Genomic DNA, 571,747 nt, shown 5'->3' with positions numbered 1-571,747 from the left:
GAAAAAAAAAAAGTGTCTGAGAATTTTAGTAATGCCACAGGAGAAAAGAATGTGAAAATATCATAATACTGTATTTCATTTCTGGAAATTAGGTTTGGGGTTTTCTTTTATTTTCCTTTTCCATTTTATTTTAGTTTTAGGAACACTCCTAAGGCTTGGAGAGTTAATAAGAAATAAATCCAAAATCCAGTCTAAGCTTGATCCTCACAATAAAGCAGGAAATTACTCTGGTTTATTTCATTAATTTTAGCTGCAGTTTGGAATGAACTGGGGCTATGTTTCTGTGGAGTTCCTGTTCACTGTCCATTCCTGTGATAGCTGTTTTCTGTAATATTTTCAGTAACTGTATTACTGATGATGTCTGATACTTGTAAATTAGTTTATTATACAAAAAAGGGGTCATCTACTGAATAAGAATGAATTTTATGTGTTTTAAAATTGAGTTGATCAAGTCCAAGCTTTTCAGGTGCAAGACGCCAAGGTTTTCGTATGAAAGTTCGAAGCTGTTTAGAAAAAAATGGAAAGTAAGGTCTGCCCTTGAATGAGTTTTATACAAAGTGAGATTTTTATTCTAACGAAAGGTTTGTCTCTGAGGTTTCATGCACGGCAGAGATTCTTTCTGGTTTCCTGCAGCACCAGTTAGTTGTGAAATGGAAATCCACACAATGTGAAGGGTTCTGAAACGTCGTCCACAGCAAAGGAAGTGTGGTGGTGACAAAATACAAAAATGAGGTGTGTTTGGTCACTTCACCGTAGTCATCACCATGGAGAGAGCCATTGTTCTACAGTTGCATCTTTGCTGGGTTGCTTAGGGAAGGGCATGATGCAGAAACCATTAGAACAGGGCATTTATAAAGGAGACCTATGTCGCAATAATGCAAAAGGAAATCAGTGTTTTCTGTTGAAATACCTTTCACTTGGACTTCCAGTTTTCAAAATGCACATTTATAATCATCCCTATATAAAACTACTTGGAAGAGTGTATGGGTTTTTTTTTTTTTTAAATGAAATCATTCTGTAATAAAATATTTCAAGTACTGGCTAAGCTGTAAAGCTTAGGGCTGATAAACAAAGCATCTGAAGCCAAATGGCCCCTTAGCTAACCCCAATTAAAATAAAGATTTCATTGCGCTCTGTCCTGACAGAGGGGGAACATATTGTTGCCTTTAAGGGAGTTTGGTTTAGTTAATGAAAGAATTTATTTCATTTTTTTTCAAATACAGAACCTAATTAAATAAGTTTCAACTTGACTTGTAGTTGAGGACATTTTAACTCCTTAAAGGTTACTTTGTGTCCAAGTGTAGCTCTCTTTTGAATAATTTCTGATGCAGTATTTGGTTTTGTGGTTTATATAATAAGAAATTTTATATCAGATCTCATGTGAGTATGTATATGCCTGTTTTATATATACAGGCATATATGTTGTTGATTCTAAAAGTGTAAAACTTGTTATTGACATTACTCTCTTCAAGCATCCTATTTGGCATTAAGTATGACTCAGTAACTTATACTAGAATTTTAAAAGTAACGTGGAAATGAAGGTGGCATGGTTTTGCTCTGAATGCACTTTAAAAGCTCTAAATGATATATGTACATTGCTTACTCCTGCTGTTTAATGAAAAGAAAGATATATCAAAGAATTATTTTTGGTGAAGCTCTCCAAGCAGTAGTTAAAATCTGTATCTCTAGAATGTTTTTTCTTAGAGAGGATTAATGGTGAAAATGAAAGCAATTTGTAAGGATTACAAATGTGATTAGTTTGCCTTTCTTCGGGATCCATCTGTACTTGTATAGGTAAAGTTCATCCCCCATTTGTCAACTAATAACTTATTACATATTCTCTACTAAGAATATATGAAAAATAAAGAATGCTTTTATCTAAAGACGCTTTCTTCTTACATACAAGAACATGTTATACTTGACACTTGAAGACAGTCAGAGAATGGGAATGCTGTTGCTTACCTTAATTTCTTGCCTAGAATTTTAAAAATGTTAAATGGCTGCTGTGTCCCTGGTAATAAAATCATGTGAGATGAGTTACAGTCTCCGTTGGATGGTAGCGAATAATGGTGTTGGGCTGTGCTGTTTATACTTTGTCACTTTAGTAACTGGAATGAAACCTAACCAGCATTATTCAGTGTGGTGGGTTCTTTTAAATTATTTGTTACAGAAGCTGAATCTAATCAAAGAAGTTTGTGTTTAAGGTAAATAATTTTTAGTTGTAACAGGTATGTAAATATTTTCCCCAAACATATCTATGAAACTATAAATACATATTGTTTTGGAGCAGTGGCTTTCCAATTAATCGGGAGGACTTCTTGATCAGAATTTTTAAAACATACATATGTTGCGTCCCCTCATTTGGGGATTTTAAGCTAGTGTTTGGAGTATGTGTTCTCTTCCAAATGTCACTTAATCATGTGTTCTTCTTTACGTGTTGAATAAATTGCATTCCAGCTCTCTTAAAATGAGTTTCCAGGGTGAGCAAAGAAGCTGTCTCCGATAAAGGGCTATTGATTTCCCTAAGTCGAAGTCATTCCCAAGGCTTTTGACTACTTTTGCTTCAGGTCTGTGACGCTGGATTTGATTGGTACCTTCAACTATGGAGGTAAATTATATTCAAAGAATTTCTACCTGTGTGAGGAAAGAAATTAATTTTATTTACAGATAAGTCACAAAATACTTGTTGGGTTGGGAGGGGCTTGCAGGGGCTTTTTACTTGAAAAAGAGTGTTCTTTGACATGGGTGTGAACATGAATGAAATTAAGGACTAGATGGTACTGGAGTCCTAAAAATCTCTTACTTATTTGGCATATGTTACAGATCTTGAGATAACTGAAATGCAGTGCTGTTCTTTTCTGTGAATTTCTGTAGATCATTATAATTAAGATGCCTTTCAGAACTCTCAAGAATAGTTGCCAAACATAACCAAAAATAAAGCATCACATCTAGCCAGAGTTCTAGATATCCTCGCTCTGCCCTAAAGCTATGTTTCCCATCCATTATCTTGTCACAGCTTATTGTGCTCAATTTTAATTAAATTTTAATAGCAATTTTGCAGTCGTAACTGACCTGAAAGTTTTCCGAAGACTATTATACCCGCAGGATACTTCCCTTACGTGCTTTTCTTGCTTTTTATCTTGTCCATATTCTGTTCTTTGGAAAAATCTTTGGTGATGGACAGCATGGAACAGAAAATGGAGAAAATTATATAGTGACTTGACTGACAACTATCAGTTTACAACCAGAAGTAATCAATTGCATTTTGTATTCTTTGGGAGTGTTGATTCGAATAGTCATATAAAAAGTCTTAAAAGCTGATATATTTGATAAAGATCTTGAGTTTTATTTCATTTTACTTATGCTCAGTGTAGTGTATACACAGAGTATTCTACATTTTGATTTCAACATACAGATGCTGAATCTTTAAATACAAAACCTACTTTTGCAATGCTGCAACCTGCAGTTCTTGCTTTACTGCCTTCAAGGGTGTTGTATTCGCAAATGTTACGCACAGCTTTTACTTTGATGTCCCAGAGTCTGGAAAGTCACTCTTTATGCTTAAAAAAACCCAAAAAGTTTGATCATCAGTCCTTATTGCTGTATAGGAAGCCCTGTAATATTAATTGGTTGTCAAATCCCTAAGAAATAATGGATTAATGTGCTTGATCATAACGCCGTGTTCGGGAGCTGAAGTTTGTTGATGTCCCCAGCCTCTCTATTTAACGCAATTACAGATATGTGCTCAGGACATTCGAGTGGATTGCATTTCATTAATACGATTTGAGCAGACAATACTAAGTTGCTGTTGGGCCCGCTCTGACAGCTAATTACTGAAATGAAGTGTGTACATGGCTAAGAAACAATGGAGCACTTGTCAGGAACATTAAAACAATGCAGAAATAGTGCCAAATCTTGGAATCACTCCTCTGAGCAGTTTTTCTTGTCTCTGCAGACCAACCTCGGGACATACATGATTCTGGTGGTGAGTTAGACTTTAGGGAAACAAAGTTTGTTAGCACTGACTAAAATGCAATACAGTTCTGTTTTGCCTTTTCCTCTGTTTAATTCAGGTGCTTGTATGTACTTATTCTGATTGCTGAACACACTTACCTCTTGCTTACAGACATCACTGCACATTTTCCCCCATAAAATGACTAATCTGGTTATTTGAATACCTGAGATACTGTGAATGTCAGACAATTTTGTAGCATTATTTACAGGAAAAGCTCTCCCTGACAATTTGAAGGAGGATAGGGAGTGACTTCTCATTGTCTCTTCCAGTATAAAAAACCACAGGCAGTTGAGTGAGGTTTGTAACAGCTTTTAAACAAGTTTCAAAAATAACTGAGAAGGAACTATTCTTTGTACAATAGGTAGTAATCCTGCCAAGCACTTTATTGAATGATACTGAGGAAGTTTGTGTTGGTTTGGGGGAAGATTGGAGAGAGATACTTGGGAGAGACCTCTGTTTGGGTTTATTTCATACACAAGCAACAGCAGACCAAATAAATTTCTTGAGCCGAAGATCTCGGTCTGCTAGAGTCTGAGGGGAGAAATAACATTCAGGCTTTTTTACCTTCCTGGTCTTTCCTGAACATCTACCTGTGACTACATTGGAGCCAGAGCACCAGGCAGATGGACTGTTCGTGTGATCCGTTACGGCCCTTGTGTTCTAAAACTGTTGTTTTCAACTCTTCTCTTTTTTTTTTTTTTTTTCCTCTTTATCCTATATTTGGGTATCAACCACTGGAAATTATATGTTGCTAGAGAATTATGTAACTTGTCATAAAATAAGGTAAAAAAGAAAAAGCAGGGACTTGTTTTAGATGTTGAGTGGACAAGGCTCTCCCCATCTCCATTTCAGGCATTCTGAGGTATTTTGGTAACAGTTCTCTTTCAGAAGAGATGATGTTTCTGTTTAAGAAACTGCTACACCTTTGGCATTGAGCACTTTCTATACCCATCTAAAAACTTCTTGTGCACATGTCATTCTAGAGGAGAAGTTCAGTACTGGGGAAAGGGGGCTTATCTCAAGGCTCCTGTGAAAACCTGTATTACCTGATGCATTTTTGTCTTTATGGTATATCTGCAGAATTATTAAAAATAATATAATGCTGTCTACAAAGCATTTTAATCATCCAATTCAACTGACTTCTGTATTGTTGTAAGAGAAGGTGCTAGTTATTATTGGAGATTTTTTTCTATTGATGTTAAGAAGAGTCTTGGATTACCAGTGTAGTTTATCTTGATGCATCCATATCCCTGATTATAATGAGAGCCAGTGCTACCCCTGAGCAGCTCGTGTTATTTAATATGTGTGTCTTCAAGTCCACAGGTAACATGGAGACAAGGGAGTTTGTATTATGTATTAAATACACTTGAGCCTTTATTATTTCAGTGGTACTTGTTCATCTTTCTGATTTTGCAAGGCATTTTTCTTTTTAATCCTTAAACTTTGCAGTTAGTAAACAGAACCAGAGGAAACTGAGGTGTTTTTTTTCATTCCAGTGACAACAGGGATGAGCTAAATATGCTGATTTAATCATATTTGCAATCTGGTGACCTATACAGAATTGCAGCTTAGTTTCTTGGTCAGTATGAAAATACACCTTTTAAAATGTACCGCTTTTAATAACTCAAGTTATAACTAAGGTGCTTTAGAGATTTTGCTTTAGCGTTCATTCACAAGTAATTGAAAGATCTACTGCAAGCCATACCATCAGGCACTAAAATAATTGCAGTAGAAAAATATTCTATTTCTTCTTGAATTTGAATGGAATCTAAAAATTTTTGATTCAAATCTGCTTCAATTGGAGAAAAAAAGGACAGTAGCAGGTTGCCAGTAAAAGGTCTGTTCTGCCTGATCAACTCAAAAATTCATGTTGAGGTGCTGGAATAGTTTGCCATTCTTGCGATTCATTTTACAAAACAAGTTCCAGACTGAGCTCTGCTTTCATGTATTCTCTCTCCATGGAAATTATGTCCTTTTTCTCATTTCAAATTAGATGAGTACAATGAAATCCTTATTTTACATATTTATTAACAAGGCTTTCATCCCTGTGGTATTGTAACTATCCTCACTACTTTATGCAAAGAAATTACAAGGAGAACTCACAAACCTTTAGGAGGTATATGTGATCACTCTTGTTCAAGCATTATTGTTCATACCTGTATTCGTCTTGCATGTTACTCCACCAACCATTTTTTACTGGCCTTCCTTTCCATACACTGTTGATGGCATTGATTTTTTTTTTTTTAAGATTCTGAAATAAATCACATTATAGACCTCATGCCAAGTTCAAATCTCTTTGGATGTCCATTGTTAGAAAAATTGATGAGTGAAGAAATTATTTTGACTCCACTGTCTGGCATGTGGAGGGTTAAGGGAATTTTTAGCCTCACCAAAAAGTATTTGGTCAGGTACTCAGGTGCTGGAAATTTTCTTAGCAACATCAGTCACCTAGGAACATGATCATCTGCTGTTCTGGGGTAGAGATTACAGAGCTTAATGATTAGCTACTATAAGCTGCAGCTGATGCCAGACTCTACCCCCTTTACACCTAATTAGCCTCATTAATGAGCTCTTCTGCTCTCCACAGAGAGGGCTTCCTCCTTGGAATAGGAGGCAAAAATACTTCACCCAGGTAGATGTGCTGAAACCTTTAATTATTGCCCACACCTGCAAAGCCTTGTGTCTGACAGCAATATTGCTTAGCTGAAATTGTGCTTATTTACAGTGACCACAGTACAAAGTATTAACTCTTTAGCACCTTAGGAATTGTTTTAAGCTTTGAAAGTATTTATGTAGGGTTAACATCTAAGCACTGAAAAATTTTATGCTTAATAATGTTGGGTGTGTTCTGTGTGTGGGTTTTTTCATGTGTGACAGAAATATTTTAAAAGTTCCTGAGTATTTTGTTTAACCCTGAAAAATGAGTTGAAATTGCTGTTGAATGTCAAATAGTGCATTACCAGAACTAAGAACACTGCCTGGCAAGTTTAATTCTTTAAATGAGCAACTTTTGCATTTGGAGCAATGTGATTTTGTACTGCTAAAATTAAAATATGGAAAAATATGCATGTAGTAATCAATGTAGCAGACAATAACTGAGCTAATGAAGTGTTTTGGTGTGATTCTTGACTGTAGCAATTATTGGTAAATACTACATTCTACTGTTTAAATTTCTTGACATTTGATAACATTGTGTTTTATTGTTGATTTGTTTTAATGCTAAAATAGCTATGTAGCATTTTTACATGTGCATTTTGATCAAAGCGATTATGCCCACGTAGAGCAAATGTGTATGTACATTTATCAAATTAGCCCAAAAGGCAACTCAAGTCAGTGCTTATTCTAGTTTTTAATAGGGAAAGCTCACAATGCTAATTTCTCAGTGCAAATACTTTGTTGGTTGTTTAGTAACTTTTTCAACATAGTAGCCAGCTTTGTTGAATTTTCAGCGGAAGTGCCTCTTGTGAAATAGGTAGGGTCCAGGATGTCGGTACTCTGTGGCACTGGAAAGAATGTGATCCAGTCCTGCGGAGCCGTCAGCTTTCTTGAAGATGCAGCGAGCAGATGGTTGGTTCTCTTTTACTGTTGTTCCATGTTTATTCACCTGGCTTGCTTGGCTTCTGGCCTGGTATTGCAGCAGGTGAAGCAATCGCAGAGAAAATCTTGGGCTATAGGGTGCTCAGCCTGCAGACAACTGCAGTCACGAGTTGTGGTTCTTTCTGAGGGAGACCGAGCCAAGGGATTTTTTTCCCTGGAAGTTCATCTTCTAAAATGAGTAGAAGGTCGTGTGCCTCCTGCAAGGCATGTTCAGTGCCTGTGTAGAGGGATAGGGCTTCTCAACCAAAGTTGTGAGATTGGTACATCTTAGTCAACTTTGTTTCCCTTGAAGATGTTCTTAGCAGGTTGCTGAGCTAATTTGAACAATATCATTAAAGTTAAAAAGGATTTGGAACAGAAAACATGTATTTATACAGTTGAAAGAATATTAAGAAACTGAGAATAGGGTCTCAAAGCTGTGAGATCACCCCAGTAATAGACATTCATAAGAATTGCTAATAATGATATGTATTGCAAAGTTTGTTTTACTTTATTAATAATTAAAACAGCATCAAGCCTCTCCAGCCAAGATGTAATAATGCACTGCATGAGTCACAGAAATTCACGTGCATTTTTACATGAATGCAATTTACAAATGACAAAATGAAACATCAAAATGAGTGATTTTTTCCAATATTTGGATAAAGTTTTGTCATTTGTTAGTGCTCCATATAACTATTACATAAATGGGATTGAAGTTTGTGGACTCTACTGAGTGAGATCTTGGCAGGTTTAGTTCTGTTTCCTAGGTGAGAAAGCCTGAGGTTCTAGGGCAGATGAGAAGGACTTTTACAAGATAAAAATTATCATTGAGGGCGTGTGGGTCTGGAGGGGAGCAGAGTTGGCATTTTTGGCCCAGCAAATATCTGCCCATCTGCTCTCTGTCAGAATATGTTAGAAGTGCATCTGGATCCGTGCCCCAGAGTTTCAGCTCTGAGCGGGTCATGTGCTTGTCTCCACGACAACTCGAGGAGCCGTGTAAACTGCTGCGCTCTGAGCCAGATGCTTCTCTGCACATGTGGTCTAATTAGATGGCATTTTTCCCCCCTCACAAAAGAGTTCAGAAATTTTGCATGGTTTCCGTGTCAAAAATATGTAGGTGATATAATGGGAGTTGGGAGGAGTCATGCGGCCAAACACTAAATAATTACACTTGCTGCAAAGCTTGGCTTCCGTGTGTGTGAGCTGTAGGCTTGCAGGAGCGCACAACAGATTCTCTTCGGTGGCTTCATCATGGGTTGAGCAAAACCTGTGGGGGAAGTGGCGAAAGGAAAAATCTGCTTTTTTTCCATCCTCACACTGGATGCAACTTTCTCTTCATGAATATACCAGGAAGGAATTGGGGGACTGAGACAGATTACATATCTTGCAAGAAATGCTTGCGAGACACAGCATTCTCAGTCTCTCAGAGGCGGGATTTCTTTCTTCTTTTTTTCTTTTAAAAGGGTTTGAATAAAAACTGCAAGAAGTGAGATGTTGTAGAGGAGAGCCTGGGGAAAGAAAATCAAACCTAAGTTATAAAAAATTGTTTTTTCTAATATGGCAGGATCCTCAACCTATTGTGAGACAGGAGAAAGAGCTTAATTTAGTGCCAATGATTGAGCAGCTCTGTTAAAAGTAGCACAGTTCTTGTGATTATACTAATGTGGCTTTTTTCTGTGTCTTGCCTTCTCATGTGGTAACATCTGAGCCTCTTTCTGACAAACAAAGAGAAAATAAATGGTAAAGGGAGAATGAAGAGTTCTCATTTATTTTAAAGGGGAAATGCTTTATTTTGCTTTTTTCCACCTGTGAGGAGAGGCATCCTGAGTGGTTGTGGGCTTGATTTCTTAGTTTTTTTCCCCGAAGTTTTTGGACAGACTTATAATATACTAATGCTCTGTAATGAGCAGTACAGAAGCAAGTGTTTGGTGTGGCAAGTTCCAGTTGTTGCCAGGAATGGATGCTGTTGCATCTTTAAGAGTCTAGTGACATAGGTTACTGATTCAGAATCTCACATGTATGATAAATAACCGTGGCAAGCGTATGTGTGTATGCATTTATGTATTAATCATTGACCACTTAGGTTTCCTCAGAGACCGTTACATGACTCGAACGGAAAGGAATGAAACCTTTTTCTGGTGTTCCTAATCCAGTGCCTTTGGTTATCTCTCTCAGGGGACGTGATAAATTCCTTCTCTAAAATGACTTCTTTTCTAGCTGTGTTTTTTCATGGCAATAGTTGAGGCTTCCACGCCAAATTACCGAGTGGCATGACATGATGACAAATCAAACCTCAGTGGGTTCTATTATAGTAATAGCACTTACTTTGCCAGATACCATATGAAGGAGGTGGCATTGCATGTCATGCTATCTTGTATCTTGTGCATTAGTTTATCTACCAGAGACTAGATGTATCTAACTCAGTGAAAATTTGAACTTTAATTCCATTATATCAATTTTATTTATAGAGACGGGGGTTTTGTTACTTAGCTAAGAGAGTGGGATATGACCTACCTTTATGACTAAAGCTTCTCTCACATTGCTTTAGTGAAGTTAAAACCAGTTTATTCTCCTTCTGCATCTATATTAGTGTCTAAGTACTGTATTAAAATATTTCAATCTTGAAAATAGCTGTTTTATTCAATGTTGTTTTGGGGATCATGATACAAAGGAGTCATATACTTCTTCCACAAAAACATATTTTCAATATATTTACTTGGGTGAATCCTGGAAGCTTGATTGATTTGGATGAGTTTTGGCTTTCTACATGTATCTAAGAAATGAAAAGAAAGCAAAATATTAACATTTGTGACCTTTAGGCATATTGGTCATTTCTAAATCTTGGCCAATCATTTATCGTTTTTGCAGAGATTTTTTTCTCTTCCTATTGTAACAAAATATTTTGTATTCTATGGAGTTTTAATAAATGAAACAAAAAAAAGCTTGTCATTTATCTCATAGGAAATACTTTGCGTAGCTTGTGTTTCCAAGTACACTTTTATATTTTGTCGTAGTATAAAATAACTCGTGTAAAGAGTTGCACTGTAATTTTTCTCCTTTTTTGTATTGTCACTAATGTTCCACAATAGTTAAAATGGAAAAAGGCCTTTTTATTATAGGGATCCTGAATTGGTAGCTGCTTTGCATGCAGAACATACTAGCTTCAATGGGAGTATTGCTCATGGAATGATTGCAGAACTAGGCCCTGAAATTACCTTGCCAGCTAATGATAAAATCGCATGCAGGCCACAGGGGTTTTTGTGGAATAAATATAAGAGTGGAACAATATACAGTACACATTATACCAGTAATTTAAAGCATATTCAGGACAAAGAGAGAGTTCCTAGTGCAGGCAGCATCATAGAGATTTGCTGTATCTGATAAAGATTAGGTTTCTCAGCTCATAATACCATACTATTACTTTTCTTTTGTTAGTCTTTCAACACCTACACTCATGCATTGACACAATATCAAGTAGGAAGAGGAAGAATAGCCTTGTATTTAAGGTGCTGAACAGGGATTAAAGAAATTTCGGTTCTTTTCCCTGGCTCTGCCAGAGACTTTTGTGACCGTGTACAAGTTACTTATTATTTTCATGCCTCTATTCTTGATCTGTGAAATGGTGATTTTTTTTTTCTTTTTTCTTTTCTTTTTCCCTCCCCCCCCAGCCCTAAATGCTTTTTCGCTGGCTTCTTTGCACTTTATCGTCCAGGTTTGTTGCTTGAGTTCTAGAGACACGAGGCTATATCAGTTGCTTAGGAATAGAAAACGTCTGGCTGATGTAGGTGATTCAGAAATCAGGGCAGGTGATGGCTTGAATTAGCCATATAAACACTTGGAAAGATGGCTTGCTCTATTACAGCAAAGTAGTTTCATTATTTGTGAATATGAGTATGTGTCATTTTACTTGGTCTAACATGAAAATGCCAGGTATCCTAATAAACTAAAAGAATTTGAAAGGAGAAGCAAAAACATTGCTGTGTGATGTAAATTTTTTCCAGTTACATGTGTTTTTTTTGTTTCGTCTTTTATTTGAAGTTGGCTTTGTGCAAAGTTTTTCAAATCCTGGGATGGTGTTGGATATGACTGAAATAATGTGTAAAGGGGTGTTGTTGAACTTTCACTGAAGCTTTCAGTATCTGAGCTGGTTTTCCTACAATATTTTAATGTAAATAAATTTTATTCTGTATTTTTTCTACAAAAGTTTCACAGTAGTTTTAATACACCTAATTGTTTTGATCTGAAGGTGTTTTGGATGTTGTAGAAGTGATTACAGCCTAATGCATTGCGTTATAATAATACATGCATTCCGAGGGTTCTAAAAGAAACACAGGCCATAGAGTTCTAATTAGTATTAAAAAAGATTTTGATGAAGTCTGAATATCTGCATATTATAATTTCACATTTAAAGTTGAGTTGTGTGTTTAAATTGCTTCATCCTAGTGGATGACCTGTCGGTAAATATTAATGGTATTTTCACTGGTTGTAGGAAACAGATCTATGCCCTTTCTGAGGATGCTTTACTTCTATTTGAGTTTTGGCCAAGAATGTGCTTGTTGATACAAATCTGCTTTTTTTTCCTGTGGTCTAACTCGGAGCTCCAATTGGTATCTAGTTTTTATATAAAGAGAATTACGTAAGAATTTTGAGAATGCTTACAAGGTAAAACTTTGAAATTTATTAACTTCCAATATCTACATGAGAAAAGTGGATTAAAGCCAGTAACCACAAACAACTACATTTTTGCAAGCTTTTTCTGATTTCTTTTGTAAGTGCGAGGTGCCATCTACTCCTTTTGTAGTACAATCAGAAAAAACACTTCTGTGACTATTTAGTCACGTCCAAGCTAGGAGTTTGGGGAAGCATGCTGTTTAAGTTATTTTGTGCACTGCAGAACACGTCTGTCTCACCTCATGTGATTTGTCTGTCAAGGAATGTTTTGTAAAAGAAAGCTCCCGAGCTCTTGGAAGGGGATGCCCGTGCCGCTGAGTGCAGCTTGCCGATGTGCATACCCCCGTGATCCGCAGCACGGGTGTAAGCTAAGTTTGGACACGTGACATTTTGAAGGGGATGTTGATGTCATTAAGGGTTATGATTGGTGTCAGTGGTTTGACTGACTTGCAATCACCTTTCTCCCTTTTATTTCTCCTTCCGTGATATTATTGCAACTTATTCAGGAGTTATCAGATCACATACAGAATGACAGCTGTCAGAAATTCTAATTCACCCTTAATTTCAAGGATTGAGAATTTAGAGAAATTGCCCTTTATTATACTGTAAATCTTATAAAATATCTATTAGAAATATAGATTCTGTAAATCTATTTTTTTTTAAAAAAGGGGTAGGGATATTCACTCTTGATGCATCTCTACCAGAGGTTATATACCCTAATGAGGAACATGAGAAAAAAAAAGTCTGAAATTGGACTGGTAATGGAAATGGACATTTACATGAGACAGTGTTTGGACAGTACAGTCTGTGTTGGTAAATACATGTGTTTTTTAAATGCTTGTCAAGATTACACTTAGCAGTAGTAGTGTCCTTTTGAGCAGAGTCTTATTTAGTTTTCTTTAGAAGAAGTGTGGTCAAATCCCTGAGCACATGATTTCTTTGTTCCTGAGCAGCATCTTGAAATGCTAATAAAGCAGTGGTATCATTTGCTTAATGCAGAGTATTTGATCTATGCTTTCTTGATTCCATTATGACTGAGGCAGATGCAAAGAGCTTTCTTGTGCTGAAGGGATGTACTAGTTATGGGGAGGTTATTTGTTGTCGCAATTGCAAGCTGAATGAGCCAGTGTCCTATCAGGTGTCTGTCACCAATTTCAGATTTTCTTTATGGAATCCTGCTGGCTGACTGATGATCCTTCTTCAGCTGTGATGAGCTAATCTTTCCTTGACATTGTAATCACAATTCTTGAAAGGTCTGCAGAGCAGTTGCTTGCTTTGGTTGCTGGTGTATCTGACGTTGACACATATATCCAGATCAGTAAGATCATTCTCCTATCTTAGTTTCATTATAATTCTGGATGGAATTAAGGATGATGATTCCTAGAATATCCCTACAGGCTTTACTTTGTCATTTGCAGCATAACCAATTTTAGTAAAGGATGTGGTTATTTGCAACATCGAGGTAGTAATAAAACACTGATATATGAAGCTCTTGCATGTCATTGTTCCTGCTGTATATTTGGGGGTTTGCTACATAGTATACTGACACTAGACTTACAGCTTGTAGACTATCACGTTGTCATCTTGTTCTGCACCTTTAAATTCCGCCCACATTTTTTCATTTTGTGGCTGGTTTACAGAGCAGCTCTAATGGCTTGTGTATTTATTAGACAGGCTTTGAAAGAGCACCTACGTGGTTTAAAGGCATGCATGCAGCAGCACAAAATTCATTACCCTGCACCACATGCTGACCATGATAATGCAGAAGAGATTACATATATCTTCCATGGCATAACTTTTAGGGTTGTCTAAACAAAGTCTTCAGATTTGGATTGTTAAGGTTTTTTGGTGGTTTTTTTTTTTGTGTGTGTTTGTTTTCACCCTTAGAATCAAGTTTTGTGAAATCTTTGCTTGTAGAAGAGACTCTCACTGTTAACCTAACTTGAACCCTGTCTTTATTATCTTAATGTTTTCTCCAGCAGTCACGTGCTGGCTTTAAAGCCCCATTATCCAGATGCACACTTGGTGTCTCATCTCTTGCAGGAGTGGGAATAGTTAGACTTCCATGAGTTATCTTAACACCTGTGTGTCTTTCCAGAAGTATCATTTGTGGTTGTCTCTGTCCCTTCCTCCAAGTCCTTCTCTAATCTGTGCTGTCTTCTGTCCCACATATTTTTAGTCCTTTATATTCACTGTGAAAGTTGTTGCCATAAGCAGTTAGGTGGCCTCACTGTGAGTATGGCAAGTCGGACAATTCAGATATGATACTTCTCTCACTGATAATAACTGTCTGCATGAGGTCCTTTACTCTCTTCTGAAAGTTTTTTCTGAGGAAAAGTGACTTCTTTGAAAGATGGGGCATCGTGGTGAAATTTTTTGCAGCATGGCTAATCAAAATCAGGCTTTATCTTTCAATTTGCATTATGGCTTCTTAAAATATAGCAGCAGGTTTCATGAAACTCTAGAAGAGTCTGGAATAAGTCCTAGGCTCCTTTTGGTTTTCATTTGCTGTTTTAAGTAGTTTTAAACATTATTTTTGAATGTAACAGAATTCCAATTTAAAAATAGGGCTGGCAATAGGTAAGATGTGGGCTGAAACTTTTCAGCTTTTTAAGGGGTCATGAGATAGCAGCACTGCCCTGATGAACTTCATTATGCCACATGAATATAAAATATTCATATAAAGGGAGATTTGCAAAAGCATAAAGAAAAGGCACCTATTTTTTCAGTGCATCTGGGAGTCTTAAATCTTAGTCTTACATTTTAGTTACTTCTCTTGGGTTAAGATTGCAGATTAAATGTCTTTGAAATGTGTAAATTTTTGTATTAAAATAATAATTGTGATCCAATATTGACTATATGTGAATTATCTAATATTACCGATCAAATCAGGTTCCTTACAGAGTTGTGCTGTGCACATGTTTAGAGCATTTGCAATGCTGTATCTTAGCTTCTGTTACGCATTTATAGTTGGAGAGGAGAATAATGGATATTTACGGTGTTGGCGAATCAAGGCCTAAATTCTGGTTGTTGAAACAGCAAGTTTAGGAGTTGATGGGTTTATCAGGATGAGTTATTGTAATTGTTTTACATGTGAGCAAGCCCATTCATTTCACAAAAATATCTGCAGTTCTTAGCATGTCCCCTCATGTAATATCATCTGTCAGTAAAAGCAGAGCTGATTAGCTTTATAATTTACAGTTAACTAAGTCTGTCTAGAAAATGGTATTGTCCAGCTTGTCTTTTTGTAATGAAGCTGTGGATGGGGGTTAGCAACAGTGTGTTCACCCTTCTGGAGGTCATGGAGCATGGAAGGTACTAATGCATTCCAAGCTGAAAAGCTCACGCTTGACCTTGATGATTAAAGTTTTTCCTATCATCTAGCAGCAGTTGAGCCTGAATTGTCTCTTAAGAAGTCAAAAGGTCTAATCAACCTAATGAACAAACTCAATCATTAGTACTTTGGGGAAGGAAGTGTGTTAACGCTATAATAATACTGGGCTCCCCCAGCTGCGGTATGTGTGTTTATAGGAATGGTGCATAGCTCCATTGTAAGAGAAGCTGGTGTCGTCGTGCTGGATGTACAGGGGAGTAGAGGAAGCTTCTCTTTGTTCATACTCTTCTCTGGCCATGGGAGAAATTTTGGACTCTTGTAGACTATAGGAAGGGTTGCTTGTTTCCTTTAAAGTGTTTTGCAGGTGAGGATTAAATGAAAGCTAAACCTTCTTCTGGTGAACAACTCTGATCATGGACTAAGCTACACTTTTCTTCATGCAGCCTGATTAGTTGAAGCCAAATACTTCCTTCTCTTCCTCGTAAATTCCATTAAAACCTGATAGAACTGTTTGCACCATTTAGTGACAATGACGAGGTCAGTTGTGTCAAAGGACAGGCAATCAGCAGTGATACCAGCCCTCGGGGCGATAAGCCCTGGGGTGGTACCTGACCTCAGTAGAGAATGTATCAGTAAGTTTGATTAATTGTGAACTCAGGGCTAAAGGTGAGTACCTGTGGATTTTAAGAAAAGTGAGTTTCATCACAGTTTGTCCAACACAGTTTTGAGGATTTAGGATCCTTTCAGTGTGGATTAGGTATTAGCAGTCCTGGGCCACATGGTGGCTTCCAGTGTAAATTGGTGGACAAAACCCAGGATGCTCAAGCAATGCTGTGGCACGGGGTTTTTGAACACAGTCATTTTAGTGACCGTTATCCTGACTTTATGCAGCCAACGGCAAATGAGAGTGCTAATAGAAAAAGCTTTCAGAAGTGGAATGATACCACCCTTTGAAAGGGGATGCGTTAAGGTTTTTTGCTGTCGTTGATTTTGAACACTCAACTGATGAAAAGTCTATGTTTTAATATGAGTATAAAAAAGCCTCCATATTAATTATACATCAATATAATTTTATCATTCTTTGTTACTTGTTTTTAATTCAATAAATATATTTGCTTGCTACATTTGAGTATTTGTAGATTTAAGTGTGGAGGAAATTTGTGCCCTTATGGCAGATGCACAGCAGACTTCAGCATTAACATAACTCATTAAAATAAGATAAAAGTAGAGCTGCAAAACAATTTATGTCTTTTGCCAACAAGGTTGTGAAAAAGGGAAATTTCACTCATTCAATACATGAAAGTCTAATCCTTCTGAACTGTGGAGAGAACAGAGTAAGCATTCCTGACTTCTTTGTGCAGGTTAACTGGCTGGGTCTACTGAGGCAGATAAGCAGATATGCAAAATTCAGATGACTGTGTGTCATATTTTGGGGACATTAAGTAAAATTACTGTTTTGAATCATGAAAGTTCCTTCACCAGCAAAATGTGCATAAAGCAAATGTGTTTTATTTTGGTGATACACAATTTGCTGGTTTCCAGCCTGTTTCTCAGTCACATGATTGAAACCTGGGAATAAACTACAGTTTACTCAGTGTTACGTAAGGCCTACTTTATTTATCTATTTATTTTGAAAGGGAAGTAGATAAAATGGAGACAGTGGATTCAAATGGATTCAGACAAAGTTTTTTCAGTGTTTAATGCTCTGAACTCTACAGGGTGAACCCATCACTTTTTGTGAAGAAACATTTGTGTCCCATCGTTCTGCTGTCATGAGGCAGTTTCTTCAGAATGCCATTCAGCTCCAGCTCTTTAAGCAGGTACTGACTTAATTGCTCTAATGTGGAAGCAGATTCTTTAACAATACAAGTGGGTTTTTTTGAGGGCTGCTTTATATTCCTTGGTCTGTCAGCCACATAATAAGGAAGATTCATGTAGTTGGCAGCACCTTAATTCCTGCTTGATGGCTTTTCCCAGATGATAAGGCTTTCTGTATTTTAAGAGGTGTATGGTGTTTTCCCCTAAAAGTCTCTGTGCTCACTTTTGATCTGAGCATGGCTAGACCAAATATCTGCTGTAAGCTTTGTACAGAAAGCATTTTACTGTTAAACATGATATTACTGCTCCAGGGAAACTGAAAACATATCTGTATATACAAACACATGAATGCTGGGGGGTTTTTTTAGTGAAGTAGCATACCTTTTTGCATTGGTAAACATTTTGCCAGCTTTGGTTGTATTTTCATTGTATTTAGAGTCCCTTCCCAATAAGAACATTGGGGTTATTCTAGCAAATGCAGAATAAAGTCTTTCTGAAAAGATAAAGGATGGGATGGTTGATTTGTTTACGCTCTCTTTTAATGCTGATGTAGTTCATTGATGGCCGTCTGGATCTTCTTAACTCTGGGGAGGGCTTCAGTGATGTTTTTGAAGAAGAGATAAACATGGGAGAATATGCAGGTAAGAAATACAGTATTTTAAAGTCATTTCAGACATTGTGCTTGACTTAGTGTTTGTGGGCCATCATGATGTCATGGGTCACTGTGGTTACTCACCTAAATAACTTGAGGCTGCAGTGACCTCTGTAGATTGAAGTGTCTTAAATTTTTGTCTTTCCTTTGTCAAGAACTTTGAGTAATGTATTGTAGTTTGAGTAAAGTCTGTTCAGTCTTACAAAACCTCAGCTTTACCACTTGGCTAAATAGCGTACAACTGAAAGGGTTCTTGCAATGGAAGATACTGAAAAACCTAGGCTTTACCCAGAACCACCTCAGATTTATTTTGACGATCTTAAAAAAAACCAAACAAAACAACCCTCAGCTTTCAGATGTCTGAAAGACAAGCCCTATAAAATAGAAATGCCTTTTAGAAAGTAAAAGAAAAATTGTAGGTACCTGGTTTTGGTGGTTGTGTTTCTGTTAAGAGGAAAGGATGGTTCTCCTCTTCTGTTATTGTACTGTTCATGCTCCGAGAACCACTGAGTGCTAACACTTCACATTTCTAGCATGTTTTCTATTCGGTAGAGAGTTACGGTTCGTTTGTTTTTGTGATTCTCTCTAGGTAGCGACAAATTGTACCACCAGTGGCTCTCTACAGTAAGGGTAAGAACACAATATTCTTCCAGCAGACATTCTGATTCTTCCTGGACCATCGTACAGTTCTGTACGGCTGTTAACGTCCGTCCTCATGAACATGAGTGGCCTGTTTCCTGCAGGGTTTAGCTCTGACCAACTTGAGTTTAGTTGTGAGAAATTAATGTGCTCTCAGATGAAGTAAAGAACAGAAGAAAAAGTACACTAAAAATAAAATTCACCATAGGAATTACCAAGTTTTTGAATCCCGCTTTTAATGTCTTGGAGACAGCTGGGAATAAGTTGTTGTCATTTTAGACAACAATGTGGGTTTTCTTTCCTTTCAATAGAAAAGGAAAGAAAAGGATAAGATGCCACACCAAAAAGCTCTTTATAAAGCTAAATGGTGTGAAGTGCTGAATGGGGACAGCACTGTTTGGGATGTTTTTTCTGTCTCTTTGGTTTAGTGCTCTAGTTGTATAAAATAAAAATTTAAATATTTTTAGATAATAATACATTATTATAGCTGAATTTAAAAGTCTCTTTTGATGCATAAAATGTGATGTGTTGAAAAGTAAAATGTTTCGGGATTATGGGTATAAGTCAGTAGGAAAGATTGAATTGTTTTCTGACAGAATTGAGTTCTGCAGCATTCCATTCCATTTGCCTATTGTCCTGGTTATGAATGGAATTATGTTCTTTACACAAAATACTGGACTTAATATTATCTTGATAATTTTGCATTAAGCATATTTTATAACAGTAATTTTTAAAATCCCATCATATAGTTAGGTCGGTAAATATATACACATAAATATAAATACATAGGATGACAAGTAATTATAAAATTGTAAGGGGAATGGCTGAGTGTGAATATAAAAATACATGTAACTAAATGCAATAGTTTATAATTTTTGTTGAAGATTAATTGTCATGTAGTAAGAGAAGTAGTAAATCTTAAAACTGTTTGCATCTGATTGCATCTGATCTCTGGAAATGTATTTTTGCACTGAAATAAGAAAATATAAAATGATTGAAGATTTTATTCCTTGGATTTTACCCATCTCCTGTATTTATCAAATAAGGTACTGTGCAGCCATAGTCAAGGGTGTGTGGAAGATGTATAAAACACTGACCAGACTAACACATTATTCTGTCTGACACATTACTGGTTTATGACTTTTGTTATGGTCACCACATGCAATTCAGCTTGTCTAGAATTAATGTTTATGTCTGTAGTTAAATTTCAGTTTCCCTCAATTTATCCCTTTATCAACTACTTAGATCTCAAAAAGGCAGCATGCTTTTGATAAATAGTTTTGTGGGATCGTGAAAAGGAAAATTAAAAAAAAAAAGATCTTGCTTCTTCAGATCGAATGTACCGGCTTTCCTGAAACAGAATTTTCTGCCCCAGACATTGCCTATTTGTTAGGATACTTTTGTTTTAAACTTGTTTAGGATTTTAATGCAATGTACATAGAGGACACCCTTGAGGGTGAGTGGAACAGTCACAGAACACTGCTTTGTGAGACGACCCATAAGACAAGGGCTCTTGGTATTAGGAGACACTGACATTTTTCATTTGAAAACTGCTGTATTAAACAGAATTGGGGTTTGTCTGGAAAACTTGCATTCTTGTTCTTTAAATTTACCATTTTAATAGTCAGCTCTGCTAATAAGCATAGTTAATGCTTTGTTATTTTAAGAATGGTGTATTTTAGATTGCTGTTTGCTTTAAAGAGCTCCGATAAAATTTATTCTATCATTACTATAATTACAGAAAGGAAGTGGAGCCATTTTAAATACAGTAAAGACCAAGGCTAACCCTGCCATGAAGACTGTCTATAAGTTTGTAAGTATCAAGTACTGGCTTACTACTGAGATAAGAGTCTAATTACGATGCTGTTTTAACCTTTCAAATGAAAGTCAAGACTTATATTCATTTTTATTGGACTCACAAAATTACTTAAAATACACATTCATCTAAATTTCAAATTTAAATGGAAAAGTAATTTTGAAATTTAAACATAATTGAAATGCAAAGGAGAATGGGAACTTGTGATTTCTTTTGAAAGTATAGATGATAAATTCTATTTATTACATAGAACTATTTCTGGGAAATCATGCCTTATATGCTCTACTAAGCAGCTCTACCATCTCATCATTACTCTGTTGGAAATCATTGTTACCTCAGGTTTCTCTGCTTGCAGCTTCATCGAAATAAGGGAATCCTCTCATTTTCCAAATGGTTTCCATCTTTTCTAAATGTCAATTAATTTTCCCTAGAGATTTCTTACACCTGCTTATTTAGTCTCCAACTTACTGAGTTATTCTTTAAATGAAAATGTTTTCAGTTCTGTTAACAAACAGCTAGTATGTTACTGTGTTATCATGTGTGGCTGCCAGTTCCACTGTGCAAGATAAAAAAACCATAGAAAACAACCAAGGATTTTGTATAAGCTCAATTTTAAGAAATAAATAATGCTACAAAAAGCATTGACATAACTATTCAAATTTTTATTTTCTCCTGCCCTGAGATGAGTAGGATGAAATTAGCTCTACTAAATGGAACTGGCATCCAGAGTACTGCATGGGGAAAGTTTGCAGGCTTACTGTTGATTGTTAACTTAGGGAAGATATATAATTGAAGGGGAAGACCAAGGGTATGGAGTGCAAAAAGATAAAAGATGTCTGTGGCATCAAAACAGAGAAAATAAAATTTTTGCAACGAGTGTGGGGGGTGGTGGTGGTGGTTTTTGTTTGTTTGGGGTCTTTTAGATTTCTGTATGTTTTAATATGTTTTCAGTATCCTGTTACAATTTTTTCTTTGCCATTTTTAGTAACTAGAGAAGGTGAATCTTGATGCACTGAAATCAAGCTTAGTCACTGCTGGAAATAGAAGGGGATTTTAACTTAAATTAATTTTTCATGCAGGCAAAAGATCATGCAAAAATGGGAATAAAAGAAGTGAAAAACCGCTTGAAGCAAAAGGTACTTGAAGTTCTTATTCAAAATGTATAAGCACCATGTATGAAATACTTAGCCACAAAAAGCATTATGTGATCAATAGGAAGCTGTTTGATATAGTGTTGTTAGCACACTTCAAAATGCATTACCAGCTGTCCTGGATTTCTCACACTGTTACAAATATTCACAGACACACAAAAAAAAAATTGTCTTCAAATACATTAAGGCTCTGACTTAAACCCACAAAAGCCAGAAAATTGAGTGTTCTATTTGGAGTGGTCCCTCTCCTGTCCTTTGTGCTGGGGCATTGTGGAAGGGGACTTTATGTGAACTGGAAGATCTTTCCTACAGTAATGGCAGTGAACTTTTTGCAAATGGCAAATCGTTGTTATTTCTGCAGTAATCTCTCGGGGAAAATAGTATAGTGTCTGTCCCTGGGAAATGGACTCACATGTTTCATGACTGTCTACTGCAAAGTTTAGGCATAAAGGAATTAAATTAGAGTTGGTGTTCATTTCAAATCTGAATTACTACAGAAAAAAAAATACTCAAACTGTTTGTTGTTTTCCAAATCTGTCTTTGTTTGTAAACATTACAATTCCAAGAATGCTGAGTTGTGTTTGAAGAATGTGTTATCCAGTACTAATTGCTTCTTTTAAGCCAGAAGTATGGTCATGTTGATACATACCTTATGAATGAATGGTTAACTCTGCCTTAGGTTTATTTCAGATATTCTATTTACTCTGTGAAGCAGAGCTATTAGAGTCTTTTGGGAAAACAAGATAGCTAACTTGCTAATAGAACTGAAGTTCTTGGTCAGAAATTTTTATTCAGTTTGTTGCGTCATAGTTCTGGGGTTTTTTAATCTGTGCTATCTCAGAAATTTATTCTCTACATTTCTAGACCATTATCTTAAGATAGCACTGCAAATGTGTTCCTGTGGCACAAACGGAAATCTACCTGAACATGTCAACAAACTGTTAATACAAAGGGATTGTTGTGCAGCCAGGTTATGAACTGGTGAAATTAACTGTGTGTACAATCCAAATTCTGTTTGCTCTCTAAATACTCTAGCAGATTGCTAGAGATTTTTGAGGAGGATAAAGTTGCTTCAGATGCTTTTAACACTATTTTATTACACTTACTACTTTATATGACCACTTTAATAATATGAAAGTATTGGAAACATGAAGCAGTTTTCTCATACATGGAATTTTTTATGTAATTCCATGTGTTTCACTTCTGGACATAACCTTCATGAATAATAAGATGTTTGGCCTTCTCTTGTGCATTTGTAAAGCAGTTGGAGCTGCGTAAAATGACCAGATTGTTTTCCTGTATTTTAAATGCTAAAATAATTGTATGCTATTCTTGTGACATTTGTATAAAAGGCTGAGAAACATCTCATTCATTCATTGCTTTGTTTTATTATTATTACTGTTGTCTTCCTAGTCCTTCAAGCAGCAAGCATTCTTTTAAAAAAACACACATAACATTTACAAATAAATGGCTCAATTTTGTTTCACCTTCCTTATGATGTGGCATTTCTGTAAGATTGTTAAACGTGATTGTTCAACATATGCTTTCACAAGAGCTTAAAAGATTTCTATGAGTAGTTGACACGTACTGCTCTACCTCTCCTTTCTTCATTAAGCCCGTTCTTTTCCATCCCATCATCTTCTCCATTTTGAATGCAAGATAGGAAGACAACTCTAAAATGAGGTATTGCTCTGTTTAAAGTGATAAAAATAGAAAAAAATTGTTTTGGCCACTCTCAGTTTTAATCTAAATGCCTGTGCCCCTCTGTTGACAAGTCTATTGGTGCATCCTCACTGATTTTCATGTGAAAACATTGTATTTTTCATGTGTTTACTTACCAGTGTGTGCAAATGTTAACTGTTTGAAATGCTGGCATCATTAAGTACTTAATTTTTGCCAAATTTGGGATGCTAGTCTTTCATCTTCTAAGGATAACCTAAGGTTATTTTTAAACTGAACTTACTATCCGCTGCATTATAACATACTATTTTCCATTATTAATAGAAAAAGTATGCAGGCCACTGGTAAGGAAAAGTCAAATATAAACATCCCTTTTCCAGTTTTTACTGCCAAATATGAGCAGCTTCTGTACAAGATAGAATTTAAAAATGCAATAAAGCTAGAGGTCTGCTTCCTACAACTCTGCATAGCAATGGTGACCTCTTAAATATAATCAAGAGCCCATTTTGCCCTTGGTCTGCTCCAGTCTTGGGTTTGAATTGCAAATGAGAAATGCAGGATTGACCTGTTGAGAGGTCACTGTGGTGTGTGTAAGGTCCTTCTTTAATATGATAGTAGAGATTGAATGGGGCTCTATTTCCATCCCTTGTTCATTTGTGGTACAGTATTTCAAAGCAACAGAAATAGTTTTCAGAGGATTCTTATGAGCGATAGCAAATAATTGTTAATAGAAACAGCATGGTAGCTTTATTTTATATCTGATACAGTACTTTTTTCTTTTTTCTTTTTCTTTCTTTTTTTTTCTTTTTCCTTTTTTTTTTTTTTTTTTTTGGTAAAGGCTGCTTTTTCCATTTCACAAATGGACCATGGTGGTCAAGTCACTCCGTTATTGGCTCGTTTGAAGCTTAACTACATAGAATTAGGAAGAAGGAGGAATATGAATGGTACCATCCTCAACTTTCAGTAAGGAGAATGTAACTTACTGAAAGCTTCTGGATAAGACAATTTATATAAATGGTTGGGCACTTGGCGTTAATGTATTCAACATTATTTTACTTACTAGAGCCCTGTATGTCTCTAGTTAATGTCTGTTATCAGTGGGCTATTGTCAGTGCTTTATCATCAGTACAGCTAGAAACAACTCATTTAGAAGTTTATAAAATAACCTGAAGAATCCTTCTAGACATTCTGGAATGTGTTTTTTGCTGTTCTAATAGTCAGTATTTGTAGTCCATTACAGAAGATCCCTAGAAAAATTACTGATGCACATTTAAACAAAATAAAACCTTATTTGGTTTACAGGGTAAACTTTACATATCTGTAAATATATATCTTACTCATTCTCTGAAGTTCCTCCTTTAAAATAAATAGGTAGTTAAGATTTCACCTGTACAGACAGTTGGTAGGGGAGGCACTGTTTATATATGGAGATAATTACAGAGTGTGATAATCATTGTCATTCTCTTTTTCCTGTAATCTGTAAAGTATCTTTTTTCCTCAGGTGAAAGGAGGCTTTTTTTTTTTTTAATAACGTCCTTAAATTACACTTTCTTTTCATTAAAAAGTCACTGAAATATTGCTAGGTTTTTGGATTTCTGGAGAATTTATTCCAGGAATGAGTAACTTACCACTTTCCGTGTTTTTCTGTTGTTTGGGAGGGACAGGTCTCATGTTTTCTGTTGTTCCTGAATAATATATATCACTGAAGCTACTTCAGGAATGTCTTGCTGGCTTAGACCAAATCCCTTCTTTAGGGACACGTCATAACTGAGCAGTCAGACTCAGGACACACGTGCACGGTGTGCAGTGCAGTACAAAGAGCCGCTCCTGAGCAGCAGCCAGGCCGGTGCGGTGACCCGCGCAGCTTCAGGTGGAAGTCCCGGCACTGCTCTCTGCCAGAGCGCGGGAGCGCGAGGCAGCGTTCGGGCTGGTAAATCCTCTCCCTCAGTGGGGATGCGCAGGTCTACCTGGCTTTTCTTTTAGTACCAGGAATGGGCACTTTTTGAAGGCCTGCCTGCACTATGATCCACTGCAGTTCTTTGGTCATTTGTAGTTCTCAAGCTGAAGAACTGCTTTTATCAGTAGACATTTTGTGAGCCCTGATACTCTTCTGAAGCTGAAGTTCAGAATCTGAGAGTCCTGTTTTCCTATTTGTGGTTTTATCTCTCTCGCTGTCTTGTACTCCCCATTGACTTCTGAATAACTGTATTCAAAGTCTGTTAGTGGACTGAAGGTATGTCACAGACTGCTTTGAAGGACTGTTGTCTACTTTCCAATTATAGAATTGCCAAACACTTTGACATTTAATAATTTTAAAGCTACTTGGAGCCCTTACTTGGGGCATTTAAAAACAGCTTTCTCGGTTTATTTAGCTCAGATGCGTTGGCATTGAAGGTAGGAAACGAACTTTTGTGAAGCAAATTTTGCTTTGGTGACTGAAGCTGTGTTGTTGATTCGTCTGCTTTTGGGGATTTTGAAAAAATAGGTATCAAATAATTCTCATATTTTAAGTAAATTTTTAAAAAAATAATAATTTTGACTGAAATCTGCTGCAGTTTCTTTGGAAGTGTGTACACTGAGCACAGTGCAAAGACGCTTTAGGAACATGTTATCTTTCGTATACAATTATATCATCAGAGAAGTACAGCAAATCTATAGCAATAAAAGCTGCAAGGATTTGCAGTGATCGTTACACATCTTAGGGGATTTTGCTTAATGGCTTGATCTGTCTGTATCTTTTATCTCCTCCCATTCCCCTGATGTACAAACTTTTGTGTCCGTTTTATATTTTTCTGGAAATTTTGCCTGGACTGGAAGATACTTTGCTTTCGGTTGATTCCCAGCTGTCTGTTGTCTTGGCTGGAGCCGCAGCTGCAGGTGGAACTCTGAAAGCTCTGAAGTGCTGGGAACTGTTCAGTGCAGGTCAGGTGGCTTTGAATGTGCTGGACACGTTTATGGCATATACATAACGGGTCTGAAGCTTGGTGCACATTTAATATGGCTATACTTGTGTAGAAATATGTAAATAAAGTTTGTATTTAGTGTCATTGCATTTCAGAACAGTATACGTTGCTGCCATAGGTTGTGTGATTCCAAAACTGATCGGATCCCTTGGTAGCGTGTTGCTGCATTGGAGCTGAAGTATGAGTTTGACAGCAGCTTACTTTTCTTGTCATTGAATTGTTTTGGGGCTCTTTGTTACTAATTCAGTGTACTCTGTTGTATTTTTTTAAAGACAAGGTAGCATTGTGCAGCTGGAGGGCGGGGGGAGGAAAAAGTTTTTCTCTCTAGTTTGACCTTCACAAGTTGTTAATTTCCCCATGATCCTTATGCCCATATTGGTGAACCACTGCTCTACCAGCTGGATCTAAAAAGGTCTCTCAGCTTCTCTGTGGAGCAGACAAAGCCCCTTAGAAAGTCCATCCAGCTTTTTGTTTCATTTGACCTAAACACATTAGGTCAGTCTGTGTCCAAAAGAACCATTTCTAATTGGCCATCAGCTTACATGTCTCATTATTGTACCTTAGCAAGACGGAAACTTGAGGGGGCATGTCAAAGGTCAGGGAATCAAAGCAATGTCTATGTCAGCAGCCAACCTTAGGTCAGTCTTGCAGAGCTACAGTGTGTGCAGGTTTCTCTCTATATTTACCAAGCATTATTTCCTTGACATTGTTGCAAAGAGATGTAAGGTTTGGGGCCCACTGCGTTACAGACTATTTCTCAACTGACGTTCAAACTCTTTTCTCCTTGTCTGATTCCTTATGTCTGCATGCCTTTGTCTTTTTCAAAATCTGTGTTACATATACCACATGTACACTTGCCAAGTGTTCTAACCTAGGTTGATGGGTCACTTTACTTCTGAAGGTGAGGGCTAATGGCAAAAGCAAAGCAAAACAAAACAGCGTTCTGCTAGGCAGCAGTTTGTTTTATAGGATCTCCTGAAGGCATATTCAGTATACACAGACTTGGAGATAAAATGCAAAGCTAACTAAGCCGTGAGTTTCATCTCTCCTTGCTACTTCCACAAGTAATTTTTCTGCTACAGATAATTCTGTGAAGTATGTAAATAGAATTACTGTTTTTTCCAGGTTTACAAAAAGCAGAATAGCCCTGTTCCTAGGTTGCTGTTGAATTTGTTCCTAGAATAGAAATTTTGAGTTATGGTTTTTTTCTCCCTATATATTTCCTGGCTTTTGCATGTTTAAGTCAGACATTTTATTGAATGTATCTGTTTGCATGCAACATTGGTATTAGGAGTAGAGAGTGGCTGCATACAAGCTCTGATTGACAAAGTGCAATGAAATGTTTTATTCTAATGATGTTTTCTTTTGTACTTTGGTTTTTTTTTTCCCCCTAACATCAAAATTGTTAGTCAGCATTATCCTCTAGTGTCTCCTTTGTGCCCCTTACCCTCAATCAAGAATGTTCCTGGCCATGCTATTCACCTTTTCCTGCCATACAGGACATCGCTGAGAATGGGTGTTCTGCGACACCGGAGGAAGCTCTACCAAGGACGGCACCTTCCCCATTGGTTGAAAAGAAAGACCCTAAATTAAGAGAAGACAGAAGACCAATCACAGTGCATTTTGGTCAGGTATGTCTTAGTGTTAGGTTTCTTTAAATTGTGTGACTCAGCAAAAGTAGTTCAGAGAAAATCACAGAATCACAGAATTGTCTAGGTTGGAAAAGACCTTGAAGATCATCCAGTCCAACCATCAACCCATCATTAACAGTTCCCAACTCCACCAGATCCCTCAGCGCTAAGTCGACCCGACTCTTAAACCCCTCCAGGGATGGGGACTCCACCACCTCCCTGGGCAGCCCATTCCAACGCCTAACAACCCCTTCTGGAAAGAAATGCTTCCTAGTATCTAGTCTAAACCTTCCCTGGCGCAACTTGAGGCCATTACCTCTTGTTCTTAAAAAGTCACAATCATGAATATGCCAATTGTTTCATTATTTTTTGTAACTGAATTATGCTGGGTTTTTTTAATTTTTAGATTTATTTCTGTTGTATCTATTTAAATGGAATTGTAAAACCTGATTTTTCTGGGTTTACTGATTCCTTTTGTTCATACAATGATTTTGAGGAAAATAAGTGAATGGGAGGGGAAGCATAATTATTATAGCAATTTTATAAACTATTTTGCTGTTTTTTTAGCGTGCAAAGTGCTATAGCCCTCAGGACTGAGGATGTATAATTTAAAATGTCCTCTGTTATCTAGCCAGATCATTAGTGTCAATATGGAACATCCAACTATTAAGGCATTTTAACATTCTTTGAAAATTAAATGGGATGAACTAAGATGGAAAAATCAATTAATGGCTTATTAGTGTACTCTGTATTTCAGTATTGACGACTGAGCTATACACATTAGTTACTCTTATAATGTTTCTTTTGATATGTCTGCAAAAGAGTGAGTTTGGTTGTGTGGGGTTTTTTTTTAAGAGCTAGTTATTTAGAAAATGTGGTAGTTGCTCTGATTTTCATGGAAAAACATACAGTATTTATTATCAGTTTGCCAGTGTTCCCCTATTAAGTGTAGCCTGACTCAAAAAATAACATTATTAGTGTTCACAGTTCTCTTTTCTTTTTCTGTATCTATTTTTTACAGTATTATGATCAGAAAACAGGAATGAATATCTGATTTCTTCTAAGGAAACATGGTGTAATTTTAAAACGATTGTAAAATATTGTGAATTATAAAATGTGAAGCAAACCAGATTTTTAGATAAGTATTATTAATAGAAACTAGTCAGTATAGCTGCGTTGACTGTTTAGGTATTAGATAGGGCTACACGAGCTATTAATCATTGCTCAGAGCAATGTTGTCTGTATCATTTTAGAATTAGATTTGTTTCTTTCAGAACTTTCACCACTGTGCTAAATGTAAGTTCTTGGAGACTTTTTTTTTAAAAACAGATTCTCTTCCAATTAAATATTTGCAGTAGTGATTTATTTTTCACTTACTTTCTGTGCCAAGACAGTTGAGAGGAACTGGGGCCACTGGAGAAATGTAGCCATCTAGCTCTAGCAGGAAAATGTTACATTTCATTTAAAGCAGTCAGAAATCCAGATAATATTATAATCTACTTTCAATTTTTTCCTTTAGATTTTTATGAAGGATGGATGGTTCAAACATTTTTGTAGATTAATGAAATATATAATCGAGTGGAAAGTGCAAATTTAAATTCATGAGGTTTTTTAACAGTGACTTTAAAATTTTTTAATGATCACTTTCTCTGTGTCAAAAGAAACACACATCAGCTTTACTGAACCACTGGCTGTGGTGAAAGGCTCGCTTGCTAAATGCTTATTACTGTCATTACATTACAAATGTCGGTTTCCCAAAAATGATCTAACTTAGCAGTTGTAGGGCTATCTCACTTATAGCCTTTGTCCTTTCACGGGTCTTTTTTTCCTGATAGCCCAATGCCAAAATGAAAATTAAATCATACTTTCATTCAAAAGGAAAAGATGATCAGGTTTATGAAATAGAAGTTAAGGCTTTGGGGAGGAAAAAAGCAGCAACATTTGCTGTTTAAATGGGAGATGGCTTCTAACTTGTGATTAAAGGGAGAGATTTTAGTGTCACTTTTAACTCTGTCTAGAATACAGTAGGTGGGAACAATTAAAAAGCCACAAGAACTCTGAAATAAGGGCTGTTTGTGCATTCACAGCTCTTATAAACTGAAGAGGATGAAAGAGGCTTTTTTCTCATTGTCACTTGCTTTCTATGTCTGCTAGTATTATGCTCGTGTATATGGCAAAGGCAGACTTTTTTAAAATGCATGCATGCGGATTAGGGTCAAGCCCTGTGTATCAGTAATGCAGTAAGCCTCGTCCATACCGCTGCAGTGAGAGAGCCTACCAACAGCAGCGAGATGCTTTAATTGAGACATGCTGTCAAAGTGACAAACACATTTGCATACAGTCTATTTATTTTCGTTGGAAAGGTCTGCAGTCTGCTGTTGGTTGAACATTCTTAATCAGCTCGCTGTAAGTGAGCCGGCAGCTAGCTGTCCTATGCTAGGTGCTTCTCTTCATTACATGACAGATTAGCTAAAGGGGGATGGGCTAGCAAGCCAGCAGCAACCTTTAATTTTAACTCATTATCTCTCACCCTATAGTGAGGTAGTTTCTAGCTTTTCCAAATACAGTTGTGTATCTGCAGTTGTTAGGCTACAAAAAATATCAGTAAAATATCTTGAAATGTCTTTGAAGGTATAGTACCTCAGCTGATTGTTTTCAAAAATTTAGCAGCAATTATCGAACTGTGAGATTTTCGTAGTGTTGTGGCTCATCTTGGCGAGTGGTTATCAGGCATTGCTTGAGAGGGTTGTTTATTACAGAATTGTTTTAACAGTGGTTTCTCTAATACTGAGACATTGTGGGACAGCTCCTCTTGATCATGAAAAGAAGGATTTTAGCCAGATAGCCTAGGGCAATGCAATAAAGATTTAAACAAAGTGTTCATAGTAAGACTACACAAGGAGACCAGAGGGGAAGGGTGCAACCACAGCTTTTTCTCTGGTTTGACTTTGTGTGCTTTTTGGTTTACTCTGGGTGTACCATCAATATTGACCCCTCAGATCAACCAAACATAAGGAACTATCATCATGGACTCCGAGGCAGTGCAACTGTACTCAACAAGTAGCAAGAGCAATACAGGCAACTAGGGTGTAATGAGTGGGGAGAAGAGGGAACAATTTTCAAGCCAAGAAAAAGATTCAAAGGAATAGAACGTAGTATTGAATAGTGCTCTCTGTTTTGGGGAAAAGTAAGGTTAATTATAGTAGAAGATGCAATGCTACAGAGAACATCCTTTGTGAATGTCTTATTATTGCTTGCTTTCTTCTGGCTTTTTCTCTTAAAACCTGACCAAAACTTACTTAAAACCTCAGAACACGTGCTGGATGTTCACCTGCCAGCATCCGCTGCCGTAGCTGTCCGGGGGATCCCCCGCCCTGTGCCAGGCGCGCAGGCGCTGGGAGCCCACTGGCCACGAGGCAGGGCAGCCCGGGACAGCCCCTGCAGCTCACCTGTCACTCGGGTGTTTGGAGCTTTTGCTCCCCTGCATACAGTCCCGCTTTTTAGGTAGAATGCACATGTTTATCTTTGATATCTTTAGCTATTTGGAGAATAAACACTACACTGTGTCACTGTGACTATTTTGAACACGTTCCTTGTCCAAGCAAGCAGCTATGTGGGGCTTCCTTGGCAGGACCTACAGTTTGAAACATTCGAGGTCTGTTGTGATGCCAGACATGTTTGTTTTGGCTTGTTTTTTTGGTGGGGTGGAGGATGTTGTTTGCTCGTTGCTTTAGTTTTGTTGTTTGTTTTTTTTAAATAATGTTCATTTTCACTTAATGGCTGCAGAAATTTTAGTTCTCTTGACTGTTCGTAAGTCTTGTCATTTTGTATTCAAAATAAGGAAGAATGGCTGTCTGAATACAGACCTCTGCATAGTATTTTCAGATTCTGAATTTGCATTAGCAGTGCTGGAGTTGTGTGTTTCTGCTAGAAATTTCAGCTTCCATCACTGAACTGGTGCTGAACTACAGTGACAAGGGTGCTGCACGGAGCGTAACGTTAAGCAGCCTCAGATCTCTTCCGCTTTGTGATTTTCATTAACTGATTGATCTGTATTGCAGTTCAGTTTCATCTGATTTCAGAAGTATGTTGTTTGAGGAGTTCTTAATATTTCTACAACCTAAACAAACATGACAATTTATAAGTTGCTTTTATGCCACCAAAAAAAAAAAAAACCCCAAAACCAACCAAAAACCAAAAAACCACCAAAAGAACCCCCAAACCACCAAGACATTTCTTCTTCTTTTTTGAAAGACTGAACTAGTCTAATAAGGTATTTTGGGGGTTTTGATTATTTTAAGTTTTTTGAGACAGAATTCTCAAATATCTCATTCAAGTATTTGGATAAATGATATTTATACATGTTCTGTATGTTATAGCCAAAAAGCAACGAGTGTGGGAAATGCAGGCATCTCCTTAATGATGGTGATTGTATAGCTGTTTCAAGTAACACAAGCAGCTCTCCAAAATATCTTGCTGAGTTTTTAATGAGCAGCAGGCTTTCTCAGTTCTCTTACATGTATTTATTTTTGCACTACCTAAAGCAAAAGAAACAAAACAAAAACCCTTTATAATGTATAAATTGATGATTTTACTAAAGGAGAAAGGTAGATTAATATCTGAATCTGATATTTTAGCAGCTTTTTCCCTCCAGAAGACAGTGCTTAACTGTTGGGCCACTAGTACACCAGCCGTGGCTGTGATAAACACCTACAGCGTCTGTACCACAGCCAGGAGAAGAAATGCTGTATCATTTTTAGGTTTTTGAGACTTTGCTTATATGAGCCGACACATTGACAGGTCCCTTGAACTACAGCAGTTGTGTGTCCTGGGGTGTGTTCGTACAGCTCTATTAGAACCATCGTACAGTCTGAGACTGTGTGTATCCCATGGTCAAGCAGGGCACTTAACATTTGGCAGAGATGCAGCCCCCTTCTTGGGGGGTAAAGGGAGCACTTTATTTTCCAAAAATATGCTTGTTTTTAACATGCCTTTCTCCTAATGAAGCTTCTGCCTTCTATCCACGCTGTTTCCCATCCCTCTACCCCCAATCAAGCCTTCATGCTGGGCCTCCAAAACGTTGCACTGACTGCTTTTGCAGGAGCCTCCTTGTTCACAGGGGAGCATTACCTATGCCCAGTCTGCCCATCAGTCTTCGAGAGGTGGTGAAGCACAAGAGGGGGTGAGCCCAGAGTCTCTAAAAACAAGTCTCTACTTAAGAATGTTCTTTCTCTGGAGCTTTTACACAGTCAGTAGCACAACTGATCTAGGACAATTAAAACAACAAATGATAAGCTGCCAGAAACATCATTTGTTGGGAAAGGGTGTCATTTCTTTAGAAGCAAGTTATACTGGTAGTTCTGTTCAGCTCTCTAATTGTTTCTATTATAATTAGAATGTCTTTTGTCAGCTCAGGTGTGTTTATGTTTCTGTGGCTTATTTTTATTTACTAGCAAATAGAATATTTTATTCCATTTATGTACCAAAAGGTAAAGCTTAAGAAAATACAAAAGTTTCTTCCAAGTATGTCTTTACTTAAGATATTCAATCATGTTCCAATCTTGATGCAAACTAGAGAGAATTAGTATTTGGGGGCTAATGTAAAGAACTATGAAACAGATGGAAAATATACTCATGTACTAAAGCAGCTTATCTGACTGTGAAAAGGCTTGTCCAGGTTCTCCCCCCAGCTGATTCTTACTGCTGTTAAACTTTTGCAGGCCATAAAATGGAAATTGCCATCTTATTTGCTGTTTTGATCATTTGCTGTAAATGAACATGTTCATTTTTCCCATTCGTGATCTGCACTTAGACATGCAGAACAAACAACTCTGCTTTGCAGGGCAGGTTTCTTCTTCAAGAAGATTAAACGGCATTAAGAGGTCAGGGGGAAGATGGGGAGAAAACCAGCCAGCTACATTCCAGAAATGCAGAACTGGATAGCTGAGGCCAGAGGCGGCAGAGGGAGGGATTATCTCCAGGGTAAAAGAGATGAAGTAGGGAAGGGAGGAAGGCTCCTTTGCCAGACCCTGTGACTCCCTTCACACCCAGGTGCATTGGAACAATAGCAGATTCCCCTGGATCACAGCAGGCGTTGTGTGGCACTGAGGTAGAAACCAAAGGGGAAAGGGGAAAACAAGTTCATTTTCTAATATTCATGTAACTGTATGCTATGGTTGCAAAGCCAGCCTCCTGTTCTTGCCACTCTGAACTGTTCTGACGATAGAGATACCCTCATTAAGAAAATGAGCTTGCATTCCACTCTTCCCCACTGATGAGCACCATGGTCTCCCTGTTCCTTTCTGCTGAGCCACATGGAGTTTCTTCCCTCTCTCCATTTAATTCTTTATGGATTTAGCAAAAGTATAAGTCTAGTTCTTTAAAATTATTTTGTCTTCAGAAAGCATATTTTCTATCCTCAATTCTTCTCACTTCTTTCTTTGACTGTTTCTTTCAGAAAGGAATTCACTGTTGCTTAGTAAAAGTCACCTTGCAAGAAAGGCAAATGTATTGGCGCAGAAGCATTTGTCCATCTGATGTCTGCTTGAGACCACTCAGGTGTCCCACTGGGTTCTTAGGGGACAGTGTTCTCAGTCAGGGGATTAAAAACAATGTCAATGGACAAGAAAATAATTCATTTGATTGAAATTCTGCTTTGTGGTGTGCAAGATTTGCAGCCATGGCAATCCATGGGATAGGAGTTACCTAACTGAAAGGCTTGCACTCTTGTCATGCGTGTAAATATTTGACAAGTGAGACCTGGCGCTCTCTTTAGGAAGATGCACACCACCTGCAGAGCATACCCAAAGGTTACTGTCTCTCCTGCACTCGCTTGCCAGTATTTTCTAATGAGCAAGCAGACAGCTATGTCGTCTTCAGCTACTGCAGCAGTGTAGTATGTGTGTAGCTCGTGCTATGTAGGAATTCATGCTTTGCGGTAAGATTATATGGCTTCAGTCCTGCATCCAGCAGATGTGTTCATCCTCGAAAAAGCACATTCCAGCCTATGGCTTTTAGTGTTTTCCAGCTGTCTTGGTATTTCAAGCACTTCTTAAACAGGGATGTTCAGAATAAATTCCCTGGACTGGCTACATGCAAGTCAGATGCCATAACGCTTGGATGTATGAAGGAAATACTGTGGTTGAGCCGACCTCCTAGGGCTCTGTGACAAGCAATAGCAGCTGTAATGTGTCTGCAGAATTTCCTTGTTAGTCCTGTTATGTTGAGGAACCCATAAATATCTTGTAGAGAGTATCTTGGTCCATCACTGCTGGCATGTGGAAGAAAGATTGTGCTTTATAAATAATACATACATATAAAATAAATACATCAGTACATGCAAGGCTAACCAAATCACCAAGATTGACAAGTTGAGAAAAGCTCAGAGGGTCTTATGGATGACTTGCTTAGTCTATCAATGTAGATCAGCATCCAGAAGCTTCTTATGTATTACTTATGAAGTTGATACGTGCAGTTAGACCAGAACTGTCTGAATTGACCTCTGGGCCCCTAGATTAAACCAGAAGATTAAAGGGAGAGAGTATGTGAAACATATGATTCTTCTAACTGCTAACCCCACTGTGATTGCTTGTTTGGCCAGACATTTTTCGGATTTGCCCTTCAGAGCCGGACTGATTAATACAGAGTAAAACGGTTGCGGAGTGGCGTGCTACAGATAGAGGAGCCATGTACTTTTGTGTGGAGGAGTATCCCCCTAATTATGCAGACTTCCTCGGTGAATGATGAAGCCGAGCGAAGCAGATAGTCATTGCTGTTTATAGAACTCCTTAAATGAGAGACCAATTCTTTTTTTTTTTTTTGTTCTGTACAAGTATTCTGCTTGCTAGAGAGGAATAGTTGTTAAAAGATAATAAGGGGTATGTCTATTTTCCAACATTTTAAATCGTGTGGGTTGCATGATCTCCTTGATTTGAATTCCAGTATTAGGCCCACAGAAAACTCAATATAAAGCTGACAAAATGACCAGTTAAAAAAAAAAAACCCCACACACAAAATAGTGTGGCTTTTTTCTTTATATTTAATATTGCATTGCTGGATTTTCCAGTATTTTAAATGAAAAATATATGTAGTTAGTTCCATGTTGACAATGTCCTTGAGGATTTGACAGTGAGATTTTCCAGCAGTTGCTCTTCGTTAGAATCCTGGTGGTGTTTAATAAGGCAGCCAAACTGCTGGCACCTTCGGTTCTTGTTTGTTCTCCGAGGGCTCGGGGCTGCTGCAGTAAGCACATCGACCAGGGCTGATCATTACAAGGGCGTACGCCACCATGAATAAAAATGTCACACGTTTTCCCATCTCACAGCGGTACAAAATGTCAGTCCTGTCAAACAGACATTGCAGGTAGCAGCGAGCAGTCAGTACAAATTGGGAAGCCGAAAATTCCCCCAGCTTTCTGATATTCTTCATCTGAAGCAGAAGAAAAACAGTTGTTAACCTATTAGCTGTGATTTTAAACTCTGCTGAGATAGTAGATGGATAGACTTTAACACATGGGGATAAATATATTCCTGGGGTCTGGGATTTTTTACAACATGTCTCTCCACCCATGTACGTTGAGAAACAGATAGAATGAAAACAAACCTCTGCAAAATGTACCTCATTTTGGCAGAAGTCCTTTGGAAATTTGAACATCATCTCAGTGAGATTCTCTCTCAAATCCTTCCCTGTTTTATCTCTGTGAATAGTTCTAAAGAAAACTTCCTTGCTGTTTTGCTAGTAATCCAGAAAAAGCATGGTTCAATAAGTCAAGGGAGTTTTCTTTCATGGTCCTTTCATCATGCGGTAACGTAACAGACAGTCATGTTTTTATTCTCTTCCTGTACGAATGAAAGTTATGCTGCTCTCAGGCTAAGGCATCTTATGCAATGTAGAGTCCATAGGGTATGTTATTTTCTGGGTGTTAGATGTGCCTTACCACCATGAACATAGCTGGGTGTTCATGGAGTTATCCATCTAGGACTGAGGCACAAATATTGTCAGTGCAGGATTCTGCTGTTGCTGCAGGGTCCAGAAAAAATCTGGTGCAAAAGAGGTGACAAAATATCAAAGAAAAATACAAAAATGGTACAAAGTCACCAGTGGTTGCCGTAAGGGACAGGGAGAGCAGGTAACATGGGCCACAGTGGTCTATCTAGAAGTGGGTATCTCAAAGAAATTTGCGTAGAAGTCCATTCTGTAAGCAGAAATTTGTTTTTTCTCTGACACCTTCTCAGAATAAAAAAAAAAAAAGGTGTATGAGTTTAAGCTAGTGAATCATTGCAAATTACCCCCTTACCCAAACGGCACTGATTGCTGAAGCAATTGGAAAAGGAAAGCTCAGCAAGGAACAGTCCTGTCAAAGCACTACGGAAACAAAACAGAGCAGATAGACACTGGATTAAAAGCATGCTAGCCTGCTGCTGGCTGCCTGCAGCGTGAGAGTCAGCTAAGGCCTCACTCCATATAAACAAAATAGGAAACAAAATGTGTGAGGCTTTCTGAACCAGAACGACTCTAGAGTGAATTAAATATTTTGTGTTCTGTGGGCACATTTCCTGTGGGAAGATACCTACTACGTACAGCTTAGCTTGCAGTGGTTTTCAAACCATGGTCTGCAGGCACCTGGGATCTGCACCCGCTAAATAAGAGGCTGTTGACAGTCATCTCCTTTGGAAAATGTCAGGAGTCTTCAAACTGCAAAGTGCTGAATAATATCAGTTTAGTAGTGAGGGGTTTTTTTTAGTGTTTTAGAAGAACTGAATGTATGTATAGATGGGAGGAGGTCAGGGTTTATTTTCAACTGCACAGCAGATAAAAAGTGAAATAGAAGATCTAAGTGGTCACAATCTCAGATTGTGCTGGTATCATCCTTTGTGGGTTTTGTACTGCCTGCTTGTGTAGCGTATGAACTTTCCTGTCACTGGAGCTGGGAAGTAATCAGAAGTCTTGACAGGTCTTTAAACCACAGATACCATTACAAGTTAACCACTACTACATAATATTCCTCCCATCAACATCATATAAGAACACATGCTACTTTGGGGCATGGCCTGAATATGTCTGTCTGCTCAACACTTACTGCACACATTGCAAAATATATCCATCTAATTCTCAAAATTCTTCCTTTTTTCTGTAATTGCAGATGAAAGAAATAAAATACCATTCAATTCTACAGCCAGAGGGTTTATTATTTAAGCCATGTGTTTTTAGAATAGCATTGGTTATAAACAATAATAACCCACAGTAGTGTCATCTATGGATTTAGGATTTTCTGTCCCTGACACTCTTCCGTAACAAGCAGATTATAAGACATAGCCAAGAGGCCCATTTGCTTCATCCTGGTGCAACCTTTTAACTTGACAAGATATACATGATCCTGATACCATGCTCCTGCTTTCATTCTTGATTTTAGGAGAGGTCTACATCTGGTTAATACCATGTAAGTCCTAGATTTAAAGCAAATTGTGGTATGTTGTATATTAGAATATTTAATATTTTTTAAAAGTTAGCTATTTTGGGATCGTTTGCACAGTATGAGATTAATAGATGGACATTATCAACACTGCCAAATGAAGATGAGTTATCAGGGCTTTGTGTCTGGATGCACCATAAAAAGATATTTTTTACCCGTGGTTAGGAAGGACAGGAGAGGAAGCAAAGGTAGACTTTCAGAAAACCCCTTTCTTCCCCTTTAGTAAAGAGTGAGTTTCCTGTCAGTGAGTTTGGGATGGACCTGTGCATCTTTGGCAGTGTCCCACAACACCAGATATGACTCAGATGCCTGAAACAAAGATCCTTATTCAGTATTAGGGAAAACAGGAGCTTATAGGCACCTACCTTTCATTTCCTTCTCTTACTGTATACTTCTCTGTTATGTAAGGGAAGATTCCTGGCTAGAAAGGTAAGGAGAATAGTCCCTGTTTTTCTCATTAAACTAATCAGAGTGTTTAATTGTGGCAATCTCTGCCCCTTTCATAAAGTCTTGGCACAGCTACATCGCTACATTTTTGCCAGATTCATTCTACCTTCCCAATCTACAAATATGGCTTGAAGAATGAGGCATCCCTTAAAACATGGAGATTATTTTTATCACAGGACCCAGCAGATTTCTGTTGAAGTATTTCAGAGTGTAAATTAAAAATATATGCTGTAAAGCATACACTGTTCTTGTCATCCCAGTTTGTGAGCAGTACATATGGGAGTATGTAAAAAGTAGTGTGTGCGCTGTGCAGGGATCTGGATGGATAATAAAACAGCTGCCTCATAGATTCCATCTGCTTTCTGTACTGAATCTTTTTAGGTACCATACATTTTTCAGTGTTGTTATTTTCTCCCCTTTTTTTTTTTTTTATTGAGTGTTCAGTTAAGGTCCAGCATATTCTTCCAAAGTCAGCACTTCACGTCTTTTGCAGCACGACGGGTTTGAGCGTAGGTACATTCCGGACAGTGCATCTCTCTCTCCCATGTCTGATTGTCTTTAAAACATAATAGCAGTTTTTAAACCAGTCCTGAATTTCTGAAGGAAATAAGATGTTAATGTACAAAAGCTTAGCTTTTGAAATTGTCAGAAACACCCTTCACTATTAATTGAGAAAGAGAAACGCTTTTTTCTGTATCTGCTGACAAACCAGTTTCATCTAGTTGTGTTTCCTTTATTCATTTTTTCTAGTTGCACTTGTTGCTGCAAATGAAAAAGCACCTCTAATTTACTCATAAAGTCTCTGTTTTGAATATTATTTTTTTTAAATCTCAACAGACATCCACAATTAGTTTGAGACAGTATTCTGCTCACAAGCTGTTGCCTCACAGACCAAAAATTATCTTTTTGTAATGTTTTCTGTAGTATAAAAAAACCTAAACAGCTGTATTGTGAAAGTTCTTGGATATATAATAGCTACTTTGTGAGATGTGGGATCTCTAATTTTTAAATAGTATTTTTACAGTGTAAAAGTGAATGTAAGATTTTTCTTCCTCCAGCATCTCACAGCTTAAAATCACTTGTCTGATAATTAGTAAAACAGTGCCAGATCTGCAGTCATAAAATTGGCTTTCTGCAAATTTTCTGTCTTGTTGCTTCAGAAGTATTTAGAACAAGACAATTAAGGAAATATCTAGAATAAAAAGGTATGCTGGTAAACAGCTATTGGTAAGAAAGTGCTAATTTAGACATTTCTCCCCTTCGTAAACTATAGTATATACATTTAGGAACATACCTAGAATAGCAATTTAACAGCTTTTAGCAATGTAGCCACGTGCTGTTTTGTACCCATTTGTCCTTACAGCACAGGTAATTAAGTTGATATTCCAACACAGCTTCCCCTACTGACCTTTTAGAAACAACGTGTTTTGCTGCATTAACAAATTAACTTCAAATCAGTGGCTTTTCCAGTAAATATGGTCTTTGTATAGTTTGAATATACTTGCTTATCCCATTTTGGTGACAGATATTAACATCAACATTAAAAATGAAGCTCTGGTAAAGGGCAAATAACTGTTACCTCCTGGTGGACCTCCACATCAGTTACTCCTCACTGCCCTTTGCCTGTTCTTTTCTGTGCTTCACAACCCTGATTTAAGCCACACTGTTTCCCTGTCCATATTTAATGGAGAGAACACGCTGCTGTGAATATGTAGCTTTGTCTTACCATGCTCTTCAGATCTCTTTAGGGTTCAGAAATGTAGTATGTGGTGCAATACATACAAGAGCTCAAAATGAACCTTATTTCTGGTAGCACTTCTGTGGATAAGGTAAATTTGAATCTGAGTGTTGCATCTGACTGTGTTGTTACAAGTACTGAGGTCACAGTTCTGAGAGTTAACATGATGCCTGTTTAAAAGACACAAAAGTTTCTACACCTTTAATCTTTTCCCAAAGCAGCATTTATTTGTGTATTTTTTGTGGAAGCACATTGAATTATTTTTTGATCAGAGGTGAAAGCCGAATCATATGTGATATTTAAATCTTGGCTGGAAAAAATAATCCAGTGACGGGATAAGGATGTGAAATTATTAGTTCCTGTGAAGGAGCAGTTCAGCCAGGAGATCTGCCTGTAAGCATCACCCAAAGAAAACGGCCTCTGTTTGAGCAGTAGCATCAGGAAATGTCTGATAGAGAGGCCCTTTGTGTACAAATGCCAACTGACTTGTGTGTTCTCCTGCTTTACCAAACCCCTTTCTTCTCTCCAGTTTTTATAGTTAACTCAGCCACTCTGTGCAGTTTAGTATTAACCTTAACCCCCTTAGATCTGGACGTGGGACCAGTTGGTTTCCTTCAGCTCAGTGCATGGATGCAAAGAGCCTGCCTCAGTCCAGCTCTCAGGAGGATCGTGTGACTTCTGGCACTGCTGGCCCTACTCTGGGAACAGATGGAGGTTATGCCTGCACTGCTCCTAGATCTAAGCATCCTTGAAAATGAAACCTCGGCATTTGTCTTTCTGCTTGTTCAGAAAACACTGTCAGGATCTCATTTTAGGAGGGTATTTGGCTGTGTATTAACTCCTTTCCCTCACCAGACCTGCCCCCCTGCCCCCTCCCCAGTTTGTCAGTCCACGCACTCTGTGTGCTGACCTGCATATAAACAGAACCATAATAGGAGAGAAATCCCACCTCTGGTCTGTACATCAAATAGCTGCTTCTGGATTTTCCTTCAGGAACATGGCATATGTCTGTGGAACTATTCTCTTCAGATAGTTTTTATGTGGTAGTTTGCTTATTTGCCTGGAAGTCCCACTGTTGTCTTCTCGCCTGAGTTTGCATTTCAGCTTGAAGCTCTTGGCTTATACATAAATATATAGGGTAATTTTTATTTTCACTTACATAGAACTAAAATGATACTAGCACAACATGTGCCCTGCTAGCATGTGCTTGTTCTATCCTTGGGCAAACTAAAGCATTCTGTCTGAAATCTTCCTATGATCTAGAGAAAGAAAACACTTCCTCCCCTCCTTCCTTCCTTCTCCATCGAACTGAATTCTGCATTACAGAACTTTGACCAAGAAAGAGTCAGTTGCAACTTTTGCTGGAGCGTGTCAGTCCTGCTGCTTGTATAGACTCACCTTGTGTGTCATGTGTCTTGTCCGGTGTCTTTCCACTTGCAGAGAAAAGTATCAGCTGTTCTGGAGGAGAAACAAGAAACTTTTCAGTAGGTAGGTGCAGAATTTTAACTGCTCACTGAGGAAAGCTTCTCAAGATGCTGATGCAACAGATGACAGTGAAAAAGCAGCTATCCATCCTTTCTTTCACTTGCAAATCTTGTGGCAAGGTCATGAATTTTAATGATGATTTTTTTTTTAAGGTAGATCCATAAAGAGTTTAGATTATGACTCTTCAAAGCTATGGATTTATCAGTAACTTGTGGCTGGAATGAATTCCACCTGGAATTCAAGATGTCAGTCTGTGTGGCATTGATTTGTCATGTGATAACTTCAGTTAGAGGAGTTCAGTCAATGAAAAGTAAGTTTGGAAGAGCAGCAAGATGAATCAATGCTGATACCAGTAGAAAGCTTGGTAAAAAGGAGAGTGCTGGGAAGAGGTGACTGCAGGTATGACATCACACTTGAGCTTATGGTTTTTAGATTGTGTTTAAAAAAAAAAGTCTATCTGAATTGCAAATAATCAAGTAAAGAAATATTTTTTTAAAAATCTGTGTCACTTCACAATCCCCAAATAAAATGGAAGCTGAGGTAACCTCAGTAAGTGTAGATAACTCATGTATATCTCATAAACCTTGAGAAATTCTATCTTCAGTATTCCTTGGTCCTGGAATTGAGTAATTAAATGAGAATCACAGCTTGTGTTAAAGAAGAAAGTTTTTGACCCCCTTGAAATGAGAGAAGAATTGAGAGCAACATGGGCTTACACTTACCACTCAGAGACGAAGAGAGAAAAACAAAGTTTATATAGTTTTGGATTCTAGCCCAACATCATGATGTTTTAAGGTCTGACTTGGTTGTTGGTCAATTAGGACTGAAAGGAGGAAAATATTAGTGCTGCGTGTGGTTTGGCTACAGGCAAGGAGTATGCAATGAGATGGTAGTGCTATTAAACTCCTCCATGTTGTACTGGAATATCTGTTCACATTAGTAATTCAGCTGCAAAGGGTACCAATATTGGTGACTCTTAACACAAAGGATGGTTTTCAGATACCCCCAAATATTGAAAAGTTTATTTTATTGCCATTGTCTAATCGAACAGTGATGTGGCAGATAATTAACAAATCCTGTCACACAGTTTCTCAGGGAAATATTTTTCCTCCAGCAAGTATGTGGGTGGGTAAGTACAGTTCAGTTGTACATGTCCTTGCAGTGACTATAATCAATGTATTGACCATCTCGCTGGGGGGTAATCCTCAGCTACTGGGTTGTCTGTCTGTCTTGCTCTCTGAAGGGCCTGCTTTTTTCACACTTTTTTCAGAAGCTTTAATAATACTGCCACCGGTTCATCAGCTAATACTGGTGATGCTACAGTCTTGCAGTGTTTCCTCAAAAATTATCCTGGCTTTTGCTATAGAAAGGAAGAACTGATTCCCCAATCAAAGATGACACTGCTAGCCATGGCTTTAGGAAAATACTTGAACTTCCCACCTAAATAACCTACTTGAGAATTTTCTAATGTAGAAATGTTCACAATTTCTAGGTAAGTAAAAAGAAAAAACAAAGACAAGTATATAAGCAGGAGGCATAAAAAATTTTTAAAAAATAAATGAATAATAATTGCATCTTGTTTTTCTGCTTCATTAAATACTTTCCCTAAGTTGCTAGGTAGTAAGTGAATGCCTTTTAAGTAACTAGGAAAGTGCAAATTTCAGATTTTTCAGCTGTTTTATTATGTGTCTGAAACATAATGGAAAATAAGTATGTTATGTTACATAACAGAAATTAAATATATTATAAGATTGTGCTCTTGGCCTGAGCAAGTAAGATGGGAAGATACACAGCAGCATAACTGAGCTTCTGTGACTGAATTGAGTACTTCAAGGTACAGAAGAGAAACAGTTCAGTCGGGCTAATGGCAGCCACCTCAGCCCGCCACCCTGTCATTTCTCTCTTTGTTCTCTTTGTTTTCATACTTGCTTTCTTGGAAATTACAGAGGGAAGCTATTCCATGGAATAATTTTGGCCTGAGCTCTCCATCCCAAGTGTCCTCTTTCTTTTTTTTTTTACCTCATACACCCCAAAAAGCTGAGCCAAGTATGTGTGTGCACTCTGGCACTCCTTCATTGACAACACGAGTAAGGAGAAATGAACCAATGGATGCAAAAGTATAATATAATGGGAAATTTGAAAGAAAAGTCTGAAGAGATGCAATAAGAGAATGAAAATGGTGTGAAAAAGGGTAGGCTGGAGTTGTACTATTACACAGTGTGAGGGTAGTTGAGAGAGAATGTCAATCTAGAATAAAGACTGTGCTAGTAAGAAGTTAAGAACTGCTGAGATGTGAATCTGGAATCTTTTTTGGAGAGAAATACAGTAATCTGCATATACTTTCTTTTTCTGTCTGAAGAAGCTGACTCCCACTGCCAGTTCCTATTCCTTCTCTGTACGGCTGACGGGTTTTTGTCTGTGGAAGGCACCGTGGGCTGGGGGCAGTGGTGCAGTCATCGTCATCTGGTCGAGCAGCCGTCCAGAGACATTCCCGTGTACTCCCCGCCGAGGGCTCCACTTCTCTCCTGAAGTGCTGTTACGTGTACACAAGCTGCCACAGAAAGGACGTTGATACCGAGAACAAGATCACAGTTAAAGTTGTACTTTGGGATGGTTTTATTTAGAATCTCGTTAATTGTCAGTGGATTCCTTGTCTAACAGACTATACCTTAAGATGCCATCTGTGTGAGGAGAGTCATGCTGCTGGCTCAGTCAAAAGCAACTGCATTGGAATAGCTCCAGTGCTGTTACAAAGCAATGAGTTGGCCAACTGCTAATTTAAAAAATGAGAGATCAAAATAGGCATCTTAGTGCAGTTCTGTCTTCATTCGAACTGGTGGTGATGGGGCTTTTTAGTTTTCTTTACCACTGTCATTAAAGTACACACTTTGCTCTACACAGTGAATTTAAACCTTGAGGCAGTACAGTATCTAAACGTGCTCATCTTTAAGTGTATGAAAAGTTTCATTGACTTAAGGTTTTTCCCCATGTTCCTAAATGTCTTTGCTGGTTTGAGGTCTTTACCATAAGTTTTCATAAGCACTAAAATTACTCTTGAGATCTTAGTGAAAGCTTTTTTGAATATTGTGATCTGCAGGATTCTTCCCATTTGCATAAAAGTTGTCTGGAACACTTGAACCTAGAGGTCCGAGAATCCACCTTGAGCGTCTTTGTCTCAGTAAATTTTGGGTGATCTGGTCTGGAGTGCTGATTGTGCTCCTTTTGGGTTAACAGAAGCTATGTTAGGCCTATGACAACAGGCAGACAGAGCTACCTGTCCTGTTGAGGCACTTTGTAGCTCGTGAGATTTGTGATTGTTTAAAAAAAAAAAAAAAAAAAAGACTGCATTTTGTGAGGTGAGTATGAAGTTAAGGTAAATCACGTGTTGTCATCCACTCATACTGCTTTTGCCACAAAATCAGACGTGTTTTCATGTAGGTGACTTTAATTTAGTTTCCACTTTGATACAGCAGCACAGACTCCGTCCGCCTCGGCCACCGCCTCCAAAGATACAGCGTTCATCTAGGCCCGTGAGTAGTTGGTAGTTTTGTTTCACTGCCACAGCTTAACACTGCCTGAATTACGCTCTTAGTAGCATTACTAAACCTTGGTAGTTCGAATTGTCAAACTTTGTAAAAAAGCAATGTGTGAATTATGCTCCTAAACTCCCTTCTTCTCTGCTGCGGCACAGCCCTGGGACCTGCATTTATTCTGCTTTTCTTTGACGAGTTCTGCAGCTTTCAGTCAGTTCTGCAGGTAACTGATGCTGCTGTTGCAACATTTGTTTTTACTTTTGCGGTGATTTCTTAAACAAAAAAGTCTTGCTAGGCTGGCAAAAGTTTTTAGCCAGTGAGTTTTTGAAGACTTGCACTAAACTCAACTATGAAAGGAAGCAGAAGTCTGAAGAGATTATTCTCTGCAAGTTATGCTTTAAATTAATTTGGGGCGCTTAATTTTTCTCCATGGAATAGATGAGTGAATACACGTGAAGAAAACAAAGTCTGTATTTGGGCAGTAGAACATTAGTACCGCATTATGGATCATACACACATATACTTTATGTTCATTTAAAATGCAAGCTGGGACTCTGTGTAATTACATAGTATAAAAAATGCAGGCACAGCATTTGGCCAGAGGAAGTGACTCTCCCACAGAAGAACTACACAGAAATTATTGTCGGTGCAGTACCTGTACTGTGTGAGGCAGGGGTACCTCATCTCAGCAGTTTTTCATTCAGAACACTAACTGTAGGACAATTGTTACATATTATCTCTGCCAGATGGCTTTAAAACAGGAGACTCTGCTGGATCTGCACCAGCGATTTATGGGTTTTTTTAGTAGTACAGCAAAGTTGTATCAGTTTAGAAGGGGTGTTGTTTTTTGCAACAGCCTTGGAAGGTATTTATTCAGGACTTCTGCTTTATGAATATAATTCCCCCGAAAGGCAAATACATCTTACTCCTTGCTTCCTTATACATAATGTACGTGCATAAGAAAAAGAGAGATGCAAGTTTTCAAATCTAATCTTGCTAAAACTTGTTAAAAATATGTTTTGGATGAGCAGGCAACTGGTTAACAAGTGCACTTGGGTGTGTGTTAACTTCTGATCTTTGGTGCATGTTCCTATGTTACATTTCAATGGCATGTGTTTCTTTTCCTCCCTCTTTTTAACTCTGGGTGTTTAGCTTAACAGAGACGTTTTTATGGATTGCTGCTCTGAAGATTTCTGTTTTCTGTGTTTGAAAGGTAGCACTGACTATGCTTTTATGTGTTCTCTTAAATGTAATTGATATGGGAGACCCTCCCAGACAGGTTACACTAGGAACAAACTTGCCATGGTACTCTGGGGTTCCCATAGTGCTTCCCAGCCCTCTTGTTTTGTGTTTGGCAGGTGTATGAGGGCACACTGTGATTCTTCAGTACAAAAGTTGCTGAACAGTATTGTTCAGATTGAGTAATTTTTTACATCAAAGTCTCGCTGAGACTGTTTAATCTCCCAGCTGTAGTGCATTAATAGTCCTCACTATAATGTGTTTGTGTCAACTGTCTTTGCTCCCAATGTGATTGATAAAAGGTTGGAAATCTAATAATAAAAGCTCCTGTTGCATTCATCTAGCTGTGTCTATAAGTGGAGCAGAAAATGCTTCATTCATCAAGAGGAAATTCAAGATAAATGTAAATGATTATAATCACTCCCAAAAATATGCTTGTACCAAATATACACAAATTTGTTGTTCAGAACTGTTATTTGGCTTTTAATAATTGAAATACACATTAGTGTGTGTAAATAATACTTTATGCAGGCTGATTTTCCCTCTCTTAGTCTTGGCATATATTACAGAGGTGGGTATCGGCAAGTCATTTATCGTAGGCTTTTACAGGAAGCACTGAAAGAGGAGGCCAGGTCCCTCTGCTTTTCCAACCAAGTTCAAATAATACCTGAACTCTTGAGAAATACTTACTGGTGTTAGGATATATCTGTTATGAGGGGGAATCCATGGGCACTAGTCCTTGCAATATGAGTCATTGCTGCTAATAAAAACAAAAACACAGAGCAAAGAAAGGTTAAGGAGCAGAACAGATATGTTCTTTACATTCTGCTGTTTTGGAAATGAGTTGTGGTGGTATTATGAAAGAGAGAGGGTTGTTACTTATAATTAATTGAGATCTGTTTGGATTAATAGTGGCTGTTTGGAAACTTAATTCAATTAGAAAAAATTTAAAATACAATAATTACGCATAAAGTTGATGAGGACAATAATAAGCACATTTAACCCTTCTGTACTGGATGTTTACCTTTGTTCTTTTGGCCGTGTGCTCATGTAATTGTATTTTTTTCACACTTTTGCGTTTGATAAGCATTTAACCTTGCATATTTGGCTACATAAGGCTCAAAATCCGGCAAGGAATCGGCTTGATTCCTGGCTTTTCCCTGCAGTCCCCCACAGACAATCTCCAAATCCTACTTAGCATGTCACCCTAACTTGACTGGTCTGGTGGCCCCCTGGAGCCATCCCAAACTCTCCCCTCTCTGCCTCATCACCATCACTCCCCCAGGGTACCACCCAAAAGGTGAAAGTGTTCACAGCATGATGACAAGCCAGCTTTACACATCATCTTCCAGCTCAGATTTAATTAAACAGGTTTCTTTCTTCCTCTCTTTTTCTCTTTCTCCTTCTCTCTTCTCCCCCCAGTTCCTCTTGCTTCTCTCCCCCCTCTCTTGCACACACTCGCTCTCTCTTGGTCTCTCTCTCTGTTTTATCAACTCTAATGAAGCAGTATTCTTCATCGATCCTGCTGATTGCCAGCCCATTCCTTTTGTTTGTTGGCACCGAGCCATTCAGCCGCACTCTGACAGCTCAGCTCGTCTAATTAGCTCTGTTGTTCTTTTCCCCATGTTTCACCACGTTGCAAGTTCAGTTGAAGTTGCCACAAACTTAATCCTTCCATTCCTGCCATAAATTCACATTCTTAAGCTGTCTTTATTGTAGAGAGGAGCAGCCTTGTGTGGGGACTGATCTTCAAGACCTTAACATCTGACCTTTTTATAAGCCCTTTTTCCTAAGAAATAGTGGCAATACATTTCTGGATTTCTTCATTATATCTGCTGTACACCATTTCCTTTGAGATGAAAATTGAATGCTATAATCCAGCTACTATCTTCTGCATACTGTTTAGTAGTGCAGGAACACTACACACAATTTGGTGGCTTTTTTCTGGCAAGAAAATTTGAGGTTTATGTGCCTGGAGGGAGAAGAAAAAAAATCCAAAACCAACTCACAACAAAAGTCCAGAAACCCCTCCCCCAACCCCCCAAGAAATAATAAAAACCAAAACAACCCAAACTAAGCAAACGAAAAATCAAAACAAAAACAAAACAAAGAAAAAATTGCAGATGTGGGGGGAAATCTGCATCTCTTCTATCATTGCAAGGAAATTCATTGGTTATCCAAAGAGTGCTTAGGTTGTAGGCCTTTAAAAGCTTCCTTTATATTGTGGCTATTAAGGGAGCACAAGCTCAGGGAGGTCAGAAGTTGAGTTGTATTCCTAACTTTATTTGAGGGCTTTGGGGATTTCTGTTGAAACTAGCATTCAGCTAAGCCAACAAATCAGACTCCTTTTCAGGTGAGGTAGTACTTTCTCAACAAAAAATGGAAAGCTCGTCTGTACAGCCTGACCCTGATGCTGCAAATATTCATTCCCACCTTTGACTCAAAGGGATAAGTTCATCAACAGGATTTCTCACTGGTAGAGGTAGGCACAACATGCGTAAACTTTGCTGCTGTAGTGATCACGAGTGCTTATTCCTCTCCTTGAAGTAAAGCTTGTTTGCTTGTGGCGTTAATGTAAGTAAACTAAGCTTGATTTCTGAACATTAGAAGGTGATGGATGTGTTATTTAAGATTGGATTGACAGCAACATCATCTTCCACAGAAAAGCTTTAGATTTTATTACAGACAACAAAAGATAACATTATCATGATAACAGCTAAAACAAAAGATAACATATCATTAGGGGTGATAATGATACCATGTCTGGCAAGGGTTTCTGCTCAGCTGCTGAAAGGAAGCAAATTTTTAATAAAGAATGAGCTATGTTTTTTATGTTATAACATTTATTCGAAGTACAAATTTTTCAGTGCTCCCTTACACAGAGGTCTTCACTTGAGAAGCTGGGTTCCTATGAACAAGAGGACAAAAGGATCATGGTGTCAGAGCTGAACTCCACTGTCCAATATATAATGTACAGCAACACACAGAATTTCCCAATTTTACTCTATCAACTAAGTGTATAAGGGGAAGCTCACGTTTAGGGAATCTTTTATCAGAAATCTAGCCTGTACCCAACAGGACAGTGGAACCAGTTTTCGTTGTTTTGCCAACAGCTAACAGTCAGTGACAAGCATATATGTTTTATTTGCTATTCAAAAACAGATGGGGTTTTTTTGTCCTTAAATAAGTTGTGGGTCCCTGTGGGTCCCTGTAGTTTATATTCAACTTTATATTCATTTGTATATCCATATTCATTTGTAACATTGTTGTGGCACAAAAAATAGATGTTTAAAAGCAATTCAAAATGGAAGACACCTTTAAGATAACGGTAATTATGCCTATTTTGTTGTTTATGTCTGTTGTTTGATCAAGTTGAAGTATTTGATGAAATGTCTCTGTGTGTGTATGTAATAGGTTCGCCCACCAAGACCTCACGTTGTTAAGAGACCCAAGAGCAATATTGCTGTGGAAGGACGAAGGACTTCAGTTTCTAGTCCAGAACAGTAAGTACTTTGCTGCTCTGCTTCTCTCTAGTTGCATCAACAGACAGTGCATTCAAAACTGGAACTAGCCAAAGGAGAAATTACAAAATACTACAGATCAAAGTAATTTTTTTAACCAACAACAAAAAAAAAATTAATTTTTGGAACATTCAGCAGTAGTGTGAAAAAGCAAGAAACCAAGTTTACTTATTGGAAAATTCTGGTTTGCCAAGTTAGACGTAATCTGATCAGCCCATTTAGTGAAAGTTTTCAGGTTTTAGAGGTTTGTTCATTTCTTTGTTGAACTGTGCTTTAAATGAAATTGTTAACCACATCCCTGCAAAACCACTATTCTTGCCAGACTTTACCTGGAAGATACAGAATTGTTTGTTTTATAGTGATGGCAGGAAGGGTGGTGTCTCATGCTCCTTAGTCCCATTAACAGAAGGTCTGTAATGAGCTCTGTAGCGAAGCCTTGTAGAGCTTAACTGTCTTGCAGAGTACTAGCAAATTTAGCATCTCTTTAGATTTGACTAGGAAGTAAACAGGGGTAATGTTCCAAAGAAGTTGTTCTGCTGTAGCCTACTGCTTACGTATGAAGTGTGTTGGTTTCCAACATTTCCTTTGTTCATATGAACAGTATATTCTGTTACCTTGGAGAGATTTTCTCAGATAGTTTCATGAATGTCACATATTAAAGTACTTTATACAAAGAAGACAATACTGTGTATTGTTGCAGATATTATTAACACATTGCCATGGTTGAGTTAACAATAGGCCATCAAGTGCAAACCTAAAAAGAGAATGGATATATTGAACCTTACCAGCATAGCCCAAAAGACACTATTGTGTGTGACAAATATATGTGTGGGCTGCATCAGTATGCATTTTGGATTTAAAATTATTTGGATTCTTCTGAGTGTAGCTACTTCAAGTGTTCACAAGTACAAAAGATTCATCAGCACTGAGTTCTGACTGGATACAGAGGCTGGTATTAGCTGCACTTATTAAGGGTCCCAATAAGCAGTTCCCTCAGCTCAGAATTTGGGAAGCTTAAGAACTGTGCCCTTTGCCTGGGGTGGTTGATCTTAGAAGAAGGTGGTGTGAAAAATGTGGCTAAAGTAGGGCCAGACCTTCTTGGCCCTGCAGAGGAAACAACTGAGTGGTGAGGTAAGAACAGCAGGCAACGGAGCCAGTGAGCAGCTCCCAAGTCATGTGGCAAAATTGAACTGGTAATCCCTGCACGCGAAGCACCTTCAATCTGTCCTCCAACAGCGAGTGGAGTAGCATGTTCCAAACGGCCACTGCTGTGGCAGAGCAGCCTTAGCGTGGGAAGTCATGCTGGAACTGCTCACAGGCTGCAAGCCAAAGACTCGGGGGCTGCAGGATGGTTGCACTGGTCTAGTCTTGTCCCAGAGATTTCCTTGTAACTCATCTCCACCTGCAGCACAGTCACTGCTTGTCTCGTAGCCGCTTCACATCATCTGTTTATGTCCCAGCCTGTGGGGGCTTTATTGTCAGTCAAGTGAAATGCTTTAGCTGATGGCCAAGATTACAGGATATCTGTTGTATCTGAAGATACTAAAATCCCATAAAAAGAACAATGGTTTGTTTCTTTAAACACACCTTTTGCCCACATGGGTACCAGTTCCCTGACACCACTGTTTATGAGGGAAAAAGAGGTGGAGGTTGAGTCCCCCCCATCCCCCCAAAGTTAAATGCATGGCTAGCTTTTTCCCAGCCACTCTGGGATGGGGAGATATTCTGGCTTTTAGCTAAAATGAATGGTCACTTTTAAATTCTACAGGATTATTTATCCATTTTATAGTGGAATTTGGTTGCCCTCTTGTGGAGCAGATTGCAAATCCTGCAAAAGGTCTTGTGCTGTTACAGGGTGGTAGCTGTCCCTGCACAAAGATTATAGGAATTTTTAAAATAAAAGGTTTTTCTTAATATTCAGTATGATGACTCACTGCATGTAGATGAAGGATAACTGAGTCAATTTTAGCATTATGTGTGTTTCATAAGAAGGATTATGCATGTTTGGATTCAAAAGCTGCTTGACGTTCCAGTGTGGCTTACTGCTAATGTGTATTTTCGATTCCTGCCAGTATCAGAACAGAAACAAATGTAAACATGAATGATAAACATAATATTTATACTAATGCTAGTAATATATTGCATTACAGTTATTATTTTACTTGGCTTAAATGTATTGCTGTTAGTGAGTCTTTACAATTCAGCTGCTTTCACAGAGTAAACTACAAAAAATTTGTTTGTGAAAATAATTGACAATAATCTACAAAAGATAACAAAAATGCTTTGTAGCTATAGACTGACTTATTTTTCTTCAAGAGCATTTTATTGATAGATTTTTCCATCTTTTAAATGTGGAGGAAAACTGGGTAATGTTGCTAAAACCACTGACACTTGCTATATGGTACCAGTTGTGGTCTCTTGCTGATGTTTCACAGCTTCAATATTTTATCCAGTTCAAATGCAGTGTCACAGCAGGATCTGATTATTTTCATTCTTTCCTGTCATCAGCTTTAGGTGGCAAAACAAACTTTGACATAACCACTTCCAGACAGTTAACTGTAGAGTATTGCACTCAGCTAGATCTCCTGTAAGGTGTCTGGTTAGAGTGTTTTAATAGAAACAAGTTGGGGCAGTGTGGGAGATGGGACACACGACACGCAGCGATGATGAGACTGACACTCCAGTCGTGATTTTGGAAGTACAAGTGGAGGAAATACCTAACCTTGTACTTAAATAAAGCTCAAGTAAATGCCTACCTAAGAAATGGCTTCAGGTGAATGTTTTGGAAATAGGTAATGACTCAAGAATCCTGACCTTTTTCTTTGCTATTTAACTCAAAATGATATTTTGAATAAAGAAAAATATTTTTTTTAAATAGTAATTAAAGGTAGGATTTTCATGACATTTTTCACAAACTCTCTTCTTCTGTCTAAGTAAGAAATAATCTTCCTATATTGTTCTCAAATGAAATCTTAAAGCAAAGTGTTGTCTCTGTAAAAAATTCACATTGTTTTCTCTCTCTTGGATAATACCAAAATGAATGAAAACACCACAATATATATTTTCACTTGTGTTACTTGGTAGCATGGGAGTGCCCTTCTTGCAGATCAGAGGAGATTCCATGAAAGCAGCAGCAGTGCTGAGAGGAGGGTGCTTTTCTAAAACCAAACTTTACCAAAATATTTATCTTAACTGCACTGGTTCCAAAATATTAGCCAGTTACTTTTTTAGAGGTACTCATGTGGGGGATACATTTGTAAGGAGGAGTTTCTTTCTATATTTAAAACTAACACTAACTTTTTGGTCTTGAATGACTACGTGAGGGCTCCAGAGACATTTCCCAGCATATCCAACACATTGGCTCAGTCTGTGACTTTTGCAGCCTCCTCCCAGCTGGGGGAGGTGGGATCCTCGGGGCAGCCCGACCCCTCATGAACCCATTTCACAGGGCGGCCTCTTCTCCGTTGGTGATGCCACACATCAGCTCTGGAAAGCAAACCAGTACGTAGGCATGCTTTCAGTCGTTACATTTATTAATGCATTTCTGATGACATTCGGGAATTTGTATCTTCAGTTACATGAGTTAATTTTTTTAATGTGTGTAAAAGAAAAACATTATTTTGGGGGGTCTGTGTGCTCATTTTCTAATCAATCTTCAATTAAAACACAGGAGGGCAGGAGCTGGGACTTCCAAGAACACCCAAGATTATTGCTCATGTCTGTTGTTAAAGCATTATATTTAGAAGAGCTGGTGGAAGAACTGTGGTTTCCCCCATCAAAATTTTCACGGATTTTTTTTTTTTCTATTTCAATAGAGAGGGGTTTTTTTACAATTTATCAATAATTCAAGGTTTGTGATCTTTATGATTTTTAAAAATTTGTCATTAAATCTAAAATGTATAATTTTTTAAAAAACTTTTCTAGTTATAAGGGTAACAGGAAGAATTTATAGATGAGAGCTCAGAAAATGCTGGATTACCACCTGCGGCAATCCTAGACACGTGGGACATGCCTCCTTAAACACAAATTAGTTGTTCACAAAAATAAGATGTTGCATTTTAACAGATAGGCAGTTTTTTGAGACCTCTCTTTTACACCACAGCAAGACTTCCTATTAAATGTAGAATAGGCTTCCAGAGTGCTGTAGGATCTGTCTTCTGTAAGTACCGACTAGCTGGCTTCCAGGGCATGCAGAGTGGGAGGAAATTAAAATAGGAAATCAGAGGGTCAGGCTCACAATTAACAGCATGTCAAAAGGCTCTTGGGCTGGCTAAACCCATGTCAGTGCTGCAGCAGTTCATTATGGCTTTCCAGAAGCCGTGTAGGACTTAGTAAAGCTAATGGCTTTCCCTTATATCATATGAATGAAAATAGGCTGCAGTGCAATAGTGGGTTATTACACTGAATTTAGTATGAAGTCAGCGTGATGGCTGTGTTGAATGATACAGGCTCATAAAGCACATTAAATTCCAGTTGTTGTAACCAGGCTCTCGGAGCTCTGCCACACAGAATTTGTGTACGGCAAAGGTTTTCCATGGCATCCCTGCAAGCCAGGATCTCTGCTCTTCGGAAGAAAGCTAAGCCAGCAAGTACTTGTATGAATGAGGATGGCTGGAATCCAAAAGAGAATAGTGCAGGCTGTAGCAGTCCAGACTGGCTGCGTCTGCTTCGGTTCCTCTACCCTGGGAAAATTGGCGTGGGGGAAGCTAGAGACAGTGGATGTGGTACCAAGAAAGCAGATGCCCAGCAAAGGGACAGCAAACGGGCAAAGAGACGGACAGAGAGCGGTTGGGTTTTGTTGCAGGCCTTGCCAAACAAGAACTGTAGCATGAGGCAGGCAGGGCTGCCCTTTGGGAACCCTGCTCCTGGCTCTCCCACCTTTCCAGTAGGATGGTTTAAAAGAAACTTTAATTTTGGGGCCTGTTTCTGCTGTCTGCTTTGGAGTGAACCCGCCGGACGTACGCAGCCGGCCTTTGTAAAGGGCTACGCCAGCTGCAGGGGCAGTTGGTGAACAGAGCCTTAGTACTGAGTAATACGTGAATGGCGCTGTAGGATCTTGCCTCTAGATCTGTCAGAGCAGGCAGAGGTGTCATCCAGCTTGTTCCCACTTTAAATTGTTTGTTAGTATTTCCAACTCTCTAGAAAATTTGTAAAAAGTTCATAAAAAAACCTGTAAAGCAGTTAGTTACCTGCCTTTACTGGGTGTAGTGATCACAAGCTGTTGTTTTTGTTACCTGGTTGGATGACTTGTGATATGAATTTTTTTTGTTGTTTTATTTTAAAATATCCTTTATTCTAATGTTTTTGTTTTTCTGGAAATATTCTGCTCGTATGAACGTTTACAGTATGCAAAGTAACCCTTTAAAAATCAAATAGATATTTTAATATTTCTGTTAGCTCACAGTTGGGTGTACTGAGTATTCAGAAGATGCAGGAAGGAATTCCAGCGATAGGTCTGTGCTTTGTTCAGATTGAATAGTTACTAGGTAATCCCCTCAGTCCCGAGTCTCCTATTTCATACTGGCAAGAAAAAGCCCATGCATCCAAATCCCTCATTCTCTTCATTTTACTGTCTAAGAGGGACAAATTCCTTAATTCCCTAGAGATGCTGTATAGCTATTCTTTTAAAAAAAGATGCTCGTTTTTAAAAAAATACTCAAATTTGGGAAGCCCTTTTTAGGAGAAAAATGACCACAAGTCCATACTACCCCTTTGTACCATAATCTCTATAATCAGGAAAAAACACAGTTAATAAAATACACACATTTAATTTTCTCATAACCAAAATATCTTTTAAAATTATTACAGAATTCTCCTTATTAATTCCCATAACCTGTATTCACATTTTCTGTATATATTTTTTTCTATCTCAAGTACATTTAGGTGTCAATTAAATTTGAAATATCTACATTTGTCAGCATTTCATTTTTGGCCAGTGTGATGTGCTGCTGATTTGTCCATGCATCCTGACACATGAAAAAAGCTCCTGAGATGCAGATCTTCCTCATTAAAAAAGAAACCCATACTATCATAATGGTACGCAGAGCCATGGAGCGCATCCCCAGCTTTATTGCACTGTGTTTCTGACATGATATTTAAAAAGGAACAGCCACGGCTGTCAGTACTGTCATATGCTAGTGCTAACCGAAGACATGTTAAACTAAACATTAGAAAGAGATCAGCAAGTCATCTGCATGGTAACTCAGCTAAGAGATTAGGTAGGCAGGAGCTGGTGCAGTCATGTGGAGATGATGAGGGTTGTAGCTGTGACGGACACATCCTTTTTTCCCTCTAAGACTGCAGCAGTGCCTGCCTTGTAGCCGGGCTTGCTGTGACCTGCCTTTCAGAGACAGCTCTTTGTGTATGAAATTCGAGCAAGTGGTGGGTGGCAGACTGCAGGAGAGTTGCCGAATTGGGTTAATGAGGGAATAGGCACTTTTTTTTTTGGATTCTACTGCCTCAAGCTAATAAAAAATTTAAACTTGGACAATTTTAGATTGTTCATCCCTTATCTTGGACCAAATTCTCGTACAGAGCACACCAACAGTGAAACTTAAGTGCTTGCTTTTTTCTAATTATGAGATCCCACTTTCATTTAAGGAGTCTTGCAACAGCAACAAAACCAGTGCATATTAACTTGCCGTATAGTTAATCTTACTTGCACTGAAGTGCAGCTGGTGATCCAGCCAACAAGATCCTCTCTTATTTCTTCATAGTTTGTTCCCAGTTTATTTCATATGTGCACACAGACACAAAGCATTTGAATTTAGCATAGTCTGAAGGCAAACAAAAGGTGTCAGAGGCAGTGCTTTAGGGGCAGCTGCGCCGATACATTTGTTATATGCAGTTACCAAATAGTCAGTGTATCAGCAAGATATGTGGAAATTCAACATTGCTCTTGATTTCTGGAAATAATTTTAGATTTTCTGGAATCATATGAAATGATAATTTAGTCTTCTAAGACAAAAAGACATGTGTATGTAAGTTCAAAAAAGAAATACTTTTGAATTATCTTTGATTTCTGATTTATTTTAGGTGGAGCCTTTTATTATAAATTGATTTGGATAGTAGTCACTTTCTTATAGCAAATTTTTCCTAATGCAGTGGCACCACCTCACTTTCCCTGGGTGCCTATTATAGCAGAAAAGAGGAGAACAGCAGCTATGCAACAGCTTTAATTGGACTATGATTTAACACTATCAGCTGCACCCACTGCCACCACTATTTTAGACTTTTTATTAATTAGCTCTGACCTGATTGTGAATAAACATTTATTCACAGTGGCAGCTCGGGCCCTCTTGAGCTGTCGGTTGCAGTGTCCAACTTCTCTTTTTCTGACCTAATCTTTTAGACTGATTTTCATAACTTTATTATATAGTTATTTCGTGATTGAGACAAAAGAACTAAAAGAGTGAAGGCTGATTATGAATTCAAGTGCCACTAGAGGTAGTTTGTTAGTGTGTCTGTACTATAATGGCAACAAATCAAGTTCTTTCTCTTTCTGTCCATTCTTTTGGTCCTGCTCTGATTTCAGCATATCCTCATCTTATCTATAACGTACAGCGTGGTGTGATACATTTGCATGGCTCTACGATGTCTACAGGACCAGGTCCGGTCCTTTGTTCCACAGGATGAGCCTGATCCTGCTGACACTGAAATAATAAATTTTATTCTGGACCTCAGTAGTAGCAAAACCAGGCTCCCCATCCCAGCTGTGTATTGCTTTGTGTCAGTCACGATGCATGTTTTGATTTGCTACAATAACCAGGATATTATCAGTCATATGTGGTTGGTAAAATGAAGATGTTTGGGAAGAGAGCTCATTTGGATGGCTAGAAACAATGTTTGCTTTTATGATCCTAGTGATTTCTTTCCCATTGTTGTAGTGATGTGGGGAAGATAAAAGAGCCCTGTAACTGATGCTCTCCAGCAACATCCATCAGCGTTCGTCCGCCTGTTGTTTGGCCCATAAGACACACAAAGGTGGCTTATAATGCCCTTGAAAAGAGGTTTTCTTGGGTTTTTTTCATTTGCACTCATGCACACTTAGATATGCCAGAACGCAACTGAAATGGGGAAAATAAGAAACAATAAATAACTGTTAAAAATTCAGTATATGTTTTATTATAAGCGCATATAGTTTTGGTGGCTCTACACAACGCTGTCCTCAAGTTTCAGTAGATTGAAAAGCACTGGGCTATGGTGTAGAGGCTTCTGATTAGTACTGGTAAATCTTGATGTGCTTTTACTGCTTTCACTTAATTGTGAAGCATTTGACTTAATATTTAATTTGCGAGAATATATTTTCTATAAGCTCTTTTGCCATCCAGAGCTTCAGCATTTCAGAGGGGAATGACCAGTGGCCCTTGCTTCATACTTTATTAAAGATTAGGATATTTTAGCATTACAAATGAGACAATATTTGGTATTAATTTCTTCATACTCATCAACCTCTTTGTTCCAGTGTATTTCTGCTTAAGTACCCTGCTCCTGTACTCTTTTCTCTTCTGCTAAAGCTGATAGTGTGTTTTGTTATTTAAAGCAGTGATAGCCACTTCTGCATTTGCTCCAGTGGAAACACCGAATCTTAGAAGCTTCTACTTCATGCAGAAAAGAGTAATTGACTGGGGTTTTGGTTAAAATGAATTGAAGCAACTGATAGCTACAATAAATAATAGAAAAAAATATTCATAAATTCAGCAAGCTTTAAATATTTTTCTTTTCTCCCCCAACCAGTCAGTGTTTACCCAGACCTATATAGGCATGCACAGGTAGTTTTACATTCACAAAATTTAGGCACTGTTGTCTTTAGGTACAAGAGCAAATCCTGGAGATCTGACCTCTTTGTATAAAGTAAGGATGACCAATACATTCTTGTCAGAATCTGGTGAAATGTGTATGGTGGTGATTGGGGTTTTGGTGTGTTTGGTTTAGGTTTTTTTTTAATTACAGCTAAAGTGTGTTTCCAGAGGCACTTCTGATTTTAAGAGGTTTTCATCTGAAAAGATTTTTGTTCCAGGCTGCTGCTAACGAATTCATAGATTGATAGTTACCATCCTGTGATGCAGGAGAAATTAGCTTGAGTCCCTTTTCTGCCAGCCTTTGAAAGTAGTTAACCATTGAGGAAAGAAACACATACACCTTACTTGACAAACTGCATTTCATGTAAGTCCTTGGACAGTTTTGGTTTTATTCTACTGTGAAGCAATTTTAGATCTCAAAAATAGATACAAGTAGGAATTGTTACCCTCAAGTCAGCTCCTCTCATATATCAGACTAATGTCAGTCTCCATAAAGCAGAGAGGTAGATCTAATATTTGTTTGCTTGTAGTCAGAGATCAGAGAATCTGAGGAGCAAAAATGTATTTCTAAAGAGCAAAAAGATGCCCAACTCTGTAGAAAATGTAGTAGGGAAAAGGTGGGTTTCTGTATTGGCTGCTTTGGCAGTGTGGGTGTGATTGCAGGTTTTAGTACCCTTCCCAACCCGATGGCACCCTGGACGTTTTTAGAAGAGTTGTATTTTCTGCCTGGAAAGTGGAGCTGAACATTTACCTGCTGAGCTGTGTGCAGTGGCAGTCAGGCACGGTCAGAAATGATTTAGAGCCTGCGAATCACTTGGTTTCTCTCTCCTCTGGACCTTTGAATGTGACAACTTGGTAACTTCCTTTTCTCTTCCTGTTTCCCTCAGCCTTGTAAAGCCCATGCGACACTATACAGTCTTCCTCTCTGAGGACTCTTCTGATGATGAATTTCAGCAGGAAGAGGATCCTGTCTCTGGCTTCTCTGAAAACTTTTTCTTCTCTGCTCCTTTTGAATGGTCTATCCTTTATTCTCACATTGTATTAATTCAGTCTTCAAACAATGGGTTCTGCATTGGTCACGGTGCCTGCCTCTATACCTGGCATTGTGGAAATGCTCCTGCACTCTCTGCACGGCGCTTGGTGAATGTGCAGCGTTTCTCCTGCTTGTTTTGGTATTAGTGGCATGCCAAAGCCTGCTCCTGCATGACCCACGATGCAGCAATGCCCAGCTCACAGTTTCACATCAGCTCGAGCTCTGTGGGACGTAACCCTTCCAGCTGCCCTTTGTTCCGATGTGCTGCTTGTGTTCCTGTCCAAACCTTCTTCCCTGTGCAGTGCTAGTTGTGCTTTTTGGATTGTCCTGTGAGCCTTATTTCAGTGCAGTTACTGGTTTTTTTTCTGGTTTCACTTGCTTGATCCCAGCCTCTCTGTTCTGTCAAGTACCAGATCCTCAGTGATGATGGGGAGTCACCACACAGGTGTCCTCCAAGGGTTTTGAGTACAATCTGTGCTAAAACTATACAAGAAATGGGAAGCAGTTTGTTGGGTTTATTCACTGTGTTATTTGTATCCAACTTTTTAGTCATAAATTGTTGTAAATTCCCAAACCTCTGTAAGTTAGTCTTGCCTAGTTTTGGAACACGGTGCTGAGCAGCTTGGCCGTATTGTAACTACCAGTCTGGGAGAACTGTACGTTTGAGCACTGGCTGCAGGATTCTGCCATGGCCCGAGGTACCCATGTTAGGGGAGCGAGCGTTGCCTGTCGGCGCCTGTTTACACTCAGTGGCCTGAGCGTTCCTGTTTGAGAGGGGAGTAACCCTGTCCCATGGAGGGGACACACTGGGTGCCTCTCACTGCTGCTCTGAGCACACCAGCCCCAGACGGCAGGCTTGAGCTAAGCCCTCACTGAATGTCATCCAGAGGATTTCTTCTTTCCCAGCCTCACCTGCTTGAGGATTTCTGGGGGGAGAAAGGGAGATAAATTGCACAGAATTACACTCGTTCTTTTAACAAATGCAGTTACTGGCTTGACCAGAGCCTGTAGGAAGAGGTGTCAGGCTGCTGTGAGCTGCTGCTTCAGAAATCTGTGTGATGCCAGATCCGGGCGGCTCCCGGTGCTGGGGGGTGGATGCCCAGTCACATCTGAGCAGCTGGAGCCCGCCGGGCTGGAGGAGGAGGCTGCAGGTTGATAGTGGGGCCTCCAGTTGCTAAAGCTGGTCGTGTGTTGCAGAAGGCAGGTTCAGAGACTGGCAGGGAAGGGACATGGCTGCAGGCAGTTGGGCACGGCGAGATGGACATACAGGTTCGGTAGCAAAGGGCCAGGAAAAACGTTCCCACCCTCTTGTGTTTGGGGTGAAGGAGGCCAGGCTGCTAAAATGGTTGGTTCGCAGAATATTCCTCGTGTTTTTTTGCAGTATGATCTAGTGCTTAGGTGAGCACATACAATGTGAGAGACTAAAGGTAGGACCAAGATTTGCCAGATCACCCTCTTCCTAAGGACATGTACCATCAGCTGTCTGTCTTGTACTTGCGTGATTACACTCTGGTGCTGCTAGCTGAATGCTGCTATTTATGTGTTGATGAATGAAGTAAGATGGGCTGTTTATAAATTTGCATGATATAGATGTATTATAATAAAATACGGAAAGAGGAGGAGGCTTCTTCCACAGTATCTGTTTTTGCAGGTCTCACAAATATTTTCTTTTAATTGAAACCTTGTTTAAATGCCACAGTAAAACTGGCTGCCAGTCAAACGCCAATCACCACAGATACGTATGGCACTTCTTGTTATTAATTGGATGCGCATTATGCTGCTGTTCTCTGTACACAGAACCAATATGCAAATCTGCTGGTGTTCATTTTTTTGCTGAGGTATGTGTAAGAAAAGCATCCTGCTAACTCGGCCTTGGCTGTAAATGTAAAATAGGTGTCTCCATAATGGATTGTGTTGTTTCTTGATAAGATGACACCAATGTAATCATTGGAACTCTGCACAGCATTCCCAATTATTGCAGGAAAACACTGAATTATGTTCTGTGCTGAGTTAGCTTGAAGCAAGAGAATGTAAGTGCCTGCAAAACCCAGGGCTCTGCAGTGCGCTTGCTCTGACCTGTCGGGTAAAGGGCCGAGCAGCCGCAGAGCTCTGCCTGAGGGGCAGGGCCGGGCTGTCCAAGCCGAGAGCCAGCGTCCAGCTGGTCCTGCTCCCAGAGAGTTCCCTCATCAGCCTGTCTGCAACTGCATGATCACAGCTTTCCTCCGAGCACTTCCCACTTATATCATTTTCCTTCCTGAAAACCCTCGAGTGCCAAGTCATCTTTGTATGTCCTTCTGCCCTTGGTCACTTTGCTCACACACCTGCTGCTCACAAGGCACTGTAAGCTGTGTTTTGCCACCCAAAAGCTTTTTGTAAAGCCATCCAGCTACCTCCTGAATACTTGTTTAAAAAAAATAATTAGTCATTTGCAACGTGATTTTTGTTTCTCTCCTAGGCCTCAGCCATACCGGGCCCTGAAAGAATCTGATAGTGCTGATGGGGAAGAGGTGGTCAGTCCAGAAAAGTCGAAAGAGCCTCTGCCTCCAAGCCCTCTGCTCTCAAGCAAGGCCACAGAAATCAACCTCCTTGAAGACATTTTCCCTAACTTAGAAGTAGAAGCACAGCCTCAGCCTCTCAGCCAAGCCAAGAGCCTGGAAGACCTGCGGACTCCCAAAGAAGAGAGTGCTCAGCGCTGCACGTTTGATTACCAGGTTTGGACAGGGTTCCGTGTACGCTGGGGGGTTCGCACAGGACTAGGGCTGGCTGGCATCATTGTCTGAGGAACATCTTCACATCACTGGGTAGATGCATCCGTTTTCCAGGCATTTGTTCATGTATTTCAAAATTCATTTCTGAATTAACAAATTACTGGAGTGGGACTCAGTTATAAGACAGTAATGTTTTCCACTAGAACTGCAGCCTTTACTTCTAGAGGAAGAAATATTTGCCCTGTTCCTCAGAATCTGTTTTGTCCATTGGCTGTCACACCCAGTTATCTTTGAAGCTGATGCTCAGCAGTGAGAGGAAACACCTGGGAATTTTCAGGTCCCCTCCAAACTGTGTGTTTTTTAAATGACCTTCTTCTAATCTGGCCATTTTGGTTGAGGCATCATTTGAACTATCTAGACTGTAGAAGAGAGATTCTTTATGAAAAACTTCTCTGAATATATGCAGCTTAGAAAGTGCCAAACTAAAGCAGACTCTGAGATTTTCATGTGACATGAAAGAAAAGAAAGTCATTTCTACCTAATAATAATATTTAATTTAGTGTTATATCCAGATATTTCATTTGACAGCTTTTTTCATACAGCAATTAAGGCTTCTCAATTTCTGTACCTTAGATATAAGTACGTGCTCCTTACTTGGCTAACGACAGATGCCACAATATGTCACAGCTGAACAACTCATTAGAGGCAGAGCTGGAATTAAAACTGCAGAGTCCTGCTTCTGATTTCCTGCCTGTCCTTCTAGGCTGTGTGCTCCTGTCTCTCTCCAGTGTTCACAGTCTGGGGACAGATTCTCCTCCACTCACAGCTCAGCAGCCTCCCTTCACTTTAGGCTCTATGTTGTGAGGACATCAGTAAAAAATTAACTTTTTTTTTTTAAATGTTTTCTTGCAGAGAATGGATCTTGGTGTGTCTGAGAGGAACAGGATTGTGCCAACCATGAAGCTGTCTCACCCTTACAACAAGCTGTGGAGCATGGGTCACGACGACATGGCTATTCCTACCAAGTACTCCCAGAGCTCACCGGAAAGGCCCCTGACTGCTCTCGGGAACATGCCGCCGATCACAAGGAGACCCCGGAGCAGAGACAGTGGTCTGGCTCCTGCAGAAAAGGAGGACTCAAGCCCTGCCATCCAAGGGAACATCACCATTCCTAGGCCACAGGGGAGGAAGACTCCAGAGCTGGGGATAGTGCCACCACCACCAGCTCCCAGGGCTTCCAAGCATCAGACTCCAGCTGCGCCAACAGAAATTCTCACCACCCAGGCTACAGGACGGAGCCATTTGGTTTCAGATCTTATCCCAGAGCCCTTTGGGGTTGGCAGTGTGTCCTTAGACCCTGAAATCCAGCAGTCTGTAAATTACTCCTCTCGTCCATCTCAGCTTTTGTCCAGTGCTTCCAGCACTGCTGAGATGCTCCAACCTGTCAAGGTGAAGACAGAAAACACAGGTAATGAAAGCGACTACCTTCTTAATCTCCTGGATCCATTAAAAACAGCCAGCTGGCAAAGCAGTGGCCCGCAGCAAGGTCCCTGCAGCCTGCAGAGCTCAGCCACTCCACCTTCGGCAGCTGGCTTTGTCTCGGTGGCAAGTGACTTTGTGCCTCCTCCCCCAGCTGCACCATTTGTCCAGGCACTTGGTTATCCTTCCCCTGCACCACCACCTTTTCTACAGCCATCTCCTAATCCATTCACGCAGACAGTGCCAGGAGCCCTTTCAGTGTCTCTAGTCAGGCCCCCAAGGGGCTCTTTCACCTCCTCTTTAGGTCATGCTTACAGCTCTAGCTTCATAACACCTAATTCTAGCTTCTACCCACCACAACGACCTCAGCCAAACATTTCAACACTCTCCATGCCAAACTTGTTCCAGGCTCCGGCTGTGCCGCCGGCTGGCTCCTTACTGCTGCAGAGCCACAGCCCTTCTCCCACGAGCCCTCTCCAGCCAGCAGGCTTCAGCGCGAGAACCAGAACGTTACGGGTGGGCCAGGCCAGCACAAAGGTAGATCCCAAACAGGCACTAGCTCTCCTGTCTCATGAACCCCCTTTGATCCCTTCCAGGCCAGCTAAGGGCTTAGAGTCAGTGTTACTGTCCTCAAAATCTGAGGAGACAAAAGATCCATTTGAAGATTTGTTAAAAAAAACAAAGCAAGACGTGTCATCCACAGCGGGTAAGGTTGAACAGCTCAGAAAGCGATGGGAAACCTTTGAGTAACGCTCCCAATGGCCTTTTGATGTCCCTTTGGAACGGACAGAGGGTTGTTTTGTTTTTTTGAGCCAACATAAAACCAAGCATTTCTTTTATGGAAGGCTGAGCCAGGATAGCTGCAGGACCATCACCGTGCTGCAATTCACACACGAGTGCTTTTTGCCCAGAGTTCAGAGTCCCCCCGTTGTCCCTGCGACTGCTTCCTGATGCTCCGCTGCTGGAAGCCCCCGGGACTCCTGCACTGACCAAAGCACGAGGGGGGTTTGGTGGGGTTCCCACACACAGCTTTTCAGACAGTACTACTGATGCAAAGTTACTCCTTCCCTCGTATTTTCAGCCCTTGGTGCAGCGGGAGCATGGCACGCTGTACTCGTGGCTTTGCTTTTCCTTGAGTTACACCTGTAGCTGTAGTGTTTTGCTCTCACACGTAAAGTGCAGGAAACAGACCTGGCTTGTGGGCTGCACTGAAGTAACCCCTTAGGCTCCGAGTTTGTCCTGTCCTGACATGCAGACAGTCATTTGGGTTATGCTGTTGGATGAGCTTTTGTTGCAGACTTTCCATTGCCCTCCCCCAGTACGCTGACACGGAGAGGTCGCAGGGACCTCTCTGGTGCAGAAGTGTCATGATTCCTTGTTGCAACAAAACCACAGCACAGAGCAGTTGCTCAGGGTTTGGTCCTGCATCTCTGTTGGGAAACTGGAAACACCAGCAATTGTTTTTCTTTTTGAGGTTTTTGTTTATTGTCTGGTTTTGTTAACTACATCAAAAAATGGAGGCCATAAAGAGTATCCTAGTTCTTATAGATGTGTATGTTAATATTATGTATAAATATTATAAATGGCAGTATACAGATGGGATGTAACAATATCTAACTTGATTATTACAAACAGACAAAAAAGAGAAAAAATTTGGGTACGGAAGTTCCCAGCTGACGCGCTGCAGGGGCAGGCCCGTGCACCCGTAGCTGCAGGCTGCCGGGTGCCCCCGTCCCCGGCCGGGCCCAGCGAGCGCTGCCCGTCCCGCGGGGCTGCCCGAGCCCAGCCCGGGCACCAGCCGGGGTTTCCCTCTGCTCCGCCCGGCCGGGAACCCAGCGCCGGTCCTGCCGCTGCCGAGGGGCCGCTGCGGGCAGGACACGGACTGCGCCGTGAAACGGACTCTGAGGTCACGAAGTACACAAAGGAGAAGAGGTGAAAGGGTACGTTCATTTGGATTTTCTCAGACACTTCTCTGTGGCAATAGTATCTTTATCTTAGCATCCCTTATAAATCCTGCTGTCTTCGCAGTGATCATTTTTGTTTTACATAAGTGGTGCTTTTTTGTTTTGTATTTGGGCACAATCTGATGTAAAACATGTTACTCTAGAAGAGGTAATCACATCACCATTAAGCCTTTGATAAAGGAAATCATTTTGGACATGTGGGGAGATTCTTGTAAAGCTTTATCTGATTTCCAATGTATCTATTTTATTCATATAATCTTGGAAGTTTTCTTACTCTAGTGTATGAAAATGGCTGTCTATGCGTTCGAGTCTGTGCAATACAAAAGAAAAACACTCAATAGCTGAAATGCCAACAGTTTGGGAAAGACCATAGTATTACATTAATATTATATTTCTGTGAAGTACTGTTACTCTGACAAGCCATTCAGTTGGATTTGTATTTTCTTTTTGTGTTGGAAGACAGATGGTTTTAGTATTGCATAGTAAAATATTTAAAGTCTAAGATAATAGTTCCACTTTATTTTATACAGTTCAGAATGTGAACGTCATAAATTCAGTCTGGAATTTCAGGTCTCCTTTGCTATGAGCTAGATGATAAAACTTTCTCGATTATGGTGGATGTGTACAGGCAGCAGAAAGTTCTGCATATGACATGCCATTTGAATTTCACATACTCTTTTTAAAAATTTTTTAATGTCGCACACTGACTATATACTGAGTAGGCCTATTACGTATGCTTAACTAAATAGAAAAATGCTCAGGTAATTCTGTTTCACTGCAACTCTTTTCCCATCTCTGGTTATTTTACGCTGCCCATATTATGGAATATTTTCTGTGGTTGATTTTTAGACAAACAAGCACTCTTGGATTATTTTTTGAGGCACTGAAAAGCATTAACACTTAACACAAATGGCATTAATCACCCTTCACTTTATTTTGAAGATCTCACACCTCTGAGGTCCAGGCAGTGCTCCTGGAGTTGGGACCTTCCTCACTTCTTGAATAGAATTTGCAAGCAGGAGACTGTTTTACGTGCTTCTTGTAATAAAGGAATCAAACTATCCCTAGGGCAGTACTTAGTTTTTTTGTCTTATTTAAACTCAGGAATTCGTAAGATTTATTCCTAATAGTGCCAGATGTAAACAAAGTGTGCTTGTCTGGGAGTACAAGCTTGGATGTCAAACGTTTCTTTTGCCGATGTAGAAGTGGTTTTGATGTTTATACTAATCTAGTAGAAGAAGTGTTCCTGATATTATTCATTTATATTCCGCTTTGTATATTTTCCTGTACTCACCGTACTTGTTTGCTTGTTTGGTACCGCTTTGCTTGTTTACAGATGCTTTCTTCCATTAGAAGAAACTGTTATTTAAAAGAAAAAACCCCAAACCTCTTTTAAATTTCTGATGCTGCACAGATGGTAAAACCATTTTTATATCTTGTTCACTCATTAGGTTACGAATAGTTTAGACACTGGAAGTGGAAGCTGTGGAGACACCAGGATTTTGTTGCTGAAGACCTTTCTCGCTCTTGCTTACATACACGTGTTAATTACGAGGCTTGTGAGTTCTCTGCACATAGTAGGGATTTTTTTTCTAACGTGCAATGAATGGTCTGAGCTGCTTCAATACCCCCCCTCCCCTTTTTTATGTGTGTGGAAAAAAAATATCAAGCAGGAGATTGACATCTGCCCCGTTTTCTTTCTGGTTGGGAGGTGGTTAGAGTCTGTCAGGGACAAACGACTGCGATATTTCAAGGGACATTAATATGCCTTTAACCAGCCCTCGGAAACCCCTGATTCAGTGACACCCTGAAGACAGAAGTGTGTGCAGGAAGGTTTCTTTTGTTAAGTAGGAATGTTTCACACATGGTCTTCAAAAGAACGTGTAAGTGAACGATAGCTGAGTGCTTCCTAACTCTGTCCATCTGTGGCATTTATTCTAGTCTACTTACCTGTAATTTTTTTTTTAATGTGTGTTGCTCCTCGTACACTTACCATACAGGCTTTATGATCAAAGTGATTTTTTCCACCATCAGCAGATTAAATTGGTTAGGAGTGAACAGGAAGCCTGTTAGTTGCTGCTGCTTACAACATTCAGCTTTGGAAGATCTTCTTTTTTACTTTGCTTCTAACTGTTGGGGGTTAATGGCTTTGGGTTATTTCAGAAGCAAAGGGGTGAAGACAAGAGGTGCTGCAGTCCCACCCTGCCCCTCGGAACGGCAAAAGCTCGTGGCAATGGCCAAGACAAATTTCTGCCAGTGGGAATGGCCGGGTTCTGTGAGCCCAGGGCCAGGGCAGTCTGGTACCTGTAGGGTCGAGGGGCTCCGTGGAGCGGCATCGTCAAACCAACCAGAGCTTGTGGCTCTTTTCGTAGCACTGGGAGTTTAATCGCATGACGAGTGTTACAAACTTGGGCAGCGCGGGGGCTCTCTATAATCTCACCCTTCTGTTACGGGAAGCGCGAAGCTGGAGCAAGGGCGTGTGGCTGTAGGCAGAGCTCCCTTTGCACGTTTCCTGTGGCAGGTTTGCGTAGGTTACTGCCAGAAACCTCGCCCGTTTTCCAGAGGTTCAGCAGGCATCTTCCCAGGGACACAACCCCCGTGTCCGCTGCCTTTTGTAAACCAAACCCAGGGGTAGCCTTGACCTGTTACGCTCCAGTGTGTGTTTGATGAACTGTCTCTGGTTTGGGGCTTTCCGGGTGGTTTGCAGTGGTTCTCTGGGTGCCAGGGCCCCTCGCACCCCGTGCTGCCGGCGGCTTGCGCAGGTCTCTGGGCACAGGCTCGTCCATCCCCTTCCCGGCCCACGGTGCAGCCACCTGGATTAGGCTCAAGTCCTGTATTCGCACACTTTAATCTCCTTCCCGTCTGCTGCTGCAGAAACCCCTCCTGACTCCTGCCACGGGATCCAAGGGCTGTCCGGTATTTCAGGGCTCTAACCACAGTCTTGATTGTTGCGTCTTTGCCCGTAAAATAAGGGATTAACAGCAAAATGTAGCAGCACAGGTGAACAGAAAATGGTTTTGCGAGCCCCCTCCTGTGTTCCTACAGCAGATCTTTACTGGGCAGGTCTGCTTGGTTCAGGTCTATGCTTAGAGCTGTGGTGTGTGGCACATAAAAGCAATCAGCAAATTCATGAAATTGAAACTGTAAAAGAGACATTGAGGGCTGAAGCTGTACAAAGTGTGACAGCCCAAAATCAGCCAACTAAATGTCAAGTTACTCTTCAGAAAAAACCCAATCACAAGCCAAGGTAACTAGGTCTATTTTTAACCAAATTTTATTGTAAATTTCTTTTGAAGGACATTCTAATTTTTTACAAATTACAAAATTTACAATTACAAAAGAAATCAGGATCATGATCATTAACTACAGCAAACCCAGTTTTGTGAAAAAATATATTCAAAAATTAAATATCAAAAGAAAGTTCATTATTGAAAAAAAAAAACCAAACAACTTTCATAAATTATTTTGCAGAAATGCTCAAGACACTGACAAAGTATTTTAACACCTTTGCTAGTACTGGCTTTGGGTGCTTGAAATAAAAACTGCTCTGCTCATCCTGCGCCGGGGCAGAGCAGGAGTCTCCAGCAGGGCCGCAGACAGACTCGCTGCTTGCAACGTGCTGGTGTTCAGATGCCCTTACTGTTGGGGGGGGCTGTAGCTTCTTGTTGCCTTTCAGGATATTTCAGTAGCTTAGTAATAGTTCTTACAACATAATTCTGGTTTTTTTCTGAAAATAATACAGGCTGGAGTAATATTGGTTCATTTAGATCCTGTTGCTGCCTTCATTCTTCTACAATTTAAACAAAAAATGGAGTGGAGCTGCCTCTCCTGGCAGCGACCTGGAGGTTAATCAGGGCTGAGTTTTCAGAAACCTGAAGCGTATTCTCAGCTGGCTCCAGGTTTGTTCGGGGTCATTATGGGATGGAGAAAACCGCAGGGCCCTGGCTCTGTGGGGGGGCTCTGCCCCAGCTCCACATCCTTCCTCCCCAGCCCAGCCCTGCCCCTGCAGACCTGCCCTCCCTTCCTGGAAAAGCACTGCCCCCCCTGTTCCACTGCCCCTTTGTCCCTGGGTGGGCACTGGGGTTCCACTGCTGCAGGGTGCCAGGGAACTGCAAGTGGATTAGACCCTCCTAAACAGCATCTGGGAATACACAGAGCAAACCCCTCACCTCACAAGTGACAGCAGTGTTATTACCAATAAATGAAGAAAAGCGGTAGCAAGCTCACCAAACTGAAGCTAGGTCATTTCTTTTTTTTACCTGTGTACTATGTCCACAGCCAGGGTGGGATCATTGCTTCTCTTTCAGCTTTTCCTCAGAATTGGGGAGGACGTGATCTTACACACAAAATTGTCTCATCTCCCAATGGTTTGGGTTTTTCTGTTTTCCAGAATTTTTATTCTTCATCCTGTGTTGGCAGGTGCATGCATGCAGAAAACCTGTTCCTAAGCAGACAGACCTGATCAGTAGTTTCATACTCTTCCCTTTGCTTAGAATTACAGAAAAATTTACAGCTACAGTAAAACAAAACAAAAAAAATCCAAAAGCAAAACAGAATAGCATTTTCTTCCAGTGGCAATTAGCTATGGTGGGCAGATTCACACCCTGCTTATTAATAGTGTTTTGGAGATTAAAAAGCAGACACTGTTTTCTAAAATATTTCTCATTGATAGTTGTAGTAATTATCCTGAAATGCTAATGATTTTGGACCTTAGTTGTCCTGCTCTGCTGCATTTCTTTCCACAGGCTCTGCCACATTATGTTGAAGAAATTGCACACTAAAACAGTAACAAAGGAGAAGCAAAGTCACAAAATAAGTATCTTTTCTAGGGCAATGTGGAAAGTGAATGCTGTGTCTCACTACACCACAAACCCTGGCTTCGTGCTGAAGGTCATGCTATTAGTGAAGTAAATTCCACTCCTCTGCAGTGACCAGCCCCAGCCGGCGGTGCCGAGGGGAGCGGGTCTCCACACAGCTCCTCCTCCCCTCGCACAGCGAGTGGCGCTTGTTCCAACACGGAATCTCTTGCTGAGGTCGTTCTGGGGTCGTGCTGCTCAGAACAGACGGGGAAACCAGCCAGCGTGCTCCCCTCCACCTTGCGAAGCCTGATCGAAGGAAGTGATGCCTCTTTCTACATACAAACATCGTCCTCTCAAAGTTAATAATGTAACTGGCAACTCAGTCTCAGAAAGGCACTTAAAATATTCCTATGGTTTAGTCTTAGAACTGTCTAAGAGAGCACAGTGGTACTTACTTTCTGGTAACATAATCCTAACTGGGGCCTGGTTATGGAAGGACAGCAGCGGCTCTAGGAGATCTCTCCCGTCAGTCCCTCACCCTCACTTAGCTTTGCGGAGGAGGCACAGGCACGTGGTTTTTGAAACCACCACGTTATTCACGTTATTTCTGAACGCAGTGGTTCTACCTCCCATCCCCTCGACCTGCTGGGAACCCCGCGATCAGGCCCAGCCCCGCGCAGGCTGTCCGGCCCTTGCGCCTGCTGCCACCTCCCGTGGACCCCGCGCTGCTGCCGCATCCTCACCCCCCCTGGCCCCTCCAGAACTGCTTTTTTTTTTTCCTCTCCCAGGCTTTACTGCTCTTGCTGGCAGACCAGTTTTACACAAATGATTTATGGGATGCACTACACTAACCAAGCTCGTTCAAGCAGTTGAATTTTCCTGCCAAGGCCGGGCAGGCAGTTTCCTGGAGCCTGTGAAGCAGTTCAGAGCAGTACAGACCTCTCCTACAGACACACACCTCGAGAGCCCAGACCGACGCTGCAGCAGTTCTGTGAGTGTTAAAGGATGACCCCCAGTTCTTAGATCAGCCGCTCGGTTGGTGGCATCTTGATCACGTTCCACATTTCCACTCGCGCCCCATCTTTCTCTTGACGGCTTGGGCTGTATGTTCCCTGAGTTGCTCTCCTCCTCTTCATGGCAATGACCGTGGCTGCAACAACTGTGAGGAGCAGGGCAGCCCCCGCAGCCCCGACGGCGCCCACAACGGAGGAGTTGCTAAGATGCGCCCAGACCGGCTGCTGCGGTAGAACAGGGTGTTACTCAGAGCTTCCACGGGGACCGTGCTGCATTTCACACCCCTCGCCCCCGTCCCCCAGCACCTCTCCACAAGCTGCACGGTGCCAGACAGGAGCTTCCCCCCTTCTCTGTCCCCTCCCTGTCACCCCCAAGTCCAGGGAACACAGAAGCAGCCGGTGACCCCTCCCCTGCTCTCCTCTACCCCCCGCAAGCCCTAAGTTCAGCACTTGGCACCAGGCGCTGCCGACAGCTCCAGCGAACCCCCAACCTTCCGCCTGCCCCTGTCCCGAGCAGTACCCGTGGGAAGGTCTAACGGCGACCACTGGGTAAAACACTGATTTGTACAAGGATTTCAGCAATTCCCGACCCTTCCCTGGGAGGCTGCGGCTGGCGCAGGGCAGGAGTTCCCAGCTGCTGTTGCTGTTGAGGACTGTGGGAAAACCTCACCCACCTGAGCTGAAAAAGCGTTGAGTGCATTGCAGTTGGTGACAAAAACCGAACAGTATATACAAACCAATCATAAATAGCCTCTGTACAACGCTCCTTCAAAGTATATATAGAACTTAATCTGGAAATCAGTGCCTAAGTTAACCCTGCTTTTTAAAGCAGATTTACTTATGCCGTTGCTGCCTGAGAGGTGAATGGAGCCAGAGCACGGTGACCGCCGGCGCCCGCCGAGGAGCAGGCCCGGGGCCGTCCGTGGGGCAGGGACGAGGGGAGTCAAAGGCTCACGCTGAGCCAGGGCTGTGCAATCGCCTCAGTTAACTGAAACCAGCTGGAACAGCTGCTGCTCAGAGTCTGCCCAGAACGGCTACATCCGTGTCTTCGTTACCATGCCTTAGGGAAACTGAGATAGGGTGGATCTGCTGCTGCAAGTGCTGGAAAAAGATCAAGGTCAAAGCAGACCTTGCAGGTGCATCTCCTTGTCATGGTAGTGCCTATATTAACCGCTCTTCAGGTGGCACCTTGAGGACACTGTCCATCTCCAACCGAGCTCCTGCCACTTCTTGCTGGCTCGGACTGTAGGTCCCCTCGGACTGGCGCCTCTTCCTTGCAGTGAGAATCATGAATATGAGACCAATACTGAGCAGCAGCAAAGAGCCACAGGCTACAGGGACAGCTACTTCAATTAGTGGGGAGGGGAAGAGAGCACCTGGAGTCCCTTTCTGTAAAAGAAATTAACGGAGAAACAATGAAACTCCAGTGGTTACAATAATTTAAGTTGAAGAACCCAAGATGGTCAGATTAGAGGGAAGTAGTTTTTTAGAAAAGAAAAAAAAAAAAAAAGCAGAAGGTCTGTACCTGAATGGAAAAGGACAAGCAAGGAACAAGTACAGGGCTTGAGGGCACCTGCACAGCAAATGCTCATGTTCATTCTTTAATCTCTCAGCAAAAGATGGTTAAACTTTTCTTTTTAAATGGGCTTTTTAATACAAAGGACAGTACCATGTTCTGAATTTTTCTTTCCAATTCAAAACTAGTGACACTCATTGATGACACTCTTTAAGTGGCAGCTTTGGTGAGGCTGATCTCAACAGGGCAGAGTTATAAACAGAGATTTACCAGTGGAGCAGCTAATACCATTACAAAAATTCATGCAGGGCACATGGACAGAATTACCACAAGGAAGAAAAGAGGATTTACGGCGCTGGGCCACTAACCCGCACGGAGACGGCAAAACCAACTGCAGACACTTTCTGAGACCAATCCTGGAGCTACAGAATGGCTGCAGAGAGCTGCCCCTTGTGCACCACTTGCTCGGGAAGACAATGCCCAGCTGTTTGTTAGTTAGAACAGCAGCGGTTAAGAGTTTGAGCAACACTTGACATCATTAGATGAGCTGAAACTGTCCAAATAATATCACACACTCCCTATTCTCCCCTCTGCTCACGGCTTTCCACAGCAGGACAGCCCCTTAGGATGTAAATGCCAGTACATTCAGCATCCACGTTTTAAGGGGCCTCCTTACCAATATCAGACTAAAACACACAGGTGTCACTAGGAAAGATCTAACCAATGTTGCCAAAAGAAAAAAAATTAAAATTATAACGTTAATGCAGTGTAATGTGAATTTTCAGTAACCCCAGAAAATTTCCCCAAGCCAGGGAACGATACTAAAAAGAAAGTTGTGATGCCTCTGATGGCAAGGTAGGGAGTTTTTTAGCTATTAAACTGCTCAGTGCAACAAGATTATATGCAGAGTTGTGATTCAGCACCTCCTTGAAGATCCTGGGACAGGGAGGCGTAATAAGTTTCAGGCTTAAACACTTAACAAATCTCAAAGCCAGAGGAAAGGCCAGGATAGAAAGATCTGACACACCTTGCAGGAACTTTGTGAAATCGTAGGGCAAAAGACTTTAAATAATTTCAATAGTGAATGGTGAGTACTAGATCTACTGAATTGTATCTCAAAAGTTTTAAATTGCAAAGGCTCAAACTTTAATGTCCACGACATCAAAATGCTGTGGAACAGACTTGAAGACAACTTGCAGCAGGAAGGGAAGGATGTTAAAAAGGTCAGTACGTGGATGGGAGATGGAGACGATGTAAGGCCCGAGTACCGAGGAGAGAAACGTGGCTGAATGAGTGTCTTTAGATTCTGGTGGAATTAAGGATGGTATGGAACACAGCAACAAAGAGTTCTAAAAAGTGTGGAATTTCTGTCATTAAAGAAAGCTTTAAAATGACAGTAAGCCTAAAAATAAGAAATATTGTTAAAAATAGTATCTGCCACCTTACAGATAAAGATGAAAGAATTCAAGCTTATTTACAGCTTTTGGATGCCAGTATCACCCAGCAACATAGTGCAGAAGCAACATGCCAGGAGTACCTGGGCGTCCTTCTGCCATTTTCAAGTGCCTGAAGTTGATTCTCTGAGCCTGCCAAAGCTCAAGCCACGTGCTGGGGGTTAGTTCAGAGCATGCGATTAGTCAGACGGTACCGACACTACCGGAGTTCCCAGCAGTCCACCCTCCTGCCTGCTGCCTGCTCCTTGGCTGCGACTGTTGTAACAGCTCCTGGCTCCTCCAGCTGCGCTTGACAGCGAACAGCCGGCAGCTGCACCCTGTCCTCCTCCCTGCCCCACCACCGTCCCCGGCCCTGTAAGAGGGAAAAGACAGTTCTAGAAAAAGTCACAGGGATGATGAAAAGGAATAGAAGGAATCGACAAGAATTGCCCTGGGACAGAGGAGACGGAGATGCCTGAAGGAGTCTCTGCATGCAAATGGGGAATGTCGGGAGCCACTGGCAGCACATGCACTACCGAACCCTTAGTAACAGCAACAGCAGCGGCCCCCCCTCGGCACGCAGCCTGCTCCATGCAGTGGGGGTTAGTACATTCCCAGGTTACCAGACAAGCTCCCTGCCCATGCAGTGGCTTTACAGAGAAGAAGCAAGTGTAGGATTTAACAACTTCCATGCAGGAAGGAGCTCAGCCTCAGAGAGCGACGCTTTGTTTGTGCGGAAAAGGAACATCGGCCGCCGTGAGTGCCCATCCAGCAGCCCCCCGGCTCGGCAGCAGACAAAGGCTGCTGCTGTTTCACTGGAATGGCTTTTAGTCTGACTTCATCTGACTTCCCTTCTCCAAACATCCATTTCTATCTACCCAGATGATCTTTGGAGGGGGAAGGTGCTTTGTAACTCTCATCCGAGATAAAACACCAGCTGAAATCCCATTCTCCAGGAAACCTGGGGGGGATATAATTAATACCTCCTTTCTACAGGTCCAACTGCAGGAGTTTGCTTACTTACTGTCCAAGGAGTTGTAAAATCCAAGGAAAGCTGCAGACAGCCCTGAAAACCACATGGCAGCCCATGCAGATACTGAAAAGTATTTGCTGCAGCTGCTTATATACACTGGAGACTAACGTGCAATAGCACTGAAAGGAAAATATAATTTCCCACTTCAGGTTTCTGAGGTACCAGGTGACTCCCTGGCTGGGAGACAGACCCACGCAGGGGACTCACTAACTCCCCCCGGGCTCTGCTAAACCTCCTGCTGCTGCTCCCCACCCCGCGCGTCCTGGGAGAACAGACAGTGCTTACGTTAATGTCGCAGCGCTCTCCGGTGTAGCTGGCGCTGCACAAACACTCGTATTTGTTCTCAGAGTCTTGACACGTACCTCCGTTCTGGCAAGGGTTTGGATCACACTCGTTTATATTAATTTGACAACTGGAAAGGAAAAGTGTATTACAATTAAATGAAACTTCTCACACGTGTTCTTGTGCCATATAACGCAAGATCATACAGACTACAGAAGCCTCACTTATTTGAAAAGTGCCTGTTGTACCTTTTTCAGGTGCTTTCTCCAGGGTCCAACAACATGAACTTTTTACCCATTCATACCAATCCTCCTTTTGTCATTTCTGTATGACAGAAGTCAGTGTAGGTCTTTAGCACAGTTAATGAATTCTCATGAGGCACAAGAACTACGTGGAAGCAGTTCATGCTGCAAAAATCAGTATTGTCAGCAGGATCGTATCAAGCCTGCCTCTTCTAAAAGTTACAGCTAGTTTACGCTTTTGGAGCAGTTGTTTGAATGGCAAAAGGATGTATGAGGGTGAAGCATTTGAACCCGCCCAGCTCCTTTGCAGACACCCAAGAACAGCACTTACTTCCTTCCTGTGAAACCTGGCCTGCAAGAGCAGTTGGCTCCCCAGCTCTCACTGACGCACTCGCCGCCGTTCAGGCAGGTGAAGTTCTCCCCACACTGCTCCGGTGGGAATGGCCACCTGGGAAAGCAAGAGGCAGCCTGTAAAGCCAGCCCACTGCCAGGGGGTAAAAGCATCCTGGGGCTCCGTGGGGACTGGGCTGCCAAGGGGCATTTCAGTCAGGGGTAGTTCTAGGAAGGAGTTTGACACAAGTGGGGAAGGAAATAGTCTCAGAAATCACCCACAATATCACAGTGTTACTTTGGGCACACCCAGAGAACACGCAGGAGTTGTATCGGTACTGGACTTTTCTCACACACTCCTCTGTTCGTGCCGATGAAATTACAGAGACAGGATAGTGTTGGAACACCAAACCGCAGTACGGCCGGGCCCCAAAAGGGGTGATGCAAGCACTGGGTAACTGCCTGCACCAGAGTGAAGCAAGAACAACAGGAGATCCGACCTGGGAAGATTAGATACCTGAAGCTCAGCCAGGTATTTATCTCAATGTTCAATTTGAACAGGCACAAGCAGATGGAAGTCTAAGTAACGTGTTGATTCCTACTTCCTTTACTGATACAAGACGTACCTTTGTGACTAAAAGTACGCTGGATTTTTTCCAAACTAATACAAATGCTATAAATATAGACCTTATCAAAAAATCCCAGCCCTCCTCCTGACTCTATACCGATTTCCCAAGAACTTCTACGTGAGCTCCATGGAGGGAACAGGAAATGTGCACTGCTAAGCAGTACAGGCAGTACAGTGATGGGTAAAGAAGCTTTTTTCTCCCAATACACATTTGATAAGGAGCAGGATACTCAAACAGAATTTTCTTTAAACCAATACACAGAAACAATGTCCTTAGTCTTAGGACCGGTGCCACAAAATACAACCAAGCCCTTGGTTGAAGGAATGCTGCTAATCAGTCTAGGAGTGCATATGTATTTTTATGTAATATTATAGGAAAATATTTGTCTGGGTAAGGCTTGGTTTTGCAGCAGTAGTAACAACGGGCACCCTCATTAGCACTGTCAGCTTTCTGCTCACAGGCAGGCCGAGTATCCCATGAAAGGTGGCCATGTACCACTAGTAGCAAAAATAACCTCAGTTAGGGACTCCTGCTACAGGTAATCTCTATAAACCCACCATCAACGGTTTATCAAGACCAGCATTCTCAGCAGAAATTACATTGTCCCTCTTCTGCAGAAACACGTCTACAGTAGGGCCGTTCCTATCACTCCAGGATATTCCGTGCACCTGAAACTTTAGAACACGGGCTGCTCCATCCTCCGGGGGCTGGGAGGCTCCTTTCATTTCATAAACAGGCCAGTGGGGTTTTTTTTGTTTGTTCTTTTTGTTTTAAATCAATACAGGAATATGCCCAGATAGGAGACAAGTCCTGAAGATGGGATTTCTGCAAGAGGGAAGTGACAACACACTATAGTACTTGCACTTTAAACAGCTCTGAAATGTAGCACAGGGATAACCCACGTAAAAAAAGAAGGATCTTCATCCTGTACGAGACTGAGCACCTTTCAGTGAGGATCTGGACCTGGACAGCACCTTCCAACAGCAGAATTTCGGTGCTGTACCTACCAGACACTTGCAAAGAAAAGATTTCCCAAAGTGTCCCAAAGTAAAAGCCCAATTTATCTGGGGAGTCCTCTGACCCCTGCCTCAAACCAACCGAGGCACTTACTCGCAGTGAGGTCCTGAATACTGAGGGGGGCACTTGCAGGAGTAGCCATAAACCCCATCGATGCAGGTGGCTCCATTGAGGCACTGGTGCCGCACACAGTCATCGACGTTGATGTCACACGTCTTCCCGATGAATCCCCGGAAGCATTCACACTGAAAATCAGCTACTGCGTCGACACAGTCCCCGTGAACGCACGGGCCCGACTGGCAGTCGTCAATGTTGGACTGGCAGAGCGGCCCCCCCCAGCCGGCGCCGCAGGCGCAGCGGAAGGAGTTGAACAAGTCCTGGCAGGTGCCGGCATTGAGGCAAGGGCTGGAAGCGCAGACGTCGGCCCCGGCGCAGCCCAGCTGGACGGTCCTTCTGCCGGCCTGCTGGAACTGCTCTGGCTGGGGGTACGAGAGGGGGGCAGCGAACGGCAGGTAGATCCCCCCTATCTGCACTCGTCCGAGGCAGCCAGTGAAGTTTTCCGCTAGAACGATCAGCGCGTTGTTCTTCAGGAAGTCCAAGTTCCCGGCGTTTCCCTGCAGAGTCACATTACCAGCCCCGTCCAAGCGAAGCAGCCACCTGGAAGCCAGCGCAGCCGGCTCCTCCATGGACACCGCGACGCTGTGCCAGGCGCCGTCCGTGACCGGTTGCTGACTCAGGAAGCTGACACCTTCGATGCTGTTCCCGCTCCTGATGTCAACAAGCAGGGAGGAGTTCCTAATGGCTATCTGGAGGGAATCCACCTCTTCCACAGCCCGAAGCAAAACAGCATCTTCATCCCTGGTCCTGAAATCCACGTGGAGGCTGCTCAGAGTTCGAGTCACCGATGTATTGGTGGTGAACTCAATGGCAGCGTAACTATTAAATGTTGCATTAGCCAGACCTATAAATGAAGGGGCAGAGCATAAGGGATTTGAAAGACAGTTGGTGTCATGTTTGAGACAGAGCAATGGCAAACTCCTGGCAGGTTTTCTCCCTTAAGAATCATGTAAGCTTAGCGTGAGTAGGATTACAGGCCTAGCTGCTGGCATCTTTAAAGCTCTTCCTGTTCGCAACTGCATCTCTCATAAGAATGTCCAGTTCTTATGTGGCTATTTTTAGTCATCAGTCTCACAGCACTGCACAAAAATACAACTATTCCCCTTCTACTGCTAGAAAAACTAGCATGCAAGTCAGGAATGTAATACATCCAAAGCTGCTGAGGCAGCCAGTGGCAGAGCTGGGAACACCCCAGCATCCTGACACTTTCTAGCCACAGACAACACTCCCTCCGCATCAGGGCATCTCTAGCTAGCTAGTTTTCTTCATTCTCCATGGTTCTGTCTTCAGAGAAAACTGAGACATATTTGCAATACTTAATTGGGTCCTACTTGGTGAAGTAACCTGAGACTCTAGAAATGGCTGAACATTACGGAGAGCAGGCTGGTCCTTGCACTGCAATCACTCCACTGAAGTGGACAGGTTCTTCCCTGATCAAGTCAGAGTAACAGAAGAAAACACCCTGGAGTGCCATCTTCACACTATCACAACCTGGTGGTAAATCCATCAAGCGCATGCTGCCTGCAAGAGTGTGCACCTGGGCATCATGCTGCTTCCTTTTTGCAGGACGGGTTTATATTTATTGCAACAGTACAAACTAAGAATACTGCTCTAGACAGTGAATGTTTGGGATTTTACCAACACGTAAGCAGGAGAACAGTACTTACACACATATCCTGCGAAAACATCTATACAAGTGGTAGCTTCAGGACATGGGTCACTTTCACACCAGACTCTCTCCTCACAAAATTTCCCAGTAAAATTTGCTGGACAGCTGCAATGGAAATCATTCCAAGTGACAATGCATCTGCCACCATTCTGACATGGTTCAGACTGAAAAACAAAATAGCGGAATTTAGGAGCAGCATAATTCATCTTTGAATCTAAGAGAATTTGGTAGCAGGAAATGTGACAACAAAGATGAGTACGAGCAGCGCTTGAATCAAGAAAGAAGGGTAATTAAAACAGTGACTGAACAGCAGGGAAGGAAGCACAAGGGTCTCTGTACAAGAAATTCCTGAGACCCTACCTCTCCCTGGGTGCACTACTGATCAACAGAAACTCCCCAGGCAGAGCTCCATCAATTTGGAAAAGAACAAAGCACAAAAGCAAAGGTGAGAAACAGATGAAACAATCTGCAATGCTCCGAAAACCTCACAAAGCTGCAGGACACACCTAATACCAGAGGTGTGACAATATTTTATAGCACCATAGCACCATGAGCAAAAAGGGCAGAATTTGGGAGTATGGCCTCCCCATCTTCACCTGTGGCATAAAGGAGAGGCAGCTTCTGATCTAAGGGCACCATGGAGACAGTTCCGTGAACTGTTGTTGCTGAAGTGACCAATTCGTGGGGGAGGAGGTGGTTGAGCAACTGAAACAGGAGGAAGGAAGGAGCTGGGAGGGTTACTGGTTAGAGGGTAGAGCCTGGAATGCAAGCGTGGGCTCACCAAAACGGAGGTGGGCAGCACAGGACTGCCCAAGTTGTACAAACTACACAAACTAGAGGGGAGCTAGAGAAAACTTGGTGCTTAAATTGTATGTAGTGTATTGAGTGATGCAGGAGCGTCTGGGACCATGTGTCCTTCAATACTTCAAAAACTCTTCATCCTCCCGATATCAGCAACAGTCAAACGGTTCTTTAATCACAGAACTATAACAACCAACCACACACATGTAAAGACAAATGAGAGACATCATACCTTGCAGGTGTTATCAGAGATGCAACCATTCACCAGATTTCCATTTTGAGTCCCATTGAGTTCCTGTGGCAGACTGTAGTTCTCAACCTGAACAAGCTGTATTTGGTGGCTGTTCAGCTGGATGTCTTGCAAACAGCCTTTAAAATAGCCTCCCCACATAGCAGCACTGTCTGGGTTAGGATGTCCACCAATATACACTTCATAACCAGCTAGAAGAGGCCCTACCACGAGCTGTCCTAGCTCCACATATGTGTCTGATTGGTGAGCACCAACAATTCCTCCTTGGAAAGACAGAGCTACCAAATGTCTTCTCCCATCAACTAAATTTTCTGGGAACGTCACAGTAGCTGTAGATACCGTCTCTATCTTCAGCTTGCCATTCTTCAAGTAGATGGTGAGGCAGGGGTCGGTTTCATTGCGGATTTGCAATAGCAAACCATTAGGTTTCCGACTACGCATGAAAAAGGAGATGCTGAAGTTTGCATCAAGGCTCTCAGAAAGGACGAGAGAGGCAAAGCTGGTGGAATTCTCTAGGCCGAATGTTGCTGCTGGGCGTTCTGGAAAAGAAAAGAAACACACATCACCTCAGCGACAAGGGGAATGCAGCTGGCACGGGGATATTCTAAGCTGCAGCTCCTCATAGATGGGGCAAGATCTTTCTTCCCAACATTTTCAACATGCATCAGGGTAATTATGCTCTCTCCCCACACAGGTCTGTGAAATTGAGAAGTGAATGTGCCCTTGCTTTCTCTGGAGGGCATGAATTCAAGCACCCAAGTAGCAGAAGAGGGAAATACAGCTCTAGCAGAGTCCTTGCCACCTAGCAGATTCACTCAAGGACTTTTAAGCTACAAAGGTGCTTTTAAAATCCATAAATTTGGTAACAGCAGAGCAACTTTGTACTTGCCATGTTTAGGGCTCAGGAGTGAAACAAAAAACTGGAACAATATTAATATAAGCCTTGCAGGAACAAAAAAAATGCAAATAGGTATGATTTTAACTCAAAATTGTCAAAGAGCTCCCTTCAGCTCTTTGTGGTTTATCTATAAAGTAATACATTCCTATTCATCCTCAGCTCAGAAGCTCAAGATCAACTTTTCACACTAAAACAACTTCCCTGCTCTCCTGCATTCACAGAGATCTGAATAAAAAGATGAAGTCAGAGCCTCTGGCTCAACAAGGACTAACATCTGCACCACAAAACTGACAGGAGCAAGTGACAGGGAAGGGACCAGTGAGAATTTTATTTATAGAGGGTTTTGCTTTACTTTTCTCACTGGTCAAGTAGAAAATACTGTTTGCAGAGCCAGCATCAATGCTTATCTGGTATCTCTGATTGACAGAGGAGCTGGCAGATGTAAATCACGTGGCACTTACCGTATGAGCAAGCCGGGCCCCCATAAGGCCTAGAACAGTCGCACCTGAAGGTTGTCCAAAGGTCCACACACAGGCCTTCATGAAAGCAGGGCTGGGAGAGGCACCACTCCGTGCGGTCACAGCCCCGCTGCACCGGGGAGGACTCGCCCCCAGGCAGAGCCACCGGCAGCAGAGCTTCGGCATCTACCTGAAAGTCCTCCAGGCAGCCAACAAAGCCTTGCTGGCTCTGTGTGTTGTTGGCCATTGGATGCTCAGCACCCCCAACATACATGTTCAGGAAGGCATGCGGGACCAAAGCAGCACTGTGCGGGACAGGAGAGCTGCGTAGGCAGACACCGGCGTCACAAGAGTCATGCCAAAGCTTCAGCTGCACAGAGCTGTGCAGAGCAACTTCAACTTTATGCCACTGGCCATCATCAACTCTCAGCCCCTCCAGGAGCAGCGTGTACCCAACATCCTCCCTCTTCAGTCCTGCATGCAGAACGCCATCAAAGAGCTCCAGGAACAAGTATTCAGCTTCATGGCCTCGGTAAAAAAGGATAGCGCTGGGCAAGGTGGTTCGGAACCGGAGGGACACGCTGGCAAGCTGATCTCCTGCTACATCCCTCCTGCTCTGATTGTTCATGGGCAGCTCAATGAGGAGATACCCTCTGGAAGCAAAGGAAAACGTTGTTGGTGTTGAGCATGTGGCATCATAGAAACCAGGCTGGCACTGGCACAGATGGCCGTGGCTCTCAGCTTGGTAGGTTGGGATGCACAAGGCCTCATTTTGGCAGTCGTGTGTCTGGCACCCAGTGAGCTTGACAGAGCAGTTCTTCCCTCCCCATATAGTGCCATCCTGGCTAGGGGCACAGTGGCAGGTATAGTCAGCAATGCCATCCTCACAGACAGCTCCATTCTTGCAGGGACCCTCCTCACACTCATTGATGTTAATAGCACATTCCACACCTGCGAAAGAGATTTAGAAATGGGATCTCGCTGCGGGGGACTGTGACTCCCTCCCCCAGAGCAGGCCGGCCAGGCGCAGACCGCCCTCCCCAGCACTGCCGCTCCCTAAGCCGTTCTCTTCAGGAAACCACCAAAAGACCAGGAGCTGCCAGCAAGCAGCCCCATGCTCAACTACAGAGCGGCTCAGCCACTGACACAATAGTGACAAAACCATCCTTCTGTGCTGTCCTCCCAGATGCTGCAAAGAAGGTGCTATTTATAGAGCTTCGGCCAGTCAGCCTGCCTCACCCGACAGACTACCGTCCTCCCCCAGACACCACAGGTAATCACCATGCGGAGGATATTAAAGGAACAAAACAGCACAGACAAGGATTTTGTGCTTATTTCATAATAGATTTGGTACACTGAAACTCAAATTAAGCCTATAGATCTAACCAGAACACGTTCTAGGCACTACTATTGCAGACAGCATTAAAATGGGAAGTTATTGGAAAGCCTCAGTTAAGAAAATTCAAATTCCCAGATGACCCTCCAATTGTAAAACACTCACAAAACTCAATTCATTACCAAACAACAAACAAAACACGCTCCACAGGCACTCTGCCATACTTGTACTAAGCTGATTTCAGTTCTGTCCAGTCCTGCAGAAGTGAAGTGGGTAAAAAGTACTGCATTGCAGTTTGTCTGTCTCCTCCAGGCACATGTGTCCCAACAGAGCTCAAGTAAATTACAAGACATTACACTCAAATCTGGTTAATGAAAATCTGCTGTCATTTTCTTGAGCATCTCCAGACTGACAGAAGAGCCCTTCTGAACCAGTTCACTTTATCTAGCCCATAATGTTGGTTTTCACTAATCTTCAGAGACAGTCACACAGATAAACCAAGCATGGATTATCCCAATCTAATAGCATTACATGCCGAATCTAGCTAGCAAGCACAACGAGGACAGCAGAAAGAAAAAGAAGGAATTCACACACAAAGGAGGGGAATCAAAACACAAAAGACATTTGTAAAGAAAAGCCACTAGACAGAATGTGCATGTCAAAGAGATTAGAGAGTTGCCCGAGGGAAAGAGATGAGGGGAGATGGGGCATTAGGAGCACTGGAGCTGGACTTGATGTGTGATTAAAACAAAAACATCACCAAAATTTAGGAAAGACAGAGGCTTCTTGAATATATACGTTTGTTCCCGTCATGGCCCAGCAATGCCTCACAGGCAGCCTTGCACAAGCATCTAGTAGTACCCTGCTGCCCAGCCAAGCTGCTTTACTCTTTCAGAGGCAGCGTTTAGCTGCTGTCACCAGTGCTCTGCAGATCGGCACAGACCCAACACCAGCTGCCAGCTCCAAAATGCCGGTTTGTGTCAGCGTAGGGACGTGACACGTATGGAGCTCTGAGAAGCACAGAAAGAGAAATTGAAGGCTCTAGTAACTCTGCACTTTCCAGCTATACTAGAGCTGTTCTGTAGGCAAAATTACCTCAGATTCCTCTAGAACATAGCGGTCTACTGACATAAACTAGAAGAGAATTGCTCTGTGTAGTGCCTGTGGATAAGCACTGACTTTGGCCAATAAAGCCTGCCTTGAAGAAGAGCTCAGCTGACAGACAGATTCAGAGTTACTAATACTACCTCAGCACAGCCTTTTTTCTCCAGCTGGACTTGCTCAGCACACAGAACCTGGGGTGTGACTACAATTGTAAAGGAAGCAGTAAGGATAGAATTAATATTTCATCACAAAGCTATGGCCACACTTGAAGGAAACATGTTGGAATGAATAGAGTATAATGGACATCTCTGGGCCTCTGGGTCTGGGAGACAGCAGGAAGACTTCAGTTGGAATTAAGAAAAATCAGTAGAGTGGTAGAACTATGTGGAGTGGGTTTTCTGAGTTATCAGTGGCTTGGCAGGCTCTCAGAACTGTAAGAGGCAAGTCTGCAGTCAGATTTAAGGGGAGAGGCTGTTGAATGGCATCAGAAAGACAGGTTTGGTATAGTCCCAAATTCTTGAGATGCTGCTCACTTCAGATGCGAGCTGTTGATATTTACTGGGGCAGCAAGGAGAAGATAGCATTGGTTTGGCTAACAAAAGGAGAGATGCCGTGAATTTCTGCATCTCAGAGAAGGCCAGGAGGCAGGGTGGGGAGCCCCTTTTTCCCTCTGGCATTCCTAGGGTGGGGAGCTCCCTTTTCCCTCTGGCATTTCTAGCCCAGCCACAGGCTCTCTCCATCCAGCAGCAGCAGCAGGACACCAGCGAGGCCGATTCCCAGCCTCCCAGCTGACACCCGTGGAGCAAGGGCTTCACACCAGGTGGCAAATTAGTCCCTACGGTGAGTGCACAACCCCAGGCTGGTGGCTAATTAAACACCAAGCTTTCCCATGGGAGGCAGCTGGTTTGATTTCTTAAGATCATTTGTTTGAAATGGGAGAAAAGAGTAAGCTGACACTTCAGGTCTTTGCACACTGCTGTCTAACCTCACAGCTTACAGACAGGCAAAGGAAATGTTCAGCAGCAGAAAGAGAGGAAAGCAGCTCTTCCTAGAGGAACCAAAACCACAAGCACCATCTTCAGAAACCACAAGTGTTATCTTCATCACTGCCGTTGTTTCTGGCAGCATACAGCCAGCCTTCACAGGACTAAAGCAGAGAAGGGAAGGGCCTCTAAAACACTACCTTATGTATTCTTGCCCTCCTAGAAGCCAGTGTAGTGCTAGGTTTGAATTTGGAGCAGTTTTGAAAACAAACTGGTAACAGAGGAGACTCTGCAAGAGTTCTAAAAATCTGGGTAATGACAATTTTTTCCTGGAAGCCCATGTCACCCCATGCTGAACAGTTACCTGGTGCTACATCACTAACTCCTTGTATGCCTTGCAGTGACCATACCTTTCAGCAGCCAGCTGTCTTGCCCTCTCTCCTCCTCCATTATCACCAGTGATTTTTGTCAGCTGTGTTTGAACATCTCCAGTTTGTCAAATTCTTCAGTTACACCAAAACAAGGCAGAAGGGGGAGATTTCTATTGCATATTGCTTCCTAGATGCTAATTTCAGTGCAGCAGAGGGGTCTGTAATTTCGGGTTTTGGCTGCAGATGACAGAGTGTAAATGAAGAAGGGGATGACAGCAAAATAAAGGACCGTTTCCCTATTTCAGCAAAAATAAGATTTTTGCCATAGGCTGTTACAGTATCCAGAAGTACAGATCATTTCCCGGACATCCATTATTCCAATCTTCTCCAAGACATGTTGTCTTAGCAAGACAGTTGTGTCTTAGCAAACCCACTGGAAAGTGGATATTAAGAAGTTCAAAACTAATCTGTTTCTCTAACAGAAGGTTAGGCATTCCTTTTCAGGTACATTAAAAAAAAAAAAAGGGGGATGACCATTTGAGAAAAACAAGTTACTCTTATGTAGTCTTCTCTGTTCCCTCTAAACTTCTTAGCTCAATGTCTACTATTATTTGATCAATAGTAAAAGCAACGTTGCCAATCTGATTCATTACATCATTAGGAGACTTTAAAATGTTTAATGAGTTTCTTATCTAATTAAAGACTAACAAACACAAACCAGTGGAACCTGTTATCTGAACATCAGACAAGTGTTATTTAAAAGGCTGCTATCTGGAGACAAGTATTTTCAAACATTCTGGTTAATTTAGCAGTGTTTAAGCTACCAGTCCCAAACTAAATCCACAGGGGCTGGGTCACAAACACACACTCAGAGGTCCCTGAGCTTTAGCAGTCTGCAGTATTTTCACATACAAACATTCACTAGATTCTGAAGTGTTACCAATGTAGTGAGAACAGTCTTGTTTCAGAGGCAAGTGTTATTAAAATCCATAAAGCTCGCCATTCCCCAGTGAAGGTAATGATTTACTATTAATAAGCAAAGATTCATTGTACACCATGTAAGAATCATATACTTCAACAGATACACAGTACGTTAAAAGAATAAGCACACATAAAGAGAGATATTCTAATTTAGCTGTCATATACCAAAAAAACTTGAAGGACGACGTCTATTCATGGGCCCAATCGTGAAACATGGGAGTTCAGTGGGGTTTCCCGGCCAGCACTGGCTTGCCCTCTCCCCTAAGACAGCTGAATTCCTAGCAACCTTTCTCTGGTGCATCCTAATTAGGGTTTGTATTATTATTATCAAAAGAAGAAAGGAAGGGAGGGAGAGAGGGGGGAGAGAGAGAATTAGCCGCAACAAACGGACCCCGACACAATTATATTTGCACAATTACTGCCATTTCCATGGCAACACACTGCTTTGACCTCTCTCCCACCGTGCACTACTACTCAAGGAGACGGTGGGGGAGGAGATGGAGAAGTGCATAGGCCAGAAAGGGTTTGTCCTCCGAGTTAAAACAAAAACTACTTCTCAGTAAAGGAGTTTGAAATCATTAAAGGAAAAAGAAAAAATTGTGAAAATGCCAGTAAAAAGCAAACCTAAAGTTTCAGAGCAGTTAACAGGGAGAGATCTGTGCGTTGAGACGGTACACCTGAGCACACACAAGGACCCATGCCTCGGAACACCCCGGATTTGATTACTGCACAGAGCCAGGCAGAACTGTAGCAGAGCTGCCCACGGAGCATGCTGACAGCTGCGCATTCATCTCACGGCAACAAGGAAATTCCTTGCCCTAAAGTTTCCAAAACAAAACTTTAGGTCTCTTCAAAACAAAAACATTCTTCCTTTCCAGTCAATTCTTGTTCCTTCTCATGCCTCCAGCTACCACTAATCGCACAACCAGCTCCCTGCCCTGGGCAGGCACGCAAACATTCAGGACACACTGCAATTACTGTATAGATCTCATTACCTGCTAGCAGAAAAATTCCCTTCAGGATCACGCCAATCAGCACAGATTTCATGGCCGACTCCTTGTGGACATTGGTGACAGTAAAGGGAAAAAAAAAATGGGGGTGAATGCGGGGGGAGGAATGACAAAAAAAGGCTGGACTGAAACGGCAGAATGTGTGTAAGCGCTCCCTGATGCCAGGCAGACAAAAAGGGATTGGAGATGAAACTGGCCAATATAGACAAGCCCTGCGCTGTAGTGAGATCTAATCCAGCCCGGCTCTAAACCTCCCCAGCTGGCCTCTGTCAGTGCTGACATGAAGAATGCGTGCTCACAGGGTATTCTCGCTCGGTGCATTACAGTAATACCCTGCAGTAGCCACAGCATTAGCTCTGGCAGGAAAAAGTCAAGAGACAATCTCTTGCCCTTGCTGCCTCCCAGGTGAATCTGCCAAATTCCATGAATAAGGCCAAAAAACAGATTTTTCTTTTTATAGGCTAAGCCAAAAAGCTGCATTTCCACCACTGTGTAATATCCAAACCACACAAATAAGCAGAGTTCCAAATGCAGAGTGCAACCTGGGCCCTGCTGTATATTCAATACTCACTTAATGAGGGACCAGCACCTCACGTAGTGTCCTTTCTCCATGTGCCCTATTCTGTGCATTTTTAAGCACAAGAATTTCCACTCTGCAATATTCACAAAGAAAAGTCTCAACTTTTAACTGCCATGATCTGTTTCTCTGAAGTCAAACTGAATGGAAGGAAATTCCCTGTGTTATGCTGACTGTACTGGTTCAAACACGGGACTGCAGAATCAAAACTCTCTCTTTCCTCATTAGCAACCTTATAAAATTAGCTGCTGCAATCTCATTTTTTTCTCTGTGGTTCGGGGGGGGGGGGGGTGAAAAAAATGTGGTTACTTTCATAGTGTAAAGTTCCTGGAGGCAGAATTGTACTTTCCTGTTGGAAGGAACACAGGGAAGGTTCTTATTTCTGTGAAGAAATGTTATCTGGGAGCTTTTCCCCAACCTTTGAGTCTCTGTTAGTTTCAATGTCAGGTCCAAGCAAACAAGAACTCCCACATGTCAGAGTCTGGAATCTGCATTAGCCATATCACTTTAAGATATTAAAAGAAAGCATTCCAACAACTCTTGTAGCTATTTTACTTTCTTCATTTCACTCAATCCAAACATGCCAGCCAATTTTACAGATATTTTAAGTGGGAGGGATATGGTGAGTGTTTGTTTGGAGTCAAAACTACTCAGTCACATCTGGGTCATATGCACACATAGACCTATCCTAGCACAGATTTTAAATACTATCTATATTAGCCTGTATGCCCTTCTGTTATTGTTCAACCGCCTACTGCAACAAAAAAGTATAACAACTGTGAAGACTGGAAAACATTAAATCCCTTTTAAAAAAATCTGGGTTTTTTTTTTATACACACACACATATATATTTACATACACACACACACAGAGTCTATTTGTATGTTGCTGATTGAAAATATATTGTACTGAAATCCATGCAGCATAAGTCAGCACAGATTCTGATCCCCTACTAGTCACTACATCTTTTCAAATTCATTACATAAAATATTGCTAAGTAGAAACTGTGATTGCTGCTTTTCCCATTATCAGCTTAAGGATATACACAGACTAGGGTACTCTTAGAGACAGAACAAGGATGGAGAAATACACAGTCCTGATAATTCTAAATAGTACATATATGTAAATATTTAAATAGTACATATAAAATATTTAAATAAGATCTCTTAGAAGCCAAAATAGTGGATCACTGAACATCTGTTTCAAACCACACACAACTGAGGAGTAACTGCTTAAAGGTTCTCTGAAACTGGAGGATTCTAGAGAAAGTAAAAGGATCAGATGATTCATTTTCTAGAAGTTTTAATTCCCCATTCTTACTGGCAATCATGCAAGTTACAAGATTCAGTCACAGGGTTTAAATTCAGAGAATTATTTTGTTCCTAATCATTCGTAAAACTTCTTGGAGGAGGTCAAGATAAAGAACACTAAATACGTAGAAAAAAAGGTCACAAAGCGGAGAGTGAGTTTTGGATAGAAGTTTCCAAATTTCACACATGTTCTTTAGACAGAGATTAGCAACTTCCTCACTGGGTTGATAAATGAGTCCCAGAAATTTAGGAATTTCTTTCCAGGGTTCAGAGACACCCATCCTAGTCTCAAGAGCTACCTTTCCCTTATGAAAGGAAAGGACACTTTGGTCTGCCTGAAGCGTACATGGCAGTTCACATACTGCAAGTAGTGGCCTCCTGGCAAGCAAATCCATTACCACTGAAAATAATAAACATTGTTGATAAACAATTTATGTGAAAATCAACACACTGAATCTAGTCTAATATCTGACATCCTCAAGTCACCCCTCCTGGCAGAAACCCTTAGAAGACAAACCGACGCACAGGAGAATTCTTCTGCCTCTCTGGGACACTGCTCTGCCCAAGCACTTGCCTGGCCTGATTCTAAAGATGACATTAAGCTGGGCTTCACCCATTTTGGTTAGTAAGGAAGTCAAATTTAATTCATCAGAGTTGCTCCATCACTAATAATCCTCTCAAAAGTCTTTAACCATGGTGAGCTGGCATATCTCAGGCTGTCTGTAATCAGACAATCTATGCAAAGGGCTAGTTCAAACCAGAATGTGCAGTCACAAGCATCACAACCTCAGAGGATGCTTTTGATCAAAACTCACCTGACACCCAGAGACAAGCAGGACCTAGACTGAAACGTTCCCTCTTGCAGCATCCTGGTCTATGACAGGAAAGTCAAAAGGTCTGATTAACCACGGAGCTATGATCCAGAGGGGAGATGCAATGTGGAACGGAAGGGAAGCGGGGGGGCGCGGGTCTCGCCAAGTGTTCCCTAGCTCCCTTCAGCTGTATTTACCGAAAGGGATTCTGTTGAAGGGGTAACAGTCCTCTAATCTCCTTACTATCTTAACCTTTTAGCTGCCCTTTCTGTAAGGGCTACATTTCTAAAACAAATCTGACATCAAGAAATACCTGCACAAAAAAATTAAATCTATCCAAAGGTGGTTAGAAGGAAGAAGCATCTCCCATTTATTTCATGACCCGTGACCCAGGAATTCAAGCCTATTTGATCTGGGCTAGCACTCTGTAAGAGTAACCATTTAGAGCTAGCTATACAGAAGGTATCCTACTTCTTTAAGGACAACTGACAAAGACATTATGGCTGAACAAAGTAAAATGGTCAATAAGCTCTCCAATTATATTGAGACACATTCACAATCACAATCCCTCCCAAATTTACCATCACATCACCTTCTGATTTCTCATGAAAGTAGAAGCATTCCTCTGCCATGTGCAAAAAAGCTCAGAATTTTACCGTGATCACAAGTTGCCAGTGCCAAGGGATGTCTGCTATTGAGATGACTGTGCTCTTCCCCTCTCATTCGGGCTGACCAATGCCACAGGACTGTGTTTTGGGACACTGCCTTTCAACAGACAACTTTAGTAGGAGTGGAAATACAAGTGGGAGCACTCAGGCCACTTAAAAGTTTTAAAAGAATGAATGAGCCAAATTCCACTTCAGTGATTACACTCTTGCGGGTTAAAAATTGGTTCCCATTCCAAATGGAGGTACCTGCCTTCTTCACATCCTGGCCTAAACTATTGCCTACTACATACATGATGGACTGAAACCATTCCTATGGATAAAGAATTCATTTTATGGGTTTTTTCTTCCTAAAAGACAGACTTTTCCTAATATGCTTCTTCTCTTGACCACAGCTGACATGATTTCCAAGACCATGCAAGATTCATTCTCCTTCTCACTTCATTTAGTACCCATGCAATCTTTTGATTCGTACTTCTTGCATCCTCTCAGCGTACATCCTCTACTAAAGCACACACTGATGCACTGAACAGGCTCTCCAGGACCTATTATGTAGTTCTCCAAGGAATGAGGCACTGCTTTTGCAACAACTACATTTCAGAGAGAGTTGGCTCATCTCCCTGCACCGCTGTAGCCTGAGACAGCACTGAGGCAGTTAATTTGCAAAGAAAGAATTTCTCCTGACTCACATTGTTATCCCAACACTCCCCAAATTCCTCCGACTGAAGAAAAAAAAAATTACAGAAAGAACCCCCTGCCGCCCCAAGAAAGCATTCTTCATCAGAGTAGCAAGTTCACTTTAATCAGCGGAGGCAGCTTAAACCCAAGTTCATGGCAGATCTAAGCTGCCACAGAAATGTGTTTTGAACAGAAACATTATGGGAAGCTTCACAAAGTTGTTCTGTGATCCTAATAGGAAGTAATAAGCTGTTTACCCAGCATGACTGTACTGGGATTAATTGACAAAGGAGGGGAGATTAATTGCTATTATTTCCCTGTCAGCTTCACTCCTCCACACGCACTCACTGATCTCACAGACTGCTCCCAGCCTTTCACTGTGTTAATGTGTCAGAACTACCTCAGCTGAGACAAAGTCCTTTACCAAAAGCAATATCCAGAAGAGCAACCTGCTTCTAATCCCCTTCAAGTACTAATGAACCCAAATTTGATGCAACAGAATGAACTCTAGCACTCCTTTGCCCATCATCCTGTGTTTCTGTCAGCTTTTCTGCCCATGAGCACGCTAAGAATTGGAAAGGATTAAACAGATCTGCAGTTTGGCAAAGCACAATGAAATTCTCAACTCTGTGAGGGTGCTGGGGCACTGAAGGAGGAAAAGGGAACAGGGCACATATGTGCGTGGGAATTCTGACAAGTAGGATAAACTTTAAACCATCTCTTTGGACAAGATCTCAGTTCACGAGTACAGCACTATAACTATCCAAGAAAGTAGCAGTAAAAAGCTTAGATAAAAGCCTATTTTCAAAGACCTCACCTACAAAAGCAATTTTTTCTTGGCCTAGCCTAAATTAGGAATCCAAAGCAAACAAGATAGGCCAGAAAACCCCACAAAGAATTCAGCCCAGTTACCACAGGTGTTAACTAGGAGTTGATTTGAGATTCTGGGAGTGAAAGTACTTGTGTAATGGGTCTGCCTAGGACAGAGCTGGAAGAGTTACACCAACATAGCTCAACCACTATGACCACAGAAGGAAACAGGAAACTTTCCCATGGAATAAAGGCCTAAAAGTGTCTCTGGAATGCTCTACCCATGTTGCAAGAAGTTAAAGGGACAAGGCTTTCTTCTGGCTTCAAGTTTTAATTTTTCCCACGAGATGGCAGCCTAGTAACACTGTGGAAAGGTTACATTCACCTCAAAAATACATCAATACAAGATTGTGCTGGGGACCCACCTTTCTTATAAACTACTTTTTGGTGTTAAATTGCTCAAAACAGAGAGTGCACATGGAATTTAAAGATGCAGATGACTGAGAACAAATATTTTAAACCAAGATGAGGTTTAGTATCAGTTAGCAGTGTACCTTCCCAACAGAGCTGATGTGCAATATTCACTATCCCCTCATTTCTCAGCTAGAAAACCAAGACCCATGAGGGTCAGGCAGGGCATCTGTGTAAGAATCCAGACTTGTCATTCCCCTGTAAACAGAGAAGGCTTCATTTGCTCACATCACAAGGACCTTTTGACCTCCTAACATAGCAGATCACTGCCTTCAGCCAAAAATCACTAGCTCTTATCATCCAGGGGTGTTAGGGAATGGAGATGTTTTGCAGATGTTTTGTGCACTGGTGATCCAATCTGCTACAGTCACTAGCTTGTGACAACCAGAATGTTAAGCACCCCGTTTTTTATTTGAAGGCTGGTTTTGTTCACCTTCATAGTATGCGTATAAAAAACCCCACAGTTCTCGCAGTGAGCATTCACTCCAGGATACAGGTCCCCTAGATTTTCTGAACTTACGCTCTTCTACATAGCTGGTCTTATGTCTCAAAATGTCCACAGCCTATCAAGCTCCTTGACCAAAATCACACAGCGTTCTCATGGCATCTGAGCCCTGAGCTGCAGCTGTCCCGCCGCACCACCACTCTCACACTCCCCACAGTTCATCTCCGTCCTGCTCAGCAGCCTGGGCTCCCCAGCACTGGAACCCACAGCCCTGCAGCCAGGCAGCAATGCAGCAGCTCAGCATTAGCAACCAGATAGACACAATTCCAGCCACCCGCCTTCGCCAGCGTTACCTGAATAACCTGGTGGGCAATGGCAAAGGAAGCCATTAACAAGGTCCAGGCAGAGCCCTCCATTCTGACACGGCTGGGACTCGCACTCATCAACGTTAGTAAAGCAGGTCTCCCCTTTAAAGTCAAAACACAAATAGGCATCTTGAGTCCACACGTGCATCAGTGAAGGAAAGAATCTGAATGACAACTGCATTCATAATTTTTTGCATTTCTTTTCTGTCACCAAAAAATGCAAAAGTATTTCTTGAACTATAGCATGTCTCTCCAGACATGGCAAATAGATACTATCACCAAAACAACTAGGGAAAATGAAGTATGGAAAGGTCAAATGATTTTCCAGTGTCATGAGAGGGAGCCGTGGCAGGATCAGAACTTCTGAACCATTCCCACCTATGCAACAGTGGGCCGAACTCTCATTTTTCTCTCAAAAAAGAATAAAATATTATTGTTTAGCCCTTCCTACCAGGGAATTTTCCCAGCTGTTAAATCCAGCCTTTTATACATATCTATAAACCAGGGGAAGGGTGATATTTCAGTTGAACATCCACAGAGCTTCTAGCTCCAAGAGCAAGATATCAAGAACCCCCTCTTCTCCTACCCACTCTGATTGCACAGTTGGGAGTAGTCTCATCAAGGAAACACCTAGAACAGCTATCTGGGACTCCAAGGAATTCGCTTCCTCTGATGAGGAGTTTCACAGATATCCTGTAGGGCATGAGAGCCTGACAAAGAGAAGCCACATTGGCATCTGCATAGCCAGAAGGCATTCATCAAAGCACTTGGAAAGTGCAAAGGCTGTTGCCTCAGCCTCGAGACAGGCGTGCTGGACAGAGAATGACACTCAGACAGCTGTCTGCAATATCTTCATACAGTATGTGAACAGAAGCACGTTTCCGATGCATCAGGCTGCTTCCCCCTCTGAAGTACCAGCCATTGAGTGACTTTTGATGCACAGATAACGTTGCTCCATTCCTATCTACTCGAACCACCACACAGCATCTACCAGGTGCAGAGAGGATGAATATTTACTGCATAGCTCACCTGCAAAGCCTGGCTGGCACCAACAGAGGAAACCAGCAGCTTGGCTATAGCTGAAATTGCTGGGGAAGTCAGGTCGTGTTCCGTAATAGGCTTGGTTGGATCGCTCAAAGCACACGCCTCCGTTGTGACAGGGACCTGTCGCACACTCATCCACATCCTCTTCACAGTGCTGCCCTGCGTAACCTGCCAGGAGACATCAGTGTCAACATCGTGCACAACTTCACTGGAACTAATCTCCCAAATACTGTGGCTGCCTTGAAGGTGAGAATGAGACGCAGAAGACAGTGCAGCTCATCTAGCAGGGAGGCCCAGGGCCTTCCACTCTCCACTGTGTCAAACACAGGAGCCAAACAACCAATTTGCAGGAAAGTATTACCTCATGATAGCAAAACACATGATGGAAAAAGCAGAAAAGAGAAAGACAATGTTACAGTTGAGAATCAGGGTGCATTTCGCAGCAATGAGGTCAACTGGACTTTGGGATGGCCTGTAAAGGGCAGCCATGGCAGCCTCACTGTTTCAGCAATGGCGGGGGGGGGGGTGTGTGTGTGTAATCACACTGGACCATGCAGAATGATCATTAATTCTTTACTTCAACATGGCAATTTCCCATGTGCTCTCCATTGCAACGCACCTACGTGCCAGCACAGCAAACCAGATTTCTAACCTACCTGGCCAGCAGGCACAGCTGTAGTTCTTGATTCCCTCCACGCACGTGGCACTGTTCAGACAGGGTTCAGAGGCACACTCCAGGATATCCAACTCACACTGCTCCCCCTCGAAGCCTGTGTCACTGCAGTCACAACGGTAGCTGTGGGGCAGCAAAACAGAGCAATGTTGAATTTGACTGCAAAGCCCAATATGAGGAAAGAGCAAATGGAGCTGTCAGTCCTCACACCCACTTGTGGGGCAGAGGAAAAAGAAGTTCCATCTGCACGAAGAGGCAGAACAGACAACCCTCAGCAGCCTCTGAGATCACACCTTACCTGTGAAAAGCTAAATTCAGACACACGGGTATGTTCTCAGCAGTTGCCTTTGCTGTTCAGGCTCTGCAAATCACTTCCCTTTGTATCTGATATGTCAACTAGAAGCAATAACCAGAATCTTTTCCCACCTTCCTTTACGCATCCTAGGAGTTCTGCTACTGGGAGGGGGCTTCTCGCTTACTGCCATAAATGACTCCCAGTTGCTGCCACTGGGACCACTGGGATGTACGTTTAACTCTCCAATCCCCCCCGCCCCAATTTCTACCCTAATTTTCACAGGTTACACTAAGTAGACCTTTTGATCACTCCTGGTATCTAATTGCCCACAGTCTGATTTCTCACCTGTTAACGAGGTCATGGCAGGTCCCGTTGTGCTGGCACGGCTGGCTCACACATTCGTTGATGTCCACCTCACAGTGGATTCCCTGGTACCCTGGTGCACAAGTGCAGGTGTAGAACCCAACGTGATCATTGCACGAGGCCCCATTCTGGCAGGGGTCTGAATCACATTCATCTATTTCAGCATCACAGTTCATACCTTTGTTACAAAACAGAGAAATAGCAGTGTTACAAGCCCAGAAAAGTACATCTGTGCTGCCTGGACTTCTGAGCTGGAATCACAAAAGCCATGTTATCAGCCCAAACTGGCTAGCATAGTGATCTGTTCTAATTTTGCCATAAGAATATCGGGAGCTCATGAGCAGCATGTGATTCTTACAAATTAGGACCTTTCATTTTTATTTGCAAACAAAATTATTTCATCTAGACTTTGGGATTTTAGTCTTCTATCAAAATTAGAAATCATTTCCAGTATTTGCAAGGCTTTTTCGTTCAAGTCTCTTTCATTCAGGTTTGCTGAAGCAGCCAATCAGTCAGCACTTCACAAATAACATCCATTTTTTGAGTAAGCCATAAAATCTTGATCTTACATAAAGTTCTTAAAAACCTAATGATAGCTGTTTTGGTTCGGGAGCCTTTGAGGGCAGGGAGGACAGGGACGGGAAGAGAAGAACCACACTGCTAGTCAGTGTTATTTAAACTTTTATATATGATATAGCTCTTACAGTTTTAGATAGACATGGTACTCTTCACTTGAGTTGCGTTGCTATTAATCAGATCCAGTGTTCTACATCAGAGGCAGCTGCATTTTGGGTATGGGAAAAGTGACCTCTACCCTGCTTCTCCAAAACATTGTTCCATTTGCTTAAATAATATTTGTAACTTGCTTTGAGATACCTAGGAAAAAAGCATTAAAGCAGTGCAAAACTCTATTTATAGTGATACTAGATATTAGGTAAGAAATTTTATTACGAAATGCTATTAAAAATTAAGTGTTAGCTCCAATGCTACAGGTCAAGAATAACAGCAAGTCACACATTTTCAGTCCAAAGTCTCAACTTTCCCTGACAGAACAAGCCCTCCTGTGTGACTTGGATACAACTACCTTACCACACTGTATTCCACCTCTGAGTTGTCCATGGCCTGGCATCACCTCCAAACCTTAGTCACTGCAGTGGCACCTGCCAATCCATCTAATCTCCCCTTCCTGGCAAAGGCTCACCACATAGTGGACATGGCCATCCTAATCCTGATGGAATGTAGGCCCCCTAATCTGCTGGTTCAAACCCGTCAATACCACGCAAAACTTCCTTCACCCAAATTCCAGCTGCAAGCACCAGAAAACAACCTGGCCTTGCTGGCCAATGGTGCTAGAACCTCTGGTTGAAGCACTAGATCATAAGGCAATATAAGGCTAGATCATAAGGCAAGATCATATTTAACATCAGAATAACTTGGAGCACAAACAGCATCTCCACCTGCCTGGGTCATTTTATCACTTCCTTGGCAGAGGAATCCCACAGGATTCAGCATAAAGATAAAAAAGAAGCTGATTTGCAAAGACATAATTATGCTTGATACTAAAATCAGTAGGAATCTTAAGGCCTACACAGAAATTCTGCTTTTTTCATCTTTCATCTCTGTTCATTTTTATCAGAGAGTGAGTCAGCATCAGAGACCACATTCCTGATGTTGTAACTTCTCATTCCACTGGTAATCGGCAGCATTCCTTCACAGCAACCTAACTCTTTAAACACTTCAGTCTGTGACAAGAGGAAGGCTGAGAAAGTTCATGTGCTAGGTGGTACCAGGCAGACGCGGGCGCAGTACAATTGCATTCCACTCTGATAAGCAGAGCTGGAGGAAGGAGAACCCCCCGCTGCCTCCCTCACAGATAACTCACAGGTGTAGATTACTCTGAGTCACTATTAGCACAGATGCACAAAACAAAAAGACACTTATGTCACATGCCAAAAAACATTCCCTGGGCCTGAAAGAATTGGAAAAGAAATCTCCAACTAAAAGCCACTTTATTCCAAAAAGACTGCTTCCCTCAGAGAAATCCTGCAGGACAGGACAAAGAACTACAGGCCAGATAGGCACAGATAAGTTATACCTGGAAACACTAAGTATCCATTTCCTGATAATAAATCTCTTTCCTTGTATACCTCCCTTAATTTCATATTGAGAGCTAATCACATCTACTTTGTATCTAGTACTCAAGTCTCAGACAGTCCACCTACTTCCACTCTTAGATCCACATCTCTCAACATCCACACTGTCCACGGAAATCAAAGCCTCAACTGTCACTTGAAAGAGGCAACAAGCAGCCCTACACTGTCATTCACACACAACCAAACACTCCAGAAATACGAGTCGTGCAACAGAGACTTTGTCTCACAGCTGTAAAACAAGAGCTTCTCAGGACAGCTACCAGCACTACAAGACACATCAGCAGCAGGCAAATCGTGGAACAACATGAACAGCGAGACGTAACCCAACCACCCAGCTCATACACGAGCATGAAAGGTACCTGTGTAGCCAGGGCTGCACTGGCACAAGTAGTGATCCATCTCGTTCAGGCAGGTGCCGTTGTTTTTGCAGGGCCGAGACGCACACTCGTTGATGTCTATCTCGCAGTTGTACCCCTGGAAGCCAGGCACACAGAAACAGCCGTACTCGTTCACCCTGTCTCGGCAGATGGCTCCGTTCTGGCAGGGCCTGGAGGCACACTCATCGATGTCGTCTCCGCAGTTGGCCCCGGTGAAGCCAGGCTGGCAGACGCAGGTGTAGTCCCCAGGACCCTCGACACATGTCCCGTTATTTAGGCAGGGCTGGCTAGAGCACACAGAGCTTTCTGTTTGGCAGCTGTCTCCATTCAGTCCTGTTTGGCATTTACAGATGTATCCATCTACACTATCTACACATTCAAACCGAGGGTCTTTACAAGGGTTGCTCTCACACTCATTAATATCAATGTCACAATCAGTACCTGTGAAGCCAGGCACACAGATGCATTTGTATTCCAGGAGTCCTGCAGTCCCGCTGCAGATCCAATCGGCAGGGCACTCGTGTTTAACACACGCGTCATAGAGGTGTTCACAGTTTACGCCCATGTAGGCTACTGGCTTCACAGGGCAGGTGCACTCGTAACCCACTTCCAAATCCGTACAGCTCCCGCCATTCTTACATGGGGATGAGGAACAGCTGCTATCATTTTCAGAGTATGAAGTTCCTGTTGAGAAAAGAGACTTTCTGTTAGTTGGCATACGTAGCCCTAAAGAAGTTCGTCCTTCTGTCAATCGCCACATCCAACTCAGAGATTGCCACCTCAATTCCACACTGCAAGGGGCTGCTCTAGCCATTAGCTGAGAAGGATACTAGAGAAACAAACATTTACTATAAAGAGGACAACACAACATGCCTTCATATGATAGCAATCAGGAATTTCTTGCTAAGATGGGTGACTGGATGCCTGTGGGGTTTTTAGGAGGCACTCACAAACCATTTTTCTTGTGCTCATTCATCCCTGAGTCACTTTGAGAGCAGCGAAACGTATCACCTTAAATCCATTCACAAGATAAAAATTTTGTGTAAAATTCAACAACCCCTTTCACTGATAGGGCACAGGATTTGTGCTTAGAAATCCAGAGAGGCAGTCAGTATGTTTTAAGATATTGGCTGTGGCTCTTAATGTCCCAGCTGCTCCTTCTGGGGACACAAATTTTTCTCAGCTAATCCACTAGTGATTTGAAGATGCTGCCATAAACAATTCAACCCAAACTCCAAGCTGGCACATTTCACACAGTCTCTAATTACATCAGGAAGCTCAGAGTTTGATAACCACTGGCCAGGCACCCTCACCCCACAGGTTAGACACGTAAATTTACACAGCAGGAAATTTTTAGGTGTTATGAGAACAGCAAAGAACAGAGACTGATGAGATTCACTGTACTGATGACATTTGAGATCCAAACTCTTAGTATCTGCAGAGCCAAAACACCAATCTAATATTCAGATACCAGCAATAATGTTGAGACCAGATTCCCCTAAATCTGGGAGCATTTGGATGTGATCAGTTTATTCACACCCAGCCACAATGCCCTGCTGGCCCCAAACAGCAGTGTTTAAAAGGCTCTTGCCCCATTAAGCAATTCCACCATCCAGAAATGTGATGGGATATGCCCATGGGACTGTAAATTTAATTCATATAAATGAGATTATACAGGATACATGATATAAAAAACAAAAATATTTGTCAATGGAGCAGAAGGGAATAGGAAGAATCCTCATTTCTTTTCCAAAAGAAATTTCAAATTCACTTTGTGAAACAATCTGGTCAAAGGGCAGAACAGCCCAGGGGTCAGGAGATATTTGCCTTGATATTAGTATTAGGATATATGCCCTGGACTCAATTATACAATTACACATTTTCCAAAGAAGAAAACCCCAAAAATAGTATAAAGGGACAAAGGCAATGCAAACACAGAACTTCTCCCCTCACAAAGGCAGCAGTCATTAGCCCCTCATCCCACTGCAGCTTTCTGATATCAGAGTGTTTAGTTCTGCTCCATTCCAGGATACAGAGGAGAGAAGCTGTGGGGTACAGCTACCCCAGACTGATTCCTGTGCGAGTGTTATAAAACATCCAAAATTGGAAGTAACTCTGCAAACAGCTATATAGCAGATGTTTTGAAAATGTCTACGAAAAATGCCCACAAAGCAGAGGTAAAGCTCATGAAATCGCCAAGTGGTATCTGAGAAATAGCTATTGCTTCTGGTGAGACAATGCTGACTGCCTAGCACTGCAAGTCATGCAGTCACTAGCATTTAACCTTGGGTTTAGATGCCATTGTGTAACCAGCTCCTTGCCCTTTTTGCTGCCTTCTGTATGTAACTGTGGGCCAGCCAGTGACAGGAATCAGTCTCTGGGAAACTCCAGAAAACTGCAGGTGGAGAGGGGGCAGTTACTCTGACACTGCCCCCACCTCACCACCCTTGGCCCTCACTGCATTACTGCCAGTTGAGAAATGTTGTTTTAACATGCTCCATGCTAAGGATTTGCCAGGATCACACACCACAGCATCACTTCTCAGCTGACCTTACACATTCTCTCATTCATGCCATCATTATCCCAGCCCATTTTTGGTCATGTTTGCCTTGCTCTGGTGCACCTTCTACACATCCAGGAGTTAATCTGTGTCAGTGGTTTTCTATCAGCTCCTGCCCCATCAGCTCCTCAGTCTCTTTGTACCTGAAGGTGGAGGCATCCAACTTCAGGGCCTGAAAGGGATTTATAGGAGACTTTGGTTTACAAAAGCCTGCCCCTGTCCTGACCTCCCCCAAATTCCTCCCACCAAAAGACTGTAGTGTTTCTAAGTCTTCTTTCAAGAGGCAGTGTTGATGGGGGAGGGAGGGTGCTCAGGGATTTAGACAGCCCTTTCTCTTCCCAGCATCATCTCTGCCGCCCACCCCTCCCTTCCTCTCTCATGTGATGCTGGGGAGAGTTGCTGAGCATTGCACTGTCCAGCAATCTCATTATTCTGCCATCAACCCTTTTATTCTCAGATTCCCAGTCAGGCAGAAAACAAGGATGACGGAATCTGCCTGGAATCTCTGTAGCAATTAAGAGTGGGAGCCCAGGAAACTATTTGCAAAAGAGGTTTACTAGGCCGGAGATAGGAGCCTTTGTACGCTTAATGAGTAACCAGTCCCAGCCTGAGCCTTCCACAGGCCAGGAGCACACTCTATGACAAAAAAAGAGACCAAGTCCACTGCATGTTCAGAACGACTTCTCTGGTTTGCAGCAGACTCCATCTGCAAGAAATTCACGTTTCAACAGAATCACCAAGCACTGCTAGTGTAGACAGCCTGAAGTCATTTCAAAGGCTGCATGCACAGTTTTCTGCTTCCATTACAAGCAGACAGTCTAAATGCTTCTTGCAAATAAAGATAAATATCAAATCCCTTTGCTATTTCCTGTCTTTTCTAGAGCTCTTTCAAAACAGACATACCTTTTTGCACCTTCTCTATTTTGGTTCGTCATATGACTGCAATGCTCAATAATCTGTATTAGTCATTAATGCCTGTCCATTACAAAAAGATTTGGTGACGAATACACGGCCCCATAGTCACACACAAACTTGCAGACACAACGGGGCTGAACTACAGACAGATACCAAGTCAAGCAAACACAAAACTTCACTAAAAAGTCAAAAGGCTCTCCTGGCTTACTAAAGAACAGCAGTATGGTAATAGGAAGAACCCCAATCTCCTCTAAACCCACTATGATCATGAACAACAGTACTGGTTACCTAGTTATGTGTACTCCTAATCCGCAGTGAATAACTAGTTATGTACAGGACTGCATAGAGAAAAGCTGAATTCCTGCATTGTTACTGTATTAGTTTTAGCTACTTTCTATGTCCAAATGTTATGTCTAAAAGTGATGACTTCAGCAGGACCTCATTTTGGAGGAAAATGTTCCTTTTTTTGGTACAAACATCCTGGGTAACACAGCATAAGGCATGCATGGAGCAGGCTGAGAAGACTGCAGTGTAAATCACAAGAAATGAAACAATATCTAAATAACTTCAAATTATTCTGTGACCTGCAGCTTTCAGAAAATTACCCACGTGTTTGTCCTACTCAGCAGAGGTTACAGGCGTATTAACAACACTAACTCCAAGATTATATCATACACTCCCTTGTATACAGCATGCCTGTACTAATACTGGAATATTTCCCAAGGACAAAACATGACCCTGTGTAAATGTAGTATAACCCTAATATTCATTCAGTGGCAGTGCTCAACTTCTGGCTAAATAATTCCACAGATGAGACACTAATTCAAAACAGAATTTGTTAGAAAGGGGGATTTCAGCAGTGAGTACACTACTTGTGATATCACCAGGAAGTTAAATGCAGACACTGCAAGAAGTCAGTGTACTAAATGGGTATCAAAGACTTTGACCACCACCTAGCTTGAGAAAGAACAAATATGATGCTTTTAGCTCTGCTTTTGTTATTTTAATCCATCAGTCCCAGGGCATACAATAATTCCTCTTAATTTTGAAATAGATTATTATATGAATGTGGATAGCACATGAATACACACCAAACGCTAATAAGCATAATGAATAAATTAGCTTTTCCTGCTGCACAATACACCAACCATGAAAACGTGTAATTCAGACTATGCTGTTTCATGAAAATAGTGAAAATCAGGTCAAAGAAGTCATTGACTGACAAGAGTTTATCGTTTTCCACAAAAGTAGTTGTTGCTGAATTAACAATGACATTCAGGATTTTTCCTTTATGTTTCACAAGAAGAATATGAATCAGTGATGTTTGTAAGTGAAAAAAAATTAAAAAAAAAATATATATATATATTACAGTCATACCATCCTGCAACCCTACTCTGAAATGAAACTGGAGAAGACGACAGCTTCTTTGAAGAATATGTTCCAGGCCTTTAGGGATGGATTAGGAGGAACTTCAAAGGCTAACAGAGTCGCATATAAAGCATTCACTGAGCTCTGTCAGGACAGGTCTGGTTTTACACTTTAAAAGTAGCTGACAAAGATTTTCCCTAAAAGATGAGGTTTGTGACCTTTTGTATCACTTTAAGGCAAACAAGCTGCATTACCAGGCTTTGTTTGAATAACTGGCTTTAATAATATACTTTACACCTTTACTAAATGATCGTGTCAAAGAGCAGTTGCAGCAGTGAGTCTTCTAGCCATAAAAAGAGAAATCAGAAATTAAAGAGATGCTGGGCAATCCAAGGTCCCCCTGGTAGTAGTTCACTGTCTCTCTCCCTGAAATTCCTGAGAAATCTCGTCAGCAAACCAGGACAAGATGCTGTTGCACTGCACTGGCAGAGAGAGTTGTGGGAACTGATAAAGACAGTGCGGGAGGAGGAGGTTCTCAAAGAGCTGGAGCAAAGTTTCTGTCCTTTTTTTTTAAAAACAAACAAAACCCCTCAACTTTGTCTGTTCACCATTCTCTCACACATGTGAAATCTCAGTGGTGCTTTCCCCCCCAACATGAGTTGCACTGAAGTAACTTCTTTCACAGCCTCCCCTCTCCATCCTGACATTATGTTATAGCACTGCTGGCAGAAGGTTTTATTAGAGACCAATCATTGCTAAGACAATACACAGGACAAGGAGCTTCAGTCATTTTATTACTTCACTGCTTGCAAGAAGCTGCTTTAGCACTACTCACTGGTTTTTATTTTTTGGTTTTGCTTTTCACAAGCTTGTTTTTTCAAAGTCTTGGGCAGCTATGATAGAGGATGGATGCCCTCAAGCTGGGGCTACACCTGACCTCATGGAACATGCTCAGTGCCACATCTTCATGAACCTCTCTCTCACTTTAGTTTTAGCTGCTTAAGCTGTTGATTCCCAAGGTCCCCTTCATTGTCACCCTATCCATACACATGGTACCTCAAGTTTCTAACTCCTCACAGGGCCTCACTGGTAACTACCTCAAAGGTGCTCTTAATGGTCACTTAAAATTCCAACAGGGAAGTGGTAAGCATTGGGGTTATCAGCCCAGAGATTACCCTGTTTCCTTCATACTGAAGGACAATTTCAACAATTCATTGATTTTTTTTTAAATTATATTTGATGTTTTTTTCAAATGGAATATAATCTCCCCAAACAAAAAAAATTCTAAGCAGTCAGCAGTACTTACTGAAAATACCCATCTCTGAATACCTGTTCACGCACGTGCACTGCAGTCAGAGCACGTTTTCATCCTTTCACTATCTCCCATGTACAATCTCTCAGCAAAATGCTCATCATCACAGACACAACTGCCAAAAGAGTCAGGATGCCACAACATTATTTCCTGGCTAGCAAAAACTTAATGTGAGCTTGGGCAAGCCAGTTCCACTTTGCATATCAGTTTGCCCATCTTAAGAAACAGTTACAGGTAGTTCACAAGTGTCCTGTAAGATGAAATTATTCAAAGCCTTTAACACTTTACAGTAGAGGTGTTACAGAATTAGAAGGTTAGACTTTTCCAGTGTCTAAAACATGGAAGTGCTTTATTTCAGCACATAATATAAATACTACAACTGTCTAGCAAAACGAAAGAAAATCAAAGAAAAGTGTATATTTTATTTCTGGATTCCCACCGACAATATGAAATATATTTCCCGTTTTCTAGGCTCTGATAACTTTCCCAACTTTGCACATTCCAGCTGTGGCTTTGATCATGCCCAGATGCCTGAATCATCTTGGGAAGCAGAGAATACCTAGCAGAAGACAGGCTCTGAAGTGGGATGGGATGTCAGATTGGGCACTTCACCCAGACTAATTATGGGAACATTAATGATAAAAGGAATTGTGTCCTTACAGTCTTTGGGTCAATCAGAAGTGGGGCTGAGACAACAGGATAACAAAATGGTGAGAATCAGGTCTGCTTATGTCCAACTTTTCTCATCTCTTCATCTTCTCTCTCCCAGAAAATCAGCACAATTCACATTACCCATAGTCCAGTTTAAAAAAAAAAAAAAAAAGACAGAAAAACAGAGGATGTAAAATACCAGACTGAAACTGCAATGCTTTTAAGGGGTAACCAGGTTACACATGCCCAACAGTGTTTCCTCATGACATGAACTGAGGGGAGTAAAGGGATGTGCACTCTTCTCCTCAAGAACCTATTACTACAAAGGATTCCCAAACAGAGGAGGAAAGAGTTTATTTACACACTGCATCTCCTGGTGAAGCACTGTTGGTTTCTGTTAAACAAGTTGCAATGGACAGGACTCTGGCATATTCTCCTAGTTTTAGTGATATAGTTTGGGAAAAAGACTGCTTCACATGCTTACAAGTATTTATTTATGTTTCCAAAATTATGACCCAGCCATGATGTATTAAGTACCTTTTGTGCATGGATTTGTTACTGAGTTCCTTGACTTCCATGCTATTGTGAATCTTACGACTATCATCTTTTACAAAAAGGCACTGCAAGAAAGAGGCTTCTTTCAGGTGCATTTCACCTGCCTTACTCACTACAACAACTGGAAAAAAGACAATTTACAACCAAGAGGTGAGAACAGCAGGCTTCCCAGCAGCAGCCTCCAAGTGCACCGCAGTAATAACTGAGCCAGAGGAATCTTCAAGCGCCTAAACTGTGAATGCTCAAAACCCCAGCCTGATGCAATTCTTCGCAGTCGGGCTGTGCTGGTGCTGATGGCCCCAGCATACTGCCCGATAGAGAATGACACCGAGGCCAAGGGTACAAAGGGAACCCCTCCACCTCAAGTATCAGAGTAACACAACTACTAAGTAAACTCTGAATAAACGAATGGAAAGAGTTATGTCTCCATGACAACAGGAAGGCATGTGCTTATATTAGTAAATCCCTGCTGACCTCTGCTGCTCTCTCCCTATCCTGGTCAGTGTAAAGGATTAGTGAAAGGGTACACACACTACAGCCTGTCCCCAGGATCTACACACCAGGAAGGGAGGCTGGACAGGCCTGAGAATGGGCTTTCATGCTGTTCACCCTCTTTCTTCCCCATCCTTACTAACTTTGGAAGGATAGCATATCTGCTATGAAAGGTAACAGCAGAATAAAATAAAACCCTTTTTCGGGAAGTACATTCAGTACTCCAGGGAGCATACAGGGCCTTTTGAGGTGGCTTTACACATCCTAGGGCTTTACAAGCACCATTTCCTTCTTGACACAGAGAGATTAAACCCTTTCTTTCCAGATCAGAGCAAAGCACCTGCTCCTGGTAACACCAGCATCAGAAAACAAGGCCCTGAAATTCTCTGAGACTACTGACAAGCTCATGACATGCTAATAATTGGCACTGATTTTTCACCCAGCCTAAAACATTCCGTAACCTGTATTCCTTGTCCTGCTTAACGCAGTAATAGGCATCTTTTGACAGCTTCTTTAACAGTGGGCTTTTCTATTCAACATCAGAAATGGATGTGGGCATGGGAAACTTTCCAAAATACCCATGTTTGATCACAACTACCAAGCTCCCGAGCTGCAGCAGCTTACCACCTCTGCCAGCCATCAGGAGCAGCTCTGTTAAGTAGCTTGCTCCTACCTACCAGCAGCTCCCTCTACTCCCAACCACTTCCCATCAACTTTTGTTTGAATTTCAAGGTCGCATGCTCAAGTGTCACCATTAGGATCAGGTATATTCAATTCCCCCTCAAGATCCTGGTGCCCAGAGTCAAGTTGTTCCTCTTCATTTTTTATAAAAGGGAGAGATGATACTTCAGTGAAAATGCAGGCTGAGATACTATCTGCTGGCTGAATCTAAACATCATCGTTATCATCTCAGGTTACCAGCTTATCAGATTTGACAATCTCTGTGAAGCAACACATGTCACTGACCAAAAGAACCCCTCAAAATAGATTAGGTAATCAAAAAGCCATGCTGGCAATCAGCAGGTAGTTCTTCTAAGACAATACTGAATAGATGGCCCAGCAAGATGGTAGGGATCCTAGCAATGCCTACAGCATCTTTTAGAAAAGTCATTGTCAAAAGAGCATTACTGTTCATAGCTTTGATATATCTTGTAAAGTTTTGGTAGATTGAACACACAAGTCCAGTATCTTAGCCAACTACCTGTTGGGATACCAATTTAAAAACCTCTAGAGAAGTCTCCGCACACAGTTCAGATTGCAGTTTTTCCTGCCCAAATTTTTAGATGGTACTGTGCGTTCATCACTTCCCAGCCTACTTCTGACATTGTTTTTCTTTGTTACTGGAGATCAACAAGTTCCAGACCACAACATTTGCATGCTAGGTTTTAGGTGTGACAGAGCTTTTTCATACCAGAGATATGTACACAGTCTATTAGTGTAAAATATTCATAAAGAATTTACAAAGACCTAGACTGCTAGACTTTCATTAAGACAGGCATAAGATGATGTGGCTCAGTTTCCCCTTGTGAAATATGCAGAATATTTACCCTCTCAAAAAAGCAGAATGCCAACTCCTGGCTCCCTCACACCCAGCTTGCCCAGTGAGTTGCTGAATGGTGCCAAACAGTGGGCTGCAATCCATAGGGCTGAGCAGTGCCAATATTATGGCCAGAGGCATTAACAGCATTAATCAGAAATAACACTTCAGGGAATTAAACTTACTCTTAACACAGAACAAGTAGCCAGCTTGCTTGTTTTCATTATCTGATCACTGTTCTAATGCAGATTTGAAGATGTAACTCCTATTATCATGCTTCTAGAACTTGGAGAAAGGAGCTATAAACCCATGTTTTGTGACAGTATTGCATATATTGCCACAGTAACTCTTTGATCTTCTGTGCTTATGACATCCCTTAATAAACACTCCTCCAAGCTGGCCTTCATGGTTTACACATTCTCTGATCTCTCAGCCATTTCCACAGATCAAACACTGAGACAGGGGGTTTCCTGTGTATTCAGCTAACCAGATTGAGTCACAAGCTTTAATTTCCAATTCTTATTTAAATATACTGACAATCAACAAATGCTGTTTCTTTGTTTCCACGTTTTGAAGGAGTAAGATTTAAACTATCTGTATGTCCAAGCTAATCTCAAGAGCTTGCATTAGAACAGATAGCAAACTGCCAGAAAAAAGGTTTGTCTGCACATGCTCTTTCTCAATAGGCGTCCAAAGCATTTTCCAGGCCAAAGGTATGTGAATTACTGTGCTCATTGCTGGCTAGAGACGTGGGAAGAGAAATGAGTAGGCACTCATTCTGCCCTCCAGAATCTCCTTTAGAACACAACAAATTAAGCTGAGAGCTGTTTTGCACATTACACAGACAGCAGCAGTAAAACGGGAGTCACATGCAGAGCCTGTACCACTGCCCCTCTGGAGTTTATTTCAAATAATTGGAGATAGTGTGGATCTGGCTGCAGGATGGTCATATGGTTACAGCCTGCAACAGGCCATCTGGATAATCAGAATTTTCTCAAAAATTTTGAACAAATAACTTAGCCACTCTGTGCTTCAATGACGTTTAGATAAATCAATTAGAAATAAAAAAAAAAAAAAAAAAGCAGTCATGCCTCACAAAGGCAAGAAAAGGCATTTCCCTATGGCCTTAAAATTCTACAAGTGCTACATAAATGCCACCATTCACTACAGTTAAAATCTGGTAGAATTCCTCTTGCAAAATAGGAGCAGGTGGAAAGACTATGGAAATTACCACTTCCCTTGAGCTTTGCTGGCTATATCAAGATGTGTCATCCACCTGCACTCCAAAGGAAAACAATGTTCTCGGTAAATTGCTGTTCCAGAAAAGAGCTTTACCCAAGAGTGAAAAGCTATCGGTGCAATGGTCAAACAGCACAAATCCCCAGAAACATGCCAGCTCTCTGGCAGCCACATACTGAGCAATACTGTATGTGCAATGGGCCAGCCTTTTGCACAAGACAAAGCCACCATAATTGCTTCACACTCCAAACCAGTAGCTATGGTTACTAGATACAAAAGACAGTCCTGCTGCTTCTCTGTGGCCAGAGGAATTCCAGGCACTTGGTGCGAATGCACCAGACAAAGAAGCTGGTACAAGGAAGGGGGGGGGGGGGGGGAAATCAGACTAAAATCAAAATGTATTTTTACTTTGATGTTCATAGTCTGAGCTGACCAGAGCAAAGGAAATTTAAGGAGGCTTCACAGGGGGAAAAAAAACCTGTTGGGGAATCAAAGGAAAAGCTGCAAACTTTCTCCAACTCTCAAAAAGTACATAAACATCACCCACTAATGCAAGAAAACGCCAAATGCAGTGTTGAACAGATATTAGCAGAGAAGAGGCGCTCTGAAATTTCTGCACATTTTCCATATTTTACCTTGACATCTTCATGTCACTGGATATTCTTGTCCTAGCTCAGTGGAAACTAAACAGGAGTTTATATACAGATCCTGGCCTGGCAGCACCAAAGAGAGTATAAAGGAGGCCAGTTCAATCCCAATCATAATTTCCAGTAAAAGGTTGGACATGTTCCTGACGTGACCTTATAATCCCTAGATGACTAAAACAGATGTCTAGGCCCAGCAGATCTCCAGGCACCCCTTCCAGAAGAAACAGAGAAACCCGTTTTTCAGGGACCATAAGAAATGGTATACAAGGGTGACTTTTGGAGCCCAAAGACATGTTCATGTGAACCTGAAGAATCCCAGTATACTCAAGTATATTCTTTGGCTAGAAAGTAAGTTTTCAATGTGGAAAAAGACAAACCAAAACAAAACCCCCCATCAGTGTCATAAAGTCTTTTGTTACCTCATCACTTCTTGCACTTTCAGGATGGATCTGCCTTCTTCAAAATTTCTAAGTGAGAATACTCACGTACTCTTCTTCCTCCACATTTTGTACCAGAGGTATCTGGCACTTCAACGTATTAGTATACTCCCCTAAGTACACACCTGTTTTGCCTACATGTATTTCTAAAGCGTGTAGAATGGAAATAAAGCTCTGTGTTTCTTCTCTATGGGCACCACCATAAAATTCAGAACTTTCAATGGAGAAAATGGTTACTATAGTAGCTGACTACTTAATTACATGAAAGTGCACACACTTTCAGCTCTTGTGAATAAATGCATACATACATGTGCACAGGGAGAAAGACAAAAGGAGACAAGAAATAAATAGAAGGAAAAACATATCTAGAATGAAATGCCTGTTTATCTTCCAGACAAGAAGTTTTCAGGCTTCAAATCTAACTGTGAGAGTGACATTTTGTTCAACTACCTTTGCAATATAAGGGCAGGTCACAGATTTGATCCAAAGTTACTGCATCGTAGTTGGGTAAGAATCAGGCACAGAAGACAAAAACTTACCCCAAAATAAGAGGAAAAGTGGCAGCAGGAGAGCAGCATTGTACGCCCTGGAGGTAGTTTTCTTTAATTCCATGACAAGTCTAAGGCTGTTCTAAAAACCTCTGGGGAGAAACAGGAGTTGGAGACTAGCAGATAGCGGCTCTGCCCACATCACGGACTTGGGAGAAGTTGCTCTCCTCCAGGCACTGGCTCCATGCTCCGCCGGGCTGGGGACTAGCACTGACACGGTGGACAGAGTCCCTGTCCACTCGCCACGGCTGCACTGCTGTTCCCGGAACAGCGGGAAAACGCTGCCTGGATCGCACGGACTGAACTGCTCGGGGCACGGCCAGGAGGGTTTACGGGCACAGCAGCTGGAGGGCTTACAGGCCCGCGTCTCAAAAGGGCCTCAGCTGCCAAAGATCCTGAAGAACTCGGAGGTTCACAGTACAAGGCACAAAGGAAAAAAGGCCCCTGTGTGGTTTTTTGCTTTCTGTTTTTTGAATTCCCCCTGTATAATGAAGAAAACAAACCTGGTGTCTCCTCTACAGCTGCGAGAGGAGCTCAGAAGGGGCCTGGGGACTGAGGTGGCCAGGGGTCATCTCTAGGATGCCAGCTTCTGCATCAGCTCATATTTGCAAACAAATTCCAGACAAGGATCAATCACACTTTTCTGATAGAGGCTGCTTTGTTCAAAGCAAAACTAAGATAAAAGACAAAAACACACTGTTAATCCCAAAGAGCAGAGCTAGTCCACATTAGTCTTTACTGCTATCTCTCACACACCATGAGATGTGTGAGCCCACAAGACATACAAACCCACAAAACTGTACGTGAACCCTCCTCCCAGCTAAGGAACAGTTACAGAGATCAACAGGAGAAGTATCTGCATAACACAAGCACCAAATCACATCACCACCTTTACTTGCGTGTGTTCAGTTTTAGAAGTGGAAAAAATTATCAGTGCCTATTGTTTTGTGAGAGTAACCGGAAAAAGACAGAGCCCACACTCAGTTGTGACCTACTAAGTACCTCTAAATCCACATCACAATTGGATTAAATTAACCGGAATGAGAATTACGTACATTGCCTCACCCTTCCACTGACAACTAATAATAGAAGGCAGGTAAAATGCCATATAAATTCCTAGTTTAAACCAGAAATATGCAAGATAGCAAGGAATTGCTGCAGATAGACCTAGGCTGCACATAATGAAAACAACAGCAACCCTACAATGAGTAGTTTATATTATCTCAGCATCCTGGCAGAGCAGCCAGAGGCTGATGGGCCATGTGCAGGGAAATGGGATATTTACTGCACTGGTTTTACCTTCGGTGCAGAAAGCAGAACAGCCACAGCAAGAGCATTTTCACCACCAAAACACTGCAATTCAGGAACAAATGGTTCATCTCACTATCCTGCCTTGGAATGCTCCAAAGATGATATATCATGTGTTATCAACCTTATCTGGACCACCCTGCCCCCACTTTCATCTCTGGTGTCTTCAGTCTGTTTTCCCAAGATCAGCTTCACTATTAGTTTCTTGCCAGTTACCACGACCATCTGGAACTCATTTCTCTCTTTAGACTCTCATTTTGCTGTCAGAGGATGTAACCAGATACTGACATGTGCAGAATCTTTCTGCTCAGAACTTTTTTGCCTCACCTGTGTGAATTATCCTACTAACAACTCACCTTTTCCAAATCAAATCAAATACATTCCTCCACTGAATACAGCCACCTCTGTGAGTCGACTAGTGCAACACTGCACAACACTTGGGAAATAAAACTACCCATAGTAATTTACGGCTCATATGTCTACCTGAAGGACACGCTCAGCTTTCATAAAACAGAATTAGTGTAACAAATCCCCACATGTAAGAAACTGGATGTCCTCCCACAGAGGCTCTGCTGCTACTGCTGTGCTGCGTGGCCTGTGGCACCTCACACCCCGACAGAGCCATTAGCTATGAAAGACTTGTTACACACTACCTAGAGTCAGAAAAGAGCAAAACCATTTAGCAGAGGCTAAACAATTAAAAAGCTCCAGAGAGGAACATTCTTGGTGTCTCTCAGTACATTTGAGACAATATCTTAAGCAGGAGCATCTTGTGCTAGTGACTGAGTTTTACTCTGGGGTCTTCATGTGGCCCTTCCGTCAAGTTCATGCTGACGGGTTTGACCTGAACTGCTAACACGGCCAGTATGTCAATAATGGTACACATGCAGGAATGCTACGAATGACATCTTTTTGAATGTACTGTTTCATGCATTTGTCACAACAGGGTTTGGACTTGAGCAGCCTGGGAAATGGCAGCAGTATAAAGTTCTCAGCCAAAGCCCTCCACAGACAGAGGTGAGACTCTCATGCCTGTACCACTGCCAGAACGCACATATTGTGAGCCCTGGGGTTGGAGCAGGTTACCAGGGATGATCCTTTTGAAAAAAAAATAAAAATGTTCATTTGTTCTCTGTGACCACTGTTAACTGCTAGCACATCCAAGTGGTCTATCGGGACTTAAGGCTAATTTAGTGTCACTCAAAACCCAAGCTAACAAAGCCCGTATAGGTCAAGACATCCAACTTCCTTATAATAATCAAAATACCTTGATCCAGTGTCTACCTGTGAGGATATTAGAATTTAATTTTTTCAACATTCATGGTTGCAATTTTGTAAGATTTTGCCAGCATAACTGGCAGACCATTTCTGTGCTGGACCCTTGGGCATACAAAAGCCAATGTGAGTATTAACCAGCTTAGTCCAATTAAAGAACCCTAATGCAACTCTGTTAAGGCCCTGATTTGTTAGGCTTGACTACATTTCCAAAGAAGGAGCACTATTGGGTGGATTTATCTAAAGCATAAGCTCCAAGTCCTTAGTCATCCTTGCTAAAGCCTTCCCCAAACCAGCCATGGTTTGTGCTACCTCCGCCTCGCTACAGTCCAATGTCAGTATAATCTGCTCTTTAACATAGTATTAAAACTAGAGCCAAAGGACACAGCTGCTTTCCTCTGTGTAACACTTATTACGAGAGACTTAAGGACAGCGTAACAGCAAGGCTTCTATTCTCAGTAGTAGGCAGGAAACTGCGCAAGCCGGAAATGCATGCCATGAAAATGGGGCAGCAGTAGGCAAGCTGGATTAAGAGAAAAGGGATAGAGTAGCTCTGGGGTACTCAGCAGAACCTTTCTGTCGTCTTATTCTATACTTTTTTAGATACTTTTCACAAAACAATCCTCTACATTTTTCTACAAACAGTTCAGAATGAACTGTGCAGCAAAGTACCTAAGCAAAACAGTCTGCACTTTCCCTCCAAAGAACAGTGTACACGTGCCTGAGTTTCACAATCCTTCCTCACACAGGGTTTAAAATAATCCTAATGTGACAGATTGGACACTAGAGCTTAGACGTGTGATATGATGGCCAACATCACAGACAGAAGCTGGTAAGAATAAAGGCATTCCTCTCTCCTGTCATATGTACATGTTGCAGCTGCCTCGGCAGAGCGAGCCTCACCTTCCCTCCTTACACTTCTGGAACCTCACTACTGAATACAAATCTACTTTTCTGAACTGAACAATGAAAGCAAACAGCTCCAAAATCTTCTGCTTTTTTTCCCCAGCTTCATCCTCTGAGGGTTATCAGGCACAACCATAAAGAAAGGAGTCCATATTGATAGTGGCTGCAGACTTGGAACTTGGGAAGTTGAGCTCATAAAGAAACAAACTTCCAGTTCCACTCAAAACCAGGGTGCAAAGCATGACTGCTTCAGTATGCTCTTCTGCTCTCTGCCACTGCTGAAAAGGACCAGGTATATTTTTTACAAGTCCAGGGTTTGGAATTTCAAGACTACAGACTCACAGGCCAATTCTGTAAACAGAAAAGGCCAAATACAGTTTGGTGAAATAATGCTTGAGGGTTCTCTGGGGTCCAATCTCTAACTTGAAATTTGCTCTTTCCTGTAAAACCCGAAGTTACTGCCCTTACCCTGCAGTGTCACCGCTTCTCCATGCAGCCACTAGATGCCCCTTGTGCACTGCACCAATTCCAGCAAAGGCCACTGTGAAAACAGGAGCGTCAAAAAGAAATTCAGGTATCCCTAGTGCTGCCAAACCAATGCAACTAGACACATCCTGAAACGCTGTAGGACGGTGCCAAGCAGCACCGAACACTGAGACCTACTGCAACATCCACACATCCGCAGAGACAAGGAGGAGTTTTGTCTGTCAGTCAAAACTTTCAAGTTGCTATTAAAACCTGTCAAAATCACACAAAATTTCCAGTCTCAAGGCATCCTAATTGCACTTCCTAGACACAATAAATTTAGTTTCCTATCACTGCTAATCAGAACTGCTGGCAAGGAAATCACGCTGCCTGATAAGAGTATTGAGCATACGACACTGGTCAGTCATAGGTAATGGCAATGAAACAATTGCCATAACAAGAAAAGGCAGAAAGGTTGCTATTTCCTGCGATGTAGTACCTCGATAGAGCAGTGTAACGGGTGGTCAGAGTTCTGACCCAGTCTCACTTTCCCAGAGCACAATAATCAAGTTCAGATAAAACTGTAGCATTGAGGAAGAAGAGGGTTGGCAGTCCAGTAAGACAAAGGCAGAATGAACATTTATTTATATGAGTCTTTCATAGGAAATATCTATGTGGGTTAAGACTGAATGTAGCATACGTATCCCATGTGTAAAGTTGGGGTCTAACTCTGCCCAGACGTCAACCCCCCAAGCCTGGCCATCAGGCGCCATCCTGTGGCAACGGGCTCTCGCTCCTGTGACACACCAGAGACCGGGCTCAAACGTGTGATTTGTGTCAGTCATACAGCTACAAACAGTGCACAAAACCTCAGAAATCCTGCCTTAACCGAGAAACTGGGACACCACCAGGTCCTCTTAAAAGAATACCACTTCTATAGAGAAATTACATCTTAAGCAGAACTTTTTCTAATCACTGTCACCAGCAATTTCTCAGAAGACTCCTGTATTTATCTGCAGCATATGGGAAGTCCAGGGTTAGGATTTGAGAGGGCAAAATCAAAGCAGATCGAAGATCGCCTCTTCTGCCTTGCAATATTGGCTGCCTGTGCAGAGATCTTCATTACATGCCTCATCCCAAAAAAGAACAAATTGTAAGAACCCTACTCAGGATATCCAATACACGCATAGTGCCTACAGCTTCCTTGCCAACCTATAAGCTTATTCCCAACATACACAGACTGGGCTGTCGTGAAGATAGGGCCATACTTCTGCCAAGTTATCGCTAAAGGAAGTTACAGAAGTCAGGCTCTAACCACGTATGTACCCTTTGATCTATGTGAGACCCTGCTGGAGTGCTGCAGGTCAACTAAGTGCCTTTGATCCTCTTCCACTGCTCACAGCTGCCTCGGTGGAGGTGAATCCCTTCCAAGGGGCCTCCCTCGGCAGATGGGAAGATGAGAATGTTGATCAGCTAACAGGAAGCAACTAACAGTGTAAAAAAGGTCTCAGGCGAGATTTTCTGCAGTAAAATGTTATAGCAGGAAGAAGGATGTGTCCAATACATTGCCTGGATCTAAGACTGTTTTGAAGTTGTGTTGACTACTGAGAAGCCTTCTTGCTGCTGTTTTTGTCAAAATGATCCAATGTGCTTGTAAATACCCCTTTTCACTCCGACTCTCACTGCCCAGAGGGAGCCTCTCAAGCCACTGGAGGGCAGTGCTGGGCAGTTTTCTCATCTACCAGCCTAAAAACAGCTTTGAAAGGCAACTTTCTGAATTAGCATATGTTTGTTGCAAATGTCTGCATTGCTGGCAATCCTGGAGTCATGCTGGTGCCTAGAGCGCTTAACAGGCTTCAGGGGAAAAGCTAAATGCTCAGCCAGAACCAAAGGCACTACAATCAGTGCCAAAGTAAGGGAGCTATGCCCTGCAGCAGAGCCTGGGTGAAAGGAAACTTGGAATGCAAAAGTTTGCACTCTGTGAAGGCCAAACACGGGGGTGGGGGAAAGGGGAATTTTGAAAAAGCCCCCAGGTGGACCTGAAAAACCAACACATCTAGCTGCACCATGTGAGCTGTGTGATCTGAAGCAGAGCCTAGCCTCAAAGCCTGTCTATGACATCCCTCTCTGCCATGGAAATGACACTTTTGAGTACTGCATAAATCAGCAAGCTCTGCCTCATTTTCCTTCCAGATGCAACCTCTGTTGCCTCTCACAGACTTCATGCACTCAGTCTGCTCTGTAACAAGGCCTCTGGGAAAAACTGGACATTCTTACCACAGTAGGTAGCAGGAGTAAAATGGATGCAGGCCACAGATGTGCCAAGTGTTGAGAAACGAGTAATTTTCTCCAAGAAGCCAAAGATGTGGGGCTTGCTTTTGTGCATTTGCACCTTAATGAACACCCCATTCGAGAAATACTCCTACTACCTCCAAATCTAATCCAGGTAACTAAACAGATACATTTGTCAATATGAAGGCAAAGGACGACTGTACAGAAACAGCCTTATGTTCAATCTCCCCTCACAAGCTGGAGATACTGTCCAGCTACTCCCAGTATCTTTGGCTCACACACTCCTGACTTTCTAGGCCATGTCTCACACCAGCATTAGCACAACCACTGACTGTCACAGAGCAGCAAACATCTCCCAGGTTAACTTCTGTTCTAAGAATATTTCACAGACTGAAGTTCCCATGTGAGTCCATTGTTTCTTCTTCACAGATGCCCCAGAATAATGGCCTTACCTAAACTGGGTGTGCAGAAGTTGCTGGATCTGCTGTCACTAGGATAAGAGGGTCTGGCAGCCTTGCAAGGATTACTGCAGCACGCACTGGCATGTAGGCAGACATTTCATTTTGCTGAGATGCTAAATCCTGGTGTTTGCATCACCATCCATTTATCAGATTGCTTAACAAGCCTTTAAGAACGACAAATACAGATATTTACATAATTGTTAACAGCATTCAAGCTTGTTCTCATGGTCTTCACATGGTGCCTCATCCCAGCATCAATAACACTGAATTGGTTTTATAATTAGGACTTGAATAATTAACATGTCACCACATTGGCAACGATTTTTCTAGACCTGCTCTGCATGTGTAGACCCTCTTAAGTCAGCAAATTTAACTTAATAAGCATATATACTTGTACTCCTGACTGTTTCCTTCTGGCATAGAATGGTTTTGATGATGACCAACTTTATTATTGTTACTTTGGCAGCACTAATGTCAGATCAGAACAATCTGAGCTGAGAGACAATCCCACATTTAGTTAATGCTCTCATTCTCTATTAGTACTGCTTCATTACTGCAAACAATATTAAAATCAAGGAGGGACCTGTACAATTAGATGTCATGGAAATATATGTTCCCTGCCAAAGATGGCTCAACATCAGTGATGATAAATACAACAGGTGAATTGTAGCAATATACTAAGCATTTTTCCAACCTCAGAATAGTGAAAGTTTACGAGTGATCAGTTACAGGTCTTAAGATAGCAGTAGTCCCAAATCAAACTTTATTTCAAAGACATGGTAAAAAATAAACTCAAAAGATATGCCCACGTTAATTCCATGATCCTCACAGACTTAGATCAGGCCTAATCCCTCATGTCTGCTTCTGAAAAATATCCTCCTTTGCTTCTAACTGCATAGCTGGACCAGAGACAAGGGCAGGCAGAAGTTTCTTGGGCTTCAGCACTTCTCTCTGCCCTGAGGGAAGCTCTAGTTTGTTCCACTTCTCTTAGGGAGCATGGTTTATGCACATTTTCTACTTTAGGTCTTGCAACAGCAGGTAAACCAAGCTCCTGCTGAGCTTCTGCAAAAGGTGATATTGATCTGCAACACAAGTGTTTGAATCTTTAGCTCTGCTAACCGGTGTGCTGAATGTGCACAGGAGCTCATCAGCACATCTGAAATGAAATCTGCTCGATGGCCTCTGAAAAAAAGAAAAATGAAGCTTTTATAGCATGCTGAATTAAAACACAGTCTATAATCAAGAAGCCCAGCTATGATATCATCAGCTTTCATATACACAATACATCGCATTGCACGAGGTCAATATGGCTTTCTTGCTACAACGGGCCAAAGGAGATGTGATGCCCAAGCCTGGCTGCGCATTACATCAACTGTGATGACGGGAATGGTGCAGTTCTAGGTGGCTGACTGGGCACTTTACTATATGGAGCAGTTTTAAGCTGAGGGCCTCTGTTGCTCACGCTGGAATTCAAGAGCAATCAGTCCTGTGACTGCATTGACAAAGGCCTCAGGTGTGGGAAAGGGAAGCAGCAGCAGCAAAGCCTGAAGCAGAAGAGTCCATTTTCATGTAAGCACTCAAAAATTTACAGTCAAAAGTCACCTCAGCAGATTAAATCAGATCTCTAATGTCAATCCAGCCTTGCCATTCACCAATGATACGTATAATTTCTGGAAAGAAACATGATATTTGACAGTTTATTGGAACACTATCCATTGCATCCCTGAGAAACTCCATTGCAACTAAGTCAACTCTATATATGCCCCAGTAAGAAGCAGCATCTTGTATCTTTAAGGAAGTTTTCTACACCAAGGCTAGTTTGTCAGCATCATTTATTATGCTTGAATGCTTTATGAGACACAAACCTGACAATTTAATTCTCATTTGCTTTGGGAGTGACTGCGTATGCCAGTCTAGCTACACTGTCTGGGCAAACGATGAATCTTTCTGCTTCCAACCCAGCCTTAGGTCCTCCTCTTTCTATTACAGGAGATGACTTCAGAAAAATTTCCTTTCCTGTACCTGTGACCAGAAGGCAAGCCAAAGTATAGATGGCTGAGCTTCCTGTAACAGCAGAACAGTTGCAGAAATTTAATTTCACTCCATGGTGTATGAATTGATCTCTGGATCTTTTGCTTTGCTAACCTGTATGTTCAGTGAGTCACAGATGTTTCATGAGGGCCTATCAGTGCTTTTCAAAGAAAAATCTTTGGCTGAAGACTTCAACTCCAGTTGATCCTAAAGCCTTTTGCATGCATGACGCTGAACCAAGGGACTTTGCGTACTTCTGCTAGTCTCACTTCCCAGAAGGTCAGTAAGGCAACCACTCTGGAGAAAATGGAATCCAAGAAGCAAGGAGAAAATCTCTTCAGTTGTATGTGTTCTGAGAAAATGACAAACCACTATCATTTGTACTACATGAGACAAAAATGGAAATGTCTTCAATTACATTTCTACCTCTCTGTAAAGCTTGTTAAAACATAGATTCCCTTTGCTTCTGCATTTCCTTTGATTCAGGACAGACAATGTAACATGGAGATTAATCACTACACAGCACCCAGTATTTCTGAGATTTCACAGCTTCATTTCACTTAGAAAGGTAAAAAGTCAACTTGCAATACTGTCAACTGTATAGGCTGTTATAACATTTCCTCTTATAACTTGGGGAATCACACAGCCATTTCCCTGAAATCTTGAATGACTTAAAGATTACTTTGAATTTTTCTTTGTTAGTCAGAGTAAAACCTAAGTAGCCTTCAAAAGCACACACTACACGGGAATATCGAGGAGTACACGAATGAGAAAACAAAACCAAAATGTACGGGAGAAAGACAGGAATGTCAACACATTGTTTTTCTACCTTGAAACAGTTTCTTCCTATTCAGTAAGAGGTTATGTCCTTCAGACATGATTTTAAAATAGTGAATCCATTCCTGGCTATTAACTTCAACACTGGTACACACTTAACTCCAATTTCCTTGTTTATTTTCCCCTCAGTAACTTAACCCTATTGGCAATTTCTGTGAAAATCTTAAAGCTGACACTTTGTATTCCCACCACCAAATATCCACTAGAGTTAACACTGAAGTCAAAGCCACAGTTCATCCCCTTTCCATGACTTTAAATCCTCCATTAAATTAGCCAGTAAGGACAGTGATTTGCTGATTCTGCCCAGCAGAGGACTCGATCTCTTGTCTTTTTCTATTGCTTTACAGAAACAATACTTCAATTACAAGCATATCCTTGTGGGCTGATAGAATCTCGCTGTTAGGTCAGAACAGGTTCCTACAATTTAGGAACCAAATAACTTATTTGAGCAGTAACACACAGGAATTGCCACAGCAGCGATGGACATAATGCTTCCCAATTCATTCATCCATCTTCAGCTGAAACTGAGCTTCCAGGGGTGAAATAAGGTCAAAACAAAGTAAAGAGGGAAATGGAATCTGTCCGACAATAAGCCAGGTGTCAGGCATCCAATCCACAGAGCCTGACCAAGGACAAAACGGTCATTCTCTGGTAGCTGTGGTGGGATGTTGGGAATTTTGAGCAGATGTTAATAGGATGAATACATACTAGTCGTACAGTCTCAGAATGATAATGCCTCTGAATACCAAAAGCATATTGATCTCCTGAAGTGCATAGTCAGAACATTTAATGGCTCTAGAGAGAGCAGGGAAACACTCAAGGGGAGGGGGGGAGGCGGGCGGGGGGGAGACAAAGAGAAGATGCTTTAGATTTAAGAGTTTTATCAGTTAAAAAAGCCTTGGGGCACACAGGGAATGTTAAAACGCTACTACACAAACAGACATACTGAGGGATGCCAAGAATGCGCACTTTGTGCATAGGAATAGAAGAATGATTTTACAGAACTTGTATGATTATAACAGGTCTAAAACACTTCTTCTAGGTAGAATATTAGAACCAGGAAGAACCTAAAGAGGAAAATGAATCCTTACTGCACTGTCCTGCTGGATCAAAACTGCGGGAAAAGAAAAGCTAACACTAGTGACGCAGAGAATGCAGATACTGTTCAAAAGAAATTCAGAGGGAAATTCTTTCTATTTTAATGACCTCAGCTGTTATTAGTAATGCAGATTAGGGCTTTGTTCTAAAAGGAAATCTCATTTCTAACCTGCAGTGTCTTTTTCAAGTGTGAGACATTTGAAAGCTCCTTTTTAAACAAGGGCTCTGTAACTGGGAAATTCAATTCATTCTCTTTGCTTTGATATCTATTTAGTTCAGCACTATACCCACTGTCAAAAGCAAAACGTTATCCTCCACTCTGCACTAGAGGGCCAAGCAGTCCAATGGCATATGCTCTCTGCTCCATGGTACTGATCCAGTGTTTTCACCATCTCACAAAAGCATGTAATGCTTTGAAGGAGGATGAGACTCCAGGACAACAGGACTGCAAATTATCAGCTTTTTCAGAGGTGTTTTTCTTTTTTATGAGCTACAAATCAGACTAAGCTACACTAGCAGAAAGATCCTTCACTCTCAGCAGTGCCACCACAGGAGCATATCATAATTCCGTGAACTCTGGTCAATGGTATCATATATCCACTGAACCACTAAGGACATTAAGCAAACACATTGAAGAGATGAGAAAATATTCCAGTTGTCCTGAGCTTCATACTCTCTGACCACAAAACCGCACTTCACATCAAATGGGGAATGAAACTCAAGGGACATTTTAATCCTACACCCCTGCTCTAATTAATAATCCTACTTTATCAATATTTGATGGAGCTGTTATTGCGTCTCCTCTGACCATTACACTTTTCATACAATGCTCTGATTTACGCTGCTCTGTAGCAATGTAGTAGCAATGTACTGCTTTCGAGGTGATACAGATAGAAAACATGGCACCTCCTCTCCTAACACAGGGCCTTTCCGGAAGACCCTGCCTCAGGACCAGCCTAGGAGGTCAGCAGCTTTAGCACATGCACCTGAGTAACAACTTATGCAAAAAGATATATTGACTCAACCGTAAATGACCCCTCCCCTTTGTGGCCCCCCCTCATAGAATAGAGTCATAGAATGATTCGGGCTGGAAGGGACCTTAAACCCCATCCAGTCCCACCCCCTGCCCCAGGCAGGGACACCTTCCACTAGCCCAGGCTTCCCAAAGCCTCATCCAAACTCGCCTTGAACCCTTCCAGGGAGGGGGCAGCCACAGCTTCTCTGGGCAACCTGTGCCAGGGCCTCCCCACCCTCACAGGGAAGAATTTCTTCCTTAGATCTCATCTAAATCTCCCCTCTGTCAGTTTAAAACCGTTACCCCTCATCCTATCCCTAACTCCCTGATCAAGAGTCCCTCCCCCCTTTCCTGTAGCCCCTTTCAGTCCTGGGAGGCCGCTCTAAGCTTAGTCTCCCCAGAGCCTTCTCTTCTCCAGCTGAACCCCCCAACTCTCTCAGCCTGTCCTCACAGGGGAGGTGCTCCAGCCCCCCGAGCATCTTCGTGTCTTCCTCTGGTCCTGCTTGAGCAGGTCCGTGTCCTTCTGACGTTGGTGCCCCCAGAGCTGGACCCAGCACTGCAGGGGGGTCTCACAAGAGTGGAGCAGAGGGGGAGAATCCCCTCCCTCGCCCTGCTGCCCACACTGCTCTGGATGCAGCCCAGGACACCGTTGGCTTTCTGGGCTGCAGGCGCACACTGCTGGCTCACAGTCAGTTTTCCACCCACTAACACCCCCAAGTCCTTCTCCTTGGGGCTGCTCTCCAGCCACTCCTCGCCCAGCCTGTGTTTGTGCTGTGGATTGCCCCGACCCATCGGCAGGACCTTGCACTTGACCTTGTTGAACTCCATGAGGTTTGCACGTCCCACCTCTCCAGCCTGTCCAGGTCCCTCTAGATGGATCCCTTCCCTCAGCGTGTCAGCCGCACCATACAGCTTGGTGTCAGCAGGGAACTTGCTGAGAGTGTCTCGATCCCACTGTCCACATCATCAACAAAGATGTTAAACAATGCCACAATCACATGGAAAAGAAAATGTATTAATATCCTGAAAACCAAATGAAAACATAGATAATGTTGAGCACAACAGAGAACAGTCATTGTGTATGCTGGCATAGAGAATCACGGTTAATAAGGCACAACAGCAATTATGACAAGAAAAACAATTTTTTGCAGACTAAAGTGTTGAGGAGGAGGACGTAGACTACCCTGCGCTAAACGTAACAGAAATGCCTGTCCCTCACCACAAAACCTTCATTCACGTCACACAAACTCACTTAGAGGAGTGCACGATTGGGTATGCTGTTGTGGTTGCATTTCCACGGGGTTAAGAGGTTACTGCTGCTACCCAATTACTCATCAGCACAGTTCCACAAGAGAGTACTCCCCCTCTGCTTTGCATGCGTAACTGCAAATGCAGTAACTCCCAAAACAGATGTTGTTAACATGATCAAGAATATTAACTCAGCAATTGCAAGTGCTTAAACTAATGTGAATTGCTTAGGTAAAAGGCAGCTCAAGAACAATTACATGCAGTTACATGAAAAGTAAAACATTCCACAATCCACATCACACTCTTTAAGGATCCTCTTTGGAAAACAGAATACATACTCAAAATTCTTCATCAGTGCAGAATCATTAAGATTATTCCCTGCTGCTGAAGAAGTGAGCCACAGGGAAAGGCAGTCCAAATTCACAGATATAGAAAGGACTTTTCTGTACATTCTCCAGTCTCTCAGTTTTTGAATACTGTACCTTTCATCTGCAAGGGATCTTATTTTAAACAAACATGAAAAATAAAAGTAAAACAAACATTTAAGAGAAAAATAACCTGCTGACAGAGGAGAAGCACTCAGCCTGTGCATTTTCTCAGTGCTACCCAGCTTGTTTCTCTACAGGACAACTGTTCCCAAAGCATAGGTAGGGGCTGAAGTATGGCAACATATTGGGAGGTTTACACCTTCTTGTCAGATTGCACATTTTCCCACTTTCAGGCTTTTGCTGCATTATACAATGTTGGTTATCATAACATGCAAGTATCACTTCATGGAGAAATACAGTAAGGGAGCAGAGAAGCAGATTCATTCATCCCAGTTTAAAGGATAGGCAATACTGGCTTCCCTCCCTGAAAAGCAATACCACAGCAGTTACTGTTTACAGGAATAAGAAAAAAAAAAAACAAAAAAACAAGAGAAAAGAATACTTAAAGTCATCCCCAACCTTCAGTCACTAAAGATTAATCACAGAAGCGCGGCACTCTTCCTCCCTAGCTCCCTAATGGTAACCCAGTAGGGAGGGGGAAAAAAGAAAGAAAGGAGTGGGGATGAAGGAAAAAGAAAGAGTCAAAATCAGATTTGGGACTCCATATAGTTAGATGTGTAATTTATTTTTGTGTGTGTGAGGCCACCAAGCCAGTTGTTCCGTTCAGAGCATACAAACCTGTAATTTCAGCACCTAGAAGTCAGCACCCAAAGTTCCAAGCCCAGCCAGGATTTCTTGTGCTTCCATTTTGCATGGAGCCCAGTGGAGACAATTTCTGTGGAGAGCAAGGCAAAGGGTTGGAGCACAGAGAAATCACATCAAAGAGGTTTTTACAGCTTTAGCTTGTGAAACATAAAGCAAAGACATTAAAATGGGAAGATTAAAAGAAAAATAACAAAGTTTTGAGGTATTCATGGGACAACAGGTAGCAGTCAAAGTGCTGGAAGAAGCCAGAGAGATTGCTAGTTGCTATGCATCTTTTACACTTATCTGACTCAAAGCCCAGTGAAGTAATTAAAGATAACCAGCAATTACAGTAGGCTTTGGTTCAGGCCCACAGAGAGCATGCTGCTAGGAAGCTCAGTCCTTCTACATTTCAGCAGATTGTGACGACCGTGAGGCTGCCAAAGGTCACAAAAACTGTGGAGAGAGGGAGTAAGTCCTGAATAACATCTGTCCAGTGAGTTAAAAACACTAGATGATGCAAGCTTTGAGGGAACTTTTATGTCATCTGTTGTGTCTTTAGAGAGAAGAAAAGATGTGGTTGCATTCTCTTTTTTCACAGCAATGATACAAGCACACAACAGCAAACAGATGGAGGTGTCATAAGCAAAGTGTGAAAAAGGAAAAAAGAATAGCGAGAGTCCCTCTGCTTGAGATTATCATGCTGTGAAATCCTGTTTGTAATGACCTGTCAGAAAAATGCCTCAATTGCTAGAGGCTGGGATAAGCCTACGTAACCTCAGAGACAGCAGGTGCCCACGATCGGGGTGGTTATCCACGCCATAAAGCAAGGCAGGTCTCAGAACGGGGCAGGCCGACGACCGCACGCAGTACAACAGCCTGTACAGCACAGACCCGCGGCTCAGTGGTGTAACCAGCCCCGGCATGATGCTCCTTACAGGAATATTCATGCAAATTCTGAGTAGTGGAGCTCTTGAGAGTTGTCAAGTGATAGAATAATGCTGTTGACTGGTTGTTTCTACCCACAAGTAGGGGGAAGAAAACCAAGCGGTAGAAAGTGCAGAAGAGAAACATCCTGTAAGTGAAAGGAACTAAATGTTACCAACACATAACGGAAAAGGCTTAATGTGGACTGTCAAAGACACTGTATCCCCATCACAAATCATGCTAGCAAGATTTAACTGAGCAGTATGGATTCTGAGAGACACACTGTTTTATCTGTAAAAGGAAGGTTTGGAGATGTTATAATTTAGTCTTTTTGCCAGGGGGTCCTTTATTAAAATTGCTGTAAATGATAACTTGCTCAGCTAAAGAAGAGGCTCTTTCTGCCATGAGCTGTAAAAGGATGTTAGTTTTCAATTCTGGTTTTGGAGGATGTTTCAGATATTGATTTCTACCTCATGCTCGACATAAGTTTTCTTCACAGTTCTAGTGCTCAGAGCAGAGAGAAGCAGCATTCTCCTGAATACTTTCCTGAAGTCACTGAACAGATCTTTTTTAACACAGTGTTGTCTGAACAGATCTTCCCAGTACTTGTCCATCCCATAACCCAGCAGCCATAACAAAACAAAGCATTTGGCAATACTGAATTGCTCAAGGAAATCTGAGACTTCTTTCTGTTCCGAGGTCTCCCTCAGGGCCCCGCGTGGGTTGCAGTAGCACAGACAGTCGCTCTAAGTAGCTTGTATCCAAACACTCTGCTTGATGGTGATTGAATATATAAAATGTTACACATCCAATGTTCAAAACAAAAACACCCAGGGCACCTAAGAAATACTTTCCACATAGAGCACTTCATAGCACTGGAAGTACCATCACATGATCCAGTCACAAACTATTGCTCTAAAGAAAAGAAATCCAGAACAGAAAGGAACAGTGAGAAAGTTCAAGATGTAAAACTAACATTTTTTTTCCCTTTTTATTCCATGTGTAAGCCAGTCTTTGTTGCAGATCTGTATGAGAAAACAGATGTCATACACACTCATTTGCTACTCAGATACTATTCCTCGGAAGCGTGGTAGCCTAGGCAATTCAAGGCAGAGTTTTTGTATTGTTACTGTGAGATCTGTGCACTTCAAAAGGAAAACAAGTTCGGGGTTTTTTCCTCTGAAGAGGCTACACCTTACAAAGATGTTGCTAACAAGAGGAAGTGAATATCTGCAGAACACACTGATATTTTCTAGTATCAACTACAAATTAATTGGACTTTGTTATATCATTATACATCTTTTCTAATACAATACCAATCCTGACAATCAGTTAGTACCGATGAGTGGTTTTGGTAGTGGTTCTCAGTAGCTTCTGACTGATCAGATGGTGGTCCCCACTGTTTCAACAAACTATAGAAAAAGACAAAGCAAAAGCACAGACAAGACAAATACCATCCCTGGCTCACCAAGTAATTTTAATATATGAAAGTAAGTGTGGCTTTATAGTCCTTTAATTATGTATTGCATCTGAATTATGTATGGAACAGAGGGCATACAGGAATTCTGGCGGAAAGAAGCGGCACTGTGCAATAGTATTTCCTCACCCAGAATAAGACATGAATGTGCCCTGCCACAGCTTCACTCTAGTTTAATGGAATCCTGTAATTCCCAGAGAATCTGCACACCCATTCTCACTGCAAGCAGCTGTCCCTTGTGCCCAAGAAATTCCCTGTAGCCCCCTCAGAAGAACACATTTACATTGCTGCTGAGCAAAAGCTTTCTCCTGTATTCTGCTGTACTCCTTATTTAGCCCAAATACTGTTCAAGAACAACATAATACATAGGTACTTCACACCTATAAGCCTATAAAATCTAACTGATTACATGCAAAGTGTTTAAATACAGAATATACATCATGTCTCGCATATCAGTCAGTGGTTTTGCAATGTATGGCAAGTCCCAGAATTGTTCAGATTATTCTGGGACTTTATCTAATCAGCAGTTTTACTGTTCTGTTGAAAAGTATGACTGTTTTTGCCACTCTAATTCAATATTCACACCTCCACCATTTTTTGTGAGGGACAGAAATGAATCAACTCTTATAATGTCATATATTCTAGCTGTAATGTCACTTGGAAACAAAAGTCAACTTTTTTTTTTTTTTACTGTTGTCATGCTACAACTACACACATCGTGGTGACAACACCTACATTAACCATTATATCAAGTTCTGCCACGGCTACCTGTAGTGGATCCATAATGAATGTATACATGCACAAATGAGCCATTAGTATAATAACTCCTGTGTTACATCCTTAATTCCATTCTCTTCTTTCCATCTGCTTCTGTCTTCTATTTTATGTGCTTAATTTTTAAACACAGTTGAGTATTATACATAAATAAATACAGACTTTTTAGAGAAATGCTAGTAGGTAAATGATTAATCCTCCAAGACAGTTTTACAGGCTGGTTTGTCCTTATCCATTGCAACAGCCAGACATCAACAAGAAACATTCTTCCACCCCACCACCTCTTTAGACTGGGTCTGTACCTTGCACTGGGCAAAACACTAAACACTGCTCCCCAAAGCTAAGTTTCTAGCTGAAAACGGTAGCTGTCAACTTCAGATACAGAGTCACATATGCAGGCTGATGTCTGTTTTGCACTGGGAAATCTTCTGAAACTCCAGATCTAATTTTGCATAAAGACTATTTGTGCTTTTGTCTTTCCCTTAGGCACAATGACCTTCCCTTGAAGCAGTGACAGTGCTGGCCTGCTGATTAGCAGTGCGGCTTTGCAGCCAGACCTCCTCCGGATGGGGCCAACGATAGGCAGTGAAATCTAACTGCCGCTTGGTGGCAGAGGTTAGATACCATAATTACATTTCTGGTTCCCAAGAATGCATCATGCATGCTTATTCTCTGCCCAAGGTGACTCTCAAGATTATTTCTTGCCTCCTCATTAATTACTATACATATTTATAGACAAATTAAAGATTCAAACTTAAACATTTATTCAATTAATCACTTTGAGTTCTAGTAGAATAAACAGTATCAAATCAATTCATTAGCTTGGGGGTTCATGACAATTTAACACATTCATTTTCCATTTCTTCTCTGTGGTATCATGTCTCACACAAGTTAAAACATCAAACACCAGCAGCTGTCTTTGTAACAGAAAGAGCGTAAGAAGTTCTGAACCATCACACTATTTACTTCAACTCACAATGAACAGAAAATGGATTTGCTGCAATAATCAAATTAGGCTTGCTTCTACATCCCTCTTCCAAAGACATCGTGTCTAATCTTTAGTCTTTAGCTGATAATTCAATTACTAGCTTATTGAGAGCAACTATAAACACAGTATATGTTACTTATTGCAATTTGGTTCACAACACAAACAAACAGTATTTTACAAAGACTCTTCTGAATGTCTGCTTCCCGAGACCTTGTTCATCATTCCACTGCTGAGGAAGCTGCATATTTTATTCCTTAAAGATGCTGCAACAGCTCTGATTCTATGGCCACAACCTTCCATCCCAAGAGAGGGACAGTCCCATGAGTTCAGCAGCTTTGCCCAACACAGGAGCATGCTGCAAGGTCTAGCCACAAGAAAAATCTTTTAAGTCAAGCCAAGGGGACCCACGTAAACTGCATCTATGTTCTCCACTTTTTGTTTCACAGTCTTTTTAAAACCTTCACGACATTGCGAACCTCATAAATACATACAGCAATAACTATTCATTTGCTCTATAAAGGGAACTGACAGTTTCAGATCTGCAGGACTTTTACAGTAGGATTGAGCTGAACACTGAGCTAAATTTATGCCTAAGCTTGGGCATATGGACTCTTTCCACTCCCTATGAATTTGGTCCCCAGCCTTTAGTCCTCTCTACCCAAGCCTCCAACTCCATAATGCCATTCCAAGTTACACACAAAGTCACAGAACATCACTGCTGACATGCTCCTAGCCAGAATACTTCCAATTATACAATAGTTAGTAAAGCAGGATTAGGAAAAAGGATCTTTAGGGACAAGTAACTTTTATCAACTGTTTTTTCTGACAGGAAACTTTGGACAGACTATACAAGTTGAAGTTCAGGACAGAGTTTATAAACCACAGGCATTTGACCTCAGAAATAAATATCACAAACCCTCCAAATAATGCTAATTTCACCTAATAATAACTGTTTCCTTTGTCCACACAAGAAAACTCTAATCTGGAAACCCTGTCATAATTAAAGATCATTTTAGTCCAAACCACTTCATAAAACTTCAACTGACTGAAATTCATCTAGCCAATTTACCAGGTTAGCCAAGCTGGCTCTGTGTACACCAGCTGCACTTCATCAAACAGGACTGCTCTATTTATAAAGTATGCATTTATCCAAATATTGTGGACCTCTTCTGACACTCCAAATGAGCACAGAGAGTAAGCATAAATATACCAAGATGTTTTGGTAGCGGTAACTTCCAGGATCTAGAATAAGCTTCCAAGAAGAAACAAATATGGGTTAAAATCAGAGCAGGCAATAACTGTGTATAAGACAGAAACCAACTATTTAACATAATTTATAAATTCTCAACACAAGTAGTTACTGCAGAGACAGAATACACTATCTACCAAACTTCCATTACTTCAGAACTATGTCACTTAGAATATTATTTTTTCATCCACTACATTAATATTTTCCAAAGCCAAGTCACAGCTGTTAGAGTTGCGAAATCTCCATTTGCCTCTTATTTCAGCATAGGTGGGGAGTTACCATAACTCGTATCCCTCTATTATACCCAGACCTATTTATTTTTGAGTTTCCCATTCCACACGCATACTCCTCTATTTCCTGAAACGTGTCTAGTTCTAGAATTGCATATTGCACATTTGGTGCCTCAAGCATCGCACGAATTAGTTCGAAAGTGCACCTTTCTCTTTTGCTTCATTATTGGGCACGAGGCCTGGAAAAATACAAATGTACAAATTTAATACGATAAACCTGGGATTTGCCAAATTCCTACAAAGCCTTCTTCTGGAAAAGTTCAGGTAAGAAAAAAAATTTCCATGCATGATTTCATAGGAAGCAAATGTTTTATAATGCTTATCAACTATTTTTATGGCTCTTAGCATCAGGGTACAGGCTCTTAAGTACTGATGACAACAGCACTGACCTCTGCATCCATCCAAAGATCCAGAACAACTAGCCATCTGTCAACCTTCCTTTATTAGTTGCTCCAGCTTCTTCCTATAACAGATCTATATCTTCACAAAATTTTGGGAAAATCCCTGTATTTCTACATCACGCAAGTCTCACCAGGTCAATAAAAACCCCTTTTCCAGTCTCTGCCACATCATTCATGAAACCCTTTATAAGGCAGTAGAGCTTAATTCTGCCCTCAGCACTCCAGTCTTGCATTCATCCAGTTTGGACCATTTCCTTTATTGAAACCCTGCAGACTCTTCTGCTTTTCAAGTATTTAAGCACTTAAGCTTTGCTAATGCACCTTTTTTATTTGCAGTTCTCACATGCTTTTGCTAGACCAGACACAGGCAGCATGCTACACAGCTTTAAAAAAAAAAAAGCACGCAAATATCCTTAGAATGGCTCAACTGGACTAGCACAGCAGACAGCATGTGGCCCTGGGACAGAGGCCACGCTCATTGTAACGCTACCTGCTGAGCACAGCCGCCAGCATTCAGAGCATTGTAAAAAGGGCATTACTGTAACAATGACAAAGACAGCCAGCGCCACTTCCATAGTGTTTAATGAGCAACACGGACCATGGCATTTGTAGACTGACAGTTTAGGTTTGTTTGTTGCTGGGTTTTTTAACTCCAAATTTCCATCACCTTTCAAATAATAAAGCGCCTGAATTAATCAGAGGCAGTTCTGTGAAAGCAGCATATATGTTTTTGAGCCCTTCTGCAAAAAACACACATGGATGCCTTTCAAGGCCTGCATGACAAGTCTCCTGCAAAGAAAGAAATTTGAGATCACACTATACTTGCTCAGAAATCATTTTGCCTTTGCAGCATCTGAACTATAATTAGAATGCTGATGCCCTGTTATAATAGAGACAGAAGTAGAATTCCAAAGTAGAATTACAAAGAGAATGGAACAATTTTCAGGATAGGGCATAACTCACAAACTGATGGAACAGTTCACGATGGACAAACTTCTGGTTTTGGTTCTTTCCAAGTTTCAGACTTCTGCAGAAGCAAAATAGAAGATCCGACATATAAAAATATTTATGAATTCTAAAAAATAAAACATCCCAAGCTAGGTACTTCTACTCTTCCCCTTTAAATTTTCCACAGAACACTTTTTGTAGCTGCCAACTCTGTGACCTTGCTGGAAATGACCAAGCCAGAGATCAATTAGTGAGCACAGAATAGAGAAGCAGCTTTGACTGCATTCTGCCTGTCCCTGGGGAAGAGCAGCTGTGCTTCAGGGTACAAGCAGCATAAGCCTGGAAGATTGTTATCCAGTGGGAGCGCTGACACGCAGGTTGGTTACTAACTGCAAGATGCACAATGCAGCAGAACTGAGAGGAAACAGGAAAACCTCCTTTTTCCTTTGACTTCCACATTTAAAATTTTTCAATAATTAAAAACCCCTTTATTTTTGCACATAATGAAACCTTATTACGCTAAATGCTATCTATAACATACACCATGCTGGCTTCAAACATATAAATTATGAACGTTCATTAGTAATCGTCCTAACTGATGTATCCCACAGGAAACTATCCTTTAAAAATATTGCATACTCTTCACATAACTCATTTTATCACTTATCAAAGTTGGGAAAAGTTTGTCTGTATAACAGAGAATATGCAAAATAAATCAAAAGAAACCTTTTCTGAGATTCTGGGTTTTATTAGCAGAGCAAGAAAAACATCATCAGTAACATTTAAGCATGATCAAAACACCTACCATATTCAACATACCTTAGAAAAGCATGCTGCTTTCCCTTGAAAGGGAAATGCAGAACAGAGGGTGGAATTCCCTAAAAGAAAAAAAAATTAAAAAAAAAAAAAGAAAAAGAGAGAAAGTAGTTTGCACCAGCAGTACCTAAGTCCTGAAACTAGGCAGATCATTATTCTTCTCTACGACATGGACTGGTTTGGCCTGTGTTACCCAAAGCAGTACAGCAAGCATTGTTAAGCAAGCTCTGTAAACACTCAGCAGACCACCACTATCCCTCATCTCATAGACAGGATGAACCAAAACACAGAAGAATCTGGAGATTTTACTTGTGTTACACACCAAACTACAGTGACAGAGAAGGACAACAGCCCCATCACCTTAACTTCCAGTTGCGTATCTGAACTACCACACAAGTTACCAGATAGCGTCCCTCCTTCCCAACACCCCCAGAGAAGCAGAATGTGTACCCTCAGCTGACCCCAGTGACGCACAACTCTTTCCAATCCACTTCAGAGTTCCTGCACATGCCACAATCTCTATTTTCTCTTTCACACAGGAGACTAACATGGGGAATTTGGAATTACCAGAGTTAGGCACCATCTTTACATCTACCACAAGCTACTGCTACCTAATTCATCTGGCTTGTGCTTCTATGACAAAGTAAAAGGTGACATATAACACAAAAGAAAAGATAGTTTTACAAGTGTCAGGAGGTAGGGAAAATGGTAGTTGATATTTTGGAAGACTACTGAAATTGTTTATCCCATACAATGAGATCTCATCTCCCCCAGATCTTGACTAAATTATTCGTTACTGGTCTCTGTCTCACACCCTGCAGTACAGATTACCTGGATCACAGAGCAGTGACTTGAATAATAAAACTATCAAACTTGTAAATTCTACCTTAACTTGCCTATTATATCAAGCGATGTAAACAGAACTTCAGAAGAAAGTCTCCTCCCAAGAGACATCAGGAGCACTTATTTACGTATTTCAGTCCCCATTTCCAGTGACCCTCGTGGTGTTCAGAAACAAATCAAATTAGCCACTTGTCTCTTGTGAAGGAAAGGGGACCTATTTGCAACTCAGCAGGATCATTCCAACACTCAGTCTCAGTAAAATTGTTTCATAGCACCTTATTAGAGACTTGATGGGGGTCATGTAGCACTATCTGCAAAAGCTGAACGATGACATAAAACACAGAACACTTTGGGACAGGGAGCAGGAACATTTCCAAGACCAGCCCTACAGAGCCATACATATAGGGTTTTAAATATGAGCATTTTAAATGCTATCCTGAAAAAGTTATCAGGAAACATAATGCATGAGGGGGATCACATGTTAATTCTCAATTCTACAACACTTCCATATGTACTAAATTTCACAGTCTTCTCGTTCTCTTTCTCCTGTGACTACACTAGCACTGCAGGAATGGAAAGCCAAGGACAGTGACTCAGACCTCTGTGGTTCCTAGCAGAGGGCCCTAAATGCTGAATGGCTTTAGAACATAATTGCGGGGCTTTCCGCTAAGAAGATTCAACTGCTGACTGACATATAGCTGTATTCTCAGTATTACATGAACTCCAGCTCTTTAGTATTTAAATGAGTACATAAATATTTCACATAGAACTTAGCCTAAAATAAGCCACCTGCTTAGTTACTACAATATTACAACAGTCTGTCTGCTTGCCTTAATTTGCAGGCAACTATAATGCTATTTGTGCGATATACTATTCCGTAAGGCCTCCCAGAAGAAACCTGAGAGATCGATAGTCCTTAAATAAGTAATTAGAAGAGCTGAAATCATTTAGGTCATCAAATAGCAAGTGCAATAAATAAAAAGTCATAGCTCTGTGAACACCTACATTTAATAGAATTTTTACATTTATTTGTTGAGTTAAATGATAGAAAGGCTGCACAAAGCATAAGAGGCAGAAGTGCTGAATAGCATCTGTAATAGGAAAGCAAAATAGGATAACAATACATACCTGCATTAAAATTATTTGGTGGGTTAATTAAAAAAAAAAAAAAGAAACAAGATACATCAACAATCTTCAACTTCCCACTCCTAATGCAAGCAAATTTAAATCAAAAATTGGAATGGAACCTTCTAATCTAAGGCATACAGCAAAGACAACATCCTGTGTAATAAGGCATTTCTACACTCACAGCTGTGTCACACTAGGCACGAGAACATATGTAAAATATACTCTCCCAGGAATACAGGTACATTTCTGTTCAAATGTGTCAGGTTTAACCTACGCTGCCACATCTACCCTACTCCAGACCAGTATCCTGTCCCACCCCGAGGAGGTCCCTGTCCCTGCCTTACCCCATTAGAAAGACCACTTGCTTGTTGCCTTATTTTAAAATCCTTTACCGTCTCCCCTCAAGGAAGCCTCTGACCTGCAGCTCCTTCAGGCCCAGAAGGGAGATCAGTCTTCTAAATTTTAAAACATTTCATTCACTCATTTCCAGACTCCTACTGACCCCTGTGTGTGACAGAATGGCTCCACCCTCCACACCTGTATAGGCTCCTGTTTCCTCACATGGATTATGGGAATCAAGTTTCCTGCCTTCCTTTCCATATTTGGTGGAAAGACTCTCTAAATTGTAGCTGATCAGAGTCTGCTGAAACTACTGACCTAATCTGACCATTTCAGACTTGCACTTAGGCAAGTAAACCCTGGGAGATTCTTTCCTGCTGTATGGTCATCACACGGATATTGATTCTACCAAACACTTGGGCTGTCCAGGGGCCCATCTTCACAGACTGGGTTCAATTATCCCTTAAATGGGCAAGCTGATATACTTCAAAATTGATAGTCAGCATTGCAGTCTACATACCTCATATGACACAGAGACCCAAATCTTTCAGAGTGTTTCAGCAGCACACAACTCATTTGCTAGTCACAGCTTACTGAAATCCCCAGCTACTAAATACCCTACATTTAGATAACGTCTTGGCATACCAAAGCTTATGAAATTTTGAGGTACATGCCTAATGTCTGGAATATGACCTGTCTCTGTTGCAGTTCTGTTTCCCATTTATCACTTTATAAGATAAAACTAGTTAGTTAAGCAGCAGCATGCTCGGTACATGGAGTAAAGAGTCTCAAACACGGAAAGGTTACTCCCAGTTTATGCAATACCAGGAACGCAGCACATTCACACAGGAGAGACAAAACAGATGTCAGAGAGCAAGGCTTCTACTGTGATTCTGGTGAGAGGGATGTGCCCACACCCATTTGTCAGATCTAGGGTTTAGTGTACTGGGCCTTACCTGTTTGCTCTAGAACTTCAACTACTTCGAGATGAATAGACATCAGAATTACAAACCGCTCTGACCCCACGTTGTGATACTGGGTTTGGGTACCACCACGTTCAGGAAACACACCAGCTTCAAGAAGGTCAGTATTTTATCCCAAGGGTACAGCTTGTGAACATTTTCCAAATGCCACTGAATTATAGCTGTAGTCTCACAAAATTTTTAATGAAGTTATAAAACTACTTAATTATAACCAAAATTCTCATTATAGTAAGATTTTTAGACCAGATCTCTGACCACAGTTCAAAGCATTTTATTTCTATCTAACAATTACTATTATGCCTCAGAGTTCTCCACTTTCTGTTGATGAAAATGAATCTTGGTACAGGTTTTTTTTTAGTTATTATTATGACTGTACTGCCAGCTGCACTCAGACAAACTCTGATTCAAGTTCTAGGCTTCAGGGTCATCCATAGACACTCAGCTATTGCTTCCATCAAAAAAATATAGATCTCCATAGACAGAAACAGATATGGGATGGAGAAAACATGCAGTTAAAAAATGAAGAGAAAAAAAACAACACTAAAAACAAAAACTTTTTGTACCAGAAACAGATTGAAAACAGAAAAAAAAATTAGCATTTAGGAATGAAAAAGCCTATTCACTGTTGATGTTAAATAAAACACCCGCAGAGATGGAAGCTGGGTTTATTTTTAATAGCAGCAAAAACATTAAAGATAAGCCAAAAGCATTTAGAAAATATGGGTGCAGTACAAAGGCTCATGTGATGAGAGATATTTTGCTTTTAATCTTGACCTGGAAAACCTCTTGTACGACAGAGCCTCTTTTCAGTGGAGTCACAGTCCTGCCTAGTTACTCTGCTTATTAGTGATAAAAAGGCCACCCAAGTTGTTTCTACTTTGGAATGATGGCAGGTTTTCAATCCTAAACTTCAAAGGAAAAGAAAAAAAAAACCCAACCTAATATATCTATCTAAGGACCTGCTCTAAACTCCTTGTCTTCCCTTATCTGGACCAATCACACTCTTCCCTAAAACAATAACCCTTACAGCTGTATCAACATTTTTCTAGAAAGGACATACATATTCCCCCAAACACTTATCTACCTGCCACTGATACACATGAAAATAGTTATCTCATATTGATATAAGATAAACATGTATCATATCCTACCCACACAATGGAGAAAACAGCTGATTTCCAGACTGGTTCATGTCTAAATCCCAGTAATATATAAGTGCTAACCACATCAACCACAATCATTGTGAGGGTTAAGAGATCACACGATCAGATCTCAAATGTTCATTATAAAGTATTAAGACTGAAAACTGTGGACACCTCTGTCAAGTTCAGTCCTACTTTGGATGTTTGTTCATACAGTCCAGGCTTCTCTAGGGAGGAGGGCTGCAGACCAAGAGTCAATCTTTGGAATTTTATGCCATTAAATTGCAAGGAGAAACCTGCTGCATAAGACACTGCCAACCCCACGTGCTCAGCTACAACGTGAGTGTAGAACCTTCTTTCTGTCACCTTTCCTTGCACAGACCAGAGATGCCCTGTAACCAGCTGCAGTCACCCCGTGCTCCCCCGTACACAACAGGTAAAAGCATGTCTGTTCACAAGAAAAGAGTTAACGGCCAGATGATGTATTAACACCCCATTTCCCAAAGGAGAGATGTTAAGCATCAGGAGACTTCAGATGATCATTTAGGGTCTCAACAAGAGTGTTAGATTCCACCAGCCTGCAGAAACACCATGAGACAGGAATAAAATTACTTTTTCTTTTTCCTCCACGCTGACAGGAGTGATTATGTGCCTTCTCCTACATCAGCAATGAGCAATATGGCAGCAGTCCTTTCAAAGAGTTCATTCTCTTTCCCATTTGGGTGATGCAATCCGTATTTTGAAAAAAACCCACTAAATTCACTACAAAGTTTTAATTTCTCAGGAAACACTCCTGGGACATATGCAACAAAAACAATCTCAGCAGAAAACATGTCTGCACATGCACACTCATATTTTACAGAAGCCTGTTTACTGTTATGAGTTATGTCATGGCCAGTTGTGGAAAAGTTTTAATTATACATTCAGCAGTTGCCAGATGGGGGTGAGAATACAACTAGTAGACTGAAGACAGCACAATCTACAAAACAATTTAGATGTCAGGATGGCCGAGGCTAGTTACATTGCACTGTGTCCTATAAAAATAAGATTAAAGCACTTCTGTGTACAAATGGTTCAGGAAGCTGCTGAATTGCAGGTTCACTATAGACAACTTCCCTTGGGCTGGTTCTAGCCAAACAAAGTAAGGGATGCAGCGACAGGGCCATACCAAAGGGGCTGTGACACTGAGTGCCAGTACAGTGTACAGCAATTCACTTGCTAGTTTAAGGAACACTCTGCACCAGGACACTCAGCAAAGCTAAAATACACCAAACAAAAACGTGAAATCTGATTAACAAGTAGAGCAGCTCATATTGAGATATGCACTTTTTTTTTTTTAACCTAGACCTTTGTTGGTTTTAATAATTGATATAAAGTAGCAAATGACTCACTAATTGCACTTCTAAATTGTAACCCAACCTGGAATCAATCACACATGGCATAACTTCTGTTCTTACTTGAAGCTAAATCCACCACAGTGCATGCAGTAGCCTCTCTAATAATTGCATTAGTCATAACCTGAAAGTATTTCCCACTTACTTGGTTCCAGTTTTGCTTGCTTTTCAAGCTGGTCCTCATCGCTATCGCTAAAAAGATCTCTGAAATGTTACCCCACAGAGCCTGCTCTGGGACTTGAAGAGCACTGTGGTACATTTCATGGTGTGATTCCTCCTCTTTTAGTGTCTGATTTTCCTCCAGTACCATTTCATCTCCGTTGCTCTAGTCCAAAGTCAAGCAATTATCATTCAGGATTGCACCAGGTATTAGCAAGTACTCTGTAAAACTCTTAGTAATGAGTTAGGTACACAAAGAACTGCCAGATTCATGCATGTCATCTTTTGTTTTGCAAAAGATTTTTCTAGATTTTTAAGTACCCTCTACACTGGATAGTCATCTGTTTGATCCCTTTTATGCCTGAGACATACTTTTTTTAAAAAAAAAAGTTAATACAGATCTTGTAAGCACTTTTCAGAATAAAACTCTTTGCTACATCATGCCACAGATTAACCACCCAATAGCTGCAGGCCAAACAAAAATGAAGGCAGAATGAAATTAAACAAAACAATAAAAGCTGGGATCAAATACACACAAAACAAGGTAAATTCGGACACCAAGGAACAACGTGGGATGCTTGAGGAACAGTGAGATGACGTCTGAGAACTACCAAACTCAGTTAACCAAGTTTTGCAGGATCCTCACTAGGAAACAAGACACGTTAGAGCCCATGTTAAAAGTACAACTCAACAGTACTCACACTCCCAGCCATGTGGTGAGAAGCCAGGCTTAAGTCACATCAGTCCCAGCATAAGCAGGCTGTAAGGAGAGTCGCTTGGTTAAGACTTGGATGTGCTTTCAGAAGATCCATTCCCACACACAGTTACACCTACCACAAGCAATGCTTATCTACCCTAGCAAAGACTGTTCTAGTACTGCTAACATCGCATGTTTCTTTTCCCCACTGTGAATCTTCTGCCCACATCCTGCAGAGAAACAGATTCAATTAAAATCTGCCAAGTTTTTACTGTTGATTTCTCTTCCTGAGCCCCCAGACCACTCCCAGCAATGGACTACTCGGACGCGTAGCCTTTGATTTTGATGCAGATTTGCAGAAATAATTTCATTGACTCTGGGTTTTAATACTTGTCCATTCACTCTGTAAAGATACAGGACTTTTAAAAAAACGTTTACCCTTTCTGAATGCAGTTTTAATCCGCTCAACATCTATTTTTATGCTGATTATATTATAACCCTTTAACTTTCACCTTCTGTTCTCTATGTTGTTTGGTTTTTTGCAGAAGCCACATGACATCATGCTTTTCCACTTTGCTTTCTGTATCATTTGGCATTCTACCTTTTCTCATGACTTCTCTCCACACAAGCAAATACAGCAAGACAGAAGAGTGGCTTTGGACACTGTTTTATGTTTCATGGAATTGTTTCTGACTTCATTCTTGTCATTAAAGATGAGCTGCTTTTTAGAACTTCAAGATTTTCTTCAGAACACCTCACATTTGCAAGTCATCTTCTTAGCTTATCACCTTTCTAAATCCAAGCCTCCTGTGTGGAAAGTATTCAAACACTGCCAAACTTCAAAGCATGCAAACAGCCACATTAAATGTGCGATTAGTCCCACTGAAATTAACATTAAGCACACGCAATTATTTGGTTTTATAGATTAAAAAGATGTAAAGTCAAACAAGTTCCTTTTCAAATTCTCTGGTTTTTTGTTGTTTAAGTTCTTGTGAGGCTATGAGACTAATTTCACATGAAAAGATAGCTTTTTCTATGTAGATTTTTAAAATACACGCCTCATACAGAGCTATTTTTTTCCAATTCAAAGTCTGGCCTCAGATATCTTTGCACAAATCCCATTAACTTTAGTACATGTCTAAAGGCAGAATTTGAAACCTGTAAAGAACTAGGTCACTGGACAATGGTAAGTCTCAAACAGAGATTTCTTTTCTGAGTTACAGCAAGAGAAAAATACTTCTTCCCTCAGGCACTATGCGAACATTCCCATTTGTCTGTAAACAATACCAAACACTTGAAATTTGATAGGTTACATTTCATCCTTGCTCACTTAGGATTTTTCCCTTTACTATAGCTAATAGCCATTTAGTCCTTAATGTAGTACTTGTAGCTGATGCTAGATCATCCCAGTAGGCCATCCCGTGGGGCAGCCTCACTGCAGATGCCAGCGCATGGTTCACTCCAAGCTTAAAACTGGTAGCTATCAACAACCCTTTGTAAAGGGTCGCTCTGTTTTTCTGGGGTTTTTTGGTTCCCAGGAAAACTACTTTTACACGCTGGTCATACATACTAGCTCCTGCCTTGCCTCTATTTTTTATTTAATACTGGTAATAAAATTTCTTTGTCACATTTATAGAATACGGCATAATCAGGTATGAGATCTACAAGCAGGAAAATTAGTCCAGGAACAGAGGTTTTTTTACAAACTAATTCTACATTCACTGTGTCAGTAAACATCAGTTAAATAATAGTCTTAGAAGGCTTCAGTCACCACAACTGTTCTCTCCATTAACATCTCAGATCTGTACACTGTTCTCATATAATTGGTTTTATTCCATTATACACACTTGTTATAGGACAAAACCTACACAGTACTTAAAATCAGACCATCCTAACGTAATCTGGCCAGTCAGGAGATACAAATAGACAGGACAAGCCACTATGCAGTACTCCAAAGTTAACCCTGAGCTCCCTTTCCATACTCACTTTTCCTAGAAGGTTTAGATTTGCTGGAATCATTTAGATCATCAACCTCTTTCAGAAAAAAAAAAAAAAAGTAAAAAAAAATCCAAGTTACATGCTAACGCATATACTTTGTATTTTCAGTATCACCCTTTAGATTTGCTTCCGCTCACAGCTGTGAGGACAGCCTACTGGAATGAGTACAAGGCTTGGAATTCTAATCCAGACTATGCTACTTGTTGCTTGTGTGACCTCCAGCAAAGGGTTTCACCTAACTTGGTCTCTGCACCTCTACAGCCTTTGCGATTCCCTCAGTTGTCTAGGGGATGCTAGTAACATGCAAGAATACATGACAGTGTCTTAAATATTTCTATGAAAAGATCTGCAGGAAACACTCATTATTTCCATCATAGTTATATATTTTAAAAAGAGAAAGATCTTTCTATGCCAGTATTTCGTCCCAAGAAAGAGCATAATTATTGTTAATTACTTTAACTTTCATCATGGTAACTCTAATTCCAGGTTGCTTTTGGCACAACTCAAGTCCCCATCTCTTATTGGGTATACTTAGAGATATAAATTCAATTTTCTTCCTTTTTATTCCATGAAGCCTAAAGACAGATGTTAACTTTTTTTCCAAACCTCAGATGTTCTTCTCCTTGTTAAATTTATATCTTGTAATGCAGCGCCAAAGCCCTTCCAATCCCCTGTATTCTAAATTAATCCATCAATCCCCTTTCCTCTGTGTTTTTGCCCTTGGCAAATCATTAACCCAAGGGAGAACTCAACAGAAAAATTCAAGATTTCACTCAGACCACAGCTGAAAGTATCTTTCCTCTGCCTCTGCAAAAGCTTCACCATCTGAGATGCCATCTCTTGCAGATTTTTCTCTCCTTACTACATTTCCAGCTTCAATGCACAGCCACTAATTTTCACAGCTGCCCCTTCCCATTCTACTATCTCCTCCAGCAGCCGTCCTCTGGGCTATATTTGTGTTGTGTCTCTATTTGCTGTAATCAATCTCAAATAAAAATGTTCTCACATCAAGTCCTTGATTTTCTAGCTGTTATCTTCTTGCCTCTTCTCAAGGCCTACACTAATATTAAAGGTGAGATTTAGCTAAACTCATTCATTGTTCTGAAACCTCTTAATTCTAGAGTTGAAAGCAGTAGTTGAGATTTCTCAGATTTGTTTCTCTGTTTAATCCATAAACATGAGATAAAAGTTTATTACCAAAGTAGAGCTATGTCTGACCGATCGGAACTAGGGCAACACTTTAGCCACAGGCTTGCAAAGTAGTATACAAAATGTAAGTTTAATTTGAACAAGCTGGATCCCTCCCTGCATGTAGTTATTAATGCACACATGTTTTCTACTTCCACTCTAATGCTGCAAATCGCTCCTTTGAATGAAAGTTACTGTTTCACTTCAGCACTGCAAATCTCCTGATCCTACTAACTTTTGCCAAAGCTCCCTCATAGGCCACTTCAGCACAGCATGTTGTGTACTGATTATTTTGGCATAGCCCTCGCCAGTCAACTGTCTTTCATTGTTACAGCCTATAGAAAATTAGTTTTGAAAAGTGTAAACAGTGATATTAAATACAATTGCCATCGACTTACGTGTTGAAAGCTGAGTTTGAAAAGGCTTAACCTAGAAAACCTGGCAGAAATCCCGAAGCACTCGTGTGAAGATATCGGCCATCTTAATGTCGAAGCAAAACCATAAAGGTTCTATGGAACGCACATGCAAGGAAGAAAAAAAACCACCAACTCAACCCTCCCTCCTCATACCTAGAGGTTTTGGTGTGCTAGCACTTCTCTTAAGTCTGAACAACAGTACTTTCAGCTCTCTCTTCAACTTCACCGTAGTGCCCATCTGCTCTAGAACAGTCAGGTGTTTGGGATTAGGAATTATCATCACAGGGCAGCTGACAGCTAACTTGAACCCACTGGTGTTGATTTCTAGAAGAGAAAGATGGAGATCACTAAACACCGTATTCCTTGTGCAGCCCGACCTGTCTAAACGCACCACAAGGCTGCCTCGATTTTAACACCCTCAGACAACCGCTGAGGATTCCATGTGGAGAACAGCTACTCACATGGAAACAGCACCTCTCAGCTCAACTTGGGAAACCGCTCTCCTTCTGACCTGCTTTGGCCTGTGCCGTGGGATATAAAATCCATCAGGGACGTGGGTAAGGGGTGCCAGGGCCCTACCTCACAGCTCGCCCCCCTCCCCTCAGCCTTGCCCCGTCCCTCCCGCGAGCTGCGCTCCAGGCCCAAGGGCCAGGCCCTGTCCGCGCCCGCCGGCCCAGCATCCCCCGGCCCCTCCAGGCGGGGACGGCTCTGCCTGAGGCGAATGTTGGCACTCACAGCCCTGGGCCGCCGCAAGCGGGGCCGGGTGACGGTAAAACCACACGCTCCAGTCTCCGCCGAGATGCCCCGGCGCGGGGGCGGTGGCTCCTCCCCGCCCTGAGCGGAGACAGGGCAGGGACGAGCCTGCCCCCCGCACACACACACACCTGCCTCCCGCCGCGCCCGGCCGCCCCTCAGCCGGGGATGGGGAGGACCCTCCCGCGCCGCTTACGCACTCTGCGCCCGACACGCTAGCGCCTACGGCATTTGCGCAACGGGAGCCCTCTCAGGTGCAGCGCCCGCGTTGACGACATTACGGAGAATCCGTAAGGAACACTAACCTCTTTGAGGGGCTTTACGTAAGTGACGTTCCTGGGTGCAGGCTTGGCCGCTCCTAGCGCCCGTAGCTGCGCGAGCTCCCTGAACAGCCGGGAGCTCTCTCCCCGGGCGCCGGGCGGGATTACGCAGTTTACGCAAGGAGTAGCGGCCCCAGGTAGGAAACCGGACGGGCCGAGCCGCGAAGCTTTACGTCAATTCCGTAAGGCCGCGCCGGCCTGCCGCGAGGAGGGAGGGAACGGCTGGCTCCGCGCCGCTACGGACTTAGCGCGGCAGCCCGGCATCCCCCTACGCAGTTGGCGTAAGGCTCCCTCTCAGGTGCAGGGAGGGGGCGGGCTCACGTTGCCCGGCAGCCCCAGCCTATGGGGGCGCCGGGCGCTGTCACGTGCCCGCGCCCCGCTCGCCGCTGCGGAGCCGGAGGAGCCGGACGGGGCCACGGAGCCGGGACGGGGCCGGAGGGGCTGCGCCGGGGCCGGCGGCCAGCGGGGTGAGGCGGGCGAGCGGCGGGGCGAGGCGGCGGCGGCGGGGAGGGGAGGGGTCGGGGTGGCGGGGCAGCCCCTGAGGGGAGGCGGGCGCCGGGCACCGCTCCTCCCACTGCACCGGGCACTGCGGGCAGGAGGCAAGGGCAGGACACGGCGGGGGGGATGGGAGGCGGTGCGTGAGGGGAAGGGGGGGGGGGGGGGGGGGGGGGGCGCTGCTGCGCGCGCGGAGGGGCGCGGCGGCCCTTGTGGGGGGGGGGGGGGGGGGGGGGTGGTGTCTCCGCGCCCTGAGGGGCCGCCGGCCCGCGGGCGGGGGCGGAGATGAGGGGCTCGGCGCCGCGGAGCGCGGCCGCGCTTCCGCCGGCGGAGCGGTGCGTACCTGTCCGCGGGCGCGCAGGTGCTTGCGGGGCGGGGGGGGGGGGGGGGGGGGGGAAGGTGGGGCTGCGGCCGGGTCAGCACAGCGCGGCCGCGGAGCGCGGGGAGGGGGGGGGGGGTCGGGGGGGGGGTGGGGTGCGGGACTGTGCGCGGCGGCCCCTGGCCGGGCGGAGCGGGCGGTCCCGTCCCGGCCAGCCCGCGGCCAGGTGCGGGGGGCCGCGGCCGCCATGACGCGCCCTCAGAAGTTCGCTCCAGGCCGGCGGCGGCAGCGCATCGGGAGAGCCGCGTCCTTCGGGGACCTCCGCAGGCTTCCTGCTTTGGGGGAAAATACCAGTATTTTGGGTCTTTTTATTCCCCCCCCCCCCCCCCCCCCCCCCCCTTTCTTTCATTCTGGATTTGCGTTGCACTGGATTTTGTGAATCATTAACCCCCTAATTCTTCTGGAAGTGAGAACTTTACAGGGATAACCGGGGAGTGATACGCAGGCTGCCGAGCAAAGCAAAACTTGAGTTTTGAATCAAAAGAGAAATATGCATTATCTAGCTAAATGTCTTATTATTTATTTACACGGCTCTGAAAATGGTGCCGTGTGATTTACAGAAAGTAAGAAGAAAATGTCCTGCTCCGGAGAGCGTGCCTTCCAAATACCTCGTACACAGAATACGGCAGAGCAAAAAAATTATAAAATGGGGGGTCCTGGGTATGTCCGAATTATTTTTTTTTTTTGCTGTGTACTATAGTTTGTTAACATCTTTTAAAAGTTTCATCATACTTTGTCTTGAAAACTTAGAAATTCTAAGTGTGTTTTAAGTGAAGAAAGACTGAAGTTGGCATTGTTTTCAGGAATATAAGGTATTTCAAAACTCCAGTTCCAAAAATTGCGCAATTTTAACTTAAATTAAAATAGCTGGACTATTTAACTTAATTTAAAATAGCTGTGTGTTCTAGTGAGCATTTGAAACCTGGCCTTCTAGGGTAAAGACAGAAAATTAAAATAATTTCCTTCATTAGTGCAGAATAATTTAACATCCTTGGAAAGAATGGAGAAGGAAGGACTGTTTGCAAAACTTGGTCTTTAAAGATATGGTAACCATTTTTGAGAGACTCAAAGGAAGCAAATGTGGAGGCAGAGAGGGCCTAATGTTTGCAGGCAGGAAGGAAGGAGGATGGAGCAGTGCTGTCTGTGCTTGGAGGGGAGTCCTTAAAAACAAAACTTTTGGAGCGGGAAGGGAGGAAGACCTGACGGTGTCTCTGTAGAGGCTGTATTGCTGTGTTCCTTTATTTGCACAAGGTCATAGTGCTCACATTTGCTCATAGTCTCTGAAAAGCAAAAGTGTTTTCCAAGAATTTAAATAGTCCACCACTTGGATGGGCCATCAAAAATTTGTAAAAGCTGGGATGTCGTTATTTCCTGCCCGTGTAGAGAGGAAGAAGAAATTCATGTCAGCAGACTGCATCTGGCTGTAGCTTCTGCTAAATTCCTGGTCATTTTTAGGAAGTTGGACTTGCCTCTGGAAGTTCTTGGCATGTGTCATTTTCTTCTCTCTGGAACTTTCCAATCATTTCCCTCTGCTTCATGTTGGTGTGGAATGAAAGGAGAGATGGGGAAAAGAGTGGGTAAGGATTGCTAATAGTAAGATTTTAATATTTTCAGTTTTCTGTTTCTCAGAACCTTGTCATTGACGGTGCAAGTCTAGTGCTGCTTTGGCATTTTTACTAGAATGTTTAGTCCTTGCTGATTTTCTTACTGCTGTTTTTATAAAGGGGTTTTATTTGCATAGGCTGTTCATCCAAACTAATCATTATTATTGAACTATTGATATTGTCATCTCCCCACAAAGAAGATGCTGAAGAAGTGCCAGTTCTTGCTCCGAGTGGTTGACAGGCTAAATGCAAGGTAGAAATCTAGGACTTGATTTCTTGGGGAACTGGAGAAAGATTCTGTCTAGAAATACTTGTGTGTTGGGGGCTGGGGGCAGCCCCAGGTGATAACTGGTACAAATGTTGCTGAAGAAGTGACTGAATCCAGCCTCATGGTTTGTCCTAGAAGAAGCAGTTTCAGACACAGTTGATTTCATACCAAAGGTTCAGGGACAAATGAGAAGAAAGAGTAAGCAAATGGAAGGATAAAACAGAATGTGGCAGAAGGCATGCCATGCCTAAACGTTAGGGCAGTAGTTTAAACTCTGGTGGATATGCAGATTTTGGCGACCCTTGTTTCTGACTTGTAAGCAGTTTTTTCCATGGATGTTCATTCAGTAACATGATGCTTAAGGTTGCAGAGCTCTCTTATTTTCAAGCCCCTCAGTTAAGTTTCTCAAAGGCCTGTGGGTGGACTGAGATGATTTTTTTTTTTTTTGAACTGTGAAATCCTGTTTGGAAATTTTTTAAAAAAAAAAAAAAGGAGCCTAAGAAGCTGCCTCATGTTGTGGAAAACCTCACTGTAGAGTCATAAAAGCTGCGCTTTTTCCACGTTGCTTTGGAAGCAGCTGAACTTTGTAACTTGGCATGTAAATAGAGCTCTTTGAAGAGCACATCCATGGCTGGAAAGAGTGGAGAAGGAAATGCCCTGGCTCGTTAACAAGCTTTTGAGTGTGTAAAAAAACCACCCTGAGCATGCTTGTTGAAGTATCTGTTAAAACATCAAAGTTTGCAGAGTCTTGTCCTTGGTTGTGGTGCTGTACATACACCTAGAAGTGGCCAGCATGCCTAAGTGTAAATATGAAACAGTAAAAAAAGTGGCAGTTTTGTGTTTCTATAGAGTGGGCTGGGTGAGGGAGAGTCCTTGAGGCAGTTGAGAGGAAGGCACCCAGGGATGTGTTGGCCATCTGAGGGAGATGCTGGGCGAGTGAGAATGCGGAGGTTCAGTCTACACCTCACGAGGCTAACTTTCAGCTCTTGGTGAGTTAGGATTTATGGCAGGTCTAGCCATGCCAACAGAGGACTTCAGCATAGCATTTGGGTCTCTGTAGCTTGTGTTGAGGTTGGGGGAGGGAGGACTTTTCTGTTCTGACAACATACACGTGAGGAGCACTTGGCTGATGCAGTGTCCTGGATTTGCTATAAACTGAGCAATATTGGCAAGTAAAGATTGCTTTAGTGCTGTATATGCTGCAGTGATGAAATCACAAGGAAAATTACTGTTTAAAGCAACATGAAAAACAGTTATGGATTTAAATAGCAGAAAAAAAGCAAGTCTCAAATATTTCTGTAGAAATCATAGTTTGAGCACATTTGTTGTACTTGCAGTGTGATTTGAAATAGAAACTTTGTACTTATTTAAGGAAGCATAAGCCTAAGCTGCCCTACCTGGAAATATTTGCTTATATTTTTTATTAAATAGATACAAGCTACAAGACTAGAGATAATATTTTTTCAGTTGTACTACTGCATTTCTTGGCATTTGTATAGTTTTTCCTTCTTATGTGCAAGTCTTTCACTGAGCGATGATGACAGAAAACACAGATAGTGCCACATACACTGTGTCAACTCACAGAGGGCTAGTGTTTCTATTTAACTTTTTTGAAAACCTTAATTCATGTGCCTTTAAGAAAAAGCATACATAGGAATTCTTACAAATGTTACGAGTGAGTTAATGTAAACTTCTTGCACTTTGGATGTTTGGACTTATTTTGTAGCTAAATTACCTTATGTTTCTGGTCCTCTCACTCTAAACATGGAATGGGAGAGGACTTGAGAGAATTCTTGGCCCCCACTCCACGTTGGTCTGTTGCCTTGTGTTCATACTTTTGATTTGCAATGCATATACTGACCTTCCTGGTGATTTCTTACATGGTATTGGAATGTAGGCAAGGTGCTGGTTATAGGAGAGGCGTAAGAAAAAAAATTCAGGCTATGTCATTTGTTCTGCCGTTACTGAGAGGTATGTAAAGCATGGTACTTACTGGCTGCTCTGTCCTTCCTTCTCTGCGGGCTAAAACCGAGAACTCTGAGACTAATCCCGTGTGTGGATTTTCCATGCAGCTGAGCGGGGCCGCTGTGTTACTGGGGCACCTGCACATTTGCTGATTGGCTTCTTGAGTAATAAAGGCCATGGATTATTAAAACCCGTGTCCCTGTTGGTTTACTTCATTGATTTTTCTATAACTATGCAAAACTTTATAACTTTTGTAGTAAAACATTTTCATAACATGCTGGTAAATTAAAGGTGTAAATGAATGATGAAGAGGAATAATGTTATGAAATCCAATTCCTGACTCATTTTAGGGGATCTCTTGGATTGTGGAAACTTAAGTGATCCTGCTGCATGGGTTGATTTAAATTAGTTTCTTATGTTGTGGTTTCACTTACTGTTTAAGAGCCTCAAGATGCTACTTGTGATTGACATAACAAAATGTAAATTATATGCTGTTTTACTAGGCTCTAATTTATCTGTCATAAGGTTTGTGTACCAATAGTATTAAGCTCTTCTTACAGTAATGTTTCTCTTTCATGTAATGTCTACATAGGGAATTAAATTACTCTTAATTGTATGCTTAAAAATAAAATAAAATTGGGGTGTGTCTGGCTATCACAGTAAATTAAATTTTGCTGCTTCTTGTTCTTGTGCGTTTACTTTGACTTCATTGAAAAATTAGATGTTTGAATATCTGGTTGGGAAGAACACTCCTACTAGTGGGTAATCATGAGATATCACAGAACTTGAAGAAATCTTAGAAAACAATTGATTAAGATTTTAGACCTTAAGCTTTTATGTAGTTAGTGCTGAAGAAGTGAAACAGTGATTAAAGCAGAACTTGGCATTTGGCTTGACAGTGTATGATGGTATTCTCTCGATGGTGAGAAGCTGATGTTGCCTCTTAGACATTGCCCTATAGTAGGAGCAGAAAAGGGCAAACTGGTTTCAGAGGCCTTTACTTCTCTATTTCCTCTGATTCTTGGGAGGGGAGACACAGACTAAACATGTTTCTTGTTTGACTTGTAGTACAGCAAATCGAAGTGTGAGCATAGTGTTTTAAGTATTGGGCCCTAAAGTGTCTTTAGTATTCTCTGAGACACAGGCATGATATTGCGCGTGGAAATGGCTCTCCCAGGCTGTTGGATTGCATTGACTGTGACCCTAAACAAACTCTTCCCCTAATCCTAGTTCTCAGCTGGCAGTACCTGCCTTCCATAACCAGACTACAGGGGGGTGTGAAGCCCAGACGCACAAGCTGGCCTGGAAGCAAGTGGTGTGTGTTTCTAGAAAGGAGCTTTGGCAAACCAGTCGCTGTAGAGGCTGAGGAAACTCGAGGCTTGGGAGCAGGGTCTTCTTGGGCATGCAGCACTGCTGATTGCCTCATGAGATTTTGCTACAAAATGGTTTATCCTAGCGCCAATGATATTGTGAAACTGATATACCTTTTATATTCTATATTTTAAAGGGAGTGGGGTGGGTCCTGTAACAGTGGATTGTGATAAATCATGGTTAATCTTGGAGAAGGCATAAAAAATTTCATTACTTGTTGCAGGGCTTTGGGTGGCTTTGTTTTTTGTTATGGTATAGCAGCCAAAACATTGTTACCAAGAGCCTTTTTAACCCTTTCCACAAATGTGAGATCTCTCTTGAATGTTCTCATATTTGCTCTTTAAAAAGTGTACAAAATGCAGCAAGGGAACAAGCCAGCATGCCACACCCCACTGAATCTAGTTGCCATTGTTGAAGTAGGTGATGGTCTTAAAATTGTTAGCTGGTACATACCCAAATAAAGAAGGTATTTAGCTTAAATGGTCTTTTTGGAGCCTGCTTAGCAAGATGTTGAACGGTTGTACTAAGCATATCACCCGGAGACTGGGTGAAAGCCTACAGTTATGGCAGTACAAATCAGCCCATGTAACAAACAAATTACAGCTTGTATTAAAAAAGAAAAAAAAAAAGGCATTTGCTTCTCTGCCCTATGGGAGTCAGCTGTCAAGAGTGAAGCTGGTGCCCTGTTTATCTGTTACAGAATGCAGTGTGAGCATAAGGGTCCAACGGTGTAACCTGATGTAGATAAGATGAATGGGATTGGGTTGCGGATGTTTTTATTAACCATAGAAACAAATAACATGTTATCAGTGGATCTGAAAGTGCTGACTAATGTGTGTTAACATTGAATCCATTTTGGAGTTGAATTTAAATAACAGCTATTTATGTGGTGTTAATTATCCGGTTCCAAGCCCTAAGCACAGCCTGCATGGCTGGTTTTTCCAGCTACACTCTGAGGAAGCTGGGTGATGTTCTGGTAGGTGTGTAACTGATGCTGAATCTGGGTGAAGACATCAATTTTCCAGTATGAAGACAAGAAAAATTAGTCATTCCTGGTTTTTGATTCTTCTGTGCTGATGGGGGCAGTTCTTTGTATACGGAAACTTGCTCTTTTTCTCTGGTTACGGGGTGCTATAGTATGTATAATATGACAATTTTTGAATATTTGCTTTAATGGAACAGTCTCTGGAATAGAAGGGGGAGCTGTAGGTGTATAGTCTGTGTCTTCAAGGAGTGAAGTACCAGAGAATGATGGAGACCGTGGTATGATGGGACAAGTAGGGAACATGGAGCTCCAAGTAAGATGGTTGAAAGGAAGGGGTTGCAAGGAATCCATAGAAGACGATATGGAAGACTATGAAGCACTTGTAGAGAAAACTGAGGATTGGAAGGTACCCATAAATATCTGGGAAGTGTTTAGCCCCATAATATCATATATTGTGGTAGTTGTGCACCCCAGAGCCAAGGCTGGACTGACTTTAGCAAGAGATATTTCAGGTTGGATTGTACTATGCAGGTGGGTTCTAGATACGTGACCGGCTTTTTTTTTTTTTTTTTCTTTTTATATAGAGACATGAAAGGTGTGCCTCAGTGGGGTTCTTCTGTTAAGTAGCAATAGATGAATGTTAGTTATGTAAATCCTCACCCTGAAACAAAGAGAAAGAAAAATTTGGATGGTCTCAGCTCCTGGCTTCTGCAGTTCCTTTCCTGAACTGCAAGTGCAGTGAGAACTGGAGATTCCCCCCCGCTCCCCTTAAGTAAATTAGACTGAAATCCTACCTGAGAACCTATTGGATCTGGTGGCTGGACTCTAACTAAAATGAAGGAGCTTAGGCTCATCTTATTTGCCTCATGAAGACTTTTGACATTGCTAGACTGAGAAAGGAGATCTCAGATGTAATCTCAGATACCTGCTGGAGTTATTTTGTAAATGCATATGGTACAGAGACTTAGAACATTTGGATTTCTACTCCTCTTCCACTTCCAATCCTAATCTCTTTCCCTTTACTCTAATAGCTGGTTTAGCTCGACAGAAGATGAGAGGAAAACATAAATGCCCAAGAACTGATTTCTCCCCACCTCTGCTTTGAAGAACGCCTTTTCCATGTCATAGATTCTTAGTGATTGTCATCTTTTCAGAGAGCTAAAAGTGTTTGGTAAGCAGCTATTCAATGTCCTAATGCTTCGTGATCTCTTGATTTGATGTCTAGATAATTGGACTTAACAAATAGATTAGGCTTCTTTGGTTACCCGGTCATGCTGTCCAAGTCTTTAATCATATAGAGACTTAATTTGTTTCTTTAAAGTAATCAGCTATGCCATTTGGATGGCCTTAAAGAGCGTATCACTGGGCTTGAAATGTAGTGCTGCTTATGCACAGTAACTGGGGATTTTATGTTGTGCACATCACGCTCAAGCCCAGAGTAATTGTGAGCATTCCTTCTAAAACTGGAAGCTGGTAAAAAGCCCAGTGAGTAAACTCTTCAATACCAGGCACAGAGCAACACTGTGATCCAGTGAAGAAGGTCTGGTGATTAAACTGAAAGTATTGATTAGGGGAGCATTTGGCCCCTTTTCAGGTTCTGCCACTGATTTACTGCACAATTTCATTTCTTCATGTCTGAAGTTCCCCTATAAAGACCTGAAATGTTCCCCTCTGTTACAAAAACTGTTATTTTAAAACCAGTAATAAATGTACTCTGGTAAATATGGTGACAAGTGTTCTAGAAAAGCCATAAAGGCAGGCAAATACTGGGAAGGTGGGGGGAGACAAAGCTGATAACTTCTTTGATTCTGGTGGGTGAGGGTGAAATTGGTGACTGCCAAAAATATGAGCTCAGACAAGTAGCTTGTTCTGCTCTGAGCCCACATCTGTACACACCTCCTCATCTCTACAGATGGCCAGGAGGCTGAAGAGAGAACACAGTTGTCTAAATTTGTGTAAGAGAAAAGAATCATGACTCCCACCTTGGAGGCAAACAAGAACCTCCTGTAACTGGGGTATTTTTGACAATTTAAAAAATTTGGTTGAATTTTCAGTCTTAGCAAATTATGTGAAACCGGACACTGTTTGTAGTTGCTAATTTTTTTAGATTACTTTGTATTAAAAGATGGTTGGCTGGAACTGTTTTCTTTATTCCTTCAAAACTAGCCTGCTAAGGAATAAATTTGATCTAGAAGTCTTTGCATGCTTATGCTTTAACAACTTATACTTTTCCACTTTAGATTTTGTAGTACTTCACATTTTAGAAAAAACAACTGTCACAGTCTTAAATAGTGATGGTACTATTCGAATCAATTGTGATAAAAGGCACAAAAATAAAACCAAAATATTTTCATCTTTGTTTCTGTTCCACTAACATTAATGTGGGAATAAGATTGTCTTTTGCGGGTTATTTCCATGCAGTCTGCTTTATCTTCTGGGGGAATTCAGTCACTTTTGTTAGCCCACGAGATAAGGAATATTGTTTAAAGCAGGTAGCTGGGTGTCAGCATTATATAAGTAGTGAACTCTTGACCAAAAATCTGTTTTTGTGGATGTGGCATCATGTAATAAACCAATAATAAGAGCAGTTTACAAAGTACATCTTTGACACTTCTCTGATTAACCCCTTGTCCTGGTTTCGGCTGGGATAGAGTTAACTTTTCTTCTTAGTAGCTAGAACAGTGCTGTATTTTGGTTTCATTATGGGATTTGGTATGAGAAGAATGTTGATAATATATTGATGGTTTTACTTGGTACTAAGAAAATCAAGGACTTTTCAACTTCCCATGTCCTGCCAGTGTGCAGGTGCATGAGAAGCTGGGAGGGAGCACAGCCAGAGTAACGGACCCAAATTGGCCAATGAAATATTCCATATCACGTAATGTCACACTCGGTGTATAGAGGAGGGTTGGCCAGGAAGGTCTCGCTCTTCCAGGATTGCAGTTTCAGGATTGTCTCCTCTCTGGGATCACTAGCCGGGGACAGGCTGGGCGTCGGTCGGGGGGTGGTGAGCAATTGCATTGTATTTTCTATTATTACTATTTTATTTTATTTCAATTATTAAACTGTTTTCATCTCGACCTACAAGTCTTGTTACCTGTACCCCTCCAATTCTGTCCTCCATCCCCTGGGCAGGGGAGGGTGAGCGAGCGGCTGCGTGGTGCTCGGCTGCCAGCCGGGTTTAAACCACGACACCCCTGTGCTTTGCAGACAGGCGTTGGATACTGAATGTTCCTGAACTGTGGCTGTATATATTGCTCCCCTCCACCCCAAACACTGAAGGACCTGAAACTGGAGACTTCCTGACCCTTTCAAAAACAAACCAGCAATGTTGTTCAACTTCTTGCTGTGGGTCAGGAGCCTGAGCTTCATGCCAAGTTTCAGTGTGAAACAAAGCAAGACTGCAGAGTTAAGAAAAAATTCTTGCAAGGAGCACTTATATGGAACTACTGATAAAGCTGTGACCGTTGAGGCACTGTGACTTATTAAAGCAGATTCTTAAGCAGGAAGTGAGAGATGGCTTGCCCTAAACATTCTTCAATAAATTGCAGTTCTTAGTTGCAAAACTTACCGAGTGCATAGGTGCAGTGTTTTTTGTTCCTTAATACGGCTTCTGCATTGGTGCTAAAATAACCACCTTATAAATGGATCTGCTTTTTCTGTGTTGTTGGGTGGTAACATACCTCTGTTTTGGTTCCCGTTGAGATGCTTCCAACTGTGCTTTTAGTAATGCACCTCGGGCATGGTGTCATTGTCATAACAGCATTCCACCCTCGGTGAGAAGTTGCAGCAGCACCACACGACGACGCAGTTGGTCTCTTCCTTACAGGATGATGTTGGTCATCCTTCCAGCACCATGTCTACAAAATTTTCTTTGACGGCTGTGTCAAGCTCCATTAAATTTTGGAGGGGAACAAGTGTACTGAAAGACTATTAAGGGTAAAGAGGATTCAGAAGAGTTTGCAGAGAAACAGGCAAATACAGAGTTGAGCTAAGCTGACTTGGGATCAATGAATTGCCCAGTGAGATAGAGAGAGTCCAGGTGAAACTGCCAAATGTTCCTTCAGTATTTGGAGTATCCATTTACTGACGCTTCTGCAGTTACTGCAGGGTTTGAATATCACTGTACTGGTGCTTCTGCAGTTGCTGTAGAAACTGTTGGCTCAGGCTGTCTCCTTGCAGTTCTCCTTCAGAGGAAGAACTGCTCGAGGAGAGCTTGTCTGAGCATGGGACTCAGTGGTACATTTATTGTTTTCTTTCACGCCTTTAATATAAATCCCTTGGCTAGCTTCTTTTCTTTTGCTTGTAAATGTTTGATCTGTATGTGGTACTTGCAGTAAAGGAGTTCTCTTGTGCCAGAAGAACAAAGACTTGCTTTCTGTTTGCACTGGGCACTACTGATTTGCAGTAGTCAACTGGTTTTACTGCCAGTTTTAGCAGGTGCACCTTGTCTCAATGAGTTCTCTTTGCCCTCGTCACACAGTACATTAGCAAGTCTCATGCACAGTACGTAGAAGATTGAATTCTGGCTGAGAGCTGAGCAGCACAGGGATTTGCTGTACTTCTCTCTTTCCTTTTCCCTGCTCCATTTCCATTATTTGTGCTCCTTTTATGTTGCAGTTGGACTAGATGATTGTTGTAGGTCCCTTCCAACTGAAAATATTCTACTCTAACCAAGTTTGGAATATCTTCTAAAAAGACTTTTTGTGTGCATGTGTAGCATTTGTGTTGATAGATTGGATAGTAGTTCAATAATATGCATGTACAAAATGCAGTCTAAAGTTTTGTTCATATTTCAGAATGTTGGAACAAATCAGAAAACTTGACAGTCTACGTACTCTAAAGGGACTCTGTCGTGTTCATTCACAGAAGTGTGTAGAGAGAAGGTTGTTAGTGTGGAAAAGATTGAAAAACGGTTTTTGGCTGCTCTTGAGGAAGAAAAATATCTTCCAAGTTTGTCGTGAGGTTCCAGAAACTTGCTGTTCTCTTGCTGATACGTAAAGAATGGAGAGGTTGGAGGGAAGGGGGAGAGCAGGGTGGGCCGGGGGGACGTTCTGTGCGGCTCTTCCACGTTGCACTGCGCACAGGCTGCGGTAGCGCAGAACTGGGTTTGCTCTTGCCAGTCTCTCTGTAGCAGTTGAGCACTGCAGCGCAAGAACAGCTTGCAGATATTCCAGCACAGAAGCAATTAAACAGAGTAGCTGTTAAGACTAGTATGGTGGGAAGGAGAAGAGCTGGTAGCTTTTAGACCTCTCCGTGTTTGCTGTATGGGAAACAAAATTGCTTGCCCAGAGATCCAGACATCCAGAATGCGTGAAGCCCAAGGGAAGCAGTACATGTTTGTTATGTGTGTGCATTGCTTTGCTTTTGTTTGTTTGTTAGGAGCCTAAGAGAAGACAGGGTTAGAAGGAGGGAAGTAGCATAAATAGGGATGAAAAGTGGCCTTTTGAGAGAGTTGGGCTGCTTGTAGGGATTGTCATGTTGAAGTACACACTCTGTAGTCTCCTTGTCAACTGCTATTAGATGGCTGGAGCTTAGCGTGAAGATCGAAGAGATCCTGTTAGAGGTGTATGATTTGGGTACAGGCAGGGGACATGGTGACATACACACTCCTGGTTATCCAGGAGTTGCCAATTTCTTTTCTGAGTTGTAAGAGAAATGCTGTCAGACCCTCCATCCTTTTCATTTGGTTTTGGATGTTTTAGATGGCTACCTAATAGCTAGTGTAAAGGGTGGGTTTTTTGATTGGTTGATTTTGTTTGTTTTCAAAGAGAGAAAGAAGAATTAACTCCCTTATCCTCCATAGCCTGCTCCTGTGCCACCTAGAGCTTTAGAAACACCAAGTGGCAAAGACAACTGCCTCTGTTATTTTCTTCAAAACCAAATGATATGCTAGAATTTGGTGTCCAGAGTGAGGCGCTCAGTGCTGAGGAATGGGCTGCTTTATAGTGTGGGGCTGCAAAGCTTCCCCACGTCTTGCAGAATGGCTCAAGTCCCTTGCTAGTGTCCTGCAGTGTTCTTATTTTTTCTGCCTCCTGTTCTTCCTGAGAACAGACTGTGTGTGTCCTGCTGCCTAACAAAAGAGGGACTCCATTGTCCTCTTCTGAAAAACACATATAAGGTTCCTGAGTCTGTGTCAGTTTGACTTTCAAGAGTGGAGTGCTCAAAAAATTTGATGCCTGAAAATAGGACACATTCTGAATTTGATTCCTGAGTTTAATCATGCTATATTCAGATACTGAATTGCTAATTTGAATCTCATGAATCTACAGGTAATTGTTGTCAAGCATTTACTGTAACAGTTCACCAAGCTGACCTGTGAAGGATGGTTCTGGCCCTGTGAGGGAGAGATTGAATAGCAAAAGCAGCCAGCAGTGCAGCATCTGTTCACATTAAACTAGAGAAGCCTAAGTAAAGGGTGGAAAGCTGGGAAGGGGAGCAGAGAGCATGCTCCATGCCTGGTGTGTATAGTGAATGAAAAACTTAACTACTTTTCCAAGTCCAACACTGATTTATGCTGGCATTGGGCAGGTCGCTTAAGTCATTGGGCAGTGGGGTCTCATCTAAATGCAAGCAACATAACATTTACAACTCTTACAGCAATTGGAGAAGTAATGTTTATGAAGTGTTGTGAAGTTCTTGTGCATCTAGCTAAGGTCTGATTTTTTTTTTTTTTTGCTAATAAAAGCTTGATATTGCAATCAAAAGGGAAGAGACTGAGTAATGTCTTTTAGTCTCTGCTGTTAAGTCCAGCCTGAAGATTGCTATATCCCACAGGTTCGCAGTGGAACGTTGGGCAGTACTGTCTGTCTACCGGTAGATGGAGAAGTAGTTTCCAAGATTTCTTTGGTTTGTAACTTCTGAGCTGTTTCATTCAATTTATTGTTCGTGGTGTTGCAAAAAAACTTAATCTCTTGAGTGGCTGCAGAGACAAGGCTGGTGAACTTGCAGGGATTGCCAGTTGCTTCCACAAAACAGCTTGGTGACACCTGCATATTTTGGTGAGTATCTAGTTGCAGTAGTTAAGAATGAGATCAGAGAGTCTAGAAATGTGATATATTCTTCCCATGGTAAATGGAAAAAAAATTACCACAACCACTTTGAATTAATACAGTTACGTAAGTAGTGTTGTTCAGCAAACTATGCTATTCTCCAATGGACATAACTTTGATTCCTTTATTAGCTTTTAATTTTCATGGCGATATTCCAAGAGGAAAAAACACTGCTTAAGTTTTGTTCTTAGCACAGAGATAATAAATGGAATGTCTCTATCACTTGTCTGAAACCATGTGTTGAAAGGCATGATTTTTTTTCCTAACAGTTTTGCAGAGTAATAGGACAGAATATGATTTGGATTACAGAAGACACATGCTGGGTCAGTTTAAAGTCTGCCAAGTTCTAATTTGCAGTTTCTAGAAAATTTAGAACAGAGACATCTGAGTGCCTGCAGAAATCATCATTCTAAATTTAACTTGTGGATTTTGTCTTGGTGAAGTATGAAACGGTCTGGTAGTATTTGTCCACTGAATTTCAGGAACAACCTCCTCTTGTGTTGTGAGTTCTGCACTGGTGGTTTTGGCATTTTTTTCCTGGTCCTGCAGTGTATGAGTTCTAAGTGCTTTAGAGCAAAATCCTAAGTGAAAAAGTGTTAGCCAGGTTTAATTGCTTCCTTTTTGTTTATCAAAACAAGCAAAAAGGCTTTTGGAAGAATGTTCTTTTACCTTGTCTTTGTTTTCTTTAATGTATTTCTGCAGTTAATTAACGATGAACTAACTTTTGAAAATGGTTCTCATTGACCTCTAACACTCTGTTGCAGTAAGTGTAGGAGTTTCCAAATATTGCTGAGAAAGCCCAATACAGACTTTTGTTTCCACAATAGGAGCCATGCAAAATGAGTACAACAACTCATAAATCAGCGGAGGCAAGTGCTCTTTCAGTGCACAAAGCAACACATCTATGGACTTTTTTTTTTTAAAAAAAAAAAATATTTTTCTCATTAATACAAAAGTTTCAGTTTTTAGAGTTGAATTTTGTTTGAACTGTAGAATAAACTAGACTGTCGGCATTGTAATCTGACATTCTTTTACCACTAAAAGTATAGTTTTAGACTGTGAAAACCAACCAGCTTTTCATGCTGACAGGAGCAGAGTCCAATGTCCATGTCTCTTTTGGTTCTTGTTCTCCTTGCTGTGGTATCCTGTAATAATGGTGGTGGGGCATGGACACAGATTTACATAGGTGGCTAAGCAGGCAATAAAAACGTTAAGGCTGTAATCTAGCTTGCTCATAACTTCTCACTGAGGAGTGAAAGGTTTTGTATCCTGTTGCCCAGCTTAGAGAGTACTGTCAGTTTGTATAGTAGCTAGTTTTTAATTCTGGTTTTGATCCTGCCCTCTGCATCTTGAACTGTGCGCTCTCCTACCCTGACAGGTTGTGGCTTTCCAAGTGCACCTTCTTTTGAAAAATAAAATAAATCCCATCAATGTTACTTCTAGGAACAGCAGCTTTCCTGTTATCAGGGGAACTGAAGTGGCTAGACACAAAATGCAGTTAATGGCCCAAAATAAACTAACTTAGATTGTTTTTCTCTAGTCTTTCCCCTGATAGTAATTTCAAGTGTTACTTTTAGCAACTACAGCATATGAAGGGAGCTTTGGGGAGAAAGTGAGAGTTTTGTTGTTGTAAATCGATCTCCCTGCAAAGCTGAGGGCATTTTGAATGCTGCTATTGATTGCAGAGTCTGTTTGCTTCCCTCAGAGAAAAATGGGCATGCACCCTCTTTTACACTGGAGTTGCAGCAGCTTGCTATCATGCACTTCTCTTTCCTAACCTGGATGTCATGTTATTAACCTCCACAAACTCACTAACAAGCGGGTTCCTGTGGCTTGTGACAAGCATGTTGCCTCCAAGACACTGATCGTTGATCGTAGCCTTATATTTTGCTGTTCAGAGAGGTGTTGCTTAATGTTGACAGGGAGAACAAGGTATGATGTTGATTACTTCATCGAAAGAAAACAGGGGTGAGCGGCAGACTGAGGAAGCCTTCTATTAACAAATGAAGAACTAAAAGTGTCCTCCTGCTGTTGTGAGTTAAGTGGCACACTAGAGATGGCATCATCACTTATGAAGAGAGATTAAACTAATTCATAGCCCTATAAGAAATTTAAAGACAAGAGACCAAACCAGCAAAGCTGTGCCCATGTTCTCAAAAATGACATCCAGGTGGGACTGGGAGATTTCTATTGATAGCTTCTTTTTTTTTCCCCAGATTATATGTGAAATTCAAAACATAAAAAGAAATTAAATGTAACTTTCAAGTTAAAGATCAATTACTTACATAGTTGTGTTCTCCAAAGACATTGGAGAATATGGTGCTACAGACACCTAAACATAATTTTGCTAGCTTTTTAAATTTCAATATCATATTAAAAATAAGCAAACAAAAAAGGCTGTGGAATTCATTACTTGTCTCAGGAAGTTCCGAAGGATGAGACTGACAGATATAACTTACACTGAGAAATTAATTTTTCTAACCTAGCTTGGGGTCCTCAAACTGAGCATTGCCGCCACCAATGGTCCCTGCTGAAGTTATCTTTCTTTTTTTGTTTTACATGGCTCTGCTGTGCTGCGCTAACTGGAGAGGAGAATAATAAAGGAGTTTTGCAACTGAAGCTGACAGATCTGACAGCACAGGCATGCAGTGTAGATCTGCTGAGGCAAGAAGATGCTGGATTAAGCCAATTTGAAATATTTTTAGACTTTTCTGGTTTTCCAGGGAAATAGGATTTTTTTTTTTTTTTTTAATCTTAGTTTTGGAAATCTCTAAATATGTTTGCAGCTCTTTTTCTTCCTCTTAGCCAAGCTAGGACTTCCTAGCCAAGGCATAGTTCAAGATATAAATAGTGGACTTCAGTCACTAATGTCAGACGGGCAGTTCTTTCTCTAATGCATTGCTGTGGCATTGTTTTTTACTTTCATTGTGGATATTGCTGCTAGATTTCATGCCTAAATAAACTAACTGAAATCTTTTGGTAGGATTATTGTGCATTTGAAGTAAATAATTGCGTTCTGAGGCTGAAAATTGATGGCAGCCAGGGTACTCTTCCCTAGAGAGATATCCCCATTGCTGTTTGTTGTAGGGGTTCTTGCACTGTTCTGAATCAAATTTGGTAGCTTCTGCCTGGCAGATAGTAGTTCTGCCATTCTTACTCCAAACGCTTCCATTACCGACACTCATTGGTGTTGAATACTGGTTGTTTGGAACATGTGCTTTTTAGAAACAATTCTACTAAAAATCCCCCTTTCCCCTCTTTTTTGTGTGAATGACTTATAAAATCAATTTCAAGTCAGTCATGTGGAAGATTCATTAATTAAACTGCAGGTTCCATTTTGTGGTAGCTGAGGGCTGCAGTGAGCCCTTGCAGGTGGGACCGAAGAGCCGAGAGGTGCCGCAGCCAACAGATGGGATTGTGCTCCTCTGGGCTGGTGAGACTGGACCGGTCCTACCTGCAGCGTTGTGAAGGAAGAATGTTTCAAAAGAGGAGGCTTTTGTTTCCGAAACAGCCTAATATCATAGTTACAGATTTTGTTTCAGACGCTTCTGTGGCATTACATGTTGTGACACTGAGCTTCAAACTTCCCTGGAAATAATAATCTAAGACACAAGAGAATAAGAGAGAAACAAACTGAAAATAACAGGGTTGGATGGATGAGAGATGGCAAGAAAAAAACCCTTAAAGAAGCTTTTAGTAACTTAGAACCTTTGACAAGATGTTCTTTGACAAAATAGCCAATTAGACAGGAAGTAAAAAAATTAACCTGAACTTGTTCAGTAGCGGAACTAAACCATGATAAAAGTCTGACGGAGGATGTGTATTGGCTGAGAGCACAAGAGCTCTTTGCACAATACTTACAGAGTCTAGTGGTCGTCTCTTCCAGATCCTTTTAAATCTTCTCCCTTTAATTAAAAAAAAATAAAAGTCACTGAAGCAGCAAGACTGGCATACTAGAAAATGCATTTAAGTGGAGAGTCATGAATGTTTAAACTGACTGAAAGGCAGATGTGCACAGTAGCCAGTGTGGATTTGCAGTATTGAAAATGCCAGCTTCTTTACGTATTGGCATCAGGGAAGAAATTCTAGGGGAGAAACTGTTGCTCAAATTTCACCGTTAAGGGTTGCTGAAATTTTAGTCAGAAGGATAGCATTTATTCCTAAAAACTTCTTAATGCTTTGAAATCGAAACTTTATGTGATATTCCTTGTAAGAAGGAATTACTAAATTTGTTTTATTTACAACATAGAGGTTTAGGATGCATGTTGCTTTTCTCTTTCATCTTTCTATTTACCCAGATATGTATTAGCTTGAGATGCAGAACAGGGAACGACTAGTAGAACAAATGTGTTTTGCTGTTGCCTCATGGAACTGATGTAAAGTGCAAACCACCAGTACAAGCAGATGTAGTTTTACTGTTAGACAGTTCATTCTCCAGTCTTTCTCTCTTTTTTCTTTTTTTTTTTTTTAAATTGTATTTATTACCAACATAGGGAGGGAGTGCCATGATTTCCAGCTTTTCCATGTGCCTGCCATCGGCCTCACAGTTCTGTAGAAGACACACTCTTCTTGGTGGAAGGGTGGCATCTCGCTGGCCTTTCCCCTGTCGTGGCTGTGTGTGTCGAGTGTAGCTGGTCAGCTGCAGCTTAGGTCCACCTGCAGTCTATGGGATATGAATCATAGCAGGAGAGAAACTGGGGCACTGCAGCTATTTCAGTGAAGCTGAAGGGTGCTAGGGAAGGAATGCCCCTGTTCTTAATATCTTAAACACTGTGGCTGCTTCACACTATGGTCCTGGAGCAAAGAAAGCCTTGCAGGTAAGGAGGTGGACACAAATGATATGGAAATGGGAAGTATCTAGAGGAGTTTGAAGGTCTGTGAAGTTTTAGTGTTGGGATGCGAGTACAGAACAGGGCTTGGGTGGTGAGAAGCCCAGCATGGCACTAAGCTGCTCTGTGTGGTTGAGGAGGTAGAACTGTGATTCTCTTTTGGAGAATGTGATGTAATTTCAGGCATAGATCCAGAATTTTTCTTAAACCAGCTCTGTCTCTGGGAAAAATGACATTGCAGATGGTGAGTGTCATTTCAGTGTAATGTAATCCTTTTTATTAATTTTGTTAATTCTTCAACTGTAAATGAATGTAGTCTATTTTATGAATTTCAGATGATTTTGAGTGTGGATATCAAATCATGGCTGCTTCACAAATGGCTGTGTGCTGCAAAGTAGCATCAGGTTTCCATTGTCCAGTTTAGCCAGAAGAGCAGGAATGCGTACGTCAGGATGTTAGAAGTCAGAAATCAGTTTAACATTTCACAGAGGCTGAGAATCCAGTGGTGGTTTCTGCCTTCTCTCAAATGAATACTTTGCTATTCATTATTTATGTACTATCTAATCTGTGATTTTTTTAATTTTAATTCTTTTTTAAGACATCTGCCAAGAAGTGCTCCCTTTAAGATGGTTTTGTTTTCTGTAGTGCTCAGTTTTACAGGCAATTCAATTTTGGATGTTTCTGACTGGTTGAGCAGGAAATACATTAAGCTATTAATGTTCATGTGTCAATTTGTTATTTAAGTGTCAACAGCCAGTTTTTAATTCTTTTTTTTGGTCCTTGGTCTGTCTCTACTCAGTCTTGCATCTTGACACCCATACCAAGAGATGAAGGCATTTTCAAAATCATTTCATTAGAGACCTTTTGTAGCACTAGCTGTGACTGGCGTGTGGGCTGTGGTGCAGGTGCCAGGGAACATGAGGCCATATAAAAATCTGGAGACCACTTAGTGAGTTTGGTGGTAAATCTTCCTGTCCTCAGTAATGAACAGTAGCTCAAATCCTAAAGGAGAAGGATTTATATTCCTTCCAAAACTATTTTTCTTTGTTACACCTTATAATTTAGTATCTGCAGTTATTTCTGCTAATGTGTTGGTTTTTTTCTGAGACTAGATGGTGTGGTTCTGTATAAAATACAGCATTTTCTTCTTCAAATGATTGCATATATGCTCATACCATGTGTCTCTGTGTTCCTTTCTTAACCTTCCTGTTAGGTTAGTGATGATTTCCCCTTAGACCATCTTTTCTTTACCCTCTTTCCAGGAGCTAAAAATGTCAGTTATGCTCTGCACATCCCTGTTTCCTTTTACCTTAACACATTAATCTAGATTAACTGATTGTTTGGCTTTAATTCTTCATCTTCTTTAATTACCAATGTGATTTATTTTGACTGTTTTTTCATTCCTTGCTCTACAATCTGGAGGGGAATCCGTGTGTTCACCCATTTTCAGTTGCAAGTACTTTGTTGCATCTTTGAACCAGGGGTCCCCAAGTTCTAAGTCCTCCTTGGCACAGCTGAATTCTCTCTAGGAGCTCTTTCAGCAGCTTCCTCCATGCTGACGGTGTGGGCAGCTGCTTTCCTTGCACTGTGAGCACTGTCAGAGCTCTAGACCCTGGAAGAGCACTGCAGTTCCTCCGTTCTGGTCATCACAGGTACCAGGATTCCAGACTTATTTATCAAGTATGTGCCTACGCTGTCTTTGGCACTTGTTAAAGCTGGCTGTTGGTGCTGCTCCTAAGAGATTTCTGAGCACAGGAGCCTTTTCTCGAAACGTTGTGAGAACTGAACAGGCAGGAGTAATACTAGACTCAAGAAGTATGAGAATTTGTGAGAGGAAGTACCTTTCCAGCTTTTAACTGTAGTGTTTCTTTGTAATTATCCATTTGGCTGGAAAATTCCAGCCTTCTAAAGGCTAACCCAGATACAACTTTGCCAGAAATTGCATTACTTGGAAAATAATAAAACTCCGATGAATATACAGTCTCCAGGTGAAATTGAATGCTGAGCATATTGTTGGAAGCAGTCTGAGTCTTATTAAATATGTATCCCAGTGTTACAGTTGCACTTCGTTACAGAATGCTTATAGGGCTGTGAGTGGCAAGGATTTCTCCAGAACCAGTTCTGTACAGCGTACAGGGAGTTCGGATTTAAAATAGTAAATATCTGCACAAGTAGAAGGTCAGTCACACTCTGCAGATTTCTCTGCCCTGTGCTCCCTACTGAATCCTCATGAATTGTATTTCTTATGTGTTCCCCTCAGTTTGTTGATACTTTTAACATGAGGGAAAACTATTTTGATATTTCTCTGTCAGTTATTTTGACATTAATCAACATTGCAGATCTTGTTTTGTTTGGTGTCTGGGTACATCATAAAAAGAGTTGCTGAAAGAGTTCAATTACAATATCAGCATCTCTGCCAAATGTATTGAGCTGTTCTGAAAAGCGGCTTGTCTTTTCTGACCCAGATACACAGTTTCCAACTGTGGGAGATGCTGCCAGAAAGGCTGTTGGCAGAAGGCCAGCAATAAAATTATACTGCAGAAAAACACAACATATTTTCAGCAGCACTTTGTACGGTGTGACGAAAAATTACCTGTCTCCTGAATGCAAAGCAGAGGTTAAAATAAGCTTCCAATTTAAAGTTGCAAGCCTCTGTTCTGACTTTTAAAAGTAACAAAAAAGGATATAAATTCCAGTTCTTTTCTATTACTGTGTCTGATACACCTCAGGCTGTGTTAGATACTCACTGGTTTGTTATTAGCAACCTTAGTTGTCCTTGCTCCTCTGTTAACATAAACTTTGAGTGATCTTAGGGTGGTGTACACTATAAACTGTATTCTCATGGGCAGATGGTATAAGGGTAGATTAGGAGGGTGGGGGGTGTTTTTAATGCTTCAGCTGAATATTGTTGGCGTGTGCCTTCTTGATGTAGCATTTAAAGCCAGTTTTCATGATATTCTACTTGGCCTGGCCAGGTGCCTACCCAGCAGTTCACTGAAGTGAAGGTTTGGAGGAGCGGAGTCCCGTGACCCTGGTTCCCTCTTGGCTGTTGCACCAGGAACACTTGCGTGCAAGGTACCGCTCTGTGCTGCGAGGGGATGTCAGGATGCCAAACGTCGTTCATGTCTCCTCTCTAGAAGCTTATAGCTCCCTGATTCTGATGTTACATTTTTACATTTCAGTCCCTGTGGAGTGCAAGTACCTGCTTCTTGTGCTTTTTCACTTTTCTGTTCACGAGCACTCAAAGGTAGCTAAGCATATTCATTACTTCTGGCTGTTTAAATGTCTGTCTCTTGGGAGCACAGCTGCCAGATGCAGGAATATATCCTACTACAAAGGCCTCATCTGAAATTCTTTTCGTTGTTTGTCTTGTGCCAAAGCATAAACTTGCTTTGTGAAGGATGGGATGTTTAATGGAAACACTGTTAGACTGTCATGGTGTTTTAATAACATTTCTAATGTGTCAAATCCCTGGAGACTTTAAACCACACTGCAGACTCTGCTCACCTCCTCTGTGACCTTGGGTTGAAGACAGCGAGTATTTACTCTTGTTTTACACTTCAGGGCCACATGATGCAGAGATAAAGTGACTTTCCCAAGGTCACCAAGGTCTTGGTAGTGCTAGTAGCTTTTCCTAGAAATTTTCTTGCAAGTGTGGGTGGCAGCCCCTGGGTAAGACAACCATGCGTTTTAATATTGTGCTTTTTAGTCTGGGCATCAGCTGTTACTTCCTTGAGGATGCAGGGACAAATATCCTGCTATAGCCTGGTGGAAAAATGAGACTGTTGGATTTATGGAATTGCTGCTCACTTCACATAATGCTTTCTGATGTGTTTGGTGCTGAGCTATGTTCTGCTGCCTTAGTCCATATGGTTGGAGCAGATTTGATTTTAGTTTTCCTTAATTTAATTCTGCATGCTGTCAAATATACTTTGTTCTGTATATTGTGTCTGCACTTTTATAGTAAACTCCCTCCTGTTTAGTGCTTTTGTTGAAAATTTTCTCTCAAAAGTCTGAACTATATTAGGTTTTCACTACTGTGCTCATTTCTGTGAAATATTCTTAGGGTGTTAATGACTTGAAAGACATCGTATATCAGCTTCAACTCAACTTTCAGGATTATTTTTTTCTAGCTTTCTGAGTTTTATAATAAAGATACCTTTGTAATTCAGCTGTATATGCCCTGACCTCAGCTATTCACTGCTGAGAAAAAGGGCAGGTAGAATCGAACTCATAAATACCTTCATCCAGCAACTTGTCACTGAAACTTGAACCTGTCTTGAAAACAAGATGGTTACTACCTGCTTAAGGCAGAATATTGAGAGGTGTTGGTGGTTTTGCTTCATCTGTCCAGTAGAAGATCAACCCCTGTCATAGAAAGCCAGTTGTATCCTGGGCTGCACCCAGAGCAGTGTGGGCAGCAGGGTGAGGGGGGGGGTGGATTCTCCCCCTCTGCTCCGCTCTCGTGAGACCCCCCTGCAGTGCTGGGTCCAGCTCTGGGGGCACCAACGTCAGAAGGACACGGACCTGCTCGAGTGGGGCCAGAGGAGGCCACAAAGATGCTCAGAGGGCTGGAGCACCTCCCCTGTGAGGACAGGCTGAGAGAGTTGGGGGGTTCAGCTGGAGAAGAGAAGGCTCCGGGGAGACCTTAGAGCGGCCTCCCAGGACTGAAAGGGGCTACAGGAAAGGGGGGAGGGACTCTGCATCAGGGGCGTAGGGATAGGATGAGGGCTAATGGTTTTAAATCGACAGAGGGGAGATTTAGATGAGATCTAAGGAAGAAATTCTTCCCTGTGAGGGTGGTGAGACACTGGCACAGGTTGCCCAGAGAAGCTGTGGCTGCCCCCTCCCTGGAAGGGTTCAAGGCCAGGTTGGATGAGGCTTTGGGCAACCTGGGCTAGTGGAAGGTGTCCCTGCTCGTGGCAGGGGGGTAGAACTGGATGGGGTTTAAGGTCCCTTCCAGCCCAAAGCATTCTGTGATAGCTGTGAGACACTTATTTTTGGTCTGTTTTGGATTTTCAAAGAACACTGAAAGCACTCAGCACAGCCAGAACTGCACCCTGAGGTATGTCTGTTTCCAGAGCTTGCGAGGTAGTTTGCAGACTTGCCCTCTAGACAACAGTCTGCTCAGCAATTTAGTGAAGCACCAGAATTTGCTCAGCCAGCTATCTTTGTCCATCTGCTTTCAATACACTGTACAAGCTGATAAGCAACAGCTTGCAGTAGTCTTCGGAGGGAGGCCAGGCTGGAGTGTTGCTTGGAGTCTAGAGAAGTTTTACCGGGCATATGCTGAAGTCAGCAACACATTCCAGTGCCCTTCTCTCTGCCTGGAATTGCCAAGTTGCAGTTACCAGAGAAGACAGCAAACTGAAAATGTGAAATGTAGGAGTCACAGGGAAGAAGAGTATGTGAAGATAGCTGGAATTTAGTTTGAAGAGAGAACTAATTTGAAATAGATGGATGATCTAGAAACATGTCTCATAAGTCTCTCTAGCTTGCCATCTGCTGACTCAAAAGCACATTATTATTATTATAGAAAGGCAAAACAAAAAGACCTCATAGAGTCTGGTTGCTTCTGGGGATGGTGAAAGGCTATTAAGTGTGGAAGAGCTTATAACTAGCTCACAGAATAAATAGTGCCAAAGCAGTAATCTTTGCTTCCTTTTCTTCCCAGCTGCCCCTGTTTGGCTTTCAGGATCTCTTAAGAGAAGAATCTGGTCCTATGAAAGAACATCCCCTTCCTTGATCGCTTCTGGGAAGCAATTTGGTAGTGTTAATATACCTTGGTAGGATATATAGCCTTCGTGATAAGAAGTGAGGTCCTTCAGGGGTTTTATTAGCTTGCTTTTCCCAAGTATTTTTAGTATGACTGCATTTAACTCTCTTGGGGTTTCTTCCCTGGCAGTCTTTAGCTGCTGGAGCAGACAGGCCCCTGCACAGCATTCTTGTCTGGCTGTTCTTTGTTTTACACAATTCTACATCCTAATTTCAGTGGTGTGAGATATAAACAACTATTAGGCCCTTGGTGCCAAAACTATCGGTCCTCTAAACTCTCTTCATTTCTTCTTAACTAGGAAAATAGTGAAGCAAGATTTGTTGTTGCCTTTCCCCTGGCATGTTCAAATCTCTATGGGATGCAACATTTTAATTATTCCCTGTCACACCCCTGAGGTTTAAGTATCTACTCGGCTTTCAAGTCATCTCGCCTATCCCCCTGCTGTTGCCAAACATGCTTTTAATCTCTAACAATGTCAGGATTCTCTGACAGACAATATGCAACATATTGCTGGAGAAGGAGGATCGACGTATAGGAGAAAAGGCAAACATTTGAGTGTGTGTCAGTCTGCAGGGTTTCCAATTGCTTCATAAATGCTGCCGAAAAGCTGATGCAACAATATGTGCAGTGAAAGGAAAACAGGAATTTTCTGCAAGGCCTAGAGTGTCTTGCTATGCAACGAGCTCCTGCTTTCCTCTCTCTCACATTACCTGCTCTTGTTCTGCCCTTCTCTTGTCTTGCAGAGCATTTATTTGCAGTTCCTTATGCTGCCAGTGCTGGTGTTTGTTTCCTAGTTTAGTACAAGAGGGCTGCGCTTGCAGGATCTTCTCAATGTTGTGTGCTGTGAAAAGCAGTGCAAGGGCAGAAAAGGCGGTGTGGATGATTTCAGCTGAGCGTTCTCCTGAGTTGTACATCCTCAGTTTGTTATACTGTGCTGTTTAAGTAACAGCTTGCAGTTCTTGCCACCTGAAGTCTTAGTTCTTGTTGTACAGCATCTGACACATTCGGGATGGAGGGCTGCTCTGGGGATTTCAACAGATAATTGCTTTTTGATAATTAAATACAGTGTGTTTGTTTCCTATTGTGCATGCGACGTAAAAATAGAGACTTCTTGAGCTGGTTTCATATAGTGCATATTTGAGATGTTGGATTTCCTGTCTTCCTCCTATCAGAAACTTAGATTGCCAGGTGGCTGACAAACCACACCGAGATAAGCTCTAACTGGCATGGGAAAGTCGTTGCATACGTGTGGGCACATCACAAAAAGTTGCTTTCCACAGTGACATCTGCTTGTTCAGGAATAAATGGTGCAGTGACTGCCTCCCCATCTTGAAGCCTGTTTGACTTAATGTGCTGCATTGAACGCTTTTTGGAATTAACATGCTGTTTCTTCTGGTTTCAAGTTGTTCCTCTTTTCGCAGGTGAATTACAGAAAGTGACTCCCAAAGCATCTTGGCTGTATGAACTCTTGAGCTGTCAAGGGACTGAGAGGCTTATGAAGAGGTTCTGCCAGGCAAAACAGTGCTTAGCAAAGACACCAAGGAGGAGGGAAAAGGAGAAAGGGAGGGAGAGAGAGCTGAAACACTAACAAACCATGGTAGGTATTTGTCATCTTTCACAGGGTTGCATTAAAAATATTCTCTGCTGGCAGTCATGCATGGGACCTGGTAAAATCAGAATAAGGGGATTTTCTGACCTTGCACTAAATTAGAGATGGTACTGCGTGCTTTGAGCAAAGCAAATGAGGTTTGATATATTGTCAGCCTCTTAAAACCAGAGTTGTCTTGTGAGCCTGCATTACATGAATTATTAAATATGAACGAAGGGGATGCTCATAAGGTTTTCTAATAAAACTGGCATTAGCAAGCTGTAGCAAACAGCATGAGTGACCTTGAACTTGCAGATTGCATAACCAAATGCTGATATTGCCCTTCTGCCTCTTCCTCACAAAAACAGGTGTTGATTATTCATATTTGTGTGTGATTGAATGTGGTTCTATGCACACTTTGTTCATAGTGCAGACGAAATGTGTGTAGTCAGATGTACTTGGTGTATATTGTTTAGGTGAGGAGTAATTTCTAATCTGTGTGGTATTCGTTGCAAAGGGGGAGTGCCCGAGATGTCGAATTTGTAAAGCTGTGCAAATATGAAGTATTGTGATGGTAAGATTCTGAAGATGTGTTCACAGAAAGGCAATAAGCCTACCCAGTTCCTGAAAAATACCTGCAGGGAGCAGTTTAAACATATTTAGATATTTTTAAGTCATCTAAGGTTATTATTGAGAGAATGGAAATGAGAATAAATGCAATAAATTTTAAATACAGTTCTCTAACATTTTGTGTAACTGATTGCTGCTGATAGACTGTGTGTTTATGTTTTAAAAAAAGACCTAAGATGAGACTTTTACCTGCTACAGAGCATAAAGGGAGGAAGAACACTTTACAAAGCAGAGTTGTCAATATATTGTATTTTAAACAGTGTCCCATTTTGCTATTATTTTTGGCCTAAATTGTAAGGGAGAATTGATCTTGTCAGTCCCTCTTCATTAGAAAAGAAAACAAATGTCTTCTAATGTAGGAGTTATGTATTTGTTCCTGTTTTACTGTTTTTCCTAATTGATATTTCATGAGATAGGAGATGGTGGGGGTGAGTTAATAAATCCAGTTTGTCAGTTTTTGGTGCTGAACTGCAGCTTCTTTCTGCATTCATATTGCGGATAAGCCACAAGAGGGACCTCCCGGAAGCATTTTGCAACCTCTGAAAGTCCTGGGGATAAAACCGGACCCCAACTAATGAGTTTCTTTTACTACCCAAACTGTGCATCTGGGTAGGAGCACAAAAGTTAGGGAAGGACCAATGTCACGTCGCCCTTCGGTAGAGGGAACCTAGTGAGTGCAATGAGCCAGGACACCATGACCAGTTCCTTAACAAGGATTCAACCCAGAGGCCTTTGAGATCCTCCAAAGGCCCTTTTTGTCATTAAGAGTCCTGTTATAAACCAGGAAGTAGGGGTGAAAATGAAACCTAATTAAGGTGTTTAATGTGGAGGAGGAGCAGAGGTTTTGGTCGACGATTCCAAGTTCTAGGAGGCTTTCAGCAGCGAACAAGATTTAGAGCTGCTCTTGCCAGAGGTCTGTGCTGTGTGATTGCAGCTGGTCTGAGTCACTGTTTAGATCAAAAAAGTCTCATCTGGGTAGTGTGTGGCAAACCATAAGCTTCCTGGCACAAGTTACCCAGCTGCTTAAGTTTACCTTCCTCAAGAGTATCACTCAGGACTCTGAGTTTCTCTGCAGACTCTTAATTAGCACTCGAATCTCTTCCTATTCTTTTGAATTTTTGTTTTGTTTTTAAAGAATTTCTTTCAGTCTTTTCTTATCAGTTTATCTCTATCCTCATCTTCATTCATGCCTTTGTAAACCCCTGTGCAGTTTGCTGAGCCTCTCCTGGCAATATGTGTTGCCTGTGACTTCACCTGCAGCAGTAACAAACCCATCAGGGAATGGCGATGCAAGTGCCTTGTTCTGAGGCGTGTTGCCATGTCTCTGGCATAAATAGAGGGGAGGTGGCTGCACTCAGCACTCCAGAATATGCAGAGTTGTGTTTGGAGAGTATCAGTGCCTTCTACAGGGCAGGAATCTCCTCCATGTTCTCCTTGTCTGGGCTCCTCTCCATGTGCTTCACCCAGTCTGCTCTCCCCCTGGGATACTCAGCTTCTAAATTTCCGCCTTGCAAGGAGGTTGTTACCCCTGGGGATGAGGACCCCGGCTGTCCTCTTTGCTCTGAGCTCTCCAGCTGCTGAAGGTTGACACAAGCCAACCAAAATCGCCAAAATTCAAGCACTCCTTAATTCCTGCCAATATTCCCGGGTAGGGAAGCCCCTCTTTCCTTCAGTACTATTGCTCACAGCTTGCATCACTGTGAGATGTAGGTCCTTTGGGCAAGATCAGGGCCTAAGTGATTTCTCACTGGCTTTGAAAGCTTAATCTAAATAAACAAGCTAGTCAAAAGATGAGGGAAGTCAGAGACACAATGAAACTGGGAATGAAACTCAGGGGTGTTTTGGTGCCCTGTTTCAGCACTCTATACTTAGCCAGCCAGTCCCTGCCCTCTTCTCAAAGAGAAGCTTGGTGGGGGAGGGCAGGGAGAAGTGAGAAAAACAATGAAAATGAGAAAAAGTTGGGGGGGGGGGGGGGGGCAGGGGAGTCATGAAAGGACAAGCCATAGAAACTCCATTTTTAGCCATTGCAAACAGACTAATGCAGAGTGCAGGTCTCAGCCCTGTTTTGTATCTACCAGTGTACAGAGTTTTGTCCAGTCCTAGACCCAAGTTCTCCCTCTTCCTGATTTGTGCCTCGCGCACGCGGTGTCACAGCTCCCGCTTACGATGGATGTACCAAAGAAAAGGTGACATTCAGTGCTTTAATTTTCAGATGTCTGTAGCAGCTAATCTGATGCAGTGGTCTAGACTTCCATGGTCACATGTGGGTGGGTGGGGAGAAGTACTCCTAAAGTACAGTTTATCTCCTCCTAAAGGACAGGTAAACATAAACTCTGCTCCAGATGTGCCTGGTAGACATGAACATGAACTGTGTCCACGTGTACCTGTTCCTCTTAGCAGCCGATAACAGGATTCTAGAAGAGCTGAATTTAGGCATCAAGTATTAGGTGCCATATAACCCACCCAAGGTCTTCTATGTTTTACCATCTTAATGCTGATTTTTGCACTAGTGTTTGCTTGCCTTTCTTTTTTCTTTTAAAAATTTATTTAAATAAAGATAAGAAATCACTCCTGCGTGACTATAAGTAATGATTGTCATAAACCACTTTCCTACATCTGTCAGGGAGGATTCCCATTCAGGCAATGTCCTTCTGTCGATAATCCAATAACTTTGTTCTTTTTTTTCCCCCCCTCATTTCCCACTTCATAACAGAGATCTATCCGATCTTTTGCTAATGATGACCGCCATGTAATGGTGAAACATTCAACCATTTATCCATCTCCAGAGGAACTTGAAGCTGTCCAGAACATGGTATCAACAGTAGAATGTGCCCTTAAACATGTCTCTGACTGGATGGATGAAAAGAACAAGTCCACCAAATGTGAGGGTGATGTGGAAGCAAAGGAGGAAGCTGCAGAAAGCAATGCCAAGTGAGTGAGTTGAGCCTCATAATGTGTTACTGTACCGCTCTGAATGGGTTCCTTTCCTTCCAAATAAGAGTCGTAGTGTTACTTGATTCTGTTGCATATGAATGTTCGTAGAAGGAGGTGGATATATTTGGACTTTCTGAGGTGGGAGCACGTAGGGTGAGTGCAGGGAATAATAAGAAGCACAACGTGGGCAGCAGTTGCTCTCTCTTTCATTATTTATTTTGCTGTGATGTTGTGAAGATGCATTTAGCAGACAAACCTTTCAGCAATTGTAAGTGAATACATGTCCCTGTAACACACGGATGCAAATCCACAGCCATGTAGCTTAGGAGCTCCTTCAGTTTAATACACCAAAAAAAGATTTTTATCAACTTTATTGTTTATCCAACAAACTAGGTTTTCTTAGGAGCCATTACCTTCCATTATTGTCGTGGTTTAACCCCAGTACAGCTCAGCACTACCCAGCCGGTCCGCCGGCAGGATGGGGGAGAGAATTGGAAGGGTAAAAATGAGAAAACTTGCTGGTTGAGATAGAGAAGTTCAATAGGTGAAACACAAGTCGTGTGTGCAGGCGGAGCAACACAAGGAATTCGTTCACCCCTTCCCACGGGCAGGCGGGTGCTCGCGCGTCCCCAGGACAGCCGGGCTCCACCACACGTCGCGGTGACTTGGGAAGGCAGACGCCATCGCTCCGACCGTCCCCCCACTCCTCCTCCTGCCCCCAGCTCCATCCGCTGAGCGTGGTGTCCTGGCACCTGAGCTGTCCCTGGGGGCAGGGGGGGGTCTGTGTCCCCCCCAGCCCTTGGTGCTGTGCAGGCGCTGCTCAGCAGTCGCTAACACAGCCCGGTGTTACCGACGCTCTTCTCAGCGCTACTCGGGAGCGTAGCCCCGTGCACCTTACTCTGAAGAAGTTTAAGTGTGGCCCAGCCCAGTACAAGTGTGTACTTCTCTGCCGAGTGAAACATCTGTTGGCTCCGTGTCCCAGTCTGCGCCCTGACGCATGCCAAGGTTTGTTCTAGCGTAGCTCCAGTAGGAGAGGAAGAAGCAGGAGTGACTGACTTTTTAAACTTGGGCGCTTCTGGCTCTTCCGTGCTTTCTGGATAATCTGTCTCACGTGGTCCCGAGCTCAGGCAAGTATCTGCCCAGGTTATGGATCAGGAAGTGAAACACCAGGGGACCAACAGCCCATTTGTCGTGACTAGAAAAACCCGACTTCCAGTTCTGTGCACTTCTGTGATAAAATACTTCTCCACTGAACTTCTTGGGGCTGAATCTGGCTACATCTGTAGCATAACGTGCACTAGAGATGTGCTCACAGGACTCTGTCTCCTTTCCCATGATGCCTGGAATATTAATAGTCTGCTGCTGCATGGGCTTTGCCCAGTAAGTTCTGATCTTAAAGCTGATAAAGTGTATTGGTTTTCATACATATTTCTTATGTTTTCTGGCACCTTTTATAGCAATGAAAAGTTTATTGTGAGGCCTTTTTTCATTTTTGGTGTCTTGGTAAATAATGGATATGTTAAGTTGTTTACATTTGGGGATGGTGGAAGTACAGCCTACTCTAGCAGTAACAGATGGAAGTACTTCTGGAGTAAGATACAATTCAGTGCAGGTCAAGGAGGAAGATTGAACTGAATCAGGAAGACTCTCAGTTTTTAAACTGAAAATACAGTTTACTGGCTTCATATGAGACAGACAGGGATTACTATTGTATTTATCAGTTATTCCTAAATGCACAATGATGTTTGTCTGACAGTGCAAAAGTGTCATATTGCTTCCTGGTTTATCATAGTAATGTTATTGGTTATTTGTTATTTCCAAGTGTCTTGCAAGTTTTTAGAGCAGCATTCGGGCAGTGAGGGCCGAAGCCCTGCTGTACCTCACTATCTGGATGTACTGCAGTTTAGAGACGAGAGACGTGTGGAATCAACTGAGGAAATTTGTGTGGCTGGGAGGAGCAGAAAGCATTCATGACTCGATCTGCTTTCCCAGCAGTGTTGTGGATTCTGCAGACAATTCCTCACGTGTTAGTATTTTTCCACAGGTTTCTTTCTTAACATTTAAGCTTGCCTTTGATTATCTCTAGAATAAGGTTGTGGGCTTGGGAGCTATTGAAAGAAACTGCTTGCTCTGCACGAAGTTTAAATGCAGCACCGCCTACTCAGAATACACTGATCCCCACGGGAAGTGTTCGGCACCATGAGGACCATTGTATGATAGCCCTGGAAAAGTAAATATACAGATGGTCCCGCATTTTGATGCCTGTGGCTTTCTGTGTTCCCTAATAAATATTTAACAGACACAAGTCTGATCACTGGCATTTTTGTGTAAGGCCGAGCTGTGAAATGTCACTTTTTTTGGTGTGAAATGTATTCAAATAGAAATAGCAAAACACTTAAAATCATGAATATTTTTACATAAATTAACGTATAAATTTGTTTAAGACGGTGTGATTGTATTGACACCGGAGAACAGTTGTAGTGCATTGATAGGCTGCTTCTCCACAGACGGACAATTAAGTTTTCTCATCTTCTCGGGGAAGGAATTCAGGCGCGGTGTTTTGGTCTGCCTTGGTACGCGGTGTGCTGGTGCTTTGTTGGGGACTTCCTGGCATTACTGGTGACATTCTAGGTGTCCCCTCATGTGGGTAAAAGGGGTGCAGAAGGGATTCTTAAAAAACTTTTTTTTAAAAAAGTTTCCAAGCCTGCAGTAAATGCTTTTGAGACAGTCGGCCAGCCTTGCTTTCACATGAGTGTCTGCAGGACTCTTCATGCTTGTGCTCTGTTACAAATTTGGAGTGTATTATTTAGACATATAAAATAGTTTGTGCATTTATGCATTTGTTTGGGACAAATTATTTTACTAATCACTTCACAAGCTAGAAGGGGCTTACACTGTAGAAAAATATATAACTTAAAATATCTTTATGCTAGTTACAAGCCACGTCCAAAGGAGTTTGGCGTTTTCTCACACATTTGCATGCAGATGCTGTTCAGGTAGCAGCTCCAGGGTGGAAGTTGAGATGTTTACTTTTGGAACAGTTGTTGTTAGTTTGCTTCTGGCTATTGTCAGAAATCTGGGATTGCCTTTTCTGTGTCATTCCTTCTTTTCTTCTGTCTGTAGTTTAAGCCCCTGCTCCTGCATTTCCATTTACAGTGCACAGACAAAGCCAGCACAGTTATCAGATGAAGGTACTTCGAGCGAGGCTCAGGATCTACAGGATAATCCCCAATGTCAGTGTGACTGGTTTGGGGTTTGGGGTTTTTTGGTGTTTTACACCCAGTCCATCCCTGTGGATGGTAAGAATGGTGGGAACAAGGGTGCTGCTGTTCTGGCTGAGGTGGTTTAACACCTCTACTGATGATGAGCTTTCTGTAGGTTTTCTAACGTGATGTGCCACAGGGTGTGAGATGCATCACGTGGCAATAGCTGGTGTTGAACTGTCAAAGATGCATTTCTTGCATTTTTCTTGATGTTTTGAAGCAATCCTACCCTACTAAACTGGTTTTTGTGGCAGTCTTCCTCTCAGTACTCAGAACTAAAGTGTTCTTATGTTGCTTTGAAAGTTTTTTACTGTGGCTCTTAAGTGTTCCCCTAAACTTTAGCTGGAGATTGAAAACTAGCAGTCAGACCTCTATTCCTGAAGGTTTCAGTGGTAAGATTTGTCAAAGGAATTGGGCCTGAAAGACTTCTGGAAATTAGAAGCTTTCCTGAAATGTCAGTTTGTAGTATGGGCTAAAACTTCAGAAATTGGTTGTATTATTTTAAAGTTTGAATGTATGGACCAGCTAAAAGAAACATTGAAAAGGTGCGTGGCCATGTTTAAAGTTGGAGTGTCACTAAGAGACAACTCAGATCACTGTGAAAACAGGATTTCTGTCAGAGAGCTCCTCTATATGAACTATTCTACTCTTCTGGTAGATCTGCCAATAGTGAATTCGGGCTTTTTTCCACTTTGTAACTTGAGCGAGGCAACTTCTGCAGTCATGCGAACTGCAAATCAGTACTACAATTAATTTTTCTCATAGGAACTACTTGCATAGGAGGAGTCTGTGCCCTTTGCTTTCTGATCAGTGATACGCCACTTCAGCACAGCCATCAGTCCCATCCATTTATCTCCTCACTGTGATAGGATAGTACAATTATTTGGAATGTGTGAAAATACCATTTTAATTACTCCAAATTGTTTCATTTCCAGGGATCAAGGTGGTCGGACGTTGTGTGGTGTTATGAGAATTGGCTTGGTTGCAAAGGGCTTGCTGATAAAAGATGATATGGATCTGGAGCTGGTTCTCATGTGCAAAGAAAAACCCACAAAGACCTTGTTATGTACAGTTAAAGACAATCTCCCAGCTCAAATCCAGGTGAGTTAATTCAGGGAAGTCCTGGAACAGTGGCTGATAGCACTGCGAGGCGTGTTTGGTAAAGGCTGGAATTCATTCCACAAAAAAAGCCAAGTGATATAAAGAAATACACTTTGAATCTAGGACGACACCTGGGGTGTGTGACATGTTTAACGTGGTGACATGAAGTAGTTATTCACAAAATTTAACATCTTATTCCTGTTGTTGCCTACTCCCTCTTTGTGACGTCACTCTTCCTGCGATGGCAGCTAACCTTTCTGTTTGGGAACTAACCCAGCTGAGTTTGCTCTCTGGTCCAACCCCTCCCGTGAGCTAATCCGCAGTCCCACAGATCTCCCCTGCTCCAGCCTCTGACTGGTCTGTGTTGTCGTCCCTGTCCCTGCCTGAGCCCTACGTTCTGCCCTGCAGCTGCTCGGCTTCGCTTGGGCTGCGCCAGGACAAACGCCTCTGAGCTTCTGAAGGGAGAACAACTCACTTTAGGTGGTCGCTCATTTTAGCTCATGTGAATCATGAGCTCATAATTATCTTTATTTATGGCTATTTAATTCTGATATTGGCATCCAGTAGACAGCACGTACAGCTGGTATCAGTCTCTTTAAAGCTGTTGGGGATAATACCTTTTTGACAGGGTTCTGAGTCTGACTAATCAGTCCAGCTTCCAGGCTGCCATACACTGCTGCGGAGAAGCTGGGCCCTAAAGTAAGTTCCTCTCTCCAAACCACATCCAAACTTGCTCTGCTCTTCTCCTGATCCGCTTTCCTGCCTTGTGTTTATTGCCACGTGGACAGTACGTGTGTTGTCACTCTTGACAGCTGTTTGTTCTCGCTGTTCATTTGTTCACATGAAGGGCTTGTTTCAATGTGATAATGTCGTGCCTGTGGATGTGGCCCTGTCCACAGCTGAAGGTGCTACGGGTCTATTGAGTAGTAAAGAGTAAATTTAACTTGTTTGAAAATGATAGGGATGTATCGAGTAGTAAAGAGTAAATTGTATTTGTTTGTAGTGAGGCATGAGATGAGAAGGGTTGAAAATGGTAAGGAAAGTTAGCATGTGCTTCAAAAAAGTGAAAATGGCAGAACAGACATAATTAAAAGATGTGAAGACTGCAATCAATTCAAGGGACAGGTAGGTAAGGTCCTGTGGGGAAGCGTGAGGGAAGGGATTACAGAAAAGATGAGGTAGGAGGAATCTGACTCATGAAACAAGCTACAACTGTTGTGGGCATAAAAGATAAGAGGTTCTGCAGCCGCGTGGGATGCAGGAGGGAGAAGGAAGGTGCAGGCCTGTTAGCGAACAAAAAGAGCAAATGAGGTACAGAGATGTTAAACAGCTGCTGCTTTGCTGCTTTGAAGGCCACTAGTGAGCAGATGCTTCAATGTTTTCATCTCAATAAAGGAGCTGGAGGAGTACAGGTTGCAACGGGGAAATAAGTTATAATGGATGTTAGGTATGTTCTAACCATATGGTCTTGCTGAAACAAAACCACAAGAAATAGCTGGAGGACTCTGAGCCACCTGTGGTTATCTGTGCACTTCTGGAGGTTGGGAGAGGTCCCGCAGGACTCCTGAAAGACCTGCAGATATGGATCACTCAAGAGAACTCTGCATGGTAATGGAACAAATTATTAGGCAGTTGTAGTATTATCTACAAAAGAAATCTAAGCAAGGAAATAAAGTTTATTGAAAACAATTTAGAAACCACTCGATTTATTGGTGTGCTGTTGAGAGGAAGGTCACCATTTCCAGGCATTGTCAGGATCTCTCCCGGGGCTGGTGTTAATGAATGAGGTGGGTAACAGTTTGTCTTGTGTCCTGTTTCAAGTGCTGTGTGGAAAGGGAGTGAGAGATGGACAGAAAAATTAGAAAAATCAGATGAGTGACAATAAGCACCCAGAAAACCACATAATTAAAATTATCTGGTTTGGAAAAAGTCAAGACCGAATGCAGGTGTAAGTTTTAAGACATTAATGGTTATTTATAAAGGAACAGGGATTCAGTATCACACACAACTACCAAAGGTAGGGGGAGAAGTAACTGGAACTGTAGCAAGGGGCATTTTTGGTGCAAAACAGGTCATCTAAATTATATGTGCAGCCAGGAATCAGACCAGACTGTTTGGAGAGGTGGTGAAATCTCTTGCTGGGGCATCTGAAGACTCTCGTAGGGCTGGTAGGAGCTGGCCGAGGTGTGTTTGGACACACTTCATGGCAGGTGTGTGGCTGGGCAAGCGGGGTGGCTCCTGCACTGGGATCCGTCCTCCATTTGCGCTGGCAGTCACGGTTGTGCTGGTCGTACTGCGCACGAGAGCGCTTACATCTGGAGGCAGCACGGCCGGAGGAGTGTGTACTTACTAAGAACAGAAGTTGCTGGTGGTATTTTGCATACCAGGAGCTATGAAAGTCAGCTACTGCCTTTATTTATTAAAAAAAAAAAAAGTGGTAATATAGTGGAATTATTTAGTATTCTCATTGAACTTGTTGCAGACCATTTTTCTTAAGCATGTTACCTGGGTTTTCTGTTTGTTTTTAATGAGGGAGGCAAGGCCTTACACATCACTGCAATGTCTTGTAGGCTTCTCGTTAGTTGAGGTATGTGCGCATACAGAGATTCTGCCGTTTTTCAGTTGATTGGGAGATTCTTGAAATCTTTCTTGGTGACTTTCAGAAACTTACAGAAGAGAAGTATCTCGTGGAGGAGCATGTAAATGAGGCAGCTATTATTATTCGTAACACAAAGGAGCCCAAGCTAACTTTGAAGGTGATTCTTACATCCCCTCTCATTCGAGATGAAGCAGAGAAGAAGGAAGGAGGTACACAGAGCGTTTTACCTTGTTTTTAAGACTGTTCTATCTAAATGCCCTGACTGTGCAGCACAGGGTTAACTGGGAAGTAGATTTTTAATTGTGCATCATTAACTAACTAGATTGGCTATTGCCATGATAGGTTACATTATTTGTGCCTTAAAAAGATGAGTTACTTCATTTTCATGTAAATATGCATAGTTTTCATTCCTACAACGTTAACTTTGACATACAATTAAATCTTCGTTCTCCTTTCTTTCAGACTTGCTAGTTAATTCTTGAGCACCCCAGTGCTGCACAGTCTTGTTTTCAAATTAAGTCAGTCAAGTGGGATTGGTTAGTAGCATCTTGAAAAACTTGTAAAATCATTTCTCTTTTTACATTTAAAAACCCTCTCCTGCAAAGCTTGCAAGTATGTTGTCCTGGCCCTTAATTTTTATTAATTGATGATACATATGTGTATGTTTCTAGCTTTAAGAATTTCCGAACTGGGAGACAATTGAAGTTAGTGTTATAATACAGCACTTTTGCTTCTGAATTGACGTTGTACCTCATGTCCTTAGAGCAAAATAGACATAGAGAACTGCGACTTAGTTCCTTTCTGTTCCTTCTCCCTGCGTGATGTCCGATATAGTCATGTGCCCCTCGTTTAAGGACCGTTGACTGGTAGCGTCAATGAGGTTGGAAACAAACCAGGAGAAATAGAGGAGAGCAAATGTAGCCATACTCTGTTTTATTTTGAAAATCTTGTCAGTAATTTCTGCTTCCGCTTCCCAAACCTATCCCTAGAAACTTTGCCACTGGATGATGTCAGACCTTTGACCAACTGGCCACTCTCTGTCATGACACCTGAGGCAGCTGGGCCCACCTGGGCTAGGGAACTCCCTGTCGCTCTTTTCCCATTTCCAGACTTGCCAGCGTCCTTTGCTTCCTCCCTCTCCCACCGAAATACCGATGCAATGAGAAACGTTGGTCAGTGTCTCTCCGTTTGTGCCCGAGGCCGCGGCAGGAAGGATCCCTTCTCCCTTCCCAAATGCAATGTCACACTTCGGCAGCACTTGGATGCAGAGAAATCTTACAAAACAGATGAATGGCAAAGATTCCCTAATTGCAATGTCAGTTTATTTGCAAATTAGTAACCACGCTCTTTTGCAAGACCATTAAAAATAAATTGCGTATTACTTTAGCTGTTCTTCAACTTCCCATAAGATGCTGAGATCAGCCCTGCAGTTGTTGCAGCTGATCCATGTTTGTGAGAACAAGCACAAAGTGCAGAACAAATTTGAACGGGAGAGGATTTGCAAGACTCTCACAAGGGGATAGAGTTTTGCACAAAGACATCTGTCCTAGTATTTTCTTGCAAAAAGTCATGCCGTTGTGGCAGTAAACTCTAGGGACTCCTGAATTCATCTCAATCTGAATGAGGATTTGAACTTTTATGCTTTCTTATATTTAAGATGTAGGTGTTCTAGTTTGTTTTCAGTATCTTAAAACATTTTTCAAAGTTCTGTACTATTTTTTTTTTAAAACTTAAAATGGTTTGACTACCTCTTAGAGTGGTGTTACACTACCACTTCTGTACCGCTGGTGAGGACAGTTAACAGGGTCATGGATCTTGTTTCAAAGCCCAGGTTCTTTGACATTGATTCATCACAAGTGAACAGAGACATTTATCATATTCCTTTTCAAAGGTATGTGAAACATTATGCAGATGTCACTAAGTAAATTGAAAGCGGGGGGGGAAATAATGTTTTTCATAATGTTTCTAACCAGATTTAGGTCACTTTCACTTAGATTCAGACCAAAGAAGTTTCATATCTGGTATCAAGGGAAAATCCTCAGAGAAACTGTCTGGTGAAAGACCTTGATCTCCAAACAAAGTACCGCCATATTTTTCCAATACCCCTGAATAATGCCGACCCAATGTAAACATACTTCCGATGCAGTTTTAAAAACTGCCTTGAGTTTATTCCATACATCCTTTGAAAGAAGGAGCTCAAAATGCTTGTCAACTTGCCTTTCATCTTACATGTAAGATAGGCCACGGGGCTGGGGGTGCCCCCGGCGCCGCTCCCGGGGAGCAGAGCCTGCGCAGAACTGACCAAGGTTTCAGCGCTCGGTGTGATTAGCACTAATCTGTCCTCTAACCCAACCGGCAAGGTTAGGCGCAACGGACCTCGTTACCAGTGCTCCCATTTGTTCTGTAGGAATGCTGTGTGTGCCTTCATGCCCTGATGTCAGAATGTATCGAAAAACATTCCTGGATTTCTCTTCAGTCCCCACCTCTTTGGAAAAGTGTTCATGTTTAAGATGTGGCGTTTGTCCTATTTGTTTTTGCTGCTCGTTAGCAAAAATAAATAGTGGACCAGTGTGTGTGTGCATTTCAGTGTTTCTCACAAATGGCTATCCATAAAGCTCTGCTTTCTCATGTCGACTTGAGAAGTCAAGCACCTAAAATTCCTGCATTTTGCTTCAGTTTAAAAGTTCTTAAGAAACTGAATTTTTAGTCATAGCATCAAATATAAATTGGGCTTTCCAGACCAGAGCCTTGGAGCTCAAAATCAGTTGTTGTTACTGAGCACACAGTAACAACAAGCTTGTGTCGTGGTAAAGGAGTTCCTTTACCAAAGTGGGGCTGAACTCAGCCTTGCCCCTGGAGCAGCTCCTGCCCGTGGGGGCTGGCTCTGCCGCCACCTTTGTGGGCAGGCGCGGCCGGTGACGCTCCAGAGGTGCCGAGTGCCTCTGAGGGGCAACGAGCCACAGACTGACCTTGCCTCTGCGGAGAAGACGGCGCTCCCCGTACGGCTTGGCTGCACGGAACGCCGCTGGCAGCTGCCGTGTGAAGAGAAGCCATGCAGCAAGCGGGGAGAGAGTGACTGAAGGATTGGTTCTGTGTTGCTTAGTCAGAGCTAATGTCAGGGCTTTATCATTAACCGTTTATTAAACTCCTTGTATCGTTGCCCTTGTTAAAACCACAAGGAAAAAAAAGCGAAGCTTTGCAATCCCATTTGAAAATTTTGATTGGGTCTCACTTTCCTGACTGGCAGAGCATGAAGAAACATGCCATTCTCCTGAGGGTGCCGAAAGGGAGCCTGCTGCAAGCCGCTCGCCCTCTTCACTGCCTGTTCTCTTCATCTTTCTGTTTAATAGAATCTTGCACCCAAAAGTTGGCCGACTGCAACATCTGCGAAAGTAGCTCAGGACACCAGTAGTGTGTTTGCAATTGGCAGAATTCTTCAAGATATTTGTAATTTAGATCTTTGGAAATAGCCTTAATCCTGTAGGAAAAAGTATGATTCTAACTTGTTGAAACAAATGAAATCTTATGAGGTTTTTTCATTTGCCTGAATGACTCATGACACATACTCTGTAGTTTAAACAAAAAATTAATTTACTTTGTCAATGGCTGCAACACACTTTCGCAAAGCCTTGTACGGTACTAAGTGAAAGTCCCTTGGCATTTAAAGATCCAGTTCATTGCAAAAACTGAATGATGTTGCAATCAGTCACCTTTGCCATTTCTAATGTTTTAAAATAAGATTCTGATCATTCATTGATGGTAGTTGTTTTATACAATACATGAGCTTTAAGCAGATGTTTATATTGCCCACAGTAAAGTTTTCTTACAGAACTACACAGATGTACATTTAGTAAATGTGTGTCATAAAACATTACTCCTGAAAATAACGAAACTGCAAAGGAAGTTTAGAAGCAAATCTTGTGTTCCAAAGTGACCTTTTGTGCTCACAGAAATCCAGCGCTTTGAGACTTTGCAGCTTTTACTTGGAAAACCAGCAAGAGGAGTGATCAATCCCAATACTGTAATACTGTTGATGAGGGCAGTAAGAAACAATACAAATATCTGCTGCGAAGTTCATTGGGGTTAGAAAATAAGCTTATAGCACTTAAATCTTCTGCTGACAGCAGAGCCAGCAGGTGCGAACTGCAACTGTGAACGGTCAGACAAGATACTGGTTCTGTTCAGTTTTACACTGTCGGGGTTTTTTTTTGGCTTTGGGCTCTTTTATCCATCATAACGTAACAGGCTTTTACCAGAGTAACCTTCCCAATGAATGACACAGGAGGTGAAGCAACTTTAACATTAAAAATGCAATTGCACGTGCAACCACTACTATCCAAAGTAACCTGTGAAAATGTACTTTGAGATGTTACTAATAAATTGTACTACAAACTGATGGTACTTTTTTCTCCTAACTTGTCCTCATATTTCAAATGTCTTGCTGGATTTTGCTTATCTAGCATGGTCTTCAATTTGTAATGGATACTGTATTTCATTCAGACCTGCGCAGGTCTCAAGACCTGGAGGATTGACCATTACCAATAATGAAAAGACTGTATTTCAAAATTATTTATTTTGAAATAAAGAGTAATTGTGTATTCATAGGAGAATAACATATGCAAGGTTTTAGTTGAGCTGTGGATTCATTTAGTGCTTCTGATATGTTCTCATGTCAGCTAAAAACTAAAACCTTTTTAACTTGACTTCACAGATAGGCAAAATCTGTCATTTGTACAGAGTTTCCAGAGAATCTGGATGCTAGTAATTCCTTAGGATTTAAAAAAAAAAAAAAAAATTAGGGAAGAAAGGACTGATGCATAATGTCCCTCAATATAAAATCAAATGTGACTGCTAAAAGCAGTATGTTGCGTGCTGGATAAAGAAGGGGGGGGGGGGGGGGAGTGTAAACCTGCACAGAAGATATCAGTGTCTTGTCTCTCAAATCCTTTGAATTTCCTCTGCTGATTTCAGTTGCTGTCGGGAGGAGAAGATTTTTACGAGAGGGGGGCTACCTCTCCGATACGTTAATAATCTGGAAGTTACCAAACTTAGTTCTTTCATATATTCTGGTAATATGAAAGACAAATCAAACTGTAAAATTTCTTACCAGCATTTCTTACGTATTTCTTTAATTGAATGATATTGGCTAGCACTGTTCATGCAATAATATTTCAAATATATTCAATGTTGTCCATTGAAATTCTCAACAATTGCATGGACATAACTTCATTTTCTACCTATTGCAATTTTTTTTTTAATACACCCCAGAATATCTTCCTCTTGTTGAAAGAAGCTTGTCTCTGAAATTTTGTGCTACCGTTGTGGAATAAAAGTCACAAAGAAGGGAAAGAAGAGGGGGAAAAAAAGCCCGATACAACCCAACAAAGAAAAAAAAAAGTGCTATATAGCTATTTTCTGCCCTGAAATGTGTTCTACATTTTTAATAAGATCCCAGATTGTCTGTAGCAGTGGCCATCTTTATTATTACTATTATTTTACAAGGAGTGAATGCCTTTGCTTCTGTTGCACACGTGCACATTTACTACCTTTAATGGCTTGTTTAAATTAAATAACACAGTGCACTTAAATTCTGGGAGTCTTATTATCTCATTGAGATGCTGCCGCTCTTTTTGTATTGTGACAGAAACCCCTTGGTCAAATTGTATCTGTCTCTTTTTATCCCATTTTTACCAGTAGATAATGTTGCGATGAAAGATCCTCCGGACTTATTGGACAGGCAGAAATGCCTGGAGGCCTTGGCGTCTCTGCGGCACGCCAAATGGTTTCAGGTTGGCTATTTGTTCTTACCTTGTTGTTATTGTAGCCTTACGAGGTTTAATTTGAGACAGTTTTAATTTTAATGCCTCTTTAATTTCTGACTAGTCCCTAATAGAGCAAAGGTCTAGAATTCCGCATTCAGTGCTGTACCGTGCGAGGGCAAACGTGACAGGTAGACAGCCAGCTGGTCGAGAGTTGTCATGAGGCTACAAAAGCAATCTTGACATTTTGCTTCCTTTTTTTATATGTCTCTCTAAATTGAAGTCTTTTACTTCTATATAACTGTTTTTATTTTGCATGAAGCTGATTAAGTATTAAGTAATAATAATTTAAAAAAATCTATCCCAGGACTCTGTGCATTTAAAAAGAAAATCAAAATTGAAGGCCAGGTTTTTGCGGGTGTATTGGAATCATTTTGTTTGTTTTAGGCCAGGGCAAATGGACTAAAATCATGTGTAATTGTCCTTCGTATTCTGCGGGATTTGTGCAACAGAGTCCCCACATGGGCGCCACTGAAAGGATGGGTAAGTACAGAAAGAGTCGAGGGCCACAAGGTCAGGTCTCAAATCTCCTGAGAACCGTAGCAGTGTCTGGATTGGAGAAAGCAGCGCGTTGTCCGAAACTCCTCCTTAACCCCCCTGCATTTTACTCCCCACTAACCGTTAACCTGCGTAGAGAAGTGCTTGTAGGAAGGAAGGAGAACGCGAGAATCTGTTCAGTGTGTGAGGTGTGCAGGTACTGTGGAAAGAGATGTAAAGCTGTGGGCCTTGTGTATTCTCAAGGATTTGCAATAGAATCCCACCTGTCGCCTCCAAGTTTAGCTTTTCAGAATGACCTTGCTGCCACAACAGTGCTGCTCCTACCAGAGGACACCACGTTAGCGGGTCTGGGGAGGGCCACACGCTCTGCGTGTCCTGAGAGGAACACTGTAGGTCAGTGTGGTCTCTCATGTAGAACTGGTGACCCTTTGAGGGGAGGAGAGCGTGTTCATGTGACTCAGCTTTAGAAGGCTTCTCCTTTTAGTCTCCCGGGGCAGTGAATGGACAGCAGTTGGTTTCCTCAAAAGGTGGCTCAGAGCAGGGAACAGATATGTGTGCCACGATCTGTCCTCTGGGATGGCCATCTGTAGTGGATTAGAAGTGAAGTAAGCTGACATGAATATTCTTCCCCCTCTACCCTCCATATTTAACTGCGTTACAGTTACCCTTGTGTCCATACTAATCGTAATTTAATGTCTTCTAGCCACTCGAGCTTATATGTGAAAAATCTATAGGTACTTGTAATAGACCTTTGGGAGCTGGGGAAGCGTTGCGACGAGTGATGGAGTGTTTGGCATCTGGAATTCTGCTTCCCGGTAAGGGGCCAAGCTGACTTCAGGAACGCAAGGGGTCGATCAGACAGCCTTAACGTTTTGCTGTTGCTGTGTGATTAGATGAAAAATGCCTGCCTTGAACTCCTAACCTGCAGTGGAGCTCAATTAATGGTTTCTTGTTTAAAATTAAAAGGGGAGGGAAAAAAAAAGGAAGTTGCATGGTTGTAACCGTTTGAATGAATACTTCCAATGTGGTAGAAGTTAGTGAGGAATGTTAGAGGTGTGTTTATAAATTAACCTCTATCTCATTAAGGGGTTGCAAACAAATAAGACTTAATGACCATCTGTTTTCTATAGAGTCATCAAAATCTACATATTTATTCAAATTATTTGTGGGGGTTTTTTTAAACCTACCACTTTTAGTTCATGCCATTACACGTGGGCAGTGTTAACCCTGATGAGTTCTGTGGCCACTGCTGCAAGGGAGTGAATTCTTGGGGCTGACTTGCTTCGTGTGGTGTTTGAATCCCATCCTGGAAAGGGGCACTTCCCGCTCGGCTGAAGACTGAGACTAGCTGTTGCGAGAACCAGCAGGCCCCATTTTCACGTTGCTTCTCGTTTACCCTCAATAATCTCCTCTGCCTCTTTCCCTCCTAGGAGGCCCTGGTCTGCATGACCCCTGTGAACGGGAGCCAACAGATGCTTTGTCCTACATGACAGTTCAGCAAAAAGAAGCCATTACGCACAGTGCTCAGGTAGAAAACTCGTACATCTGAGGAGGCAGATACTGTAACAGTGAAGATTTCAGGATAGCTTATTGTAATGGCAGTCCTGACAGTTCTTCCAGGGCACTACCCTCAAAAGATTAAATGATGGTTCACAAGTGCAGGACTTAAACGTGCATGAAATCTAACCCTTGCAAAAGGCAGCCCGATGTCTGTGTGCCACCTGCACCCCACCTCAAGTGCTTACGGCACAGAGCCCTGGACTTTGTATTACAGAAATTAATGAGTTTTAAATCTTCAGACATTAGTATTTTCTATAGCGATCACAGAAGATAGCTGTAGAAGCTGTCTTCCCATAGAAGAAGTGGGGTTTTTTGTCTAGAAACTTGTTTAGAAACTTAAGACGACCGTAAAGTAGTGCTGTGATGTAACTCGTGTTTCTACTGTCACCCTATAGCATGCCCTCAGATTATCAGCCTTTGGTCAGATCTATAAGGTTTTGGAAATGGATCCCCTCCCATCAAATAAGTCATTTCAGAAATATTCCTGGTCAGTAACTGACAAAGAAGGTAGGTATTGTTTCCTCCGAAAATCACTAGTTGGGCAGTAAACTAGGGGTTAATATAGAATGGGTGAAGTTTCCAAGTTATATGCTGTGAATGCAAGGTAAAGGCTTTCCTTTGTGTTAAATGTGGGGGTTTTTTTAAAAAAATGTTTAATTGGAGGAGAAATCTGAAAGTTCTGTTCTTTAGAAGTAGCAACAGAGGAGCACTACAGCTAGAATATAGCTGATGATTTTCTTTAAGCATAAAGTCCTGTGGGGTCTGAAGAGTAAAAGTAGTGTTTGATTCTTGTGTTTATGATTCTTGTGCTGGGAAAGGAGAGATTGTAGACTGGTCAAAAAGCATATAACAAGTGTCCGTAATAAGAATTACTCAAGAATTCTTCCTAGAACACACTATAAAAACCAACACTGCAGAATTACACTACTTGTGTCACGCATGATATTGGGAACAGACATCTTGCATGGCATAGTACAGTGAGTAGTAAGCTAACATTGGTTTACGTGTAGCAGTAAGAAAGCTTTGACTGATGGCCGAGTTCTTTTCATTATAAACATGCAAGGAACAGTGTGGGACTAATCAGACTCCTGCTGTGGAATTTTGTTTTTCTAATAGCACATCCATATTACAAGGAAATTTATACCCTAGGTACAGGCTCATCTGCTCTTAAGAGACCATTTGAAGATAGTGTCGGGGATGATAAAGATCCAAATAAAAAGATGAAGCGTAATCTGAGGAAAAGTAAGTGCAACACTTCTCCATTCTGTCTCAAAGATCTATTGTGCAGTGGGAGCTGGTTTAAAAGCTCCTCTGTGTTGGTGTGGAATAGCATGTGAAAAAGTCTTTGGAACAAAAAATGTTGCGTCTCACCCCACATTTGGACTGTCAAACACATCTCTTACTGTGCATCTGAATCTTCCCTGACACGGTTTATTAACTGAATGATTTGCATTTTTAAATGGGATTACCTGTCAAGTTCCAGTAAAACTTAACTTGCCCAAGCAGCTGTGGTATTTTATTGATGATGTCCCTGTACTGTGGGGTTGGGGTTTTTTCAAAACACTGCAGTGACTTCGCTGTGTGAGTATCTGCCTTTTTACATTCTTTCCCTTTTTGAGCTAGTTGTTGGTCTCTCAAGACCTCCCACAAGAAAAATAAAATGTTTCCTCTACAAAATGTGACCTGGCATATATGCACAGACTAGAAGTCTCTCAGCCCTGCTGGGATCTGGTCAGTTCTGGGGCCGTTTTCATTGTGCTGCTTTGGTGCCAGTTCTGGATCTGGTTCCTCACTACCTATAAAACTTGTTACTCTTTATAGTAGCCAGGAAGAATATAGCTATCTGCAAAAGAACTGTGTTAACAGTATAAAAAAAATGGGTTATTACAGTCATTACCCAAAGTAGAATGGCTTATTAAAGACTTAACCTCTGAGAGGCTGAGGGGTTGTTTTGCTCCTTGTCCTGGTTTTGGCTGGGATAAGAGTTAATTATACAGACAGAAGGCACTGAAATGTAAACTGTTTCATCTTTCTGTTCATCTTGTTTTGTTCATTTTCCCCCTATTTTTTTTTTCCATGCCCCCTTCTACTATCTTGTACTAGTACTAGATAGTAAAGCAATAGATCTCATGAATGCTCTGATGAGGCTGAACCAAATCAGGCCAGGGCTTCAGTATAAGCTGCTGTCACAGTCTGGTCCGGTCCACGCCCCGGTCTTCACAATGTCTGTAGATGTTGACGGTACGACGTATGAAGCATCAGGACCTTCTAAGAAAACAGCCAAGCTCCATGTGGCAGTGAAGGTAAGGCAGCCTGAGGTAATCTGCTAACCCCAGATCTTGGAACACAGAGTATGAAATACGGTTAGAACTAGTAATATGCAACCTCAAAATTAAAAAATTTTGGATGAAGCTGAGCTACTACCTGTGTACTCTAAACACAGCTGGGCACGGTTCAGTATCGCTGGTTTTATACTAGCGGAGGCAGGGGAGAACTTCCCAGGGCTCTGCAGGTCAGTTCATGTGACGATGGGCTGAATGTGGTGTTTTAAGTTCTGGACTGGAGGGGTTTGGTTTTGTTCTGTTCTACTCCTCCCTCCTCCTGGTTGGAAAACGGCATGTTGGTGGCTCCCCTCCTTCTGCCCTTCCTTCTCTGTGTCTATTCCTGGGTTGGGAGCTCCTGGAAACACAGAGTTGTTTCCTGTCTTCAGCGTCTGAAGAGCACCTCTGCGCACCAGGGTATATGATGTACGTAAATGACTGGTCTCCAGGCAGTTCAAGAAGAGATCAGTGTCATTCAGGTACTCGTCAACCCACAGTTGCTTCCTGTAGGCGCTCTGTGTGCCAGAGCTTCGGTCTGTAGAGCAGCAATAGCCTGGAACACCCAACAGAACAGCCTTGTTGGGCTGCGTGGGGACAGTGCAGCCCGCTAGAGCAGGCCGAGCCACTGGCTTTCTGGGAAGAAACAAAAGTTTCCTACAGGCAATCGATACAGAAGAGAACCTTTATAATAGGACTGCACTTATGATAGGAACAAGCCCATCTGTCCTTCTGTGCTTCGTTTTGTTTTGAACAAGAATTTCCTTTTTAGAAGCTTCATCTGGCAACTTTCTGCTTTCCTTTGATTTCAGTTTTGAAAATCCCATTGTCCCATGTGCTTTCAAGTTCAAAGTGTCCAGAAGTATCTGAGGGAATGTGTTGTTCCTCCAGGAAAAGCAGCTCTGTGTGTGTGTGTGTGTGTGTGTGTCCTTCCAGACTTCTGCCTCATTCTTTTATTTTGCCTCCCTCCCTGCAGTGACTTCTCTGCCCTTGAACCTCTCTGCGTCAGCCAGATCTGTGCTGGTGCCTACCCAGCTCTGTTTTCTCTAAATTTACACATATACAAATCCTGGGCAATGCTTCAAAACATCCATGATTCGAGCCAAGAGGAAATGGGTGGTGTGGTAGAGACCAGCTTTTTTTTTCTTTTTTTTTTTTTTTTTCCCTAGCAGATTCAGGCCCTGCTTTCCCAGACTAGTAAGAGGGAACAATGTGACCGTTTCAGTTTCTAGATCTGACCTTTTTAAAATTTAGAAGCCCTGAAAATGCAGCCAAATATACCATGATTGTGTGGGAGCTGAGCCTGGAGTTACCCCTGCAGTTCTCAATTCAGTGTTGGAACGTAGTGATTTTTGTAAACTTTGGTTTTGGGACTAAATTTTTAGTGGAGCTTCAGGTTCTTTTCAGATTCTTTTGGGCCTGTGCCTGGCACCTTCATACAACTGGGTTAGTAGCTGGTTAAAGGAGAGGCTGGCCTTGCTAGTGGAGGATGGTTTTGAAGGAGCTGATGAACAGCACCTTAATCAGTAAAATTTCATTTGCTGGACACTGCTGGCTGTAAGCGGCATGGAGAAAGCTTGGAGGTTGTGCCGTGGTTCGCAAAGAGGCAGGCTGGCTGCAGGCAGGCAGTTTGTTACTCCACTAGCCAGGCATTCCTTCACCTCGCGTCTCGGGTCAGGAATTTGCTCCCTGTACACTTGCTTTGGAAGCATCTACCCTCTGGTGTTGCTGAAAGATGCAAGCAAGGGAGGTGATTCAGTCCTCCAGCTTCAGGGACACGTTTTGTATACCAGTGGGTGCCTACTGGCTGTCGCCTGCGGTTTCCTAGGAAACTCCAGAAGTACCATTTTGTAGAAGTACAATGCTTTAATTCTCATAAGACTGTTTGTCTTGTTTGCCCTACAGTCAATCTCTTGATCTGTCCATACACACAGAGAGAGGGGGGAAATGGTGTGCAAAACGATCTCCTTATCGTACTGTTAAACAGTGTCACGGAGTAGATGCACTTCTGAATTTTAATCTATTACCTTACAAAGAATTCTCAAGATGATGAATGATGCTCATGAGTAATTGCTGTCTTTGAGACTAAAATTTTGTTTGTGTTGATTCCACTTTGAGAAACCTGGAATGTTTTCCCCATTGCTATTGTGGTTTTCTCCATTTCAACACAGGAGAAAACATATTTCTAAGCAGTCTGCCGTTACTAAGTGTATGGTGGACACTCTTTTGTGTTGTGATCAGCTATGGGTTTGTTTCCATAGTGCTACCTGTTTTACAGTTCATTTCATGTGCCTTTGTTGCAGGTTTTACAAGCGATGGGGTATCCAACTGGTTTTGATGCAGATGTGGAGTGTATGAGTTCTGATGAAAAATCAGATACTGAAGGTAAAAATGAAACAATGTCTTCAATCTCAAGCAATAATACTGGAAATTCCACAGCTGACACCTCCGCTACCCTAGAGGTGAGTATTGCATGAAAAAGTACAAGTGATGGAGATGTGTGGGTTTTGGTTTCTTGTGGATTTTTTCCTCTTCTAGAAGAGGATGGTGTTCTAGTTAGGGTGGTGGATGAGGCATTAAGATACAGTTTCCAGTCTCAAGATCTGCCACAGGCTTTCCTGGACAAGTAACTGATCTTTGTGCCTCCTTTCCCCAGGTTTAAGGTGGTGTAGCCATCCTGTCCTTGTAAGACCGTAAGCATTTTGAGACAGGTGTTGTCCCTCCTTGTTAGCTCCTGTGTGGTCTTGGGGCTGGGACAGCTCCATCTCATTTGGTGCCTCTGGGCTCTAGTAATGCACGTTTCACTATTTCTGTTTTGTAACAGTGGGTTTGTCAAAATCTGTATTTACACAGACAGTATTTTAAACTGATATACATGAATACCAATGAAAATATAAAAATTCATTAGGAGATGTGAAGAAATGTAAAGCCTAGTATCTCTGTGCCTATTGAATGGGCTAGAAAATGCTGCATTGAAAATGCTCCCGTTTCAATAGAATATACTTTAACTCTGGCACTTGCAGCTGAAGTCAGGTGCTGTGAGGAGCATGCTGGGCTTTTTCACTGAAGTTGTGGGAAATAGCGTGTTCCTTAGAGGACAGAATTCCAGTAACTTTAGTAACTTTGGCTGAACGTCCCCAGGAATCAAGCTGTGATGGGTCTGTAGTACATTATTTGGCTATGTTTTTAAAAGTATTTATAGTATTTGTTTCTTTTCATCATTGAGAAACCAGGAGATTTTAAACTCATGCTTAGATGTCATCCCTTTCACCCTTTTCGCTTCCTGATTTCTTTGACCAGTGTTTGTAACTGCCACAGGGATCTTAGAGAAGAATCCTGTGTAAAGACTGAGTAACAGCTTTAATTTGTGTATTTGCTTGTCTGCCTGATAGCTCTGCAGCAAGCTCTCTGGGGGCTGTACTGATAAACCGTTGTAGATCCCCGTTTTCTTGTTTCATTATGATGCTTTTTTCCAGGACTATGGGGGGGTTGTGCTGTAAATGTAAGTAATTGTTCTGTTCTTCGAATACTTGCCAAGATGTTAAAACATTAATTTCTTCAGTTGGAAGCCACTTAATTTCCAGACAGTGCATAATCACAGACAATTCACATATGTATGTAGTCCACTGAGACATTTTCAGGGAAAGGAAATGGGGGTATTTAATACTCAACAAACTCATCTGTTAATTTGCCTTTAAAACTTACTAAATTTTATCACAAAAGTAGGTAATATTTTAAGATGACGAAGATGTTTTCCAGGCTGCGTGACTTTGGGTTTCCATGTTTATGCTTCTGAGACACTTTACTGTCAAAGGGCAGGTCCTGGTACTAGGACTCTTGATCTTTATCCAAAATAAGAAGTTGCTTTGGAAGACATTGGTTTGATCCCTTAATCAACTTTTTGATCAGTCAGTAGTCATTTGTATCTGCAGCTGAGTGCACTCTGACGCAGGCTGATATGCTGGTGTGCCGAGATCTCAGCTTTACCTTCCTTGCCTTCCAGTTACAGATATTTTTGCTGAAACATGTGACCCGGGATATGAGACTTCTCCAGTCAGAGCTCAGTAGTGCCAGGACGTAATTAGATCGAGCAGCAGAGATGTGTGCGGGGTTGGGAAGGCTGATCTCTCCGTTCAGTGATAAAGCCTTCGATGTCAAGGAACTTGACACCATGGCCTCAGCTTTGGACACTCTCAGGGTTGGAATCCCAAGTGCAGCCGGTGTAATGGCCAGTGTGTGTAGACACCAGACCAGGCCACGAGGACAGCAGCTCTCGCCAGCAGAAATAAAGAGGGTGTGACTTCTTTTGCAGTATTGTTTGTCCCCCTGCCGTTCTTTAGAGCAGAGACCTTCCATCTGCTGTTCTAGCGCAGCGTGTTAGCGAAGCCAAGGCAGTGTTACCTTTGATACAGGTCTGTTCAGGGAAGCCTGCCGAGGCCCATGTGGGGGCCAGAACAAGCTATTGCAGAGGCCTGACGCAGTGATGCTGCTGGTGGTCTCCACGTGGCTGGCCATGTGGCACTGTAAGCCACAGCGCTGAACATGTTTGTCTGCCTTTTGAAGAGATAAAGGCTCTAAAGCAGCACCATAAATGTCTCTCTAGGTAAGAACTCAGGGTCCTATACTCACAGCAAGTGGCAAAAACCCGGTGATGGAGCTCAATGAAAAAAGAAGAGGTCTGAAGTACGAGCTCATCTCCGAGACAGGTGGAAGCCACGACAAGCGCTTCGTGATGGAGGTGAGTGAAGCAGACTTACAGCATTGGTAGGTGGTTTTGCTAACAGTGCTTCAGTCTCTGGAGTTGCTTGCTGCTACAGTTGAGATTTTTTGTATTTTGCTTTTTGCAGTACACATCCATAGTGGTGATGTTTTCAGGTTTTTGTGTCTCTTATGCTGCTGTGATGATTAGACTGGGGAAAGGAATATCTTTTATGCTTTAGGAAAATGCAATGAGAGTTAAAACTGACAGCCCCAAACTCCATCATGTCTTGACATGAGGAGGAAGAGGAGGGAAGAAGATCATCCACAGCTTGACAGAAATCTCTGATCTCGAATTTTGCAAACATACTTGGTAACCCCATGTCAGTGACCTGACTTGAATCTCCTACTGCCAGCTTCCCAGGGGTATCTGGAATGACTGTAGCAGAGGGTGAACTCATTTGATTTCTTCATCTACTTGTGCTATCTCTGAAGTAGCACTGGGCTCTAAGTGTACGAGGGAGCATCCCAGTTAAACAGTGTGTGTATAGCACAGGCAAAGATGTTGGTAGAGAACGCACTGATAAAGATGAGGGGAACCTCAAATGATTCCTAAACCCCTGTTCCTAGCGGTATCATTTGTGTGTTGAGGAGCTCAGGCATATTGGCTAAATTCAGTGTCAAAGAGATACACTGGTCCTCTTTGAATTGCCCCTGTAGATCCCAGATTCCTAATATCTGCAGTGTAATGGTTCACGGGATCACATATGTATTACCAGCTTCAAAATCTAGAAACAATAGAAATGTCACATAAAACACTGGGGATTTTACTACTGAAGTTCTTTATGGATGGCACATCATGACAAGTGGGTGCAGCACGGTATTCCGAGGATAAATACTAGGTATAAACTCATGTCTCAATTTTCAGGTAGAAGTAGATGGGCAGAAGTTCAGAGGTGCAGGCCCAAATAAGAAAGTAGCAAAAGCAAGTGCTGCATTAGCGGCGCTTGAAAAACTGTTTTCCGGGCCTAATGCAGCAAACAACAAGAAAAAGAAGATACTTCCTCAGGTAAGAATTGTTATTTGCTTTATGAACCACTGTTGTCACAGCTCTGGGTTATTTTATGATACAGGAACTTCTACAGGAAGCGACTGATTTCAGTCTCTTGTTTTATGCACACATGTAAGGTTTCGATTTTTATTCTTTTATGATATTGTAATATAACAATGTAATCTGATAGTTGGGACCATATTCTGGGAAATACAGTAGAAAAGGAGGCACAGAGAGAGGTGCTGATTAGCTGGGAAAGACATGGTAAGGTCAGTAGTTCGGCCAGTGGGGAGAGCAGAGAAGGGGTCAGAAGCCCCCAGCGTTCGTTCATGCCCACGCGACCGAAGCTGAGGTAACCAGCGCAGTCTGACCCCGCCGACTGCCCGCTCCGAGCAGGGGCTGGACCCTGTGTGCGCTGCTCTGCGCCGCAGCCGCTGACCGGGCAAGGCACTCGCTCGGTCTCGGTCAGTCCGATTCCTCAGGGCAGCACCTCTCCAGTCTGTATTCTGCCTTTAACAAGGCGCATCAAGCACGTTTAAGGAGATTTTTAAAAGGTGGTGATTTAATGCAGATGGCCTTGTATTTCCAGCAATGCTTTCACTTTCTGAACTGCTATTTTTTATTACTCTGGGCAGACTAAAGGGGTTGTCAATACAGCTGTTTCTGCAGCAGTCCAGGCTGTTCGAGGCAGAGGACGAGGTGCTTTAACACGAGGGGCATTTGTCGGGGCAGCTGCTGCTACCGGATACATAACACCAGGTAAGGCACGACGCCAGTAATTTAATTTCTGTCTGCTGGGGTGTTCTTTTCCATGTGTGTCAGTCACCTAGGCAAGTGATTTCTTCAGCTTTAATCATCTGAGATGAAGCAGAAGGGAGAATTCATGGGGCTTTAAATAAATCAAAGAGCTGAAAAACTGGCAGTACCTGTTTTTTATGAGTATACAATGTGAAGCTTGGCATGCACAGAGCACATGGTTATGGGCATAATGGCTTTCCTGCCTTTATTATTTTATTGTATGTCTTCTTCATAGTTCACTGCCATGGCACAATTCCCAAAACTCCCTTCCTAGCTAAGAACCTCCTGGATCATGCTCCCTTTAGGAGTGGCTTTCCCATGAAGCCCTTGTTGAGATGAAGTTGGCAGGCTTGGGAGTTACTGTGCTCCCAGAAACTTTCTGCGTTAATTGTACATGTGAGCCCAGCAGCTATTAGTAGCTTCTGTGGTGTCCAAAAAACAAAAATAAAAGAATTTCCGTTCATACTCTGGCAGATGTTAATTCATCATCCCTGCTGCATTGTTCTGATTAGCAGAAACGTCTTTGAAAATCCAGGGGCGTTCTGGTTCACATTTATCCTTGGTGCTTGCCATGCAGAGCAGGTGAGTTACGAGGCAGGATATTGCCTGGCTGATTCCTCAGGGCAGATTCGCAACCATCAGAAGCAAAACTTTTCCAGCTTGAAGCGCTGAAATGTGCAGCTACTGCTGGCTGGTACAAAATAGTGTAGGGTTTTTTGATGTGTTGTTTCATTTTTAAAATGACAGGCACATAGAGTGTAAGGTGTTAAAATGTAAACACAGGAAAATTTTAACAAAATGTTCACTTTCTCATTCACTTTACTTTTCAAAGTACATTGTTCTTTGTGACTCTCTACATGTGAGGCTTGCAGGTGACGTGTGAAGGGAATCTACACATTGTTTTTACTTGGAATAAGAACCACAAATGTGTAAGATGAGATGCTGGAGATTCCTTAGTCAAAGTAAATCCAATAGCTTCCAAAAAAGAAAACTTACATTCCTCATGCTCAGGTTTTCAGATTACAGCACGAGCTCTAATTATACCCTTCAGCAGTCCACACACGCTAATAGCATAGCCCTGTTGTTTGGTAGGCTTGCTTCCTGGCACAGTCGACAGCACGTCGTCTTCATTGTTCCTGTATGTTCATGTAATTATAAATATTAAAAACCAATAATTCATTTTTAATGGCTGCTAACATTGGTTTTGGAAGTGTCTTTCTGCCTGAGGAGTCATTTATGAGACACTTTAACCTGCCAGGGGCATGCTTCTTGCCAGCATGGAATTACTTCATCCAGAAATAAATTTAATTTCCCAGTCGCTGTAGTTGTTAAGCTTTTATTGGCCTTGGCCTTCACAGATTACTTCTCTTCATCCCCTATTCTTCTCGGAAATCTCTTGCTTTTTGTGATGGACACTAGCAATCCCACCAGAAAAAACCTCCTGTAAAGCCTCCATGAACTACTGAGATATAGTAACCAAGATTGGTGTTACCACTGTTGCTTTTTGTCTTGCTCCAGAGTTATGCTTAGCTCTTTGGGACAGAAAGATACTGCTCTCTGTTAGCCCCCAGGTATTCAGATGTCCTCTGTGAAACTTTTTCTCTGTTAGAAATGGCAGAGGAAGCAAAACTCACCGGAGCTTTACTGATGATGATGTGATACCTGCCACAGGCATCAAGCATTCCCCTCCTTATAGTGGAAGTGGAGGAAAATGACTTGTTCTCTGCGTTAGACTGTATTTGTATTTTAGGAAGAGCATAAGCAAATACGGGCTGTCTGACTGGATCACAGCAGCTCCACAGTCTGACAGTACAGGCTTGAGGGCTTCGGCTGAATGAAAATGCTAAGGAAATGAGATATGGAATTTAACTCTTTGATGCCGAGGCTTAAGGAAGTCATTGGGTAACTTGTTCTTCAAGCCACCACGTAGAAGGATTTTTGTGGTTTTAGCAATATTTATATGTACTAGGGTGAGTTTGTTTTTTCTGTGGGTCCCGCTTCACGTACCAGAATGGGTCCTGCCTGTGCGGTGCTGTGCAAACACTGTTGTCTTCTGATACAGTAGGAAACAAAACCCATCCCCTGTGTGTTTATATTGCAGGCTATGGAGCACCGTATGGGTACAGTACAGCGGCACCAGCTTACGGTATGTATAGCCCAATAATTAACAAATTAGAAATGATACAGAAACTGTTGTGGCAGTCCAAATGTGGCAGTCCAAGGAGAAACTCAAAGAGATTAAAGCTCTTAAACCATGACAACAACAACACTTTTATGCCATAACCTTGTGGTTCTTTTTTGGTTGGAGTAGCTTTTTGCCTATGCTTTGCCTGATTTGTGGAAGGACTGCTCGTTCTAATTGCCTGTTCCCTTTCATACTGAAACTGAATCGAAGTAGTTTTCTTACTTTTTACAGCCAATCTGTGCTCCATTCAAAGACTACCGAAGGGCCTATTTCAGCATCTCTGACCCGTATTTATCCAAATGGCATTACAGTAACATTGGCGAAACATTTGTCCCCAGCTCTAAGTGGCTTGTGGACAAACCTCTCTTAATGCCATCAACTCGATGAAGTCTACATGCATATAGACACCCCACCCCCCCACCCCTCCCCCAGGCTAAACCACTGCTGCTTGGGACAAGCAGAATGGGTTCTGTGTAGCTTACACCGTTAGCACTCAGGTGGCAAGGAAGCTAGGACACGGTAATTTGCCACAATGCTTTTTACTAAGAAACACAGTGATGTTAGGCTGGCAAAGCACTGGTTTCATGAAGATTGTCAACTAAACTAATCATCAGAGAGCTATGACGGAAGGGTTTTTCTTAACTCAGCTTCTCCCTACCCACTGGCTTTTTTTATGCTAGACTAACAATGCATACCTCTAACCGGCCCTTTTGGTTACTTTGAATGAGGTTTATGTGGCAATGGGAGCAAAGCCGTTTGGAGTCAGTGATATGTCCAGGCACACACAAAGCGAGCCCACCACAGTCAGGCCCACCTCGCAGGGACTGGCCTGCTGCTCGACTGGCAGGTTGAGTACACCTCAGGGCCTGCAGTTTTCCATACAGGAAACTAAGCCTGCAATTTGCTATTAATTTTCTAGTTTTTGTAGCATTTGTAATACTTGTTTCTCTCAAATTTGTATAGCTTGGGCAATACCAACTCCCCTGATAGCATTATAGAAGCCAGAAGTATTTTGAAACGTTGATTTCATTACTTTCGTTTAGAGGTATGAGCTATAAACAGTGGCAGAATGCAGCTGCTTTATTGAAAATGTTCACTTGGCTTGATGAAGGCCAGCTGGTCCTAGTCTGTACTCCTGCAGTGGAAAGGGGAAGGAGAATGGGCCGGTGGGCTGTACTCAGTGTGGAATTCTCCCTTCAAAATTGAAGTGTATCTCTCTAGTTTGAGACCTCCTGCCCTACTGCCTGGCCGAGAGGTTTGACAGGACGACAGCTGACAGCAGTGCTGTCCCATTGAGCACACTCTGCGTGTTGTCTTTTGTGCTGCATTACACAAGGAACAGCGACGTGTTTTCTCAAGCAAAAATGAAAGGAAACTTAGTTTAGGGCTTACTTCACAGTACAGGTTTTTAAAAAATCCCTTTGGTTCTTTTCAAGCAATAGTCACAGACTATAACCAAGATGAGTGGTATCTGCATGTTTGTATTTTTATAAGCGGTGACACATAGTGACAAAAGAGGAATCCCTTCCCTGCTGAAGAAAAGGATACAATTGTTACCAATTCCCTTGCAGTTTTTCTTGCTTTTTTCATTCATTCCTTCTGTTTTGTGTTTTTTCTCATGATGCCTATTTTGGGAGCTCGATTTTAATCACTTAGCTGTGTATATGTGACATATCACTGACTTCAAAGCATTGTGGAATTGAATGCCCCCATTTTTCACATAAAGAGTTTCTGTTTTTAATGTCTTATGATTGTGATGCGAAGTACTGGGATAATGCTTTTTGGCTGTAAGGTAAACATGTCTCTTTGCCTTTGTAAGCTGTTGCATGTTGGGAAACTTCACTTTGATCATCTGGTGCTCTGGAATACCTGCTGTTGCTGCTTTGTGATTTCTAAATGGATACATAGGTTAAATACTAGAATTTAAATAGGCAAGATTAAAAAAACAAACATTTAATTGTGCAGAAGTTTGCGAGGCCACAAGAACTCTCTAATAATTATGAAATCAGGCAGATACTCCTCTTTCCAGATTTGCCACTTCAATACAGGAGAGGAAATGCAGAATAATGAAGCAGATGCAGAATTTACTGTAGGTGCTTGATTTTTGGCTGACCTACCTGGATGCTTATCAAAACTGCTGAACAGTTTCCCTTTGAGTTCTCTTTTACGCACAGCAGTGCCTGTCCAGGATATCTGCAATTGTAACTGGCCTGTGAAATTAACTCAGAACATACAACGGGGTAGTAGAGATTAATTATCATAAAGATTATGAAGTAGAGCTTCAGGTCTGAATACACACTCTGCTTTTGAGAGTATTGCTTACTTTAATTTTACCAAACACCAGGACAAAAATAAAAGCAAACTTTAAGCTAACCATCTGTTTGAAATAGTGCAAAGTGTTGAAGTGTTACTGTTTGTGGGACTCTGCATCCTAAGGTCACATTGACTGACTGATCTGGAAGAGGTTAACGAGAACACTGCTGTAAGCTCTTACCTGACTTTCTTGGATCACTGAACTTATTTGGAGTCCTCTCCCTTTCTTCTCTCTGTAGGTTTACCCAAGAGAATGGTTCTGTTACCAGTTATGAAATTCCCAACTTATCCTGTTCCCCACTACTCATTCTTTTAGCAAATGGCAGAAGCTAATTCCTATTGATTGAACAACACAGTACAGTACAGAATGTTAGAAGAAAAAAAGCCTTTTTATCCTGTTTTCTTTGAACACATACTTGAGCAAAGTCATTTGTAAAGAAACATCTTTTTCCTACTTTTTGATTTTAACAAAATGCAAATTTAGTTCTCTAAAACTTGAAAAAAATGTTCTGTGAAATGTTACCTCATTTTCAAATAACTTATACCAGCCTTCTGTTATAGGGAAGAACTAGAAGCTTAAATCTTACGTTTTAAATGAAGTATCCGATTATGTAAAATTAAATTTGTGAAGGATGTATAGAATATAAAACACTGATCACAAATAAACTGTTTTGTTGTAACACAAGAGTACTGCCTGTTTCCTAATGCAGTCACACAGATTCAGTTAATGACCTGTACTTGTGGTAGGGTTATTAAATGCAGGGCATAGTTCTTTAAAAAATAAAAAATAAAAATTAAAAAAAAAAAACAACCCACACAATAGAAACTTTACAGTTAACATTTAACTTTGTAAATATTATGGTGTGTAATAAACTTAGTAAAATTATGGGTTAAAATATTGTTTTATCTTATTTTTTATAGTTAAGCATCAGTACCTGAGTTTCCTTATAATCTTTAAGATCAGCATACTGTAACTGTGATTGTAGACACAGTCTTAATTATCCAAGAAGGCTTTTCACTTGCACACAGAATACTGAAAAACAGACAAAACAAAGGGAATTAATCTTAGACTGTCTCTCTGTATTAGGTTGCATTCTGTGAAATAAGTATTAAACAGAGGAAGTTCCCACAGGACTCATTATGTAATTACAGGGATACACAGTTAAGTCCGTATTGCCCAGAGAAAGGACAACAATAATGTTACAATCAGGTTCTTTAGAGCTCAAAAGCTGCTTGTTTTCCTTTCTTTTCTGTTTTTACCAAAAAAAAAAAAAAGAAAGAAAAAAAGAAAAAAAAAATGCACTTGTTCTTGTGGCCTTCTTCACTTTTAAGATTGTCTGCCCACCCTTGATTTTCCATCCACCATTTCTACAGAAAGCATTTTAGTTGTCAATCTTGTATTAAAACAAAGGGTTCTCCTTTTCCCCCTTACATTTATAAGAATCTAAAGCAGCAACAAGGTCCCCATGAAAACTTGCTATTTAATTGTCCCAGTTCTTGTTGAGTGCTGCTGTGGAAAGTGACACACTTCAGCCATAGGCCAGTACTTTTTTCTAAGAGTTGGTGCTCAAACCGAAAGAATCCTCTTTCCGAGAAGGAGTGGGTGCGTGCCCCTGTCTGGAATTCCAGGACAGGCCCCAGCTCCACACTGTCTCCATGCGTTGTAGACTTCGGCATAAAAACTGCTGTGGGCTCTAACGAGGGATTTGAGTAGTCTTTATTAAGGTATCACCCCACAAAATAAGCAGCGTTGTTGGTTGCACTTCTCTACTCAGACCTCACCCGTTGCTTTTCGGTAGGTTTGCTTTAGTTCATGCTCTTGTAAAGATTGCCCTCATCCACTCTGTTCTCTAACAGACTCTGCTGCTCAGGTGGGGGGAGCTTTTTATCTGAAGAGGGTGTAAGAACAGTGCTTAAAGCAATGTAAAATTCCTCCTCCCCTACGCCCCCCGTTATAGGGAAAGAAATATTAGAAAAGCTTAATAAGGGGTGGCTTATATAACAAGCTGCTTTTCTTGGAATTAACTGCAGCTGTTATTCTTAAGCTAAGTATTTGTGCTTAGGAATGTGTTTATATCTTAAATGGTTTTTCTTCTGCTGTAGCTCTCGCTTTTGGTGTTGGTGGTACTTTAATAAAAAATGTAGATCTATTGACAAGGAGTGGTGAGCCTGCTGTTGTCATCCACGCGTTAGTGTTGAAATAAAGAGCAGGGTCTCGGGGTTGTAGTCAAATTGAGTGGTGCTCACAAATCACCGATATATTTGCTGGCCTATGGATGAAAGGAAGCCATCACGGAGCAGAAAAAGCATGGCTGATAAGAGCCCATTTTTGTTAATCAAATATTCATTAAAGGAATCTTTCCTCTGCACACTTTTTTTTTTTCCTCCCCTCTTTTGGAGTTCCCCTGATTGGCAACTGTTTGTAGTTTCTTTTTCTTTTTTTGAATCCCCAGCTTTGTAAAATTTTAAACAAAATATTCTCTGAACCAATTCTATACGATGAACATTTGTAAGCCAAATAACTTGTTCTTATTTCAAAAACAAGGAGGGCGCTATGCTCTTTTCCAACATGATGGCAGTCATTTCAGATGATTTATAGAAGTCATTTTTTATTTTTTGTCATTTGTTGGGAGTTACTAACCACATTGTAAACTTGCCCCCTTGCTGCATATTTTACATTTCTCTGCTTTACTGAAAATATGAATGAGCTGTCAGTTCTTTGTTTAGAAAGTGGTAACCTTGGAAGTGTTAGATGTTTCAATACCTTCAAAGAATTAAAAGTGCCCATTTTACAATGAAAATTCCACTTGCAGCTGAAAGAGCAGAGAAATTTAAATGGAGCTTTAGCTTCAGCCAGTCTCTCTGACATTAACATGAAGTTTTTGCTTCTCTGCTCTTTTCCCACTGTAGGTGGTTTTTTCATTGACAGTCCCTATTGCCAGCCTCTCAGCATCGCACCTTTTATTATTCACTTGGGCCCTCAAGATTTCTTCTCTGACTTCTAGAACCATCAGGTTGTCTGGCTCGAAATGGCATTTTGTACATGTCTTAAAAGCAAGAACAAACGTGGCTCGTTTTGAGGTTTCTCAACTTCAGACATGGAATCTGAGCTTTTTTCCTTTTTTTTTTTTTTTTTAAAGTGTTTTTCTCACTTCTTGAACTTTGTTCCATTTAATGAAAAGCAATACTTACTCCAAGCCACAGTCCTTTCTTTGGGTACACAGCAATAGATGTGTAAATACTTCTGGTTATTTCTTTACACTAGAAGGGAAAGACTGGTGTGTAGGGGGGGAAAAAAACCAAACACCAAAACAAGAAACAAACCCGAGCAGAGTGCCTGCTTTAAGCAGTGAATCCTGCGTTTACTTTCACTATTTAAGTACTTCAGAATTTTAATACTATGACTGTATTTGCATGTTTCCTATAAAAATTGCTACAAAGACTTGCAATGGTCACTCTTGAAGCAGTAGTGCTCTGTACCATTGTACATGTCAGCAGACATGAAATGTAGCAAAAAGGCAGAAGAAAAAAACAGAATATATATTTTTTCCAAAATCTAACTAAATGATATATTCTTTCTCTCTCTCTCTTCCCCACATCATTAATATGAGGCACAAAAAGGGTAGGCCTGAACTTGACTTTCAATGGATTGCTTTTGTGTCTCTTAAAATCATCACCAAATGATAGGAAAAATAGTATTTGGTAAAAATTCAGTTCAAAAAACATTGCTGCTCTAAATTTGCTGAGTTTTTTTCCTCTTAAATATTTGTACGTTGGTATTTTGAGATTGTGCATCAGCAATCAGCAATAACTGAAAGGTGAATGTTTTTTTAAATGGTATTGGAACATCTATATGTTGCAGCTTAAGTCTCTTAAGCAGTTTTCAGCAGGTTAATACCACTTTATTCTCATTCTCTCCGGACCTTCATAGCCATATGCACTTGTATAAAATAAGCAGAAATGTAGTGACTGTAAGCTGAGATCGTGATATAAAAGGTAAGAGATTTTATTTTCAGCTTAAAGAATATTTTTATTGCTTTTTTTCTAAAAATCTCATATACCTGTGACAATCTTGTATATGGCACGTTTTTATTATGTCTTGTTTAACTAAATATTTAAACAGGTAATACATAGGTCTGAACTCCAACTTTGTATTTTTCAAGGCCACTTCAAAAACTCTAGTTTCAGTTAAAAAAGAAAATATTACTTAACACTTTTAAGAAATTGTTTGGTTTTATCAACAGACTGTTCTCCTTCAAATATTTTTCTCTTGTGTAGCATAAAAAGCTGTACTGATACTGCTGTGTGTCAGGCACTGCACTCCTTGCATACCTGTGGAAAACATTTGGGTAGGTACCAAAGCCACGGCCATGGCCTGCACTGAAAGCCATAACATGGTTATAGGTATGTGGACTAGAAATGAGAAGTGGAATGTGTGATATTATCTAACTAATATAGAGAGAAATTATTTCCCTAAACTATGAAAGCTAAGCTCCAAATGAAAAAAGACAGACGTTGATGATATTACAGTTAAAATCTGCAGAGATCAAATTACACTAGGCCCAATTAATTCACAAAGCAGCCAGGTTTGCTTTCCTCCTGCGGGTGCAGTGGGAGGAGAGGAAGGCAGGCAGGCAGGCAGTGATTTAACTCTGCATGAATAATTTGCTTAGCTGTGGTTTTCTAAAGCTAGAAATTAGGATACAGCCATCCATAACTAATTCTTTTTAGTTCTGTAGTAAATGTTTTAACAAATATTTTACTTGGATTAAAATGGTTTTGGATTATGACCTATATGGTGCACATGATATGTGTAGTTTTAAAATACTAGGGTTTTTTTTAATTTGCCTTTATATAACCTTGCGTTATGCAAAGTTGCATAGTACAGTACTGCACAACCGCAGTACTTGCCGTACTTGAAGTTGCTGGAAACAACTTTTTTTATATAAAAATGGTAACAAAAAAAAAAAAAAAAAAAAGGCAAAAGGGAGTTGATGTTGTGTTAGCATTTTAGGGTCTCAATTCAGAGATGAAAGCATAAAAAAACCCCTGACTGATCACAGTTTATACTCATGTAAAACAGGAAAACACTTGGTATGGAATATGTAGTAGCGTATCAGGCTCAAAGCTTGTTGTTTTGCATCAAAATATAACAGCAAAAATAAACTATTTCATTTCAATATTGAAAACATCCATTTAGTAAATAACTGCATGTGTAGGTTGTCCATAACTCAGGATATGTCTGGTTAGAATTCATAGGCTGATGTAGAAAAATAGCTGTTCAATATTGTTAGCTTCGCTGCTGTGGGCAGAGGCCTGACCTTGCCAGTGGTCTGTGGATTGCACCGGGGGAAATGGCCTTCAGGGACTGTACTGGTGACTTGCCCATGAAAGCACATAACCATTTGATTACATTTGCAGGTGCAATTGATGAGCCATCAGAATGTTCTTCCCCTTCGGTGGTGCAGATTTTCATCTGCTGTTATCTTCAAGGTGCAAACTTGGGGCTTGGTCTGAAGCTCACTTAAAATTCAATGCATTCTTTCAGCCCGTCAGGCTAAGCAGTCCTGATAGTGGAGCAGCAGGCTGCTCCGCTCCTTCGGAAGACAGTATTTTATATGTGTCAAGGCAATGTTAAGGTGCATTATAATGAACTTCTCTTGAGTATTCCTTTCCTAGGCTTAACTGATGTCAGTCTGACAAGCACTGTCCAGTTCAAGGACTGATTAATAAAATGTCTTGCTGACTCTTATTTGATCTGTTTCTTTGTGGCCTGTACTTGGCAGCTCAATCCATTTGTATTGGTTTCCATCAGAAGTGCTTTGACTGTGAATTTCCATATTTTTCTGTCATTACCCTTTTAACTCTTACAATCCTAAGTATTCTATTCTGCTTTTTTTACATTCTCACTTTGTTGGATCTTCTCTTTTCACTGAAAAGATACTAAATTTCTCTAATAGGTTTTGTTTGTAATGCAAGTGCTTACGTCTGAACTTTGTCCCCTGGCCTTCTGAGTAGGAGAGACGCCATTCCCTGACGTGCGAAACACACAGTGTGCTTAAGACTCCTAAAGCCTGGGTTTTGCAGCCACTTGGAGTCAGTGGTAAGATCCTAAGGTGTAAGATTGTTTAGGAACCTCAGTGACAGTGGTACTTGAGCAAAACATTCCCCTGTACTGAAGTGTGATGGATGTAGGCTCTGTAAGTGCCTAACATATTGGCACTGGAGAGAGCAGTTAAATTCTAACAGTAGGTTTTAGCCTAACTGAAATACCAGGCTATTATCTGATGAGTAATTTGGGTAACATCTGCTTGATCAACATTGTGACAAGCACTGTTTTGCTAAGGCAGAACTAGAAACTCCTTTCTTTTGCATAATACTTGCAGGTTTCCTTTTAAAAGCCTCCTCACAGGAGCATGGTCTAAAGTGCCTTTTCTGTGAGACCAGAGGTCTGGTTTACAGCTACTGAGCTTTGTAGTTCTGGATGTACCCAACAGCCAAATATATAAACCTGGTTCCATACGCTTTGTGCAGCTGCTAGTACCATTGCCTATTCTGTAGTACCTTTTCAGCGAAGCAGAAATGTTTGAATTTCTGGTCCATGGGAAAGAATTCTGGAAAAGTTCCTTTCAATTAGTGCATATATAAATAGGACACCAGGGAAAGTCTGTGCCTGAACGCTACCCACCTTAACTCTAGTTTTAGCTAACCAGATGATAGTGTGTATTTTGGGAGATGGTGTCTGGCACTCAAAGGATGACAAGAAGCCAGAGCTTTACAATACAGAATGGACCTGTTTAATGTGTTATCTGCACTGGAGGTGAATGGCATTACCGTTGACTTTGGAGGAACAACTGTGAGCTTCAGCAGTCTGCTGTGTTAATGCTGAGGAAAATGAGGCTATTTGCAGAAGGGGGAGATTAAAATATAGACCGTTCCACTGTCACAACAGCCTTTGTTTGCTGTTAGCTGCACTTGCCTACAAACCCATATCAGGCAAGTGCCTTTCTACCAGTTTGGGTTTCATGGGGCCACCTGAGGGAGAAATGTGTGTAGAACCAGCCTGCTGTGGTGTGACTGAAGGGCCCGTGCAGGACAGCGGTTCTCTCTGGCCCATCTGCCCTTCAGAGAATTTCATCCCAGTTGAGTCCTTCCACAGTTGTAGCACTGCTGTTAAGCACAGCATTGATACGACCTTGCTGTGAGGTCATGTATTCTAGGAGCAGTGTTTTCCTTTGTTTTGAAATAGGTGAAAGCCAGGCAGAAGTATTGTTTAGCAATTTGTCAGTGCATGACTTCAGGAGATGCCTGGTGTTATCACACCTATGATATAAATCAGCTGGAAGCTTCTCTCCAAAAGCACACAGCTCTGCAAGGAGTTGGCACCTCCATTCCACCAGCTGCAATGGTCAAAGAACTGAAGTTTTAAACAGCAGTCTCTACAGCTGGAAACCCTTAAGTACTGTGTACTGCTCACCATACCTCCGCATTCTTCCTCCTGAGAGGCAAGTGGCAGCTGGAATGCTTGTCATTTTCCCAGATACGCAACTGTGAATTTTGAAGAAATAAGGTATTTAACAAAGCAGGGCTTCAATCTCACTTTGCCAGCCATATGAGATTTCTGCAGGCATGTTCTAGCTAGAGGCAGCTTTAATTGGCTGGCGGGCTTGGCTAGCTGAAAGGATGGTACGTGATGCCTCCTGCCATCACGTCCTCCCTCCGCCAGCGCTTGCTGTCCTCCTGAAGCACACGTTCAGGCCCTGGAACATGGTCACCTTCTTCCTGGGCAGTGTGCCAGCTGGATGGAGGGAGGCCAGCCCATACTCGTGACAGGAATGTGTAACACGCGGCCTCTTTGCCCAAGCAATTTCTGTTGGACACAGTGCACAATCCAACCCTCACAAAGGCAATTTAGTGCCTGGGTAGGTGGTTCCTAATCTGTCTAATTTGCTGTCATGTAGCCAATGTGAGCTAATTAGATGATTCAGCAATTGTCATGGCTCCCACTTAATGTGCTGTAAACCCACTGCCGTGACTTTCACTGCAGTTAAATACCTTTGCTTCTGTCCTCCTTCCCTGCCTTTTCTGATCCCCTTCTAGCATCCCAGTAAGTAACTGATTCTCTCAAATTATGGAATTGTTACATACAAGTTTCTAGATTCTAAAAAACTTTTAATCAGCCTATGAAGACCTTCATAGAAACAAGTTTTTCTACAAATATTTCAACTTATTCATGTGCCAAGGGACTATTTCTACTCATTTACAAAGATCTGTGAAAACTACTCTGGTATCTCTGATCTCGGGAGACTAGGATTCTTTCTTTGAGAACACTTGCCTTCTGGTAGGAAAAAAGACTTAATGTGTGTCTTACTCAATAAAAGACTATGCCTGCTAACCACTGAAAGAACTTAATTGGGGAAAGTGCACAAATCTAAAATTATTTGAGGCTTTTTGCTTTCATTGAACTATTGAGAAAAATTTCCCTGACCACAAGTTCCTTGTGTTATTAGGAAGTAGAAAATGAGGGGAGAGTGATACGAAGATTTTTTCAAGTGGTCTAAGGAAAAAAATCTCCTCTCTGTTGGCCGTTCAACTATGGGACAGCAATCTCTTGGCATTTCTTCTAAAACTCCCAAGATAGCAATAAATGTGAGCAGCTTTAACATACCATCCCTGATCCAGTGCCAGCAATGTCCCTGGAGTGAGCCTGGCAGTCCCTGATCCCCTGAAAGAAACACCGTCCCCTGCTTCATTTGTAATTCAGCATCTGTACTTCTGAGAGCCCGCAGACCATCACAGTCTAGACCCGGGATTCCTGAACATCTCTCCAGAACTGTATAAATGAAGAGCAAGCAGACAATACAGTATTTCAGTCTTTACTCAGACAAAATTGTAAGCTTCCCTCTCCTCCTTTGCTTGGTAGACTAAGATACAATCATTCGGTATCAGAACTTCTTGCCTTTAGCTAAATTCTCTGTAGACAGCTGCCTGTTACTTAATCAAGGGAAAAATATGTCCCAGCTTCAGAGGAGTTCCAAGTCACAGAAGCAGCTTACAAAAACAGCTACTATTTCCGGTAGCTCTGGGAAACAGCACAAGAACTCTGCTGCGGTGGATTCTTCTAGTACGTGATGAGATATGTAAATATGAAGGTCAGATTGTTGTTCTCAGTCGTGAAGCTGAGACCTCTCCTCTCTGGCATTAAAAGAATGAAAATGAGCTGTCCGCTGGACTCACTGAGGAGTTCTGTTAAGAACGGTTGTACTGTCTTAAGAAACAGTAACTCAGCTTGAATGTTCAGGACACAGACTCTCTCGGGCTTCCTGCTGAATAAATCTATTGAAAAATGAGATACTTTACTGACTTGTTTAAAGCACAGCAAAGGGATAGTGTAGTTGCATCCGTTATCTATAGCATATGAGACAGCTTGTCTAACAGCTCATTGGTTTCATTCTTGTTTTAGCACATCTAGTTTGCTGTGAATCTGATCCTTACTGTAAAGTAGAAATTCTGTTATAGTCATTCTAGAGCAATTCACTGGAGAAACTCAGCACTGAAGTCCTATGCCTATGGATTGCAGCAGCAGTTCTCACCCGTACTTTCTTTAGAACATTAACCACTTAAGCTAGTAACTAAGCATTTGATAATTGTCATCAAAGCTGTTTTATTACTTAACCCCAGAAGTTATGTCTCCTTAGCTTTATCTGTGTCATCTAAATCCATACCTGTTTATGTCCAGGTTTTCTAGTGCTTCTGAAACATCTTCCTTTTTCCCATTCTGCTCACAGAAATGGGACCGATTCAGTTGTTTGTAACTGATGTCTGAGATGATAATACAAAAGTATGAGTAGGACACATATGCCAGTTCCTCTGGTCTGAGGTCTTCTAGGAGGAAGGGTGGTTTTTTGCTAGGCCTGTCTGATACTGTGTAGGCAATGCAATGCCTTACTTAAAAGTAGCTCTATGAGTTTTGTAAGAGAAAAGTTCATCATAGTGTAAGATTTAAATTCAGTGAAGTGGTGTTTTTTCTCCAATTCCTGTGGCTGCATGAAACATCCAGACCACATGGTTACCTTGATGTTTAAGAGGAGCCGAGTGTCCAAGAGCGGTATGTGGAGCTGTGCAGTTCTAAAGCAAATTTCTGATTTTGAATGTTGTTTTATCTTGTATTTGGTGCCTTAACTCTGTACAGTCTAAGGTCATATATACTGTACCACAGGTAGTTTAATAGTTAAGTGTACTTTAAAAGAGTCCATCAAGCCTAGTCTACAGAAACTCTTGCAAAGACTGAAGCCTTCTCAGTGGGAGAGTTCTCTTCCATGTTTAATTAAGAATCCATTGATAAACAAGAATTTCAAGAATTTAAAGAGCATATAAAAATTTTAACCACAGATTGAGATTGATTTCCAACTTCAAAGGTTTGTGGCAATAAGATAATTAAAGGTACGGCCTCCTCTATGCTGTGTAAGTAAACAGCATCAAAATGTTTTATAGCTAGCCAGAAGTGCATATTTGCAAAAACATCTGGACTGTTATCTCTACTAGAACAAATTACACTAATTCTAAAAGGCATTAATTGAATGTAATTGACTATCCTTCCTTCATTGGTACAGTGGAGTTGGAGTGAGTAAGAGTTGCAATTAATTTTTAATTCCAAAATAGCATGTGGACTTAAGCCTCATTCCTGCCTCTTACCTGGATCTAGAAGCTCCGGGTGCCTTATACTGCTTTGCAGTTCGCGAGGTGTAGCACAGCTTCTCCTTGAACACACACACACACACGCTTGCTGAACGCGTCTGGTCCTGGTAAAATGGACTGAGGCAAGAGAGAGAGAGAAAAGAAAAACATGAAGCTATAATGTGCTTCTCCAGTCTTAATGGTCAAGCATCACAGATAGGAAGTTGGAGGGAAAGTTGCACTGCCTTTTCCACGTCCATTAATAGAGTCCGTGGTAAAACCAGAAGGTTTATGTCTACTGTGGTAAACCAGCAGCCTTAGTATACTAAGAGCAGGGAGAGATAGTACTGTTTTTTCAATAGTTTATAAGAAATTATGTAAGAAGTTAAAGCTATCTATATAGCAGGCTAAAAGCTGCTACTTACGTTGCTACAGGAGATTAATTTTTTTTTTCTGTTCAGTAAACAAGTCCAGGATGGAAGGTTTTCCAGAGGAGGAAGAGGAACAGGAGAAATCCAGTGAACAAATTCTATTTCCTGATGTAGCCCTACCCAAAACAGGGAGACTGCTGCAGGCAGTGTATAGAGCATACAACCGAATTTTGGGAGGGAAAGGAGTAACAGTAATTTCCCCTAAAGGGATACTAGTAACTTATTTCTACAACGCCCACACTATTCTGGACAACTTGCTTTTACACAGAACAGCATGCCAAGAAGGGAAAGCAGATACTGCTTCCACAACTACATGTTGTAACGTACGTATTTCAGGTCACCGGTAGTGGTGTAAGTAGTTATGACAAAGTAGGTTCATCTTATCAGAAAAGCATATTTTGACATTCTATCCACTTCTGGTTTTTTAAGCTAGAGGGGAGTTAATTATAGCACTCATCTGTTTCAAAGGGAGTAGAGCAGAAGGTAAGTTTTAACTTCATACTTCGAAGCTGCTATGAGTTGATTTTACAGTGTTCCATGGAAACAACCTGGTGTACTTATTTATTTTCTTTGTGCTCATTTCTATGTTCTTAGAAAAGCACAAGCTTGTGTAAGCATAATCAATACAAAGTTACTCAGGGTACTGTGTCATCTCAGCAGTGGACACTAACTGCATCTTAAGTCAACAGGCACATATAAATCAAGCTTAATTAAGAGGAACCGAACATCTTGGCAGGTCTTACTTTACTACTGGCACTGTTACAATTTAATGATCTATGCATACGGAAATGTGTGTATTGCTGCACTCCCAATAGAACTTGTAGTTCTGTAAGGGTATCCTGTAAACTAACAAAGTAAAATGTAGTCAAGTGTAGGAGGGAGAGTATTCTTCTTTCATTATTTCCACAAAGAACTGTTTATAAGCAGACAGAAAGTGATACTGCTCAAAGCAGAATAATGGTGGGCTGAAGAACAGCATTCAGGGCAGTACAGCTTTTGAAAAGTTAGTGAGTATATGAATTTAATTATGAAAATTCTAATTTGCTGTACAGGTTATTTCCTGTGTTTTCAAACTAGTATCACTGCTCCCCTGCTCAAAATAACAGGATAAAGACAAGTGTAGTTTTCTAATAACATCTATTGCATGGGAATATACATATACTGGAAGAAAATGGAGGCTGTACTGCATAGAGCATATTCAACTACAGAGCCATTCTCTGGGCAATGCTGCACAATTTAAGAGTGGGTAAACAGGCCTTCAGGGACAACACAACATATAACAGATGTTTAAAAAACAAAAAAAAAAAAAAAAAAGAAAAAACAAAACCACCACAGAAAAAAAGCCTCGAAGCTTTGTCCAGTCATACATTTATTCTTCCCTGAAAAAGGGACAGGTACATTCACAGGCGCTTAGTGAGTTATTCATCAGACATCACAAAGGTCCTTAAGGACAAATGTTTTAAAGCTAGTCTCCTTTTGGACAGAAAAGGGAGGAAGTTGACTCTGTCTTCCAGTTCCAAAGTGCAGTGTCTTATTTCTGATCCTAACCCTAAGTCAATATTTATTGATCAAACTGACTAAGCTTTTTAGGTCAACAAGCTCTCTACGAAGCAATTCTGTTCTCTCAAGCCTCTGCAGGGGCCAGCAACTGGTGCTTAACTACTGCTTCCACTCCAGAATGTCACCCGTCCTCCAGCTGTCCCAGAGCCATTCTGGGACACTTGCACTTCTAAGAGAGCAACACTGCTGTGGGGGGGACTGTCAAAAGCACTGAAACACCACAGCAGAGCAAGTCCCAGTGGGCTGTATGCTTTTTAACGTCCTGTCCCGTTCTTCATGACAAAGTTGAGCATGAAACCTGTACTGCCAAACGTACCAGCCCCTTAAATGAGGACATCTTTGGGAAGCAGTCTCAGAAGTGGAGATTTTGAGGAAAGGATGGTGTTTTTCAAGTCCCAACTCATAAGCTTTTTTTTTTTTTAAATGGTTGAGTTTCCACCAAAAATCACCATCAGTCAAATCAAAACAATTGCTGCTAATTTGGGCTAAAACATCCCCCTTGTATAACCCAAACTACTACCACCCATCCATCCAAAGAATTGTTAAGCAAAGAATCCTCAGGAAGCAGAGCCCTGCTAAGAGTCTGCACACTAGAAGGCAGACAGGAAATCTGGCAGTGCAGTATAATGTGACTTTTCTGATGACAATTACTTCTACAAGACAAGGAGAAGACAGAGGCAGTGCTTTGGGGCAGTGTTTCATGCTCAGCAAGTTTGTAGAGGGAAGGAATGCAATTCTATGAATCACTTGTACTGTATTTCTGTTTCTAGACTTGAATGAATTTCACTTTTCCTTTGTGGGTCAGCATAGTAAACATTAAAGAAAAGGTCTATTTTTCTAAATCTCTTTCACCAATAGAGGTCTGACCTGCAGCCGACAGATGGATTTATTTATCCACAGAGGACAGAGCGTTTATTTTTACACTAAGATTGGATATGGCATTGAATAAAAAGAAGTATGACCTTTTAACTATCTAAACCTTAAATACTATGAACAAATTCCACAGATGAGTAATATGGTGGACAATTCCAACTTTCTTCCCAATAAATCTCTCTCTAAAGAAGTTACCCAGAATTAAAATTCCAAATTAAGTACAAGATATCCTTGTGATCATCTTACAGACTACTTTCAATATTTAAGATTTCTCCCAATTTGTAATCTGTAGAGAACAATGATGATTAAACTATTCCTGACCTATACTGTAAATAAAGCAACTTCAAATGAAGTAATTTGGCAACAACCTGAGCTATTTATAGCATTAAAAATGTCATCTGAACACTCAAATTTTCTTAATTTGGTCGCAGTTGAGTGGGAAGAAAAATAACTGCACCCTGAGTTTTAAATTGAGCTGTATCTACTCACTAGCCAAAAGAGCCTGCAAATGTAAAGTAAATGGATGCTCTCTGTACATTCAGTTGCTTCCTCACGTGATGCTGTACCCTGTACACTTGGCTTCATTTGGCTTCTGTGTTGTGGTTTGTACGCCAGCCACTGTTACTAACTGTACACAACACTTAGATCTGCACTGTAATCTTGGTTCATTTGCCACTGATTGTAACCCAATGCTACAGACTTCTCTGTATATAAAACCGTAACCATGTCCCACTTGCTTCCAATAGCATACAATAAAGGCTTATCTCTGTAAACAGGAATTACGGCCTTATGATTGGTTTGGGGGTTTTTTGTTTACAGTGAGGAAACTGGCTTTAAGGTTTTTTTGAAGCCTGGGAAGCCAAAAACCACAGAAGCCCATTCTACTTCAGTCAGGTGACAGGCTTCCTAAGGCTGCAGTTTTATCAGAAATTATTATTAGCAAAGTTGTGACTTTGAGATGTAAACACAAAGCACATTTATGCTGTCACCAGCAGAATGCATTCCTTCACAAAGGTGGCAGTGAATAGCGTATAGAGGACTGAGATTGTGCAGGGGCTGCTGCACACAAACACCACTGGGGTTAGCCAATGGAAGCAGTAACAGAACAGCCCCGAGAAGGCTGTGATGAAACTTAGCTAGGAAGGCAATTTTACTTCAGAATGAAAAACGGGCATTTCCTAGTATTTAGCTAATTAGAAAAACGATGTCTATTTTCTTAAAAGATAAATCACATTGATAAAGAACAAGTAGGGTTCTCAAACTTTTTTCCTCTCCCGCCCTTCTCATTTCACTGTATTTCCTAAATATCAAATTCCTGTGGTCCCATTTTGTCCTCTGAGGTCTGAAGCAAATCCAAACAATTTCCTTGTCCAGAGCCATGAAGGGCAGGAGTTGAGGTTACCATGAGAATTCTGTGGCTGTTGTTGTTTGCTTGAGGCTGCAACTCATGGTAAGATTTACTGGAATATACAAATATGTCCAGTTGCCTGGAGTTACAGAACAGCTTTACTCTAGAAGGGAAGATAGATAAGTCATTTTATCATATGCTCTTACCTTTTCTTAGAAGTGTTTTTTCTGGTCTTTAATTCAGCATTTCAAGTCTAAGTGCAGAGGTCGTAAATCAAATTCAGAGGAGATCAACCTTGAGGAAAGATTAAAAACTGTTGTGAGCTGACTAAAGTTGAGATTGCTCTTAATAAAATGAGATGCATGGCACCCCACAGCTTAGCATACGTGGTAACTGGAGTAAGACTTGGTGTGAGACTTTTGCACACACAGAACAGTGCGCAGCCCGCTGAGTCCACTGTTGTGCAGCAAACAAGTCAGTTATGCACCTAAGAGCTATTGAGGGACCACTGTACCAAAACCAACTAAACCATGCATCACTTAAAATTCAGAGCTGCATCAAATATTTAGCAAGCAAGATCCATAAAGAACTGAACAGTCGGTTAAGAAAACATCATTAACACTTGGCTGAAACTGAGGTCAGTTTTGCGCTGTGTATCAGCATACCATACCCATGTACACGCTTAATGCTAGCTAGCTTATTAAGATGTCTTTCAGAACGCTACCTCAGGATATCATCTCGGGGTGCTGAGAAGGCTGACAGCTCTTCAGCAGTAGCCTGGCAGCTGCTGGTCAGCAACAGCTCATGAGACGAGCTGGGCCCACTCCAGGAGCTGGCTGACCTTCTGTAGCCTCGCAGGAATGAAACAAAGGGTAGATAAAGGAGTGGTGTGAAGGAGGAGTAATACAATACTGAGTCTAGATTGATAAAGGAGGTTGGCATGTCCTCTTTTCACTGTGAAACTCCCTAACATCCCCTACTTAGTTTTATTCCTGTCCTGCTGTAGCTAATGAAACTTGCCCAGGCAGTTACAGTGTCTTGCTTGGGAGAACAGGGAAGCTGCCATTTGTGGCCCCTTGCGCTCATTCCTATTACCACCTTTCCCCCTGCCCCCTCCAAACCAACAAACAATACCCAAGTCTGTCTGCTTTTTCTCAGCATACTGCAGTGTCCCTCACTATCAACCTGCAGATGAATGCATGCAGTGAAATCTGCAACAAAGGTCCTTCATCATTTTCAGGCCCTCTGCAGTGTTCCATGACCTCTCTGGCCCCATCCCTTACTGGCACAACACTGAAGGGATCCATACAGAAGGAGCCATCTGCTTAACAAGCAGGACGCCCAGTTTATCTTGCTGCAGTCAACATCACCTTGAAAAAGTGTATTTGATTACAGAGGAACCAGGAAAAAATTACTTACTGATGCCCATGCAACTAACAAGCCAGCCTGTCACTTCCACATGCATCTGTAAACCTGCCCCAAAAATCAGAGAACTAGCTCTAGTCTCACTTTACAAAACACACAAATCCAAACAATGGAAATTCCATGTCCTACTGTCTCTTTAATTTCAGCATCCTGATTTATCTAGATGTCAGTTCCCTTTTCTCATGAATAAACCACAGATCCCAAATGTAAGGTTTTGTAACAGGCATTTGGGACACTGAGGGCTGCCAAAAGCTTACTCAAGAACACACTTATGGCCTGTGTACAGCAAACACTAAACCATCCCTCGCGCTGGTCTAGTTTGGTTGGTCGTTTTAGGAGACTTGCAATATGGTAAGGAAAAGCAGTTAACGCAGAATGAAAGTAGAAGTCTACTTTCGAAGGAAAAGCAGGATACTTAGTAGTATCTCAAACAAGGACATCTGTGTTCCCCAGGATCATGGACACCTTCCACAAGGCTGCTAAGACAGTTGATTCCAGGTTTCCTTGCAAAAAAATAGGAAGGCACTCATTTCAGCATTTAGGTTTCTGAAAACTTACGTGCATGACAGTCTGAGCCACACCCTGCTTGCCACAGGACCAGTAACTTGGGTGACAACTATTAGTTGTTGCTCAGAGCAAAGCCTGAAGCATGGGATCAATTCCTGTTGTTCCACAAAGAGCATATAAGAAGCCAGATTACAAAACTGTCCACTGGGTGCCAGCTGTAGTTCCATCCTCAGATCGAAGTCGAAGTCCTGCACGACTAGGGCACTCTCCTTCAGTCCCTCCACCAAGCACCCAGTCTCCCCAGTGCCAGATGGATCACTGTCTCTCCTGCATAACTCCCTACTGGCACTTCACACTTACTTGAGTATTACCTATCCTTACAGGGCAAGTCTTCAATAAAAAAAAAGTATTTTCTTCACCAGAACTGTCCCCTCTGCTAAGCTAGCACAAATTCTTCATGAACAGCACCCCTCTCCCTGCAAGAGTAGAAGTGTCACTTCACTTAATTGCTCATGACATAACGCTGACTTTGGTTGTTTGCTGCAGGATTGAGTTCCAGCAAGTCAGCCAGAAAGAGTTCTTCTCTTTCCCATTTGCTAAGCTGTAAATTATCCTTCCCTTTTGTGACCCCAATCCTTGGTACACTCAACTGAAAGAAATTGGAGCTGCTAATGCTTTCAGGGCCTTGAATTCATCTTCACTTTGGGCTATACATTCCAGCAAATTTATTTGTAAAGCTATAAAAAGTCTGTGTGTACTCTTGTTTCAGTAATCCAAAAAGGACTTTCCTTGCTCCAGGCACAAACAGGGGGCAAAACCCCTAAAAAGCCCTTTGGATCTCAGAAAAGGGTCACATACCCCAACACACATAACACTTCCCTCTTGCCCTCTGCTCAGGTGCCAACACCTACCAAAGCTGGGATTTCCTGCTGACAGTAAAGGCAGGCTCAGCCCTCTGTTGGTTATGATTTATTCAAAGGGATTTTTTTTTTTTTTTTAATCTGGGTGACTTCTGACTACAGTAGAAGAGGGAAGGCTAAAACAGGGCAAGATGACAGACTACAGCTCAGTAAATCAAATTCTGTTGCCCTGCAAAGCAGTTCCATGCAAACTCCTGTATTACTGACACTGCAAGTCTTGAGGTAGCAACAGGATTTTTGCAAAGCACAAAGCAAGCATGTGGACAAGGATCCGAGTTGCAAATTACAGGTCAGTTATCCTGGTTTTAATGAACAATGTGGTTTTGAAAAAGATGCTGTTACATGTTGAAGACACGTAACTTCCTGTATCTGCAGCTTGGGAACTGCAGAGATCTGTGGGTGCCACAGTTTAGGCTGTGAATAAACAAACCTGAAAGACAAAGATTAAACCGAATCCCAGTGACTAGAGGAAGGGCAAGGAGACCTTTCTCCATCTTCTATTAATACAATTATTCAAAAAATCTTCCTTATGATGGTTAAGATTAAAGACTTAAATCTCCAGAAAATTTAAGCCAAATTGCAAGAAACTGCTCTAAACTGACTCTGAGGGCTCCATTTCTATGCGGTCCGAGAAGAAAGGTGCTCTTGCAGAGAAAGCCAAGAGCCAGTTCACAAGCCTCAGCCTCAACTGGCAGACCCCATTCCAGTCAATTTTATTTCATCTTGGCAACAGTGAAGGCAGGACCCTGCCTGCCCCCTGCCCGGCTGAGGGGTGGGACAGTTCCTACACAGCAGCTTTGTACGTGGAGATGGGAGGCACAGAAATCAATAAACCATTCCAGTGATGCCACAGTTACAGAAAAGGCTCTGTCCCTCAGAACTCTGGCTGACCTGTACCGAAAGGGCAGTATCACAGATTCTTTGTCATTATTCCAATCCTTTATTCTGCATATAGCTGAGGGTAAAAAACACCAAGCTCCTTAAAGGAGGCATCTGTTTACAGCATCTGATAGAAGCCCAACACAACTGGTCTGCCAAGACCAGGCTGCATGTCCCAGCAGCTAGCTCAAGATATTTTACACTCTATTTAATCTCTCACCTTGCTTGCTATGTACAAAGGGCACATGGACTATTTAGGGCTGTCTGGGACAATGAACTGGCTTTAATTTGTTCAGTATTAAAATTACACAGCTGAAGCAAAAGACAACACCCTCCCTTGCAAAAATAACAAAATTTAAAAAACCAAAGAAACCACTACGGCTAGACTAGCACATACCCATTTTAGAAAAAAACAGCAGTGTTCAGGTGAAAGATGACAAATAAACTGAATTCAAGTACATTACATTATTCTCACTGAGAACAAATGAATCAAGACTTGGACAAAATTTAGAATTTCCCAGTTACACTACTTATTAGTGGCCTCCTCGCTCTGTCCTAACCACAGAAATGAGCAGCACCTGTAACTTCTAAAGACATTAAGAGATCAGAGCAGGCTGTTGAGCTGCTAGTGGATTCTAAAAACAGTCTATTACTGTAATGCTGAGACTCAAGGCACCCAGGAGCTCTACAGTTTGCTGTTTGTGTCTGTGCTAGCAGCAGACATCTCATTCATAATTCATGGCAGTCTGGCACAGGCTTCCATAGCCCCTCTGGCACACTGGGGTTTATGCTGTACCATGCAAAAACACCTTAGGGAGACGCACAGTCGTCATCTTGTAGAAACACTATCCTTTCTCTCTGTGCTAGATGAGATCTTTTTCCACAAGGGATTCTCAGTGGGATTATGCAGCAGTCCTATGCCCTGGGTAGGTGGAGAGCTCAGATATACACTACTCTGTAAGCAACAAGCCTTCATCCTCCTCCTCTTTCCCATCTATTCACTCTGGTGCACCAGCATTAAATTACCATAAAACCACTTCTTTAAACTAGCATAAGCCTTCAGGGCACAGAAGACATTAAGTCACTTCCCTCTTTTCTTGTCAGCCCAGAACTGTGTCAAAACCACAGTGGTTTTCTGTGGTATTCTTAAAAGAACTGATAAAACCCCTTTGCTCACACCATGAAAGCTGATAGTGGCACAGCACTCAGACTCATCTCAGCAAGTAGTTTGCTACCTTTTCTCAGGCACAGAAATGGAATGAAATCTGCACAGCAGTTTTCTTTTCCCTGTGTGGGATGAGCTGGCCAGATAGATTAGAAAACCCCATCAGGAATCCTCCTAGTGTCACCTCCCAAAATTCATTATGAATGTGGCTCTAAGGCTACCCTTTACCCCGGATCACATGGACAACTCCAAGCATTACCAGATGCTCACAGCAGGGAGCTTAAACACACAGCTTTGATGTATTCAGGGTATACTCTAACTGCACACTCTGCACCATGAGGGCTTCTGCTCCTCTCTGGCAGCCTGCAAAGCTCATCACTTCTGCACCTTCTGGAGTCTGGGAGCCCAGAGGGGCTGTGATTCCATCTGAAGCGCTGTAGAACCTTCCTGAAAATCATGACTTTCGTCATACAAGCTGTTGATTAAGGTGAACTTCTGCAACACCATAACTAAAACAGCGTGCTCGCTTCTATAAAACAACCTGTACTCCCGAATAGTTATCACCTCCAGAGACAGTATCTACAGAGTTAAGCTGCACACCAAAGGCCCGTAAACTGAGATCATGATACAGCAAGTGAACAACTAACGCCACATCACCTCCCACTGTGACTCAAGTCACTAATGCTGATCAAAAAAATACTTCCGCCCTAACATTTTAATTAATGTAAACTTTAACTTTTTTCATATTCTGAAAAACTTTCATTATTACATGATAAACTTTTGCTATAAAATTTGCTACACCTCATATCTCAACCGGTAAAGCGAAAGAGTAACACAAAGACTTATCAGCACTCTAAGCCAAGTTCAGGATGTATTAGAAATACATCCCATAGATTTACTTTCAACACGCTTCAATTTTACCACACTTCCTCCTGGCAGATCCTTTTTGTACAGGGACATAACACAACTTTCAGAACAGACTCATAACAGAATAATATGGAATGTTCTAGTCCTGTAACTACTCCAGATGCTGCTCAGATTACAGATTTTGGATTTGCTAAAAGGATATGAGGGTTCATACAGAGGTTTTTGCTAATGCTGGGCACCTAGTATCATTAGATTCCTTGGAAAATTCCAGGCTTAATGATTTGAACACTTCTCAACAATTCTCACAAACAAGGAACAGTCTATAAAGTTTAGTGACAAGGGTCAGCATGCTGAAAGCATGTTTTCATGACCATGTCTCCCAGATCCAGCTGTGCCAAAGTGACAGGTCCCTGCCCCCGGCAGCTTTGTCACCATCATCCTCCCAGACATACCACGGCCATGACTTGCAAGCTGCGCGGTTCGTGAAAGTGCTCCCAGCCTGTGCCAGGCAAAATCAGCTGGGTCAGTTTAAGCAGTTTTGTTGCTGGTCTGAACTAACCACTGCTCATTTTGTAAGAAGAAAATTATAAAACGCTACCAACTGCTCTGCTGGCAAGTCAGTGTGAGTCATTATTCTAACAGCCCACAGCAACTGGCATCTGAGGGCCAACACCTCTGATGCTGCGGCAGAGGCACTGCCTCTGGAAGACAGCATCTCTCCAGAATGCTGGAATATGCTCCTCTTTCCTCCATCCCAAAGCAAGGGAAAATCGTAAACACAAAATAAACTGCGAAGCCTATCTGGAACGCACATTTCGTTCAGAGCGGTGCATTATGTGTCATCTGGTTCTAGTTCAGAGTACCTTTTAGGACAGAGCCTACAGCGCACCCTTCTCTTAGAAAAAGCTCAATCAGCAATAACATATCTCCTAAAAACAGCTGGCATCTTTCCTGCATCACCTACCTACAGAACATCAAGCTCCTGGCACAGTTAGCACAACAAAAAGTGAAAAGCAGCATTAAACCACCAGAGTTATCTACAGCAAAAAGGAGTCAAGGATAGTACTACAGGATGTCTTTACTGCAAAACCATTCTAAGATACTCAGTCCTACTGGACTGAACAGAGCTTAAGTGTACATTAAAACTTTACTGCTCTGTCCCCACTGCTGCAAACTAAGGATGTAACTCCCCAGCAAACAACCGTCAGGCTGACTGCAGATGTCCTTTTAGTGCAGTCTGATCATTCTGTCAGTTCTACCACACTCTAAATCTGCACCTAGTAAGATGGAACATACTCATCAGAGTGTGCTTTTTAGCAAAACTGAAAGTTCAGGTCTTGTAGACAAGCAGAAACTCAGCACAGATTTGAGTGTCCTAAGGCAAAAAAAAAAAAAATCAAATAAATGAAAAGTACAGCATGAGAAATGCACCTGCAAGAAAGTACCTGCAAGTGTTTTCTTTCTTTACCTCTTCTCTGACATATGTAGTATTAATATGACACGGCAAGCAGACTCAGTAATACATGTAATAAGGATAAGACAGTACAAAGAGAAATATTATCTTGAAATCTGCGTTTCTGGATGGATGCTATTTGGTATCCTGATGGATTCTGTCTTTACTAGTTCACTGCTTGAATTACCTAATTGCTAAATTTTATTAAAACAGATTTAGCTTCCTAAAAGTATAGAGAGCATTTAACATTAAAGATCATTCCACAAAGATTATTTCTGTTAAGAACTTGCTATTTAACAGTACTTTTTATAAGTCTTGCAGGGTCCAGGACTTCTACAGTGCCATCTGTGGCAATTTCATCTATGTCAATTTGGTCCAAACCCTGTAGTACAATGACTCAATTAAAAATACAAGATATTTCATAAAATTGGTTAGCAAACTGCTTCTGCAGTCCTCAGGGGGAGATCAGATAAATCATATTCTCCTCCTGTTACTTCAGGAACAGTAGAGTTCTATTTACGACAGTTTTTACCCTATATGAATACATCTGTATGCATTACATGTGTAAATGCATAAGCAATAGTAATTGTTTCTCTACACAAACTACTACAGAAATAGCTTCCTTTCACACATCTATACAAGTATTACCTCAATGATTTTAAGATTTACAGAAGTGGATTTTTTTTCCTTATTCGAGCTTTCTGTACTTCCAGCATCAGAATACAACCAACATTCAGCAGAGCCTATAATAGGGAGGAGGAAACCATGAACTGCCTTAACCTGCTCAGCAGTTAGTGATTTGATTGGCTTCTTGTTGTGCAGGGTCTCCATGGGGAGAACAGTACAAGGCAGCCACTCATCACATTATAGATCAAACAGTTCAAGCACACAGTGCTTTATTAGTTCTCACATCCTATTTCAAAGCTTTCCACTTCAGGAGGCCTCAATTCACCTCTCAGCAAAGTTGGCGCGAGAAACCTGTCTATGACTGTGACAAACTAGCATGAAAATTACCCCCCCTGAATAGCAGGTGCTGATGCTACACAGGAAGAGAAATACCACCTTCCTTAACCTCCGGGGCCTATGGTGCCATCTGCAATGGGCAGACAAAGACATGACAATTTAAATCCCATGCAAATTAAGACAGAATTTTACATCTTCTCCACAAAGACCATTAACGCACTACGAAGTTCAGCACAGGCTTCCCCCCAAAATATTATCATTCTCCAGCGTTTAACATTTTCTTCTAAACCTCTGCCATCTTCCCCTGCCCTAGTGCTCTTCAGACACCAGGACGTGGTAGTGCAGATGCTGGGGAGAGCTCAAGGTGAGCAGCCCGCTGAGGGGATTGCCACAGACACAGAGGAGCCGTGTGGGGAATGAAGGAACTGCCTCAGCTCCCCTCTAGGCCTCAGGATAAGGGATGGCTCAGCAGGCTGCTCGGGCGCCATCCAGCGTGCCCGCACTCAGCCCCTCCTTCCCGCCCGGCCAGACACAGCCTCTCCTCCCGCCACCCCCCTGTTCCACAGCCCCTTTCCCTCGGCGCACCGTGGCGCGGCGCCTCACCTACCACGAAGCTCTCAGTAAACAAGATGGCGCCGTGGCAAGGCCGCCGTGGGTGATGTCTAATGCCCGCCCCAGGAGCCGCGGTCTCTCAAGGGCTGCTGCTGCTGCCAATCAATGCGCCAGCCTATCAGAGATCGCCCTGGGACCGGCGGGCTCTGCCCCCCACGCCTGAGAGAGGATAAGGCAGCCATGAGCCGCCCTGAGGTGGCGGCCGCTGCGGGTCGGCAGCCCTGGGGCGGGGGAGTTGCACCCGGCGGGGTTTTCAGCTTTGCAGCCCTACAAGGAAGGACCTGAAAAATTCAGGGTGCCCTGCACTGCCCCTCCTCAACTAAATCCATCTCAATCATCTGCATGTTAAACTTCAAAGACAGCTCAGTTCCGCTCATCTTGTGTGAGAAAACACTCGACTTTCAATGTTACACCCACGTCAGGCAACAAATATGGTTTTTCTTAACAGAGGCAATCATGCTTTTCTCACAGTCCTTGCTTTCCTGCCATTCTTGTAACTGGACTGCAGCTGTGTGGCCAGATTATCCTCAAAAAAGCCTTTAGCATAGGATTGCACTCTGTCTTATTAGCATGCAGAAAATGCAGCAAAACCAAATCCTCGTTCCTCAAAGTCACTCTGGACACGCAGCAGTAAATTCTTGCAAAATGTTGAAGGTTTTTGTATGCAGACTCCTTGATTGCCTATGAAATACAGAAGGAATAACACTGCACAATTAAAAAGGAGAAAAAAAGAGGAAAATTTAAAATAGAAATCCTCACTGTGCACAGACACCACGTTTTCATTATTTTTTTATTTAAGAAGCGCCTTCAGTTTAGTTAGCTGTCGCACACTAGCTTCCTTGTTCAATCAGGGCAATCAGGGTAAGCCACCGGCCCCGCAGTGCCATCCCCTCTCCCTCCCAGGGCTGAAAAACCTCGTTGGATTAAGCTCTTATGTTAGGCACCTCTGTGAAGTGTCTAAAGTTAGGCTGGATGAACGCGAGCCAAGCTGTTGAACAGATGGAGCGAAATCCTCCTCTTGATAACAGGAACTTTATATCACTGCCATGGATAAGAAGGGCAGCTAAAAAAAGTCAGGGAGGTGGTTATATAAATTTCAAGAAGGCTTACCAGCAATGCTTAAAGGTAAAACTTTCTGATAGATCTTGGATATCCACTTCCAGCTGCAGACCCTGAGCAGCCAAGAAGTTCTGCAACAAAAAGGAGATCGTAACACTAGAGCTACCACACTACAAGACCATAGGAACTTAATGATGCAGCACAAACATGCAAAGCATTAGGAAGTTGGAGCCCGGAGCACACAACACTTAAAACCCAGCATCAGCAGAGTGGCACTTATCTTGAGTTCAGTGCACAAAACCAGCTGAGAGGCATATGTGACCAGAAAGGTGATTGACTACCAGCAAGTAACTAACCATCTTATTAATGCCAAAAACCCGACCAAATACACTCATGCCTTTTCACTTACAAGTCTGTAAAATACTTGTGCTTGTAGCTGCTCTGACTCAATGTCTTTTTGTTTTGTTTTAAATTACCTTGTTTATTCATACTCTTGAACATCTTCAAATTCATCTTCCTCATCTTAAAAATGACCTGCTTCCTTGTGTTTCACATGTAATGCACTTCAAAAGATGTGCATCTCAGCACAGGATCCATTTTTCTTAATTAGCTGTGGATATTTTAGATCAAGTCAGATGTGAAATACATGGTAATATTTATTTTTGAGCATCAAAATCCTTCGGGTAGGTATCTAAAATAATTCATAATGACTGGAAATTAGCTATAAAATGTTTCGTATAAAATGCTGTGAAGCAATTACTTTCTTGTTATGTATGTTTCATGTCCATGGAAAATGGGGAGTATACGCTGCAAGCAATTTTGAGGTAATGTTTACTCAGAGAGTGGAAGAGATCTGAACAATAAAGCAACTTCTCCCCTCCCTTTAAGTACCTCATTTTTGGAGGAAAGTACACCATTACACTATTTCCCAGTTCCTTTGGGGAAGACAAGTCGATGAAGTGCATTGGGCTTGGGTTGTTTCTTCCTCTCCCCTATTTACCTTCAAACTTTCTCCAAAAGTTGTAATTACTGAGAAACTGCAGAGCTGAAGTTACCAAGGGATGCACCTCTGTGAAAGACAAAGCAGCAAAGACTATGCACAGCCTTATAATGCCATTCTCCTAAAGTGAAAGTATGGTTAGAAAAGTGACAGCGTGATAACAGCCTCCTAGAGCAGGGCTGCTTTCGGAGTCACCTTTAGTCATTTTGGTGACAAAAATACATTTTTACTCCTTGTTATCTCTGCACAACACAGACAGCTAGGGGAGCCTGCGCTGCACTGTGACCCAATTAGTGCAGTCATCCAGTCGCACAGCTAAACCCCGCGTTCAGCTAGGACGAGAAGATCCTAGTGAAGATGACGTGAACGACACTTGACCCCACAGAATTTGTTACTGATGATGATAAGCACAGCTAGCCTACATTTATTTTGCAGATCCAAGCAGAATTTGGGGGGCCATAGAAAAAACAATGTTCTAAATTGGACATGTCTGAGAAGCACTGAGTCACAAGCCTCAAGCTGCACAAGGTCATTTTTGCAGTTTCTTATTTTCAAAGCAAACCGTAGATTTTATTATATAAAGCAGTGTTGGCAGCACTTCGAATATGCAGTCTTTTTTAGCAAGGCCCTTTGCAGCATGACTATAGTTTTGGTCTTAGGAAGCTTACAGATGCTACTGCTTCTACTTTAAGAAGAGAATTAGCTTTATATTGCAAAATATTTAATTAATTTCCTGTTAAAATGAAATGAAACAACAAAATAGTTATACAATTTTACTAGTTTATATTTCAATTCATAAAGTATACACACTGCAACTATGCTACCACAATGTCCACGCATCTAATATTGATGGAGTTACAGTATTTTTTTTTTGGTATTAAACAATAGAGATAATGTATGCAGTTAAGGAAAAAAGCTTGGACATAGCATGTTCTATTCCGTAGTTACAGAGTACATTAGCTAGCATTAGTACAGTAAACAAGAAAAAGGTAGAAATACAAAATAAACCAAATATCTTTATATACAAACCAGTGCCTCTTATTGTTACCAGCTTATACTCACACTGCACACAAAATTTATCCACTGATGCAATAGATACTTCAGCATAACACAAACCATTATAAATTAAAAAAATTACAAGGTGCAAAACTCCATTCTACAGCTTTCTGGTGAGAACTCAAGACAATCCAATGAGTAAGAAATCCAAGCACGTTTAGCACCTATTAGTGCAACTGCATCGAGCGTGAAAATGACCTACACAACCTCTGAACATGTTACCAGGGAAGCGAGTTGGATAGCTATAGATGCTCGCAGCTACACTCACGCAGTGATTTTTGCCTCATATATATCTCAGTTTATTGTTTCTTTGTCCCATTCATACCTATGTGCAAAACTAAATCCTGGAAGCTTTCTCAGAGCTTCACAGAAGGCCTGCTACAGCCGGGTAAAAACAAACAAAAACAAAACAAAAAACCTGACAAAAAACAAACAAAAAGACTCAATTAAATGTCAGACCATCCACATAATTAGTATTTATTAGCAGTCCTGGTGTTGGGGATTTTAACGCTGTTGATATGTGGATCAAACAATATGACACGGAAGTGAAACGGAAATTTGCCAAGAATTCTGATTATTCTTGTCTAGCACTTGGACAAGTCTCCCAGCCTCAGGTTGTGAATTTGTTTGGCAGCCCATGCCAAAAAAGCCCAGAGTTGCATAGAATTGATTAGTAACAGAAAGAAATGCCAAACACAGAGATGGATGCTGCATCTACTAAAACAAAGTGGGGTTGCTCGACAGGAATGCTGAAATCATCCCCATTCATAAAACAAAACATGTCACCTCCTACTCTCCATATCCTACCTCTGGGGACTGCTTTCTGGCACTGATGTAGTTCTTGCTAAAGTTGTCTTTTTTTTTCTTGTTTCATTTTTCCTTTTTTTTTTTTTTTTTTTTACTTTGTTAGTGACACTTTTCCTTTCAAATAAAATATTAAAAAAGGTTATAACTGTAAAAAAACCTATCATATGTAAACTTAACAATTAGGGTTTGGTAAGTTCTCGTACCTAGTCTGTGAAAAGCCTCCAGCCAGACCGCAGAATGGAGTGTTTCTCTGAAGAGCTTCAATCTAGCTACATCACCTGTTAAATATCAGTAGTATGAAGATCCCATGTCTAGCAATAAAACCTTTCTCGTGTTTCCATCCTCTTTATCACTGACCTATTGAAATCCTGACATGCTGTGTTTCTATTTTATTTACATTCTGGTCCTCTGTCACAGAATTAAACATCTGGCCAAGGAAGGCAACAAAAGGTGTTGTGTTAAGAAGGTGTGTTTGACAGAACTGCTTTTCAACAAGTCTCTTTTCCTTGGACTCCAGTCACTGTTTTTATAGAGCTTATTGTTCTGTTGAACCATGTTTTCTTTGCAGCTTGTACTTCGTTCAATGCCAGACCCAAATGGTGCTCCAAATCCTGCAAATGGAAGAGTAATTTCATTAGTCTGTTACGTATTCACAGCACAAGGTTATATGAGTTAAACTTAGAAGGCTCTAGGACATCTACAATCTCTTGGCCACTTTAGCAGTTAAACAAGTCTTACATAAATTAAGAAGTAGCACAACAAGCTGATGAAGGGAAAAAAAAAAAAGCTTTGAAAAGGAAAACAAGACTTGTGTCATTGTGCTAGTGAAACATTCAGCTTTCTCCAGTACATCCAAACCCTTTAATTCTTTCCCATCTGAGAAGGAGCTATTCCCACAGGAAGTGTGCCTTCTACAAACTGATTTTTACCCTTCTGTGAACAAGAAGCAGTGACATACCAGTTCTAGGCTAAAAGAACAATGTTGTCATATTTTACACAAATACCTCAAATACCTGGAGTGCTTTCCAATCATGTTTTAAGAAACATGTCTAACATTTGTCACATGTTACTTCTTCATTTAACATTGATTGTGTGATAAAGAAATGCATGATTCAGAACTTTGTCAGAGTTTGGATTTCTTCCAAGAAGTTGCAGGAGATCAGTCGGTAAGTACTGCACTGCAGCCAGGCAGATGTCTGGAAGTTGTAGAGCTGGTAAATACAGTTCATGCAATTTCAGTTATTCTGTCTGCATACACTAAGTTTCAGACCCAATGTTTGGTTAAATAACCCATGCAGGAAATAGCAGGTTACAGTTTCAACCAACAGGATCCCTTCCAATCCCTCTACAACACACACATTTTTCTAGGAACACAGACATACCATATAGACAACAAAACGAACCCCCAAAGCATTACCTGTATTTTACATTCTGCCTCCACAAGCTGCAACTTGGTCTGGGCCAGCTCAAGCTCCATTTCCCTCAGCTGGTTTTTCAGCGTTTCCTTCTCCTCATCTGTGTCCTCATCTGAACCGTCCTTGGCAGAACTCGCAACCTTCACACGGCCTTCTTTATTGAAGAACTCCCGGCAATGCTCACAGTCATCCACTTTTTGCTAAAGTAAATACCTGATCGTGAATGCTTGCATTGAAGTGCTGGTGGTATGATCAAAGCCTTTTCCTGCCTCTGCTCTGGAAGAGCAGCACAACACGAGAGGGACCACTAATGACTTGCAAAATCAAACTTTTGGGGAAGCACAGCCAAGCAGGAACTCCAGCCACCCCCAGATTTATGGGCTCTGGAAAACTGCTGTATTTTTGGTAAAACTGTATTGCAACAATAACGGGCTCTGTACTGCCTACATGTTACTTTATGGTAAAAGACAGACAGAGAAATCTCCAGAAAAGACAACCCCTCCAAAAAATTAACAGTTGCTATTGCCCAGCATCAACATTAGGATGTAACCAATATAGCATGGGAGAGAGCTGACAGTTGTTAATCTCTTCTCCAAGATCTCCCCCTTAAAATCTACTTTCCAAAACTAGAAGAAACTCCCAGCCACCATTTTAGTAATTAAATAAATGTGTGCTTTCTGTTATGATTTTGCCAAGAGATTTAAACATTGTAGACTATAAATCTATCTGGTTTCTTACCCGTATTTTCTCAATTTCAGCTTTATTTGCTGTTTGTTGCTTTTCCAGTCGCTCACTCAGCTGGGAACAAATCTGACAAGGAAAATTATGTTACCAGACCATTTATAAATGTAAATTTCCTCCCAAATGAATGCTAAAGCACAAATAAATGCTACAGGAATATTAATATGGATAGTCTGAGGGCACTGAGAAAGTCAGCAAAATTGGGATGCTGCATTAAGTTGTCTCATTGTACATATTCTTGTTCTCTACATATTCTTCTATGCCCACAGGAAAAGGTGCAGTTTCAACATAAGTTATTAGCAGTTTGGCCTTGCTAAAGGAGCCAGAAAAGGTCAGGAATAGCATGGCTCTTTTTGTTGCCTTTGGGATAAAAGAAGCAGGCAAGACAGCCAGAGTAGTAAAAAAAACAGTTCACTCCTCGAGACCTGTGTGATGCAGACTTCAGAAGGTTTGACACATGAATTTGCTCCCTTGATACCTTATGATCAGGAGCTTGAATTCTGAAGCAAAATCTTTGAAAGGAAAAAGGCATCTTTTTTATTTCTTAAGTGCAGTTACCATTTGAAGAAGGGAAGCTGGGAGAGAATGCTTTTTTGGAATGAGGTGAGCCTTTGATATACAAGAGCCCATCTGAACAAGGTTAGGCTGTAACCGTGGTGACAGATGACCTACAAATACCTACATCAGGGGCAAACAGAACTGACCACCAAGCATCAGGATCTCAGCAAAACCAACCACAAGCTTCCCATTTAAAACAGCTAAAATGTCTCCTCAAATGCATGGCACAAATTACACTTATTTCCAGAAATCTCCTCCAATACCTGAGAAAGTCTTGCAATTTGATAGCAAACCACACCATCATTAAGTTGTACTTACCTGTTTGTAGTCACCAATAATAGAGCTGTTCTTTTTGATCTCTGACTCTGCCTTATCTAGTTCCCTACGACACATTTCCTTCAGCTGCAGAAAAAAAACAAAGTAAAGGCTTTATATATTTGTACAATCTGAAAAATAACAGGTGATATTTCCTCCTTCTCCTTAACCTCACTGCTCTACTCCACACCAGGGAACAATGGTCTAGCCCAGCTCCATGCAGACAAGGGAAAGCTGGACTTTGGTGGCCATCACTGTTAGAAAAACCGACTAGGTAAGAGAAGAAAGTATTAAAAAGAAGTGCTGACAGCTGAAGTCCTCTCTGTGCAGCAATCTCTGGCACAGTCTGTCCCTTCGTGATTTCAAGTTAAAAATTCACTACCCTATGAAGCACCTGGCAGGAAAGCGAAGAATTCTGCTTTGCTGACGTCCTTTACACTACAGAAGAGGGACAAACATGACTTAGAACATTAAGCCCTTCCCACACTTGTCACTTTTTTTTTTTTTAATTTCTGTACTGCACAGAAATGTGAAAATGACAGAAGCACCCCTAACCTGAGCTGACTCTTCTTCTAGGCGCCTCTTTTCTTCTTCTGCATCAATCAGCTTCTGTTTGGTCATTAGCAGTTCCTTATTCAGAGCATCTGCCTTCTCCTCTGCCTGAAACACAAAGAGGGGAGCACGGTGCTGAAGAGAGGCTTTCTTGCTGTGCAGACGCTGCCGGGCAGCCATGGGCACAGGCTCCAGTAGGACACAGCCAGGATTGCAGTCTTTTCACTCTTATTAATAAGGGTCTGTTCATTGTTATTAATAACAATAAAACTTTATTCTGAAAATTATTCTTCTGAAAATTACCATCTGCAATGGCAAAGCAGCACCAAATCAAAATTAACAAAGCATACCACTATACTCCATCACTCCAAAACTCCTCCTTGAATTCAGTGATTAGTTTTAGCAAAACTGGAGTAGGGATTGCTCCAAAGAAATCCAACAACAGAAATAAGTTTTGTTTTCTCATCCAGACTGGAAGTTGACCAATACATTTGGAAGACAACAAAAGGCACAAAACAGCTCACAATGTGCAAAATTGATAAAATACTGTAACCAGCTTAGACCCAAGTCCAATTTGCAAACATTCAACCTTGCAATGAAAAGAGAATGAATGAAAAATGCCTCTAGAACATTTAAAAAAACCCAGAACTATGACACCTACCAATGGATTGATACCATCTTTGTTATGTCACCCCAAAAATACTGCATGAAAAAAACATAGCTGCCAAAGCAAACATAAGAGTCAGATCCCTCTCTCCTTTCCTCCTTAAAGAAATGGGTTGTCCCACCAGAACCATACAATCCTTTTTTACTTCAGCTTTTTAAGAATAAAGTTGTATTGTTGAAAAATCTTGGGTTCTTTATAAACCACTAAAAACTCTCTCTGCAAAGGTAGGACACCTTTTCCTGTCCTATACACAGCAATGCAGTACTTCCCAATAGGTGTATGAATTCTACATAAAAATAGATCAATAACTCAACTGATATATAAATCTTCAGAAAGCAGCTGTACCAATTCCCTTCAAAGGAAGAAAATCAAAAAGTGAATTTTGGTCCCTTAAAGTCCTGCTGATCCTTTAAAACAGATGGCAAAGGCAAAGAGAACATCTTTTCATTATACATGGTTTTTAAGCTGTTTTAAAGTTAAAGAAAACTGGGATGTGGGAGTCCAACAACAGTAGAAAAATGAAGCCTATTTTCTGGTCTAGTGCAAAGGATATTAAGGAAATTATTGTATTTCCAAATGCTTTGCTTTGATCTTTTAGGTTGCAAGCATTCAGACATGCCATGAAGGTATTAAAAAAGGTGTGTTAAACAATGTCCTTTGGTACTTCTCTTTCAGGACATCTGGCTAGTAGAATGAAATTTATCATTTTGAGATCCAATTAGAAGAATTAATCAGGGTCCTAAAGTAGGATCAAACCTACCTATCTCCTCCTGGGGGATAACCCAAATGCTGCCAACATCGTTTACCATTTTTGAAGGCATGACTATTATACATCCAATGAGGTATTTCAAAGATTTTGCTTAATTTTCTTCATCTCCTGGCTCTCCATATAAATGAATCAATGTAAAAGCATAACTGTGTCTCATACCAGCTCCAGCAGCCACAAACAACAGTTAATAGCTGATACAAAAAGCTTCTTCAGTACATTTTTTGCTGGAGTCCATCCCCTGCGTGCAACCGCTGGGCAGGCAGCATAGCCTTCTGTGAGCTATCTTTAATGAAGTGAAAAAGCATAGGTAACAGGAAGTGAACATACCAATGCGTTGTGAAAACCCTGCTTCTAGAACATACTTCTATGATTCACAGATTTTAACACCAAAGAGCAGTTGATGTAATAAACCAAACCTCATTAAGAGCAACATTCACCCATTAGCATCAACATTTACTATGAATGTTTTCCAACAGCAAATTTCCAGGAGACCGTGGGAAACCTTAAATTCTCTGAAGCAGATAAGCTGAAACATTTTAAAGCCTGTCAACTTCTGCACTGTATGATTTTCAAAAGTAATTTTCCTTTGAGATTTCAGAAATGCACTTATCTTGGTACAGAACAAGAATGGCAAACATGAGCACTTGAACTCTTGCCCTATCTCCTCAAGCAGATAGACTAAACGCGTCCTAGCCTACCACGTGTCAGTACCTTTCTGTCTCTGCATGTCCTGTAAAAAAAAAAAAAAAACAAACATATCCTAATAAAAATCTCCCAAGCATGAATATGTAAAAGAAGGGAATGGGATAGCAAGCTTAAAGAAATACAAAAATGCTGTAACAAAACAAATCCAAAGTTTCCTCCTGAGAGCTCTACTGATATGGGAAACAACCCAGGATGATGAGTTCACACAGGCAGATTTCAACAAGCCAAATGGAAACCACAATAACATTTTCAGAGGTTGCCTAAGGTGCCTGAGAATCTGATTTTACCGAGAGACAGACTCAGACTTTCAAGTTTATTAGACACTTTGCAAAAGCCTGTCTGCTGTGAAATCTTCTTCATAAGAATACCAGTTGAAGGAAACAGAACACAGCATCCCTGCTATTATCTCTGTGATTATTCCAAGACTTGACTTAGCTCCTGCTAGACTTTCTTTTAATATACATAGAGAAGAAAGCAACTACTCAAATACAGGCTCAGAACCTCTCCTCTCCCTCAAATTACTCTGAATGCTTTTCAGAGTAATTAGTATTTCAAGTGGTCGGTCCTGTTTCCTGTGGAGCTCTGACACAGGCCTATATATCATCAGTCTGCAATAAGAACATGGAGGAAAGAATCCTATCCCATGCAAACAAAAAAAATATTCTATGTATCTCCTCTCCAGTGTGAGGAGTAATGAGGAATTAGCCCTAGTACCTTGTCCCCACTAGGCAGCACAAAGACATGTCTTACATTGTCTAAATCTTTTCGCAGGGCAATCTTGCTGGTCACCAATTCGTGTGCAAGATCATCGTTTTCTTGCTCAAGCCTCATGTTTGCTTCTTGTAGGCGCCGGTTCTCACGCTGTGGGAAACAAAAGAAATCAAGGAAAAGGTCTTCCCAGGTGTTTGTCTATAAACACACCGTGCTTAAGTGTGCAAAGACAACTCCACCTGCATGAAATTCAGTGAGGGCAAAACTGGCTAGCCACATTGTAAATATAAAATAAATAAGATATTAGCCTTGAGAAGAAACCACGTATAAATGACTCTGCTCAGCTATTACTTGTTGAGCTACGGAAATGTTTTTGAAGACTGCAATAGTAGGGGTATCACTCTGCCATCAATACCTTGCCAGGAGGTTCCTACAAGTACTGATTTTCTTGGCTCAAAATAGAATTTGCATGCTGGAAACAGGTGAGAGGGGAGGATCATGGGAAAATCACTCTATTTTCTCCCTCCTGTTACAAATCCCAGCACACAGATATTAAAGAAAGTTTACATAAAACTCCTCAGCTTAAAATATATGAATTTATGTATGTTGTGTTATCCTTATATGTACGCACACATAATTTTACATATCTAATTGATTTCTATATTTCTTTCCTAATAAAATATTTATAAAATTATATACTTACTGTAATGTACATAATTTGAAATTAGGGAGAGGAGTGAAGACAGGATTATAATCAATGGAAGGCAGAGTTACAATCAATTAGGCATTTTCTTTCTGTTCATGGCTTATGGTGCAATCAGCACGTTACACAGGTGCTAGAAACGGGCTCTAGTGAAACAGTCGTATAAACCCAAATACAGATTTATACTCTTCCTTTTTGCATCGGGAAGCTGGGCTCACAACCACCCCATCCTGATTAACATTGCCAATATACAGAGATTCGCTTCATGTTCATGGACCCAATTCCCCTGTTGTATCCAAATTGGTCAGAAAACAAAAACAGCTCAAAGAAAAAGGAGTCAAATTAGGAACTTCCTGCAAGTACTGTGTGTTAAATCAGACTGGAGTAGGTAAGCGTTACCTCAAATCTTTCTATAGGATCCTCCTGTTGAGCTTGCTGCTCTCTCATGGTATGATATTCCTTTTCATATTTCTTCAGCTTCTTCTGGCTAATCTAAATTAAAGCAGCCCATTAGTTCCTGCCCAGAACATCAATAAAAGAACACGATTCACAAAGGGTTATGGTACAAGCTTTAGGCAACTCCCAACTTCTACAAAACACAGCTAATATTTTCACTCAGTTTTGGGTATCAAACCCTTAGAGATGGTCCAAAACTCTACTCCACTCAATATAATGACAGAAGCATCCCTTCCTCTTATCCTTCTGTGGAACATGGAAAAGTTTTTGAAAGGCATCCACAGGAGTATCCTACCTGAGCTTTCCCTGGTGCTGTGCAGCTATTTGATGCTCCAAGTACTACAGTGGCTTAGCATAACAGCCTGTCTCGAAACCCACAGGATGTGCTTAATTTTTGAACTAGCGTGATGCTGAGGTTTCTTCAGCTGCTTTTTCAGCTGTAACATTTATCATCATGCAGAAGTGTTTGGTTTACTTTACATGAGACTGCAAATACTAAAAGGGCAAGTGCAGGCTCAGCTGACATTTCTGCTAGTGTCACTCAAGCTCAGCAGCAAACAGTCCAGTCCCAGAGCTGCCGAGGTGTCTCGGCAAGCAGCAGCTACTCAGAAGCACGTATGCTCTGTCCCCTGCTGCTCCGCATTTCAGGAGGCTGGAATCTGTCCTCGGCTCTGACAGACACACACCAGGAAAGTGACTCTCGCAGGGTCCCAGTTTCCCCTTCTGTGAGAGGGGAGAGAAGGATGGTGTTGAATTCAGTGTTTCGTGCACAGTGTTCAAGTCCTACAGGGACAGAGAACACAAAAGAACCCGTAACAGACCTTGACCTGCATCTTTCCTGGTGTCACCTGTCAGCTGTGCCATGTGCTACAACAGTTTAGCAACACAGACCATGCCAAGACCACTGTGAGCGTTTCACATGCAAGTCAGTGTGCATCTAAATTAAATCTCTCGTATTAAAAGTTGCTGCTGAACCTTTATTATTATTTCAGTAAACCAAATAAATTAAAAAGCTATGGCTATGTTTTCCTCTTTAACAAAGCCTTGTCTGAGAAACATGTTAAACACATTTTACATGCCTAAATGGCAGGCAGAATGCAAAACATGTTTGGTTTCTCTTATCTTTGGTTTTATCATTAACAACCTTACTCGAAATGGACTGCAGAAAACTGGTAGCTCGGCTCCCTCTAGCGAGAGCTGCACAGAAACATTTCACCGTACTTAGCTGACATTGTTTTGAGACGCCAGCCCATCTACCTGGAGTCAGTCCAGACACATCACAACTGCAGAAGTTATTCTTACTAAGCACTCCGGACAAACACCCAGAGTATTAACCCTTTACTGACAACGAAACCAGTAATTTGAGTAGATTATTTCTCTGCTCTGCCCCTGCTCAAACACTGCCCAAATTATTGGGTTTCATACACCAAACCTCAAACTATGTAAAGGTTAGATCTTGAGAAGTGAGGCATCCTGCCGTGCGAGAGGAAAGGAAGGCACACCGTTGTATTTTCATCTTCTACTTTTCCAAGTGCATTAAACAGTTTTGCCTTTAGATACCAATAACGAGGTGATCTTGACAAGATTTGCTGTTGTCACCAACTCTGGACACCAGAGCCCTAGAGGGAACCGTGCCCTGGGGAAGTCAGCAAGGCCTCTGGGTTTTGCATGGTGATAGAGAGCAGAAATGAACACTGAAGTCCCACCACAGTTTTTCAGGGGCACAGGAGGCAGCAGCAACTCTGTTAACATTTGATGGCCGCATTGAGGAGTGACTGTAAGAATCTAGTGTTGTCTCAAGCTGATCATTTACTGACCTCCTTTCTGGCAGAATGCTGTTGTAATCACAATGCCTTAGTCAGGCTACTTCTCCCTTCCTATAAATGATTTATTTTGACATCAAGCCCTTTTCTGCTCAAAACCACTTCCAGATACAGATCTGGAGATTTCTACTGACAGCAAAGGACTTATATTTTAGGTCAAAGAAAGCAATTATGTGCAGCACTCCCATCAGGGGCAACACACATGGATGTGATACAGAAGCGCTCAGCATCTGTGCAGAGCCCGGTAGCGCAGTCTGTACTTTCTCTGTAACCTCCCATTTAACCCCCCCAAAACCACACAGCGCTCAAGGAAACAGTGGACAACCTGGCCGTGTACCCCTCAGAGAAGACCATTTGCTGTAGCTACTCCACACAGCACTGGGAACACGGGGCATTTTGGCAGAGGGGGAAGAGGAACAAGTTGTTATTCGGAAACATGAAGGGCAAATGCACTCATTACACATGATCTTAACCCGATGCACACGCAGCGTCTATCTGTGGCTAATGTTAAATGATTGGGGAGCTAAAATAGCTTACTTTATTCTTGATTATTGCATAATTTCTATGCTAGTTTCACATAAGATATGCTTGAACTCTATGCAGAATACTGTTATGCATACTGCTACGACACCAGGAGCACAAGATGCCTTGAACATATCAGGGAAATTTTATACTTATGCACTGATGCTACAAAGAATTCCTCTAGTGAATTTTAAGGAAAAACAATACTTTGAACCATACACCAGTATGTTTCACTAAAAGTTAATCTGCATGAAACTGTAAAGAAAGAATCACAGCTTCCTTAAAATCCACCAGATAAATTATCAAAGTTCCATTTTAGAACTCAATCATTACATCTATAAAGAGGAATCAATAACTTCCTAACTGTAACTTTATTTGGAAATTTCACTTTAAGGGCTTATTCCAAAGTGCCCATATAAAGCTTTAGTTACAACATTTACTGATTAGAAAAGCAATTGACTTTCAGCTGTGAGGTAATGCAATATTTGCTATATATAACTAAAGTCTTAATGTCAAAGGCTAGAACTTCCATTTCATATAGCTATACTTAAGAAATAGGGCTTAGTGGACAATTGAAATATAAAAAAAACCCACAATCAAGCAAAAAAACCCTCCACTTCAGTAGTTCAAACATACAGGAGACCTCACAGAGTTCTCTGAATAAATTCTATTAAGAAAACAGGAATTATTGACATTTATTAATTTCTGGGAAGCATCTCTCCAGTCTACAGTACACACTGAACTCTAGTTTCTATGTTTCTGTTCTGTTCCAAAGAAGGCTCCTATAAGGACCAGAGATGACATTTTACTGTGATAGGTGGTTTCTGTTATAAGAGTCAGAAGTTTAATTATCATCAGTATTTCCTAAACATTGGCTGTATGAACAGCTGAATCAATGATTTGTTGAAGTCAAACAGCTGTGATGACCACATTAAAAGACAGTCTAGATTAGCTTGCTAGCCTAAAAACACCCCTGCAGAAAGCAGTAGGTACTTAGAAAAGATTAATGTTCAGAAACACCTGCACACCAAACACCACACGGTTTGTCAGAGCTCTGCTTCCAACCAGTGCCTTTGCACTTGTTTCCAGTACCCAAATGAAAAGCCAAGAAGGAAGCCAATACTGTAAACCTTCCACATGGGCTGCTCATGACAAACAATGCTTTTTTTGCATTATTAAAAAACTTCAGCAAACTGTGGCAGCTCTAGAAAACTCAGCCAGCACTTAGTTTAACTTCATATAAAGTAGATCCACTTTAGACTACAAAGATCGCAGCAGATGAACCTGTTATTGTCAGCTAGCTGGAGTACAGGTGAAATATTCTTGAACGGGAAATTAACTTAAAACACTTTTGACAAAAGGGGCATATATCTCTCACCATAAATCAATGACAAATCCAAACCTCACATAAACCTCAAGGTCATTTTCCCTAGCTTGACTTGCAAGAAATTTTAAATGCCAAATCGTATTCCTTCATGTCCATAGAAGACCTGTAAATCTATCAATGCATTTTTAATGAGCTCCCTATTGCAGTACATGTCCATCACACGCACCCACAATTAAAAACAGCCATTTTCTGTCTGAAAGATTACATTCTGATTCCGCATTATTGTCTCTGTTTTAAATGAAACCTTCCCACTACCTCTCGATGAAAGACACTACCCTGTTTGCACCTACTACCAGAGAAAGTCTGCAATTATTTGTGCCATCGGTCATTTAAGGTTGTTTTTGGTTTTTTAAGTACTCTGATTTTTAGTAGCACTCAATGTTGCTTGCTGAAAGCCACTCTGTTTTTTGAGTCCTCCAGGTGGGCCCACAGCACTCTGAGAATCTTGGAGCTTTACTGCATTTCACTGTAAAGCATCTGCAACGTATTTGCAGTTGGACAAGTGAGTTGCAACGTTACATATGGAAACAGAAATTGCACCCTTTAAAGATACGCTTGCAGTTACCACATCTTTACCTTCATATTACATGCTAATTCCATCAGCTTCTTTGCATTTTCTTCTGAACGGTATCTCTTGGGCAGCTGTACACGGAAGAATTTTAAAGCCCCTTCAAAGTCAGTCAGTAACAAATCATCCTTGGTAGTCTGGAGACAAGGAAAGAAAAACCAGTAAGTGCAAAGCAGGTTTTGTACAATTACTGAATTCCCAGAGACAATAAAGCAACAACAGTTTTGTAAAGCTCCAAGAACATAACTACTTTTTGACCTTCTGCAAATAGTGTTTGTTTCTATCTCTGCAACCCTCTATTTCCCCACCACCCCACCCCCAAAAGCACTGTGCTGTGCAGGGCACACCAGACAACAGCACATGTCATACGGAAAGTTGTTATAAGGTTTTTATAACAGGCATCTAATTTTTCATATGCTGCATGATGATGCATAAAACACAATATAACACTGTATACTCACTTTTAATAATCCCAGTGCAACATTAAAAATAACACTTATTCCCTGGAGAGAAAAATAATGACAAAATAAATTAATTTCTCAGTATTTACAAGCCTGGATATTAATTTATTTGGTGCGGTTTGCTGTTTGTCTAGTTTCTGTGAAAAGGAGAACTAGGATACAAGTATAACCAAGTGCTATATTAAATCAAAGGCCCAGATAATGACTTTACAAACAATTAGGAAAGTATCTTTACTGAATAGCCATTATAGATAGCAAACCAACGTTTCAACACAGATTTTACTATCTCCCTAGTAGTTTGAAACTCTGAAATGATGAAGGCACTGTTGCGTACTTTGTTTTGTGTTTTAATGACTAGTTGGTCAGCTCAAGATAATTTAATTTTTCTGTAGCAACTTCCGAAAACACTGGATTCAAGTGGAGCAATATATACATCAATATATTAAGTTTTGGTACTAAAAACCTGGGATAATTCGTGTAATGAAAAAGGAAGTGACTCACTTTAGAACAGAGTCCCACATCATCTATTTTGCCACTACTCCCTAGAAGTGTTTTACTTATATTGTCCAATTAAATACAAACAGTTCCTATAGTCAGTAGTAGCATACACCTTAAAGGGTACCTTTGATAATCAAGACACATTGCTCATATTATTTCAAGATTCTGTCTTTCTTTTTCCACCTAAATTGTTCTTTCACTATTACTTTAAAATGATAAAAAACCCTTAAAACTTCACTGAGACGACATTTACTATTTATGAATTGAAAATGTGTTTCTAAACAAATAGAACTGATTTTCTCAATACCATCTGTTGCTTTCTGTTACATTGGCACATGAACAAAGCAAGCAGCAGACAGATACAGAGAAAGGGTAAAAACATTGACCAGGAGGTTTATGAATGCTGAAACCCTTCAGGAAAGGCAATGCAGACACACTGCCACTTCACAGCAACAACCGCAGATCCAATGAAGAATGGATGTATAATGTTAAACAGCAAGTAAAAAAGGCAAATCGTTAAATAACTCGAGGATGCTTCAGTATAAAATGTCATTTGTTCAATTATGTTAATAAGCTCTGACTCAAATTACACTACTTACCAGCACAGCACCAAATACACTGTTCTAAACGTGATTACAAACAAAACCTCAACGTAAAGAATTTTGCTCTCTAAATATATGCTGTGAAGGATAAAGAGACTTCAAGCTTCCAGGAGAAAGAGCTCCAAGCTTGTTGGATTACCAGCATGAGAGTTAGCTGGGCAGTTTTATACACAATGGCCTCCATGCAATAATATTCTTGGAATAAAGTAAGTTCTCATTGCATATAATACAATTTAACAACAGAGGAATCCACATATTTGTAAATTAACTCTTATCCCATAAGCACTGTACAGAGTCTCACACAGGTTCAACAGTGTTAAGAAATAGGAGATTATAATCTTTTACATAGATATTGACTCCTAATTTGTATCTTTAAAATGCTGAGAACTCTTTCATTGCAGAAACATAACACTTCTACATAAAAATAATTATCACATGCCTAGCTCTGAAAGAACAGATAGTAACAAGGACATGAATCAAGATAGTGAGAAACTGTCAAAAGTTGCTAACAGTACCAGTCCCCAATTATAACACATACCTCACATAAGAGTAAGTCAATAATATGGAAGACCATGTAGAGAGGGAATTTTGCAGTGAACAGGGTAAGGAACCACTGGGAAGCATACATGTGCGCTTCGAGGCTAATGTCCAGGAAGTGGTTATACAGATCAGGAATGTATTCCTAATAATAAAAAAACACATAAACACTGAAAGTCAATTTATACTATTTTGGAACTGTGGCTGAAATCCCAAAGTAACAGAAGTAAGTAGGGTAGAGTGACAAATCGGTGCAGCAAGGCAGGCGTCTGTAGCCACCCATGCCTGACAAGACAGCTGCCTGACAGGCCAAAGGACCTTCTAAGGATGCCGAAGGCTTGTCCCAGTGCGGATGCTCAGGAGGACACGATGTCACATGCACAGTGAAACCAATCCCCAAGCTCTCACCTCAGCAGGAAACCCAGCCAGTGGATGTACTGACACTGCAGAACCACTCTGGGGAGTGCCTGCAGTGAGCTCCGAAGCCACTGCTCTGCCAGGCCACATGAGAGCCACTCCAGCTGGTCAGACTGGCTGCCTTCAGACTCACTGCACACACCAGGGGCACCACACTGGTCTAGAGTCAACATTCTCTATCCTTAAAAAACCTCCAATATGGATAGTCCTCACTTCACAGAATCACAGAATGGGTTGGAAGGGACCTTAAAGCCCATCCAGTCCCATCCCCTGCCCCGAGAAGGGACACCTTCCACTAGCCCAGGTTGCCCAAAGCCCCGTCCAAATTCGCCTTGAACCCTTCCAGGGAGGGGGCAGCCACAGCTTCTCTGGGCAGCCTGTGCCAGGGCCTCACCACCCTCACAGGGAAGAATTTCTTCCTTAGATCTCATCTAAATCTGCCCTCTCAGTTTAAAGCCATCAACCCTTGTCCTATCCCTACCCCCCTGATGCAGAGTCCCTCCCCCCTTTCCTGTAGCCCCTTTCAGTCCTGGGAGGCCGCTCTAAGGTCTCCCCAGAGCCTTCTCTTCTGCAGCTGAACCCCCCCAACTATCTCAGCCTGTCCTCACAGGGGAGGTGCTCCAGTCCCCCGAGCATCTTCGTGGCCTCCTCTGGCCCCACTCGAGCAGGTCCGTGTACTTCTGACGTTGGTGTCCCAGAGCTGGACCCAGCACTGCAGGGGGGTCTCACGAGAGCGGAGCAGAGGGGGAGAATCCCCTCCCTTGCCCTGCTGCCCACACTGCTCTGGATGCAGCCCAGGATACTTCATCCTTAGAAAGAGGCCACACTGTTCATGTGTAAGATAAACTGCTAGTTTTGAATTGCAGGCTCTGATCCGTTCACTTCACGCCAGTTTGAACACCTACCTGCATGAGGCGCTCCAGCTGATAGAACTTGCAGTGCAAATCTTCAAAGTTTTGTTTGAAAAGTTCCCTGAGTCCATAATCAAACATGATTTTGACCAGAACACTGAAAGCTTGCTCCTCAGGCATCTGTGAGAGAGGAAAGTGTATTTATCACAGACCATTTAAATCTCTTTCACACTAGCTCCATTTGCCCTTACCTCCCATCTCCTCCCTCTTACAGAAGGGTTAAATTGTCACAACTCTTTAATCTGGCCCTATCCAGTTTAAAAGTAAACAGGAATATTAACACACAAAATGAGGCCTAGTGCTGCAAATGGCATTTAATTCCTATTCTGTGGAATAAACCACTTCTCAGTTAGTCGACTAAAAATGTATCTTTCAGACATTGAGACCAAAGCAGCTTCTTGGTGTCCTTGTTCCAAATCATGTCAGAATCGGACTCTCACAGATTTTGAACAGCCTAACCTTTTATCACCTAGGAGAGTAGCAGTATTATTAGAGGATATTAAACAGGATCCTTCCCTTATTGTTAACAACGTATTTACCTTTTTAAATCACATTATTACATTTATGTTTATTTATTAGATGACATGAATAAGAGACATCAGTAACTGCTAAGAAAAGTTCCACATCTCACAACTCAGCACTGGTTTGGGAAAGTTTAATAACTCTTCCCTGCCAAAAACTGAAGAAACACTCATCAAAGCTCATCAGTGTTTAGACATTTTTCCCTGACATCAAAATTCAGTTTTCATATTTCCATAGTAAAGTCTGACTTCAGGTCAATCACTTGTTTCTGTAAAGGACAGAACAACCATCTCAAGATTTCTATTATTAATCTGCAGATGGAGTTTGTTAAAACTGAAAACTTTGCTGAGACATTCCAACTGGTAGTGAAGGACTCGCAGAAACTTAATTTCCTTTTCTGCAACATTTCTTTTTAATATTTATTTTCCCTAGCAGCCACACTCCAAAGGCTGACTTCAAAGAGAATCAAATAAAAAGAAACTTATTTGAAATTTAGCCTTTTTAAATGCATACATCATTCCCAGAAGCAACAGCTATTGTTAAAGAGAACTCCAGAATAACACACGGTTCATTCCTGACAGCGAGTCTCTCTAATGCAATGGATATTAAAAAAAGGGACATATGACAGTGAAACAGCTAAAAGAAAGCACAGGTGTTTCAGAAAAAGTGTTCAGTTCTTCTATCAGAAAGTATCACCCTTCTTGATCTGATTCAGTGTAGTAATAAAGAATTAATGGCTCATCAAGTAAATATTTCAGATTACAAAGAACTAAAACATTGTTTTCATTAATCAGTTGGCTTTTGAATGGAGTTTACAATCTCTTCTATATCCTCCCCTGACTTTACATTATGGAAAATCCTCCACTGAGGACCAGACTTCCTCTTCCACTGAATACAGCGGAGAAGTCTTCATACTGAGTTCTGTATGGGAGCAACAATCACTAAAAAGCAGCTGGGGAAAAGAAATCTCAAAATACTACTGGGCTTAGGAACTCTGTTCAGTTTCAACTACCCATGCTTGCAATAGAAACCCTGATAAAAAGCAGACATTACTTTAAAAAAGAACAGTCTATAAATAATTTGTAGATTTTTAATCCTCTCATTTCCCAAGCATGAGTGAATCTAAAGCTTTTGCTTCTGATACACAGTAAGCATAAATCTCTCTAGCTTCTGAACACACAAGCAATTAAAGGATATTACTCCGATGAGACCACTCTACCAACAACAATTAAGTTTAAAAAAAAGCATAATTCAGTTTCTTTTCAAAAAAGTGAAATATTATTGTATCCTTCACTAACCTCTCAAACCAAGAAGCAAAGGCCTACAATACAACAGACCACGTTGGCAGCACATAGTTCAAAGCAGAGACCTAATAAACTGACATCCCATCCATGTTATGGGTATACAAGACATATGGCAATTACCATCCATATTTCTGACTGATTCCAATAGAAATGTCTTCTAAAAAACTTAAATCTGACCTTGAAACCCTTTAACAGAAACATTTACAGTGTTGTCTTATACACAAATTCCATGCCTACTAGTGACCATGAGTACAAGCCTGTAGAGTTTCGAATGGAAGGGGTCCTGAAACAGAAACACAGTGAAATCAACGCTGACTGTAGGCAAGTCGTTACGAATACCACAGTAAGTCTTAAACAATGTACCCTTCTCGGTCTAAAATCACATTATTGTTGACCAACATAAGCGGACACGTGGCCTGCAACCCTACTAGTTCAGGTGTTACCAACATTTTGTTCTAGCAAGTGGAGCAATATTTATTCTTAAACTTAAAACAAATGGGGAAAAAAACCCACCACTTACATGTAGAAGCAGCACAGCAGCAAGAAATGATTGGCCTTGACAGTAGCCAATCTCTTCATCATAGACAGAGTAGGCCTAAAAAAAGAATCAAGACTTAACGGCGTATCTGTCTCAATACAAATACAAAGAAAACAAAACACTGAACTGAATGTAGCTCTATAAAATTCTCACAGGGTGCATCAGTTGCCTTTCTAACGAAGGAATAACCTGTATGAAAATCAAAATGTGATATGTAGTGGCAGGGGCTGGTTACAGTGATGCACCAAGACCGCTGCAGCCTAGTAAGCTGCTTATCTGACTGCTTTTACCTCCAAACAGGTGCTGCAGGGACACTGGGAAGAGAAACACTAGGAACACAAAAGAAAGAGCGCTGGAAGCTTAAAACGTTCTGGTTGAGACAACCAAATACAACAACAAGCTGTCCATTTTTGCTAATTTCTTCCTTTTAATAAGCAACTTCAGTGCACATTTATGGCTTTATAACATTTATGTGGGGTACATAGTTATCGCCAGTTTTAAAGACAACTATATATGACAACAACTGCTTATAGCATTACACGTTACGCATAAAAGACACACCCAACATCAGAACATTTCTTTTTCAAGTGGCAGTATCAGCATGATTTCCTGCACGCATCCCTCATTTGGCCAGGACAATTTAGACAATATTGACAACTAGGGAGCACGCTGCAGCCAAAGGTCAGCTGCTCTTGATCAGTGTGGAATTCACCCTCATCTCCATCATAGCGTATAATTTATCCAGCTTGATCCAGACTGACACGTCTGGAATCACATGAAGTCTCCGTACCGAACACTTTAGTGTTCAGGAATCCAGGAGGGCTTATTCCTTCAGGTCTGCTACGGCACTATAACCAGCTAAACGTCCACAGTGAACAACCAGACTGAGCCCAGTGCCAGAGTCTGTCTCCATGATACAGTTAGTGGTAATACATACACACTCTTCTCAGGTAACAGTTACATCTGTTAATGATGTTAAACACAAGTAACCAAAACCAGTCAAGAAGAATTTCAAGAATACCTTGCATATTTTGTACAGGGAGTCCTGGCCATCTCCCCCAGTATCTTTAAAATAATCATGAGCAGGGAACGTTCGATTGATGTCTCGGGTGATAGCACTGTCTTGCGGAGACTCCTATTAGAAAAAAATATTAAAATGTAAACTAAAACACATCAAAAGAATATAAATTACAATATGCTAGGACTGAGAGTTAGGAGATTGGCATTGTGTTCTGTGCACTGTTCTAAATTTAACAAAACACAATCTACTCAACCAGAACAGGCTGCCTGCAGGCTGGCAGCTCCAGATCACAGTCTTGATAGATTTGGTTACCTAAGCACATCTGGAAATGGTCAGTGAGTGGCACAAAAAGCACACACGCAAAAGTGTTCCAGGACATTGCAATGCAGATAGAAGCCTTCCCTTGGAGACTTCTGAATGCGAACACTGCCCAGTCGCATTTCTTTTATCTCACAACTGCGGAGAGTAACAGTCAATTGTAAGCAGCTGCACGCTGCTGTCCAAAATCCTGCCCCTTAGGTTCAGCTAGAGAAAAAACTCTTCAACCCCTCCACAGAAGTAGACAACAGAAAAGTAGAAAACTGAGTACGAGCCTAAGAAAGACAGTATCATACACTAAAACGTTACATAATGCAGGGACAGTTGCCTGTATAAGCTGGGCATTTCAGCATGAGGAAGATGGAACTTGGTTCTCTGCACTGCTCTGATGAAATCCATTTCAGATGCCTTAGACATTTGGAAAGCTGAACAATAACAAATAGCATACAATTAAGAAAACCAGTAAATGTGAACAGTAGACTGAAAAGACCAATTGGAAGAAACACCAAGAAAGTCTGCATCAAGGGCGAGTCCTACACAAAACACAGTGAAAACTCCTGGTGGAGATTAAAGGAATTTGACAAAGCATAACAATTAAATACAGTGAACAGTAAAAGGGAATCTTAGGACCTTTTTCTCCCTACTTTTAACTGACTGATTTAAACACCAAACGACCTCCATGAAATTAGTTGGCCATACTGGCCTCAGATAGCCCACCCTATCAGGAATTGTCAGCATTGCTGAGGATGCCTTCGAAGGAAACCTAGTCCTACCTTGGCAAAGTATCCAAAAAAAAAGTTTCCAGAACATGGAAGGAAGGAGTTTGTGTCAGGCACATCATGAGAAACCATAAGCATGTGTGAACAACGTCCAGCTTAACCTAATTTGCCCTCTACAATAGAATCAAGTTCTGTTGTCTGTAGGTATTTCTTTTCACCAACGATTGGTCCCCCTTTCCACCACCTAGAATATGACCTTGCTGGGCAGCTAATGAGAGCAAGAGCTCCTTGGTAGTGGGAATCATCTGAAAGGATGCCACAATAATCATTGAGCAACCACTGCTAGTGAAAGGGTCAAAGGTTCCCCTGTTAGACGACTTCCCTGGCAATGACTGAACACACAAATTAAAAAAAGCCAGTCATCTTCACATGTGAGATTACCATGTAACAGTGTCCAGGTTAACACTACAAACATGCAAGATGCTCTGTGGAAGCAAAACAGAAGAGGTTTTTTAATTTTTAAAAAAGTTTTACTATATCCAAATAACTTGTGTTTCTGTTAGACAAACGGAGAAAAGGTCAGAAGTAAAACAGATAGTAAGAGTACACGACGTAATCAGCGTGAAGATCATTAAGTACAACTTTTAGTTGATCTTTTTCTTCACAAAACGATCTTGCAAACAACAAGAACAAAAGTACCACAGTGTGCTTGTTTTTCTCTTCTGATTTTAATCCAAGGTTAATGCTCCTCTCTGTGGCTTAACACAGGCATTTTATTAGGAAAGCATTACACTGCTATTAGAATCGGATTGTTTGGAAATTATATCAGAAGTACTGTTCAGCATTTCAATTTGATAATAATTAATATTCCAAAGAGGTCTATCTCATTATAAGGAAATCAAAAACAAACAAAATCCAATGCCAAATAAATTTCATATAAATATAAGCCTTTTAAGTCAAAGACAAGTACAATAATGGCTGGCTGTTACCTTCAGCTAGTTTTGCAAGTAGAGAAAGACAACACTCAAACAATTCTGAAAACTTCAAAGCATGTGAATGCAGTCTTAGTGATTAATGCTAACTTCCAGCTTCTTAAAAGTCTGCAAGAATGAATTACAGTGAAGTAGTTTGCTTTGCAGGAGCTGTTCACTGCTAACAGCAATTTGTGGTACCAAACAAGTGGGTTTCCTGAGTGTTACCTGTGTTCTGCTGCAATAGCAGAGTATTCTTAAATCCACTTGCCTTTTATCCACTTATTTAACAGCAGAGACCAAAGCATCTGGTTGGAAACTCTTAGGATAGACTTCTCAAACAAATCACTCATTATAGCTAAAGAGAACTAATTAGTGGTTGGTCTCTGGCTTTGCGTGACTTGTTCAGCACTTGACTCCTATGTTTCAGCACAATTCTTCAAGTAATCTGTAACATTAGTTCCTGCAGCTGAAGCATAGCTTGGGGAGAGAAAAATTAACGGAAATGATAAGGTTTAAAAAAATGTTTTTCAAACCATGGCTTTGAAATCTCCCCATTAGTACAAACTGCTGCAATCCAAGCATTGTGTAACCTTTTCTTTACTCCTATTTTTATACCTTGCTGTGAGAATTGGCTCAGTGGGCAATTTCTCATGCTTTCAGGGGACTGGGAACTGAAGGAAACCCTTCTGAACCCACACCCTTCACAAACTGGGATTGAAAAATAGAAAGCTAAGAATGACAGGAAGAAAAAGAAAGTAATAAAGAAAACAGAATGGAAAACAGCCATGAGAACTGAGGCAAGTGTAGTGAAGATTAAAATTCTCACAACAATTCACTGCTCTGAAGCAAAGCAGGAAAATGTAGATGCTCAAACTAAGAACATACCCTTCCTCCCCCTCTTTTATGCACTTTAAAATATTAGGGGAGTTATACTGAAACCTTCCTCTCCAGCTGATTTAAGAAACTACATGAGCAATTATGGAAGCCAGGACACAGTCCAGCAGATAAAAGCTCATCTATTGTATCAGCCTGTATATAAAAGCATATTGGTTCCCACCTCCTCAACTGGATACACTTGAAAGACATTTTCCTTGTGTTTTGGTGATCCTTCAGGGACCATCCCAGGATCTGCAAACCATATCATGCAGTTACAACCTCGATCAACGTCTTCAGACCGAGACTGTGTTACTTGAGAAGATTTTTCTGTAGCTTAAGCCACAATTAAAGGACATGGAAGAGCTGGAGTTCCTAGTACCTCTTCATGGGGCTGAACTACTTGCAGTTTTCAGCAGCTCAGGTTTATTCTTTCTAATTCCCTACAAAAACCCCAAAGGATGAAGAAGCAGCAACAAAGAACTGCTGAAGGGACAAGATCTGTGATGGAAAAAAACCTGCAATAAGAAATCTCCAGAGAAGCAGAGGAAGTTGCCTGCTAGAAACAGCTTGCCACCCAAAGATCAACTCCTGTCGCACCAGGCTACTGGAGAAATCTGAAGGAGGCATAAAACAAAGCCTTTACCTAGACACAGATTGACTTCAAAAACAATGTAAAAATGGTGAGGTCCAAACTATAGGTCCCCCCCGCCTCCATCGCCAGAACGATTCAAAATATGGCAGTTTGCTCACCGGGGTGAGTTATCTGACACATCCACCACAAAAAACGAACTCTGCTCGAGGCTTGCTCTTGCCACAATGGGACCAATTTTCACATTGCAAGTATTTCTTCGGACGGTCCCGCAGACTTTGCAAGAACTTTGTCACGCAGTCAGATATTACTGTGAGGAGGGTCTAGAGACTCAATTGATCAGTGGAATTTTACCCTTTGCCCAGGGTCAGATCAGCGTGTGGCACGTTGTTGCAATGCCTCTCTGTGCAAGGCATGGACAAGCCGTGCAAGAGAGCACCAAGGCAGCGACAGCTTTCAGCACTTGCAACAAGCAGAAAAAGCCAAAACTCTCTGCAACTTTCATGGGCAGCAACAAGGGTAATATTACACGATGGGGATAAGTTATTTTGAGCAGGTCTGTACGTTTTAAGTACATCCGAAAGTACTAAAAGGTCTTTCAACAGCTGTTTTCAATGTCTATAGGATACCGCCTCACCAGGTCTATTTTGCAGGTTGATGGCATTCCCAAGTTTAATTTTAATAAGCAATATTTACACTCACTTTTACACAGGGTGCATTTCCTGCACTTGTCTTCGACCAAACCGCTGTGAGAAGGTTTCGGTAAGAAGAATTACACCTGTTACTGAGACCTTAAGGAAATAGCACAAAACCCACTTTCAAAGCAGCATACTTGTTAACTTCTCACAAGAAACCTCACCGGCAGAATGTGTTACCTGGGGTTAGCGCTTACCGAGAACATTCACAAATAAATAGTATTTGTGGAAAAAAAATGAATTTAGACAAATTAGTAATGGTTAGACAGCTGCAATTTGATACAATAGTGCATTGATACAGCATACTTTCAGTCCAAATATGGCAATATAGTGCAATTCTAAAAATAAAAGTGAATCCCTTGTGATATCAAGCCCTTTCGCTGTGTTTGTTTCCTTTTAGGGCTCAAGTTTCCCACAGGAAAATTATAGAGAGGAGTTTGCCTACAGTGCCCTACATCATGTATGGATAAAGCATAAACACAAAACGCATGCTGGAAGGTTTTCCTGCTCTTGGCAATTACGTACAAGCCAGAGTATTTAGAGCAACCGAGATAAGAGGAAAAAACCCCACCCACTCCCAACCGAACGCACCTTTATCAGCACAGTTACATAAGAGTCATCCGAGACAAGACGTGAAAACATGTGACGTATCATTTATTTCTTAAATGTATTTATGATCCATTCAGACCTTTCAAATAAAGTGTACAAGTGCATTTCAGAATAAAAAACTACACTCTTCACACAGCTCTGTAGAACACTACATTTCATCAAGAAACTTGAAGCAAAAACTTCCTATTAAACCACCCATGCATCCTTTGGCTACAATAATATCACTGATCAACAAGTACTGCTATTCAATTCTGAGTTTCCCTTTAAAGAGAAGGAGCATCCTAAAATATGCTACCCCTTCCAGAGACCTCTCTTTAAAGAGAGAATATTAAATAAATTAGCTAGGCTTTTAGGCAAAACAGTAAGGCTACTTAGTACTGTTGATGCACGATCCATATATTTGGAGAACAGGCAATCCTAGGCTATGTGAAATGCGTCAACAGCCCTTGAAATTTTTAGTATCAAGATTACATCAATCCAGAACAAATGGCAGACAAAAATGTAACCAGTGGAACAATCACTGAAAACTGTGCAGTTTCTCTAAGGATGGGAAGTGCTGATAACAGATTCAGAAAAGTGTTTATAAAATTTGCTAAGAACCACACTGACATTCTTAAAATTACATACTGTACAAAGCCCTAAACTGTGTGGCTGTGCAACTGGTGCCGTGTTAAATTGCTTGTTTTAAAATACACATATATATGTATTTTACATACATGTGTGTAGGTGTATATATGTGTATTTTAAAACAAGCAATTTAACCCGGCAGTAATTGTACAGTCACACAGTACACATATATATATGTATGTACATCTACAGCAAAAAGGAAACAAGCCAAGAGATGTATGACACGGCTGGGGTACAGATCATCTCAAAGGGAATAATACATTTCTTTGAGTTTTAATAGCTCATAGCAAAATTACCTCTTGGAAATAATTATGCAAAGATTTAGAATCAGATATTTACATGCTTCTGATTTATCTAGTTCCATTTAATATTTAAAAATATGCAAGTATTATTTTAAATCAGTAACATTTGTCATTTTTGGCTCAACGGTAGTTTTTCTTATTATTAGTCTTAGTTGAAAAATCAGCTACAGAAATGTCTATTAAAACGACGGGGCAGAAGTACCCCTCTCCCCTGTATTTTAACAACAGTTCTGAGTTGGCACAAAATACGCAATTCTGGAGCCACAACAGTAACTCTTCCTCAGCTGCCTTGCATATCAAAACACCCATCTTCATCTCCCCCTTCCCTCGGCAGAGCACAAACCAGAGCAAGCCCAGGCAGAGATGAGGAACATCACGGAGCACAGACTGACACCCCGATACTCCCCACTGCGTCAGAATTAAACACGGCATTCGAGCACGTTAAGGGTCGGACTGGCTCCAATTCACCTGTTTGCTTTTCCAATTGGCTTTGGTGGATTTTTTCCCATAGTTCTTCATAGCAGGGGTTTCACACTCACACCGCTTTCTCATCTTTTAATACGAAACAATTTCCAGCATTAAAAGGTGCACAAGGTTCTTACAAACACACACAGACACATTCTTACCTGTGATTCTGTCTATTCTGGGCCTTTTCGCTGACACTCAGGAAAAAACTACCAGTTGTAACACTACTCGTGTAAGGAGCTGGACTGTCTCCCAAACAAAACTCCTTGTAACAACCCTCTGCCAAATGCCAAATCTCCACAAAACACACTGAAATAATCTCACCAGTGGCTTCTGCTGTCCCAGTTATGGTGAAGGCGCAAGGAGACAGGTAGGGCACAAGGCAAAGCGAGCATCCTTTACAGTAAGATCACTCCACTGTATTTCGTTCAGCAAAGCAACCTAAAAGCACATGCACGCATAGCCTCCCATGCTTGCAGTTTAATTGTAAACAGCACGTGGAAGAAAAACAATTAAAAAAGGTACTAATACAATTTTGAAATCCCTGAAGAAAAGACATACCCACGAGTATTAAGAACAGTAAAAAAGCTCATCATTAGCAATTGCAAACTCGTTTCCATCCTGTTGCATTCATTAGAGGAATACAAAATTGAATGTAGTGTTTACATGCTAGAATTACAATAGAAACTAGATTGCAAAGGTTACATATGGAGAGAAATTTATCAGCATAGGAACTTGCAAAACACTGTGCTGTACAGCATTTCTAAAGACATAAGTCTGTGAAGACAATATACGCGACTGCAAACCCTTCCAGACAGTTCAAAAGCATGGCTGGAGGTAATGCTGCTTCCTCTTATCTGAAAGGATTAACCGCACCATTATTTTTAGTAGGTTTTAATGACAACAATTTAACCTCAAGAAATACCTAACCCCTCAAAAACCGAGGTGATCAGAAACATACAGGTACCTTACAGCCCTCAGGGTTTTATTTCTTTGTACACTAAACATCAATTCCTTTGACAGCATCTACAGAAAATGTTTTAAAAAAATGTTCTTATGAAATACTTTTAATACTCAGTAATGCTAATATTTAAAAATACTTCACAGTGTGGTACTAATGTAACTTCATAAAACAAGCAATTTGAGTTAGCTAAAGCTCAAAGCCTTACATTATATTAAAATAGTCCAAAGATTTCACACACACACAAAATCACTAGCACTATAAATATACCTAAGCCACTTTAGTGCAAAGTCTGTTTTTGCTTCCCCTGACAAATCCCTCTATATTCCTGCCAGCATATTAAAATGTCATCCTTTACTAATCTAATTATTGATTTTCAAGGATTCATTTACAGTTGAAATCCCAGAAGAACTTTTTTCAATTTACCATAAAAGTAATGACTTGGTTTATTAAGCATTTGATTGCTTGTATCACGTGATCTTTGTAACATTTAAGAATGACTCGCATACGCACAGCAGGATTTGAGTTCATCTTTACAAGGAGTTACTTGAATTTATTTAACTTTTTAATTAAAGGATCTCCAGTAATGACCATCAGAGAGAAGCCAAAGGCTTGAATTACAAAATTGCTATCCTCATCTTACAAATTCATAAAAAGAAAGAGGTCAGAACAAAAAGCTCAGACTCCCTTCCCTCCTCCTAACCACCCAAGAGTACCCTCGTGCTGCATCCCAGGAACCGCCCAGGCGCAGCCACTCCTCCGCACGAGCAGCAACCGCTAACTTCAAAACATCTTCGTCTATCTAAACCCAGATTCTAAATATAACCTAACACAATGTGCATCCACCCAGCGTTTCTAAAAACTTCTCAGCAAATAAAGCTACTGGTTATCAACCCCCGTACAGGTCCAGTCCCACAGTGACTTGGCCTCCTGGTCTTGCCCCGGAGCAGAGCCTGCACCTCCTTTGATCAGCTCGGTGACCGCGACGCTCCCCCCAAACATCTTCAGGACAAAACAAAGATGACTTTAACAATTTCTGTTTCTCGATTTAAGTAATCACCAATTCACTAGCTAGAGAATCAGTTTTGACTGGACCAATTGCTAAAGCACACCAGAGGATGTAAATAAACAGCCTGAACCAGGATGTAAGAACATAATTACGTTAATGTTTTCATTAACTGCTAAAGCTCAAGAGATGCAAATATGATATGGGTGAAATCCACAAACACTTCCATTTGCAACCACCACTAACTGCCTGCAGAGCGGACACAGACTGTGGCTTGTTTTAAACTCTGCAATGGGAATAAAAACTGAAAGGTGATGGAAGTCAGTATAGAGTGGAGAACCACCAGCAATGCTGCCTGCATAAGCAAAACACTTCACCTGTCTAGAAAACGTGTCACCAAAAAAACCTGAAAAGCTGACTAAACAAACTATATCCCATCGGATTATTTCCCTATTGCTAGAACACCTCAGATGGTCAACCACGACACAGACTGGTATTACCCAATTTTACCAGAACAGGAACAGAGGGGCTGGATCACCACTCCAGGTCTGAAGGGAATGCGTTTGCTGCGGGAGCCCCAGGGCTCAGACAAGCTGCCTTCAGAGTGCAGCAAAGCAAAAGCAAGAAGGTTAAACTCCATCTTTTAAAAAAATGTATTGTAAAGAATAGGACCCAAATTAAATACTCCACTGTTTTGACAGAAATGCAATTCATATCCTACCATCAGCACAGGCACAGCTGTCCAGCGGGTTTCCTCTGTTTGTTTCCACTGGCCACAACTTTCAGTTTCTTTCTCTAAACACAACTGCATCTGGTTTTACACATACTAGATTTTAATTCTGAAGAGCTATCCTCTTCCAAAAACATTTTACATACATCATTTTAGTATTAAATGGTCTGCCTTTCCTTATCTGCAGAAAATGTCTTTCAAAGTGGTACCTCTGCAATGCCCGGGCAATAAGGGAACTAACAACTGAGAAGCTTTAAGACATCAGCCTCTAGAAGTCAGAACTTCTCTTCTCATGCCAAATGGGTTGGTTTCATATCATACTCAAGGAGGGGCTGTTTACTCTGATGCAGACAGTCTGTAAAACCTGATGGCCCAGCAGTCTCAGCAGCTGTGGTTTATCCCAATGTCTAACCTGACCTCGGCCAAATGTATTTCAAGCCCACATAATTACGAAGTCTTAGGGGTCCCAAAGTGACTGATAGACCTTATATATTGACCTGAGACCAAAGCCACACACAAACAATAGTACTCATAGTATAAAGAATATAAAAGATTAAAAAAGCCCTATGTTAATAGTGCTCTGTAGAGCTCTGACTTTCAGAAACAGGAACAGAAAGAGGAGAAAATAGACTGAAACGGGCTGGTGAAACAGCAGGGAGGACGCACAGCTTCACCAGGAGAACAAACGGACTCGCTTGGGCATTTCACCGCCACCATTATGCGCCAGCCTCTCCCCTCCTGGAAGCCTCAACAGAACCACCCAGCATCTGCAGTGTCCATTCCTTTAAGCTGCTCAAGGGAAGACAGCTACTCTTCCCCCATTTAAGTATAAAAACCATGGAGGCCTTCACACCTCTTGGATCTCAGCAGAACACCAGTTACAAGCACGTGCTTTGCCAACTTCAGATAGCGTTGGTAGGGAGGTAAAAATCCAAGTTTACCTTGAGCAACACCACGGAAAGGATGCGTCGTTTGTACGCTGCAAAGTCACAGAAGGGAACAAAAAGGTTTCTAAGCTCAACAACAAAATAAGGGTGAGGTCAGGCAAATGTTTTAGCAGGTGCTTCAAGTACCCAGAACCAAAAATGTGTTAAAACAACAAAAGCCCTTCAAAACCTCCACCTCCTCTTATTAAATTAAAATGACTTACAATAGTTTAATCGAGGAATTGAAAAAATTTTAAATGGGCCTTTTGTTTGTAATGTCTAAAGGTAGACTCCTATGCTCAGATATTAGTTCCTAAGAAATACGTTTTTTAAAGCCCTGACCTGAATTAGAAGTTCTGTCAACTTCAAGCCCTGATGTGGAGTAAGATCAGACTGAAATGATTCATGCAGGTTCAGTACATCTGTTATCATCGCAGCAGTTGGCAATATCACAATAAATACCGAAAAATCTGCTTATTAAATTTGCATACGGAATGCTTCCATCTCACATCACATACAGGCCTTGGAAGTATCTTTTTCAAAACAAACTGCTGAAATTTAGGACTTCTAACAGGTAAAACCTTTATATGAGTGAGATAGGAACAATGTCATAGCAATACAGTGCGAGACTGAAATTTGGAAATTCTCCTTCGAGTCTGCTGTAAGAAAGCCTCTTTGCGCAACCTCATGCACTTGCAATTCTGTGCCTTGGTACTTTGTACCACTTTCTTCTTGTCAAAGATTTGTGACAAATATTCAAGACTGCCTCTTGGCACTCTGACACTGAGCCATGTCATAATTCTAACAAACAGAAACAAATTTCTGAGTAATAAGAAGCTTAAACACAGGTACAAAACCCCTAACAGCAAATAAAGACTGTAGAAACTAGTAACATTTAATTAAAAAAAAAACAAACAGTAGATAACAGCAAAACTTATGTTTCACACAAAAAATATCTGCTGAGTTAAAAAATACTGTCACTTGATTGGAGACTACAAAAAAATATTTCACAGATTTTCTCCCAGTCTATTTGGAAAATGACAATATAATCACAGCCCAAACTTCCAGTAAAATTAAAAAAAAAAAAATTAAAAAAATCAAGAGTTCTAGATGAAGCAAATTATCACCCTCGGAGAAGTTGTGCGTACAGAAATCCTTCCCATGGTACTAAAAAAAAGTCACTGAATTGCATCCTGCAAATTAAACTTTCTAGCAGCTTAATTTGAAAGTGAGGCAGATAACACTAATAAAAAAAATAATTTTATAGTCCGAGATGGAACTTCAAAATTAGTTCATTTAATCATATCACAACACACAATTTGTATGAGGATGTAATCTGATTTCTGTATTCTCCCCGGTGTGGCATTTATCTGTGCAATGCTCTTGATACCAATTTCTAAAGCACCAGGCACACTCAGTTACAAATATAGCCAAGAAAGGATTAGTTTCATATGTACAATGATGAAAGTGATCCACTGGAAAGTTTGCTGCCTAACAATTCAGAGCACAGACTGTGATGAAAAGGACTACTGTGCCTCATGTTAACTGTATGACAAAGGATATTATATGGACTGCTGAGCAAACAAGGTAATATATTTCAAAATTATTTCTTCCACAGTTGGCACAGTGAACAAGATTCACTCCCATGCAATTTCACTGAAGACAACAGACTCAAATGTTATGAATATTTAAAACAGCTAACCACATACAAATCTAGATCAACATTAAATTAACTTAGAGAAAAAAAGTAATTTAAAATTTTTTAAAAAAATCAATAAATTAACACAGTCAAAAATAGAAATATTTGACATTAAACTAACCTACTGAGGCAATATTTAAAAGTGTCTGTAAAAACACTGGATGAAACTTGAATGCATCAATTGGCTGCAACTCCTCTCTGTCCTCATCTCTTGGAGACCTTCAGATTCTGATTTTCACCTCTCATGGAAAACATCTGAGCTGATGAAGGCTTTGAGATGAGTAAGGCAACTGAACAAAAGGCTGGCTGTTAGGAATGTTATAACTGAACCTTAGCTGCAAAGCAACAACAGCTGCAAGCATGCATCTGCATCTGTAACAACCACTACACTTTAAGCACAATTCTAGGCTTATAGCTGAAGTAGCAACTGCTTTATCTCGAGTTAAATCTCTATGCCATGGTTTAGACCCCTATACTACTTTTTAAAATTTTCCATATTCTCAAAAACTAGCACACAATGCTCCTATTTAAACTCTCTATTCATGCCAATGAAAAAAAAAAAAAAAGCAACAATCTATGCTCTCCAGCTTTCACTTAAACCTGAAACTGCCATTTTTTGGGTTTCAGGCCCTAGCAGATTCTTTTCTTCTATTAAATTTAATCAAATGCTTTTTCAATGATAGATTGCATCACTTCAAAGACTTGGAAATGTTAGATAAGGTGAAGAGTCAGAGAAAAGCTATTGGGAGTTTACCTGAGAGGCTGTTCCAAAAATACCACACACACACGCTTTGATATTAGTGACTAAAGCCCTTGAATTGTTCCCCAAAGCCCACCTTTGCTGTAATACCTACAAAACACTTGAGAACAATTAGCCAGCTGATGTGCTGTGAGCTTATTATACCATTTATAAATGACTCACTACACCCTTACACTCCGCTCCCCCCACTGCTGTCCGCGCCTCTAACCAAAATTCAGACTGCAAGGGCTCTGCAGAACAGATCACCTCTGTCGTGTCTGTGCAAGGATCGCAGCGTAAGCCCTGGCTCTAGACACCGCCTTATTGCAAAAGGTAACAAGAAATGTCATCGTGAAGGCATCAGGGTTTAGACAACCTTTGTTCTTAAAATTTCAGATGAACTAAGGAGGAAGTTGATCTTGAGAGGTTTGGACTGTGGGTGAAATACATTGAAAGCAGACCAAGATACGACTTAAATGTGCTTTGTAACAGGGCTCTCGAACCCAAACTAGGCAGCAACAGCAGGGGGTTCTGCCCCATCCACCCCAGGAACAGGTACACGCTACAGCCATGGGAGGAGGCCCTGTCTGCCAGCAACGAGTGCCGACAAGCACAAGCCATGCCAGCAGTGCTCCATCCTGCCGCTCTGCTCTCTCTTTCCTTCACTGTTTCTTCACTGGCAGGCTCACAAGACTGTACTGGAGTAAACGTGGGTGGGCAGCAAGCAGGATGGTCTGTAGGAATCGTTGCACGTGACAGGACAGACACAAGCTGTCACCCTCCAGGGCAAAGCACAAAGACGAGAGGCCGGGGCTCCTGACAGACAGAGAGGAGGGTATGGGTGTGCTTGCGGGGGGAGAGTACTAAACTAGAGGATGATCTTGATCTGTCACAACAGTAGACCTGAAACCATTTAACAAAAACACTGAGTCTTCCCTTTTGGCCAAGAGAATTACCCTAATTCTAAAAAAAAAAAAATAAATAAATAAATTTTAAAAATTTAAAAAAATCAAAGTATTTTTTCATTCCCACTATGACTAACAGCACACCCCAACTGTCACACACGAGCCCACAGCAGTCCAACGCACTGACTGGAAGCGCACCGGCGTATAACCAGCTCTCAGACCAGAGGTGTGGTGGGCGATACCCCTGTACCAGGGACAGGGTGGGATAAGAGGATGCAGACTGTAATTCATTATTACAGGAATACTTGGTTCTCTTTCATTTTCCAATATGGCATCAGTAAAAAGACAAGGATATTCTTTAGGAAAAATTAATCAATTTGAGGGCCGTACTGCCTTCTTAACAGCATTAGAGAACTCAAAAATATTTAATCTAAGCTAGCTTGAAAAAGCTAGCTGTGGTCAATGAGATTTTGTTTCTCAGATACTGACTCTGTTTGACCAGTTAGATATGCGTTTGCCAACAGGATTTAGCTCCTGCTATATTCGAACCATCTTTAATCCCACGAAGGCTAAAGAAAAATGTCTCTGATTTAGCTCTGTGCACTTATGAATAACTCAAATACTACAGTTAAATTTACAGCATAGTTCCCTTAGCTGTTTAGAAGACAATTGTTTTCTTTGCTTTCCCCTTAAGTTCTAGTATGCAAAATATCAGAAGAATTTAGATTAAAAAAAAAAAAGGGCACATGTTATTTTTAAAGTTGTTCTTGAGAAAATTTCCACATACAAAACCGTGGCATTTCTCCACTGGTTTGAGAATAATTTTCACATGTTGGCATCATCCTCGAGTGGCTGCCACAACTCTGGTATCACAAAGCAACATGTATTTTCTCTTAGCTTATCAAAACACATTTTATTTAACTGCTAAATTTGGTCTGATCCAAGTTTTTCTTCTTACTTCACAACAAACAGGAAAGTGTAGATGCCGTACTCTGACTGCACACATGCATCCTACCAGAGAAACGAGGCACAGAAGCCAGATCAGTCCTCCTAAGCATACGACTGTTCAGATCACATTGCTGCACCCATGGCTCAGTAAGACTTTAAGTTCACGCTAAAATGTTCACATTGTTCACTCCTGTTCTAGAAGTCCTGTCTAGGTAGCACTGGAAAACAAATTGTTTGGCCCCTTCTGTTATGATGCTGGAACATTGTGTCAATATACTTTGGCATATATTTAAAAATCCCTGTAATATACCATATACTATGACATTTCCACTTCAGATCTATCATTTACATGTGAAGCACGAATCTCGAAAGAACCTAGTAAAGCTGTAAGAAAGACTACATTTTGCCGAAGCTCTCAGACACCCACTCCATTCAGTCACACCAGCTGGAGAGGTAAGTGTCAAGATACAGCTTTATTCTTAAAAATGAATATGGAGGTGAAACTCCACAGCCTCCTCCACAGCAACAATTTTTTAAAGTGAAATCACAATGGTATGTGCTCCCGATTCTTCTATGTCAGCAGCATTTCTCAGAAACCTTTTTGCAAATCTGGACATCTTAAAATCATATTTAACTTATTTTGCAATTTACGGAATTGTCCCTGCACTTCCCAGTCCAGCTGATAGACGTCTCAGACATGACATCCATTGGAAGATCTTTTGCTCCTAGAGGCAGAGGAGTCCTTAGCTACCCTCTGTCTAGCGCAAGAGGCACAAATAGCCCCCGAGAGACGCTTAAGCCCCTTCTGAAAGACACTGTTGGAGAGACTGTAAATGACACAGTTGCAGAAACTGTTGCTAATGGCAAGCCAAGTGGTCAAGAAGGATGCAACGCGGTTACTATAGACATTGGAGCTCTCCAGCAGAAAATAGATTATGTAGGGCAACCAGAGGATGTAGAAGACACTGGTGATGCGGAAAAGGACCATGGCATAGCGCTTGTCCGGGCAGGGCTGTGCCTCCCCAGCCTCCCCATCCTGCGAGCTGAAGCGCACTCGCCTCTCGTTGATCTCCTTGGTGTGTTGCTGGCAGATGCGGAAGATGTTGAAGTAAGTGAAGCAGACTATGAAAGCAGCCGGGGCGTAGAGCATCACCACAATGAAGAGAGTAAAATAGGGATCGGTGTTCCAGGAATTGGCACACCACTGAAACACATCCCCGTGATATCCAGGCTTTCCCCAGTAAAAGGAGGGTAAGAAGACCAGGCAGGAGTACAGCCAAATGACCAGTATGCAGATTCGAAGTCTCCATGGGGTAACGAGCGTGTTGTAGGTCAGCGGCTTCGTGATGGCAATGTATCTGTCAATACTAATGCATGCCAAAGAGGCCATGGAGACGCTCTTCAGCACTGACACCACATAACCAAAGATTTGGCAAACCAAGGACTCACTCAAAACAATAGGGTAGTGCAGCAGAGACAAAGAAGGCACCAGACAGCTCACGCCCACCAGGAGGTCAGCATACGCCATAGTCTGGATGAAGTAGCTGGTGGTGTGATGGTTCAGCAGAGGTGCACAGTGAAAGACAAATATCACAATAATGTTGCCCGAAATAATCAGCACCATGAGGAACACAATAATAACCACTTCCAGGAGGCAAAAATTGATGGTCTCCAAATAGCTAATGGCCAGGAGACAGAACGGCCGGCCACTCTGGTTGCCAACCAAAGAGGAGTTCATCTTGAGCACTGCAGTGATCTCTTTACTTCATGCTCCTGCCTGCTGCCTGCAGCCACTCCAGGCAGCTGCTGTCATTGCGGCTGGTGCTGTGTGTGTAGCAATGTCAAAACCGGAGCTCCGGTCCCCAGGGCTGCTCCAGATGCTGCTGCTGTGCATTGTCTGCAGCACAACTCCCCTTTAAATCCGGCTCCCCGCCGCTACCGGTGCACCGGGACCCAGCAGCAGTCATGTCAGCAACTTCACACACGCACAGGGGAGAGGGCTGCTATTAGAGCCCTCCTGGGTGGGCTGCCTCGCCGAGGAGGGCCGAGGGGCTGGGGGAAGAGGGAGAAGGAACCTTCACCGACTCAGGACGAGAGTCCTCCCAAAGGCTGACAGGAGAGAAGGGGAAAGTGTTTTACAAAACCGCCTCTCCCCCCTCCACCCCCACGCCCTGCTACGGCCGTTCCCCGCCACCGCCTGCCCCCGCTCCCGGCCGGGGCTCCCGCCGCGCCTCCTTCCCCCCCGTCCACCCCCCAGTGCCGGGGCTCCGGGCTCCGGCCGGTGGGGAACGCGGGGAGCCTTTTCCGGGCGAAGGAGCCTCCCCGAAATTCCTGCCGCCGGCCATCCAGGCGGAGGGATGCGCGGCGGCAGGGAGGGGAGAGGAGGGGAGGTGGTGGTGGAGGGGGGGGTCCAGCCCTTCTCTCTCCTGGCTCCATTTTGCACGGCGCTTTTGTTCGCCGCCTCTCCCGGCCCGAGTCGCTCTGGCCCCCGCCGCCCGGCCCAGCCCGGCCCGGCCCGGGGTGCAGCCCTGCCCCGCCGGCCCGGCCCTTACCTGCCGCAGGGGAAACAAAAGCCCGGAGCATCCTCGGCCGAGCGCCGGCAACGGGCGGCGTGTGTGCTCCGGCCGCGGCGATGCGGAGCCGGGGGGAGGGGACGGCGGGGAGGAAGGGGAGGGAGGCGGGCAGGAGCGGCGGGGGAGGGCGCGGCGCCGGCGGGGACCCGGCGGGGAGCGGGGGCCGCAGCCCCCCCCCCCCCCCCCTTCCCGGGCCGCTCCCCTCGGCCCGCCCCAGCGCCGCCGGGGGTGGGGTGGGGGAGCCCGGCAGCGCCGGCCGCAGCCTCGGGAATGCGGGTTTCCCACTCGGGAGGGCGGTGTCACGAGTGGCCGATGGCGGGAGGTGCCTCACCCGGCGCGACCCCGCAGCCTCCGGGAGGAGCGGCGGGTCCCGGCGGGAGATTCTGCCCTTGATATCCCGGTCCTGCAGACAGACACACCCCCACGCCCTGGCCCTGCAGACAGACAGACAGACACCGCACACCCTGCGCCTCCCCTCCGCACGGCAAAGGACAACCCTCCAAGCGAGGACCTGAATTCAAACACCGAGTCGTCATTTAAGGCTCTTCCATCCGAGCCCTTTTGGGGAAACACTCTGGAATAAGCGTGGCTTGAAAAGGGGGAGTTTGTGTTGCTTAGGAGACACTTGGAACCAAGGGCAAAGCTGGGAACTGTGTCCCACCATTAACCCAGATGTTGCACGGGGTAAGGAGGCACCTCCTGCACACGTATACACGAACCGCAAAGGCATCGCTATCCCCGACAGTCCCCGAGACGACCTACACCAGCTAGACAAACTAGAGAACCCGACAACATCCCAGAGAGCAAACACGCAGGAGGTTCGCAGCACAGCACTTAGACTCGCACCATAAACTCGTACCATCGCACGTATTTAACCAGAAAAACCTCTTTCGTGCACACAAGGCGAAGATGTCATAACAGCATACTGGTATCTCATCAGTTGTTTGTCAAGAGCGTTTTAGTCACTTGACACGCTGGAAAACACGTTTCTGTGGTATGTGGAAGCTCATTCTCGGACCCAGATACCAGACTGCTCCACTGCCACGGCTTAGGACTGGCCCATCGCTACAGGAATTGGTCTTTGAACTGATTAAACCAGTAAGAAACTGGAGTGAGGCTCTGCAGCAATTAAAGTCCTTTTGTCAAAAATGAAAGTGTGCAACTCGCATCCTTAGGAGTGTAAGTCCACACAGGGAATTCAACTGATACCAGCAAAGCCAAGGTTTCAGTTAACCTAAGCTAAACGTTTGTCATTCTGTGGAATACCTAATGCGAAATGGATTGCAGCCAAAGGTAGATCTCAAAGCAATCACACTGCAACGCTTAGGATTTTAGCTGACCTGTAAGTATAAAAAAAACATTTTATGATACAACTTGTACTGGTCAAAATCTGTGCTGGACAACAGGATGGCTTGGCAGATTTTCAGTTAGTCATGTGCAAAAGCCTGAAAACAAAAACTTGATTTTTCTGCCCTATCTTTACCCCAAAAAAGATCCCTTTACTATTGTCCTTCATTTTTGTTATAATTTATGGCATTTCTACTCATGGCAACTAAAGTACTAGAACTGTAGCTAGGAAACATAAACTTTGAATTAAATTTAGGCAAGGGTATTGTGGTTATACAAAAAACAAGCCATGATTGAATTACTGCTGGAGAAATGATCTCCTATCTTTCCAAAGCAGAGAATTATTTACATACCAATTGATTCAAATAGTATTTCTGGATCCTTAGGCATGAATAGACACATTATAAACATCCTTAAGAAAACAGCATACATTGAACTTTAAATATATCTCAGATATATAAAAATAAGGTTAGCATTGGAAATCCTGAGACTGACCAAAACAACATCTGGTTGCTGAAATTTCAAAACAAAAGATGCACCAGCAAATCAAAAACTCCTCAATGTTTAGCTTTTTATTACAAGTACAAGCTTAACTCCTATACAGCTGATGGGTATTTCTGTAGAAGAGAGATCTGTTTTTCCTTTAACTGACATTCTATTGTTTCTCCAAAGCTGAGAGTAATAACTCTGTTCAAAGTTCATGCCAACTTACTCCTGCTTGCTTAAAACACCCAAGCCCAAACCGGCAAGATCTCCAGTTAATTTTCTCAAGCAGCCCTGCACCAGAAACCAGACCGAAGTGGCCAACAAAGGGTATAAATTGCAACTGGAAGGTAACTGGGCTGGAGATAACCTGCTGCTACACCAGCTCTCTGCAGCCTACCGAGAAGAACCACTTCTAAAGACATTAAAATGTGTGGTTCAGGTGGCTGAGGTCTGCGAGAGACTGACGATTTCTGTGCTGTAGAGACCTCTCCAGCGATACAATACAACCTCATCTAAGACTGTTAAAAGGTATTCAAGAAATTCAGTTACAACGAGAACTCTTGGGAAAACTACTGCTTGTCAAAGATAATTAAACTTTTATCACCACGTGATCAAAACTAATCAAACAAGGGATCTGGAGGTTCAGGCACACTGACAGCAAGGCTACGTCATACTCCATACACCATGATTCACGATGTACGTTAGGTTTAATTTCAGTTGATTGTACACAATCATGGCCCTTCGTACTCCTGAAATTAAATGTATTCTTCTTAACTTATACGAACATATGGAAATGCGATTGTGATACAAGTGGAAAATAAGTGTTAACCACCCACAGCTAAAGTACTGTTACATTTTATGCCACTGATGAAGCAACACATTCAGTCAAGTAATGGTTGTGGCATTTTAATCTATTTCTTCATTAAAAACCAGTATCATTTGCACCAAGACAGATGAGTATATTTGGTAGACTTCTGTGTACTGTAATCCTCTACTCATGGAGACAAAAAAAGTGGAAGATAAGAAAGTGGGTAGCAAGAGTCCTGCTGTAAGAAAAACTGGAACAAGTTAATCTCTTAGCAGGCCTAGAATTCCTACCAGAAGTGGTGACCCCAGGGTAACATTCCAGGATACTCCTCCTGCCACTGGATTATTTTATTTTACTTGTGCCACAAGATGTCCCTCACGTCGTAATTTTCTTAATATAGTGTATTTATCTGGTACAACAGTTCATGGTTTTTTCCTTTCTACATTATTTCCTCCCACACAGACCTATATCCAAAAGCTTTTATTTTCTCCTCAATATTGTAAATGTCAGGTTCTTAAAATTTTGGTATTATGAAGTACTTCTCCACTGAGAGATCGCCACTGAGAGATTCAGTAGCTGTATTAATCCTTTTTAAAAACCTTGTCTGAAAAGTGGCTATTGTCTATTTTTCTTTGTATCATGACTATTTTTTTTTTAACCTGTGTGTCTCGCTTTACGAGTTTTCTACTCAACAATACTTTCCATCCACCTATGACTGTCAAAAACATTGATTATTTTTCCTGAAGGTGTCCATTAATACCTGGAGCGAGTCCCCATGTCTCTTCCACCTTGCAGTGGCTGGAAGCCTGAAGATTAACAGCCATAGCCATGATTGCCAAAGTCCTACCAGGAACAGATGCCTCACAAAGGGATTGTCTAGATCATTTTACCTAGAGTTTGCTTTCTGTCCCCAGTAGGGACATGACCTTAATTCACTGGGCTGGCTTTCATCCACACTCCCCACCACTAGCATGGCAATCTGGAGTTGCTAAAAGCTTTATTATTCCACACAGATGGTGTGCAAATTCTCAAAAGTAATTTGTGGAAGAACCACAATGGTGAAAGTTAGACACTACCGCAATAACAAAAGCACAAAGTACAAAAACCCAGCTAGAGTTTATCAAAGAAATAAGGATCAAATAATTAATAATGATGACTAGAACACAACGAGTACACCATGCAGCACAGTTTCAATGCCATTTTTAGTGTACAAGTCAGATTCAAGAAGAGACCTAGACACAGCCTTCAGAGGTAGAACACAACAGAAGACATTTCCTTTTCAATCAGCCAGTAGCCACATGTCAACAGTAAACAAAAAGCTATCCTTGCAGCAGTTAATTTGCAGAAGAAAGCAAAAAACACAGATTTGCCAAGCACCAGGGGCCAGAACTGCACAGGAAAACAAACACCAGAAGAAATACTGGGGCGCCTCCATCCAACACCCTGCACACAAGGGGAAAAAAAAAAAATCCCTGAAAGAGGCCAGAAGCTTTTGAAGCAGCTGTCACCACAGATCCTTATTAATTTGGGACTGTGCTGCCGCATGGGGTCATGAAAAGCCTGACAGAAATCAAACGCAGCTACAGGAATAGAGGTCAACATTAAGAGAGAAGGGGCACTGGATTATGAGTACACCAACAGGCTTACTGCATCTCCTACTTGCACTGAAGAGCAAAGGTTTTACATCAACTCCTTGTGCTTCTGCTCTACGCCACAGCAGCTATTCTCAGATAAACCATTTTCAATGCATGGTAATGCAAATAATTGCACACCTGCCAGGGAAGAATTTGTATTAGTGACATGCAAAACGTGGCCAAGCATTATGAGAGTGGTAAAACAATATAAGGGACCCTTGCCTTCACAGAATTAATAGCTTTCTTTTTCCCCCCAGACACGTTTACTCCTGTGCATTGCTGCATATTGACTGTAACTGAGCTACTATTTTCAGAGCAGTAAGAATTAGTCACATCACAACTCCAAAATTATCAAATAATCTATGAAAAGTATGAAATACAAAATGAAACTAAAGTGCAATCCAGCATTATTATACCATCAGTACATACTATATACGAGTCTGCCAATGTTACCTTCCTGGGTCTTGAATTCATGTTCTCATCAGCCTCCCAAACAATTTTGCATTTGGTGCCTGTTCTCATCTTTAGCACTTCCATGCAGCCACTGATAACCTTTTCTGAAACCTTACACTTCTTCCACTGTCTGAAGATTGAAGAAATCACAGTTCCACTGTGAACCACCCAGCAACTCAAAGCACCAACCTTTGTCCATTCCACAGAAAGTGTCCCAGCCCATTTTCATATTTAAATCACAGTAAGACAAACAGCCACAGCAGTGGTCTCCTATGGCAGTTCCAGGTTAAAGGAGACTTTGTTTTCATTTGGTTGAGCTGGTTATTGTAGCATGCTGGTAGGATCCTACAGACCTCATATGACTACAGCGGAGCCTGAAAATAGTCATTCAGTACTCATTTTCTTTCATTATTTAAATTCTTAAATAGTTTCCACTCTGAATGACCACTGCAGGTATGGCCAGTCCTTTTGCTGCAGAACACGGTGCTGGATCAGCCTACTCTCCCTTTTACTTGGGCTCTAGAGATGCTTCCAACACATTAGATGAAGGTTATTTCCTTTGTCTCTGCCAAATGTAAACGAGCAGAAAGGTTTCACAGGTTTAAAAATGCAACGTTACACTATTGCTTTCTAGATCACAAAGATAGTAGCAGTACATGTCACCAACTGTGCCACAAAGAGATCATCTTTTCCACTCTGATACCAAAACATTGAAACAGAGAAACAAGTGATGCTGTCAACTACTCACTAGGCAATTAAAATAACACAACAGCGTAACTGTGATACACTCCTTGCCAGAGCACTCAACCTCCACATTATTTGTATGATTTATTCACCATAAAATCCAAAAAATGTTATAGTTCTACAATACATATACCAATATTAAGGAATTCAGACCAAGTTTCTTCTATATTCAATAAGCATGTGCAAGAATTTATGGCAGAACATTTTTAGCTAATCTAACACAATTCATTCAATCATGTAGGATCCTTCCTGCATGATTCCAGCAGAAACCAAGTTTAATTTCAGAAGCCCTCTTGCCCTCAGAATAAGGTCTTTAATTGTTCCTTGCGAATCTGTGCCATCAGAATATAGATATACAAAGGCTGATTCAGTTGTTTTGCTTTTCTAACTGGTGAATAATTAATTTCTGTTATATTTGTACTAAAGGTGCATCACCGATAATTTCTAATTTAGTCCTTCTAGACTTGCAGGTTTGATGAGAACAGTAAAATAGAATGTATTTATATAGATAATGATCAAAACCAAATTAACATAACGGTTTTCTGGATAAGGAAGTGACATTTCATTTTGTGGTCCATTTGTTACTCTAGAACTTTGAGAAACACCAAATGATGTCTGTATATACGATTCTTATCTTCTATTCCTACGTTACCGAGGTCAGCATTCAAGATGAGAAGTTAAAAAACTGCTGTCTAGTGCAAAAATGTCCAAAGTGTTGTTTTTCTCCTATCAAAAAAGGCTGCAATTTCAACTAGCATTGGATTTTTAGCATAAATGTGAAGACAATACAGCAAAATTCAGCTTTCATTCAGGAAAGACGAACAAGCAAAGGAAATGAGCTCCCTGAATCTCTGTCAATTATGAAAGCAATTAATAGAATACTAATTTTTGACAAACTCTCAGAACTCATTCGAGTGAAACAGAAGTAGGACTATTACTAAGAATGTACTCTAAGTAGAGATAATGCCACAACTAGCAGTGCCTGTTAGGGTCTTCTCTTGGAGGGAGGATTGAATTATACTCACTAGTTGATACACTAGATACAGATACACACAAACCTTTAGCAAGAGGGTGCGCACTCAGAAGCTTCTGTATTTCCATTCCTTAACATATGGGGGGAAAAAAGATGAAAAAAAGCATTCTACCTTTGTGATGAGAATTCGGTACTTCTCCACCAGGTGATCGTTATTATGACACCCTGCCAGCAGCTGCCACACTTCTCCTCTCAGGGCCTCAGGGACTCCACTTCTCACCAGCGCTGACAATGTCTTTGGCCTCACACTCAAATTGAGGTGCCTGGGTGTAGGTGAAGGCACTGTTACTATTACCCAAACACAAATAAACTAGTACATGAGCAACAACTGGTGTGTAACAAACATGTCAAATGACAGGAATTTCAAGACAGTCCATATGTTGCCAGAGTAAGTGAAATTCAAGTCATGAAAAAAAAAAAAACAAACAACCCACAAACAGATTTGGAGAAGCACTTTCCAAATTATTTCCTCGATTCCCATTAAATTTAAATATAATATATAAAACACTCAGTGAACCAAAACACTCCTGCAAAACCTAGAACTGGAGGGCAGATACCATGCTGTGTAAGATTCCAAGCTCAAACTACACCAAAACTAGAATTAGTCTGCAGAATCATATACTGCTCTCCAAACCTCCCACACCCAAGCAGGCAGGTAACCTTCTCGGTGAGGGAGGAGAGAAGACAGGCAGAGCTATAAAAAAATCTCACATGGTTGTCTGACTACACCCATGCATTAAAGCAGCTTCCACTGTACAAGCTAGTCCCATCTAAACAGTTTTTTTCAAGTGAGACTGGTGACAGCTCATAAATTACAGCACTGTACGTTGTAAAAGCTAAACCTACATATAATTTATGCAGTTACAGAAAGTGAAGCTGTGGTTTATACATAAAACTCCCAAAAGATAGAGGCCTTAAATCAAAGAAATTACAACTTTTCTGCAATTACCAAACTTCCAGGTAAAATGATTAAGAGGACTGATAGACAAAGCCAGGCAAAAAAAGTGAACTTATGTCATATCAATCACATTATCTTCTTAACAATAAATCGGTATTTAATGTTTGTTAACAACCTAACAGATATACGGATGATAATTTTACACAGACAGGGACTCCTTGCTGCCTTTCTCCATCTACAGTGTTCCAACACAGCAACCTGGAGATTAGCAATGCAGACATTTAAATCAGTATATATTGCACAGAACTCAGTACCACAACATCCTCCTTCGCTTTATTTTCTCCAAACAAAATCAACTATAAGTAATATTTATATAATAGTTACATTTATAGCTATATACATTCATGTCTATAGAGTTATATATCATAGCATATCTATTTACATTCTTATCTATAGAATTATATATCATAGCATTAAGAGCACTTATTATATCTTTGTAATATATAAACATATAAAAACAGTTATATCAAATACTTGCAATATACAAAATATTCAATTTCTTTGTACCTATAAAACTGCTTTGACAATCTCAGACCAGAATAAGTACAACAGTAATTCCAGTGAATACAGCCATGAACTGCAAGGCTGTAGACTAAAAGCCACACACGACTACATTCTTCCAAACTATTTTCAAATGAGAAAATTGTGTGACTCAGCAGTTATGAAATATGAGCCAAATATTATTTAGAAATCACAAAATACCAATGCATATTTAATTACTATACAAATCTAATTACAGGATTCTAAAAAACTAGCATGAAACTACCTGAACTCTGATTTTTATGATTTTCAATCCTCTTATGTTAAAAGCTCAAGGATCATTACTTCCAAATACTCGTTTTTATTTAAGAAGGAAAGCCCTTTAACACATATTAAAGTTGTTGCCAGCATTAGCACAGAAGCACTTCATATCCTCTTAGAGCTGCCAAAACATTTTCAATGGGAGTCAGGTGGCTTAATTATCTTTGAGTTCTTGGAAGAATTACAAAAAAATTCAAGTTGAAAGAAACTTTCTCACAGCAGCAGATGCATAGAGCTCATCTGTTAAAGAGGTTTCTACAAGTCTAGGAAAGGGAGGGAAAAGGCATCATATATCATTTTACCACAGCCTTCCCCTTCTTACGAAAGTGTCCATTTCTGATGTCCGCTTTCTTACCAAATTAGTGCAATATATTAGTGCAAAACCAAACTGGAGGTAAAAGTACTTATTCAAATAAGTTCTAAGTAATTGAAGAAAATAAAAAATAATGCTAAATATATATAACCTATATAGAATCCTGGCTGAGTGGTCACATCAGTACTTTTCCTCATCTAAAGTACACAACTTACTCTAACCTCTGCTGTCCTACTCCTGTGATCTGATATTCTATTCAGATCTTTGATTTGCTGTACAGCCCTTGCCCTGCTCCTCAGTAACAGCAGGAAGCAGAAGGCAACGACTAAAGCCAGAGTCAAAATGCAGCATATTTGAGCTCAGTCTGATGTTGTGCCTGTCATCCCCCTTTGAGAAAACAACCAAAAAAAAACCCCAAAACTGAATTTTGCAATAATCAGCATCACTTTCTTAGAACTGCTCAGGCTACTCCAAGATGAATAAAAGATCCTTCATGAAAGGAGGACAGGTGTTGCATTAGCAACTTGACTGTCAAGAAACACTCTTCTTGTAAATTGGCATTTTCTAGGAAAAAAACAGAAGAGCTCGTGTACTTCCTTCTTGGCAGGCTCTGGAGCCATCTTCCTTTAGATAAGGGAGGAAAAGCATCTCTGCTATCCAAGTACAAATCTCCCATATTCTTAAGCTACAGTTACTAAGATATGACAGCTGCAGGAAAAATTGGCTGTGAACTACATCAGAATTACAAAGAGGAATGGAAGTGATCTATGCAAAATAAAGACAGAGCTGCATTTTCTTTATACTATTTAGTTTAGGTTTTCCTTTAACAAAACCCAGTGAAACTTACAGATAAGTAAAATACTCACTTTTAAGACATAACCACCTAAACACACAGCATAAGTGAATTTCTATAGAGTATTTAAGCATGCACTCAAAAATGAAAATACTTAAAACACCCTCCAGAGAAATCTGAAAACATGAAACCAGAGAATAAGGGGTGTTGTGGGGATGAAAGAAGATCAAGCCCACACTAATTCATCTCAACTGGCTCTTGGAAATAACAAAAACTCCGAGCAGAAGGAGCAAAGAGAATAAGAATATTCAGAATTGTAATTTTCAGAATGTGATTTTGCCACTTACCATTTGGACAACAGCTCTCCCCAAGTCTCAAGAATTTTTTCTGCGCACTCTTTGGAAACATCTCCAGAACCACTTAAGAGTGGTTCATCATTGTCTGCAGACAGAACAGAGGAGATGCTATGAGATTATCAGCCATTACTCTACCTTTATAGATGTAAATGTGGCTGTCTCAGCATGTGGCAAGAACTCCTCCCCCCCCAGTTGTGGATGCAGCGCTCGTGTGCTCAACACAGAGAAGGCAGAAGTAGACTCTTCTCGGAGGCACACACTGATGTGACAAGAGGCAGAAGACAAGCAGCAACATGTGAAATACTGGTCAAAAATCAGGAAAACAATTTGCCATGAACGTGGCCAAACTTATACAACGGCCCGGAGAAGTTGTGGAAACTTGATCACTGGAGATAGGAGACAGTCAAACCACAACAGGACAATGCTCGAACAATCTACCCAGCTGGATTCACACTGAACGAGAGGCACAATTACAGGCCTCCAGAGGTCCCTGCCCACTGAAGTAATTCTATTTTTCTACCTTAAACTTTTGGATGACTACAAAAATTCTCAGAGAGCACAACTTTCTGTATGTCAAAAGCTACAATACTATAAAAGCAAAATAGACAATAAAATCAACACGGTTCCACCGAGCAGCTGCAGACTCACCATGTTGTTGCAGATCCATGGAAGTCCACGAGGTATTTTACTTTTAACTGGTTTGTACTTTTACTTTGAAAGTTAATACTTTTTGGTAACTTTCTTGGCTTAAATTAAACAGCTTTTTGAATGAAACACGTTCAAAAACGCAGCGGAGGGAGAACATTAGCATAGTCACAGTAACTCTTTTTGAAACCAATACTATCTGATGTACTCCCAGATATTTTTAAACTCTCACAGTAAGTATATACAAACCCTACATTTCATTGATACAGTAGTCAACACTGGTTTTGCACTAATGAGGAAATACATTCTTTTTCACTAAATCTGTGCTTTCTCAACTGACACCTGAACTTGCCAGCAAACACTTGCAATGCTTCAAGTGGTATCAACTGTAAACACAGTATGTGTATATGTTCCTGGTCTACAAAAGAATACCACTGTGGTTTAGTGTAGTGGTTAGAGACTGCTCATGAAGGGTTAATTTTCAAACCATCTTTCTCCTCCTTCCCCCCTGCCTCCTGTGTCATCCCCCCTCCTCAAAAAAAAAGGGAAATTAAAGCACAGAAGTGAAACAATTCACCCAAGGCCACATAGAAGGCCAGTAGAGAAAGTGAAAAAGCAGGAACTCAAGTCATCTACATTTCAGCTCAGAGCTGTAAGGCCAGATGTTTATATACTCAGAACTAGTCCATATTTTGGTTTAAGAGAATTTTTAAAAAGCAGAAAAAAGATCTTGAAAATGCATTAAGTTTCAAGCTGGGCGGGTCCTGGTGTAGTTTTATGTATTACAGATGTCTATACTTGCCCCTGCACTAAAACATGCTGCTTGCTTACATTTCCAAATAATATCAGCTTCTCGTTTTTACTCTCAAATCTGTTCACAGCTGCTTGGGGAGGGGCAGAAGCTACAAGATAATCCCAAATTTTTAGCAGCCTCTTTTCACATTGTTCTAAATATATCACACTGGAGGCTTCATGAGGCCTGGGCTGAGAAAAGCATAGACACAGAAGTGTCAGACAAGGGAGAGGCTGATCCAGGAATGCAGGGCTACTGGTTATCGAATACTCACAGCATTAAAGCAAGAAAAAAAAATAATCAGCAGGCCAGATTCTGACTGGAAAGGATTTGACATGTTTCATAACTGTGTTATTTACCGACTGCCCTTTGTTTCAAAGTATACAAAGCATACAAAGCATACAACCCACTTACCTTCCTCTTCGTCATCCTCTGGAGGAGAAGGAATCATCGACCCCTGTGACCCAGACTGGGGCAGACGAAGAGAAGGGCTTGCTGTAGTTTTTCTTCTCTCCCTTTCAGATTCACTTTCTAGGCACACAACTTCATATAACGTGTCCGAGTTATTCTTTCTGTCCTTTTGCTTTATCTAGGAAACAAGAAGTTTCACTTTACTAAGAAAAGCTATACAAATACCCAGATTACTTCATAAGGCTCTACCTTTTCTTTCTGGAACAGGAGAGCTGAGAAACAATTTCCATCACATTCTACAGTGAGGAATGTTCAATCCTTGCAGCACACTTAATGCATCGTGCAGGCCTGCAAGTGTTTCTGTCCCTAATGCCCTAGAACGAGCCGTAAGCCCACCGCACCCAAAAGGCAGGAATATCTTAGAGCAGAAGTGTCATTCGGGTCTGCTTGCCGTAGGTAGATCATCTTTTCAACCATAACTGCACTGGACACAAATGCACAGATTTCTAAAGCTGCAAATGCATCTGTCCAACAAATGATCTAAGACAGCAAAGTTCCTTAACATGAAGCAGCTCTGCCTTTAAATAAAGATTAGCGGAAAATTAAAAGCAAAACTTTTAAGATTATGTCTGATTTCTTTCTTTAACTTTCTGCAGATACTGATGGTAGCAAAAGGAGAGTTTTAATAAAATTGTTCATATTTCTTTTCCCACCATGGCAATTGCCTTTAACGATGCTTCCAAGTCATGTATCTGTGTATACATTGCTGCAGGAACACAAATCGTTGAGGCCCAAAGTCTATTATGTGGCTCTGTTTTCTCCTTAATTTTCAATGCTTTGATACCTTCCTTTCCTTTAAAGGAAGATTCTTCTTTGTGAAGTGGTCCTAAAATTTTTACACAGTCTAAGGATTTAGAACTTTCATAAATACATAAAAATAGGGAGTAGAAAAGGAAAAGGTGAAGAAAAGAGGGAAATAAGATTTATAATTATACTCTACACTAAGCTCCCAGTGCTCAATTTTATCCTTTGGAGTATTAAAAATGAAGAGAAATGCATCAAAACTAAAAATGACTAAATCACTAAATGTAATCTGAGCAAATAAAATCCCTCTGCTTTCACCATTTCCGAATAAAGAAACACTGCCAAAGTAAGATAAGCCAATTTTACACAGCTGTATTTTTAATAGGCTAATCATGACTCCATAGAAACAGGTTTCCCTTCCAGGCTTATCAGGCAGTACATTCTATATTTGTTGCTTCCACTATGAATTTTGATAATCTTCCATTAGTAAACACTGGAAGTTGGATAACCTGACAGTGCCTGTGGAAAAAAAGAGAATTAGCTAAGTCACAATGCCTGTGAGTTTGGTAAGACAAAAGGTACAGAATTAACTAAGATAAGCTTCCTTTAAACCGCCAAACAGAAAAGGCACCTTTTGGAGGCTGTAGAATATTTATAGCCCAACAGCCTTAACTGTTCAACATCTCCATGTTCCACCTCAAAAATACCCTAAATAAAAACTGATCTCATCCACAAAGAATTTTTCCACCTTAAATTTTGAAGGAAAGTTTCCAAAATGTTTATTCATACTTTACATAAAAACTAGGACATACACAAAGAAGAATCCTTAGTGAATCTCATCTTTGCTACTACCAAGATGCCATTATTTGCTATCACTTTAAGACAAGTGCAAAAAGAACTAAAAAAAACCCTCTTAGGTCATTAAAAAACCTATTTAAACAAAAAGAACACCTATCAAGAAATCAGGACTCCAACTTTGCTTTTTTGGGCTGCACCCAGAATTATTAAGCCTTGAGAGAGCACATACATCCATGTTGTTATTTGCTTCTGTGTACTCCCTTTTCTTTAAACAGGACTTCCCTTTCAGAACAGTAACTTCTAAAGCAGGAGAATGGCAGCTACTTCAAGTTCATCATCTCTTTAGCGACTTGGACCTTCAACTTTCCAGCCTTATTTTGAGACCAAGTTATTGCCTTGTACTTTTATTTGGAATATCCTGGACAGTAATAATCCTTTCCTTTTCAGTGGATAGGGTAAAAAAGTAAGCTGGAAAAAACAGTAAAAGTTTTTAACGAGTTCTAGGGATTTTTTTGTGGTTGCTTGGATTTTCTTCCCCCACATACCCTTGGGGTATGTGTGAAATCTCTGATTCCAATAGACTTTCAACTAAAAATAATTTCTTTTCTAATTTCAGGTGGATGTTTGCTCATCTAAAAAAAAAAAGTTGGATTTGTATGATAAAATCAATTTAGTGACACAGCAGATAGCATGTCACCAGGCTTATATTAAAGCCATTTTTCTCTTAACCCTTAATTTTACATACTTACCCTACTATACCCTTATGCAAGCAACTCTCAGCATAGCTCTGGTTTGCAGATAAATCCTCTGTTCACTTCATTTCTGTGGTTTGGCTGGAAAATCCATAAGCCTCTATCAAAGCCGTCAAAATTTGCTTTGAAACAAGGACATCCAGCTTTTTGTGGGAACTTTAGATAGCCAGCAACAATTAGCATAGTGAAGGATAGCTTTTCTAAAATCGAAGAGCATTTATTGTACCTCTTCGATTCATGAGCAAAATGCTGACATATGAACATTAGTAAAGGTTTTACCAGTCATAGGGAGAAACAACCACAGTGAAATTCTGATCTGCCAACAGGCACTAATAATTACAATTCATCTTTACTTCCCAGGCATTTGTATTTAATCAACACTATACTATGAACCTACTTCTCAAGTCTCAAAACAACTGACTGTACCAGTTACATTTGCAAAACAACCTTGCCAAATTAACTGTAGATTTTATTTATTTATTAAAGTGTTACCTGTTTCAATTTTAGGAAAAAATTTTCAGTAGAGCTACGTTTGCTGAAGGGCCAGAACAATCTCTCATTAGGTGAACAAACTCTGACTTTAGTCTCCAGAATGAATCGAACAGGTTCCTGAACCTCAGTTATCACCAAATCCACAGCAGTAGTCATGAACAATACTTTATCTAGTGAGAAAAAACAGAGTGATAGTATTAAAAGAAGTATTTCAAACAAAATATTCCATAACCTCTTTCCTAGTAACATGAAAGAACAAAGAAGCTTTTTTTCAGAATTCAATTCTTTCCCTAATTTAACATCTCAAAAACCTACGAGTTTCAAAACATGAAAAGAAGATGACACTATTCACTAGAGAGTAAGGAAACTTAAGTCTTTAAGCCCAGAAAATTATCATATTAAAGAGAATAAAAATTCTTCTTTTTCAAATCCCACTGAAATGTATCAAAAATCTTCATTAAACATTATAAGAGATCTGCATACTTAACTCCACAGTGCAGATCTCTTGCCATCTAGCCTAATTACATTTCAGTTGTTTTCAGAAGTTACTGAGACAATACTTAAGCCCCACCATATTAAAGGTAGCATTTAAGACCATCTCAGCTGTGAGATTCAGAAAATTGACTACACAGTACAATGCTCCAAAGGGAGGCAACTGGACTCAGTGACCTCTGAGATCTCTTCTGGTACCAAATGACAAACTGTGTCCTTTAGGTAGGATGGTATTCAGCAGCAGACTGTACCCAGCAGCTGACTTTTATGACTTTGCCCAGTCGATTTCCATTAACTTTCCCAACCCTTGGCATGCAACTGTGACAACAGATTGAAAAGATAATTCAGCTGACATTTTAAAAGAAGCAATGACAGACCTGTTCCAGGACTCAAGAGCAATGCAATCAGCTATTTTCAGGTTACAGTTGGGAGTGTTTCATTTTCACAGATACTCCTGGAATCCTTTCTCTTTTTTAATTAAAACTTGGGATTCAGAAAAATCTGAACTGACCATAGAAACTAAGCAAAGAAGAAATCTGCAATAGCCATTTAGTGCAACTCTCAGTGGGAGTCTTAAGAAGCTCTAATAGTGCACAAAGCATCTGCAGCCTGTCCCCACACCTATACAGCCTCCTACCCGGATACAGTTATTCTTACAAGGTATTTATTATTGAACACAGGAGTTTTCTTCAAGCCTTCTATTTTGTTCAGATTTTTATGTTCTATCTGGCATCCTATCTTCTCAGAATATATCCCATGCTATAAGTCTTTTTGCGGGACTCATCTTGAAAGAAAAGAGAATTGATCTGATTGCCACTACGTAAGCCATTTGCCCAGGCAAAGGATAACATCTGGCAAAGTTCATACCTTTTGGTGTTTCTTCATTTACAAATTGGAAGTGTGGAGATTTTTGATTCCAGCTCCCAGTGATCACGTATGATTTCCCATCAGAACTTTTACCCATGGACTCCTGGAAACAAGGTATGTTTACGTATTTTTATTTAAATTAAAGAAATCTCTATGTTATGAAGTCTCAGCCCCACAAAACAGCTACTGCACTGGAAAGAGAAGGGCAAGCACCTGAAGTCCAGGTGACAGAGTCCTGTAACAGATATCATCTCTGAAGAAAAGAATAAGAGTTCCCATGCAGTCTTTGGTCTCCTTATTGATAATACAAAAAGGCCAATTAATACTAATTATGTATGTGTGTGGTATGAACATCTGTCTAGGGAGACCTGAAGACCAACAGCTCATTTTGGAGGTGGCCATTTGACAGCAACTTTCAGCTCACAGAGGTGTAGGTGAGAACACAGCCAAGTGCTTGGAAAGACAGGACTCCAAGCTGCAGAGGCTTTGCTTTTTTGTTGCTGTTTGGGGGAAAAAGAAAGAAAAAACCAACCAAAACCACCCAGGAAACACAAGCCAAAAAAAGAAACACCTGCCTGAGTAATAAAGCATTTAAACGTTTAAGGCTTTAATCATGAACTTACAGGACATAGTTCACTGCCTTTAATACAAGAAAACAAATTAAATCAGAACTCTTACAAACTGCTGAACTTGTACACTTGGCAGATGTTTCATATTAACATACCTTCTACTTCACTATATTTTAATACACCAGATGTGCTTTATTTTATCCTAAGTAGCTATTTTATAAAATAAGATTTTATTCTAAACCATCTTGAGATCCAGCTTTATTCAGCATACAAAACACATTATTCAGCTATTAAGAACCAAGTCAATATTTTATCTTTAGCATTCAGTGTGTCTGTCTTCCCACCAACCTTATTTTCTGGGCAATCCAAAGCCTGGTAAAAAGCAAAATTATTCATGTAGTATTGGACCCTTCTGGGTACTCACTACTGCAACAAGCATGTACTTCATAAATACTAGCAAGTTTGTTTTTACAACACACTTGTGAAGTCAGATGATCATGATTTTATAGATAGAAAGTTAGTCGTAAAAATAAAGCGCCCACTAATTTTCAGTGTTATAGTTGAAGCTGCTTAGGCCTCAATTTTTACAGTGATAAGTATGCTATAAAGTTTTTTATGTTCAAAGCACAGCTCTTTACTATTCAGCACTTCCAAAAATAAGGTTCCACGTTTCTCATTTCAGGCCCCTAACTGAGGACATTCATGACGGACTGCAAAATTGGGCAACTCCCTTGACCAAGCACCAGGTCACATTCTAACTCTGTAGCAGCGATGGGGATTCAACCCAGTTGCCCAGAGCCTCACCCTCAATAGCATAAGCCACAGCATCAACCCCCATCAACGAGTGTGCATAAGCGGCTAAATCTTTTCTGTCTATCCTGAGATCACGCACAATCATAACAAAATTCAGTAATAATTTTAATTAATAAAAGATCCTTACCAAATCTAAAAGGTGCATGTCCCCACTCCGAACGTCTTTGCCACGGCTAAGGAGAAGGCCAAAGCATCTGCAAAGCCAGGCAAAAAATTAAACTGCGAAAATTAGAATTACCCATAAACAAACTATTAACATTCCATACATAAATGTTCTCTGTCATACATCACAAGTAGCCCATGAAGCCAACAACAAAATGTCAACAAACCTTGACATCTGAAAGCAGCATCAAGCACGTCAAGCAAAATAATGTCAAGCCAGTATTAAAAACGTCAAGCAAGATTTCATAAGCATATTTACAACATGATTTTACCCTGCCTACAGTAGCCTGGAAAGCTGTTCAATTATCTTTGTTTGCAAGAACAGCGTAAAACAGACACGGCTAACAAGGGTTCCCTATCCTGCGGGACAACTTGGCCCGCATTCTTCTTCCCCCCCCCCCCCCCCTTTTTTTTTTTCAGACATATTTACATAGAATTTACCCTTTGATACAGACAAGAATCAGGAAATTCCAGATGAAGTCAAGGCCCTGTCTTTTACGGTTTCATTTCACAGACTTTTGGCTCACACAGGTATATTCCACTTCATCCTCTGGTTTACCAGACTGCCCCACACTTATTTCAGACTGCAAAGGCTGGCAGAACCTGCGTCTTTTCTCTGTGATATGAGCAGGACTAAACTCAGTAGTCAAAAACGGCTAGTTTATTTCTAAGCGGTGAAAGATTTGAAGTGTGAGCTCTCCCCTTCCCTACACAGATGCTTCATATTCTAGAATTCCAGACCGTGGCAGATTCAAAGCATACATACAACAATATTCTCAGATGCAACCGAGATGAAAGGAAAGCAAATGGAAATAACTCAGCCTCTGATTATAGCTTCAGCATTTAAGACAAACTGGCCACTGAAAATAAAGCAATATGTTTTTTAAAAAAAGATTTTGAAATGGGTATTTAGAGGGGAAGTCACCACTGATTCCACAACCAGATCTGGGCAAGATTTGTCTGTGCCTGTACTGTGCCCCCCAACACACGCACCCTGAGCAAACCAATCTGATCTTCTGCACAATCCGGCTCAAGAGAGAGGCGTGGTGTTAAATTACACAAATGGAGTATTCATAGAAAAATTACTCATCTGCTGCCTCAGAGGAAACAACACAAAACATCAAACAGATAATTTTTTAAAAATCGATGAAATTACCTCTCAATAGCAAGTTCTTTATTAGTTGTCTGTTGGACGTAAATCACTATCTTCTTATCAATTCCTTGGCGGAGTTTAAAGCATTGCCTGTCCTTGTCTTTGGGAACTGCACTGTTAAGCAGGAAAGGAAAAAAAACTCAAGAGCATCATTTATCTGTACTCCCTGCATGCATCAAAACCAGCACCAGACACTTGCTTCTTACACAAAAGCACTCAAGATCTTCCTTCCTTGCACACTGCAATCAGTAACATGAAAGAAATGGCAGCATGACTAGGTGATGTTATTTTATCATTAGGTGGAAACCACAGACACTCAGTTTTCAAAATGAAAACCATGATTTTATAGTGCATGGCTTAGTGTGAGACTTGCAGCAGCATTTCAAGAAAGTTTCTAACTATTGATTCCCTGTGTAACAAGCAAGTATTATCTGTTAAGCAATTACTTATAAAAAAAAGCATATTGCTTTCTTTCACAACGGAGGCAACTGCTGGGGCACATGATAAGCCAACAAGCCAAGAAAGTGCACCAATCTTTTGAATATTTCCCTTATTTTTTCTCTAGAGAGCCCTTTTTCCTAAATGCTGCAAAAAGAGGGGATAAATGTGCTGTGGTGGAAAAACCTGAAGTTACACTTCAATGCCAGTACACATGCTAAAGTTTTAACATCTGTATTCCCTGTTGAGCAGCACAGTTGCATTTAATACTGGACAAATTAAGACTGTTGGGTTTTGACTTTCTTTTTAAGTCAACCGCATTCACTTTCCCCTCAGATCTAAAAACAATCCTTATTTTATTTCAGACTTTCAAACTATGTATTGTTACCCCCAAGAGTTGCAAAATGGACTGTGGAGTATTGCCCACAGTTTAACAGCTCCAATAAAATTTGGGTTTATTTTCTGCCAGCAGGTGCTTACCCAGGCCAGGGAATGGCAGCCTGCCTTTAACTGTCAGCAGGAGTTCTGTCTCCAGGCCAGGACAGCGGGTTTACACAGTCAGAGCCAGTACATGAAGTCAGACCTCACTTCCCAGCATGACAGGAACGTGCTACTAGTGACCCAGGGTGACAAGGAAGGTGGATGAGCCAAGACAGGTTCAGGTACGTTAAAGACTGAGATCAGAGACTGAGTACATGGAAAGCGTTCTCTCAACTTCCAGGTGAGCACGGGTCTGCACGCAAAGGGTCACGAGGATTAGCATCAAACTGATTGAGCTTGCTATTTGAACTAAAACCTGTACTGCATGCCCAGTGTAGGTAGGATTCTGCTTAGCTGGAGGCAAAAATCCACTTTTCTTCACGTTGTATAGAGTAGGGACACAGCTTTTAAACAAATGCCCTGTTCCACCCCTAATGTAACTGTATTTTCATGTTCTTTAGATACATCTCCATAAAAAAGGCTGAGGTTCAGCCTACAGGCCACGCTGACATACCCGAGCTGGCTATGACTGAAACGGCTCTTAGCAGCACAACTTCTGGAAACCACACAAGCATCAAATCCTGGGCTGGCTTACAGTACCTGCACTGCTGTGGCTGCACTGGCAGCGGTACTGTGCTTCCACCTGCCATGCTCCCCAGAGGCAGCTGCTGCAGCCACCCCCAGGAGCCATCAGTGTCTTTTAGGTTCAGGCCCTGAGCTAAATCATTTTTCAGTTTCAACACCTGAGCAGACCTTTAGGGTGCTGAATAAACACTGGATTATTAAATGGGATTTATTTATTTATTAAATAAATAAAACTTGAGCTGGATGTAGATCCGAGAAGAGAAGCATCTCTGAAGCTGTGGCTAGGAGCCAATGTGCTCAACAAGTCAGAGTCTTTGGCAGACACGCTGTACTGAAATAAAGACACTTCAGCAATTACAGAACACTACAAATGGTTACATAAAACATCTAAGGGCGCTGTGTATAGGTTAAGTAGAAAAGCTTTTCAGAATAAACTAAAGAAGGTCTTTTCAGAAACAAAGGTTATCCACCATTAGACTTAATGTGAAAACAGCATTAGCTGATACAATGTGGAAAGCTGCTCTAATACTCTCACCCTACACCACCACTTGCTAACAACACCTGGTTCAGGGAAAAAAAAAAAAGAGGAAAAATTAAATGAAATTGAGAGCTCAGTCAGAAAACAGAACCAGTTAGAAACAGAAGCAAGCTTTGCTCATAAAGCTTTTTTGATGCTGATAAAGAAAGACCACAGATCAGAACAGGGGGGTATTTTAATGAAGCAGATCATAGCAAAACCAAGAACTACCTTTTTTTCTGCTTTCAATACCTAATACAGAGATCAACCCTAAGAAATCACAGAGAAATGGGTAGGGATGAAGGATTTGTCCTTCATATTCTTAAAATGCATAACATAACTAGAAGTTTCAATCACAAGGGGGCAATAAGGAAAGTTGGGTTTTTACTAGGATAAAAATAACAGCATGTCTACATGGGCAACGTCATTCAAGAAATTTACCTTTACTGGGCAGCACTGGAAGATTTCAGCTGGAACTATGCAACTCCAGTAACTGCCAAAGCACTATCATGTAAGGAGGAAAAAGCCCAGCACGTATGATTTGTTCTATTACATTCTGCTCTCAAACTTCCCTAGAGAATTCTCTCTGTTCAACATATTTAAGATTGAATTGAAATTTATCCCTTTCATGAAACAAAAGCAAACCTAATGACCAAAGTTAAAATGCAAAATGGTCTTTCTGTTCCTATATATCTGAATCTTCTGCCTCTACACAAACATCTTCTCTATAAGTAATCAACTATTTACGAAAGGGTTTTAAATAATATTATTACATTAAATTCTAGACACTTGCCGATCACAAATTCATGACTGTATGGTTGTTTTCTGACACCAGGTTGTGTACAGAGCCAGCTCTCTGGAGACTAAAAACACATTATGGACAACTACATCTTTATTTAGTTCTGGAATAGCAATGTGGGAAAAAGTCTGAGACCTTGATCATCAAGCTCTTGGCTGATGAAGCAGTCATAGCCCTGTACTAGACATTAAAAGTAAGCGTGTCATGTGACAGATTTGGCAGAATACTTCTCTGGATATAACTTACCTTTTTGGGATCAGCAAAATTACTTAAAAAATTGAATTTTTCAGAGTTTCTGATTTTCTCTGCCTCCTTTTATAAGACTTTATTAAAAATATGCACCCTTATGCCTGCTGCAGAATTCACACAGTCTCAGCACCTTTGAAAACTTGGCTGAAAATGCACACAACTCTGGATACAAAAGCACAGTCACAATGATGCATTTTCAGCTTCAGCAACAATTCAGCTGAACACAATTTAAAATACATTGCACAGAAAAGGGCTTAAAGACAAAAGAAAAATACAAAATAGAGAAAAGTACTTTGCAGGTAGCACCAGGTTCAGTTCAACGACCAAGATGAAATAGTCCATCACTGTTTTACTTCTCAAAAATGTTTATGTCTGGGATTCATTTAAACTGGAATAGGAGACTTTCAAAAAGGGAATTTAGGGACCACCTCAGTCTCACACTCTCTGTTCACTCACTCTCCAACAGAGCCAGATGCTGTACACACAGGAATGAAAAATCTATACCTGAAATACCCTTTCCCATCATCTTCTTTGATTTCCAGTGACACGGAGAAGGTGAAAATATCACTGTCTGGAGTCTGTGGGGTGGCAATGGCTGAGAGCGGAGTTTGTTTGGCAGAACGACGGAAGGCAGTGGCAAAGCTGTACAGTATTCGGCTCACCTGCATTTAGGCAGCATCAAAGAAAGATCAGAAAGCTACAGACATACAGAATGCAGCAGTTGAAACCTACCTGAATTTTCACTAATGAATAGAATGAGAAGTAATTGTATGAAAATAATGCAGTTTTAGCCTCTAATTAACTGGGTTTCTACACTTCTTAAAAGGATAAACTATTAAATGTGCATTCTTATATCTGAGGTTTCTATAATGATCTTAACTTGGGGTAGCAAAAAGCCAAAAGTGATAAATTATATTATTTCTAAAGTGCCTGAAATACTTCAGTTTCATTTCAGTAATAACATTTACAGGTACATAATTATCATTTGACAGAAAGATTCAACTTACAGCCTCTTGGATTTCACATCGGAAGACATGAATCCTGAAGAGTTCTGCATTGTAGTGGCTTTCAGTGAAAGCAAAGCAATCACTTTCAGGGGTTCCATCATGCCCTCGTACACAAAAAAGGATTTTATAGATTGGATAATTTGCTATTTCTGTGTTTGTCTGAGGATCTAAAAGTCTGTTAAAAGAGAGAGAAGAAAAAAAACAAAGCTTGCACCTTTAGAATAGTCATTTCAGCCAGGTATTAAGTTGAAAGTTTTAACAATTTCATAGCTACTGGAGAAAGTACATCACAAAGAAACTAGCTCCCGACTGTCATTTACTGCAAAGCTTGACCAGAAGAATTATATTTAAATTGAACAGCATAAAAAAGAGTACAATGCAACAGACATTTCCACCAATAATTTCCCCATAGTTTTCAGGGCTTAGCCTTCAAAATGCTACACTAATATGCATCAGTGGATAGCCTCATCCCTCTTAAGCCTCATGTATCAGCCATTTCCCAGCACTACAAACTAAATACTTTCCAGGCTATTTCCAAAGCATTTATCAATAACCACTCCCAATACGGCTTTGGAGACACCTTGGATCACCATAATATCTCATAGTGATCCTTGGATATAAAATGTCTTTGGTAAACAAATTCAAAGCATCACTTCTCTCAGATCTCCTTAAAACCCACTTTTTCCACTAAACAAAATCCCAAGTTGCTCATGTTTCCTCCCAGGTAAACTGGTAGTTTGTTTCCTTTGCTAAAAGGAAACAAGATGAAATGCACACAGTCACAGAGTACATCCAAGTGAGCTTCCTACCTCACTGTCCCTTCAGAGACATTAGGCACTGACAGAGTCACATCTAAAGAAATCTGGCACTGGCTTCGTAAGATGGACATCATTCTGAGGGCTTCCACTTCACTCCGAGGAGCATTCACAGAGGCACAGCCTAAGTAGGTGAGCTTGCTAAACACCACGCTGTCCTCATCTGTCAGAGGTGTAAAAGGGCTCAAATCCTCACAGTCTAGGGTGAGACACAAAGTTGAACATAAGAAGCAAGACAAGGCATACATATGTAAATTATCAGAGATTGACTCATCACTAACTAAATGACAAAAGCAACCAAGAAACACATTACAAAAAGTCAGGTCAGGCCAAAATACTATAGGAAAACCCTGCCCGAAAGTGAGTTACTGATGGCAGAGAGCAACTCAGCTATCCCAACTCTACTATCAGTTTACTCAGAGAGCTTCTTTTAAATACGAGTGCACCAGTTCTCATTACAGCAATAAGAGGTATAGACGAGCTGAACAGACTGTATTTTATGCAGCCAAGCAAGTAAGCATTGCATTTCTGCACACATCTCAAGGCTAGTATAGTGTTTTCAGAAGAGAGGACAGTTCAGCATATGTGAACTCTCACATTACATAACCTGGCATTTACTGCACTAGGTGATTATAATGGGAGAAATGGGGAGAGGTTGGTGGACACACCTGTACCTAAATTCTCCTTTTCCCCACAAAAAGCTAGCTCATAAGATACCACCAGGCATTCCCCATTTTTTTTCCTAACCTCCCTGGGATGGTTTCACTGGCAAGCTCATGTCTGGTTTCTGGAGTCCTGCAACCGACACTGGGTTAATGGTAGAGGATGCTGAAGCTTCAAGGACAACAGGTTCTTCCCCATCTCCATCAGTTCTAACTTCTTCTCCATGGTCCCGGTCACTTGACTGATCTTCCATGGGTGGGTCCATCAGCACGTCTTCGAGCTCCCTCTGCAGCTGCTGTTCGCTTCCATTCCCCACAATCTAAGAGCCACAAACAAGAGTTGGGACACAATAAAAAAGACTGTTCAAATGAAAAAAACTACCCCCTGGGCACAGGGTCATTCATATGGCTTTTTCTGCCAATCAAAGCAGCAGTTAACAAATTTAACCTAGTTACAACTGTAAACACAAACTGCAATGCGCAAACGCTCAACAGGACAGATTACATCCTCCCTGCTTTAACAAATCAACAAGCTCAAAGCAGGAGTTTTCTAGGACTGGAAAAAGTGAGGAGATTACTTTCAAGCTAGTCTTTAATCACCAACTACAAAGACTAGATTATGACAGAAGAAACGTACAGATGTCCACAGTACAGCGGTCTATAATAATTCTCAGACTAGCACCAGAAAGGGCCAAATATAATTAGATACGCTATGTGGTTCATGGGTAGGATAGCAAGGCTTCACAGGAAGAGAAGAATCTGGAACAGGATTATGTTATCATGCTGTGGAGAAGAGGTAGTGGTGTTTTATTTCCTAACACTCATCTACAGCCTGCCTTTGCACTCATTGAAGTCAACGTGAAAGCATGAAGTAACTTAAATGGTGCGAAATTAGGTCCTAAACTAGAAAGAGAATGAAGACATTAATTTCAGGAAACTCTTAGCTACTGTATCTAAGGAAATTCTTTGTCCATTCCTCTGCAATTAATAGCAAAGTGGCTGGTGCTTTACATAGTTTAGCAATTAAGCACAGAAATGGGGTTTACAGAAGTATTTTACCAGATGGCAGAGAAAGGTACTTGATTCCAACACTTCAGCTGCTGCTGGCTATTAGTGTTGGCACTACACCGAACCCTACAAGCAGATAAGCGCCTCTGTACCCTTACATCTCTGTAAGCCTACCCATTTAAGATGCTACATGCAAGCTAGTAAAATCCAAGTTGTGCAACTACCCCAAATTCCTAAAAAGAGCGTAAATAAAATCTTATTAATGAAAATTTTCTTTTTATTAATCTGTAAAGTAAGATAGTAAAGAAAGAAAATGGTTAAAAACAGGAGGAAGACTACAGAGCAGACAGATCTGCCCACAACACAATCTTAGTATTGAAGCAAGTTCCATCTGCCTCAAAACTAGCATCTCATAGTAGATAATTAAATTATTTTAAAAGTACCTGAAGCAATGGTCAAGGTTCTCACATTTTAACAGTAAATAAATCAACCTGAAGTCCAGTTCAGATTGCCGAAATAACACTGGAACATGTAATAGAGCACCTTCATGCACACCGATGAGCCTTGCAATGAACTAAATATACTAAAGAGCAAAATATCAGATGTCACTTAAATATTTGTACGTGCATTTCCACCAGGCGTGTCTCGGGAATAATTACAGTGAGATTAGAGGTTTCTCAGCCCAGTCAGAATTCTGACATATGGTCATTTCCATCGTATCCCCAAAGACAAACTTCTCAGTTCAGAGGGAAAAGGAAGAAACATGAAGTTTACTTACTGTCTTCTCTTTCACACAAACCTACAACCTCCAAATAATTATCTGTATCTGCAGCCTCTATCTATAAGGCATTGAAGGTGTAAAATGTGTATTAGTTTTCTGGTGAAAAATAACTAATATACAAGAATATTAACAAAAAACTGAGCTTCTGACCTGGCATTACTCTAGAATAGAGCAGAACACAATCACTTTTAAGAGGAAAAAAAAGTCCCAGATCCCTGTTCTTCAGAGGAAAGTAGACAAAAAATGAAATTCACAGGTAATGGAAAAAACAGCAAGCACACAAGATCCCAGAGGCAGGAGGGACATAAAAAAAGCAATAACCTAGTGAGTGTTTTACCACAGAATCTAAACAACAACAACAAAAATCTGGGAGATGTTTATGCTCCTGAAACTCATGCTCAAACAGAAAGTAATTTTTTAGTACAGATTAACATACATTCATGTGCTATCTGGGATCATCTGCCAGGAGTGGGACAGAGTAACTGCCTTACTCAGCTGTACATCCACAGAAGTATCAGTAACCTGCAACTAGCCACAGGAATCCACTGATTTTGCATTTTGCTCCCAATAATTTTAGTATTCATTTGCATGATTCATTACAGAAGCAATGAAAAATCTTGCACAAGCATGTGGTCATCAAAGGCATAATCCTTCTATCAAGTTTATTACTCAGGTCTTTGCAGGCATTCATCAGAAAGATGATGATGACTATGATGCGCCATGTTACTTTACTGTATACAGTTTATATGTTTTGCAACAAAATATAAATCAATTATAATGTCCTGCTAGCCCTGTTAAAGCCTATATATTAAAAAACCTAAAGTAACTTCTAGTTTACAGGGCCTGTTTTCTATGAAACTTGAAGTTATAATTCATTCTGGCAAAAAACTACATCTCATATGCTTTTGCTCACAGTGATTAAACAGAGTTCAGTTTGAGTTTGGGAAAGGAAAGGGAGTAATTTATATCCAGTGAGAAGTAATGTTGTCATGGTATTAACATAAAATGCACATGAAAAATGTTCTATTCCATCAAGATTACAAGCCAAAAAAGTCTGAACAGTGATCTACTTTATTTGGTAAAATAATCAGTATCACTAACTTATACCTAGATACTGCCCTATAAAACATGATCTTGAAAATAAAAGTTCCTGAATATAGTAGCAACAGGTAAAACATGACTGCAAGTTGTTTACAGCGTGACAGGAAATAGGCACATAAAAAGAAAAAAAAAATCTCTCTCAAATATTCTAAAACCTCATCATAAAATCTTCATTTAAAAAGTAATTTAAAAGAATCCCTTCAAGAAAGCCTTCCTTCTCAGCCCAGGCTACCCTCAAAAAAGAATTCGAAAAGACACAGTAAATATACTTTGGGACTGGAGGAGCTCTGCTGTTCTCATAGCTCTAACAGTCAAGTGCAACAAATCAGCTGCCCGAGAAACGAGGGCTAAAATACAAACTGAGACTAACTTCATGTCAACCAAAGTCTCTTATGCAACCGTATAAATTCACCACATCATCAGAACAGTGCACATTAAGATGTAAACATGCTTGAAATTTGCTGCAACCCAAAAAACCAGTACGAGGCAGCATGACAGACTGCAGCAGAACTAAGGGCAGAATAAACAAGGTGTACCTAATAAATGCTTCACGTAGGTTTGCTTAAGATAGAGGAAAGAAACCATTTACCCTCATCATTTTCTCCATTTCTCACAAAACTGAAAACTAATTTTACTTAACCTTTAAATAGGATGTAGTGAACTTCCTTTACAGCAACGAGGGAGATTTATTAGATCTGTAGTTTATTCCCTTCTCCTGACGCATGTGCTGTTGGCCTCTGCTATGAGAGGTCTCGTATTCTGTAGTTCAAGAACTCCTGCTCTACAGTGTGCTCCAGAAGCAAGGCTTTCATAAATCTAGTTTAGTCCCACTGGCAGTGGGCAAAAGCAGACACAGAAATAACACTGGAAAGCAGAAACAGCTAGCAAATTATATTTCTGGAAAACAATCACTGACAACCACTTTTTAAATTGAACCCAGTATTTCTGCATAAAGCAAAGAAAACATTTATGAATTACGACCAACTGAAGAAAAATATGGTTCCTGATTGTATTCAGAAGAAATATTTCTCTATCTAAACTTGAGAAAGAACAAAAATAAAAATGTGCATTAATGCAGTCCACAGCACTATTACTTAACACTACAGCAGATCAAAAAATCTGAAATGAGAGCCTTAGGTTTGATGTACAAATATCACAGCCTATCACATCCAGCAAACATAAGCCTAAACTTCTAGCACCACCCTCAGACTGGGCTTAGCAAATGGAAGATCCTCAAACTGCCTTTCTAAAGAAACAGAACACCAGAAAAAGACACCTGCTCAAATACGAATCTGAACTTATTTTCTGCTTTTCGTAGTGGGCACATCAAAGCAAATGGGTTTTGACATATCCAAACAAATTAACTTAGTTGTAAGTACTAAAGCAATTGCTTCTCCCTGAAAAAAATAATCTCATTTGTTCCTATGAAATACATAACCTCAGTTCTCATGCTGTACTGTTAATAGTAATTTTCCATACACTACTTAAACACTTCTAGATATCACGGTGACAGTACTTTTAACGCACCTCTAACAACCTTCACAACTCCTCTTATCCTTGCACACAAGAAACAGATTAATAATACAGTAAAACTGGCTACTGAATGATTATTTGCAAGCTGAAAAAAAAAGATACCAAGAACAAAGTCATATTCTAGGGTAGTATGTCTCTTTTCCTGTAGAACAATACCAAAAGACAATTTCTGTTCTTAAGAACAGGTAAAAAGTCTTAACAGAGGAAATGGGAAAAGTTTTCACCTCCTTAAGCAGAAGGAAAGAGATTAACAGGAAGATCCCTGTACTGGAGAATTCAGACTGTGCACTAACTGCTTATCTAAGGTATAAAGTTTCCATTAATCACTCAGATTGCAGCCAATAACCGAACAGCACACACTCTCAAACGCCAGAATGCTGAAAGGCTCAAGGTGAATCACTTTGTTCAAGGATTGTGCTCAGTCTTGGCACCAAATTCATAAAGAAGCTTATCTTTAAGACCTGCAAAGCTCTGTGACATTCAGTGCCAAATCAGGGAACAGCATAACTTTATTTTACAATTGTTGATGAGGAGGCGGCAGCAGTGCTAATGTTCTTCTTTCCTCTTCAAGAGAAAGAGCATACCTGCAGCCAGCATTTTATAAACCACTTTGGAAGTAAACACATGAAGGAAATTTAAGAAGTAAGTTTCAGGAGTCAGTTTGAAATTGATTAAGGACATTCTTCTCTGAAATATTTGCAAGCTTTAGGAAGATGACTTTATATACAAGTCTCTGCAGTTTCTTTGATTGTACTGAACAAGACAGGTGTCATAAAACACTGCAGGACAGCCACAAGGCAATCGTTAGACCAGCAATACAAACAGGTCCCACGTGGAGCAAGAAGTGTTGCAGACTACGGCGTTTCATGTTTCCCAATTTTCTTTGGGAATAACAGGATGGAATGGAAACTCTGGTTGACCATGTCTGTCTTCTGGGGTCTTAAATGATGCATCACAACTTTGGGAGCTAATTACATACACTGCCACTCAAGCATTTTCAAGGTAAGCACCACTGTGGGGACTATTCTGAATTCTTAAGTATTTATAGCTGCTGGTATTTGCAGCATCCAGAAAGACAAGCGTGAGGTTACAGTCTTTCAGCGGGTTTCATAGATCACCAGGCTGATTGTTCAAGAACATCTCAAATTTTTTTAGACTATCCTATGATGTGAAGTGGCAATCTTCTGAAATAGCAATAAAATACAAATGAGTATCTTTGCCAGATTAAGCAAAAGTAAGATCTTGAGACTCTTAATAGCTTAAAGTCCTATGTAAAAGAACATAGTCACTATAATGGCATGTCTTGTCCAGGACTCAAAGGAATGCAAGAAAAACAAACAAAGCAGTTGGGAAGTAAAAGCAAGATGAGCAAAAGCATCAAGAAACATTCCATAAAAGTCTCTGTTACAACTGCTGCTAAGGAAAAGGGGAACACCCGGTCCAACAGGCAGAACACGTGATTTCTTATCATCGTTAAAGACATTATTTTGAAGACACAGATGTGCCTGTGGATGTCAGTCTCTTGCGATGGTGGAATATCTCTTCCCATCTCCCACAAAGAGCACACCAACTTGACTCACTCTAGGAAAGATCTGGTTTTCAACACATTCAAATGATGGAATTTGGAGCAACCACCTTACTTGTGTCACTTTGCTTAAAGACTGCTGAAATACAAATTGGGATGAAAGATTTTCTTTAAGTAGCCAAAAAAAAAAAAAAAGAAAAAAGAAAAAAGAGAGAGTGACAAGGGTCTCTTTTCAGAATAGCACTTCTAAAAGTGAGATGATGTCAGTGCCCTTTCAATTCACACAAGCCTACCACATAGGCTTGTATTCTCAGATTCATGCCAAGCTGTTAGTTATAACTACACTTCTACATTTCTTAAAGAGAACATTTCACATTGGGGAAAACTTTAATATATGGTTGAATTAACAGATATGGTCAAATCAAGTATATGTTAATATTGCTTTCTGTCTGAAAGCTGTGATAAAAATCACAATTCCAAGTTCTTGACAGTCAGTCTGTTTCATCCCAAGCACTTCATGAAGGATTCTGCAAAGTGGGAAAAAACCCACAGGTAGTGATGGAGAGAGCTCTTACTCAGAACCTAATTATCACCTCTGACATCAGCAACAGTAATGCAGAAATTACTGGCAAAATTGATTCTTGAATAAGTTCTCCCTTCTGTCAAGTTTTCCACAATAAAGAAGTCCCTCTTTAAGCTCTCTATGGTTAGTTTGATTTAGAATAGGGAACAAACTCAGGTTATTGATTCTTACCTTCAGTCCTGTTTTTTCATCATCACTACCATTATTTGTAGATGGTGTTTCATCCCCTTGCCTGGAAACCAAGACAAAATCTTCACTGTTAAGAGTGGATACCGAGTCTGAAGAGACACTGATTTTTCCAACAGAAGCCTTGTCATCCATGACTTAAAAAGGAAGTTCGATTCATGAATGAGATTAAATATGTTATAAACTCCTGAAAAACAAAAATCATAAAAATACTTATATAAAACTTCATGCTAAAATGCTCAAACGTTTCTTTTCAGAAACCTGCTGACTAGTTATAAAAAGTAACACATCTGACAGCATAACCAAGTTACAACTCTTCTGTCAGGGTACACTCATAGTCCTGCTTTGATATTGCTAAAAAGCACGCTACTATTAGAGCACTGGTTTCCATAGCTCACAAAAGGGAAGTTAATAAGTCTTCTTGCAATATTTCATGATTATGTCCGGCACAATTTTCTACACACAGCACAAAACAGGCCCTTGGAACGTACACTACGCCTGCTGACAAAGTCCTATTGAGGCGAGAGCTATAAAGTCCATCTACTTTCTTCAGATATCTGTCTGCTTTCGCCTATGTTCATGCAAAAATTACTTTTGCAGCAATCAGAGCTCACTGTATGTTGCAGTCACATTCTTTTCCCCCAAAACAAGAGTTAGACCTAATTCTTGATATTTTGTGGTAAGGATGCTCTAAAACCTTGGGACATACAGCATTTTATGAATCTATGCTGAATCTTCTGTACTGCAATGAACAATAAAAGACTTCCAAGAAGCAGGAAGAACAGCGTAGGCTGGATCAGTACTGAGAATCAGAGCCAACAGAGGATTTTAAAAAGCTGGAACTGGCACTGAGAGGCATTTGAAGAAAGGAACAAAAGGTGAAGTTCAGCTGCACACCTTGAACTCTACAACACAGATTCTCAGAATCCATGGCTCAAAACAGACTGCTGTGATAAAAATGGGTGATTAAATTTTCCAGAAACCCAAATATAACCTTATCACAATGGCTCGGGTCTTCACATACTCCCAAGCATGACCAAACCCAAGTGCTTTTTCAGCCTCAAGTTCTGCTTTCCATTTGGTGGAGCACTGCCCCAACCTGGCTTCACACAGAGCAGCCAAACAACGGAGAAACCTGGCATATCCACAAGCACAGCTCATCGCATTCCTCGCTGAACCGAGAACGACGCACAAAAAATAGCAAAGCCTGCTTTTATTTCTATCAATACCCTTCTCCCCACAGCCACCAATATGACATGAAATCTGCCAGGAGGACAACAACTTTTTTTTTTTTTTTTCCCCTCTGGGTTATTTTTAACATGATCACTTTACCAATCAAGTCGCTTCATGGTCCTGAAACATGTTTCACTGGACAACTGAAGCAGTGCGTAAGAGGAAGAACAGATGTGGGTTGTTCATGAATAACAATATACCTATGATTACTGGGTTTCATTTTCAAAAGCATGTAAGGTATTTAGATATCCTTTTTGAAAACAGTTTAAGATCCACTGACTTTCAATGAGAATTCCTGGATGAGAAATTTAGATATTTTGAAAAGTTCTATTCACTGTCTGTGTCTATCTGGTATTACCTGCATATATCTTAAAGGTAGGGCAGAGCTCTCATTTTTAAAGATGCTTTTGTTTAAAGAATTCCTATTAAAACATTTCTATAGAAGTTCCCTATTGCACCATCTGTATAATACATATATCATCTGAAAAATAATTAAATCAAATATATTGAAACACAGAATAAAAATAAGCTTCAGACACTTTAATACACCTTTGGCTTTACTGTTTTCATTTTAACAGTGCAAACACATCTGCCACACTAAGACAGTATGAGTAGAGGAGTGGGATTTGATCATAAGCAGCTGTAAAGATCATCTAGGCAAGGATCAATTTAGCAATTTGTTTTGATACAGTGCGTCTGTCTTGAAGTGTTAATTTCACCTATTTCCAAAGTCTTTCAATCTGACACCTTTCACCAAGACTTCAAAAAACTTCAATTAAAGGAAAAGCACACTGTGCTTTTGCCTACTCCTTTTTTCAGTAGTGTGGTGTAAACAGACACCACACTCAATCCTGGAGCACAGCTGGCTGAGCCTAACCCCTACAGTAGTTTCACAACACAGAATTGCAACAGCAAAAGGTCCCAATTAGCCCAACTTTGCCAACCTTACATTGAGCAAAAGTCTTACTGAAATTACACAAGATAAGAGAGCACAGGAAAGGGGACAACGTAGTTGACTACTGTAAGAATCTTTTGTTTATTAGTGATGTATCAGCAAGGAAGGCTCAATTGCCCAACCGTGCTGGAATCAGTCGCAGAGGTTCATCGGATTAATGCTGAAATAGCCAAGGTGCAAAAGCACAGTCTTAAAATACTAAAAATGCTAAAATACTCTGAAGTTAACCAAAATTTCCATATCCCCAGACTTTGCTTTGCATACATTTTACTTCCTCTGTTCCTTGCACATTACCGCACGGATTATTTTACCTGAATCATAAAACTCACAATGGCAGAATCAACAACAGAAAGCCTATGAGCTCGTTAAAATATGGACCAGCCTAGAAGGGCACACATCAAAGACCAGAAGAGCAATTAAGTGTGGCGGGCTTATGGCTCCTCTGGAATCAAAAAGCAAGAACAAACAACAGTAGTGACGGTGCTCTTTAGTAATACCTGCAACTTGTCTAAGAACTGAAGCTTTCTGTTCTCACAGTCTAGAGAGGTAGGAGAAAAGACCCCAGTCAAGTGCAGATCTCAAGTTTTAATGTTTCTGAGAAGCCGCCAATGTCTCATCCTTTACAAGGAAAGAGACTTTGGTTTGTTTTGACATAAATAAAATATGGGCTTTTTAATTCAGCATAGTGTAGTTCCTGACACAAAACTACACACAATAATGAAGTATTTTCTTGAAGGTGTCTTTACACCTTTACGAGAGATAGAGTGTCTAGATAAAATGCATCCTAAGAGGCAAATTTTTAACAACTTACTTGTTTGCCCACCTGTGTAATTAAATGGATATCCTGGCCTCTCCTCACACAAAAGACCAGTAGAAAAAGCTACAAAGTGAGAAAGTCAACACAGCTGGCTCTTGGGTCACTGCTTTCAGATTTAAAATTCTAATTCTCAGTGCAATTCACCTTCACTGCTGTTGTTACACAATGCAAGTCCAAGAATCAAACTATCTCTTTAAAAAAATGTTCTTGTTTAAAACACCAAACAACACTCTCTCTATTCACGATAACGTGCAAAGGAACAGCAAAGACACCATTCACCATGCTAAAATCTCAAACTACTGGAAAACAAACCTATCAAAGTTCAAGATTAGTTACATAGATTTATAAAATATTTATTGTTTACTTTCCTATCCTCTCTCAAGTATTTGGCACCTCACCTGTAACTTGTGATCAAAATTTTACTGGTAAGTACTGCCAGAATGAATTTAAAAGAGTTTAAAGCAAACAGTATATAAAAAAAAGAAAACCGGAAAACCTTCCATTTTAATTACTGTAAGAGACTGAGGCTTGAATGCCACTTCGAGACACGCACAACAAGTGAAGCAAGGCACTGGTCACTATGGCAAGTCTCACTCCATTTCCAATGGGCGCCCATTTTCTGGCGTTTGTAACATCCACAGCCACACAAAAAGCCAGAGGGCGAGCAGAAAAAGCAATGTTTCAGCTGTGAACTTGGGCTGTGTAAAACAGCAGTTACCTTTAAGTCAACAGCAGACATAGCACCCTTCGCGCTGAATTTAGAGGGGAATACAACAAAAAATATAGTTAAGTTTTGGGGTTTCAGGGCAGAAAAGAGAATAAGCATGAGAACACATAGGCAAACTAGAGAGGAAAAGAGATTTTTTTTTTTCCCCATTCATATCTTTCTCTGCTTTTGTACTCCAGCTGCAGTTCCTATAGCAATTCCACAAAGTTACAGTATATCTGACTAAGAATGCAGCAGCTACAGAAGAACAATACAGCAATATTAACTAAGTTACTGAAGAACAGTATAATTCAAAAGCTATCTTGAACAGCAAGGTCAGAAAGTTGGGCACACAAAATAAACTTACATCTTCTATCCCCTAAAATATAAAAGTACCAAGTAGAATATTAAAAAACATGGAAATAAGGAGGTAGCATGCAGCACTGAGGGGACTGATTCAATGCAAATTGATTCACTGAAAATAATGTATTTTCTGTTTCTAGTTCTCCGGCTTTATGCATGGCTTAACAATAATACCCAGTTCGGTTCAATTTAAACATACAAAGTTCTACTTTCCTAGTTTTCATCATTAGCATCTTAGTGTGGGTGAAAAGTGGAATTTGTAGCAGAGTTCAGAAGCTTTACAACGTACTTTGCAAAGCTGTATCATGACAAATAAGCCAGGCTTTTTTAGAACTCAGCTCTTCACAGTCTTGGACATCTATGATTTTTTTTTTACCTTCACAATTCACATAGTGTACACTTACTGTTTTACAAACACACAGTGAGCCCTGGAAAAAGTCTGGAAAATGCTCCAGCACAACGCCACATCTCAGTCTGAGCAGCATAAGACATGTACGAGCAAAAGTGATGTCACACTGACAGACACGGGGGAAAGGAGGTGTGGTTTGAGTTTTTCTGAGCACATATACACTGCCTGTATTTTATTTCAGCTTTGGGGAAAAAAAAAATACAAGAAAAATCAATCACTAGCAACCTTTTTCTGCTCTCATATCACATAATTAGTCTGCATAATTGTATGTTTGATCTTTACCCACCTTCCCTGTGCAACACACACTCTCAAATGCAATGAGAAGGATTTTGCACTCAAAATGAAGCGAGAAAGCCAGTGGAATACTGTGTGTGAAAATAAAGATTTAGGATGACTAAAGAGAGCAATTAATAAAAAAGAGCAACTACAATACTAACTTTTCTGTTCATTTTAAAACACTGACAGCCACAGACATTCCCACTAACCTCAAAAGCCAGACAGAAAAAAGATACCACTATTTGAAGATAATGCTGCCTCAAATTTCACCCCCCCTCCTCTTCTCAAGAGCAGAGAAGCACAGATCTGGGGAAGCCGAGTGAATCATTAGACACCGTATGCAAAACCAGGCATCAGACAAAACACAAAAGTTAAGCTAACGCAATCTTTGTTAACAATCCTTAACAGACTCGTAGTTATCGCCATCCTAATTTTGCTTCTAATCTTAATTTGAACTACCTGCTCAGAGGACAAAACTCTAGGCTCTTGTAATAAGCAAATTCCCCAACCCCAGAAACATGCGGCAGGTCCTGGGAACCCGTGGTTTATAAAAGAAATGCTGACGCTGCCTCAGCCAGCCCATCACAAGAATGCTGCTGGAATGAATTAACTGCGAACGGCTGGTTCATCCCCGCTCGGCAGCTGATGCTCCATCAGCATCAGGCACATCCAAGCGCTGTCTGCTCGGGGGAGCCGGGACGTGCAGGACACAACACAGGCTGGAGGCTGGGATAAAGGCAGAGCAGCCAGAGGCTAAACAAACTCTGAAGATGATGCTCTATATACCTCTGGAGTTCCTCTCTCATTAGGATTCAAACAGAGAGTTACGCTTACCAGACAAACACAGCGCTTTAAAAATACGCTGTGAAAGAACTGAAAAAAGGAGAGCTACATTCGGTGCATGCTACTAAAAGCTGTCTGCACTTGGATTGGGAAAACGAAAGGAAACCTCTATGCCAAGCTCCATTTGTTAATTTGTTTACCGTGTACACAAAAAAAGTTTGCTCAGGCCCTTGACCTTTTAATGTTAAGTAGAGGCCTTTAGAAAGAATACAGTGTTTCTGTAATTTAATCAGCAGTGGGGAAGTCCATGCAGTTACCCATTTTCTAATAAAGTAGCCAAAAATCTCAGAAATCCCATCAAATTGCACTTTAACAAAACCTGTAAACAGAAAAAAATTAGGAATATAGATCAAGCTGTATCTGAATAACAATCCAGGTAAGTAGTACTTGATCTCCAACTTGTATTTAAAAAATAAACAGGATCTTTTCCCCCCCTCCACACCTCTCTCCAAACCTCTCCTGAGTATTCTTTCTCCTTCTCCTCCTCTCCCCCCAAATGCCCTGAACAGGCAAAACTACACAGACAAAAACCACAAAGTCTACTTCTACCAGTTCGATTTTCACTTAATTTTTGCTGATGCTTGTTTTTAAACCAACTTAGCACAGCCTGTTTGTTTATACTCAGTTTTCATCCCTGACACAACCAGCCCTTAAAAATTATCTTCTGGGGATGTTTTAAGTGAAACAAACACATCCTTGCCAACAGGAAGGGGGAAGAAGAAAAAAAAAAGCCAACGAGAGAAACACCGAGATTACGGTATATAAACCAAATAAAGATGTCCGGACGCAATGAAATGCCACGTTTTAGGATCCACCTGGAAGCAACAGGCAACAACCGACACAGCCAGGCCGCGGAGGATGAAAGCGGGCGCCTGGCCGGTAAAGCAGCGTCAGTCCCGGCACAGGACGGCCCCGCCGCGGGAGCGAAACCCGGCAGCTCCGGTACGCGCCGAGGGGTCCCGGGAACGCCGAGGGGCTCCCTGGCTGAAAGGCTTTGAGGAGAGAGGCGGGTCCCCCCCACCCGGAGCCAGGGGAGCTGGCGAGGACGGGCCCAGCTCGGCGCCCCCCGCCTGCCCCGGGACTCGGGCCAAGGACCCGGCAGCGCCCAGCCCTGGGCGAGCCGGGACGGCCTCACGGCCCCGCTCCTGCCGCCACCCGCGCCTGCCACCGGGCGGCTCCACGCCGAGGCCGCGGCCCCCGCCGGGCGGAGGAAACAGGGACCGAGAGGGCACCGCACCGGGAGAGAGACACGGCCCGGGGACGGGGTGGGGGGGGGAAGGACAGGCCGGTAACGGGGCGCAAGAGGGTCCCCAGCTCCCGCACGCCTCTCGCCGGTCAGGGGCGGGGAGCGGCGGTGAAGCCCCCGGAGCGGCGGCGGGGCAGCGCCCGCACGCACCTGGCAGAGCGCCGCGGGAACGGGCTGGGGCCGCCGGGCGGCAGCGGCGGCAGCAGCAGAGAGACAGCCCGGGGGCGGAGGAACGGGGCGGAGGAGACCCCGCCGACAGCGCGAGCCCCACCTACCCCGGCCGCCGCCGCTGCCTCCCGGTGCCGGGCCTGGGCCGCCGCTGCCGCCCACCACGTGACCGGCGGAGGGGGCGGGCGCCCGCCAGGCGCTTCCGGGTGCGGGGCGGAGGGCGCGCGGGCGCTTCCGGCGTTCGAACAATGCGGTTCCGAGTCGCCGTCCTGGGCTGCGGCGGCGGCGGCGGCTGTAGGTCCCGGCGGGCTGGCGGGGCGCGGGCGGCGGCCCCGGAGCGGGGTCCGGAGCGGGCCGCGGCTCCCGCTCCCGCCGCCGCCGCTGCCGCCGTCGCCGCGGGTCGGGTTCGGAGAGCGGCCCGGCCCGGCCGGGGACGCGGCGGGTCGCGGGGCCGCCCGGGGGGTGCGGCTGGCGGCCGGGCCCGGCCCGGCGTTGGGGCGGCGCGACCGCAGGCCCGGGCGGCGGCTCACGGCGGCTCTCCTCCCCTCTTTAGGTCCGTAGCCGGAGGCCGCGGCGTGCGCTGCGGTAGGAGCGGCCGCGGGTGCCAGCGGGGGGACGCGGCCCGGCGCTACAGGTACCTGCCGGTTCCCTCCCTTCCGCGGGGCCGGGGAGCGGGGCGGCGGGGCCGGGCGCGGACAGCGGCCTCCCCCGCTTTTGCAAAGGATTTCGCGCTTGGGCGTTGTTTTGAAAAGCTGCGCAGGCTCTCGGCTGAGCTGTCCTGGAGCATCGTTTTCCCGGTTGCGGGGAAGTACGAGCTCAGGAGCCGGTCCGCGGTCGGTAAAAGCCGAGGAGGAGCTGGGCGGCGAGGGTCGCGCCTGACCAAGAGTTAGGCTTAGCCCGCCATCCTCCCGAGAAGGAGGGTTTGGGGTTCATTTGATGGCTATTTTTTTCCTTGGAAATCAGTCATAGTGGAAACCGAACGTGCATCAAGGCAAGTCGCTTCTGTTCTGCTTTCCGTTTCTCACGACGTGACTCTTGTGATCTGCCCGAGCAGCACCGAGGGGCTGCAGTAGTTGTGTCTGGTTAACAGCACAATACAGCATTACCTTGGCACGGGCACTTTATTTAAAACGTAGGATCCCAAGGTGGAAAAAACAGGCTTGCGAGTAGACTTCCTTCATCTCTTTCAAGAGAAAACACAAAAAGAAACAGTTGGATAATGCCTGAAATTCACTGAAGATACTTTACGATGATCCATTGCTGCCGTTTGTATTTGCCAAAGGCGATGGCCTTGTAAAATTAAACTTTTTGCCCTAGAAATGGGGATGAATCAGGCAGCACTGAAGACAGGATGACTAACAGACTGACAACTTTCTGTAGACTCAGCAGAACTGGTTGTACTGCAGAAGGATGCTACCCCCGTTTCCAAACTTTCCATGGTCCCTTGTTCCTGAAGGGCTTTTGAAATGCTGTGCTAATTTTCACATGCCGTATGCTGGAAGATATACGCGATGGGCTTGAGTAGTGAGGAGGTCACATCTCCAAATGATGTCTGATCAGCAAATTGAAACAACCCCAATCTTTTTAAATACTTCTTAAAATGTTCTTCTTTGAACCCTTGCCTTGTGTACTCATTCATTTACACTAGGCATGAGTCCATTTCCTGGGGTGTACATTGAGCTGATATTTCTTGCCCCAAGAGAGCAGCATCTGCTTTTATCTATAAACTTCAAAGCTTCCTTTCAAGCTTTATGTGGTGTTTGTAATAGTTGTAATAGTTGTGAGGTATAAGATTGGCTTTGTTTTGTTATTTTATCTCACCAAATCTTGCATCATTTAGTCTCCTGTGATTTCTTCACTTCTTGCAATCCCAGTTCTCTGGCAGGATTGCGTGAACAGTGTTTCATCGAGAATCAGTGCAGTCTTACAAATTCTTGAAACAACTGTTGAAAGACAAAAGATTGGTACTTGTTTTATGGAAGATCCACTGTTCTTCATTCCAAATACTATCAGACAAGAACAAACTTCCTAGAGTAGTGATCTTCCAAAGAAGACAACAAGAAACAAGATTTCCTGTGTTCCCCGGGTACTCAAAAGAGGGAGCCTGGAAGGCAGGCCATACAGAAGATATTTTTCTGTGATTTTTCAAACAAATCGAAACAACACACAACAAACCAACCCCTGCAAAAAGACTTAAAAAACAATGCGTTAAACCCAGTGCTGCAGATACTGCAAAGCTTGTGTAGTCCTTCCTGCTAAAAGACTGGCTTGTCCAAATTACCATTACTGTCCTACATCAATAGTCCTGCAAATAGTGGAGTGGAGGAACTGTAGCCACTGTTCTTGGACTGTAACTCTTCTGATATGAGTATATGAGAGAGGCAGACAGTTAAGAGGGATGTTTGTATGCCTGGACAGTGCTGGGTTATGTCTCACCTTGAATTCATTTGTTATGAAAGCTACTAAGGCATTGAAGGAAATCACGAACCAAAAGCTAAAGGAATGTCATTGTTATTTGGTAAAGACAAAATCTCTGAGGAGTTTTAATGTGGAAGCAAAGCTTAACAAGAGCTAAGGCTGCTAAAAATACTTTGATGGTTTCCCTTTAAATTCCAGACAAGTAGTGTGGAAAACATTGTAACTCTTTAGGGTACTGTTCCAGGAGAATTTCTGTCAGATCACCTCTACTTTATATTCAAGCTGCATTAAAGAAAGGTAAAAGATATTGTAAGACGAGGTGTAAACTTGATTTTTTTTTTACTTTTAACTTGTAACGGACTTTAGTGTTTCTCTAGGATAAAGCATAACATCTGATTAAATACACACTTTATGTTATTACTTCTGACTTGCGTTTTAGAAAACATAAAAGTTCTCATTTGTTTTTTCTTGCTGCTTTTCCTTAGGTGTGCCAAAATGTCAGAAAGATCAGATATTCTTCACTTCAAGTTTGACAATTATGGGGATTCGATGTTACAGAAAATGAACAAACTGAGGGAAGAAAACAAATTTTGTGATGTCGTGGTCCATATAGATGACGTTGAAGTTCATGGGCATAAAATTGTATTTGCTGCTGGCTCTCCCTTTTTAAGAGATCAGTTCTTACTAAATGACTCCAGAGATGTAAAAATCTCTATACTGCAGAGTTCGGAAGTGGGGAGGCAGCTGCTTCTATCCTGTTACAGTGGTATTCTGGAGTTTCCTGAAATGGAACTAGTAAACTACTTGACTGCCGCAAGCTTTCTGCAGATGAGCCACATTGTCGAACGATGTACGCAGGCCCTCTGGAAGTTCATAAAACCGAAGCAGCCGCTGGAGGGCAAGGAGTGTGAACAGCAGAGTGACTCATCTGAGCTGAAGGAACATCAAGGAGACGATGACTCTCTGCAGCAAGATTCACCTTGTATTCAGCCTTCAGAAGACAGTATGGACATGGAGGATAGTGATATTCAGATCATCAAGGTGGAGTCCATTGGGGAGGTGACAGAAGTCAGGAATAAGAAGGATCAGAACCAGTTTATTTCTTCTGAACAAACTGCACTGCATTCCTCAGAGCCTCAACACTTTCTTATCAACTCCACTGTTGAAAACAGAGCAAGTGAAATAGAGCAAAACCACCTCCACAACTATGCCCTTTCATACGCTGGCAGTGATAACATCATTCTGGCCTCTAAAGATATGTTCGGGCCTAACAACCGAGGTATAGACAAAGGCCTCCAGTGGCACCATCAGTGTCCAAAGTGCACAAGAGTATTTCGGCATCTGGAAAACTACGCTAATCACTTAAAGATGCATAAACTATTTATGTGTCTCCTCTGTGGCAAGACATTCACTCAGAAGGGCAATCTCCACCGGCACATGAGAGTGCACGCAGGCATCAAACCGTTCCAATGTAAGATCTGTGGGAAAACATTCTCTCAGAAATGTTCCTTACAGGACCATCTCAACCTGCACAGTGGGGACAAGCCCCATAAGTGTAACTACTGTGACATGGTTTTTGCGCATAAACCCGTTCTGAGGAAACATCTTAAACAGCTACACGGTAAAAATAGCTTTGACAATGCCAATGAAAGAAACGTTCAAGACATAACAGTGGACTTCGATTCATTCACATGTAGCGCTGCTACAGACAGTAAGGTCTGTCAGCAAGCTGATGCAAGCCAGGTACTGGATGCAGGGAAGCTGCCTCAGGCTGTGCTCAGTTTAAGAAATGATAGTACCTGCGTCAATTAAGCAATTAAAACCAGCCCTTTGTAGGGATCGTGACTGAGAGGAGCAAACAGTTGGTTTGGGCTCTTACCTAAACTAGTGGTATGTCCTGAAAGGCTACGGATGGATGGCGGGTTGGATTGCAAAACCTGGCAGGTCTTCAGCCATCGTTCTTAGTCTTACTTGATATTTTCTGTGAATAGCAATCTTCCTTCAGGTTTCTGTCTGTGTCTCTACTGTGGATTATGGGGTTAATTGTTTCATTTCTCTCTGATTAGGAGACTCAAGACTAACACCTTTTGAAAGACTGTTGCTGTGAGCTGCAAGTAAACCATCTGCTGTACAGTTAGAGGCCTCTCTGTGTCTGGCAGATGGAGGAAAGAGCAAAGAGGACAAGTCTGTGAGATAACCTGATTATTTTTTTTTTTTTTAAAGCACTGGATAACTGAAAGCACTCCATATAGTCAAATTTAAACTTACCTCTTAAAATTATCTTTCTTTGATCTTACCCCTAGACCCCTACAGTTGAAATGAAGTATTTTTGTGTCACTTTTTTGCCCTTCCTGAACTATTTCAAGAAACTTCTGCTGCCAATCAACGCTATCTTGAAAGCTCTCAGGGTTTTTAACCTCAACATGCATTATGAAACGATAAAACCCTAAATGATTTGGCAGGGTTAGCTGATCGTTGCATAGAACTGTTCAAAATGAGAATAAATTGCAGCTCTGGAATGTGAGAGGCCGGTGCCTGGAGTGCAAGTATGACCTATTTCTTAGGCTGTCATACCTAAGATTTTTAAAGGGCACTTACCAGTGTGTGTACTGAGACAAGCTAAACACTTCAAAACTAAAAATTACCATCCATCTTCCACAAATTTTGCATCACGTAAGCCACAACAGTTGTTGGTTTTAGAGCAAAGCTGGAGTGGAGAAATACTGCTTTTTGACACTGTGAAAAGAATCTGTTTTAAAAGCTGCAATTTATAACAACTCCATGCTTTTTTTTTTTCCTTTTTTTTTTCCCCCTTAGTTCTTGTATAGCTCTCCTTGATATCTAATAAGGGCCACATGTCAGTTAACATGAAAAAAGAAACAAAAATACCTGCCATAAGAACATTAACAACATAAAGTTTTCTGATTTCTTGGACATTTAAACAATACTTTTTTTTTTTTTTTAAGTGACCTGCATAGTTTGTGACCATTAGTGTTTTACAGAGCCTAGGATGAGGTATAGGTAGCACAAATTCCGTAGGTTAATGTATCAGCTATTGACTGTACTCAGCAATACCTCTTGTATACCGCCTTAAACATCAAATGTAGCGGGAATGGCATGTTAATTGGGATTCTGGGATTATACCGAATTGCTTCTCAAAAGTGCCGTGGAATTATCCGCATCCCAGTCAGGCTGAAAGAAACTACATTATCTGAGGAACACCATTCCCAGTAGAACAGCACTCTTATTACATTGAAGTGTAGCATAGACTAATAATCAAATGGCTGATCCTCGGTAGAGAACTGCTGTTTGTATTTGGAATAAGTATTTCTTCCAATGCAGCTCTTTTCCACAAGGTTTGCCATGAGGCTGAGATTATGCTTCCTACCTAAAAGTAGTACTGTTTGTGTGTTTGAATGAGGGGGTGGGGGTGAAAGGCTGCTATTGTATGGTTAAAAATGCTAAACAGGCATGACCAAAGGTGTGTTAGAGCAAAAATTGTTTTGTATGTAATTATCAAAAGTTGGTCTTGATCTTCAGATATGTGTGTGTAGAAGCCAGGATTTCCTTACGCAGACATTAGACTGATGGATGATAAAAAGCGTTAGTGTTGCAGAACGTTTTAAGAAATCCACGTACTTTCAAGTAGAAAAGCAAGGTGATTCTGTGAATCAGTTTTTGCAATTGAGTTCTTAAACTACTGTACTTGACTGTTACAAGAACTATTACATGGATAGCTATGAAGTAAGCAATGGAAGTGGAGTCAGGGCATTACATCCTTCAAGTTGTAGCAAATATATTTAGGCCTAAAATCTAACTATTTGGAAGTTTTAAAAATTGTTGTTCAGGTTCCTGGGGCAGAAAATAAGTTTGCATGGGAAGAAAAACTGTTTTCCTCTTAAAGCCACCCGCTTTCAGAATTGTTTTGACTGTGACAGTTGCATTTGACACTTGCATTCTGTCCTCAGGCAGAATCTTCTGTACTGTTCAAACATTTTGATAATATATTATTCATTATATGGAAATAAGTTATAGCGCTAACGTCAAAATGAAGATAGACATGGAGAATAAGAGCTTGCAGAGCCAGGTCAACGTGCTGTAAGGGACTAGTGAACGATCTAACCAGATATGAATACGGACACGATAAAGAAAATGGTCTTCTGCCAGAGAAAGGAATAAAACTGTACAAATGCTAGAAAAAGTGGCAGCAAAATGGACAGTATTGAAAGCTTTGTCTATCTGGGAAGTTTTTGTGGTGGAATTACGAAGTTGTAATGTTACTGTAAGGAGAATACAGCTTGTTGAAGTAGCTGTGGGTGACCTGAAGCCGATGCGAAGAGACAAGGGGTTTCTTAAGAAACAAAAAAAATGATTTGGTCACGATATATAGGTTTTCAGTCCACCCTGTGCTGTGGTGATGTCAACGTCTGAGAAGGCTGAGACTGCGGGCCGTTCAGTTAAAAGGCTGCTTGTGGTCATTTGGTGAGACCATGGCAGAAATAAATAGGAAAAAGCAGAAATGCAGAAGACTGCTTCTTCAGTGAAAATGGACGCATCTGTTGGATGAAAAATGACTTCTTACTAATGTCTGTGCTTTTGGCCTGGCAAAAGGGTGCAGACCAAAAGATTTATGCAGGAGACGGCTCCGTGACTCCAGAAACACTGGAGATCCAAGAGGGCAATACGCTGATGGCACAGCGCAAAGTGCGCTGGTGGTAGAGTTCATCTAAGATCTGCCCCTATATGGAACAGACAAGTGAAGAGCGTAGAAGAGGTATTAGAAAAGAAAAATCTGGCTAATGCTTCTTCTCTGAATTACAGATTAAAATGGAGTGAGAATTATTATAAACGGAATATACAGAGGCAGCTCGATTATAGGATAAGATGAACTTAATTGTCCATGTATGTAAAATGTTGTCTTCATTGCAATGTTCCGATTAGTGAAAGACTAGATCCATTGGTTGTTGCTACTGATGCTGCATATTCAGATGAGGACTATGGCAGTTATCATAATCTGTGTGTTAATGTGTAGAATACTATTTGCTGGTAAGTGGATAGTCTCACAACTTAATGTGCTGTACAACTTCCTGCATATCCTAAAAATAACTGAAGTCTATTACAAAAAATATTTTAATAACTCCTTGAATATATTAGGAATTTTTTTTTTATGTTGGCATTTTATTTATTTATTTTATATAGAAGAAGAAAATCTTAGAACTCTTAGGTTTACCAGAGGTTTAGGCTTACCACTTTTCGGAGTGGTGGTAGCTTGTGTAGCAGTGTTCCTGCAGCATATGGTGCAGGTGCACAGCCTCCTGTATAGATCAGGGATGAGTCTTTCCTTAATTTATTTTTCTTTTAGAAAACATGTTTTGCAAGTTAGTAACTGATAAAATTGAAGTGTCAGTCTTTTTTTTTTTTTTTTTTCCCTTAGCTTTTTGGCAAAACTTAGGTAGCTGCCGCTGAACTTGTGTTGAAATAACTGAAATTGTGTGGGGCTGATTTCGGTTCTGGAGTGATTGGGAGGAGTAAAGGCGAGGAGGGAGAATCAAAACGGGATACAAACTGAAGGTGTTGGGAGAATTCTGAAGTCACGTTAATTCTCGATTTCTAAACACAGAGGGGCGACAATAGTCGGCCCTCCTGACTTGGTAAGGGTTGAGAAGGCAGGACAGACGTTTTTCCTTTGGCATTGTATAATCGACGGACTGAGCATTAGCTACCTCTTCAGTGACTGGGCAGAAGTCTTACACTACGTACTATTACCAAAGCAGGCGGGTCGGGGGCTGCGGGTGGTTCCTCCCCGCTCGGGGGCCCGGGAGCTGCTCGGCCCGGCGGGCCGCCTTCCCCTCGGCCTGTTGGAGCCGATGGCGGGGGCGAGGAGGAGCCCCCCGGGCTGCCGCTCTCCGAGATGCCTTACGGGGGCGGCGGCCCGGGCCGATACGTTGCTACCTCTACCGGACGTTTGGCGAGGCGCGCCCCGTTGCCGGTGCGGTGTGTTCCCCCGTCCCGTCCCCCCTCCCCGGCTGTAGCAGTGCCAAGTCTTCTAATAAACGTGCTGCTAACTCTTGTCTCCCGCCGCCTCTCATTTCCCGCCGCGGTAACGGCGCCCGCGGGGGGGGGGGGGGGGGGGGGGGAAGCGGGCGGGCGCGCGGGAGCCGCTTCCGGAAGGGGCGGGCGGAGGGGGGAAGCGCTTCCGGGGCGCTGCGGCACCGGAGCACGCACCGGCTGCAGGGACCGGCCGGGCCGCGGCCGGTGAGTGGGGAGACGGCGGGCGGGGCGGGTGGCGGTATCGCGGCCGTTGTAGCGGCGGGCGGCTCCGCGGGGCCCGTCAGCCGCGGCGGGGAGCGGGGCGGCCGCGGCGGGGCCGTGCCGGTGGGGGCGGCCTGGGCTCGGCGTGACTCTCGGCGGCGGTGCCGGTGCCTTCCCCGCAGGACTGGCGCCATGGCGGCGGACTCGGAGGTGCTGCACTTCCAGTTCGAGCAGCAAGGGGATGCCGTGCTGCAGAAGATGAACCTCCTGCGGCAGCAGAACCTCTTCTGCGACGTCTCCATTTACATCAACGACACGGAGTTCCAGGGGCACAAGGTGATCTTCGCCGCCTGCTCCACCTTCATGAGGGATCAGTTCCTGCTCAACCAGTCCAGGCAGGTGCGGATCACCATCCTGCAGAGCGCCGAGGTGGGCAGAAAGCTGCTGCTGTCGTGTTACACGGGGGCTCTGGAGGTCAAAAAGAAGGAGCTGCTGAAATACCTGACGGCCGCGAGTTATCTCCAGATGGTTCACATCGTGGAGAAGTGTACGGAAGCTTTGTCGAAATACTTGGAAATCGACGCTTCCATGGAGAACGGTAATCAGGCTGCAGAGAGGTGTCATTCCTCAGACGCCGAACTGAGGAACGGGGATGAGGTTGTAGATAAAGACTGTGAAATAATTGAGATCTCGGAAGACAGCCCGGTGAATGTAGAATACCCTGTGAAACAGGAGAACGGGGACGTCTCGCGGCCCACAGCACAGAGCTTGATCTCGGAACGGAAGGACGCAAAAACCCCAGAAATATCAACGGTTGAAATCGGATATAAGGATGACGAAATCTGTATCTTCAGAATGGATTCCATGAGCGTAGCGAATGTAGAAAATGATCATTTTCCTCAGCCTTGCACGTCCTCTAAAACAAATTTGTACTTTCCAGAAACCCAGCACTCCCTTATAAATTCTACAGTTGAAAGCAGAAATACGGAAATGTCAGGAAATCACTTTCAGGCTTTTGTCAGTGACAATCCAGAAGGAACTTCTAGTCTGGTGAATGGGTTCCAGAGCCTGGACGACTCTGGCAGTTCATGGCGGCACCAGTGTCCCAAGTGTCCGAGGGGATTTCTGCATCTTGAGAACTACCTTCGACATCTAAAAATGCACAAACTCTTCCTGTGCCTGCAGTGTGGCAAAACGTTTACGCAAAAGAAGAATCTCAACAGACACATTCGGGGGCACATGGGTATCCGCCCCTTCCAGTGCATGGTGTGCTTGAAGACCTTCACTGCCAAAAGCACGCTTCAGGATCACCTGAACATACACAGCGGTGACAGGCCCTACAAGTGTCATTGCTGCGACATGGACTTTAAACACAAGTCTGCTCTTAAAAAGCATTTAACTTCCGTTCACGGAAGGAATAGCAGTGAAAAAACAAACCTGAACGCTATTACAAAAGTTAAAATAGACTACGATTAATAGATGGGTGGTTGCGGAGCCAGGTTCCGCAGAAAGCTCCTGCCTAGTGAAATTCTAGATGAAATTCTAGATACAGATCCCCACGTAATGGAGAGAAGCACAAGAATGTGACCGGTGATCAAAGACAGGCCTTGCGAGCAGCAAACTTGCCTGCTGTGTTAAGGTTGCTATTGCTGTAAGCGCAAAAAAGGTGTTTACTAGTTAAAAGTAAACTGCAAAATAAGGGAAATTATTTCATGCTTCTCTTCTATTATTCTGGAGGCATTCTGATTTCACACATCCCCCGCCCCCCAATTATGTTTTACACTCCCCTGTTTGAAGGGCAGGCACTGCTGATTTTCAAACTATTACTGATATTGCAATAAGCTGAAGCCTGAGTCGTGACATTCCTGATCTGTAACGGCTAAGGAGAGGGATGTTTGTATCTATTCAGAAAGTCAGTCATTCCCACCCAGTTCATGTATCATTTATGGTGAAATCATCTCCTTTCTTGCCCAAACTTTGCTAGATCTTTCAACAGAAAGAAGGCATGCTTTCATACTCAAGTCTCTGATATTTAAGAAAGAACATTCAATAAACAAATAATGAAGGAAGCTTTCAGATTGCCTCTTGCAAATAGAGAACTGGTGGAAGAGAGACAGACAGTATTGCCTTGCAGTTCATTTTTAACTAGATAGTCTCATTAGAAGGACTTGCTTTCAGTTTTATGAGTTCTGAATTTTTCTAAACTTCTTACTGTTTTTTTCTGTCATACCAGTGTTTTGCACCTGTATTTGACTAATTCCTATTAAGCTAGTCCTGTTTGTTGAGTTGTAACATTTGCCTTCATTTTTTACAAATCTTAGATACATACACTAATGTGAAAAATTAAGCTGTGTGCTGTTAACGTAATAGCAGTTTCTACATTAATTTGGAAAAACAATCCTTTATATCTTATTAGGAGTGGCTTAGACATAGAGGTCTTCTCATACTCTAATTCTGTGATACAGTAAAACAGTAACTATGTGTGTTTGGATAGGAGTGTTTGTACTTTGTCAAAGGTCATTTCAGTTTCATCACAACCATCAAAAGCTCTGTAACGCCGAACCTTTATCCTGTACCCGTCTTGGACTGGTATATGTTTCTTCCACTTAATGTGATATGAATAAAGAGTCAATTCAGTTGTTAATAGGAGATAATGGTACTTACATTAGATTCTCTCCAGTTAGCAAAAAGCAGTAGTTCTTAATCTTGTCTGTATCACGAGGGTACACTTTCCTTCAAGTTTCCAGAAGTGCTGCTATGAAGTTTTTGCTCGGAGTCCAGAAGTCTGGCCCGTGTGCTCCATAACCTGGGTGGTTTTAATACAAGACAATAGTTTTTAATGTCAGTTAACATGTTTCGCTTACGTTCCTTCCCTTCCCTGTGTCTGTGAGTGCACCAGCCATTGCTTGGGGTTTTATTTATCAGCTCCTTGAAGGGTTAGGTGTGTACAATATCTACCATGCAGTTTCCTGTTATTATCTGTAATAGGCATGGTCAGCTGTGCCAGTGTTGTTCCAAGATCTTAAGATCTTGGAAATTTCAGTTGAAGAGTTTTTAAAAACTTGTTTCATGAGGGGTTTTTTAAGCTCTTCATCTGATATTACTAACACTGAAAGTACGTATTAGTTGGATTGCAGCAATATTTGCAGGTCCCAGTTCATACTAGGCCTTGTTGTGGTAGGCAGCAGATGTCTTCCTTCAAAACACCCTGGTTGAAATAGGCAAGTAGTGTGTTTTGAAGCCAAGCACGCCACTAGTGCCATATTCCTCCAAAAATTCACAAAAATGTCTGACTTCACGTAGACAGTTGACTTGTGAAGGACACCATTATACTGGATCACTGGAAAGGCGAGCGTGCCACGCCTGCATACGGGGGTGTCCCTATGAATAATGACAGAAATTACACCCCCCAGTAAGTAGCTAGTGTAACTGTGAATTAAAATCACCTGGTTTATACAGGATTTTAAGCGTAAGGCCTAACCCTTCACCATCTCTGCTATTGTTTCATTTGCAATTCGAGTTGATCGTTTGCTTTATTTTGGTGATTTTTAACTATAGTAATTGTACAATTACATTAGTAATTGTAGTTAAAATTGTCATGACAGTTACTGCAGTTAAAAGGTTTGGGAGTCTTTTATGGTGCAGCCACCTGATATTTTGCAAAAAAAATGCATTTTATACCACTGTCTTCTGTTTGCATTCATTAGTCTGTCACTATTTACAGCCTTTTTGACCTTGTGATTAGTGTTGTTTGCTTGGTTTTCACAAAATACCACTAATTTTTGGTTCCTAATTGTATAAAAATTGTCTGGTTTTCAAAAGCATGCAAATACCTGCACTTGCCCTTGCTGTATTTGCAGACATTAACTTGGGTATACGTACAGGTTGGTTTGTAGCTTTTCATCTGTGTTTACAGACCTAGTTACTTAAACTCCTTCATCCTTGGAAGAGGTCATAAAACAAGGAAAAAGTTTACTTCCCTCCCCCCATCCTTTTTACATTGGGCTGCTATTACTGTAGTGCAGTAAATAAATGTGTTGTGCATTTATGGGACAGATTTGGTTCAACTGTGCTTACATTTGTTCAGTTGATACGCATTTTTGACAGGTGTATGATTACCATTGCTAACACTTCAAAAGATCATTCCTTGGGTTTTGTTTGGCTGTTTTTTACAGGTGTATACAGGGGTATTTCCCTGCGTGTCAAAGGGGAAACAGAGGCTGATCTTTTGAAGTGCATCTTCTGTGGGTGCAGGATTGCGAGTTATTTTGGTTTGCTGTTGTATTGCATGTAGAGATGAGAGGGAGTTGTATTGTGCGATGGGCCAACAGCATGTTCTGTTCAGTGGCTAGAGTGTCTTGGTAAGCTTTGTGAACAAAAACTGATTTTGTGCACATGTTCACATTAGAAGTGTTTCCTCTCCCCTTTCCATACATGTAACCACTCGTCCTGTCAACACAATAAATGAAATGCAAACAAGACTTTGTTTCAGAAATACATATGCTTTCTTCTAATCACAGTTAAGTAATTCTGTGCATACTTTAGTATTTAGTATTTTGGCTTGCTATGGTGAGTAAACAAGATGTTGTAACCAAAATATAGTGCTCCAGTAGCAGTCATTTAGTAACACGTTTCTTCGGTCCTTCAGAAGGGTCTATCTGACCTACTTGCCAGATGAATGCTTTCTCCTCAGAAATCAAACTCTGCACCGCCTCAGCCTTGGTTAAGAAAACTGTTTTGATTCTCCTACGTGACCGGAGAAGTGCAGTGCTGCTCCCGGGCTTTTCTCTGGGGTCGCCTGTGGTAAAGCAGCAACCCAGGCGCTCCCGCCACTGCCTTCGTACCCTCCTGGCCTTGAGGGGCCGCGCCGGGCCCGTGGCTTCGCCTCTCACCTCCTCGGGAGGCCGTGGCGGGCAGCACCGGCACCAGCGACGTGCGCCAGAGGCGGCCTCTGAGCCCCTCACACTTCTGAGCGCTAGTAATAATAAAGTTATTCATTAAAATTTTAAAAAGAAAATAAATAAGCGACCCTAGCAGTGCAGCCCAAGCGCTGCGCCTCGAGGAGCCGCTGAGGCGCCATCTCGGCGAGGTGGGCCGCCAGGGGGCGCTGGCGGCGGCGGCCGCCGCTCTGCCACGCCGTCTCTATGGCTGCCGCTCCCACCCCCCCGCGGCGGAGCGGCGCGTCTGCGCCGCCGTCTCGCTGGTCGTTCCCCGGGCGGCTCCCACAAGGCCCCGCGGTGTCACGTGCGGGGCGGTGGCGGGCGCGGCGCGGCCGTGGGGCTCTCGCGCGGCGGCGGGCGGGTCTCGCGAGAGGGGGCGGGGCGGCGCTCCCGGCTGTCAGCGCGATGAGGAGGCGCCGCCGAGGCCCCCGCCGCTGCCTCCGCCGGGCCGCGCCGCGCTGCCCGCCCCATGGCGTGTGAGAGGCCGCGGCCCCCGCCTGCTCCCGGCCCCGCCGCCTCCGCCTCGCAGGTAGGAGCGGGCTGGGCGGGGGCGGCCGGCGCGGGGGACGCGGTGACCCGGCGGGGCCCCGCCCGCGCCACCCACCCTCCCCCCCCCCCCCCCCCCTTTCCCCCGCCTCCCGGCGCCCTGCGGGGTCCCGGCGCTGCGGAATCCGGGCGGGGAGTGGCGCCGGGCCTCGCCCGCCGAGCGCGGCCTGTCAGCGCCCCCGGCCCGCCGGGTACCGGCCGCGCCGCGGGGGAGGGGGTTGCCGGCCTTCCCCCCCGCCTCTTCTCCGCCCCGCCGCCGCTAGGCCGCTGGGCCAGCCGGGGGACGTGGGGCAGCCATTTGGTGGCGGCTCCGAAATGACGGCGAGAGCCGGGGCCGGGCACAGGTGCGCGGCGCGGCCGGCGGCGGCTGACAGCGGCCTGGCGGAGGGGGGCGAGGCCGCGGGGAGACCCGCCGGGGCCGCGCCGCGCTCTCTGCGCTGGCACCGGCGAGCGTAAGGCGGTGAGGCTCCCGGTTACCTCGGTGGCAGCCCTCTGGGGAGGCCGCAGCACCGAACAGCCTGTTGTGGGGCGGCCTCCAGCACGGAAGAAAATCGCACTGGTGTCGGGAGTATTCCCGCTCCTGTGGAGCTGTGCTTTAGGGTGATGGTGGAGAGGAGTCGTGGTGGAAAATAGGCCCTAGAACTGCACCCATCGTGTCACGTTTAAAGTGTCTTAAACAAAACAACCGAGCAGGAAAAGCGTGTCTTGGTTCTGCTGATGCTTGAGGCGCGCTGAGGATTTTAAGTTAAGCGTAGAAGTCAGCACAAAGCATAGGAAAGGGCAGCAGTGTGCGCGGAGGGTGACGAGTATTCAGTTACCGTCAGGGTTCAAAGTGGAACAGCACGTTACCTTTAATACTAGAGTGAAAATAATCACAAAGTTTAGACTGACAGCCAGGAAAATTTCTGGTGTAGGTGCGTTTCAGTTTAAATGCAAACTTAGGATTTTGTTTGGGTTTAACTTTAATTCCTGCACCTACTCTTGTGATTGTTTTTTCACGCCCATTATAGCTATATCATAATGCTGAAACAAAAATTAAAAGCAGCCCTTCAGATTACAAGGGCATACATTTGTAATTGTGGCAGGAAAGGTCTCATTTTAAATGAGAACCAACAAGTACAATTGTAAATCTTCTGAATCAAAATGCTGTTATTTGACCTTTGGTCTGTGTTAAACATCTGTGGAAATTCTAAAAATTGAAGCTCGTGTTGCCAGTATAAGTATTACTCCAAGAAACAGTGAATTCTTAATTTTTGTAATTAATCACTTTCCCAAGACCTGCATGCCTTTTTAATGAACTTTTTCTTTTTTTCTGCAATGTAAGCAAAGCTTTCCACAAGAAGAAGTTTCTTGAGATCTAGTGTTCCTGCCTCGTTTGAGATCACAGTCGTTTCTCTCAAAAATATTAAATTCCAGCAATTCTGTTGTTAGTGCTTGAGATATCTCAAAGTTAAGTCCTAGCCTTGAGTATTGATCCCTTTTATTTAAGGTTTGGTTGATTTACAACAGATAGAATATTTACAGTATCCAGAGGGTAATAGCTAGTAGCAGTTGTTTTGTTAGGTGTGTGTTACATTTTGATTGGTAAGATTTTTGTATACCTCTTACTGGGATGAATAGGAGTGGTGTCTCCTTACTGACTGGACAGTCCCAATGAAAAGAAAAAATTCTAGATCTGTGGGTATATTAAGCTATTTTGTACAAACTTTAAGAAGGCTTTCTGACTCTTACGGAACCCTCTGTTATCTTGCCTATGCCTCAGAATGGAATTAGTATTTCATTAAAATTATTTGAAAAATGTTAGAATATGGAATTTCTCTTTTGTAAAATGTATAGTTTAAGCATGGAGGTCAAAAAAAAAAAAAGGCACGGGGAACTAAGCCATATGTGAGAGTCCTTATTCTCTGAAAATATTAATGAAGTGTAAGGAATTCTTCAGTGTATCTCTTCTTGAAGTAATTGTGTCAAAATAGATCTGCTTAGAAATAGATTCCCTTTCTCTGCATTCAGTGTAAGTTCAACTGATTTTGGTGGCAAAGAAAATTTTTTGTTTCTTTGCCCTTCAGTTAGTTCTGAAAAGTCAATACTGTTACAGGAGTTGAATTCGTATCAGGCTTGTGGCAAGGACGAACTCTCCTTTCAGTGACACCTATGAAACACAAAAAAACCCCACAGTGGCATTATGTAAGTACATGGGAAACTTTTAAAATCTAGTAACAAGATTTCTGTTAGTGACACTTGAACAGGAAAGAGCAGGTGTGAACGGTTCATACACTGACTCTAGTGTTGATTTGGGAGGGATTTACCCTTGAATTCAGTCAACTCTGGCAGTCACTGAGCAGCCGTGAACTTAAATTTGTTTTAGTGAATTGTACCACTGTTCATAGGGAATTATTCTTCAGCCACATGTTTTTAAGGAGGCAGAAGGGATCTAAGCTTTAATTTCTTAAAAAGATAGCAAGCGAAGCATCCCGTAGGTGTTTTGGCAAAATGTAGCCTGGATGGGCATATATATTCCAGTATGTCACCAAGGTTTCTCTTGGTTATAACTTTTCTGGGATTTAAATGGGGCTGTAGATACTCCCAGTAGCGTTAATGTTCAGTGAAAAAATTGCATTGAAATACTGTCTTTAATGGTCATTAAAGACTGCTTTATTTATAGAATTCGCACGTGATATAAAGAGATTTACATGTGACAGATATTATGGAATGTAGAAATAAGCAAGTCTGCACTGTAAAGAGGATTTATTTTAATTTCAAGCCGTCATAGCTGAATGATGCAAAGCTATTATGGGGATGGCCCTTTTCTAAGCCTTTAATGAAGCTAGTTTTTTAGATCTGTAGATGATGGCTGTTGAAGAAAAATGAATAAAATATTCTAGCCCTTTCAGAGAATTTAATACTGATAATTTCATTACGTGGAACACGAAGTTTTTGACCCAGTCAGGATGCTTTCAGAACTGCGTAACTTAGGAAGGAAAGCTTGAAAAAGCTACCTCCTTGTAGTGCAGGCAAATGAGTAGTCTGCATAAATGGAGAATTATAATGGAGATCACTTAAAGGAAATACAGTGATCTCTGCAGTCAATATTAAGAGCAAGTCAATATCAAGGACTCTTTAGTGATTAAAAATCAATTGAATTCTAAGATTTAGGATTAAATCCACAGGGAGTTTGTAATTGTTCTCCCTTGTGAAAATACCATATAATTTCACAAGTTTTTCAAGGTTTTCCATCATCTGTAGAGAAGATTTCCCTTTGTTCAGCACTGACAGAATTACTCCATGTCGCATTCTCATACAGGCTCTGCTTATTAGACTTTCTTTTGCCTGTGTCCCACGGGGGACCTGGTCAAGTAGGCCTGAGCAGAGCAGGCCTAATGTGGAGCTGCAAGACTGCTGCTTCTCTTTTTTGCCTAGGCTACGGGGGAGCTGAGTAGCCTTCAACCCTTCCTTTGACAAGGGATGGAGTTGCATATCTCGCATTTTGGTAAATGCTCTGACTCCAGGCAATGTGCAGCTTTGAAGGGGATCACTCCCTACCCTGTGTTGAACCTGTTTCCCTTCGAAGAGAAGGAAGTTTTCTTAGGTTGAGACCACTGCTCACCATGCTGCCTAGGAACTGGGGCGTATAGCTGGGGAGGAGGCACTGAATTTTTTTGTTCCTTGCTCAAAGAACTATACCTAGATTTGACCCAATGACCAGTTAGTAGAAAATGCATAAATGATCTTCAGAAATTAAGCAAAATCCAAGTCGTCTGCTTGGGCAGCTGAAGACGAGGCTGCAGTTGTCTTCAATGAATATTCAGAGTCCTTTCATGTGTGAGGAATAGCTTCAAGAGGACGGACTGAAATTGCCTCGTCTCTAAAAATTGGATGCTTCTTTGTGAGATGAAAACATGGGTTAAAAGTATTTAAAAGTAATTGAATTTGTGTTTCTTAGTGTAGGTGAGAAATGTAGTCACTGAATTAAGATGTGAGGCCACACCAGCACCACTAACTAAAGAAATCCCTTTTTCTGTTTTTGTGTAAAGTTGTTGAACTCCTGAGGTCATTAACTTCTGGTGTGGAGAAGTCATCATCTCCTTCTGGTGTTAGACCTCTAAGCCCTGGATAAAGGTAGACTTTAAGATAAAGCGTTGTCATCAGCATTCCTAATTAGCTGGTCCAGGCTGGTTCAGCTCGGCGTGTTGGCTCAGTGTCCTGCCGGGCTCCCCTTGCCTTGCTTAAGGAGTGCTGATGCTGAACACAGGAGGCCAAGTGCCAAATGTTTGACATTGCTCTTCATTGATCAAGCCCTCTGTCTTCAAAGGTTTGTTGGAATTCCTGCAGATTTGTGTCATGTCCCTACCTTCCAAATAGCCCTTTATTATATCTGAACAAAATGTGATATTTTTTGGCTGAGTTCTGGTTGGCTGGTGCATATATGCTGATAGATCACAAAAGCAGACAGACAGATAACTGCTGAGCCTGGTGCTGTAGCCTTTCCTGAGAAGCATGTGAATTCCGAAATTTTTATGGATACCAGTTTTCATGGAATGTATATGCGTTTCAGACGTGATGTGTCTGTATCAGGTTTGCTCAGAGATGGTCCAGGGGTTCTGACGTTCATGTGGGAGAGGAACAAACCAATAGAACAGCATGATCACCTAAGCCTGGTTTCTTTAGGAAATCAGGATTAAATTATATTTATTGTGTTCAAAGGTTGTTGAGTAAGTACAATGACTTGGATTAGCTGTAGAGAATGCCATGGGATTAGGTAGCTAAAAGTTAATGTAAAATAAGAACACCTAAATCTTAAAAATTCCATCATTTGTAAATGGTACAGCTGTTTGAGGAAGGTTTGGGGGCTTCACCTTTTTCCCCTTCCACCTCACCTTCCAATTTCATCCAGTATTCTGGTCTACAATTATCATGAGCAAATCAGTCATTTATCATTGTTACTCCACTCCATTGCAGCCATTACTGCAGTGAGGAAATGTTACTGTATTAGAAACATAAAATTACTCATCTGTAATGGTTTTTATTTATTATGTATTTTCTGAATTTAGGCTTGTGCATTTTTCAGTTTGTCATCTGAAGTACTGCTTCTAATAGTAATACCATAAAATTTACTGTAACTATACTATGTAAAGATCTTTCAAGTAAAAAAATACCATGTCTTTTCAAACCGATTGCCTCGTATGTTTGGCCAGTTTCTGTATCAGCCATTTCTTTGGGATTTTTTTTTTTTGCAGGGTGCTTCTACTTTGCTGGGGAAGAGAAGCCCTTTATATGCGTAGGGATAGATAGTGTGTCTGCCAGAACAAACAGATAGACCAAGGGTAATCGTTCTGAGTATGCTGCCTGTTAAAAACAAACCCAAAACGATCTCTAGTTTACCTTCTTTGTTATGCTCTTCTCCTTGTGTTTGCTCAGTTTAGAGCACTGGTGCAATTTGTTCTTCTAGAGGACATCCCTGAAATACATTGTTTCTGACAAGGAGCAAGAATCTATTAAACATTTGGCTTATGCTTTTTGTAGAAGTTGACATGATAATTAGAAGATGTGAGATTGTTTTCTTAACACACTGGAGTGCAAGAATGGCAGGAGAGCTGGCATGCTTAATAGAGTATGGAGACTTCATCTGCGTATGGCTGCTTGAAGTTTTAGGAGTTGAGAGCTTTCCCCAGCTGTTTGCTGATTTAATTAGATTTTTTCCTGTCAAGAAATCTGAAGGTCAACACATGCTTAGTAGAATCTGTCTTTTATGATGATTAAATACCCAGAGATAGATCTTTAAAAATCGGTGGTGCACACTTTTTAAGAATCTGTTGTGTTCATTTCTGTGCTGGTCAGGAAAACAAGCAACTATATTTTAAATGCTTGTAAATAGAGAGGTGGCTGTTGCTTGCAAGTGTCTGAAGTATCTGTGGAAACTGAATGTGGGTACTGTCTCAGAGCAGAGATTCCTGCATTTGCAATAATTAATGAGCAGTGTAGAAATCGAGACTGTTTGTTAGGAGATTGTTAGTGACCAGCAATGTACTAGCAATTGAGCTGTGTGCGTACTAGTATTTTCTTAAACTTTTCCCTGTGTGAATCATGATGGCAGCACGCTTCCCAGAGTTGTCTAGTTTGTGCTGTTACCTGGGTCCTGCAGTCATGCAGGTGAAAAAACACCAATATGGTTCCAAGGTCAGCAGTAGTGTTGGTGTTGGTATCTTGATGTTTCTGGTAATGCTGGCAAAAAGCTTTAAGGGAAGCGTTTACCACAAGGCTTTACACTGCGGTTCTGTGCATCTCTCGTCTGGCTGTGTTGGTAAGGAAGCTGAAGAAAGGAAACGGTGGGGTGGTTCTTAGAGGAATTAAAAATCTTTCTAGGCATGTTGGCTCGTTGCTTGGTTTTGCTATTATTTGTTTTGCTTTTGAATTTCCTTACTTAAAAGACATATGTAGTAATAGCAGATTAAAGAGGACTGCGGTTTTTTTCATCCCTGCAAGAGCTTTGATTGTGCTTTCCTAGAAGTTGGATGAAAATCTATTTTGTCCAATGCATGTGAATATTCTGGCTTATGTTGAAAGTGTTACCTCAGCAGCTTGGTTTGGAAGGGACAGGTTCAACTTTCAGTTTGTGGTGTTTTACACATACTATGGGAATTCATTTGGGGGAAGAATCACTGCATAATATTGAGAAGCTCACTGAGATAAGGACATCTTGTACAAGTATCCTGTTACTTAAAGGGCACTGAATGTTCATAGTACTAAATAGAATTTCTAAACAGATGGTCATAATTAACATAAAATACATCCACAGATAGAGTCTATTTGGTGTTCTAGTAATTATTTCAATGGTCCGATACTTTAGCATTAATTAAACTGTAGCACAGCCAACAACGGAATTGCAGTAAAGAGTTACCAAATTCAAATGCGGAGGGGAGATCTCAGCTTCCTCAAAACAATTACCTTTTTTCCGTCGTCATCGGAGGAAAAAAAAATAGCATGTTAAACACGTAATTAAAACATTTGTGTATTTGCATTTCTAACAAGCTGCTAGGAGAAGCTTGTTCATAGCCCTGAAGTGAACTAACTGGTCTCTAGGTTGCACAGAAAGTCAACACCATTGCACATTGCAGGAGAGGGTGGGGCTGTTCAGCTCTTAGATGAAGCTGTGAATTTAAATCTTCATGACGAAAGCTTGAATGTAAACGGTTTCAATGAACTTCTTAGGCCTGTTACCTTTTCCAAGAACATGAGTTATATAAGAGGGGATGTCTTTCAAAACAATTTCTATAAATCCATGTCTTTGGACTACATTTATGTAAACAGTTTGCGTGGTACTGCTGCGCAGAGTGAGATGTTCCAAGAGAAGAGACTTAATAGCAAGCCGACGGAAGTTGTTGCTTGCCTTATCATGAGTTTTGCCCTAAATACCTGGATTTTCAACACATCAGAGATTTTCTCACTGTGAGTTCTTGAAAGTGGAGTTGCATTGTGCAAGGTAGAGATGTGAAAAGGAAAACAATACAGCAGTCTCTGCCTTTGAGTGCTCCAGTGGGTTCTTGGGAGACAAGAGGGAAGTGACGCAAGAGAATCATAAAACTAAAACGTAATCTCTCATTCTTTTAGTGTTTTCTTATGATTCTTAACTTTTCTTAATTGATTTGACTTTTACGGAAAGAGAAAATATGTCTTTAAAAAAAAAAAAGGCAAAGCTGTGTTTAGTTTGGTGACTGATTAAGTCTGACTATATCTGCAGAAGGAAGGCATTGTTCTACTTCAAGTGAAAATAACATCTTAAGTCCCCCCATCAAAAAAATATAAATTCTGTGTCTTCTCCCCACCCCAGGCCTGTTCTACAACTAGGGAGAGCTTTGAGGGGTTTGAAAACTTGAGGTTAGATGAGATAGTGTGAGAGATGGTTACTGTGATTCATGCCTTTACGTTTTCTGTGCCAATAAATGTCTTCCTCTTCCTACACGAAAGGTGTATTTAATCCTGTGAGAAGAACTTTAATGCCATTTATTGTGAATAGGTTCGATTTAACATATGGTAGTCTGCGATAATTCAGTTCATGAGCCTTTTTTGGTACAACTATTAAATTAATACAAAGTTGGGGTTTCGAGTACAACATACGGATTTGGTTTTATTCTGTGAAGTATTGAAGTGGTGGGGTTTTTTAATTAAAAATCATTCTAAATTACTAGAAAGCATGTTTTAAATACTCTGTTATTCACTTACAGCTGCCAAAACATAGTACAGTGAAATAATGGTCTGCTAGCCTGCTAAACAAGTGTCCAGCTTCCACAATGCCTGTGCAGGCAGCTCAGTGGACAGAATTTCTGTCCTGCCCAATCTGCTACAACGAGTTTGATGAGAATGTGCACAAACCCATCAGCTTAGGTTGCTCTCACACTGTCTGTAAGACCTGCCTGAACAAGCTTCATCGCAAGGCATGTCCTTTCGACCAGACTGCCATCAATACAGACATCGATGTGCTTCCTGTAAACTTTGCACTCCTCCAGTTAGTTGGAGCCCAGGTATGATTTCAGCAGCTCTTTGTTTTGCCACTTCATGTTATTACCGTTTACATGCCAGTTACAATACGCGTGCTGATCTTTTTCCCTCGTTTTAGTCTTAAAAAATGGTAAGAATTTAACTGTGTAATATTTAGAAGTCCATACATACTCTAAAAGCAACCACACCATTTTCAGGACCATCCTCTTCTCGTAAAACGAAAACATGTTCTAGTTGTAAGCTGAATTCTAGTTTAAAAACTGTCAACTGTGACTGGAGAAAAATACCCATTAGGAAATAGAAAATTATCTGTCACAATTGTCATTAGAAAAGTGAACCTGCAGATTGCACTGGTTCATCGTACTCTTGCAGGGAGTCTCGTTTCTACATGTCACATGTTCGAAAGTAGCTAGCTGTTCAGCTGAGTTTCAGAAGTGTGTGTGTATAATTTTTTTTAAAATACGCATGATGATGGCTTTTCAGTTGCGTTTTCAGACACTGGCTAATCGGGCCAGGAATGTTCCTGTGCTGTCTCGTAGCAGTGGCAAAACAGCGATTATATAATCAGTAGTGCGCTTTATGGAGACTAAACAAGTCTGTTCACCTTATGCTGATTCATATGCTTTTTCATGTTACTCTAACACCTGGGTTATGCAGTAAGAAGATGCTTTTTACTTTGCTTTTTAATGTCTTATCACATGCCTTGACACAGCTATTGGTAATAATGCTATCTATGTCAAAGTGGTTTTGTTTCTCAAGTTCACTGTTCCTTTCATTTTTTTTTTTTTATTTCTAAGTTTGTGTCAGATCACTGTCTTGATCTTACAACATTCATTTTCCTGGTCTCCTAACTTGTTGCAATGTCTTTCAAATAGTTTAATCTATTGTGACTAATCCTCCCTCTATTTTCGTTATATGACCTTGTGACTCTACTTTTTTTCCACCAGGTTTGCTAGTTCTTCTCTCTGAAGATTTCAGCATGTCCAAATTATGCTTAAATTATTTTTTAACTTTGCTTTTGATTTTTTTCCATGTTATTTTCTTGCAACTTAGTTTTGTCTCCTAACTTCCCTTGTATCTCTGTAGTAAATCATGCTGATCTCCTACACTGATCATCCTCTCAAATCTTGTGTTCTTCATTCATCTTCTAAGTACCTTCTTATTAGATCTTGGTTATTGTTTTCTATCCTACTTCTGTTCTTAATGTGTTGAGTACTAACAAAAATAATCTTCCATCACTGTGATCCTCAAGTCCTTTTTTGTTACTCCTTATTATCTTCTACATACCTTGGGTGGGTCCTGTCTTTCACTTCTCTAAAAAGCAGTGTACATCTGCAGTGTTATGTAATTAATAGTAGTGATGTTGGTACCATCATAGGCGTATCAGATAGGTCAGCCGGGTATAAATAATTCTTCTCCCCCCTCACCCCCCCCTTGCATTTTCTTAGGTACCTGATCATCAGACAGTAAAGTTGAGTAACGTAGGAGAGAACAAACATTATGAAGTAGCAAAGAAATGTGTTGAGGATTTGGCACTCTACTTAAAGCCATTAAGTGGAGGAAAAGGTGAGTCTCTACTGAACAGTGGAATGTTCGTGTAGCTTACTTTTAACAGCATTGTGTTTTCAGCACTGATTTTAGATGTCAGTGGGATAATCCTCTCATTTTTGTAATAAAATTTCCCTTACGTCTTTGAAGGCTTATTCATACCTGTGACACTTTATTGTTATTTTTATTTTAAGTTTACAAAATACTCTTATTTAATCACATTGCCTTGGGGCTAACTTTGTACTAAAGCTGAACTTCCCTCAAAGGATGGGTTTGATGTCAGTTTAAGACTTTAATTAAAATTCTTTTTGATAATGAATTACACAGAGTTGCCTAAGAGAAGGGAAGATACCTGTGACTAGTATCCAAGTCCCAGAGAAAGACACATATTATTAGACACTTTTGTTTGTCTTATTCAGATGAATTTGATTAGAAGCAATAGTTTGCCTTTTCTCTCTTTCTTTGAAGGTGTTGCAAGCTTGAATCAGAGTGCACTGAGCCGTCCAATGCAAAGGAAGCTTGTGACACTGGTGAATTGTCAGCTGGTGGAGGAAGAGGGCCGGGTTAGAGCTATGAGGGCGGCTCGATCGCTGGGAGAGAGAACCGTTACAGAACTGATCTTGCAGCACCAAAATCCTCAGCAGCTTTCGGCCAATCTTTGGGCTGCTGTCAGGGCACGAGGATGCCAGTTTCTAGGACCGGGTAAGGTACCTGTAGAGTCTGCAACAGAGTGTATATTTAACTGTACCTTTTCTTAACAAAAAATTCTTTGGAAATTTCTTCTGTTCATTTGAAGATGTAATTACTTCTGGTTTTCAACTTTTTGCCAGGAAGAAAGGAGAAGGAAAAAAAAAATAAACAAGTTAATAAAATCTGCTGGTTTAAAGTTTTTGGTGTCTCCCCCTCTTATTAACTGTTCTTCAAAATTGTGAGGAAGTATTTGCCAGAAATTCTGGCAAAGAAGAGTAAATAAGCATGCTTTCTGCACAGTTTGTAATGCAGTGGAACTGTAACGCAGGCTGGTTGTACTGATGCCCGTGATTAGGATTGGGTGGGAAACTGCAAATGCTGTCTTGTTCATACTTTAGCTGTAAATACAGTCATCATAACTTTAGTTGCAGCATACTTCAATTTTAAAATTTATAATGATCATGTTTATGTATTTGGTAGAAACAGCACGGTCTTAGTTGAGAATGCTGCTGAAGCAAGCACAGAAATGAGAAGGAAATTCTGTTTAAACTGGAAGTAGTCCTCTTGCTTCCAATAACTGATGATAGCATTCCTGTACTGTTCCCATATTTATTTTATACAGTTTCATGGTGTAGTGACAATGAGATGTCCAAAATGCCAAAGGCTACAAGACTGCACAGTGGAGAAAAGTATAAAAACTGCATTACCGATGTGTTTATTACTGAATATCAGTCTTAGCTCTTTAAGTTTACTGTGTTTAGAGTGCTAAATACTTCATTTAAACTAGCAAATTTCTTAAAATGTTTACAAAACTGTTTTCTTATGATTAGTGAAATAAAAAGTAATAAGGAATTATGTTCAAGATGATTCAGATGCTCCTACTTATCATGTTAATATGTGATAGCCTGCCTGTTTTCTGGCAGTATATTTCACTTCCTATCTTTTATTTTTGTGTGTTAAAGCTATGCAAGAGGAGGCACTGAAACTTGTATTACTGGCACTGGAAGATGGCTCTGCACTCTCAAGAAAAGTTCTGGTACTTTTTGTTGTGCAAAGGCTAGAACCAAGATTTCCTCAGGCCTCTAAAACAAGCATTGGTCATGTTGTGCAGCTACTGTATAGAGCATCATGCTTTAAGGTAAAATACCAATATTTGAACAACTACTACTATGAACTAGTGCAGCTCCAGAGAACCTGACCTAGGATTAGTATCTTACACCTGTAAAACGTTACATAAATTCAGTTTCTACACATTTAAATAGTTTAGACTACAAGAGTTTATCTAGAACTGTCATGAAGTAGTTGTTTGATATTTAAAATTCCCTGCAGAAGGAACAAACAGTCACATGTGGAATTAACCAGAATAGATTCCGAAATTACTGACCTCGTTATTAACTGCTGCTCATCATCTGGAAATTCTCTCCCCTGAAAGAGTCATGAAACCTTGATTCTAGATACTCCTAGCCTGCTTCCGGAAGAAGTGAGAAGTTTTGATATAATCACTTCTGACTTTATTTAGTTTCATAAGAATTGGCCATGGCCAGACATGCCGGACTGGTCAGGATGCTCTCAAAGCTTAAAATCCAGTCCCACCATTCTAAAGAAAACTTCTGGAATAGTGTAGTCCTGGGAACTTCCCTAGGCCCAACAGCAGGCATGGGAGAGGGACACCATCCACAGAGAGTGCGGTCAGCCTCAACTCCAACACTGTGTTCCCACACCTTGGTCACTCTCTCTCCTTTTTCTTTTTTCTGTATCTGGCCACCTTGCACTGAAGAGCTGCTTTATTTTTGATATATAAGGGTGTTTGTTTAAACTGAATATTCCCAACTCTTTATATCTGGAGAAGAATGAAAAGTTAATTCCATGGGTCTTTTTTTCTTTTTGAATCACACTTAAAAACATGATTATCATATCAATAAACTAAAAACTAAAATAATGAGACCTGTTGCTCTCCTTTATGAAAAATGTCTTCTGTAACCTAACAGTTTTACTTAACATTCATATTGGTTCTCAGTTAAATATTCTCTTCTTTAAGTGTCACTATCTAAAATTTTTCTTCCTTTTTATTAAGTCACTTCTAGAGACTCTCCTGTTTCTTTAAGTCATCCTTTAATATTGGGTAGCAAAAAGTACTAGTAGAACTGCTAAATACCTAACTGTGACTTAAGCAAATCTGATCCCTTTCCTAGTTGGAAGTAGCGAGTTGGTATAGTTTTGTACCTGTGAACCTGAAACTTGAAGAACTGGCATTTCTGCCTGTGTACTGCTAGCTAAGTGGATGAATACATGGAAGAAAACTAATTATATGCTAAATATGCAAAAGCAATGCTTTTGTGATTTGTGCTGTGTAACTGTCTTTTTCTGATGGACTTGAAGATTTATTTTTTTTTTTTCTTAAAGGGGGAGTAATTAACTATTACTATTTATTAGGTCACTAAAAGGGATGAAGATTCTTCTCTGATGCAACTTAAAGAAGAGTTCCGGAGTTATGAGGCTTTGCGGAGAGAACATGATGCCCAAATTGTTCACATTGCCATGGAAGCAGGACTTCGAATATCACCAGAACAATGGTCCTCCCTTCTCTATGGTGACTTGGCACATAAATCACACATGCAATCTATTATTGACAAGGTTCGTCAAAGGAATGATTTTAGTATCTTTGTAGGATTGATTTGACTGTTAAATGTTATAATAAAAATCCAAGAACTGCTTGAGTTAACTTTTTGTCTTTACTCATATCAAATATTAATTAAAACTAGAATGAACGTTTTTTCCCCATGGTAATGTATTACTCATATGAAGACATTTTGGTTTTCAGTAGATGAAGACTTAATTCCCTTTTTTGTGTCTCATGATGAAGCTTCATAGGGCAGATTCTGAGCTGAGAAATAACATTTCTCTCCACTGATTCTCTCTATATGCCATCTGAAGACACTACATGTTGCATTTAGGAACCAGCGTAATGAGAATCTTTTTAAGATTGGTAGTTCACAGTTGTAAGATGCAGCACACTAACACTCACTTTGTTTTCAGCTCCAATCTCCAGAATCTTTTGCAAAGAGTGTACAAGAATTGACAATTGTCTTGCAGCGCACGGGGGATCCTGCAAACTTAAACAGGCTGAGGCCTCATTTAGAGCTCCTGGCAAACATAGATCCAAATCCAGGTATGCAGATGAAGATTTTTAAACTCTTCTTGATATTTCTCATATCTAGCAAAGCCAATTACTAAGATGATAACCTCCATTCCTGGTTTCAAAATTCCCATTAATTAACATAGTATATCATAGACTCTTCTTCAGGGCTCACTGAGTTCTAAGAGAGTTGCCTCTTGTGATACTACTGGAATTATTGACAGAATGACAAGCCTGTTTTTAATAATTTTAGATGCAGCATCTCCAACATGGGAGCAGCTGGAAAATGCAATGGTTGCTGTAAAGACTGTGGTACATGGGCTGGTGGATTTCATTCAGAATTACAGTAGAAAAGGCCATGAAACTCCACAGGTAACTATATTCAATTGTTGCGTTATGTGTCTTAACGTACATTTACTGAAAGATGCAGTAAACTTTGAAAGATTAATATTGATTTGAAATATTTATGGTGTTTTCTGTGGAATCATTGATACTGTTATTTACTGCATTTGGATTTTGAGAACTTAACATTTCTGAATATGGAATGCAGCAGAGCTTCCTGTAGTGAGATCTATACAATGGCATAGTACTTAGCCCATCAACAAGAAATTTCCTTAGTTTTCTGATTAAAGGTGCAAAATGTAAAAACATACCATGTCCGGGTTTTGTGTGTTTTAAGCCTATTAATGTAAACGTTAGATTGTAAGAGGAATGTCTTGTGTTTTGTTCTGTTTTTCTCTAAAGCCACAACCAAATAGCAAATACAAAACAAGTATGTGCCGAGACCTTCGACAGCAAGGGGGATGTCCAAGAGGAACAAACTGTACATTTGCTCATTCTCAGGAAGAGCTTGAAAAGTGAGTGTGGGAGACCTTTTTCTTGGTTTTTTTTTTCTTTTTAATTTAAATCCAAGTAATCTCCATAGAATTTTGGAAACAGTTTCTTCTATACATGTATTCATTTGGAAGGATTTGTGAATCTCGTGACAACACTTTACATGAAGTTGAAGGAACAGTAAAGCAATGTCTGCAACGTAGTTCCAGTTTTATTTTTTATTTTACCCTGTATGAAGTAAAATTTCCTTTCCTGAAACTGAGTCTAGCCTCAGTGTCTGCCAGGGATTGGTTATATCACCTACAGGAGAGAGACTGTTAATTACATTTTAATTGATTAAGCAGTAAAGTGAGTTAATTGAACAGTATGCAGCATCTGCGTTCTTGAAGCTGTTGTCACCCAAATCCTTTTTCAGGGAACTGCAGAAATGGATCTTCTAAGAGGAGAGATGATCTTTGGTTACAAGGAAGACATTGATGTTCTGTTTTCAGAGTGTTGAAAATAAGCACCAGTTTTTGAAGTCTTGTAACTTTTGGATATCATGTTCCTCTCAATCTCTTCCTTTTGCTAGTTTTACAAATACATTTAACTCCACAATAAGCATTTTTATAATTATCTATGTTTTGTGTGTGTTTGTACATGTGTTTATAGATACCGCTTGAGGAACAAAAAAATCAGTGCAACAGTGAGAACATTCCCCCTTCTAAACAAAGTTGGCGTAAATAGCACCGTCTCAACCACAACAGGAAACGTAATTTCTGTCATAGGAAGCCCTGAAGCAACAGGGAAGATGGTGCCAAGTACTAATGGAATAGCTAACCTAGAAAGTGGTGTTCCCCAGTTGATTCCTCGCTGTGCAGACACCTCCTTGAGAGCTTTGGAGAACACCAAGAAGGGAGGGAAGACGGGAGCCAATGGCCAGAATGTTTCTGGATCCCCTACAGAATCACTACCTGAAAAGTAGGTAACTTTTTTCCATAAAGAGAGCTAAGCACAACATTTTGCTTTTAGATTATTGTGGAGGTTGTGGGTGGCAAACAATAGATGCTGAATTCTGGTCCTGGCTTGCAGTTGTTGCTGGTGCTCACTGGCTGCAGAGTTGTGTAAGATCTTGTACTGCAGTGCAGATACCGTTATACAAAGCCTGTGGATTCAAGTTGTCAGAACCGGCGTCGGTTGTTTTAGCTGTTGAATACTCCCATGCAATATAGATAAAATGGTAAACCTCTCCCTTTATCTTTTATTGTTGTTCTCTGCCTGGTATCTTACTATTGGGTTATTACATAGAAATAAAACAAAAAAATTGCACTCAAAGTTTGATGTTTCCTGAAACCAAGAAGGGTGCATGTAGTGCTTATTCCCTCAATAATCCTGGAAACATTTTAGTTTTGGGGGTTTCCCTTAAAACTTTTTAGATACTTCTCCAGAAAGCGCTGAGCTTTCAAACAACTTTTCAAAGCCTTTCTCTTTACCAGAATACACTTACAAGTGGTATGTAAGCTTCTAGGTACATACCAAAACATTTATATTTGCTTTTGAGTTCTCTTAAGAGAAAGTCTAAGATGCAATAGTAGTATGAGTCTGGGGTACGAAAAGCAAAATTTCGGAGGAAATGACATGGCCCAAATTTCCATATTACAAGGGAGTGTGCACGAAGAGATGACTAACTGAAATAAGTAAAGATCTGTTTAATGATTTCTTGGTAATCCTTTTCAGTAAAATTGGTTCTCCACCCAAGACTCCTGTAAGTCAGGCAGCAGCTACCTCAGCTGGTCCTCCTAATATTGGAACAGAAGTTAATTCTGTGCCTCCAAAATCCAGCCCGTTTGTTCCCAGAGTACCTGTCTACCCTCCACATTCTGATAATGTTCAATATTTCCAAGATCCCAGGACTCAGCTGTCGTATGAAGTTCCACAATACCCGCAGACAGGTGAGTGAGATGAGCATTGAATTAAAAATAGCTCTGAACTTTTCTCTAGATAAGCTTGAATGCTGAAAAATAACTTTTATCTCAGTGTTGTGGATTTTTTTTTTTAAATATCAGCTGAATCTTCACGTGATGGAATACTGATGTGATCTGTATGGAAGGGACCTGTAGTTTTCTCCCAGTGTTGGTGGTTCTTGTCTCTGTGTGCTGTGTGTTATGCAGCTTGTACCTCAGCATCCAGGAGAACCTGAACCTCAAAGTCTCTCATCTACTTTTTCCTTTGTTAGCATTTAACGGCATTTATTTAGGCTTGCTCACCTCATGCCCTATCTGTGAGGGTATCCATAGACAGGATTCAGACCCAGAGGCATAGCATGCTTTTACAGTGAGACTTACACATCTTTGTGCTTGCTCAAATGTTTTTGAAAGGTTTCAGTCAACTTTTTAGGTTGCAGTGTGCATGTTTATATTCAAGCAACCAATTACATGTTACAGCATCAGGTCATTCACAAGCCTAAAGAAAAAAGAATAAGCCGAGTGTGAAGTGGTTATTTAGGGACCTTTGTAATCACTCTTTTGGTTGTTTTTTTTTTTTTTAGCAATATAGCTTTTTATTTTAGAGATAACTATTTTAACTTCCTGTATAAAGAAGTGGTTAAGATGCTGTCTTTTCAGTTACATAGTGATACCATAGTACATAGGAGCAATGGCAGAGAAACTCTGTTTTCAAATTGGGTCAAGGTGGTAAAGGGTCAGCGTTACATCTGCAAATATGGTGTCATACATAAAATTATGTTCCACAGAAAAATGATAGGGTCAGTAACAGGTTTGTAAAGTGTGACTCTAAAGGTACCTATCAACACTATACAGTTTTAGAAGGTGTAAAATTCTGGGTCATTTGTGGTTACATTAAATATGCCTTTTTCCAATTTTTAAGGATATTATCCACCACCTCCAACAGTACCAGCTGGTGTGGCTCCCTGTGTTCCTCGCTTTGTGAGGTCCAATAACGTTCCAGAATCCTCCCTCCCACCTGCTTCCGTGCCATATGCCGATCATTACAGTACATTTCCCCCTCGAGATCGACTGAATTCTCCTTACCAACCTCCTCCTCCGCAGCCGTATGGACCAGTTCCTCCTGTCCCTTCTGGAATGTATGCTCCAGTTTATGACAGCAGGCGCATCTGGCGCCCACAGATGTACCCACGAGATGATATTATTAGGAGCAATTCTTTACCTCCCATGGATGTGATGCACTCATCTGTCTATCAGACATCATTACGTGAGAGATACAACTCTTTGGATGGGTATTACTCTGTGGCTTGTCAACCTCCAAACGAACAGAGGACTGTGCCTTTACCAAGGGTAAGTGAGAACCAGAAAGGGAAGATGTCTTGGTTCTGAAGGTCATTACTGAAAAGTTGGTAAATAATTAGCATAGACCTCTGCTGTTTATTTGGGGTTACAGTGATCAAGACGTGTGACCTGGACAAAATTCTTGTTTTGTTTTTAACCTTAATAAAATGGGCTTGAAAATAGACCACTCTATTTAATGGTCTCTAATAGAGACCAATCACTCCAATAGACCAATCTGCATAAGGACCAGAGCCCTGCTGCCTCCTTTAATTGCCATGCATGTTGCTTGAATTTACATATTTGAGATTTGAGTTGCCATACATGGGCCAGGTGGTTCTCCAAATCCTTGTGAAATTCTTCTAGCGATACCAATGGAAGGTTACAGACCCAAGGACTTTGGGGGTCCGAGTGTGTCCCCTGCCAGTATTTGCCTTCGGATTAGAGTATGATAGGATACACAGTCCTATATTTATTATTGCTAGGAGCCTTGTGGTCATTTGAAGACTGGTTATGATGAGCAATTAAGACGGAAGCCGGAGCAATGGGCGCAGTACCACACACAGAAAACTCCTCTGGTATCGTCAACCCTTCCTATGGCAACACCATCTCCAACACCACCTTCTCCTCTCTTCAGTGTAGATTTCAGCACAGAGGTGGGAAGCCAAAGAACTTCCTTATTTTCCCTTCCTGTTTCTGTAAGATGCCATTTAATATATCTAGTAAAGATTTTCTACCTGCCATCTGTTCATAAAATTAAATTAATCTTCTAGCAAAAGTAAAGCAATATCTAATAATGAATGCATTCAATTTGATATTAAGGTGATGCTAAACATGATTGTGGAAAAAAGGTCAAGAAGTGAAGTGATTCAATTTACCATCACTAAAAGAAATGTAATTTTATTGAACTAGCTTTGTGAACCTCCAGGTTTTTATGTAGGGAACAACAGTTGTTTTCCATTGAGAAGGACCTTCCCTTTTATACTCCAAATGGCATTACGACGTGATGAGTAGACTGAACCAAGCTGCAAATGCTTGTCAAGTCCCAGAGAATATGTATCTCTTAAAAGTGGCAAAAGGCATTGGTAGAATATTGTGTACTTATGTGATAAGTTCTGTAAACAAGAATGGAAATGCAACAAACAGGAATAGTGTGCTTTTGAAGAAAAAAAAATCTTATATTTATTTTCTATATGTGTAAATTAAATGCATCCAAGAAACTATTTTGAGAGCGACTGTGCCAAGCACTCTGTGCTGTGGTTTGACAGTTCTGTTGATGATATTTGAGGTGTTAGACTCGGACTACTCAGAAAAGGTCTTGTATCGTAGGTGTACCTGAAATCCCTTAAGGGTGCATTCAAGATACATCAGGATTTAGTCCTTTTCATCTGGGTTGAAGGATTCCAAGTCATACTTCTATCTGTCGCTGGCTTATACATGAAAGGAAAATGCATGGCTTCCTCTCAGTTTAATTACTGTAGGTACTTGCCTGAAGAAACCTGCCACTAACATAGTGACACTGATTTCGGTCTGTCACCTTGGCAGACCAGGCAATTGTTTGTGGTGGCAAAGCTTGCCCTTCTTTGACAGCTGTCAGCTGCGTCAGTTTAAAATTTGACAGAACTGGTTATGTTGTCCCTAAGTCAAGTCTTGAATACAGCTAGAACTCCTTGGTTGACTTTTGTGATAATTTAATTCAATAGCACTAAATGTCTTTTTTTTATTTTAAGACTGAATTCCCTGTTTTTATTATTCACTGCTTATTTATTCCCTTTTCCATAGTTCTCGGAGAGTGTCAGTGATTTGAGTGGAACTAAATTTGAGGAAGACCATCTCTCTCACTATTCACCGTGGTCTTGTGGCACTATTGGCTCCTGTATAAATGCTATCGACTCAGAGCCCAAGGATGTGATTGCCAATTCAAACGCCGTGTTAATGGTAGGGGTTTTCTGCATCTTATCTCATTAGTGTAATGATATTTATATGCTGAAGTGTCTTCTGTTTGGTTAAACAAGCCTTTTTTTAATGTTGATAGCTTCTATTCTTAGTATTTTCAAGTAGTTCTGCCCATTTGAACTTGTTTGGAATATCTTTTCCCAGTTTTGTAAATAAACAATGCGTTTACTTCAGTGACAGAATGTAGTGCCATGCATAAAATTCTCAGATGTCTGAAACAGCTATTTTAATAACAGATCTCTGTAAATCAAACTTGTAGCTAAAATGTTTTGAGTAGATGGTCTGTAAATTGGTAAGAATTCATTAATTTCAAATGTGTTCTCTGATTATTAGAGCGGGATAAAAATTTTTGATTACATATTTCTGTTTGTCAGAGTTCTTGATATAAATGTATATGTGTACACATACATCCTTACAATTTCTGAGGTGTCTAGAATAGAATATGCTGCAGTGGCAGGCCTGACTGGTTAATACAGGGCCACTGTGGCCAGTTCAGAGCAGGTGTTTCCATTGCAGAAACACATTTCCTGTTTGATTTAAGTGTAATAGTCCATGCTCTATGAATGAATCACTGGCCTTTTCAGGATTCCAAGATTTGTTACATTGCCATTGTTTCAGAAAATCTTTACTCTGAAGTTAATCCCAAGAGCAATATACACTCACAGAGAAAAGTTGAAATCCTGGGGACCCAGGATAATCAGCATGAACTTAATCTTGGCTGTTTTGTACCCACAGAGAATCTGTACGAACTATTTTCCTAGACTATACCTCTTACTTGGTTGGAAGGCACATTCTCCTCTAATAAACAGTTTAATGGCAACAAATGTGTGAAAATAAAATACAATTTATTTTTTATAATCCAATTTCCATGAGAGAGGAAAAAAGCTAGCTGAAAGACTTTAGGGAACAAAAAATACATAGTATGAATCACAGAATACAGCTTACCTCTGGAAGAGTAAGAGCTTGTGCTTTTTGGAGACTCTCTGCTATATAAAGCAGCAGGTTAGCTTTATGTTCTGTGAAGCAAGTGTAACCAAATCTCATCCCAAGCCTTCTGTGATACTGCCTCCTTCAAGTATAGGAAAGGGTACTGAAGGACTTTAAAAGCATACCGGAACTTTTTCTGCCTGGAAACACAAGTTTGGAAAGGCAAAATTATTTCTTCTAGCACTGACTGTAGCTTTCTCGTGGTCAGTTTGTCATTAAAGGGCAATAATTACATCATTGAAGCCCATCTTGGCTCTCTAGTTGGACAGATTTGCAGCACTGATTTCAGCACCAATAATCAGTTATTGGCCAACTGAAGAATCTGAATAAACTCAAATGAGCCCGTGTATCTTCTATCTCCTAAATATGTAGGATTTGGACAGCGGGGATGTTAAAAGGAGAGTGCATTTATTTGAAACTCAGAGAAGGGCAAAGGAAGAAGATCCTATAATCCCATTTAGCGATGGACCGATCATCTCCAAGTGGGGTGCAATCTCCAGGTCATCCCGCACGGGTTATCACACGACAGATCCTATTCAGGCCACTGCTTCCCAAGGAAGTGCTACTAAGCCCATCAGTGTATCAGGTACAAGTACAGGCTTCGTATGACAATATAGCATACATCATGAGCATCTCGCCCTGTTCATGCTTACTACAGCCATGAAGATGTAAAGAGCTAAAATACCTGTATATCCCACTTTAAGAACAGAGAAGATAACGCATGGTATCTTCATTTGTTACAGATTATGTCCCTTATGTCAATGCTGTTGACTCAAGATGGAGTGCCTATGGCTCAGATTCTACTTCATCAGCACGTTATGCAGAACGGTATGGATGTTTTTTCTATGTTCCATTAAATACGTTTTCTATAGCTTGCTGTTCTTCAAAATCCTGAATGTGGGGTGAAAAAAATCTGGAACTATTAATAGACTTTCTTAATTTTAAAGTAGAAGATTTTTTTTTTTTCCAGCATAAAGCCTTGGAAAAACTAGGTTAAAACTTGTGTAGTCTTTAATACTTAATGCAGCTAATAATACCCAATTACTAGCAATGTATCCCATGAGAGACCTAATCAAAGTATTGGAGTCAGGTACTGCCAAGCTGTCATGTCAAAATCTGGAGTCCTGAGTAGCTTCTCTCAAGTTTTCTTGGCACATCTTACCCATATGTAAAATAAGGATATTTGCCTCATATAATGCCTTGAGGTATTGTGAGCCCCAATGAAGACGAAGAGCACATTACTTTAGTCACATAGTTTCTGTCCAAAAATCTAACACTGATAGATTAATGAAGTTTATAGTTGATTTAGAGAACTTGTTTTTAATTCCTAGTTTTGCCTTCTTTCTCTTAAAGGGACAGATTCATAGTTACAGATTTGTCTGGTCACAGAAAGCATTCCAGCACTGGAGATCTATTGAGTATTGAATTACAGCAGGTAAGATCAGATATTATACCATGTGGTTTTTTTAATTTTTAATAAAAAGTGATTTAGTAAAGTAATTTTAAATAAATTTTCTTAGTGTAGACTGCAGAAAATAGTACAATTGACAAAATGATCAATAAGGGTTAACTAGATGCTAGTCCTGCAACACTTGGCTTAGTAATGATGCATCAGGACTGCTAATTTGAGCTGTTCCATTGACATCAGTAAGGCCATTTTTGGGAATAAGTGGTGGGCCTGGTACATGTCAGCAAATGCAGAACAAAATGAATGCTCTGCGTTAAGGGAACACATAGCTATTCACCCAGCAAGAGAACTGTTCTTTTTGTAAGCTGGTTTATTTTGCCATTTGACAATACATGGTTTAAGTGTAGTTGTTGGTAACTGCTGTGTTTCTTTCCATAGGCCAAAAGTAACTCATTATTACTGCAGAGAGAGGCGAATGCACTAGCCATGCAACAGAAGTGGAATTCTCTAGATGAAGGCAGTCGTCTTACCTTAAATCTTTTAAGCAAGGAAATTGATTTGAGGAATGGTGAGGTAAAGGAAGGGGTAATTGGGATGAAACAAATCTTTGAGTGTTTCTGTATATGCATAAGTGCATGCATTTTAACTAAGAGTTCAAACTCTTAGTTTTAATATTCCCGAATATTGATAACACATTCTGTGCAAGTTAAGTTACTGTTACAAAATGGAAAGAATGTGACAATACATTTTCATGCAGCCATTACTTTTCATTCTACTTGTACATGTTACAAATCTAAACATTCTGCCAATGGGCTCTACAGAAACTTCTACTGCAGTATTCATTTTATCTCTCTGTTTCAGTATTTTAATGTGATTAGATTTAGCTTTTTATCCTATGTGGTCTATGCCCGAAGTTCTGTTTGTATCTAACTAGCTCTTTTGTATTGTAGAAATGTGGTGTCCTAGAAATGCATCTTGAGTGTTGTGTGAAGCAGGTGAAAAGCCAACTTGATATTTACAAAACATATTCTTTTTTTTAGACTGATTATACTGAAGACTGTGCAGACACAAAGCCAGATCGAGACATTGAATTGGAGCTGTCAGCCCTTGATACAGATGAACCTGATGGGCAAGGTGAACAAATAGAAGTAAGTATAAAAATCCATGTGGCTAAAGACATCACTGGGTCCTTTCATTAGTTATTAAAAAAACTTGTAAAATTTCTTTGTGAGTTAGTAATTATGTTGATAGCAAAGCCTTTTGTTTCTGTCTTTGTAGTGATATCAAACATTTGCCTGATTTTAACACTAGGGGTCTCATACTTCTCCTTCAGATACCTGGCGGTTAATATTACCAGAGTTAAAAACAGCTCACTGTGTTCTTTGTCATAGCTTTCAGCTTTTTGCTCTTTATCTTTTGACAGCATTAGTAATGATGGGGAGTCTGTTCCCTTCCCTTTCCCCTCCAGGGTTGAAACTGGTTAAGGATGTTTTACACTGAGGTTTGCATTTAAATGTGATCATTTAATTTAAACTTTATGCTCACCTGATTCTAACAGTAAAGTCATTCAAATCATTGTGATCCAGAGTTCTTTTGTTTTCATTACTGATTCATTGTTCATTTGCAATTCTGTGCATCTGCCCTAGTTTCTTCTATGATATTTCCTCCTTTGCTGTGCAGTCACAAAACATTCTGGTGTTCATTCCAAGCATTAGGATCAATTGTCCTTTTTTTTTTTTTTTTTTAAAAAAAAAAAAGCATTGTACACTTAGAAGAAATCAAGGTTCTTATCTGGAACATATTCCATAATACATTCCAATACTGGCTTACAGTACTGGCTACAGCTCTTGTTTGCTTTGCTTGTGGTATGTGATGCAGTACTGTAGTATGAATTCTGAATTGCCATTACATGATGGAAGGACCTTTAGCCTTTCCTCTCCCCCTAACTATTGAAAAAGCTCTCACTGTCTTTATTGCCTCCTTTGTATCTCACCTGATAAATAATTTTTTAGCAACTGATGTTTATACTACTCTTGCCATTCACTGGCATCTTTGAATAATTGATTTTTCCTTTTTCCTATAGTAAAATGTGGTATGAATATGGTATGAAATATATAGAGAGAGTATGAAATAAGAATAAGGAGTCTTATGATGAGACTCCCACTTCAGTCGGCTTCATGTAGTGGAACATAATAGGAAAATTTAAAGCTGGTAGCGACAGTATTGATGGACGTTTCTCCATTTCTTCTGTAGGAGATTCTGGATATACAGCTAGGTATCAGTTCTCAAGACGATCAGCTGCTCAATGGAACAACTGTAGAGAATGGGCACCCACTAAAGCAGCACCAGAAGGAATCTATGGAACAGAAGAGACAAAGTTTAGGTGAAGACCTTGTGATTCTGTGAGTGTTAGACAAAACAGCAGTGTCTGCCAGTATTAGACAAACAGCAGCATCAGAATAGTTGAAGCATGATTGTTTAAGGATGAACTACGTACCTACTCAGACTTGGATTAGACATCTGCATTGTGTGTACATGGTGAAGTGAGAAGAACCTGTTAAGAAATAGAATTAGGTCACAAATATGAAAATTACAGGATGGTACCACTGTTCGTATGCATTGTTGTAATCGTACCTACTGAAACGTGTCACAGCTGTTAAAAATACCTTTCACATTCAGTAAGCAAAAAACGCAGAAGTATTTTTATAGTTGATAGAAATTAAGAAAAACTTCAAAAGGTTAAATGTCATACTGTTTGCACAAATCTCCATAGAGAGGTAGTTTTTAAAATACACTATTCTAGGTTTATATGTTCTGTAGTCTTTAATGTGTAATGCAGCCTTTGAAAATGAGGCAGACTGCATTTAACATCTTGAGCGTACCGTTCCATGGTAAGATGTTTAGCCTGTTGCTAAAAATGAGTTTATGTCAGTATTTATTTAATGCACACAATTCAGTTCCGGATACATGTGCATGTACTTGTTTAATATTTGTGTAACTTATTTTTCTCCTCAGGGAGGAGCAGAAAACAATCCTGCCCGTAACTTCTTGCTTCAGTCAGCCGATCACAACATCTGTTAGCAATGCAAGCTGCCTGCCCATCAGCACATCAGTCAGTGTTGGCAGCCTCATTTTGAAAACCGCTCACATTATGTCTGAGGATAAAAATGACTTTTTAAAGCCTGTTGCAAATGGCAGGATGGTTAACAGCTGAAAGGCATTCATCTTTCCAGCTTGTGACCACACCATGGAAGCATTTACACTAGCTTTTTATATATATAATATATATTATATAATGTATATTTTTTTTAAAAAAAATAATATTGGGGTCATGCATTTCCTGTGGACTCTTTGATACTTCAAGCCCCTCTCGCATTAGCATTCTGAAGAAAAAAAAAAACTTACTTTACTAGGGTAAGGCGTTCACTTTCCACAAATGAATGGAATTTGGACATTGTTTTACTTAAGCTTAAAGCAGCTTTTTATGAGTTTGTAGCAATCCGGTGCGGTATCTGAGCCATTCTTGTTTAAAATGGCTTCTGTAGAAAACTAACAACTCAGTTATTTAAACTAGCAGGATCCTACGATGATACATCTAGTGAAAGGAAGACTAACTTATTTGTCTCTATTTTGTTTCATGAGAGAAGAACTTGTGTCTTGTTGCAGCTGCTTTTTCTTTAGTTGTGGAACTTTGCATGGAGTATTGTTTCCTGTTTGAAGACTGAGAGGTGGAGATTTGGACTTGAGACTTTTACAGGGTTAACACACCATTAGCTTTGCACTGCTACGTTATTTGCAGGTCTGTGGTGCAGTGCTTTGCTGCAGCTTTTTGTTTCCATTTCCCCCCCCAATTTCTGCTTTAGTACTGTAGATACACATACACAGGCTATTTGTCCAAGTAAAGTTATCAGAAGTAAACCAAGTGCCTAAGTCCTCCAGCTAATGTACTAGGTATTGATTTCCCCAAGTTATACGTGAAACAATTTTCAACCATTTTGAGAGGTTATGCACTAATGTAACAGCAATTTTGGTTTTGTTTTCTTTTTTTTATTAATAGTTCTCAACTTGGAGATTATAGAATCCAGATGACTTGGCAAAAAGTATCAGGTGCTCTTGGCTTTCCTTTGAAAACCCTGTATGTAGTGTTTGCACTGACTAACAAGATGGTATTGCTGTTTTTTGTACTGTTTTGTTTTTAATTTAAACTAAATATTGGGAATTTAAGGCGGTTGTATTACCTTTGTTAAATGTTGTTAATCATAATTTTGTATTCAGGTTTAATTTTTGCTTGTTCAGTGGCAACTTATTTTCAAAGACCTTGAAAATACAATAATATAGCATTATCTGACCTTCAGAGTACTGAAAAGTGTATGAATTTATGCCCTGTTAAGATGTGACTGAGAATCATGTTAGACATGTCAACTGAAAATTGGTTTTCATAAATACACGCGAACTAGAGCCCTGGGCATATTTTTTTTGAGAAGCGTAAAAATCCACTTTTTTTTAAAAAAAAAGAATGCAGGACTCTCCCTCCTGATGATTACTATCTTCTTGTTTGTCCTCTTACTTTTCTTTGTGACAAGTTTTACATTTTTTTTATGTTTTTATTAACTTCTGTGAAGTTGTTTACTCTGAAAATTGTACTGGAATATTTTAAGCCAAGCTGATCTTTCACCAGGTGTACTGCATGTAAGGGCTTTTCCTGCTAGCAAAATGCTTAAAGAGGATCATGTTACTGGTCGTCTGAGTTGTTATTTTACAAAATCACAGCTATGTGGTCGGGTAAGATTTTGATAACTGTTTTGTGCACGCTTCTGGGGGGTGGGGGTTGGCATTTCCCTGAGGGTTACTGATTAGACTAAGTAAATATTGGTGTTTGATATCTCTCCTAATGAACCTGTCCATTAAATAATTATGTTGTAAATATACCTGAAAATCCAAGGGTTAGTTTTGATATTCTGGTGTCAGTATGGAAGATCTTACACATCTATTTAATACTCAAATGTAAAGGAATGTATGTAGAAAAACAGTCAAGTAGTCTTTTCTTAGTTTCCTTTGGCTGTTGCTGTACCTTCCTATAGCCAGTGCCACCTCATAGCTAGGATTAGACTGATGCTTTGTCTTCACTTGCAACTTGAAGTGAATGGATACAAGAACCAGACCACCTTTGTCACCTTAACTTATTTCCTATTGATGTTAACTTTAACTTAGAATGTTAGACATAAATATGATTGTTGTATATTTTATACCAAGACCATTCTGTAAATACGAATTTATATTACTTTTGAAATGCTTCTGAGATACTATTATTTGCTGTACAATGTAATTCCAAAACAGATATGCAAACAAGTATGTCTCTTTCATGGATATTTAAACAGTGAGATCTTCCATGTTGAAGGTGATGTAATTTTTTTAAAAGATTTTTAAATTTTAAATTGCTATTTTGTTACAAAAATAGAGAAAATATAAAGGTTTGAGAAGTCCTTATTTGCCCTCAGGGAAAGAGCCCTCTGTGCACCAGAACTCCACAGAACATCTTCAGCATGATCTGAGGGTGAATATATACTACATAAATTGATTGTGTATTTACCTTAACTTTTTAATTTTAAAATTGCAATTTTAAAAACTTGGTTGTGCTCTGCTGGAGGGGGATTGGGATAAGCTGCTTACACACATTTGCCTGTTTGTCCAGTGAAATTACATAAGCCTGACATACTCCTGCCAACCATATTGGCATATTTAAGAACAAATGTATCTATAGACTCTTGTCTGCAGCAGGAGGTCCCATGATATAGCAGTTCTCTAGGATGACCATACACTTCATATGGAAAGTTGGTTCTTAATTGAGGCTAGGGTTTTTTTAGTTGAAATTTTAATATATGGAATGACAGGCAAAAGAATTACTTGGGGGATTTAACAGCATGTCAGCTTTGTCTTACGGTTTTAACACGGACTGTGTGGTTTTTGCCATGAAACTATGCCCTCCAGTGCCCTGACAAGGAGAAGCTACAGGTGGGAACCTAGTTCTGGCTTTCTTCTTTGGTGAAGTTTCAGCCCTCGTCCCTATACAAACAAGTATGTATTCAGTTGTCTAGATGTAAATCAGGTGCCTTTGGGCTATGGAAGGGCTTATTTTCTGACACCGAGATGTAGTGACTTATCTTTGTGTGTTAATAGCAGTGATTCCCATTTAGGTTTTGGCCTAACTTACCTGTGCTGTCAGAAAAAAAGGCCCATAGCAGATTGGGGAAAGAGATTGGCTCTTTTGCTTTGCTTGGACAAGCATTTTGGGTTGTTTTGGTTTGTTGTTTTCTTTTCCCCACTTAGGGGTACAGCAGGGATTTCACATGCAAGAGAGACAGGAATTATTAGTATCTAAGTTAATTGTGTTGCCTCACTACCTGGATTCATTCCTTGGTTTGCCTCATTTCCCACATAGGTCTTAATAGAGACTAATGCTTGTGCTGGGAGAATGCTTGTGTGAGAAAGTAAATATCTGTACATTCTTAACATATACTTATAGCAGAGTGATTGCCCTGCTACTGATATTTTGTTCCTGTAAACAGGTGACAAGAAATGAATCTTAGTGTTTATGCAGATTTTGCATTGTAGAATGTATACTAGACCCTTCAAAGGAAAGGTTAGACTCTTTGCAAAGCAAACTGGCGTTGGTTCTTGGTAGTCTAGTACAGGGACACTAAAGTTTGACATTTGATTTAGGAAAAAATAAAAGTTGTATGCAGCTGATTACGTTAAATAAACTCTTAATTGCTCTTTGTAGAAGTCTAATTTGGAAGGTTTTAGTGCTTTGATAACACAATTGAAATTTTAATTTATCCTGTACTCAAGAGCTGAATGCTGTTCTTGTATAATAGTGTACTAGGCTGGATGAGGTACAAAATAATGCACAGTGGTCAGAAACAGCTGAGGAAAGAATGCTTAAAATAACTTGATCTAAACTCAGAATAGTTCCAAACATTGTTTTTGTTGGCTTTTTTTAAAGCACAAGTTGTCAAGTTGTACCTGTTGCTGTACATAAACACTGTATGCCAGCAGCTCCTTGATCATATTTGTGAACAGAATTTTCATTATTATTAGACTGTTATTCAAGGAAGATGTTGAATTTGAGAGTGTAACAAAATGAAAAATGATCGGGTTATCTATAGTATGTAAAAGTCCATTCTTTATGTTGTGGTTTAAGCCCTTTGTTAGGAAATTCCCTCTCATTGAGGGACCTCTTCTGCAAGCAGAACACAATAAATGTGCTTTTTTAAATGACCCAATTTTCCAGTATAAATGAACAGCTGACTTTGGCAGTAGTCGTCACCGTGCATCTCTTTGCTGGCAAGGGAGCACGACAAGGAAAAAAAAAAAATCCAAAACTGTCAGTGGTGAGATGAAACAAATCTGAATAATCAAAATGACCAACACCTGAACATAATACTACACCCTGTTATTTAAGAAGGATGCTTGTGGAAGCTTTTAATCACTCAAGATTTTGCTGTAAAAGCTGAAATAAAACAGAGCCTGGCTGCATTTATTACTGCCGAAAGCCAAGGTCATTTGCACATAGCCCATCAATTTATCCAGAGTAGATCTCAGTTAATCCAAGGCATGGAAATGCATGCATTTTCTTAGCTGGGCAAACAAGTACATTATACGGTAGTTGTGATACAACACACGTGGCTTTTATTTGTACTGCACATACCCACTGTACAGCCACTCAGAAGTATTGTGGTTAGCTTGCAGCATCTGCTGTCCGCATTTATACTGTTTACTGCGTATTCTTTTCCCTGGAAGTTTTAAAGAAAATTTTTTTTTTCTTGTTGCATTGATTACATTTTATAAATTTGCTTAGCTGGAAAGTTTGGGAAAAGAGGCCTGTTTGTCAATTGTACAACCGATTGTGAAGCTCTAGTGTGAATATTTTTACGTCTGTATTAGACATTTTCTTTGCAAATCTATTGTTCGATTGAAATGTAAATGAAATAAAAGATGGTGTACACCCATCATGTATAAAGCAGGCACCATCGCTACGATGGATTTAATGCTCATTTTTATGGCGCATTCTCAGCTTCTATTTAAAACTATAATTTAAAAAAATCTGTAAAATGAAATGGGGATATATGGGGGAGTAAATTCTATTCCGTTTATTTCGGTTTTGAGTTCCCAATGGTAATGTTTCCCTTCGTGTTAGAAGTAGGGGGGCCCCGGCGGCGGGGTGGTGCCGTGTGTGTTTGCCGTAGCACTGAAGTGAAGAGGTTGTAGCTTTGGCTGGTCACGGAGTTAGAGCATCCTGGTTTTCAGTGTTTGAGAGACTTGATGGAAGAAGTTTGCAGTATTGACATGTATTTGCATGCACGAATAAAAATTATTTGTCCACCTTAATTGCCTCTCTGCCTTCAGCCAGGGGCGGGAGGTGTGGGACTGGGGCGGGCGGGCTGTCTGTCTGTCTCTGTCTGTCTGTCTCTGTCTGTCTGTCTCTGTCTGTCTGTCTCTGTCTGTCTGTGGGCCTGGGGCGGGCTGTCGGTCTGTCTGTCTGTGGGCCTGGGGCTGTCTGTCTGTGGGGCTGTACCTGTGTCACCACACCCGGCGGGGCGGGGGAGCGGTGCCTGTCTCCGCCTCCTCTCTCCCGCCGGGCCGCCTCCTTCCCGTCGTGCCCCGCGCCGGCGTGAGGCGGCCCCGGAAGGCGGCGGCCGGCGGGTGAGGCGCCGGGGCCAGGGTCGGGGCGGCGGGACGCTGCGGGCCGGGGAGGGTCGGGGCACCGCTGAGACCGGCCGCTCGAGTCCCTGCAGCGAGCCGGCCTCGCCCGGGGCGGAGCGGCGGCTGGCGGCGCTCCCGGGGTGGGCTGGAGGGCGGCGGGCCCGGCCTGAGGCGGCGGGGAAGGGGCGGGAAGGGAGGAGGGCTCGGAGGGAGGGGGCGGCTGGGAGCGGAGCCCCGGCCCTTTCCTGCTGCAGCCGCCCGGGTTCGCTTTGTGCCTTCGCCCCGTCCGGGCCGCGGGTGAGGAGCCGCGGGTGTGACGCTGCGGCGGCCCGGGGCCGTGCCCGGCTGCAGCGCTGAGCTCGGGGCGCCTCGGCCGCCTCGCTCGGAGAGGTGATCTCGGTAATCCTGGGCCATCTGTTCGCTCCTCCATAATCTGCTGCTTCTGGGGTTAACTCTTGCAGAACCTGCCAGCGATTGGCAGAAAAAGGAAAAGCCCTGCTTGATCCATACGTTGCTCGGGGTGCCCTTGTCAAATACCCATTAATAGGGTTGACTTGTCGAGTCCTGCAGGATTAAGCGTGAGCCCAAATCAACTGCTTTGATTGAAATTGCCTTTTTTTAAAAAAAAAAAAAAATCTAGACGTTTAGATGTAGTTCAGTGCATCACAGGTCCACAGCCACGTACCTGACCTTAGTGGCATGTCCTTCTACACCTCTTGCCCCTCACCCAGGAAAGAAGAGTAGTTCCCAGGCATTTTACATCTCCGTCAGGGTGAGATCTGATCAGCAGCACTTCCAGAGGATTGTGATGGAAGGAGTCAGTGGTGAGAGAGCCCCAAATTTAAGGTGCTCCGTGGTTCTTCAGCTTGCCATCGCTTTGAAACATCTAATCTTGCGGTTCTGATGGGAGAGGCTTACAAAGTCTGTAAACGCTGATGCTGTCAGTCGCTTTAGAGGGCAGATTCAGCTGTTGTTAACTTGTGTTTAGCAGAAGGTATTTTGGATTTAAAAAATGTTTAACTCAGGAAAGTGAGGATTTTTAATATAGTTGTAATCGCTTTATCAGTGTGACAGCATCTAATTTCAGTGTTGTCCATACAAACAGGGTGCTGTTGACTTCTGTGAAGATGACCGATGTGGTCAGTGGGCAGGTGAAAAGATGACAGATGTGAAGATCTTTCTTTTGATATGTTACTTATTTGCCTGGAAGCGATGCTCATGAGCACTGACTGCACCAACCATTTGTATGTTCTGTCTCCATACACAGGAAGTACATTTTCTGTGTTTGAGAGTAACCTTTCTTATGGTCACATACATACGGTTACATTTTCTTTAAACTTTTTTCCTCGCATGTGTTATGTTATTTAAATGTGCTGGATTTCTGAAAAAATTTTTCAGATTGTCTTCAACAAGTTGAATTAATATAATCGGAAATTTCTTCTTTCAGGTTTTGATAGAAGCTTGTCTCTGAAAGACTGGAAAAGAATAAAGGTCAGAACATTCTAATTTTATTAATTATATTGATCATTTTTCAGCTCAAATAAATCATTGTTAAAATAATGCAAATAATAATGGAAATTTAAATTTCAATAACTGGGAAATCAACCTCCTGGAGCTGTCTGAGTGAGGGTGATAAGACTCCTGAATCACAGTCAGAAAATTCATTCTCTATAAATGAGAACACACATAAAGTGTTTCTGCTCTAGCGAGCCTCAAAACAGTTCTATTCCTAAAGGTTTTTAACTTAAGTGAGTTTGAAATTGTGACTAAGAATTAACTCACGTGGCTGACTGCACTGTGGGCTGTTTGGTAGTGGGCTGTAAACGGTTATGTGGCTAAAAAACTGCTCTGAGGAAGGAAGGGACTATCATTATGCATTTAAAGTGGTATCTCTCGCTGCCTATTTGAATAAGAGATACATTCTCTATTTTATTAATTTATTTTTTAGAACATAATGACTACTTTGGATGATAAACTGCTTGGTGAGAAGCTCCAGTATTATTACAGCAGTAGTGAGGGCGAGGATGAAGACAGTGAGAAAGAAGATAAAGAAGGGGAGAGCACCATTCCTGAAGGCGTCGGGGAAGTAGAGCTCAGCAGCGATGGCAGTGCAGTCAACACAGGTATTGTCATATCAAACGAATTGTTTTGCAAATACTTTGTTTATTGGAAGATTCATGTGTTTTTCTAAAACTAATTTTTCAAAATTAAAGTCCTGGGTTTAGGGTTTATGCATACTTTTCCTGCCTATAGTCTAACCTTATTTTTAACAGCTGATTCTTTATTTTAATGTTTGACTTCTCTGAGAGACCAACATTATATCTAAAGCAGGTAGGCATTGCATACAAAGCTGATTTGTACAATTTGGTTGATAATGTGTAAATTTCTTTCCTGTAAGCTGCACAGTTAACTGCTAACAGGAGGGTGCTGAACGAGTACATGAGGAATAGAGAGAAAGTGGCCAGGCTTTCCCAAAATCACATTCTCTACTGCCACAGCACAGACACAGTACGAGTCTGTGTGGATCGTTGGTGTGATCCAGAGGGTATTTCTTATGTTTTTATGAAAGACTGGCCCTCTGTGTTTTACAGTTTCACTAAGAATGATGAAAAATCTTCCCTTCTTTCACCTGAAGGAATAACGGAAAAATTAGAGTGCTAAACTGGCATACTTAGAGAGGACCTGCAAAAGTAACTCCAGTGGGCCCCAGCAGCAAGGTGCAGTCTGTAAGAATTCGCACGATTGTACATCACAGAATGTACTTCTGTACGAGGGCATTGGCAAACTTAATTATACTTTCCCATCATTATTTTTGCTCTTGTGAAAAGCCATGCTCACAATAGGGGAATTCTGGAGGGCTGGTGGTTCTATTTCAAGAGCACAGATATTAATCTTCAGAATAATCTTTGGGACAATTATGAGAGTAGCCTAGTTAGATAAGCTTTAGTCTTCTTACGGAAAAAAAAAATACAAGCTCAAGGACATGTAAATGGAAAATTACTTCTTTTGTTTCATTTCAGCATTTTGCACTGTATACAAAAAGCTTATGACAGGGCCACTGTTTTACAGTTGACATAAATTATTACTTGAATTTTAAACAATAGGTCTAATTTTATTATGCTTCTATACCAAATGCCTACATATGTAATTTCAGGTCCCAAAGGAGTCATTAATGACTGGCGAAGATTTAAACAACTGGAAACTGAACAGCGGCAGGAGCAGCGCCGAGAAATGGAACGACTCATTAAAAAGTTATCTATGACGTGTAGATCTCACTTAGATGAAGAGACTGATAAGCAGAAGCAGAAAGAGCTTCAGGAGAAAATCAATGGAAAGGTAGCATGGCATGAAGGAATTAAAACGCCACTTAAATGTTTTAAAATTTTCAGTTTCACCATTTGTGTTCATGAAGCAGATAGGAATCCTTGTTTTATCAGTAGATATGTATCGTTTCTCCCTAGTAATAGGAGCACAGCAGCAGCATAAGAGGTGCATTGTAACTGTATTTGCCAGTTTAATTATTTTGCATTTTAGTGGTATTCCAAGAGCATTGCATTTGCCAGTGTTAAAAATAAGCAGTTTAGCTGCTATACTGAAGAAGTCCAAATCCTTCTCCCAGATTTCCCTTCTCTGTTCATGAAATAAGTCAACTTCAGGGGATTAATCTGAAGAGTTGTACAGCAAATCCATGGATGCTGCCTCCCATGCCTAAAACAAGAGTTCAGGAGTCCTTACTGATTTCGTGTTTAGTAAGTGGATGTTGAGAATTTAACTTTGACTTTGAGCTCCAAAGATAGAAGGCGTTGGGGAGTAGTAATGGTTTTAATCAGCTGGGCTGTGTAACTAGCTCTTGCAGTTCTAGTCAGAGAAGTTACTAATTAGCAGACAGTGTTTCTTGCTTTCAGATGATGAAAGTTGGCCACACTGTCCTATACCTTGAGTGATGCCAATATGTTTTACAAAGCAAGTGAACAGATACAAAATACATAAAATCCTGTTAATTTTAGTTCTACAGACAAGGTGTAGTGCATTTGGTTGCCGAAAAATGCTAACTGAAAAACTAAATTAAAAAGCTAGTGAAAAAGAAGCTAGACTTAGGTCAGACTTGGTATCCAAATCAGCGCTCGTAGCTTAGTGAAAGCACCCAGGCCCCATTAACCTGAATTAAAGTGAGAGCCTGGAGCAGCCACTTGTGTTATTAGTGCAGCTTGTGGAAACTGGAATACCCAAGGCTGAAATTGCTGTTCCCACTGGACATGGTCTCTAATTAGATCGAAATGGAGTATAATACAGAGGGTGCTTGAGCCTTCATGGGTTGCACTTTGCTGTTATTAAAGATGAGTGACCCACATTAATCCTCTTGATTTAAATTCTCATTATATAAGTGACCCATATAGTGATGCAGATCTTTTTCTCTTTTCCATGTATCTTTGCATGTGTTTTTTAGATGACGTTACAAGAATATAACATGATTCACAATGATGAAGATGATGAGGAATTTTTACAGCGATACAGGAAGCAGCGAATGGAGGAGATGAGGCAGCAGTTGTACAGCGGGCAGCAATTTAAACAGGTTTTTGAGATTACCAGTGGAGAAGCGTTTTTGGACACGGTTGATAAAGAGCATAAGAGCACCCTGATCATGATCCACATTTATGAAGATGATATCCCTGGCACCGAATCCCTGAACGGCTGTATGATCTGCCTGGCAGCTGAGTATCCCACAGTTAAATTTTGCAGAGTAAAGAGTTCGCTCATTGGTGCTAGCGCTCGCTTCACTAACAGCGCTCTGCCAGCTCTGCTCATCTATAAGGCAGGGGAGCTCATCGGCAATTTTGTGCGCATCACTGACCAGCTCGGAGAAGATTTTTTTGCTGTAGACCTGGAGGCTTTTCTGCAGGAATGTGGTTTGCTTCCAGAAAAAGACCTAGTGCTCCTGACTTCTATACATAATCCGTCTGCATGTTACAGTGAAGACAGTGACCTGGAGATAGACTGAACCGCTTACACCCAGGGCCAGTAGGTGTAGTTGTACTGTGGGATGTTCTTGTGCTAGGGATTGTTCTCTTTCTTCCATAGTATGGGTATGTATTCTTCCCCTTCATGCACTTTGACTTTTGCTCGTTAAAAATTTGTTAACATAAGGAATTCCTAACATTTTCTTAAATTAATTCAATAAAGTACACACTTAAAACAGTCTTGCTTTTATGCAATTCAAATGTATTTTTCTAAACATGAAGTCCTAACACAATTCAGTAAGTTTAGGGAATTGTATATTGTCATTTCTGTTCTCCAGATCCCTTAGATTTTTTTTAAACATTTTGTTCTCAGATCAGCTGTGTATGGTTAGTCTCCTCACAGAGTTCCTGAAACAGTGTGATGTGAATACCAGTTGGATTGAGGTGTGACCACTACTCACTAAGACAAGAATTGAGACTGTAAATAAACAAGTTTTTTAAGCATTCAAGACTTTATTAACCTGGACCTGAACTACTGCCAGTTAATAGTGCAAGGTCCCTTCTTCTGCTCCCCAGTTTGCAGTCCCCTTCTTGAAGGTCCCCTTCTTGTTCTAACACTTGGCATCAAATTTTTGTTCCTTTCTCACAAATAACAACAGCCCCTGACTTCATCCTGAAAATTACTTTTCATCTGGAGAGAGTTCTTTTTCCTTTAACCTTGCCTGAGACTTAAATGAGAAGATCTTCTTTCAATTACAGCTCTTAATACATTCTTGGGTTCCAAAATACCCACCCTTAGAGTTCATAGTAGTCACTTCATCAGAAAATGATCTCTGCCTCTTAAGAGAAAGACTGTTATAAAGAGCTCCAACATGGGTGCTGAATTGCATCAAGGAGAAATTGTTGGCAAAATGCAAAATTAGGACTTGAATGACCTCAGAATTTCATCTCTCTAAGATTACTAAATCAGTGCTAAAGTTCATTTCTGTCTGCCTTCACATTCTCTGCCTCAGTTGGGTGGTCATCAGCTGTGTTTTGAATATTAATAACCCCTGGACCTGACAGCTGGCTGGATGGCGTTGTGGGAAAGCAACCTGGAGCCGAGAGGACAGGTCACCAGGACAGGCGTTCGCTGGCCCCTTCTTCCACAGCCGATTGCCTTCTCGGAAGCTCAGTATCCAGTTTCTGCAGAGTAGTCAGCAGGATCAAAAACGTTACCACTGGCCTGGTTTTCCTGTGACAGCAGCTCTTTGGGAGCATTTTTGCACCATGTATCAGTGGAGTTTGCTAGCAAAAAAAATCTTGTGGGGTGGGGGTGAGACCTTTGTGGAGGCTGCAGTTTTTCCCTCTGTCCTTTGTAAGAAATAACAAATAACAAAGGTCTCCTCAAAAGCACCCCTGCAGCTGTTTCGGTTGCCCAGTGACACTGATCTTAAAGTTCTCCTCTTCCCCAACCCCAGGGTGACTCCCACTTGGACACAGACTCCAGGCCCTCCAGTGCTGGCTGAGCCCAACGTTACTGCTACTGAACGCAGCGGCTGCCTATCGCGCTGCCCTCCTGCAGCACCTTTGGCATTGCCATTTGTCAGTGATTACGGTTTCATTAAGGTGTGTTTATTTATTTTGTTTGTGCTCTACTTCCTTCATAAATCAGATCATAGTATGGGGCAGTAATTTTCCAGGTTTCTGTGACATTACTAAGTTCACCCTGCCTCCAGCCGGCCTGGTGCTGCGTAGCTGTGAGAGAGCCTGGGCAGCGTTTGAAGCCGTTAGCAATTGAATGCAGACGCAAGTGCAAAAACCTGCGCTGATGCTGAGCAAGGGGGAGGCTTTGCTGGGCAGATCGTGGTGTGGCTGAACTGCCCAAACGGCGTCCCAAGCACAAACGGCACATGGGACCCGTGCGCTCCGTCCTTAGTTATTATTTAATCCTTTGCTACGCAATTTGATATTACAACATGTTTGCTTTCTCATGCATTGCTTATTTTGCTTGTTATTTTTTAATTTTGAGGAAAGGCTCTCATTACTTCAATATATGACCCAATGTAATGCTGTGTTTAATGATTAAATTTAATTGCAAGTTTTCTGTAAGGCACTTTGGAACACCAGGAAGGAAGGCAAATGTCTCTGTGTAAACGCTAGGTTCTTAATAAGAATGGATCTTAGGGTAGAAAAAGAAGAATTTGTAATTGTGTCTATTTGAACTATGTTTTAAAAACTAGTATAAGCAGAAAAATAAATAATTTGTAATTAAAAATTACTGAATTGGCACAAATTGTAGCTCTTTTAAGGAAACTGGCAGAAATCCAGATTTTAAAATGTGGTAAGAGATTATTTCTTTTCATCTCAGAACTGCAGAAAAAACCCATGAAAGTTAAATGAAATTAAATCATTGAGCATGGATATCAGCACATTTAAAGAAAAAAAAATCAAAGTAGCTGTAATTTATATTCAGGATGAGATTCAGTGAAGTCTGTCATGCAGACAGGGTGCGTATTAGCATCATAATAAAACCTGGCTTGGAGAGGGGGTTGGGGAGAGCTGACTGCTTGAGTTGCTTTGAATTTTTATTTTTATAAAGTGCTTTTTTTTTGCCCCTATGGCAGCAAAACTGTAATAGGATCAAAACCTCTCCCGCTGCTCTGTGTCGGCTGGCCTGCAGCAAGGTGACTCTTGGTTATTAATTTCCAGCGCTCAGGTATATGATGGATGGTTTACAGTGCCAATAGCAAAAAGGAGAAGAAAAAAAGGTCTGAATCCAATTAATCACTGATCTGGAAGAATATAATAAGCACGAGGAGTAGAGAGAAGATGTGGGGTAATGCTGCTTCTGGTTCTCAGCACAGGCAGCGCAGTGTGAGGAGGCCGAGGAGGCCAGTGGCACTGCTGCCGACGCTTCTGTCTGTTCTTGAAGCAAAATCCTTCCAAACTGACCAGCTGGTAATTGTGTGCCCTAAAAAAGCCAGCATTCCTAATGTGCGTTAAACAATATGACAAAATAAAACTAATTTGGAATAGGTTGGTTACTAATTCGTGTCTGTCCCCATCCATTCAATACCAATAAAAACTACAACTCCTACCAACACCGTATCTGTAAATACTCTGGTTGAAGTGTTGAAAGTCTGCTTAATTCCTCTAAATTTAGATGTGATCCTGGCCTGCAGATTAAGAGTTGGGGTATATTTATAGACACATATAGGGGACTAAAGTGAAAAGGAAATTGTATGAAAACTGACATAAAATAGAACTGGTTTGAAGTGTTTAACTTGGCACCAAGAGCGTCAGGTTTTTGGTTTGATCCACGTGCCTCTCCTTCCCCCACAGCCCTTGTACTCTGTCACCTTCATTTAAATTGATGCATTCCTGCTAAATGGTTCGGTTTGGAATAAAGGATGCTTTTTAATTTTGTCAAAGATGTTTCATCTCTTCTGGCCCAGCAGCTTCCCTGGCACGTAACATGGCTCTTGGCAGAGAGCTGATAGGCTGTGGCAGTGGTTTTCGCTGCTGTGCCGGGCTCTGGTGCAGTGGGCAGTAAAAATCAGTCAACTCCGATGGGTGAAGGGGCTGCACGCTCGAATAGTTTGTGTCTAGACCTTGCCTGGCCTTGGCCGAGCGTTCTGCCTGCCCACGGGCAGCTCTGCGGGGACCCGGGCAACAACGGCGGGAGGGAGTGGCCAGGGCCAGCACGGGGCTGTGAGCCCGGGCAAGTACCAGCCTGGGAGTTCATGTCCCTCGGCGTCTCCCCGTTCTCTCACCAGCAATTCTGCGGCTTTTTTTAGCACATCAGATGAAGTTGGTCTGAGATATAAACATTGCTTGTGAGAGGCCAAGGGAGTCCAGAGTCCTGGTGCAAAGCGTCTGGGGTCACCTTGTCGCATACTGGCAGAGCTGTGTGGGCACCGATCACACTTTAACCTTCTTCGGATGCAATTCTGCCAGCATCTAAAAACCATAAATAAAAGCAAACTTTCTTAAATCTGTTAGTTTCAAAGGGCAAGAGAGCTTGGAAAGCGAGCAGCTGGTCCTGGAAAACGAGGTTGGTATTGATCACCTTTAAACGTTTTAAGGCATTTATACTAGTTGTGTATCTAAACATGGCTGTAAGTTAACGTGGGTTAAGTCCTAACACACCAGACTTCCTCCTGCTGAGATGTTACGTGCCCTGCCTATGCTGTCTGTCCTTTTTTCAACCCATTTTCCATCCGCTACTTCTCAAGCGCAGGACAAATGTCCCGGCGTGGCCCAGGTGGCTCTGGCTCTTCTCACGGGTGGCGGCTCTCCGGTCGGTCAGTTCTGTGCATCCCCTTGGCTGCAGCCTGGCCTGGTTTCCACCCTCCAGATCAAGATGGTACGTGTACCCAGTCTGTCATCTCTGCGTCTGATTTTAATCTTCAAGAAGTACTATAAATAGGAGTTGAAAAAACACTTGTCAGGTAGGTTGTGTTGCTTCTGGGAAATGTGTTTTCGAAAAAGCAGCCTACGGCAGAGAGGGCAGCCAGAAACAACGGGTTTTACAGGAGGCGTAATTCTCCACTGGGAGAGAGGAGTGTAAAATCACCTGGGTTTGTTCACGTTTAATGATGTTCCAATACAAACAGCAGAATTTGGCCACAGGATGTACGAGAAAACAGAGACAGCTGCTTGGCGAGGAATGAAATCACGGGATGAGCTTAAAGCTCATGGTGCCAACCTGGGTGCCAGGCAATAAGGGACAAGATTTAGAAAAGAAAAGTTTATACTGATTTGTTTTGGCTTCCGATCTACCTCATCTTTATAAAATGTTCAAAATACGCCTTTGCTAAAAATCCAAAGAAGCGTTCCTGTGCAATCGCTGGCGTGACTCACACCGCAGAGGGGCCTGCTGGGGCTTACACAGATGGGGGATTGCTTTTCCACTCAGCCTTGGGGCCCTACTTATTTGTGCCACCATGGGGTTTAGATAACTTTCCGTCATGGATCTTGATCAGGTGCAGGGCTGAAGGGGTACGGGCTGCCCGGAGAGGGAAACCCTAGAGCAGCTGCAGCCTGGCTGCAGCTCTTCCCTCTCCTGCAGGCACCGCTTTGTGTGAAAACGCATTGCAGACACTTGATCTCCCTTGGTAGGTCTGCTCTGGTCAGTAGTGACCTCCTGCTCGGTGAATCATCGCTGCAGAGGTCACACAACCACAGACCGATGTTTTTCTCGGTGCTGCTCACGCCGCACGAACACAGGCAGCGCCGTCCTCCTGTCCACGTCCGTCCCTGCATGGGCAAGCTGCAGCTGGGCTCCTCAGATGCACTTGTTTAAAAAATCAGAGGATGTTCTACGAGCTGTGTTTACCACAAGCTCAAACAGAGAGTACGTTTGGCAGCGCTCGCTCCTGCGCCGTCCCCAGAGCTCGCAGTGGCGGGGGGGCCTGTGGAGCCCTTGCCTTGGTTGGGTGATGCTGGTGGATGCACCAGACTAAACACCAACTTTAGATGCAAACTACTGACTTCCACCTTGGATGTGGCTGCACGTTGTGGTGCACAAGCTGAGGTGAGGATGTGAGTGAATACAAACTGCCATAGCTGAAAGAGTAGCAAAGAAAACGCAAGGGCTCAGCAGCGCTGGGCTGGGGGGAGCTCTGTGAGCAGGGCTGTGGGTCCCCAGGCTCGCGGGGGAGGAGGTGGCAGTAGCGTGTTGGATGCTTTGCCTGCCGTTGGTACGTGTTGGTCCTAGAAAGAAACAAATTCACAGCTTTTCCCGCTAGCAGAAGGGTGAGGTGCAGGAGGGAGATGCTTTGCTGGCCTGGCCTGTGCCGTGTGGGAGCTGGTGGCACAGCGGGAAGAGGTGCCAGGTTTGCCAGTGCTGGCTCAGCTGAGCTCATTCCTGCTGAAACGTTCCTCCTCGGTGACAGCAGCCAGGCAGCTCCATGTGCCTGGTGGGCTCTCGTACGCGTATCGGTTGGTGCCAAAACAGCGCTGGCAGCCTTCGATAGCTACAAAGCAGGATGTTTGTGGTCTAACTGAAACGAGCCAAGTTTGTTCCTTCAGGCAGACAGTGAAGGATGCTCGAGGCCGGAGCAGCTCAGTGCAGGCAAAGGCAGTCAGACACACATTCTGGAGACACCGGGCACGTGGATCCCAGCGTGGATTTGAGCCATGCTGACACTTTGGACGGTGTGTTGCTCCCCATTTGCTGCCATTTGCCTTTTTTTTTTTGAGCATTGCATTGCTGGCTGAGCGAGGAAGCGCAGCGAGAGTTGTGGTTCTTGGGTGGGGGGTCACAGCACAGGGTACAGCCGGTGGGGCAGACCCTGGGGGAGAGACCCCCAACGCTGCCACGTAACCAGCTGTCGGCAGGTGTTGGTCATTTTGGTCCCTGGCACAGTGTCACCACTGCGCGCTGGCTTCCCACCCAGAGGGGAAGGGAAGGGGAAAGCTGGGGAAAGAGAACTGTGGTCTGGGAAAGGATCATGTCCTCCTCTGGGCTTGCTGCTCAGCACTTCTGCACCACGCAGTGCTGCGAGCTGCGTGGGAGCGGTGGGACTGGGGTCTGCGTGCCAGGACAGCTGGGCAGGGCACAGGCAGGGCAGGGCCAACCCAGGTGAGCCCCACCTCTGCCTCTTTGCACGCCGTTAGGAAACTAAAATCCAGATGATATCCTGGTAAAACCATCTCATTTCTGAAGGGTTAAAGAGAATGAGTGAGAAGGCTCTTGCCTTGGGAGTCTCTGCTTGCAGACGTTCCCTTGCTATGACGTCCTCCTAATGTGTCCCTGCCAAGGCACCAGCTCTTTAAATCCCTGGCTTTAAACTTCTGTAACACCTCCCTATAACTGGTCTTATTATTGCCTGGAAGTGCCTCACAACCTCTTCTTGAGGAATTTGGATCATGACATACTTGGTTGATCAGGAATAAAAAAATCAGCTGGTGCGACCAGAAATGATTGAAACTTCCAGGGAAGAAGGTGAGACATCACAGGATTGTCACTCCCTCCCCAAATGGCCAATGTCCTCATCCGTCCTCCCCCTCTTAGGGAATGGCAGCAGAGAGTATGGAGGGGGCTGTGCCTACCTGGAGATACCTACCTGGCAATCTCACATCTGCCATCCTCCTTGCCCCTGCCTGCCCCGTCCCTCACGTGCTACCTGGCCCCAGGGTTCAGGCAGCACCCTGGACCAGGACTCCCTGCCCTGGTTCTCCTCATCTCCCGTGGCTTTGTGTGATGGGCAGAGGAGCAGCGGGCAGTGCCCAGGGGGGTCAGAGTGGAGACCCCACGAGGAGGGTCCAGCCAGAAGCACAGCCCCCCCGGCCTCACGGCATGAAGTCACCGGCTGGAAGTCATGAGCAGGAGCCCAGCAGCGGTTCCCTCCTCAGGCTCAGCACAGGAGGAAACTGCAGCCATCTGCTCTCTTACAGACCGTGGCCATTTCCTGCCTACAAAATACCTGGCCAGCAAGATTTAGGTGTGGATAGATTTTATGTGACAGAAATACATAACGTTGGATGTAAGCGCTGTGTTACCAGCATTGGAGCAGTGCAGCACAGGGCTCTGGGGTGGAGGTGGACGGAGGGCGGCGTAGCTCAAACCTTCACAGGAGACTCGGGCTCAGAGACCCCCCACCGAAGCACCTCCTGAGGAGGAGGATGGCTCCATTTATATCTTCTGATGCAGTCGGCAATGACACGGCACAGCACTGGCTGCACAGCCCAGCCGTGTCCCCGCAGGGACACCAGCCTTGCAGCAACACTCCAGGACTTCTCCTCTCCCCCAGCTCCTGCTGCCTCCCGAGCGTCCTGCCCTCTTGCAGGCCTGGCGCTGGCGAGACAAATCTTGGAAACTGGCTGGAGGAAATAAGAGGAGTTTGTAAAATCATTTATTATTTTAAATGTCCGTTTTCCTGGAGGTGAACCGGGATCTGATGGGGATCAAGGCCAGTGACAGTGGCTGCCAGCTACCATGTCACCATGTCAGTGAGGGCTGACATCTGTGTGGGTTTCTGGAGGAGGGCAGGAACAAGCTCTGTGAGCCTTGGGGATGCCATTTGCTGAGCTATTAATGCAGGGAAGTGTAATGATCATAGGATGGAAGAGACTTCACCCTGTGTTTGCACAGAGGTAGCGTCCTGCTCTGAGCAGCCCAGCGTGGGCAGCCAGCGGCACGTGCCGGGGTCCTACCCAGCGGGTGGGAGATGCAGGAGGTCTGGGAGGTCTGATCTGATGCTTGTCCCCCGGTCTCCTCCCGCAGACACACTGCTTTGGTTCCTTCTTCTTGGCCATGTCTTGGCTATGCCCGTGTGCTGGGCAGGCTGGGGTGGACGGACTGCGAGGGCTCCCTGGGCTCTGCGCTCCTCTGTCCTGAGCGGGGAAGCCCTGCAGAAGAGGGGCTGCTGGTGGCCTGGTGCTGGAAAGCAGCGGGGACAGAGGGTGACAAAGCACAGGGGAGTCCTGAGCATCCCGAGGAGACGGGCATCCCCTGGGGAACCCCAAAGCTGGCTTAGTGCAAGGTATTCATTAGCAAAAGAATTGGGTCTGCGGAGGACAGTGGTGGCAGCCACACTCCTGAGGCACTTGAGCTTTTCACAGAGCTGGTACCAGCCTCTCCTCAAGGACTGGTGTGGAGGATGCCCAGGATGGGACCATCTTCTGTCCTGCTCCTGCTCGGCACAGGGGTGGGCAGGTCTCTGTGTCCTGCTGCTCCCTGTGGGAAGGAACAGGATATTCAGCGCCAGGCCGAGAGCTCGGCTCAGCCGGTGCCTGGCCAAGGACGGTCTCTAACCTGGGCAGGCTGTCCTGGTGCTAGAGCTCAGTAGATGATCCACCACCTCGGGGGCTGCCGTTTTCCGCAGCATCTGGCACACGAAATGCCACGTAGGGGCACTTCTTCACATTGAGGCACACGAGCTTCTCGAGCGACGCTGTCTTAACTATCTCAAAGCCAGTTGCTCCACCGAACGTACTGGGTTTCCAGTACTCTGGAGAGCAGATGGGGTTTCCAAGAAGACCCTTCAGGGAAAACGGAGCTCCGATCTCCACCATGCTTTCCCCAAAAATACCATTGGGTTGGGGTTTCTCAAGCAGCAAGCCTGGATAAAACTCCAGAGCATCAATGTCTCCGTAAAGCTCTTCCAGCTCTGCCGCCTTCTCTTCCTCTCCTGCACCAAGTGAACATCAAGAGTGGTTTAGCAAGGGAATTGCCCCCAGCAAGGACTGGCCTTGCTGTGGGTAACGGGAATGTGGCAGCAGCAAGCCCAGCTCCCACGCACTGCCCTCCAGACCTCATCCAGCCCCGCAGGAGGAAGGACCCCGGAGCCAAGGCATCAGCCCTGGCTGCTCTGCCGGGCCAGGCCAGCACAGGGGGTGCAGCTCGTGGTCTCGTACCCTGCCTGTGGGCACAGAGCATCTGCACAGCCCCAGTGAAGCCCCGAGAGCTCTTGCGGCAGCGCTGCAGCCCTACCTGTTAGCTCCTGAAAGGACTTGTAGGGCTTCATGCCAAACCTCTTCCGATACTCGTTAAATGGCTGTAGCCTCAGCTGCCGGGATTCCTCGATGACCCCAATGGCCACTTTCAAGACATTAGCATTGATGGTTTGTCCCCCACCGATCTGGAGGACAAGAACACAAGGAGGAGCACATGTACGGCACGAGGCAGCACCAGCAACTGCTCCAGGGGAGCCACCACACTCGAGCATCCATGTCCTGGGCATGGTGACATGGAGACCAGCATGTCACCCCAGCAGTAAGAGTGGGGATCACTGGACAGTGCCAAAAACCAGCCATAGAGTCCTGTTCCCAGGGCAGGTCAGGGAATGGTGCAGGAGAAGCCCCAGATGGACAGTGACCCACTGGCCTGGGAGGAGGGGAGAGACCACGAGGGTTTGGGGTCGTGGGGAGAACCCAAGCACCCAAAGAGCAGCTGGTCTGCGCCTCAGCCTTGCTGCTTTGCACAAGCAAAGAGGGTCAGAAATGTAGATGTAATCGCTGGGAAGGAAACATCCATGTGATGGCAGCAAAGAACAGCACCAGACCAGCTGCTCCCATGCCACAGCAGGATTCTATGTGTGACATGCAACCCACTGCCTTCACAGTACCACCAGCATCCCTCCTGGGGTCCCACAGCCCCGGCACTGGCAGGGAGGGGAGAGCAGGACCTTACCCTTCCTGCAATCTGCTTGGAAAAGGACTCCACCAGCTCCTCCACGCCGTAGTCCATGAGCATGGAGGTGTTGTAGAGGAACTGCTCATAGCTGTACTCCTCCCCCTGGATGATGAAGGAGTCGGGCATCAGCCCGTGCCAGTGATAGAGCTGGTTGAACTCCACCGCGATGCGATTCCGGTACTGGAACTGAGTCCCAAACAGCAGCTCGGGGTCGAACTTGAGGCTCAGGTAGTACCCGCTGAGGTGCTGGACATAGTCTTCAATGACAATCTTAATGGTCTCCCCTGGGCAGGAGGTGAGAGAAGCAGCTGTCAGCTGGCAGCAGCCGGAGCTACCAGCTCTGAGATGTTACCCATGTGCTATGGCAGCACGTCCCAGCACCCATCCACCACCTGGGACCTTTCTGACTATGGGCTTGTTGAGCTGGTTGGAAATTTCTTTTCAGTGAATTATTTTTTCACCAGCAAAGCTCAGTCTGCCAAAACTGAAATGGTTCCTGAGGAAAGCTGACCTCGATATGCTTCTTAGAGATAATATGGTGACACGGCTTTTTTCTGGATTTTGGTCAAAAAAAGATTTTTCATGAGATTAAATTTATAATTAACATTAAAATGAAATAATTCAAAATTATGACAAAATTGTTCAAAATTAATTTTCTTGATGGACCGAAGCCAGTTTTTGCTCTATGGCCCAAAGCCAATAATCCCCAGAAGGCTTCCAGAGAAACTCCTCCAGCCTCTAAAGCCAGCCTGGCCACCACCCTCAAACACAGACCGACCAACGCCCAAGTCCTTCGGGCTTGCCCAGGGAGGTGGGACACGGGGCTCCGTGGTGCCCCAGCCCTGCGGCGCCGCTGGTCCTCACCGATGAGGATGAGCCGAGCCGTCTGGAAGAGCTGCTCATCGCTCCAGGTGGGATGCTCCTGTTTCAGGACGTCGCAGACGCGGTTGTGCTCGCGCAGCCAGAGCGTGGCGTACATGCAGAGCCCCGGCAGCAGCCCAAACACCTCCTGCCCCATCGCCAGCTGCTTCTCTTTGGGGATGGCAGACGGGTAGACCATGTGAACCGGAGCATCGGTGACCATGGGGGGATACACCTCGCCATCCACCACCTTGGGACACAAAAACGGGATGGCAGAAAGGGAGAAGGGGAGAAAATGACCCCAGTGAAAGCCTGCCCAGCCGGGACCTGCCTCCCTACGGGCACCACGGCTGCTCTCCTGCAAGCGGTGAGTGGGACAGAAACATCTCCCTCATACAGCCCTGACTGCTGCCGTCAGAACAGCTGCACCCCAAAGCTTGTCCCTCTGGCATGGCACCTCCAGCCAGCAGCCACACGGGACATCAGGGCTGGGATCTCCTGGGGGCTACCAGAGGGACATGGGCTTCAAACAACCCTGGATCACAGGGCTGAGGTGTGCTTCGGTCGTGCCAGGCGGTACCTGGAATTTCAGCTTCCCGTCTCTGAAGAGTCGCAGCTGGTGCTGCCGTTCCAGGTTGTCCCCGTACAAGTGCCCGAGGTCGACCTGCCGAGAGAGCCTGGCGTCGAGGCTGCTCCGAAAGGCCGTGCACACCCCACTCCCCCTCCTCACTCCCCGCATAACCCCGCACCCCCTGCTCCAGCACCCCTCACCCCATGCCCCAGCGCTTTGGTGAAGCCGCGTCCCATCTTCCCGGATGTCTTGAAGAACTGGTGGGTGAAATGCTGGGCGAAGAAGGCAAACATCAGGTTGGTGCCCTGGGGATCGGCTTCAAACTTCCGCCGCAGCAGGAACCTCTCCGCCAGGAGCTGGGGGTCGGGGAGCTGCTGCTTCCCTGTGAAGGATGGAGGTTGAGGGCAGATGCCCCACGCTGACCCAGCTGGGTACCAGCACTGGCCGTGGGGCTGTTGGCGAGCACTGCTGTGTCTGCTGCAGCACCAGGCACTGACTTGTCTGCACAGACACCTTACAGCCCTCTTACACAGACCCAGACATGCCCCAGCAGCTCAACCTGAGCTGTCCCAGCAGTGTTTTGGATGTCATCAAGCTCCTCCTGCCCGTGGGACCAGCTCGGGCAGGACAGCGGCAGCACGTGGCACTGCCAGCGGTGCCTGGCAGATGTGTCCATGGCAGCGAAAGCTCGGGCACGGGTGAGTGGGAAACACTGATGCTGCGCCAGGAATGGACTCAGGGTGCTGCTCCAGCAACTCAGCCCCATGCCTGGCACCACACAGTGCCAGCCCCCCCGGGCCAGCCACGTACCTTTGGTCCCCATGGGCGTCGGGCAGTTGTCCGGCACGGGTGGGAGGACGCGGGTGTAATAGCTGACATTGGCGTAGGCCTCCCAGCTGATGTAGCTGTAGTCAGAGTTGAAGGTGGGGGGGCTGGGGATGAGATTGGCACGAACTGGAAGGAGAGAGAGGGGGTCACCATGGTGGGGCCCGGGGCATGGGGCAGCACCCCACAGGCTCTGCCCCCAGCCCCTGCCCACCCACTCAGTGCTGCCAGATGTCCTCCCCTGACACTCCAAAAACCAGAAAGGGGCCAGCAGCGGAGGCATGTGGGCGTCCCAGGCTTTGCTCCGAGCCTTTTAAAGGCTGCAATTCCCCGCAGAAGGATCATCCTAATGCACTAATGGATTCTTGGATGATGAATGAGATGGCAACCACATAGAAATGGTAACACCAACAGCCAGAGCCTTGCGAACGTGTCGCTATGGCTCCAAGGGCTGGAACCTAAATATTTATGCAAAGAGGTGAATACGGGGACATGAGTAACAGGGGCCATATTTCCATGAGCTGCTTTCCGTGTGACTGCTTAAGAGCCCTTTGGCCCAGGGAGCACAGTGTGCTGAGAGCTGCTCGTTTTCCATCTGGCTGGCAGCCTGCTCTGGGCAGGGTGGTGGGGTGATGGGGTGAGGGGGTGACAACCTCCCTGGGTCTCCCAGTGAGGTGACTCAAGCCTGGTGCCCACCATGCCTGTGGGAGCTGCTCAGCATTGCTGCAGCCATGCTACCTGCACCTCTGCTGATGCCCGGGGGGAGTCCCCAAAGTCCTGCTGCACCCCAAGACCCGCTCCAACCCCTTACCTGTGAGCACAAGTCTCATGAGTGTGTCCCTGATGAAGGTGCTGTTGATAATGTCCCAAAACCACCTGAAGTGGGTCAGGATGAAGTGGTAGAAGGCAGGACTGGGCTTCAGCAGGTTGTGGAGGCGCGTCCAGAGCTCGGCTGGGGAGACAGACCAGGTAAATCGCTCATCCCACTAACGAAGCCCGCTAACGACCCCGGCTCACCCGCGCTGTCGCCACTGGTGGGAGCGTGTGCTGCAGGCACAGTCTGTCGCACCAGGACCCACAGGTGCCAGCGGTCCTGCGGGCCAGAGAGACTTACGAGAGGTGCAGTTGGCCCCGAAGTATCCCGTCCGCGTGCAGTCACACTCGTATCCTCCCAGGCCGACCCTCACACACACCCCTTGGTGCTGGCAGGGGAAATAGCAACAGGGATTCACTGCAGGGAGAGAGAGACATCACCACCACAGTGTCACTGTGACCGGTGGCTCCCGGCTCCTCATGGGGTGACGCTGCCCCGGATGCAGCCGAGCCGGGTGCAGCTCAGGGGGATGCACCCTGGGGGGGTTCCCCTGAGACAAGGTGCTTTGATGCCAGCCGCCTCCGTGAGCCCAGTCCCAAAGTCTGGTGTCAGCAACATGGTACAGGAGCTGAGCACTGCCATGGCCATTGCAATACCAGGCCTGCAGTAGATATTATGGCTCAGCTTTTACCTCCCTGGAGAGGTATTTTGGGCCAGAGCATCGCTTCAGCACTGTCCCTCCTTCCTTGTGGAAATTAGCTTTGTCTGAAACACCCAGGATTGCCAAAGGAACTGTCTGCACTCGCAGCCACACACTGACGGGTGCTGCAAGCCCCAGACCCAGCTCAGGCTGTTGCTGCCAGGGCCGTGCCCTGCCTGGTGCCCTGTGCCACCACGGGGCCACGTCACGGTGGTGTCCTGCACGGCCAGGGCTGTAGTCTTGTGCACAGGGGGCTGCTGTGCCCCTGGAGTCCCAGCACAGGATAAAGCAGCACAAACACAGCACCAGTGTTAATAATAATGGCAATTGTCAGGGCTGAAGTTTGCTTTGGCAAGCTGCTCCTCTGCCCTCACAGCCCTGAGCGGATGAAAAGGGCCGATGGCTGAGCTCCCTCCCGCCTGGCCCCTTCCTCCGCTGCCCTCATGCCCCAGCCTGCAGGCGTGAGATAAGGGCCCCTTCCCGCCCGCCCCCTGGCAGCGGGATCCCGGGGGACACAGGGAGACCCCCCGTGACATAAAGCAGCTCCCGGCTCTGGGGTGGTGCGAGGCACCCATCCGCACCAAGCCCCTCCGATCCGCCCTGAGGCACTTTGTAATTCCACCATTCGCAGCCCCTCCAAGAGCAGCAAAACTCGGGGGAGAAAGAGAACCAAGAGCTGGGGTGGCCGGAGACCCCTCTGCCTTTCATTAGCCCAGGGACCGGGCTGGAAATTCAGATGTCCTCTGCCACAGCTGCCTCCTGAACGCCTCACGGCGCTGGGTCAGTCCCCGCAGACCCAGGATGGAGCCTTTGTGCCAGGAGAATAAAAGTGCCAAGAGACAAGACCTCCTGGAACACCCCCGGCTGAGGATTTCGGGGTGCATCTGCAGGACGGTGGTCACCACCCCCACCGGGACACAGCGCTTGGGGACAGGGGTGCCACCAACACACAGCGCTCAGCTCCGGTGCCACCGGCTGCGGGGATGGGGACGGGCAGCGTGTCCTCAGCACCAAAAGGGACCGAGAGCCGTTCCCGGTGTGCCTGGTGTCATGGCTGATGAAGGAAGGTCTCCCGCAACCATCGGCCGCTCCATGTGCTCCATGAGCTCACCAGGCCCCCGCCGGACCTGGTTCAGATTCTTCTGGAATTTGGGAACAGGTTCCAATGCTGGGGTGGAGTGACAGGCATGCAGAATAGAAACCACATTTTTTCCATAGGAAATTGCAGCTAAAAATTAACATCTTTGAAAAATAAGGCTAATTTTGCAAAGTTGCTCAGTCTCCCAGGCAGCCACATGCTCGGGGCAGGGCAGGGGCTGCCCAGGAGCCCAGGGCTTGGCCGGCAGCTCTGCCCCAGCTGCACTCAGCCCTGTGACCCCAAATCCCTCACGTCACAGGGGCCGGCTTGCAAAGACGCGTTCAGCTCCCAGCCCTTCCATCAGACTCCCTTTCATCTCAGATCTTTTCATTTATCCAGATGAGGCAGCAGGCAGGTTCTTATTTATCTCAGACAAATTAAGGTCAGACCACCCGTTCGGTTTTTTGCAAGATGGGAACTTTTGCAAAGGGAGCCATGTTGCAGCGCAGCTGGTGCATCCTCCGGGCTATTCCTGCGTCGGTAGCTCTACACTCAACTCTGCTGCAAACTTTGCAAGCAACTAAAAGTGCAGCCCCGTGCCGTGCCTGGTGCAACCCGGGGGGATGCGGGGATGCCTGTGGGCACCGCAGCCTGGGGCTGGGAGGATGCTGCATGCTGGCAGGTCATGTCCTGCCCCATCCCTCCAGCTGGCGTGGGGAGCCAGGAGAAGTTCACTACTTTGCCGGGGATCTCCCCGGCGCGGGGTTCGATGGCGTGTCGTGGCTGAGCACTCCTCCACGGCGGGTTTGGCAGCACGCCGGGCTTGGCCGAGCTGCCTCCTCCTGCGGTTCACGGCGGTGTCAGCGCCGCGGGGGCTCGGAGGTGGGGTGGGACCAGCATGTTCCAGCCAAAAGGACAGGAGGGGGACGGAGCGTGTCCTGGCCCGCGACAGCAACCCCCTCACGTCCTTTCGGAGCCTCCCTCCCGCCATGGCTCCCTGCCTCTCCCCACCCCAGCCAGGAATCCTGCGCCGGGATGGCTCCAGGTGTGGGGGAAGCTGCTGCCAGCCTCCGCGCTGGAGCACAGCCCCCTCCGTGACGGCAGAGCTGGTGAACATGCTCCATCACTGCTGAAAAATGCCAGATTTCGGGGACAACATCCGCTCTGCGAACCGCAGCCAAAGCAACCTGGGGTGAATCACGGCCAGGCTGGAGCAGGCTTGTTTGATGGGACATGGCTCCGCGGCCGCAGGCTTTGAAGATGATGAAAGGCTCACGCACTTGTTTTTCTGATTCAGGGAGGTTTCCTCGGGCCCACGAGCTGTTCATAGCACAGACAGTGCAGCCAGATTGTCATCTGCAACCACTTCGGCGGCACCATGAGCAAGAGCAGCGTGCCAGGGCCGCAGCTGCACACCACGTGGGGCTCAGCGATCCTCCTCCCTGCACCTGAGCCCAGCTGCCAGCCCCAAGGAAGGGCTACGGGCGGGCAGCCGGACTGGCTGAAGGGGGTGATGCAGCCCTGGGACTCTCGGTGTGGCAGCAGGCCCCCCCCTTTGCAGCCACACACCACAAGGCAGATGATGTTTGGGTGCTGCCACACCTCCCATTTGCCAATGGGTGAAACGGTGTGAACTGTGGAATGGCTGTGGAGAGGACGGTCAGGTTTATTTTGCAATAACACTTGTGCAAAACTACACCCCTGAAGGCAAGCCAGGAGCCAAGAGCAATATCTGCAGGGGAAAACAGAGAAATACCATGGGACCAGCTTGGCTCCGCTCACAGCCAGAGGAAAATTCTACAGAGAGTAAACATCACGGCTCGGAGACAAGGTCCAGCCAGCAAAGAGTCAAGCAGAAGTTCTCTAAGCAGCAAACACCAAGGAAGCAGATCCCAGAGTAAGCCAAATTCTGTTATTTGGTCTCCAAGGGCAAGATTAGGCTGTGGTCCTCCTGGCGCAGCACTGGGGAGGAGCAGGAGCCTGGTCGCTCTGCTGACAGCACCTTGGGGCACAGCGCAGTTCCCCGAATTCCTCAATCAGATATCTCCCTCCCTAATTAAGGCTTGGAAGAGAGCCGTCCTTTCATGTATATCCCAGGTATACTTTTTCTTTCCCCCACGTAGTGAAATTTGCTTTGATCCTGGCGTGCAGCAGTCAGCTCCAGGGGTTGGTCACGACTGCGTCATCGCCATCCCAGTGTGCGTCTGTCCCCACTGCTTCAGGCATGCAGGTTCTCTGTAGGTCCCCAGTGGGTCCCCAGTGGGTCCCCAGGCCCTGTCCTGTGCCCCACAGGACACACGGAGGTGGCTCCTGGCTGTCCTCAACCCCCAGGAGGAGCTTCTCAGGGAGACGAGATCCATGCCAGGAGATGGCCAAGCCGGAGGAGGAACCACACAGAGGCTGTCCCTTGCCTGTCCCCACCACTGTGGTCCAGCCCAGTGGGTGACAGCCAGGTCCATCCCATGGGGTCCCTCCTTTCGTGCAGACGGGCCCCGCAGTGGGGTGCCAGCTGCCTCCCCAGCACCAGCCCTCCTCCTCCAGCACTCGCTCTGGCTGCTCCTGCTCTGCCCCTCCAGCCCAAGGCCAACCAGCCCGGAGGGCTGCAGGGTGACTTGGCCATGCTGGGGGCACCCAACCCCGCTGTCCCCAGCAGCCAGACCTGCCACCTCCCTCCGGGTTGCACCCCGACTCCCGGAGTCCCCCGCAGAGCAGGCACAGCCACAGCCACGGGGCCTCAAGACGCTGCAACCCCGGGCCGTGTTCCCCTTTCGGACACGTATGCTACCGAAACTGGGAAGTCCCCACCTCGGGGTCACTCTTTTTGCACAGGACCCACTGCTCCAGCGCAGAGAGGTCCCCCCTTTCCCAGCAGGATGGCCACAGGGAGGGAGCGCGGGCGGTGGGAAGGGCAACGTGCCCCGCTCCGGCACTTGGCTCTGCCTGCTCAGCCCAGAGCCGCTTGGTGCAGGTCACTTCTCCCACAGTCCCGCTTCCCCCACAATGCGGGGGTGTCTGCTCAGCTCCACACACTCAGCTTGTGCCCATTTTGGGGGCTCTCAGGTTTGGGCACCTTGCTTCCCGTAGCGGCGGGTGAACCCGAGCGGGCTGTCGGAGACACCGTTTGCAGCGCAGATGGCCGGAGCCCCGCCAAGGGATGCAGCCCATGTGCTGGGGCTGGTTTTGCTGAGCACATTACTTTAGTGAGGAACTGTAAAACCTGAGAAGTGCCACGAGCTTCATGCTGGGATGGTGTTTTTCTGCAGGGAGGAAGGTCATTTCACGGAAGAGGGACTGGAGTCAACGACCCATTAAGGACCTGGAGGAAACTGCACTGTAGGGGCTGGGGATGGAGCTGGCGGGGTTCGAGATGTGGGTTTATGTCCCAATGTGAACCGCTCGGCACGTGGGCACGGCAACGAAACGATGGCTCAGGCCACGGGAGCCATCCCTGCTGCTCCCAGCCCTCCGTCCTCACCCCCAAACTGCAGTTTCACCCGGTACGTGTCTGGGGAGCGCGGGGAAGGGCCCTGGCCACCAGCGTCCATGGATATTGTCCCCTTCATTTTGAGAAGCCCTGTCCCAGCGGGGAGGCTGCAGGGAGCAGCCGGGGTGCTGGCCCTCAGCCCGGTGGCAGGGCTACCCCGGGGTGGCCCCAGTCCCGTCCTGGCTCGGGGCTCAGCGGTGGCCTTGGCGGGAGCCCAGCCCTGTCGTGCGGCCACTCTCGGACCAGTGACGGCTCCTCCAGCCTCTGCGTGTGGTCCCTGCGCGGCCGCAGCGGGAGGGAGAGGGGAAGTTTGTTTTTCACGGGTGATTTTACTCTCCGGTCAGGCGTGACCGGCCAAACTCTGCAGCTCCGGGGACTCTTGCCCCAGGCGGTGTCCTCGGGGCTCCCGGCCGCCCGGCTGCCCCTGCCTGCCCTGCCTGCCCTGCCTGCCCTGCCTGCCCCGCGGCCCCGTCCCGCCAGCGGCGAGGCGAGGACCAGTTCGGGGCGATGGGCGCGATCCCGCCCCCGGGGCCCCCCCGGAGCGCGGAGCCGTCCCGCAACGCTGGGGCTTGGGACAAACGCCCCGACCACTCCCGGCGACCCCACCCCCGTCCCGACCCCCGGTACTACACCCTCCGGGACCAGGTCCCCCCCGCATCTCCCGGTACTGGATCCCCCGGGGGTCTCCCGCCCGCCCTCCCGGTGCCGCCCCACCCCGCCCCGCGTACCGGAGCCGTCGGTGGCGGCGCTCCCGGGGGCGCAGAGCAGCACGGCGTGGGCGAGGAGCAGCCGCAGTCCCGCGGCCGGGGGGACCCGGGCCCGGCACCCACCGCCCATGGCAAGAGGCAGCTCCGCCGCCGCTCCCGCTCCGCCGCCCCTCCTCCCGCCCCCCCACCTCCTCCCGCCCCCCGACGGGAGGGGCCGCCTTCCCACAGCCCGGCCCGCCGGGGTTGGGGGGGGCTGCCCCTGCCCGCGCACCCCCTTCGGGATCCCCGTGGGCACCCCTGGGGCCCCGGCCGTGCCCTGAGCGCCGTGTCCCCCAGGAGCCCCGTGCCCATCTGCAGGTCCCCCGCTGTCCCTCCCAGTCCTCACCACCCCGAGCATCTCCATACCCATCTTCTGGTCCCCATGTCCCCCTGCATGCCCACGCCCTGGTCCCCACGCCCCCAGCATCCCCATGCCCACGTCCTGGTCCCCATGTCCCCCTGGTCCTCACATCCCCCTGCATGCCCACGCCCTGGTCCCCACGTCCCCCAGCATCCCTCTGCCCACATCCTGGTCCCCAGGATCCCCATGCCCACATCCCCTGATCCAAAAGTCACCTGCCTGAGTCCCCATGCCCTGGGGCACCCTATTACAGTTCGGGCAGCAGCACCATCCCCACAGTGTGACCGTGGGCTGTGGGCCTGGCTTGGCTCCCTCTGACCCACTGTGAGAGGCTGTTCCGGTAGCACTGCCCGACTGGCGCCAGGAGCCAGGCTGCCCACAGGCACCAACAGCCAGAAAAGCTGAGTTTATCAGTGAAACCATCGCTGGGTGTTTCCTGCCTGGCTGCTTTGTCCCCCAGCGCCAGCCTGATGACAGCGGGGACAGGATCAGGCCAGCCCAGGCCAGGCAGGCACCAGCCACCCCGCAGGGAGTGTGTCCGGCCGCATGACTGGGGTGAGCGAGAGCACAATGGGCTCCAGGCCTTGCTGGGCCAGCTGCAGGGGATGTCCCCGAGCCTGGTGGCACCCAGACCCCAGGGCTGTGGCTGCTCGCCCCATCCTGTGCTGCTCTGCACCAGCAGCAGAGACCCCGGCACGGGCCCGGGCGTGTTTCATGATTATCTCAGGTTTTGCTGTCACCCCCTTGCAGAGCAGCAGGAAGCCCCGGCAGGGCCGGGGGGTGCGCGGTTCCTGCGCGGTTCCTGCGCGGTTCCTGTGCTCAGCGTGGAAAGCGGCTGTGCGGTGGGGACGGGGCAGGAGCGGGACTGTGGGAGCCGGGCTCAGGCTGCGGGGCTTTGCTGGGTTCCAGCAGCAGGGAGGGGCTGTCCCCGCAGGGCTCGTGGCCTTCACAAGTGTCCAAAAATGAACAAGGGCCTCAGATCCAGCTTCAGCGGGAAAATGCATCAGCCACGATGCAAACATGAGCTCAGCAGGCTCTGGATGCACCCTCGTAGGGTGGGGACAGGGGGTGCCTCCCAGTGACGAACACACGCTGGAAACAAGGGGCAGGTTTTGCTGTATGTGCGCAGTTGGTGGGGTCAGCGTGTGCTGCTCCTGCCTGCTGCTCCTGCCTGCTGCTCCTGCCTGTGGGCAGTGCCATCCCTCCAGGCACTGCGCACCCAGCCGCTTGGCCTGGCCTCTGGCCTCTGAGAGGAAGAGTGGCCAAGCCGCATGGATGGGCACCAAACATAAAGCCACGGCAGGTCAGCGGTTGAGCACAGAGGGATGGATTTCGGCAAGATGTCGGGATGGTTTCAGCAGAAGCGTGGGGGGGACAGTGTCAAACACTCACCAGCGCTGGGTCCACCCCCCACTGCCACCACCGGCCCCATGGTGCCACAGCCCTGCAGAGAGCAAAGCGATTTATCCTGCGGGTGTGCATCTTTCCCCTCTGTCTCCACCAACACCCATTCCAACCTTTCCCCCTCCCTCCCCGCACCCAACTCCCAGTGATGTTGGCCTCAGCATTGGGACCTGGCAGACCCTGTGCCTCCCCGGGCCAGCCCGGCAGCCCTTGGGGGTGTCCTGGCTCCGGCAGCGCTCCCGTGCTCTCAGCTCCGCTCCCTTCCCTCTTGTCAGGTTTTAATAATCATTCGCTTGCACAATACGGGAAACGGTTGCAACAGCCCCAAGGCTGGCTGTCTCGCCAGGGCCACCGAGGGGCTGCTGTGGAGGGGTTGCCCCCGAGCTGCTGCAGGCAGGGGGGGTGGCCTGGCTGTCCTGTGCACCCCCACCACTCCTGGCATCTTGCCCAGTACCCGACCCCTCGCCCCAGGCGCTCGGTGCCACACTGGGCTGCTCAGCACAAACCCAGCAGCTACCGACCTCCCCGCTGCCAGCCCTGGCGGCCCACAAACCTCTTCCCATGGTGATGGCTGTCTGTCTGAGCTGCAGCCCAGGACGTCTGTCCTCATGTCCCACGATGGGAGCCAGCTCCGGGTCCCCAGATGAGCCAGAGCAAGGGCGGGCGGTGCTGCCTGGGCACGGCGAGGGGGATTGTGGCCCCGCAGCCTCCCTCAGCATGAGCATGAGGCCACCAGGGCACAGCAGGAACATCCAGGGGTTTGCCACGGGCTCGGCAATGTGGGCGCTGGGTCTGGCCAGCAAACACCCCAACATTGCTCTGTAGCAGCAAGGGGAAGCTCCAGCACGGTGCTGCCAAGCCCCACGTGTGCATCACGTCCTGGGGGAAGGCAGGAGGAAAGCAGACAAGTGAAAAGGTTTCCTCCGGCCTGAGGAAGGCCCTTGGAGGGGTGAGGGGAGGCTCTCATGGGGCAGTGGCACCGGCAGCCCTCGCCCCAAGCACCGCACCAGCCATTGACAGGCTGAGAACAAGGTCCACCCATGTCTGGTGGCTCAGCAGAGACGTCCCTCTCCTCCCTGCCGGCGGGGCTGGGGGTGGTGAGTGGTACAAGGGGTGTCCCCGGGTCTCTAGACCCCAGATCATGGCCTGCTGTGTGGCCCCGCTGTCACCAGTCACGGAGCCGGGGATGGAGCATGCGAGTTCCCAAAGTGCATGAACAGCCCAGAGTCTGCACCGGGAAAATGAACTCACATGAGCAGGTTTGGGAAGAGCAAGAGCCTCTCCAGAGCCGGGCAGATGTAGGGATGGGTGGCTGCTGCTCCTCCGAGCACAGGGTAGCAGCAGGAACGTGGCCTTGCCGTGGCTCCTGGGAGTGCTCCTCGCCAGCCAGCTGCTGGTGGGACTCTGGCTGGAGGGTGTCAGCCCTGAGCACCCAAAACCTTCTCAGGGATGACTGGAGAAGGTCCTGATGCCCGAGGGCCATCCCCTCTCCTCCCGTGCGGTGCCAGGGCCTTGCCGTGCCTCATGCCACGCTCCTGGCCAGCTCCCCTCAGCCAGCCCCGCTCCGGTCTCGTGCTGCCCTTCCGCTTTTTGCAGCAGCGGCCGCAGGCATCAGGGCTGCGGCTTTGCCCCTTTTCCTCTCGCAGCTTCCCTCCTCCTTCTGGAGACATCGCTGGAGTTTTGCTTCCTTTTTCTTTCCCCTTCCAGTGCAGGGGACACGCGACCGTGGCCCTGCTCCATCTCCGGCTCTCTCGGGGCTGTTGGTGCCGCCCTGGTGATGTGCTGGCACAGGACGGGCGCGGGAGCTGCCACGGGGGTCTTGCTCCAATTTAAAATAGGATGGGGAAGGCATTTTTGGGGGTGCGCTGAGCCGTGCTCGGATGCACCCCAAGCCCGTCCGGCGGAGCAGCGGCTCTGCTCGCGCGGTTCAAGGCCTGAGGCGCTGGTGAGAGGCCACGGCCGTGGCCTGACCCCGTCCAGGGCACCCCCTGGGCACATCCCGGGGCAGGGGACGGCGAGGCCCCGGTGCCGGCGGAGGAACCGGCGGGGCTGCAGGAGCCGGTGCTGCCGGCGCGTCCTCCCGTAGGGAGGCAGCAAAACACCGTCTATGGCAGCGCGGCCTCGGCTGGGGCTGCGGGATGCACTGGGAGGCACTGGGAGGCACTGGGAGGCACTGAGCCTGAGCTGCTCTGCCTTGGGCTGCCCCGCAGCCCCCCTCCGGTCCCCCGGCACCCCCTTCCCCAGGGTTTGGGGTGACTCTGCCTTTGGGAGCCTCAATGCCGCCGGGGCAGGGCAGCGGGACCTGAGAGCCTGGCGCAGGTTGGCACCCAAAACTCCTTCCCCCCCCCATCTTTCCAGGGGTGCTGGAGCCATGGGGTCACCCCAGGCTGTGTCCCCACAGCCGTGGAGTGGGGGACAAGGTGGCAGCTCAGGGAGCCCACCCCGGGCAGGCAAAATGCCACATGGGGCTGGCGTGGAGCCTTCCCGAGCCCTGCGTGGGGAGCAGAGCCGTGGGGCAGCCAAGAACCCCCATGGCTCCTCAGTCCGGTGGTCCAGGGGTGCCTGGGAGAAGCATGTCCCCTGATCCCAGGGCATCTGCATCCCGGGCCCAACCCACCCCTGCGCATCCTGAGAGGCTCCTCGGGTGGGACGTGGCTCAGCGGGTGAGCCCTTGACCATGGGCTGCAGGGGCTGGGCAGAGAACAGGGAAGCCAACCCCCCCGTTTTTCTACCGTAAGGTTAAGAGGCAACTGGTGACAAGTCCCCTGTGGGGAAGGTCCCAAATAACCACAGGAACTTCAATCCAGCACAGTGGCACAGGAGATGCTGGTAGCTGGAGACCCTGTACGGGGCATTGGTCAGGTCTGGTCTGCCCTGTCCCAGGCTCAGGGGGGCTGTGGGGGTGCAGGGCCAAGCAGGGCAGCAGTGGGGCAGCCCGGGGTGCGAAGTTCTTCCCTATGACCGAGCAGGGCTGGCAGCCCCTTCCCCAGCTCCATCGGGCACGGCGGCAGAGGACCCAGAGTTTCCTCTGGCACGGGGAGCTGACAGACGCTGTTTGGGGGGCTACAAATCAGAGCTGAAAAGCCGGGGCTGGACAGGCTGTCTGGGAACTCGTAACCTGAGCCCCAGGAAAGGAGGACTCAGGAAAGCGCTTTCAGCAATCATATTCATCATCTTCAGCTCAGACTCATTAGGCTCGCGGAGCCCAGCCCCGCCACCGCCAACGCCTCCCGCACGCAGATAGAGCCGCTGGCTCAGACAAATAAATGCTTCCAGCTTCCCGGTGGATGCGGCAGGTCAGGGAGCATCTGATGCCAATTACCAGTGGTGTAGGGTTCCCCGGCCGCGCTCGCCAGCACCGCGCAGTGAGGCGGCTCCCGCGCCCCAGCCCTCCTACCCGGGTCTGCCCTGCCCACGGGGGTGCTTGGCCGCCTACACGGCCCCTCCAGTTTGGAGCGGCCCCATGGATCACCCTCTGCTCCCCGTGTCAGGAGCCATGGGGGCAGCCAAGGAGGGGGAGTTTTAATCTCCCTTCGCAGGGGGAAGAGCAGCCCTGTGCCACCCATGTTTTGGGCTCCTTCATCCTAGGGACCAGCGCAGGGATCGCCCACCCGAGCGTTTCAGGGAATACTTGAAGGCCACCTCCCCCCATGGCCATTCCCACCGTGCTGGCCCAGCACTGGGCATCAGCGTGTCACTGCTGGGGTTTAACTCCCCCAGGTCACGGCCTCTCAGGCTGTCCCCATCACACCCAGGCATGGGACCAAGGCTGGAGAGCTGCCCCGGCTGGTGCGGCAGGTTTGGAGCCATCTCAGACAAGGGTCTGGCAGAGCCCCGGACGCTGGGCACCCACTTCAGCAAGTGGTGGGAGGCGTGTTGGGGCTGTGCATCCCCCTGTGACACCACATGGGTGCCCTGTGCCCCACTGTCCCCGCCGCACGTGGGTCCCAACAACATCCCTGGGGTGGCACATCCCCATCTCAGGGTCCAAGTAGAGGGGAGCCGTGGGACTCTCCATCGGGTTTAGGTCCAAAATTAAAGCAGACCTTGGAAACCCATGGACAGGGCTGGGAAGGGACCCCAGGGTCCAGGCACCCATCCGGAGTGGTGAGGGCAGCCAGTGCAGCCATGCAGCCTTGCCGAGCACTGCAGTGAGATGGGTGCAGGCGGCTCTGCTCGCCCAGCGGCTCTTAGGGGCAGCTGCACGTTTCCAATTCTCCAGGCTCAGGCCGGCCTGGATGTCCTTAATTGCCCAAAGGTCGGCGTCCCCGAGCCCGGGGCCACGTGTCGGAGGGACCCCGGGCAGGAACCTGACACGGACGCGAGTCATTCGGGATCAACGCTGGGGGCCAGGAAATTGCAACGGACATGAACCTAAATACGCCGCACGTCCCCCCAGGTAATCAGGGGCCGGGCCAGATTCCGGCTGACAGCTTAAATGCCTTAATTCCTCGGCCGCTGCGGTTCGAGGGGGTCCCGTGTGCCATGGGCTTCTCCCAAACGGACTCTGAGCTGGAGATTTGTCTATAATTGGAGGCATGTTGCATTCCCCTGAAAGTAGCCAGGTCCCGCTGGAGGGGGGCTGCGGGAAGGCAGCCATTTCCCTTATGGAATTATTTACCTGATTAGAGAGTTTATTTTATCAAAATTGCTTCAGAATGGGGCCACTCAGTGTGTCCAGCATGGGGAGCTCCCCGGTGGGGCTGGCGGCCTGGAGACAGGTAATTTGTGTGGTTAATGGTACTAATCCACCAGGCAATTGCACCAATAGATTTCACGGCTGCGAAGTGCTCTGTTCCCATTAATTAAAAATCTGTTAAGAAGATTAGCACATAAAGGTATCAAAAGAAACCCAGGCTTTCTTTCCCCACCAGCCCCCAAAGGCTAGTGTGGGAGTGCTGGATTGCTCACATTAGCACAAAAATTATTCTTTTAAAGGTAAGGGCTTCGCATCCAAAGTAACCGCTGACAGTTTTCCCTGACTTCCCTACCAAGAGGTCCTTTATGTTTAATTATAGTTTGTTTAAATTAGCCCTGATTGTTTGCCTGGAGTGTTAGCTTAAATATATTTTGAACGTGTGGTTCCCCTGTGCCCTGCCGGTGCGGTGCGAGGAGGGCAGCCTCCAGCCAAGCCCTGTGCCCCGGCAGGTGCCCCCACCGCGGGGCTGATGCTTGGGGCCATCCGGGAGGAGACGGGGGTCCAGGGGGGTCCAAACTTGGCATCCCCAGGTTGAGATGGTCACACAAGGGCGGGCGCCGGGGATGGCAGGACCCACCATCAGCAGGGCCTCAGCCACCAAACCCAGCTCTGCAGCGGGGGCTGGGCTGCAGTGGGCACCTCCCCGGCACTGTGGTCTGCCCAGACCCCACCAGCGGCTTCTCTGGCAGCAGGAGCCCCATGCCATCACCACCCGAACCCCGCGGACACCCCACTTCCATCCCCACGCTGCCGCTGCCGGCCAGCCCGGCCCTGCTCAGCCTCTCGCTCAGCGGCCGGTGCCGCTCCTGGCCTTTGTCCACAGCCAGACACTGAGCAAAACAAAAGCAAATTCCCCGGCAGCTGAAGGTGCCATTTTTACGGCTCGGCTGAACGAGGAAGTATTTTTTGATCTCTTAAAAATCCTGAATATTATCTGACAGTTTATCTTGTTTCTCCGCATCCGTGTCTTTGCAGCAACGCCAGCTCATTTACATGTGTATTGCGCCTGCCTCCACGGGTGCTGAGGTCAATTGAAACTCAAGAAAAGAGGAGAAATTTATGCAAAACTGTTGATTGCATTTGTATGTAATGAAATCATCCAATATTCATCTGACTATAGACTCTAATCTGAAAGGAGAAGTGAAGGACATAAGAGTCACTGGAAAGCAATAATGAGCTTCTGTAGTGATTAAAAAAGCACTTGAGCTTTCTGAAAATCCAGCCAGAAATCGTGTCTAATCAACACGGAATATAGGAGGCAGAGATTACATTGATACATTTTGCAAAGCTCACTGTTGAAAATGTATGCGAGCTGTAAACTCTGACATGCCATCCATGGTCTGTTTTATACAAATCCGGGCGGCACACAATCAGCGCCCGGGCTCGTCCCTGGCACAAAGCAATCTTGGTGTCTCTGCTCGATGACTCACAAGGAGCGCAATCACATCTATTTTGAAGAGCAATGTTGGTTTTTAACTATGTCGAGAGCTTCCAGCTTCCTCGGAGTTTTTCCTTCCTTTCGCCTCCGCGTTGCGTTTTCCCGTGGCCACGGGGCTCAGTCCGGGAGGTGGCGGGAGGCTGGTGCCTGCCCCGGTCCCTGCCCCAACCCCCTCCCCGGTGTGGCTGCCCCAGTTCAGCAGCTCAGAGCAAACCGGTCACGCAGAGCCGAGCGTGACCGTCCGGGTGGCCCCGGGAAGGGCGCGGGTCTCTGAGGGGGGTGAGATGAGCAGGGATGTGCACAGGGCTACCACTTGTGCCGGGAGTGTGACCCCCTTGGGGACCACCAGCCCATGGCAGCACTTGCCAGGTGGGAACCTGATGGTGCCCCAGATCCACACATGATGTTGGGAGAGGGCCCCCAGCGAGCGCGGCAGGGCCCGGAGAGCCCAGGGTACAGCTCGAGGGGGTCTGGTCATGGCCCTCCCTCGCCCCCTGCCCTGTCCTGAACCACCCAGCAGCATTTGCTGCTGAGGCCAAACCATTTGGTGGCCGAAGTGGCGTCACTGACATCAGATCCACGTTACACACGTTTTCTGGCCCATGGTCCCTTTCCCTGCAGGGTTATTCAGCGCAGCTGGAGCTCCTTCCCCTCCCGCCAACAGCATCAGCTGCAGCTTCTTATCAGCTCTGGGTGCAATCCAGGCTGGAGCCAAGTGAGAGGTTCCTGCTGATGCTGGTGGAGGAAGCTTTTGGAGCAGGCAGGCCTTGTGCTGCAGCTCCTGGAGTGGAGCAGCAGGTGATTTATGCAGCAAAAGGCAAAGTGGGACCCGTCCAGAGCCAGCCTGGGTGCCAGTCGGCTGCAGTCACAGTGAGTGTCTGTCCTCTCTTCTCCTGGGTAGTTTTTATGGTGGCCCATGGAGGTGGGGGGTGGCCTCCTGGGCCAGCATGCTGCCCTGCACCTGGCTGTGTGCAGCTGGAAGGTGCTGGGGCTGCAGCTGGTGCTTTTGTCCCTGGTCCTGTGGTGTGAGGTCCCACAGTGAGCAGGACGGGCTGCAGTGGCACCACTCTGGGGGCTCACGTGCTGCCTGCATTGCTTTGCTGGTCCCAGGGGTGAGAGCAGCATGTGTGGGGGCTGTGGCTGCTCCAGAGCACGGGGGGGAGGGGGGTGAGAGGAGGATGCAAACAGACCCACCAAACCCTCCCCTGCCATGGGGCTGTCAGCTGCGGTCACTTAGAGAACAGGCCTCTGCCTTTTTTCATATTTAAACGCTATTTTTGCACCTGGTTTTGCCTCACTGGTGTTGGCCAGCCCTGGGCCCCCTCCCGCTGCCTCCCAAAGGCGCCAGGCACGGCTGCGTTGGGGACAAGTGGCTCCATCCCCTGCCTGGCACTGGTGCAGTTTTCCCACTGTTTTAATTCATGTGAGATGCTACGGGGTAAGGAATAGAAGTAAATAGTTGGGGAAATTCCTCCGCGCAATGACCCCCTGCAGCCCCGCTGCCTGTCACCACCTCAAAGACTTGGAGACGGGGAAGAGGCCGGAGAAGCCACCGTGGGCAGCACCAGCCCTGCCTGTGCCTGCGCCAGCAGCAGCTTCTCCACCTGCCCTGGCTCAGACAAACACCCAGCTCAGCAGCTGCTGCTCTGGGGCAGGTACCAGGGAAACCCTCTTCAAGCTCAGGCTGTTGCTGGGATGCTGAGGCTGCAACAACAGCAAAAAAAGCCTAGTTGATAAATGTCAAAATAAATAATCGGCTGAAAGCAATTTACCGAGCCATGTAACTGCCCTGGGCTCGCCATTTTCCTTTATTCATTTATCATGGTAAGCGCTTTGGCCAAAATACACAAAGCAGAGAAATTGTTGACATGTGGGGCCCTAGCAGAGCAAATCCTTCATCCTCCTTCCCCTCCCCACTGCATACAAACTAACTTTTTGGGAGTTGTTTATTTAAGGACTGCAGAGCACTCTGTGCTCTTTGAACCCAAGTGCCTTGGGAGCGGGGCTGCGGGGCTGGCTGCCACCTTCCCTCCTCTTGCCATCGCCCAGGGCTGCAGGGAGGCCGCTTGCTGCTGTCAGGAAGTACCTGCTGGTGGTGAGGAGTTGAGCTGCACGATGTCCTCAGGACCCTGTTCTGCTTCTATCTCCTCCACCCCCTAAAATATGGTACTAGTGGCTCGTGTGCGCATTTCGGAACTGGTCAGGGAGGGCAGATGCTGGTTTTGGAAAGTCCCTGTGTTGGCTTTTGGTCTCGGTCCTGGCTAAAACAGCCATGCTGTCAGCGCTGGTTTCTGTTCTCTATCCACAAAGCCTTGGGAACCACAAAGCCCATCTCCCTGCCCACCCTGCACCGATCGGTGTTGAGCTCCCTCGGGCCTTCCTGGCAGCCGGGCTGCCAGCAGCTCTGTTTCTTTTGGGACAGGTAAACCCAGGGGGACATAGCGAGCAGGAACTGGCTGACCCAAGGCTGCTCTGCCACATCTCATTCTGACTTTATTTTAAGCAAAAATAAATGTCGAGGTTCACAGCAGGACAGCGCAGGTTCCCCTTGCGCGTGGTCCTCGCCTCTGCGAGGTGCTGGGGTGCAAACGGGCAGGTCCTTTTGTGCCTCAGCTTCTGTGTGGGAGCCCTTCCAGCAGCCACCAGTCCTCCTTCCTGCTATTTTATTTTTTTTAATCTTAGTTCACCCAGTTCTGTTGCCACCTGGATGAAGAACAGTGAGGAGTTTCCCCGCTCCCTCCAGTACAATCCAAGGTGGGGAATGGGAGCAGCCAAAGCACAGAGCTGCTCCGGAGGTCTGGCAGAGCCCTCCAGAAGCTGTGACTGCGGGCAGGGATGCTGCCGGCGTGCATGGCTGCCTGTTCTTACTTGAGGAGGGAGTGTGTCCATCAGGATGGCGCTTATCCAAGCAGCTCCTTGGTCTTGGCTGCCAGCAGCTTGTCCATCTCCGCTGTAGTGCTGTCTGCCATTTGCTGGATCTGTGGTAACACAGTACAAGCCTGAGTCGTATGGTAAGTGATGCCAGAGTTTAAAGGGAAAGGAGTGACTACATTACCTCCTGAAACAAAGCCTAAAGCCCTAATAAACCTCAAAATAGTGCTGGGGCAAAAACTGGCTCTTCCTGGGGGCTCCCAGCAGCCCTCAGTGATTCTGTGCCAGTGTTGCATCTGAACAGTGAGAAGAGGGACTGGTCAGAGGCTCTGAAGAGATGTGCAACACAAACTCTTGTCTGAGCTTCACAAGTGACTTGGTCAGATCCTTATTTAACAGAGTGACTTCAGGGGAAGGCAGAGTTAGAGACCCGCTGGTGTTGGCACTGGAGAAGAGAGGGCTTATCTCGCTGCCTCCTGCAACCTTTCCACTATAAAACAAACTAGGTAACAGCAGGAGCACAGCGTTATTACATGCTAAGAATTCACACACCAAGTAATGGATCTGTTTATTTCTTTTTACAAGAAATAAATGGTGATTTGTTAAAGCCCTGCCCAGGGATCAGGTCTTCTGGCAAGCACGTAAACAGGACCAAAATGTGCATGCACTTCTTTGAGTGAGTGCAGATAAAGGTTGGAGCACATCGGGGGTGGGGGGGGGTATGTGCTAGTTTTACAGGACTGATTAAGATGCACTCGCTCCCAGGGTCCGAGGTATATGGCGATGACCTTTCCTCGTGCTGAAAAATTTGGGTACAAGCAAAAATTAGACTTGAGACGCTACCTCTCCAAATACAGAAAACCATCTGTCTGCTCTGGGAGAACTCCTTCCCAACAGGATTCAGTTACAATAGCATGGCCATTTTTCCTGCTTGCACAAATGCTCTGTATATCAATGTTTATTTTTGTGAGCGCACAGAGAACTGTCCTGAAGCATTTGCAATGTATCTAACTTTAGCTGTTAATAAACAAACAGCTAAAAAGTAATGGTCTGCCTTCACAGGCATCAATTCAGCAAAACACTTAGGCTTGTGCCTGAGTTTATGCCCAAGTAATTGACTTTAGTGACATCTGCTCTTAGGGAATTAGGCATGTGCTTAAGTATTTTCCTGAATTGGAGCCAAAAACTCCTAACAGAGATAATCTTGCTAGCCTTTTCATTAATAACAAACCGGAGCAATCCTCATTAACACCAGCTGTTTTGCAGTGGCCAGGCGCTGTGTAAATGGTGGTAACGTTAGGGACGTGGGTTGTTTTGCTCCCTGAGTTCAGCTCGTTTGCGCAACAATCCCTCATAGTATGAAAGCTCTCGGGGAACATTTTTTCCTGTGTCAGCTTACAATGGTTCATATCATAAATTTGCCTTTGAGATTGAAGCCCCAAATTTTGCAAAGAAAAAGCAAATACAACAGCCATTGTCAACTCAAAAAACCCAGCCCAGGGCCACACATTCCTCAGTTGGGTTCTCAGTGCTGGAGATTTGTCAGCAAGGGCTGGGACAAACACACCACTGAGCTGTGAAGCACCATGATACGGCAGAAGCGGAAAAAAAAATAATTACCTGCTTTTCTAGCATCCAGATGGTATCTTCAGACACTTGGTTCTTGAACTTCTTTATCTGGTTGATGCTTTTGCTTCGCACCTTTCTCAGGGCCTCTTTGGACTTGTTGGTGGACTGCTTGGCGAGCTTGGCCAGGTTCTCCCTGTGCTCTCTCGTTACCCTAGCAGTGCGGGGAAAGAAAAAAACACCAAAAGGAAAAAGTGTCATGTGTAGCCCAGCCAGATTTCTGTTCTGCGATGGAGTTCAGGTAAATGCAGCAATCCAATCCTCTCACTGCAGTACCCCTCCGACCGGCCTAGACTCGCTCTGCGCGGAGGCTCTATGTCACAAGGGCAGAGGCACTTAACAGCTCAGGGCATGTTTTTATCAGGCTTCGGTCCACCTGAGTGAATTGGCCACCTCTGCGCAGCATTGCCAGGGCAGCGTACCCCAGTGAGGGAAGTCTTGAGCCTAGAACAGAAAGTTTTCAGCACAGCCCTATGCTGAGGGACTTGGACTGAATCTTACTTGTTTTATAGTTGTCACTGCAGTGCCTGAAAGTCCTGCTCAAATGTTCAGACTTTCCTGTTTCCTGCTGCCAAAGCATCTGCGGGAAAGAGGGAAAATCCAGCTCCAGACCTGAGAGATGGAGCTAAAATGCGTAATCCTGCAAAGCCAGGAGGAAACCTTCATCCCTTCCTGAAACTCGGTATTATTACCCTGTAACTGAATTATGTATCTGGAAGCTACAGCGCTTATATTTTACTCAACCTTGTTCCAGTTCATCACGACCAGGCTTTTTCACCAAGATGATGTGAACACCCAGCTTGACAAGAGGATGCTGCTAGACGTGGCTAGCCACAGGTAACTCGGCCCAGGAGAACTTCAGCTCCACCTTCCCCACAACACAGGGCCAGTTACTGCTGTGGTGCCACAAGAAAATCCTCAACTTTCCATCCCAAACTAAAAACTGCAGGTGATGAGGGAGTGTGGCCATCTGAATAATGCATAGGAATGGCTGACGTGTCACCTCAGCTCTGGTAATGCTCCAGCACCTACAGCTGATCACCGTCAACATCAACTGCTAGTGCTTAACAATAATATTTTAATTATTTTCATGCCTATTGAAGTTTCTAGACTGCCTTGAGAATGAGAAACGCCGGTGCACTCACTGAGACTCGCTAGCAAGAGAGCGCCTGTCTGTTCACAGAAGATATTGCAAAATAAACATTTCACAGGAATATTTAGAAATTGGCTGCAACAGCCTGGGTCACCAAAACACTGAGGCCAAGACTCTTCCTGCAGAGAGCTCAGGAAATGTGGGGTGAGGGCTCCCAGGGCAGCGCCAGCTCTGCCCTGGCGTGGGTGCATGTTACGGGGAGGCTGTCGGGGCCCGAGTGGACCCTCAGCCCTTCCCCAGCCTGTGCACAGCCCAGCAAGTCACGCGCGCGCCGACACCTTCCCTCGGCAGCCAGGTCGCTCACGGCAGATCTCTGCAGAGGTGCTGGCCTCTCACCAGTTATCTTTATTGCACAGCTTCCCAGAACTGGTTAGTAATTACAGGAATTTGGGATCGCTAGAAAAGCGGACAGACCTAGAGAGCAGCGACCCGCCCGTGGTACCTCTGCGCAGGCACTGGCTCGGTCCCCCCAGCCCATCCTGCTCCCGGCTGAGGGACAGCCAGAAGGAGATAGCCAGTGAATTTCACATGTGGCCAGAGGCTTCTGGTCAGTGCAGGCTCGAGCCTGGACTGAACACCTAATTAGAAGTGAGCGGGGTTACTTGTGGTTTCCTCTGCATCCCAACACCGATGCCTTCAGGGCTTCTCGAGTTCGATCTCCCCAGCCAGATGTCCCGCGGCACATGCAAAACCAGCAAAGCCGGCTCACAAGCAGAGGTCTGGGTGAGGTCAGATTCTCAGGCAGCTTTTTGGGGGGGCGGGGAGTCAATCCTGGCTGCTAAACTTGGAGGAGGGAGCTGGAAATCTCTCCCATCTCCTGCTGGGTGGCGAGGTAAGCCAGTCCGCAGCAGGGCTGCCTCAGCTGTGGGAGAGCGAGCTCGCCGTCAGCTATTCGCCTCCCCGCTCCTGCTCAGCTTTTGCGAGTTGTGCTGAGGGTATCACTCGCCTGCTTGGGGCTGCCGAGCCTTTAAGGAAATGTTTTTGTTTATGCAGCGCTGCCAGATTTCCTATGCTTCTTGGCACGGGGTCACAGCTTTCATGCCTCCTTGTCTGTCTTTATTAACACCAATTTCTTTTTATCACTGCGCAGCGCCGTGGAGTTTCTCAGAGGGTTTTATGTTCCAGCCAGACTGTGTGTAAATTCTCAGCAATGCTACCAACAATGCCAGAAACGGACACTTTTTCAAGCAGATGCTGTTTCTGGTTAAGGAATCCATCAACGCGAGCCAGGCCCATGGTTTCTAAGGACAGTTGTTTAATCCTGCCCCCAGATCTGGGACTTTTAAGCTGGTTTTAGATATGTTTTCTTTTCTGTCTAGTAACCATTGCCCCTACCCCCTCTTTAAAGCCAAAAAAAGTGTGAAGTGATCCTGGGGAAAGGGTGCCAGAAGTGGGGAACATGGAGAAGGTCCCTGCTTGTCGCCCTTTCCGCCCTCCCCTGCAGCTCAAGGGGCAGCGGCTCAAATCCTGCCGTTCCCCCGGGGCCGGTCCTGCCCTGGCAGGATCAGGACAGAGCCCGGTGACTGACACGCCGGGGCGTTCAGAAACGCACACCGCCCCGTGGGTAACATCTCCTCTCTTTCTGCGTCCCCCAGCGAGCAGGGGTTGAAGCACCGCAGCCCTTGGATGCTCCTCTCCCTGCACACGGCGGGAGCAGACCCACAGCGAGCACGACGCGGGCCACGGCTCGTCTCCAACGCAAGACGTTTGTGCGGGTAAGAGTAATTTCTGTATCTCAAATGCTAGGAATTTCCTGTGAAGGAGAGGGATCAGTTAAAGGAAAGTAGGCTTAACTAAATACTCTGCATGCATAATTGCAGATAAACACAGGGTGCAACATATATTGCTCAACAAAAAGCATGCAAGAGACTTCTGATGATGAGTGATCTGGAGCAACGCAGCTCAGAAACAGCTTTGGGTTTTTTTCAAATGAAATTTTTTGAGTCCTTTCTCCCCATAGTAGATATCTTTGCATATTTCTTAAAGGGCAAAGGAAAAAAAGCGCACAATGAGTCATTAAACTTTCAGATGAGTCATCTGGCTTTCAGTAAAGCATGTGTAAAAATATTACTAATTTACAAACAATATCCAGTGTAACACAATGGGTCCAAAAAAGATGAATCTAAAAATGAGGCAATACCATAAAAGGCACAAGGTCAGGTCAAATTTGGCCAAGAGATCAACCAATACAAATGTTCCCATGGCTGGTTTTCTTTCCTTTTTTTAATTTTTAAGCCCTCAGAGAATACTTTTTATACAAATAAATATTGCCTATGCAGTGCTAGCAACACAAACAGGCAAATGCCTTAGGGAGCAGAGAGGATCCTAGCAGGCAGCAGAAGTAAACACGAACGAAAGGAGTGTATTTTTTCTGTTAAAACTGCAATGCAAAACCTAAACTAATAGAATAAATACTGAAAAGTAAACTCCATTTTAAAATGCTCAGTTGAAACGCTCTCAAGCACTGAAGCCCAGCTGGACCTGGACCTGCATAAGGCAAAATATGATGTGTGTCTGTCCAGCTGATAGGTCAGACTAAAAAGTGTTTTTAACCACAGGTAAGGGCAATTTGGGCTTGATTCTACTTATACTGTGCTTCCCCTCATGAAAGAACCAATTTCCGCAGAAACAATATTGTTTCTTCATTTCTGATTCGTTTGCTCGTTTTGCACACCTGCCATAATTCTGGCCATTTCACTGCATCTCTCTGTCATATATTCTTTGTAAACACCTTTAGAGCTGGGAAAATGGAAAACTTAGAAAATTTTAAAAAGTAATTCAGGGATATAATATTAAAGAGAGGCCTCTAGCAGAATTTGATTATTTCTGCCCTGCTTTGTATTAGAAGGTTGAAACTGTCTGCTCGTCTTTTTGGTAAGTGGATGAAACTCTTGAAAGACCCAGTTGTGGGGGTGAGCACACGGGACTGGAGGTGCCCGTGGGTCTCCCAAGCCAAAATCCTCTTTAACTCAGGACTCCCTGGGCTGTGAACCAGCCAGGAAGAAGGAGCCAGGAGCAAGGAAGAAGGAGCCAGGAGCAAGGAAGAAGGAGCCAGGAGCAACAACTCGTATGCACCGGAGGAACGAGGAAGCACACCGGGCAGATCTCCCCTGGGGACGGAAGACTCATTTTTGCTCTGCAGCACCACAAAAGATAGCGACAGACCGTACAGATTTGTTTAAAAAACAGTATTTTTTCAAAGATTGGGATTTGCAGTTTTGGAGTTTCCTCCCCTGCAATTCATATTCAAGGATGACCCAAGTGCCCATTAACAATCAAACCACTGTGCAGCAACCCGGGAGCCTCAGCAATTATGAAGATAATGGTGCCCTCCTCCTCCTCTGCCTCCTCTCCTGAGGAATGGGGGAAGGGCCGGGAGCACGGGGAAAAGAAAATCAGCAAATAGAATGATAATGTCACTCCCTCTCACCGACAGCAACGGAAAGCTGCAATTAGACTTCTCTGATCAAAATGCTAGATAAAATTCCATAGAATTTTTTAAAGTAGATCTAAAGCATGAGAAATACTTGGTTCACCTTCACTGAGAAGTCACCTGCCTGTAAAACGCAGCGCACGTGCAAGGTGTTTGTGTGCCCAGACAGTGTACGGAGCCGCCTTTACCCTTTGGGAGTGTTTGTTTGCAGCCCCCCGGTGCCAGGTAAGCCCGGAATGTGAGACCATGCGCAACGTCTGCCCACGGTATTTAGGCAGCTCCATCACTGCAGGGTCCGAGCACCCACAGGAACTGGTGAATTTTCCTTGTGCCACCCAAACCTGGGCAGAGCAGTGCCAACGCCCCTAGTCCAGGCTCTGTCTGCAGCAGCGAGTTGTGCAGCACGGTACGAGCGGAGCTGCTGGGAGGTCTCGCTCCACGCAAGATCCAGCCTGGTCCCCAAGACTGAACACACGTGTGCCGCGCCCTCAGCGTGCTCCCAGAGGGTACCTCTCTACCTTCATCTGAAAGCCATCTCGCTCGCAGGCAGGGACCCCAGCATGCTGCAGCCCGAAGCACGCTAAGCCAGGATCATCAGGAGCGCTTTGGAAGTGCTCTCCTGATCCAAACTGAAGCACTGATCCAGGGGCACCTCCTGTCTTGTCCAAGGGCTGGGAGACACCTGCGATGGGTGAGGGAAGCGAAGCCCAGGCCTCGCCCAGGAGCAGCCTGCTTTTCTATCAGTCCTACACCAAAATCTCCACGCAGCTATCAGTTATACAATGTGTATTACACGAGAAGAGGGAGTTGATTTTTTTAGTCAAAACTACTGATATCCTCCCTCTTTCTTTCATCACTTCCTTTTAGTGTTCTCTGCAGCAAGGTGCTATTCACTCCTAATACTACTGGTTCACTCCTGCGTTACTGCTGCTCTATGTTGGTGTCATTCAAGGAATTTACAGCATGGCAGCAAAAAATCAGTCCCTGAATTAAGGCAGAACAGCTTCAAAAGCCTTTGGCTGTCTCTTGCAAAGTGCTGCAGCCAGCTAGGACCAAGTTTCCTCTGCAGAGGGAAAATAAAGAACAATGAGATCAACCATCAGATGCCAAAATGTGGTGACTTAGAGCGCAGACACTTGGAAGAGATTCCACCAGACGCTTTTAGGGGCTCAGATTTTTTTTCTGAATGTGAAACACAGCTACATGAGAGCAATCGTACATGCTTACCCTCTCAAGGGCACTCGCTGCAACCTATTGCGTTACCTTGCATGATGATGAACTTGGGCAGCCATCAATACTCACTTAGGAACTGGCACCCGAATTATTGTCCCATCCACTTCTGGGTTCAGGTTCATGCTGCTCTCCCTTATAGCCTTCGTAGCTGCAGCTGTGCTCTGTAAAACAGATCAAAAGGTAAAGGGAATTAGGAAATAATCATTCCCATATGCCAGAACTCTGTCAATAGTTGGCAATCCATCTCCACGGAACATGGAAACATTTACTTCTGTTACCAGTAAGATCAGGAAGTTACATTGGTGCAGAGAGCTTTGATCAAACCGAATGGGAAACTATGGCCGTGCTCGGTATCAGGGTAGGGGGGCACGAAGGGGGGGAGAGGGGAAGGGAAGCAACAACAAAAGAAAACTGTTTTGCTTCTTTGAAACTATTTGAATGGTTTGAGGCAACGCAGAGTGAAACCGCAATAAATTCCCAAGGCATAGCCTGACTGTGGTGAAGGAGATGAAAGATTCTGAGCATTTAAAAATTCCAGTTGAATGTTTCCCACTAGAAATCACACAGTGCCAATTTAGAAACGTTAACTAACTTAACCACTTCAGCACTACAACCTAACCACATTACATCAGGGCAGTAGCAGCTGGCTGAGAAATAGCGCCTGTGCCCCGTTCTATGTTTATTTTACAGCTTATTACTTAGGATTAACTTCTCAAAACTCCACCACCGCTGGCTGACACTCTGCTCTGCTTAAAAGGTGAGGTGCGCAGGTTTGCCTGGTAACTGCAGAGTGATTAAAAGGCTTCCTGCCCCCTCCCTGGGTGCTGGTGTACCTTTACAGAGCGTCAGGCTTTACGGTTAAATCTGAGTTTTGCCGGGAGCTCTCACAGCGCTCTGCCAGGTTGCTTCGCTCTTGACATTGACAACAACAAGACCGAGCGAGTCTGTATCCTTGTGGCACTCGCACGGCATTTCCTACAAGGCGCGTTGCTATTTCTGATGATCTTTCCCATCATTAAGTTCAGCTCCAGGCTGCTGCAGACAGTATTTATGAAGTTCAGCTTTTGTCAACTGAGGCGCAAACTAAAGCTCTGTGCATTTGTTTAGGTCTCCGACATGTGACATCGCTGAACGAAATAAATGCTCTGCCAGTGTTTTGTAAGACATAACTGCTGTCCTCTAGAAGACAACAAGGGCAGAGAAAATGTAACTAAGATGATCTCAGCACGTTAGGAATGTAAATGTGTTATTCTATGGACGGTGCTTGCTCTGTAGGAAGGAAATGCTCAGTAAAAGCTGTGTTGTTTAATGTACATATTGCAGGAGATAGAGGAAGGGGAAAATATTGCAATATTACCCCCATCCTCTTGCAGCCCATGACATAAATAGCTGTGCTTAAAAAACAGTCTTGTTTGGTTTTATAACTCTCAGGCAAATAGAATTTGGCCCCTCATGTCCTTTTTCTATGATTATTTTCTTTGCCAGACTCCTCAGGCATTTTTATTTGCTTTTCAATGCCATGAAGTACTGACTTTCTGCTGTAAGTAGTGACATTAAGTACACGTGTCTGTAATGGTTTTAAAAGAGTTCAATCTATCCATGGAACGGTTATGGTACAAAACAACTGCATTGAGAGAAATAGTTCTAGCTCAAATTAAAAATGGTCCTTTGGCTTAGAAAGCAAATGTAGGCAACGCTGTATAGTGTGATATTTAATTTCTCACAGGCCCATTTCTGGGCCTGAGCTCCCGCTTAGACACGGGCTCAGTCATGGAGTGACCTCCCCAGCCCTCTCAGCTCCGGCACTTCGAGGGACCTCGGTGCACTCGCTGATGAGGGGCCTTCATTCTTCAAAGCCATTATACATGGTGGATACACTTTAAGAAACACTTAGGCATCAGGTGCCTTACACTGACCTTCTCTGAGACTTTACTGACTTAATTAATTGGGGAAAGCCTTTGCAAAATAAATAGAGATAAGCTTTGGCAAACCTCCAGACCCGGAGTGGGATGACTAGCTGACCTTGCGCTCGTTACTGCTCCGATCTGCACGGCTGCCCCGCTCTGTCTGCACCAGCCCGCTGCAGGGGACCACTAGTGCTTGATCCTGAGGTGGGATGCAGATTTGCTGCCTCATTTAGGGGCAAGTCTAACTAAAGCTCCTGCAGAAAATGAAGGGAATCCAGCTCTCCCAGAGGACAGGTCAAATCACCTAATTCAGGTTCTGACCTGCAGGTGCTGCCAAGGCAGGAGCTCACTAACCTCACAGTGCCCGAGCCAGGCCCTGTGACAGCACTTAGCACGGGTCCAGCTTAGTCCTACCCAGGAGGCTTTTCAGAAGCTCTTAGGCTACATCAGCAGCTTCTTCCGTGAGCTCTCGGGGGGTGTCACCAGTCCCACTGATAAGCAAGTTTTAGAGGAGTTTGATGGTGTCCCCAGCACAAATACAGACTATTCCAACTACACATGTGGCTCTGTGCCTGGCCACGTCTTCATAAGGAACTGAAATGACATAAATATAACAGAGCAGATGCAGTACCGCTTCCATGTGTGTAACTCAGGTGAACCAAAGGAGAGCATGTGTGTGCTCAAGAGTACCAGGTGCTGTAAAAGCATGGGAAATGGGGAGCTCTGGCAGGGCACAGTTAATCCAGGCATCTGGTCTGCAACACACTCAGCGCTGCTTTTCAACCAAGCTCTTGCAGATCCAGCTGATGGGAAACCAGTCCCCAGAGCAAACCCCTCACACTGTGGCATTTATTGGATACAACCCCGAGAGCAGACGCAGCCTGCGGGGCAGCACGTCACTCTCGTCTGACCCTGTTCTGCTGCAGGCAGCATGCTCCGTGGGACAGGCAGGGCTGGAGACATCGCTCACCCTGTGCAGTCGGCAGCAAAATACAGCTTCTGTTTTGTATCAGCCGCGAAGCAACACGCAGCCCAGCGGAGCTCTCAGCCCTGCCAGCTTTCGCTGATTTTGTCTAAGTGTTCCTTTGCTCAGCATCAACCTGTTTGCTCCCATGGTAATTATCTCCCCTCCCAACGCCTTTGGTAACATGTCCTTACCTCTGGAAAATCAGTCATGTTCACTATAATGAGCTGCGGTGACTTCTGCGAGATCTGACCCAGCTGGTTTAGCGGAAACTTCCCATCTTTTGTCATCACGATTATGTGATCAAGGGCCCCTCAAAAGAACCAAACACAGGGGAGTTTCAGTATGATACAGCAGTTCACAGCGATGCTGAAGAAAAACGCAGTGTCCCATTTCCCTTCTGGTATGCAAAATACAGATGTTACAAAAGAAAAAAACACATGTTTATTCAGACTTCAGGTGCTGTTTGTGTTCATGCATCCCCTGTGGTATTTGCAAGGTAAATATTTCAATGCTACTCTGAAGCACAAAAACATGAAAACAAAACTGTTGTTTGTTTTTGTTACTAGAATAGGAAAACTAAGCAAGATTGTTAAGAATTAAAAGGAAAACGTTATTTTTTAATTCTTAGAACTTAAAGAAAAGCAAAATGTTGTTATAAAAATCAAGATAACTATTGTCTTTAACTGAGCAGTGTTCTCTTAAACCCCTCTTTTTTTTTTCCCAAGTCCCAAGAGGAAGTGTTGTACACTGCCTAATTTAAAGTATTCAGTTTCTCCCTGAGCTACTCTTAATCTGCTCTCTAGTTTCTGCTGCAAAATGTTAACAGGCCAAAAGGCACATGGGACAAGAGGTACTTTATCAGTGCAATTAAAAAAAATACCTATGGTTAAAATAAATAGTTAAGAGACTGAGCTATGCTTTCTAACTCCATTAAAGACTGAAGTGCCCCTGCCAGAGCTGGGGTGGTGAATGATTCAAATTTGGTCATTGTTTAACATTAAATTTTATCCCTGAAACTCGATACTACTTACAAATACGTATGCTCAGAGTGTTATAGTAACTGTAGCTTAGTCAAATATATTCACGTTTCTTCCTAAAACACAAAATTCACTAAGTGAACAAGGCTTGTAAAGGTCACTAACCATAAAGACGCACAGCAAAAAAAGTTTGTATTTGCCAGACACCAGCCTGATGGCAATTTCCAAAAGGCTAATTTAATGGCAATTGGATTTTTCCTGCCCTACTGCACCATTAGCTGACAACCTGCTTCTTCATCACATCTGCAAACAGTTCAGTTAGACACTTTTGACATCTCCCACTTACAAAAGCTATTTCCAGGAAGTTATTAACAAAAATGGATTCTTCCTGGTCAAGCTCAGGGTGAAGGAAGTTTTTAGCTGGGGACGTCAAGGTTGTAGTAACTGGGTGCCCAGTGAATAAATAAAAAGAAAATAAATTTTGAAAAAAATCAGAGTTCTCCGTTACTAAGATTGGTATCCTTACAGGCAATAGAGCATCATACAAGAAAGTTACCAACCTGGTGAGGTTCTAACACTGAGATTTCTGCTGAAATCTTCTTTCAGAGCTTCCACAACTGCCTGCATGTCTTCAGTGGTTTCCTCCAAATTGATAATATCCTCGACTAGGGCAGCACTGATATTCACTCTGGCTTGACTCTGCCCTTTACCTTTAGCTGCAGATTACACATAAAATTAATTTCTATTTCTGACAAGTTAGTTGTTGCATTAGAAAGCAGAAAGAAGCTATTAAAACCCGTTAGATTCAGAATTGAGTCTAAGCTAAACCGAAGTAACTGCATTTTTTTAATGAGTAAACAGCCCAGCACTCGAGCACATAAGACAAAATATATTTGTAGGCCACGCTGCGTGCACTGACTCCAGCCTGGACTGTGACCATCGCTACCTACTGCCCCAGCGCAGCAGCAGCTCCATGGGAAGGGTTAAGGTTTCCTGTATACTGCAGCACTGTCAGGCAAACCAACTCCTCCAGTACTGGTACAAGAGATAAAAGGGGTAAGAAAAGAAATTCTGGCAACATAGAGACTGCCACCTTTACCTTTTTTGGTAGCTAGCTGTCTGGTCAGCAGCATCTGATGGGCACACTGCCCGCAGCCATCGAGGAGCAAGGCTGGGCAGCCTGCAGCAGCCTGCGGCAGCCCCCGCGTCACTGCAAACGAAGAACGATAAAGCAGGGCAGGCAGATGACGGGAGCATCTTAGTGCCACAGCCATCGTTTACAGCTCTTCTCCAATTCGCCTGGAAAAGAGAAATGGGAAACGGTCCACTCAGGGTGCTAAAAACAAACGGATGCAGGTGTTTGTTGTACCTATCAGGGCAAGGTGACAGTTCGGCAGGGTGGGTCTGGGCGTACTGCAGCGACCGACGGGTAAATTCGGTGGAAGGGGCTCGGTGGCAGCCAGCCTGTACCCACGTTATCTGTGCAGCCTTCGCGCTGCCGTCCAGAGGGGCACGGGCCTGTGGTGCAAAAGCCACAAGCAGGAACAGCTTGTCAAAGTATCTGGTATTTGCAGGTCAGCAGAGTAGAAACTTTAATTTCTGTCATGCGAGGGTTGAAGCCCCAAGATCTCCCGAATTTACAGGATTTATTTCAGCCTGGGCCGTTCGCGGCTCAGAGGCGTTATCGCAGCTGCGGCTCTGCTGTGCTCAGAGCTGACGGGAACCCCAGGCCCCTCTGGCCCCGGGGAGCTGCCGCCGACGGCCACCGGAGGGACCGGTCTCTCCGCCGCTCCGAGGACGGTCCCGGGGGCACCCAACCCCCGTGCTCGGGCACGACGGCCGCCCCCACGCCCCCTGCCCCCCCGAGCCCGGCGGCGGGGACCCCACGGACATCCCGGGACCCCCGCGGCTCCGCACGTGCGCACAGGCCCCGCCCATCGCTGCCCCGCCCCGGTGATGCTCCGCCCCATCTGGTCACACCCCCGGCACAAGGCCCCGCCCCCTCGCATGGCCCCGCCCCCGGCTCCCTCTCCTCAGGACGCGCCGGCCCGGCCCCGCCCGCGCCCCCCCGGTGCCCCCCGCGGAGGGCCGGGCCTGGCCGGGCCGGGCCGGGCCTTCCCGCTCCGCCCGCCGGGCCGGGCCGGGCACCGGGGGCGGGCGGGCGGGTGTCCCCCTCTTCGCTCACCGTCGCGCAGCGCTGCGCGTTTGCTCCAACGTCATCGGTCCGCGCCGCGGCGTTACGTCAGTAATCGGCGCCAAGGGCGGGGCGAGGCCTACGCGAGGACGGAAGCGGCCGCGGCCTGCGCGGTCCCGCGGTGTCATGGTGAGTGTGGCCCCGGCCCGGCCTGTCCCCCCCCGCCGGCCCGGTCTGTCCCCCCCCGCGCCCCCCGCCCCTCCCCGCTCTCACCGGTGCCCTCCGCAGAGCCATGGAGCCGGGGCGCCAGGCGCTGCCGCTGGAGAACGCCTCCATTCTCTCCGAGGGCGCCCTGCAGGACGGGCACCGCCTCTGGATCGGCAACCTCGACCCCAAGATCACCGAGTGAGTGACTCCGTGCGCGGCACCGCACCCCCCAACCTCCCCGGTACCCCCCCGCCAGCGGCCCCGCCTCCCCCGACCCTCAGGGGCGCCGCCTCCCTCCCGCTCCCCCGCCCCCAGCAGCGGTACCGACCCCCCTCGTTGCCCCTATGAGTGGAGCCGTGCTTCCCCCTACAGCAGCACCCCAGCACCCCTGGGCAGTGCCACATCTCCCCTCCTTGGTGGGTCCCCCCCAAGCCCTGGCTGCCCCCCCACCTCCGGGCCCAGCCTTAGGGCCGGGTGTTGCCCACCCTCCGGTCCCCGGTGCCGGAGGCTCGCCCGGGTGTGGGACGGGTGACAGTATTGGGGGGGACCCGCTCTGGGGGTGTCCCCATGCCCGGGAGGGTAGCACAGGCTGATGTAGCACACCCAGCTCTTGCCTCTGCCCTGCAGTGAGGGGTGATGCTCGCCCACTTCAGCAGATTTGCCAGCTGGTCCCAGCTCCCATGGTGCTGGTGGGTGGCCCTGTGGCTGCTTGGTGCCGCTGCCTGGCAGCAGGTGGCCCAAAGTGTGGGTGGCGGGGGGTTGGGTGTATGCGGGGTGTCTGCGCTGGCCCCCCAGACTAAGGGGTTCAGAGACAGGTGCATAACTACGACATACAGCAGTTGTCTGAGCCACTGCTCGGGCTGGAAGCCCAGGGGTTGAAAACATCTTTGTTTTCTAAACTAGGGAAATGTTAGAATTTTAGATTAGAGACTTTCAGGGTGACCAAGAGCCTTGTTTTATTATTTTGCTGGTGTCAACAGTGGGATGTAGGTTGAACAGAGGAGAGTTACTCACTGGAGTAACTGATAGCGAGGTAGGGTGTGGTGTGACTGGCTGCTTATGGTGGATAAGTGCATAAATCTAATGTGTGTGTGAATGCGTTTCATATTTCCTTCAGACTACAGATAATTATCTTTTGAGCAAACATTTGAACAGCTAAATTGTCAAGGGAATATGACTTGCTGTCCAATGTTTGGAAAGTGTGCTGAGAAATCACTAGGTTGTATTAAAAAAAAAAAAACAACACAAAAACCCCAAAATAAAACCAAAAAAACCCAAAACAAAATCAGTTTGGGGTTTATACACTTCTAAGAGACAAGCACTTTTGATTAACTATTGTATATGCCTGTCATGGAATACTTTTTCTTCCTGCTTCTTTTTGTGTGTGTGCAGGTGCTAGGTTTTTATTCTAAATGCGGTTCATCTTAACTGAGCAGTTTTCTAATAGCTTCTAAATGGAATCATTAATGCATTGTGCTTTCCAGCCATTCAGCTTTGGGTAGTTTCTGCATTAATTACTGTTTTTATCCCACAGCTACTTTATGCTGGTTTATCCACATTCACTGACCACATGAAATTAGATATAGGAGTTCTTGAGCGTGTTGTTTGCTGGGTTCTTAAAGATTCAGGAAACTGGGTTAGTGTGAGGAGAAGATAGTGGGTATTTGTAAATGTGTTAGATCCTTCACTTCCCAGGGTGACCATTAGTGGTGTTTTTAAAGACCCTTTCAGTCAAGGTTGTTTCTCTGAATCTAGGCCAGACAAGTAACAGCTTTATACGGTAGAATTTACTGTTTTCATAGCTTGGGTGAAGTGAGTTTTGTGTGTTTCAGTCGACTTCTTGCATGGGCAGGCTGTTCCGTTTCCAACAGCCTATTGCAGCTGCCTGAATTCAGCAGTGTGGGTGTGGTGCACAGCTGTCCTGGTACCCTCGCTGCTGGGGACCGTGTCCAGAGCAGTATCACAGCCGCGGGCAAGGGGCTTCGTTCTCCAGTGTCATCAAACCTAAAGTGCTACTAAATCTTTAAATTAGCCCAGTGATGAGTGACAGTGCTTGTTGCTTATTTCAGGCTTTATAAATCTGTGTCTTGCTTTTGGTTTTGCTTTAAAAATGCCTATTCTCTCCTGCAAGCTATATTGTAATCTCCATTTCCTTGTGAATAAAAAAAGAGGAAGTTCCTTTTAACACGTTGTCAGGGTAGAAAAGAGTGCAGTTCTATGTCAGGTCAGTAAGTTTCTGTAAATGGTCTTGACCCTTACTTTCTTATCTTAAGAGCTTACATCTCTGCTCAGAGTTGCTCATCTGAATTACCCCTGTTGAGGTTACTAATCACATGACTAAAACCATATATACCTGAAAACTAAATAGCTGTTTGGTCATTTGCTGCTTTTATCTGATTTTTAAAGGGTTGCCTCTGCAATTTCTATGTTAGATTTGTTTAAGACTGAGTGAAGTTGATGGAATTGTTAGCAGGGTTAATAACTGGTTGTGACTTTCTCGAGCAGAAAAGAGTTCAGAAAGTCTTGAATTAATCCAAGACTCTCATTTAGAGAGCAACCTATAGCTGCAATCAAGTGCTGGGGAGTTAATAGGTAACGTACACATTTGAGCACAAGCTGCAGTAATAGGAATTTATAAATGTAGGGCTGCCCACAAATTACAGCCTGCAAGTTGGTGGCTTATAGGAGGTTATTGCACATACTGAGTAACTGTGACTCAGATGGGCGTCTCAAAGGATCTTGAATGCTGACGTACCCTGCGTACTGGGGTGTGCTGGGTCTTCTGGTGGGCATTCCACCTTACCAGTAGCGTTTGTTTGGGTGACTTCTCTTCTTTTATCCAGCATGCTTAGAGGATTGTTCTGCCTCTGGAAGAAGATAGTATTAGGGTGTTTACTGGGAGTATTCTTGGCAGCTGGAAGGAGGCGAGCAAGCACCCCAGGACCTCGCAGCTGTCCGTGACATAGGACACTGTCTGCAGGCACTTCTGATGCTGAATGCTCCCTGCTGTGGGGCCTGCCACGGCAGTGCACGAGCAGAGCAGCCCATGGTTGGTTCTGGGTTTGGTGTCACTGAGCAAGGAATCCGTGGAGTCCCTTCACCATCGCTGTGAGCATCGCCTGGTGCAGCATTTGTCCCTCAGTAGCACAGCAGGATAGGAGATGCGCTGTGACACAACTGTTTGTTCACATCACCTCTCAGCTCCCATCCTGTGGGGGGAAAAACCCGTCGTTTGGTTACATCTCCTGTCTGGCAAGCGGAGTAGGACTGCCTCCTCTGCCCGTTCCTCTCTGTAAAGCCTGTTGGGACTTTTCAACATTTTGGACAGGCAAAAATTTCATTTCCAGCTCTACAGTTATACATACGTATTATCTAGTTTCCAGTAGCCTGTGAATGACCATTCATTTTCCACAGGTATGTAATAGCGGGTGTTCAACTTCCTTGGCTGTTCTGCCGCTTGTCTAGGATCCCATCTTGATGAGTCTCACCTAGAAAACAATGTGTGCGTAAGTTGTTGTTACAGACTCCTACTGACTCCCAGTGGGGCAAAATTCTTCGCAATAATAGGTTTCGCATGTGGCCCGGTACCTTTGCGGTATCCTTGGGACAGCATTGTTCAGAGGAAGCCTTGCCTGTGTTTGAATAGCGCTCGGGGTGCCAGGAGGAAGAGTGGAGGAAAAGGAAATGGGGGAGCTGCTGGTTTGTCTCGCATTCACATCAGATGACAGGAAGTGGAAATTGAGGTTGGCTGCGGTGATCTGCACAGCACGGTGGGGCCACATCTGTGCGAGTAACTTCCAAGCTCTGGATAACCCAAGTTGTTGCCATAGTAAAGCTTTTTACATGTTCTCACTTTTTTTTTTTTTTAAGGCTTCAGGTTTTCCATGACAGGTCTTCCTTCAGTACTGAAGTCCTCTTGGCTTGGAGAACTACTTGTCAAGTTACTGTTAATGCCCTCACTATATTAACAGTAACAAATCACAATTGCAGTCTGAAACTTTTAGTTATTCAAGACTTCAGTTCTGAGCTGTTCCACGGAGAGTAGGTGACCTGCAGTTGTAAAAATTGCACACGTGGTTGGAAAACAGTGTTTGTATCACCTATCATCTAAAGATTCTAAATAAAATAGATTACATAGGTTGGATCTAGACTCTTAGTGAAATTTGTTTTAAATGAACAACTACTGTTTTGCTACTAAGAAAGTATTATTTGAATGTAGAGGTTCTCAAAAAAACCCCAAACCATAAAATATTCCTTTGAGCGGGGCAGCTGCAGAGTTTTGTTGCTAAACAGAATGCGATGAGAATCATTGTTGCCCTTCCACTGCCTTTGTAATTGCCCAAAGGGGAACAGCGGTCAAGTGGTAAGGACTTTATTTTCATACTGCTGAAATTGCAAGTACTTTTTGTAGCAAGATGTTTGAAGAAACAAACCCATGGTGCATTTGCATGTTTTGGAGGCCCTGAAAGTTCAACAGTGGGGTTTTATATACATCATACGCTCCAAGGTTGGTGTTTTTACTTGTACATCTCTGGCTGGTTGTTGGTAGCTTGAGGTGTGATGGTGAAACTTGGCTACTGTGTAACCAGCTCCTTTTTTCCCCCCCCCCCCCCCCCCCCCCTTGCTTTTCTGTCTCCCTTGCCTTCAGAGCAGAGACTGAGGCTTCATAGGCCTCTTGGAAGACCATGGGCTTCGTCTGTATTCCAAAGGATGTAGGAAGCCTTCCATAATCTATTACAATGTGTTTATTCCCCTGGGAGATAACTTGGCCCTTCTGCACTGCTCGTCTGAACGCTTGCTGCACCTTCACCTCTTTAGAAGTGCATATCCTGAATGTCCACCGTGACCCATCCTGTGAGATGACTCACATTCCTGGAACTTTCTTGCCTGGCTCCTGGAGCCTAACAAAGGGCTAGAGCCCTTTTCAAACATCCTATCAGACTTTATTAGGAAAAAATGTTGTCTGCCCTTCCTATTCAGACTGTCCCTAAAGGTGCCTGGTGCATTTGGCAGTCTTGGGCCACTATTGACCAGTCATGTCTGGACTTGCAAGGTGTTTTCCAGTGCCTGGTGCTCCATGTGCACTCTGAGATATCCTGGTGGGCCTTCAGAGCACTGAGTGTTATCTTGCAAGCTGAAAAACTGGGCTGAGACTACATGGCTTGCTAACGAATGCTGCACAGCTGATCAGGAGAGGATGAGTCCTGACTAAGACACCCTTATTAAACCCTTGAACAATTCTTAAATGTTAGGGACAGGGTCAGGCAGTGACATAGTAACAGGTGTCATTTTCCTTCTAGGTCAGCTAGTGACATTAAACACTTTGATCCCAGGAACCAAAAAAAGCTGCAGAGACCTTTCAGGATTAGATGCGGCCTGTACAACAAATGTGCTCCTTATTTTAAGTCGCTCCATGCACTAGATACTAAGCAGACAGATTTAGTCTGGCTTTCCACAGTTTTATTGGAAACAGGACTCTCCCCACTGGATGGCAGGAAGATAATTGGCTAAATAAGTGTCTGACTTCTGTGTGCATGTTGCTGAAAAGCTGTCTGAGCCAGGAGCACTGGCAGATTTGGCCTGGATCATCCTGAGGTCTGTCTGGTGGCAGTAGACAAGGCAAAAAAAGGGCAATTCCTGGTTGCGGTTTGTTCTTTTGACTCTTTTGTCTTCCTGCTCCCCCAGCTCTGCAAGGCAAGTAGGAGAGTGGCTGCGTTTTTGTATGATCTGGCTGTGGTGTTGTCAGTGCACTGATAACTGAGGATCCTGAGGGACGTGGGGTGCTGTGGTCTGTGGGCTAGGACTGCTCGTGCAGGGAGAGGAATACAGGGGATGGAGCTTCAGGTGGCCACGTCAGGGCTAGCGAGGGGCAGACACGATGTTTATGCTTGAAAGTAGGTGTGATTTAGTGAGGCAGGAGGCAAAGCCCTCCCAGACCCGTAGGGAGCCATTGCGTAATTGTCCAAAAGCCAACTATTAATAGATCTCCTGCATGCCCTTCAGCTGGCACCGCTGGGAGGGAAGCGTTGTGCCTCGGGGTGTTAGAGCAGTCCCTGATATGGCAGCTCAGAACTGTGGGTGCTGAGGGGTTGCTGTACAGGGCGCCCACCTCTGCGGGTATTTGGGAATATTTGTATGACACAACTGCTTATGTTAGTGAGTGTGAAGTTGCGGGGCGGGGGGGGGGGGGATTGGGAGGTTCCTCTCTATCTCCCCACTTTCAAAATGGTGAAAGGCGTCATAAAAATGTCTTCTCTCCCCTTCAGATATCACCTCCTCAAACTCCTTCAGAAGTTTGGCAAAGTAAAGCAATTTGACTTTCTCTTTCACAAGTCTGGTGCTCTGGAGGGGCAGCCGAGGGGTTACTGTTTTGTGAACTTTGAAACCAAACAGGTATGTTGCTTTTATCTAAAATTCTGATTTAAGTGACTGGCTCCTTTCCCCATCTTTTTTATGTCAATGTAAAGCTAAAACAGGCAGGGATAAATTACATACCTTGTCTACACAAACCCACAGACTCTTAACAGCTCCACTCTGTGACAGCCACTTTGTGACTGCTCCTGGGAGTAGCAGTAGTGATTTCCTTTCTCCTCTGCTCTTTTCCTGAATCCTGCTTTCTAATGCTAATCAGAAAGGGCCAGTTCTTTGGTCCACTTTTGTAGTGAGCTCGTGGAGATGCTGTGATCCACACAGAGCCTTGGATCAGCCTGCCAGACCACCTGAAATCCAGAACTGCTCTGAAGTTCTCCTGGTTTTACTTTTGTGCATTCACGAATCCAAACACCAACTTGTGTGATGCTGCCAGATGTACGTGACACATCTGCAGCATTCTAGAGTGAGCTGTCCCTGCCTGTCCATTTGGGGTTTTAGCTCTTGTTACAAATCAAAATTTCAAGTCGTGCTCACCTGTAACATCAGAGTTGTAGTTATTTTGTTGTAATTCTGCCAGAATTCTTCAAAAGTTAGGAAAAACAGCGTGTTTGGAGATTGCTTGTGGTTGTATGACCTCATCTTTTTTGCTATGCAATTGCTGGTAAGGATGTCAGAAAAGCCCTGACACAGTGCGTTAGCTCTAGAAAATTATTCATAGCAAGGTAGAACAGCATTGCAACATAAATCTTCAACTGCTGTGAATCAAGTTTTATGGGAGTGTCCCAAAGCTGCAATTCCGCTGCTGAGCCTCAAACAGGACCAAGTGGATCATGTCCCCAGTGAGCATGAGCAGGATCTGGAATGAGTGTAAGACAGGTGTTAATGAGGCAGATGTAATCACTGTAATGAGCCACAGGATTTTCTAGAGAAACTCCTGTAGCATAAACCTCCCTCGGAATGCTGTTCCAGTGGCCTCTATGTTTGGTATTGTCCCCATTTCCCCCCCTGAAAATAAGTGAAAGAATAAACCAATGAGGCTGATAAAAGTCTGGTTACTCAGATGTAAGAGTCTTCCAAAGATATTCCTGGATTGGGATACAATGGGATAAAGTTTCTTCGCTGTCAGCTAGCTGCACTTACAGAACAGCTGTATTTCCAGATTAACAAAGGAAAAAAGGCTCTTTACATCTGAGTCGGTTTTGACTAAAGACTTGGTTTGTTTATTGAACTGTCTTCCTGTGCAGGAAGCAGAAAAGGCGATCCAATGTCTCAATGGGAAGCTGGCCCTTTCCAAGAAATTGGTGGTGCGGTGGGCTCATGCACAAGTCAAGGTAAGCTTGTTGTGTAAATAAGAATTGCTTTTAATTTTAATAAAACTTTAAGGAACAGTTTTTATCAGTTTTTAGCCTGGCCAAGATAATTTCGGTCTGTTCTAGGAAATAACTCTCATAGACACACTATTAACAATCTACCACTTTTGTCTACCTAAACTGTGCTGGATTAGCTGTGAGTAACAATAGGCCGTATAACCTGATGTTCTTTGTAAGGGAGTTTCTGATCAGAGCGGTGTGAACAGACTACTTCTATAAATGTCCATGTTTTAACTTTTCCCAAACTGACTGGCACAAAGTTTGAATCCTTCACTTTGTGGTTTTGCTCCCTTTTTGGATAGGAGATGCATGGAAATTCCCAATTACTAAGTACTTTTTTACTTTGTTCCACTTCTGAGAGCACTTATGTAGCAGCAGCTCTAATTACTTCTGACTTTAAAGCAACATATTTCACATCTAAGCTAAATATCCTTTAATTGCTTGCTCTGTCATATAAAACATCAATTTTTAATATTAATTTAGGCAGTACCTTCTGGAACGTCTTTGTTTTAATTTTTTAAAATTATTGCATTTTCTCCTGCAGTTACTTACTATCTGGTATTTGAATACTTTTAATATTGAGTATTTTTAATAACTTTCTTTGCAGATAAATGGATTTGGGGGGAGGTGGGGGTGAGCTGCTTCTTGCTATTTTTCCTTTGGGTAGTTTGCTTTTAGCACGTGCTGATTATCCTACAAGCAGCTTTCTACCCTTTCTCTTATCAAGTATACTAGCGCATCTGTTCTGGATGCTAAAAAAAACCAAAGCAGATATCTTTGTTAAAGGAGACCATGTTGTTTTAATTATTGGCTTCAAGGGCTCCAGGCTCTTGTCAGCACATCCAAGCTTGCGCAAATCCAGTCTCCATTTTCTTTAGCTCTGTAGCTACTAGAGCGCCACGTGCTTCCGGATGCCTGAAGAATGATCAGGCTGTAAAAGGAGTTTCAGCCAGAGGAATGAGTGTCTGCCCAGCTGGGAGTTCAGCGGGGTAGCTCAGTGCTTGGCTGTCCAGGGTATGGTGAAGAACATGCATAAATAATCACTTCAGTTTGCATGGCATTTTCTAATCCGTGAATGGAAAGATTTAACAACGCAGAACTTTGGCTTATTGTAACAAGTGTTTATTTTAGACAATACCAGCACCATGCTAAGTAGTTTTAAGATGAGTGGCCAAGGCTTACCAGACACTGTCGGTTTGAGCAGCTCTGCTGAAAAACAAACCTGACTTTGTGCCAAGCGAAATAAGGAAGCAGAACACTGCGAATAGTTTGGGGGGCCCTTTGCCCACAGAGATGACAGACTCACAGACTGCTTTCTGCAGAAAAGAGGTGGTTCCGAACTGCGCTTTTTTTTTTTTTCCCCCCCCCTGTTCTTTTCTCCCAGCACTGCATGATTCTGTGCGGTCGTGTGCAGAGTCAGAAGGCAACCCAAGCACAATGTCTGTATAAAGAGCACAGCAATACAGGACAGTAGTTACCTTCAAATTTACCATCTTTGCTTCGTGCCTTATATAGAGGGGAACAAGAAATGGTGAGACAGGATAAAGTTTAAGGATCCATAGTACCATGCACAGAAGTGTTCAGTATCAGAGTCTACGTTCCATGTTGGTACTAAACAAATATTATGGTTGGGATTTGTTTCAGTGTTTGGCCACCAAAATCATTCCTAGCAAAAGCTTCACAAAATATGAGGTGATGCTCATCCGACTTTAAAGTGTATCTGTGGGCAAATGTTTTTTTGTTCGTAATTCTGGCTGACTTCAATCCTTGGTCTCTTGTTCACAGAGATATGATCACAATAAAAATGAGAAGATCCTTCCAATCAGTCTGGAGCCATCTTCCAGCACGGAGCCGCCCCAGTCTAACTTAAGGTAGGAGATGGGGTGGGTGGGTGAGAGGTGTCCAAACTGTGGGAGTGGCGGGGAACTAACTTCTTTGATTTCAGTAAGGTCTGGAGTTGTTGGTGTTACGTTTGTGCTGAAACTCTTAACGTGGCAGAAAAGCTGTTTTTTAAAGGGCAGCATGCTGCAAAGTAACTCCTTTGATGTAGGACACTTCAGACTTGAAGTTCATTTTCTAATGTGTGAAGCTACTAGGGCAGTAGGAAGGAAGAGAGGTGAGGAGAGGAACTGGGAGTGTGTAACATTCCAGCTCCCTTGGCCAGAATGTGCCGTATGAATTTCAGTGAGAGGTTTTGTACTGTATTAATTTGATTAAGCAAAATCCCTGTTAGCAAGAATTTCTCTGTAGTGGCAAAATATTAAAACAAAATCACGTGTAGTACTTCACATAGAACTAATTTTTTTCTTTTTTTCTTTTTTTTTTTTTTGCCAGCGTTAGGGCTGGTAGATCTGCTCTGTGGGATGTGGTTAAATTCTCCAACCCCTCCATTTGCCTAAAGCACGTAGTGCTGCTTTGCTAATTCACGGTTTGGTTGAAAGGGTTTGTGATTTTCCTCTGTGTTCTGTCAGTGGAACCCTATGAGGAACCAGGACTGGGGATAATGAATTTGCCTACAGATAAAATGAGCTTGGAATTCAGAAGTAACACGCTAGGAAGTAACGAGCAGAGAGACTCGAGTCGTGCAGATTGTTAGCTACGTCAGTGGCGCGAAGGAGTTGTGTTAGTGAGGATGGATGCTGCAAGAAGCCGCAGCAGAGAAGGGAACATTCCTCGGTCCGTACCCAATGGAGGACAGTGAATAACAAAAGTCGTAGGAATTTGGGGTGTAACCTGGGATAGCTTCTCCCTTTGGGATAAACCCTGCTAATGCTGAAATAATGTTTCTTCCTGACCTAATTAGAGTCTGGGGTTTTCCCATCCCGAGCGGTCTTGTAGCTGGGAGGAAGTCTGGCTTTCATTTCTCTGCTGCTTCCAGCAGCCTCGTCTGAGCTGCGCTCTGCTGCACATGCTCAGACCTCTTTACATGACATCATTTTACATGAAGTAGGAAGCCTTGTTGTGTACTTGTCTCGCTCAGTGTCCTCGGGAAAGTGCTGAGTAGGTGCAAGGACCGTTATTTTGTGGTGCTGTGATATATCTTGGAGGAGCAAATCCGTGCTGAGGATTGCAATGCAATAGCGTGGGCTTTAAGCAGTAGATTCCTGCCTCCCAACTTCACGCTGCCTGTGAATGCAGTGGTGGGGGCTGCCTAGCCCCTCCTCGTGTGACTAAGTATTCGCATGTCAACAAAATCTCTGGATTGCTGTACTCTGATTCCATGCTAAGATCAAGCTTGATTTCTCTTCTGCTTTTTCTCTTTCCAGCGTCAGCGCAAAAATAAAGGCCATTGAAGCCAAACTGAAAATGATGGCAGAAAACCCAGATGCGGAATACCCTGCAGCGCCTGTTTATTCTTACTTCAAACCACCGGATAAGAAAAGGACTACTCCTTATTCCAGAGCTGCCTGGAAATCTAGAAGATGATGCATATGAATGGATAATGGTAGCAAGACACACTGCTTTGTATACCTGGAGTCCTCCAATGCTTTTGTACTTTGTAGAGTGAGAAGGATACCACCACCTGAGCCCCCCACCGCTGCCCGCGGCGCAGTGTTCTCTAACACCTTCGGTGGTCTGCTGCGTCCTCCTTGCTGCCAGCGCAGCTTCGCAGCTGAAGGCTGTTCAGAAAAGTAGGTTCCCTTCAAAGCCTCTGATGAACACGCAGACAACCTCTCGTTAGTGTGCATTCATTAGCAAGATTAGAAGCAGTAACCAGTGTATGGAGTAAAGCACATCCAAAAATACTCCATTTAACTGATTACTTTTTAAAGTATTTTTGAACAAAAAGTATTCCGATTCGTGTTTTTAATGGAGGGCACTTGGTTTTGATTAACATTCTGTAGTTACCACGGAAAACTTTTTCATCTCAATAAAACTCATTTTAAATAGATTTTGCAACACTTTTAGTAACTGTGCATGCAATATTTTATATGCACCAAAGCAAATTCATTTTGCATTTCAATTTGTAAACTTTAGGGTATTACGACGTGACAACCTTAAGATAATGACACAGCACGGGTATTTTCAGTGTTGTTTAGGTGGTAGGTATGTGCCCCCATGTAGGAATTAGTGTGTTTACACACCCCTGAGGCCTGCGCTGAGCTTCGGAGCACAGCAGTGGCATATCTAATGTTTGCGATCAGGGGTAGCTCTTCAGCAACCAGATGTGACAGCGTGAGAATAACGCTGCAGCCTCCGAGACATCTGTCAAGCACATGACCTCAGCGTTTGCCCACCAGCCAGTCCAACGCCTGGTTTTCGCTGGCTGGTAAAGGTGGCCGGTTGCCTCTTGGTGTAAAGTGGCACGAGCGTTTGTGGCGAAATGGTTCTGCTGTGTGCGGGGGATGACCTGCACCAGGTGCTTAATTTGCGAGTCCGATGGATGACATTTCACTTAAACCATCTGATCTGTGGCACGTTTTTCTCCCTAAGGAATCTGAGGAAAAAAAACCTTGTCTGGCAGCATTTTCTCCTTAGGACACACAGCGCTGTGACTGCGTGTGCAGGGGGCACCTTGGAGAACGTTTGTGCTCGGGTCCAGGGGATACTGCTCTGATTTTCCCAATGTCTGCTCACTGGTGAATCTTTACCTCTTGAATTGCTTCCCCAAGCGGGTTAACAGTGGTCTCAAACGGAGGAAAATCATTTTTAAACAGCCCCTGGTTGTGTACGCAGGTGTCGCTCCCTGGCGTAGCAAAGTGAGGTTTGTATTCCCGCGGCAGCGCACCCGCCTCCCGGCAGAGCACGCGTCCCGCTTCCCAGCCGAGAGCATCGGGGACGGAGCTCTGCCTGTCTGATGGATGGGTCGTTAAAAGCCTGAATTGTTCAAAAGTAGGCCTTGTGCTGTTAAATATTTGCTTTCTAGTTTTTTGGTACCTGAGTAAAGAGAAAAGTAGTATCATTGGGAGTTTGTACCCCTGTGAATGTCAATAACACCCGTTTACATTCCTCTGTGAACAGCCTGTGTTTTGTTCTTGCGTGGTCTAACGTTTGTAGTCCTCTGGATCTGTGTCTGCGTTATTCAGAACAGCAATCAATTCTATTTCTATTAGGAATTTAGAAAATACCTAGATTCAAATCGGGTATGTGGTGGTGTTCCTGTCAGAAACATTCTTTGATATTTATTTGTATTTAAATACAATTTGTTGAGATTCTCACGACTCTAAATAAACATTTAAAATGCATGTTTTCCTCCAGGAAAGCGAGGGTGGCAAGCAGGAAGTGAGGGTGGTAAATGCTTGGCATCAGCGAAGTCCACTGATACAAATCTGGGTACAATAGGATCAGTATCTTTTTTTTTTTTTTCAATTTTTTTTTTTCGCACTACCACAGTCACTAACAGAAGTGCCTTGTCTGTCGTTCGGCCGGACTCAGACCTGGGGGAGCTTTATTGCAGGTCGGTGTTTGTGTCGGTCGTTCCCGCCGCCACCGGCCTGGCAGGCGCTGGTGCTGCCGGCGCTTCCCAGGAATGCCGCGGCTTCCCGAAGGCCCCGCGCCGCTTCGGCAGCCGCCGGTGAGAGCACAGCAAAACCCAGAGACTTTTTAACCCCGCAGCTCGGAGGAGGTAAATGCTCAGGAGCGGTTTTTACAGGAGTGCCAGCTCTGGGGCGTTGCGTATCAACCATCAGCCAGGTCTGAGCGGCCCCGGGAAGCGCTTTGGAGGAGGATGGGGCCGGCTCTGCAGCCGTGAGCACGGCGGTTGGCAGGCCGGTGGGGGGACGGAGAGCGGGGCTTGGCTGGTGGGGGGCTGGTTCTTGCCCCTGCCACACAGCCCCGGCCTCCTGCGGGTTTCTGTGCTTCCCCCATATTTCCAGCGCAGCCCCGGGGGCAAGGTGGGTACCGAGGACAACGTTCACGCCCGCGGTGTGGGTCTTTCCTTCGGTGTTTCAACAATCTCCCCGCCTGTGGTGCGACTCCCCGCTCGGGACAGGTATGGAATGATGCCCTCGCCCACGGGAGCGCAGAACGTGCCCAGCCCCAAATCTGGGGCTTGCGGCTGGCTCGCTCGGTGACACGCAGCTTCCCTGGTGCTGCCTCCCGCGGGCTCCAGTGCTCACGTGGGGTGTAAGAAACGGGGTGAGCTTGCTGCTAATAGCCAGTCCTGCTGCCCGGGCCTGGGCCCAGCGCAGGCAGCAGCCACGTAACTCCCGTTCCAGTGACCTGCCTGCTCTGGGCAGGGGCCTGCCTGCCCCCAGGGCTGAGGCTGGGCTGAAGTCACCCTGTTCCTGAGCCCTTTCAGACTTTGGGGAGCCCCCAGTGCCCGCTCTGTAATTATTAGAGAAAACCGCCGGCACTGCTGCCTTGGGGTGGGCCGCGGCCGCCCTCCATCGCTCTCAGATGTGAACAAATCCCGCGTTGCCCCGTTCCGAGCGGCGCCGTGTAGGGGGGCAGACAGCCTTCATGCCTCTGTCCCTGAAAACTCCTACGGGTTTCTTCCGGAGCAGTTGGAGCTGATTCAGACCCTGCCAGCCTGCTTGAAACCGTCCTTTCTCAGCACCGCTCCTCCGCACTTGTCCATCTGCCCCCTCTGCAGAGGGGAGGACGAGCTGGCGGGCCTGGGGCTGAGTTTCCTGGGGGTTTCTCGGGCTTTCTTGCAACCTCAATGTTTAAACCTAATGTCTTGTATTTATTCTAAAATGGCTTTCATCTGATTTCCCTCTCGGTTAACAATTTAGCTGTCAAAATCAATAACGGCGAGGATCCATCCCCGGCCGCCATCAGCTCACGTTACCGTCCTGCAATTACTCCGTGGTGGAACCGCTGCCGGGGCTTTGCCGGGGAATTATCAGGTTACTAATGAAGCCCGGGCAGAGGCGGGGGGGGGGGCAGACGCCGCGGCGGTGGGTGCGATCCCCGCTGCCGCACCCCAATCCCGCCCCGCCGCGGGGAGGAGGGGGGGAGCTCCGAGGCCGCGGCCGGTCCCGGCGGTGCTGCCCCGGGGCCGTGCGCCCCGTCGGGGCGGGCAGCGGTGGGGGAGGACCGGGCCGGCCCGGGGGTCGTGTGTCCCCCCCCCCCCCCGCCTTACCCCACTCACTCCGCGCCCGCGGGCGGTGCCGCCGCCGCAGGTAGCGGGGCCCGGCGGGGCGGGCGGCCCCCGGGGCGCGGCGGGGAGGGGTGGGGGGGGCTCCGCTTCCTGCCCGGCCCGCGGCCGCCCCCGGCGGGGGAGCGGGGCCGGCGCGGTTCCCCGCCCTTCCTGCCGCGGCCGCGGGACGCGCCGCCCGCGGGCACGGAGCGCGGCGGCGGGCGGAGCGGGGCGCGCCCGCCCCATGCACCGGAGCCATGAGGGCGGGCAGCCCCGGGGCCCGGGCCGCCGCGCCCCGGCCGGCGCCGAGGCGGGCAAGGTGAGCGCTGCCGCTGCCGTCGGGGCCGGGAGCGGGGCCGGGAGCGGGGCCGGGGCCGGGGCTGAGGCTGGGCCCGCTCGCTGCCTCCCGCGCCCGAGGGGAGGATTTTCCATCCCGGCGTTTTCTGGGGCGTTTTGTGCTCGGCGGAGGGAGAGGGGGAAGAATTTCGATTTTTAATTACTACCATTAAAAAAATCAAATTTGCAATTCTTTGGGTGGCCTGATGGATTCCCTGATTGACAGCCGGAATTGACACTCTGGGTACCTCTTATCTCGGGCATTTACGGCAATTTCTAATTGCAGGTAGTTTGTGGGGTTTTTTCAGCGCTTTGGCTCGCATGGGAACCGAGCGATTACTTCAAGAGGCCCGGGTTAAGTGCAGGCAGGGAGAGAATTCAATCCACATTCAAATTGCTTCATTAAAGAGACGCAGCTTTTGTTGCAAAGGATTTAAATGGCCACTAGAAAGTTCTTATTTATTGTTTTGAGGCGGTTTATATAGGGTGCCCCGCGCTCGCCCGGCGCATGGAGCCGCAGCCTCCCTCTCCCGCTCTCTCCCGCAAGGTGATGCCGCCGGAGCCGCTGCCCAAGGGGAGCGCCCGCTGCCTCGACCCGCACTCCCGCGCCATGGTAAGCGGGGCCGGGGGGCTGCGGGGGGCTGCGGGGACGCACCGGGACCCGCCGGGCCGGGGGATACCGGAGGGCTGCGGGGACCCACCGGGCCGTGGGGATGCCGGGGGGGCTGCGGGGTCCCGTCGGGACGCCCCGGGCCGGGGCTGCGGGGGACGGCGGGGCCCCGGCTGACGGTCCCGATGCGTCTCCGCCCGCAGTCGCAGCCCGACGGGGAGCCGCTGCCCGGCGCCCTGGAGAAGGAGGACGCCCGCTCGGCTCCCAGCACTCCCTCCACGCCGTCCGTCTGCTCCCCGCCATCCTCCTCCTCCTCCTCCACGCCGTCGGCCGGCAAGAACGTCTGCTCCAGCTGCGGGCTGGAGATCCTCGACCGGTACCTGCTCAAGGTGAGCGGCGGCGGGGGGCGGCGGGGGGCGGCGGGGTGGCCCCAGGTCTCAGCCCCCTTCTCTGCCGCAGGTGAACAACCTCATCTGGCACGTCCGCTGCCTGGAGTGCTCCGTGTGCCGCACCTCGCTGCGGCAGCAGCACAGCTGCTACATCAAGAACAAGGAGATCTTCTGCAAGATGGACTATTTCAGGTAGGGGACACGGGCTGGGGGGCAGCTCCGCGCTGAAACCCCGGCTCCGGTGGTGGTTGGGGTGGTGGTGGGGGCTCAGCGTCCTCGACGGCTGCCCGAGAGGCCGGGGCCGCTCCAGCGGGGAGAAGGTTTGAAAAAGGCAGTGGGGCTCCCCCGGAGAGACGTCCCCTCGGGGCAAGGGGAGGAAGGCGATTTGGGGTGCAGCACCTCCCGGAGGGGTTCCTGACACCCCACCCCCCCGCCCCGCCGTCAGCCGGGGTTCAGACCCTCGGCTCCGCGGGGATTGTCCCCTCGCCCTGGGGAACGGTCCCGGCCCGGCGGGTCGGTGTGAGCCGAACGGGCTGCGGTGCCCAGAGGGGAAAGCTCGGGGCCGTGGGGCACCCCCCAATGCCGCCGCGTCCGTGGCGGGAGCGTGTTAAAGACCCGAAACAAATTACCGGCAGCGCAAAGCCCCGCGACCGGGCCGGCACTCGCCGGGTGCCGGTGGGCTCGGCCCGGCCCCGCACCCCCCGGGGGAGCGTGTCCCGCAGGGAGGCTGCTTCTGGCTGCGACATTCTTTTGGTTATAGACCTCCATCCACGAATTTTTCCCCAAAAAGAGTAGCATGAGGGGATGGAGGATCCTGAGCTCCTCACTGGGGTTTAACTAAACATCAGAGCCCCCTGCTCGGACTTTTCCCATCCCACAGGATGAGGGAACACGGTTTGCTCCGGCAGGAAGGGCAATCACGGCAGGACGCGAGAGTGGCCGCGGCGGGGGCCCGGGGGGCTCGGCAGGACCCTCCCGCCGCGGCTCCGCGGACAAAGGTGCCGTGGGCAGGGCGTGCGACGGGAATACCGGCGAGATTTCTGCAGTGTTTTTCCTTGAGAGGGTCTCCAAATCCTTGATCAGCCGCGGCTCAGCCCCCGTGCTCGGTGCCGCCGCGGGGTGCGGGGTTCCCGGAGGCGGGTACGGGGGCTGCTGAGAGCCGGATCAGTCCCCGCTCCGCGCCCTGCCCGGTGGTGGTTGTTGTTATTATTATTATTATTATTTTAAAACTGCTATTTTTTGGTGATTTCACCGAAATACCCTTCACTGTCAGCAGAAAGATTTAGGGAAGTCCGCGGTGCCGTTGTGCTGCTTCGGGGCACTTTCAGCGTTTTCATTAATTAATAACCGTTCCGATGCCGTTAATGTTGGGTTTTTTAAGAGTGGACCTTTCTAAAGGCGGTTTTAAAATAGCGACTGGTTCTCTAAATTGCCTTCGAGCCAGTCCAGCGAATAACATCTGTTAAAAATAAACCCATTTAGCTAGAACCCCCCCGGCAGCACCCTCCCTCCCGGCGGAGCCGGCGGGCGCTGCGCGGTCTCTGCGCGCCGGGGATGCCAAAGGAAAACTAAAACGAAAATCGCTGAAGGTGCCGCAGGACCCCCCCAAATCCTGGGCGGCTGGTTCGGGGGGCAGGGGGGCTCCCAGGCTGCGCTTCGTACTTTTTCCACAGAAAGATGGGTGAGTTTGGGTGGTTTTTTTGTTGTGGGTTTTTTTTGGTTGTTTTTTTTTTTTTTTTTTTTCCGGTGAAACGCGGTGCGGCGGGCGCGGCCGCGCTCGGGGCCACCCCACTGCCCCCCAACCCCCAGATCCGCGGGGCTCACTGCGGCCTCGGCCGGCCCCGGGGCGGGGGGCAGCGGGCGGGGGTCTCCGAGGGCAGCCGTGGCCGAGCCCGCCGGGTCGAGCCGCGCCGTCGGTGCCGGTCTGCGGCCGGGAGCCGTTCGCCAGGATCGGGGCGGGTCGGAGCAGACACCCCCCGGGCTGGCAAACCCGCCTCGGGGGCCGCTCGCCCGTCCCCGGCCCCCTCCTGTGCCCTCATGGCCCCGGGAGCATCGTGGCCCGGAGGCTGGCGAGCCCGGGACGGCCGGGACCGGCACTTGACAAAGCACGAATCTGACTCTTGTGCTATTTTTTTTTAATTATTATTATTTATCATTTGCTGCAGATAAAGTGTGTGGTTTTGGTTGGTTTTTGTTTTGTTTTGGTTTGTTTTTTTTCAAAAGCAAAGCAGAAAACCCATCCTAACGCGTGCGGGTCTTTGGAGCCAAGCAGATGGGAAGGGGTGGTGGGATGATGCGCTCTGCACGGAGCACACGGCGGTTTTTCTCGCACCAGCGCTGATTCTCCGGGAGCTGGGGCTGCCCGTGGGCAGCCGGGGCTGGGGGGCCGTCAGGCGTGGGGCTGACCACGGGCACTGCCCACCAGTGAGGGCATTTAGGCCTGGACTGTCTGACCTTCCCTTCCCCGTTCACGTGAGGGGCTATGTAAGTGCTGGCGCTGCCGTGGCTCCGCGGCCTCGTGTGCGTTTTTAAGCAAATGCTGCCGTTTCCTGTGTCTTGTCAAATAATTGCATTTGGCATCCAGGGCTCCGTCGGTTCGAGGAGAACCAAATTAAAATTGGAGCTCATTGAGCAGAACATTGCGTTCCCGGGCGATGCGAGGGCTGCTCACAGCCAAGCTCCCACGGCTCCGGTTGCAGGGAGGCCCCGTGTGATCCCGGTGTGATTCCCACAGCACCCCGCTGTGACCCCTGGGGCTCCCTGCCTCGCTGGGCAGCCCTTGGGCATGTGAGCGTGGGGTCACCGGCCCCAACGCGTGTCCCTGAGGGCCAGGACAGCAAAACAGCTGGTGGTGCTGTGGGTGGGCCAGTGCCCACAGCCTGGCTGTGGCCCAGGTGGCTTCCGTTGCCCCTTGCTGTCATGTCCCACTGGGATGATGCTCCTGCTCAAGCACCGCCGTGGCTTGGCATGGCGATGGACTCTCTGAGGTGACCCGCTGGTAGTCCGCTGGGCGGTTTGGGGTGACGCCTGGAAGCCACAGCTGACTCTGGGTGCTCTGTTAGGGGCTTCCTACAGAGCCGGCCCAGGAGGGGACAGGGATGTCAGAGCTGTGGGTGGCCCTGGGTGGCCCTTGCTCCATCCCCACGGGCAGGGGTGGACAGCAGGGCTCAGGGAGCTGCGGCACCCGGGTACCAGTGGTGTGTGAGAGCCGGGACGCACCAGGGCGTCCTCCCGCCTCTGCTCTTCCTGCGCCCCAGATGTTGCGGCCGCCCCCGGGGGAGGTGGGATGAGTCTCTCTGGGATGAGTCTCTCCTGGTAATGTTGTTGGCAGTTTCCATCTCCCAGTGCTAACTGTCACAGAGAGCCAGCAGCATCCACTCACCCGACCACAAACCACACGTGCGGGGCCTGAGCCGGCGGCTCCGGCAGATGTTGGTGATGCCCCGGCCTGTGCTGCAGTGCTGGGCTCAGGGAAAGCCTCCGGCTCTGCATCTCTGGCTGCAGTGCGGCCCTGTCCCCATCCCTGCCAGGTGGGTGGCAGGAGCCATGGGGTGCCCCTCACCTTGTGCCCCGCAGCCCTGAGAGGACGGGGCTTTTTGGGCTATCGCGAGCTCAGTGAATTAAAGTATTTTATTTTTGAGCCGTTGTTTCCCGTGGTGACAGGCCGGGGCAGCCTGCTCGCAGGCGTTTCTCTCCCCGTTCCTGCGTTGCTGGCAGTCCCTGCGGTGATGGTCTCTGTTGGGTGACAGCGGGTGCCTGTGCCCAGCCCCGGCTCAGCCCGGTTTGCGTAAATCCCGATTGCTGCAGTCAGTGCTGGAGGCAGGTGTTGGCCAAGAGCTGCAGGCGCAGCATCGGTGGTTGCGGGTGCCGCAGCCTGTGCAGCCCTGGCGTCTGGCTGCTGAGCCCCGGCCTCACCGGGCGCTGCTCGTGCCGCAGCTCTGCAGGGGACAGCGGCCCCACGAGCCCCCGCACCCTCTGCAGCCCCCACTCTGCTCCCCGTGAACCGCCGCCATCCCAGGGGTCCCGCCTAGCCCCGGGGGACACCGTGCTGCCTGGGTGTCCCCCTCAGATCGTGGCTGGTGTGTGATGGGGATGTGTGATCTTTCCTGTGCGGTGCCTGGTGCCTCAGTTTCCCCTCGGTGGCAGAGGTGCCGGGACGTGCCTGTCCCCGTGCTGGGCTCCCCCCTCCCCGCAGCAGGCTGGGATTCAAGCGGGGAGCAGTGATTACCACGTGCTATTAGCTCCGAAAGCCTGCCCCTCGTTTGATACCGTTCAGCAAGTACGACTGTTTACATAGCACATTGTTCAAAGTAATTCAATTTACAGGAATGATCTTTACTTCTAAATAAAAAATTAATACAGTTCTTTTGTTTGTGCGTTTATATAAACTAGCTGGCACAAAGTCAGTTTACAATGTTCCCATCTGAAGTAAATTAGTGAAGTCTCTTAGCTAAGTCTCTGTATAATTTCAGCACAGAAATGTCCTCTCTAAAGCAACCCTTTTATTTTTTTAAATTTTTTTTTTTTTTAGTCAGCTATGGTCAGGCTGAAAAATTTAAACCTTTCTTTTCCTCCCAAATACTTTTGCAATTAGTAATTCCAGCACAGGACGGTCTTTCTGCATCTTGCTGAGCCCACGGTGGGCAGCAACTCTGTGGTGTGGGGCCGGACACGGGCAGCGCGTGTTGGCTGCGGTGGGCTCGACCTGGGCTATTCCACCGCCTGTCTGCGGCGGCCGGGGCTGCTCTGGCCCACCAAAACGGGGGGGCTTGTGGTGTGGGGTGTCTCCTGCTGCTCAGCGCCGTCGTCTCAGTGGTTTGTGCCTGCGCTGAGAGATGCCGGAGCCGCTCGGGCAGGGCTGGCAGTGGCTCCGCTCCCCGGCTAGCACAGGGGTCGGGGGCGTGGGGGGCCTGGCTGCGGCGGGGGGCCGGGTGGGAGCCCCCGGGGAGCCCGAGGCAGCGGTGGTGGGTGCAGCGGGGAGGTGCAGCGGCTGCGGTCAGGGCTGTGTGGGAGCCAGCACCAGCTCTGCGGTGACGGAGGAGCTGCTCGCTTCTCCCCTGCTGCTCTTGCTGCTGCTTGCTGCTCGTTGCATTTCTTTTTTTAAGCAGCAGAATACTAAAATGCAGAAGCCAAAACAAGGCTGTGCCTGACCCTGCCTGTGCTGCAGGTGCCAGCCTGGGGGCGCAGGGCCATGGGGGCTGCAGCTGCTGCTCCCCGTGAATCGCCTGCCCTCGGCCGGCAGCATCTTGGCAGAAATGGGGTTTTTCAGAAGCGCCTGCACATGCCCAGTGCCCGGCGCGGGGGTCCTGGCCGTCCTGCTGCCTCTTCATTGCGCTGAGCTACTTCCCAGCGTAACTCACTTCAGCACAATCATCGTCCTCTTGCAGCGAGGAGACTCCTTGTAGGAGGAAAAAGCAGATGCATGCGCCCGTACGTGTGAGGGGAAAACACATGTTTTGATTTATGGCAACGGGAGAGAACCGGCTCTGACACAGTTTCCATCCGAGTCTCACACTGGCTGTTATCAAAATAAAAAGCCCATGGGCTTGGAAGCTGATTCATGGCGCTGCGTCACCTCAGCCATGCCTGGTGCTGCAGGGCCGTGGCAAGTCACACCCCGCCACTGCCCGCACTGCTGCCCGCACTGCTGCCTGCACCACCCTGTTGCGGGGGAATGGCATCGGTGGGGCCATTTCTCTGCAGCCCCTTCCCCACATTGGTGTTGTGGGGTTGGGGGTGGACGGGGGCAAGCGATGGGGTTGGCAGCAGCGCCCGTGTCCCAGTGTCCTGCTGCCTGCCCTCACCCTGCCTGCCCTCACCCTGCCTGCCCTCACCCTGCCTCTTCTCCTCCTGCAGCCGGTTTGGTACAAAGTGTGCCCGCTGCGGCAGGCAGATCTACGCCAGCGACTGGGTGCGGCGAGCACGGGGCAACGCCTACCACCTCGCCTGCTTCGCCTGCTTCTCCTGCAAGCGGCAGCTCTCCACCGGCGAGGAGTTCGGCTTGGTGGAGGAGAAGGTGCTGTGCCGGATTCACTACGACACCATGATAGAGAACCTCAAGCGAGCGGCGGAAAATGGTAGGTAGCCCCAGCAGCGCGGTTGCGGCCCTTGCCCCGGGGACTGTGCGGGGCCATCCCTGTCCCCTTCGCTGACCCCCATCACAGGTTGCCATGTTCGTGAAAAGAGGGTGATGGGTGACCCTGGGGGGTTGAGCGTGAGGCCCTGGGCTGGCAGAGGGCTCATGGCGGTGGCCAACGTGCTGGCAGCACCCACGGCTCGTGGCAGACCTGTGTGCCCCAGGCAAGGTCAGGGACAAGCCCCCGGTACCGTGCAGCCCGGCATGCAGTGCGTGAGGAAGCCACTGGGATTTTGAGGCTGTGAGTCATAAATCTAGAAGGTGGGAAAGCTGGCGGTCCGACAAAACCTTCCCATCATTTTCCACCCGCCCTGCCCGCCCGGGGATGTGCCGCTCCCAGTTGACCCGCCGCAGCACGCCACAAGCAGCCGGCCAGCCTCGGCGTTCCCAAGCCAGTCTGTGACACAGAGGTCACGCAGTGCCACAGCTCCTATCCCCTTGAGCTCAGCCCCATCCTCCTGTGTGGCAGCAGCCAGAGATGCTCAGAGGAACAGATCGGTGGGGTTAGTCCGAGGCGGTGCAGTGCCAGGGGGTGTCCCGCGATGGAGAGCACCTGAGATATGTTGATGCAGCAGCAACAGCAGCTCAGGGGAGCAGGCAGCCTCGTGGGCTCAGCACTGCAGGAGCTCGGCGGTGCCTGGGGCAGGAGGGAGCCTGGCCGGGTCCTGCCCATGGGCTGGGGACGAAGCCAGTTTGTCTCGTGCACATGGGGAGTGATGGCCGCGGTGACTACGAGGCTGTTGGCTTTTACCACGTGGGTGCTGTGCCGGGCGAGGAGAGGGTGCCTGGGGATGCTGCGCAGCCACAAAGTCACTGAGAGAAGTGCCTGGGGCCACCTTCCCACTGGACCTCATGCTCGGGACCCTCCCGGGGCTGGGACTGTGCTGGGCCGTTGCCCCCGAGCCAGAGCAGGGCTCCAGCCCTCTGTGCCCCTCACTAGCACTTGGTGGGCATGAGGAGGCAAATGCAATGTCCCAGCCTGTGCAGCATGTGGGAACCATTAACAACCTGACATGAAAATAATCAGTGTTTCTGTTTACAGTGTTTGAGTTCAGAGGATGAAAACAGAGTGCCCGGTTGGGCTGGGAGGGTCCCGGCTTGGGACGTGGCTCGCGGCGTGTTGGTCCATATGGTTGGCTGCTGCAGAGGGGCGAGCGAGGCGGTGGGGAGCAGGGATGGAGGGGGAGCAGGCTGGTGCAAGGACGGCAGGGTCTGGAGCCAGGGGGTCCTGCAGACCCGTTACCCCAGCTGAGGGCTGGGGGGTGGGTTTGCTGCTGCTTGTAAGGACCTGCTGGTGTGAGCTGAGCCCTGCAGTGTCAGGTAGTGCTGGGACACGCAGCAAGTGTCTTGTGTGGGTACCTGTGTCCAAGCGTCCCCTGGTTTTGAGAAGGGGGTGGGATTGCTTTGGAGAGCTGCAGTTGCTGCGGAGTTGGAGGGCCACACTCCCCCCCCCCCCTCCAGTAATTACCCAGCAATTTCTTCTGCACATGAGGTTTTACATACAAGAAAAATAAACAGATGTTGCTGAAGTCAGAGTCCCATTCATCATCCGAAAAGAACAAGTCAAACTATATGAGAAAGTCCTTCAACTCAAGCCAAGACAATCACAGCCCGGTCCAGCTTGCAGAGCAAGCGCCGGGTTGTGCAGGCGCATCCTGGGAGTGGGGCGAGCGCCAGCCCCCTCAGGCATCCTCCCTCATCCATCACTTGGTGCTTCACCCGCACCCCCGAGAGCGGCCGGGCACAACATGGGCTGCAGCAGGGACCCCGGTGAGGAACGAGGAACCCCGTCTCCAGCCACCCTCCCCGTGGGCTCCACAGCTATGCGAGCACAAGTGGGCTAAGCCTGATGCCTGGGGAGAGGGTGGACAGTCCCCTCCCGGCACATTCTCCTTCCGTGCAGTTGCTGCTCAGAGCCTGGGCACCACATAACTGGGGGTCACTGGCACCCCAAGTCCGTGGAGATGGTGCTGCTCCTGTCGCTGCTCTGGGACCCTGGAGGAGGAGTCGGGGTGGATTTGGAGGATTTGGGGCTGAGGAAAGGAGCAAAAAGCCCGTTAAAATACTCTGAGCAAATGAAACGATGATGGAGGCAGCGCCCGCAGGGGAAGACGGGGCCACAGGGACAGCGTGGGGCAGGAGTGACAGATGTTGGTGAGCCCCGGGGAGGCAGGGTACTCCTCTGAGCTGCTCCCTGGGGGACACAGCCAAGTGCTGGCCATGAGTCAGGGCCAGTGGGACATCAGTGCTTTCTCCCACACACCACCTTGACATCTGTCTTCCCATTGCCATCTCCCTGTTCCTTGGTCCCTGTGGCTTCCGCCAACTTGCTGCGTTTTTCTTAATTCACTGGTAAACTCCTCGGGGCTGGTGGTGTCTCCTTGCCGGTGCGTGGAGGGGCTCAGCAGCCCGGGGCAGCTCCCGACCAGTGGTGCTGGCTACTGCTCACAGCATGGGATGTTGTGGGTGCCCCCCCGGAGCGATGCCAGGTGTGTTGTCCCCCGGTCGAGCGGCGGTTGCACACCGGGGTGATGGGCAGGGGAATTTCTGACCGGCAGCACTTGGGGTTTCTCTCTTGTAGGCAACGGGATCACGCTGGAGGGGGCTGTGCCCTCGGAGCAGGACAGCCAGCCGAAGCCAGCCAAGAGGGCCCGCACCTCCTTCACCGCCGAGCAGCTGCAGGTATCGGGGGGGGGACGGGGACCGGGGGGGCCGGAGGGGCTGCGGCTCCCCGGCCTCATCCTGATCCCGTCTCTCCTCTCCCCGCCCAGGTCATGCAGGCACAGTTTGCTCAGGACAACAACCCCGACGCACAAACGCTTCAGAAGCTGGCGGACATGACGGGGCTGAGTCGGAGAGTCATTCAGGTGAGGGGCGGCTGGGGGTGGGCAGGGGGCGGGCAGGGTGCAGGCAGCATCACACAGGGAAGACAGGGGTACACCAAAAGGCTGCTACTACACAGGGCTCACATCCCTGTAGCCCCTCGCTCCCGCACATCGACCCTGGGACTTGCAGCATCCAGCAGCTTCTTGCTGCCTCACCGGCACGTCGGCTTCACTGGCTCCCGTAGCGATGCCAGCACCACCCTTCCTCTGTCTCACTCATGAGTTTTTGATTTGTTTTTCCCCCCTTATGATGCAATGAAAAGAAAAACCCATACAGCCCCAGCCAGTCCCAGTAAACTGCTGGGTGGGAAAGCTGCTGTTAGCACACGGTCCCAGAGCTCTGACATCAGGCACGGGTGCTTCCCCGGCAGTCAACAGCCATCCTTGCTGTGAGCAGGCAAAGCTGGCTCGCCTCGGGAAGCGCTGGGATCGAGAAGTTTAAAGAAAAAGGGTTTTGCAGCCCTAGGGGATGCGGTGGCAGGGGAGTCCCCGTGCTTGTGCTGTTCAGGAGGGAAGGGAGCGCGGTGCCGTAGGGACTGAGAGAAATGCCCCCTCTGCAGCTCCCAGCTCGCTGTCTCCGTAGACAGCCCAGCTCTGCCCCTTGGTGACATTCATACTCTTCACATTAATGTTCTGCTGACATACTTTCTACATACAATAAAACCCATGACTGATTAAAATAAATTTGGAGCTTTCGTCCAGGGTTGTTTTGCCAATGACACATTTAAATTTTGTGTGTGAAAATCTGGCTCGAGCCTCAGTTATTGAGATTCTTCATTTAGCTAAAGATCAAGCAGTCTGCACACTGGGCTATTTTTTATGTGGATATTTTTTAAAGGCGCTTTGAACAGGAAACAATTTGTCAAATGCTTACGACTGTTTCCTTCTCTGTGGTCCAGCATGCTCAGCCTCAGAGAGCTGATCTTTGCACAGCCTTGGAGAAGATTTTTTACTCCAAGCTATCTTTCAAAAATTAAAGCATAAGAAAGAAATCACCACATTAGCACAAAAAAGCCCTCTTCCATGCATGTTTTAACTCTAGGATGTAATCCCCTAGCTATTCCTTTAATTAAAAGCAGTAAGATATGGTCAGAGGGTTCATACCTGCTGCTCACATGGACCAGGGCTGTATCCCACCACAGTACCCTCCTCTCTCAGCTTTAATGTTCTGCTGATGTGGTTTTTGAATACGGTAAACCACAAGTGATTAAAACAATATTGTTTTCCTCATCCCTAAAGTCGTATCTTCTCCTAGTCTAAGCTTTTACTCGGTTTTGTCTCCTCTTGTCTCTCGCTGTGCCAATGCTCACGCATTTCCCAGCTGATCTCAGCTATGCTTTTAGGCCAGGCTAGCTGGGGTTTAAGGTTAAAATCTAAATACGACCTTAAAGGCGCTCCCATCATTTGCAGTGGAAGCTGTGAAGGGACAAAGCTTGGCATATGCAGGGATGGATGAATGCAGCCAAAGCTTGGGTACGGGGGTGTTTCTGCCCGGCCGCTCCCCTGGCCGGTACGGTGCAGTTACCAAGGGCTTTCACAGCCCATCGAGCTCAGGGAGCAGCTTGTTGTTGAAATTATTTCCATGTGGAAGGGAATAGTGTGATCATTAATGTGAGTTTTTGCATCATCTCGTCAGGGTGTTTCACTCAGTGACTCCTGTGACAAGTTTGAAAGTATTAATGACCCTAATGATGACTGGTGTTGGTTTTGACCAAGACAAATCAATAGCAGAGATTCCACTTCAGGCACCCTGATGTCTGTACTGTCTTGAGACAAAACTCTCGCTCTAGTGAGTGTAATACAAGGCTATGGATGCTGGAGGAATGCTGGTGAGGTATTTCAGCGTGCAGATTTCTAAATTTGATTCCTTATTTTTAAATACTTGGAAGAGACACCCACCATAGGGTCTTGGTGAAGGACCACACTTCAATCCAATGGTCTCTCCATTGACACAGGGTTTGCTGCTTTTGTTTCAGGTTTGGTTTCAAAACTGCAGAGCTCGCCATAAAAAACACACCCCCCAGCACACGGTGCCGCCCTCGGGAGCCCCCCCGTCCCGCATCCCTTCGTCGCTCTCCGATGACATTCACTACTCACCCTTCAGCAGCCCGGAGCGGGCCCGGATGGTGACGCTGCACGGATACATAGAAAGTAAGTGCCGGCTCGCAGGGCTCCGCCAGCGAGGTGTTCGGGGTCGGCAGGGCAGTGGGGTGCTCCCCGGGAGCAGGCGGTAGCACCACGGCCCGGAGTGCTGTCAAAAACGCCCTTGTACTGCGGGTGCATGGCTGGCGCACAAGCTGCTCCTCCTCCTCGTGGTCTGATGAACTTTGGGATTTTCTGAAGGGCCGTTTATGAGGAAGCCCCAGATGAGAGAAGGAGGGGAGAGGGGGCTGCTGCAGCCTCTTTCCCTCCATGCCTCATTCCCAGGAAAGTCACTGCCTGGGTTTTACCTGACTGGTCCTTGGCCTCCTTGTGTTTTCTTTGTCATGGAGAAGAGGTGTGAATGTGCCCTGTTGAGCTCGGTGGTCAAGTGGTCTCCTTCCTGCTCACAAGATCAGAGTTGCTTTCCCTAACAGTTGCCAAGTGCCGATGAATCACTGCGAGTGGCAGGCAGCTTTGGTCATATCTGGACAGAGGTTTTGGCTCTGTGACTCTTGTGAGGCTTCTCCTCTCCCTCGCCCACGCGGGCTGTAGTAAAACGTGGCTCCTGCTGTGATCCATGGGGCACCTCTTCTTCCACGCGTGTCCTGAGCTGCTGCCCGGTGGAAGCCTGACTGTGCCGGTTGGAGGGCGTGTGTTGTTTGTAGTAACAGAGGCTGAAGCCTCTTCTCATCCACAGGTCAGGTACAGTGTGGACAAGTGCACTGTAGACTTCCCTACACTGCTCCACCAGTGCACCTCAAAGCAGACATGGAAGGACCACTATCTAATAGGGGTGAGAAGGTAATTGTAGTCCCTGTTTCAGGCTTTGGGCCTCAAAACCTCAACTGTAGCAAAGATTTTTGTGTAACACCATTGCCACTGCTGTCTCTTGTCAGCATCACTGCTTCTCCATGATCTCTGTGTCTCTTCTTAATTTTGGTGGCCCCAGATTGATGTACCAACTGTTGGTCAAAGTGGCATGTTGTTCTTCACTAAATACCCCGTGTTGTTGTGCTGTACTGGGATGCTGTGCCTGCATTCACTGAAGGCTTTTGACATCCTCCTGCCTGAACTCCTCTCGCTCTGGTTTCTCCCCTTCCCGTGTGCAATGAGCTCCATTCTCCTGCTCCGTCCCTCAGTTGTCTGCACGCGCTGTCGGTGCAAACAGCGACCGGCTGTTAACGATGGAGCAGGGGGGACCTTTAGCATGTGATAACTTTCCAGTTTTCCATGAGTTAATAAGAAAGATTAATTTCTTGGGGATTCCAGTATTGCTTAAAAAAATAACAACTGGCTGTTACAATATCTGAAGTAGGAATGTTATTTCACAATGTCTGGCCAGGAAACAATATTGCATATTGATATTTTTCTGTTCAGCATTTAAAGTATCTTGTCTGTTCTAACACACAACTTACTTTGGGGCAAGACTTCTGAAACATGCTTAGGCTCACAAGAATTTATTTAGGATCCAAGTTTAAGTGGCTTCGTTTTGAGGAAACACTGAGCCTTTGGCAATTCTTACTGGTTTTAGATTTTGTCTTTACTATTAGGAGTTCTCAGCATCTCTCTTTTCAGATCTCTCTCTGAACCAGTGCAGCAGTGGTAGCTTATTGAGCTCCGCTTCGATAAGCACAAGCAGGGGCACAGCAAAGTCACTTTTTCAGTCTAAATGCTACCATTTTGTCATGATATCTGCACAGCAAGCTGGAGAGTTTTTGGAAAATATTATACAGTCCTGGTGCTGTCATTCAGAGAAACTTCACTGCAGCAAGTAGCTCCTGTGATTTAAATGTAATTACTTGCTTGCAGCTGTTGCAGAACTGGGTTCTCAGGACATGGAGCTGCCCCCCAACCAGCTCCTTTTCCAAACAATCACTTGCATGTTGAATTCCTGAAACCTGAAGCAGCCTCTTTTTCCACATCCAAAATTTTTTTAAAAGCAGTGATAGCTGAGATCCTGGGAAAACACATGCAAACGTTAAGTCTCCGTTTCCCTCTGCGCGTGGGGCACACAGCCCCGCTCCTCTCGAGGTACCCAGCGCAGCGGCTGTGGGAGAACCCAGTTGTGACCAGCTCAGCGGCTGCTTCCCCCGACTGATGGCGAGGGCAGACGCTGTATTTGCTGAGCAGCGAGGTACAGTGCTGTGAGGGAGGCCTGTGCTGATTAGCAAGTGAGGGCAGATAGAGTAAGGACCACTGGCAGTGGTCTTCATCTTTCATGGTAGCTGCTGTATCACAGAGCAAATAAATGCTGGTTTCAGCGTGTGCCCGGTATGATACAGCTTCACAGCTAAAGGTGTGCCCGGAGGTGCAGCTCGCTCTCGGGCTGCGTGCTGCTACCGCCTGTGCCTGCCCCGGCCGGCTCCGTTCTGTGGGCAGGGCTGGCAGCAGGTGGGCAGCCACTGGCTCCAGAGAGGGTTTTCCATGGGGAAGCGGCTGCCTGGGCGCCCGTGGGGCACATGTCTGTTCTGTCGGACCCTGAAAACGCGTTTTCATTGCGAGGGCTGTCTGCCTCTGAAAGCAGCTAACGCTCCACTCCCGTTTTTCCCACTAGGTCATCCTCTTTCAGTACTGACTGCGCGAACTCTTCCTCACCTGCCCATGGCGCTACCAGCACCACTGCCCCTCAGCCGCTGAAACACGGCGTCGGCCCAAGGCAACTGTTATCAGTCATGCAGGAGAAACTCAGATCCAGCATTCTCAGTTATTTCCATTGACCAGCACCTAACATCCACTATTATTTCTCCAGCGACACTCTGTGTATGTGTGTGTTGAGTGCAGAGTTACATTTTTCACTTGTTTCTTGTGGACTTGTAGAATGACCGTGAGTCTCTCCAAGGCAATGCCAGACACAGTCAAAATTAGTGACTCTACTGTGCTTGCAAATCTTGCTCCCAAACCCATGGGAATACGAACAAACCAGAACATGCTGAGTCTCGGGGGGGTCAATGATCACCTCTGAACATAAAGGAAGGAGGAATTTACGTGGTTTGGCCTGATTCTCTTTTTGCACCAGTGAAGCGCTGTCGGTTCTCGGACATCCCTCCTTATTTCCACTTGCATGTGTGAAATCTGAAATGGGCTTTTTGTCTCAGCAACTCAATATATACACAGACCTTCCTGAGCCAAACTCGTGGGTAGCTGAGACTCCACTAAGTGGAAAACACGATGCCAGCTGGAAATAGGCAGTTTTTCTTCCTCCTCAAAGTGCTTTAGAATCACATGTCCTTTGATCACTCTAAGGTAAGTAAATCTTAGTGTTTTTCCCCCCCATTTTATAGGAGGGGAAACTGAGATGTCCTAAACTGAGAGGAACCCTGGGGGTTGGTGGCAGAGCCAGGTTTAGCACCCTGAAGTTTTTGATTGCTGACTTGTTCTTAGAACACTGAATATCTCCTCTCACAGCCATCTGCCAAATCTTTTTTTTTTTTTAATTTTTTACTCTTATTCTTTATTAACAAGCTACTTTATTTCCTTGGAGTCATATTGGATCACAAATGGGTGATTTCAGAATGTACCTACACAAAACTCTCAGACACTCCATACTCTGGGACTGGGAATCCCAATGGAAGCTGGCCGCAAAGGTGTAGAAATGTTCTGCCCTGGTGTGGACCCAAGTTCAGTCAGTGGAAACAGTGGGGTAGAAACCGGAGACCCAGTTAAAAAAGGTGAAAAGTGCAGTAAGGCCAGCAGGAACAGTCGCTAGCTGAGTGGACAGCAAGGTGATGGCATATTCCTTTATCTGGCAGCACCGCGCTGGTTCCCGCTGCCTGTTCTCCCTTGCTGGAGTACAGCTCTTGCTCCTGCCAAGTCCTCGGACGAAGGTGCAGCCCAGGAGAACGGCTGCCGGCAGGGCAGGCACCGCAGGGCTCATTGCAACAGCAAAGGAAGTGCTCAGCACTCTGGCCCCAAATCAGGAAAAAACTCTGAAACGATCCTTCATTGACGGTAATAACAAAAAGTAAACAAGTAACCTTTGCCAGCCCTTCTCAGTTTGCACCACGCCAAGAGCAGGTCTGTAAGGAAACCTCTCTCCATGCAAGCACAGGGGTCTGTCTTGCTGCTAAGTGTCTGTGAGGCCACGTTTCCAAGAATGTGAAAGCCCACTATGAGCCACAGTTAGTGCATAATGTGACTGAACTGTGCCTGAGGAACAGAAGACAGGAATCCATCCGTTACGTAACTTGTTTTTAATTCGAACTGTAGATACATGTGTTTTTCTCTCTGGGAGATCCTGGATCAATCTCCAACGTCGGCCGGGTGGGAAGTCATCCCACTGGTTTGGCCAGGCCGTATTGCACACATGGTGAGCCTGCTCCTGACCGTGCCCCCGAGCTCCGTGTGACACCGACGGCCGGACGCGCGGCTCCAGCTGACGGCGAGGCACGAGGCACGCTCGCCGCTCTGAGCGCACGGGGAGCGGCGCGGGGAGGCGCGGACGTCTGCTGAGGTGGCCACCGAGATCTCTTGGTTTGAGAAATAACCGAGCACAAGCATGCATTGATATTCGTTGGAACAAATATATATAGAGATATATATACACACACATACCTCTGTGTGTGGGTATGTATATATATTAAAAAAAATACAGAGAGTGCATGATGGTAATACCTTGGACAGTTAGGCCAGTATTCTGTCTAATTGCAGCCAGCAGCTAGCAGCTCTATCCCCAATTTAAAATAACATTTGAAAGGAGAGAGGAAATTAAGTCTGCAAAGTATTATTGTCGCCTCCTGACGTGCAAATAACCATTTCCAGTGTGTGGCCAGTGACAAGGCACTCCCGCGCGCCTGACCGGACTGGAACCACTGCTGCAGAGGCGTCCCCTCGGGGAGGGGACAGGCACCAGTTGCACCCTTGCAGTCACTTTTGTCCTTGTCCGTAGCAATGAGTGAAGGACGGGTGTCCCCGTTTTTGGCCATTGGTGGAGCGTTTGTAATCGCAAGGTTGAGGGGGATTGCGGCGTCTGCACGCAACAGCCTTAAGACGCTGGTGGTGGTCGGCAGGGTCACCAGGGCCCGACTTTCTTCTCCGTTTGTGCTCGCACATCCTAATGATTGTTTAGTTGTGGAACTAGTGCCATAAACGAATGGGTAGTTATTTCATTTAAGACTGAAGGAGAGACTTCAGGCTGTAACTTGACCTGACATCCCACAGTACTTGAGATTTCCACAACGGTGTTGTTGAGGGAGAAAATGGTTTGATGCATTTCTCTTCTGTCTCGGCGGTGCAATGAAAGGGAAACTATTAAATGTGTATCTGCTAAATATCAACTTAGTTACTCATCAGAAAAAACCCCACTTGTGAAATGTACTGTCTATCAAAGTTTTTGTAACCGATACCACTGCCAGGCCTGGAGTGCGAGGCGCAGGGCCGAGGGAGCGTAGGGGCTTCTCTCTGGTGGAAGTGGACTCGCCACTGCCCGTGGGGCGAGCTGCCCCGCACAGACTGTGCTCCGGGGCACCTTCCCCCATAAGTAGCCAGGAGCAGCTTTGCTAATTCAGAAATCAGGCTCTGTTTATATTAAGCCCAAATTGTTTGCAAAAAACTGGAAGCAATTCAGCTTGTGCAGTTTTAGAGCTAATTATGTGTATGGAAAATACTCAACTGTACCAAGAATGTAAGAAATCCTCTAATTTATTCAATACATTGTTTCACAACATATTTCACACTGACTGTTGCCACTGAACCAAACCTTATCTCAGGTCATTTGCATTCATCTCCTGTCTGTAGATTAAAAAAAAATAAAATTAAAATCATTTTCATTTTCTTAGTTTGTTCAGCAATTGCCAAATGGGTTCTGGTGCAGCAATGCAGACTCCACGTACTAAACTTTTCCAGTTGCTATTTACAAAACCTTTTGCAGACAAAATGCAATGAGGATAGCCAGTGAAAGGCTTTTCACTCAAGTTTAATAAGGTAACTAAATATGGCTAGGGTCTGAAGTGGAATGGTTTACAGTTTTATTGCCAATTTTTTTTTTTTTTTTCGGCTCATGCTGGTTAACCCCAATGCCCGAGCTAAAGGTGCTTACACAACTTACTAGTTGGGACGGGGGAGTGGGAACAAATCCTGCACTACTATCAGTGATATATCTGTAGGATGCCAACTATAGACACATCAGTTTTATTTCATCCGCCAATCATTTTGTTGTAGCATGTTGCAATTCTGCATGTCTTGGCTACAATGGTTAAAAAAAAATTTCTCTGAATGAGTGGACAGTCAAGACTAATATTTATTTTAAAAAAGTAAAACTAAATTGTAAGCACTTTTTTGTAAAACCAATGTCTGTTTTGTTACATACTTTTAATGTTGTGCTTTGTAAATGTCTTATTTGTGTAATAAATAAAGTTAATGCAAGTAGAAGTGCTGGCACTTACATCCAGAAAATGATGTAATTCCATTTTATTTTATTTTTAAATACTTTCTGGCTTACTAATCAAGCAGCAACCCACCCAGTTTTCCTCTTTTATTATTTTGTTAAACTCTGGCTTCAGGAGAGTTCAACAAACGTTCGTAGTAAATGGATATAATTTCCTAGTTAGCAAACCAGTCATTAAAGAATACCTCTGGTGTACATTATTACAATGATCAATCAATATCAAAGTACTGAGCAAAAAGAGAGGAAAGGAATTCACCAGGACAGCTAACTAAAATCTGGGAAAATAATGTTGATTAAGATGGATTTGAATGACTTCAACACTGAATCTGAGGCACTCTTTTTAACAAATTGTTTTCAGGCTTAATAACGTTTATATATACTACTCTACACACCTCTCAGGAATATTATTGTGAGTACAGTCTGCTTTTTTTCCATGGCTTTTTCTCAGCATGACTGATTAAATGATTATTTCCATTTTTGTTTGTGCTGACAAAGATGACAAAAAGATTATATTCCTGTAGAGGGAAAGGGTGAGACAAAGCCACGAGGACAAATTAGATTTACTGTGAATCAGATTACCTGCTTTGGAATATTATCATCTAGCAAAAACTGTTTTCATGGTTTTGGTTTATGTTCAATCGTTTCATCCAAAGCTTTCCGGCAGGTCCGAATGATCCATTCATGCTCATCATCATCTAAAAGGGAGATAAAGAGAACGCCAAATATCACCATGTCAGATCTGCTCTTTGCATCACGAGGCTCCAGCTCAGACAAGCAATTTTTCCTTTGAGAAATAAATCCATTTTTAACCATTGGCATCTCTTAGAACACATTTTTTTGTTTCTTTAAAAGACTGTGTCTTGTTGTTTTGGAATTTGTCAAGGCAGGAGGTACTGGATCTATGGCAATGACTCTGATTATTTGTCTGTTTGATAAGATTAGCTTGGGCGGAACTATGAGATTTACATGTATAGATTTTATTTTTTTACTTTTTGGCAGGAGATGTGCGGGAGATATGTTGAAGCTATCAGAAATGAAGATACACATTTTTTAAATGCTATGTCTGTGTTGCTTGTTGGTTTATGAAAAGTGAAGGTAAAGAAATCTATAGTCAAAACCTAGGTTCTTGTCTTCCAGCTTTTCTTTCAATGCTGTTTTTGAAATGTACGCTATGCCAGGTATCGACAAGCTGGTAGAGTGGCTGATAGACGTATTTTAGACCATCTTCTGTGTCCCTTGTTAGTATTCATGTCTGTCATATTTATTCTCAGAGCATAATGACAGTGTGGAAAGAAAAAAAAAAATCAAAGACAATGTAGGAAAAAACAACTGTCCAGCAAAGTTTGAATAGAAATTTTGTGTATGATTACAAAAAACAACTTGGCAAATGTGAAGTTGTGGCTTCTTAATTCCAGGGATTTTAAGAGTCTTGTCTCCAAAAAACTGTTCTGCAGCCTTTTCTTTTGTGTTTGTGTAGGGGAAAAGGGATCTCTGTAGTAGACAAGGAAAAACAAACTTCAAAAAGCCTTGAAAAAAATCAAAGTATTACTTAAAACAATACCTGTATTTATTTTTATATAAATGAAGTGTAATAGAGCTGCTTCTTGTGTTTAGCACTGTCTTAACAAATTCATATTAGCTGGTTGTGATGTGTGTTTCTAACCTGCCTCGATCTAAATTTTAAGGGGTTTGTAGCAGCCCTTATCACCTGAAAGATGATACAAATAAACGGATGATTGTGAGGAGGATGGAGCCGAGGGGGCTGTCACCCCGGTACTGTGACCACCGCCCGGCATAGCGCGCAGTCCCATGTATTTGCACAGCTGAGCGCCCTGCTTAGGTAGGTCAGAACAAATCAAGAAGGAAGCATGTTGCTTGTAAGGAGTCAAATTTTCACGGAGATCTTTTGACCTTGGAGTTGTGCCTTTAAGTTTAAGCGACACAGTAGCATTTGAAATGCAAAAGGTGGGAAGGTCTTGGGGATGAAGTTGTGCTAATCTAAGAAGTAAAACTTCACAGGAGGGTATGTGACAAATCAGGTTTGATGCACAAGTTTTCAAGCTCTTACTGACTGCAGTGGGGTTTGAATCAAGTCAGCTTTGTCTTTCCTATTTTTCTTCTTTTTTTTTTCATGCTACCATCCCCTTTTTCTCATTGCTGGCCGAGTGAGTTGAGTGCATGCCTTCACTTCTCGTGAGGTGCTGCTCACACGCAGCTCTGCTGGCATCCTGGTAAAAGCAGGTTTACGGAAAGCGTGTGCCAAGGCATTTGTCCCTCATCTGAACAGCAGCACTCATCTGCCACCCTTGACAGCCAGTAATCAGCGAGGCTGGTGACTCACAGGAGCATTTCCCTAAGAGCCTGCTCTCCAGTTCGCTCTTTGCATAGAGTCACTGGTTTCCAGTGGCTACTGACCCTCTTCTCATGGTGCTGGCTTGCCAAAGCTTGGTTTTGGTGGTGAGCGCCCACCTTTGAGCAGCACCCCAGTGACCGTGAATGGGTTGGAGAACACACTTGTGCTGCCATTGTTCCAACAGCTCAGCCTGCAGGCTTGCTTTAACGACTGAAAAATGGATACCATTTGGATAGAATAGCTAAGTTCAGCCTTTCTGTGTTTCACTGACATGATTTCTTTTTTATTCCCTGTGCCTATGAATCAATGGGTCCATAACAAAATACCCCTGTTAATGGCACATTTCTTATTCGGGTATAAACTAGGAGAAAATAAATGCTGAAAAATATGCTAAAAGGGAAATTAAAAAGATGAGCACTGAATCTTGCTTAAAGACCACGCAATCCTTACAGAGGCAGAGATTCCACTGAGGGCTGCAGCAGGAATGCAAATGTGGTCCTTAAGCATTCTTAAAAACAACATCAAAGCCATAATCAATGTGCTGGCTTTTGTTCTATGCACTAGGTGTTCCAGCACAGTAACGACGTGATCACATGAGCCTCGGCTATAACAGAGATTGTCCAGCCTGGGTAGCTCTGTGATTTTAGCTGGAATCGCCTTAACTACAAAATAGTTTATCTGAGCTTGTAATAATTGCACGAAAATGAAACTTTGTCTATTTGCGCCATGGTGAAGGAATAAACAAAACTTACACACGCTATACATCACCACTATCTAGCCCGTATTTGGGTACAGATATATGTGGCTCACCTGAGTACTAGAAATAATCAGCCTGCCTTCCTAGTGAGAAATCTACGGCACTCACTTAGCTGAGCATCAGGGGTGTAAGCACTAGGAAAGGCAGATGCTAACTTGGCTTCATAGAACAGGTTTCCAACAGACCCTTGGTTTGCCTGGATTGTTTCCTTCTGCACTCTGGGATTTCATGGTCTCCCAGGAAAGCACACAGGGCAGGTTGCTCTAAAGGATTTTAGCCTCCCTGGACCCATCCCAAAATGTCTCGGTTCATGCAGTGATCTGACCCCATGCAAATTAAATAGATGTTCATAAGCAGTGCTTAACTTGCATATAGTTTAATCAGATGTAAAAACTGAATGCGCTACATGAATTTCAACTTTTTAAATGAAAAGGATGTGATGACTCAATATTCTAAAAAATAACCTAAAGCAAATCCCTGGAACTGCCATCCAACCCGGCGTACCATACTACTGGTCTTGGTCTAGATAAGGGGAAATGAGAGAATTGATCCAGCATAGCAGAAGAACCACAAACCCAGAGATGAGAATGGCTCCAGGGCTAGCTATGTGGGAAGAGGCAGGGAAATATTAGAATGTAAAGAGTTAAGCTATGGTAAAACATACTTTTGCTACACTAAAGAAGACTGGTTGATAATTACTGTAGTTTTAGGGCTATTTGAATCAGTGCAGCTGCAACCTCTTCAGTAGTAACCCCTGAAACAAGACAAACTGGGTTTATTGTACTGAACAAGTCTTAAAGCTCCTCCCTGATTGTTAGTAATTGGCAGCAATGGACTTAACAGCCTCTTGACTACCCTTTTTACACTCTACCTGACTGTGCAGCTAACAATTTAAATCACAGATGCCGATCCTTCTTTGTGGCAGCTGCTTGTTAACTACACGTTCCTCTTTTTCTGTCACTGGCTGCTTCCATAACCCTGCAACACCAGGGTTAGATTGGAGAATCACATTTCATCAATATTTAAAATGGAATTAAACCTTGAAGTTTGATTAATGCTACCAGATAGTGAGTTGTAATTACTATTTTGCAAATTGCAATTGTTTGAATATGTTAATATGATTGTCTAAGCACATCTTCACCTTCAGAAGTAATTTTCCCTTTAAAAAAGATTTGAAAAAAATACAAACTCTTTAATCAGCGGTAAATTATCACCCTGTGCACAATTAGGTTGTGTGGGGTTCTTCATGTTGTGTGCCGAATTTTGTGTCAGCATATTTATCTTTAAAAGTTTATCCATTTTTTTAGATTTTCCTCAGTAGAATAAACATTCATGGAACAGACTTTGCTGAAACAGGACGAACAATGTTGACATTTGAAGGTAAAGAAAAAAAGCTCTGTCTGAAAATTTTATTGCAATCTAGTGTATCCCTATTCAGTTAGTAAATGTTAGCAAGTTATTTCTTCCAAAGTTAGTGAAATATAATTATCACGAAAAATCATTGAAATGTTGGAGATAGATAGCAAGAGATCTTAATGGATGAGTTGTTAAAATACATGTAAGTATTGACTGATTCTTTTGAATTATTTTCTTGTCTCAATCAAGACCCGTTTTCTAGCGCCCACAAAATATATTTTGAATATTGTGGGTCAGATCCTCAGCCAGCCCAAACTGGGATAGCTTCTCTTTTATTTTTGTAATTAATTCAGGCTGTTTTCATTAAGCAGGCAGAGGCATATGGAGCCAACCCTGGTAGCCACCTGCACGACTGATCCCCAGAAACGGCATCTGCCCACGGTAGATGATTAACCAGGGGCACACGTCCTACTGATCTACTGTTGGACACTGTCTACACAGTCAACAGGTCAGTTTGGATAAGAGTTTTTTTAGGCAAATAAGACCCAACCAAATCTGTTGGTCATACTGTGTTCATTAAGTAGCCTGTTTCAAAATTAGTTCTTCTCAACAAATACTGCTTTGCAAGTTTCTTCCTTGTTTTGGATGGATTTAGGGGAAGCTCCAAACGCCAGCAAAGTCCAAACAGGTGTCTGTCAAAAATGCTGTTTAGGTATATTCCACTGTGAGCTCAAACTGCAGCCCACTCAAATCAGTGGATTTCTCCTCAGCGTCTCTGCAAAATGAAACCACTTGTCTAATTTTCAATGTTCAGTCTAAAAGTAGTGGCAGAAGAGACTTCTCCAACTACACACTCCAGATTTATCTCTCAACTGGGACTAGAAAGAGCTGAAAATTCAGGGTGGGCTTGCTTCAGGGTGATTCCAAGGGCTGACCTGAAAATACACCGTAATTTAGGTGCATTTAATCTTCCTATATTAAATGCATATTACGAAGTTTAGAATTATTTGCTTCTAGCTATCGTGTTTCTATGTTGCTTATGGAAACCTCAGCTGTGAGAGACTTCTCAGGACTCTGTGTGCTTAGGTGTCTGCCATGATGCAGAGCGGAGACTGTCAGTGAACAGCAGTACTGCTGTGTAGGCTTCCAGATTTGCCCTCTTAACTAATGCTTTCCCAGGAAACCACCTCGAGGTGCCTGAAATTAGAATACTTGGTGGCTTACACACGGAAGAAAACTACATTGTTCACCTTGGCTGGCTCCGTGTTAGGTGTTCATACTGCACTTTGTAGCTGTATGTGTTCCTGGTGTCTTAAAGGCTTTGTCTACACTGGAGCCCTGATGCTCACTCCGACACGCTCCAAAATTCACATCCGTGGCTCTCTCCTCTGCCCAAAGGCAAGCTGGGACCAGACGTGAGTGGGCATGTCCCCTCAGTCACTCTTGCTCTGCTAAAGGCCATGCGAGCCGGGAGGGAAGTGGCTGTGCCCTGGTGTGTGCTGCTATCAGGACAGCCGAAGGCTCGCGGCTCCAGCGTACCCCGAGGACACAGCCATGGGGTAAGAGCAGCTCTCCAGGGTTATGGTTTGTGAGAGGGTATGTTTACAGTAGACAAGCCTTGAACAAGAGCTGAGTTTCCTCTCTGTTTGCAGAGGGCCAAGCACACGCAGACCACTGTAAACAACAATATCATGTAATTCTTTCGCATGCCTGACTCCTCCCATCACCCGCAGAGCAGTTTATCATGTTCTTCCACTGCACAATTACAATCACATGTGATAGCATCTCAGCCATGGATTCAGCCTGGCACACCCCTTTCATTTCCACTGCCCCCTCCGGGTCCCTAGCACCGCTTTCCTTACTGTACCTGACCCCTCCAACATCAAGGCTGGCAAGAAAATGGAAAATATGTTTTCAATTAACCTTTGCTTCCACCCACAAATTCTCACCCTTCCATTTACTTTTAATTACTGTAATTCCAAAATGGCCCCCAAATGAACTTTCCATCTCTTGTAAAACTTGTTTTCACACGAACTGTATAGCTGAATATAAGTGCCTATAAGACTTGTCTATAACGTATTTAATGGATTCACAATAGGATGACTAGCACACAAACAAAGTAGTTATTCTTGGCATGCCACTATTTGGAACTGAAACTTTCACAGTTTTCAAAACGATAAGTATTTTAAGATCAGGAAACCACAAGGAACAATATCTCTGCAAAAGCTATCGCTACTGAAATTACTGTGGTAACTTACATCGCCATGCATATATTAATACTATCTTTCTTGGCTATAGTCTTGAATATAAATCATACTGGTTCATAATCTGTTTTACTGAATGAAGGATATTCTATATTAAAACATGTAAGCCAAATTTAATCTAAAATATTTTCTTGGTTACACACTTTGACACTGAGAAAGACTTAATAAGTATGCATTTTGCAATGGCACTCAAAATGTGCCTGATCTTACCACCTTTCTGCATACGAAGATACGAAAAGAGCATATGATGGGTAGGAGAATTGGTCCAACATTTTAAAAAGCATTTAGGGTAAAGTAAGAATAGACATGAAGCTACTTGTCGTAGGAGTCTGGGATCTTCCCTTTAAATGAAGTAGACTCAATTTCTTTCTGCCATCTTCACTCCAATACTCATTCATTTGCCTTGCCCACTCGGCAGACCCCAGTTTGATACTTGCTAATGCTCTACCTCTCCTCCTTCTAAGATTTTTAATTTATTTGTTAAGCACTGAAGATTATTTAGGTCCAAAGCTCTCACAGCAGGACAAAATCTATCTATCTAACTAAAAAATAGGAAGAGATAGACAGGAGACACTCGGAGATCCAGATGAAAGAGTTACAATACAATTTCTAACCTTCCTCTTAATGTAGTATTTTTCAAATCTTCTGACTATCACAGAAGCAGTGAGTCTGGAAAGCAAGTACCAGCAAACTGGAATTGTATGAATGTGGGCAGAAAAACTATGTCCTGGGACTAGACACAAGAGAAGAATATATATGGGAGACAGAGGAGGTAAGACCAAAAGGTGAATTTGTATGGACTTGTGTAGAGCCTTGTGGGCAAGGAAAACAAGCTGAGTGCCATAGCAAAGAGAGAAAACATTTTTTGCAATGGTATTGGGGAGGAATATGAATCAAAGAGGCCAGAAAGAGGAGGTAGCAGTAAAAAGGACAAGCACTCCAGCTGTTGCAAGAAAAGCAAAGGGCTACTCACATTCGTATGCTCTACTTGTGTAAACGGAGAGTAGCTTTGGCTCTGTTTTACAAAACCCTGTTTTCAGAAATAAGTTTGTCAGCCAAAGTAAAGAGAAAAAGATCAATGAATTGCAATAAATGGCATTTAGCATAAAAATGAGTAAAATCTACAATTCAGTTAACTTGTTCAATGTTAAAAAAATCAGCAAACAATAGACACAATTTGTTTTGTTCAGAGCCCAGAGGTAGAGACCAAATCCTCTAAATTAATTTCTGCAAAAGCTGGGGTTTTTTTCCAAACAGGTCTGGATCCTATTCGTTGTAGAATATACTGATTACCAACTATTTTTAAGAGCTTTACACAAACATTATTTCTTTTGTTGTGTGAAATGCAGAATCAGCCATCTGGCAAATGCCCCAGAGCTAAAATCTTTTACATGACATATAATTCAAAATGATTAAATATACAACAGAAAATAGCTATAGCATTGCACTTAAAATAGCATGAACTTTTACTGCCGATCAAAACTGATTTCTTTAGCTTAACAAGTATCCAAAGAACAATTATTTGAAGAGCTTTTAAGAGTTTCAATATGTAGGAACTAAACCTCATCTAAATTCAGTATCTTAAGTCAAATAAAAAAGAAACAAATGTACAAAAGATTAAATGGTCCTGCGTTATAAGTAGACATTTAAATCTATGGGAAGCTAAATTCATTCGAACAAAAATACTATATTCCCTCTGTATGTGTATTGCTGGGGCTTTCCTCTCCATTGCTAAGGGCATCTGCCAAAACAACTCTTGCATTCTTAGGCAATGACTAGGGACTAGCCTGGAATCAGACTGTTCATCCACTCCCTCCATCACCAGAATGGGCAATTTCAAAGAAGAACAGGGAATAAAGCTCCGTGCATGATCCCTAAGTGCAGTCAATCTTTTTTTTCCTGCACCGCAGTCGACTTTAAGTTAAACTTGCTGTCTTTTTTCCAGAAATACTCCAGGCCTGAAAAATTGCCAGGTCCTCATCCCACACCCAGTTCTCCAGTAGTTTATGAGAAAGAGCACGCAAACATCTGCATGTATTTGGGGTACATGAGGGTAGGTACAGAAATAATACCCTGTATAATTATTGAGCGGTTATGGCTCTGTTTCTCAACTACATTTTTCAGACAAGTCAAAGTCTACATTTCCCAAAAAGCACTTGGTGCAAGTCAGATCTGAGTTGTAAGGCAAAAAAGTCTAAATGTAGGAGATTTATCTCATGGATTTGCATACTTGGATAAACCTGAAATGGATGAATACACTGCTGTTGACTTTCCAAAAAATTTTGCTTCTAAATTCTTTCAGACTAAGCATGAGAACCTTCACCCCAAGGTAACAATGTGAGGAAACTGTAAGGCTGTGATTACTAAGGCTTAGAATTAAAATGGCTTTGCACCCTTGCCTGTAGAGTTGGGTCACCCTCACAACCGTCTTTTCTAAAACATAATAAAATCATGTTCTTGAATCTTGACCTTTTCAGCTCATAATGGTTCCTGAAGTCTACAAGACTTCCAGGCTTGTAGAAATCCTAAGCTGATTGCTGGCTGGTTTGGGATTGCAGCAACAACCAAAACCTCTCCTCTTAATAAGACACTTGTCCTGGTTTTCTGCGCCTAATTCTGCTCTTAATAACATGCATGTTAATTTAGTTACCTGACTGAGCTTTTAATGTAAAGACAGGCTTTGTGTCTTCCTGCTCTTGATGTTATATGAAGAGATATGTACATTTCAGGTAATACAGACTGCAGTATAAAAAGCTACCCTGTGCACCATGTATATACTAATTAAACCTGAAGATGGAATATGAAACTAGTAGCACAAATATTCTTGTATTACAAAGAGAAAAAGCATGGGTTTTATTATTTATCCCATCCTTGGGAGAACCACAGGAGAAACAGGGCAATTTTCATCAGAAGTATCTTTGCTTTTCATCAAAAGAGAGGTGACCCAGGCAATCTCCTATAATCTTTTCCATTTCAGTATAACAAAATTTCTATTTCTGATGGTATTTTCTCTTTGAAAGCTGTGGGCTTCTCCAATATTTGGGGGTCCTAAAACCTGAATGTTACAGCTCTTCTTGTACCTCCCTGCTTTGCATTAAACATAACATCACTGAAAAATTGGGAAATCTTCCCATCTTTCTATTGACCAAACTCTGTTACAAAGGTGCCAGGAGTCCTATTTCTGGGGGAAAAAAAAAAAAAAAAAAGTAATACTCCTAGTGAAACAGGAGTCTAGTCCCAGTATCTATTCAAAATAAACAACGTATCTTCTTACAAATGAGCATTCCCGTTCTTATTTATGTGTTCAATTTTGCGTACTTCGCAATACTGGAAAAAAAGAAAAGATTGGAGAACACATGGAGAATCAAGAGAAATTTGAGCATCCCTGAGGAAACAGAGGTTTAGGGACGGAGTAATAACTGCAAGATTGTAATGAGGATTTGGAAAACTTTGCTAGATAAAAACATATAACAAAACTGTTGCTGTCATTTCATTCCCTGGGCCTGATTATGTTTTCATGATGGGCCTTTGCACTGCTTTAACAGTAAGAGCTCTCTAAGTAAATGAGTATCAGACCTCCACGCTAGTGAAATGCAAGGCTTGCCAAATTTAACAGGAGTCTCTACGGTACTCCACATCCACTCATCTTGACAAAGAAGTGGTGGAAGCAAACTCAGTAGTTTCAAATGGCGTCTGTTTTCCTCTCTTCTGGAACAGTACCTGGATGCTGCCAGTGTGGAGGCAGGTCAGCGCCAAGGCTGTATGCTTCCCTGCCCTCTTCCACAAACAGCCGAGAAACAATCAGAAATTGCTTCATAATAGGGCCAGGGTGAAAGGTGAGAACTGGAGTATTCTGAAAGCCTGCTGCCAGACCTGAGGAAGATAGTGTCATTTTGGTAAACCTGTCAAGCTGTTGTAAGAACTTCCTGAATGCTTCCTACCATCTGCTTTTGATGCTTTCAAGACTTGGCTGGAAGCCTGGAGGTTTTCCTGCTCCTTCCTGCCCAACCTATAACGGAGTAATTCTGGATCTGTTCCCTGTCATCCCAGCCTCTTCCTCAGTTTCTTCTGCTTACAGCTGGGGTTTTTTTAATTATTTTTTTTTTCTTTACTGCAGTGGCCTTGTGCCCTGAATCATCTCTCCTGGGGTGGTAAGAGTTCCTCTGATGTTGAACAAGTGCCGGGTTTTTCAATTGTGTTCATGTTCTTGAGAGGAAGGGTCTGGCCTACATGGCACATTCCTTCTTCACACTCACATCAACAAGTTTAACTTTGTGTACAGGGCTCTCAATGGAACGGCCACACAAAGCACATCTCCAACGACTCCGTCAGACTGCACGCTGCGCTGGTCTGGTTAGCGAATATTGATGGATATAATTTGTAGGGTTTGAGATAAATGTCATAAAGGACAATGAGTTCAAAGAACAGATTAAAAAACAATAAATTGAATTCCAAGGCGTTCCCTCCTGTACTAATCTGTGTAGGTTCCTGTGTTTTTGGAAAGCATGTTGCTTATCTTCCTCATCAGTAGGCCCACTGCATTCCAGTATTTTGGATCAATGCCATTTGTAATAATCTAGATCAGTTTTTATTCAACGTTTATAAAACAGGCCATGTATCATAGGGTATATTTTATAGCAGATGGTATCTCCAATTCATTTAACCCCCCCTTCACTTCCCTCCTCCAATATCACAGTGCGTACTTATAAAAGCTCTTGAAAGTAGAGCAGAGCAGAATTTTTTTCAACAAATAGTAAATTTGCTGAAAAATGGAGTTTCCAAGCAACAAAACCGTTAAACTGTGGCACACTGAAAATGAAATGTTCTGTCTTCTAGAAACACCAGGTCTTGCGATTTGGACATTTGTGGTGAAAAAAAAAAAAAAAAAAAAAAAGTGGGGTGGGTGGTTGCTTTCAGAAATCATTTTAATTTTAAAAAAATCTGCACTAAAAAGGTGAAAAACACAAAGGTTAAATAGCCAGAACACAAAGTGTTTGTTTCAGGTCAGATTACATTTTTTGAGTTATCCCATTGTCAACTGTTTGGGGATCTTCTGTGTGGTTTTAATTTGAAAAGTTTCTCTTTTGGCTTGATGAGAACTAATTTTCCCTAAGGATTATTACTCTGGGGACTCGTCCACAAGACCCAATATTTGCAAGACTACTCAAAACACAGCTCTGCAAGGTGACAAGGAAGTTTCCTGTTCAGCACAGCATTTAAACATAGACCTAAGACAGATTTCAACAAAACGGACTATTCTTACATGTAGAGATAAGCACACCCTGAAGCACTTTGCTGGTTCACAACACAGAGTTAAGTCAGATCAATGATGTACACCTTACAACCACTCCCTTGCTTGAGATCATAATGGGAGAGATTGAAGATTTTCCTGAGATTAACATATCAAATGGTAATAAAATATATTTATTCGTATCTGCTTGGGAATACTTCATTGTAATTTTGCAAAATATGATTTATACTCTGGAGATACATAAATTGCTGATAAAAATAAATAAGTAAAAAATATTTTTGCTCAGTGATAACAGAACCAAATCATGGACTTTTTTATGGTTTAGCTTTAATCACACATCCTAGAATATATGACGAATAAACTCATCTTAGTTTACCTTGAAGAAGTCAATCATACCTGCGTTTCTCAGAAACCTGAGTTTGTAGTCAACAATAACTCTGGTTTCAGGATTATAGAATCCATCCCCACAGTCGTAACATCCTTCCGGGATTTTTCTGGGAGGATCCAGATTTGTAAACTGAGAAATGTCTGAAGATAAAAAAACAAAGTGTTTGCTTTATTTTGCTGCTTCTTTTTTTTTTTTTTTCCATTTGTGCTTTGATCAAGATACCTAACAAGTATTACATCTCCATGGCATTTGCTATAAAAACAATGCAGTTACTTTACAACAAATTTTATAAAACATTTTGCCAATTTTGCAGATGGAGAAAATGAAAATGGAAAAATCCAGACACAAAAAGTGTGTCATGGAAAGAAATCCCTTTGATTTCCCCATTCACGGTCCTGTGATTCAGCCCACTAAGCTAACATTACAAATATGACCCCAAACTCCAAAATGGGGCCGGGAGAGTCTTGCTGGCCCCACAGAACAACTACATGTCATCGCTGAAATATTCTATGTATAAAGAAGAGTATTTTATGTATTACGTTATATATTTTATTCACTTGTTCCTTATAAATCTTTTCACCTTTTGACTATAGACAAACAATAATATTGTAAAACTCTTTAGCAAAAATATAGACTTGACACAAATGTTTATTTTGGTATCTACTAAAAAAGCTACACGGGGCAGATGCATTCAAACTTTATTTGATGTTCTGGATGTAAATTAAGTGCTTTTGCTCAACTTTTCTATATTCAAAACACACTGCTAACGCAGTGAAGGAGAAATGTATAAAAGGGTTAATCAGGATATCAAAATCTGTTGAAAACAAAGTCCTGTCCCGGGGGTCATCACTCCAGAAGAGACCACGCTGCATCCTGGGCTGGTGGAAGCTGGTGTCAGCATTCTTCTGGCAGCATCGTACGGTCGGGTCCTGAAATTAGCCAGAGCATTTCTGCTCCATGTTACTCATGTAGCCGAATTAATCTTTCTTAAGCAAAGTTGTTAGTTTAATTCCTTCCAGACTCTTAGGATCGCAAATGCAATTCAGTACCTGCTGGTTTAAGACCAGAACAGATTTCTGTGTAAAATCTTCTGTCGTAGCCGTCACAGTAATGCCATTTTTTATCTTTGTATTTGAGACCATCTGCAAAAGTGTATTTCCCCTGCAAAACATGTTGAAGCAGAGATTTAATAAACATGATGGATGGATCGAGTACGACCAAGGTTAGTGTTTCCACTGCCAAAACCGTGCGTTAGCCGAGCAGAGTGAGTGCGCGGTTCAGCTCGGGCTTAAATAGTCTTGGGAACCACATCTGCGGAGCAGCCCCACCCCTCACGTTTGGGTGCGAGACCCCACCGAGGGGGCGAAAAATTGGCTTGGCTCGGAAATCCACTTATTTCACCTCAAAACCTTCCCTGCGGTGGGGCCTCCAGGCAGGGCCGCTCCCCGACGGTGGAGGCCCCTTGGGGCGAGGCCCCCCCGCCCCTGCCCGGGGTACCTGCGTGGGCACCCCGCGGTGCCAGACCGCCCGGTATCTGCCGCCGTTGGGGAACAGCAGCTCTCCCTCGCCGTCAAACAGTCCGTCCCTCAGCGCTCCCCGGTACTCGGTGCCCGTCGGCAGCGTGTAGGAGCCCTGTCCCTCCATCCTGGAAGAGACGGGGCGGTTGGGGAGGGGCTGGGGGGCGGGCAGCCCCCCCGCGCCCCGCCGGTCCCACCTGCCGCGGACGGTGCCCCCGCGGTAACGGCCGCCCGTCACCTCCATGGCGGCTCGGCCCGACGGCGCGGCCACGTCGCCATGGCAACGGCGGCGCGGCGGGTCCCCAAGCCCCGCCCCTCGCGGCCCCGCGCACGCGCACGCTCCGCCCCCTGTCGGCCGCGCGTGCGCCCTCCCCGCGCCCTGCCGGCGGCGCGTGCGCGGCGGCGGGCGGGCGCCGAGGGGAGCTCAAGGAGAGCGGCGCCGCCGCCATGCCGGGCTCCCTGCAGGTGCCCTCCCTGGAGGAGCTCGACGTGCAGGAGGTGAGTGAGCGCCCGGCCGCCGCCGCCGGGCCTTTCCGCCGCGGGCCGGCGCCCGGGCGGGCCGCCCCCATTGCCGCTCTGCCCCGCTGCAGGTGAGCGTCAGCTCGGCCGTGCTGAAGGCCGCGGCCCACCACTACGGCGCGCAGTGCGACCGCCCCAACAAGGAGTTCATGCTATGCCGCTGGGAGGAGAAGGACCCGCGGAGGTGCCTGCGGGAGGGACGCCAGGTCAACCAGTGCGCCCTCGAGTTCTTCAGGTGAGCGGGGCCCCCTCCCCGCGCCCCGGGGGCTGCCGGGCGGAGCGCCCCCGGCTGCGGCCGCTCGCTGCCCGGCGGGGCCTTCGCCTGCCCCGAGAGCGTTCCGGAGCCTCTCCCGGTGTAGTGCATCCGTGCCGAGCTCTGTTATTCGTGCACTGGCAGTCACTCGGTTTAATTAAAAAAGCTGCTCCCACCGCGACCTTCAGAGTCTCTATTGTTGCTTCTTAAACTTTAACTCTTAAAAATAGAGGCTGTGCCCTCCATTATTTGTTTATTTATTTATACCTTTATTTATCCTTTCATATGAAGCTCCATGGCCTCTGCTCCAGAATAGGTGGCTCAGGTTTTTGTTAGGTTGACAAAGGAATGCTGGGGGTTGGTGGGAGGCTTGCTGCTTCAGCACCTTGCAACTATATTATGAAATTTAGGAAACCAACCTAAGCGTTGCACTGTCTGTCCTCTCTGTTTCACAGGTGAACTTACTGTGAAAGCTCGAGTCGATACACCATTTGCCTCTTCTGACCAAAAGTGTAGATCCAAGGCGTGGATCATGCCAGTATCATGTTCTTAAGTTGCTAGTAAAAGGCCTAGTTTAATTAGCTCAAAGCATGTCCGCTTCCAGTATAGCAGCTAGTAATCAGCAACCTCTGTTCTAAGCATGTCTTCTTGAGCTTAAGACATCAAATTAGTTTGGAAGCTTTAGAGCATTCTATAATATACACTAAAACAAAAGGTCTCATATGGAGGAGCTGTGTATGTCTACCTAGCAAGAATACCTTCCACATATTAGTTAAGTTATTGCTATCCCTACTTGTAGATACAATGATACAAATTTAACTGGTATTGTTATCAAGTTTTGTTTAATGATGCTTCAGATACAGACTTCTCTGAATACGTTAAATGTTCCCCAGAACTTAAAACTACAAAAAACACTATCACAAGTTGAGGTTTGAATGAGTAAGAGAGAAGAGCATTAAAATTCTAACGCTTGCTAATGATTCTCTTTCTGTGATCTCTTACAGGAAAATTAAGACGCACTGTGCGGAGCCGTTTACCGAGTACTGGACGTGCATTGACTATACCAACTTGCAGGAGCTCCGTCGATGCCGGAAGCAGCAGGCAGTGTTTGATAACTGTGTGCTGGAGAAGTTGGGTTGGGTGAGACCTGATCTGGGACAGCTCTCTAAGGTAATTTCCTACCTATTTGGTCAGATAGCTAGATTCTTCTCTCCCTTCTTCCCTGCCTTTTGTTCAGACCAGGTTTCAAACTCAGGCCAGAAGGTGATTCATGAACTCAGCACTGGAAGTTTGTGGACTTAACAGAAGTCAGGACTCTGTCAGCGTTCTTCAGGGTTGCTTTCCTGGAAGACTTGCACTTTTCTCAGTGACACTTACTCTTGATTTTTGCTTTTCCTGGTGCAGAGGCCTTTCCTTTAGGAGTGAAGCTCACATGCATGTAGAACTACTCTCTAGTTCTGAGTGAAATACCCATCCTCTCCCTTTTATTCTGGAGATAGGAGCTCCCATCAGATCAACAGTGTGTCCTTAGTGTCGCCTGGTACTTCTTGGTGGTTCTTCTAAGTTCTGACTCAATCTAGCTTTTCTATTAAATGCTGTGAGAAGTTGTATCATTTCTTCCTTTTTCTTTCCAGGTTACGAAAGTGAAGACAGACCGTCCTATGCCTGAGAATGTCTATCACTCTAGACCTAGACCAGAGCCAAATCCACCCATTGAAGGAGAGCTGAAGCCTTCTCCCTTTGGCAGTAGGCTCTTTTTCTGGTCCTGGTAAAATGGGCAGGCTGTGCCATAGCTACAGCACAGAGACAGATTGCTTGCAAATGTAAATTGTCGGGTATGTGTTGGGTATAACTAATCATTAAAGAACCCCAAACCATTACATGGCTTGGTAGACTTCTTTAAGCATACTCACACATCGTAGTAACTAAAAAAATGTATTTCCCTGTTTTGCACAGTGCTGTCATGTAAATGTACTCCAAGTCTTTGACTACTGCTTCAATCAATCAAAAACTGGTGTGAGACTTTATTTATTTGCTTACTAAGAACGCTGCCAGTTGAGTCAAGGAAACTTTTGAGAACAAACAGGATGTTAATGTCTTCCCTTAGTCTTGCAACTGATAATCGTACATTTTTTTCCAAGGGACTCCTGTGTAGGTGTAGCCTAAAATCTGTCTTGGAGCAAGGGTTTAGTCAAATCTGTGGCTTTTGCTAGGTATGAGGTCAGTACTCTTCCTGACATGAAGATCCTTGTTCTACTTACCAGCTACTTGCTCCTCATGCAGCTGGGTTTGTGGCTTCCTTTTTTTTTTTTATTTTTTATTGGGGGGCACAGACTACTTCATCAGAAAAATCACACTAAATTTTCAACACCTTTAAGGAAAAATGATCTCCTAAAGGATCTTCCAGTCCCAGTGTAAGAAGATGTCTTGTTTTCTGTCTCGAGGCCCTGACTTGAGGGGCTTGGGGCAGATTCTTCCCATTGTTTCACTGTGATAATCTGTTTGATAGAGGAGTAAAGGAGCTTTAATTGATCTTTTCTACAACATTTAAAAGTCATATGTTTCGTAGAAAGTAGATCGAATCTTTTGTCCACTTTCACCCAATAGCAAGAACCTTATTACAGAGGTCAGAAAAAATTAAATGAGCTTGTTTTCACAAAGCCAGGTGCAGTTTAGGTTGCTCTGGGCCAGATTGTGTAGCCTGAGCCATAGCAAAGACTTGAATAGTGCTTTGCTGCTTGAGTAGCCTGGCTGGTACTAGGATCTGAGGATTTACTGTCTCCTTGTTTGGGGTAGGATTAAACTGTAATGGGTCTGTAGCTGCAGCATATGTTTCTGATCCATGGAGCTAGGGGGAAAATTGTATAACATTTATCTAAAAATAGCTCATGCACCGTGTGGCTCATGGGTTCTTGCTACTTTCTGCTTGGGTGTGTTGACTGAGACTCAAAGCAGGTGCTGTGGCATACATGTTTGCATTTTAATGTACATATCAGGCTGTCTTAGCAGCTCCTTGTCTAAATCTGTGAGACGGTGTGCACCTTTGCAGTTTCTTGCAGATCACTGCCAGCATTTCAGAGCAGCCATGTACTGCTGAAGAAAGATAACCCCTTTCCTGTGGAGACTGAAATTAGGACAAGCTTGAGGTCTAATTACATTCAGCTGAGTGAGTGAAATGAGGTTTGGCCAAGCAGAGGATAAATTGTTCTGGGATGTTAACACGTGTCACATCTGATCTTTTGTTGCTGACCCGCTCCAATAGTTAGGCAACCTCGCAGAAAGACTTTTTAGATATTACTTACTAAGTTTTGCTAATAACTTACTATTGTCAGCATAACATATGAACATCAAAAGCTGAACATCTGCTTTTGAATAAACAGGCATGGGCATTCCAGTAGTCAGCCCCTAATCATAATTAAAGAGTATTTTTCCCATTAAATTGCTTCTGAAAAGAATGACATGCATTAATAGGGGGGCAATTTTTTTAAGCAGCCTTTTATGAACCCCACCCTTAAACTGGCTAGTACTGTAAGCAGAAAAAAAAGTGATTTATGCTGCAGCCTCAGAGGTTTAAGGTTGTTCATCTGTTTCATGACAGCTGAATCTGCTACCTCTTGGATGGTTGGTCCAGTAATGATGCTCTGACCACGTTTAAAAGTCAGATTTAACTATCTGCTCACCTAGAGTCCCTCTTCAGTTTCAGGCAGGAGTGGGCAGGTGAATGTACCAAAGAGAACAGCAGAGGAGAACAATGAAGAGATAAAGTCAAGTAGAATTCAGCTGTATCATGAGCACTTCTTTCATTAAGCTCTTTGAGATAACTGCTTCTTGTCTTTATCTCATGGCTGACTCTCTGCAAAAAAAAGTGTTGCCAGAGGTCTGTTTCTTGGCGCTTCGGACAGTGGCTGAATCTAGCTGTTTCTGTTCAAAATCATTGCGTGGCTTTACTCAAACATAGATGCCCCCTTTGGAGCTGTAATGTTTTCTTGGAAACTTTAGAACAAGTGAGTGTCAAGATTGAGTAAAGACCATAAAAGTATTTTTGAGGAATGTCTCTTGACATTTTTTTGGCAGATGGAGAGCAGACACATACAGATACAACACAGATATTTTACTGGCGATGTGAGAAGTGTTATTTGTTATGTTGTAGGCTCTTAGTTCTGCCAGAGCTTCTAATCACGTGTGTCGAATTGGCAAAATGTTAAGCCAGCATCGTGATAGCTTGCCACACCGTGGGTTAGGTTAAGCAGGACCTGCTCTTTCAGATTATGGATGGGAAGAGTAAAATCCTAGTGTAATTTCTAACCTCAGTAAGGTAGAAGGGTGTGTTTCTGGCGCAGCAGAACTGTGTGGTGCTAACTGAACAGCAGCCTTCTGGAAAGAAAATTTCCTCTTCGAGACATCTGGCAGTTTGACGTGCCCTGGTCTCAAATGGCTCTGCTGAGCTCCCAAGGCGAAAGAGCTGGAGAAGGTGTGCTGTTAGCCAAAAAGGCCAGGAGTCCACCAGTGACTCCCGCTCTGCTTACAGCCACCAAATCTGAGCCAGTGGTGGGAAGTAATTGGTTTTATTTAGCTTCCTTGCAAGTTTCATAATTCTGTTGCATGTCATATTACACCTATTATCCCTGCTGTAAAATACACTTCTAGGAGTCAGTTCAGGTGGAACCAGCCTTTCAAGCATTTGTAAGCTGAGATTGGCTGTGTAAACCACTTGTGTACTCCCCTTCCTCTGCCTTCAATTGCAATGTGGTTCTAGAATAGATAAAGAAGGTAATTTCCCCCCCCCTCATTCATAAGAAAAGAAAAACCTGCGTCTTTATACCTGGGATCCATCATTTTAAAGAACCTTTACCTCCAGAACAAGGATACTCCTATAAAGCTAGAGAAGAAAGTTGGAGCTCAGGATAACATTGTAAAATCCTCTTGAAAGCTTGTTGTGTACTCTTGTACTAGACGAGTTTTGAAACTAGAATCCATCTGGGTATTAACAGGAGATTTAAGACTCCCTCTTGTGGCGGCATTAAGCTGATCCTGGGCATCTGCGTGAAGATTCTGCCATCACGGAAGTCCGAAGGCTACTTCAGTATTGCTACTAGAAACTTGGTTAGGTCTTCTGTCTTTGCCACAAAATTCACTTGAACATTGTCTCTACTGTATTTTTCCTACATCTAAAAATCTCTTGAATTGAGTATGCAATAAGAAGAGGAAGAATAATGGTTTGAAAACGTTCTGTTCACCCCGATCACATTTGATGTGACTTAAGGAAGTTAAGGTAGAGCCGAAGTAGATGGAGGTGGTTGGGAAATTGCAGTGTAAATTGTATTTGCTTCTCTGGCTCCAGAAAGGGGGTGTCCTGGTGCTGCTGAGAACAGGATGGTTCTCAGCCTGCGGGGCTGGTGGTAGCAGTGTGTGACAGGCAAACAGGGGAAGCAGATTAACTGCAGTATTTAATGTAAAAGCACATTATTTCTCTTTATTAGGAATAGACATGACCTTACCGAGTGGTATTAATAATGTAACCCTGTGCTTCTGTTAATAATTTTATGGTTATGGTTTTTCATGTGAGCCCTTCTAGCTGGGGACTTGATCTGAATCTGACACCTTCTGCATGGTTGAGTGTGGTACAAACAGTACTTTGGCAAAAGGAGAAGGTCTGAGAAAATATAGAACGGCAAACTAGAGGCAAGAAACCCGTAGTGGTTTTTTGGCTATTACGGCAGTAAATCAGCCCTGCAAGCAGAAGCAGATGCTGACAGGGGGGTGGGTCCCAGACCCCAAGGGCAGGTGAGCAGTGCTGCTCGCTCAGCGGTGCAGGGCTTATTCCTGGGTTTGGTTTCTTGCTGCTTCAACAAGTGTCTCTGCTCCCTCACACGTGCTGCCAAAGCTTCAGCAAGCCTGACGCCCGCGTGGGTGTGGGTTCCTCTCGTGTGTGATGTCTGCGCTTGGCGGGAGCCGCAGCGAGGAGAGCTGCATGGCCGGGGTGCTCCCCATCCGCCTGGCTACTTGGGAGCTGCTCTGGGCTATCGCAGGGCTGGGACAGGCACAGAAGCTGCTGGGACACGAAGAGCTTTGCTGAACCTGCCTGGATCCAGGAACAAGGGCTCAAAGAACAGAAATGAAAGCCTTTAATAAGGTAAAAGCTCTCCTGCCTGCATCCCAAGCATCTCCCTGTTGCTGCTGCCTGCGAAAGAGCTTAGATCACGTTTGTCTGTTGCAGATGCCTGAACAAAAGGATTCCAACCTGCGTGTTCCCGTGCTCTCGGCTGGGCTGGCGAATGCAGATGGTTCAAGTGAGTGTTTCGTTCACGCTGTGTTCTGCAGCACAAAATGGCGAACAGCTTTTGCTGTTTTGATAGGGTTTAAATTAATTTCTCCCTTCTCACCAGGGGAAATGAGGGCTGGGAAGAACGGCCATGCCTGTTGCTTTGTTAAGCTCGGCTTTGGCTCCGATTCTGGCACCAGGAAAGCAAATAAAATACAGGGAAAGGTAGCTTTATAAAAGAGCTATGGGTCTGCTCCCAAGTTGATAGGTTGAACCGTACAAAACAGCGACTCTGAGGCATTGCTCTAATATTTGTAAAATCAGCATGGCAGCTCTGTTAAGGGCTGTGAGTCACCCCGAGGGTGGTTCAGCTCTTTATAAGTAGTAGCACAGCCTTCTGCTTCCATGCAAACGGGAGCGAGAATTTTAATGGAGTCAGAATTACCCCTTTGGTTAGAGCACCGTCTGACCTCTGCTTTGTTCTTGCTGCCTCCCGTTTACAGCTGTGTGGAGCGTGGAACCTGACCCATCTTTGTCTGGGAGAAAAGGACTGGATAGAGCCCTTAAACGTGAATCACATCAATTGTCACCGTCCCCCCCCGCCACCCCTCCTGTCCCCGGCCCGCAGCTCTCTCCAGACTCCTGCGTCTGAGCTCTGCCCGGCCGCTCCTGCGGGACGTGGTCAGGTGTGGCCCGACTTGGCTTTCGTTTCCAGGAAGCTGCTGACAGCAGGCCTGACCCCGGCCATGTGCAGGCAGCGGGAGGCTCTGCCTGTCCCCAGGCGCGGCCTCGGGCGCTCGTGGCAAGCCTGCGCTCCAGGCTAAACAGAGGAAGGTGAGGGTCAGCAGCGGAGAGCTCTGCCCAAGACTCAGGAAGCACATTTTGGCAGAGGAAAGAAATACAATACAAGCAGGGAGGGAAACTCAGCTTCCATCCAACCCCCTCCAAGAAGCTTTTGGCTCCCTACAGCTGCTGGAGTCTTTACTATCAGTTATTGGGCTCTTTATTGTTACAGGCTTTCTTGTGTTTGTTTTCTGTCTTTACACCAGCATGTTGCAGAGGGGAAAGAGCGGAGCAATACAGGAGCAGCACAGAGCGGAGGGTAGAGCCCTGCGCTGGGGGACAGGCAACCCGGCTTCCCTTTCCTGCCTGTCACTATCTCATTGTGTGGCCTTGGGGCATGTCACTTCCCTCTCTGCCCTGGCTCCTCTGTGCGATGCGGTGGTTCCACCCAACACAGCTCTCCCGGCTTGTTTACTCTTTGTAAAAATGTCTTTGTCCTTGTGAAGTGTCTTAGAGCAGTGGTAGAGGAAGCTCTGCAGGGCCGGGGCAGGCAGGGACCCATCGCTGGAGGGGAGCCGCAGCTGAGCGCTCTTCTCCTTCCCCAGAGCGAGCGGGTGCGGAGAAGATCTGTGTGAAGGGGTGGGAGATGAGAAGTGTCACTCTGAGCACTCTTGGAAGGGTGTTTCCCAATTCTTAACAGCACGGGGCCTCTCCTGCCTGTCAGAGATCGTAAGGGCAACACCCTGCTCTCAGCTCTGCGCCGTCCTTCGCGGCAGCGGCAGGGCGATGCGTGGCCGTGGCCGTGTACGGGGAGCCAAGGAGCAAGGGAGGCGCTTACAGGAGCGAAAGTCCCCAAAACACACGTGGCACCAGTGCACGCGGTGCTGGCCCTTGCGAACCCCGCTCTGCTCCCCATCATCGCTTGCTCAGAGCCTTTGTTTCTTTTAACCATGAGTGAAAACAGTTGTGGGATGCTGTGTTCAGGGCATGACATAATCTGAGTCTGGGACTCTGCTGGAGGAATCCTTTTGAAGATTTACTAGTCTGGCTAATTACAATAAAACTATAAAGGTGCTGCACTCTAAATGATTAACAGTTAATAAGTGGAGGTTTCTTTTTTCTTGTGCTTTTTGCTAGGAAACAAACCAGAGCAATTCTGGCTACGTCAGTGGCGTTTTCTTTCAGGAAGGAGGTGTGCCAGAGGCACGCTAACACATTTTCACAGAGGCACTGTCCATCTCTGTGTTGCTGGTAGCAGATAATTTGACTAAAAATCTAAGTCACTTCCTTGCTCCTTTCCCTGTGTGTTGCCTTTCTGCGTTTCTTTAAGCTTGTGCAGTGACAATAGCCTGCAGGATTTACCCGCTGTTTGTTGACATTTTTACTTTCTGATGCGCATCCTTACGTTACCCTGTAGAGTTCGGCTGTGTCAACCCCAGGGGGATGGTTTGAGGAAAGGCAGCGTTAGCTGGAAATGCCCCCTCCACCCTCATTCCCTCCCCAAACACCCACATTAACAACGCACTTAAAAATTCTGAATATCTACTTCCATATATAGTCCTGTTTAGCTGTTATTGTCCTTAAAATATTTATTTGCTATTCATTCCAGCATCTTTATCAAGTTTCTGAGAGGATGTGTCATCGCATGCCCTCTGTAGTAAGTCCATAGTTCTCTCTGCGCTGCACCTCCGTGTTCCTGCTCACCTGTACCTGCCCATGTGCTGCCACCTCATCTCCGGCTGCTCTGCGAGGGCTGTCCCAGAGGTGTAGGGGGTCACACAGGCAGGTACCACCCCTGTAGCTTCAGCACTGGTGGCCCACGGCTGTGAAATTCTGTGTGCTAAACAGAAGCTATGAGAGGTGAAGGTATGGACATGGGAGAGCGATGAGGGAGGGGCGGGGCTGGGCTGGAAGCTGGTGGGAAGCGGTAGCAGCGTGACACCCCCAAGACTCTGAAGCCGCAGAGAACCTCGGTAACTCCAAACCCCACCTTGGGGTTTCTTCCAGCTGTCACAGGCCAACTGCCCCAGGGATCTGGGGGGAGAAAGGCCAAGCCCCACAAATGCTGCTGGAGCCCCGTGTCCACCTGTCTCCAACATTTCCAGAGTACCAGCAGCTCCCCAGGAGCGACCAGAGCTACTGGGTCCTGGCCCCAGGCCCAGCCCGCGGCCGGGATGTGGGTGGCTGGGCCCTGGTGCAGCAGGCAAAGTGCTGTCGGAACAAAACTGAATTGAAGTGATTTTTTTCCTCTCCCCTTGGCCTGCGAGGAAATCTTTTTCCATTTACTATAAAACATGGTCCTTAATAGTGCTGAAGTGTTCTACGTATTTTAAATAAACATGAGTGGATTTGAGCCCAGGAGGACATGAAAGAATGCAGCATTTGCAGGGTACCGGCCCGGCACACATGTCAGCAATTTGGCTGCCTTGTGTACTTTGGCTTTTAAAAAAGCATTTAAAAGTAAACAAATGAAGGAAAATCTGGCAGCTGGATTTCAAAGTAAATTGCTTTCAGCTGATATACCCTGTTTCCAGCTTGCTTGGGTAGTATCAAGCCATACACATCCAGCGAGAAGAGCGAGCGGCCAAGGAGAAGAGCGGGGGCGGGAGAGAGAACAAAAGCAGGGAAGTTCTGTGGATTTAATTCTTCCATTTCCTTCCTTCGCACCAAACACTCCCTGCCTGTCACTGCTCTCGTGTCAGACAGGCAGGTTAGTGCTTCAGACAGAAAATACGCTCCATCTTCTCTCAGCCCCTGTTCTGCTGAGTTCTGCCTCCCTTCCATCGGGCCTGGAGCAGGGATGGGATGGGGTGGGATGCGAGTAGCATCCATGGGATGGCGTTAGCTGGCAGAGCCGAGCCTTACACTCAGCTGTGACCTGGAGCGCTGCTTGAGCTGCTCCATCAAACCCTCACCCCTGCAGCTGCCTCTGCCGAGGGTGGGGACAGCCCTGTCCCTCAGCCCCTACAGGACACAGCCCCAAACCCCATAGACCGACGGGATGAATCGGTCCCTTGAGGGATCCGCACAGGCGTGGGCCAGGGCGCTGCTCCCCTGGGACTGCCAGCCCAGGGAGGGCATCACCCCTCCACCGGCGGAGGGAAGTGGAGCTGGAAATGGCAGAGATAACACAGTCGTTAGAGGAGCGCGGGCTGTGGCGAGGCCCCGCTCCTCCGGAAGGGCCTGCTGCGTCCCTCGAAGGAGGAGACTCAGCAAATGCTGACAGACAATAACGAGGTCCCAGGCTGGACAAAGAGGGGAGGTTGCTGAGGTCACGCTTTGGCTCAGCTTTGGGCTCCTTCTGCTTTGACTCGCGTTTCCTCAAGTTTATAAAACTTTCTGCGGGTTGGCTCAGTGGAAAGGGCAGAGGAAACTGGTGGGTCTTAAATCCTGGCGGCGTGAGGCCGGGGCAGGGCTGCTCTGAGCCCTATGGAAAACATTGCCTGGGGCTGTGAGTGGTGCATGCTGCGAGCTCGGGGCGAGGGCAGCAGCCACCAACTGTCCGTTAGGGGCTTCCAGTGGTGACACAAGCTCCTGCTGCGACACGGGAGCGCCAGGGGTGCAATGCCACAGGCAGAGCTGCCCTGGCCTCAGCACCCCTGCAGAGCCCAACTGGCCTGAGCAGAGCCCAGAAAGCCCTGGGGTGGCCTCAGTGCAAGCTCGGTGGCTCATGGCCCTGTGGGTCGGTGCATGTAGCAGGTGGGACCTGCTGTGGCGTTTGTCTGTTTCTTTGGGGACGGAGGCCGTGCTGCCAGCAATGCCCGTGAGGCCACCCTGGTGCTGCGGTGCCCCTCGAGCACCCCCAAGGCGGGGAGGAAGGCAGACAGCAGCAAAGGGGACGGTGTCCCTGCGCAGCGCTGGGCTCCCTGCACCTTGCTGCGAGAGCCGGCTCAGCTCCCCAGCCGCACTTGCGGCTGCGGGCACAGCTCTGTGTGATGCTCCGTGCAAGGCGGCAATTAGAATGATCCCCTCTAACGGCTTTTCTCCTCCCCGTAACTCAGCAAATGAGCTCCTTTTCCTGGCTCAGGACTAAACCGCCCGGCTCCTGGCAGCGCAGAGGGGCTGCCAGCTGTAACCTGCAAGGCAAAACCTTCTGGGTGAGCAATGCGGAAGGCAGAAGGCAGCCGGGGCTCCGCCAGCGTCCTCGACACACGCTGCCGCGATGGAAGCCAGCGGGGCTGGCTGCGCCGGCGCTCCGGCACGGCTCTCATTATCCCTTGGCACGGGAGGCCCCTGGCACCGGTGTCGGGAGCTGGCAGCGCCCACACGCACCTGCCGGCACCAGCAAGCTCACCGGCAATTTCTTGGCTCTCATGAATGTGATGGAAAGTCATTTTTTGGGCCCTTTCCCCTCTGCCACCCACACGGGCTCCAGCACCCTGCCCTGGCTGGTGGGCGTGCTGCGGGCAGCTTCTCCCTTCCAGGGAAGGCAGTCTGCCCCACTCCTGCAAAACATGGGCAGGGAAGAGGCCACTGGACATAAAGCAGAAGAATCTTTTAATTTCTACAATTTTGTTTTTTAAGAAAGGCAGTTGGCTCCCAGCTGGTCCCTGTGGGTAGCAGACAGGGCTGTTGAGCCTTGCTCCAGCTTGGGAGACACATCTGCACCCTCCAGGTCTCACCAGTGTTTAATCACTCCCTGGATGTTATTTTTTGAGAGTGAAGCAGCTGAGTGGGGCCCCCACCCTGTCTCCCACGAGCCACAGGGTCTTCTCCACGCTGGGAACAGCCACCCCACGACTGTGCCAGCATTGGGAAGCTCCGTGTCCCCCCCACCAGCGCCTGCTCCTGTGGGACCACTTTGCTTTGCCTCCTTCGCACAGGTTCATGCTCTCTCTGCCTGGCTTTTGCTGCCTGCTCTGTCTGAAGCAAAATGTGGAGGTAACCACCTTCGCCTCCTCCACGCCGGAGGGTTGTGTTTGGTCCCAAAGTGCCGGTGGGCAAAGACAGCTGTGGTGGGCTGAGGAGGAAATTGGGAACTGAAATCTCTGAGGTGGGGTTGATGTGAATAAGTGCGGACATCTCCAGCTGACCCCACTGCTCTGGGTCCTTTAGTGATGACAGAGGTCAGACAAATACATCTCTGGCAGCCAAGGGTTTGATTTTTCTCCTCCTGACAGGGTTTCACCCAGGAGCCGGTACAAGGGCAGTGTGGGGTCTGGCTGAGCTGCCACATCACTGCCTGAAGGTGCCAGCGTGCACAGGGAGGGGGAGCGGGACCCCAGGGCCAAGCAGAAGCTGCTGCATCATGGGGTTCCCACCACTCCTCCCACCAGCCGACCCCAGCAGGCTCAGGGCAGCCCCATGCCAGCCACGGCGTTCCCAGGAAAGCGGCTGCAGTGATGGAGGAGTCTGGATGCAGGCAGCTGCCCGCAGCACCAGGGCACCTTGTGCAGGCAGGAGCCTGGGGAGGCTCCGGGGACCCTGGGGAAGGGGCGATGCAGAGGATTTTGCTCTGCATGGGGGAGCAGCCGCGGGTACGAGGTGGGGAAATCTTCAGCAGGATGGAAACAACCCCTGGTGAAGACAGTTGCTCTGGATGTCCCTGTGATTAACGGGAAGAATATGTAAATGTATATGGCCGTTGCCATAGCTACCGCAGGAATCCCGGCTGGTGCTGGGGAAGCAGAGCCCCCGGCCCAGCCTGGGTCAGGATTTGCATTCCCAGCGCAGTCGCACCCCGTGCACCCTGTGGTGCTGGCGCAGGAGCAGCCGGGCTGTGCCGACCCCCGTGCCACTGCCGTGACCCTGGCACGGGCAGGGGGACAGTCCCCTGGCACATCGTCCCACCACTCACTGTCCCGTGGTCACCGGCTGCTGCATGGCAGCATCAGCCTGGGGTGCTGCAGCCTTTTGCCAAGACAGGCACACCCCCAGGCTGGTCACGGGGCCCCGGGGAGAAAACACCCTCATGGGAGGGACGTCCCTCAGGTCCCACGGTCAGGCCTTGTCACGCAGCAGCAGAAAGCTGGGTGCAACCAGGAGGTGGTTGGGGACGGGGATGGGGACGGGGATGGGGACGGGGATCCCGATGCCCAATGTGCCCATGACCCTCCTCCTCCAGGTGCACCAAATCCCAAGACCCACCCAGCCCCGCCTTGCACCAGGCCAAGGAGAAACCCTTCCCAGCAGCTCGTTTCTAGCTGATCCTATAAAACTGGGAGGGAAAAGGGGCTTCCCCTGCACGGAGCCTCCCTCCCTGCCTGCCTGCCTGCAGCTGTGGTGAGTGCTGTGGGTTCTGTGTTGCAGGGGGGTGGGCTGTGCCACGCGTTGGGCTGTGTCACTCACCAGTGTGGCTGTCACCAGCCCTACCAGGGGCCCTGGTCCCTTGGTGGGCATCGCGCATGCTGTTGGGAAGTGCTTGTGCCCACACGTGAGCCCTGTGCCCCGGGATGTGCCAAGTGGCCACAGCCAGAGGGTGAGGTTGAAACCCACTGGTGTTCAGGCAGTCAGACCCAAGGAGTTCCCGGTTACTTGTTGTTTGCACATCTCCTTCCCCCCGCGGGAAGAGCAAAGGGGGGTTAAAACTCTGTAAAAGAGACCAGTTACTCCTGTAAACCGAGAAACGAGAAATGTGGTGGGGGTGAGAACTGAGCCTGCACCTGGTGTAACTCGCACTGGGGGCGGTGTTGGCGGACCGTGGCCCTCCTGGCGATGAGGGTTTCTCAGAGATAGGTTTCATCCTGAAAACACCCATTTTCATATTTATCCTCAAACTATTTTGCAAACCTGACTTGAAGCAAGACCATGGATTGCTGGTCCCAAACTGAAGCCCCTCCAGGCGTCATGGATGGGGCTGGGCAGGGACCCTGCAGTGCCAGCTCAGCCCACGGCTGTCCTGGGTGTGGGGACCCCTGGGGGCAGGGGGACCCCAGGTCCCGCAGCCCCTCCCTGCCCAGCCCCGTGTTTCTTGGCTGTCCAAGGGCTCGGCCATTACCAATGACAGGCGCGTGCGGCCGGGCTCTCTGCCTGCTATTTCCTTATAATTTAAGAGCCTTCCTCACATTAATCTTTTTATTTTTATTTTGACAAATGTATGTTTCCAGGAAGTTGCTGAGGTCAAAGCAGCATCTGTTGCTCGTTATTTTGGGGGATGCAGAGGGTCTTTGTGAGGGTTTCCAAAGCAACAAGGAATTAAGTGGTTTGTAAAGCGGAGAGCAGGAATGAGGAGCGGGCTGGGGCTTCCCGAAAGGCGGCTGAAGATGCTGATGAAAATCAGATCAGCTCGCCTCTATTTTCTTGGAAACTTGATCTATTTTTCTTGTATGACTGTCAGCCTGACTCCTGTATTCCAAGTGCTTGGCCACCTCAAGCTCTGTGTTTCAGTTCTGGGATGAGCATGGCCCCGGTCAGACTTGCTCTTGCTGGGTCACGCTGTGCCAGCGGGGAGGACACGGGCCCTGTGGGATGGGAGCGGAGTGAAGCTTTTTGGGAGCAGCAGTGCAGGTCCCCTGTGCGGCTCTGGCTGGGGACACGGGCCGGTGACCCCCAGGACAGTCACCAGCCCCCTCCCTCCACCCCAGGAATGTCCCTCATCCCCCAAAATCACACCACAAATTGCCCAGCACACCCCACGGAGGGGCCTGTGGCAAAAGCTGCTTTTTCTTTCAAAACAACCCGAGGAGAGTCTGGTGCCAAGGCGAGGGCTGTGAGGAGCCCAGGAGATTTATTGCTGAGGAAATACTTTCTCCAGCGAGGGCCGACGGCCGCAGCAGGAACAATGGGAGATTCGCAACGTGAACAAAGCTGATTTCGTTCTTCTTTTTATCAATGCGTTTTCCTTGCGGAGCCTCCCTTCCTGGAAGTGGGAGATGCAGCTTCCCCCGCGCGCTGGCTGTGTAATCAGCAGGAATGGCCATATCCTGACTGGGAAGCGAGCTGTGAAACGCTGTCGCCCACTGTGATTTATGAGCCCGTGGCAGCGGCCAGCGGCAGGGCTGGCCCGGGGACAAGGTGCCAGGGCGCGTGCAATATCCACGTATTCTTTCTCCTCCTCGCTGGGTCCCCGGGGAGCTGCCAGAGGAAGTTAATGGATTAGACACACACGTTCCACTTGATTTTTATTTTTTTATTGCTGTGTCTTTCCAAATGCCTTTAGCAGACGCGCGAGCACAATGGGGTCGGGTGGCGAGCATCCCGGTCAGGCGGGCAGTGGGGCAGCAGCCTGCCTGGAAAGGTCAATGCAGAGAGTGTTTGCTTGGGGACACGGGGACAGCCTGTCCTGAGTGGGTATAGTCCTTCCCCACCGGGGAGGGCTCGCAGGGCTGGTGCTCAGCACCGGCTCATTGCCATGGAGGGCAGAGATAAGGTGACTCCAGCTCCTCCGCAGCCAGTGCTGACCAACAGCCTCGGGGCATCGCAGCACCTTGCCCGCTGGGTTATTGGTGCCCATCAGAGGCAGCTGGCACCAAGCAGGTCCCTCACCATGCCCAGGGCTGTAACATCCTTCTCGGGGGGCTCACGCCCGTGAGAGAGGGCAGTTTCACTCCTGGGCTCACGCTCCTGCCACGCCGCATTATGCAATCCTCACCCGATACTGGGAATATGAAATAATTATTCCAAGTGATCAGATTTTAATTATGCCACACAGAGGATGATTATTGTACGCCAAATTGGTGCCGAGTGCTTAGTTATGTATATGCCAAATTTAGTCTATACTATTATACCCAGTGGGTGGCCGTAGACAATCAGGAAGTAATTAGTTTTGCTGGAGGTTGTTCGCCTGCCTGGTTCGCTGTGCTGTCTGGGGAGCGTCTTGCTGTGCTCTGTGAATACCGCGGGCTTTGAGTTCAATACCGTCTTTTTGTGACAAGCTAATAAGCTGTCTGCATGGCGGCCTGTAATTAGCGCTGTCGATATTCATTTGGAAACGGAGACCGCGCTGAGCGGCTCCGCCGACGGCGCTTCCCTTTGTCGAGGCTCTCGGCCGGTCCCTCCTCGCCTCTGAGGAGCGGCGATGGGCGCGGAGGGATGGGGATGCGGCCGGGTGCTGGATGCGTTCGTGTGTGTGCGGCACCCGCGGGTCCCCACTGAGGAAAGCACCCAGCCATGAGGTGGTTGAGCCCCCAAGACCCAAACCTGCCCCCCATCCACCCCTGTGCCAGCCTGGCCCTGTCCCTCATCAGGGAGCTGCTGTTGGGGCCCCGGGCGAGGGATGTCCCGGTGCCTGGCCTGTGGTACTGACCGGGAAGACTGAGCCAGCGCAGGGGAGATGGGGACATGCAGGGGTTTGGCTGGGGTGGCCGTCCCCTCCCCAGAGCCACGGGCTGTTCCCCCTGGGGAGCCCTGAGCATCGCCGGGCACTGCCAAGGTGCTGCACGGTTGCACCTTTCCAAGGCGGCCTGATCCTGAGGGGTCTGGGCTTGTTTGGGGTCTCATATGCAGAATTGCTGGGGGGCCTCGGGCTGTGCTGGTCACTGGGACCACTGGGGCATCCCCCCACCACCCCAGGATGCCGTCTGCAGCGGGTCAGTGTCGTGGGGCACCTGGAACCGGCCGCCTCCACAGGAACGGCCTGGATCTGCCGGGCAGGAATTGTCTGAAGTCCGGAGCAACTTTTACCTCTGTTACACAAAGGAAACTTTCCTCCTCTTTTTGTTGGAGATGCTCACTCCATTGAGATGATTGGCATACTGGAGAGCTGAGAAACTAAATTGTTTATACACTAATGAATAGAAGCTTGATTGCAAGATCCTGTTTGGAAAATTATAGTGCTGAATTGAAGCTGTACAATTACATCCAAAATGCTGCATATTCATTTCATCTGCTTTGCATAGAGATTAACAAGCGAGCCCTAAAGCAGACTCTGAAATTAAAGCTAACACCAGATTTAGTCACAGGTTACAAACTAAATGGCATTGTTTGATGGATATGAATCTTTACCACCTGCCTGCCTGATGATTGCTAGCAGCTTACCAGACAGCAAAGGAAAAAGTTTCTTCCCATGAAGGAAGCATAATAAGATGCTGGGCTGGAAGTGCCCCCTCCCCGCGCAGGCAGCCCCCCCAGGCAGATGTCTGCAGTGGGCCTGGGGAAAGGGCTCCCTGCTCCCGGCTCCGTCGTGCTGGAGGCTGCACCCACTCCGTGGAGGGATGGAGAGTGGCCCCGAGACCCCCGCAGAGGCCCTGGGTGCTGGGTCCATCCAACCTCCAGTGCTGGGCTGGGTCCCCCTCCTGCATGGTGGGGGACAGTCTTGTGGGGTCCCCCATCCTTCCTGCAGCCTCCGTGCTGCATCGCCCATGGGTTCCCTTCCTCCTCTCGGAGGGGCTGGGGTCAGGATGCTGCAGAGGACGAGGGTTTCTTGCCTCTCTGGGCTGCGGGCAGCCCCTGGGGGGTCCCTGCACCCCGGCACATGGTTGGTCCTATCCTGTCCCGCAGCATTGAGCTTTGCTGCCTGCCTGCAACCTGCCTCCTCTCCCGTGGTGCTCCCACCCTGCGTGCTGGAGCCAGGATCTATTTGGGGAGCAGAAATGAGGACAAGAAAGAGAAAAGGGGGTTCGTGGGGAGCAGGGTCCTGCCCGGGGGCTGCAGCAGGCAGCAGCGTTTGGTGCTGTGCAGCTCGGGGAGGGGGGTTTGCATTGCTAGTGGGCCCCATCCCTAACAGAGGAACCTGTCCCCTGTGGCAGCACACGTGGGGACATGGGACCTGCTGCTGCCACTGGCACTGCACGTAGGAGCAGGGGGGCAGCTGGGCCCCATGTTTGAGCTGGGGCTGGAGGATGAGGAGGGTGCAGGGCAGCAGCCTGGTGGCTCGGGGCAGCCTTCGTTCCCAGCAGGGACCTTTCTTTGGGGATACTGGGGGGTCCCCAGTCTGTATCCAGGGGCAGCAGTGTGGGCCCCAGTGGCTCAGAGACCACAGCACTTGCTCTGCAAATCAGACATCTTTATTTATTTTTTTTTTCTTTAAAAGTCAGTTACCAAACTGCAGAGTACTTCATTCCTACGGACGGGCTGGTCTGTCTCTACCTCACTACAGGACAGCCCAGCCACAGCTTTACAAGCCCCAGGCCCAGTCCCAGCGGTGATGCCACTGGGTGATGCCACCGGCCCCCACCCAGCTCCTCCCAGCTCTGTCACCGTGGCTGGCTCTGGGGCACGTGTCCCATCACCCCCCACCTCCCCCGTGGAAGCAGGGCTGTGCCAGGCACAGGCAGCGCGGCTGCTCCGAGTCTCCATCTCCTCCATCTCTGCGTGACACTTTCTCGACTCTCCAACACTTTCTCAACTCCCTCTTGCAAACCGACGTGGATGAGCATCTCCTCAGGTCCTTCCCCAAAACCTGCCCAGGTCGAAGGCGACACGTGGCACCGCCAGGGCCTCACCTTGGCCCTTCACCCAGGGCTTGGCTTCTTCCTTAAACCTTAACTCATCCCAAGACTCTCACACTTCCAAGACCAAACCCAAACCACATCAAAACACCTTAAAATCAGCACGACGGAGCAGCCTCCTTCCTGCAGCCACCGGCTGCTTGGAGAGACGTGGAGGGTTCTCCCACCCTGACCCCAAGACATGGGGTGCACCTTCCCTCCAGGGGGTCACCTGCCCCAGCAGTGGGCTCCCAGGGCCAGCCCTGCACCCTATTAGTGGCCCCTGGTGGGGGCTGGCCCCAGCCTGCATGGGCAGTGGGTGCTGGGGCGCGGGAAAAGGCACCTGTGGAGGGAGGCAGTGGTGGCTGCACCATGTGGGGACGCGGCGGTGGGGGTGTCGTCCCCAAAAGCAGTGTGGCACTGGTGGACACAGGCTGTCCTGGGGAGACCTGGCCTGTGGCAGCGTGGTGGCAACCTGGCACCCACCTCAGGGAGCCAGGCAGGGGGGTGGCACCACGGTTGTGTCATACAGCCCCGCTCGCACTGCTACTGCCAGTGACAACCAATGAACCAGGTTAGTGACAGTAGCCGTGTGTCGGGGTGTTCACAGTCCTGTGCTGTGCTGTGCCCCTGCCCAGGGGCTCCCGTTGGGGAACGCTGGCTGGGTGGGAATGTCCCTGGAGCCAGTCAAACCAGTGCTATCCCCGTCCAGCATGCCCTGGCCTGTGGCTGTGCCATCTGCCAGCTCCCTGCCCTCCCGAGCGGCCCAGCAGCGATGGCACCACCCTGGCAGGGGCTGGCAAAGGCACCCATCTGCTGCAGGAAGGCTGGGCTGGTGCGGGGCTGCCTGCAGCCGCCCGGCCAGCAGAAGGGATGTAGTGACAAATACAAATTGTGTCTCTGCCAGGCAGCAGTGGTGGGAGCTACCTGGAGGCTGGGAGCACCCCGGCTGCGGGGCAGGCAGCGGACGGGGGGACAGGGCAGCGGGAAGGCAGTGTGAGCTGGGGCAGCCTGAGGGCAGGGGGCTGGCTGGGTCGCATCCTGTGTGGCAGCCCCATACGTGGTGGGGAAGAGCTGCTGCGTGGGATGGGGACAGCAAAAGGAGCTGCCTCCCAGCCTGGGCATGGGGGGCCCCAACCCTGGGGGCTGGTGGAGTGTTGGGGACGGAGCTGCTGGCACTGCCTGCCAGCCAGCTGCCACCTCCTGCTGTCCCACTAAGAGGGGACCCTGCTGGGCCCCACGGCAGTGTCCAGCTCTGGTTCAAGTAGCTCATCTTCAGAGAAGCTGATGTGCAAGCAGGTGTCATCCGCAGGGGAGAAGGGCAGCGTGCTGTCCGTGGGGCTGCCCAGGGCGGCCAAGTCCTTGGCTAGGGCCTTGCTGGCTGCAGGGTCGTGGCCGCTGGCCAAGGGCGACATCTGCCCGCTGTCCCCAGTCCTGTCCTTGCCCAGAGCGCGCTGGCAGGCCGCGGTAGGGCCGGGCTCCGTGCTGGAGGTAGCGCTCCGGGCAGGAGTCCTTGCCTCAGGGTCCAAGAGGGTGAGTGGGCTGGCAGCGATGCTGGTGAGGCTGGAGATGCTGGGGCTGGGCAGGCTGACATGGGCAGCGCTCTCGAGCTTCACCTCCACTTCCAGGCTCGGGGAGGTCTTGCTCGACCTTTTGCGTAGGATAGGTGGGGGCGGGTTGAGCTTGGGAATGGGCTGCTGCCGCCTGGGAAGCGAAAGCAGAGAGAGGAGGTGATGGGCAAGTACTTACCTGCATGTGGGGGCTTGAGCTGGTTGCCCCGGGCTCTCTGAAAGACGCTTGCTGGGTCCCATCAGTGCAACTCATCACCTACAAACGTCGGAGCTGGGATGAAGTGATGTGGCAATGACCATTTCGTGGCTGGGGACCGGCGCAGGGCAGGCGGATACGGCGGGGCACGGTGGGTTCCTTGCCCCGGCTTATTGCACCTGAGCCTGTGCACAGCCCCTGGGCTACCTGTCCCTGCCCCTGAGTGCCCAGAACACAGCCCATCCTCCTCAGCCCCTGCCGCCGGGCCTCCGAAACGTGGCCAGGGCAGCAGCGGGGAGCGGGAGGGTGTGCTCGGGGTGTTTCAGAGCAACAGCTTTCAGGAAACAGAGGTGGCACATCCTACCTGTCCTCGTCCCCTCTGTCCATGTCATCCACCTTCTGCCGGCCGCTCCCATTGAGCAGAAAGAACTCGTCGACCTCGGAGCCCTCCACGCGCCGGCTGAGCCCGTCCTGCCCCTCCAGCACGGCCAGGCACTCGTCCCCATCCTTGCTGCTGTAGCGGTGGCTGCCCCTCTCCAGGCTGACGAGGTTGAGGTAGGAGTTCCCGGGGCCCAGGGCTGGCAGTGAGCCGGGGGCCACGGGGCTGCCCAGGATGCTGGCGGGGGTGGAGGTGGAGGGCAGGTGGATGTCCAGGCTGTAGTGGTTCTTCAGGTTCAGGGAGAGGGACTGAGCCAGAGACAGGTTTTGCAAGGAGCGGTCAGCTGGCGAGAGAGGGATGAGGGGCACGTGAAGAGCTGGGGACCTCAAACCCAGCTGCTCCCCTGGACCGCGAGGGGTGCAGAGATGCTCCAAAGCCCCCCAGAGCCTATTGGGATGGTACTGGGAGCACCCCAATTGCTTCCCAGGACCCCAAGGGGTGCAGAGATGCCCCAAAGCCCCCCTGAGCCTGCCAGGATGGTGCTAGGAGCATCCCAGCTGCTCCCTGGGACCATGACGGGTGCAGAGATGGTCCAGAGGGATGGTGCTGGGAGCAACTCAGCACCCAAACAACCCCCACCCTGGGGTGAGGTCAAGGGTGGTGGACCCGCTGCCCCCAGCTTCACCCCAGTGCAGGGACCACTGCGCTCACCCGGCTGCCGGTGCTGCTCCCGGGCTTCCAGCACCGTCAGCTGCCGCACCAGCAAGGAGACGTGTTGCAGCAGGTCACGGTTGGTCAATAGGAGCTGCCGCACCCGGGCCTGCGCTTCGATCCGCGCCGCCGTTTCGGCCGCCAGTTGGTCCTTCAGCAGCTGCACCTGCGGGACGGGGGATGCAGGATGGGATGATGCGGGCCGGGGATATGGGATGGGGATGCGGGATGGGAATGGGGGTGCGGAGATGGGGTATGTGGGGATGGGGGATGCAGGATGGGACGATGAGGGACAGGGATGCGGGATGGGGGATGCGGGGATGGGGATGCAGGATGGGGAATGTGGGGATGGGGGATGCAGGACGGGGGATGCAGGACTGGCCGAGCAGCTCCGGGATCCCCCGGGATCAGCGGCGCGGCGGCCCTCGAGCGCCCCCTGCCGGCCCCGCCGCAGCAGCCCCCCCCCCCCCCCCCCTTCTCCTTCCCGGTTCCGCCCCCCCCCCCCCGGTCCAGCTGCGGGCGGGGTGATGCGGCTGCACCCCGGGCCGGAGGGGGGGATAGGAGCGGGGGTTCTTTACCCCCTCGGTAACATGAAACGAGCTGGGGAGGCACCGGGCTCCCCGCTCTGATGCCTGTTTGGGAGAAGAAGCACTGGGGGGGACTGGCTTCCAAAAAATGGGATGAAACGGGAACTAGTGGCCCTGTGGGGACCCCCTGGGACCTTGCCAGAGCCGCCTGGGCTTATGTGTGCAGCCAGCTCCACACCTGGGGGTGCTGAGCCGTGCTGGAGCAATGCTGCGAGCTCCACTGCGAATAATACTGTGAGTAATACTGCGAGTGATGCTGCGAGTAATGCCACAAGTAATATGGCGAATAATGCTGTGAGTAATACTGCAAGTGATGCTGCGAGCAATGCTGCGAGTAATACTATGAGTAGTGCTGCAAGGTCTGCTGCGAGCAATGCTGCAATACTGCGAGTAATGCTGTGAGTAGTGCCGCAAGCTCCACTGCGAGCAATTCTGCGAGCTGTGCTGCAAGTAATGCTGAGAGTAATAATGTGAGTAAAGCTGCGTGTAATGCTACGAGCTGGGCTGCGGGCAATGCTGCGAGCTCCCCGTCCCGCTCCCACCCCAGCACAGGGCTCCTGCTGCCGCCGCCAGCCCAGCCTGGCTGGAGGCCGGAGCCAGGAGAGCAGGAGGGCTGGTGCTGGCCGAGGGGCCGCGTACCTGGGCCACGGCCACCTGCGTCTGCTGCTGCTGCTGGAGAAGCTGCTGCTGGAGCAGCTGGAGGCAGTGCTGGGAGGCCAGCGGGGTGATGGAGGCTGAGGAGCAGGGGCTGCCGGGGCTGAGCAGCTGCTGTGAGCTGGCCGGGTGGAGGGAGCAGTTCTCGGCATCCTGGGCACAAAGAAACGGGCAGGGTGAGTGCACCGACCGGCTCAGGCTGGGACTCGGATCGTGGTTGCCCACGGCACAGAGCCCAGCGCGGCAGAGCAGCCCCCGCACCCCTGGCACCATGGGACTGTTGAGGGGGGGCAGCCCTGGGCTCCGTGTCAGGCTCTGCATGTCTATGTGACCCCCAAGAGCGTGTTTTGGGGCAACTCTCGCTCCCAGAGAGCTGGCGGGGCTGCATCATCTGTGTTTGGCTGCAGCTCCACACAGGGAGGGCAGGTCCCCAGGGAGGAAGTGGCAGGGAGTGACCCAAACACCCCATCACCTCCTCCATGACGAGGCGGTTTCTTGTTGCCTGAAGCATTTGCCAGCCGCAGCAGCAATCCGGTGTCAGGGCCATCAGCGTATTAAAAGTGTGCAGGGGTCCCAGCCCTCGGAGATACCCCGTGTGAGAAGGCAGCGCATGCACTGACTGTCTTCAGAGCAGCTCCAGACACAGCCGTGAGCCCCCCACACCCCCGTGCAGTGCTGAGCCCTGGGATCTGCCAGTTCAGCCCAGGGTGGGTGAGCTCGCAGCCACCTCATGTGCCCTGGGGACAGTGTGGTGGCCCCGTGCGTGGCTCACCTGGCCCTCCGTAGCACTGGGGGTCTCAGCAGGCAGCCCAGAGCTGGGTAGCGTGTCCCCCCCCAGTCAGGCAGCTGCCCACCCTGGCAGTGGGGGGTGTTTTAGGACAGTTCCTCTCACAGGGTGCCCCACTGGGGGCTGGCCTGGGGCTGCTGCCTTTCCTGCACCCTGCCCTCCCCTGCTCGGGCAGCTCCAGCACCCCAAAGCAAAGCGCAGGGACACCCGGCCTTTCCAGCCACGGCAACGAATCCCATGGAGCGCGTTTCACCGCAGCTGTTTTCAGCCAGACCCCACGAGCGATACAATTGTGTGAGATGAAGCGATGCCATTCAGGCCGCCGGGAAGCGCTCGCAGAGAAGCTCTGCAGAGCAGCTATTCATTACGGTGAAACCGGGTGCCTGTGCTGCCGGGGCTGGGCCCCCTCGGGGATGCTGATCCCTGGTCTGGGGGGGAGCGAGGGGAGCCAGGGGTTGCTGCCGCGGCAGTCGGATGAGTGACTGCTGCAGAGCGGCACTGGGGGCACAGAAATCCACCCTGCGTGGCAGGGAAATGGTCGCCTCACCAGAGGTGCCTCCTCTTAGTTTCTGCCTGTTGTGTGGCTGCTGCTGCGGGAGCAGGGTCCTGCCTCGCTTCTCCTTCCTAGCGCTGGGTGACTGCTCCAGCAAACCCCTCTGCCCACACCACTGGGCTCTCCCCAGTCACGTTTGAAGCCTGCTCAGCCATGCGCCGCAGCCCTGCTCCCAGCTCTCTCCTCTCCCCCTGCCCCAGGACACAGCTTAGCTGTGGGTAAACTGTGGGGGCTGCAAGGGCGAGGAGCCAGGAGCGGGGTCCGCAATGGGGTCTCCGTGAAAGCCCCTCCAAATCAAGCCATGATACAGTGACCCCGAGCAGAGGGACCCCAGCAGTGGCAGAGCACATGGACCGTCCACTCCATTACCTGGCAGTTCTTATCCTTCGGGGCTTGCCCAGGTTTCAGCATGCCGAGGTCCCCCCTGGCAGCGGGCAGCTCTCCGGGTCCCCTCTCGGACACACAGATGCTGTCAGAGTCGATGCCAACCTCTTCTGCATCCGTGATCTTGGAGCCCTTTATCTGATGAACTTCAAACAAGATGGATAAATAAACCCAAGCCCCCCATCCTCACTGCAGGATCGCAGCAAGGAGCTGCAGTGGCACCTCAGGGATGAGGTCAAGACTTGTTTCAAGTCTTGGTGTGCTGCGGAGGGGCAGGAGGAAGGGGCTGGTGCCTGCAGACCCTCAGCCTGATGGACAAGGGGGCTCAGCCTCTGCCTTCCTGGTGCCCTGGACATGTGGGCAGACAGGGTGGATTCCCTGTGTCCCCCATCCAAAGGGTCCTGAAGCTTTGTCACTAGAGCTGTCCCACAAAGGACATGCCACCTCACAGTTCCCCACCCCAAAGCATCCCTGGTGCCACTGCTGAGGGAGGGGTCTGCCCATGCCCCCCCCCGGGGAGCCGCGCGTCACCTTCCAGCGGCTGCTCCTCGGCCGACTTGTCGCTGGCGCCGTCCGCCTGCCCGTCGGCGTTCTGCAGGGCGTGCTGCAGGCTCAGCTTGTGGCACACCTCGAAGGCCTGTCCCACCGTGCGCACCACCCGCATCGCCTGGCTCTGCGGAGCAAAAACCCGCCTGCTGCTCAGCCCCGCTCCCGCCGCCCCACCGCCGACAGGAAAACTGGGAGCCTTCCTCTCCGCTTCCCACCCCACTGCTGCCCCACGCTGCCAGGTCTCTTCCCATGGTGGGGCCTCCAGCGTTGCCCACCGTGAGACCCGACAGACGGCAGCCCCCCGGCCCCCCGCTCTTGGAGATGGTGCCCCCCAGATGGGCTGGGCCAGGCGGGCAGGAGGGGACAGGCACCAGGCATGGTTTTTTGGGGATGCCCAGCACTGGCATTGCCTCGGTCTGTCCCCAGGGATCTGCACCCTCCAACCCGGGGGTTATTTTGGCTCCTGCACGGGAAGGTGAGGGGTCCCTCGGAGACCTCTCGCCCGGGGATGACCCAGCCATCATCCCCGGAGCATCCTACCTTCTTCTTTGATTTGAAGACGTTGCACCTGAAGGAGTTGTTAGCGCCATCCCTTGCGATGTAACTAAATATTTTCAGGTCTTGCGAGTCGTGAGACACGTAGAAGATTCTAGGTGGGAGAGAGACAAAGGGAATTAAACACCAAAGGGAGTCTCTGCCCCCCAGACAACCTCAGTAGCTCCCGTGTGTCCCCAGGACAGGCTGGCTCACAGCACCCAGGGCTGGAGGAACGAGGCGGTGCTGGTGCACGGCCCCTCCTGCAATTTTCAAGGCAGGAGACGATGGATTTAGAGAGTGTTTCTGGCTTGATGGAAAACCCTCTGGTTTCTGAAGTAGGCAAAAGGTTTTTAAAGACACTGTGGGAGAGCTAAAAAAAGTCTATAGCATTGGAAAGCGTGGGGCTATTTTTAGCCCCAGTAATTAATCTCTGCCCAGGCTGCAGCGTGGCACAACTGTCTGTGGAGCAAATGGGTGCAGCCAGCCCAGGGACACAGGCAGGTGGCACAAAAACCAGCGTCCCCTGGACGCCTCTCCCAGGGATGCTGAGTGTACTTGGAGGATTTCTCTCTCTCCTGTTCAGGCTGACTCTTTCTCCTCCCTGTGCTGCAAAAACCATTTTTAAAGACCTTTTTATATGTTTGATTTAATTGGGTAAAAATGTGACAAGTGAGTTCCGCTCTGAATAGAGAAACCAAAGCGATTCTTGAAATGTTTTTTTCTTTTACTCTTTTCTGCCATTGGAATTTCTTTGTGTTGAACTTACAATTGGAACAATTATTGCCGATGTACCACATGTAATAATCTTTAAAGAATGCCAGAACTGAGAGGTAGGTGTGCGGATAATGCATCAGCACGTCCTCTGCTCCTTATCTCCTCACCAAGGGCTCTGACCCACAAAACTGGTGCTGGTGATCCCAGCCCTTGGGGCTGTGGGCCTCGTGCTCGTAGTGCACTTACTCACTTGGCAGATCTAACAGCCTGGTGCAACCTCTGCTCTTAACTGTGTCCACAGGCTATGCGCCATCGCTGGGGTTGCATGCAGTGGGGCTTGGGGTCTCCAAAATACTCTGAGATCCCATGGCAGGTGCTATGGGAAGTCACTGCTGTCTTGCCACGTCCTGTATGGGTTAATTCCCTGTAAGCACTTACACCTTAGAGTAAGGCCCTTCTTCAGAAGCACACGGCGAGCCATGCTCTGAAGGAAAACCGTGGGAAGCCTGTCTTCAGAGTTGGAATCAGAGAATAATTCAGGTTGAAGGCATCTCTGGGGGTCACCTAGTCTAACCCTGTTCAAAGTAGACCCAGCTTCAAAGCTAGATCAGTCCATCTCACACTCAAAAATGTATGAAAAGGATTCGCCATCAGTGGTAATTTCGCAACTGTGTTATTTTTTCATGGTCCTTTGGAAAGCCAGCCTTGGTGGAGGTAACTCAGTAAGCAAGAGGATGGATACACGTCGCTCAGGGCTGACTTGACCTAGCTGGTGTAAATCCCCTGCCGCGTACCTGTACACGGGATCGTGCATCACCACCATCTTACTCTCGTCCCAGGTCCACTCCTTTCTCTGTGAGCAGAGGGCAGAAACAAAACTACAGTGAGTCAAGCAAAAATGAAACTCCACCATGCTCATGGGCAGGAACCCTGGAGAAGGGTGCGTTTGTCCCAAGCCAAAACCTGGGCTACAGTTTGACTGCATGAGCAATGGCTGTTTCATCAGTATCTTGGATAAAAATAGATTTCTTCGATCATTTATCATATCTGGTCATCTGATCACAGCCTTCAGGGCCGGAAAAGATCCCTCAGATTAATTTATAGCATCAAATATTCAGAAAAGTAACACGTTTTGGGGAAGAAGGCTCTGAGTTAGGGCTTAGGAGCTCTGGATACAGCTGCTGGCTCAGCTCGGTGGGAAGCACAGCCCGGGCGAGGAGCTGAGGGGTGCTCAGCCCAGGCAACGAGGAAAAAGCCTACTGGTATTAACAAGAAAGAGAAACTATTTCCTGAAAGCTTGACATTTTTTGGTAGAAAAAAAAATCCTCTTCCCACGGTGTAATTTTCCCACTTTTTTCAGCAAGGTTTTGTTATTAGTTTGATGAGAAATGGAGTGGTTTTTTTGTGAAAATTCTGGGTGGTTTTTAAGAAGAGGCCAGTTTTGGTAGAATTGTGACTATCCTGAGCAGCAGTAATACCCAGACGTGCTCTGGCCCTGAGTGCCCCAGCTGGGCTGGAGAAGTCTCACCTTCTGCTTCTTGCGCAGAATCACCTTCACCCCATCCACAGACACGATGATGCTCACTTTCTTCTTCTTAATGTTCTTGGCTTTGAATTCATACTGATGGGAAGAAAAGCCCAGGTTAGAAGAGAAGCTGTATTGGGGGGGGTACCTGGGACAGCGTGTGGTATTAGTCAGTGTTTTACATGAAAATGTCAGGTTTGCGTTTAATCCCAACTGCTGAGGGAAGTGGGAATTTGTTTTATCCTGCTAAGAAAATCCATGCTGGGAAGGACCTGCTGCTGTAGCTGGGATGCTGGGCAGGATCCTGGCTTTGTCAGGCATGTCCTTTGAGAGAGGAGAAGTGGAGCTTGGTCCTCTAGACTACATCCAGAGACATTGATTCAGGTCTGGGAAGGATTTTCCTGATGCATTGGCCCTGCCTTGTCCAGCAGGATTCTGCACCAGAGGCTTGACGGGGAGATGGCACTTGCAGCAAAAACCAAGCAGTGATTTATGGCCTCTCCAGTGCCCTTGTATGTCAGCACTGCAGTGCAGGGGGAATATAAAATCACTTATGAATTGCAGGGAGGGCCAGATGGGTGGCAATAACGCAATTATACCTCAGTCATTTACATAATCACATTAACCTCAGTGGGCTCGGTATCTCTGGAGAAAAACCCAGCTCCTCACCTGCAGGTGTCTGCAGTCTGAACTCACCTCCACTTGTGTTAAAAATTAAACTGCTGGCTTTTAAATGTTGCTTTTGCTGACAGCTAGAAGCACAGCAGAGCCCTTCCACTCCAGAGACCTGTGTTTACAGTGCTGATCCTTACTGGCCCCATTTTAGGCACTATTTTTGGCTTCCAAATACAGCATTTTGATACTCCATATTTTTCACAGTCCCTATCTGAAATCCAGCTTTCCTGGGCCAGATCCTCAATTTATCTAAACCAGCACATCCGTTACTGGCAGTGCAGATATTAAAAAAGCAATCCTTTGGATTAGCTTGATGTGCAGTTACCAAAGCTGGAAAGCAGAAGTTACAAATCCCCTGTTTTAATAGTCTAATAATGTCAAGGGTGCTGTAACGGAGCTGGGACTCAGCAAAGGGGACATCACGGGGACAAGCGGCTGCAGCGAGGCGACAAACGTGAGCGAGCGTGGCCGATCCAAGCCTCAACCTGTGCCTGCTCTGCCTTCACTCCCCGATGGCTCTTGGCTCTCTCCACATGCTCTTAGTTGTGGTCTACCAGAAAACAGGCTGTGGAGGGCTCTGGCCATATCTTCCATCAGTATGTCAAATTGGAAGTAGCTTCTAAGTTTTTCCTGCTAAGGTGCCAGGGTGGTGCAGCCCCCTCCACGGTGTCCCATGCCCCCGAGGACAGCCAGCCACCATGCCAGCAAGCACCGTGCCACCGAGCCTTCCCGGGGACCACTGTGCTGGCCCAACGGGCTCGTGGGGACGGGAGGTGCCTCTGCTCCATCGCCAGCCACCCCTCTTTCCTGGGATGCCTCTGCCACATCGCTTTGGAGAATCAACGCAGACTGTGTGATCTGTAGACACGGAGGACAAGGCGATGCCAAGCGGCGGAGTGCTGCCTGCAGCCTACCTACGCTGTGTAATTAGACATGTAATTAGAAATCTTATCTCTTTATGCAGTCGGTGGAGCTGCAGGTAGCAACTGAGATGTTAAGGGAGTCTGGGCACCTCTTCCAGGAGCCTGAAGTTGAAGGACTCTGTGTGTGGCACCCAAGCACTGCAGAGGAGATCTGCATCTTTCCAGCTCCTCAGCACCCATTGTAAGCCACGCCAGCCTCACAGGCAGAAAACTGGGTGGCTTTCATGTTTATCAGGCTTTTGATGCTGCTCATTGAATTCTTAGCACTCTGCAAGGTTTATGGTATCAGACAGATCCCAGATTAAACCATAGCCTTTTGATCTCCCCATGAATTATTACTCTGAGACAAGCTCTTTAAAAATCTATCTATAGCACCATTGTGTGTGAAGGCAGAGCTAAATTTGCTATACGCGGTTTTTATTTATAGGGAGGAGTGAAACGATGGGTGAGGCAGCAGGTGCCTCCTGCAGACTGCTGCGGGTCGGGGGGGACCCACAGGAGATGCACACATCTGCGGGGCCGAGGCTGGGCAGCTGAGCTCGTCAGCTTCTCCCACCCTCTGCCCGAGCAGCCCCTTGGTGCCCTGGTACCCCCCGCCCAGGCTCGCCGGGTGCTTCCAGCTCTGCCGGGCTGGAGCTTCCCCCTCCCCTACGCTCAGCACCGCCAAACTGTTTCTCCTTGTCTGCTTGCATGAATGTCAATAAAACCGGGATAGATTGTTCTGCCCGCTAAAGAGCTATTTATCTTCCTTTATACACAAATGGCTGGGAAAATACTAGCCGAGCTTTCCAAGAAAGAGAGAGCAATACAGTGTATTTTCCCCTTGTAGCAACAGGGGTGCAATTACATTCAAACAAGGCTCTTTACTCAAAGGCTTTAAGCAAAGTCCAAGTCTGGATTTTGCAGAGATGCTTTTTCTTTCTCTCTTGGACAGAAATGAACAATTGGGAGCAGCAGCAGCACATCTCCAGGTGCTGCCAGGAGCGATGGCAAGTCTCTGTAAACCCAGGGAACTCCAGCTACCACCCCACAGGGCCCCAGCCTGACTTCGGGACAGGTACGGGGCTTCAGCCTCAAGCAGAACCGTACAGCCGGCGTGAGCTGCCCAGCACGCTCCACCCTGGCCCACGTCGGGAGTTGGCACTGAGCCGCTGAGCCATGCTGGGGAGGAACATGGGGCAGGTGGGAGCAGAGCTAAGAGCTTCTCCCCTGCCCCAGCGACACACACACCCCGCACACGGCGTCTGAAGCAGTTTTGACCCTTGCATTCTGCAGGCAGCACCCTCAGGCTCTGCTCAGGATGTGGCCCTTTGCCACAGCATCATCAGTGAGACAGGAGGCCGATGGGTTTGCCTGTCGTGCTCGCTCCGTGCAGCTCGTGGCCGCCGCTGCATCCTCACCATTGCACCAGCAAACGGCCAACGCACGCTCCCCAGCGTCCCAGTCAGGGGCAGAATTAGCTTGGCCTGAAAACAGTTAAAACTCATTGGGCCCCAAAATCCTTTCTGAAGGCTGAAAACCCTCAAGCAGCAGGAGCTGTAGGATGGCCCAGCCCTGACCGGCTGCTCAGCACATGGAGAGCACCGTGCCCCGAGAGCAGGGCTGGGCAAAAGCCCCATGAGCCTACACTGCACCAGCTTGGCTTGGACTCTCTCTCCATCTCTACACATAAGAGGCAGATGGGATACAGATTCAGTCTTTTAATTGCTTCCTATCAAGCAGGAATCAGTATTTTAATTAACCATGATTTATATAAAGACAAAAAAGCACATGAGAAAATGCATTCCAAGGTAGCAGCCTTTATCTCCTATAAAAATGTTCATGCTTAAACCAACACACATCTGAACACGAGGCTCCTGGCTAACCTGGCACTGTCGTCAAAGAGCAAAGTCGTCACTGATTTTTTTGTCTTACTATTGAATTGATGTGACTTTTTTTTTCAAAATTTGTCAAGGATACCGACAAATCCAAGCCCACACAGCAGTGTTCATCTTCTCTGCTGCCTTCCAAGATTCGATCTTTATTCTCCTGCTGCTTGTGCTATCCTATGGGTGAAAGCTTTCCAGATGTTAAAGGATCTGGAGTTGCCCTTACAAGTGGCGATTCAGCAGGCAAGCCTGGCAGCTTTCTTAGCTATGGAGGCAAGATGGGACATTTTATAAAAAAATGCAGGTCAAAAAAGGGCAATGCATCTCATTAATTTAGCAGCTTCATTAATTCTATTTCTGATGTGTCTGACCTGGAATACTTTCCATTTCTGCTTTTAAATCCCTGTGTTCGAGTCCTTCCCTTTCATACGGTCCCACATACCGTTGGCATGTAATATTAACCTACCCAAGAGCTAAAGACTGTATGACTAGAAATGTTAATGGCGCCGTGTAATGCATATTTCATCTGATAATTCCACCCAAGCAGATATAAATTACACATGCAGTTACCAGCTTCCATCTGCTGATGAAAGAGATCGGCTAATGCACGTTGGAAATCATATGCAGTTTCCAGCACTAAGAACAACTTGCATGAATAGAGTTATTCAAGGAAGCAATTCTTAATGTGATTAATTACTGAAGGTATCAGGGCCTTCATTATGCAAATGAAAACTGTCATAAAACAGTTTGCAAGTCTTAGAGGCAGCCTCTGTTTCCAAAAAATGCATCTTCCCCATTAACAAAGAGCAGAAGGGCCAGACTTGAGAGAGCTGGCAGAGCCAGGACACGCTCCCTGCCAAGGTTCAAATGGTGTTTGCTGCTGTGCAGCTCGAGTTGTATTAAGGGAAATCAAGGCAGAGGCTCTCCAGGTTTTTGAAACAGGAGTACATCAGTGCTCCCAATTGCTGCTGGGTATGTACTTCGTTTGCGTGCCCAAAGGAAGATGCCACAGGCTTGGAAATGGACGACTTCTTCCTGCAGCTGGAAATTCTCCAGCCAGCCCTTAGCCTGCTGTCTGCCCCCAGCCTCCCCTCGCGCCGTCCCGGCCTGGCAGGCTGCACGATGTATGTGTCCATAAACAACCCCACAACAATAAGCAGTCCCAGCCCCTTCCCAAACCTTGCCTGCCAGATGGACACGGGGAGCATGGCAATGAGGAGGGGGAAATCTGCTCAGCCCTGCACCCCGACAGACCGGCTCCGGGCAGTGTCACCCCCGCAGGACCCACCGGTCCCTGCTCCTGTTCCCAGGCTGGCACACGGCCACATCCCAGCCGTGTGGGAAGCATCCTTCACTCCTGCTGCAGGATGCAACCTCTGACGCCGCATGAGGCCATTTTAGGAATTAAAGCCCTGATGAATCCAGGTATCTCAAGTTCAGGAATGTTATTAATTTCAAACCAAACTGACCCACAGAGCATGAGCACAGGGCGTTACCTCAACTGCTGTTTGAATTACTGATGCTTGGAGTGCTGCTGCTTGGAGCTGATGCTACAGAAAACTGAGCTCCTCTCCCAGCAAGGGCAGCTTAGCCGAGCGCTGTGTGCCGCCTGGGAGCTGACAAACGAGCAGTGTCAGTTCCCATACCCTTTGGACCGCAGGCTGCAGTCCAGCCTCCAATCCCCCCGCACGTCACCGCGGCCCCTTCTGCATCACATCACACCTTCCCGCAACAGCCCCGCCGGGCAGCAGCGTTTCCACTGGTCAGCCGCGGCCTCAGGCTGGAAACCGCTGGGTTATGGCCTCTCCTTTGTTCACCTTGGGAAGCATGTGCCTGTCTGAATCCTATGAACTCCCAGTGCCCGGCGGCGGGGCACACGCTCCCGGGGACGTGGCCGGTGTGAATGCGGCTGGGCATAGTCTGGGTCTGTGCTGCAGTAACTGGGCAACACGGACACAAAAGCGACGCAGGAAGCGGTGGAGTCCAGGAGTGCACCTCCTGCCCAGTGGAAAAATGAGAATTTATGATCCTTGGAAACATAAAACTGTTTAGTGGAAAGCAGAAACCGAAGGGGGAGTACAATAGGCAAGGAGAATGCTGGCAACATACCCAAAGTCTTTTTTTCTCATTTAAATTAGCTCCTTCCACCATCCAACAAATTCTCTGTAGATACCTCAGACCGCTCCCCACACAGTGAGCTGAAGGGGGCCAAGGAGCTATCATGGCCCCGCTGGGTTTCTGGGAGTCCCTGGAGGGGCAGCAAGGAGATGTGATCACAGTTCATCACACAGGATTTATTTATTTATTCCTAGTTCTGCGCTTTGGCAGCAGTGTTGCTGCCTGCACAGCCAGGCAGGACTCGGGCTTCTCCAGTGATGCAGAACAGCATTTGCAGGTTTGTGAGCCCTGGAGTTGGGGCTGGGGTGCTGGGACGTGGCTTCAGCTTGCCTGTGGGGAGCAGCTATCTGTCCACGCTTCTGCGCCACACCACAGGTCAGGGCCCACCCTTTGGCTGGCCCAGCGATCCTTTTTCTCCTTTTCCAATTCCTCTCAGGAGCTGGTTGATCAAGAGCTGAGTTTGCACATGTGAGTGCAATGCTCTCTGTCCCCTTCCTAATCCGAGTGCAACCTCTGGTGACTGACACTGTGCTCTTTCCCCTCTTAGCACCATCCGTGAGGTTCAGGACCCCAGTGATGACCCACCAGAAGGTCCTACCACACTCTCCTCCACAGGACTGGGTGCACTGGTCCTTTCCTGCCCAGCAGTTCATGCAGATAACCCCCCAGGAGACACGGGCAGCAGGAGCAGGGTCCCCGGCTCAGTGCGCTGTCCCTGCAGAGCTCCACATGCTCCTTCTCGAGGAATCTACCTAAACCACAGGCTCAGTCTCCACACAACCCACCCGGCAATGCCAATGTCCCTGACCACAGCCTGAGATGCAGAGACCTGCTTACAGACTAAGCTTTGATTAGTCTTGGCAAGAAAAGCACCACGGGATAGACTAGCCACAGATGATTTATTGATGGGGTTGCTGCGGCTGGCCTGGGGCTGGTGCCCTGTGTGGGGCAAATCTGCAGATGCTGCTTAGGTGCAGGAGCTGGAAACAACTTGTCATAGCTGTGAGGAAAGGATTAACGGGAAAATCCAGCCTATGTGCTCAAAATCTCCCCAGCAGACCACATCTAAGGTACACAAAAATCATCTGCTTCACAACGCTGGCTTGGTCAGGCAGACAAGTAACAGCTCTTTGAGAGCTGGGAAGTGGAAGCAGATACTTGTAGGTTGGCCAAGGGGCAGAGGATGGACTCCAGGATTATGGAGTCCCAGGACAGCCCTTCTGCTCCAAAGCCTCCCACCAAGCCCAGCTGCCTTGCTGGGACCATCTCTCAATGAACTGTGCTGACACCTCTGGCTCTTCTCACTTTGGCCACCTCACAGTGACCAGCTGTGAGGAGGTGTTAAAGGTCCTGACCAGCCTCACCTGGGCCCTCTGCCCACACCCCCACCCATGGGCCTCCATTTAAGCTCAGCTCCAGGCCTTCAGTCCTTTCTTCAGCTCCAGTGTAGTAGTGTTGGGCTTCAGCTCAGCCATAGCCATGCCTGGCCACGGACTAGCCATGATCCTAACCTGAAGACTGACTTCCCAGCTTGGCCTCAGACCTCTCATCAGTATGGACCTGATTCTTGGTTGAACCTGGCTACTCCCAAGGGTCTCTGCTCGCCTCACTCAGGTATGATGGGATGGGGCCCTGCCTGGTGAGGCCCCTGCCCTGCCAGCCATGTTATCATGGTTGGCTTCCAGCTCTTCCTCCCTGAGGGAGCAAAGCCACCCTTGCTGCTCCCTGACCCCAGGGCAGTGTGTGGCCCCTCACAGCTGCCTTGGTGCAAGGAGATGCACAAGCACCTCAGTAACAAGGGGTCTGTTTGCCAAAGCCTTCACTAATCCCCAACCTTGGTGGTCAGCCCCTCGCTGCAACTAGAGCTGAGCAGTGCTGTGTGCTGAGGGGAGAGGAAGGATGAAAGGCAGTGAAGGAAACTGCAAAAACTTGAATTAAGCTAAGAAAATATTTGCATTTCTGGAGTCTCCTGTTTGGCGTTGTCAGCACTCTTTTAATTGGTCTAATCTGCAGGTCTTCTTGGACCTGTGCCCCACAACCCCTCAGCCAGCACGAGGGCACTTCAGCTGTGTTTGGCCAGTTCCTGGCTCAGCTCACAACTGCAGCTCCAAGAGTAGCTTCTTGAAAGGTGCCTGTAAATGCAAAAGGGCATACGAGCTTGGCCCTGTCCTCTTTGTCCTGGCTCTGGCTGTGTTTTAGCTCTCTGCAGAGATGCAGGTGTTTTCTGTCTCCCTTTAGGATGCCCTTTGGGGAACAGGGGTTTCTGGAAGAGGCAACACCAGGAATGCTGGGCATGCCTGGCCTGGCTGCCTCCTGCTAACTCCTGTTTTGGCTTTGGAGATCCTCTGGGGTGATGTGTGTGAGTGAAGCCACAACAATGCTTAGGGACTAAGAGAAAAAAAATAATCCCTTAGGAAGCAGCGCCAAGCGTCAGCCTCCTGCAGGCTTTTGGAAGCTGCAGAGAAGCAGTGTCTGGATAATAGGAGAGCAACCTGTGGATCCAGGCTCTCTTGACACTCCTTCCCCAAAACAGCTTTAGGGCTCTGGCTGTACTGAAATAAAGCACTGACAGGTTGCTTCAGCCAAAACAGCCTGTGTGCCCTCTATGTCCCCTTGCAGACACCCTGCCTGCTATCATCCTAGACTCCTCCTGCCTGTCACCTTGGTGGAGTGAGTGTTCACGGAGAGACTGAGGTAAACAAGACTCCAAGCACTGCTTTGGGAAAACTGTTCCTTTCGGGAAAGGAGCTGTACAGCTCGGCAAAACATGCCTGACAATTTTCTGCTTATATAAATATTCAAAACCAGCCGCACTGGGAGCTGACTAATCTGAAGACCTTCCCTGAGCAGAGCTTTTCACGCTTCAGATTCTTTTGCAGACATGAATCCTCAGCTGTAGCTTTTCCTTGAGGTGAGCAGACATTAGTCAGAGTCCCAACACGGGAAACTGAGGCTGGCTTGTTCACCAAGAGTTCAACTGGCAAGACAAGGCAGAGCAAAGAGCTGAAATCAGGAGTTTCCAGCACCCACTCACGATGAGGATTACACATCCCCACTGCGCAGCATGTACAAACTCGTGATCCTCAGAGGGGCTGCGGTCCCCAGGGCCACCCAGCAACTGTCTACGGAGCAGCTCAGGACCCTGTTGCACCCTGTCATCTTGAGCCACGCTCTCTGACTTTGAGAGCCTATTTACAGTGTAGATGGATTTGGAGAGAAACACTAAACTGCTCCTTAGTGTGAGGATGGAGAAATGCAAGCAGGAACCCATTTCTATCAGTAGGAACTGAGGTCTGCTCCTCTGCAGCAAGGTGCAGGTAAAGATCTGCCTGATGCCCCCCTGTTCAGGAGGGCTGGGATCTGTCAGTTGTACTGGATGGCCTGAGAAACACAGGTTTCTAGGAGGGCTGCCCTAACTGCCAACAGAGAGGGGGGTTGCTGTGGGTTGTGCTTCAGTTTGGTCATTAAACCTTTAAGAACCTCCTCCCACTCCTCTGTTTGGGAGAGAAGCTGCTGGGTCTTGGATGGGGCAGCCAGGAGGTTGTGAGGATCCCGCCTCTGGCTGCAGCAGCTGGAGGTTTGGCAGATAAGGGGGAGGCAGGGGAAAGAGCTGCCTTTTATTCAGGTCTCCTCTGCCTTCTAAGGAATCCTGCTTTCTGAGGCCCTGCAAAGCATTCAGATGGGCATGTTAATACAGACCTTCCTCTTCATCCCCCTTCTCCCCATCTTCAACAGATCTTATCCTTGGGAGGTCTCAGACTGTTGGAGTCTCAGGCAGCCTTTAAGGATAGCTCGATCTTTCCACCTAAAGGTGAGGTGGCAAAGGACAGGGATGGAGTTTATACATTCCTGAGCCAGTCAGAAGGATGTGGAGCAAAAAGTGGTCAGAGTTACACCCATGGGGGAGAGTAGGGCTCCTGCAGGTGATGGGAGCTGGTGGGGAGACCAGCAGTGGCTCTTTAATTAGTCTTTTCCACCTCTGAAAATAGGCAGACTGTTCTGGAACAAAGCTTTTTCGTCTGCTTTTAAAAAAGGGTGGGATAAAAGCAGCCTTTTCACTGCCTCCTCCCTGTTAAAGAGATACTGTGCTACTGCTGAGCTCCATCCCATGAGGCACAAGCAGCCTCGCAGCCCAGTGCAAGGTGACATCATCTGGCCTTTGGTGCCTCTCTGACAAAAGCACCATTGTGTGACTGTCACTTCCAGGAACCCCCTGCTGTCCCCAGGTTTAATAGGGAGCTTTCCCACACACAGCCCTTCAGTCCTTGTCTCGCCATGGCAGGCCAACCCCTGCTCGCAGGGAAGCTGGGTTTTATTTTCCTCCCTACCTCTATTCATTTTGCAGGAGAAAACAAATTACCTTTTCCGTCCGCAGTGCTCTGGATGATTAATTAGCTTCAGTAATGAAGTAGTGTCTTGGGACCCCACCCCGATGGAGTCTCATGTACCAGGCACTGATTGCACATGAACATGAAAATGATCCCTACCTCAAAGAGCTGCTAGGTTACTGCGGATAAAAAGTGCTAATTTCATTAGAAGCAGGTCAGATTCACCTGAAATAACCCTTAGAAGTGAATCTGCAATTATACACTGTGATACCTTCAAGTAATTCTGTATTTCCCTACAAACATCAGTTTCAAGAGGCCCTGTAGAGAAGGTCCTGGTTTTGTACACACGTTTCATGTCCTAGTTGCCCTCCAGTCTGGTATGTAGGACAAGAGGCAAGTTAGAAGATTGAATTGTTTTAAACCTTGTTCATCAATGTTCAAACCACAAAGCTCAGAAGAGCAGGAGCCAGGACTGTGGCAGGCTCAGAGCTCCATGGAATAACCTCAGCCCCCCGACATGGTTGTGGGAAGGTAACAGAATATTTTGTGCATCGGCTTCTTATCCACAGAGCAAGGATGTTCATTTTCTACCTCATCCATTCAGTTGTTCTGGTTACAGCCAGTCCCCTCTAAGTGACAGCACCTAGCCAGCAGGGCCAGGCCACCAGATACTGCTCCTACAAAGACATCAGCAGGGAGCAACTGAGGATTTCTGCTGCTCACTCCAAAATCCCTATTGTACATGTGGTCCCCTCGCAGCGCTGCCTTGAGCCTGACGGGTCACTAATGCAGCGGCACATCAGTGAGCTGTATGAGTCCTGCAGTGGGGGAGATGCTCCTCGCTGCTTCTTGGTATGATGGCTGAGCTGTGCAGGGAGGGAAAAGAGGAGCTGCTGCCCTCACAAGCAGGAGGGGGATATGGGATGAGGTGATTAACAGGACTGCTTTGCTCTGTCTCTGGGAGCTGCCATTTATTGTTTGGACAGAGAATAAAAATTGAAAGCCAATTTCTAGTTCTTTTGTGTCTCTTCACAGGAGCATTTGTTACAGCCGTTCTTCAGGGAGCAGAGCACCCATGTGGACCATGAGCCAGTCTTTGGCCATGGGAGCTGGGCAGGACCCACCATGGTGAGACCATGTGTGGGGTGGGGGCTCCAGGGCTGCTTAACGAGGGCCCTGGCAAGGGCTCACACTGGCACAGCACAGACAGGGAGAAATCCTAATCCTGCTGCCACGCTGAGGCTCTGACAAAGGCAGGTGCCAGGACTGCAGGCCTCTAAATAATGCAACACTTCCCTCTGCATTTATGTAACGATGCTATTTTAGTGTAGGTAGTCCAAGCGAAGGAGGGTGGCAAACCAGAGGCGAAGGCAGCGCGAGAGGCAGGCTGGGCGAGCCACGCTCTGCATGTGGGGATGGAGAGGAAGCGCCGGCGCTCCTGAGGCTCAGTACAGGCAGGGGAGGTCAAGATGCAGGAGGCAGAGGAGGGAAGGCCCACGTGTTCAAACCGGTAACTATGTCAACCCAGCCCCTGCTCCCTAGAGGCCCAGGTGTGACCTCCTGTACTTCTCTGCTTCCAGCACCCATGCTGCTCTGCAGCCAGGAGAAACCTTGTGACTGCAGCCGCCTCCTTAGAGCCTCCGTGACTTCAGGATGCGGGAGAGTGATGCTGAGCACGTCCACCCGTGGTGGATACTTCTCCAAAGGAGAAGGAGAAATCTAGTTTGTTGAGAATCTGGAGAAGCTACAGCTGCATGACTAGCGCCTGCTTTTGGTAAATGCTGCAGGGAGGGACCATCTCCTGGCTTCTAACTTGCTATCACACACCATATGCATCTCAGGTGCCATCCCCCAGCTCTGAGTCTTGTGGTTTCTCCTAGCCACCCTCTAGGAAAATTAGCATTTTCCTTGTGTATCTACAGCAGAGGTAGGAAGCTGGACTTGGCACCTCTATCTTTGAGCAAGCAGAATTCAAGCTAGAATGAAGACTTGGTCTCCATTTGCATGCAGAAACAGCACTTGATTACAAACTAGACCAGAATGAAAATGGGAAGGATGCTGAGCTGCCTAGTGTGCTGCTCTGTGTAGACCAGGTTTCACGCCTCGTTTGCTAGGTGCAGGCAGGCTTCGTTCTCTTTCACCCCAGAGAGCTCTTTGTTAGCTCAAGCCCTGGGTGCAGCTGAACCTCTCTCCTTCTCAATGCCAGCAACTTTCATGAACAGCCTTGCTATGTACTGGTCTGAGACAGTCAGGGACTGAAATACTCTGCTTTATTGCCAGGCAAGGAGACTTTTTCTGTGTAGCTGTTAATACTATTGATCTCCAACAGCTCCACTTGAGAAAGCATTTCTTAGAGAAAGCTCAGTGACTTAGCCTCCAAGCGCTGCTCAGAAAGGATGTGTCTGCATCTGAGAGCACCAACTGTACAGTAATTCCAGCCAGGAACAGCCCATTGAGCTTGGAGGGGGTCAGTCACCGTAGGGCCACAGGGACGGTGAGTGTAAGGTCTATTAGTAAAGACTTGGCGTGCAGTACTGAAAGATCCTGCCTCCTTAGTAAAACCAGCAGAGTCAGGTCTGATGTTTAGATGCAGCTATTAAGAGGGATTTACTAAAGCACACAATTCCTAATTCCCATTGACTTCAGAAGAAATCTTGGTTGTTCTGAACAACACGCAGGACATAAATGTCTTTTGAAATCTGCCCAAGAGCCCTTGTACCATGTGCATTTCTGGAATACAGCAAAAGCAAAGCCAGCAAGAACTCACCCCTCTCCTGCCAGGCTGCCCCAGGGCAGACATCAGTCGCACCCAGGTATTACCCAGATGTGAAGCCCTGAGCAGATCCAGGCACAGCACGGCTGGCATGCTGCTTCTCACCAAGTGGTCCTTGGGTAGAAATTATTGACTGCTAATAAAATTGCCAATAGACTGTGGTAACCCTTCTCTGTGGCAATCCCTAAATCTAAAGGAAGGTCTCTGGGTTCTCCTCAAATTGTCCATAAAATCTTTTTCAAATTTGGAAACAAGACTCTTACTATAAGAGAAAGAAAATTCAACACTAATTGTGTCATTTCCAAAACTCCAGAATATAAAGCAGTTCAAGGACTCTGTTAAACTCAGGGGAGCCACTGAGGTTAGTGAATCATGATGACAGAAACAGCCTGGGTTTAGATAGTGGGAATTATGGATGAAGAGGGTTTTATGGTATCAGTATTTACTGTCACAGAGGTGTTGTAATCAGAACTGTACCAGAGCATCACAGCCAAGGCAGAGGCAAGCAGCCCGGGCTGGGCTTCCAGGCTCTTGGACAAGAGGCCACTGGATGATTTGTCAGTTGTTTGCAAGCTCACGGTGCTGGGCAGTGTACAGAGGCATGCCAGGGTCAGCTGGGTATGCAGCTACTTCACAGATGGGTAAGTAAAGATGAAGAACTTGTTACAGCCAGCCACAAATGCAGCGACAAAGAGTAGGAACCCACCTGACTGTTCCCTGTCCCCCTGCTCAGCAGTGACCAGCAGCCACCCTCCGGGCTGATGCTCGGTTCCACTTTCCTGATGTCTGCTCTGTTCCTCAGTGCCACTCCTGGTGTCCCTGGGCTAGTGGTGCTGTCAGCAGCTGGGTGTGAAGCTGTGGGCACTCATACATCCTGCACTGCTCGCACACAGGTCAATGATTAACCACAAATGGTGTTTGCTGCCCCAGCTCACAGCTGCTCCTGCTCTTGGTTTGGATGTAAGACAAGCAGGAGACCAGCATTGCCCTGAGGGGCAACAACATCAAAATAAGAAAATGTGCCTGTGCTGGAAGTTCAGGTCCCATAATCATTAACGGCAGGGGCACAGGCTGCAGCAGGACTCAACTGGTCCATGATGGCTTTGGGATCACTGAACTTCATGAACACGGCTCTGTGGTAGGTACAGGGCACTTGGAGAGGCAGCAGGTTTGATGGCAGACACCAGTGTTTGGGCAAGTTGTACCAAAGGACCCACATGCCTGAAGAGTAACTGTATGCCTTATGCCCTCCTGGAGCCAGCTGTAAATGCCTTGTCCTCCATCACACTGCATCTTGTCTTAACATGTCCCACTGCTCTTCTTTCCGTGAAAAAATAATTTGCTTTTAGAGAGAAAACCCTGGAGCTCGGAGGGTTTGGTGGGATTCCTGGAGTATGCTGGACCTGGCTGTGTGGGCAGCAGGGTGATGTGGGGCCCTGCCTGTGATGCTCTCTGCAATACAAGGGGCCCCATCCTCCCCTCCAGCAGACCCACTGCCTGGCAGTATCTCTGCAGCAGTAGAGTGACAGAAGGATGGAAGAAGGGGCAAGTGACTCAGGTGTCCTGAAAACAGTCAGGTGGTTGCCAATTAGTCCAAATAACCCATCTGGCCCAGGGAAAAGCCATTCAGAGAATGTCTAATCACTGCTGCAGGAAAGAAAGAAAACCATTCTGTAATGCCTTTGAAAAATCCCTGCTCCCTCATCAAAGTATCCCTCCCTCCAGGGACCCATTCAAGACTTTTATTCTGTAGATTTATCATAGTTATTTGGTCAAAACCTGAAGTAGCTTGTCAATGTATTATGTTAAGCAGTGCCGATTCTGTTTGCCTCCAGACCTCATTTAGTGCAGAGCAAAAGCAGAAAGAAGAAAGCAAGTGTAGAACCAAGCTATTGCTGGCAAATCTTCATTTACTAGGCAGAATTTTGCTTTGTGGTCATGGTCCTTCAAGGGTCCCTCTCCTCAGAACACTGATCCATAAAGCACAAAGGCCCTTGCATTGGACAAAGTCCAGACACCATCTACAACAGCACCCACTGCTGTGGCACTAGCTCTAGCCTTCCTCCCGTGTCCAGTGGGGACACGCTTAACCCAAGAACCAGAAGGGCTGAGGTCAAAGCATGAGGTTACACCATAGCTACCAGATGACTTTTTTTTGATTTTTTTTTTTTTTTTTGCCTGCATGTAGATAGCTTCACCCATGGGACAGGTTTAAGTGTTTATTTTCATGGACAATTCTATTTTGTTCCTGGTCCTGAAACATGTCAACCTGCTCTAGTGGAAATCAATGCCTGCGCTTGCATTAGCGGCCCAGGGAGGGTCTCTGCTCCCCCAGCGTGGCAAAGGCACTCCGTGCCATGGGCAACCTGTTTCTGTGCCCTTGCCCATGCACTTGTCACTCAGATTAAGGCACCTCCACGTTAACAAGCTAATCCAATGTGCTCGCTACCACCCTGGTTGCCATCTTAGTTACATTTTTTCAGGCACCAGTCAAGAAGCAGCTTTGAGTTGTGGCTGACTGTTCTACACCAGAATGTAATTTGAAAGCCATTATACTTCATCTCCGTAATACTCTACAGCCACTAACATCATTGTTGAAAAAGCTACTTTATTTCAAACTAGATAAAAGCTTTGCAGAGATCTCATACACTGATATTTTAGCTTGTGAAATCAAATGCTTCAGTCATATAATGATAATACTGTTAAAGCCACTTTATTTTACAATTAAAAGGTACCTACCTCATAGCCAAGATTTAGCATCACACAAAAAAGCTCTGTCTTGTTCTATTTAGTACTAACATTTTAATTTAGCTTTTATCTGTTTAACCGCTGCTTTTATTAGCCTTCAACTAAATTCCAATCCATCATGACTCTTATGCAAAACAATATTAATATGCCTCACTAGTTCCACCCCCTCATTGGAGAAGCCATCCAGTTTTCAGCACTCTGAGGAAGGCATTAAAAGGTCGCTGTTGCTTAGAGATGGCACATTTCACTGACTGATCCTTCCATCCATCTGTTATCAATCATACGTAGCGCACTTGCTGAACAGGGTATAAGAACTGAGGCATCTATAATCACCAGTGACTCCTCAGAAGTAGGTCATAGCACGTGGCTACTGAAAAAGCTCTAAACTGTCTTCTGTTACAGTGGCCTGTATTGACAGCTAGACCAGTCCCCACTCATTTCAGCTCAGAAGTGGTGGAAGATAACAAATCATAATTCCATGGCAAGAAGTCCAGAGGTGATTTAGGATTGGAGATGAGCAGGGTGGAAACCTGCAAGAAGTTATAAGTCATTGGGGTGGCTCTATGACACGGTGAGACATCCCCAAGCAGTGAGCAGAAGGCTGGATTCTCGGGTAATATCAGAGGTGTTTATTCCTCTCCTCCCACTCAAGAGGGACAAGCAGGGAGTAGTCAGTTCTCCACCACAGCCACACAAGGCTGCCTAGAAACACTGTGCATGATGCCACTGCAAAACCATCTCACTAAGACCTTCTTCCATTTGCGTTATGATAATACAAAGCAGAAACTGGATAAAACAATGCGCGGTTAGTCTGAGACATGGCAGACCCAAGTCTTCTAGAAAAGCAGCTTCCACATTTCTAAAGCCATTTCTTCAGTTCATGAAAATCAAATTTTCTGTAAGGCTAGTAAAGCAGCACATGCATGAAACACACTTGAGCCTGCCAAGGTGACCATAGACCAGAGAACATACATAGAGAGGCCTAAGGAGCTGCACCTGCATCACCCATCCTTCCAACCCCAGCCCTCCCCCTTCCTTAGGCAAGGGACCTCTGGGAGATACAGTCCCACCTGGTGCTTTGGCTAATTAGGGCTGCAGGGGCATGCTGGGAAAGGAGAGAGGTGATAAAACTCAGGGGCAGGGTAGGGAGCCCTTCCTGGAGGTGGGGTGGGAGCTAGGTAAGGAGCAGGGGCTGGGAGGTTGAGGCTCTAGGTCTCTCCCCGTTGCCAGAGGAGGCCCTGCAGTCTCAGGCTGAGGCCACTCGTTTTGCCTGGAGAAATGGATTCTTGCCAGACCTTCTGCCAGAGGACTCACCTCCTTCCTCAGCATCCTGGCAGCGCTCATGCTGCACAAAGGTAAGACCCATAATGTGGCTGTCATCTCCTCATGTAAGGTGGCTTCCCCTCCCAAGGGCATTTCTGTCAGGTCCGTTATCTTCTTAAAGACCAGCAAACACACTGTGGGAACCAAACTCAGGTGCCATTTGTAGTGCAGAAGAGTAAAATGCTTTTCAGTAGAGCAAGGTGCTAAATGTTTTGGTACTACCTGCCCTTGTTAAACCCACTAACTCATCCTCTGGCATGGGAGAGGGCAAAGAACCTGCTAAGGGGGCTGAAGTGGTGAAGACTTCAGCAAAGGAATAATAGGAAGGGATGTGAAATCCACTTTACTGTGAAAATGGGCTAATGTGTGTGTCTGGGCACACCAGAGAACCCTGCAGAGCTGCTGGCTAGATGCTAATTAGAGCATTCAGGTCTAAGGGCCTCTGTCTCCACACCCAGATCTCCTCCTCTTGGGTAGGAGGAGGTAAGAGGCTTCCTGGCATGGCTCAGGTAGGACCCTCAGAGCATGGTGCAGGACTCCTCTGCCTCCCAGGAAGTCCAGCCTGATCCCCATCCCTGTGCAGGAGACTCTGCTATAGCTGCAACAAATAGAGGAAAACAACCTAATGAGGCATTAGGGCTAAACTTAGTTGCAATTAACACTTCATTACCATCCTGAAAACACTTGCTGTATTTTGCCAGAGCCTGGAAAGGTAAAACCAATTAGCTTAATCTTGTGTGGTAGAGACCTTAAACTGGCTCAGATGCCTGTCATGGATGGGACCCTGGGAGTAACTGGTGTTTCTGAGACCATCGTGCCTAGAGCTGAGCAGTCCTGCAGGCAGGTCGGGTAATGGGACACAGCTCTGCTTGGGGCTCCAGGTGCCTGGGGAACAGAAGGGCCGTATGGCAAGGATGCCTTGAGCCAAGTCATCCACTCTGCTCTTGATGTCCTCTTGCCAATCTCAGTTTTCTTAGTCCACTTGTCTGAGAGACTGTTCTGTGCCTGTAGCTCTGTTGTGTTGACTGGTATCTTCCCTTAATAAAGCAGATAGCAGGTAAGGTTGCAGGCAAAGGTACGTGGGCTGCTGGACAGGGAGACAGAAGTACAGAAAGATCCAGAGAGTAGGCAGAGGACAGAAAGCCATCCATGATTGCCTGTAAATCTCCTTCCAAGTCACTAGTGTAAGTTCCTCATTCTTTTCCTGGGTAGACTTGTAGGCTATACTGAGGATTGGCTATAGTCTGATCATGTACTGCCTGCGTGAAGCTGCATGAGCCTTTCTTAGGCCTCTGCTTTGGAGAAGAGCCAAAACTAACACCAGACTTTCTGCAGAAGGTATCAGAGCAAGATAGTACATGCTCATGTATACTTGGTTCAGATACTTAAAACCACTGCTCTCTCCCGGAAGCTATAGTCTAATATGTATCAGTGTAAGCAACCCTTGCATGGTTCTCCAGAGAAGCAGGGAAGGTATCCTAGAAAAAGATACTCTCTTGGAGCGTAGTTTGGGATAAATACATAGCCCTTTTGGTATAGGGGAGAAGGAGGAAGAGAAATGTACAGCCTTGGGGAAGTTTGTCTCCCTGAAGTCCTCCTCTCATCTTCCTACAAGGTCTGCTGTCTGCCTGTCAGTATAAGTGTTGATTGGATCCACGACCAGCATGGGACTATCTTCTACAGTGCTGTTTCTCAAGTGATCTAGTGAATGTCACTATGTGATGACAATATTTATTTAAAGGCCTTGGGTGAACTGACATGGCCCAGCTCTCCTGTCTGTAAAGCTCCTAGTAAATGAGACTTGGTTACCACCAAGTTAGTTACCACCTTGAAGTACACCACTGTGTACTATCAGCTGTGTCCTTAACTGGCTCAGGGTGTGCTAGAGGTTTGGAGCAGACACACAAGATGCTTGTGTTTTACCTTCTAACCATGTAAGAACTGCCATATGTTTTTCCTTCACCTTCCTGTAAATGAAAGGAAGGTGTATGGCTTTCTGAGAACTAAAGGTTGGTCCACACCAGCAATCTGAGGACTGTTGAAGTGTTTTAAGCTAGGATTGTTTTCTTTCACAGCCCAGGGCTGTCATTAGTTGAGATTTGAATGCTCTTCCAAAGAGGCTGAAAGGAAAAGCCCTCCAGGAACTGCAGCAGAATAAACTCCCATCCAACAACAACAGATCCCAGCATGCAGCTACAGAGGTCTACACCAGGGCAAGCACTCCAGCAGTTTGCACTTCCACATTTGAGTCTGTGCTTCAGCTGCAGCAGACCAAATAACTTCATTATAGTGGGAGAGGCTGCAAAGACTAACCAAGAACCCAGCAGCTGGGAGTTCGGCTTCTATCTTTTTTTAGTGCTGATCACAACTCCAGCTCAGATTAACATGAAGCTGGCAGGAAAACTTAGCTCCAAGCATAATAACTCGGGCTTATAGGCAGAATATATCAGAGAAATCTATTCAGCAGTTATCTTGGTGAACTTCTCCTCTGCATTAAGGCTGTCTGTCTGGGAAAACTAAAGGAACCGTGTTCTAGAAGAATGTCATGAACAAGTCTATTAAATGTCTCTACCTCCAAAGTCTGCCACACAGTGATAAATTGAACTGAGATGGCTGAAGGCAGACACCCTGCCCTCTGCCAGCATGTCCACCTGGTTCCTCTCCTTCTGCAGCAAGAGCAGATAAATGACATCCATATTTGCTCCTGAACCATTGGAGTTTATAGCCTGGCGTGGCTTTAAGTGCAAGCTGCCTTATGAAGCCAGCCCAGCGTTCAGACTGGGAGCTGCTGGGGTGTGGGAGAGGCAGGCTCTGTGTGGCCGTCCCTGCTGCCTCCGCTTCGCAAGGTTGCACTGTAGGATTGTAACTTTCACTCATCCTGATTTAAACTGATGTCATGTCACACTTCAACACTACCAGTTGATATTTGACAGTCAATATGACTTACAGTGTGGCTAGATTGCACTTCCTCACTAGAATACTGTGTGGAGAAATTGCAAAGCGTTGAGGCTCTGCTTAAGAGCGTGGATGCAGCAAGAATGATCAGGGTAACAGGGAGGCTGAAGTGAGAACGCAGTTCTCATGCCAAGGAGAACTCAGGCATTTCTGATGTATCCTGCGTCAAGATTTATAAATGTTTCTGCTTCTCTGGCACACTGGCCTCTGGGGAAAAAGACTTCTCAATTAAATTAAGCCTAAGAAATGTGGAGGTAACAGAAGAAACACATTAGTCTGGATGCCTGCCTCCTGTTTGTTCACCCTGGTGCTTGGATGGGCATAGCACCAGTGGGCTGTTCCCTTATGAAATGATTAAATAATCCAACATCTGGCTCCTTTCTGAGTGTTAATACCTGCTTAGGTCCAAGCTAGACCTTCCAATCAGACCTGAAATTTCTAGGCTTCGTAGAATCTTAAGTGCAAATTCCAGGGAAACTGATTCTGCGCTGTAAAGGTAATTAAATGGAGTGACTTGGGGAATTGCTGGCAGCAGGCCGTCTGTGGGGATGACAGGCTTTGACGCTTACTCCTGCCATGTCCTTGTACAACTCACCACTCAAAATAGCAGCATTTCACAAGGGCTGCTTGACTGGCTGTGAGGTGCTGCACTGAGGGTATTGTTGCTCTGTTTCTCCTCTGGTCAGTGCTAGCTCTGTGGAAGCGGGAGAATGGATGCAGGACACGTTGTGATGTTAACCCTTCACATAAAGCCATTCCCTGGTCTCTCAGGGCAAGATTTCCCAAGCAACCTCAGGAGCTTCAAGAAAATGTTTTGTGTTTTACAAAACCCATCTTTACCCCCAGGCCTGTACCCAACAGGCAAAGCTTTCCTGTTACTGTTTGTGTTGTGTGGGCTCCACAACCTCTTTCCTTTTAAATTCTGTGAGATCCTTTACCTGGCTAAGGGGAGAACTTGGTTATTTAGTTGTTCACTAACAGGCAGCCAGGAGTCGTGTGTCTAGGGAAAGAGTGACCCTGCTGAATCAGGGAGCTATTTGGGCCCTCAAGAAGGACTTTCACATTCTTCACATTAGCTGCCACTTCTGCAGGAAGAAAAATCTTATATTGTACATAAGCTCCCTAGAGTGCTGAGAAGGCTCAAATATCTGCAGATGAATCCACTTCAGCAGAAAGCCAGCTCCACCAGAACGCTGACTCTGAACGCAGGAGTTGGAGCGAGTGCTGCCAGACACCCAGACCTGGATGGCCTCGGGCAGCAGGAGACAGCAGATGTGGCGTGCGGCTTCTCCCTGGGAGGTGGAGGAACGCCTGCCTGCACTGGGTGCTTGGAGCTGTGCAATGAGTTGGACTCTCATAAACAGCAACTTGATGTGCCTGTCAGAGCACAGTGTACTTATTCAAGTAGCAAACTAATTTCATCACCTCCCCTGCCAGGGCAAAAGGAGGCAGAGGGATTAGTTTGAACTCTGGTGATCATATAATAACATGGCAGCTGTATGTAGCTAATAATCCACTGGATTAGCAAATTTAAAGTTGTCTAGCTCTGCATAAAGGGAAGCTAAGAACAGCAGCTTCCCTGTTCTACCTATTGCATTTGCATTCCCTCCAGTGGCAGCATAGAACATGATGAGACAAGGTTTTCCAGTCTGTTATGAACTGGGAATCTAATGTGTGACTAATGGAGTACTGCTAGTAATTCTACAAGCATCCATTCAGTCAGGAATATAGATTTAAGCTTTACTGTGAGAGTGCATCTTAAATACCTACTGCAAAAGAGTAGATTGCGGTTTCAGCAGACTAATGTTAAAACATGTCATTTCAGGCACGCTGGGAGTAATGTCCTATAGCCTGTGCACTCTCTCTGTCCTGAAGTCTGCAAGCAGACTGCTCCGCTAATGCCTGGAGAATACCACTGAATTCCTCCCAGGTTCCCTGGCATAATTCATATGCAACTGGCAAAAGAGCCCCGTACAAGACACAAGGCAGTAAGATGCCAAGGAGTAGACATAGCACCTGGAGTTGCTACTTTTCTTACCACCCTCTCTTTCTCCCCACACTCCAAGGACAACTTTAAGTGTTAGGTAGCTCAAGGTTTTTTCCCTGGGGCAAGTGCTTTTAATCACAGACCGGAGACCAGAATCAGACATGGTAGCAGGAAGGCAGTTTCAGCTTATATCCCTTTACTAATGAATAACTAGAGTAACCAGCTCTGTCAGAGCCTGGAAAATACAGAGCTGTGACTCCTCATCCTCCTCCCTGGTTCCCTTCTGGAGTGGCAGAAGCAATGAGTAACAGCCTGCCTGTGCTGTGGGCTGCCCTTGTGCTCAGCCGGCTCCGTCACCAACTGCTCCGGTGATGGCTCATGCTGCCTCCTCCCATGTCACAGGGCACAGAGAGCAGCAGAGGAAATGTTGTGCTGGGGCTTGTACTGGGCGACTTTTCTCTTCCGCTCCAGCAGAGAATTCCAGTGGAACACTGGAGTGCACAAAGGATGAAAGCTTCAGCACAACGTGCCCCTGCCAAGACTTGGCAGGGCTGCAGGACCTTTCTCGTTCTTACAGTGCAAACTACCACTCACAATAAGATGGTAGCAAAATACTAGTTTCCACCAATAGCTTCTTCCAGTGTTTCCTCCCAGTTGCAACTGGTGCTGCTGAGAGTCCATGGGAAAAAAACTCTAGTATAGACAAGGCCTCTGCATGCAAATGAACGCTACATAAATAACCCCCATCTTCCCTCAGTTCCTAGGTTGTGTACTCTATGCACTAGAATTCTCTTCAAAGACCTCCCAGTTCATTCTTTATGCTCTAATTAAGGATCAGTGCCAATTAACTATCTTCAATAGAGGAGCATCTTCCGCTCAGCAGCCAGGAAGTGTCTGAATAAGATCCTGCTGTACAATACGCACATGAAAAGGGAAGCCCTCCCTTTTTGGAAAGGGCTTCCAAGATTAAAAACCCAGTATAGAATACAGGATGCCTACTTTAAAAATATTGTGTGATTAACTGATGGCATCCATGAATGCAGAGTGGTTTCTTATATGCTTCATGTAGCACTCAGGCATGCTCTTGCACTGCCAAGACTCTGAGCTAGATACCATCATGGCAATAGCAGGGGTGAAAACAGAATGCACCCCTTTCTAGAAACTGATATTAAAATACTCTCTGCTTTTTCTTGCAAGAGCGTTAGCCAGTCAAAGATCAGCAGAAGTGCAGCATCAAATCTGATGCTAAATATTGATTCAGCTCAAAAATTACCAATAGTTATGCCAGCATCTAAGCTGCCCCGGTAGTTCTCGCCTATTGCCTTTAGTTCCTATAGATGTTCACCTGTTCCATAAATAACCAGGCAATTTAGATTGCTGCTGCACCATGTTCTGAGCAAGAGCTGTGCTAATAGTCTGAGCAGGCAAAGGCAGGGGAATGTCATTTCTGAGCTTGGCTGGAGATGAATACATCAGCTCCCCAGTCAGTTACAGGCTAAGTTTAAAAAGCACTATTCTAAATGAAAATTAGATGGTTAAACACTGCAGGGGGGGGGGGGGGGGAAATAGGATAATCCCTTCAAAGCTTTAAGTGGAAGATTCTCAAACCTGCTTCAGTTGATGTGAGACATATGAACTGCCTCAGGATTAAGACCCCTGCAAAACTTGAGCCAAGCACAACAGCTGCACTGCCTTTTGGGGTAGATACACTTGAACTGGTTATACATGAAGCAGATGTAAGCTAGCTACCCTGCTAATCGTAGCTAAATCTGGTGACCATTCACAGGCTGTTCTGAAGAATAAAGGGCTAGAGGAGGAAGAGCGCAGACTTGATGATGAGAAACAGGAACTGTAAAACTGTACTGGAGGATGGGGGAAAGCAGCAAATTATTCCATGAGCAGCAGAATCCACAAAGTCTAGTCTGATGGGATTTACATCCATAACATCTGCCAGGCCACTTATATTTCAATATATAACAACATAATATATTTGGAATTGTCAATGAATTTGTGCTTTTGTGGAGCTGATTGTGTACATCTCATTTTTCACACGCACACAAATCCAAACAGGCTAAACGCATCTCTTCGGTTCAAGAATTCCCATACCTGCTCAGCAGAGGCTAGGGTTTTATGTTTGAGTTTTGCTAACTGATCCCTTTGCAAAGAGCAGGGGATGGGTCTATCCTAATATGCCTTGGGAATTTCTGGAGAAGGTTGTAACAATCCTGATTGTGCTGAGATTTGAGCTCCAGATAGGAAGGGTTGGCGGGGGGGAATGCAGAACAGCACACTGCAACCAAGTCACTCCAGTGAATGTAACCTTTTATTCCACGTGGGGTTCAGCTCTTTTGAACTCACCCGAATCCTTCTCATGGCTGCCACAATCTCCACGCGGCTGTTGGGCCTGGGTACGTCCAAGCTACCGATGTACTGAAAGACAGAACAGCAAGATGTCTGTAAAGCAATGCACAAGTTAATGGTGTAGGTTTCTTCAAAACAAGCAGTGTCTCATTAATTTAGTCCCTGCTTGGTTAGACTCCCTTGACCCAGGACACAACAGGAATATCTGTTGTGGATAATATTATCAAAGTCAGGAAGAAGTTCATGGATTTCTAACGTCGGGTGTGAGCCTCTGACCTCATTCAGATTCTGGATGCGCCTTTACCAGTGCTCTGCAGGGCAGCGTCTGTTGCTAATCAAGTCACGATCCCATGGGCCTGAAAATGGGACTGTCCATCCTTCGTCATTCCTCACTACACCTGCTTTTAACAGACTCAGAGCTAAAAGCACTTAAGAGTTGGAAAGTTGCCAGGATGTGCAGTAACTAGGTTTTCTGGAAAAGGCTTGTGATTCTGGCCTAACTTTTCAGTCTGGACTATCCTCCTTCTGGACACCATTGTCCCTGCTTGGTTGGACCAGCTCAGCTCTGTAGAATCCTGGTAAACTTGCTCAAATCTGTGTCCTACATGAGCTGTTTTTAACTACGCTATGGAAGCTTCAGTCCTAAACAAGCTGTCTGGCTGAACTGCGATAGCGGCTGCCCTTGGCATTGGGTGTCTGCATTTAAGTGTAAGCACCAGTCCTAGCAGGGCCCCTTACTGGGGCGCTGAGCCACAGGCAGATGGCGGGTTCCCAGCACCTCCGCCTCTACCACTTCACCACACCTACAGCTTTCTGCAAGTCGTTTGCCTGTTCTCTTGCATGCAATGGCAGTATGTGGGTTGTTAGGGAAGACCTGAAGGCAGACAGCTTCCTGCTCTGTGCTGTTCCCTGGTCTGCTTGTACTCTCCCCTTATGCTGGGTTGTAATGCTGGTGTGCCAAAGCGGGTTCCGGTTGTACCTGTTGGCAGGAGGCGGCTGCTGCAGCGTGGTGGTACCTGTGGCAGCACGCGTGGCACAGATGCACAGGAGGGAGTGCTGCCCGCATCACTGGCAAGCGGAGGAGGCACAAAGCTGCCAGCTCAGCCTTGGGAATGAGGAAAACATGCAGTGTCCTGGACAGTCACCTTGCACGTGGAACAAAAGGCCTTTAAAGTTGTGCAGCGCTGTGGCTCACAGCTCTGAGGAACAACTTGCATGTCCAGGGCATGTTGGTGAGAGAAAGAAAAATGCCATCTGAGTGAGAGGGCGAGTGGCCCGATGAGAAATGCCAGCGTTCCGCCAGCACGGGTTGGTGCTGGGTGCGGTGCTGTGGCTCTGGAGCCAAGGGCAGGGTGCTGGACTCGGTGCTGGCAGGTTCCCAGCGGGGTCTGTTGGCTCCCTCAGTGCCACACAGCCCATCTCTGCACAGCTGTCGCAGGCAGGTTAGTGAGGGGAGCAGAGGGCAGTTTACAAAGCTTAGTTACCCTCTCAAGAGCATTTGGTTCATGAATTGCATCTGGTTTTTGAGTGTGTGGTTTCAAGTTGTGGGGTTTTGGGATTTTTTTTTTTTTGAAGTTGTTCCCCTGTAGAGAGGGAAGGAGAAGGGGCAGCTAATCAGGAGGCCCATGCAAATATTCAAGGTGATAATATACATATGAACAGAGACAAAACAATTCCCCAAGAGCAGCCCCATAGCTATCACTGTTACTGACATAGTTCTGGTTTTATTTCTCTACTGTAACGCTTGCAATGGGTTTTATCTTGGAAAACTTCTACTTGATAGGGCTTTCAGAGATGAGTTCTCCTGGCTCAGTATTTACTGCTCTTTCACCTGCCTTGAAATAAACACCACAAGCAATCTGAAAGGTCATCTGGCTTTTCTGATGCTTCTGTAAATGCCTTTGCAAAATGGCATTTTTAAGAGCAGTTAAGTTCAGCTATAGCCTTTGGTAAACCACAGCAGAGTCAAACCACACAGACCATGAGAGCTTGAGGGCAGCAGGGAAGGGAGCGATAGAGCCAGGATTTCCCTCTGTGCTGGTGGCGAGGGCACATCCGTATCGCTGCAGATCTGTGGTCTCTTTGGTTTGCAGGCATCTCCTTCCCTGCCCTGTGGTGGCTGTCAGTACAGTCACAGGTAATCCGGAGTAATTCAGCGCAGCCGGCTGGCCTTTTGTCTGTGAACAACAGAGCTGCAGTGGGGAACGGGCCGTGCTACCAAAGATAAATTAATAGGTGGGGGCAAAAGGAGAGCTGGTGACTGCTGAGCCAGAAGAGATTCTCCCAAACTCCCTGCTTTGGCCTTCCCGCAGAGTTTGGGTACTTGTGCTCCCACGCAGAGCCCTGCCAGCTCACAGAGCTCTGCAGAAACAGCCACCTTTCCACAAGCAGCTCCCGGTATTGACCTCGTGAAGTTTGTCCCTGAAGATTATAGGGCAAGTAAGACAGTTTGGTATGTAGAGATTAGGGACTAAATGTGGTCAGTAAGATTGCCTGGTGCGAGACACCTGGCAGGCAGTTACAGCCTTGTCATTGTCAGGGTTGCAGCTGACTGTTGTGCCACAATGAGTGTCCTAATTGGAAGAGACAGACTTTAGAGCAGAACCGAGTAAGCACGTTACTAAGGTAATGCAAACCCCATCTCAGACCCACACATCTTAACAGTGTGTTATCCACTCTCCAAATAGCTCTGGATGCCTGAAGCTGTCAATCTGAAGAAGCCCATTTCACTCAATTAAAGGTACAGTTGCTTTACATCTTTTAAAAAAATCAAAATAAGGATTTTTCTTCTCCTCAGCACAGTCTGTGGCATAGAAAATGTTAATTTAAAAAAAGAAATCAAAGATTAATTCCTTTTCTCCTGTAAGGAAGAGAGAGATTTTAAAAATATGTGATTAACTGTCTATTCAGATCCATCTTAAATCTTACAGCTTTTTTAGCAGAAAAACCAAAATGCACAAAATCCGCATTTCAAAGCTTTATTTGAATATATATGCCCCTTCTTTCCAGCTCAGGAGACAGCAGGCGTGAATTCCATTTCTAATCTGTATTAGGCCACCTGCAAAGAGGGGAAGGGAACCCTACAGTTGCTCCAGCAAAATGTAATTCTTCTTGTCAGCTGAATTATAAACCCATTCCCTGCGCTGTCTACAGAATGTCAATTCCAATTGAGTCACTTTCTAAGAGTGATGCTGTGCTGCCAGACTGTTTTCATGATCAATACGAAATTTCTGACAATATCGGTATTTCCTTCCGACACCTGAAGACTGCACGCATTTAAACGAAGATGTTGCCTGCCCAGCTTTTCACGTGGGGAACAGGTCAGATGGAATAAGGCACTAACATGGTTTTAAGCAGCACGTAACAGTCTGCTGGTTTCCAGGGGAATGGAGAGCTGTGCCCTCACTGCGGCAGGAACGGGGTCCTGCCCGGCGGGGGACAGGACAGGCACCAGATCGAGCAAGGACATGCACGTGCATTGGGCACCGACAGTCCCCATGGCGCTGGCAAGAGGGGTCTTTTCCAGATCAGTTCTCAAATGAAGCACACAAGGTGGCTTCTAAGGATTAAACAGCTGAAAAAATACTAGGAAAAGAGCAAGAACCTGTTTGATTGTGATCATTAAATGTAAGGCTTTCATCGGGTTTTTGGTGTTTTCTTTAGACCTCCTTAGATCTGGCAGAGTCGCATGGGCTAGGGGCACTTGCAGGGCTGAAGAAATACACCATGGGTAAGGCTGGAGCGGGCACAGCGAGCCCCGGCCTCGACCCCACAGTGCCATAGGCCCTGTGGCCACTGGCCCTGTGGCCAGCACATGCCCTGCCGGGGGCAGCTGTGCCCAGGGCTGGTCTGCAACAGGCGAGGGCAAAGAGGGCCCGGCGCTGCGGGGGAAACCGGCCTGGGGAAGCCTCTGCCAAAGCCCCCCGGAGCCTGGCAGGGGCGAGGGGCTCTGACAGGCTGGGGGGGGGGGGTCCTGCAGTGCCATCCCCTCCCCGGGCGAGGCGCCGGGCCCGCCGCCGCCCGGGGCTGTGGGGAGCGCGGCCGGGGCTCACCTTGGCCTGGAAGTGGATGCCGTGCTGGAAGGCCTCCTCGTTGTGCAGCGGGACGCGGGAGTCGCAGCCATCGTCCACCAGGTTGTACCGGTTCTTCACCGGCATGGCGGCGGGCGGGCGGCCGCCTCAGGCCGCGGCCCCGCCGGGCATCCCCGCCGGCAGCGCCCGGCCCCGCGGAGCCGGGGCAGGGGTACGGGGCTGGCGGTGCCCGAGCCCGGCCGCGTTTTGAATGAGCGTCCGCGGGTGCGAGCGGGGCCCCGGCCCTCGCCGCGGCGCCATTGGCCCGAAGTTCCCTCATGTGATGCGGGGGGCGGCGGGAGCCCGCCCTGCCCGCGGCCGCCCCGCCTCGGCCGGCCCCGCCGGGACCCGCGGCCCGGGGGCTCCGGGGAAAGGCAGCGCCTGGCCGGGGCCGCGCCCGGCTGCAGCAGCGCGGGGGGTTCCCGCACCCCCGACCCTGCCCCGGCTGCCGAAGAGCGGCCACCCCCCGCTCCGGGCCTGGCCGGCGCCTTCGCTGTGGCCATCCCGGCTTGAGCGTTGGCCACCGGTGAGAGCTGGCCTTGGCCCTCCGGAAGGAGCAGAGCTCCCTGAATCTGGGAGGCGGGTTTTGTTTCGCCAAGTCGTCTCTGGAGGCTTAATAGACACCCGAAGCACCGTGTTGAATTTGGGCGTGTGGAGGTTTTGCCGTTCTGCGTGTCCGGGGCTGTCCTGGCCTGGTGGTGCCGTTTTAATACAGAGGAGAAATACCGTGTCATAACCTCCGAGGACACAAAACCACCAAACCCCAGTTTGGAGCTGTAAATGTGTAGCGAGGTGTCCTGAGCACGCCTGGGAGTGGGTGGTGGTGCCTTGGTGGTGAGCTCCTGAGAGCAGGGGTTACGGATGGTCTCATCTTTAACCCAATTGTTTGCTTTTTTGGACAGTGTAAGTCACACTGTATCACATCAGCAGCACCTGCTCTATTTCCTGTGTTAGAAATTCTAAAAAGACAGTGTCCACAATGATCCGGGATCTCACTGCAGCTCCTGCACAAGAATGGTAGGCTAACACCATCATATGTGTCTGGTGTTAATGTGACTGACAGCTCTGTTAGTACATGCCCTCTACCAGAAGCCTGTTGCACAGTTGGTGTCCACTGACCGACTCAATCTACCCTCAGGATCCCAGCTGTGGGCACGGGATGTCACCGCTGTACCCGTGCACCCGGGGCGCTTTCCCTCCCGCGTCGTCTCGGCGGTGAGGCGCCGCTGGCGTGGGTGAGCCGCTCTGGGACGCCCGACGTGCCCGAGCTCTCGGCAGGCAGCGGCACACGCACAGCTGTGATGGGAAGGCCCAAGACGTGTCTTCTGACTGTTCGTACAGCCGCCCTCTTTGCTCTTTACAGGAATGATCAGAAATGGGAATTGTGGAGAATCCAAGGGGTGGAGGCTTCTATGTTCTCCAACTGATCTCTGGGTTCCCAAGAATTAATTTTTGAGTGATCAGTTGTAACTTTTTGTCATACAAGTAACTCCCCAGGCAGATGCTTGAACGTTGTTGGACACCACCTTTTATGTGGCTTTCACGTTAGCAAGAGAGAATTTGGCCACAGGCAGACAGTGCACAACTCCCTGTCTCCATCTCGGGACTGTAATCATTCTCAGTTTCTTGGCATCTCTGAGTACTTGTAAGTCAGTGGGAGATGGGCAAGAGCCAAAAATCCAGAAACTTACAATTAAGAGAGGGAGAAAAAGTCCAAAGAATTAATATGGGTTCACTGACTGTGAGCCTACATGTTCAAGTATTTTGTGGTACTAGCAGCTCATTCTGGCGCTCGTGCTGGGGTGGATTCTGTGGTCAGCCTCCTGTCTTTGCTAAGTTTTTCTGTTCTCAGACAGGTTTCTTTTTCTTTCTTCCAAGCTATAATGTTGCATTACCCTCTCATTTAAATATTATGTTTTTGCTAATCCCTCTTTTATACAGCGTAACTGAAAATAGGTTTTGTTTCAGGTATGTAAATGCATAAATTGGTTTCTGCCCAGTATGTGACTCTAGATACCCATCTCGCCTGCAGATGCATCGGTTTAGTTCTTTGTTGGTGATTTTTTGTGTGATCTTATGCTGTTATCTAGTGTACTTAACATTTCATGGCACTTTTCTTATCTTGTACGAATCTTGATTTAAAAAATATCTGTTGACCTGAATGAATAACCTAGATTCTGTGTGCAAATGCCCTTGGACTGATTGAGCAAGATTCAGTCCTTTGGTTCTCCTAAGCCCATAGAGGAGGAGATGCCACCCAGTCAGCCTATGCTTATGCTTCCTTTGATGCTAACGCCAGCAAAGCTCAACTAGTAAGGGAAAAAAACCCTAACACAGCCACTACTGGTGAGTCTCTACATTGATTCTGCAATCCTGCATTTTAACTGAGGCATGCATGAACCTGTCATGGTGCTGAGCTGCTGAAAGTTTCTCCTTGTTACCCTCACATTGCCGAAAGAGCATTCCTATATAAGTGGGAGCATTATGGACTTTGCTTGGGATAGTTACATTTTTTAATCTGATAGAAAGAACAGGATGAAATAAGAAGAATGGTCTTTTTATTTCTGTTCTGGTGCTCTCCAGTATCCCACAGATTATAAAATCCTTTGGGTAGGGGGAAAGAAACATCTCATGGGAACGCTGAGGAACTGTGATTTAATAAAGCTTGCAGTGCCAGATTGTGTTAGATCACAATTGAATGGAGGTGTTTAATATTCCATGTTCATTAACTTCTGTGAACTTTTTGTAGGGCTTAGCTCTTCTAAGGTTAATGGTTTGGATCTGTGTTTGAGAATTGAGTTTGAAGGCTGCTAAACTTAAAGCTGTTAAGTTTGCAGTTGGGCAAAGAAAATTCTTTGACTCTGTTGCAGGTAAGAAAGCTATATGCCTTTTCTTCTGGATAATAAAACTGGGCAAATAAGTGGAATTAAAAGTTACACAGTGCATCATCACAGATTTAGTATAAACAAACCCCTGCTAGCATTACCCCTTCTTGATGTGAACAGTCAGCCAAACTTCATAGTGGGTGTTTGCATAAGATGGAGGTACTGAGCTAGTTGTTCCTTTGATGTGCAAAGCACACATAGAAAGTCCCATTTCTCTGAACACAGTAGGAGTGAAGCACCAAAGACAGCTTCTTGGCTCAGAGCTTCAAGTGTTTTTGCAGAGAACAGGTTTATATCGGCTTTCTTTTTCAGGCGCGGGCTACCAAGATTTCTTTCCTGCTCTTTCTCTCACATGGATGCACATTTCTGTCTGCGTTGACATTTACTCTGCATGGAAATCCCTCTTCCTATATAGCTTAATTTTTTGAAGACACCTCAAATGTGGTGTAAATCAGGCAGAGGGTATTATACGCAGGGCGCTCTTTAATCGTTTCGTCAGCTGGTTTGCAGGGAAGGTAGCTGTTGCTCCCATCTGATCCTGTCAGGTTTCTTCCAAACCCACCTTCACAACTCAGATAAAGGAGTTGCAGAGGCACTGCATGCTTTCCAAAGGAGACCTGGTATTAATGCCAAGGAATTTTCCACCCTTCTGCTAACCATTTTAAGCACTTACTTCTGCACAGCAGAGCTGCAAAGATTTTAAATGATAAATAAGATGTGACATAGCAAGAACAACCAGACAGACATCCAGTAATGGCAGACAAAACCTCCGCTACAGGAAATCACTTCCATATCACACTTGTGAGATCTGAGAGATCTCTGCACGCTTACTATCTTAGCAGATTTGGTTTTGTCATGCAACTTTATCAATGTTATTAATATGTATTTGTGCTGGTGCAATTTTTAGAGGAAAGTGTATTATCCTCCTAGCAGACTTGCAGTGCACCCGTGGACATCCCTTTGGGATTTAGCAGCTGAATTCACTTGCTGTTCTCCAGGAGATATTTGCTTGAAAGCAGCATTTCTCTGTACGCATTTAATAAAGTGGCAGAATGAAGCAAAGTATGCCTGATTCATAGTTACTGCCATAAAGTTTCATCAATTAAGACCAAAGGGACTTAACTGACTTACCGATGGCTTTATAGGACAGAAAGATGAATACAGGTGAATCATCTGGGGCGTGCATCAAAGCAATAAAACCCTTCCCTAATTTCAGTGGCTTTGGATTTTCTCTCGGTTATATATAATAGTCATTTAAGAGTTAGGGAGTTGGTTTTATGCATAATACGAACAACCAGCTTCTGTCCCCTCCTCCTACAGAGCAGGATGAGCTGATGTGGGGGAAGGGGAGGACAGCATATTATGGGAATAACGTGCTTTGCTAGCAGAGGCAAAAAATTGTGTATTGCAGTTGGATTTCCAAAATTTCAGACACATTCTATTTCCCTTACAATTGCTTTCTTTACTTAAGGAAGCAGAATTAAGCAGTATTAGTACACAGCAAAATCTGTTGGCTTTTCTTGGTATCTTAAGATAGTCGGTGATCAAGAGATGCAGACATAAGGGGAACAGCATGTCAGGAGTTCTCCACAACCGTGAAACATTGTCATATGAAGCTACTGCAAGGTCAGAGGGTTACGTACGTGTTTTTCCCTCTGTCGTTCTAGGAAGCTGTGCTCTCCCCTAGTGAAAAAAAGATCTGGAAGCAAAGGGAGGTAAAGATTTATATTCCCCGCTATGTAACTGCCCAACCTTCATTTAAATGAATTGATCTTGAGCTTCAGTTTAACAGAAAAAACGGGAACAAATCAAAAACCTCAACCGTTGCCAAATCTGGACTTCTCTGTATAGGTAAATTATCAAAATAAAGATGGATGAAGTAGTTCAGAAATGTGTTTTGACCTGCAGTTCCTCTTGTTTGCTTTATATCAGATAACTCGCTCACGATCACTAGGTGATAAACTAAAATCTTTGTTTAACTAGGTAAGCCTGGGGGCACCATGTCCTGTAAATGCTGCTGTGTGATGAAATAGGGAGGCAAGAATAGATAAATTAGGTACTGTTGACTGATGTTGTGTGATGTTACCCTCAGTTGTATTTGGGATTTGAAGAAAACAGAGAAAACTCGCAAGCAAAATCTTTAAGTGAGTCTCTGAGGCTGCCACATGGTATGAACTCAGATGTGGCATGTGAAACTGTCACTGTTTCAGCCCCCGCAGTCAGTGTCATACTGTGTCCTCTGCACGTACAGGGTCTGCTTGGTTAGACGATTGTACCAGATTTGTGTTGCTCCAGAAGAAACAGGAGCTTAATGTCTCGAAGGTTCGGCTTAGCACAGCCAGGCAATCCGCCAGTTAGAATTGCAAGCCTCTTTCATGCATGGCCAGTTCCACAGTTCTGTGCAACAGGACTCGGGAATGAAAAATGTCATCTACAATTATGCATATTTTCATCATCTTCTATCGTGGTAATCCCCCCACCCCAAGTATGCAGCAAATGTTTTGTTTGTATATGTAGGTCAACCACAAATCTTCAGTGGTCTAACATAAACTTTGGAAGCATAGGTTGGTGTTTACAGATTTAAACCCAATCTGAATCATAACACCACCACTGACATTTTCCAAGTGGAGTCTGTTTACTAGATATGTTTTCTTCTGACTTTTCATTTTATAAAGCAATGCTTTCTTATTGATTTGTGAAAGTACAACTGACAGAAACAACTCACCATCACTTCAAAAGGAACTATTAACTTCAGGCACAGACGGACAGTTCTTAATAAGTAACTCTTTTTTTTTTTTTTAATAATAGCTCGAGGAATGTGCTCTACTTCAAAATGGTACATTAAAGTATTTGTGCAAATAACTCTTATTTTGCCATTGGCAGGAGGCCAGTTTTATATGATATTTTAAAAAGATTGTACGCTGTGGAAGGTGTCCCTGCCTATGGCAGGGGTGTTGGAACTAGATGATCTTTAAGGTCCGTTCCCAATGCAACCCATTCTATGATTCTGTGACTCTTTTTGCAAATTACACGCTACTTAATGTTTTCCTTTTCATGGCTATCTTTAAAACAAAAAAGAAAAATATAGAAAAGAATACATTTATTGTCCTTATGATGCTAGATAAAAGCTAGAAATTTTGATCCAAACTCAGCAGCCAAAAAGCCTACTAGAAGAAGTAAAATTTATTATTTAAGAAAAATGTTACTTATTAAACTCATAAGCTTGATGTGTTCGCATGTCTAACTCATGAATTCTGTATGCCACAAGTTGGCAGTACAGTTCACCTTCAGTATGAGTTGCTTGGATCAGTACATTATCAAGATGTGAAACTCAAAACTGTTCAATTTACTGTCTGGGAAAGGGTAATTCTTAGAATTAGGTTTTCAGGGAGAATATTCCTGCAAATACATGCAGAGTACCTGCTAGCACAGTTCAGGGAAACGGGCTGATCTCTGCACTGATACTCCAAATGTTACCCATCAGTGGGCTGCATCTGTAAAAGTGCTTTATTACCAGACTCATCCTTGGATCTGACGACTACCTATGCACATCAGGGCGAGGTGTGTATTTGCACACACAAACATCAGGTTAAGCATGTCATGGTATAATGACTCAGTAAGTTATGATTTAGGATAAATGAGAATGAAGTTGTTGGCCTAAGAGATAAGTAAAACACTGTACAATCAAACAGTGTCCTTCCCCATTCCCATAAAATTAGATTAGCACCTCTGTTATATTTGATGTCCTGAATTTAACTAATGAAAGTACAGGGACATTACCTTAGGAGTCAGATCAATCTCTTACAAGGCCAAAATACTGTGAGATTGGAATTGAAGTATCTCTTGAAGGTATGTGATGCTGTGCTGATAAATGTACACCTATACCAATTCTCTGCCAAATTCCCTCCTGTGTAGGAGAGCACACTTTGTTCTGTCCTGCTGATGAATACCATCACTGACACTGGAAGATGATTCAGAAAAAAAAAATCATTGATATTTTTCCCAGCACAGTCTAACAGATGTACAGTTCTCCTAGACAGGATACACATTCTTGTTTACTTGTTATCTGTCTTGGTTTTGGATGGGATGGACCTAATTTTTTTCTCCGTTCTTAGTAGCTAGAACAGTGCTGTGTTTTGGATTCAGTATGGGACTTGATATGAGAAGAATGTTGATAATACACTGATGTTTTTAGCTGTTGCTAAGAAATCACAGACTTTTCAACTTCCTTTATCCTGCCAGTGTGCAGGTGCATGAGAAGCTGGGAGGGAGCACAGCCAGAGCAACGGACCCAAATTGGCCAATAAAATATTCCATATCATGTAACGTCATGCTCAGTGTATAGAGGAGGGTTGATCAGGAAGCTCACTCTCGCTTCCAGGATTGTGGTTTCAGGATTCTCTCTTTTCTGGGGTCACTAGCCGGGAACAGGCTGGGTGTTGGTCAGGGAGTGGTGAGCAATCACATTGTGCATTACTCACTTGTATTTTCTATTATTACTATTACAATTATTATTTTAATTTTATTTCAATTATTAATTTGTTTCTATCTCAGCCTACAAGTCTCCTTACCCTTATCCCTCCAACTCTCTCCTCCATTCCCCAAGGGTGGAGGAGGATGAGTGAGCAGCTGCGTGGTGTTTGGCTGCTGGCCGGGTTTAAACCACTACATTATCACCAGATAGTAACAATTTGTTCTTACCAACAACTCCCTCTGAGCAAGGGTCTCGGGAAATAAGCTTGTGTTTTAAGAGCACACAGTGACTTTCAATTTCCCTTCTCCTCAGAGGGGACAGATGATCTAAAGTTTCATATTTCTCTCCTGCTGCTAGATCCAACTTGCAGTATTCAGCAGGATACACTCTCCTTCTGCATTAACTTGCTACCTTATTACTACTCAACCTATACTTTACTCCCCTACCTTGCAGTACCTGAATACCATGTACAGTCTGACTTCATGCTGCACACTACAGACCATCTCTATTTATCTCAACATGAAATGAAGGTTTTATCCATACAATACAGTGCAAACCAGGTATCTGATAGATTACAGCCTCTCTGGTAGAGAAACAACTAGTATGTTATTGGCCTATAAGAAATGTGCATATGTCATAATTAGATATAAAAATATTTCCCCTTTGCAATCATTTTGTTTGGTATTTCCCATGCTCCAAAGCCTGTTAATGCCTTGGCCCATCTTAACTATTTCCCTGGCTTTTCCTTCAGCACTTGTGACATTGGTGAGGATAAATCTTCTAATATATGTTAAAAAATGTTCATCTGGGGGCTTGGCAGTAAAATAAGAGACAGAGCCAGGTCACCATTTAAAATTACACACCAGTTGGCAGTCACCAACATCTGGTGCTGGTTGGTGAGACAACCAGGATGTGACCTTCAATGAAGGACACAGAAAAGACCCACCTGGACAGATCAGCCTTTCCAAAGTGACAGGCCCCTCTGAGCTCCTGCTGGCATAGGGAAACGCTCCCAAGTTTTTAATTAAGAATTGTCACACCTATTAAAGAATAATGCACATCACTTAATAGCACCTGAGAGCAACCAAGTGCGAGCTACGTGACCTTAGCCTTCCTGGTTACTTCACACTGTAAGACACAACTCTGTAATTAATTAATTAATTAGTTTCTTTGTTGCCTGCAAGGGTAAATGGCAGAAGATAGATGATGCACTAAAAAAGAGTTAGGTGAAGCTCTAGTTTGCTGTTGAAATAAGACAGTATCATGGCAATTAAGCTTTCTTTAGAAATGTCTGCTGACTTGTGGGAAAGGGTCTACGCGTACGGAATCACCGTTGCTGGCACATTGTATCTCATGTCTTGGCTTCTATAAAATACCAGGGACCATGTGAGGTGAAAATGAGATATTAATCCAGATGTTCCTAAAACCTGATCTAGCAGGGTAAAAGATACATTCCAATCTCCTCCTGGTCTGAGGAGTTCCACAGTCAGCAGCTTAAGTCTTTTTATTTTAACTCGCAGCTAACTGGAAGTCCCACAATTTTGCTGCATTTATTTAAATTTTTCTTCCATTTTAACGATTTCTTCTGACGTCCTGTTTCAGTCCTGCTCCGTATCAGGAGCACGACTCTAGTGACAGCTCCCTCACACAGAATCCTGATTATTCCTCTCTTTTTTTTTCCCCTTCCCAAGTCTTGCATCTAAACCCGCAGTCCCTCGCAGCCGGGCGGGATTTCCCAGGGTGCAGCGCCACCGCCTGCCCGCGCTGCCGCTGCTGCCCTGCACTTGCTAAATTCCCTAAATCGCGGGTTTTTGCCGCTCTTCAGACAACAGCCGGTTCTCATATATTCTCATAGCCTCTGAACTAATGCCGTGAGGGATTCATGTAAAACTGGTAAGACTATTCGTTCTGTTATCGCTATTGTAAAACGTTTTTTTGTATTTTCTTGCTGTGTGTTTGACTGGCTCAGGCCGTGTAAGAATGTATTGAAAATCCAGAGATTAAGGTCACTCTCGCAGCATAGTATTCAGCTAAAACTGTGCAGCGCTAAATAGACCGTGGAAACACCCGTCTTGGGAGACATTTCCAGCACAGAGAGTTTAGGGCCAAAGGGCCCTTCAGCCAACATTCCCCACGCTCCCCCTCAGAGCGAGAGGCCCAGCGCCACTTTGCCAGCTGCATGGCCCAGTGTGGGCCAAGTGGCTTTTGATTAAAAATAATTCAAGAAAATACAGAAACTAATCAGGCTATACAGTGGACATTAGTCCAGAACACCAAGCTGGTTGTTACTGGACAAGGGTGAGGAAACTTAAGAGCTAAACCATGGTGTCGGTCTGAGGTAGAGGAGGGGGGCTTGTCTCAGAGTCACGGCACCGGGTCCCCCTGCCTCACGTGAAAATCACTCCACCACATGATAAAGGAACGGGTTTAATTTCTAAGCCACGCGGGCAGGGGGTTCGGTAGCAAAGGCAACGGCTGGCAGACACTGCCAGATCCACACGCCCGGCCTGAGGCGGGGGCCGTACGGGGCTGATCTCCCGCCCGGCGCCGCCCGCTTCCAAGATGGCCGCCCCGCCCCGGGCCGCGCCTTTCCGAAATGGCCTCCCCGGAAGAGGCCGGCGACCCATGCCAGCTCCCAAAATGGCCGAGGCGGCTACAGTACGTCATTGCCGACGGGGCGGGGCGAACGCCGTCCCCGCCTCACGCCGATTGGCCCCTCTCGCGCCCCGTCCGTCGCTCCGCTCTCATGGCAACGGGCGGGGAGCGGGGGCGGCGGCCGGGCCGAGGCAACGCGCCGCGGGATGGAGCCGGCCGGGGCCCCGCCGCCGGGCTGTGCCCCGGCCCGGGAGGCGGAGGAGCCCCCGGGGTCCCCGGCCCTCCCCGCGGAGGAGCCGCAGGGCGGCCAGTCCGCCGGGGCGCCCCCGGGGGAAGGGGCGCCCCCGCCGCCCGCCGCGGCCGAGCGGGAGCGGGACCACCACGGTGCCGGCCCGCAGCAGGGCCCGTCCGGGCGGGCGGCGCGGGGCGGGGGGCGGCGGGCCCCGGGGCGGCGCGGAGGGGAGGAGGGGGGCTGCGCCGCCCGGCGGCCCCGCGTCACGGTGGACAGCTCCAAGGCCAAGACCTCGCTAGAGGCGCTGAAGATCAGCCTGCGGCAGCTCCGCTGGAGGGAGGTGAGCGCCCGCCCGGCCCGCGAGGCGGCCGGTTACCCGGTCCCTCGAGCCCGGCCCTCAGGAGGCTCCTGGGGCTCTGCCCGGGGCTGCCTTCCCCTTCCCAGCCTGCCTGCGGCTCCGACAGGGCCCCGGCGCGGCTTGGCGGTGGTCCCAGCTGCGGCCCGTCCCTCCGCTCCTGCCGCTGCTCTGCTGGGAAACCTCCCCTCTGTTGCCTTGGGGTCTGCCTCCGGCAAAGCGCTTCCCCTTCCTCCTCCTCCTCCTCCTCCTTCCCCTGCTTCCCTGAACCAGCGCCAAAGCAGGCTCCTGTGGCCGGGGGCTCATCTTGGCCGGTGTCATCTCGACGCTGGGGTTACTTATAATTAGATGTCAAGTCTCAAGGCTGTTTTGATTCATGACCAAGAGCGCTATCACCAGTTATGCAAGCCAAAATAATCGGATATTATACTTCAGAGGTTAAACAGATCAGTGGAAAGGGCAAGAAAGAAATCAACCCCCATGCAGAAATGTTTGGCGCGTTGTGTCAGTTTTCCTTTCACCCTTCCCTCGCTATGGGTACGTGAAATAAGGCACGTGACAGCGCACAAAAAGTGCGACCTGCTGTCTGATCTGATGTCAAAGCCTCTGCACCACAGATTATCTCGAAGGCATGTCAAAGAGCATTGTGTATGACTGAAATAATACTAAACCACTTAATAAAGCATACATAACAGTCTTTAGCCTTCTAAATTATTGTATGTAGAAAAGGTATGACTTTTTTTATTTTTCTACAGCTTGCGTCTTGTGTTTTCTCTATGCTGTGTGAGGGGTTCAGTGTCTGCCTGTTTACGCTGAACTGGAGATGTGACAATATGAGAGCTGGCACAAAACTGATGCTTTGAAACTTCTCATTTAAATCCTGAAGAGTCTCGTAATATAAATCTTATTATAGATGCTAAATTGTTCTCAAACTCTAAAGACTTTCTTTCCATAATAACTTTACAAAAGGCTTTATAGAAGTTGAGATGGTTTCTAGCAGGTTTTCAAGGAATTTCTGTAAGAAAGAGGGTACTTGGAATCCATTTGGAAGAGGGAAGCTTGAGGGTACATGAAGTGGAAGGATAAAACCTGAGGATGAACTGTTTCTTTCTGTGCAGGGCTAGGGTGCAGCAGCGTGATCTACGGCACCTGCTTCACTTTACAGAGCTGCCTTTGGGATGCCTGCTCATGAGATACTAATATTTCTGTGCACCTGATGCTTTTTTAACAAAATTTGTACAGGCTTAGGGTAGACAGTATATTCTGTGTTGTTCCTAACCTCAGTTAAATGCTGCAAATTTATTTTTTGAAGTATTGAGTGGCAGTAAATACTACCTGTGTTTATTCATAATGTCCTAAATACATAACACCACGAAGACATAGATGGTCCTTGCCAGGAAGAGTAATGCTTTCTCGTTCTTCGTCTTCATAAAACTTGTACATTTTTGTTATTTAAATCCAGTGGGAGAACTTAAAAATCTCATTGCACAAATGCTCCAGTTCTCAGCCTCTGCTCTTAAGTAACAAAACACCAGAGGCATGAAATTAAAACCTCATACGGGTACCTCTCTTACCCCTCAGTGCACCTGTGGAGTGTCTGTCAGCAGCCTTGCTCCGTGTTTTGCTTGGTGACATACAGAGCAAGGGGGACTTCACACTTAATTTCTTCGTTCTTATGGTTAAGTTTTATGTTCAGAGTGCCCGGTGCCATTCCAGTGAGTGTTTCTGAACTACTGATTTAAGTTAGCCTCAGGGATTAATGAGCCATACTTACTGGTTAGTTTTGTCTTTTCTGTTTTCTGAGGGTTTACTGTTTTGCTTATCTGTCTTGCACTTGGTATTCTGTCCTACGAATTGACTTGTTCACATGCTCTTGTTCCTCTTCTGAATATCTGCGCTGTATTAATCAGCATTCTCCTTCCTGCTCTGCATCCCCCAACAGCAATCGCTTTTGCCTTTACTACATCTTTGTTTACTGTCTCCCTCAATATCCTTTCCCCTCCATCCGTTAGTTCAGTCAATATTTTCCATTTAGTCTGTTGCTTCCTCTTCTGGCCACTTAGTACTCTTAATAAAGAAGAGGCCTAATACGGAATTTTTGATGCTTGGCTGTACCATCTAGGTGGCCAATAGTTCATTCCCTGTAAACAAGTCACTGTAATGGTATTTCTGTATATTTTTCAGTTTGTAAATAGGTTAATAAGTATGACTGTAATGTTACCTTTTGCCAAGAAAGGATTTATCAGGGAATGTAGGGATAGGATGAGGGGTAATGGTTTTAAACTGAAAGAGGGCAGATTTAGATTAGATATAGTGAAGAAATTCTTCCCTGTGAGAGTGGTGAGACACTGGCACAGGCTGCCCAGAGAAGCTGTGGCTGCCCCCTCCCTGGAAGGGTTCAAGGCTAGGTTGGACGGGGCTTTGGGCAACCTGGGCTAGTGGAAGGTGTCCCTGCCCAGGGCAGGGGGGTGGAACTGGATGGGGTTTAAGGTCCCTTCCAACTCAAACCATTCTGTGATCCTGTGAACTATCCCTGATGGCCAGAGAGCCTTGGAAATGCTTGTGCTGTTACAGCAGGACCAGCAGAGGGAACACATGTTGTTTGTTGTAGGATCCGTACAAATAATGTGAAAAAAATATCTTAGAAGTAGTAATGAAATGCATGTGTTTTAAATACTGGTGTTTCAGGGGCTGGTATTCTACTATCATCCCTTGTATAATAATTTTCAAGATGATTGCATCTTGGGCTTTGATTTAGTATATTTGATCCTTCTCCCTCACCACTTTTACATTTTTTTTCTCATTGCTGCTTTTGTATTGTTCTTCTCTGTTTGCTGCTGGATGTACTGGCTTAAATATTTTGTTGGGCAGGAGACATTATAATAGGCTTCTTAAAATGGGCTCCTTTTTATTGATAACGTTTTCTGTCTAATGGATGGCATTATTACAGTGACATATAGGCTATTTGTTTTTTGTTTTACGTTGTACATGTTGAAATCTTCTTGCTGTAGTTACCCTGACTTGCCAGAAGAGTTTTGTTTCAGTGATAGGCTATTTTTGCAATATGTTCCCTGATAATTTGTAGAAGACATAATGTACCATGTGATTATAGAGTTATCCACATGGTAATAGTTCATTTTAATATGGTAAATGCCATGATAAGACCAAAAAAAAAAAAAGACTAGTCTAAACATGGCTAATATTGGTGAGCAGTTTATTCTATGGCAGTGATATATGAGGAAGAGGTGAAAGAGTCCAAGAGAGAGCAATCTGACTATTGAGAGTCTGTTATTGGAATCAAAAAACAGAAAAAAATCCCTTTCTTTTTAGCTGTGGGAATTTAGAGTAAATTAAATTATCAATCATGATAGCCCTGTCTGGAGTAATGCGCAGGGGTGGACCTTTTAAAAAGCATTGCAGAATTTTAATGTGCATGCCAGTGAAGCAATTACTCCCGTCGCTAGTTTGGACTATCTGATTTAGTGTGTCAGATTCTTTAAATGAACATGATATGCCAAATGAAATAATGGGCACAAATTGAGCTTGCATCCTGAGTTTATTCATCACTTAATAAATTATTTCTTTGGCTAGCTTTCAATTACCAAGAAAATGGAAGAAGCAGATGTCTTGGGCATCAAATATCCCAGCATTAAGCGTTTCATTTGTCTCGCTGTTCAGTAGCTGCATGGAGGCGTAGAAATAGTTTGAAATTTTACGCTGGGAAAGCTGACTAGAAGACAAGAGTCATCTAGCTTGTCATTAAACATGATGGAACAGCGTGATGTGACCCGTGAGACAATTTAAATTACTGGCTTCTAATCAAAAGGTAGAAATGATCTGTCAGACATATTTGACTATGATGGATTATTAATTGCGTCAAAGTTGTGGAAGCAGTTCTTTCTCTTTGTGGCTCCTTGGTTTTTGTTCTGACAAATGCCCCCCAACTCTGAATAAAAAAAGACTTTAAATATATTGTTCAAGAGTTAGTGAATTGGTTTCGCCCTGAAAGTTGTTTGCGGTGACTGATTCTAGGACCAGACTCTCAGGATTTCCGCACAGGATGAATATGCAGCAGCTTACAACCTCTGTCCCGCTACGGCTGTGAGCTCCCGAGTCCCCGGGCTGTGAGCACCATGGCTTTGGCATCAGTTCGTGCAGATCTGAGCTATTCCAGCTGACACCAGGTAGCCACAGACAGAAGTCACGAGAACAGAGGACTGCTTCAAGCATCCACCTTTCTTTTTAGCTAGTCCTCTGCACCAGGAACTGGCAGAAAGGCCTCTTTTACCAGAATAAGATCAATTTATATCTGCTTGGCACTGCCAGAGGAAGCAGAGTAACACTATTCTTATGTAAAAGTATAACACGGATGATAAAGAAGCCTTCCCAGCTCATTCAGGAAGTGAGTTTGATCCCGTTGTTGGATAAATCCAAATAATCTTGATTCATCAGGAGTGGGGAAGTTGCTGTGCTACCTGAATCGCTGATGCGGGGGTGCAGTGCTTCCATTTTCCAGTCCAGAGGTGCTCACTCTTCGTCTGTTGTGAAATGATTTCTGTGCAGTGTTTGTAAAGTGCTTTGATATCCTCTGTAGATGAAAGGTGTTATATAAATGCAAATTTCATTCCTTTCATTTCAATTTCATTTAATAAATAAATAAATTGTTCAGGATATAGTGGGAAGGGCGCTCTGAGACCTAATACTGCATCTGTATTCTGGATATACCTGTGGAGAGAGGTTAAGGCCACTGATTGTCTTTCAGAGCCTAACAGAATTAATTTTCACTTGTACAAAAACAGATTTTGCGGGCTGAATAATAATGAAATAAGTGAAGAATCCAGTGGCTCTGTTAAACTGGGTATCTCGTCCCTATGAGTAAGGAAATAGAGAAAGGATGCATTGCTCAATTAGCATTTTAAATTAATTTTTCAAGGCTATTTACTGAGGAAACTGAAATTTTAATTAAAGTAGCAAATAAAGTAATTCACTCAAAGCTTTATGAGATTCTTTTTTTTCTGTCATATTGGAAAAAACAATCCAGTGCTTAAAGAAATGTTTTAAAGCAAGAAAAATTACATTTGGAGTAAAGAACAAGTAGTTTCTGCAAAATACTGTGGTTCTTTCAGTAAGTAAATGGTACCAAAGTCATTGAGTGATGAGGGTGGTGGGTATTTCATACAAGTGTGTCCTAAAAATGCTGTGGTCAGAAACATAGCCTATTTATTTGAAAAAGATGTAACCTAATAATAGAAGAGATTCCTGTGAATGTATTCCATATGGTATTTAATGGCATTTACATGGAGATGCAGATAAAATGTTTTTTTGGATTGATAAAAGGGACTGTGTCTAAGAGAACAAGTGTGGAAAATAAGAGTACCTTTTTTACGCAAAACTAATTATTAATTATTATAACAAATTACAGATGTTTGGTGTTTAACAGTAATGTTTTTGCTTTGCATTGTTGTTACTGCTAATTCATGGGGCTTTTGTTCTTACTGCTGGTAGCCTGCCTTTTTTAAACCATTTTACTACTATTAGAAACTTGCTATCAATAATTGGCAACGCTGTTTCAGAGCTCTGCAGACTGTTTAAATAAAGTTGATCTTGTTAATAGAAAACTGTATTCTTCTAATTTATGGTGAAATCTTGTGTGAACGGGAAAAGAAGCTCTTAAGTTGTTGGAATACTTAATATTGTTGAAATAATTGCCTTAGTCCTTAATAGTTGAATTACATATGCTCCACAAACGATTAATTAAATTATAAGCTTGTCTTTTAAATACAAACTATTAGGACCAGAAAGGAATTAATACTGTATAATTAGTACATATAACTGAATATATAAAAATGAATAGTATGGTTATATCACTTACATATCTTGCTTTGAATATCCATTTTAAATTTATTGCCGCTTGGACTCCAGTGTAAATCAGCTTGCTCAGAGAGTGCTTTGCAGTTACAAGTTACTATTAATTTACAACAATATTACTAGCTACACGTATTCCCTGAAATAAAGTTCTTCTAGGGAATAGAAACGTTCCCTGCTCATGCTAGACTGGGAGCACATGGAGATGCCACACGGTTGGGGGTAAAGGGCCACTGTGGGTACAGATGCAATTTGGGAAAGGATTTGGGTTACAGAGGGGGAGCACAAATACAAGCCATGAGACTCTTGGTGTTAAATAGTGATCTTTTTAAGAATAGGAGTTGATTTAGTAACTGCCAGCAATGACAATTCGTCTGTAACCTGTAGTGCTTTTTTCCCTTGATGGTTACTTATCACCCCTTAAACTGGGGAGGAAAAAAAACCAACCCAAAACGTTGTCAGAGTTTGTTTACTTCCCAGCTGTAATACTTGCTATTACTGTGCCTTCATGTGCCGGAATTAAGTGCTGCTTAATGAAATTTTATTCTCTGTAATAGTATTTTAAATTACAAATGAGTCATGCCTTAATTGTGGTTGATAACAAGCTTGGAGTTTCTCAGTACAGATCATGCCTCTCAGTCATTTGTTTTTAGTTTGTAGAAACCTTTCACAGTTTTAACATCTTGAACTTTAGAGTCTTGAACTGATCAAAATATTCTTAGTTTTGCAAGATATGAGCATATTTTCTTTTGACAGTCAGAATACTCTTCTTGAATGGATTATGCGTAATATGAGTGTTTAGAAGAGTAAGGAATGAATGGGTATTGCCAGTTTGCTTCAAAACTTGTCTCCTATCTCTTTTCCAGTTTCCTTTTGGCAGACGCTTGCCGTGTGATATCTATTGGCATGGGGTATCATTTCATGATAATGATATATTCTCAGGTCAAGTCAACAAGTTTCCAGGTACCTTACTTTTGTTTCGAGTTTAAGCAAATGCTTTAAAAACATGATTATTTTAACTGTTCCTGTGTTTGACTGTTTTTTAATGTGAATTATCTGCCTAATCAGCTGATAGTATTTTTAGCATATTACCATTTTTGGTAGGTGATTTCTGCTTAGGGGGTATGAATAGCAGAATGGGTATCTTGAACAATTTCTGAACTGAAATTTGTTTTGGAGAGAAAGTGTTTTGGATGAAAAGAATGCTTCATATGTATGAATTCAGGAAAAATAAGAGTGTTAAGCTATAATTTAAGTGAAGTACGCAATTATTGTCTGTTATCTAGCATTGATAACAGTGCTGTGTCTTTGGATTTGGTTTTGATTCAAAGTGGAACGAATCTGTTTTGTTTGCACTCTGGCTTATCTCAGGGAGAAGCTCAAAGTGGAGTTCCTCAAATGCATTTCTTAATATTGAAGAGTTCATGTCAGCCCTCATCTTATGATGACTCTTCTACTTTTTTAAGCTCCCTTTTTTTCTCATTTAATCCTGTTGAGATCTCTCTAAATAAGAGCTAAGAGCTTAGGTATTGACTTACCTAAGCCCTTTACTCAGATTTATTGCTGCTGTTAGTATGCTCTGTGAGTAAGAACCCTCAGATACTGAACTTTATGCTTATTTACTCTGGCTTTCTCCTGTCTCTGGGAAGTTCACATTCAAGTATCGAATGGTGTAGTTTTCTGGTGATTTAAATCTGTGTTAGATGAATGTTAGTCTCTCTATATTCTGGCTTCTAGGTGGTAAGCAAGTGGCCTCCACATTAGTCAAAACCAGAGTCCTTCAGATCTGATTTCCAGGAACATTGTGCTAAAGGCTGGGTTTTACTAAATTCTTTCTCTTGAAGAAGAGGTCTTGATACTTCTTAGTTACTTGTGATAGATTCAAAGAATCTGAGGGGGTTGGTCCTCAGAAAGACTTAGAAACTTTTCTATAAAAATAGCTTTTTAGTCATGCTCCCGATGGAAATACGACTTCAGCAGGTGTGTGTGTGTTCACTGTCACATTCTGTCCTCCTTGTACCTTTGGAACCTCCTGGCCAAAATCAACCGTGCTCAACAGAGGTTTGTAGTCACAGACCACTGAGTTCCTGTAGGTTTTGTGGAAAATTGCTGACTGTGTAGCAAAGAAACCCACCAATGATGTTCTCACTGAGAAAGAAACTGCAGCGTGAACTAAGCCGTGATACTTGAAATCACATAAACAACACAGGAGTGACCCTGAATGCCCTGACCTTGGGAAAAGCTTCTACCAGAGCTCATGTGGATCTGGAAATGGCATGATCCAAGCATGAGATTCAAAGCTGCAGGAAAGCAGCGAAGTTTGGCTGCTCCACAATACCCTGTTCTTTCTGACGTAGTTACTTAAATTAATGCAAAGTAAACACAAAGTGGGTGATTATATTTAAATGATATTTTTTGCCTATTCCTGGAACAATAGCAGGCTAGGGCAATAATCTTGGATTATGGCAAAGACAGTAGTTACTATTTGACTAAAGCTTTTCCTCTATTATTCTGAGCTGTATTTTTGATAATTTTTTTCTAATACGATACAGTAATACATATATTATGAAATATGGCAGGGGAATGCTACAAATATTTAGCAGATTTTAAATTTTAAAAGGTTTTCAGCTTTACTGAAAACAATGACTAGAGTACCTACCTACCAGTAGGGTGAGTAATGCTATAACAAGCTACTTTTAGGATGAGACTCCAGTGTGCATTTTTCATCACTTTTAGACAATGTGTGTTCTTTTCCCAGGCATGACGGAGATGGTACGTAAAATTACACTAAGTCGGGCAGTGCGAACAATGCAAGATCTGTTTCCTCTTGAATATAACTTCTATCCTCGATCCTGGATTCTGCCAGAAGAATTTCCCCTCTTTGTGGCTGAGGTAGATTACTTTTACTCTCAGAATAGTATAACTTTCTGGATATTGTTGCCATGTCATTCTTTAGTTTTTTATACCTACCAGATTATTTAAAATCACACCACTGGGTGCTGTGGATGACATCTTTTTCAGTTTGCCTGAGATAAGACAGAGTCTGGATGAAGTGCTTTTGTTATGTTCTAGAATAAACTTAAAACCAGTTATGCTTCTCTGCAATGCCAGAAGAGATGTCTGAAAATTAAACATGTAGAACCATAAGCCCTTTCACTGGATATTCTACTGAGTTTAAAAGGGCTGAGGAGGTTCCAGTACAGTAGTGCATGGAATGTGGCACTTCACCAGGTTCGTTGTCACTGAAGTCTTTAGTCCATCCTGCTTGTTCTATCCAAATCCTTCAAAACAACATTTTGTACTGTGCGTTGTTAAATATACTCGCATCTTCCTGAATAATTGTTTGAGTCTCTTGTCAGACTGTTGCTTTGCTTAAATATTCAGTGTAATAAAATGCCATTCTTTTTCAGCTTTTTTTTTTTTTTTCAAAAGTGATGCTGTATGTTGGTGTTTGGTTCTGTTATTACAAATATTTGTTAAAATATTGTATGTGTTTGTTTTAACCCTGTCTGACTCGCCCAGTGCATTCTTGTATTCTACAGTATGCTCTGCTTGGAAAAGTGAGAGAAAAAGGTATGGACTTCAATAGACTTCTGTGCTGTGTGTTACTTTTTAGATAATTACCATATCCACAATCCAGTGAAATCCATGAACATCTCTTAATATATAATCTTCAAGTGTGCTGGGTCACTCCCATGGCACTGCTAGTAACAATAAAAATGAATAAAATCCCAACAGTACTTCAGCCTTATTGCTTTAGGTGTAAGACCGATTTGTAAAAGGAGTGTAAATTGTCCAATCAATTTAGAAATGACAGGTAGATAAGTGCAAATAACTTGGAAGTAAACTTTTAAAATGGTGCACTCGGGTTCTAGCGATGACCCTTTTGGGAATTGTGCCTGTCTAGGTTACAGGACACTGATTAACTGAGCAGCAGGTTAAACGCACAGACCCGCACGCTGTCAGCAGGTGGCACTGCAAATAAATACTTTTCTCTGGTTGAACGGTTACTGGAGTGAAAATGATTCGGTTTTTGTTCCAAGAATAACAGATGTCCAGTAACACACTCCTAGGAGTTTCCTTTGCATATGTTCTTCCATCTGTGTTTGAGAAAAGCATAGTTCTTGTTATCAAACATTATATTTTATGTTGTAAGAGTTTATGTTCTACTTAACACAAGTTTGTAATGTAACCCCTCCAAAACAAGAAAAAATACAAAAAAATTCCAAATCCACTGTGAACCATAAATGGTTCAGCATGCTTTTCACTTGCAATTTTGTGAGTTCTCAGTAGGAGCTCTCCAGTCGTTTCTGTTGTTTATTTGTTCGTATGTGAGTTTGTTTGCTTTATAACCAAGGGACCCTAATGCTGTAGCTCTCCGAGATTGAATTTTCAGTTTATTCACAAACAAGTACAAACCAGCATTGGCAGTGCCTGAATGTTAGACATACCCCTATAGGAGCTGGCATACACTTGAATAAATGAATGCCATGTGTACATTTATCTAAGGAAAAGATGATTTAGCAATCTCTGGTATTTCTGAAAGTAAAGCTGTATTGTCATGGGCTGCAGCTGCTGAGTGTGTAGCTCTAGATGTGGCGTGCTGAACCTCGTGTTGCTGTACCTGCACTGTAACTAGTATTCAGGTCCTTTAGGGCATAGATAATTACCAAAAATCACAAATTCTGTGTCTGTGTAGATCTAGGTTAGACATGAGAAGATGAGTATAGGATTTTGTCGTAAAGGACTGGACCGAGACATGAACACCTATGAGATTTTGCCTGTAATAGAAATGACCACTGGAAGAAGAAACTACTTGAGAATTTATATCTCACTGCCTCCTTCTGAAGCACTACATTTCAAAACAATTTCTCTCTCAAACATTCCTATTGTGCCTCACTTCTCTAGATGTGATTGTGAACTCTTATCATACATTTGTATCAATAACTAAATAAAATGCTGTCAGTTTTTCCCACTTTCCCTTATACCTACATCCAGGTAGAAAACACTACAGCTAATCTAATATTAGCCTTCTGTGCTGTAAAAGCCAATAGTTGATGAGAAAGGTGTACTCTTGAGTTTGTTGTGGATGAGCTTCATATCGGGAAATACCGACAAAATGGTAGTTCCCTGAGTGTCATGTATTGCAATGAAATGGTGACAGGTATTTTTAACAAGGCCTTAAAAGTTCATTTTACTAATTAAATATATATTTAGCTATTTTCAATATTCACCTTTTTTTTACCTTCTGAAACATTTTGTAATAACATGTCACTGTAACAGAAGATGAATTACAGATAAGCAAATCTCTTGGGTGTGGCAGTAATCACCACCTCACTAACAGGGAAGAATCTGTTGGAATCTGTGCGAAGAACTTATTTCTAATGGGAAATTCCAATTTCTGAAAAGTAACTAGCTTGGGATTCAAACCAGGACCTTGATTGCTTTCATACTGCCTTCTTTGTGTTGTCAGTGAGGATGATGAATAGGCCTAGTATGATTAATTTTTAATAAGAATCTGATTTGGACAGTCTAATTTCCAGCACAGCATATTTTTGGTGGTTTAATCAGGTTTTCAGCTTTTGGATATCTCTTAGGCATAGACATGAACGTTGTAGTCTTAGTGCTGTCAAATCTTATAGCCCATTATATGTATTTTTTCCAGAACACTATATTCATTCAGCCTGTGTTTCCTCATGAAAGGCAAACCTGGAACTGGATCAGATTTTCGTACCATTAGACATCATACTCTCCTCTTGCTGTTGACTGTAAATGGTTAACATGTTTTCAAAGATAATTTTCTTCTGTCAAGCTAAGTACCCAGAAATATCTCATTTCATAGGAGCTAATTTTCCTACATGACTGAATTTTCAAAGTCTGGACAAGCCTCCTCATAATGAGAATCTGAAAGAATATAGTTGAGAGGATTGTGAAGAATTTGAAGACAACTGTCAGGAATTTCCTTGAAGATCAAGAAACCATCTGCTTTCTTCAAGACAGTCAATCTGCTGAAAACCAGACTGACTCTGGATTACTATTCCCACTTCCCCCACTGTCCTATCTTCATCTGCCATGTGTAAGTTTTGATGGACTAGAAGGCCTGAATAATATCCAGTCCTTGTAGTCTCATAAAAAATGGACTAGAAAATGATGGAGAAAATTATTTCCTTTCCAGCTAAATGCGAAGAGTTAAATAAGAGGTCTATGAAACCAATGATTGTTAAAATGCAATACCTCAAAAGCAGGTTGCTGTTGCATCTTTAACAATAGTCCCCAGAAAGCCTTATCCTTTTTGAAAAGGTACTGCTGTAGCAGAGCAGAAGTAGCCTGAGGCGTGAACAACAGACATGGGAATGGGAGGCAGATTGGCCCGGCTGGTTTCATAGAGGTTCTTTATTACTTTCTGCCGTAGTAAACCATGATTGGCACTTCGTACGTACAGCTAGAGTCATAGTAGGGTATGTTTAGTCATGGAGGTTTAAGATTAACCAAGGATCTTTCTGGGGTGCTATCTTTAACAGCAGTGAACCAGGGAAACTCCTCCAGTATGCAGAGTAATGTCACGTCAGGGGAAGATTATTCTTTAGTGGTAAAAAGACTAGGGCATAAATCCTGCTTTCCTTCTTTGCACATCTCGGCCTGCTGATCTACTTGGACCTATTTATCCACATGCCATTTACGTAAGCCTGATCTCCACTGTGACGTTTAATCCTTCAAAGTGACCTATTTTGAAGAAGGATCTCATTGAGTTAGTGTGACAATTGTCCATGAGAAAAATCCTAGACTAAATAATTGATCTTGAATTTCTGCTGTAGTTAGTAGGAAGGCTTTCAGCAGTGTGATTCTCAATGAAATAAATAACTGGATAGGATGGAGCCAGAAGTCCTCCAGGCCTTGGGAATGTCACCACAAGCAGAGCTGCGCCTCTCATGTGAGTCAACAGCTGAATGTAGTCACAGCAGAGGGTGCTGTCCAGAAATCGCGATGCTCTGACCGCTGCTCTGCCTTTGCCTGTGTGCTAGTTTTTTCCCTTTCATACTGCAGTGCCAGGGCTGATGGTGGCAAATGATTGTTTTTTCCTTCGTTAGATTGTATCCTCAGGCTTCTTAAAGTCAATCTCCAGTTGTTGCTGGCGAGCCGCAGGCCTGTGTAAAACCAGATCACCAACTTCATTCAGCACGTGTCTGGCTGAACAGAGAGAACAGCAGCTGCAGGTCTGGTGCCGTAAAATGTGTGAATGCGAGAAAAGAGCGATCTGTACTGTGACATCCCTCTGTTTTGAAAAGAAGAGTTTTTAAGTGCTTTGTTCTTCTGAATCTCATGAGTAGGTGATAAACTTGTTAGCTTGCATCCTGTGTTTTCTTTAGCTGCCTTCTTTGTTAGGGCTCCCTGTGCCAGAGCTGTTAGGAGTTTCATGAGCTACAGTCCTTCGGCATCTACTCATTGAAACCTGGATTTTATAGTTGCGTTTTGGTAAATTACAATTTGTGCTCTAATCATTTCTTTCCTCCTAAATCTTTGTGAATGCAGTGCTACTATGTGTACACCCACAGGGACTTTACATGCAGAGAACAGTGATAGAGCTGGGGGAGCTATAGAGGCTTCCTCACTCAGGTCCTGCTGCTTTACCGTGAACTTAAAGGGCTGCTCGAGCGGGCAATGCAGCCGTTCATTTTCCACTGCTTGCTCAGTCCTTCACCTCCAAACCCATTGCCAATTAATGCCACTTCCCTTGGGTTTTCTTTTTGTTCTTGGTGTGTGCCAGTTGGATCACTACATTCACACTCCAGTTGCCAAACAGCTTCCGACAGCAGTGGGCACCGCTGGTGCTGATGGATTGGGAGCGGCAGCAGTCGGGTCTTCAGTCAGCCTGTACCTCGGGTAGCTGCTTTTTTCCTCTATGCCTCTGAAGACTGAGACATGTTAACTCACTGGCTTAAACGTACTCATATTCTTTCCTTGCTACATGCTGTAAAACATGCCATATTTTATGAATAGTTTTAAAAATTAATCTAAGATAACTCTAAATCCTTCCTGACTTCTTTCTTTCTTTCTCAATTTCACTTCTAATTGAGGCATCCAAATCTCTGCAGTTCTTACTTCTGCTATACAAGTAATAAATTAAAATTTATTTAGGCAGTGGGAGATAGGCATGTAACATGAAAGATCTGATATTCAGCAGATATGTCAGGCCCTTACAGTGACCTAGTTACTGTCATCTTGATTTTTTTCTCCTCAAATAAAATGCATTGAAGCTTGCAAAGTTTAGTTTGGTTCTTGGGAATGTGAGCTTTGTAGGCAATTTAGATGGTGCAATTGCTCTTTTAGCTAAAAAGATTGATTATTTTCTTTTTTTGGAGAGAGAGTTTTGAGTGAATATAAGCCGTTTACAAAAGTGCAGATTTGAATCCAATGGTTAGTTATTGGTGCCATGTTTAATTCTGACTCACTGTATCCAGTTGGGAATGACATTAGCCTCCAAACGGTCCCTGCTAAATGAATGTAGCAGTTCAGCATGTTCAAAGGCCAAAACAACCTTATTACAATAATCATGTTTTGGACTGCCAACTGTTAACAGTCTGTTCCAGGTGGGATTATCTAATTTTCTCACAGATAAAATAACTGATTCTTTAGGAAAGAAAAATGGGCATTTCACTTTTTAAAAAAAAAATTTTTACTTTTTTATGTAACTCCCATTAGTTTGTTAAAACCAAAAACTCCAAAGATATTTATTGTTGCTTTCAAGAAGCTAGTTTCTATAAAAGGCTGTTGTCTGTTATAGTGCCAAGCTCTGTTTATGCCCCAGAAATCAAGTTGCTGATGTCAATATGTAGAAATGACAGTGGGATATAGTAAAAAGTTCCGATTCAACTCTCTTTTGAATTTGAGACATTTGGATCTAGATCTGAGTTTTAATCTTTCTTTTTTTCCTTTTTATTCTTACTTTCTGTGTGAGGATGCAGACACCTCTCTATAATCCTATAATTCTCTATAATTTACTTTTGTGTTTCATTTACTAAGGCCACAGCTGAGATTCTCTAGGACAGTTAATTTCTGACAAACTTCCCCATCACTGTTATCATTTCTATTTGTGGTAAACCATTTCCCTTATATGCCCCAAGAATCTAGGGCACAGTGTGGAAAAAAACCCTCAAGATATGGGTATAATGGTTTATCTTGTACTCATGGATATCTACAGAGCAGCCAGAGAACTGGATACATGAGTATCGAGGTCCATGCTGCTGTAAACAATACAGAAATAGGTCATATAGTCCTCCAGCGACATTCTTACAAAGTATTAAAGTTGACTTTAACAAACAGAGATCTTGCATGTCAAGACGCTGCAAACAATGGAAAGAAACTGATACTGAAGGGTACTGGTTTGCTAACCTTTTTTTTTTTTTTCTTATCTCTTTTTTTTTTGCTGTTTCTGTGTCTTGATGATTGTTATACACATGCTCACAGAGTGTTAGTAGATGTTGGGATTTCTTACCTGCTGTTCCCCTTCTAGTGGGGGCATCTCCCATGACCCCATACTTAGTAAGTTCAATTGTCAGTATGTGTCTTTTGAACAAAACATTTTCCAGAATGATTCTCTTAATTTAACTTGTTAGCAGTAAAGAGTATTTGACGTAAGTTTTTAAGAAATCTGCAAACTGGAAGCATCTGTGAAAGAAACGAAATGTATCTTGTGTAGTGACTTTTCTAAGCATTTTTGCATATTAAAATGCATTATGCCACATAGATATTGGTGGTGTCTGTTTGCGAGCTCGTACACTAGAGCGCACTGTGTTTCACACTGAACCAGTACAGCAGTGGTGAATGCCTGAACACAGGTTGAACATGTGCACTAGCTTGAGGAAACAGCAGGCCAGGCAGGGAGTGCTTTGTAGATTCATCCAAAGGTTTGATTTGGTACTAGGCACCATCAGATTCTCCAGCAACTTTCCTCCCTGTTCTGATTTCACATGAGGTGCATCTAAAGAAAGTGTCTGAATTGTCATGTGCTATGAGCAGATCTTCCTAACACAAATCAAAGCCGCTGAGAAGAGTTGTTGAAATTGTGATAGAATTTTCTTTATTTTGCATTGGATAGAAAAGTAGTAATTGCATGTCAGACCTTATGGGAATTCCAGTATAATTTAGAAAACCCTTTGTTTTGGGGAATGGTGGTAGGTAGCAACTGAGGCATAAACTCTATGCTTTGTTTAGTAAATCTGTGGTATTTGCTTCATATCTGTACGTGGCTCAATATTCCCTAATCTTATTAACAGTGGGTATCTGATTGTGAAAAATATTCAGTGGTGGGAAAAGGTATTATCAGTGCCAAATTTTTACTTTATCTTTCCTTCTGTTGGTCTGCATTCATACCTCAATAAATAAGGTGTCTTTCCTTAGGTTAATGATTATCTTTGTCAGTAGTTGTTCAAAATGCAGCATGAAAGTTTAACTGCAGTTTCATATAGTGACTGATAAAATGGATCTTATGAGATATACAGCATTTCATTCTGTAAATTGGTACATAACATTAAAAAGAAGTTCCTGAAATCATATACAATGGCTTCTTAAATAAAATGACCCTTTGTCTGTACTAGTAATTCCCTACTCATGCTTTTTTGTTTGTCTTTGTGCTTGTCAGCACTGTTTACCTTCTACCTTTTTTGCACGATGTTTACTACTATAGTGATGTGATTGTGTTATTTTTATTTATTTTTGTTCATGAATACAATTTGTTGGCTTTCATAGTATCAGCCCTTCTTTCCCTGCCCCAGTTAGGGTCTTTCAGTATAATTCTTTTCCTTCTAGGTTCGTATGATGAAAGACAGCGATCCATCCTGGAAGCCCACTTTTATTGTAAAACCTGACGGAGGGTGCCAGGGGGATGGAATCTACCTCATTAAAGACCCAAGTGACATCAGACTGACAGGAAGCATCCAGAGCCGGCCAGCTGTGGTCCAGGAATATATTTGCAAACCACTGCTTGTCGACAAACTGAAATTTGATATTCGTCTTTATGTCTTACTGAAGTCTTTAGAACCCTTAGAGATTTATATAGCCAAAGATGGACTTTCTAGATTTTGTACAGAGCCCTATCAAGAACCCACTCTAAAAAATTTGCACCAGGTTTTTATGCACTTAACCAACTATTCACTAAATATCCATAGCGGGAATTTCATCCATTCTGACAGTGTGAACACTGGCAGCAAGAGGACTTTTTCAAGCATTCTGTGCAGACTGTCTTCCAGAGGAGCTGACGTCAAAAAGCTGTGGTCAGATATAATTTCACTGGTGATTAAAACAATTATTGCACTGACACCAGAATTGAAAGTTTACTATCAGTCTGACATACCAGCAGGAAAGCCTGGGCCAACTTGCTTCCAGGTAGGTTGGAATTTCTGCCAGGAATGCAGTTATTTCTATATATGGCTTAGTTTTCTGGATGTTTAATTCCTTTTCTAAAAGCTTTCTCTAGTTATGTTGCTGATCACTGGTTGGGTGTAGTGCATACACTGAATAGCCTTGTGTGAGCTCAGAGCTTAGGTTCTCCTCACCCAAGTTTTATCTTACAGATCTCAGTCTCCTGACCTATATTACTATTAACCATAAATGTATACGGAGAATTTTCAGTGGGTATCACTCGTTAGTTAGCAGCATTCACTCCAGTTTCCGTCTTTGAGATGTTGTAACTATGAAGCTTTGCAGCTTCCTAATGCAGCTATGGTGATGGCAGTTATAAGACCCACCTGTCATAGGTGCTAAGATTCTATGTTGACAGATGGCAGTATTTAGAGATGGGGTTGGTGTGAAAGTAGCAAATAGTACTGAAGACAAGTAGTTTCAGTAATTATTCAGCAATATAGCATGTTTCTCAGTTATTTTTCTTTTGTCCCTCAAATGTTTCTTCCTCCTGAACATTGACATATGGATGAGCATTGCATCCTCTAGAAGGACACTGTGAGTAGAGCTGAAGTAACACATTGCTTGTTATGCACAGATTTTAGGGTTTGACATTCTCCTGATGAAAAACTTGAAGCCCGTGTTACTAGAAGTAAATGCAAACCCCAGCATGAGAATAGAACATGAGCAAGAGGTAAGACCTCTCGACGTGATAGTGATTTCGGAATGAAATTGTTTATGTTCATTTTTCTGGTCTTTTCCTTGTTTGAAAGATGAAAGCTGTCTGCTAATATGAAACCTCCAAGGTTTTCTGTAATTTTCTGCTTTGAAATCATTGCTAATCTTATACAGTGGAAGTATGATTTATTTGAATTGTGAAAGCTCTCCATCGTCTTTGTCGTAAGTACCTTTATTCATCATCCCCTGCAGTTGACTTAATTGTGTTTAGGGGATTGCTAATAATTTTTTTCATGTTTGTATACATAATATGAATGGTAACATTGGCAACAATCTTTTTTTAATATTTCCATTTACTAGAGAAACTTGCCAAAAATTGTTGTAATATCATACTGAAAATGTTATTTGTGTATCCTTTAAGAAGTGTTTTGTAATTCATCATTGTGTATTTAAAACATAAATGACATGCATGAAGTTTGAGCAAATGTGGAATAAATAATGCTTAGTTCTCTACTGAATATTGTATCCCTTTGTAATTTAAAGCTTTCTCCTGGAGTATTTGAAAATGTCCCAAGCCCTGTTGATGAAGAAGTGAAAGTAGCTGTTATCAGAGACACTCTTCGTCTAGTGGACCCTCATAAAAAAAAGAGAAAAGATATCCAGTAAGTGTGTTGACTTTGTTTTTTGCATCAGTGCCTTGCAGTAATTATAAAAGTAAAATATTTTTTCCCGATTATGGTAGTTTAGCCAGGATGATGAGTTCCCAAGTGTACGTGTGACTTTTTGCATCCACAGTGTTAACTCTTTCAAAAAATCTTGTCGGATATTAATTGGTGGTGTGGTACAAAAAGAGTACTCAGATTTGTGGATCTGTCAGGAGGAGGTCAGGGAAAAAAACAATTTGTTATACTTTCTGTTTAGTAGCAGCAAGTCCACCAAATTGTATTCTCACAGCTCGGTACTGGCCACTTCACGTGCTGCTTTCTTACAGGGATGGTAGAAGTGGAGGGAGCCGTGCAAGCGCTCCAGCTCAAGGAATTGAAAAGATCCACAAACTGATAGTAAATCAGGCTTTATCAGTTCCCCTGGAATATCTTACCTTTGATTCAGAACCAGTGCAAACAGTTTAGTAACTCAGATTTATTTATTTGTATTTTTACTTGAGGCCTCTCTTTTTATTCAAAGCAGTCATGAGATGTAAATTTGTGTATTAATTTGCTTGAAAGTCACAAATTACTCTGAATGAATCGCCCCATTGGAGCTGAAAAGTATGAATATTGTATTTAGAAATTGCTTCCTTGATCTGCGATAATAAACATAGTTAAATCTATGATCTAGAAATGAGAGGAACTGCCTGAAGCAGCTTGCACAGAAATGCTTGTGGTGGGATCAGGCTGAGAGAAATAATACCTTCTTTTTTGATGAAACACCTTGTTTTAAGCAGTTCCTTGGAGACACGAAAGCGAAATTTTTATTTTTCTTTGTCCCTAGAAATTCTTGCTGATAAGCCTGCCTCCATACTAGGGTATCAATTTTGTTGTTCTCTTGGCGCTTAGTGGCATCCTTAAATATATTATTCATGTTCTATAATGATTTCAAGTGTTAATTTGCTGTCCTTTTGTAGACAGAATCCCATGAACAAGACATAACTGATAATAGTTACGAGTTCTGTATTATTGTAATATTATTATAAAATCAAACTATTCTTTCAGAGGCAGTGCCACACGTGGAGGTTCCTGTGGTCAGTGTACAGAATGTCTTGCAAAGCAATCTATAGTGTGTGTTGCCTGTACTTAACCTTCACCTTTAAGATTACTTCAGTGCATGGAGCTGAAAAAAGATCATTTTTTAACCTGTAATTATGTAACTAGTCATGTCTTTTTTTTAATGCTGAAGTTATGTCAGGCATTCATTAACTACATATTAGCTATGAAAAAAGGCAAATGATAATTAGGAATGAATTCATGGAGAATGCTGGTGTGTGTGGAATGCTCATTCAACTGAGGATTCTTCTCTGATACATTTTGAGCATTAAATAATTTATAACAGGATTAGTTGGTGATGAGATAAACCATTGGCTCTTCACAGCAAGAATTGATCAGTGATGCAGCTTTTTTCAGGATAATCTGGTTAACAGAGCATCTTCTTGATGAATATCTGCGTGTCTTCACCATAAGACAATCCGATTTCTTGCTGCAAAGGGCAATATTCTGATAACTTTGTGTGGATATACAGGAGCTCATGTGTGACAACTGCCCACTCGTTCAGCTGAGATTTACCCCTTCCACTTCCAAGTACTTTTTATTGAACTGGGCATGGTACGTGGAACTTCTTGAGTAAAGGACCCCATTCTGATCACCTATGGAGATTTACACCGAAGTAAAAGCATTTGAGAGAGGAACTGAGAACCAGTTGCTTTTGCCCTGTCTTCGCTAACAAAGGTTTTGTAATGCTTTCGCTTTGTGTGCTGCCTCTCACTGGTTTCAGTGCATTTCAACCAGTTCTCATGTGTGCTCCCACATTCCCTGTCCAAACACTCCTACCTGTAACTGCAGAGAAACAGCATAATTCCTCTCTTTGCAGGACAAAGATAACAACTTAATAATTGACTGGAGGTAGAAAGCTGGCCAGTAGTTTGCCTATCCATTGTAATACTTATGCTAGTCTAATTGCACCTGGCAGCAGGGAAGGCAAAATTTGGCCTTCCAATAGAAAAAAATCTGAAAGAATTCCTGTCCTGACAGCTAACCAGCAGCATACATCGTGGAGTCTAGTTTTGATGCTAATTAAGTAATGGACATTAATCTAAGTAAAGTTTTAATGATATATATATAATACTGAGTTTGAACACATGGGAAATAACTGAGAAGTCTGAGCTGTATCTCAGGTAAATATTCTGCTGTGGAGATGGATTTGATTTCCCTCTAATTATGTCCTAGATTGAAATAAATGAAGCATCTAAGTGCGAGTGAGTTTTAGAAGTCATCCTGAAGTACTTCATTATCGGGGAATATTAATAGCTCAGAAATTTTTTTAGTTTCATTTTTCTTCATCTTTGTGGAGTTTTGATTATTTTTTCTCTCCCTCCTTTCATGTGATGTAAAATATTGAAATAAAAGTTGAGTAAGATCAGTTTATCATGCTATACGTACCTCTTAATTTTTCCAGTACAATTCCATTGTTTACATGTTTATGTGTTTATCTTGCCACTGCCAATAATTAGTCATGGAAAATCTGCAGTGATACGAGTTCAAATGAACTTAGTTAAATATACTTAGTGGCTACTGTTGCACAGTATGACTGATCTTTTTTTAGTTTTAAGAATTTGTCCCAGCCATTTAAGTACTGAAGTGTGTGGTTAATATTTTGTGCACATAACATGTTTAAAGAGAAACTTCAAATGCATGCAAAGATTTTTTTTTTTTTTTAATCACTGTTGAGGAAAATCTCATTTTCCAACAGAAGAGGAAATCTTTTCTGTTGTAGAGATGAGGGAAGGCTTTGTGTTACTCTGTGAGGCAAAGAACATAAGGAATTAAAATAGAATAAAAAGTGCCACAGGCCCACGTGATGCTTTTGGGAGGGATGAGCAGGGTGGGTACTGCACAACGCCTGCTTTTCCCTAATGTTACACAAGCCCTGCCAGACAAACACTGTGTACCTCGTACGCAGAAGACCTGTTCTACATGTCAAGATCCTGAAGGCAGTGGGTATCCCTATAAAGGTTAATGTCCCCCTTTGCTGCATTAATTTCCTTGCTGCTTCCGAATCCTCTATGTTAGCACAATTGTAGCCAAAGTTCGACAACAGCAGAGTTTCCAAGTGACTATTAACAGAGAGATTTGGAGCCACGTACTGCTCTGCAGGGTGAAGAGGTACGTCAGTGGCTCGCAGCCTCTCAAGAGCAGGATCTGAAAGTGGCTCTGCCGGTTGCTTTGTTAGGCTGATTTCAAGCCATTCTGTAGCCCAGAGGGTGAGTGGTGTCTGGCTCTGCCTGACCAAGTAGACCCTGGGTAGCCCTTTCTGAAATGAAGGTGGATAATCCACTAAATGTTGTGTGTTTTGTTTTACTTCTTTGCTTTTCTTTAAAAAAAAAAATCCAGCTAAAAATGCATATTATAGAAAGGATTTCTGTTTGTTTGTTTTTATTTTTCCTAATGAAATTTTGCAGGAGCCAAAATATAGAGCCTTTTTTGCCCTAGCATTGGTTCCTGGACTAGTCCTCTTCTCCTTAGGTATTCTTAATTTAGAACTCAAGTTTCACTTATAATTAAGAAATTAAAATATTTAATAAAATAATACAGAAGATACTAAATCTTTGATTTTGTTTGTGTGGCAGTACTGTTCTCATGGATTTTAAGGCTTGAGTAGATCATTGCAATCATCCAGGCTGATGACATGCTGGAACAAACACAATCATTTGTGGCTGAGCTGGTTTCTTGGAAAGACGGAATTTTAAACTCCTCTGTAAATCTGTTAAATATTATCAAACAAAGCTTACTTTCTTCTAGCTTTACTACAGAGTGAATTCAGAGGGTAGTGATGGCCAGTAATCCTGATTTCTGTTCGGAGCATCTGTCACTGCTAATTTCAGAATTACCGTGGTGGTTTTTCCAGCTTACATTTTTATAGCAATGACTTGAATTTATGATCTAGCGAAGACCTTCAGTACCAGATTAGCCAGCTGATCATTGTATCATCAGGAGGGAGAATTCCTCCTTGAGTGAGAAATCTAATGTAAAATAAGATGGGGAAATGTAATTTTACTTCACATACTCAAAGCATTGTGTAGAGCAGGGGTGGCACGTCCCTTTGTAGGACTGGGAAGCGATCACAGTGTGCATTTTTATCCAGGTCTGTAATAGGCAACATGGTCAGAAAGCCTGGTTACACCCGACTCAGAGTGAAATCCTTGTCATGCGGTAGTAGAAGGTAAGGGGTTGGACTGTGCTCTGTAGTGTTTCTACAAAGAAACTTGTATAAAGCTTGTATAGTATGAAATTTGCTCTGGTTTTACTTCTTGCAGCAGAGGTGCTGTTCACAGCATACTGAAGGTGGGAGAAGACTTTAGCTAAAGGAAATTTGCACAATTAAACGAATGGTCTAATGACACCGAACAACATTTAAAGTAAATCAACGTTACTTATGTAAACAGCAGTTTAATTAAGATAATCACTGATGCAAATCATTGTTTATATTGTGACTCCAACAGAAAATCCATTTTAAAAGGCTTCACAAACTTCTACTTTTTTGTGCCTGACTTTGAATCTTTATAGTAGTAAAATGGTTTAGTTTCAGAGTTTGTTTATTTGTTAGCAATTTATTCTTTTTAAAATTGCATTAGATTTGAGGAGCAAAAAGGCCGCTCGGTCTTGTATGCAAATACTGTGTATTCTCCACTGGATGTTAGATGTAAACTATTTGGTGTTATAATTGCAAGCCATGAGTATCGTTTGGAGCAGGTCTGCTCTAAATGTCTTAGGAAGATCATTTATATCATGTCATCAATGCTAATGACCTGCTTTCCTGTCCTGTCAAAAATATTTGTGCCCTAGTTTATTAATGATAATTAATCCAGCAGTAGTAAGAGACTTCTTTATATATTTGTGGCTTTTGTTTATTTGGTGTCCCAGTATGATCTTTTGCATTTACATGCCTGGTTTCTTACATATTTCAAGACAGAAAATAAGCATCTTACTCTTTTGACAAAGAGAGCGTAGTATTATGACATGCTTGTCATTAGAAATACGAGTTGCTCATGGAGTAAAATCTGCTTTTTACTTTCTAGAGATGATGAAGATGCAGCCCCCTAAGTAATATAATCACTTTTATTCAGCACTGAAATAGCCATTGACAGAAGAAAGAATTGAAACACTTTGGAAATGAAATGTAATTTAATCTATGGCTGTTACAAAAACAATCAATTCATTGTGCCCACAAAAACGAGTGCTTTTGTTTTATTACCTATTATGGTATTGCTGTTTCATTGCTAGTTTATCTTTTCTTGGGTGCTATTCTCTGTGCATACCATTTCAGTGTTCTTCTATTTGAATTCAGCCTTGAAATTTATTTGTGATGTTCTGATTTTTTTTTCTTCATTTTAAAATATGTCAGGTACGATTCTCTTCTGGATTCTGTGGCTCTAGCAAACGTCAAATATGATTAACTAATTCTTTGAGCAGGAGGAACCCCAATGTGGTGTCTCTCAAATTTTTGCAGGATCAGCATGCAAACACTGGCTAATGTCACTCTGTTCAGAGAGCACCCTGTAAATATTAATATATGTCAGTTTGACTTGTTTCTCTTTTGTGTGTTTCAAAGACATTTTCCAAATCGTATTGCTATTCTTAATTTCTTGATATTAAGGAGCAATTTTGTACTTCCTTAAAGAAGGAAAAAAAAAAGTCAATCACCTGTGTGGCTGTATTCCAATTATTTTCCAGATATTTTTTATTCAGTTTCATAACCTCTCCTGATGTTTGTGTCACATTTAATGGAAACAAGAAAACATACTGTGCAAAAATGTCTTGAGAGTATGATTATCCTAGATTTTTATGATGATAAAGTCATTCTTGCCATTGATTACTGTGTTTATCTCACTATACATATTTAAGGTTATGAGTGTGTGACAGGGGTGGTTTAAGAGGGTCAAAACCTCGGTGTATAAATATATGGAGAGACTGAATGGGAGAATACTGGTGTTGCAGCTATCACTGATTAGAAAATAATGACTGTTCTTCAGTCTTGTTGTAACATATCTTAGTTTTCACTTCTGTGAGTAACTGTATTGTGTTCTGCAGGGATTCATTACTCAGGGTTGTGAGTGTCTTTTGCATTATATGGGGTGAGTTTAGTGCTTATAAAAATAAGTGTGTACTAAACCTAGCTATGGCAGTATCGGTATTTTGGTTTCCATTCGCTAATTGACTTTGAGCTAACTGCTAGAGCTTTAGGTTGATTCTTGTATCCCTTTGCTATCACTTGGAAGTCCGGTCAGGTTTTCAGCCATTCAAATGCTTCTCAAGCACCACCTCTTTATTCCAAGCCCGAGAGTGTATAAACTCATATGTGTGGCTTTCTTGAGATTGATCTTTCTACTCTGGTTCATTTTGGAGGCTGACACAATTTTTTTTCTCCATCAGTCAAAATGACCCAGCATTCATATTCAGGATCATTCTGCCAAAGCCCTTTGAAAGCACATTGAATTAGACCCTTTCTCTTTCCTAGAGGGCTTTTTGGTTTATTCCTTCATCAGGCAATCTGCCAACTTCAGTATCAATTCTTGTCTGTTACATTAGCCCATGCGGCTTTTGATGAGTTAGACATGTGAGGAGACTTTTAAATGTGATGTTTGGCAGTGTTACTTCAGTTCAGATTAGTGAAATGTTAACTTTGCTTAGTTGGAGAGTATTTATTTCCACTGCTATTTCTCATCCTGCTCAAGAACTGGCCTCAACTACTCTGTTCAGTTCTGTGAAGCAAACTTTATAGGTGCCTTGATCTTTGCTCTCTGTTCTTGATTTTTCAGTTATTTATCTGCTTCATCCTTAAGAGCTTTTAACCTTTCTCCTATTGGTTAGGACAGGCCCTTTTGGAAATCTGACGAGCTACGTCCCTCCGTGAAGGGACAGGAAGGATCTGGTAGTGCTTGACTCACAGAATAGTTCTACATTGGTTTTAAGAGCCACTTGTAGTTAAACACTCTTGTCGCACTTTCCTCTAACAATAGAAAACAAAATACTGAGTGCAGAACAGTGCCAAATAATTTGAATGTGCTGTGGCAGTAGTCCTAATGTAGAAAAGAAAAGAAAATCTGCTGATAGATGGTCAGATAAGTGGCTGTATTTCACACGTAATATGAAACGTTTTAATGGGCTAAAAATGTGTAAATACATGAGCAATAATAACGTTTCTTCAAAAATAGCTAAAACCATATCCCTAGCATAGATACAGTAGGAATTCAGTAATGTGCTTCAATGTTTTTCTCTGTCAAACCGTTACAGGAAAGTTGGTTTTGTGAAAATAACTCTGGACTAGGACATAACAGATGCAATTTCTGTTCCTGATTCAGCCAGTTTACTCGGTGACCTTTAGATAAAACATTTTCCTTCTGCTACCATTTTCATTCTGTGAAAAGAGGCTGATGCCTTGCTTCTCCCATGCATTGCCAGTCTTTCTAAACTAATAGTGTTCAGGATATGCCCTGTTAACTATGCTTAGTAGTATATGAGGTCAGTTTTTGTATTGTTGTTACATAAAAATATTACAGAAAAGCTCAAGTTTTCTTCTCTGGAAGACTCTAGGTCAAATTCTACACAATTCAGTAAATATCCCTGGTGGTTACTAAGGTTTGCAAAGCATTCTTCACATTTTGCCAACCTGATTGTCATTAGTGATCTCTTTATCTTTTACATCCTCCCATACAGAGTGCTTAAAGTCATTGCATGGATTTATTAGGTCATTCTTAGGATTTTAAAAGGGGTTTTCTCAATGTCATTATTTGATTGTTATTTTCATCTTCTCATTTTTACAGTCCTTTGCTAATAAAATGGAGAATTTAGGGAATATCATTGGAATGCACACAGCACTAAATAACCCCATGCTTGACAACAGATTAATTTACAATGATTCCCATTTTAACCTTCACTACTGCAAAAAGTGCTGCTATTCATAGTGCAGTTTTGCAAGTTGGTCTGTGTTTGCTCATATATTGTATTCTAAGCACTAACGCCTTGAATGTAAAGACTGTATTTTAACTTCCACATAAAGAATAAATTCAGTCTTATTTTGAATCTCTTGAAATGATCCCATATTGAGGGACAGCTGGAAGTGCTTAGAATATGCTAAGCAAGCAAGCTGATGACAGGCCCAGTTCATTTAAAAAATTTAATGGACAAGAATTGATATGGGTTGCAGAATTTTAAAAGGTTTCATTTTCAGCACTGTGAAATTAATTGGTCCAAAACCGTAGTATGCTTGTGCGGTAATTGGCATGCTGCAGTGCCCCTAGCTCCGGTGTGAACCTAAGTCTGGTTTTATGTTATCAAATTGCAAATGGAGACTAGTTTGTCCAATTAGACTTGAATCACAATGTTTTGAGATGCAGCTAATCTAATTACATTTTTTATTGACATCTCTTCTATTTCTTTTTGCTCTCTAAAATTTCTAGTGAGCAATAGAGGAAGGATTGGAAATAAACTGAGGAATGTGACCTGTCAAGAGTGTTTCCATAAAATCTGAACTTTCCAAACATTCTAATGTATCAAAACATGCTATAGCAATTACATCTCTTGGGTAGTCACACAGTATTACATTTTAAGTTGATCGTTAAGAAGTCTTTTTGCCTTTTTTTCTTCTTATGATGATTCTTTAATGAAAACTTTTGTGATAAAATACAGAAAAAAGGAAGGTTTTATCAGAATATGTCACTTTCCTCTAGTCTTTGTAGTGCAGCCACAAAAGTTGCTGTAATCTTCAAGGTTTGCTCAAAAAGAAGGGAGGTCAGGCATAAAGTGGAGTGGCTGCTTAGTCTCCTTCCAAATGGCATAAAAATGAATGTGGAGGCAGTGGGTCTAAATACATCGTTGAATTCAGTTATTGCATAGAGATTGTGAGTCTTAATGGTAACAGAACCTGGCTTAAGGCACGCTGTGTTTTGCATCCCTCATAGCCAGCAGCAATGACTGGGGCAAGAGGAGTCCCGTTGGCTTCACTGAGCCGTGATAAAAGCCCTGATAGCGAGGCTTCGCGGCGCTCGGCGGCTGTTCGAGCCTCGATCCGTAACTGACAGCATAGATGTTGGAGCTCCTTTGGTGTGTGCTCCTGCTTTTCCTGAATTCTAACAAAGTAAACTTCTTTTGTGTTGTTTTGTTTTGGGTTTTTTAAAACATAAACTTGGCAATACTTCAAAGCATCCCTGGGAGCTTTGTTGCATACGGATGTTGTATCCCGCCATTGCTGATGGCAAGCTTCAGGTGAAACCAGTGAAAATTCACATTAAACATGGTCAGAAATTTGCCTAGGTTCCATTGGCTAGGATATAAAACAAATAGCAATTTTGACCTTATTCATCAAGTACTTAAGTGCATACTTAAGTGGTTTGTGGAGTTAGCTCTCCATACCTTTGAGAGAGTCAATTACTGTAGTTGTTGAGGCCATTCACCTTTTCCTTTTACCTCAGAAGTAAACTGGCTTGCACAAATGAATGGTAGAGAAGTCCTTGATGTTCTTAGATGTTATTCCCACCATTCAGGACTTCTCATATGTAGCCTTCAAGCCTGACATCTCTTCAGCCTGAAAAGGGTTAGTGGTTTTGTGTTGAACAGGGCTTAATTTCCAAATAATTTTCACTACTTGGCTCAGGTTGTTTGGGGCTTCTCTGCCTCAGTGATCTAGGCATCCATCCAGCTCTGAAACTGCAATACATATTGTCAAAGAGTGTTAATCTGGACTAACTCTTAAGTTGAAAAACTGTCATGTAGTAAAAGCTAAACACGTGTATTTGTGCCTAGTGAATCCACTGAAGAGAGTACCAGGGCAGAGCACAACATGGCTTAGCATGCTGTCTAACCAGAAAACAGACTGTTCAGCAACACTCCACACAAGGAAGTAACTTTCTGCTAATAAAATTGATTTAATTGAAATCTAATTTGTTCCTCATATAGAGAAAGAAAGTAAGTTTATTCTCTGTCTTCTGTACTCATTCTATAAATGCCATCTCCTCTCTTCCTCTGCTAGACTGCATTAATCGCAGCCTGTCTAGTGCAAAGAAGAAGAGGAAAATGAGCAGTTATTTCCTTTGTTAAGGAAGCTGCTTTATTTTTTTAAAGTACCTTTTTAACAGATAGTACTACATCTTTCTTTTGACACTGTTCTGCATGACATCCTTGACTTGAAATTGGAGAGACATGGATTTGACGGACGGACCACTTGGTGGATAAGGAATTGGCTGGATGGTCACACTCAAGGAGTTGCAGTCAGTGTCTTGATGTCTGAGTGGAGAGCAGTGACAAGTGCCGCTCCTCAGGGGTCGGGCTTGGGACCAGCGCTGTTTAACATCTTTGTTGCTGACGTGGACAGTGGGATTGAGGCACCCTCAGCAAGTTCACCAATGACACCGAGCTGTGTGGTGTGGCCGACATGCTGAGGGAAGGGATGTGCCATCCAGAGGGACCTGGACAGGCTGGAGAGGTGGGACCCTGTGAACTTTATGGAGTTCAATGAGGCCAAGTGCAAGGTCCTGAACACAGGTCGGGGCAATCCCCAGCACAAACACAGGCTGAGCAAGGAGTGGATGGAGAGCCACCCTGCAGAGGACTTGGGGGTGTTAGTGGATGGAAAACTGACTGTGAGCCAGTAACGTGCGCTGGCAGCCCAGAAAGCCAAATGTGTCCTGGGCTGCATCCAGAGCAGTGTGGGCAGCAGGGCGAGGGAGGGGATTCTCCCCCTCTGCTCCGCTCTCGTGAGACCCCCCTGCAGTGCTGGGTCCAGCTCTGGGGGCACCAACGTCAGAAGGACACGGACCTGCTCGAGTGGGGCCAGAGGAGGCCATGAAGATGCTCCGGGGGCTGGAGCATCTCCTCTGTGAGGACAGGCTGAGAGAGTTGGGGGATTCAGCTGGAGAAGAGAAGGCTCTGGGGAGACCTTAGAGCGGCCTCCCAGGACTGAAAGGGGCTACAGGAAAGAGGGGAGGGACTCTATCGCGGGGGGGTGGTGGGGGGGGTGGTGGTGTGTGTGTGTGTGTAGGGATAGGACAAGGGGTGACAGCTTTAAACTGAGAGGGCAGATTTAGATGAGATCTAAGGAAGAAATTCTTCCCTGTGAGGGTGGGGAGGCCCTGGCACAGGTTGCCCAGAGAAGCTGTGGCTGCCCCCTCCCTGGAAGGGTTCAAGGCCAGTTTGGACGGGGCTTTGGGCAACCTGGGCTAGTGGAAGGTGTCCCTGCCTGGGGCAGGGGGGTGGGACTGGATGGGGTTTAAGGTCCCTTCCAACCCAAATCATTCTGTGATTCTTTCTTGATTTGCTATAATGTCCTCTTTAGTTTTCAATACAAGAAAGCTGTTATATTTTGAAGTTAAAAATACTTCTTTTTCTCTCTGTCTTCAAGTATGGGGCAGAGGCAACATCTGCATGCCTTGTCTGTCCAGGAGGGTTCACTGAGTTTGCATGTTCATACAGGGAAGGTGATTAGTAGTTAGGCTTGAGTGCAAATTGTTTTTTTCCTGACACGTCAAAATGCTAATCATCTGAGCTGAGTTTCTGCTATCAGCAAAATAATCTTCACCTCTCCTTACCCCGTAGTTTGCTAACATAATCTAGTTTTTGGGTGGTATCTTAACTTACTGCAGGAGTGGTGTTTCAGCTGCACTCTTCAGTATATAGCTTTTTCATGGCTTTTGTATATGACAAAACTTCCATTATTAACCTGCAGTTAAATACTTCTTGAATAAAATTTGATTTTCAGAATGTTAGCTTAATTGCCTTGTCTAAAATTAAGATATACCTTTATTTAATTTGACATTTTTTCCCTTTTACCTTCTTGAATCTATGTTTGTGCTGCACAGAATCAATTCTGCTTTTAAATTAATTTTTCCAGTTGGTCTATAATGTAAAATCCAATAACTTCTAATTCTCTGTAATCTTTCTGATACTAAATTACTTCTCACCAGGTAGTTTTCATAAAGTAAGTGTACAACTATTTACTATAAAGATAAATTGTAGTGTATATAGTATGTGTTTGTGTGTATATGTCTGTATATACAGCATGCCTATGTGTATTTTTGTACAAGCTATAAAATGTCTTCTTTTGTACCTGTGTCCTTGCCATCTTTACAGTCTGTATGTGATGTGTACCTAAAACTGTGACAGCTGTGATAGTTTTGATTGCATGAAATCTGTGGAGTGATCCTTGGTTTCCAGTTACATCTTCGTGTGACTGCTGTGTTGCAGTATGGACTTCATGTTCTCTTAGGAACGGCACAGCCCACGAACAAATTGATTTAAAAAAACAAGATTTCATGCAACCTAGATGATGTTATAACAAATCGATCAGCCAAGGGCATACTAAAGTACATCACCTTACTAATAAAAGAAATGAATAATTTCTGTGGAGTAGGGCTCCTGGGCCACGTAAGTGTTTTATTAAAGTAACAGTAAAGTGGAATAAATGAATGCATAGGCATGGATTATATCCCTGACTACTAGTGGAAAGTTCTTACATGCACATGCCTTCTAAGAATTATTTATTTGCAGTGTATTTAGATGTCACAGTTAAGAATGGGAGAACGGATAACAAATAGTTGTCAGTCTGGTGCAGCTGTGAATTATAGAGCAAATGATCCAATTACCCCATGTTGTTATAAGAAATAACACAATTCATTTATGTATTTTAATTTGATGCAAACCATTAATTCACTGTACTGTAACATGAAAGCCCAATTTTGGTACTGTTAGTCTGAACAAAATACACTCCATCCCTTTTTTATGGACTGAAGTAACTGATAGTACTTTCCATTGGCTGCAAAGTGTGTCTCAGCTGGCAGGTTTCACAGGCTGGGATGCGTGATTCGGGGGGAGCACTGAAAAAGTAATTAAAATTGGAATTTTAATGGAAGCAATTTTTTTCAGCATGATTTTTAGATGTTTCTAAATATTAGTAATGAGACAATGCTGTTTGAGGTTTTCAGTCTGAAGAGTTCTTTGTTTTGAAAAAGCTCTCTTGCTTTTAAAAGGTTTTGAGTAGACCTGTTAAGATACTTGGAGGGAAATAGGATCCTGTTTCTTATTGCAAATTTAATTTTGCTGATTTTTGCATGCAGTCATTAATCTTTTTTCAACTGAAGTTGCTGAGATCTTAATTCCTTTTCATCCTTTAAAATAAAATGAAGAATAGCTAGGTTTTTATTTACCCAAATAACCTCTGAAGTAGGATATCAAAATGTGATGTAGGGGCTTTTTCCTTCCAAAGAAAATACCAAAAACAGAGGGATTAGAGACTTGGTAGTTTCTGAACAAGTATGTCCTGTAAAATATAAATTGTGTGACAATCTGTAGAGGAGGGAGAAGCAAAATGAACCTAATGGACCACAGGAGTAGAAGACAGGGAAATGTGAATAAGATAGAGATTCCCTGATAAAACCTGATAGAATAGGGAAATGTAAGAATTTCCTGTTAACTGGACTTTTACACATGGACACTTAAATGGAAATTGTTTCTTAGAGTAATTCAGTGGCTAGAAGGTACCAGAGTTTAAATGCAGGTTCTTCATTTGTGAGAGCAAACTTCACTGTGCTTCCCTGGGACACGTGGAAGTGCATTCCCTGTTCCGTGCTTTGCCCGTCGGTGGTGTGTGCCCCGTTACCTGTGTGTTCCCGGCTGTAGCTCTGGAGCCCTGCCTTAAGTGAGCAGTGCTCTGTGCTGCCTTTTCCCAGTCGTCGGGGCCGGCGTTGTGCCAGGATGGGCCCAGTCAACGGCTGTGGAACAAGGATGTCAGAGAACAGAGCCACAAAATGGGTCCAGCTTGTACTGCTAATATTTTAAGTGTTCCACTACTTTACTGGAGAGAAGAATCTATAATTTATATAACAAGTTAATATAAAGATATATGGATAATAAGATATTTGAGGGTGTTTTTAATATAACAAGGGGGTTTTAGGCCTGAGGAAGTTACAGCAATGCATGTCAGACATTCTTACAAGACACTCAGTACAGTATTGGAGTTTAAATATTACTGCAGTCCTTTAACATGTTCCCAGCATTACCGGGTAAGATGTAAATGCTGGTTGTTCCAGGGAGAGTTACTTGGGCAGCTGTGGGCACTCTCTTACCCCTTTTCAGAAACAGTTTTAGATGAAGCACTCAAAGCTGCAGTTTTGGTGTTTTTTTTTTTCTTTTGCTGCTTAACTTCCTTTCAACTTCTAGGTCTTCCTCCTTCCATTCTGTGTTGCTTTCAACTTCTGTAGATTTTTCCAGTCTGTGATAGTACTGATGGACTGCTTTGTAATAATCTCTGGGAGCTGCTTTCCTCTCTGGAAGAGCATCTCTTTAAAATAACATGGATATACATGACAGCTGGAAGTACCATTTTTTTTTGTTTGTTTGTTTCCTTTTCCTTCTACACGAATACTTTGATTTGTTGGGACAAAGTTGAAATTGATATTTTTTCCTGGCAAGATGTTTACTTTTCAAGACTTTTTTTTCTGTTGTAACTATAGGGTAAGTGCAAGCATTTATTTTGCTAGCATTTGGTCTTAAATAGACATGGAATGAGAAATGAAGGAAGAATGGAGATTATTTCTCTGACTTTTTTGCAGGAGCTTTATTATTCTCATCAGCTTCAGGCCATCAGAAAGTTACGTGTTCTCAGATACTGCACATAATGAGTATGAATATTAGATCATAACCATATCTGAGAACTGTTTGCTTATTCCCCTGTTTATACTCACATAATAATGGCGAGGGAGCGCAAAGCGAGTTTTTAAGGGACAGCAAAATTAAGTGCTTGGGATTTTGGCTTGACTTAAGCACAGGCATTGAGCAGAAAAATAACATTTTCCCTCTTACAGATATCCTTCAGGTGTCAGTTCTGTAGGATCCTGGTTTTATTACATCAATCACAAGCAGCTTAAGGCTTCCAAAAACATAGTCACAGACAGATGTTGAGCCTGTCTGGGGATTAGAAATATCCTCTTCCATTAAGTATAAATTAACTTAATCACCAGGTATGAAAGATAAGCAGCATAAACATCATTCCCTGAAGCTTTCATTAAAATTAAAATTCTATTTAAAACTAGGCTCGTATTTTCTATGACTTGATCCCCCTTCAAAGAGATTATATCTTCTGTAAATTTTTACAGTGACAGAGTGACACAAATTAATGTATTGGGGGCAGTGATGTTCTCTATAATTTAACTTCTGCTGCTAGTCATCTTTTAGCAGGAGACATGATTGGCTTATTTTTAAGTAATAATTGGTCTCTAGTCTCTGAAAAAATTAGAAAGCAATAAAACTGCCTAGCACCCAGTTGCCACAAAATGAAAGCATAAAGCCACATGACTTACCAGCAGTAGTGTTATTTTGTGTATGTAGAATTCACCAGCATTAATAGGAGGATTACTGCTGATAAAATGCAATTGCACTGCTGCTTTCTACTCCATTGGATGACAGGGAAAAGCTCCTTTTCTACCCTAGCATAATCATGACTGCTTTCTAAGAATAATTTCCACACGGGAAGAAATACCATGGGGTTTAGTTTTTTTTCTGTTCTACTGTAAGACACTTGGTGGTCTAATTAATGTTGGCTTCAGTATATTATCAGGCTTTACAACCAGTTTGCCTTTGCAGTATCACGTATTACTTTTTTTTAAGGCACACTTTTCTAAAGAAACAAAGGAAACTCTGGAGAAATAATGAGGCACATAAGTACCTTAAAAGCAAATAGTGAACACAAATAAATCTACTAGGAATAATAAAAGCTACTTCCACAAAAAAATAAAGTATTTGGGACCATATTTAATGATCTTTGTTCCATAATAATTTTTTGCTACAATGGAACAAAGTCTTTCGATGCACGTTTTGCATTGCTTATCCATTATTTCATTATAGTAATGCCATATTTTCTGCAGCACTTAGATAGATGGCAGGTAATAGCATAAGCATTCTCTGCTTCTGTTACATTAATAGTAATAAATCCTCAGCTAGTGCAGACTGATAATTACCATTATTCTTAAAAAGAGAAAGTTGGAAATAAAGAATCTTAATTAATAATTAGGAAATAACGATTTTTTTTTTCCAGCACATTGTGCCTGAGACTCCCTAAGTGCATTTCCTCACTTTAATGATTTAAACTATGTATTAGGGAGTGCTATAGAAATAAAAACAGAGCTCAAGTGCAACTATTACATCCAGTTGGATGCTTATCCCAGGTGTGCAGTATCTGCTTTGTATATCTAAAGCATGTCTCTTCTCTCTGGTGTGCTGCTGTACTGATTCTGTCATCACCTAGTAAGGTAGGAGTTTAATGAAACTAGATTTAATCACAGCATCACTGGTGAACACTTACAGTGTTGGATATCAGGTTTGAAATCGTTTATTGGATTGAGCTTTAGTTTAAAATACAGGGGAATTAACGCAGCCTTTCTGACTTCTGATCTGTGTAATAGGCTTGTTGAAAACCTAAACGCTTCTTTTCATACATGTTTCTTTCTAAAACACCCTAAAATTAAGCCCTTTCTGATCTGGAAGATACTAAGATCACAAACACCTAAATTGTGTGGGAGAATAATTTTTTTAAAGGATAGTGGAACAAATCCTCACTTATTAATCAGGGCAGATAAGATCCATTCCGAATTATGGAGAATTCTTCAAATAACTGAGTGACTCGACTTTTGGGCTTCTCAGGTTTCTCTGAACCAGTGGTTTCTCTGGCTGGGTCATCTGAAATCCTTCCATGGCTATGTTGTCAAGGGAAGGATGTAAATCTCTCTTGTTCCTTATGCTCTGGTATTTTATGGATGGTTGCAGTGGTGTTAGCTGTTGCCCATGTGGTGATTTTTTTTTTTTTTTTTTTTAATTTTTTAAATGGAGTCTGAAAGTTTATTTATATTATGGAATATTAGAAGCTATTATTTTTGTATCATTCTCCATATAATAGTAGACAACAGCATCTTGAATTGGTATCATCAAGGAGTGAACAGAAATGACCATATTTCTGTAGGCTGAAGTGGAAAGCTGAACACAGTGTGCCTCTGCATTGTCTACTGTTTCAGAAATTCCTCTGATCGATGCACAATGCAGCCAGGAAAGACTCTGTACAACTCCTTTGAAAGGGAGGCGTTAATCCTTGAATAATACTTGTTGATAACTGCAGAAAGGATATCATTGCTTGTGTGGCTATCACGACATGTTTCCCAATACAAACTGCATTTCTTCCTAGACCGTATGTGTAAGACAGCACATTAGTTTGTCTTAGGTTTTGAGTTTGAAGTGGAGTCTTCTCAGCATATGATATAAAAATGTCAGTAACATTCTCACCCACCACTTTGTGCCCTTGGTGTGGAGCAAGTCAGGATCCACACTAAGTTTCTACACCTTGGAAAGATGCATTAACAATGTGTTAAGGTGGCAAACTTTCAGAGTCTTCTGTTTTCTTTCAAGAGCTATTTAATCTTTAATGAGAAGTGTTTTGTTTTTATAATAAATCTACCCAATCTGAAGAGGCAGCGAACCATCCTTCTCAGAAAGGGGATTGATGTCTGTGGAGCTTCGAGTATGATACGTGGTAAACAAATAACACTCATGGGACAGAAAATGGAAAGCCTGCAACTAGCAGATGCTGTGTGTGAGAGCTACTGTGATTGTTGATGACAGACTGCAGGGGCTTCAATTTAACTTCTTCAAGAATCGGATAAATTATTTTGTTGTTTTTAAGCAAATAGCAAGGCTATGGAGTACACTTTTAATTCATCCTTGGATTCACCTAAAATGTGTTTGCCACCTCTTCAGAAACAAACTTAGCATGCCCCATTTCTTTCAGCCTTCCAGAGTGAATGCAGTGTTAGGCCTTGAAGGTGCAGGCAAAGTTAGACATGGTCATGCTCACGATAAGGTTAAAATCTAAGTGAGGTGATTTAGCTGCTTTATTTCTTTGAGATATGGATTATTATTTCTTAGCGAGAGATGGAAATTCTAACTGCTTTCAGCACTTTCTGCTTCCAGGAGACAGAACAGCTGCTGCATTTTCAAAATGTATTTTGTATGATGTGAAGTTAGTTGTCTGCCAACAACATGGTGATTATCAATCCTGATTTTTAATGTGATTGATTCTGCTCTTTGAAATGTGGACTCTTTGCTGTGGTTGCTTTGACTGCCTCAGAGCATTCTCGGAATGTTGAATAAACTATATGTAAGAGCAGTAATGTTTCTAACATAGCTTCAAAATTCTCTTGCTCTGTGAGGTTTAATATTCTTTTAATACTTTTATCTTTGTGCAACTTTATTATTCTTTTGAAAGGAGGAAATGCTAGTGCTATTGACATTTTTTACTTTGCCAGAGGGTGAAGAGGAGATGAATATTCAGTTTCTTCAAACGAAACTCACAAGTGGCCGGTACAAAACAAAAGATGCTGATTATTCAAGCAACATGCAGTCAAACTATGAAACTTCTTGCTATCACGTACTGAGTGCTAGAAGTCTCTGTGTGTTAATAAAAGTAATGGGATTAGTTCATAAAAGAAAATTCATGAATGGTTGATAATGCAGAGACACTGTTCTGGCTTTGACTTAACTGTTTCCTAAACGATTGATTTCTGTGAATGAGCACACAAATGTATTTCATGCCTACACACTCCAGTAACAAACACGTATCTGTTTCTTGGGAGGTCCATATACTGTGGATAGAAAGATTTGTCATGCAAAATATTCTCTGCTTTTAACTATGTTAACATAGTCCTTGCTTTGAGAATAGAGGCTCAGCTGAGGGAATAATTATAGCTTCAGAATCCAGAACATAATATTTTCTTTTATTAGGTAAGCAGTTGTCAGCTGATACCAAAATTGCTTAATTTATACTTCTAGCAATGCCCTAAATATTAAATATATCAAGTGAGCATTCTTAGAAATATTAATATTGCAATTCTTACCCAATTTTACTCTGAACTTGACAGCTAAATTTTCTATACAAGTACACAAAATGCTTCGAATTTTGAAGCCTTTAATTAGTAGTTGCAAATTTGTTTGTCCCTTAGCAACTTGTATTTGCATAAAGATTAAGGCCTGTCAAAATGAAACGGATAAAACATAGATGGAGGAAACATTAATAAATTAGTAATCATGTATAAAATATAAGTAGACTTAGATGTCATTTCCATAAGCTTTATTAAAATTGAAATTCTTTTTTAAAGATGCAGTTAATATTTTTTCCACAACTGATCACTTCTAAAGAGAGATCTGTCATGAGCTGCAGAATTAGAGAAATTAATGTATTGAGGTCAGACATTAGTATGTAAATTAAGCTTTGCTTTTATTCTGTATGGCAACAGAAGCATTACCTTATATTTGACCTTTCATTCATTTAGCCTGACTCAGCTGTGTCAGTCAAAACAATTAATTCTAAGGAGCAGCTTTAAAGTGTGGGGCTCAGCTTTCTTCTCCTCCCCTTGCCTGTTGGAAATCCCGTGAGAAAGGAGCTAATGGAGGGAACCTGCGCAAGATTCTCTTTCTGGAGATTTGTTTCAGCAGTTTGGAGTTTCTGATCCCTTCCCCGCAACTCCACTGCAGCACTTGTCCGCAGACATTTTACAGGGTTTTCAGGGAGACTAGGGCCAAGCATGGCAACCCCGTGTGTCGTGCCCAGACTCCCAAGGTCAAGTCCTGAACGACACAGTATATAAAATGTTTCTTGGAAGTCACTTTCTGGAGTGAGAAAGACCTGGCTTGTAAATATGCACAGGAGTTTTCAGCAACACTTCGAGTCTGACAGGTAACATCACAAAAACATGTACTTCTGTATTTTCCAGTTGACGGATGAGTTAATGGTAGAAATGAGAAAATCCTCCTTACATTTTCATTGTTGCTGGACTTGGAGCTGTATTTCTGCTTTTTGTAGCTGTACTGCCAGTGCTTATACCGGTCTTTGACTGCACGACCCTTGGGGAGTTATGTCATCCGGCTCACCCTTATGGTGTGGCGATGGCAGATGGCAGCGGAACACAGAAGAAAATGTCACGGTGCATTGCCAGCGAGTGTGATTTATCTAGTGCTAGGGCAAAAAATACTTTGTGCACTGTTTCCTTGCAAAAATGTGCAGATCACAGTAAAATTCTTTTTTTATCGACACTTGAGTCTGGCTGTAATATACCTAGCTAGGCAGTTTTTCTTAATTAGTTGTGTTGAGACCACATTGAGATTGGGTGCACGCAAGTGTGTTGAATAGATCTACAGGAAATAAACTTTTATTGAAGTACTGTCTGTGGTAGCAGTGGAGAATTATACTCGGAATACAGTTAGTGTAAATGCTTGCAGTTAAGGTGAGCATGCAGAAAAGAAAAGTCTGTGTATCAATTCAGTTTTACAAATATGGAGAAGCTCTTGTTTAGGTTTGCTCCAGAAGGTTGTGTTTTCATTAAAAGCACAAATTATAACTTTAATTCAAATTAGATGATCAAATTAATTAAGTTCTACTGCATTAGCAAAGGAAACTTGAGAAAATATTGGGGGAAAGCAAAAGAATGAAAACAAATTGTTAAAATTTATAAAAGCAATAACCTGTGAAAGCAGATTAAGAAGTATATTCTGTTTTTTTACTTAATGGAAGTACAGGATTTGGCAATAAAGATTAGAATTAAGTTTTCTTGTTTTATACATTAGGAAACTCTATAAAATATTTAAGCTGAAAGGAATAAGACACACAATAGCATACAAAAAAGCTGGTTTTATTTAAAAACCAAAAGTTTCTAATGCGAAATATGGTTTTTAGAACTGTTTCAGTAAAAGTTTGAAATGGGAAGCTGGTTTTGAGTTTTTATCCGTGACCTCAAAGGCAGCTGTAGGCTTTTCTTCAAAGAAAGGAGGGGAAGAAGGAAATTCTAGGTGGTAATTTAGAGCCTCTGCTTTATTATATTCAACAGTATTTTTTCTTTGACATAATACAGGTTTTTTTCCTACAAACACAATTTGCTATGACCCTAATACAAACCAAACGTAGTCCTGTTTAATAATTTGACTGTGTCCATTCCTCCTCAGTCAGGCAGACAGTCTTCTGTGGCTCCCACCACTGATGAGTCCAGAGTATTTGTTTACCATTATGGTTTGGCTGTTCTCTTCATGACCATTTCACATTTCTTTTGAGGATGGGGGTTAAAGAATGAAAGGCTGAAAAAAACCTCTTCTAAACTACTGTACTTCCTCAGAAGTTCCAGGGACTGTTACTTAGCAGGAAAGAGGTACGGATTTGTGAAGGAAGTACAGATTTGCAGATGGAGACTGTGCTGAGACGTTGTTCCACAAGTCAAACCTCCATCTCCGTAAGGTAGAGGGGGTGGAGAGCAGACCAGCCTCCCTCCAGCCTCCCTCCTGTGCCCGGGCACCAAAGAGTGCCGGGGCTATAATTAACTGATCTGAAGCTGATCCCTTTAACAGTCTCTTCAGCATTTTCTGTAAAAAAAAAAAAGAAATCTAATGACATTTCCTCAGCTCTGCTTGCGTCTTTTAAAGTAAAGCTTTATATTTTTTTAACTGAAAACAGTCATGATGAATGAATAATGTACAATCAAAACCACTCTTGAGTTTAGAATAAGAAGGGGTTCGGGGCTTCCAGGCGTCATTAAGATGAGAGTTATGTTACAAACAACACAACCTTCTCTCCTACTGGGTACAAGGTTTCAGATTTCGTCAAGGTCTAGTTCAACTGGCTGAACATTTGAATTTTTAAATCCATGAACAGACCTTTTAAGATTAAAAATAGAAGCCTGCATGCTTATTGTTTCTTGGCTGTACGTACTCTTGCTCTTGGCAGCCAGAGGGTACTCGATGGCAGTGAAACCACCATCCAATCTTACACGAGAAAGAACAAAACAAACAATATATTAAACTTTACTTAACTAATGACAAGAATACCGTTATTCTTCTACTTTGCTATCTGCAGCGAAGAGGAACGTTATCAAAGCACTACCTAAGATTTGTATTTATTTTTTAAATACTTTTTAGTCTCTTATCTCAGAAGTGATCACATTTATAGATGTTCAACATCCGTGAATGTAAGTGTGGCTACAAAAGAAGTACCATTACTTTAAAATTTTGTAACAATAGTCTTAGAAGAACAGATGCTTTGTGAATGACAGTGTGACAGTCCCATCCGAGCAGCAATGGCAGTTATGAGTACTTAAACACCAAAAGAAGCTGAACACGATGCTTTTTACACAGAACTGTTGCAGTGGCTGCTGACATTCAAAGTTCATCTGAATGAACTTGGAGCTGGCATTTGGTGCCCGGAGAAGTTTCCAGCCTTGGTTCTGCATTGAGCAGTCACATCTGTGGGTACAGTGCGGGCAGGTGCTGCAGTGGATGTGAGCTGCTGCCAGTTGAAGGCAACATCTGGAGGTGTGAATGAATTCAGAGCCCAGATTCAAGCAGGGTTGGAAACCTGGCCCCAAAAATGTCTTTTAGAAATTAGAGATCGCAATATAGTTCATAGTAATTAAAACTTGGTTTTGCAATTCTTTTTTTTTTTTTTTTTTCTGTAAGGACCATTTGTTTTACAGTTGCCATACATTTATTTTCAATATACCTCTCACCAGACATTAAAAGTATAACTTTGAAGTATTCTGTACTAAAAGGGGACACAATGTGGCAATGGATTAATGTCTTTCAGGGAAAATTAGTAGAAAAGAGAGTCTACAAATCCCATGGGGATATTTGTTATGGATGACTGACTACAGGATGCTTGTATGAGGGCTAAGGAAATCTGCCTTTTGCAATCGAAGTTGGAAGGTACAGATTTACTGTAGATTTGACTTAATAACTTTTACAGTGCTGTGGGTGGATAATAGCTATGTTGATTGTTATCCTCTGCTGGAACAGAACTTTCTGAAGGACACTAAATCTGCTCAGGAGCACAAAGATCAAGGTAGTAAAAGCACTAATTTTTTTAGTACCTAGTGTGAATTATACTTATTCTTGATGATAGGTACTTAGAAAAATGACTGGAAAGAAAATGAAAACCTGCATATGCTTAGTGGGTGCCAAATAATTACCATCAGCTATCAGACTTCCTGAACTTATGAGGATAGCAATCTTTAATTTTATCTAGAGGTGTCAAACGCAGAAAAAAAGTAAAAATATGTCATGCTGAATAAACATGTAATTTTTATTTTGGAACATCATTATCTCGATCAGCTTTGTTCAGGGAATTTGGCAGTGACAATGAAGATGAAATAATGTATTTTGACAGGATGCACAGAGGATTTGAAGAAAAAATAATGGGATTGCCCAGAAATTTTCTTCTGCGTAGTGCCAGTATGCATTTATGTGAACCGTATTCCTTCCGAATGAATGGTTAGAATTTCTTCTTTGCAACTGTATCTTACTGTACTTTTCATACCTTACATGTCAGGGAAGGTAAAAGCTTCTAATCATTACTGGAAAATAAGTTTAAATAGCATTAGTTTATTACAATCTCTAAGTGTTTCCCATGAAATATTCCATGAAATTTCATGGAATTTGTCTTTTTTCTACATACCTATATTTGTTTGATGCTGATAACACCAACGTGCAGTTACTATCTGGTGTTTCCTTGTCTGTGTGGAAGAAGTTACCCTGTTACCTTTTGTGAGGTTGTAAAGACCTTTTGAAAGGAATATGGATATTCTGCAGCATCGCAGTGAATACACACAGCATCAGAAAACAGTCTGTTCGTTACCCTTTTAAATGCTCCTATAACACGATTTCTGCTTTAGGGAACCTCAGTATTTGTTCTTGATTTTTCATTATTGTAAAAACCTCATAAAATAATGTTTTATAATTAAAAAAAAAAATCCAGAAAGACACCATATTGAATCTTGTAAGAATAAGGTTAACGTAAGATACAATTATTTTATATGCTGCAGGTGTCAGACATTGGAGCATGTGTCAGAAGCAAGTGAAGAGCTGTTGGACGCCGGACGGGCAGACAGACCGGAATACGAGGCCAGCAGAAGTCCAGAGGCTGGGCTCCCCTCCCTGTGTCTCAAGCAAGTGTTTCCCAAGTACGCGAAGCAGTTTAACTATCTGCGACTTGTGGACAGAGTGGCTGCACTGTTTATCCGATTTCTTGGTGTAAAAGGGACGACAAAGCTGGGGCCAACAGGTTTCCGAACATTTATAAGGTTAGTAAGGTGAAGGTTTCTTTAGGAACTGCTTAAAGCGTAGTCAAGGTGTTAGAAACTCCTGATCCTCTGGGGTAGCACTGCTGTCCCTGTGCTTGAGTTTTGTTGAATAAAAACAGGCCCTAACATTTGTACGCTTTTAGCTTCTAGGTTTATTAATGCCTTCTAAAGAAACTTTTCCCCATAAATTCCATTGAACCATTGCATATTTGTTAATAAAATAGATATATTTTTATCATTCCAAGCTTCCAGAATGCCTGACCTATGAAACCGTGTCTAGTAGGAACCTGGGTCTTTATTCTACAGCAGATCAGTGATACTTCGGGAGATACTATTTGTGGTCTTAGTCAACATGTCATGTTCCTAGTAAATCATAGGAATACCACTGTGAGAAGGTGACAACCGAAAATGGCTCACTTGATGCGATTCTGTTGGCTGTGGGGGCACAGCCATCTGCCCCGGGCCACAGGAAAGGATTTCCAAATGCCTGTTGCTGATGCATTGTCACTAAGGATTTGCATTGTGAAATTGCAACTTGCAAAGGCAAGGAACTCAATTTACTTTTTTCACATACTTTTTATTTGTGAGATGTTTTTTCATTGTTTTTTATGGATATATCTGTTCTAGTCATGGTACAAATATCTCATTTTCTGTCTTTCATTGACAATGACAAACAAAATAAGCATCAGCAGCAGATGTACTCTTAAAATACGGATCCTGTTTCTATGCAGATGCATTTAGCATTCAGGAATGAATATAAACAATTTGATTTATACAAATTATGATATATAGAAAATGACTGAAGGCATCTGCTCTATCCACAGACTCGTACAGGATTGTTTCCAGTTCTGTGTTTTCTATTGTTTAGTCCAGCCTTAATTTGGCACTTGTCAGAGGAGCATGGAATAAATGCCAACATTTTCTTTTAAGAATATTAAAATAAAATGCCATATCTCAATGAAATAGTGTTTGCAGTTTCCTAATGCGTGTTAAATTAAACCTTTTAATATTGGCAAATATTTTGTTTATTTTTTCCCAGAGCATCTATACCAACTATATGGCCCTTTTCTGAAATGCTGCCATTACTACCCGTTTCAGAAATAAGGTCATGTTTCTAAGGTGTGTGCTGTATCATTTTTCAAGAACAAAACACTACATAAGTGTGACTTTGCGTGTGTGTGCGTGTGCATGCAGGCAAGTGGTTGCAGAGACTATCCACTCAAATTTTAGCTAATCAAAATCTGTTTCCTTTCAATAATTTCTTCATTCTAAAAAATAACTAAAAGGAGAACACCAGATGTGGCTCTAGTCCTTGCTTGGATGCTGCCTTAGATTTTCTTGGGACTATCTAGGCCAGACCTTAACTCTGTTTTAAGGGAGCTCTGCTTAGGCTACTAAAAAGTAAGAGTCTTCTAAATTATCCAGGATTTTTTGGGGGGGGGGGGGGGGCGGTGTGTTTGCTTGGGGTTTTTTTTCTTTTCTGGCTAGAAATTTTGGCCAGCTCTTTGGCATATGCACTGGTTCCAGCCAGGCTGCCAGACATCTGGAAATCCTGGACAGATGGCTAATTCTTATACACTGATCAACACTACACGGCAGGCCTGGACCACACAAGTGTCAGGTCTCCTACGTGTGCTTTCACCAAATGCCTGAGATGTGTCCCGAGACGCTGCTGTTCTCTGTGCAGCGTTCAGTAACGCACAGGGTAAATCTGCTCAGTTGTTCAGACATGAAGAAGTAATTTTGTGCCTGAAAACTTTCCTCCAACCCTTTTCAAACAGGATCAGTCAGTAAATAAGAGTATTTCTCTGTGCAGACTCTGTCTCGTGTCGATAGTCTGTGCAGATTCGTGCTGGGTTTTGCAATGTACCAATTAATTCCATTCTGTTACGGCTTCAGAAAGAGCTACTAGCGATAGCCTGGGAGAAAGCTGTGCAACGATCAAGTTATATTTTTAATTGAAATATTCAGAGTTTTCTTTCTTTTTTTTTTTCCTGCTTTGTTGCAAAACCAAAATAAACCAGTTAATCTCTAATCTGACCTGCTGCCTTTTTGTGGCTAGAGGCTGCTGTGAGCTTGCCCATGCAGGCTGGATTCGGGTGCATGCCTCTCAGCGGGCTGTGCCTCCTGCCCAGAGCCACTTCTGGCAGAGGTGGTGCCTCTGTGATCTGGACAGGCAGCAGGACCAGGTACCTGAAAGAGGTGTTCTGCACGTGACAAATTCAGGGCCTGTACTATTTCAGATACGTAAACTTAATGAACACTGGTTTGTCTGCTGTGTGTGTTTCATTAGACTAAGGGTGTTATAGTGGGTGTGTACATATGACACGGGTAAATTTTTCTTCCAGTGTTCTCTCAGTTGCCCTTGCAGAATTTTTCCTAATTTGGAAGCTTGGATGTAATCAAAATTTCTTCTTTATTTTTGTCTATTTTTAACAGAAACTGCAAACTGAGTAACAGCAATTTTTCAATGGCTTCTGTAGATATCTTATATATTGATATCACAAGAAGGTGGAACAGCATGGGAATTGACCACAAAGAATCAGGTAACACTATTTTGTATTCAAAAACTACAGAAACTGGAGTTTCTTGCAATTATGGCAGCTCAAGCATATCTCAAACTTCCAATTAAAAAAATGGGCACAAGGCACGTACATCTGAGGCATGTTTGTGTACAACAAATTCTTCCTTTTAGTTCTGTGGCAGGTTCCCTTTATCTGCAGAATAGATCACTCTTAGTTTTCAATTTATTTATTGGAACAAGTCTTCTGCACGCCCCTTTTTATGCTTGCAATTCTGCATTTGTAAGGCTTGTTGCTGTTTGCAGAGAAACATTTAAAACCATTCCCAGTGGAACCTTCCACTTAGTTACAGTGCAAGAAGGTATGTACATATTGGAGGAGCTTACATGGTCTAGCAAAACCTAACCAAACCGAAAGCTATGCGGGAGCTAAAAATAAATATGCTTAACTTCTCACTTTGACTTGTGTTCCCCAAAAAAGTTACTCTGGGGACAAACAAAACTACCTGTATTACCTTTCCCAGAGAGCCCCACCCTGCCCAACAATACACTCCCTTTTTTCCTTTTCATTGTCTTTGTCCTGGGTGAGGGAAGGACGGTAGGTAGGTTTCTGCACAGACTTGCGCAGTGCTCGGCTATTAAACAGGCTCTTGTTAAGGATGAGCAGCAGTGCTTTTTTGCTACAAGCACCCCTTGCTGTAAATTGTTCATACAGGAGCTAGGTCAAACAGCCAACCTAGCCTTCAGTAGTGAATCACCTCCCCATCTGCTTTGGTCACATTTTTAGATCTGAGACAGTAATCTATCAAATAGCAGAGCTCAGGGATTATCTTCCTGTTGTATTAATAGCCTAAATACACTATTTAATATATGACTTAATTTCTAAAATGGATATTACGTTTCTGTATGAAATTGAGTCCATAAATTTGGCAACTTTTCCATAGCTTTTGTAAAATGTTGAATAATTTCAATTGTCCTAATATTTCCATCTCAACAACAAAAAATATGTTCCTGATGACATTTTTGGAGCCATTTATAGTAGGGAAACAGCAGCTGAAGTATTCTGGAAGGTTTTATGCCACTACTGCTTGTGGCCATCAAGGAGGATTGTCAAGATTCCATTTAAATCAGTGTGGGATAAAGAAATCCATCTCAGTGCTGCTGGTATGAACTGACATGCTGGTCACAGAGCTGCTAGCTGGCATCTTCCCAGAAATGCTGAACATGGACATCAGTGTATATACTCCTGTGTCTTTTTTTTTTTTAAATACTAAAATAGCAGAAGAATCAAGTCTCCAATTTGAGACTGACTTTTGTATTTGTTACCCCACCCGCCTAAAATACATCTGTAGTTCCCTCCTGCATAAACATCAAGAAACAGTGATACACATAATAATTTGTGAGAGTGTGGTCAGGTATGACAGCAACAGAATTATTTGTATATAACCTTTTTTTGAATATTTGTGCTTCAGAAATGTTAATGAAGATTGTATTTGTATGAAATAGATAAGTATTATTTCATCTTGCTTGAACATAAGTGTCCTATATATCCTGTCAGAGTCTGTGTATATGAAGTCAGATAAGGCAAAAGGAGAATAAGTAAAATAGCCTGCTCACGTGGCTGATAGAAAGAATAAATCCAGACCTACAATGAGAAGGGAGAAAATGAAGGTATAGTGCAGAGGAGATAGTACGGTTTATTCCGCGTGAACTCCCGTACTACTTTAGGTAGGTTAATGTCACCTTAGTTTCACAGGTATGTAAAATTTGAATATTTGCATTTAACATTTCGGTGTGCGTATAAGTCATTTATGTGGTTAGCTGATACAATTTCACTAGCAAAAAGAATAGAAATGCAAGTGAATCTTCAGGCTTTCAGAAACTAAGAGATTTGTTGACAGTCTCAATGACCCAGATGTTTTCTAGGTGTTAAAACACAAAATACCCAACCGTTTCTGTTGGCTTTACATTTGGCCCACTTCCAGCTGTAACCAGTACAGAACTATTGCTGTTCTTGTAAAACACCAGCTTCTAACTTTTTTCATTAAGTGCTTCACATGAGTGTCACTTATGGGGGAGGAAGCGTGTAGGCTACCAAAGGTGCTTTCCCTGCCTGCAGCTCACTGTGACTGATAAAATAATTTACTGAGCTGGCAGCTGCTGCTTTCAGATAACTCAACAATTCCTTTGCAAGCTACTTTACAGCCAAGATCGTAAGCGACTCCAGCTGCAGCCTTAGTTGAGAGAAATTATACTTCAGAATGTAATTGTAATATTTTGAAAAGGTGCCTTTCCTGCAGCATCAATAAGCCAAATTAAGTTAAAAAACCCAAACCTTTCAATATCTCATCCTAAAATAATCTTCTTAAGTGTATGTTCAAGCTGGGAGAGCCAGTTAAAACACAAAGCAGCTATAACTGTTCCTTGTTGCTGGCATTTTGCAAACCCAATTGTGGTCTGGCTTCTTAATTAAGAATTAAAATAGGTATTACTTGAAGGTTTTAAATACAACAATTAGTGTTAATATGCAGCCCCTCTTTCTATTGGCTGTGGTAATGCGTTATTAGTAAGATGTGATCAAACACCACCTGAGGAGTCTGTACGTCAGCATGTGGCTTCTGCAGGGGACTTTTGTTTGTGAAGGGGCAGAACAGAGTTTTATTATAGCAGAGAACAGCAGAGAAATTTGTTGGCACTGCACCACTTTCCCTTCGTACACACTTTGACTGTTTTTCATTCAGTTGAAACAAAACTACTGTCGTAGAGTTACTGGGTATGGCTGAAAAAATGACCTCTTCACCTTCAAAAGGAAGGCTCGGGATTCATACTGCAGTTTGCAGAAGGAAAGTAACACTTCAGATAAACTCACTTCTGCGATAAGGTGGTACTTGGTAATGGCGTTATCTTTATAGTGCTACAGACTGAAATGCCATGCTGTTTCAGTAGTTCTACATTTGAACTTTTGTTTAGGTCCATCTCTAAATATACAAGGTTTAAATAATCCAATTCAGGTGCTGGTATAAACTTGTTTTCCTCTCCAGGTGGATTGTTTTCCTTGAAGTTCAGTATGTTACTGTGTGTCTGATTTGGTTTCAATTTAATATTTGAGGCAGCAGAAATCAAGGCTGATATTACATCAGTTTAATTGTACAATATCTTAAAGTCGGTTGTTGCTGTACCAGTTTGCCTCTGGATGCCAGGCTGCTGGTCAGGCTGATGTCTGCAAACCCAGAAACAGCCCGTCTGTAACCTAGCCGGGGCATGACCTGTATCGAAACACTAAATGAGCTCCTCTGTGTTGCATACAAATAAAACCTTGTCTTTTGGTCTTTGAAGGACAGACAATGTCTTAGTGAGCGTTCTAGATGGCTGCTGTTTAAATTAAAAGATGTTAACTAACACGATTGTATGTGTCCGCACCCAGCACACACACATTTGGCCTTGGCTGCCAAAAGAACCAAGAGATATTATTATGTTTACAGAATGCAGTTTGCTAGAGAACACTGTGCTATGAATCTCCTATAAACACCTTTTCCTTTCAGGAATGTGTTTGCAAGCCTTTGTTGAAGCTTTCTTTTGCCTGGCTCAGAAAAAATACAAGTCCCTCCCCCTTCATGAGCAAGTGGCATCGCTGATCGATTTTTGTGAGTATCATCTGGCTGCCCTGGATGAAAAGAGGCTGGTTTGTGGCCGTGGGATTGTGGAGCGCCGAAGTGCAGTAGTTCCTTGTCAGGTGGATGGACTTCACCTTACACCAGCTGCACATACACCCCTCCTGAATCGCACTGCCACAGCTAGTAAATTTGCAGATTATAGAAATCATCGCTATTAACGGTGCTGATTCACCAGGACAGAACTGAGAATTAATCCCCAGGTATGTACGTGTACTGCAGGAGGACAGGCTCTTGAGTTCCTGCATCTCGTAGTCACAATTATTTATTTCAGTTTTTTTTAATTATGCTCTTCAAGAAGTCTACTGCCAGCTCCCATTCTCAAATAACGATCCTGACAATGGCTATTTATTTACCTCTCTGTTGGACCTACAGTACACCTCACGTGACAAACTGTGCTTTCATCCCGAGCGTATAGAAAACTGCATGTGAAGAAAGGACCAAAATACAGCAGGAAGATAGCCAGCATGATGGGATCGGCTGCACTGATGGAGGGGCACGCTCATCTCAAAGGAATTACATTGCTTTCTATGCACTGGACGTATCATGGAAACCAAGTATGGAGCTGCAGTCTCAAATACCCATTGTGGACTTTGGAGAACTGAAACCTGGAATTATGTTTGTGGTCAGACTTCAGGCTTTGACCCTCTTCTTTCAGTGGCTTGGACTGTACATGTTGGAATCAATACAGATTGGTCATTGTCTATGTACTGATTTTTTAAAGTCAGTCTTAAAACACTGAAATCATATTTTGGCTTCTACTTCTTTGTACATGTCTTTGCCATGACAAGCACTGTTAATTTTTTAAAGAAAAACTAAAGATGTTTATCCTTTTGCTTCCACAGAACCAATAAGCTCACGCTTATTCACGGAAAAAATTTACTTCATTAAGTCAAATTTGGTGAATCAAGTGGTGGTTTTGTCTTCAGGTACTATGCACTGCTTCTGCAAAAAGCTTTACAGTGTAAAGGCCTCAGAGTTCATTTAAATTCCAATGAAACTTTAGACTAAACTGATTGTATTCTAGGTTTGCTTATTTTTTGCCTTTTGCATGTTTGTTACCCTATTTGGACCCACAGTAACATCAAGAGCAGATTTTTTTTTTTTGTATTTGCACATATTCTTATTTTTTTCCCTTAAATAACAGTATAACTGTACAAATTAGATCTGTATTATTTAAGAGGTTATTTTGACAAGAATGCTGAGTTGTACAGAGTAGTCTTATTTTTCAAGAAATGAACTGTGACTTCCATAATCAGACTCTTTTTGGGGAGGGGCTAAGCAGAACATGAGACAGGCTGAAAGAACAGGAGTAATTTGGAACTTCAGGGCTGTTCAGTCAGATTCTTTTTGGTGTCATATTTTATTACAATAATGTATGTCTACATCTGAGTTTGATTTTTTTCCTCCTTTGTTCTATTCTTTAATGCTAATGAGTCTGCTTATGTTCTAGCGTTCTTCATCCTGTCAAAAATCGCAAAGCTGTAAGATGGCACAGCGTCTGGGCATTTAGCTTTGAGTTGGAGAAAATTACCTGAGCTCGATGTCAAAATGTTCAGTGGCTGGTGTATCAGAAACGTGACCTTGGAAGCACACTGTCAGTGCAGAGGGAGTCCACCCACTTAATGTCACGGACTAAATGCACACACGGTATTGAGTGAGTTTTTACTTCAGGAGAAGTTTAGAGTTCCTTTCCTGATTTTAGTTTTAAGCAGCATGCATTCTTCCTAAGTGGCAATCAGCAGCATGGCAATACAATGCAGAAGTCAAGCTGAGCCCACAAGAAACTAACACCTAGCATGTCCCCTACTCTGCCTGGGAAGGGCTCAAGGCCAGGTTGGACGGGGTTTTGAGCAACCTGGGCTAGTGGAAGGTGTCCCTGCCCATGGCAGGGGCGTTGGACTGGATGGGCTTTAAGGTCCCTTCCAGACCAAACCATTCTGTGATTCTGTGTGTTAATATCGGACGTGGGCATCTCTTCTTCTCTTATCTTTTTCTGTAATACCCATAATAGTAGTAGTAGATGATCTTTTTTTAGTTCAGTGGTTAGACTGTTTGAAATTTTATGTATTGTACATAAAAGGACAATTGTAGACTAATGCCACTGCCCTCAGCCTTGTTTAAGTTTCATAAAGATTATTGCAGTATGAAGATAAAATGCCAAACTCCAAGGTCTGGCATCTGTCAGAACAAATGAAGCTGAAAGGGTCATTTTTTTCACACTTTCATTGTAATATATTTGAAGACATTCACAAGTTGAAAAATGGTTACTTCTCATTTTGTGACATCTGACATTTGTCTTGCGATTGGCAGTGTGTTACTAGAAAATAGCTTACAGTTTCTCTCATCTTGTGATTGATGTCCTGTGAAGAGAGAGTTATAGAAGAGACGGATTTGAAATGCTACAACTGCAAATGCCTTTCCTTACAGCTTTCAAGTAGTACAATCTATGGCCTAAAATATCCAGGTTTTGCTGTTGTATAAGTTACCCTGATATCAGTGGAATAAATTAACTATTATATATAATGAACACTGGTAAGATCTCTCTCTGTTTTGGAGATCTTTGTATTCTCTGGAACTAATTCAGATTTTTATAGCCTGTGCATACACGGGCTGATGTAGTATGCCCTGTTTATCTCCCACTTCAAATATGAAGGGTCCCTTGTAGAATAGTCAAAATATTCAATTATCTGCCTCTAGTAATCCAGTGTTCATGTATTTATGTAATTGGAAAATTGAATGCCATATTATTCTCGGGGGGAGGAGGGGGCTAAAACAGGAGTGTACTTTAGAGACTTAATGACAAAGTCACATTTCTCTTCCCTGCCATCTAATGCAGTTTCCTCTGCATATTATTTAGCATCCAAAGCAATTTCACATCGCCTTTAAGTTACCAGTCTGTGCACATGCGAAAAAATGACCAGAGACACTTTATTCAGAACATGAATGCTAATGCACTGGTAATCTGTTAATCCTGAGGTACTTTTCTAGCAAAAGAAACAATACATGAAAGGTAGTAGGTGTTGGGTTTTTTTTTTTAAATAATACTTTATATAGAACACAGCAGTCTATTCTATTTATGACACATATGATATGAACATTGCCTACCAAGGAAGTCTTTCTCATTACCAGACACACTGGGTCTGGTATTCCTCACTGGGAATAAATCAGAATAAAACACTTCAACATCTAAGGAAGATTTGAGGCAAGTGAGTCCAGAGTTTCAATCCACACATCCCCCTTCCCTGCAGGCTTGTACCTAGCCCAAATGTACCCAAATTCACCTGGTGACTGCTTGTTCAATGTTGAGTTCTTTCTCTGCATAAGGCTGTTGTAGGCTACATCACCTGAAATTTGTCTTCTGCCTAACCTGGATGGGGCTCTTGAAACTTAATTGCCCTCTGCCCAAATGCCCAGCTACCCCATTACAGCCCTGTTTTGGGAACACTTAAGGTACACCAAGCAGATGGCTTCACTTGCCACACTGTTACACAGTTCTAGCTGCTTGCTTTTGAAACACAGCTGAAAAGGGAGGTACTTGGCTAATTACACAAATAACATTCAGGTGAGAGACCCAAGTCCACCTGCTTCAGTGTTTGTCTTTGCAGCCGGAGCTCCCACCCCTGGGCTGTGCAGGTGACTCTGATTTACTGGCTTTATTCTTCTGGCTGCATCAGTCTTGTGTTGAGCCCCTCAGCAGGAGGTCACAGTGTCCTTCCCAGAGATGGTTGATGGCAGTTTGGAAATCCTTGTGACGAAAAGAGATCTAGCCCTCCTCCTGCTCGAGCTTCGCGCAGTTCACTGAACAGGGTAGGTGTGTGTCCTCATGTTCTGGGTGCTCGTGTTGGAAGGGGCTGGGGCCTCTGTGGTGATTTTGGGGGTGGGTGAGGGCATCCTGCACCACTGGATGTGGGAGCCCTCGAGGGCTACGCTGCAGTTGTAGGAAGAGCTGTCACAGGAGCAGCTGCCAGCTGGGGCCTGTTGGGATGGTGCCTCAGTTCTGTGCTTGGTCCTGTGGCATGAGTGACTTTCACAGTCACCGTCACAGCTCCTCGTTTCTAGCCAGCACAGCGTCTGACCTTACTCTGATCTCTGATGGACACTGATAATCTACTTCTAAATATTACCCTGTTCCTGCTAATCTGTTTTCTTTTCCATCATGCTTTGCTGCGTTTCCTCCTAATTCCACAGTTTTGCTTCTCAGCTTGCCTAATAAACTGATGTGGTTAGCTGGGACAAATCCATTAGTTCAGCTTCCTGTGTTTCTGGAAGATGTGTGTCTTCATTTTGAAGGTGAATCTATCCTGAAGGTCTTCACCTGAAGGTGAATCCATCTCTTTGAGGTGTTACCACGCACCAGCCTTTGCTGAGCTGATGCATCAGTTCCAGCTCTCCTCTGTGCGTTGTTAAGGGATTGATCTCTGCCTTTGCTGGGTGGGTGCTGGCCCTCCAGCCCCTCTCAGTCCCACTGCTGTGGACGTACTGGTTTCCAGCGCGTGGGCTGCCTTTCAGTTTCCCAGAGCAGAAATGTGCCATAAATTACAGCTTGGTCACGTCCAGCCCTAGCAGACGGAGCCTTATGGGCTTCCCGGAGTGTCCCCACCCTCAGGAATCTCCCTGGCCATCCATCCCTGCCCGGCTCCCTGTGCCCGCCAGTCTCTGCGCTTCCAGAACCTTCCTGGCGGCGGCCGCTGTTGTGTGGAGACGCCATTTCCTGCCCGGGGCACCTGCCGGCGAGTAACGGCTGTGGGGGGACTGGGGAAAGGGTCGGCCCGGCCGGAGGAGGGGACTGAGGGACCGTCCTTCAGCGGTAGGTTCCTCGTTGTAGAGTCCTGAGTGCAGTGAGTCATTTTCATAACAATTGCTGTTGTTTATGCCAACGAGAAGGAAGCAGATTGCGGAGCCTGCCCGGGCTTTACGCTGTGAGGGGCTGGGTGAGTGTGCTGAGGCACCGCTGCACAGTTCGTTAGTTTGAAACAGGGAGAGGAGGTTGAAGTAATTGGCGCGTCTGTTCCGGATTGTGCTTTTTTTTCCCACCTCCGATTTCTATCCCGCAGAGGCTGATCAAAGCCTCCTAAAGCCGGGAGCTGTGTGGGGCATCGCCCTGTGAGGTGGGGACAGCGCGTGAGCGGGAGGATTCTCTCCGCTGCGAGTCCCTCACAAGTGCTTGTCATCAGGGCTGTGCTTACTGCTGGCTTTGCTAGTATCATTCAGTTACTAGTAAATGGACCCAAATTCAGTAGTGATTTATAAATATTGTTAGGAAGTACCTCAGTACCAAGTCCCGGACAGATTATGCTCAGACTCCACGTAGACGTGGAGATGAAGAACCCAGGTCTCGGTTGCTCCCCAGCAGTGGGTGGGAGCGCAGGCAGGAGGGCTGCGGGGGCCCTCAGGATCACAGCCAGCTGAAAGAGCCAGTGATCTTTAGTGGAACATGAACAGATCTTTAGAAAAGTGGTGTGGTTTTTTTTTTTTTTTTCCTCCCGTCTGCTCACCTATTGCCCTCTGTGTTTTAATCAAAGAACTTTGCTTCGTTTAATTTTCCTTGAAACTCTTGTTCTCCCAGCTTTTAACTTCTGTGTTTTTACCTCTACTTTTCTCTTTTATCTTCCTACTTTTCCCTCCCTTATTGTCATGATGGAGGGGAGAACTGAACTTTCTCACCTTCCCTCTCCCAATATTGGGTTTTTTGGTATTATCAAGAAGTTAAATTATTGAACTCTGTGGTTCTCATTGATGTTGCCAGCTTTGGGGAGGGTTGCTTTGCAGGGAAGCTTTGTCTGAGTAACTGGGAGCTCCCTGCAGCAGCCCAGCTCCCTGGACAGGGAGTTTGGTAGTACAGCTCATTCCACACCAGTCTCCCTGAGCTGTGCCTTGTTCCCCCTCCTCTGCACCCAGGTACCTCGTGCTGTGTGTGGCTGCAGAGCAGGGCTGGACCTCAGCGCGCGCTTGGTGCTACCTGATGCTGTTACTGCAGCCTTTTGGTACGTGGATGACTCTGCCAGCATCTGCCACTGTCCAAAGTGTTTGTGGCTGTTCTAATTTCTCTGGCAAACGGGTCTGTGGATGGGTACTCTGTATTACCTGCGCTTACAAATCAATTGTAAAAATCTCTTAATAGCCAAGTCAGCAATTACAGTGATGGCATTGTGTGCTGCCTTTTAAAAGCATTTAGGAATAGCTTGTGGCCATGCTTATTTGCAGCCCCGCGCTGCCATCACTGCAGCAGCTTCCTTGTGGCCTGTCTTGCCAGCTCGCTGTCAGAAACAAGCTCTGTGCTCATCCCTCTGCCTTGCTCACCTGAGGCTCACGCTGGTCTGTTCTCCCCACGTATGTGCCAGTTTGCTGCCAGGAATGAGCTGCAGGCAAGCTGGCTGGGCCAGGGGACTCCAGAGGTGCTCTGTCCTGTGCAGCTCAGCTCACGGGCATTGGCTTTATCCTCTCTTTGTATTAGTGTTTCTGTCTTGGATCTGGTGGGACCGAGATGTCCCTTTATATGGACTGGGATTGTTCACTGTGCAGGGCTCCAGACGATGTCTCCCAGGTGTGTTGCAGGGCAAAGGATCAAATCCTCCCCATCCCTGACAAAAAGTGTCTGTCTGCCCATGGCCTGGCACTGGCCCCAGCTGCTTAGCCTGATGCTCTGTTGTGCTTTACTTGTGTTGTTCACCTGCTGATTTAACTGTTGTAAAATCCTAGATAGTTTTCTGTGCGGTGTAAACTTGTCCCAACTTTGTGCCAGGCCAAGCTGCAGCAGCTATAGCAGAGGTGCTGCTCCCTCCGCTGGCACCTGGCTGCTCCTCCCCAAGACGCTGCAGCGTGCTCCTTGCTGCCCACTTGAGCAAGAACAAACTGCTCCAAGCACAAGCTGAGCACTCGCTGTTCTTGGGTAATGACTGTTTATAGAGCTGTCGCCTCCTTTTGGAGATGCTGACTGGCATGACTGCTAATGCGCCTCTGCCTGCAAGCACACACACAGGTTCTGTAGCAAGCACTCAAGTGTGTTCAGTAATTAGAAACCTGTCCAAAAAAATGTGAGTGCTGTCACCACCTGTCTCTGTGTCTGTGTCAAGCAGTTCTGCTGCTCAATTACTGGTTTCGTTTCCTGTCTCTGCTTTCAGACTTGTTTTTGTGTGGGAGAGATATTTATTTCCCTTTTCTTCTGGTGCATAGTTTTGGGAGGAGGAATGAGAGCACTCTTGTCTTCTGAGTGAGTTGACTTACCAGCAGAGCCTTCCAGCAGCGGCAGACCGTGAGCGTGCAGAGATGTCTGATACCTCACCATTAGCCAGGTAGAGAGAAGAGCACACCTGAGATGCTTAGCGGTGGTTCAGTGTGGGTTTGGCTACAGCTCTTTTCTGTACCCATCCTTTTTCCCTGAGGTGACTAGAGTAACCTAGAAGCTCAGGTACATCTACAGTGCTTGGAGAAGGATCTGTCAGTCCCAGAGGCTTCTTTTGCTGGTACCCTTTCCTGTCAGTGGGCTGTTCAGTAAGAGTTACCTGTAAGGAGATGATTATAGCAAGAAAAGACACGATCGCTGTGTCTGTGTTCTGTGCTGTGTTCTAGATAGTGCTGGAGGAGCTGCTTAACCATTTCTAGTGACAGCAAGGTTGGGAACCAGAGCTCCCAGCTCCTCCTTGACCCTGGGAGGGAGCCTGAGTTCTGCCCCATGGTGCAGGATTGTTGGCCTTTGGTCGCAAGGTACAAGTGTGCTGGAGGCCAGACCAGTGAGCAGGAGCCGGCTCTTTCCCACCCCTGCTGTGCTACCTGCTGAAGCCTGGTGCTGGGGAAACCAGACTGCTGCTGACAGGGGGGGAGCTGCTTGTGCATGCCTGGCACCGAGATGGCCGTGCCTGGGCAGCAGCAGAGTTTGGTCTTTGTGTACCGTTACCATCAGCCACTCCATCCACGATCCCCGCTCGTCTCTTCTTGAAAGGGATGGTTTGTGCTGGCATGTGAGAGGCAAGTGGGATGGCATCAGCCATCTCTCTGCATCAGGGTTCCCCGGGGAAAAAACCATCCTGAGGCTAGCATGCGTATGAATCTGTGTGTGAATCCTAGCTGTCTGCAAAGGAGAAATGAGCTTGTTCAGAGCCTCAGTTTCTGGCTTTCATGTTACTGGGGGATGTGTGTCCTGATCCCACTCACAGAAACACGCAGCGTTAGGTTTGCCCAGCTCTGGGCGGAGGAGAGAAATGTTTATTGTTCACTCGTCTGATCTGGCTGTATCTCCATCTTCAGCCCACTGCTGAGATTCCTTTTTGTTATATGTTTCTCTCCCATTGGGAGCCTCATTTTTCTGTTAGTCCCTGCTGGAGCAGTGGCATTAATTTGTGCCACAGGCACGTGGTGTAATTGCGCTCCCCTCTGCACACCAGCAGCGGGCACGAGGCTCTCCCAAGAATGCAGGTGCTGCACAGGAGCTATTAACGCCTCTTGGCCAGATGTGGCCCCGTAAATCCTGTGCTGGTGTTTACCTAGCACCACCACATTTCAAGGAGTTTAATTTAAACTTTATTTATTGCCATCTACTTTTTTTCCATAACGGCCTTGTCCAATCTTGCATCTGCTCTTGAATTATAAGGGAGGAAGAACTATGATCAGCTCTGACAATTAAAATTCTTGGACAAATATGCTGTCATTTGGTGATCTACAATAAGTCTCAGCCATGTGCCACCTCTCCATAGAGAATTGCTTTTGTTTTCAAGAATGAGCTCTTTTACTTGAACACTAAGCTCTGAATGGAGGAGTTTTGTTCTGGCTTTGGAAGCCTGTAGGAGGAAATGCTGGGAAGCAGGTGTGCCATGAGTGCCAGAGCATCGTTCCCCGCTGTACATCCCTGGGATGGGGGAGGCTCCGGGCCCAGCGCTCCTCTTCACATCGTCCTCCTCGCTCTGTTGGGGCCCTGCAGCCTCCCAGGCCACGAAACGTACTGTCCGTCAGACATGGTCAACTGTTGTATTTAACTTATACTATCATTTCCCTTGTTTACAAAAACGTGAAAATTGGCATTGGTGTGCAGTGTTAAAAGGGGCATTATGGGGCACTGACACTCTGCTTAAACACAGCTCGTCTGCCCCGTCAGCAGCCTGCCCACACTCTGTTCAGCTGCTGTGCAGTGGAGATAGTCCTGTTCTTCACTGCCAGAGCTGTGCACTCTGCGGGGCACATGGGTAATCCCTGGCTTGTGGGGGGTTACAACAAAATGACCTTGGTCTTGGTCCTAATAAATAAACAGACTGCCCTTGAGACCTTATTAAATAACCTTTAGAGCTGGTTCCCTTTCTACACTGAGCTTCTGACTAATGTCTGAGATCTTTAAGACAAGCTTGGGTTTTGGTTTCAACAACAAAAAACTGTGAATAGCTGCACTGTAAGGAAAAACCTGCTGTGGGAGATTTGTTTTATGATGACAATGTTCAGGGTTTTCAACCAAAGATCCGCAAATCCAAACACTGATAATCTGTCTTTCAGCATCTTTAAGACAAAATTTTAGCAAATTGAGCAGAAAGTGTGTTTTGACTCAAATTTCATGACCTGCTGAAATCTGAGGGGAAAGTGATTGGGATTTTGTTAGATGTTCTAAACCCCCTTTTTTCCTGAAGACGTTTTGTTTTAACCACCTAACAGATACCCTCTCGCAGAGCTCGAGGCAAGCACTGCGGTCCCTGTGCAGTAGTGCCTGCGTGGACAGGGCACTCTGGGCAGCAAAGGCTGTCGGAGGACATGGGCTGTCTGGATGCGGCGGCTGTAGACCAGGCTCTCCATCCCACCAGCTGCTAGAGGACTGTTTCTTCTGTATGGGCTGGGATGCTTTCTCCTGGGCCTTATGGATTGTGGAGGCAGTGCTGCCCTGGGCCTTGCCCCGCAGCTCCAGGAGGACACGTAGTTTCAGGGGGTCACATTTCAGCAACTCTTGTGCAATTTAGAAGGCAGTGGGAAAAACATCTCTGCCTTGGTGATGTTTATGAAGCTTTCTCCACGGAGAGGGAGAGCATTGCTGTGCCTCGACACAGGATCGAATCAGTTCCTTTGTGTGCTGCACAGGTTCTGGGTGGATGAGAGATGGCGTCTGGGCTCCTGAGTCCTGCTGAAATCTCAGAACTTAGGTGTCAACACCTGCCCAGCTAGGCTCGACTTGTCTCGCTCTGCCCTCTGGTTGTTCCTCTGTAAGGTGACATTGATAAAGTGTTTATTTTTGTCCAACTGTTTCTGTTGGTTCTGCCTTGCGAGCATCATCCTACTCGCTTGGTTCGTTCCAGCAGGATGAGGTCCTGAGCCTCCTGCTAACCCTGCCCTGACCGCACTCAGCCAAGCTCGTGTTTTTCTCTCAGATTATTTCTGCCTGCCTTACCTTCACTTCACCTTAAGCACACCAAAAAAAAAAAAAAATCAGCAGCACTACCCAGATAAATCCATCTGGTCTCTGTCTCAG

The 571,747-nt window shown here is 44.2% G+C and overlaps 16 protein-coding genes, 1 long non-coding RNA gene and 1 other non-coding gene across 86 annotated transcripts in view; 10 read left to right on the top strand and 8 right to left on the bottom strand.

Annotated features, from left to right (window-relative positions):
- DENND1A (DENN domain containing 1A) overlaps positions 1 to 67,551 on the top strand; it is a 215,024-nt gene extending 147,473 nt beyond the window's left edge. For 5 of the 13 annotated variants that reach the window (XM_074846656.1, XM_074846661.1, XM_074846651.1 and 2 more), the window contains 11 exons: positions 17,318 to 17,419; positions 17,971 to 18,058; positions 18,659 to 18,699; positions 20,450 to 20,521; positions 21,604 to 21,660; positions 27,818 to 27,949; positions 45,561 to 45,620; positions 50,277 to 50,365; positions 60,072 to 60,200; positions 62,673 to 62,928; positions 63,838 to 67,551. In XM_074846656.1, coding sequence (XP_074702757.1) covers positions 17,318 to 17,419; positions 17,971 to 18,058; positions 18,659 to 18,699; positions 20,450 to 20,521; positions 21,604 to 21,660; positions 27,818 to 27,949; positions 45,561 to 45,620; positions 50,277 to 50,365; positions 60,072 to 60,200; positions 62,673 to 62,928; positions 63,838 to 65,154 — 2,343 coding nt within the window. In that variant the 3' untranslated portion in view covers positions 65,155 to 67,551. Of the gene's footprint in view, positions 1 to 17,317; positions 17,420 to 17,970; positions 18,059 to 18,658; positions 18,700 to 20,449; positions 20,522 to 21,603; positions 21,661 to 27,817; positions 27,950 to 45,560; positions 49,345 to 50,276; positions 50,366 to 60,071; positions 60,201 to 62,672; positions 62,929 to 63,837 lie in introns of those variants that run through there. The other 8 variants (XM_074846662.1, XM_074846660.1, XM_074846653.1 and 5 more) reach the window with 7 other exon arrangements.
- Positions 67,552 to 69,624: 2,073 nt separating this feature from the next.
- CRB2 (crumbs cell polarity complex component 2) lies at positions 69,625 to 112,096 on the bottom strand. Of its 4 annotated transcripts, XM_074846161.1 has the most exons (14): positions 111,931 to 112,096; positions 99,661 to 100,362; positions 97,131 to 97,326; positions 96,474 to 96,613; positions 95,803 to 95,985; positions 94,762 to 94,875; positions 82,859 to 83,806; positions 81,482 to 82,038; positions 80,447 to 80,612; positions 78,756 to 79,623; positions 77,018 to 77,134; positions 76,448 to 76,574; positions 73,310 to 73,569; positions 72,301 to 72,405 (listed from the first exon to the last, which is right to left on the bottom strand). In XM_074846161.1, exons 1-13 carry the CDS (start codon positions 112,001 to 112,003, stop codon positions 73,342 to 73,344), a joined length of 4,419 nt encoding a protein of 1,472 aa, XP_074702262.1. In that variant the 5' UTR covers positions 112,004 to 112,096; the 3' UTR covers positions 72,301 to 72,405; positions 73,310 to 73,341. The 4 variants fall into 4 exon arrangements, with proteins under 4 accessions (XP_074702263.1, XP_074702264.1, XP_074702261.1 ...); XM_074846162.1 differs by lacking the exon at positions 73,310 to 73,569 and having other exon boundaries at positions 69,625 to 72,405; XM_074846163.1 differs by lacking the exon at positions 73,310 to 73,569 and having other exon boundaries at positions 69,625 to 72,402.
- A 33,551-nt stretch (positions 112,097 to 145,647) lies between these two features.
- STRBP (spermatid perinuclear RNA binding protein) lies at positions 145,648 to 217,676 on the top strand. Of its 21 annotated transcripts, XR_012625877.1 has the most exons (20): positions 145,652 to 145,744; positions 171,423 to 171,598; positions 174,933 to 175,150; positions 179,352 to 179,517; positions 182,181 to 182,325; positions 187,811 to 187,905; positions 188,323 to 188,418; positions 189,137 to 189,248; positions 189,864 to 189,961; positions 190,389 to 190,500; positions 191,110 to 191,235; positions 192,097 to 192,296; positions 194,615 to 194,773; positions 196,915 to 197,049; positions 197,938 to 198,078; positions 198,696 to 198,819; positions 200,960 to 201,004; positions 207,288 to 207,352; positions 207,635 to 207,705; positions 208,778 to 212,575. XR_012625877.1 is itself a non-coding variant. In XM_074846576.1 (19 exons), the coding sequence occupies exons 3-19, from the start codon at positions 171,596 to 171,598 to the stop codon at positions 214,809 to 214,811; spliced, it is 2,292 nt and encodes a 763-aa protein (XP_074702677.1). In that variant the 5' UTR covers positions 145,648 to 145,744; positions 153,376 to 153,515; positions 171,423 to 171,595; the 3' UTR covers positions 214,812 to 217,676. The 21 variants fall into 21 exon arrangements, 19 of the variants coding, with proteins under 19 accessions (XP_074702677.1, XP_074702689.1, XP_074702682.1 ...); XM_074846576.1 differs by lacking the exons at positions 207,288 to 207,352; positions 207,635 to 207,705; positions 208,778 to 212,575 and adding exons at positions 153,376 to 153,515; positions 214,495 to 217,676 and having other exon boundaries at positions 145,648 to 145,744; XR_012625878.1 differs by lacking the exon at positions 207,288 to 207,352.
- LOC141932672 (uncharacterized) lies at positions 203,362 to 212,081 on the bottom strand. Its single transcript, XR_012625880.1, has 3 exons — positions 212,025 to 212,081; positions 204,292 to 204,389; positions 203,362 to 203,589 (listed from the first exon to the last, which is right to left on the bottom strand). It is a non-coding gene; the product is annotated as an uncharacterized LOC141932672 (long non-coding RNA).
- Positions 217,677 to 229,858: 12,182 nt separating the features above from the next.
- On the bottom strand, positions 229,859 to 304,254 carry RABGAP1 (RAB GTPase activating protein 1). 4 transcript variants are annotated; one of them, XM_074845846.1, is made up of 26 exons: positions 304,192 to 304,254; positions 297,054 to 297,255; positions 290,437 to 290,671; positions 289,684 to 289,888; positions 288,875 to 289,049; positions 288,372 to 288,529; positions 284,803 to 284,913; positions 283,612 to 283,678; positions 282,103 to 282,205; positions 280,744 to 280,913; positions 277,901 to 278,075; positions 276,040 to 276,133; positions 272,940 to 273,090; positions 249,662 to 249,775; positions 248,623 to 248,697; positions 246,271 to 246,396; positions 244,950 to 245,093; positions 243,312 to 243,353; positions 242,859 to 242,987; positions 238,494 to 238,586; positions 237,431 to 237,541; positions 234,543 to 234,647; positions 233,991 to 234,074; positions 233,112 to 233,183; positions 232,376 to 232,573; positions 229,859 to 231,569 (listed from the first exon to the last, which is right to left on the bottom strand). In XM_074845846.1, exons 2-26 carry the CDS (start codon positions 297,201 to 297,203, stop codon positions 231,447 to 231,449), a joined length of 3,210 nt encoding a protein of 1,069 aa, XP_074701947.1. In that variant the 5' UTR covers positions 297,204 to 297,255; positions 304,192 to 304,254; the 3' UTR covers positions 229,859 to 231,446. The 4 variants fall into 4 exon arrangements, with proteins under 4 accessions (XP_074701947.1, XP_074701945.1, XP_074701948.1 ...); XM_074845844.1 differs by having other exon boundaries at positions 304,067 to 304,240; XM_074845847.1 differs by lacking the exon at positions 297,054 to 297,255 and having other exon boundaries at positions 304,067 to 304,240.
- Positions 264,208 to 266,354, bottom strand: GPR21 (G protein-coupled receptor 21). Its single transcript, XM_074846118.1, has 2 exons — positions 266,302 to 266,354; positions 264,208 to 265,858 (listed from the first exon to the last, which is right to left on the bottom strand). Exon 2 carries the CDS (start codon positions 265,485 to 265,487, stop codon positions 264,441 to 264,443), a length of 1,047 nt encoding a protein of 348 aa, XP_074702219.1. The 5' UTR covers positions 265,488 to 265,858; positions 266,302 to 266,354; the 3' UTR covers positions 264,208 to 264,440.
- A 49-nt stretch (positions 304,255 to 304,303) lies between the features above and the next one.
- Positions 304,304 to 312,575, top strand: ZBTB26 (zinc finger and BTB domain containing 26). 4 transcript variants are annotated; one of them, XM_074846225.1, is made up of 3 exons: positions 304,304 to 304,378; positions 304,638 to 304,718; positions 306,988 to 312,575. In XM_074846225.1, the coding sequence occupies exon 3, from the start codon at positions 306,998 to 307,000 to the stop codon at positions 308,312 to 308,314; it is 1,317 nt and encodes a 438-aa protein (XP_074702326.1). In that variant the 5' UTR covers positions 304,304 to 304,378; positions 304,638 to 304,718; positions 306,988 to 306,997; the 3' UTR covers positions 308,315 to 312,575. The 4 variants fall into 4 exon arrangements, with proteins under 4 accessions (XP_074702326.1, XP_074702324.1, XP_074702323.1 ...); XM_074846224.1 differs by lacking the exon at positions 304,304 to 304,378 and having other exon boundaries at positions 304,588 to 304,718; positions 306,988 to 308,245; positions 308,569 to 312,575; XM_074846223.1 differs by lacking the exon at positions 304,638 to 304,718 and having other exon boundaries at positions 304,332 to 304,378.
- Positions 312,576 to 312,690: 115 nt separating this feature from the next.
- ZBTB6 (zinc finger and BTB domain containing 6) lies at positions 312,691 to 317,235 on the top strand. Its single transcript, XM_074846264.1, has 2 exons — positions 312,691 to 312,757; positions 312,937 to 317,235. Exon 2 carries the CDS (start codon positions 312,947 to 312,949, stop codon positions 314,228 to 314,230), a length of 1,284 nt encoding a protein of 427 aa, XP_074702365.1. The 5' UTR covers positions 312,691 to 312,757; positions 312,937 to 312,946; the 3' UTR covers positions 314,231 to 317,235.
- An 844-nt stretch (positions 317,236 to 318,079) lies between these two features.
- Positions 318,080 to 354,472, top strand: RC3H2 (ring finger and CCCH-type domains 2). Of its 11 annotated transcripts, none has more exons than XM_074846480.1 (24): positions 318,080 to 318,223; positions 326,460 to 326,756; positions 328,182 to 328,299; positions 328,750 to 328,983; positions 329,934 to 330,109; positions 331,405 to 331,605; positions 332,008 to 332,140; positions 332,361 to 332,479; positions 332,852 to 332,964; positions 333,593 to 333,901; positions 334,658 to 334,872; positions 335,807 to 336,234; positions 336,708 to 336,878; positions 338,005 to 338,160; positions 339,538 to 339,751; positions 339,909 to 339,993; positions 340,519 to 340,600; positions 341,012 to 341,146; positions 341,614 to 341,721; positions 342,827 to 342,956; positions 350,724 to 350,767; positions 351,225 to 351,399; positions 352,431 to 352,612; positions 353,724 to 354,472. In XM_074846480.1, the coding sequence occupies exons 2-24, from the start codon at positions 326,526 to 326,528 to the stop codon at positions 354,273 to 354,275; spliced, it is 4,311 nt and encodes a 1,436-aa protein (XP_074702581.1). In that variant the 5' UTR covers positions 318,080 to 318,223; positions 326,460 to 326,525; the 3' UTR covers positions 354,276 to 354,472. The 11 variants fall into 11 exon arrangements, with proteins under 11 accessions (XP_074702581.1, XP_074702580.1, XP_074702582.1 ...); XM_074846479.1 differs by having other exon boundaries at positions 336,708 to 336,920; XM_074846481.1 differs by lacking the exon at positions 336,708 to 336,878.
- On the top strand, positions 331,806 to 331,917 carry LOC141932742 (small nucleolar RNA SNORD90). Its single transcript, XR_012625905.1, has one exon. It is a non-coding gene; the product is annotated as a small nucleolar RNA SNORD90 (small nucleolar RNA).
- A 7,581-nt stretch (positions 354,473 to 362,053) lies between the features above and the next one.
- Positions 362,054 to 374,052, bottom strand: PTGS1 (prostaglandin-endoperoxide synthase 1). Of its 3 annotated transcripts, none has more exons than XM_074846425.1 (11): positions 374,013 to 374,052; positions 367,729 to 367,845; positions 367,426 to 367,566; positions 366,600 to 366,743; positions 365,990 to 366,171; positions 365,799 to 365,882; positions 365,222 to 365,468; positions 364,355 to 364,641; positions 363,656 to 363,803; positions 362,978 to 363,353; positions 362,054 to 362,899 (listed from the first exon to the last, which is right to left on the bottom strand). In XM_074846425.1, the coding sequence occupies exons 1-10, from the start codon at positions 374,026 to 374,028 to the stop codon at positions 362,998 to 363,000; spliced, it is 1,722 nt and encodes a 573-aa protein (XP_074702526.1). In that variant the 5' UTR covers positions 374,029 to 374,052; the 3' UTR covers positions 362,054 to 362,899; positions 362,978 to 362,997. The 3 variants fall into 3 exon arrangements, with proteins under 3 accessions (XP_074702526.1, XP_074702524.1, XP_074702525.1); XM_074846423.1 differs by lacking the exon at positions 374,013 to 374,052 and adding an exon at positions 373,419 to 373,551; XM_074846424.1 differs by lacking the exons at positions 365,799 to 365,882; positions 374,013 to 374,052 and adding an exon at positions 373,419 to 373,551.
- A 9,754-nt stretch (positions 374,053 to 383,806) lies between these two features.
- On the bottom strand, positions 383,807 to 397,759 carry MRRF (mitochondrial ribosome recycling factor). 3 transcript variants are annotated; one of them, XM_074845888.1, is made up of 8 exons: positions 397,691 to 397,759; positions 396,605 to 396,804; positions 396,066 to 396,221; positions 394,720 to 394,838; positions 391,724 to 391,815; positions 385,830 to 385,989; positions 384,207 to 384,316; positions 383,807 to 384,041 (listed from the first exon to the last, which is right to left on the bottom strand). In XM_074845888.1, exons 2-7 carry the CDS (start codon positions 396,777 to 396,779, stop codon positions 384,239 to 384,241), a joined length of 780 nt encoding a protein of 259 aa, XP_074701989.1. In that variant the 5' UTR covers positions 396,780 to 396,804; positions 397,691 to 397,759; the 3' UTR covers positions 383,807 to 384,041; positions 384,207 to 384,238. The 3 variants fall into 3 exon arrangements, with proteins under 3 accessions (XP_074701989.1, XP_074701987.1, XP_074701988.1); XM_074845886.1 differs by having other exon boundaries at positions 383,807 to 384,316; XM_074845887.1 differs by lacking the exon at positions 397,691 to 397,759 and having other exon boundaries at positions 383,807 to 384,316; positions 396,605 to 397,304.
- RBM18 (RNA binding motif protein 18) lies at positions 388,597 to 410,547 on the top strand. 3 transcript variants are annotated; one of them, XM_074845889.1, is made up of 6 exons: positions 397,692 to 397,828; positions 397,928 to 398,044; positions 404,113 to 404,239; positions 405,463 to 405,549; positions 407,374 to 407,459; positions 408,855 to 410,547. In XM_074845889.1, exons 2-6 carry the CDS (start codon positions 397,932 to 397,934, stop codon positions 409,012 to 409,014), a joined length of 573 nt encoding a protein of 190 aa, XP_074701990.1. In that variant the 5' UTR covers positions 397,692 to 397,828; positions 397,928 to 397,931; the 3' UTR covers positions 409,015 to 410,547. The 3 variants fall into 3 exon arrangements, with proteins under 3 accessions (XP_074701991.1, XP_074701990.1, XP_074701992.1); XM_074845890.1 differs by lacking the exons at positions 397,692 to 397,828; positions 397,928 to 398,044 and adding an exon at positions 388,597 to 388,703; XM_074845891.1 differs by lacking the exons at positions 397,692 to 397,828; positions 397,928 to 398,044 and adding an exon at positions 403,967 to 403,998.
- Positions 410,548 to 412,847: 2,300 nt separating this feature from the next.
- On the top strand, positions 412,848 to 429,452 carry LHX6 (LIM homeobox 6). Of its 5 annotated transcripts, none has more exons than XR_012625855.1 (11): positions 412,848 to 412,931; positions 413,496 to 413,561; positions 413,762 to 413,947; positions 414,018 to 414,139; positions 419,804 to 420,024; positions 422,665 to 422,765; positions 422,855 to 422,950; positions 424,945 to 425,119; positions 425,808 to 425,911; positions 427,665 to 428,353; positions 429,317 to 429,452. XR_012625855.1 is itself a non-coding variant. In XM_074846360.1 (10 exons), the coding sequence occupies exons 1-10, from the start codon at positions 412,857 to 412,859 to the stop codon at positions 427,683 to 427,685; spliced, it is 1,167 nt and encodes a 388-aa protein (XP_074702461.1). In that variant the 5' UTR covers positions 412,848 to 412,856; the 3' UTR covers positions 427,686 to 429,166. The 5 variants fall into 5 exon arrangements, 3 of the variants coding, with proteins under 3 accessions (XP_074702461.1, XP_074702463.1, XP_074702462.1); XR_012625856.1 differs by lacking the exon at positions 429,317 to 429,452 and adding an exon at positions 428,860 to 429,166; XM_074846360.1 differs by lacking the exon at positions 429,317 to 429,452 and having other exon boundaries at positions 427,665 to 429,166.
- On the bottom strand, positions 429,288 to 445,643 carry MORN5 (MORN repeat containing 5). 3 transcript variants are annotated; one of them, XM_074846364.1, is made up of 6 exons: positions 445,576 to 445,643; positions 445,359 to 445,506; positions 444,911 to 445,022; positions 443,870 to 444,001; positions 432,072 to 432,187; positions 429,288 to 430,837 (listed from the first exon to the last, which is right to left on the bottom strand). In XM_074846364.1, the coding sequence occupies exons 1-5, from the start codon at positions 445,620 to 445,622 to the stop codon at positions 432,108 to 432,110; spliced, it is 519 nt and encodes a 172-aa protein (XP_074702465.1). In that variant the 5' UTR covers positions 445,623 to 445,643; the 3' UTR covers positions 429,288 to 430,837; positions 432,072 to 432,107. The 3 variants fall into 3 exon arrangements, with proteins under 3 accessions (XP_074702465.1, XP_074702464.1, XP_074702466.1); XM_074846363.1 differs by having other exon boundaries at positions 445,359 to 445,638; XM_074846365.1 differs by lacking the exons at positions 429,288 to 430,837; positions 432,072 to 432,187 and adding an exon at positions 440,107 to 440,180.
- Positions 445,644 to 445,758: 115 nt separating this feature from the next.
- NDUFA8 (NADH:ubiquinone oxidoreductase subunit A8) lies at positions 445,759 to 448,030 on the top strand. The gene is made up of 4 exons (XM_074846249.1): positions 445,759 to 445,876; positions 445,969 to 446,132; positions 447,155 to 447,320; positions 447,785 to 448,030. Exons 1-4 carry the CDS (start codon positions 445,826 to 445,828, stop codon positions 447,920 to 447,922), a joined length of 519 nt encoding a protein of 172 aa, XP_074702350.1. The 5' UTR covers positions 445,759 to 445,825; the 3' UTR covers positions 447,923 to 448,030.
- A 16,032-nt stretch (positions 448,031 to 464,062) lies between these two features.
- LOC141932638 (carboxyl-terminal PDZ ligand of neuronal nitric oxide synthase protein-like) lies at positions 464,063 to 501,971 on the bottom strand. Its single transcript, XM_074846492.1, has 11 exons — positions 501,760 to 501,971; positions 497,705 to 497,776; positions 473,652 to 473,744; positions 472,918 to 472,976; positions 471,413 to 471,521; positions 470,855 to 470,996; positions 470,309 to 470,469; positions 468,585 to 468,752; positions 467,359 to 467,524; positions 466,633 to 466,990; positions 464,063 to 466,205 (listed from the first exon to the last, which is right to left on the bottom strand). Exons 1-11 carry the CDS (start codon positions 501,862 to 501,864, stop codon positions 465,716 to 465,718), a joined length of 1,923 nt encoding a protein of 640 aa, XP_074702593.1. The 5' UTR covers positions 501,865 to 501,971; the 3' UTR covers positions 464,063 to 465,715.
- Positions 501,972 to 511,927: 9,956 nt separating this feature from the next.
- Positions 511,928 to 563,832, top strand: TTLL11 (tubulin tyrosine ligase like 11). Of its 6 annotated transcripts, XM_074846101.1 has the most exons (10): positions 511,928 to 512,303; positions 519,050 to 519,146; positions 520,942 to 521,075; positions 528,990 to 529,565; positions 530,179 to 530,274; positions 530,802 to 530,920; positions 554,857 to 555,114; positions 557,554 to 557,660; positions 561,178 to 561,509; positions 561,682 to 563,832. In XM_074846101.1, the coding sequence occupies exons 1-9, from the start codon at positions 511,938 to 511,940 to the stop codon at positions 561,465 to 561,467; spliced, it is 2,043 nt and encodes a 680-aa protein (XP_074702202.1). In that variant the 5' UTR covers positions 511,928 to 511,937; the 3' UTR covers positions 561,468 to 561,509; positions 561,682 to 563,832. The 6 variants fall into 6 exon arrangements, with proteins under 6 accessions (XP_074702202.1, XP_074702201.1, XP_074702203.1 ...); XM_074846100.1 differs by having other exon boundaries at positions 561,178 to 563,832; XM_074846103.1 differs by lacking the exon at positions 520,942 to 521,075 and having other exon boundaries at positions 512,165 to 512,303; positions 561,178 to 563,832.
- The last annotated feature ends 7,915 nt before the right edge of the window (positions 563,833 to 571,747 follow it).

This window comes from Strix aluco, chromosome 20 (assembly GCF_031877795.1).
Source record: "Strix aluco isolate bStrAlu1 chromosome 20, bStrAlu1.hap1, whole genome shotgun sequence".
In the NCBI taxonomy this organism is placed as follows: Eukaryota; Metazoa; Chordata; class Aves; order Strigiformes; family Strigidae; genus Strix; species Strix aluco.
The sequence above is the reverse complement of the archived record's forward strand: the minus strand, read 5'-3'. Positions and strand labels throughout refer to the sequence as shown.

Coding starts and splice junctions, on each gene's coding strand:
- NDUFA8 (XM_074846249.1), top strand. CDS start 445,826: ATGCCGGGCTCCCTGCAGGTGCCCTCCCTGGAGGAGCTCGACGTGCAG. Junction 445,877..445,968: donor AGGAGCTCGACGTGCAGGAG/GTGAGTGAGCGC, acceptor GCCCCGCTGCAG/GTGAGCGTCAGCTCGGCCGT. Junction 447,321..447,784: donor ATCTGGGACAGCTCTCTAAG/GTAATTTCCTAC, acceptor TTTTCTTTCCAG/GTTACGAAAGTGAAGACAGA.
- MORN5 (XM_074846363.1), bottom strand. CDS start 445,622: ATGGAGGTGACGGGCGGCCGTTACCGCGGGGGCACCGTCCGCGGCAGG. Junction 445,023..445,358: donor ACCGCGGGGTGCCCACGCAG/GTACCCCGGGCA, acceptor CATGTTTTGCAG/GGGAAATACACTTTTGCAGA. Junction 432,188..443,869: donor CAGGTTTCTGAGAAACGCAG/GTATGATTGACT, acceptor TCTCCCTTTTAG/ATGATGATGAGCATGAATGG.
- PTGS1 (XM_074846423.1), bottom strand. CDS start 373,527: ATGGGCGGTGGGTGCCGGGCCCGGGTCCCCCCGGCCGCGGGACTGCGG. Junction 367,567..367,728: donor CGGGGCCAACTGCACCTCTC/GTAAGTCTCTCT, acceptor CTGTCTCCCCAG/CCGAGCTCTGGACGCGCCTC. Junction 363,804..364,354: donor CCAAGCAGATTGCAGGAAGG/GTAAGGTCCTGC, acceptor CTTGTCCTCCAG/ATCGGTGGGGGACAAACCAT.
- LHX6 (XM_074846362.1), top strand. CDS start 412,857: ATGCACCGGAGCCATGAGGGCGGGCAGCCCCGGGGCCCGGGCCGCCGC. Junction 412,968..413,420: donor CCGTCGGGGCCGGGAGCGGG/GCCGGGAGCGGG, acceptor TATTGTTTTGAG/GCGGTTTATATAGGGTGCCC. Junction 425,120..425,807: donor GCTGCACGGATACATAGAAA/GTAAGTGCCGGC, acceptor TCTCATCCACAG/GTCAGGTACAGTGTGGACAA.
- ZBTB26 (XM_074846222.1), top strand. CDS start 304,333: ATGCGGTTCCGAGTCGCCGTCCTGGGCTGCGGCGGCGGCGGCGGCTGT. Junction 304,719..306,987: donor GACGCGGCCCGGCGCTACAG/GTACCTGCCGGT, acceptor GCTTTTCCTTAG/GTGTGCCAAAATGTCAGAAA.
- GPR21 (XM_074846118.1), bottom strand. CDS start 265,487: ATGAACTCCTCTTTGGTTGGCAACCAGAGTGGCCGGCCGTTCTGTCTC.
- TTLL11 (XM_074846101.1), top strand. CDS start 511,938: ATGGAGCCGGCCGGGGCCCCGCCGCCGGGCTGTGCCCCGGCCCGGGAG. Junction 555,115..557,553: donor GGTTTCCGAACATTTATAAG/GTTAGTAAGGTG, acceptor TATTTTTAACAG/AAACTGCAAACTGAGTAACA. Junction 557,661..561,177: donor AATTGACCACAAAGAATCAG/GTAACACTATTT, acceptor TTTTCCTTTCAG/GAATGTGTTTGCAAGCCTTT.
- RC3H2 (XM_074846479.1), top strand. CDS start 326,526: ATGCCTGTGCAGGCAGCTCAGTGGACAGAATTTCTGTCCTGCCCAATC. Junction 336,235..336,707: donor GGACTGTGCCTTTACCAAGG/GTAAGTGAGAAC, acceptor TATTATTGCTAG/GAGCCTTGTGGTCATTTGAA. Junction 339,752..339,908: donor TAAGCCCATCAGTGTATCAG/GTACAAGTACAG, acceptor CATTTGTTACAG/ATTATGTCCCTTATGTCAAT.
- ZBTB6 (XM_074846264.1), top strand. CDS start 312,947: ATGGCGGCGGACTCGGAGGTGCTGCACTTCCAGTTCGAGCAGCAAGGG.
- MRRF (XM_074845886.1), bottom strand. CDS start 396,779: ATGGCTGTGGCACTAAGATGCTCCCGTCATCTGCCTGCCCTGCTTTAT. Junction 394,839..396,065: donor CAGTGTTAGAACCTCACCAG/GTTGGTAACTTT, acceptor GGTTCTTTTGAG/GGGCCCTTGATCACATAATC. Junction 391,816..394,719: donor ACATGACTGATTTTCCAGAG/GTAAGGACATGT, acceptor TCTGTTTTACAG/AGCACAGCTGCAGCTACGAA.
- RABGAP1 (XM_074845846.1), bottom strand. CDS start 297,203: ATGGATGACAAGGCTTCTGTTGGAAAAATCAGTGTCTCTTCAGACTCG. Junction 278,076..280,743: donor TTTTCCTAAAATTGAAACAG/GTAACACTTTAA, acceptor CTTGTTTCCTAG/ATAAAGCAAAAGGACAGAAA. Junction 238,587..242,858: donor AATTAGCATGTAATATGAAG/GTAAAGATGTGG, acceptor GCTTTAATTTAG/ATTAGCCAGAAGAAGCTGAA.
- STRBP (XM_074846576.1), top strand. Junction 189,962..190,388: donor CCATTACGCACAGTGCTCAG/GTAGAAAACTCG, acceptor GTCACCCTATAG/CATGCCCTCAGATTATCAGC. Junction 198,820..200,959: donor TACCGGATACATAACACCAG/GTAAGGCACGAC, acceptor TTTATATTGCAG/GCTATGGAGCACCGTATGGG.
- RBM18 (XM_074845889.1), top strand. CDS start 397,932: ATGGAGCCGGGGCGCCAGGCGCTGCCGCTGGAGAACGCCTCCATTCTC. Junction 398,045..404,112: donor CTCGACCCCAAGATCACCGA/GTGAGTGACTCC, acceptor TCTCCCCTTCAG/ATATCACCTCCTCAAACTCC. Junction 405,550..407,373: donor GGGCTCATGCACAAGTCAAG/GTAAGCTTGTTG, acceptor TCTTGTTCACAG/AGATATGATCACAATAAAAA.
- CRB2 (XM_074846160.1), bottom strand. CDS start 112,003: ATGGAATTAAAGAAAACTACCTCCAGGGCGTACAATGCTGCTCTCCTG. Junction 80,613..81,481: donor TCTCTGATAACACCTGCAAG/GTATGATGTCTC, acceptor TTTGTTTTTCAG/TCTGAACCATGTCAGAATGG. Junction 79,624..80,446: donor TGTTTTCGCAGGATATGTGT/GTAAGTACTGTT, acceptor CTTCATTTATAG/GTCTGGCTAATGCAACATTT.
- LOC141932638 (XM_074846492.1), bottom strand. CDS start 501,864: ATGCCGGTGAAGAACCGGTACAACCTGGTGGACGATGGCTGCGACTCC. Junction 472,977..473,651: donor TTCTGCGCAAGAAGCAGAAG/GTGAGACTTCTC, acceptor CTCTGCTCACAG/AGAAAGGAGTGGACCTGGGA. Junction 470,997..471,412: donor TCTTCAAATCAAAGAAGAAG/GTAGGATGCTCC, acceptor TTTGCTCCGCAG/AGCCAGGCGATGCGGGTGGT.